The sequence below is a fragment of the Phacochoerus africanus genome, chromosome 6, assembly GCF_016906955.1.
Source record: "Phacochoerus africanus isolate WHEZ1 chromosome 6, ROS_Pafr_v1, whole genome shotgun sequence".
NCBI lineage: Eukaryota > Metazoa > Chordata > Mammalia > Artiodactyla > Suidae > Phacochoerus > Phacochoerus africanus.
In genome coordinates, this window is record NC_062549.1 from 102,922,734 (window position 1) to 103,499,449 (window position 576,716).

The 576,716-nt window shown below is 41.1% G+C and overlaps 3 protein-coding genes and 3 long non-coding RNA genes across 11 annotated transcripts in view; 4 read left to right on the plus strand and 2 right to left on the minus strand.

Moving 5' to 3' along the window:
- Positions 1-79,943: 79,943 nt before the first annotated feature.
- On the plus strand, positions 79,944-329,650 carry SPAG17 (sperm associated antigen 17). Its single transcript, XM_047784894.1, has 49 exons — positions 79,944-80,060; positions 118,027-118,167; positions 118,770-118,853; positions 147,868-147,999; positions 159,660-159,846; positions 161,767-161,961; positions 163,683-163,864; positions 169,105-169,266; positions 170,487-170,580; positions 170,879-170,991; positions 175,892-176,029; positions 176,646-176,759; positions 177,366-177,516; positions 181,296-181,523; positions 181,613-181,831; positions 189,532-189,593; positions 190,159-190,272; positions 197,374-197,528; positions 208,095-208,273; positions 210,530-210,627; positions 218,775-219,014; positions 220,479-220,590; positions 222,536-222,694; positions 223,886-223,999; positions 238,714-238,889; positions 240,652-240,769; positions 244,350-244,528; positions 245,603-245,762; positions 257,538-257,755; positions 262,588-262,732; positions 264,708-264,862; positions 266,772-266,960; positions 268,950-269,095; positions 269,186-269,316; positions 271,916-272,043; positions 274,159-274,341; positions 275,563-275,676; positions 276,466-276,511; positions 278,710-278,809; positions 279,476-279,523; positions 283,329-283,428; positions 284,420-284,522; positions 286,497-286,628; positions 294,059-294,195; positions 302,193-302,377; positions 304,292-304,352; positions 307,102-307,246; positions 310,444-310,588; positions 329,490-329,650. The coding sequence occupies exons 1-48, from the start codon at positions 79,974-79,976 to the stop codon at positions 310,581-310,583; spliced, it is 6,699 nt and encodes a 2,232-aa protein (XP_047640850.1). The 5' UTR covers positions 79,944-79,973; the 3' UTR covers positions 310,584-310,588; positions 329,490-329,650.
- On the minus strand, positions 322,321-359,839 carry WDR3 (WD repeat domain 3). 3 transcript variants are annotated; one of them, XM_047784890.1, is made up of 27 exons: positions 359,673-359,839; positions 353,272-353,473; positions 351,674-351,883; positions 349,463-349,581; positions 347,565-347,643; positions 345,901-345,996; positions 344,872-344,985; positions 344,613-344,714; positions 343,759-343,856; positions 342,452-342,559; positions 341,154-341,384; positions 338,467-338,560; positions 336,501-336,602; positions 334,431-334,516; positions 334,132-334,267; positions 333,364-333,420; positions 332,282-332,382; positions 331,972-332,083; positions 331,694-331,828; positions 331,347-331,397; positions 330,268-330,333; positions 329,440-329,532; positions 328,624-328,671; positions 327,929-327,972; positions 325,340-325,468; positions 323,304-323,397; positions 322,321-323,044 (listed from the first exon to the last, which is right to left on the minus strand). In XM_047784890.1, the coding sequence occupies exons 2-27, from the start codon at positions 353,440-353,442 to the stop codon at positions 322,889-322,891; spliced, it is 2,832 nt and encodes a 943-aa protein (XP_047640846.1). In that variant the 5' UTR covers positions 353,443-353,473; positions 359,673-359,839; the 3' UTR covers positions 322,321-322,888. The 3 variants fall into 3 exon arrangements, with proteins under 3 accessions (XP_047640846.1, XP_047640845.1, XP_047640844.1); XM_047784889.1 differs by lacking the exon at positions 359,673-359,839 and adding an exon at positions 359,062-359,120; XM_047784888.1 differs by lacking the exon at positions 359,673-359,839 and adding an exon at positions 358,729-359,021.
- On the plus strand, positions 359,213-424,068 carry GDAP2 (ganglioside induced differentiation associated protein 2). Of its 2 annotated transcripts, none has more exons than XM_047784891.1 (14): positions 359,213-359,396; positions 369,421-369,663; positions 370,579-370,718; positions 381,368-381,521; positions 381,947-382,035; positions 387,118-387,194; positions 392,166-392,325; positions 394,536-394,692; positions 405,501-405,577; positions 406,089-406,165; positions 408,888-409,027; positions 409,491-409,545; positions 419,023-419,166; positions 423,604-424,068. In XM_047784891.1, exons 2-14 carry the CDS (start codon positions 369,488-369,490, stop codon positions 423,649-423,651), a joined length of 1,494 nt encoding a protein of 497 aa, XP_047640847.1. In that variant the 5' UTR covers positions 359,213-359,396; positions 369,421-369,487; the 3' UTR covers positions 423,652-424,068. The 2 variants fall into 2 exon arrangements, with proteins under 2 accessions (XP_047640847.1, XP_047640849.1); XM_047784893.1 differs by lacking the exon at positions 359,213-359,396 and adding an exon at positions 359,480-359,616.
- Positions 424,069-428,698: 4,630 nt separating this feature from the next.
- Positions 428,699-438,249, plus strand: LOC125129783 (uncharacterized). The gene is made up of 2 exons (XR_007135542.1): positions 428,699-430,301; positions 432,847-438,249. It is a non-coding gene; the product is annotated as an uncharacterized LOC125129783 (long non-coding RNA).
- A 7,317-nt stretch (positions 438,250-445,566) lies between these two features.
- LOC125129784 (uncharacterized) lies at positions 445,567-462,804 on the plus strand. The gene is made up of 4 exons (XR_007135543.1): positions 445,567-453,296; positions 456,734-456,956; positions 462,219-462,275; positions 462,487-462,804. It is a non-coding gene; the product is annotated as an uncharacterized LOC125129784 (long non-coding RNA).
- A 111,892-nt stretch (positions 462,805-574,696) lies between these two features.
- LOC125129786 (uncharacterized) overlaps positions 574,697-576,716 on the minus strand; it is an 11,916-nt gene continuing 9,896 nt past the window's right edge. For 2 of the 3 annotated variants that reach the window (XR_007135545.1, XR_007135546.1), the window contains exon 6: positions 574,697-576,716. This exon is cut by the window's right edge and continues 1,021 nt beyond it. This is a non-coding gene — a long non-coding RNA (uncharacterized LOC125129786). The other variant, XR_007135547.1, reaches the window with a different exon arrangement.

Below are 576,716 nucleotides of genomic sequence, written 5' to 3' on the forward strand. Positions count from 1 at the left end.
CATGACACCATCGTTTGTGTGCATCATTCTTGCCTTTAGATGGGTCATAAGCTAGGAAACACCTTCCATCCCTTTTGTGTCCCCTACATGGATGAGCTCCCGTGGGATTCAGTGCCCTGTTCACCCTAATCAGCCTCTCTGACACTCTTGAGCTAATGGCGCCCAGAATCTTTCACCTCTTGGGACTAGACTGCATTTGCCAGGATGCTTCTCTGATTCAATCTTCCTGAAAAGAATATTGTCATTTAGGAATCATCTGGACATGCGTCTTTTGACTTCTGATTTCTTTGAACAGTACTATCATTTTCCCAGTCTTCCAAACAGAAAAGTTGGGACTTATCGTAGGTTTGTCTGTTCATCTCATTCTTTAAACCTATGGTTGCCCCCAGGTGGTATATTCTACCCCTTGTGTCCAGAATGAAACTCAGAAAAAGATTGAAAAAATGAACAGAGTATGGATGATATAGGATGGTTTCAGATGGCTTCATAAATACATAATTGGAAACTGGGAGTGATGGCCATTTATGATCTTGATTTGCAGTGATGGTTTCATGGGTGCACACATATACCAAGACTTTTTCAAACTGAAGATTTTAAGTATATGCCGTTTATTATGCCAACTATATACCTCGGTAGAGCTTAAAACTGAAGAGTGTTTAGCCAAGGGTACATCCACCACCAGTCCCTCTGTCTTCTCCTTTCCCTCCCCTCTTGTCACTCTCGGGCACCCCAGCTCTAGGATTGACAGCCCAGTCCGAGCTGTGTGCTGGCTCTTTTCCCAGTCTTTTCCATTGCAGAGGATTCCCTTTGACATGTCCCAGCTCCCTCCAGCTACAGTAGCTGGGACTTGGCCAGGAGCAAATTGAACATCCCTCAGCACCCTACTATGAACACAAAGTAAAAATCCATCAAAACATCTTCACCAAAATTTCCAAAAGCTGTTATGAATTACTGTAAATATTATAGTTTCTAAAAGTCAAATAAATCTAGTTAATTAGCAATTCTGTGAATTCACCATTTGGCAAATTGGTTTTTAGGGAATTGTCCTTTGATAAATTGACATTGAGCTGCCTGATATCAACATCTTTCCTTGATTGAGGGAACCAGGTGGACTAAAAAGGGTATTCTTCTTACATAAAGCACAGTAAGAATATGTGTTTCCTCTCTAGAAGACTATGTAATTTCAGAGGAGAAGGGAATATGTAATTATTTGCAATATTCACTTGCTTAGAAATTATGGAAATTATGCTTTCTTGATTTTTAAGGTTTTTGTCTTTAAAGTTTTGACTGGAGAGCCAAAGTACAAAAATTCACAATTCAATAGAATGATATTAGAGTTCTGGCTAGTGCTAAGTGTAAAGTCATTAAAATGTCTTTATATTTATGACCAAATTGGTCAAGAAGACAAAAAATGAAGAATTTAAATACACACCAAATAAATTAATTGAAAGCAGTCTAGGTGGAATTTTGGGGATTCTGTCTACCTAAATCAGGTAATAAACTTTTTTTAAAAAATATTTTTAGGGCAGCACCCGCGGCATATGGAGTTTCCCGGGCTAGGGGTTGAATTGGAGTTGTAGCCGCCAGTCTCTGCCATAGCCATAGCAACACAGATCTGAGCCATGTCTGCGACCTACACTACAGCTCACAGCAACACAGGATCCTTAACCCACTGAGCAAGGCCAGGGATTGAACTCATGTCCTCATGGATACTAGTCGGGTTCCATGACGTGGACTCTAGGTAATAAACTCTGGATATGTTTATAGAACTAGAGAGAAGGCTAATTGAACTTAGGGACTCAAGATATGAAATCGATCCAATCTAAGGATATGGACTTGAAGTCTTATTGAGTTGGGGCCATAAAGGAGGCCAAGCAGCCCATCATTGCCTATGAGTATCATCTCACACATAAGAATGCAGAAGTCCTATGTCCTGGTCTTATTTTTCTGCTTAAAAAATAACTGTAACTTGGTCTCATATATTTTTATCCAATCTCTTCTAATCTCCCAAGATGGAAAAATGATGTCTTATAGTTGGTTCGTGATCATCTGTGGCACCAGTAGACTCATCCTAGATATTTACAACCCCAGGTCCCATGTTATTCTCTTGAGTCTGACCCAATTTTGAAACCTCGCTTGATTAAGGTAGAAAAACTCTTCCTTATCATAGTGAAAGCACCTTTTCAATCCTGGGAATTTTTAGAATTTAAGGTAGAAATGACAAAGGAACTCAACACATACTATTAATATTTTATTATGTTTAGGAATACTGTGATTTATGTTTATTATTTAAAGTTTCTAAAGTTCAAGAAAATCTGACACATTAGTCAAACAAAAATCTAATTACATGACAAAGTAGTAGCACTTTTAATAATAACTGTTCACACTGCATAGACAGTCTGAGAATGCAAACACAAGTCTTGTTTAACTTTTCATGGAATGGTAGATTAAAGATGCATTAAACCACACTATTGCTTTATCCCTCTGCCAGGAGATTTTTGGGTCTCATACAGCTAATAATATCGTAAATCTAATTGAAGAAGTAATTACAGACTGAGAAAATGTCATACAATTGCCATTGACAAAGGAAAAGCCAAGTGAAGCAGTTTAGGAGTCACAAATAAGATGCTTTATTCACACCCTTCAACAGGGTATTCAGACAGAAATTATAGCACAGCCTAGTGTAATGGAATCACAGACTGACCCAGAACGACAATGGGTTGTTCTTATCAGACAATTAATTTGATAAGTACCTTGTAAGATGAAAAAAAAAATGTTGAAATAAAATGAAATCACAGCCAGTACAAGTTAAAAAGTCTGTTCCAACAACACAAGCCTGAACTTTGTAATTTGTAAATGGCAGTACTTACATCGCAGAACTCAGCAAAAATAAAGAATTGCTTCAAGAAAGTAGTTTGCTAGAGCTTGCTGCAAAGACATTGACTGATGTTCCTTGAGTGTTAAGTATTTCTTTCATGAATCATGTGGTAAAGAGCCTGCTATCACTCAGCTGCAGTTATGATGTTAACAGCTGTGCGTAGGCCAAGAAAGCAGGTATAGAGGAAAAGGCAGAGCAATGTAGTTATCTTGAGGTCTATTAGACAGCTCCATCACTAATAGATCAAAAGAAAAAACTCTCAAGCAGTTGGGAAAAGCAGTAAGTGATAGCATACGTGTTAGAAATAAAATTAAAAGTAAGAAGAACAATTTTAAGTCTACTGAAAATATTCAGAAAATATCATCGAGCAGTAGTGCACGAAGCTTCAGTTGGGGATGGCTTCAACAGGACTGTCAGAATCATGGGCCAAATCTTCAAGTTCAAGAGATTAAAAAAAGATAAGTTTTCTTTCTTACTTAATATTCAAAATATAGAAACTCTTTCTAACATGAGTTTGCCAAACAATATTTTGCTTTTCCACTGACCCTAGTTAGTGGTAGGTGCCTATATGATGTCACGAATGAGCAGTATTACCTCAGGAATAATCTAATAGCTAACGTTTCCAAGAATAGATTGTTCTTACATTATAGTTGTCAAACTATTAAATTTAACCTCCAACATTTTTTTCTTATCATTTTGAATTTTTATTTATACTTATCAAAATCAGCAGTTCCTGCCATGGCACAGTGAGTTATGAATCTGACTGCAGCAGCTAGAGTCACTGTGGAGGCATGGGTTTGATCCCAGCTTGGCACAGTAGGTTAAAGGATCTGGCTGTGCTGCAGCTGTGGGGTTGGTGGCAACTGAGGCTTGGATTCAGTCCCTGGCCTTGGAACCCTATATGTTGTAGGTATGGCCATGAAAAGAAAAATATCAATTTTAGAGTAATTTGGACATAATATTATCATAATTACATAATCACTTGTGCTTACATAAAAAAGCAAAAATAGTCACCCATGACTTTCTGAGTCCAACTCCTCTATATTATTTTTTGTCGACATTTTTCCAGACAATATCATCTTTTGCACTGAGTGTATATAAATGCACTATTTCTCAAAAGAGTACTTCATCCTGCTCTTCTGTTTAGTCAGCAGGAAATTTATGACAAATTGATGTTTGATGCCTTAGTGACAGGCCTGCTCCAAGCATGAAATATTTATACCATCCATCATCCTGTTGCTTTGAATTTTCTATGATCTATTCCAAGGATTTGGGAACTTCTCCTTTAGTTCTACTACTCTGAAAGTGAGAGACTTTTTGGCCATCTGTCTGTCTTCTTTGGAGAACTGTCTGTTTAGATCTTCTGACCATTTTTTGATTGGTTACATATATATACGTTTAAAGCTGTATGAGATGTATGTTGAGGAGATGAATTCCTTGGTGGTCGCTTCGTTGGCAAAGATCTCCCATTCTGTGGATTTTTTCTTTTTTTTTCTTTTTTTTTTTTTTAGGTTTCCTTTGCTATGAAAAAGCTTTTAAGTTTAATTAGATCCCATTTGTTTATTTTTGTTTCTTTTTTCATTACTCTGGGAGACAGATCCAAAAAAATATAGCTGTGATTTATGTCAAAGAGTGTTCTGACTATATCCCTATATTTTCCTCTAAGAGTTTTATACTATCCGGTCTTATGTTTGGGTCTTTAATCTATTTTGAGTTTATTTTTGTGCATGGTGTCAGAGGATATTCTCATTTCATTTGTTTATGTTTACATGTAGTTGTCCATTTTTCCCAGCACCACTTATTGAAGAGACTGTCTTTTCTCCATTGTATATTATTCCTTCCTTTGTTGTAGATTAATTGACCATAGGTGAGTGGATTTATTTCTGAACTTTCTGTCCTGTTCCACTGATCTATATTTCAGTTTTTGTGCCAGTGCCATTCTGTTTTTGTTTGTTTGTTTGTTTTTTCAGAGAGAACAAAATATTTATTTTCTTTACATTTAACAAGAGGTAGTTTTGGAGTTTTTGATGGAACATGTAATGTAAGAAAAAAGAATATATACATGTAGGTGTAACTAGGTCACCATGCTGTACAGTAGAAAAAATATATATATATAAATAAAAGATAAAAAAACTATATTAAAAAAATAAATAAAAATTGTTTTGTTTTGTTTTTATGGCCGTATCTGTGGCATATGGAATTTCCTAAGCCAGGGACTGAATCTAAGCCACAGCTGTGACTTATGCTGCAGCTGCAACACCAGATCCTTTAACCAACCCACTATGCCAGGCCAAGGATCAAACCTGTGCCTTTGCAGTGACCTGAGCCACTACAGTCAGATTCTTAACCCACTGTGCCACAGTGGGAACTCTAGTACCATACTGTTTTGATGACTCTAGCTTTGTAGTATAGTCTAAAGTCAGGGAGTTTGATTCCTCCAGCTCTGTTTATCTTTCTCAAGATTGCTTTGGCTATTTGGGGTATTTTGTGTTTCCATGCAAAGCACCTACTATATAGCAAAGGGAAATCTACTCAATACTCTGTGCTGGACTATATAGGAAAATAATCTGAAAAAATGGAGATAGATGGATATAGATCTGAATCATTTTGCTGGACACCTGAAGCTAATATACCATTATAAGTCTATACTCCAATAAATTTTTTTAAAGTGAAAGACAGTCCTTTTACACATAATTTTTTTAACAAATGTAATACACCCTCCATTTTCTTGTGGGTATGATCCAATAATACTGTAATAAATTACAATAATAATTTTTGAAGTTTTTCAATTTATTCTTATACCCAAAGTCAATTTTATGATGGTAACATTTGACTTAAGCCTTGATTTTAACTAGATAGTTATTTTAACTTCTAGTATTTGGCATTCTATCAAAATGTGTATTTCGTCAAGTTCTGCTTTTTAGAGACCCTCTTATTTCTCATCTCAGGATGTATTTTCCCCACTCCCTTTTCTTCATTCCTAATACGTTTTATAATATATGTTGAGGTCTTTCTCAAGCTGCTAATAAGACTTAGGGGAAGCAGTCCTTACTCTTAATTTCAAGGATGGGTCTGATGGGTCTTAGAGAAATCCCATCCCCTTACCAGTGACTGATTCAGAAATGAATATATTACCCAATTCTAGCCAATGAGATATGAGGGGGGATTTGCTGAAGGTTTGAGGAGATTTTTTTCTTCTATCTTGAAAGAAAGCCAATGAGGCTTTTCCTTCTCTGCCACCAGATGTAAAAATGAAAGTAGGCTCAACTGCTACCAACAGCCATTCCATTGCCATGAAAGAAACTAGACTTAAGGTGCATCTGATATAGCCAATAGTTCAATAGACGAGGATGCCTAGACTTCCTGATGACAGCATGGAGCCATCAGATGAGCCAACTGAGACAGCTGCCTTATCATTGCTCTTCTATTTATGTGAGCTAATGCGTTTCCTTAAACAATATACAGACATTGATATACCTCTAGCCGAACATACTATAATTGATCTAAATCTATTTTTTTTGGTTGATCAGAATGAAACTTTGAACTAAGTCCCTTCATTGACACTAAAACACTAAAAAAAAAAAAATGTGAAATTATCAGCAAGACATCTTAATCAAAAATGTATCTGTTGCTTTCTCTAGTTTTAGTAAGATGAGATCCAGCAGACATTTGGATTACCACAATCTGCCATCAGTATTTTACCTTGGCTTTGCCAATTAGATGACCTGATTCAATACAGCAAATCAGTCCCTCAGTAGGGGAGAGAGGCTTGGCCTAGACATGCTTTGAACTTGAGGAGTTTACTTTATCTTCACCTGGGTGAAACCATTGTTTGCACTACGCTGCGAGCTGTTGTGGCTCTGACTCCAGAGATGTCTGTGTGTAGCTTAAATAGTCATAGGAGGTGATGCTGACCTATCAACTTTCAGATCCAAAAACATTATGTCTTTTTTTATAATACATGCAAAATCAGCTTTTACTTTTTGATTAACTTTGAAGCAAACATTTCTGTGACTGAAAGAATTTTCCTTCTTTTGTCTCTTTTCCTCTGCTTTTCTTTTCTCCTCTTTCTCATTGTTTCATAAAGCAAAGAGTTAACTAATTTTCTACTATGTGTCATACATTCACTGGGTGAAGAACTTCAAAGATGAACAAAGCCCATAACCTGCCCTCCAAGCTCTCAGGAGTCGAGGAGTGTCAGAGGTGCCAAGAGAAAAGCACAGTGAGTGCAGAGCCACATGCTGCAGAGGAGAAGGGAGCAAGTCATTCTTGCTGACCCCAAGCAAAGCCTGTCCGTAAATTCCCCGAATTCCTGCTTTAAGATGTTTTTTTCTTTTTGACTAAGGTTTACTTAAATATTGTCCATCTTCCCACATCAATTCCTTTTGCAATTAGACAGTCTCAAAAAGACTCCTGCAAAAATGACATGAACACGTAACGAGGACTGTAATTCTGTCTTGAGAAAGAAGAACTTCCTTCCTCCTTTGGCCTTCTTCCAGAGACTGGTGGTGTGGGGTTTGGTTAGAAAGTTGAAAGTGGCCTGAGAACTCTGAATATATGAATCCCTAGTGTTTCCTGGGCCAGTCTCGTAGAAGTGTCTCTCTCTGCTTTATGGACATGCCCATGTTCTTTTCTCTTTTTCCTTCTTGAAGATGAAAGCTATGCGAGACCAGCCCCTCCTCTCCCTTGATATATGCAAAGCCAGTGTCTGATTGTCTTCTACCCTGTTCTCAAAGTGTCATCCATTGAAATAAAGATAACAGCATCTCACTTTCTGCTCTATTTAAAAGTGCAAGAAAATAAATTACTCTTCCTGGTAAAATCTTAGTATTCTGACAGTCACAATGGAGAGATGGTTCTTATTTTAATAGGGACCATATATCATGTCCCATTGATGGCCTGGCCTCAAAAATCCTCTGAGCTTTAACACCCTTGCTCCTTTAAAATGAGTCCAATGCTTTGGGATGCTGCCTCACTTTCTAGTATATGGGCCTATCCTTAACGGCAGTAACATTTCTCTAATTGCCCTACCCAGGAGTCAGTCGTCTCCCCCACACATGAGCTTTGCTAGCCAGCAGTGTTGGTGCCCACCTCACATGATGGAGTCCACTGCTCACTCTGGCAAGGTGGGAGAGTCTGGTAATGAAGCATAGACAAGCGTAGAATAAGCAGGAAGGAGTGATCCCAGAATGCACACTGCCCTGGTGGGTATAGACGACCAGATTGATAGGGGGCTCTGGATCCTGGAGAGGGTATCATTATAGTCTCTGACCTCCTGGGACTAAGATGGCCTTCTCAACTGATAAGAAAAACATGAGTTTCCCTAATGGCATAAAGGAGGAGAGGGAAAAAAAAAAAAGAACGTAGCTAGAAGGAGCTCAGTGTTAGACCTTTTTAGTATTTATTCATCTCCAGCGGCTCCAAGGGCTCCAAAATGCCTCCTGGCTAGTGACTGGCAGAACTGGGAATCAACCCAGAACTGTCTGACACCAAACTTACCTCTAAATTGGGCTTCCCAAATGCACCTCTGTGTGTTTATCCTTTTCCTGAACCTCAGGCAGCCATGTTTATCCAGACCCTGCAAGTGTAAAATTGATGACATAATCATGCGATGGTGTCTATGGGACTATTACAGGAGGATTAGGCTATTATCAACAAATCGGGGACTAGTATTGTTTTATCAGCATGAGAGTGTTTTCAATTAATTTGTAATTAAATAAAGGAAGCAATTTACTGACTCTTGGAGGAGTCAGGGCTAGGGAAGGCTTATCTCATCAGCTTCAGCTGTGCATTCCTCATGCACCGGCTCATTGTTTAGATCACAGCAGTGATACATGATCTGACCTATAGGAGTAATTCAATAAAACATCAATATTTTCCTTCCTTTAACCCATGGTGCTGTGATGACGGGAGAGATCTGCCAGGAATGGCCGCCACCTTGAGCCTGTCAGGAGGTACACCTTTGGCCGTATTGTTCACACAGCTCTTCCTGCCAAGGAGCCTGCCCTTTTCGGCAATGACCAAGCTAGTCTTGTCCAGGTGGAAGACAAGTGGACTTCATAGATTCAAACATGTTTGAAATGTCTTTGCATCTAGACTTTCTAGGCATTCTGTTGTCTTTTTTACAACTACAGTCTGATATAATCCCTTCCCCACCAGCTTGCAAAGTAGGTGTTGTTATCCCCATGTTATTGGATGAGCTAATTGAAGTTAGTTGCTGGCTGAGCTAGGAATGGTACCTAATTCCATGGTGTTCGCAGGAACTGGAGTTTTTCTACCTGCATTGCTCAGCCTGGGCTTATGCAGACTGTGAAGGGTGAAAGAGCAGCTGGTTCTCCCACCCGGCCTGATGATATTTCTTGATAGGCTTTTCTTTTATTTCTAGTATCTTCGTCATCCAGATGTCTTCAGGACTTGGCACATATATTTCAGTAAATATATGCTTAATCATGATTGTTATGTTTATAATGGCAACAAGATCAATAAATGCAAACTTTATGCTTAGTAGGTTTTAGGGACTCTTCTAAATACTTACTAGTTAGAGCCATATAGAAATGTTATGAGCTTGATGCCTAGTATTACACATATGTTACAGGTGAAGAAACAGAGTGACAAAGGAGTTAATTTACCTAAGGTTATGCTCTTACTTGTGATGGAATTGTGTCTCAAAACCAGGAAGATAGTAATTGCCTGTAATAAATTGGGGTATTACTATAAAGTATTAGAGCATATCATGGCTCAGTGGTTAATGAATCCGACTAGGAATCATGAGGTTGCGGGTTCGATCCCTGGCCTTGCTCAGTGTGTTAAGGATCCGGCATTGCCGTGAGCTGGGGTGTAGGCTGCAGACGCGGCTCGGATCCCACGTTGCTGTGGCTGTGGCGTAGGCCGGTGGCTACAGCTCCGATTCGACCCCTAGCCTGGGAACCTCCATATGTCGTAGGAGCGGCCCAAGAAATGGCAGAAAGCAAAAAAAAAAAAAAAAAGCAAATCATTACATCTATTATTTATCTTTTTTTATGTCTATATCATTCTTTATTTTTTTTATTGTATTTTATTTTCCCACTGTACAGCAAGGGGATCAAGTTATCCTTACATGTATACATTACATTTTTTTTTCCCCACCCTTTGTTCTGTTGCAACATGAGTATCTAGACAAAGTTCTCAATGCTATTCAGCAGGATCTCCTTGTAAATCTATTCTAAGTTGTGTCTGATAAGCCCAAGCTCCCGATCCTTCCCACTCCCTCCCCCTCCCATCAGGTAGCCACAAGTCTATTTTCCAAGTCCATGATTTTTTTTTCTGAGGAGATGTTCATTTGTGCTGGATATTAGATTCCAGTTATAAGTGATATCATATGGTATTTGTCTTTGTCTTTCTGGCTCATTTCACTCAGGATGAGATTCTCTAGTTCCATCCATGTTGCTGCAAATGGCATTATGTCATTCTTTTTTATGGCTGAGTAGTATTCCATTGTGTATATATACCACCTCTTCCGAATCCATTCCTCTGTTGATGGACATTTGGGTTGTTTCCATGTCCTGGCTATTGTGAATAGTGCTGCAATGAACATGCGGGTGCATGTGTCTCTTTTAAGTAGAGTTTTGTCCAGATATATGCCCAAGAGTGGGATTGTGGGGTCATATGGAAGTTCTATGGATAGATTTCTGAGGTATCTCCAAACTGTTCTCCATAGTGGCTGTACCAGTTTACATTCCCACCAACAGTGCAGGAGGGTTCCCTTTTCTCCACAACCCCTCCAAGATTTGTTGTTTGTGGACTTATTAATGATGGCCATTCTGACTGGTGTGAGGTGGTATCTCATGGTAGTTTTGATTTGCATTTCTCTTATAATCAGAAATGTTGAGAATTTTCTCATGTGTTTGCTGGCCATCTGTATATCTTCTTTGGAGAAATGTCTATTCAGGTCTTTTGCCCATTTTTCCATTGATTGATTGGCTTTTTTGCTGTTGGGTTGTGTAAGTTGTTTATATATTCTAGAGATTAAGCCCTTGTCGGTTGCATCATTTGAAACTATTTTCTCCCATTCTGTAAGTTGTCTTTTTGTTTTCTTTTGGGTTTCCTTTGCTGTGCAAAAGCTTTTCAGTCTGATTAGGTCCCATGGGTTTATTTTTGCTCTAATTTCTATTGCTTTGGGAGACTGACCCGAGAAAATATTCATGATGTTGATGTCAGAGAGTGTTTTGCCTCTGTTTTCTTCTAGGAGTTTGATGGTGTCCTGTCGTATATTTAAGTCTTTCAGCCATTTTGAGTTTATTTGTGTGCATGGTGTGAGGGTGTGTTCTAGTTTCATTGCTTTGCATGCAGCTGTCCAGGTTTCCCAGCAATGCTTGCTGAAGAGGCTTTCTTTTCCCCTTTATATGTTCTTGCCTCCCTTGTCAAAGATAAATTGACCATAGGTGTCAGGGTTTATTTCCGGGTTCTCTATTCTGTTCCATTGGTCTGTCTGTCTGTTTTGGTACCAGTACCACACTGTTTTGATGACTGTGGCTTTGTAGTATTTCTTGAAGTCTGGGAGAGTGATGCCTCCTGCTTGGTTTTTGTTTCTCAGGATTGCTTTGGCGATTCTGGGTCTTTTGTGGTTCCATATAAATGTTTGGATTGTTTGTTCTAGTTCTGTGGAAAATGTCATGTGTCATTTGATAGGGATTGCATTGAATCTGTAGATTGCTTTGGGTAGTATGGCCATTTTTACAATATTGATTTTTCCAATCCATGAACATGGAATATCTTTCCATTTCTTTACATCTTCTTTGATTTCTTCAATTAAAGTTTTATAGTTCTCGGCATGTAGGTCCTTTACCTCTTTGGTCAGGTGTGTTCTGAGGTATTTGATTTTGTGAGGTGCAATTTTAAAAGGTATCATATTTTTGTATTCCGTTTCTAATATTTCATTGCTGTATACAGAAATGCAACTGACTTCTGAATGTTAATCTTATATCCTGCTACTTTACTGAATTTATTAATCAGTTCAAGGAGTTTTGGGGTTGAGTCCTTAGGGTTTTCTATGTATAGTATCATGTCGTCTGCATACAGTGACAGTTTGATCTCTTCTCTTCCTATATGGATGCCTTTAATTTCTTTTGTTTGTCTAATTGCTGTGGCTAGGACTTGCAAAACTATGTTGAAGAGCAGTGGTGAGAGTGGGCATCCCTGTCTTGTTCCAGATTTGAGTGAGAAGGCTTTCAGTTTTTCCCCATTGAGTATTGTATTTGCTGTGGGTTTATCATAAATGGCTTTGATTATATTCAGGAATGTTCCCTCTATACCCACTTTGGCGAGGTCTTGATCATGAATGGATGTTGGACTTTGTCAAATGCTTTTTCTTCGTCTATTGAGATGCTCATATGATTTTTGACTTTTCTTTTGTTAATGTGGTGTATGACGTTGATTGATTTGCATATGTTGAACCATCCTTGTGAACCTGAGATGAGCCCTACCTGGTCATGGTGTATAATTTTTTTGATATATTGTTGGATTCGGTTGGCTAAGATTTTGTTGAGAATTTTTGCATCTATATTTATCAATGATATTGGCCGATAGTTTTCTTTTTTGGTGGTATCTCTGTCTGGTTTTGGAATGAGGGTGATGGTGGCATCATAGAATGTCTTTGGGAGTGTTCCTTCTTCTTCAACCTTTTGAAAGAGTTTAAGGAGGATGGGCACCAGTTCTTCTTTATATGTTTGATAGAATTCACCTGTGAAGCCATCTGGTCCTGGACTTTTATTTGTAGGGAGTGATTTTATGACCTCTTCAATTTCATTTCTAGTGATAGGTCTGTTCAGTTGGTCTGTTTCTTCTTGATTCAGTTTTGGCAGGCTGTAAGATTCTAGAAAATTGTCCATTTCTTCCAGATTGTCAAACTTGTTGGCATATAGTTGTTCATAGTATTCTCTTATGATTTTTTGTATTTCTGCAGTATCTGTTATGATTTCTCCTTTTTCATTTATAATTTTGTTTATTTGGGTTCTTTCTCTCCTCTTTTTAGTGAGTCTGGCCAGGGGTTTGTAAATTTTGTTTACCTTTTCAAAGAACCAGCTCTTGGTTTCATTAATTTTCTCTATTGTTTTTTGAATCTCTATTTTATTGATTTCTTCTTTGATCTTTATAATTTCCTTCCTTCTGCTGACTTTAGGTCTTCTTGGTTCTTCTTTTTCTAATTCGTTTAGGTGGAGGGTTAAGTTGTCAATTTGGGATCTTTCTTCTTTTTTGAGAAAGGCCTGTATTGCTATAAATTTCCCTCTGAGCACTGCTTTCGCAGCATCTCATAGATTTTGAGCGGTTGTGTCTTCATTATCATTTGTTTCAAGGTAGTTTTTAATTTCCTTCTTGAGTTCCTCATTGACCCATTGGTTTTTTAGTAGCATGTTGTTTAGTCTCCATGTAGTAGGTTTTTTCTCTTTCCTTTTCCCATGGTTGATTTCTAATTTCATGGCATTGTGGTCAGATAAGATACTTGAGATAATTTCTATGCTCCTAAATTTATTGAGGTTAGCTTTGTGTCCCAATATGTGGTCGATTCTTGAGAATGTTCCATGAGCATTTGAGAAGAATGTGTATTCTGATTTTTTTGGATATAGTGTCCTGAAGATATCAGTTAAGTCTAACTTTTCTATTGTTTCCTTTAGGATCTCTGTTGCTGTATTGGTTTTCTGTCTAGAGGATCTGTCCATTGATGTGAGGGGGGAGTAAAGTCTCCTACTAAAGTCATTGTATTTATTATTTGTCTTTACAGTTTCTCTTATAAAGATATTTTTTGACAGTAGCCCCTACAATTCCAATACATAACGGTTATTCCCCATGCCAAACAATTTTCCAGTGCCAGCTGGGTGTCCTTCAATTTGTCTCAATTTTAACACTATCTACCTGGAGATAGTGTCAGATCCCACAGGTTAAGGGCTCCGCAGTGAAGACCACTGCTTTCCCCCCACTTCAGTTGCCAGTCACAATCTAGGTTATGAATGTGCTTCTGACACACCTGCTGTAGTTTGGACGTTCCAACAGCCCCCTCCTTGGGTTCGAGTAATTTACTAAAGTGGCTCACCGAACTCAGAGAACATTTTATTTACTAGATTATCAGTTTATTATAAAAGAATATAACTCAGGGACATCCAAATGGAAGAGATGCACAGGGAAACATGTGAGGAAAGGGCAGAGAGTTTCCATGCCCTCAGCTAGCCTGCTACCTCCACTGCCAAGTCCCCAAGTGTTCACCAGCTTTGAAGATCTCAGACCCCTGTCCTTGTGGTTTTTATGGAGGCTCTATTCCATGCACAGGATTAATAAAATCATTGGTTATGGATGATTTGATTCCATCTTCAGCTCCTTTCCCCATGGCGGAATCTAAGAATAAAGAGTAAACGTCTACCAAATCCATCTCAGTTTACTTTAATAAAACAACATGTCATTGCAAAAAAGAAAAATCCAGAGTAAATGCTAACCCAGACAGATGCTAGAAAACAGGTATCAACTGGGACTGTCCCAAGAGAACCAGGATGCAGTAGCATTCTCTTTAAGGTCCCTTCCAAGCCCGATGACTCCAATCTGATAATAACTCAGACAACTGTTCACCTCAGTGTAATTCCAAGGCCCAATATCTACAGTTTCTGAGTCTTCCTTATTAGTAGCAAACTTCCATTTAATCTTTCAATATTTATTAAGCACTTGATCGGTAAGAGAGACTAAGCTATTTCCTTGCCTTCAAGAAACTCACAGCATAGCAGGAAAGAAAGCCAACAATTAGAGTTGGGTAGAGTAGGCAAGGGCCTTCTTGGAATGGAGAATGATGTATGTAAATGCATAGACATGGGAAACAGCGGATGCTTGGAGAACTTCAAATTGCTCTGAAGATTGGGAGGTGGGGTAGAGACATGGAAAGAAATGAGGTTGTGGGCAGGGCCAGCTAAAGCTTAGGAATATGGGTCACCCTTAGTCGTGAGAAAGTCAGGGTTGCTTTAGGATACCACTCAGAGATTTAAACTGCTTTTCTGAGGATCTAAAGCTCCAGTTACACCCAAGATTCCCTGGTTCTGTAGAACAGTAACACAATCGAGAGAGGAACCCAGAATCAACTTGGCTATTAACTCTTGGAAAGAAAAGGATCAGTCCCTTCCCAGGTTCAATGGTAGCAAAGCTTTCCTAGGAGCTCAAGGCCACATTCATCTCAGCACTGCATAACATTTGGGTCAGGGATAGTGGAGGGCCTGCTTTGAAGCACTCAGTCTCTGTCTATAATAAAGTGAAGATTGGAGTTCCTTCTGTGGTGCAGCGAATTAAGGATCTGGTATTGTCGCTACAGTGGCTCTGTTAGCTGCTGAAGCACAAGTTCGATCCTGGTGCAGTGGATTAAGGATCTGGTGTTGCCACAGCTGTGGCTTGAATTTGAACCCTGGTCTGGGAATTTCCATATGCCGCAGGTGCCAAAAAAAAAAAAAAAAATGAAGAGTCAAAGTAATAGACTTACTAGCTTAAAAAGTAATATTTACCTGAATTCTTTAGATTTCCCCCCCACACACACACACATATTCTCTGCATAAATGCCTTGATTTTCCAGTTTACTTGGGAAATATATATCCCTTCAAGGAAGAAAGTTTGGCAGCTTGCAAGCAACTAGCTTCATTGGTGTTTACAGGCTATAGAAGTTATTTGCAAGTTTGTGTGAAAGTGTACATGAGGTGGAAGAGATGGGAGGAGGTAGCACAAGGCAGAGACTGAAAACATCTGTGTTTCTGACGGTACCTTTGTCCAGTTTGTTCACATTTCTTTGAAGTTTCACTAGTGTGTTTTCTGAGTGTTACCTCCTGCTTAGACTATTACAGCAGTTCCCGTGTTAGAATTTCCATCTCAAGTGTGTAACCATCATTTAGGGGTTAATTCCCATAAAGCACAATCCTGTTACCCATCCTACATTTTGCCTCATCTCCTGCCATCTCTTATCTTCTCCCAGCTTCCACCTAGCCAGACAGACCTGATTTCTGTTCTATAAGTATACGCTGCCCTCGGACCCTTCCATGGTGTTGCTCTTACAGTTCCCTCTGCCTGCACTGCCCAAATTTTGCCCACTTGAATTTAAAACTCCTTAAAGTTCCTCCGATCTCTTAGCTAAAAGGAGCCCTTCCTTCTTCTCAACTCCTGAAGCAGTTTACTTATGCTGCTTTTTGGCACTTAGCATTTTTCACCGTATATTAGGGCTATTTATGTCCCCGGCTTATTTTGCTTACCTCAGAGTCTGTGCATCATCCGTGTTTGTGTCTCTAGCACTTCCTATCACAATGCCTGACTCACAGTGGGAAGTCGGTTAGTGAATGAATGAGACCAGGGTGTCTGGAGACTTCCCTCTGCCAAAAAGGTGTTTAAAACTGATGACATTTCTGAGTAGAGATAGTCAAGCTACAGTGCCTTTTTCTCCCCAGCTGCTGGCTTATGTGATACTCCAGTCCCAGCTGGGGACAGCTGTGCCAGTTGGGACCAGCTGAACATCTAGCTACATCCATGGACTGAAAACACCCAGGCAGCAGTGGGGCTTGTCTTACTGACTTTGCCTTAAGTAGTTGTAACCCTGGGAAGTCTACCCACATTTCTCAGGCTTCTGGGTGGGCTTCTGGGCATTAGTACCACTCATTAGCTACAGTCTGCAGAAGTGCTTTGGTCTTATTTCTTTGTTCCCTCAGTAAGGGAAGTCCTGGATCTCTAGGCCCTTGGATTTTCTGGATTCTCTACAGATAGTGGATGGTATTATGATGAGCACAGTGGGAACACCTGTTACAGGAAAGGATCATTATTTAAACACTGCCCTCTTCTAAAAGGAGTTTAGGAAGATTACAGAAAGACAGTTTTTAAAGTGAGAAAATTAATGAAAAAGAAAAATGGATGTAGAACAAGTAGATGATTAATGATTAACATAGAACATGATTAATATAGAACATGAAGGCCCTAAGAACCTCTGTATTTGCTGCAAATCTGACTCTGAGCTTCCTAGAGACCAGGAAATAAATAGGGAAAGATAATTACAGGAGTCACTGTGTCTGTAAGGTAAGAATAAACCAATAGCTTAAGAGGAGCATCTCTCTTCCTGTGCCCTAAGAAATTGTACTCTGTGCATTCTTTAGAGAAGTATCCTGTGTGATGCAGACAACAGTGTCTTTAAGAGCAGTATCGCACAATAGCAGCGTGTGGGCTTGATGCAAATCTGGTGATAGGCAGACTGTCCACACAATAAGGAACTGCTGTACAGACCAGTGGTTTTCTCCATTCCTTACAACTTGCCCAACAAAGCTTTCCAGAGCTACTACTCACTGTCAGCCAGCAACCAGACAACAGCACAGTATACTGAAGTCTAGCAAGGCTGTGGTCCTTACCCATCTGATAACAAAAAAGGAAGTAGTCTGAGTCAAAAGCTTGGCTCTTATCAGGAGTGCCTGTTGTGGCACAGCGGGTTAAGGATCCAGTACTTACTCTCTGAAGATACAGGTTCAATTCCTGGCCTCACTCAGTGGGTTAAGGATGTGGTGTTGTCCAAAGCTGCTGCACAGATCACAGATGTGGCTCCGGTCTGGTGTTGCTGTTACTGTGGCATGGGCCAGCAGCTGCAGCTCTGATTCGACAGCTAGCCCGGGCACATCCATATGTCACAGGTGTGGCCATAAAAAGGCAAAAAAGAAAAAAATATTCTTGGCTACTATCATTGGAACCAGATAGTCAATGAAATTCAGCCTTGAACAGGTAAGGGAGGGAAGTCTTACAATCGTTGTTTCTTAAACTCCTGTAGTCACTGCAACCATCATTCTGGTTTTGACGAGTCCTTTAACGTTATCCTGGAGACCCAGAAATACAGCCTCAGCAAGGCACTCTGGCCTTTGCTCCACACAGAGCTACAGTCTCATTACACGGAGGAACAGGTTACCATCTTGGTGTAGTACAAATAAGCTGACAGTGGTTGTTATTCTTTGAATCGCATGTAGAAGTTTCCAAGTGGTTGAATTCAGAATAAAATTAGGAAGGGCTTTTCTTAAAAGGTAAGAAAAGGCAGACTCTTTATACAGCCGGACCATCATTCCTTCCCCAACAAACATTTACAAGCTTGTGTGTTGTGCATAAACTGGGAAGAGGAGGGTAATGGTGGACAAAAGAACTGTACGATGCTTGTTTTCGTGTCAAAAAGCTCGCAGCTTAGCAGGGGCAGTTGACAAACTCCGCCAAAGCCATTACAGCCATGCAGCTGGGTCTGGGGTAAGGCTTTGACTTGACAGAGTCTTCCCATGGCTTTCTCGGCCACTCCCACGATGCTCCACACCTAAGCATCTCATTCTTGTCAGCAACGCCCCCTTCTTTGGTTCAAGGAAGCACCATGACCTTTGTGGCTAGAACAGAGTGAGGGAGGGGCGGTGGTAAGAAACGAGGCCAGGAGGATGGCTGAGCCAGATCACAGAGGCCCTGGGGGGTAGCGGTAAGGACTTTTACTCTGAATGAGACTGGAAACCACTGGAGGATTTTGAGCTAAGGAGAAATAGCCAAACGTGAATACTGAAGGAGGCCTCTATGGCATCTGAGACCACTGTTTTGCCTATTCACTGCGGGAAGGTAAGGGCAGCGTCAGGGCGGGTGGTTGGGAGTGATGTGGGATAATCCTGGTGAGACCTGAGAAGGGTTAGGGTGGCCATGGTGAGGTATAGTGAAAAGGAAGAAATTGGAAGTCCTGAGACAGTATTTCTCCAAGGTCATATAAATAAACTCACGTTTGAATCACCTGCAGAACTTGTTAAAGTAAAGACTCCCGGGTCCCTGACCAGATCTACAGACCAGATCTACAGAATTAAAATCTTACAAGAACCCTTGTGAGGTCTTTGCTAGGTTATTCTTTTGAACACCAAAGTCTGGGGACTATAAAGAACTCAAGCCCTTATAACTGAAAATCAACAGTGTCTTTGATGTATATTTCAACTCCAAAGAGACTGGACACATGCGTATCAGAGCTTTTTTTCCCTCTAAAATGATGTTATCTAATAACAATGCTAGACTCTGCCATTTCAGTACATATACTGTGTGCTAGGCACAGTGCTAAATAATTTAACTGTGTCAGGGAAAAAATGTTTGTGTCTAAGAAGGTGTTTTGCTGGCAACAGCCCCACCCCGATCCTTCCCATTGAAGACGAGTGGGCCCTAAGAACAGTCCTTAGCTTGCAGTGTGAAGCCATGGTTATGGGCTCCCCATTAGAAGCTGAGAAGGGGTGGCAGTGCTCTGTGTAAGAAAAGGATGGAGAGAGGCTCTGGCTTGATCCAGGGTAGCGCTGGAGCCTCGGCTGAGAGTAGGAGCCAGGGAGGAAAGGAAGAGGTAGATGCTGGCCCAGAAGAGGACAGGGGAGAGGGCAAAGATGAAGCCGCAGAGGCCCAGCGAGGACTCTTGGGAACTGGCCGAGCTGTTTAAACAGGATTCTATGAAGCTGCGTCAGATAGTCTGTGATGTAAACTCTCTTTCCCACCACCTCCCCCATCAGAATCTTTACCAGTGTCACCCACTGGATCTGCGTTGGGCCAGTGCAGTGATGTGCTGGGTTCTGCCGTCACCAGGTATATGACACTGAGAACAGAGGCTGCCCAGTCACTTCCAGTGTGCACCCCCGTCAACTCATTCAGGCTAACGACGATGTCACAGAGGTTGTCAGCTTTGCCACCCAAGGCCGCCCTGTTCGCCTCTCCTCTGTCTCCCACGTGAACCTCTTGTGGCTCTCGCAGAATCCGTGTGGTGATTTATTGTTTCAGTGTTTTCCAGGCAGAGAATCTGGAATTAAGGTGACCTTTCGCCCACAGCAGCTGCCGATTTATCACAGGATCTATTAGCGTCTCGTCCAGATGTTGATGTTCCTGACGTGAAGCTGTTTAATTTGAAATTGGCTCAGCTGGAAAATTAGGTTAAGGGTTTTTACAGCCACAGTAGAAGGCAGAAATTTTCCCCTTTTTTTTTATAAACCCAAGGTGCTAGTGCAATTCAAAGAAGTTTCAGTTTGGGACCAGGCAGTGTTAGGCTGTACCTAGAGAAAGGCTAAAAGGTGGAAGGAAAAGTTCAGTATTCTTACCCGAGGACTCACCATGGGGGTCTCAGGAAGGGCTGCTGGAAGCTGTCAAGAAAGTACAGATGCGTGGGAGCCTCAGCAAAGCTCAGGTGAGAAAAGGGGCCGACCCCTGCCTGCTGCAAAGAGGGAGCGTGGACATATGCGTCTCAACTCTGCCCTGGGCGCCAGGATCATTGCTGCTGATTAACTGCCTGCCAGGTCAAACTTTCCATCATTAGGTGGTCCGGGCACCTGTCAGAGCCCCTGACCTATTTAGTGCGGTGTAAAAATTTCAGAGCCCTCACCTTGTGCTGGAGCCCAGCCAAGAGAGGCTGGGTGGTGGTGGCTGCTGCTGGGAGGAGTGGTTAACTGTGTTGGAGGGAGGCATTACTCAAGTTTCTGTTTGTCATCAAAAAGTCCAGTCTCTTGGGATAGACCCTGATGGAAGATAATATGAGAAAAAGAGTGTATAGGTATGACTGAGTAACTAAGCTGTACAGCAGAAATTGACACAACACTGCAAATCAACTATACTCTAATTAAAAAAAAAAAAAAAAAAGTCAGGCCTCTGAGGTGAGAATGAACTGGGAGGTGAAACGGAGACCACGGTGGAAGCTGTCTCAATCTGGCTGGTGAGGCAACCCCCTCACCTTAGTGATAAGCTGCCCGACTCCAGGCAGAGTCAGTGGCTCAGGGGAGGGGGCCTCCAAGAAGCACAGCCCTCGTGGTGTTCAGTGCTTTACGAGAAACACAAACAGTTGGACTGCACTGGGGGAAGAACCTCAAACCACATAATAGGAGGGGCAGAGGTGACTGGAGAAGCCTAAGTTGGAATTTCAGGACAAGTGGGTGGTGAGGGGTGATGGATGTGATAAATTATTTCACATATCAGTGATGTAAATGAATTAACAACAGCCCGACTTGTACTGAGGGGCCAAGGAAGACGTTGGGATTCAGGAAGTGGAAGCTACAGAGGGGTAGATTCTTGAGCAAATTGAAAGTGATATAAGAACATTGTCTGTCTCTAGAACTTCCCGGGGACCCCTTCAGCAGATGTGCCAAATGGGGAGCAGCTTTAGGCATTGGGTGGGGGTTTTCCTTCAGAGAGCTTTCAAGTTCCTCAAATCTATAATCCTAGGCTCAGGTCTAGGCTTCAAATGTTTTCTTCCTTTGATGTGAAACTGTCTAAGCCTCACTCTAGTCGTTTGATCAATTAATATAATTCTTTTCCCCAGAATATTGAGAGAATGTAAAAGGCAGCGTGTGTTCAGTGTTTCAAATCTTTCAGAATGACAATGGCTAAATGCAAAATATTTGTTTTTCATTTAATTATATTAAGGGACAATTTAGGCAAATTATGTAAACTAGAAGCCTTGGATAGCATGGCTATCCTGAAATATTCACCACAATTCTATAGCCAAGGAAGATTCAAGTTCCCAATTCTTCCTCCCTTGAATTTTTTTTTTTTTTTTTTGCATCTGGGTTTATTTATGCTGGGAAAGATGCCCACGTCCCAACCGTCAATTCTTCATGGTAACAAGCCCAATACATCCACATAGGACAAGCAACTTCATCCCAACAACCTCCACAGACTAGTGAGTCAGAGGCTCTTTTCACACAAGGGTTGAGTCTATCCCAAACTACCATTCTTTACAGAATACACCTGGTCAAGCTGTGTCTTTATTAATTAAAGTGTTAAGATGAGAATGTTGACTCGAGGGGGAAATCTCTCATTATCCAGAAGGATCATCCATGCTTGCCAAACATCTGGATTTGGTAGGTAAACATCCGAGTAGTTCAACTGAATTTTTCTTTTTCATTTGGATGTTTTGGTATCATGTAGAACCAGCCTCTTAAGACTTGGAGAAAAAAATTGGCAGGAAAGAAAGGAGAATGACTTAATGTGAGTATAACAGACTAAAACAATAAAGATTGTTTATTTATAATTGTCATGATGTGAGAAGACACTGGGAAAAAAAATTTTTTAAGTAAGGCAGTGACTAATGACCAGGCAACAGAAAATAATGCACGAAGCTCTTAGACCTCTTGCACAATTCAGGCCGATGATCGGTTGATAAGTTAGGAAGCCATGAAGGTGTTTCAAAGTAAGATGAATTGGGAATTACTTTTGTCGATATTTGGAAATTCTGGATGCACAAAGATTAGCAGAAAACAATAAACTGCGATGTGAGGCATGAGAAAGGGCGTAGAAGCACCCACTCGTCATATATTGAAGGCTAATGAAGAAGGAAGAAGAATCCCAGGAATCTGGCCGACAATAAATACTATTAGAGCAAAAGCTGAGAAAGAGGGGGAAGGGGGTTGGAACCTCGCTCTTCCTTACGACATGGTTCCTTAATGCTGAGGATGGATAAGCCCTGCCCCCTTGCAGGCCTCTTAGAGGCTCCTGGAAAGGGAGAGGGCGTAGGCCCTAGGGAGAATGAGAGTCCTAGGGCTCGAGAATTAAATTGGCACCACAGTTACGAGGCTCCCTCGGAGCAAGAGAATTTATACCATTATTCTGCCTTCCTTCCTGTCCCTGGTCTTTCCCACACCACCGTCAGGACAGCCCTGTCCTCTCTGGTACCCTGTCCACTCCACAGCTGGAAGATGGGAACCTTAAGAGCTGGTGTCTGCCACACCATGCCCTGCCGATGACACACTTAAATTCTCTGGGCCTGTTTCTTTATCTGCAAAATGGGGGTATTGCATAATATTATTTTAATAAGAGCATGCAACTTCAAGATGTTAAAATCCACAAGAACCGAGCAATTATTAGATAAAGAAGCAGCATTCGGAATTTTAAACTGCTGTTTCGGAGTGATATTTCTGACTAAAAGGCAAAGGCAACTTTGGATCTGAGTGCCAGACCAGGCACTGGGCTGTAAGGTCATAGGAGAAAAGTATTAGACTAGTGTTCTTTGAAAAAAGAGTAATAGAACATGCAGATGGTACCAAGCCAGAAGAAGCAGACCCCAGTGTGGGCAGGCACTGAACAGATGAATGATATTAAGAGATTATAGAAATATGGGTAGAAAAAAATACAGTAAGATTCAACTTGGAAAAATGCAAAGTGATGCATTTGGGAGCAAGTAACCAGAAACACATGAGTTTGCAATGTTTTGTGGCAACAAAATTAGCTGGAGACAGAATCATCATCCTGGTGAATAGAAGATGGATGATCTCTGTAGCCCTAGGGGAGGCCACACTTGGAATTCTGAGTTCAAGTCTCTCTCTTTGAAAATAACGCATGAGAAAGAAAAATGAAGAAGAGGTCAGGAAAGTGCAGAATTAATAATTCGGTAATTAAAGGTGGTCTTTTTAAGATGCAGATTTCAACCTTTCACCGAATGGGCTGGCTGGTACCAGGCTGTGATGGGGACATAAAGCACGAGGGATCCTAGTTTGTAAACGTCTGTGGAATCAGGGACTATTAGAGAAAGAGAGGATCTTAGAAACCTACTCCGTCCCTCCCCCATTTTACAAACGAAGCCAAGTCTTAAATAGTTCAAAAAAGGGTATAGTTGATTAAAGTGATTTCTCAAGCGACAGAAGTAAATTTGAAACCTCAGGAGCTCTTGGCTCTTAAGCCCTTAACCCGGCAATCTCGGAATGTGGCGTCATCTTTGATGTCTTCTTGTCTCTGAGCATAAATTCATTTGGGGTTTCTTCTGGTGTCTTTTCCCCAGGTCCCTCTCCCGGGTCTGCCTTTCTCTAATGAGCACCCTCCCCCTGGCCCACATCTCCACCTATAAGATGTACCTCGTCTTCCCTCACAGGGAGATCTGGGTAGAAGCAACCCTCATCCCCAGAAACCTCTGTCCTTCAAACGGAATTAGTCTTCCCTCTTGTCTGTCTTCCAGGGACTTTCATTTCTTTTTCTTTTTCTTTTCTTTCTTTTTTTTTTCTTTCTTTCTTTTTCTTTTTTTTTGTCTTTTGTCCTTTTTAGGGCCACACCTGTGGCATATGGAGGTTCCCAGGCTAGGGGTCCAATCAGAGCCGTTGCTGCTGGCCTACACCACAGCTCACGGCAACGCCCGATCCTTAACCCACTGAGCGAGGCCAGGGATGGAACCCTCAACCTCATGGTTCCTGGTCAGATTTGTTTCCACTGCGCCACAATGGGAACTCTCGGCCTTTCATTTCTAAACTTCCACTGAGGCGATGATCATACTCCATGCTCACCTCCAGCCATCATGTCACTACATCGGAGGACAGGACAGTGTCTTGATCATCTTTGTGTCTCTGTTATTTACTGCAAGGCCTCGGATAAACAAATGTCTTTTCCACAATTGAATCCGATGTTTTGTTTTCTCTCTACCTCTCCCCTGCTCAGGTTCGGTCTGTTTCAAGGCAGAGCGACTGGGGGAAGCGATGCGTGTGGCATCTCCACACTGTAGTACTGCTCCCCTCGGGCATGTGATGCTCTATCAGCAGAAGTCCTTTCCAGGAATCAGACCTACCCAGCCCATCAAAATGTAGCCACCTTCCCACAGCACAACTGATTGGCCAATTCCGTCATTTAGCGTTTACTCAAATATGTTTTATGTAACACTGTGTTTCACTATTCTCTCTCCACTGAAGGACATGGTGAAACGAGTGGGGAATATTTGGTTAAGCAAAATCAACTTGCCTTCTCTCACTGGCCAGTGTTTCATGAATCTCGAGGCTGGAGGTCAGTCGAATAGTTTGCTTTCAGAACTCTTTGCTTTCAAAACTCTTTTCCATGCGGCATCTGCAGGGAGTCGTGTTTTGTGGAAAATACTTTGAGATACATTGAGCTTCCTGACCAGGTGATCATGCCACATCTTCTTGTAGTAAAATAAATAGCCAGTGCTTATGGTGTATCAGACTGTTCAATGCTTTACATGTATAAACTCGCTTAATTCTTACCACCCCATAAGGTACAATGATTATCCTCACGTTATGGATGGGAAAATAGAAGTATAGAGAGGTTAAGAAATTTGCCCACCATCAGACAACTAAGAAGTGACCAAAGCAGAATTCAGTCTCAGACCTTCTGACTCCAGTGTCCGGCATATGAAGTCAAAACCCCACTCCCTGTGATCATCCCATGTAGAGTGCTGGGTGCTACAGAATGAGCGCAGGTTCTTACAGCCTGCAAACATTTAACTATTCGAAAACAACTAACATTCTCTCTGAGGCCTCTCTTCTCTGAATCTTCCAATTTTTCGGCCATTCTTCAAATGACAGGGTCTAAAATTATTTTACCTCCTTGATGATTGGCCTCTGAACCACCTCTGTGATTCCGTGTGCTCCTTGTGTTTATGCCACAGAAGTAATCCACCCGGGTCAATACAGTTCCATCAGCACTAACACCAAACTGTCATCTCTCTCTAGAACCACATTCAATTTGGGGAGTTTTATTTGTATGTTTGTTTGGGGTATCCATGCTGTGCCAGTGGCTCATGTTTACCTAAAGAATAATTCAGCCTTTGCAGAGCATGGTTTGGGGACTGTTTCCTGAGATCCTTTCATAAGTGATGGAAACAGTAACAACAATGTCAGACAGCCTTCCGCTTCTAGTGTCCCCACTTAGGCAAACCTGCAGGCATCTCGCAGGCCTTACACAGGTCTCCTACCTCCCACTTTCACAGTTAGGCCCCTTCACTGACCAACTGGCAGCTGCAGCCGGCCTTTCAGGAGGGAATCACGAGGAGGTTCCAGTGACAGCCTAGGAAGTACGCATTCGTAAGAGGAATTTCTTGTAATAATGTTTCCATTGACTTAGTATCAAACGCAGTATGAGAAAGAAGATGAGAGAAGGGAAGAGGGGATTTTTTTAAGTTATGAGTTAAACTGTGTGGATAGAGATATGTGTACAGCCAAGTGGACACCTGGAAACATAGCCCTCTCATTCCCTTTACTTCGCTTAGTTCAGAAGGCAGGCCGGGAGGGCTCTGTCACCTGGATGAAGTGGTCAGGTGTCACTTGAATGGGAATTTCCTTACTTGACAGATGGGGATTGAGTGTCTGTTAGCTAACGTTTTCCCTCTAATTACTAATTATACCAGAGAAAGGGGCTTTATGGCCAGAGTCCTGGAAATGTGAAATTTGATCGGTAGAGATTTGCAGTAAAGATGGAAGATTGATGTGTGACGTCAGACAGCTGGCAAGGAGGCCCATCAGGCCAGGAGGCCAGCAGCTGCTCAGAGCGGATTTGAGAGGGTTGGGGGAGGATTCAGGAAGGGGGGGATCAGAAAAGGATCTGGGAGAGGAGAGATAAGGAAAACCATGTTAGCAATTTTGCTTCTCCCTCCTCCTCTTTCTGTCATTTCAGATAAGAACATATTAATCCTCTGAGTGTGAGGCTCTAGCCAACAGGTGGCAAGGCCCATCCCTGCCCAGAAGGCAGCTGCTGGGAGTGAGAAGGGGTGCCAGGATAAGGGAGCTTCAGGTGGGAATCCGCACAGAGCAATTAACCTTCACCCTGAAACACACCCCACTCCACTTGCACCACTCACAAAGGAGACCACTCCGCCAAGGGTCATACACTCAGAACATTCCCTAGAGCGGTGATGCTAAAAGGGTCCTCCAGGGACCAGCTGCAGTGGAATCCCCTGACCTTGTGGCTAACAGTGCAGATGCCTGGACCCCACCCCGGGCCTCCAGAGTATGAATATCTAAAGGTGGGATGATCCACCTCTCCAGTCACTCTCTCGCCATCATCCCATGTATTTTTTTCTTTGCCTGTAATCAACGATCTGAAATGGTATCATCCGTTTCTTTGCGTCGTGTCTCCCCATGCTAAAAGATGTTGCAAAAGAGCATGGATCACCTGCTCCAAACAGGACCCGGCACATAGCAGGGGCTTAATAAATATTTATTGGGTGAGTGAGTCGGTGAATTGAGGGAGAAGGGGAGAAAGAAAGGAGGTTTAGAATGTCTGCCATGGTGAAGAAGCCAAGCTGAGCATGGCTCCCATGCTCTGAGATCTCCAGCAGTATGAGTCAGGGTGGCAGCCAAGAGAGGTTGCTCCCCACTGGAATTAAAACAACAGTGAAACAATGGCTGAGGATCTTATATAAGCAAGGAGCCCTGCTGCACTCACGCCCAACAGTCAAGCCTATGGACCCCACCAGCACCCAGGCAGACCACCTCTCAGCACCTTTTATCTCAGAAAATCACTTAATACCCACCTGTCGTTATTCTTAAAATGTCCCTATGGCATCAATATGGACAGCATTGCCACCCCTGATTTGAGAGGCACAAAAATAAAGGGCCCCGGAGTTCCTGTCATGGCTCACAGAAACAGATCTGACTACAAGCCATGAGGTTGCGGGTTCGATCCCTGGCCTTGGTCAGTGGGTTAGAGGACCCAGCATTGTTGTGAGCTGTGGTGTAGGTCGCAGGTGTGGCTCAGATCTGGCGTTGCTGTGGCTCTGGCATAGGCTGGAAGCTGTAGCTTCGATTAGCCTCCTAGCCTTGGAATCTCCATATGCCACAGGTGTGGCCCTAAAGAGCCCCCCAAAAAAAAAGGCCTAGAAAAAATGACAACATGCTATAGGTCATAAAAAAGAAAGTAGAGAAAGAGAAAAACTAAAACCTCCTCTTCCTGCCTCACAAACCAACAATACCGCCCAATCTCACTGCTTCCTACATTTTCTTGGATGCTTATTCTCGAAGCCAGTGGTCTTTGCATCAGGGAAGAAGGGAGAACATGAATTGGCACACCATTTTCCGTGATGCACACTGGACGTAATCTACCTGTGACCCTTCCCCCCCACCTTTATACAACAGAGGTTTTAATACTGAAGATGACCAGCATCCTGACCTTTTTTATAACACATTAAATGTCACACCTTTTTTCTATACAGTGCTTTCGTAGAACCACGGTCTATTAAATCAGTCTTTAAAACCCCCACACCCGTGTAATGACTGTCTTCTCCTGGTGTGGGAGTCTTACATACGGTGTGAAGTTAGAGCATCACAGGCTGTTAGACGTAGCTCTGAAGAATCACGTAATCTGAGTCCCTTCTCCTCACTGCATCATAAGTAAGGCAGCAGAAGCCCTCGGAGTTCATGTGGCAGCATCCCCATTTCTTGCTTGCAGGACTTCTCATGGGGAGTTCCCATGCGGCTCAGCAGGTTAAGGATCCAGTATTGTCACTACAGTGGCTCGGGTCACTGCTGTGGCACAGGTTTGATCCCTACCCCAGAAACTTCCATGAGCTGCGTGTATGGCCGGAAAAAAAAAAAAAGAGTTTTCCTGGGAACCGTAATGCTTAGCATAGCTTTGAGTACCACAGCAAGGCTTTGCTGCCATTGCCTGATAGTCATCCTTTGCACTAGTGACTGATTTGACACAAAATCCCTTTAACTTCAAGGCTTTGGATTGCCTTAACAATGTCTTATGTTCTTTGCTCCACTGATGTGCTTTTGATTCTTGGGGCAGCTCTGCTCACACAGAGGCAACGAGTGTGATGGCAGCTATGAGCTCATGAGGCCTTTCCAGGGAATCTTTGACTGGGATGAGTGTTTAGAGCTAACTGAGCAGCTACACGCACTTCTAGAAAGGTGTGTGAGGAGGGCCTCCATGGTAATGGTGGGAGACAGGGTTCCAACCTTGCTCCTGGATGCTACACCCCTTCTGTCCCACAGCAGCTCTGAGCATCGTGGCCACTAGCTGTGTCAGTCCCAGCTGAGCCAGGAGAGGATAAAGAAGCCGGCTGTGAGCAGGTCTTTTCTCACTTGCCAAGGGAAAAAAGATTAACAATCATTTCCTGGCATGGGGTGGAGAAGCCATCAGAAGTTCTGAAGATTAACGTGGCATCGTTTTTCTGGTGGGGCTTGAGTGCTTTGGCATTCGTGGAGGAGCTGGAATCCCAATTCTGTTGAGTTTTCTGTATCTATTCTCAATACACTTCTGAGAGGTAAGCAGAATCAAAAACGATCATTTCTTTGCAAGGATAGGACAAGGAGTGCCTTTCCCCCTTGTCCACGCAGGGAATTTTTCATCCTTCAAAATGCAGCTCACTGGTCATACCTCTTAGACACCTCGTCAAAGTCCTCTGAACAGTCTCCCGGAAGCAGTGGGTCTCCTCCCTATGTGCTCCTCAGTAGCCCGAATACCCCTCAGTGATAGGTCTAGGCTGCGGGGATCTAATTTTTTGACTTTAAAGTCTATTTCCATGGTAGACTGTGCTCCTCTCCAGAGCAGGGGGGCGGGGCAGGTTTTCTTTATCTTTGTAGACCCTTCCGTTCCCCACCTACCAACACTGGACCCCACCCCAAGTCCAATTTTGAAGATTGGCACATCAAAGATACTCAAAGAACAGAAAAGAGAAAACAAAAGAAAGTGGCTTACCCAAAGTCATACAGCAATTCAGCATCAGCATTCTGACATTTAGTGCAGTTCTCAATTCTAAACTAGGCTGTCATCATGCTTATGTGATTGTCCACAAAGAGTGACACATATTTTTAAGAATAATTTCACTGCTAAAGAAATGGAGAACATACAGCCCAGGCCAGTTGATTCTTAAGTATGATTAGACGATGGCTTATAGGCTCCATCTATGTTTTAAATCAGGATCATTTTCAGGTCTAATGGAAATTACATGGTGGCTTTAGCTTCACAGGGAAGGAACTCCGAGCTAATCAGCCTTGGAAATGCCACCATCTGAGATGCCAAGGCAGAAACAAAGGAATGCAGTCGATTAAGAGTCTCCCTTCAAGAACGTTCCAAGGCTACGAGGCTGCTGAGATGAGATGGGCCTGGAATCCTAGCCACAGGCTTAATTGCTTTGCAGGAGGCCACAGCTGTTGCTCTGGGGAAGAGCAGGGTAAAATCCTGTTTTCTTACTTTCAACTTTCTGCTGACCTTGTTAGAGATGGTTTCGGAGCTGCCTGGTGCCTGCACCTATCCCAAATGATTCTTTGGTGTCCTGTGTCTTGTCTTTGCTTTTTGTTATATTCCCGGCACTTTGTTAATATGGTACTTGCTCAAGAAATATCAGTTTGACTAATTAATTAAGGCACCGAAAGTAGGGAATGGTAGTGCTCTGGCACACAAGAGAGATGCCCCCTCACTTTTTCAACCAAGCTTTCCTTTGGCCCTTTCAGCAGAATATAGGAACATTAAGAAAAGAAAAATAGTATGAAAAACATGTTAATTTTGTCCAATCTATGGTTATGTCTACTCAAATTTTCTCATTCCATGACCAAATCAGCTGTTTGGGGCCGGTTTTGTTGTTGATTTTTCTTCTATAATGACCACCAGTTTCTGAGTCGTTCGTGGCTTGCCATGCATTTGCAGCCTCTTCTGGCCTTTGAAATGGCTAAAATGACCTAAAGCCTAGCAGAAGAGTGGCACAAATGGGCTTTGCCAGAAGTTGGGCCCATGGGGTAAGATCTAGAGTGTTACTGGCTTAAGTGGTGTTAAGCGGTGCCTGTGATTGGAAAATGAAAGGAAATAGAATCCCCTCAGAGTATCAAGAGTAACTCAGCCTCATCCTAAAATAAATAGGCTAGAGAAGCATGGGTGGCAATGCTTAATCCGCAAACCTGTTCTCCCCTTTTATTTCGCGTCCATCTCCAAACATTTGTCTCTGCCTCTTCTCTGTAGCCTGGGACCCAACCATGCTGGAAGACTTTAAGCAATGTAGATGTGTCCACTTTTTTACTTTTAGAGAAGAAATGTGCTTTCTATGTATTTCATAAATACCAGCCATGAAAAGGCTCGGGGATTTAACCCCCTGACTAATGACCATCAGTCTTTCTCATTAGCGTCTACAGACTAGATGCTCTCCCAGTGACCGCGTACTTTCCAAAGTCGAAACCTTAGAGTAGCACGTGCTTTCTCGTGGACACTTTACTGACTGCGGCCAAGGGGTTACGTCCTTCCTAGGAATACGTTTAGGTTCCTTCCATGTTCTGCAGATGGTTTTCTCTTGGCCCGTGTACCTTTCTTGGATAATTTGAAACTTTCACATTTCAGATTCATGGACACTCAACTCATAGGTCACTGCATAAGGGCCAGTTGATGTCCACCAAGGCTTTTATTAAGAGTGATTGCCTTTTTACCAGGGGTGTGCAAACCAGAATGCAAGAAGCTTTGAAATACGAAGCGCGTGCAAAACTGAGCAAAATTTCTCTTTTGCTCTGCCTACTCTCTTCCCCTCCTCCACCCTTGCGGCAATAAGTTAGAGTCACGAGGCTATTTATTTTGTGCCATCTATCCCTAAGCTAAAATATGGGTGTGATATTTTAGCCTTGAAACCACCTTTCAGAACCAAGAGCAAAGACGCAGCTACAGGTGTGTATCTACCAGGTGTTCAGAAAGAGGCATCTGCTCCTTGCCTAAGAGCCAGTGGCTTTCATAGTGAGGAAGCAAAGGCTGGCTCCTCAAAACAGCCCAGGGAAGCGAAGTTGAAATTGATTGAAGTAAATTACTCCTAAAACCTTGATTCTCCCCTCCTTTGAAGGCAGGGGTAAATTTAGTTTCCTTCATCCAGGTGGTCCTCAGATGTCCTAAATTAAAACACAGTGAGAATGGGCTTTTCACCCCAACCCCTTCATGGCCAGTCTACCAGGGTTGTGGGCCCTGTTGTGTTTCACCCAGTGGGAACTGCAGGGGCGAGCCGGCAATGCTGAAGCACACTTGCCTTCTCCCTGTTGGAAAGAGGCCAAGACTGTGAATGCTAATCACCCAATTCTTGTAAAAAGTGCCACGGGGCCTTTTAATAAGCACAAATGGCCAGGGTCTCAGTTTTACACTTCATCTGTGAGACTTGGTCAGAGGGAGGAGGTGGAAGTTCTAAATGAATATTTATACAATACCCCAAGCTAGAAGTACAAAGTCAGAGCCCCGGAGTAGTTGATCTCAGAGACCTGAAACCTGGTGAAAGACAGGATTTGAGTAATAGTTTTCCATTGCTTCTGAGGTCAAGGCTAAAAACCAAACATTTCAAGAGAGTGAATACCTGTCTTTAAAAATCTTCGCTGCCCAACACCATCCTCTTGGCTTTCATGCCGCTGCCACCCCAGGATTTGGAGTTCCCATCTGGGCTTCTGTCTCAGGAACAAAGTCTCTCTTTTCCTTCCACTCCCTGCCTACTTTGAACACATTGATGGCAGCATGAGCCTAGGATTTGAAACTTCTTAAATTACTGTATAGTAGGTGGGAAAATTATAGGGGTACAGCCTCTGTACAGAGGCTGTTACAGATGAACAGAATAAGTATGGATTGTAACTTTGTTTTGCTTCATTGTGAGTCTTTGACAAAAAGCTTAAGTTTGCAGAGCTTAAATTTTGTTGCCTACAAAGTGTATCTAAGCCATACATCAGATTGTTGTTCTGAGGGTCAATGGACAAGAAGTCAATGATGAACTTTAAAAATTACAAAGTATTGAATGAATGCAAGGTGTGTATTATTTTATAGCAATATGTTATTATTATTTATTATGCTGAGGGCTTCTAGGAGGGTATATTTTTAAAGAATGTATTCTTTTTCTCCAAGTTCTATTGTTATTATGTCCAAGAAAGGATTGGGAGCCACTACAGTTCCTGCAGCCTTGAGAGGAAACAGGTGACTGTAAAATGTTCTTGGATTATTGGTGGAGTAATGGGGAAGACATTATTTAGGCATTATAATACAGGTTTTAATATTCTTTATTTATAAGTAAAAGAGGACCCTAAATGCCAAATTTTTCAAGTGGCAGGAATCTTTTAACAGCAAAAAATCAGAATCATCAAATGTTCTCTTTATTAACCAGACCTCTATTCTACTCTATAGAGTTTCAAATAGCAATGCAGAGGATTGGTTACTGTTAATGTTTTTTAAAAAGCACATTCAACCCAAGATTTTAACATTTTTAAATATAGCTTTATTGAGGTGTAATTGATGTACCAAAAAACCCCTGTATATATTTAATGTATATAATTTGATGACTTTGGAAATAGGCAGACAACTTTGGAAAAGAAATGGTCACTGTGTGAGTTTTCAGTTTAGTTTTTCAATAAAAAGACACATAACAATGAGTAATGGTCATTAGTCATAAGGTTAACTCCTGGGCTTTTTTATCGCTAATGTTTATGACATATGTACATTTCTCCTCTAAGGACAAAATGGGCAAATACATATTGATTTTATTTCCATTAACAGGAGTTTTTGAGAAATCCCTTAGAAAATGATGTCTACTCTCCTCTATAAGCATTTTGCTCCCTTACTTAGTAATTTCTTCTTTTTTTTTTTTCTTATGGACCCCACCACCCAAAATGTTCCTGCAGGTCACTTTGCAGTGAGTTTTCACCAAGCCTGCAAAAATGACATTCACTCATTTTGTTTTGGCCTTGCCTACATTCCTACATACCTGTGCCACTTCCTACTGCTGCTCCTACCACTGCTATTGGGAATTTCTATTTCTCTACTCCAGTTTTTTTAAAACGCAAATCTAAAAAAAGCAAGCATCTATCTTCAAAACATTCCCTATCATTACAGATTCACAGTAAAACAAATCAAGGAAGAGCTAGAATGTAGTATAGAAGACTTTCAGCATCAAGATGGAGCTTAGGAGATATTACCTGTTATTTTTCTTTTTCACTATTTCCGAGACCAGCTCAGCAGGTGAGGGCTGAAGAACGGGTGCTATGAAACTTAAGAAAAAGTTAACATAAAACAAGACACAGAAGCATTTATGTTAATCAAAGGTGGGAACCAGGGGACTCAAGGTCTCAGGGACCAAGAGCACTGCCTCAAGAAACCACACAAGAGCTTTTATTGTGCTCTTTAGGATCATGTCAAGTGAGGAGGGGGCTATAGGTGCAGGATATAATTTTTCATTATTTTAAAAGTCACAAAGCTGGTAGCTGGTTAAACTTTTATTCTGACCTTTAGGCATTTAACAGTCATTAGCATTTAGGAAGCTTGGCGTCAGCTAATTATGCATAGCATCTAGATAATCACCTTTGTGCATCTGCAGAAGGTGTGTCTAGGTTTGTACATCGGTTCTCCTTGCTGACGCATATCCTGCTAATGATCCCCCATAAACCGCTTGGGGCCATGAGGCTCATCTTCCTCTTATTCTTAAGAGGACATCTCATACTGTGCAAACGTCGGTCCTATCTGCACAGGTCCTGCGTGCCTAGACCAACGTGTTATGTCCTCATTCAGCCGACCACATGAATAACTTATGCCTTTTGGTCTTTGTTTTTAAGCTTTAGTTATTTACCAGCACTGTGACTGTTTTTCAGGGAGGAATATAGGGTAAAGTAAAGCAAGACAAGGTGGAGTTTTTAGCATAGAAAATAGAAACAGAGAGGCTAAGAAAAGATTGTAGAAACATGTCGTCTGACACGCTATAGACTGAATAAAGGTCTAAACATTTTAGTTATTTCCTAGATATCATTAGACTTGATCTGGTTTCTGCACCAATAAGCCTTTACCTTTAGATTCTTTGTCATTCAAGTTAGTGTTAAGTATGTAGTAGTTTGGCCATAAAGAAGGAGCTATGTCCCCTTTATATTTCAAAATAATGTTTTTACCAAACATTGGGGACTGCATCAGGGACTATTTTTCCAAGCAAAAAATTCTCAATTATCATTAAGTAAGGGAAATGAGATTGCAGGGAATTTTTCTTCTTTTTATAAAATGATTTGAAATACATTAAATTATGTTCATAAATATCTCAGTATATTTTATTCAGTCAACAAATACATACATAAGAAGTTTAATGATGATGGGTTCTATGAAGAGCAGAACAGAGTAGAGAGGGAGACACAGTGAGAGGGAGAGAGGGACAGAAGAGAGGACCTATTTTAGACACAGAATATAGGCAAGATCTCTCTTCTAATGAAACAAAGAAAGACGTGAGAGAAAGAGTTATGAAGATAATCAGCAAAGGAGCTTTGGAGGGAGAGGAAATGGCACCTGCAAAGGCCCTGTAGCAGGAGGAACTGTAGCATGTTGTAGGAACAGAGAAAGCCTGTGCCCAGGGAACACAGCAGGCAACGGGAGCCTGGGAGGCAGAAGTAAGACAGGTGTCAAGGGGCTGGATCACATCACACCTTTAGGTCATGGTAAAGATTTTGGATCTTCTCTGAGTGAGATGAGATGCTATTTAAGAACTTGCTTGGAGGGGAGGGGAGCAGAGGACATGGATGAACAAGTTTTAAAAGTACCACTTTGGAACGTAAACTGGTACAACCACTATAGAAAACAGTATGGAGGTACCTCAGAAAACTAAATATAGAACTACCATATGACCTGGCAATCCCACTCCTGGGCATATATCCAGACAAAACTTTCCTTGCAAAAGACACATGCATCCGTATGGTCATTGGAGCACTATTCACAACAGCCAAGACAAGGAAACAATCTAAATGTCCATTGACAGATGAATGGATTAAGAAAATGTGGTATATGTACACAATGGAATACTACTCAGCCATAAAAAAGAACACAATAATGCCATTTGCAGCAGCATGGATGGAACTAGAGACTCTCATACTAAGTAAAGTAAGTCAGAAAGACAAGTACCTTATGGTATCACTTTTATCTGGAGTCTAATTAACGGCACAAATGAACCTTTCCGCAGAAAAGAAACCCATGGACCTGGAGAAGAGACCTGTGGTTGCCAAGGGGAAGGGGAAGAAGTGGGATGGACTGGGATTCTGGGGTTAATAGATGCAAACTAGTGCATTTGGAGTAGATAAGCAATGAGAACCGGCTGTATAGTACAGGGAAACTGAATGTGGTCACTTGTGATGGAGCGTGATGGAGAATAATGTGAGAAAAAGAATATATATATATATATGACTGGGTCACTTTGCTGTACAGTAGAAGTTGACAGAACACTGTAAATCAACTATAGCACTGTAAATCAACAGCAGAAATTGACAGAACACTGGAAATCAGCCATTATTTCATTATAGTGGAAAAAATAAAAATCAGTTTAAAAAATAAATAAATAAAAGTACCACTTTGGTTGATCATTAGGGCCAAGGATGGAAACAAGGCAAACTATCAGAAGACTACTCCACTAGTTCAAGGGCTAGCAGATGAGGGGTGGGACCAGAACGAATGTTGTGGAGGTGCTGAGGTGTGGTTGGATTCCAGGTATATTTGAAGGAATAACCTTTCGGAAATTGCTTTGAATTGGATGTGAGATGTGTTCGAAAGAGAGGAGATTAACATGACTCCAAATGTTTTTCCCTGAGAAACTGGAACAGTATTTTATGAGGTGAGGAGGAGTATAGAAGAAGCAAGATTGGAGGACAGTTCAAAAATCAAGAATTCTGCTTTGAGCAAATCAAATTCAGAATGTTACGACGTCCAAATGGAGAAGTCTATATTCAGGAAAAAGTCTTGAGTTAAAGTTAACAATTTGGGGATCGTTAACACGGAAATGGCCTTTGAGGTCAAGACATTAGGAGGAGATTTTATGTCAGAGTGAGTGTAGTCAGAGAAGAAATCTTAAGGACTGAGCCCTGGAAACCATAAGGTAAAAAGAGGCAGCAAAAATTAGGAGAAACAAGCAAAAATACAGACATGAGGTGTCTGGACAGAGACCAGAGGAGGATGAAGACTGAGAAAAGCCCGCTTATCTTGGCAAGGTGAGGTCACAGTTGAACTTGGAAGAGGCTGTTTTGGTGGAGTGATGGGGCTGAAAACCCAACTAGAGTTGGTTCAGAGGCATTCAAGAGAGAAGAAATGGAGGCAGTGAGTAGGGACAATTCCTTTGAGGAGTTTTCCTGTAAAGGAGCAGAGTTGGAAGGCAATGTGAGCCTGAGGCAGGGTTTTGTTTTGCTTTTGACAGTGGAGTACAGTATTTAGCTTATTTGTATACTGATGTGAATTGTTTACAGAAGGAAAAAGTTGATGATATAGGAAACATATAAAGCCTTTCAGGAGAGCTGCTATATTAGTTTTCCAGGGCTGCCATCACAAAGTAGTCTAGACTCCGTGGCTAAGACAACAGAAGTTTATCGCCTCAGTTCTGGGGGCTAGAAGTCCGAGAGCAAGGTGTTGGTAGGATTGGTCTCTGCTGAGGACCTCTCTTCTTGGCTTGTGGATGGCTGTCTTCTTCTCTTGTCTTCACATCATCTTCCCTCTGTGCCTGTGTCCTAATCTACTCCTCTTATAAGGACACCAGGCACATTGGATGAGTTCTATCCTTACAATATCATTTAAATTTAATTACCTTGTTAAAGACCTCATTTCCAAACACAGTCACATTCTGAGGTACTGGGGGTTAGGACTTCAACATATGACTTTGGATGGACATAATTCAGCACATAACATAATCCCCTCAGGTGGGGAGAGGAAATGGGCTCACATGCATATACAGAAGGTTTCAGCACATCCATAATAAGAGGCTGGAAGGAAGAAAATACAGGAAAAGGAGTTCCTATTGTGGCTCAGTGGTTAGCGAATCTGACTAGGAACCGTGGGGCTGCGGGTTCTATATCTGACCTTGCTCAGTGGGTTAAGGATCCAGTGTTGCCGTGAGCTGTGGTGTAGGTTGCAGACACGGCTCCGATCCAGTGTTGCTGTGGCTGTGGTGTAGGCTGGCGGCTGCAACTCCAATTGGACCCCTAGCCTGGGAACTTCCATGTGCCACGGGTGTGGCCCTAGAAAAGACAAAAAAAGAAAAAAGAAAAACAAAGAAAATATAGGAAAAGATGTATGGAGTTTCCTTGGTTTGGTGTTTTCCTCATCAAATAAGAAGCCCAGTAATGGCCCAGAGGGAAGTTGGAGGAGATGTTGGAGGTTTAAGAAGAACAGGAAAGCAGTAAAGCAGTCATGTGGGAGAGTGGTGGAGTGGCTGGTAAAGGGAAATGGAGTGGACTTGCTGGCAGCACCAGGGCCCCCCAGGCTAAGTGGTCAAAGCTTAAATGTGAGCTCCATCCATAAGGTTGAATGCTTTTTCCCCAGTTACGTTCAGCTTCTTGTAAATGATATAGAGTAGTCTGAGATTTGGGCTTAGTTGAAGTTGTGGTTTTTCTAGATGAGCATGGTGATGGGAGAGAGGAATGAGAAAGCTGAGTATGAATAAAGTTGTTCTTATGGTGGGGAACCATGGACTCAAAGGTAGTAGGAGAAAGAGGAGATAAGGAAGGATGACTGATAGTGAGGCTGGAGTGGGGTCTGTAGATTTTGTAGTTTTCTGTGGAGTTAGGGAACTGTTGGAGACAGGAGACTAGATAGAATGACTTTAAAAGATAGGAAGTGTACTTCCCATCGTGGCTCCGTGGTTAACAAACCTGACTAGTATCCATGAGGATGCAGGTTCAATCCCTGGCTTCACTTAGTGGGTTAAGGATCCAGCGTTGCCATGAGCTGTGATGTAGGTTGCAGACTCAGCTAAGATCCTGCGTTGCCGTGGCTGTGGCATAGGCCAGCAGCTGTAGCTCTGATTTGACTCCTGGCCTGGGAACCTCCATGTGCTGTGGGTGCAGCCCTAAAAAGACAAGGAAGGAAGGAAGGAAGGAAGAAAAAGATGGATAGGCAGAAGTGCTAGTCATGGAAAGGAATGCTTGAAATGAGATTTGGAGTAGCTGCAGTTCTTGGCATTGAGTAAACTGGGGTAGAACTCATTCTAAGAATAAGGAATGAGGGTTTAGTAAAAGGAGGAGGAACCAAAGAACAGATTGTTCAGGGCATTCCTTGCCCCTGAGGATTTGAAAACATCGTGAATTATTACAGGAGTAGTTTTAATAGCGGGGTATCAGCAAAGTACTGAAACCCTCAGGAATAAAGGGGTATAACCTAGAGGTCTCTAGCTGATTGCAGCAAGAAAGAGCAGTAGACAGTAGAGCCTGAGTGTATGAACTTAAAACAAGCTGAGAAGAGAAAGGGGTTGAGATGGGAGGCAAGAGAATGGTCTAGAAGAGCCAATGAAGGCTGATGAAGAGTGAGAAGAACACCTCAAGCATTCAGGGTACAGGAAAGACAACACATGCTGCCTGACAGTGCTGTACAGAAAGCACCCTCAGAGAAGAGCCAGGTTTGGGTTAGGATAAGAATGCGAAGGGGTTGAAGATTGGAGGTTTTTGCTGCAGACAGACCGTGAGTTGCAGGAGAATGTGTTGGGGGTTGAAGAGAGCTGTGCAAGTTGGTCCATGTAGGGAAAGAGAGTCTGGTGACAAGGAGTGACCTGGGAGTCTTGGGATACAAGGGTGTGGGGAGGGAAGAGATAAATCCTGACCATCTCTAATGCCAAGGTGGGGGTGCCATGTTTGGGGTGGAAGGTGGGTCCAGCTATTCAGAACCTCCAGAACCAGAGCAGAGGAAGTGAGTGGGGGCAGGGTCTGTTTATCAGAATCCTCACAGAATCAGGTAAACACAGTAGGAGTGAGCATAGATAATAACTCCAAAGAATGTCAGCTAAGTACATGTGTAAGTGTGATAATATGGTGGTGAGGATAATTTTTAATGTGCCTTCCTTTTTTTTTTTTTTTTTTTGGCCGAATATCATGTAGAACTCCCCAGGCCAGGGGTGGAACCTGCACTGTAGTAACCTGAGCTGCTGCAGTGACAATGCCAGATCCTTAACCCTATGTGCCACAGGGGAACTCCTAATGTGCCGTCTTCGATCATCATTTTATGGCCATTCTTTGTCTGATGTTCATGTACACCTGGTAGGATAGCCTACCAGGAAATTGTATCCGTAACAGACCTAAAGGCATTTAGGATGATACAGGGGAAAGAACACTGGATTTAGTAAAAAGTACCTGAGCTCAAGGTCAGGTTTTTGCCCTTTTATCTGTAAGGCATAGGGCAAGATTTTTTTTAATTGAAGTATAGTTGGTTTACAATGTTGTGTTAGTTTCTGCTGTATAGCAAAGGGGCTCAGTTCTGTATATATGTGTGTATATATATATAATTTTTCATTTTCTTTTCTATTATGGTTTATTACAGGACATAGAATATAAGTGCCTTGTGCTATACAATAGGACAATGTTGTTTATCCATTTTATATGTAATTTGCATCTGCTAATCCCAAACTCCCAATCTAACCCTCCCCTGGCTCCCCTCCAGACTTGGCATCCACAAATCTGTTCTCCATGTCTGTGAATCTGTTTCCGTTTCATAGATAAGTTCATTCCTGTCAAATTTTAGATTCCACATCTATGTGATATAATATAGTATATGTTGTTCTCTTTCTGACTTACTTCACTTAGTATGATAATCTCTAGCTCTATCCATGTTGCTACAAATGGCTTTATTTCATTCTTTTTATGATTGAGTAGTATTCTCTCATATATATTTACCATGTCTTTACCTGTTCATCTGCCGATGGACATTTAGGCTGTTTCCATGTCTTGGCTATGTAGATAGTGCTGCTATGACCATAGAGGTGCATGTATTTTCTTGAATTATGGTTTTGTCCAGATATATACCCAGGAGTGGGATTGCTCGATCATATGGAAACTCTGTTTTTAGTGTTTTGAGGAACCTCCATACTATTCTTCTTAGTAGCTGCACCAATTTACATTCCCACCAACAGTGTAGGAGGGTTTCCTTTTATCTGCACCTTCTCCAGCCTTTGTTATTTGTCGACTTTTTAAGATGGTGGCCATTCTGACCATTGTGAGGTGGTGTTTTTGCAGTTTTGATTTGCATTTGTCCAATAATTAGCGATGCTGAGCATCTTTTCATGTGCCTATTGGCCATCTGTATGTCTTCTTTGGAGAAATGTCTGTTTAGATCTTCTGCCCATTTTATGATTGGATTGTTTTGGGTTTTGTTATTGAGTTGTATGAGCTGTTTGTATATTTTGGAATTTAAGCCCTTGTTATCAGTTGCATCGTTTGCAAATATTTTATCCCAGTTCATAGGTTGTCTTTTCATTTTATTTGTGGTTTCCTTTCCTGTGCAAAAACTTCCAGATATGATTAGGTCCTATTTGTTTATTTTTGCTTTTATTTCTATTGCATAGGGCAAGGTATTTAAACACTGAGCTCCAGCTTACTCTTCTGGAAAATGGAGTTAATAGTATCATCATAGCAGAGTAGTTGTAAGGCTTAAATAACATAGTGGGGTCAAAATACCAAGTGTTAAGTAGTGTTACTGGAGTTCCCCGTCGTGGCGCAGTGGTTAACGAATCCGACTAGGAACCATGAGGTTGCGGGTTCGATCCCTGCCCTTGCTCAGTGGGTTAAGGATCCGGCATTGCCGTGAGCTGTGGTGTAGGTTGCAGACTCGGCTCGGATCCTGCGTTGCTGTGGCTCTGACGTAGGCCAGCGGCTATAGCTCTGATTAGACCCCTAGCCTGGGAACCTCCATATGCCGTGGCAGTGGCCCAAGACATGGCAAAAAGACAAAACAAAAAAAAGTAGTATTACTAAAACAGTGTTATAAAACAACATCATAGACAGATGAACTTCCAGTATAAGAATGGATAATACTAGTCTAGAGGTTAAATCTCACTTTGCCCAGGCTAGCAACCCATTGCTAAGCTGTCACTTAGTTAAGTCCTGCAGCTGGGGAGACTGCCAAGATGAGCTGGATTGGCTTGCATCCAGGAGAACTCAGTCATGAGGTGCACAGATTAGGTACCTCAGGGTTTATGGAGAGGAGAATTTAAGCTGCTTTTCTGCAGCATCTTCCAAGAGAGGTCTCCTCTAAGAACTGGCTTTCCTCTAGACTTCCAGTTGTGTGCAATGATGAATGTTTGAATTTATTGTTTTAAAGACAGCATTAATTACAACTGAATTCCTTGAGTGGGTCCACCTTTGCAAGCCATTGCTCATGTATGTGCACATGTGCGCTTGTGTGTCTCCGTGTCACACACACAACTCCTGCTCAAGCAGCTCAGACAGTCGTTGGAACTCATAAATGAGAGCGTCCCTCTAGGAAGCATTTCTCAGGGGATTGGATGTGAGGATTACTGATAATTTAACCTTTGCCTCACCTTAAATGACCAGCAGACCACAGAGTGTTACTTCAGGATGGAACTGGTTTTGGAATGATTGTCATCTACCTTTTTTGATAGCCTACTTGATGTTTTTCTCCTACAGCTCAGAACTGGGGATCCCAAGCGGCAGGAGGAGGAAGAAAACTTTGATTCTCTGACCACATTGCACCCTAGAATAGGCTCTCTTAGTGTAGCTACATGCTGCAACCTCCCCAGCATCCAACACCTTTCCCCAAAACGGGGGAAAAAATGCTATGACTTAGATGCTTGGATCTCCTGCTAGCATCAACTCACTGAAAGCACAAGAGTCATTAGTGTTTTTGAAACACCTCCCCCACCACCACCCCCCCAGAGGAAGTTTAACAAGTATTTCTATAACATGATCCACTTTAAAATGTCAGTCTACCAATAGGGAATCCTTTCTGGTCTTATCTCCCTAAAGAAAGCGGTGGAAATCTATAGAGCCAAAAATGAACCAAACCAAGTGTTAATTCCTCCCAATCCCCTGGCTGCTATAGATTCTAGAATCTGCTGTCAACCAACTTTGGCTATTAAACATTCCCTGTGGGAGCTTCAAAAACACTAATGAATCTCTTTAGCTTTCATCGAGGTTCAGGAAATCCAGGAGCACAAAATAAGCATCTAAATCACTGAAATTTTTTCCAGTCTTTTTGGGGGGGTCAGGGCATCCAATGTTGGATGCCGGGTAGTTTTGCAGGATGTAGCCTTGAGTAAATAAATTGAGCCATGGGCAGTTATGAGAACTGCAGGTATATATTCAAAGAGATGATTGAATGATGTTTATTGATCTCTCAACTTTAATAACACACTTGCACATACAAATATACAACGAATGTATATGCTTTTTTTTTGTCTTTTGTCTTTTTAGGGCCGCACCCGCGGCATATGGAGGTTCCCAGGCTAGGGGTCTAATCTGTGCCGGTCTACACCAGAGCCACAGCAACACAGGATCCGAGCTGCGTCTGTGACCTACACCACAGCTCATGGCAATGCTGGATCCTTAACCCACCGAGCGAGGCCAGGAACCAAACCCGCAACCTTGTGGTTCCTGGTCAGATTCGCTCCGCTGTGCCATGATGGGAACTCCTTGTTTATGCTTTTTGTGTCCTCAGACCCTGGGAGACAGATTGCTGGGATGTGATTAGTCACCTGCGATTGCTTTGTGGACACAAACTCCTACACTTCTCAGGAAACTCACTGAAAATACCACTCACAGCTAGGAAGGCGCCTTGACTGGATAGCCACCAGTAAAGACAACCCATCTCTGCCCCACACTCACCCAACCCCACTTTAGGTCCCTGGAAGATGCCATGAATTTCATGCAAATGTCCATGTTAGCATCTCTGTGGAGGCTGCTGTCTCTCTGAACAAGGAGCAGAAATTCTACCCTCTTCTTCCCAGCAGTCCAGCCCTGTCCCTCATAACAACTGGTGCGGGGCTGCCCTCTGGAGGTTTAAGAAAGCCTGTTCCCTTAAAGGTAGGCTAGAGGCTCTACCTAGAGTTATTTCAGGTACTGAACCTGGAAGAAATCTTCTGTCCATCTAGTCCAGACCCTTTACGGAGGGCAGAGCCGCTTCAACATTGGGGAACCACTTGTAACAGATACAGGCATTTTCAGAGCTGCCTCCCGGCAATGCAAGGCAGTGGGGTTCACAATCAGTTCCTCATCAGGGAACTTATTTCAGCTTTTGGAACTGGGGAAAAGTGGCTTTAAGTTTCTCTGTAAGTATCCAGATTGTTCAGGAAGATCATTCATATCTTGATGGCACTTACGTGCTGCAGACAGGACAGTAAGTTTAGCATTATCCATTAGTTGTTTGCTTCCTGACAACTGTAACCAATCTGTGAATCCCAGTGTACCTAAATTCAGGAAATAAAATATCCAAAGTAGCTGCTCAACTTTCTGGTACCATGACAACGATTATGTTTAAAAGTAATGATCCTCTGACCTCTCTATTAGCAGGCAAATGCAGTTGTTGCCAAGGAAACAATCTATGCTTTTTGTGTCTCTACATAGTCGATTTCCATTCATTAGCACAGGCTCCCCCAAACTGGGATCAAACGGCTCATGATCCTGGCTGGGCACTTGCTGAGTATGTGGGAATGAGCATGTGAGGCTGAGAGAATACATAGTGATGAGCATGGACCAGTCGAAGTTATCTCACTACATTTGAAAATCTGTGCAGTTTTCCAGGGCAGGCGGTGGGGGGATGTGGAAACTCCCCTCACTAGAGCTTCCTTCTGTTGATAGAGATAGGTAGGAGTCAATTAAATGCCATACAAAGAGATGATCCCACTATGTTATCAATTAGGAGAAAAGAAGCTCCCCAAACCATCTGATAATTTTTGAGAAAATAAAAATATGCTTCTAAGTCTAGAAAAGTTGCTTCGTTGGGGTGTTAGTGATTGTTTCTGGCTAGTAAGATAATGACTGATTCTTGTTTACTCTGTGAAAATCAGTTAAGGAAAAGAAGGTGTGATGCTCTTGGACTCCTAGGAGGTAGGTTCCAGTTCTCGATTGGTGATTTTGAAATCAAAACAAGCATCAAAGCAAGGAGATAAAAAGAGAGGCTGACCTGTAACTGGTGCATGTAAAATTTCTGCTTCCCTACAGAGAAAAATAATTGTAAGAGACTTAGTATCATTTCTTTTCTAAGCAAAAAGCATGCTCTTGAAGCAGTTTTGAAATGCCTAAGATGTTTTTTAAGATGTAAGTCATTGGACTCTATTTCGTATTGACTAAGCTGAAAGTTGTCCAAACTCCTTTGAATAAGAGATTTAAGGATGAGGGCCATTCCACTTTCAGAGGGGGATTTCCCTTCTCAGTGGAACTAAGTGGTGTTTCTGAAATATCTGGCTGGATCTTAAAAGTCATTCATGACAGGTGATAATTGATTACATATTGAGTTTTGCCAAAAACCCTAATGCCATTGGCATATAGAGACGCAGTTTTACCACAGCGTGTATGTGCGAAGAACTGGAACACGAATAGAAGGCTTCATAAATTAAATTTAATGTTTCGTAGCTCTTCTTTAACTAAACAAAGTAGGTGTGGAAATTATTTTAAGTTAAAATTTATTTCTGTGCAAAATAAAAACCAGCCTCTGGTTGTATATGTGGGGCAAGAAAGTAGGATTGAAGATCATGGGTAGCCCTAATTGAACTTTACAAGAAAGAAAAGCTATTTTCATATCATAAGGAAAAACTCAAATATTGAAATTTAGATATTTTCAAATATGGCCTGTTGACAAAATACTAATGAGGATAATGACAGTTAAACACACGCCATTGAATGGGAAAATTGTCAGTGGATAGCTTTTAACTGGATAAATTGATCTGTGCATCTCATTTCAAACTTTATATAGTCATTTCTATTTTATTAAAAGTTCCTTTGATCACTACTAACAGGCCTGAAGAGAGAAGAAATTGAAGGTAGATGAGGAAACTCAAAGAGTGAAATTAAACCCTCCCATTTAAGACATTTGTGATTTGTATAAAATTTCTGAAATTGCATGCTACCCTCTAAAGCAAAAGTGACAAACCAACTAACCATGGGTCAAATTAGGCCCAGACTAGCTTTTTTTTTTGGCTAACACTTTACATTTTGTTTAATGTTGCATTTATTTTTCCTTGGTTATAATTGATCCTGTTTTCAAGACATTTTAAATGCCCTTAACACGGGTCATACATTATATCAATTTTATCCAAAGGCTAGCTCTTGTCATACCCAGGCAAATTCATACATCTATGGTAACTTTGGTTTATATGCACATTTTTATTTATTTGTTTTGTTGCTTTAGTCTCTATTCCAGAGCAGTTTATTTCTTAAGATGTTGGCCTCCAAGCAGTAGATGCTATGAAATCTATTCAGTGGTTCTGGGATCAGCATCGTTTTCCACAAACTAGGTAGAAATTAGCAGTGCATCACAGGTATGAAGGTATGCCTATTGTACAACACTTCTAACTTGTGTGCACACCTGTGTGTGCACACGTATGTGAGTGTGCATGAATGTGTACACAGAGACTCTGTATACAAATTTAAAATGCATTCCTGGAGTTCCCGTCGTGGCTCAGTGGAAATGAATCTGACTAGCATCCATAAGGACGCAGGTTCGATCCTTGGCCCTGTTCATTGGGTTAAGGATCCGGTGTTGCCGTGAGCTGTGGTGTAGGTCGCAGATGCGGTTTGGCTCCCTCGTTGCTGTGGCTGTGGTGTAGGTCGGCAGCTACAGTTCCAATTTGACCCCTAGCCTGGGAACCTCCATATGAGGCAGGTGTGGCCCTAAAAAAAAATAAAATAGGATAAAATAAAATACATTCCCTACTGGGGTGGTTGTCCAAAAGTCTGGAAAACACTGCTCTGGAGAGTATTTCGGAAGGATTAAGATCTTCCTTAAGATTATATTCAAGTTTCACATTCCACAAACATACAACGTATTTCACATACCGTATCTGTTCCATAATTGTAAATTATATTCATTAAACAAATATTTATTTTCTACTACCATATGTGTCAAGAATTTTTCAAATTCCTCTATCTGCAAGGAGCTTACATGCATAATGTTGAGGATGCATTCTTAAAATATCTGATTACCTAAAAAAATCCTTTTCTCTTCCCTGCTCCCAGCTCAACCCACTTCCTATTCACCTTGTCCATCAATTCTTTCTTGATCGCTTTGGCTAAAAGTGAAGAATTCAGTCTCTTCCTACCTGCCTACGCCACCCACGTAACAGTTATCATATAGGAATTTGTGGCATTTTTCTATTGTTTTAATAAAGGACATTTTAATGTTGTGGATGAACACAACAAACCCCTCAGTACTGACAGTATTTTCCTTCCCTTCCTTTCCCAGGAGGCTCTGTAGTTGCCCTGCTCGAGTGTTGAGGCTTTACTGTGCTGAGCACACTCACAATCCTAAAGAGAACTTAAGGAGCAGAGAGATGCTGTAGGTCGTGCTGCATAGGAAAAATCATTGTAACCTGAGAACACAAGGGAAGACCCAGAAAGTGGGAAAAAGTGGGTGAGAGAGAGAGGCTGGTGATGAATTAAATAGGAGAACCAACTGCTCTAGAGTTTGGTAAAGAGAGATAAGTGAAGGAGATTTTTGGAAGTTTTCTGAGTTTTTTTTTTTTTTAAATCCTTCCTTAGCTACCTGTTCAAGTGTTTTAAAAAAATCCCTCCTTAGCTACCTGTTCGAGTATTTTTTTTAAAAATCCCTCCTTAGCTACCTTGTTATAGTTCAGTGTTTTATGGAGTCATTTGTGGCACTTAGGGAGACTGCGCTGTGCCTCTGGGTACCCAGGTTTACTTGTTTACAACTGTATTATTTAATACTGCATAGGACTGTGCATAGCCTACCCAGTCAGAGTCTGACATCTGAAGGAGTTTTAGACTCTTTTGCTAACCCCATGACACTGAACTTGCAGGATTCACACCGAAGGGGTGGCTTTTATTTTTCCTCTGCAGTGAAGACTCCGTGCCTTTGAAAGTAATTTTCTAGCTACGCAAAGTTCAGGGTTTGGACCTCTCGTCACCTTTGAGATCATCAGAAGAAAGACATCACTCCTGTATCCTTGTTGTATAACATGCCAATAAGGATTTCAGAGAGAATCTATGAAAGTCATCAATAGGATATTAGAGCAACTACTCAAAGCAGCCGGTACACTACCCTTCCCTGTCTCGCAGTATATCAAAGAAAACTAATATATTTGGATTTATTATCAATAAATCTAAAGTCCTGTTATTATTCTACCTGATTTTCTGACCTCAGACTTGAAGGTCTATAACTGTACCTTACATGACATCAAACAGAATCATTCTGGGACGAAGGCTATTCCACTGCTTCCTGAATTGAAAAGTGGCATGTCATGTGACCCTTTTCACTTGGTCCCACAGACACATAGCTGTGTGTACACAATAGCATTAAACATGTCGTTAATCCCCACATGTGACCTATCCATTCAGAAACAGTCATCTATCCAGTATGCGCTGGGCTGTGTGAGAACAATCTCAGAGAGATGCTCTTACCCCACATTGAAGGAAAGCATTTGCCCGTACACAGAACCAAACACTCGGTGTTTCTGGCTCTTCAGTGCATCTTCTCTCAAGGCCCTTTATCCATCTGAGCACTCACTTTTTATACTGCAATCATTTATTGTTTAAATAATGTTGCTTGCTTTTCAGATATATTTTTATGTGAGCTGACACCTCTGGACCATTAATTTCCATTTCTATAAGTTGTTTATATTATGCACCACTGGTCAGTCACCAGGATAATAGTGAGCTTTTCTTTGATGTACCTCAATCTGCACATCTGCTTCAGCTTCTCTACCAGATGTTCCTATTTATTTATATTCTTTGCTTAAGTTTCTGAGATATTTCTGCTCTGGAGAAAGACGTATTAGTACAACAAACTATATTACACAGAATGTCAAAATAGCATGCTCATCAGAACTGAGCATAACAAAAAAAAGTGATATGATTCTATAATTTCTTAAATGTCTACTTATAATGAGTTCTTAAATCCTTTCTTATGTTATATTCTAGATTTTAGTAGTCTTGAAATATCTATTGGCACAATGCAAAGTAGCCTTTTCAAAATTGTTTCTTTCTGGAGTTCCCTTTATGGCTCAGCAGTTAATGAACCCGACTAGGATCCGTGAGGACATGGATTCGATCCCTGGCCTCGCTCAGTGGGTTGAGGATCCGACATTGCTGTGAGCTGTGGTGTAGGTCACAGATGCGGCTTGGATCCCCTGTTGCTGTGGCTGTGGTTTAGGTTGGCGGCTGCAGCTCTGATGCGACCCCTAGCCTGGAAATCATCTAATTTAATCAACCCGGTTGTATCTGCCTGGGATGATTTACTGTCTGTAACCACAGTCCTCCCTCGGTATCTGCAGAGATTGGTTCCAAGACCTCCTATGGATACCAAAACCCTCAGATGCCTGAACCCATTTATAAAATGTCACAGTGTTTGCATATAACCTAAACACAGCCTCTCGTATACTTTAAATCCTCCTTTGATTACTTATGATACTTAATGCCATGTCAATGTTAGGTAAATATAAGCTGGTGGGCCTTAAATCCAGGGGTTTTTTTTTTTTGGAGGGTGGGGGGAATTTCTAGATTTTTTCCAAATATTTTTGATTCAAATTTGGTTGACTCTGTGGATTCGATACCTGAAGGTACAAAGAGCAGATGTGTATCTGAATTACCTCTAAGATGATTTCCATAGCATCATTGTTTATGTGCATTGAACTCTTACTATGTGACCCATGCTGTACACCTTACAGACATCCCATTGAGTCCTCATGCTCCCCCCCAGGAGTCAGTCACCACTCTAATGTCCATCTTACAGCTGAGGACACTGAGGCTCCATGAGGTAACATATATGGCAAATGACAGAATCAGGAATCAAGCTTAGAACTGCTTAGCTCTTTCCTAACATCTGTGCTATGCCATGTCAATATCAAATAGAATGACTGCATCAATAATCAGATATACATTACTAGACACAATCAGAAAATAAATGCTTTGCCCCACTTCCATGTAGGAACTTGCTTTAGATTAATTTGTAGAATTTCAAGTAGAAGGAGCCCCAGATAGGAGCTGGGACAGGTTCCCCCAGGGCCCACTTTCTTAAACTGGGACACGTATACTTTTGGGGATGAAATAGTGCATCTTCCTGGAGAATTCATTTTTCCTCAGTGATAAGTAATTTAAAATAATTATTTATCAAAGCAAACACGGGTATGTTATAGAATGAATCAAAAAAGTTCCCTTGAAGTTTAAATGAGCAGGAGATTTCCTCTTTCTGGGTGAATTGGCCCAAGTCTGGGCATCAGGCATGTCGTCCCTTCTGCATCCAGGGTGTGTAGACCCACAGCCAAGCAGGGGAGCCCTGGCAGAGTCTGGAGCAGATTATGGGGGGGGAGGGTGCATTTCATTCTGGTGACAGTTTGGAAGATGGACGTGAAAGAAGCAAGACCAGAGGCAGAGAAAAGGTTAGAAAGCTTGACAATGAGGGCAAAACACAGGTAAAGGATAAGAAGCAACGCTCAGCTGTTTCACACACACGCACGCACGCACGCACATGCACACACACACCCACACAGAGCCTGCAAAATGAAGATGTAAACGACTTAAAGGGCACATGTCCAAATCTCTCCTTCCACATCCCCTCCCCAGCCGCGCTCTCTTCACATTGAACGTTGGCCACATCTGTGTACACTTGGCCTGGTTTGCTCATTCAACCTGCCTTACCCAGCAGAGCCCCTCCAGCCACAACCCTGACTAAACATTTTCACACCCTGGGCAGTTTGCCATGGTCATTTGGTCACAGCCAATTATGTTTCTGGGCAAATGTCCTGAGGAAGGCCAAGCGGTCTGCATAATGGTGCTCGCTATCGTCCGAGAGCGACACGTGTTTGGAGAAAGAGGGTTTCATGGTGGGAAGGAATGTTGAATTTTTTTTTCTCCGTTTCAGCTGACGATTGTTATTTCAGGATGTAGCGACTTCCATTGGTGAGAGAGATTTATTACTCACTTCCTGGAGAGGGCGATTTTCTCTCAAGTGTGAACATTTAGACGGGGGCATCCAAAAAAGTCACTAATTTTGTGCTTTTGCAATTTAGAGGAAAAGAGAAACTTAAATCTGCCCAATGTCCCTCCCCCCCCTCCCCACCTCAGGAATGAGCAGGGCCCTGCTCTCCAAAACCGCAAGGCAGAGAGGCCCCCGCGCTCCTTTTTTGCAAGGAGGGCACAGAGTCCCCAGTGGCAGCACAGTCTCCGTAACCACAAACTAACACAGAGTCTTCAGTGACTTCGGAAATCCACTGCAGCAGAGGCACAACACAACTGCTTATGTATCCTAGTCCCCCTTACATCCCAGGGAGGGCTTGGAGGATGTGCTCTTATTTTTGTGATGGTTTTCCTGAAGGGGGGCAGGGAGGTCTCAGTACCCCCTAGGCCTTCTTTTTCTCACTCTACCTTCTCCTCCCTGGGCAATTTCCTCCATCCTGCTGCTCTCCTGGCCACTCATGGGCAAATGACTGACCCCTCCTCCTTACCCACACCCAGGGCTCTCTGAAGAGCGTCAGCTGGTTACAGCAGCCACCTAACCGCAGAGGCCAAACCCTGAAAGTCAAAGGCCGAGCGCATCACCTTCCCTCTCAGTCTTGTTCCTTCCAGCGTGCTCCATATTTCAGCATCAACAGCCGGCACTGTTTTCTCAGACCAGAAACCTGGAGCATCCTCTGTCTCTCCCTCTCTCAACACACCACTTACTCAGTTAGTCAACAGTTCTAGATGGTTCCTACTCCTAAGCACCTCGAGAAGCTGCTGGGTTTACTTCTCTGCATCCCCACCTCCACCACCTGATTGGTCTGTCTGCCCCCAGTCTTCTCCTCTGTCTAATTCTCTATCACTGTAGCCACACTGCTACCAAAGAGAATATTCTAAAAAGCAAGACTGGAGTTCCCGTTGTGGCTCAATGGAAATGAACCTGACCAGTATCCATGAGGATGTGAGTTTGATCCCTGGCCCCACTCAGTGGGTTAAGGATCTGGTGTTGCCTTAGGCTATGGTGTAGGTCTCAGATGCGGCTCTCAGATCCTGAGTTGCAGGAGCTGTGGCATAGGCTGGGATCTGCAGCTCCAATTTGACCGTTAGCCTGGGAACGTCCATATGCCACGGGTGCAGCCGTGTGTGTGTGTGTGTGTGTGTGTGTGTGTGTGTGTGTATGACTGGAACACTTTGCTGTATAACAGAAATTGACAGAACATTGATTGTAAATCATCTATAATAGAAAAAACAAAAATCTTTAAAAACAAGTCTAATCCCTTTTTAAAAAAAATTCCCTGATGGGTAGCCATTAACCTAAGAAGAAAGTTCACATACCTTACCGTAGTCTACAAGACACTTCATGAGCCAGCCTGGTTACTTCTCATCTTTCACACCTGTAACTTTATTCCCAAATCCAGAGATACTAAGGCATCTGCAGTTTCCTCAATGTTTGTCCCTTGCCCCTAAGCCTTTGCACATGCTGTTCCCTTTGCCTGGAACAGCTTTTATCATCTTCCTACATACTAAGCTCGAGAATACTGTCAGATTACATATTCAGTGCCCAGGACGAGGGTAAGTACACATGCATGACCCCGAGAGGGAGCACCTGCTATAATTTTACACCATTGATGCCCTTCTTGCCTCACCCCAGTTCCAGCCCTCCATATGCTTAATAGCACTTTCTTCCTGATCCTTAGAGTCTTCTTTCCTCAAAATAAATTAGGTGCCTCTCCCACTTCCCCCGTTTGCATCCGCTGTTCCTTTCTTCTGTAGCGTTTATTCTGCTATATTGTAATTGTTCTTTGCTTATTTTTCTTCCCTGTTAAGCTGTAAGTTCTTTGAGGGCAGGAACGTTGGATGACTTTCCTTGTCATAGTGCTTGATATCTAGTAGGCCGTGACGGTGTTTTGCATAAATGAATCTACTTTCAGCCCTGTGTGTCTCTGATATGACACCATACCTACGGAGTCAAAGCAAATTTGACTTGAGAGCGGCACCTCATCATCAGGTCAGGCCCCTCGCTTTACAAGTGAAGAAGTTATGGTCAGGCAAGTCAGGGAAAGACTGTTTCTCAGAATGACATAAGCCGGAAAAGTATTTCAGTATTTATTTTTTAGCAGATAGGAGTTTCCAGTGCAATGAAGCATAGACTATGCACCAATGGTATTTAATATTCAAGCCAAATAGTGTGATATGGTGATCAAAATGATTTTATGACTCCTCATAAAATAAATCGAGTTTTCATATTTTTCTGAAGTCAGTCTGTTAGTCTCCCCACTCCAAACCACCTACATTTCACAGTTGAACGACCGGGAAAATGCCAGAAAGAGTAAGTAGAAATGCAACTAGAAAGAAGAGTGTTTGCTAATTGGTAATACTATGTAGCTTAGTAAGCAAGACCTTTTCCTTAACTTCTGGAGAGGAGGGGACAAATGGCATTGCCAGTCTCTTGAACACTTCTCCTCTATAACGTTCTTAGAATCATGAATATTGAAAAGAGCGGGGATTGTCATGAGTGTGTAGTCAAGGCAAGGAGTTTCTTTAGGTGGTACTTGTTTTTGTACGTGAAATTATAGGTAACACATTAAGGAATTAAAGCCTTCATACCTGAAGCCCTCAAGCGTTTAAATATCATTCACTGAAATGATAATTCATTAGGCTTTGAAATTTAATATCAAACTCCAAGCAAAAACTTAAATCTATTCGTTTCGTACTCTCGAAGGATAGTGGTGATAAAGGAGAAAGAAATACATGGAAAATATATTTGAAAAAATAAAACAAATGCTGGGGGAAAATTAACACTGAATTGAGAACATTCTCCAAGTTGTATGCCAGCAACTAGCAAAGCCAGAATAAAAATTTCCTTATGAGTTGCTTTTCCCACCTTGAATCTCTCTGTAGAGACTTGAAACCAGGGGTGTGTTGGTAAATGTTTAATTGCCAGTTTACTGGGGGTCGGGGCCTGGGGAGAGGGAAGGCTATGATTTGTAGCATTTGCCAATTTCTGTGGTGTAAATATTCCCATCTACAGTCAGTTACAAATCACCAAGGTTGTGTCACTGAAAACAGAGCTGGGAAAATACATGTGCACAGTCAACTTCTCTAAGCCCATGTGAGCCAACTCCAGTGCACCACTGCTTGAAACCCTGGATCTGCCTGATCTCAAGAGAAGTCTTCAGTGTAGCTCCTCCCAAGGTAGATCTCTAGGCTCTCCTTATTTCCAACACAAATTCCTCTGTATTAGCCATGCCTAGCTAGGTTATGCTACATAACCAATTAACCCAGAAAGCTCAGTGGCTTAAAACAGCAAAGGTTTATGTTTCATTCATGATACCCATCCACCTTGGATCCACTGTAGAAGGGTACTTGGCGTATCAAAATTACTCAGGTCCCAGAGTGATGGAGCTTCACCATCTGGACAGTGCTGGTGGCAGTGAAGGGGAGCCTGGAGATTTGCACTTGAGCTTTCGTCATCCCAGCTCACATTTCTCTAGTCAGAACTAGTCTCACAGCCGCAGCTAAAGGCAGGAGATCTGACAAGTGCGAGGAAGCAGATGGAATGTTTGGTGAGTACCACAGTCTCATCACACCCATGATAGTTTTAGCAGGCATCAGTGTTTCTTGAGGGTTCAGGACATACCATATTCAGGGGATCCACCAGGGTTAAGGAGAAACAAAGGACCTGACTGAATGCCTTGGGAAAATCAGAAGCTCAAGAATCTTCAAACTATATATATATATATATATTTTACCATTCATAAATACTAATGTGCCAAACCAATCATTCTCCTGTAACTCGGAAGGAGACTTACAGCTCAGCAAAAACCCCAAGCTGGCTTTGCTCTGGTCCTCCTTGCCACACTTGAGAGATGCGGCAAGTTGTTATGAATTTGCTTGTCTAAACAATAAACTAGCAATTTGGGGTTTTTCTGCCTCAAGCCCGGAGCCGGTATCCAGGAGCACAGAGCATTTCTGGGAGGAGGCAGCTCCTCGGAGTCCAGTTCTCCTGGAGTCAGGGACCGTCTAAGACTGGGGGGACTGTGGGCTCCCCAGGACTCCTGCCTAAAACCACAGTGTCTCATTTTAATTCAGCAGATGTGGAGTTTGTGCCCAGCAAGAACCAGGTGTGGAGACTTGCTCAAGGGCTTCTGCAGAGGGGAGGGCATCCGGATCCCTGAACCTCTGGCTCCTCCCTGGGTCTTCTAGCTGATGAGACACATCACTGTGACCACCTCTCTTCCGAAAGCAAACAGCTATGCGTCTGGGGCTGGGAAAAGGCGCCGAAAGGGGTACCAGAAGAATGCGATTTCAATCCCAACTCAGCCACTAATTAATTACTGGTGCTCGAACAGACCTCCGTCTCTAGCGTCTCCATTTCCTCATCCACACATTGAAGGAGCTGCACGGAAACTGCCCTGTCACCTTTTCTCTGTGAAGCCTTCAGGGACTGATTTGCATAAGGGTCGAGAAGCTAGTGGGAGGCTCCCCAGGACCCCAATCTAACTTCCAACCAGAGCAGGTGTTGGCTTTTTTATGTATTGGATTTTAGAGCACATTTTTCCCCCCAAGGGAATGCCATGGCTTCATAAGACATCTTCAGAAGATGCTTCTAAGACTTTTTTTTTTGTCTTTTGTCTTTTTTGTTGTTGTTGTTGCTATTTCTTGGGCCGCTCCCGCGGCATATGGAGGTTCCCAGGCTAGGGGTTGAATCGGAGCTGTAGCCACCGGCCTACGCCAGAGCCACAGCAACGCGGGATCCGAGCCGCGTCTGCAACCTACACCACAGCTCACGGCAACGCCGGATCGTTAACCCACTGAGCAAGGGCAGGGACTGAACCCGCAACCTCATGGTTCCTAGTCGGATTCGTTAACCACTGTGCCACGGCAGGAACTCCCTCTAAGACTTTTTTTTTTTGTCATTTGAAACCACTGGACTCATCTGACTACCTGAACGAGCTGGAGAAAGTGACAACGGACTGATAACACTTCTTCCCCAGAGGTAAGGCCACCTGCGGGCCTGCCCAGTCCTGGCCAGGACGCTTCCCTTCCTCGTGCAGACTGTTAGCCAGGCTTCTGTAGCCGCCACCTGAGTCAGGCCGCTCCCTCTAACTTGCCAGCCTTTTACAAAAGGCTCAGGCTCCATAATGAGTAGGAGGACTTCCCTGAAATTAAGGCGAAAGACCACAGCCTGCGCGGAGAGCAGGTGGGCATGTGGTTTGGCATATTTCCAGAGAATATTAAATCATACAAGAATTTTCACTCATCTTCGTCTTGGAGGTCACACCATGACTCTCCTCTAATGAGTTCTTTTTATTGGCAGCTTTTCTGTTTTTCTCCCTTCTTCTCCTGGTTCCTCGCTGTCCTCCTTCCCTCCTTGCCGTGAGCAGCCCTCTCTCCGCTAGTCTCCATGTGGGAACATGTGGTAGTACTTTTCCGTGATGCAGACCTTGACTTTGGTCTACACCTGTGCAGGCCTGCAAGCGGGCGGCTCAGCAGGCGGCCCTCGAGGTTGTGCTCTGTGCACACACTCGCTGTGCACACACTCGCTCGCCCTCCCTGGCAGGCAGGCAGGCTGGCTGGCACCTCTCCTCGCCCCCCCACCCCCGCCCCGACTGCAGGGATCTCTGGAGGGTGCTCCCAGGATGCTGGTCTGCTAGTCAAGGTCCCAGCCAGGGGAGACCCCATGGTCTCCTGAGAAAGAGCACCATGTCAGGGTGCTCTTTCTCAGGAACCAGAGGGTTAACTTAGAAAAGCCCGCAGCTTCAAAGGAAAAAGAACAAAGAGAGAGTGAGAGAGAAAAGAATAAAGAAATGATTTGTACTGGGAACTTTTTTATGGCAAGCACTCTCCTGATTTCAGTGAGGGCGATGTTGTTTGCATCTTGCAAGTGAAAAAAACGGAGGTTCAGAGACCTCAAGGGAGGAGCTCGGGGTCACAGAGCCAGGAAGTGGCAGAACCAAGATTGGAAGAATGATTTTTATTTCAAGCCCATTGTTTGCTCTTATTTATCAAGCCCTAATTATTTGCTTTTGAAGCTGTTCACCACCTCAGAGCTATAAACCCAGGCACTGTACTGGGTGCTCTACAGACATGGTCTCATTTTTGCAGTAGCCCAACAAGATAGGTTTTTATAGTCAGCTTGCAGATTTTACAGAAATGAGACTCATAAAGGATACATTGCCCCAAGTCACATAGCCACATGAAGAAACGATTCTGATGCTTTCAGCCCCAAATCTATGTTACTTCCTTGACTTCCAAAGATCAAGAGCTCTTCAGAGCTTTCCCTGCTTTCAGGATAAAAGTGACTCCTTATCGCAACACACCAAGTCATCATGCTCTGGCTCCTGCCCGCCTTTCTTTCTCCTCCCCCACAGATGCCAGTCTCTCTTACCACATGGAGCTCTCTTCCAGTCCTCAGGCCACTGTCTCAACCCTACATACATCATAGGCGCTGTTCACTCTCCCCTTCCTCATCTACCCTTAACTTCCGACACCTCCGTCTGTGGGTCCTTCCCTGGGAAGCACCCACCACCCCACGTGCTCCAACACCAAGCACCTTGTCATAGAATCAGGTTTAGTTCCAGCCCTCTTGCTGATGCGGCACCTGATGAATATCTAAACCCAAACACTGAGCACACCTTTGTCTAATTGTCTATTGAGGTGGCTATCACCACCGCCAGTCCCGACCCTCCTTGAAGGTGCGGGACCTATTTTATAGAACTTTGTATTCCTAAAGCTTACCGTCATACCTAAACTCAGAAAGTTTGCTGAGTAAATGAAAGAAGGAGAAAAGCAAAAGAGAAGGGGAGAGAAGGGGTGAAGAGAATAAAGGAAAAGGGCAATAAGGACTGAGCCCAGGTCTTTCTGATTCCAAAATAGACAAGAATTGGGGCATCTCATCCTCAACCCAAGATGCTCCCCGCTATCAAAGATGTGATTGCGCTCTCATTCTCCCTTTCTAAAAATATTGCAGTGCAGTTGATTTATAGCATTATGTGAGTCCCTTCTCTTTTCACTCAGGCACTAAGAGCCTTCTTCTCTGCTGTGGCCGCCACCTGGCTCTGCTCACAGCACCAAGTAGCTCCCTTCGAGCATTCTGCAGAATTCTCCATAAGACGTCTCTCCTCCATGGATTTGTCTCATTGTACAGCTGAAATCTTCTCCATGAACACTGTGAGCAGGCACTAGTCTAAACACTTCATGTGGATTTCTTTTGACCCTATGAGATTGGCATAATTATTATCTCCACTTAGCATATTATCTCCACTTAGCAGAACTAAGGCAGCAGAGGCTGACTTGCCCAAGGCCACACACACATTAAGTGGTGGAGCTGGGATTTGAACCAAACTCCTGAGAGTGTGCTTTTAGCCTCTAAGATATCCTGCTTCACACACATAAACTTGATATCCGATTGTACAAAATATGTAACTTGTTTTTTCCTAATTAATAAACTACTTTGAAATGTTTTCATGTAATTTAATACTCTTCTAAAATACCATTTTAATAGGTGCATAATATTTTATCATATTGATGAACCATTATTAATTAATTTATTACTTCCTATTGGCAGAAATTTAAATTATTTTCCAATCTACTATAGACACACTGTGATGAATGTCCTAACTGACTTTTTTGTTTGCAATTTTGAATTAAAATCACTTGGCCAAAAGTTAAGAAATTTACAAGTCTCTACCATCCACAGCCTGCAGTGCAGCTCAAACATACATGGATTGTTCAGTAGTCCCCCCCTTATCTAGGGTTTTGTTTTCCTTCAATTCAACAGTCAACTTTGGTCTGAAAATACTAAATGCAAAATTTCAGAAATTAGCAGTTCATAGGTTTTAAATCCTGCACCTTCCTGAGTAGTGTGATGAACTCTTACTCCATCCTGCTCCCTTTCTCCTGGGATGTGAATCATCCCTCTTCTCCTTAGTCACTTGGTAACCATCTGGGTTACCAGATCAGCTGTGGAGGTGTCTCAGTGCTTGAGTGCAGGTCACCTTTATTTTACTTAATAATGGCCCCAGAACACAAGAGTATGTGATGCCAGCAGTTTGGATTTGCCAAAGAGAAGCTGTAAAGTGCTTCCTTTAAAAGAAAAGGTGAATGTTCTTGACTCAAGAAGAGAAAAAAAAACTTATTCTGTGGCTACTTAAAGTTAGTTAAGCTTGAGGCTAGTTAAGATGGAAAAGGCATGAAATTGTACAAAAAAGATATTTTGAGAGAGACTACATTTACATAAATTTTATTACAGCATAATGTCATAATTGTTCCAATATTATTATTGGCTATTCTTGTTAATCTCTTCCTGTGCCTAATTTCTAAATTAAACATCGTAGGTATGTACGTATAGGAAAAGAAACTAGTATATATAGGGTTTGGTACTATTCATGGTTTTAAGCATGCACTGGGGGTCTTGGTACATCTTTCCCAGGGATAAGGGAGAGCTACTGTGTCTCAGTTGTTGATCATTAGAGATGTTAAGATATTAAGCAGAACAGTTTGCCTTCTGGGGCTTTTCTGCCAGGTTCTTCCCTATCCTTAGAATGAATCATATTAAATGGACAAAAAAAGAAAACATCCTAAACCAAGCATGTGCTGCTGTCAAAACTGTCCAGATACTTGTCCTTGGACCAGTGCCACCCCCTCCTGCTCAGGTGCATACCTCCCTCAGCCTTTCTTCTCTGTCAGCACTGCATCAGAATGAGTTATCATTTGCAGTTCAGCAGTTGGTCTCACCAACCTGGGGCTCTTCCCATTTGGAATTCCTACCAAAGGAATGACAGCAGGAAAGGGGAGGTGCAGAAAGTTCCTAGAGGAGAAGTGTGAGGGGGATCCCTAGATGCTAACCTGCCATTAACCCGCGTAGCATCTCCCGGGAGAATTCAGGAAAGGTGATAAGCAAAGCCACTCCTTGGAAGGTGTGCAACATACTTAGGATAGGGAGACCAGATGGAATGATCCAAGTGACAAAAAAAAAAATGGAGATAAGCAGAAAAGTATGTTTTAAGTGTTTGTTAAGATGTTGATGGTGCCTGGGGAACCCTTTATATGCTAATTAAAATGAAGAAGAAAGAAATTTAGAAAATAACATATTAAGAAGGACCTTTAGAAAGAACATAGAAAATACAGATGAAATGGCTGGTATCCTGTGAGTTTTCTGTCAAATCATTCTGTCATAAAGTTCAGAGCCTCCTCATCTGGGCACCACATGAGGAATATGAGTAATTCTCTGACAAATTCATTCAAGCATCTTTTATTGAGCCCCTAAAACCAACGAATATTTACCAAGCACTTTATAGTTTATGAAACTCTGTTCATATACATTTCCACATCTTATCCTCTCCACATCCATGTGGGGCAATTATTACTATTACTTAATTATTATTTGTGAGTTAACTGAGGCTAACAAACATAAGTAGCTTACCTGAACTCATACACTGTGATGGTGAACTTTATGTGTCCACCTGCCTGGGTCATGGAATGCCCACATATTTGGTTAAACATTTTTTCTAGCTGTGTCTGAGATAGTGTTTCTTAAAGTCCTTCTTAATGTGACATATATATGTACCTGTCCTTGTACATATATATATCTGTATCTATATAAACACATACACATATATATCCCATTGATTCTGTTGCTCTGGAGAACCCTGACCCATACACATAGCTGGAGCTGGAATTTGAGTACAGGTCTCTTGAACCCAAATCTTTTGATACCTGCTAAGTGTAAGATCCTGCCAGCAAGGCAGACATGAAAGTCCAGAGCTCTTAGAGAGAGTTCATGAAAAAGGGGAGGAAACTACCTTTTCTGTGCTTGGGACACAGGCCTCTAGCAATCAATAACCAGACAATAAGTCCTGAGTTTTTTGTGTATCTAACACTGACCTAGGCTCAGTGGAAAGTAAAAGAGAAATAGAGCGTGTCTGGGGAATCCTTTGCCTAGGCATGTACTCTATGAAGACGTATGAAATAATCATGGAAAATGAAGTTATTAGTGTTGGCTGGAAAAAATAATGACGCTTTCCTAAAGAAAGCATGGCTTGAGCTAAGAAAAACTTAGAGAGGAGAAGGGGTCATTTCAATGGTAGGTCATAATAAGCAAAGACATGGAAATAATGACTAGCTGTGATGATGTGGGTGGATGAGGAGGAGGGTGGAGAAAGCTAGTCAAAGATAAGTTTAACTAGAATATAATGTATGTGTTAAAAAGAAGAAGACAAAGTGGGTGGGTAGAATGAGATCAGGTTATAGAGGAAGACATAGAAAGCGAATAAAATCTCTCTGAAAAAGATTTGCTGAGTGCCTTCTATGTGCTAAGCCCTAGGGATACATAAAGATGAATAAATCACCAAATCTTCTCTTGCTTTTGAAACTTGCTCCCAGTCTCTGGAACTTGGATCCCACACTGTAAGCCAAAGGGAGTTATTAAAGGTTCTTGAGTGAGGTAGTGACAATATAAAAAATTATCTCCACATAGCTGTAATCTCTTAAGCAGCAGGCAGAGAAGAAATGAGAGGACAAAAGAACTGTCACAGACCTGCCTACAGTGGATAGCCCACAGCGCAGGTTACAGGTAGTATCTTCAAAAAGAAATTGGTATGAAAGAGATCTGGCATGAGTGACAGGAACTAGCTTTCATGGAAAGATTCCAAAGTATAGGGAGACAAAGAGGAGGACCAGAATAAGGGGCAGAGCAGCCAAAGGGGGTGGGGGGAAGACCAACATGAGAGGAAGGCAATGTCACCTCGCATCTGGACAGGACAAGAACCCAGGAAGAGGAAACAAGCGAGAAACCCACACCCCAGCATCAGGGCACGGGATCAGGCTTCAGAACAGGAACAAGTTGAAAGCCTGGTGATGGGAATCAGACCACAAACTCTGGCTTAACCCTGGCTACCAACTTTATATCCTGCCTATCTTTATTTGAATACACTCGTGATTCCAGTCTTATTGGTCTCTTTGCTGTAACCCCCCAACTGCCCAACGGAGCACACATACACAAACACATACACACCAAGGCTTTTCCTTTTATAGGTTTTGCCTGCGCCGACTCTCTATAATGCCTACTGTGTTCTCTCTCGTCATCCAGCTCTTCTCTGAAACTTCCAAGTCGGAGGGTTCTTTGCTCTGAATCACTGGAAGCTTCACCAGCTCCTCCCATGGACCAGCTTCTTTATTGTCCTAGCACGAGAGCAATGTTTTACAGGCCTGAATTTCACTGACTCAGTTGGTTACTTCCACTTGGACTTTGTTTCTAAGGGAAATTTATTCTGAATTTCAATCTGGGAGATTTGGAAAATACCCATTCCTTCTCCTTTCCTGGCCTGAGGAAGCGAGAGGACTCTGTTTCTCAGCATTGAGACCACATCAACAGCAAAACAAATAAGATGAAGATTTCGATGAAGGTGAGAGGTCAGGAAGGGAGTTGGAATGTGTGAGGTTTCTATCTAATATTGCAGGTGAACGAGGGGTATTGGTGGCCAGAATAAAATAACAGGGAAAACAGCCATGGGTGATTTATATGAGGGAGTTTATTTTTATTTATCAGACATCATTGGCACAAAGATGTTACAAGTTACTGATGAAATCTCTTTTATAAGGCCAATAGTAATATTAATAATGAAAATGACAACCAAAATGGCTACCATTTATTGATGTTTATATGTGCTCATCATTGTGCTAACATTGATTTTACAGAGTTTCTTAGGCTCTGTTGTTGGTACCATGAGGACACGATACTTTTCAGAGTATTTGTGGGAATGATTACAGAAGCAAGAATCAGTAATTTTGTTTCCCTTTTGGTGATTGTATCCCTCTACACACACACAAAAATGCCTCCTCATTGTAACCATCAACCATGATCAGGATTATTTAAATCAGAATCATGGTGAAAACATGCAGTGCATGGGGAGGGGATGATTAACTCTGGATTTCAGAGCCACAGCATTCTGGATTGGATATTTTAACTGAACATAAATATTCTGAATTTCTGCAAAGCAAAGTTTCAGCACACATATTTATTTCAGCTCGAATTCCAGCAAGCAAGGATTAAGTTTTATAAAGTACTTGTCATCTCGGAGTTCCTGTCATGGGTCAGTGATTAACGAATCTGACTAGCATGCATGAGGACACAGGTTTGATCCCTGGCCTTGCTCAGTGGGTTAAGGATCCAGCATTGCCATGAGCTGTGGTGTAGATGGCAGATGCGGCTTGGATCCTGCGTTGCTGTGGCTCTGGTATAGGTCAGCAGCTATAGCTCTGATTTGACCCCTAGCCTGGGAACCTCCATATGCTATGGCTGTGGCCCTATAAAGCAAAAAACAAACAAACAAACAAAAAGAAAAGCATCTTTTCAGGCAAATGCCTATCTTAAGGTTCCAATGAGAATGAAAAAGATAAGTTTAAAAAAAACTTCTGTTTCATGTAAAACTGGTGACATTCTGAATTTTAATTTACGAGATTTGAAAAATATCTACCCCTTCTCCTTTCCTGGGCTGCTGAAGAGAATTTAATTCATATGAAACTATTATTATACTTGTAATTTTCAAGTAGATGATTTTCAAAACAGATCAGTGTTTCAGAGGGTGTTGGAGGTATAACTCATAGAGAAAAGTGAGATATTGCTTGTTTAAGAAAGTTTGACAGGAAGTTGAATATAAAGATCTTCCATTATTCCATATTGTCATTGGGTGTAAATATGAAGAGGGGCTTGCAGTTAATGGGGCTCGGAATGGAGCCAAAACTAGTTGTCCTTTTTGAACCAAAGAAAATCCAAACAAGCTCCCCAGACGTCTCTCCATCTGGTTGCCACAACTAGCCTTTTTGTTCTGAAAATCTATTCCCCTTACCTCCTTCCTCTTGTTCTTCGTGCTTTCTTCTGCTGCTCTCTCCTACTTCAAAATGCTCAAGAAATGCAACTCACAGAGCCGTTACACTGCCAGCAGCCCACTCCATCTGTTTCCATCCATAAAGCCCCTCCCTAATATTTCTTAGTGCATCATTCAGTTCCCAAGGGCAGCATAGAGCCCTTGTACACCAGGAAGGAGGAGTAAATGCGGGGTGTGGTTCCATTCAAATCGGCATTTTATATCTGTGCTGTTCCCCCAGTAAGTGATTTTGTACAGTTTGTTGCCTATTAATGTGTGACCTTTGACTAGAGGATTTCCTTTGTTCGGCATATGTGTTCAGCATCCCTCTCATGTGGTAGACAATGCCTTTGATTGCAATGACATTTATTCCATGCTTGGAAGATTTATTTCGTCTCACTCTCAGAAGATCCTTCTGTTGCATTTTTGGCTTACACTCGTTTTCAGTCTTTGGGTGGGGGGGGGGAGTTGGGGTAAAGAGCATTACCTTCGGCTCTTCCTGAGACTATGCCAATGGTCATATTTTTTAGAGATTTTATCGCCTCACATGGTTTCTCTCCTTTATATTCAAGTGTTCCTATCACTGGACAGGTTTAGTTCATTTTTAGTATAGATAAATAATGCATATCAATTGAAGGAGAATAAATACTCAAAGCATCTGCATAAAAATGTTCATTAGATATCATCTTTAGATATAAATATGAATGAGGCTGCCTATGTTGAAGTAGAGGGACCAAACAGCCATCAGCTGGTCAGATAAGAATTCTTCAATGTGGGGATAATTTAAGAAGAAAGAGGTTACCTGCTGCACTTCCATTTTGAAAGCTACTTTGTCTAGAACGGACATTATTTGAAAATAGATGGTAACATTTCTGACAACATGATACACTAAATTCAATGAACAACCTTCTCCTTACAAAAACAATTTTAAAATTCTGATTAAAATTGTATTTGAAAATGTGTTAAGGTCTATTATGAGCTGATAAGAATGCAAGAGAAATCCTCAGAGGCCAAAGACAAAGTAAAAGCAGGAAAGCAGGAAGGTAAGAACACAGCAAAGTGACCACAAGCTTCCATTCTGACAATCGTGTGGACAGTGGGAGGACTGGAGAGGATGCACAGGGCTTACCGGAGCTAGGGCCTTGACAGGAGCCCCTCCCTCAAAGCTGAAACCACAAGGGAGAACACCTGTGGTGTGACAGAGTGCCCGAAGGTGTGCATGTGTGCATACGTAGATTCCACTCACGAGAGGGTGACAGCAAAGCAGCTTGCCTGTCCTAGCCTTGGCAAGGTTGAAAATGAAGTCTTGCTGAGACTTTAAAACTGCAAGCTCACAGGTTTGTAGTTTTGTGATCCACAGAACTTCAGACCCAGAGATGGCCTACCCATGCTTATGAGAGAAAGCTACCTCAATCCAGGCCTTAACTAGTTCATTCATATGTACACAGAGAAAGTGCTAATAGTAAAATGCACAAAGAAAGAAACAATAAGGGAGGCCAGAAACCAAAGAAACGTATTCAGATGCACTACTTCCGATGGTGGAATTATCAAATACAAATATAGAATGAGCATGCTTACCGTGTTAAAAGAAATAGAAGAGGTTTGACTAGATCGAGCAGTAAGCACTTAAAAAAGAAAAAGGACCAGGCACATTTGGGAAAAAAAAAATTCATGTAGCTGTCCTTGGACTAAATGATAAAAAGCAACACTAAATGTTAACCAGCAAGTTAGACATGGATGAAGAGGGAATGAGTGAATTATAAGATAAAACTGAATGAACTGCAGAAAATTCAGTACAGGCATATCTCATTTTACTGTACTTCCTTTTATTGTGCTGCACAGATTTTGTGTATTTTACAAATTTAAGGTTTGTAGCAACCCTGTTTCAAGCAAGTTTATGGGCACCATTTTTCCAATAGCATTTGCTCACTTCATGTTTCCATGTCACATATTTTATGGTGGTCTGGGATCAGCAATCTTTGATGCTACTAATGCAAAAAAGATCACTGAAGATGCAGATGATGGTTGGCATTTTTAGCAATAAAGTATTTTTTATTAGGTTATGTACATTGCTTTTTAGATATAATGCTATTGCACACTTAATAGACGACAGTATAGTGTAGACAACTTTTACATGCACCGGGAAATTTTAAAATTCATTGACTCACTTATTGTAATACTTGCTGCATTGAGGTGGTCTGGAACTGAAACCACAGTATCTCTGAGGTATGCCTGTAAAGAGAAATAAAGACAGGGAAAATAAAAGTAATACATATGAGGACAGAGTATGAAGATCAAACATGCATCTTGGAGTTTCAAATGAAAATGATAGAGAAAATAGATGAGATATGTGACGATATAGCTGCTGAGCATTTTTCAATCATTTATTGAAGATATTAATTGACAGATTGAGGAAGTATGAATCCCAAGCAGGATAAATAAAAAGTAATCATTACTAGTAACATAATATGGACTCTATGGAAAACCTCAGATGAAGGGACCACCCTGATGAAACCGGAGAAGACATAAGAGCTTCACACAAAGAAACAACAAATAAACATTGCTGACTTGTCAGCAACCATGGAAATCAGAAAACTGGAGAATAATTTCTTCAATATTCTAAAAGGAAGTTATCATCAGCTTAGAATTGTATACCAAATGAAATTACCTTTTAAGAACTTAGTAAAGTCTTTTTCATACAAATAAAATCTAAACTATTTTATCTCCGACAGATTATCATTAAAGTAAATTATAATGGCTGAACCACACAAAGAAGGGAAATTATACAAGAGTAAAGGTCCAAAATGAAAGAAGAGGTGATGGGCAAGGAATAACCCAAAGAGTGGGTAAATCTAAGCATCTAAGGGAACAAACATTGATGATCTTTTGGGGAGAGGACAAAATGGAACAAAATACGAGACAACAGCAGTGTACAAGGGACAAGGAGTTGATAGAATTTAAAGTGGTCTGAAGTTCTTATTTTGTTTGAGAAAAGACATTGACAACTCAGGTGTGCATTTTAAAATATCTAAAGGGACCTTTAAAATAATGAAAATGGAATGTATAACTTGCAAACTAGTAGAGGGTAGAAATGAAATAATCAAGAAAAGTCTCAGCAAATAAAGATAATAATAAAATTGTAAGAAAGGAGAAGAAAAACATAGATAGCTAGAAGAGCAGGACAAAAAGTACAAAATAATATGATAGAAACAAATCCAAATAAATTGGTTATAATTATGATCAGTGTGTATGCTCTAAAGTTTAAAGACAAAAGACCAAATTTTTTTAATGATTTTTATTTTTTGCCTCATAGCTGGTTTGCAGTGTTCTGTCAGTTTCCTATGTACAGCAAGGTGACCCAGTCACACATCCATATATACATTCTTTTTCTCACATTATCATGCTCCATCATAAGTGACCGGATATAGTTCCCAGTACTATACAGCAGGATCTCATTGCTTATCCATTCCAAAGGCAATAGTTTGCATCTATTAACCCCAAATTCCCAGTCCATCCCACTTCCTCCCCCTCCCTCTTGGCAACCACAAGTCTGTTATCCAAGTCCATGAGTTTCTTTTCTGTGGAAAGGTTCCTTTGTGCCATATATTAGATTCCAGATATAAGAAATATTCTATGATATTTGTTTTTCTCTTTCTGACTTACTTCACTTGGTATGAGTCTCTAGTTCCATCCATATTGCTGCAAGTGGCATTATTTTGTTCTCATTTATGGCTTAGTAGTATTCCATTGTGTATGAGTACCACATCTTCTTAATACAATCATCTGTCAATGGACATTTAGGTTGTTCCCATGCCTTGGCCACTGTGAATAGTGCTGCAGTGAACATATGGGCACATGTGTCTCTTTCAAGGAAAATTTTGTCTGGACATATGCCCAAGAGTGGGATTGCTGGGTCATATGGTAGTTCTATATTTAGTTTTCTAAGGTACCTCCATACTGTTTTCCATAGTGGTTGTACCAACTTACATTCCCTTCAACAGTGTAGGAGGGTTCCCTTTTCTCCATAGCCTCTCCAGCATTTGTTTTTTGTGGACTTATTGATGATGGCCATTCTGACTGGTGTGAGGTGGTACCCCACAGTAGTTTTGATTTGCGTTTGTCTAATAATCAGTGATGTTGAGCATTTTTTCATGTGCCTGTTGGCCATCTGTACATCTTCTTTGGAGAAATATTTTATTCAGGTCCTTTGCCCATTTTTCTATTGGGTTGTTGGTTTTTTGCTGTTGATGTATAAGTCGTTTGTATATTTTAGATATTAAGCCCTTGTCAGTTGCATCATTTGAAACTATTTTCTCCCCTTCTCTAAATCGTCATTTTTTTTTTTTATGGTTTCCTTTGCTATGCTAAAGCTTGTCAGTTTGCTTAGGTCCCATTGGTTTATTTTTGCTTTTATTTCTGTTGCCTTGGGAGACTGACCTGAGAAAACATTTGTAAGGTTGATGTCAGAGAATGTTTTGCCTGTTATCTTCTAGGATTTTGGTGGTATCTTGTCTCATGTTTAAGTCTTTAAGCCATTTTGAGTTTATTTTTTGTGCATGGTGTGAGGGTGTGTTCCAGTTTCATTGATTTATATGCCACTGTCCAGTTTTCCCAGCACCATGTGCTGAAAAGACTTTTTCCCATTTTATATTTTTGCCTCCTTTGTCAAAGATTAATTGACCATAGGTGTCTGGGTTTATTTCTGGGTTCTCTGTTCTGTTCCATCGGGACAAAGACCAAATTTTTAAATGATTATTTGCTATTAAATAAAAAAATTAAAAAGTTTGAAAATGATGAAAATAGATAAACCAGGCAAGCAGTATCTAAAAGAAAGTTTGAGTAGCTTTATTAATATAAAAAATAATAGACTTCAAGGCAAAACCCATTCTTCAAAAGCAGAAGAATCACTGCATAATAATAAAAAGTTTCACATCACTAATGTGAAAATAATAAGAATAATCTAAACTTATATGAATCAAATGATGCAACTTCAAGAGACATAAAGCAAAATTCAATAAAACTTCAAGGATGAATTTATAAATCTGTCTTTAAGGAGAGAGATTTTTACCACCTTTCTAAATAATTGACAGATTAACCAGGCAAAAATATCAGTAGGAATATTGAAAAAATATGAAAGTAAAACCTCAGTCTTATCTTTACATAGGACATTGTTTCCATCAACTGAGGAGCGCTTCTGCATTTTAAGTACACATAAAACAATTCCAAAAATAGAGCCCAGATTTGGCCATAAAATGTGTGACAATAAATTTCAAAGAATAAGTATCCTTTAAAGCAAATTCATCATTATACTATTAAGAATAAATATTAAAGAGAATAAATCTGCACATTTGGAAACATAAAATCGCATTTTTAATAACTTATGGGTCAAAAAGAAATTATAATGAAAATTAGAAAATATAAAGCATAATAAAATACTACTTATTGAAATGACATAAAGCTAAAATAGCACTTAGACAGAAATATGAGGGCTTAAATGATTAGTAGCAAATAGAAAAGGTTAAATTGATGTACCACACACACATTTTTTTAATGATTCTTTTCCATTATTGTGGGTTTACAGTGTTCTGTCAGTTTTCTACTGTACAACAAATTCACGCAGTCAGAATACAAGATAGAAAAGAGAAGGAAATAACAAAGAGCAAAAAATAATAAAATAGAAAACAAATGTAATATAAAGAGTAAAAAAAATCTCAGAGTCGTTCTTAAAAAAGATGAATAAAATTGGCAAATCTCTATGGATTACTCGAGACAAAAAAAAAGGAGATGTGGGAGTTCCCATCATGGCTCAGCAGTAATGAACTTGACGAGTATCCATTAGGACACGGGTTTGATCTCTGGCCTCACTCAGTGGGTTAAGGATCCAATGTTGCCATGAGCTATGGTGCAGGTTGCAGATGTGGCTTTGAGGCTTTGTGGTGGCTATGGTGTAGACCACCTTCAATTTGACCCCTAGCCTGGGAACTTCCATACGCTGCAAGTGTGGCCCTAAAAAAAAAAAAAAAAAAAAAAAAGCAGGCATGCATACACTACCTTCAGAATGAAGGATGGGATATAATTACATTCCTTCTGTGATAAAAAAAATAAGAATGGGAGAATAGTATAACAACTTAATGTCATTAATTTTAAAACAAAACATTTTTGGAAAAGTATAACTGGCTAAAATGAGCTCAGGAATAATTAGAAAACCTGAATAATATTAAAACCACTAAGGAAATCAGATCGGTAGTTAAATAATTTTTTCCAAAAAAAAAAAAATTAAAATCACCAGGCCCATATAGTTTTGTAGATGATCTCTTCCAAATAATCTAGGAACTGTTCGTTCCAATCTTATACAAAGTCTATCAGCAAATGGCAAAAGAGTAAATACTGCCCAGTCCATTTTATAGGCTAGTATAAATTTACTACCCAAACAAACCCAGGACAGTACAAAAAAGAAAATTAAAAGTGAGTTTCCTTCATGGACAGAGACAGTCCTAGTTTCCCTCAAGTGGTGAGAAGGATTGGGTTGAAATTAACTTAAAGGAATTAAAATATTTAGTAAAGGTAACAGTATATTAAGATGTCCGTGAACTCTTTTTCAGCAAGCAGCAGAGAAAGGCACTAAAATCAGCAGCCCTGCAGTGTGTTGCATTCGTAGAGATTCTCTACCTGCAGAGGAGAATAATACCTTGTGGCCCCCAGTTCCTGACAGCAGTAGGTGACCATGTGGCACCTTCTCCGTGAAGCATCCCAGACCAGTTCAGACAGTCAGTAGCAATCATAAGATGCCACAATAGCAAAATGGCCAGGCACCTGAGCAATACCCTTATCGTCCTCAAGGAATTCTGTAGTCCAAAATGAGATCTGAAAGAGCTTTGGAGTGGAGGTAGTAAGGTGCCTATTATATTAGAGCCACTTTTCTGCTGCAGTGTTTTATGAGAGGTGGAAAACCCAGAGGACAGGGAGTTGAGGGAAGAGAATTGAGGGCAGAGGGGGAAATAGATAGTCTTGGAAGTGGGAGAATGAAGTATGCTGAGAGAAAACAGACAGATGCGAAAAGAGACCGTTGTCAGTGGTGTCAGTCTTTGGGGGCACCAAGGAGCTAAAGTAAAAATCTAAGCTGTTACCTAAATTCTAAGCCGCATGAAAGTAGGGATAGCATGCACCATACTCTCTGCTCCCCAGTCCTCAGCATAAGGCCTAGTATATGGTAGACATTCAACAAAATGTCTTGACTGACTGACTAAATCGTGACTAAAATATTAGCAGGCGAGAGGGAACTGTGTGCTCTTGGATTAAAGTGGTAAAACATCAGTATGAACTCATGTTTATCTTAATAGATACACATATGTATTTATAGATATAATGATGTGTGTGTGTGTATATATATGTGTGTGTGTGTAAGCATATATATATACACACACACACGTTCTATTTCTTAATTCTTTGTACTGAGAGAGCCTATAAGCAAAGACACTCCAGTAGCAAAGTGCCCAGGTCTGAGTTTTTAATACAATTCTCCAAGAAAACGAACCAGGCCTCATTATAGAAATGGCTGATTCCGAGAGTTCCTGTTGTGGCTCAGTGGTAATGAACCTGACTAGTATCCAAGAGGATGCAGGTTCAATCCCTGGCCCTGCTCAGTGGGTTATGGATCTAGCATTGCTGTGAGCTATGGTGTAGGTAGGTTGCAGATGTGGCTTGGATCTGGTGTTGCTGTGGCTGTGGTGAAGGCCAGTAGCTGTATCTCTGATTTGATACAGGTATGTCCCTAAAAAGCAAAAAAAAAAAAAAAAAAAAAAAAGGAAAGAAAGAAATGGCTGATTCTAGGGCTGGGGCCTGGAGCATCTTGTAGTGCCAGAAAGGAAAGAAGTGCTCAAAGGAAAAAGCAGAACAATGAGAGAGTATCTTAAGGGGACCCAGGCACCAACTGAAAGGGTTCCCAGTGGTCAAAGCTACAACAACCGAGTTAAGCAACAAAATAAAGTAGTATTGCATTGAGACCCAGAGGATAAAATAAATATTTATGATCCTTACTGATATAAATGATTGATTAAATAAATAAATGGCGGAGAGCAGAAAATTTCTGATAGAGAAGAATAGCAAACATTAATATAGATGCTACGCTTTTCAAGGACCATAACTCCCCATGTTTTAAGTATGGGCTGCCCATAGTGACATTCTTGCAAAGAATATAGTGGAGGGAGTTCCCTTGTGGTGCAGCAGCTTAAGGATCTGGTGTTGTCTTTGCAGTGGCCTGGGTCATTGCTGTGGCATGAGTTCAGTCCCTGGCCCTGGGGACTAACACATGCTGTGGGTGCAGCCAAAAAAAAAAAAAAAAAAGGCATGTAGTATGGAATGTTGGGAGAGGGGACACTTTATAGTGGAGAAACCTGAGCCAAGAAATCAAGTCTAACATCCTCAATGAGAAGTCATGTTGAGAGCAAGTCCTCTTGAAATGATGTGACATGATTCTCGGGAATGTCACTTTATGTCGTCAGTCTCTCTCCCCAACCCCATGACCCCCATCTAAGCTTAAGAAAAACATCAGACACATGAAAATTCAGGGACATTCTGCAAAATATCTTGTTACCTCAAACTGTCAAAGTCATCAAAAACAAGGAAAGTTTGAGACATTGTCACAGTTGAGAGGAACCTTAAGGAGAACACGACGTCTCAATGGAATGCAGTCTCCTGAATGAGATCCTGCAATAGGAAAAGGACATTAGGTTAAAAACCATTAGTTAATAATAGCACATTAATATTGATTCATTAGTTGTGACATATCTAACGTGCTACATGAAGATGTTAACAGTAGGGAAAACTGGATGTAGGGTATATGGGGACACCATGCACTAACTTTGCAGCTTTTCTGTAAATATAAAACTGCTTTAAAGTAAAAAGTTGCTTAAAAAAATATTAGCTAACCTAAATTGAGGGCACAATGTATGCCATCAGCTGTTCTAAGAAGTTATATCTACTGTTTCAGTCTTGACAACAATCCTATAAGGCAAACGGGATTATCCCCATTTCAAAAAGAAACTGAAGCACAAAAGGGTTAAGTAATTTGGTCACACAGCCAGCAAGGGGTGGGGCAGGGAATTGAACCCAGGAGAAAGAATTTTGTCCTCTCTGTATAAGATGATCTCTGGAAGTGCCTCTAAGCACTGTGATTTGATTCTCTGATTTTTTTTTTAATTGGCTGCGCCCACAGCATATGGAAGTTCCCAGGCTAGGGATCAAACCATCGCCTCCACACTCACCTGAGCTGGAGCATCAGACTCTTAACCCACAGCACTACAGTGGGAACTCCTGATTCTCTGATTTTTAATAAGCCTCTGTTGTACTTAGGAAAGTGGGTATGGCAAGTCAAAAAGCTCATATGGAAGAGTTGGGAAACTTTAATAGCGAATAGATTAATAGGGTTTCAGACTTCTACCAGAGTGATGGGAGAGGGAGACGAGATTATGGATATACACATGAGAAACCTAAGCTTTATAAAAACAATTTCAATAAAATGAGGAATTTACTTAGCAGGATAAATTGGCAATGGTTATTACTCGAAAGCATAATATACAAAAATGGCCACACTCTTAAAGATGAAGACAGCTGGCTCAGGTAGAGCGTGTACCGTTATGCAAAAATCATCATTAAAGTTTTAAAATCTGGATGCTTGACAAAATGTATAACTTGATTGTGGACAGAAATAGAAGCCTAGAGATTTTAGCCAGCCTAAGGAAAAACAAAAACAAAAGAAACCAAGCCAGCTATAGGAGCACAAAGAAGGCACTGCTGTGCACAAAAGAAAAAGTGTAGCAATCAAAGCCTAACAGACAAAGAATGAGGTTTTGTTTTGTTTAATATAGCAAAAGTTGAAATATAAGAAAGAGTTAGTGAAGCCATTGTTTTGGGTAGGTGAAGTTAGAAATGGTTGTCTCCTGTCAGGAAATGATGGAAGAACTGAAGAGATGCATTCAGAAATGGAGCGAGGCAGAGGAAGCAGCTCTCACATGACCTTGAGAAGCAATATTTGTTCTGCTGGTTGACATGTGCATCAGCCGAATTTATTTTTTTGAATGAGTATTTTCTCATAGGCTTCCTTTCCCCTAATATCTGACTTCAAATGTTTTCTTTTTCCTCATATTATTTCCTTATATCCAGTTATGTCAGCCATAAGATGGCGCCTTCATTGGAAGTTTTCTGAGAATATATATTTGGGAGGGGACAGAAACTGAGCGTAGGACCTTTTCCTTAACATTGGCGAATCCTTTCTTTTTCAGACTGATATCTTCACAAGACATAGTTGAAGAAAACTGCAATATGATTTCTTCCCGATTAAACTCTTACTAGAAAAATATCTAGGTGTCCATGAAATTCCCTCTTAAAATTCTTAAAAACGTAAAAAAAAAAGTGCCAGTGTTGTAAATATTTCTTTATACGTACATGGAAGCCAATGTTTATCAATATCAAAAAAGATGTCAAGTAAAATGCACACAATAAAAACTGCATTTTCTTACAGAGAGATGAATATATTATAAAATATAACATTTGAGGGCATTCCCACTGTGGCTCAGTAGTAATGAACCCAAATAGCATCCATGAGGACACAGTTTTGATCCCTGGCCTTGCTCATTGGGGTCAGGACCCAGCGCTGCCGTGAGCTGTGGTGTAGGTTGCAGACGTGGCTTGGATCCTGCATTGCTGTGGCTGTGGCATAGGCTAGCAGCTGCAGCTCTGATTGGACCCCTAGCCTGGGAACCTCCATATGCCACATGTGCAGCCCTAAAAAAAAAGAAAAAAGAAAAATATAACATGTAGAAGTCAGAAGAAACCTAAGCAAACACATGAAAAGTTATTGGATAAAAAAATGATGTGTGAGTTAGAAGTATAAGAGGAAATGAAGCAGCTTAGTCCCCACTGAACAACACGCCTTTTCTCAGTAAGTGAAGTGGTGTGGTATCCTACAGATAGTCTTAATTTGGGTTTGTTTGACACCAGAATGTTACGCTAAAGTTGGAAGCCAGAAAAAGTAAAATTAATCCATGGAAACAAGGATTGGTATGTATAAGAGAGAAAGAGGCAACTCTGCCTAGTTGCATTTAAGATTTACCAAACCGGAAGTTCCTGTCGTGGCTCAGCAGAAATGAATCTGACTAGTATTCATGAGGACACAGGTTCAATCCCTGGCCTTGCTCAGTGGGTTAAGGATCTGGCATTGCCATGAGCTATGATGTAGGTCATAGACGCGGCTTGGATTCCTTGTGGCTGTGTCATAGGCCAGCTGCTACAGCTCTGATTCAACCCCTGGCCTGGGAACCGCCATATGCCATAGGTGCAGCCCTCAAAAGACCAAAAAAAAAAAAAATGTACAAAATCCTAGTCAAACCTTCTTGGAAATCATTCAGACATCCTTAGTGGTACCCTGCAGTTTTTAGGAAGATTGCAGGTCAGAGAGGGTCAGGCGGAAAAAGAGAAAGATGAAAGTTGAGAGAAGAGAGGTAAGAAAGGTAGCAGACACCACTGTTTGTCTAAACCCCCATATATGATGCTCCCAGCTGCTCATGGCCACACGACCAATCATCTTTTCTCTGCCCCACAGTTGCTCCGTGATCTGGCATAATATGCTTTGGTGTATATTTCCCCTTAGCCATAGATTTTGAACCTTGTATACAATTTTTAAAAGTTATTTACCATAGTGCAAATTTATAAGTAACAGACATCTGATAAAACATTAAGAAATCAAACATTTAGCTAAGCATTTAGAGAAATGACTTACCATGAGTTATGGATTTTGAAATAGTCCCCAAAGGATTTACAGTAAATCCCTTCACTGAAGACGTTTAAAATTAGATTCAAAGAAAAAGTTGAGTGAGAGAATACTAGAGTGAAAACTCCCACACTAACAAATATGAAACAGATGAATTTTAGCTTTTTCTATTTTTAATATTATACAACTGTTATTTTTCTGATTCATTAAAAAGTAGATTGATAGTCTAAACTCTTGGCCACAAATTACATAAAATAACATAAAAATTAAGTCAACAGCACTTAATTATGGTTCCAGAGACCTGCAGTTATATGACAAGACATTCAAGGCCAAAACTATAAACTCCGAATATTGCTTTTATCGTTGACAGAAACAAGAGGGTTCCTGGAGAAGTTCCTCTTTAGAAAATGATCTACTCCCAGGCTCCCCACAACTCACTCGGGATTGGGAACTGTAAGAACTGCAGCTGATTTTAATTGCCACGATGATGCATAGGGAGAGATGTGATATCTGGAGTAACTGGCTTCTAAACAATGAGGGGCTTTAAAGATTAAAGTCAACACTTTAAATTGCACTCAGGACTGGATAGGAAGCTAAGGCTGACCATTGAATGCAGGTGTAATTTTCTCCATATGTTTTGGACCTTGTAGCCAAAAGAGATCAAGCCCTCTGCATCACACACAATAAAAACTCCAGGACAACACATTCTAGCATTCTGTGTGGAAGGTTAGAAGCACAAAGACCATGATGGTAAATAACTCAGCCACAGAGGGAAAGGTGTTCTTAGGTGTAGGCTGCCAATCTGAGAAATCAGTGGACATCTGTGAACCTTTGGCGCTGGAAGCAAGCAGGTTGCTGCAGCTCGGTGTACCTTAAATACCCGAAATCTTGGCCTAGACATGAACCGATCCATAGCTCCCGATGTAACCTGGTAATAGTGGAAACACTCATCACGCCAATAGCTGGCTCGACCCTTTCAGGTAGGAGAAATCATGCCTCCGACTTCACACTCGAACAAGGGTCCCCTGAATGCTGTAAGATCCAAGTATAAAACTTGAATAAAAAAAAAAATTCAGTAATTATCCTGAAGCAACAGTGCATCCCTAAAAGTAGATAGTCCTTGGTGAGCTAAATAATATTAAATGCAAAATCTTACTGGAAAAACTAAATCAAACAATCTGGGAATGACCCTGCCAGTATGAAAGAAAATTCTCCAAATAGTATAGTTTTGTTTTAGCCACTGACATATGGGAAAATTTATGTAGTGAAGTATATGCTTATAAAGTTTCAACTTATATTTAGTGGGGGAAACAATTTATTATACCAAAAAACATAAATGTATGACAGATGGTAATGCTTTTTTTTTTTCCTATTCTTGGCAGGGTCCCCTTTTAGCTGAATGGCTTTTGCTTCTTAAAACTATGAACGTTGTCATTCACACCTATTTTCTGAAATTAAACAGACCAATTCTAAGATGAAACCCCTTATAAATTTGGTTACTATATAATGACCTCCCCTTTTGTATCATAAATTATCTCGAGAACCAATACTTTCTCTAAAATAATGAAACAGGCCAAAACTAGGCAAAAAGCATTCTGTAATAAAACCTTTATTTTTAGTCCTCTAAATCAATTTTGGAAAACCTATATTTAAATCTATTCTAGTAGGATGTTACAAAGGGAATTATAAAAGATTATCCTGGAAGTGCTTTCTTCCATCCTGAAATCTTTATTTTTGAATTTTAAAATCTTTGACTCTTTAAAATTACTTTCCAAATTGTGATTTGTGTATATAGATGTCTAGCAATGGATTTTGTTGGTTCATTTTCTGAAAAACAGGCAAATATTTTCATGAGTGTATATGAGCAGACTTGTCTATTGTATTACTGTAATGTGCAAACTATTTCTTTAAGAAAAGTATTTACTTGATAAAGAAGTGAAAAAATTACTGTAAAAGCAGGTGGAAGTCAAGGTAAAGAGTGAGACCTCATTGGTAACACTAGATGCAGTCTCTGGATTGGCAGTCTTCAGACTGTATCCTGCCTACTTGAAGCTAACAAGGAGGTTTGCTCCTGCCATTTGGGGAAGGCTGGCTCCTGTTAGATTTATTAAAAGCTGATTCCTAAGTGAAAATTATTTTTAAATGTTAGAGTAGTTAGGGCAACTTTAGCTGCTACAGCAAACCCCAACATTTCAGCACCTGTAAGAATAGACAAGCCCATTTCTCATCCATTTAATAGTCTCGATTAAATGCCTTTGGTAGAGAAATCAGGGTGACGCTCAGGGGAAAGGAGGACTTTGGAACCTTTGTGCAGTCATTCAGGGATTCAAGGCTTTCGATGTCACCCCAGTATCCGGGACAGGGAAAGAGAATCAACAATGCTTGGACGATAGAACTTACAACTCGTAAGTTGTAAGACATGGTTAGTGACACTTTCTCTGCAATTATAACACCGAACATTACTTTTTTATCCTTATTCCATTTTTTTCTCCTTTGTGTTTCTTTCTTATCTGCAACCTGTTTTATTAATCATCTGCTAGTGATTTGGCTGAACTGATTGTGTACAAAATGTTTTATTTTGAAATATGCACTCCCATTCAGGAAGAAAATTGGTAACATAGTATGACATGTATAAACATCTAGTTAATTTTTTTATAAAGCATATAAAACATAACTGAAAGGGCAACAAACTTTTTACTGCTTTTCTAGTGAAAAACCAGAACTTTTTTTTCCCCTAACAGTATAAACCTATGGGAAAAATTATGATCAAAATTTAGAATGATGTAATCAATGATTACTTAAATTTTTTTTTCTGTGAGAGATTCATCTTTATAGTCAAGCTATTTTCCAAACACAATTGTCATAAGAAAAATTTTAGTGAAGAACTGAGTTTTGGAGAAAAGTCTCTGATAATGAATCAATGTCAGCCTAAATGGTTGCTATGGAAACCCTCAGGAAAATCCCTTTCTGGCATGATCCCTCTGGCATCGCTGTGCGTCAGACATTTTATTCTTATGACAAGAAGAGAGGGCTTCAAGATGTGAGTTGTGACTGCATGAATCTATTCCCCCAGACGATCAACCATTCATATTACAACAAGAAAGGAAAAGTTGAATTATTTGGTAAATTTCCCATGAAAATACTGTTTCTAGAAGTTGTGCTTTCTCTTTGATATCTGTTTCAAAGAATTGGAGGGGGAGGATAAACTTTCCCTTCATTGATCCAAATTATGAATAGTTGAGAAGAAGCATCATCTAAATCTGTTCCCCAAATGAAGTAAGATAGCCGTGAATAATATCACTATCCTACTCAAAATTTCTTCCTCAAAGAAAGCAATGCAAAAGGTCAGAACACCTTCCCCCTGTGGAAGATCACCTGCCAGGTTGGGCTGAATGAAGTTGAGCTGTAGGTCACATGCACCACCTTAGCCACCCTGAGATGCTAATTGAAGCATCTCACCCCCAGGCAAAGTGCAGGGCTGGGAGAAATGGGTAAGCGCTGGCCAGCACTGCGTTATATACAGACTAACGAGATAGCAAGCATATGCATTCTTTTTCATGTTCAAAGAGTATGAATCACTGAATCACTTTGCTATACAGAAGAAATGAACACAACATTGTAAATCAATTGTACTTCAATAAATAATTTTTTTATAAAAGAAGAAAATTCAGATTAAAAAAGAGAGAGGACTTTCCTTGGGGCCTACAGCATAATGGCATGGTCTTGTCACTGCTACGGCTCTGGTTCCATCCCTCCCACATGCTTCAGGGATGGCCAAAAAAAAAAAAAAAGAGAGAGAGAGAGAGATAGCAAAATACCTTGGTTGAGCTCTCCCCCTAGATGTCCTCAAATTTGTCTCATTGCAATAAAATATAAGTCTAGCCCTAGAAGGGGGGCATCTCTCATCTCTCGTTTTAGCAGGCCTGAAACAGTGGCAAATAGTAATATAGAATTTAAGCACACTGGAGTTTGGACTCATAATCTTGGACTCTAGTTCTTGTGTCATCAGTGATACACGTGGGACTTGGAACAAAGTGGTTTTAAGAATTAAATAATGTAACTGTGTGCAGCATATAACCAATGCTCAAGAAACCACATTTGTTGTTATTGCCATTATTTTTATTACTGTAATTATTGTTTGGGGAGCTCTGGTCAGGATATTTTAGATCTTCTTGCTGCAGGGGGGAAGGAGAGGAGGAAAGAAAGGCTTCACTTAGCAGTAGAGGACAGTGAAAAAGAACTGGGGCTAATCAGGCAGAGAAAACGGTGTAGAAAGACACTACTCTGGACTACTGTTAGATAAAGGACCTTGTGGAGGAGTGATTGGACTTGTTTAGTAAGGCCCTGGGGGGCAGACCTGAGACCAAAGCAGAGGATGGAGGCAGGGAGACAAATTTGGCTTCACGGAGAGAAGCATCCCCGGCAGATTAGAGCAAATGAGAAAAAGGCATGCGCTTTTTTCTGAGGGGATCGGGTCTTCACTCTAGGTTACCCAGGATGGAAGAAATCTTAGTGAAGAAGTCTTGAACGGAATTCCAGGGATTTTGAGTTTCTAGACAATGCCTTGGACCAGAGGAGTCTCCAAGAAGAAACAGAGGGTAGAATTAAACTTAAAAAAAAAAAAAAAAAGAAAAAAGAAACAGTAGCCTGAGCAGCTTGAAGCTAGCCTCGTCGGTCCTGTCCTCCTCCACTTGCACAGAGCGCCTGCTGGAAAATTCTAGGATTTCACCCGGGGGCTAGGAGTCCTCCACAAGTAGGCGCGCAGTTGCCTTGGCAACGGAAGCCGTTGACCAAAGGGTTCAGAACAGGTTTGGCAGGGGGAGCCAAAACGCTCAGGAACTGGGCGTGGCTTCGGTTACCATGACAGCGGGGACGCTTTGTCTGGGCCTGAGGCCAGTTTCGAGGCCAATGCTCCTCCCGTTCTTTGCATGGCACCCAAGAAAGAGAAAGGCGGGACGGCGACCACCGGTTCTAAGACATGGGAGCCCTCACTCATTGCTGCACAGTTCAACCAGGTATGCCAAGGCCCCATAAATCCTCTCTGCCCCCTGGCAGTGCTGAAGCCCAGCCAGACCCTCTGGGCAAAGCCACCAGGCTCCCTTCTCTTCCAGAGGCCACCACTACCCCCTCTGAAAATTGTGCCTGTTACTAAATTCCCAGGCCTAATTATCTGACTCTCGAAGCGACCCAGGGTCCCATCTGCAGGGTGTGCTTGACCAGGTGAGAGTTAGGGAAGAAGGAGGGGGGATGAGGATTTCAAAAAGTGGTGAAAGGTGCGTGGTCGGGAAGAGACGAAGTGTCCTTCTGACACTTCAGGATCTTTGCAGTGAAGTCATCCAGGTGGCACTCCACAATTTTGCCTGCGTTGTCTTTATAAACAGCTGGCTTCTTCCTGACACCTGAAGAAAGATATCCTGTTGAATCATCTGTAGCCTGGGCATCATAGTAAGGCTTCAGTAAATGCTCTATGAAAACAGACATGGAGTACTTAAGGAATCAGTGTATTTATTACAAGTGAGCCTTCTGCAGATAGCAAAGGATGGCTTTCTTATGGCCCTGATATTACAATATCAAAAGGTTTTCTATATTTTGAAGTCACTATAGGAGGTCAGAGTAATGAGGGGTTGGCTGCTAGACTCATCCGCAGGATGAAACAACGGCAATCTATAACCCACCCGCCACATGACTTCTTCATACTGCCACTCCAGAGCCGACCAGCTCCCCACCTCACTCACACCCACCCACCTCAAGTGAGTTGGGCCGCCCAGTAGCTCCTGTCATCTGCTGCCAGACATTCACTTCAACCCTAAGATGTTTCCAAGTCCAAGATAACATTTGGAAGGAGAAGGCTAGATTCTGGGAACTCCAGCCTGCCATTCCAATATACTTTAAAAACTGCAGGAAAAAAAAAAAATTCTTTTTCATTTTCTGTGTGTGTTTATGTTGCTCTAGAGAGTTAGCACTTAAAGAAAAAATATCTGAAGGCTTATGATGCCCTCCTGAGAAGTTTCTACCTATTTGTCCTTATTTTTCACCATAATTGTTTTTTCTCTATAAACAGTAACTCTGTCTGATAGAAAATTCTACCAGATGAAGCATTTCATGAAAGTAGTTAAGATACTGCTGATGCTGACATGATGTCATGGAATTTGGGGTTATTTCTATAACTTTAGGAATGAAGGATGTCAAGATTCAGTAATTCCCAGTTACATTCTCAAATTCTCAAAGATGTTTTTAAAAATACTCTATAAAAGCACCCTCTCTTTTGCTTTTATAAGTCAGCACTGGCCAAAATAATTTTTTCTCCATTTTCTTTGAAATTGTGTAGGCCAAGTTTGGGCTTGGAGTGAACATTTCTGCTTGAATTATAAACTGCTGAACAACAGAGTTTGATGGAGCTGCTGACATTGCATTAGCTTTAGTGTTGCAAATATGAAGCTATAATTTTCCTAGTTGAGTGGAAAACCTAAAGGCACTATTTTTCCTTATGCTTTGAAAACCTGAAATAATATTCAGCTTTCTTGTTCCTGCTTAAACAATATAATTTCAATAAATCTTATATATTAATAGAAAGAATTTGAACTCAAAGCAACATGTCGCTTTAACTACAAAGAGTAAATTTCTTCGTTTGTTGAAATACATGGGGTTTTTATTGCAGGGCAAAGACAGCTACCCTCCACATTCTCTCATATTTTTTTTTGCTTGGCTTGGTTTCATGTCTGATCCAAAAGGAAAATTCCCAGATTATGCCCAAAGTCCAGTGCCTAGAGGCATGCCCTAACCACCAATGTGACAGACTGAATTTGGGTTAATGATGACTTTATGTGTGTGGATTCCTTATTCATGGAGCTCAGCAAAGTGCTTTGCACATAGTGGGTGCTCAAAAAAAAAAATGTTGCTGCTTCAGTTTCCATAGAGTTGCTACTCCTGTGCAAATTGTGCTCCAGTATGTGTGGTTGAGTATGTGTGTACTACTGTGTGTGTGTTGTATGTGTACTGGGGTTCGGGATCGGGGGGGCAGGGGAATGGAAGTTTTCTTCCTGGTCTTCTGTAAGCTGGTTTTTAGCATTAACTGATTAACTAATCCTCATCAATAATAGTTTTGAACCCATCTTCGTATTGAGCTACTTTGGAGAATAAACAAGGTCACAATTTGATTTTAGTGAATTTACCTTGCCTTGCTATTTTGGTTGTTGTTATTGTTGTTTGGAGAGAGGGAGTGAAGGAGAAAAAAAATAGCTTTTCTTGCTTTGCCAGGCAAAGGAGGCCACAGCAGGCTAATGCCCTAAAGACTGGGCCCTTCTTTGGGAGAAACGTGGTTTGATAGTTTGGAAGCGGAAAATAGGGCCACAGAAAAGGATCAGGGTTCTTCTTCAAAGCTGGTGTTTAGTGGCCCCAGGACTCATTCTGGTGGTCCTGGAATGAAGAATGCTTCAGCGAGTAGTTAACGTCTTGCATTTGTTGGGGGTTTTAGTTGTGTAGAAGAGCACAAAGCTATTGTTATGTGGACCCATTGAAGAGGAGCCAGGGCTTCACTATTGTTCTTTGACTTCCTCCTGGGTCTCTGCATCCCCTTCCTTCCCTGATTAGCAACTGTTTGAACCTGCCCTTTGGAACGCAGGGAAGGCCGAGGAGGCTGAACGAGGCCCATTTTCTAAAAACAAGAAATGTGGGCACAGAAAGGCTTTTGTGCCCAGGAGACCCACAGGGCCCCGTTCAGTTTCATCCCCTCCCCCCCTTTTCTGTGATACTTCTCAATCTTGAGGAGAACAGGTGCTGGACAAGAAAGAGAGTACTCATTTTCAATAGAGACGTTAATCATAAACTCGGCAGAGGAACTCAGTTTTAGGGGGCCCTGGTTTAAAATCCCCACTTCTGTTTTATCTTTCCCTGGGTCTTTTAGGGAACAGGGTGACAAATGCTCTGGCTACTTCCTGTGGAAATTGTCTCACTCTTTTGGGCCGTCCTTTCATGCTAGAATAATCGTCTGATATGTTAGTACATTTTCTTTGTTTCTAAAACGTAAAAGCATAGCAGAATAACACAGAGCCTTCTGTTACTAGGGATTAATTAATTATACAGAGTCTAGAGATAAGGAAGATGAAGATGAACTGGACTAGCCAGTAAATGCTTTATAACATACTTTAGCCTGAGCTGTAAAGAACAGATAGAATTTGAGCAGGTAGAATGAAGGAGGACAACTATTTTAGGAAAGGAGACCAATACGTGCCTTAAATCAATCTGAGACACTTAAACTGAGACAGAGAAACATGTAGGTTAGACAGCTTCCGGGTGTACACTACTCATAAATTAATTCTCTCAAGCTGTGGTCATTTACTAACTTTGCCATCTGTATACCAAACACTTAGATTATTACTATGTATCTGAATCTATAATATTATTATATGTGAACATATTTTATTATATGTAAATATATTATTAATATATGTAAAATATTACAACTCAGATAAATAGGAAATATTTAGGTACAAGATTATAAAAATGTATCTTTGTATGGGCTTGTATATGACATAGGCATTATATTTATGATGCCTAGCAGCCCTAAGAAGTTAAAGATGCTTTGGTGTCATATAAGTTAAAATCCTTTCATGCAACTATCAAAGCAGCCTCTATGGACCACGGTGAGAGGGAGAGGTGTTAACCCAGGCCTTCCGTGATAGAGGGTGCTCTCTGGAAACATTTCGGTCTCAGATATTGTGGTTTTTATTGTGGTCAAATATGCATGACATGAAATTTACAATTTTAAACACGTTTAAAGGCACTGCTCAGTGGCATTGAGTTTCTTCACACTGCTGTGCCGCCATCACCACCTTCCATCTTCCGTGCTCTTTTATCTTCCCCAGCTGAAACTATATCCATGAAACAATTCCTCCACATCCCTCCCCCCAGTACCTGGCAACCCCCATTCCCCCCATTCTTCCTTCTTTGCTTTTCTTTTTTTGTCTTTTTAGGGCTGTACCTGCATCATATGGAGGTTCCCAGGCTGAAGGTTGAATCAGAGCTCTAGCTGCCAGCCACAGGCACAGCCACAGCAACACGGGAACTGGGCTGCATCTGCGACCTACACCACAGCTCACAGCAACGCTGGAGCCTTAACCCCCTGAGCAAGGCCAGGGTTTGAACCTGTGTCCTCATGGATGCTAGTCAGGTTCCTTAGCCACTGAGCCACCACAGGAACTCCCCATTCTGCTTTCTGTCGCTACCAATTTGACTACTCTAGGTACCACGTAATTGTAATAATACACTTTTTAATATCTTCTTACGACTCATTTATTTCACTTAGCATAATGTCCTCAGGCTTCATTCAGGTTGTAGCATGTATTAGAATTTCCTTGTTTTTAAGAATAAATAATATTTTGTTGTATGTATAGACCTTATTTTATTTATCCGTTCATTCATTGACAGACATTTGGGTTGCTTCTAACTCTTGGCTATTGTGAATAATGCTGCTGTTAACATGAGTGTGCAAATATCTGTTCGAGTCCCTGCTTTCAATTTTTTTAGTACATATCCACAAGTGGAATTGCCAGATCATGTGCTTTTTTTTGGTCTTTTTTTTTTTTTGTCTTTTTATGTCCATACCTGCAGCATATGAATGTTCCTGGGCCAGGGATTGAATCCGAGCTGCAGCTGCAACATATGCCATATAGCTGCAGCAACACCAAATCCTCTAATTCACTGTGCCAGGCCAGGGATTGAACCTGCACGTCTGTAGAGACCTGAGCCACTGCATTTAGATTCTTAACCTACTGTACCACAGCAGGAATTCCTCATATGATAATTTTACACTTAATTTTTTGAGAAACACTCATACCATTTTCCACAGCAGCTATACTATTTTATATTCCCACCAGCAATGCACTGGGGTTCCAGTTTCTCTACATCCTCACAAATGCTTTTAAAAGTCTATGTTTTGTATTTCTATAACTATATATGACAGCCATCCTAATGGATATGAAGTAGTATTTCATTGTGGTTTTCATTTGCATTCCCCTAACTATTTTTGATGCTCACCATCTTTTTATGTACTTTAGGCCATGTGTGTACCTTCTTTTGCCCATTTTTAAATCAAGCTGTTTGGTTTTTTATTGTTAAATTTTGAGTTTTAACATATATATTCTAGATATTGATCCTTTATTAAATACATGATTTGCAAATATTTTCTCCTAATCCATGTGTTGCCTTTTTACTTGACTGTGTACTGTGATGTACAAAGTTTTTAATTTTAATGAAGTTCAATTTATCTAAGTTTTCTTTCATTGCTTATGCATTTAGTGTCATAGCCAAGAAATCATTGCCAAACCCAGTGTCATGAAGATTTTCCTCTGTGTTTTCTTCTAAGAGTTTTCTCATTTTCTGACTTCTACTTAGATTTTCGGTCCATTTTGAGTTAATTTTTGTATGTGATATAAGAGTCCAATTTCATTCTCTTGCATGTAGATATCCAGTTTTACCGAAAAGACTCCCCTTTCTCCAAATGGAGAAAGAGTGGGACAAGGGAAAGTAGAAGTGCCACAAAATTTCCTACCGTATTGAATGTAGCTTTTTCTTGATTGAGCATTCATTTGATTGCTTTAGACCTTAGACTGGTTTTATAAATTGCTCTTCTAAAGTTATTTTAGTCAATCTCTGGTTGTTTTCTAATTGAGATTTAAGAGATCATATAATCAACTCTGACTTTTTCCATTTCTTCCACGATTATTATATGGCTGGTGATGCTGGGAAACCAAAGATTAGTAGAATCTTTGTTCATGAAAATTTAGGAAAATTTCCCCAAATTCTTCAAACCACACAGCCATTCCCTCAGGAGCCTACAAATGGTCACATGCTTCAAAAGGAGTGAGCTTCTTGTTTCAAATGGAATTTTGTTATGATCAAGACTTTTGTGTTAACACAGTGGGGTAGATCCTCACAAATATTATTCATGTTAAGTGACTGTATGATACCAGTATAGAGAGTATTCAAAAGCCAGATGCAAGTCTCTTTCTTTTTCTTTTCTTTTTTCTATCTTTTTTTTTTTTTTTTTGGCTTTTTAGGGTTGCACCCATGGCAAATGGAGGTTCCCAGTCTAGGGGTCTAATTGGAGCTGTAGCTGCTGGCCTACACAAGAGAAACAGCAACTCAGGATCAGAGCCGTGTCTGTGACCTACACCACAGCTCACAGCAATGCCAGATCCCTAACCCACTGAGTGAGGCCAGGGATCAAACCCGCAACCTCATGGTTCCTAGTCAGATTCGCTTCCACTATGCCACAATGGGAACTCCTTTCTTTTTCTTTAAAATATGATGGACTTTTGTCCCAGATACCTTCTTCAGAATTGAGGGTTCTCCAAAAGTTTGGGTTGCTTTAGATATCTCACAGGTCGAGTTTGGTTTGGGATTTCATTAATTCATTAATTTTAATTTTTAAATACTTTCCTATTTTCAAATTATCTGAAGATAGTTATTTTCATTTGTTTCAAGTTTAAGATCTCCTTTTTAGGTGTAGCAAGAAGGCAGCCATAACATAGGAGAATAGCTATTAGCATAGAAATTATTTCATTCTTTTCCTAGGACCCCACCACCGAAAACATTAAAAAACAGAAACAAAATGATGGCAGTCCACACACCCTTTTAACCCAGCCAGCCTCACTAGTCCAGTTCACTGATATCATTTTGTAATGATGATTTTAGGATCCCCATACCCAACCTAAGAGGCTGGGCACTCACTGTTCATTTGCCTTACACTTAAGAAGATTTTGCTTCTTGATTACACCTTCAATTCTTCTTTAATATAAATATCCACATATTTTAAAACATCCACTATGATATCTTGAGATCATTACTGAGACACATGAGGTCTTGCTTTTAATTTCTATATTTTCATTCTCAATATATGTTTACCCCTTTCCAAATAAATAAAACTTGCATCAAAGGCACAAAGCGATGATATGCATGGCAGTGCTGTCCTTTATAACAGGCTCTCAGAGGTGGAGACTCCCAGGGTATCTGGGCTAACCTGCTTCTTTTGTAGAACTAAGGAACCCAGCACCTTAAGGTCCGATACAAAAACATGCAATCATTTGGCACATGAGGGACCAGACCATAGATTTTCTCGCTAGTCCATCCTCCTCCTTAATAGAACAAGTTATGATATGGTAATTACAGCACTTTTTATATACCTCGCAATTTAAAATAAATATTTTTAAGCTACATTTTAAAAACAAATTTAAAATAAATATTTTATTTTAAACTAAGCTCTGTATAAAATACTATTTTTTTAAAGTGCAGAAAAATGGCTCCTTCTGCTACCTGGACATATGCCCTATTTTTTGTGCCCGTCAAAATTTGGCTCATCAAAATCTCAGACCACCTCTGTCTCTCAACTTTCAGTTTCTGTCAAGGACGCTATAATTTTCATAGTCACGCCAGTTCATCTACGAGTCATTGGTCCTGTTTTTCAGCCAGCTTCAAAGTCCTCTTAATTTTTTTAACATTTTCTCACTTCCATCTCTTCCTTTCTGTTCTCATGCCATCCCTCTAGCCCCAACCTGAATCTTTCGATCCCTGAGTTTTTACAAGATTCCTTACCTCTACTCACTATGGCATCAGTTATACCTGTTTGTCAAACCAATGACCAAGTTATCTTTCCTAAACACTGCTCGCACCATGTTCACTTCACCTCAAAAACTGTCACTGACCATCCATAATCTCAAAATCTAATCAACCTCGCTTCCTTCTTCGGCCCTTTCTGACCTGGCCCCCTTTTGAACCATCAAATTCAATTGTTGTAGGCAAGGCAGTTTCCTCACTGAAGCATAGACCCACAAAGGAGGCAGCCCCAGCTCTGGAACTGGGTAGACCTAGGAATCGAATCCTGATTCTCAAAGGCATAATGGGTGTCCTAGAGCAAATGTCTTATTCTTGCTGAGGCTTGTTCTCCTTTTTTCTCATGGAGATAATAATATCCACTTCAAAGACTTGATGTGATTTAAAGTAAATGATATTTATTTCATTTCCTGAATATTTTATAGCCCCTGACATTTATTAACCCTTCAGTAAAATTTCCCTCCCTTCATCTTGCTTTTTCACTCATATTAGTCTCTATCCTTGAAATGAACTTCCACCTTTATTCTCCTTGTCAGACCCATTCTTTGAGGCCCTCATAAAGCCATGTCTTGCAGTGAGCTTTCCTAACTACACTAACCCGCCTTCATCTTCCCTCCCCATGGCTCTCCGCTCTTTTACTACTTAGACCTTAGTTGCAAGAATGCCTCATATTATTTGCTATCATTTCATGCTTTGTAAAGCCCAAGTGAAATGTGAGCTGCTTTACAGAAAAGTCGTATTTTTCACTCCTTAAAGCTACTCCGAGGGACCTACATGTTGCTAGGCACACAGAACCACACTCAAACTTTATACGAAACCAATTCACTAATTTAATTTGAAATATGAAGAAACCTTTATTGTAGAAACCAGGGCAATTAGTAGACTGAAGCGATGTTTTCTAGGAGAAGAGGAGGGGACAGAAAAAGCATCACAGGCTAATTGTGACCATGCTGATTGCGACAGTGCTCCCGAGAGAACTATGCACTGATTCCATTTCACTTCTCGGAGACATTTCATCTGCCAGCCAGGAGACCTTCAAGTGAAAGCTCTTTGGAACATTTAGGTAACAGTTTCTCCTTCTTATTATACTTCAGCTGAGCCATAATATTTTTCTCTTATTAAATATAGCTGAGTGACAATAAGCTGAGTGGTACACACTTGAAAAACAGTAATAGAATTTCCTTGGAGTTTTGAACAAAGCTTGTATCTCATCAAGGTTTGGAAAGTAGATAAGGGTTCCAGCTAGGTGTTGCTGACATGTTAATATTCCAAGCCTCTTTAATAAAGTTATCAAGTATATAGATACTAGGATGATAATCAACAGTCTATATAGGTTTTGGGGAGAAAACGATTGAACCAAAGTTCTTAAAACCATTGTAAATGCAATGTATCAAAAGAGTACAGTGGGAAAAAAATAAATTAATAAAAAGCTTAAAAAAACCCACAAAAAACGCAAAAGATAAATACATTTTATTGGACAGAACCCTTGGATAATTTTTGAGAGGCAGTGAAGGAGTTTTCAGCTTTTTTGATCTTAAACAGTAAGCCATTTCTCATGTTAATGTGTATTTAAGACTTACTGGAAATACTCATAATATGAGCTGAAGACTGATGTCTGGCAGCAAGCGTATTTCTGAAATTGGGTTGGTTTTTATTGCTATATTTTCTGAAATATGCTTTCACTGATATTTACAAAACAAATTGCCAGTTCACACAAAGATTGTTTTAATAAAAGCCAATGAAAACAACTGAGTTGCTAGGAAGAATGTTAAGAGGGAAATGGACTTTTCATAACCTCACATTATAATTTCTCTTTTTGGACAAAAATGTATTATTTGAATGAGTTTGGAACCAAAGGGAGTTCACATGTCAAAATATCTACCTAGATGTTATATGTGATCACTTTTATGGCAAACGAAAAATATTAAATAAAAGTAAAATGTAAGTGTTGCCAGTGTGAGTTTGGCAACATACTAGGAAAATATGAGTTAAGAAATGGTGAATGTGGACCACGTTTCAACTCTAGCCATAGAAACCATCATTGGCTAAATCCAAGATTTAGGATAAAATCCAAGATGTTTAGCCTGGCTCTCACGACCTTGCCTGATTTGGTTTTTCTCTGCCCAGCCATCATTATCTTCCTTTACTCCAGTTGAATGGTCCCTGTAGTGTCCCCAGGCACATGTGACTATACCTATGCAGTTTCTTGGCCTGAAGACCTCCCTGCCCCATCCAGCACCGTCTCGTTAAAACCCTCATATCTTCCCAAAGGGAACTTAAGTCATATTATTCTGCCCCTTACTGACGTTTCGCCTTCTACAAAACTACTTCAGTGATTGTTACCTTTAATGTTTTTCTTCTTTGAGCCATGGTCCAAAAATTTCAGTGTTATCTGCGTTCTCCTACAGCACTGCAAATTGCTGGAGAGGTAGCAAAAGATTAATATTTTTAATTCCTTCCCTCCTGTCCACAGTACCTAATAGTGATTAGTACATAGTGGTCTTCAACAAATACCTACTGAATTAAATTCACTGACTGTGTTTTACTGCCTTTGTTTCCTGGCCTGTTTTATATTTTGAGCTCCTGTTGCAACCCGTTGGTCGTAAGAAAATTGCAAAGCCTTAGTTTTGGTGTCTGTAACACAGAAACAGTGGTCATACATCCCTTGCAGATGATAAAAAGATTGTTGAGATGATTTGAAGACATGTAGCGCATATTATCTCAGACTTCTCCCATCCATACCCAAACTCTGGATTTTCCCCTTCAAACCTGCTCTCCACCAAATCTTCACTTTCTCATTGAATCGTGTCACCGTTCACCCAAAGAGTCACTAGGAACACAAAACCTTGCATTCACTGTTTTTTCCTCCTTTGCTGTACCCTATAATCAAGTTTTCCTGAATCCTGTTGGCTCTGCCTTGAAATAGGCCTAAAATATATTCTTTTGGCACTACCCCTTCCTCTACCATATGATCCAAGCCATCATCATCTCTGGCTTAGCAGCAGACAGCTCAAGAGCTCGAGTCTAGTCTTTCTCCCATTCTTGATGCTCTGGAGTCAGCTGGGGTGGTTCTTTTCATACACAAGACTTTGGGTAAAATCCAAATGCTCTATCACAGCGTGTGTCTCCAGCCTCTGCCAACCACTCCAACTATTCCTATGTCTCAGCCTTCTACTCAGTCCACTGCAACCACGCTGGCCTTTGCTGATCTTCATATCCATTAGCAAGCACGCTGCCACCTTAGAGCCTTTGCTCTTGCTGTGCCTTCTTCCTAGAATGACCTTTCTCAAGATATTAACATGAACCACTCCCAACTGTCCTTCAGGAGGCTTGTTCAAATATTGCCTTCCCTGACCCTACATTATCACACTCGATCCACTTAACTTGATTCGGTTCCTGACTTTCTGCTTTACTTCTATCTCATTATTGTCTGTTTCCACCTATATGAGTGTAAGTTCTATGAGGGCAGGGATTTATCTTACTCACTAGTATATCACCAGCACCTGACACAGAGAGGTGCTCAAATACCACTGAGGGATGAATGAAGTATTAGTAGGTGTCCAATAAGAAGGAGTTCCTGGAGTTCCTGTCGTGGCGCAGTGGTTAACGAATCCGACTAGGAACCATGAGGTTGCGGGTTCGGTCCCTGCCCTTGCTCAGTGGGTTAACGATCCGGCGTTGCCGTGAGCTGTGGTGTAGGTTGCAGACGCGGCTCGGATCCCACGTTGCTGTGGCTCTGGCGTAGGCCGGTGGCTACAGCTCCGATTCGACCCCTAGCCTGGGAACCTCCATATGCCACGGGAGCGGCCCAAGAAATAGCAACAACAGCAACAACAATAACAACAACAAAAGACAAAAAAAAAAAAAAAAAAAGAAGGAGTTCCTAGAAGTAGCAATATTACTATATTGGAATGGTGGGAAAATCAAAGAAGTATATGAAAGTGTGGAATAGTCTGATATAAATAATTATAATAATAGTTATTATTACACCTTTATATATGGGTCCATATGGATGTTACACATGTTCTTAAAACTCATTACATTCAAAACTGCTACCCTCCTGTTCACTGAAGTTAGAAATCATCTTCGAATCTTCTAACGTCAAATTGACCAGCAGTTCCTATTACTCCTACCCCTCTACTTTTGTCCCTTCTTTTGTACCTCCTATAATTTCCAACACTGTCACAATAGCCTTCCAACCTCTCTTCTTGCCTCTTTCAACTAGGGGTGAAATTTTAAAATTTATTAATAACTCTTAAAGTTATATGTAAATCAACATATAAATCAAAAATTGCACATTACTTTTTATTTACCATATAAACTAAATTGCGTGTACTATATAAAACTCCTTGCTAGATGATATAATTTTTAGTATATATCATTCATCAAATTTTTCTTATTGTTTCAAGATCGGTTGTTGGCTTTCAGAAGTTTGGTACAGTCTTTGGTTGACATAGTTTTCACTAAGTGTTGCCCTTGTCTAAGCCATGAGGTGACCTGGAAAATGTACACAGGCTTTTCCCATAACTTTCCTTTTAAATTGATAGTCATTATGTAGTTTGTATTCTCTGTACATGGAGAATTTCTCTTAATATCAACAATATTGTCCATAATACTGGAAGCTCTTTAGGCTTTTGAACTTTATTTAAAAGATTTTAATTTTTCCCTTATAGTTGGTTTACAGTGTTCTGTCAATTTCTACTGTACAGCAAAGTGACCCAGTCACACATGTATATATATACATTCTTTTTCTCACAATTATCCTCTATCATGCTCCACCATAAGCGAGTAGATATAGTTCCTTGTGCTATACAGCAGGATCTCATTGCTTGTCCACTCCAAATGCACCTAGTTTGCATCTATTAACCCCAGACTCCCAGTCTAACCCACTCCCTCCCCCTCCCCTTTGGCAACCACAAGTCTTGAGTTTCTTTTCTGTGGAAAAGTTCATTTGTGCCATATATTAGATTCCAAATATAAGTGATATCATATGGTATGTCTTTTTCTTTCTGACTTACTTCACTTAGTATGAGTCTCTAGTTCCATCCATGGCATTATTTTGTTCTTTTTTATGGCTGAGTAGTATTCCATTGTGTATGTATACCAATATATATCTTCTTAATCCATTCATCTGTCAATGGACATTTCAATTGTTTCCTTGTCTTGGCTTTTATGAATAGTGCTCCGATGAACATATGGGTGCATGTATCTTTTTCAAGGAGAGTTTTGTCTGGATATATGCCCAGAGTGGGACTGCTGGGTCATATGGTAGTTCTATATTTAGTTTTCTGAGGTACCTCTATACTGTTTTCCACAGTGGTTGTACAGTTTACATTCCCACCAACAGTGTAGGAGGGTTCTCTTCTCCACACCCTCTCCAGCATTTGTTTTTGTTGACTTGTTAATGATGGCATTCTGACCAGTGTGATGTGGTACCTCATTGTAGGTTCAATTTGCATTTCTCTAATAATTAGTAACGTTGTGCATTTTTTTCATGTGCCTGTAGGCTTTTGAACTTTTAATAATTGTGGTGAAAATTTTTCTAGCCTTTATAATATTGTCTGAAATTTTTATATACTTAATTTCTTTAGTGTCAGTTAAGCCTCACAATCATTTCTTGAAAGGTCATATTTAATTTGTTGACTTAACACTTAAGTCCACTTTGTTTATAAGCTTTCTATGACTAAACTTTAGGGTTAAGTTGAAAGCGGTAATAATTCCTCTTACTTTTCCTTTTTGTAATAAAATAATAACCCATTTATATATAATTTATTAGATAATCTAATGGTTTTTCTCTTATAATTGGAGCTCAATTTTGGTTTATTTCAGATTGTACCAGTTATCTCTTTGTTTCTATGAATCTTCTGCTTCTCTTTCTTGGTTTGCTGTATTAATTTTATATGGGCAAAATATTTTCCCTTATTTTTTATAAAGCCAAGGAAAGTTGACGTTTCTGTTAGAATAGTTCACTGAAGCCAAATCCCTAAAAGTTAATTTCATTTTCCAAATGCTTAACTACTCCCCCTTCACAATTCACATTAAAAGGAACACCCAAGTCTTGGCATGGTTCCCACTCAGTGGCTGCAGTTCCAGCACTATAGATTGCCCATTGGGATCCTAATATTTTTCTCATGTTCAATCCCAGGCTCCCTTCAGTTGAATTAATTGTCTCTAGTGTTTATTTACTATACAGTAGTAAATAAAAAATTTATCAAGAAAATATTTATATTGATTTATTTGATCTCCATCTTTTACTGCATCAGCTGGATATATTGAATATAGTGAGTAGAACCCAAAACAAAACATTTGGAACTTTCTTCAAAATTGTGAACTGAAACTCCAGAGTTTCTCTATTTTACTGTCCCAGCACTATTTTCCTGAAAATACTTCTCAGTGAAGCCATTTTTCTTGGTAGTGATTGAAATAGTTTGAGATATCACAGGTGCTGTTCCATCCTGCTCCGCCAGATCTGTAAAAAATTGAGTCTATCTTTAGACTCTTGAATTTTGCAAATTTTACATGAAACATTTAACGTTTTATCAATGATTAAATTTTACTACTTTGATTTATGTGTTTTCCAAGAGATTGCTTTCTCATTTCAGAAGATAAATACTTTGCCACAGTCAACTATAAATCTACATTGCAGTGGTACACCCATATATTATTTTTTGAAGTTCAGCTAAGTATTTCATGTCTGAAAATGCTCACTTATATTTAATTACATAATAGATTACTTTAAAAGCTCTGATGATGTTCTTAAATGTTTTGCTTTATTGACACACTTAAAGTTTTATTTCAAATATTTTAATGCATGAAGCTGATTATATTATGTTCTTCAAATATTGCTTCATTAACGATTGTGAAATTTTTTTATTGGGGAGTTCCTGTCGTGGCTCAGTGGAAACGAACCTGACTAGTGTCCATGAGGACACAGGTTCGATCCCTGACATTGCTCAGTGGGTTAAAGATCTGGCATTGCTATTTATTCTCTCTTCCATCATGTTCATTTGTTGTTTTTATTTTTCTTTTTTTTTTGTCTTTTTAGTGCCACACCTGTGCCATATGGAGGTTCCTAGGCTAGGGGCCGGATCAGAGCTGTAGCTGTCAGCCATAGCCACAGCCACAGCAATGCCAGATCCGAGCCAACCTGCACCATAGCTCATAGCAATGCTAGATCCTTAACCACTGAGCTAGGCCAGGACAGGTTGGCATACCTTTGTGCATCTAGTGACTTTCAGAACCACCTCCTCTTCTCTCCTCCACGTATCCTCTGCATGGCCACCTGGTTTGTCTTTCTATAACACAATATGATTGCGTCACTTCCTGCTTCAGTCTCAACCCTTACTATTACTTACTTGGCCCTTCACAATCCCCCTAGCTCCATTCTAGCCTCATGTTCCTCCTGTCCCAACCTCCATCATAACTAACAACTAGACAACCCAAACCTGCTAGACAACTTTGTGCTTTCATGTATATAGGATTTTTTTTTTTAGAATATCCTTCTATGAATATTTTCTCAGGTCAGTCTCCCAAAGCAATAGAAATTAGAGCAAAAATAAACCCATGGGACCTCATCAAACTGAAAAGCTTTTGCATAGCAAAGGAAACCAAAACGAAAACAAAAAGACAACTTACAGAATGGGAGAAAATAGTTTCAAATGATGCAACCGACAAGGGCTTAATCTCTAGAATATATAAACAACTTATACAACCCAACAGCAAAAAAGCCAATCAATCAATGGAAAAATGGGCAAAAGACCTAAATAGACATTTCTCCAAAGAAGATATACAGATGGCCAACAAACACATGAAAAAATGCTCAACATCGCTGGTTATAAGAGAAATGCAAATCAAAACTACCATGAGATATCACCTCACACCAGTCAGAATGGCCATCATTAATAAATCCACAAATAACAAGTGTTGGAGGGGGTGTGGAGAAAAGGGAACCCTCCTACACTGTTGGTGGGAATGTAAAATGGTACAGTCACTATGGAGAACAGTTTGGAGATACCTTAGAAATCTATACGTAGAACTTTCATATGACCCCGCAATCCCACTCTTGGGCATCTATCCGGACAAAACTCTACTTAAAAGAGACACGTGCACCCGCATGTTCATTGCAGCACTATTCACAATAGCCAAGATATGGAAACAACCCAAATGTCCATCGACAGAGGATTGGATTCGGAAGAGGTGGTATATATACACAATGGAATACTACTCAGCCATAAAAAAGAATGACATAATGCCATTTGCAGCAACATGGATGGAGCTAGAGAATCTCATCCTGAGTGAAATGAGCCAGAAAGACAAAGACAAATACCATATGATATCACTTATAACTGGAATCTAATATCCAGCACAAATGAACATCTCCTTGGAAAAGAAAATCATGGACTTGGAGAAGAGACTTGTGGCTGCCTGATGGGAGGGTGAGGGAGTGGGAGGGATAGGGAGCTTGGGCTTATCAGACACAACTTAGAATAGATTTACAAGGAGATCCTGCTGCATAGCATTGAGAACTTTGTACTCATGTTGCAACAGAAGAAAGGCTGGGGGAAAAATGTAAATGTAGTGTATACATGTAAGGATAACCTGACCCCCTTGCTGTACAGTGGGAAAATAAAAAAATTAAAAAAAAATAGAATATCCTTCTAAAAAAAAGTCCTATATGGAAGTTACAAACAAGTGTACTTCCTCCATGGAACTATGCCTGACTTCCTGTTTCCTACATTCAATTCACCATGTTCCCGCAGAACATATACATACCAGCATGATGGTACTTACCATGGTTTTTAGAGTCACTGGTGGATCTGCTTTCTCCCTTGACTGTGAACTTCTCAAGGACAAGCAGTGAGTCATATTATCTTTTGGTCCCTTCTGGGGAACCCAGTGCCTGGAATATACTCAGCCAATCATAAGTGAAGAATGATTTTTAAAAATGCAAATATTCTTCCTGTTATTTATACCAAAACCACCCTCCTTTAAATCATGTTCTTCCTACCTTTTTTCTTTTTTTTTTATTGAAGTAAAACAAGCAATAATATTAAATGTTCATTCTAATACATTTTGAAATATATTCACAATTGTATAATTTGCCACCCAGATAAAGATATAGAACATTTCCAGTCCTACAGAAAACTTCCTCAAATAATACCTACCCCCATCCCTCCCAGGGAGTTAATGCTTGTCTGACTTCTACCATCATCAGTTATTTTTTCTGTTCTTGAACTGTAAATGATACACATATACTATTTTCATTCAACATAATGTCTGAAATTCATACATATTGTTACATTACAAATAGTGCTCTTTTTTATGACTTCGTAGTATTTCATTATATGAATACACCATAATTTTTTTGTATATTATCTTGCTGATTGACATTTGACATTTGTGATCCCCAGTTTGAGATATTACAAATAGCACTACTATAAAATTCTTATGCAGCTTTTTCTTTGGACATATGTACTCTCTTGGGTATATAACTAGGAAAAGAAAGGCTGGTCATAAGGCAGGGGTGTGTTTAGCCTTAGTAGCTACAACCGTAGAGTTTTCCAAAGGGGTTGCACCAATTTATCCCCCCATTAGTAATGCATGAGAATGCAAGTCACTTATCAGTCTTTTTAATTCAGTTTTTTGCTCTATATTTCTACACCCCCAAATCTCTCTGTTGAAACCCATTTTAAGTGATTTTTATTTTTTCCATTATAGTTGGTTTACCCTGTTCTGTCCGTTTTCTACTGTACAACGAAGTGACACAGTCACACACACACGCACATATATATGCATACATTCTTTTTCTCACATGTTTATCATCTTCCTTCTCAAGCGACTAGATATAGTTCCCTGTGCTATACAGCAGGATCTCATTGCTTGTCCACTCCAAATGCACCTAGTTTGCATCTATTAACCCCAAGCTCCCAGGCTATCCCACTCCCTCCCCCTCCCCCTTGGCAACCACAGGTCTGTTCTGTCTGTCCATGAGTTTCTTTTCTGTGGAAAAGTTCACTTGTCCATATATTAGATTCCAGATATCAGTGATATCATATGGTATTTGTCTTTTTCTTTCTGACTTACTTCACTTGGCATGAGAGTCTCTGGTTCCATCCATGTTGCTGCAAATGGCATTATTTTGTTCTTTTTTAATGACTTAGTAGTATTCCATTGTGTATATATACCACATCTTCTTAATCCATTCATTTGTCAATGAACATTTAGGTTGTTTCCATTTCTTTGTAATGTGATAGTACATTTTGTAATGTGATGACCTTTGGGAGATGATTAGGTCATGAGGATGGGGCCTTGCAAATGGAATTATTGCCCTTTCAAAACACCCTGGAGGAGTCCCTGTCATGGCACAGCAGAAACGAATCTGACTAGGAACCATGAAGTTTCAGGTTTGATCCCTGGCCTCGCTCAGTGGGTAAGGATCCAGCATTGCCCTGAGCTGTGGTGTAGATCACAGATGCAGCTCAAATCTGGTGTTGCTGTGGCCGTGGTGTAGGCTGGCAGCTGTAGCTCCAATTCAACCCTAGCCTGGGGACCTCCATATGCCACAGATGCGGCCCTAAAAAGCAAAAAAAAAAAAAAAAAAAAAAAAAAGCAACAAACAAACAAACAAAAAAAAAACCCTGGAGAGATTCCCTCACTCTTTCTGCCATATTAGGTTATAGTGCAAAAAGGGCCATCTATGAACAAAGAAGTGAGTTCTCACTGGACAGCAAATCTGTAGGTGCCTTTATCTTGGACTTTGACCTCCAGAACTATAAGAAATAAATTTTTGTTGTTGGAAAGCCATCGAGTGTGGTATTCTGTTATCGACACAGACTGAGACACACTCTAACATTTCCCCTCTCTATCCTAAATTTGTTTTAGTCAGTCCCTCCTTCCTTATGACCAGTTTATTTGACATTCTGTGACTCTTTCCAGCCATTCAATCCCTTTTTAGGTTTTATGCCTAAATCTCAAGGCAGCTTTCCAAGCACAAAGACACTCTGGTTTTATGTACAATGGTAGGATAATGTTTTCTATTTTGTTCCCACTTTCTTCTAGATCTCTGAGCCAAGGCCTTTCATTACAGTTGCAGCATAATAAGCTGATGGTTATGGGAAAGCATTACATATAGGCCCCTTTCCTATCACTGATCACCAAAGCCTCTAAACTTTTTGTTTTATTGAAGCATAGATGTACAGCAAAATAATTCATAGATATAGATGTAGATCAAACTTATAGGTATACAGCAAAATGCTTCATATATATATAATGTAATTCTTCATATTCTTTTCCACTATGGTTTATTGAGTATGGTTCCCTGTGTTGTACAGAAGGACCTTGTTTTTTATCTATTTTACATATAGTAGATTGTATCTGCTGATCCCAAACTCCTAATTTATCCCTCCCCCAACTCCTTTCCCCTTTAGTACCCATAAATTTGTTTTTTGTCTGTGAGTCTATTTCTGTTTGTAAATAAGTTCACTTGTAGACTATTTTATATTCCACATGTAAGTGTTATCATGTGGTATTTGTCTTTCTCTTCCTGACTTACTTCAGTTAGTATGATACTTTCTAGGTCCATCCAGGTTTTTGCAAATGGCATTATTACATTCTGCTTTATGCCTGAGTAGTATTGCACTGTGTATGTGCATTTGTCTGTCTATGTCTGTGTGTGTCTGTGAATACCACATTTTCTTTATCCATCTTCTCTATCCTCTGTCGATGGACATTTAGGTTTCTTCTATGTCCTGGCTATTGTAAATGCTACTGCAACGTGAACACTGAGGTGTATGTATCATTTTGAATTAGAGTTTTCTCAGATATATCCCCAGGAGTGGGATTGTTGGATCATATAAAGCCTCTAAACTTCTGACTAGAGTGTGAATTATGTTTTCCTCAATGCATTTACTTATATTCTCCGTATTGACGCTCATCTGACATACATGCTTGCTCAACTAAAAGCTTTGGGAAATCTCCCTACAGTGTTTAATTGTCCCCTTGGCACCATGTCCTCCTCCCAGCATCAGCCAATGAAGTCAAGACATGGTGGCAGAGGAAGGCCCATTGTCTGGGAATCAGGGCATGCATCTTTCTGTGTCACCTTGACCAAGTCTCCATAGCATAGACTTTTTTTTTTCCATCTTCAAGATGAAGGAATTCAACTAAATGGCAGTGATAGAAATCACCTAGCCCTGAACTCTACAATTTTAGGTTTCACTGTAATCTATTTACATATCCTGTATAAAGGCAGTTAAATAAGACGCATACAAGGAAGATTCCCAGAGCTCCCCCTGTTAACACTTCTGCATCCAGAGAAGTGTCCACTCAACCTCACCTTTGTTTTGAAGCCAGTTCTCTAATCATGACAAAATGCTTCCTTTACTTCCATGGTAATTCCATATTTTTGGTATGAAAACTTGTGAAATGCTTTCTAAAATTAAATAAATTCTGTTTCCTGGCCTCCCCTTGTCCTCACCCCTGGCAGTCATTATTCTTTGTATTATTCTTATTGTATTTTCTGCTAAATATGACTGTGGTGTGTGGCTTTGGGTGGTATAGACAATATAACAGTTTCTCAGGCAGGATATATTGAATAGAAATGGATAGAACCCACCCAAATTACATAAACACCAATTAAATTCATGTGATCTCTAAAAAGGTATGTGACATATATACATTTAGTAATTGAGTTTTGGTTAAACTAGCTTAAGGTTAGGAATATTGATTTCACTCACCTCTGTCTCCACACCAAGTACTAGAAGGCTGAGCAAGGACAGAGGTTCATTATTCACACTCACTATTGTAATCGTCAATGGTGAAACATTAGAGAATGCTTATTGTTTAACTCATCATGGATATCTTATAAATTTAGCACCACCCTAGGAAAAGGTTTGTGGAAAAATGATTTATTGTGACTCTATTTTCAACTTTTGCAATGGAAATTACTGTGGATGTGTTATTTTACACGTGATTTTATTCTTTATTCAGCAGGGTCTATGCTTTAAATTCTATTTAAAGCAGTGATTATCTGTTTTTCTGAAGAAACTTTTGTGCTTAGTCCCCCTTGTGTGAAGTAAGAGCAATCTTATCTGGAGCCAAAGGTTTTGGCCATGTGGAGCAGAATTTGGGGTCATGTGAAGATCATATGGGAACCTGACTTTCAGCTGTACCTTCATTAGTACCGTCCTTGGAGCAGCTCAGGACCACTCCTGTTATATGGTATAGACCATGCAGAGTCCATTGGCAGCATCACTGCAAATTTGCTCTCAGCCTCTTTGGCAGCATCTTTCTTTTGCTTTATCTCCTTGTTGATCTCATCAGCATCTTGAATTACTCTCATTTTGTAGAAGTGTGCCTCCAAAAGCAAGGAGGCTGAAAGTTTCTACTCTGCTTGGAATTTTAGCTGCTAGAAAAAGTGTCTAAAATTATCCAACTCAAGTTGCTCAAGGAAAGTTTTTAGTAAACAAACAAGCATCTTGAAACAAAGGAATTGTACTTGGCAGTGGTTTAAATGAATTCAGGAGGAAAGAATGTTCATCCTGAATTGTTCAGTTTGGATTGGGAAACGGGTGGGATTAAAATAAAAACAAACTAGAAAAGGTAGATGCCTTCCTGGATCTATAGTAGACATTCCCGCTGGTCAGTGCCAAGCCCTAAGCATGGTCGGCTATGGAGCAGGAGCCTCTTTGTGTAATTGGTCTTTGGCCCAGGAGTAGTTGAGTCATGGGTGAGTTGGCAGGGAGAACAGGCAATTACTAAGTTGCCATCATTTTCCCCAGGTTTTAGAAGAGAATTATCCTTTTATTATCTCCTGAAATTTCTCCCTATTTTCCTTCCTCTGTCCTGTTTTGCTATGGACACCTTCCTTCAAACCCCCCTTACCCGCAATCTATCACAACACTTTAGAGGAGGCAGCGAATGGTAACACAGAAACATACTCTCATAAGGGAATTATTTAAAGAATTATGAATTTCCAGAAATGTACAATGGGCTCATCCCAAAATATAACTTTAAAAATGCATTCCAGGAGCTCCTGTCACGGCGCAGTGGAAACGAATCTGACTAAGAACCATGAAGTTTCGGGTTCAATCCCTGGCCTTGCTCAGTGGGTTAAGGATCCAGCGTTGCTGTGAGCTGTAGTGTAGGTTGCAGATGCGGCTCAGATCTAGCATTGCTGTGGCTCAGGCAGCTGTAGCTCCGATCAGACTCCTAGCTTGGGAACCTCCATATGCTGCGGGTGCAGCCATTAAAAAAAAAAATGCATTCCAGGGGAAAATAGAAATAATTTCCTTTTTTAAATTCCCAGAGTCCTTACGCCTTTCCACTAACATGAAGAATTGAAGCTTGTCTGGCTATATTTATGTCTAATATGTTTTTCTTTCCAAATAAATAATATGTTGTTTACCTGCCATCACTAAGGCATTCTCTTTTAGTAGAATTTTAAGTGTTGGAAGTGGTTTAAGACTTAGTACAAGCAGCTAGTGAATGTGGAGTTTGACTATAACTTCAGTCAGTGATTTAATTCAATTGAAAAACATTTGTTCTGTCTGTATTAAACCACTGCCCTATGTACTACCTGGAATGTACAGAAGGGGAAGGAGGAGTCAGTGAAAAAAGGAACAATACAGCACTCCTGCCGCCTAGAGCTACTCTAAGAAAACAGAGCTACCAGCGATTCTAAAAGCGTGATTCCCTGGATGAGTAGCAGGAGCATGACCTGGGAACTGATAAGAGATGCAGATTCTCAGACCCCACCGTAGGCTTACTGAATCAGAAACTCAGGGCGGAGCCTAGTTTATACTTAGATTCGTACATTAATAAGAATGACTCTGACGCACAACTACAGCTTAAGATGCACACTATTGTGACCACAGCGTAGGTCCCGTGTTACTAGTATAGCACTGATGGTGAGTTGTCATAGGCAAGCAGGGGACGTAGAGGTCACTTTTGGGCTAGGACATTCAGGTAAAGAGTCTCCGGTGAAACAGGAATTTCAGCTAGAAGGAGGGCATTCTGTATGAAAGGACCAGGCTAAGCAAGCAGAGAGCTGAGAAAACACATGACGTGTTTGTGGTACACAGTTAACCATGAACTAGAACTTGTATTAGTGCTTTACACACACTCTCATGGTTCCTCCTCACAACAGGTCTAAAAATGTTATTCCCATTTACATGGCAATATAAGGCTCACAACTTTACACAGAGCCATCTGTCTGAGAGCTATGAGAGTGCAGTAATAGTGGGAGATCCGATGTTTAAAATATGTGGGGAAGAGAATGTAAAGGACCTTGAACTCCAGTCCTTGGAGTTTGGACCCTGTCTTAACTCATTTGAAACTAAGAGTTGGACAGTTAAGTCTTCTGCAAGAGAAGTGTGAAATGATTAAGTTAATATCCCGGAAAAATTAATAGGTGAGAGGTGGGAGAAGCTGGAGACTTAAACAGATTCTCTGGAAGGTATTTCCAAGGGTCCAGAATTGAGGTCATTATAGGTTGAAGCAGGAGAATCACCAAAAGAATAAAAAGAAGGCAAGAGAGTCAAGAAATTCTGGAAAGTAACTGTGATTGTATATCCAAAAAGGAGAATAGGAGAGGACTTGTAGTGATGGTGACTGGGGAAAATGGAAAGTCTCAGGAACTGACAAATTTAGTCTAATGAACTTAGATGAATGAACTTTTTATTGTTTGTGGCAGGGTAGGGGGGAGAATTTGGTTTTCAGGTCATATAGCGAGGTAAAGCACTCACCTTTTAGATATGTTGAGTTTGAAATGATGGTAGAACATCAAAGAAGAAATTCACCAGCAAGTCCAAAATGTGGGCTATAGCTCAGAGTCCGTGACTAGAGACGTCGACCCAGGGAGTGTCAGTAGAGAGGTGTGGTGGATGCCGTGGGAGTAGCTAGACTCTTCAGCATAGAGGATGTGCCAGGAGAGGAAGAGAAGGTTGAACACAGAGGTCTATGGAATATCCGGATGTCTTTGTTTATGAGATAGAAAGAAAAGAAAGAGCCTGATGGTCAGGGAAGGACCAGCTAAAGGAATTAAAGACAGAATTAAAGACTAATCGGGTGGTGTCATGAAGTCAGATCAGGGAGAAAGGCACAAAGTGGCAGTTGGAGTCCCCACCTGTGGAGACGTAGGGAGAACAGGGCAAGGCAACCATATTTGGTGATGAGACACCGTTGGTGGGTGCAGTTTCAGTAGAATGAATGGTGGTGGTGGTGGTGTGGGAGGTGGGAGCAAGACTTGTGGCTTGAAAGGCAGATGGCTTATCAGGATGCAGAGCCTCAAATGTCCTGCTCCATGTTTGGGGGGAGTTTGACTGTGAAGAAAAGAAGATCATATGGAAGACGGAAGACTGGAATTAGGTAAAGATAAGTATGTATTTGTGAATGGATGGAGAGGAAAGGGCAGGAAGGGATCGTTGGAAAGACTGAAGGAACAAAGTTCTAAAAAGAAGCCAAAGGGGAGTTCCCGTCGTGGCGCAGTGGTTAACGAATCCGACTAGGAACCATGAGGTTGCGGGTTCGGTCCCTGCCCCTGCTCAGTGGGTTAACGATCCGGCGTTGCAGTGAGCTGTGGTGTAGGTTGCAGACGCGGCTCGGATTCCGCGTTGCTATGGCTCTGGCGAAGGCCGGTGGCTACAGCTCCCATTCAACCCCTAGCCTGGGAACCTCCATATGCCGCGGGAGCGGCCCAAGAAATAGCAACAACAACAACAACAACAACAACAACAACAACAACAAGACAAAAAGACAAAAAGACAAAAAAAAAAAAGAAGCCAAAGGAAAGTGAATGCTTTGTTCTGGTACAAAAGAGAAAGTCTGTCTCCCTCAGCCCAAGCAAAAGGAACAAGTTCCTGAGCCTGTGAAGGATGTGCTGAGACGAAAATGTGAGGGGGGAGAAACGCAAGCCAAGAGAGCCTTGCTCTCCCGAGGACATGGAAGCGGGGCCACTGCGTACCCAGAAAGTAGATGAGCAAGAGACACAGACAAAGAATTCCTTCCACTGTTCCAGGTGGCATCCGCCCATGAGGCAGGCGATAAGACACAAGGAGAGACATGGTCTGTCATAAACTCACATCCTTTTACGTTATGACTGTTCACAATCTGAATCCCTTACTATAGAAGGTGGATCTTTTGCACGCAGAGACTTACTTCTTTCTTTTTTAACGCAGGAAACCACAAAGGGTAATATAGCAAGCACATTTGTACCGTCATGACAATCGCTAGCATCTTTCTTTCTTTTTTTTTTTTAAATAAATACTGTGGAGGGAAAAGTGGAAACACTTTGACCTTACTTCATCCCCTGTTCTGTTCCTTTCTCTTCCTTCCTAGAAGCAAACACTGCCAGGAATCTGATGCATATCCTCTTAGCTTATCTATGTATCTATTTATCCATATCTATGAATGTTATATACTGTTGTTTACTGTATGGTTTTTTAAATTTACACAAATGGTTCCATGTTGTGCTTACCAATTCTGCAATTTGTCCTTTTTAAAATTTAGCGTTATGTTTTGCTGTCTATGTGATGAAATACAAATTTAGTTCATCTCCTTTAATTTCCTTTATTAATCTTTACATCCTCCATTCCCAGGGTAGTGTAGATATCCACATAGCAAATGTTAATTATTAGTGAATAAATTAGGGTAAGTAATTATAATAAGAGATACAGGTACTTTATACAATGCTTTTCCCAGGCTAGGTGTCAAATTGGAGCTGCAGCTGCCAGCCTACACCACAGCCATGGCAACACCAGGTCCAAGCCACATCTGCAACCTACACTGCAGCTTGTGGCAATTCCAGGTAATGCCAGATCCTTAACCCACTGAGGAAGGCCAGGGATTGAACCCTCATCCTTACGGACACCAAGTTAGGCTCTTAACCTGCTGAGCCACAACAGGAACTCCTGTATAGTGCTTTCTTATGAAACAACTGTAACTATAGTCTCTTTTTTCCTTTATTTGTGGATTTTCTTCTGCAGGCTGATGCTCTTTGAGGATAGTAATTCTGTCTTATGCCTATGCATCCTATTTCTAGCATTCTATTTCTAATGCCTATTTTAATGTTTGGCACATAGTAACTCCTCAGTAAATATTGACCGAATGAATGAATGACTCTCTGCCATAAGTGTTGTTTTGTTAAAGTCCAGGTTCTGCGTACATGAATGTTTTTCCAAGACCATGTGGTTAGAATCAGGACTAATAATCAGATCTTCTGATACTGAATCCAGCAGTCTTTTCATTATACCATTGAAAAAGCTATTGTAAGGACTATGGGAGGGAATCAATAGGAGAGGAATAATTATAATGAATTATTGCCCCCAATGTCACCAATAAATAGACTCTATGGACCTATGTAATTGGGGGAAATTGATAACTGTAACTAGATCTAGGGCTTGAAATTTATCATAATCATTGTCTTGGAATATTTTGTCGCATGGTCCTTAAACCATGTGAGGTTCACACTGTACAGGAGATAGGTGAATTATGAGAGTGTACAGGTTTGCAGGAGCGAAGGAATGAGCAGGAGGCTGCCTCGCTCAAATACAACAGCTCGTGCCATGGTCACTGGCAGCCTTCTCATTGCCTTTGATGATGTGCCCCACTGCTCCCCTGGCTTCTGTGACTCCTCCCCTGCTGGCTCTCGTCCACATCATCTTCTTGTCCACCTCCTAAGAAATCCTTCCCTAAAACAGGGACAGGTGAGTGAAGATCCGAAGGACACTGTAAGAGTTCTAGGGGAAAGATCTCAGGAACTGCCTCAGATACCCACCCACACTCTAATCTGCTCAGCTGCTAGGATTGATCAATATCGATCAATACTTTCAACCATTCACTTGACGATGTGGGGATCTTACCCCAGCTTCCTCACTCAGAAACAAGTCTCCACCATATCTTGGCTTCCTGGGACAACTCTTGGGTCCTGGACAGCCAGAAACATACACCCTTATTCCTCCGACAGGCCCGTCAGCACAACTGTGTGGTTGAGTAGCCTGCCCAAAGAAAAGGCCTTTTGAGGAGTGTATTTTGAAAGACAAGCACTGTTTACTCACTTCCAAACTCCTACCTTAGTTATTTTTGTGTGTCTTCTACAGTTGGTTACATCATAGACGTTTAATCATAGGGATTTACAAAATGCTTGTTGAGTTGAACTACTCTTCTTGTTCATTGAACCCAGGTTCCCTAGCACACGTCTTGCTCAAGGTACATTCTCATGGTTTTTCTGACCCCCTTCCCCCCCAGGGAGTGTTCGGATAGATTCCTCATTCTCTACTAACACAATACAAACTCAGATGTCTAAAAGACCTGACGCTGCCCTAGGCTTATCCTTGCATGCCCCTTCTTTCCATATCATAATTTGAAGACCATAGTTTTAGACCTAAAAATCAGGACAGGTGGTCAGACAAAGAATTTTTGTTCTGCTTCCAAGTATTAAAGACCATGTGGGGAATATAATTTGGTTACCAAAGTATTAGCAGTTCTTGGACATTTTATTGAATTTGGGGGCAAATAGGATAGAGTGTTTGTAACCGGGGCAGTCTTCTTAGCCTTGGAGTCAGAAGTAGTATCCTTGGGTATTCTGCACTAGCTCAAGATGGATGTAGAGGAGTTCTCTTGTGATACAGAGGGTTAAGGATCTGACATTGTCACTGCTGTGGTGCAGGTTCAATCCCTGGCCTGGGAACTTCCATATGCTGTGAGTGTGGCCAAAAAATAAATAAAATACAAGGTAAAATTCTTTTAAAAAAATGGGTGTAGAAATTAAATTGTATCAGTGGCTTTGTAGTAAAGTAATGTTAAGTGAGATGAACCAACCAAGCAGCAGCTATGGGACCTGGGTGGCTTATTCGAAAGAGCATTGGTTGGTTATTTTGTTTCCTTTGTGTAGCCCCAGGGCCAAGGCCATGCAAGTTCATGGACTACATCACAATGCTTAGTGAATAAATGGCATTTTAATTAGAGAAAGGAAGGTGGGGGAAAAAAATCACAAGAAAAGGGCTAAGAAAGTAAACTAGTATTGAGTCTAGAAAAGTATATCTTAATTTTTAATGTGGAAGATGGTAACTTCCACAGTGAAGGGACTCGAGGAAGGCACAAAAGGGCCTCATGTCTGAGGGTTTCATGTTGATGAAAGGTTGTAGCCTTTATATCTGATGATGAAAAGAGATCTCCTTTCTTTGGGGTGAGTCCCTGATTCCAGTTTTACATCTGTGGAGCAATTAGCAGGACTCCTCTAGGCTTTGCTTGGTCTCCTCCGTTAGAAGAATGCCTCTGATATGTAATATTTGTTTGAAAACCCCAAGAAGCTTGTTCCCTTTTGAGGTTTGCCTTACTTTTTATGTTCTGAAGTTCATTTTGGACCTCAGATTTTGCTCCAAGCAATAAAACTGGTTGGATTGTACTAACATAATGGAGCCATAATTTTAGCCAACTCTTGGGGGTGGGGAGATAGTTAAGGTGTGTAGTGGTTTCTGTGGTTTCTCTGTGGAGTAGAATTCCCTGCAAAGCTTTTCCATGTGGTGTTTTAATAGCTGTCTTAAAGCTCTCTGATGCATGCAGCAAAACCGAATTAGGCTCATGTGCTAGATTGCTGCGAAGGGCCAAGGACTCTGAAAAACTAAAGAAAAACAATCAACAGCTTAGGCTCGGAGACTAGACTATCCAAAGAAGATCCTCAGGATATAACCACATTTGAAATTACAGAAATAATCATCTATTTTAACCCATTTTTGCAGAATTTTCTAAGGACAATTGGAACCTTTTCTTTGCATTTAATATTTTGCTATTTTACCTTTGCGCGGGGCTTTACAATTTACAAAACGCATATATATATTTGTTCCTTAGAGACTCGTACCAACCTTTGGAAGTTTGTATTATTAGATCTTTTTTTATAAATGAGAAAATTGAGTTGCAAAGATAGATCCAAGGTCATTTGGCTAAAAAACTACAGAGGCAGAATTTGATACCACTTCAGAGCTCTGCATCTTTACACTAGAATTTCAATAATTTTAATTAGCGATCACATTCAGTATTTATGAAGACAAGGAACACCAGATAGGTACTGTGTGCTATGCAGTAAGGATGTTTCTAGAATGCTGAGTTCTTATCAATGAATATAAGATATTGCAATATTGTCTAAACATCAAAAGAACATGCTCTTCCATTCTTTCAAATGCTCAGTGGTTCAGAGACACGGTCCCTTCCAAAGTGCTGAGTTAGAGCGGATAAAATGCCACATACTTAGTTGGCATTCCCATACTAAGCATGCATAAAAATTCTCTTTAGTGTGTGGTTTTGGCTGTTAAGTTCCAGAAACATTTACTGAATGCTACTATGTGCCAGGCACATGGGCAAAGTAGGAAGTTGTCTAGGTGGTATGATTCTAGGGGAGCCTTTTCCAGTGGCCCAGCCCACTGCCTAAAATACCCTCCTTAGCATGGCATTGCTTTGAGTTAGTCCAAGAGTCACTGGAATCCTTTTCAAAAATGTGGATAGCTTAGGAGTTCCCATTGTGGCTCAGCAGTAACGAACCACACACTGGTATCCATGAGGATGCAGGTTCAAGCCCTGGCCTCGTTCAGTGGGTTAAGGATCTGGTGTTGCTTGAGCTGTGCTATAGGTCAGATCTGGCGTTGCTGTGGCTGTGGTGTAGGCCAGCGGCTACAGCTCTGATTCAACCCCTAGACTAGGAACTTCTGTATGCCTCAGATGCGGCCCTAAAAAGACAAAAAAAAAAAAAAAGAAAGAAAAAAAAAGAAAGAAAAGAAAAAAAGAAAAGAAAGAAAGAAAAGAAAATGAGATGGAAATGCCATAAAATTGGGTTGTGATGATTGTTGTACAACTATAAATGTATTAAAATTCATTGAGCTAAGAGAAAGATTTAAAAAAGAGGAGTTCCGGAGTTCCCATCGTGGCTCAGTGGTTAACGAATCCGACTAGGAACCATGAGGTTGCGGGTTCGATCCCTGGCCTCGCTCAGTGTGTTAAGAATCTGGTATTGCCATGAGGTGTGGTGTGGGTTGCAAACGAGGCTCAGATCCCGCATTGCTGTGGCTCTGGCGTAGGCCAGTAGCTACAGCTCCAGTTAAATCCCTAGCCTGGGAACCTCCATGTGCCATGGGAAGCGGCCCTAGAAAAGACAGAAAGACAGAAAAAAAAAAAGAGGAGTTCCCGTCATGGTGCAGCGGGGAAACGAATCCGACTAGGAACCACGAGGTTTCAGGTTTAATCCCTGGCCTCCCTCAGTGAGTTGAGGATCTGACATTGCCGTGAGCTGTGGTGTAGGTTGCAGACGCGGCTTGGATCCTGCGTTGCTGTGGTTGAGGTGTAGGCCAGCAGCTGTAGCTCTAATTCAACCCCTAGCCTGGGAAACTCTACATGACATGGGTGCAGCCCTAAAATTACAAAAAAAAAAAAAAAAAAAGAAAAGAAAAGAAAAAAGAAAGATTACAAAAATAGAATTAAAAAAAAAGACATAATGTTGATAGCTTGAAAGAAAAAAATCCTGTAAAAAAATGTTTTTTTTTTAACTTTACTAAAGCTTTGGGGTATCCAGTTAGCAAAATCAACTATTAAGGCCCTGAACTGAATTGGAGATGATGTGGGTAAATCTTATCCTGCCCAGTAAAGAGGGATGGTGAATTCTAGAAATTCACTTGTAAGGGCCCAGTAGAGCCAAAAGAGATCTGGAGAGAAGGGTATATACTAAGGCTCCTAATCAAAAATAAACTTCAAAAATAAACTTTGCTTTTTTTTTTTTTTTAAGAAATAACCCTACCTGACACCTGTATTTCAGATCCAGATCTGTAAAACTAACCAGATCAACATTTGCAGTCCAGATACCAGACACCCAAACCAGGTTCTTATTTTTTTAAAACCAAGTAAGCGGATTCCTGTCTCTAATGACAGTTAGTCTGGTACCCAGGCCTCTATGTGACTCCCTGAGAACCCATCATCTCCCTAGTCTGCCTCTGTACCTTCATTTAACTCTAATTGGTATCTTTTCACAGTTGGTGATGGGTTGACATCGCTGACAAACCTGCACCAGGTGCAGAATGACTTAAAGTTCCTTTCTGCCTCACACTCACATTCTCTCCCACAGCTCCAAAAATTCTATACCTAGAGGACTTAAAATATCCTGTGTTCATGATTTTTGGTCTCTCTTCTAAAACCCTAAAATACCTTAAAAGTATCTTAGTTAACAAGCTGATTGTTATCAAAGAGAAAATTTTATAAATTCACTGTCACTCATAAGGCAACTGTTGATATTCTGTTGGATTTTTTTTTCTTGGTTCGCCCATAAGCTTTCCACACTTGAAACAGCGTGTTCTAATGACTAACATGAGAAACAGCCCTCAAAATAATATCTATGATGATGGCTATGATTATTGCTGAGTGCTGTGCTCAGAAAGGCTTTCTATGGGTTTTCTCATTCAATTTTCACAGCAATCCCTAAAAGTAAGTACCTTGGTTACCCTCAATTTATACATGAGGCACAGAGAACTTGAGTAACTTGCCCAAGGACACACAGCTGGTTCATTGAGATTCAAACCCAGGCATTCTGTCTCCTGAGCCTGGGCTCTTCATCACTGTGTCACAATGACTTGTGCTTCTCAAAGGGGCCACCAAAATATCAGGGGTACTTATCCCTGTGGGCAAGGGATGCTGGGGATGTCCCATGGCAACAACCCCAGGGCTCAGATCCTGAGTGGAGAAGTAGACCCCTGAGATAGCCAAGAGGAAAGAACTTTGGAGTGGGTTGGCCCTGCTCTTCCCACAGTGGCCTCTCTGTCCTTTTCTCGTCACCTGCTCCTCATAGAGCCCATTTTGAAGGATAGCGCTTAAGACCGGGTCACCCCTGAAACAATATTAGCAGACACTTAATTATCAACTCACATGGGCCACTGCTGCACAATGTGCATTGGGGGTGTGAGAGAGGCAATGGGAGATGAGAATCTGCTTTGCCCTCTGTATTTTCTCAGAGATGACCCTGGCCTTTGAAATCAAGATCATCTCTAAGTCAGTCTAGACACACAGGCTTTCCTGGGATGGGGGCTGCTGTGTGCTGGTGAATGTTGACCAACCTGCTTTCCAGAGGGAAAGCTCGGATTGGCAGTATTTGTCATTGCTGTAATGGACATGCTGCCACCGTGGCAAATTTGAAGTTATCAACACAATCTCACTGAATAGTCAGGAGGAGCCATGGGCAGTCAGATACAGCACACTCCTGAATGGAGGTCAGAAGACGAGGTGGACAGGGTGGTGGTGTTGCTACAGGAGGCATGTGGCAGGTTCAGATCCTGGACCCAGACTACGCCCTTTATGTGTGGCTTCACTCTGTCTGTCGCCTTCTCTCCCACCATAACCTGACCTTCTCTCACCATAAAATCAAGTTCATAAGAATTTCAAAGACAAAAGAGAATTTCAAATTAAAAGAGAAAGGCATCAGAATTTGAACCTGTAGGTGGCAGGCCATCAAGGTCCTTCTTAATGGGAGAGGGGAGCGAGTAGGAAGGTGGAAAGAGGTGGGAGGAATGGTTTTATTGTCAACACATATGTGTCTCTGAGTCTTGGGTTTTTCCCTCCCATCAGGAAGAGCTGCCTCCTTCCCCTGGTGGCCAGTCTGGTTGCTGCTCTGAGTCACTCCCAAGAAGCATGTCTTAGCAGAGGAATGGTTTAGCAGGACCTAACTCCCCAAACCCTTGTCACTGGCCCCCGATTTGAACCATGTTAGACCAGACACAGTCTCTCCTCCTTCAGAATGACCTCGAGGCTATGGACCATATGTCCTACTGGGCTTCCTGAGATTCTAGTGCTTTATCATTCCCAGAGTCACAATCACCATTCTAAGCATCTCCTCTGTCAATCGACAGTTATTTACATAATGAGTTCTGCTCCAATTTCCATCCACGGATGGGGCACTCCGAGGTGCAGCAGTGCAAAAGAACGTTTTTCTGACCTAAAGAGCTCACAATCTAGTTGAGAAAATCTGACAGTCACAGAAATGAATTCCTAAATAAGGAGCCTTTATAACAGCATGATGACAATATGTCAAACCATAGTCGTTATTATAAATTGTGAGGAAGCTGTAATTAAAGAGCCTAGAATGAGAATTCATTTGGTGAAGACAGTCAGAGGAGTTTGACAACTGCATATCCTGATCATTCGTATTTTTCTTGTTTGTTCTGTAATGATGTGTACCCACCTTTAAACTTATATTTCCAACTTATTTTACAGTTAGAATCCCTTTTTAACAAATACCATTAGAGCAGCCAGTTCAATGTAATAAAAATATTTCTTCTGCTGGCCAACAGCCCGTACTAACACTCCTTTGCTGATGGAGATCCAAGACTCTTTTTGAAGGAAAAACCCAGTATGAGAAAGACATTGACAAATCCCTGTCCATTTGGCAGTAAATCTGCTTAACAAAAAGGTGATGCTGTCAGCGGAGTATCGACATAAAGTGCAGGTTTGCTTATCTGCAGTGTTCAGTAACTCTTGACAAAAACCTGCCTCTTTCAATGTTGCACTGATTTTATTTGGGGCTTTTATAACATCTTCTCCCAGTAAAGGTGCTGACTGCTATTGCTTCCTAGAGCTCCACGGGCTCCGATCAGTTCTGGGGAGAGGACTGTGGGGCTCTTGGCCCTGAGCATCAGGCTAGCAGTGACAGCAGAAGAGAGCCTGCCTGCGTGCCTGCCTGTGCTGATCCCCAGGCACTGATGATTTCTGCTCACGGAAAGAAGCGATCTCATTCTCATCATCCAAAAGCTGCTTTTCGCTTATTTTTGAAAGGGTTTTGCTGATTACATTAGGATACAGGAATGCCTGGGTAAAACTAGGAGAATGTGCCAGATAGGAAAGAAAAATAGTTGCGGGTCTACCCTGAGTCTCCGGGACAGTGGGTTTATGTAAGCCAGCCAGGTTCTGCATTTGCACGAGTGCTTTCTTGCCGGAGGAGTCTTGTGTGTAAAGTGTTTGGGTTAGGACGCCCTCCCGCCGGGCTTCAAATTAGGTGAGGCTGGTAAAGTAAATAAAAGGTAATGGATTGTGTCCATACATGACTTCATTCCATCCTTTGAATGACTTTATCAATAACTGCCAGAGGGCAAGACTCAGCCATAACCATGTCCACTGTATGTCTCCAGGCACTCGAAAGCTGACTTTATTTCCTAAGGTGTTTGAGATGTGCCAGACTCAACCCCTCTTCCTTCACTGTTGGATACATCCAGGGTAGTTTTCCTGAAATGATTAATGTGTTCTTTCTCCAGGCGTATGCTCCTAATTACACCCAAACTTCTTCAACTGTCTTAAGCAAATTCACGCCCAGGTAGGAGCCCTGCAGGACTCACGGGTGTGATGAATCAGTTCTGTGCGTTGTGCTTTCATTTCTCCCCTCTGGCCAACATTCATTTTCTCTGTCCTCGTTTCTCTCCCTGCCCCACGAGCTCAAGTTTAAGGACTGTGTTTAGCTGTGTCTTGGGGATGGGATACAGGTGGAAGGGTGTATCTTAATAGCAGCTTGCCAAATTTAAATTGGGTTGGAGTTTTTTCCAAAATAATTTCTGATTTCAAAAACTGCTGCCAGTTAGGAGAGATGTGGAATCTGCCATTATCCTGAAGTACTACGAAAAAAAGTTCATATTTGCAGAGCGTCACGTATTTAACAATCCTTCCTAATTAGACGCAGAACCGGGAGGTGCCCTTCCTTAGTGGAATAGCATGCGTTTCCTGGCATCTCGCTGCCCCCTAGTGCAGCATGCGGGGAGTGCATCCTTCCCTGCAGACCGGCTGTGTTACTGCAGTCCCATCAGTCCATTTCATGCTTACCTGGGTCCTGGCAATGCAATTAGACACTGATCTATGACTCCCACAAAGTCCTCCATGAGTTCTATTTTGCCAGGTAGACCCAATTTTTGGAGCAGGAGTTTGGCGGGCTAGAGAGTGCAGATGGGAGTGTGGGCCTCAGCTGGCCTCCTGAGACCCCTTCCAAAGGAGAGACAGGGCCTAGCCCCCGATGGGCCTGGTGAGGAGCTCTGAACTTGCTCTAGCACAGTCGAACTGTCTCAGGGACATCACAGGGAGTGCAAAAGTTTCAGTGCAGTGCCTAGAATCAGAGGAACAGGTCTTATTTCTGCCTTTTTTGTTGGGGGGGGGAGCACACCACAGCATATGGAAGTCCTCAGGCTAGGGGTCGAATTGGAGCTACAGCTGCCAGCCTACAGCAAAGGGGGATCCGGGCCATAGCTGCAACCTACAACACAGCTCACAGCAACACTGGATCCTTGACCCACTGAGTGGGGCCAGGGATCAAACCCGCATCCTCATGGACACTAATCAGATTCGCTTCCGCTGCGCCACAGTGGGAACTCCCAGATCTTATCTTATTTTAAGATGCATCATAGAGCAACGTAACAAGAGCAATGGGCTTCAAGAGAGAGCCAACCTTGGGAAATGTCCTTATACTCTTCTAGCCTTTGTAAAACGATCATTGATTTAAAAAAGTAATCTTAGACGTGTTCAGGGTGTACTGCATAATCTGTTTTTGAAGGCTCTGTACATTTTAACATGTGACATAAATCTTCAACCTTGTGTTTACTGTGGCCAACGTAGCCATTAGGTGCAATTTAAGGATTATGGAAAGGCATTCTGACCCCAAAGGCTTGCTCTCAATCTCTTCTGAAATGATCAGAAAATTGTGAGCCACGTATGTGGTCTCCATGAAGTTCTGCCAAAATGACCTTGAACGAGTTGTTTAACTTTGTTGGGGCTCTGTTTTTCCATCTATAAAGTATTAGTGCCCCTATTTAAAGGGATTACTCGGGGATTTAATGAGATAACTTATGCCTGGCACATGGCAGATTTGGGTAATTGTTAGTTCCTACCTCCTCCTCCTCCCCCTCTTTTTTTTCTGGTCTGAAACAGTCAACACCTGCCTTTTGATACCAGATACTAATAGGTGGATAGTGCATTACAAGGCCCTCTCTCTGAATTGTTCCCCAAAGAGCTGAGAGGCAGCCCTTTTCTTGTCACCCTTAGCTTTTGAATACTGGCAAGGAGACTTACAAGAGGGGGTAGGACAAGGGGAAAGAGGCGGTCATTAAAATCTTCAGTGCTGGAAAGTTCATAGGACAGGAACTTCCTACCTGGAAGTTCGAAGGAACCTCGAACCGGCAGGACCATCGAAGTATTGCCTGTTCAGGAACCGTGCTTGCTTTGTTGTGGAATGAAAGATTTTCCTTCTTTAAGCGTGATTATAATTGCAGTCTTGACTGAGGGAGCGGACCGGAGAACAGAGAGACCTCCAATGTGGGAAACGTCACGTTTTGTGATCATGGCATTTTTTTTTTTTCAGAAGAATGCATTATAAATATCACACCTGCTTTTCAGAATCAAGATATTTGAAAAACAGATGCTCAGTCTTCCCATAGTGAATTAGCAAACCAACCAAAAAAAGATCTTAAACCGAGTGTAGCAAGGGGAAACGCAGGACCACATCTCCATGCATGCATGTACATGTGCACGAACACATATACACACCTCGTAGCACATTTTTATGCTTGTATGTGTGATTTTTGTCTGTTTGTTTTAGGAACAGTGTTGAAAATCGGGTGGGTTTTGTTAGTTTCCGTGGAGAGAAGTGAGAGGAGTTTAAGGATGATCACTCTTTGGTGGGAAGGAAGGCTTTGCACCAAGGTCTCTTCTCCCATCTGTACCCGAGTTCAGCTTTCCCCTGACGATGAGCTGGGCAGAAACTGGAGAGAACCACACAAAACTGAGCATTTCGTTAAATCTGTGTAAACTCTTTCCGCATCTTCTTAGATGCCGTTTTGGAATTGATCAAGGGGGATTTTCACTCTATTTGTATCAGATCTCTGGAGCAGAGCTAGAGGAAAGCTTAGATAGTGCCCTGTCCAACCCTTTCATTTTATCAAAGGAGGAACGAAGGCCTGCAGAGGGCACAGACCAGAGTGCCCTCTCGTATTATTTTCTCTCATTCCTGAGACCTTTATCGTGTTTGCTTGGTCCATCTCCCCATTAGGTGGTGAGTGTTCACCAGCACTAGACCTGATTTGCATGAGTTTGGCTTTTTCCTCAGCACCACACAATGGGAAATTCAGTAAATTCCGTTTTTAATTGCCTCCAGAGAATTGCTTCTTCCCCACAGAAATTGTAATAGACAGAAAAGGACTACTGAATAAGAATATTGTTTTTTAGTAACGTACGTCTTTAAATTATTTGATGAAAAACTTCATGTTTAAATTTAATGTTGCAGCCTATTTCTTGAGAATGTAAAGAACTCATGTGAATTAGCAAAGAGAGTCTTGTGTTACATCAGGAGGAAAAGATGTGCTCTAGTTCTGTGCTGTACAAAAGTTTAGGGATTGAATTTTGCCTCATAGGAAAGTCCATTCGGCCACTTATTCAATATTACCCAACATTCAGCAAATATTTATCAAGCTCCTGCCATATTCCTAGCATTTTTTAGAGCCTTAAGATGTATCAGGGAACAAAACAAAGATTCCTGCATTGGCAATTGTATCTTAATGTACATTTGTGATATATGAATGAACTATTGCTTCCCAATATCAAATTATCTCGGGCAGAATTCTTTTTTTTTTTTTTTTTGGTCTTTTTGCCTTTTCTAGGGCCACTCCTGTGGCATATGGAGGTTCCCAGGCTAGGGCTCTAATTGGAGTTGTAGCCACCAGCCTACGCCAGAGCCACAGCAACACGGGATCTGAGCCGCATCTGCGACCTACACCACAGCTCACAGCAACGCCGGATCCTTAACCCACTGAGCAAGGGCAGGGATCGAACCCGCAACCTCATGGTTCCTAGTCGGATTCGTTAACCACTGTGCCACGACAGGAACTCCGGGCAGAATTCTTTAGTGAAAGTGCGACTTAAAAAAAAAAATGCCTTCCTTAAAATAAAAGGCTAAGCAATGAGATCCTGCTGTAGAGCACAGGGAACTTTATCTAATCACTTGTGATGGAACATCATGGAGGATAATTTGAGAAAAAGAATGTAGGTATATATATATATATATATGACTGGGTCACCTTGCTGTACAGAAGAAATTGACAGAAGATTGTAAATCAACTATAATAGAAAAAATAAAAACCTTACAAATAAAATTAAAAGGCCTATTTTCTCCAGAAAATGGCTTTTTGGTCAAATTTGCATGAAATTTGGCACAATATTGCCGCCTTGTGGCTGCTTGAGTCAGGAACCCACACAGTCTATGTGGTCAACTCTGTCTTTAAGGTAAGGTTTATAGGCGTTATCCTGTTTTTCAGTGGAAGGCTTTGATCCAGACTTATCTAGCCAGGAGTACTTAGAATCACATTTCTTCTGGTTTTGTAACAGAACGATTGGAAGGCCTCCATCGCCTTTGTAGTTGGAAACCGGATTGAGGACGAGCTTCTCATTGGAGCCCTCACCCTCGCTGTCCAAGCCCCTCAGCGCAAACTCTTCAGCGTGGTTTCATGGCAAGACATTCTCCAGGAGGTACCTGTCCCTTCCCACCTCTAAGCCCCTTGCAGACTATTTTTTTTTTAATAAATGAAAAGGACGATGATATTCTTAACTGTTAAGTTTTGGTGGATTACTGGGAACACTTAGCTGGAATAAATCTGAATTGTCTAATCTGGAAGGATTATTATTATTATTTTTTTTGTCCGTGAATGTTGCCCATTCAACATTCATTCATTCAACAAAAATGTCTGAGGTCATACCAGGCTCCATGCTAGGTTCCGTGAGGAATTATTTAATAAAAGACTCAATAGCAATAAAAGATAAAACTACTTAATGTTCCAGAGAAACCCATAACTAACTGAAAAATGAAGCCTACAGAGATCCATAGCTGTCAGAGGTTAGAGGGGAATGATAACACAGAAAAGTTCTGTCAGATGGCAAGTACTCATGTAATTACTAACAGTTTACCAAAAAAAAGGAAAAAAGGTGACTATAAATATTTGAGCTAATCGATGACTCTCTCTTCTTTACTAGGTCCCCCTACCCCTCAACTCACCTAGGTATTTGATAGTTACATATACCTAAGTATTCTTTAAGTTAGCCTTTTTATTCACTATGGATGAATTTTCTTACAGATCAATGGAACGAGTGCACTTTTTGGAAGCACCTCTAAAAAGGCAAAGAAACCTCTAGGCAGTAGTGTGCCCTTATATTATGAGGTAGGTGAACATATCGATGAAAGATATTTTTGTAATTTGTAGAAACGAGACTTGTTTAAGTGGTAAACTTGCAGTCACTCTTTGGAAGCAAACCCCTCCTCTTTGTTGGAGCTGTCTGTTCCCAGTGGTGGGCGTGTAAAAACTCTGCCTCCCTTTTAACAAGATCCCCCATTAGGAAGGAAATTGTCCCAGATGATCTGCACTATCACCGTAGCCACTTGAAGACCATAAATCAGAAATGCGTATATACGTAAGTGTCGGTTCATACTTTTTCATGGTGATTACTGAGTGTGTGATGGTATTACAGGGGTCGTGATAGGCGTGTATGACCAAGAGGTAGTTTCACCAAAGAAACAATGTAAAAATGCCCCAGAAGGGCTTCCTGCACAGGGCAGAGGAACAACTGGAATACTTTTCCATCCATTTGTGAACCTCGCGTCCATTTTACAGTCTACTTAATCAGTGTGAAAATAACGACCACCTTCAGATGAACAGTACATTCCGTCTCTAGCAGATGCAGAAGTCTGGCCTGGCTGACCAAAGGGTTTTGTGCAAAGGTCTTAGGACTCAGGCTCAGTACAGAGGCTTTCCTCTTACCCCGCCTTGTTAATATCCACCTTACAGCTTACAAGAAACTGTAAAAATCCAGTGATTAATTAGAATATCACTTAAAATTTGTCAGGCACTATTTTATGATCCTGCAGACCGAAAGCATGAAGATCTGGGGATCTTTCAAGACGAACTTGTTTGCACTTTATTTCAGTGATGACCAATAAAGTTTTTATGTGTCTCGGTTCTTGGATGGTTTCATAACGGGCCCTGTCGTGTCGCCTGAGTTCTATCTGAACAAGTTCCATTGGATGTATTTGCGATTGCCAGGACTGTGGATTTTATAGCATTAACTTGTGCTACGCCACTCTCACTATCATGGCAAACTCACTCGGCGCTGCTGAAGTCAAATACCACACCTCCTAGCTTTTTTTTTTTTTTTTTTTGTGATATCCTGCATGTGTGTGCCCCAGCTGAGCCATTATGTGATACCTGGATTTAAAATATTGGACGTGTTCTTCTGAAGTAGCTATAGCAATCCATGTCCCATTCTCAGGCCTGGGATCAATTAGCCCCCCCTCCCCCCAAGGACTCTTTCTTCTTCAAAGATGCTCGGTGAAAATCAGAGATGATAACAGGCCGGTTTTGACGTCTAATGTGGACAGGCATTTTGACTTGGATGTGGGATAGCACGATGTTGCACACCCAGAGTTCACTGAGCAAGCCATTCCTCTCCAACATGTGCGGGGGCTCCTCTTAGCCTTCACTCAGGGGAGGTCCGTTTCACATCTGGCTCCCCCACATTCTTCCAGTGGAGCATTTGGGCAATAAGCCTCCCTCTCGCATACCCTGTTCTGAATGGTTCCAGAAGAAAAGCGAAGGCAGAATGAGCACCACAGCGATGGGACCCCGGGGTGCACCAGCCATGCATTAATGTCAATCACTGTGGCAGAAATGGATCAAAAACTTAAAACAAATCTGGGCTCCTGGGCAGCATCAGCCAGGGCCAGAATGCACATCTGGAGGAGAGGGGCACATTTCCCGCCTCAGTCTCTCCACACTTAGGACCTGTTCTGGCCCCTCTTTCCAAGAGAATTGAAAAGCTATAGGCAGCTCCTCCTGAGAGCCCCCAAGGCACTTAGGGGTGGTGGTGGTGAAAGAGACCCAGAAGCCAAACTCTTTGCAAACCTCTGGACTTTGAAGGCAGACGGACAGCTTGCTATGGACTCTGTTTCTGCTTAAAATGTTGCATGGTCTTTAGTGACTAGGACAGTGGCCACAGGTGAACTCAGGAGCCTGTTTAGGAAGACTTGTATGTTCCTTCTCAAAGGAAACTGTGCAATAGGGTAAAGAAAAGATAATCTAACAAAACTGGTTCTGTCACATAGGAAACTCGTGGAGTTCTGTTTCCTTTTAGACCTCCATTTTGGAGAAGGAAGAACTCTAAAGAGATACTAAAAATGCCATGCATTTACAACTGCCTTCTGTCTGTAGGACACTCTCATTGGCCTGAAATCAGAGCCTCATCGTTCTTACATTAAACACAGTTCTAACCAATTGGGCTTTCTGGTTTCCCAGCCTGCGGTCGATCAGGAGCAGAGAATTTAAGGAAAACTTTCCTATCGCCCAGTTGATCTGCAAGAAGTAAAAGAGTGTCAGAACCACATTACGTATTTCCAATAACGACTTGAAATGTCTGGGCTAGCAAAGACCGCATTCCTAAATGATTTGCTCAGGCTTTCATTTGGATGGCTTGGTGCTGTGTACACACAGCCTCGTTTTGAAATTGTGTCATTTCCCCCTGAAACTTTAGGTTTTCATCTAGCCATGATATTGTATATATGAGAGAGTCTTTATTTATAAACCACAGTTCTTTGAAAACCTGCTTAGGTTTGTGCTCATGTAAGTCCACAGAGACGTAGCTCACGTGTTCTTTCACCTTCTCTTCTTGGAGACGACTTTTGCTCCAGGAGGAACTACACTGGAGACCCGTGTGGGAATGGGAAGAGAACATTCTCCTTTGTGTAGAGTCTCAGGAATGTACAGCCTCACTCTCTATTCTTACAGCAGTCGAGGTAGTAGCTGGAGCAGTAGTGTTTAATAGTGAGGAGGAAGAAAATTGTGATCCCATAGGCTGGCATCACACATAAGCCAATTTCCACCAGGCGCTCCTGTTTGAGAGTGTGTACACAGGTGAGAATGGATATACATTTTTTTGGCCTGCATTATGAGTGCCCAGTTTTACCAAATACCAAGGAATTAACAAGTACCTTCTTGTGCAAGCACTAAGTGTCAAACACTATCTAGACAATGGGAGGAAGAGAATATGAATACCCTAAAAACTCTAACCTCAAGAAGCTTAAGGACTAGTTAGGAGATATGTGTGTGTGTGTGTGTGTGTGTGTGTGTGTATGCCTGTCACATAGTAGGTATTCAATAAATGTTTGTTCAATTGAGTAACACAATGCAGAAGATAGTGAAGTCCATGAGGGGGAGTTAGAGTGTTCTGGGCCTTCAAAGGAAGATGAGGTCACCATTAGCTAGGGTGAGTTGGAGAGGAGAGAGATCTAGAAAGGCTTTGTGGAGAAGGTGGCATTGCAAAGGAAAGGGAGCTGACAGTTTTTAAGTGCATTATCCCAGTTAACCCATGTCCCATTTCTAAAAGGAAATATAAATACCCCCATTTTACATAGGGGAGATGGAAGCATAGGGAAGGTAGGAAGTTTACGAATTGGGAAATTGAAGACCTTGGATTTAACCATAGTTAAACACATAGCCTCAGATTTTTCCACTCTTCCACCCGCCCAGCACCCTTTCACTGGGCTCAGAGCTTTCCCCCTTGGATGGATAGGGTTAGCCTTTCAAATGAGGGAGAGGGCATTCTAAGAAAGGGAACCGCTCAAGCAAAGCATGGGAGTGAGAGAAAAGACTGAATGCACATGTACTGAATTTAGAGTTCCCTAGTACGACAGGCACGGAATAGGGAAGGAAAACCTCATACATATTTTCATTACGACTTTAAAATCCTACAAGTGGAAATCCATAAGAAACCATGTCAAACACTAGGGAAGGAAAGAAAATTCATGCTTTCAGATTCATGCCTGCACTTAAATTTACTCACTAAATATGCTCAAATATCTCTGTGTGTGTGTGGTGTCCTTCGTGGCCCACATAGGGAATCTGACCTGTTCATTTGCAGGTAGATTCAGGCCTGACCAAAACCCGAAACAAAAATATTCATGCTGATTCAGAACCAACTGAAATGTTAACCTAGGAGAGAGGGGTCTGTTGTCATCCAGGAAAAGAGTCTCCTGCCTGGGATTGAATCTGATACACGACCTGTGAGCATTATAAGATGTAAAATGTTCAGACTTTGACATTGTGACTTCAGTAAATTAGAAAGAAAAAACTACTAATTGAGCAGCTACTTGTTTACCCGACTTGCCTGCCATCAGCGGGAACTCTCTTAAAAGTTTTAGACTCCACTCCATAGTTCTCATTTCATAAGGGCGACCATCGTCCCCCCCTATCTGGAAGGCACATGGGCTTACGTGGTTTACGTGCCTGCCTGTGACTTCCTGAGGAAAGATAGATTGGGTCAGCATACGCACAAAAACCCAATAGGCTGCTGAGATAAAAATCATGTATAAAGAATAAAGTTTTTTATGTCCTAGTTAATGGCTCACTTACACCAAAGAATAGTCAATTCTGTTCAATAAGGAACTTGGACAATCCTAAAGATTATGTGATATGTTGTGACTTTACAAATAATTATTAATTGTCCTCTTTCCTCCTATCAGTAAAAAATCAAACTTTTTATTAAGGTTATGTATTAAAATGAGCGTTTTCCCTTGGGGAAAAATTCTGGGCGATCATTAAATGTGGAAAGATTTTTGTGCTATTCAGTATGAGAGTAATAAACCACATGCAGTTAAAAGAGGTATAGGATGCAAATTTTATATCTTCAGATCTAATTAGTTTCACCCCAGTGTTACGACACGTTGCTCATACGTTGGCTTAGAATCCCCAAATGTCATAGTTCCCTTTGTGGTTCCTATTCCTGGGTGTGCAGACATAGTTCCCAGCTCTTTCCCCAACATGTATTCCTAATAATTCACAAGTAAGAACACAGACTTAATTATGATCTAGTTGCTGCCCTTTTCCAGATCCCTAATATGAAACTCACTTCTTAAACTGTGCCTCGAATTAACAGCCTGTTCAATAGAGTTGTAGGCCCGTATTTGAGGGGGGTGGCCCTTGTCAAAATGAAAAATGGGAAACTCATGCTTCAGAGATAGGAACACATACTACGTGAACACATTTAAGAGGTTTGAAGTTATTAAAATGGCAGATCTGCTGGGAACAGAGAGAGCAGTATGTCACGGAAGGAACGAAGGGGGAAAGCGAGACAGGAAGCGTTCCCTGGCCTTTTCAACCCTGCGTCTTAAACCAAAACAAAAAAATTCAGGAAGGATTGGAAGGTAGCCAACCTAATGCCGTTATTTCATAGAGCTTAGGGACACACCAGGAAATTACAGGCCAGTTAGTTTAACTTCACTTGTAGGGAAAGTATTAAAAACTGCTGCAGGAGATCAAGTGAAAGGATGCTTAGAAAAGCACAGCTTGATTAAGGCAAGCCTGGCCAACGTGGTTTTCGGAAAGGGAAGGTCATGTCTTAGGAACTTGTTGAAATTCTTTGAAGCTATTATGGCCAGTCCAGTCTTCAAAGAGCACAGCACGGCCCGGGGTCTGTGTCTCTTTTCCGCTCCGCATCAGCCCTTTGGGGACGCTTGCAGGACATGGCCCCCATCAGGGCCTTGGCGCTCCAGGTTTAGAAACCACTATCAAAATAGCAGAAAATAACCTCTGATGGAACATTTTTAAAGCTGGAACCAATTAATACAACCTGATATTTATAAATGTAAAATAGCGACTTGGAACAAAATTTAGGAATATGGAGCCGTAACAAAGAAGACTACGTTGGGACTATAAAAACAATCTAGGAGGTATTGTGCCAAAATCTGGGCTTTGGAGGCATTTCTCACCCAAAGAAGGGAAAACGAGGAGAAATCCCAGTGCTAGAAACGTCTATAGAGTAGAGGGTTCTGAAAAGTTGCAACCAAAGGAATTTTGTCAGGATGGGAAAAAAAGAGCAGTTGGATGGGTTATCGGCCCTGAGCCTCCACATTCTGGAGGAGGCCAGAGGAGCCCAGCAGAGAAAGTAAGGCCAGGCTGGTCACTGAGGGGCAGAAGATCAGGGCTCCATCACTTTAGGAATGGGCTCCTGGGGTGCGACTGTTTGCCTCTCATAGTCAGAAACCTGGAATTCTGTTTTCAAAGAACAGCGTAACTCAAGCAAAGGCATTCAAAACATCCAAATCGTGTCCCCAGCTCTTTTCCACCCTGGGGCACAGGCAGCTGACCAAGCCCATGTGGCAAGAAGTCAGCAGTCCAGGAGGAGGCAGGTAGTCCCTGGGGAGGAGTGGTACGCGAAGCGAAGGACCCTGGGGTTCATTAGCATGAAATGCATACACCGTGCAAGGGCTGGGGTGCTGGCTAGGATTTTCGGTCAGCGGGAGAACTGCTGGGCAAGGACACAATCTAATAGAGGATTCCAAGACACAGATATCAGTGGAGGAGCAGCTGCAAGAACAAAACAAGGTTCAGCTAGTGAAAACTGGCTGTCACTGCCATGGCTGGGGTGTCTGGAGCCGCTCCAACATGTTACACGACACACCCACCAGAACTGAAAGGATGTCAGAGAAGGAACCAAGAAGAGGAGCTCATCGTATTCCTCTATCTAAGATTGTGAATAGCCCCCTTTATATGTGGTAATAAAAATAGTTACCATTTGTTGAACGTTTAGTTTATCCCAAGTTTTGAGTGCTGGGTGCTTCATATATATTAGCTCACCTAATCTTCTCAACAACTTGCCAGGATCTTGGCCAATGTTAGAGTGAAGCTGAGGCAGTTTCAGTAACTTGTTGATTTGGAAGCCTTCTGCTTGTCTTAAACAAAAATTAAGAATAGTTTAGGTTCAAGGAGTGTAGTGGTTAGCAGTCAGCACTTTTGCCTCTGTGACCCAGGTTCAATCCCCATTCTGCAAACTGAGATCGCATATCAAGCCACTGCATGCCATGAAGAAGAGTTGAGATTCTACAAGGGTGGTTGTGGTTTAACATTTGAGTAGCAACTACTGTTAGTAATTAGAATTAAACTTTAACCCTCTAGGTAGTTCTGTGATATGGTGTTACTTTTCCTGTTACTCAGGTGAAAACAATGAAGATAATTCAATAGATAATGAAGGTGCCAGACAATTTTAGTTATTTTTTGAGCCATGTTGATGAGTAGCTTCTGCCCGAATGTTTGAATCAACAGGAATATTTAAATCTTTTTAAAAAGCTTTTTTCTTTCTTTCTTTCTTTTTTTTTTTTTTTTTTTTTTTGGCACACACGCAGCATATGCATGTTTCCAGGCCAGGGATCAAACCCAGCAGTAACTGAGCCACAGCAGTGACAACTCCAGATCCTTAACCTACTGTGCCACCAGGGAAATATGGAAATTTTTAATTCTTACAGTTAAGATTTTATATGGTTAAGGTGACTGGGTCTTTTCCTTGGGAGAAAGAAGAGGGAAAAATGAGAAATAAGAGGGAAGTTAATATTTATATATTCATCAGAGTTAAAGGTGTCAAAAAAAAGAGATCTATCTGAAATCCTAGGCTAATGAGAGCCAAGTTCACCTCCAGAATGCCTTTTGCTAGTTTGATGAGACCCACATCCAGGATTTAGAGGCACTGATCAAACCATACTGCTTGGGCTCATATGCAAATTCTACTACTTACTTGCTATATAATCTTGGACAGGTTACACAACTCTGCTGAACTTCAGTTTGCTCTTTGTAAAGTCATCATTAAAATAGTATCTATCTCATAAAGCTGTAGTGATGATTAAATGAGATACAAAATACTTAGCGTAATACTTGACCTAGAGTAAGTGTCCAATAACATTTAGCTATTATAATGAATATTATTATTTTTAAAATGTCCATTCTCAGTCACAGTGATTGTTGCAGTTTTGTACTTTAGAAAGCAAGAAAAATAGAAACATCTACGTGCAGGTTTTCTTAGTTTTTTATTGTTGTAAAGAAATGTAAAATTTACTATCTTTATTTCTAAGTGTATAATAATGTTAAATATATTCACATTGTTGTGCAGCATATCTCTACAGCATTTTTCATCTTACAAAGCTGAAGCTCTATTCAGTAAATGACAGCTCCCCATTTCCTCTCCTCCCAGCCCCTGACAACCATTATTCTACTTTCTGTTTCAAAAGAATTAGACAACTGTAGATATCTCAAATAGGTGGAATTATACAGTATTTATCCTTTAATGACTGGCTTATTTCACTAAGCTTAATGTCTTCAGGGTTCATCTACACTGTGCATATGTCAGAATCTCCTTCTTTTTCAAGGCTAAGTAATATTCCATCGTGTGTACGGAATACACAGCTTTTTAAATGATCAAGGGATAATAACAAGGCTTCAGAAATGCTTCATTTTCTTGCATTGCACAAATATTTGAATGTCTGTCATGTACTAAATCTATGGTTGAGTTTATCTTAGTGAATAAAACAGATATAATTTCCTCATAGAGTTTACATTTGAATGGGGACAACATACTTTAAGCAAAAGTCAGATAAGCAAACAAATATGCCCACAATTATACATTAGAATGATTGCTTTAAATCAGAAGTAATAATAGAGGAAAATACTTTAGACTGAGTGTTTGGAGATGAACTGAAAGATGAAAAAGAGCCAACGAAAAAGAGGGGGGGGAAACATTCAGCCAGAGAGACTAGCACATGCAAAGAATCTGATGCAGAAAAGGAAAGATGTCAGCCTATCAGAGGAATGAAAAAAGCCAGTGTGCCTGGAAATTTAATTAGACCGAGTGTGAAAAAGAGGTGGGCAGAGGTTAGATCTGCAGGAGTTGGTAAGTCCTTGTTAAGCAAGTTTGCATTTTTACTTTTCTAGGAAATAAAGGCTTTTGAAGGAGAAAGTGATACAGTCTGAGTTCTTTTTCAGAATATTTTCCTGTTGCAGAGTGAAGAATAAATTGGGGTGGGGGCAGGAGGCAAACATGGAAGTGAGGAGACCAGTTAGGAGGTGACTGGCATATCCGGGTAGAGACAGAGAGAGCAGGCCCGGTATGTTCAGGAGGAAGAATTAGCAGAATGGCTATAATGTGAGATGTGAGGCGAGGGAGAAGAGGGTTTCAGGAGTGATTCCAAAGTTCTGACTTGAGAAACTGAGTGCAAATATCTTCCCATAGAAAAAAAAGAGAGAGAGAGATTAAACTGGGGGGAAGTTTGGAAGTACAGATTGAGAAAGGTTAAATTTGATATGTCTGAGAGAGCGTCTAAGAGGAGCTGTCAAAACAGAAGTCAGATTGTTTTAGTCTTTTTAATTTTTTTGTATCCTTATGTGCCTAGTTCGGTGCTGGTACATAATAAGTATCGAAGGGATGTTTGCTGTCTGAAAAAAAACCTAACTTATTTAATGAGGGACTAGTGAGAGTTACTGGTAAAGACCACAGGTGGAACATAGTGCACCATTTTAACAATAGTAGTTCAGTAATATTTCCTGGGTTCTGGTAGTTTTGAGTAGGTTTGGTCCCTTCCATTGTCTCCTTCTTGGTCCCACATCCTACACCAGGGTCTTCTAACTGTGGGTGACGACCTGGTGTTTACAGATATGTAGTTGGTGGCAACTATGTGTATGTGTGTGGTTTGTGATGGAAACATTTTCTGCCATAAATATAGGTCCAAAAAAGTTGGAAAAACCCTAGCATCCTCTAAACCCATTTTGCATTATCTTTCTTTTGCATCTCCCTGGATGGAAGGATATTGCAGACACTCAGCCCAATCCTCATTCAGAAGACATTTGCAGAGTTTCTGTTACAAGCTGGATAATGGGCAGAAGATTGAGTTAGACCTGGTCTCTGCCCTCCAGGGCTCATAGCCCATCATGTTGTAAATAATCTGTTTGTTTCCTGCTAATTCATGACATTTTAATATCTTGTACAAGTCTGATGTAAAAGTTAGCTATTCAATCCCTGGTTATAATTGAGCCTGTTCTTCATTGAGCCCTGTGGCTGACCTCACTTATTGTTCACGACTTTCAGCCAAAAGGGTAATGGTCCCCAGACAGGGTGTTTTGGAAAGAGGGGAGAGGGAGGGGCAGGGTACTCACCCAACCAGTCAGAGATGCAACAAAGATACAGAAAGCCCTGCTTCCTTAGAGGGAGAGAATTTGTAGCTGGAATGGAAGTATGGTAACAATTTTCATGCTTCTACATATTTTTAGTGTGACCTCTATTTCTGAAATTCTCTTTCCTCAATCTTTGGTAGCAAGGAAAGGAAGAAGAAAGACCAGACTAAAGGAGAGAGCGTTGACTATTAGATAGCAATTCATTTATATTTCCGGAAAAGCTACTGTGCCTGTTAAACTGGAAGAATATTAATTGAATAAGTGAATTTCAAAGAGATGTGTAGATGTTAGAATCCATCCATTTGTCTATTTCACAAACGTAATTGGCAAAAAAAAAAAAAAAAACCCTTCTCAAACCCAATTAAGTAGCCTGATAGTGTAAGTTAACTGTGATCCCTATATTGCTTCAAACATATATTAAAAACATGTAATTATAAGTTTAGAGGTTGGAAACATAGGAAACCAGCCCTATAAACATTCGTATCCAGAGAAAGTGAAATTGTTCAATAAATCCCTGCCTTTAAAACTGCCTATTATAGCTTCATACCTGTTTGGATGACAGTGCTTATAACCATTTGAAATCTGTAGAACTCTGAAGGTGAGCAAGGCCAGCAGGATGCCCTGGAGAGCACCCTGTACCACATCAAACATTTCAAAATGATCAAGTTTATTATTATCCTCCTTAGCCTGTATCAAGAATTTATATGAAAAAGACAAACTCACTGTAGACTCACTCACTGGGAAAGATTTCATTGAATTACCTCTTCCTCAAAAGGAGCGTGTCATTAGTTTATTCTCAAGTCTTAGAGGATCATCCTTTGATTTATCTCTGGAGCTGCAGAGAAGCAGAGCAGCGTCTAATAACATGTGCCATAGTCACAGGCCACCACTGCTGAGTCCTCTGAATTTATGAGGATCTAGTCTTATTACACTCTCAGAGATTCATTTTAGGAATATCATTGCGAGAGAAAAAAAGGATAGATCCTATCTGGATTTAATGCCAGGGCCTAATATATTACTTTTTGTAACTAATAAAATTTCAAGGACTGACAGCAAATTTCTGATTTGCTTTTTCCCTAGTAAAATGTCTGCTTTGAATTATGCAGAAAGAATTCTTCTTCCTGCCAACTTGTTTCCATTCCCTGTGCAAAACCATCCACAGAACATTGTCGGGGGTTTCCTATAGAGGTTCATTTCAGGATTCCTCAATCACTGGAGGAACACACACACACAGACACACACACTTTTCCTCCCTCTTTCGGAGCAAGCAAAAGAAAATGGATTGCATTGGTAAAGTGTGTATATGACGCTTTCCCCGTTCTGAAAGCAGAGACAAGTATTAGTCATCAGACGGGGAAAAGAGTTTTTCGGTCTCACCCTGGGCTAGCGTCCTGTTTTATGTATGCAGTCCCGCCCTGTGTGTAGGTGGAGCGGGCAGTGGCTGTGTGCTGTGATTTAAGAGGTGCTGGAAGTTCTGCCTGTCCAAAAATAGCCCCACAACTGCCTGTTGAGTTCAGGCACAGTGTCGGTAAAACCCTGGTTCAAATGAAAGAGCATTTTCAGAATGCCAACCCATGATATTGTTATCCTATCAGCATGCATTTATTTGTTTATTTCTCAGAAATAAAAGCTGGACCCTGAGGGAATGTCTTTTTGTATGGGGTGGGAGGGCGGGGGAGGGGGGGTGGTTAGCAAGGTCCAAGGCTTAGGGTGACAATGGGAGTCCCCACAAGCAATTTCTGCATCATCATTGAGTGACTGATGAAACAAAACTTCTTCTTCCACATTCATTCCCTCCGTCGGTCTTTTTTAAATTGATATTTTATGGACCATGATATTTTCTCAAACAGGCAATGCTTTTTGCTGGGACCTTATTAACAAGAATGATAATAACCCACATTTGGAAGATAACCTTTTAGAATAAAAACTACTGTCAGGCACAATGTCAAATTTGATTCCAACAGCTTTGTGAGGCTGACTTACGTCTTATTATTCTCATGTAACAAACAAGCAAAAAAGAACTTCAGAGGTTAGGTGACTTGTCCTGTGCCTGCCCCTAAGAAAGTCAGAGCCCCTCATCGGACCCAAGCATCCTGATTCCAAATTACTGTTACTTCGGGCTCTTTTAAGACACAGTCGCTACAGTCTAGGAACTGACACTTAAGTTTAATGCACATAGTCATTCATCCAAACCAAAGAGCAAGCTCTCTGGGAGTTTTCTCTTGTGCTTTTGCTGAGCACGTTTTTCCCCTCATCTTAAAGTTTGTAAAAGAACTGGCCAAACGCAGGCTCATGTGGGCACACATTTGGCCCAGATACTTGTTAGGCTTGATTCCCCAAGCTAAAAACATTCCCCATCTAGAATGCTGACCTCTATGCAATACAGTAAACCAAATTAGGTAGGGAAAATAAAAATACGAATTGGAAGATATTAACTGAGGATTTTGTCTAGAGCCCTTGGGACCTGGAGTTTTTCGAGTAGATAAAAAGTCAGGTTAGAGATGGATCAGGCATGATGAAGTGACTGTGAATCTAGAATTTCTATATCAAAGCACATCTGCCTTTCACTGTAACTGAACACACACTGCCCCCATCCCTGTAGCTTACGAAGCTATAGTTTTTTTGGTAGCAGGTCCAGCTCATCCCTTTTTAGCCATTTAGCACTCAATTCACTTTATACGCCTTTCTCAGTTAAGTGCAAAGTGCACTGAGTTAAATGAATTATGTAAAATTTAGACTTAGATGTTCCCATTTACCAGCCAAATAGCCCTGGTCAGATGCCATCTCTTTTGTGAAATTCTCTTGGATTCCTGGAGGCAAAGTTCATCTTGCTGCATTAAATTGTGGTTGTTTGTGTCTGCCTCCCTCTACTCCATAGTGAATGGCATGAACTTTAGCGTAGGTGTGTTATTCATCACTAAAAGCCCAGTGCTCTAGGCTAGCAATCCCGAATCATTTTGATTGCATGTCTCATCAGTTTACAAAAATTGAGCATTTGTCCCATGCACCTTGTGTGTGTGTATACCACGAGAGAGAGAAAGAGATTTGTATAAGAATACACAGATATTACAACTATCATAGAGCATTCTCAAAAATAAGAATTAGGAGTTCCCGTTGTGGTGCAGCTGAAACGAATGTGACTATACCCATGAGGATGCAGGTTAAATCTCTGGCCTCGCTCAGTGGATTAAGGATCTGGCGTTGCTGTGAACTCTGGTGTAGGTCGCAGATGAGACTCAGATCCCAAGTTGCTGTGACTGTGGTGTAGGCCGGCAGCTGTAGCTCCAATTCAACCCCTAGCCTGGGAACTTCCATATGGCATGGGTGTGGCCCTAAAAAAATCAAAAAAAGAAAAAAAAGGACAAAATGAACATGATAGAAGAGAGTATAAAAAAAGAATGTATAAATATGTATGACTGGGTCACCTTTCTGTGCAGCAGAAATTGAATGAACTTTGTAAACCAACTATACTTTAATTTAAAAAATATTTTTAATAAAAAGACAAAATAAAGTCAAATGTCATCAGGGCTACTGATATTTCTCCCCTCCTGGTGCATGGGCTGGTACTGGCCCGGTGGGGGGGCGGGGGTTGGAGACCAAAGCCACTGACTTTCACATGCTGGCAGGACACTGTAAATGTTTGTGCAATGGGTCTGTGGAATGAGTCTCTTTAGCACAGCAGGCCCTTCTCATGACACCAGTCGCTTTCTAAATAGTGAACTAGCGCCAGATGCTCCCCCCACCTCTGAGCACACTGGCTTGGCGAGAGGAGGGCTGGCTGGCAGCCCACTTCGGCCCTGTCGCAGGGTGCCCTTTGACAAGGGACAACCCGCACGAAGTTGGTGAAGGGCTGCGCGACTTGTCTGCCGCGTCTTTCATTCAGCGTGTATTTTATTGGTGGTTTCCCTGGTGCCTATCACAAAGTTAATTCTAGCCTTCGGCCTAAAAGACAAATATAGAAATGAGCCATTCTATTATCATATGATATAACAACAAAATTTTAAAAGGTGCATTGAGTGCACAGAGAAAGGCGTAAATCTTTCTAAAGCGTCGAGGGAAAGGTTTTAGGAAACCAGCTTGAAAGCCGAACAGGGGATTGATGGAGCCGTGAAAGATGAAGGGGGATTCTAGGCTAAGGAATCAGCCCGTGTGCACAATCAGGCAGACAGAATCAGCACTCCGAGTAGTGGGCATCCCTGATGGACAGGAGGGAAAATGGAAGGAGCAGCTAGGGACGACACTGGACAGGTGTGTCAAGGCCAGGTCAGCAAGAGCTTGGTCTGCCCTGCTAAGGAGTGAACACTTTGTCCTTTGGGTCTGGGAGTCATTGAGGAATTCTGAGCCGAAAAGTAATGTGAGAGGTGAAGATAGTAGAATCGGCATGCAGGAAAAATTCTGCAGGAGGGTGGAGGGGTGGCAGTTAAAAACAGTCCATTGCTGTATAGCATTCACATTATATATATAATTTGGGGGCCGTTTTATTATAAAAGCAATGCCTGCTACTTACAGAAAATGTGGGAAATGTAGAAAGAGCATAGCCCATAGAGTAGTAGGTCTTTAAGTATCTGTAGAATATTCCACCATTCAGAGATGTATGCTTCTTTTTTACAAAATAGAAGTTATGTTGTATATGCTTTCTATCATATCCTTTTCACATATTATGACGTTAGCCTTTTTCTAAATCCATATCCAGTGTCTCTATAATAGAAAGCATGTCTACCCAATAATTCATTCAACCACTCCCCCTTTTGCTAAATTTAGACTGTTTACCAATAGTTAGGACTCTGATTGTTTCCTTATGAAAAATCTCAAGAAGTGGAATTACTGAGTCAAAGTATATAAATCTTTGTAAAGCTCATGACACACATTGTCGAAATGCATTCAAGATAATTTGTGCCAATTTACATTCCTTCTAACAGTTCCAATTTAGCCACACCCTCTTCGACATTGTATTTTTTGTCTCAGTCAATTCGATAAGCAAAAATGTAAGGTTGGACATTTAATCATATTTTTATTGGCTGTGTTTTGTGGCTGTGGAATTCATTACAGGGAAGTGATTGTGTAATTCATTTTCAGATTTCTTGTGGTAATGGGAGGGGACTTGCTGTTGTCTAAATTCAGAATGGGGCATATTTGCTTCAAGTGTGCTCAAAGCAGATTTTCGATGCTGTGAGGGATACAAAGAGGAGGAAGCCATCATCAGGGCCCTGCACAAGCTCAAGGTGCATTGCAGGAGAAGGACACACATGCAAGAATGCAGGAGAGACCTGGATGGAAATACAAACAAGGGCTGGAGAGTGGGACCAGGGAGAATGGCCTCAGTCAGGGGACCAGGAAAGGGTTGTTACAGGAAGCTCCTTGGTGTGAACCCTTCCTATTTCTAACCTCTTCTGGCCCGTGTTGGTGGTCCTCAAAGTGGCAAGTGGCAAGATCACTGGGAGAGTTCATTAAAAATGCCTGTTCCGGATCCCAGCCACAGTGATGGGGATCAGACAGAGTTTTAAGCAAGTGGGTGACAAGATCAGGTGTCTAGGAAAGTGTCCTCAGGAAAGTCCAGGAACACACCTTCTCAACAGGCATCCAGGCACTTCCAAGCCTGCCCATTGGAGAGATGCAGCCACTATGTCCACATACTGCTCACAGGGCCAGGAAAGGGGCCATCCTCCTCAAGGATGGATTCTCCATCTGTTCTCTGGCTCCCTCTCCACAAGCACCCAGGAAACAATGGCCCGCTATTCTCACTTCTCCTCACATTCTCCACTGCCCAGTGTTCATCCATCCATCCATCCATCTATCCATTCAGTCTTCATTTTTGAGCAGTTGTGCCAGGCACTGTTCTAGGAGCTGGAGGGACAGAGGGGAAGTGCCCTCAAAGGCCCTTGCCTTTAAGGTATTTACAGTCTCTGATCTGTTGAGTTCTGCCAAAGTAACAGTGATCTGAGAAGGCCCAGAGAAGGTGCGTGCTTTGCTCATTCCCCTGATCGTCAAGGCAGGTGGTGCTGCCTGCCCGGCCACTTCTTTCTCTCTAGCCTCTGAGCACATTAGAATACCCCTGGTCAACAGGCATGCCTCTAGCACTAGGAGCAAATGACAGTCAAACAAAGCCGGAAGGGGAGGGTACAGAGCGTAAGCCCTGAAATATACATTCAAGGGTTTTGAGGTTTGCTATGGGTCACCAGGACACTAATAAAGCCTGGGGGCGGGGGGGGGGTGCTGCATAAGGACAGTCACGGAAGATAAGTAAAAAACCAAGACTCAGAAGGAGACCTCTAGACCTGATCTTGTCCCCCACTTGCTTAAAACTCTGTCTCCTTGTTACTTTCAAGATAAAGTCCAAATTTCTTCAATACATTATTCAAGCCTCCGATGGCCTCACCCCTGGTTACTTTTCAATGTCAACGTTCCCCCAGTTCTCTCCCCTCCCCTGTCACTGCCACTCTTGGTCTCCCACACCCATCAAGGGCTGTTGACCACTTTCCAGTTTCCAGTGGCTGCTGAACATGCTACTATTCTATGGGCTAGAAGAACCGGGGCAAGCAGATCAAGGGATGAGGTCTGACACTGTCACCTTAGCTCTGGCAGGCTCAAGGTGGTTCGCCTTGACCTTCTATCCCAGGGTGCCCCACTGTCCCAGGTGCCAGAGACTGAAAATACCAAGCCCTGGGAAACCCCTCAGTTTGTCATCCTGGGGTCCCATGTAAATGACCTTTGCCATAGTTCTTAAACTCAACGGTATACTTAAGAATCCCTAGAGTGCTTGTTAAAACTTTGTGCTCCTAGGCCCTCACCTCCAGAGATTGAGTTGGTGGTTCTGAGGATAGATCTCAGTCATCTGTATCTTTAACTAGGCTCCTGGAGATTCTGGGGTGGCGGGGAGGGGGGGGGGTCCGCAGGGCACACAGAGAAATGCTTATGGGAAACTACACAGCATCTGTCTGCTCACAAAGGTCATTCCGTATAGCCAGCCAGGAGATGTTGATACCTGTTCACCTTCTCAAAGAGATCAGGAGAGGTATGGTGGTGGGGGGTGGGGGGGGAGCTGAAGTTCCCATTATGGTACAGCAGAGATGAATCCGACTAGTATCCATGAGACTGCGGGTTCCATCCCTGGTCTCTCTCAGTGGGTTGGGGATCCAGTGTTGCTGTGAGCTGTGGTGTAGGCCTTTAGCTATAGCTCCAGTTCAACCCCTAGCCTGAGAACTCCCGTATGCTGCAGGTGTGGCCCTAAAAAAAGCAAAAAAAAAAAAAAAAACCGACCAATCAAATAAAAAAGTATGTGTGGGACACGTTTGAGATTGATTGAAAGTTAGGTGGCAACCACAGCCTTGATGAACAGTGTCCATAATCAAACTAGAGAAACGCTATAGGTCTTTGATGATTGTGGAGGAACAGAGTATTGAGGGAAGGGAGGAAAGAGCTGGCACACTGAATACGTTCTTTACCCAGCAGGACACTAACAGAAATCCTCTCCAGGCTGTCCTCTGAAATGAGCAACTTGATGACTCTATATTTTTTAAAAATAGTTACAAAAAAATTAAGGCATTATAGATGCACATAACTCAGCACAAAGGACTCAGGGGTGCTGATAATAAATGAGTTAAATATGTTAGGATGAAAGACCACAAAAGAACCCGGAGTGCTGTGGCGCACAAACCTCCAGCGCATCGGGGTCCCCAGGAGTTTGTTACATCACAGACTGCCGAGCCCATCCCAGGACTCATCATCCCCAGGGCCCATTCCCCAGGGCCACAGATGCGGTGTGGCAGGTCTGGGCTGGAACCCAAGAGTTCACATACCTCACACGTTTCCAGGTAATGCCAGTGCTGCTGATCTGGGAGACGCACCTTATAATCCCTGGCTCGGGGAAAAAAAAAAAAAAAAAATCTCTCTCAATTTGAAGGCATGAATCTCACCTTATCAGTGCTAGCTTAATCCCCTTCTAACTTCACAAGAAAAAAATAAATACATAAAGCAGGCCTAAACAAAAGGAAGTATGCTGGCTCATATAACTAGACGTCTAGGCAGGTGTTTGGGTCAGCTTAGCCCACAAGCTCCAGCCCCACCTCCTGCATCTATGAGGAGTGACACTTCCTCCATCCAAGTGGCGGCTCCAGCCTCCGATGGAGGTGGGATGCCGCAGCCTCTTCCCGAAACTGCGTCATGACCGAGGAACTGGGATCTAGCAGCCCCAGGAAACCACCTCTTACATCCCACTGGCCTGAACTACATCACACGCCGGTCCTGGACCAGGGAGATTAGGAGTATTTTTAGTGCAAAGGGCTCCATCCCTGGGGCTGCAGATCCCCTGGGGCACCTGAGCCAAATGGGAGAGGGATGAATGCCTGGAAAAAGGTCAGGTTGTTCTAGAAAGGAAGGAGGGTGGTGTGGGCACCCGGCCACCGCCAGGTCTGGGAGGTAGAATGTGGAATCCTAATGAAATGGCAGATGACACATCTAGTGATCGGCTGATGGGTACAGGAGGACCGGGGACCAGTTGTATTCAGACATCCGGGCTGGTCAGTGACAAGCAGAGGATCAGTTTCTGGACTCAGACTGGGGCAGGATTTTAGGAGAGTGGTTTGGGGTTTAAGGAGAAGATGGCTAGGAAAGGAAGGTGGCTGCCAGCCTGAGTTTCTAAGTTTTTAAGACATGTGAAGCCAGGAGACAAGAAACAGAGGTACAGGAGAGGTAAAACTTTCTCTCAATTTTATTGAAGTGTAGTTGATTTACACTGCTGTGTTAATTTCTACTGTTCAGCAAAGTGACTCAGTTTTATGTATATGTATTATTCTTCATATTCTTTTCCATTATGGTTTATCCCAGGATGTCGAATATAGTTCCCTGTGCTATACAGTAGAACTTTGTTGTTTATCCTAAATATACTAGTTTGCACCTGCTAATTCCAAAGCCCCAATCCCTTCACCTTTACCGTCTTGGTGTTCTTCTTGCCTGGACCTAATTAAATTGGCCTTGGGCAATTAACAGGAAAAAAGCATACAAATTTGCACACATTTAACCTGACGTGGGAGCCCTCCTAAGGAAATGAAGACTCACTCCCAAAGAAAGAGCCAAAACTCTGGGCCTGTTGGGTTGAACGGAGAGAGGCAGCGTGAAAAAGCAGCTAAACTGGAGTTCCTGTTGTGGCTCCGTGGTAAAGAACTCGACTAGTATCCAAGAGGATGCCAGTTTGATCCCTGGCCTCATTCAGTAGGTTGTAAGGCTCCGGCGTACCTGGGAGCTGTGGTGTAGGTTGCAGACGCAGCTCTGATCCTGTGTGGCTCTGATCCTTGTGGCTGCGGCGTAGGTCGGCAGCTGTAGCTCCAATTAAACCCCTAGCCTGGGAACTTGCACATGCCAAGGGGGTGGCCCTAAAAAAACAGGGGAAAAAAAAAGGCAGCTAAACTATGTGAGGCAGGTAAAAGGTGAGAGTGATTTTAGCAAGGTCAAGGTCTGGGTGCGTCGCAGCTTCTCAGGTTGGCCAGTTCTCCTCCTCAAAGACGATGATGTTAATTTCCTTCTGGCGCAGGGAGGGCACGTTTCATATGGAAGTTTTTATCTTTTGTTTTCGTGAAGAAAGGGGAAGAACAGAATGTCCTTCTTGCATCTGCTGTTTTTCAGAGGCCTTTAGTTCAAAATAATCTTGACGCCAAAGTGGCATATCTGCCACCCTTCAGAGCTCTCGGGACCAAGGGCTCCCTGTCTCAGGTCCCTCTTAGGTCTCAGGGGAAAAAGCAGCTCAGCTATGTAGAGTGGAGACACCATAAAAGGACAAAGCTAAAAGAGAGTCAAGAGTATTTAAACATAAAAACTTGGACCTAAAAGCTCTACCTCCCTGTGGCTAAGATGAGGGTTGGGTATGGAGATGGGGGAGGGGCTGGGATACTTGATAGAAGCCCTGCAGCTCCAGCCCAGGGGTGAAAAGGCCTATTGTGAGGCCACAAAAGATGAGGAGGAGGAGCAAGATCCTGGAACCAGCTAGCCTAGGTTCAGAGGCCATGGCTACTCCTTGCTGGTGATCACCAGGCCTCAGTTTCTTGATCTGTGAAATGGGACGAGGAGTCCCCATCTGGAAGGGAAGGTGAGCCTTAAGTGAGTTCGAATATCTAAAGTGCAATCCTGGAGTTCCCGCTGTGGCGCAACAGGATCGGTGGCATCTTGGGAGCCCTGGGATGCAGGTTCGGGCCATGGCCCAGCACAGTGGGTTAAGCATCCAGCATTGCCACAGCTGCGGCTTAGGTGGCAACTGCGGCTTGGATCTGATCCCTGGCCCATGAACTCCATGTGCCCCGGGGAGGCCAAATGAGAAAAAAAAAAAAAAAAGTGCCATCGTTAGATTATTTTAGTGCCATTGTCAGAACAATGCTTGTGTGTGTTTGTGTGTTACTTAGCCCTCAAAACCACGCTCCTGACTGCAGTCTACCCCTGGAGCTTTGTGATGGTAGCAGTGAACAGCTGAAAACACCCACCTTCAAGGCAAACAGGAAATCACTCCAAAGACACCGTTTTAAATTTATTGAATGGCATAGATACCGGATTCTGTGAGCGAGTGGAAAATGATGAATCAGATCGGGCCCTGTGCTTCCAGGCCTAGGAGATATAAACTGAGCACACAGATAATTTCAGCAAGAGGGCTAAATCCCTTCAGGGAGGTTCAAAACAGTTGTAGGGTTGTAGCTCTCATGGCAAGCCAAAAGAACCAAGAATGACTTCAGAGGGGCGGCAGCATCTTGGGACTGAGGCAAAGAGCTTGATCTTAAAAAAAAAAAAAAAGATTCCTGCGATAATAAAACCATGTGTTACTGATACACACCTAAAGCTAATACATAGTGGAACTTCCCATAATCATCCTTCCACATATTATCACATTCTGCTTCACGTGCCTTTATGTATTTGGTGGGCATCCCAAACCCCCAACACTCCTGAATCAAAAAAGGGAAGCTTTGCTTTTCCTTCTTTGGAAGAGGAATCCCAGCAAACGTTTCTCAGAGAGAGCCCCATGCTTTTGGACATGTGCATATTAGAAGTTCAAAATGCACACCTCCCTTGGGAAATTCATCACATTTCAAATTATACATGTCTGTTAAAGCATAGATCTGTTCTCCCTTCCATGTATTTGTTATTGCTGCTTCTGAAACTTCCTTACAGCCCCAAAGAGGTCTTAATCCCTGTCAAATGTTATTATGTTACCGACTTTTATGTAGTCTTGAAAGGAGTTGTTTATTTAGTTTCAGCGACTCCTTGTTACTGCCAAATATTATTTCATTTCAGCACAGATGTAAGGGGTCCAATGACTGGAATTATTTTACAGCCCTGACATTGTCGAGAGATGGATACCAGTTTAATTATGGACAGCTGAAAATGATCCAGGAGGCACCTGCTACGGATATTTATCATCATGATGAACTTCTCACCAATCTCTGGTCTGAGCACTTTTATAACGTTCCACTTGCTTTAGACAGTATGATCTATATGGAGCCTAGATATGCAGTCACCTTGGAAGCTGACTTTCCTAGTGCTTGATTATTTTCTTTTCCTCTGCTCAGAGTGAGAAAATATGTTCCCGTCATTCCCATTCTTTTTTCTTTCCTCTTTTTCAGTCTCTCTCCATTTCCTTCCCTCCCTGCTCCTTCCAGCTGTTTTTCCAATTATGCCTCATTGGAAATTATTCATTACTTAAAGAATGCGAACTGGATAGGCCAGACATGTAAAGGATCCAGGAAGGCAATGACTGCAGTGTAGCCACCACTCAGTAAAGGCAGGAGGAATGAAGGAGGGAAGACCGTGGAGGGAGCGGCGAGGGAGGCTGAGGACTTTCAGGACCCTCCCCTCCTTTCTCCATCTCATTGAGGAGAAATTAAGAATAGCCGACCTCCTCCTTCTCCCCCCCTCCCAGCATCCACGGCACCATAGCAGAATCTGTTTTTACATTTTTTTCCTTTTTAGCTCTGCTTTCCTTCAGTGGATCTTGATTTGTCCTTATCAGAGCAGAGAAAGGGTCAAAGGAAAGTAGCCACCAGATTACACCCAGCTAATAGTAAGTTATGGTCCCTTCTGCTGCCTAAATGCACATTTTTTTTGCTCCATTCCTTTTCTCTTTCTTCCCACCTGAGCCGAAGGGTCTTGGAGAATTCCAATCCTGTCCCTGATGCCAGCAAAACAGCAAGAGCTCGTGTTTGTGAGGATTGGTCCTGCATATACCATATCATTCACCATGCTAGGCCTTCCTCCGTGTTTTCCATTCGATGCTCGGCACAGTCTCAGGAGGCCGGCACTATTCATATTCTCTTTCTGTACCTCAGGGGTTCTCAACCAGGGACGGTGGTCCCCCAGGGTAGTTTGGCAATGTCTGCAGATACCTTTGGGTCTCACAGCAGGGTAGCCAAGGGTGCACTAAAATACCCTCCAGTGCACAGGGAGACCTCCCGCAACAAAGAATTACCTGGTTTCAAATGTCAATAGTGCCACTGTCCTGTCGAGAAACCCTGCTGTAGATTTAAAAGCTATATATAGCACAGGGAATGCTACCCAATAGTCTGTGATGGTTTACATGGGAAAAGAACCGGAAAGAGAATGGATGTGTCTAATTGAATCATTTTATTGTACAGCAGAAATTATCACAATGCTGTCAATTAACTATACTTCAATAAAACCTTAAAAAAATGAAAGAAAAAAAAAAGCGCTAGGTTTCAGGGAGTTGAGCCACTTATCCAAGGGTACCCAGTGGTATTTGAGAAAACTGGCATACAAACCAGCCTGTGATTTTGCATCACGCTGCCCATGAGTAGTTATGGCTTCAGCAGTTGGTTTGCCGTCCCTTGTACCAAAGGAGCTAAAATTCCCAACAGGGATCTTTTTGGTTGTGCACAGATCACCTGCTCATCCATTTCTTCATCAGATATATAATCGGGCCCATCTAAAGCAGCCCTTCACTCTAAACATTGAAACGTTTGTGAAACACACAGACACACACTCAGACACAGATGCAGGTAAGTCCCAGGTCTTACTCCCCGGAGCAGTTTTCTCTGCCTCTGGTCCTCCATGACAATGCAGAGTGCTCTCACACCCTTTCTGAGGCTCCTCCTCTAACTCTGATCCTCCCTTCAGATCCTTCCTCTGAAAGACCTAGTCCTGGAGTTTGGGAGCCACTCCAGGCAGTGAAACCTGACGGTCAAGTGCATAGGAAGCTGGTCATGGCTGCTGCCACACTGTAGCCTCCCAGCACTACAAAGACCCCAACTGCGTTTGTCTTCAGAGCCAGCCTTAGGCCTTACAGGCTTCTGAGTCACAGAAAAGAGCTCTCTCCCACCCTGGGTTCTAAATTGCCACACCTGCTACTTATTCCTTGAAATCAGATCATCAGCTGCTTAGTCCTTTTCATTCTTTAACTAAAGGATCAAAATCTTAAAATACAGCTTGTTCACTGGTCTGAGTAAAATTCATTCAAAGTGTGTTACCACGTGAAATCTTTTCTGTTTTAGTGGCAGGAGGGATTTAGAAAGCAAAACGTCACTCTGTTTCTTTCCTAATTTTGCCTCAGGCCAATGCCGTTTGTACCCACCTGTACAAGGGCACAGTTCTTGAGTGGCCAGAAAAAATAGTCTCAGCCTGGAAGTCAGAGATTTCCGTCCCCTTCCACCTCGAGTGCTGTGTGTATCTGAGCACACCATTACTACTGAATAATGCATGTAAGCATTTCCTACATTAATAAGCTTTGCCAAGGATGATGCCAAGCTGGATATCTTTCCTTTCAGTTTAGGGATAAAATCAAAGGGACAAAGTGATGGGATAATGAAATAAACATAATTTTATTTTCTATTTTTATGGAGGTAGAGTTGACTTACAATACTGTGTTTGTTTCAAGTGTACAGCAAAGTGATTTGGTTGTGTCTCCGTGTGTGTATATTCTTTTGTTCAATTCTTTTCCATCCTACGTTATTACAAGATACTGAATATATTTCCCTGTGCTCTAAAGTAAATCCTTGTTGTTTTCAACAAACATAATTTCAAATGAAATACTACTCTGTCCACTTTTCACTATCACACAGACATGTTCTAAAGAAACAGTAGCCACTAGTTCCCTGTGACTATTTAAATGTAAATTTTAATTAATTAAAAAATAAAATTAAAAATTCAGTTCCTCAGTCACACTAGCAATATTCAAGTGCTCCATAACCAGAAGGGTCTGGTGGCTACTCTTGTGTACAGTACAGATAAAGGACATTTCCACAATCACAGAAAGATCTGTCTGCATTGACATAAACAAAAGTTGGAGAATATCCAGGGTTAATGAGGGTGGTGGTGAAACATACTCTTCCGCATGGTGGTGGCAGGAACAAAAATGCTGCCAACTTTTCAAATGTCGATTTAGACGTATCAATAAATATTTAAAATACACATGCACTTAATGGAAAAAAACCTGAAATTACCTAAAATGTCCATAGATAGGAAACTGGCTAAGTAAATGATTACCTACCTATGCAACAGAAGACAATGCAAAAAATTAAAAAATATATATGTAGGCAATACATGTCAGCACAGAAAAGCTGTCCTAGATAACTTTGGATGTAAAAACATAAGCCACTTGACAATATGAAAGTGTGATACTGTTTTCCTTAAACTATGAAAGGCTATAAGTCTGTATATGTATAGGAAATTACATATGGATGCACAGGAATTGGTTAATGGATTGGAGGAGATCGGGGAAGCATTTTCTTCTCACTGTACATCTTTCAGGTACTGTTCAGACTTTTTGTGATGAAGAACTATTATACTTAGTCACATATTAAGGAAATGCAATAAGCGAAAGAATGTGATACCAGATGAATGAAGAAACAAGTGAACGAACAAACCTGCAGAATTAGATATGCATGTGAAAAACCTGTCGGCTCAGCCCTGTGCTAGTCTGGACTGAGTCAAGTTTATGGGTTCTGCTGCTATGTGCTGAGGGCTTTACATACCAAACCAGCGCTAAGTCACATTAGACAACACGTTAAATATGAAATCATATCCTGTGCATTTTTACAGCTACTCTAGCAAATACCCTGGACCCTCGAGGAGGGTCCTGAAACCAATAGCTATTTTTAGGAGAACTGGTGACCGTTTGGAGCTCCTGGAGGGAAAGTCTTCCCTCGGCCCATCCCTCTCCCCTCACCCCTCCCTTCTCTGCCCCCCAGAGCCACACCTTTCTCTTTCCTCCTCCACCTCCTTCCCCTGGCTTGTTCTAGGCAAGAGAAATGCAGATGCAAAATCTTTACCCTTCCCCAGAACTCACCTGGATTGAACATGCAGCAAGTTAGGCAATGGTTCAAGCTGTTCCCTGTCCCTCCTTGTAAGGAAGACACCGGGGAAACCAGGCAGCCCCCCTGCAGACCTCACGGAAGTCCTGTCTTTATCTACCTCCCTCCCTGTCTGTTACATGTATACACATACATTTCTACGTATGCATATGTGTGTATATGTATACACCCTTGCACACACGCTTACATTTGGTCTCCATGGGAGCAGTTCTAAGCGGTGTCCAGACAGACGCGGTGCTTACTGCTTATGCGGGAAGGATCCACAGGGAGGAGGGAGGGGAGGCAGGAAGGGAGGGCGTTAGTGTCTGGGGGTGAGCCTGAGCCCCAGGCAAGGAAAGAATTTGGCTCCTTTGCTATGTTTTTGTTGGATCACATCATTTAGATAGTAAATGTGGCATTCGTCTTTGAGCCAGGTCAGTGATAAAGAAGGACAAGCTTTTGTTGCTGAGTGTGCTCAGAGTCACAAACTTCTGAACGAAGGGCGTCCACCCTCCAAGTAAGGTCTTCACATAGGAAGACACAGATGTGTTTCCCTGCCTCAGCTGCACCCTCTGAAGCTAAATTGCCTCCTACACCCGTCATTCCCAGAACCCAGCACCTCTGGTAGCTTGTCCTGGCCTCCTCCCAGCCCTGGCAGGCCCCACGGCCTGGCCCGAGTAGGTCCAAGAGACATGTACTGGCCTCGCCTGGCAACAGTTTTTCTCCATTTAATGAGTCTCACTTGCCCATAAGACTCATTTTTTTTTTTTTTAAATTTCTGACTCATGCCAGCCTCATTTATTTGGTATTTTGGCTAAAGGAGTACCCAGGTTTTAACCCACTTAGGACTTGTTTTTCTGCCTAGTTCTGGAAGCCTGGAGTCTTGTCTAATTACTCCTCAACCCCGACCAGCTCACTGCTCCCTTTTTCTTTTGTATCTCTCATCTTCTCAAGACCTATAGCCCTTCTTCGTTTGTCTCCCCAGCACACACACCCACAGACACGCAGAGGTACACACACACACACACACACACACACACACACACACACGGAGACACACACACATTGACTAGATACTGGAAGGTTGAAGGTTTGATTATGATTTTAATTAATGCAGGTAAGACAAAGGAGGGAACCCTTTCTGGAATGTTACATGAGAAGCCACTACCTCATATTCCGTCTCTTCTGCACTTTTTTTTTTTTTTAACTTCCCTCAAAGACTTACCCTTCAAACAAAGGTCCTCTAAGGATTTGTTTTTCATCTGAGACCAAACTACTGGAACCTAACTTTGGCTGCTGATTGGGTGGAACTGTGAACTCTGGGTGTGAGCAGACTTTTCAGTAGAAATTCATTTTTAAGCATCTTTGTCTGTCTCTCCTGGGGATGACCTACAGACCATAAAAATAGTCAGCCTGGGATTTTTAGCTCAACAGAGACTTCCCTTTCCATTAATGATGCATGATTACTCCATTCCATCCATTTCCATTAATTCTATTTAATTTTCCTTCATTTTCGCAAGGATTCGCACTATCATTCCCTTTGGGGGAAGCACAGAAAGGCAACATTTGGGAGTCCAGTCTCCTCTGAGCAACCCCGGGGAAGGGCAGGCATGTGGATTTCTGCTATTGCTAAGGGTGCCACGTGTGCTGCGTGCCCTTCTCCAGGAGCGTGGGCTGTTCAGGGTCAAGGGAGCATCCTCTGGGTTTGCCCTGCCATGGGCCTGCTCGCTCTGTGCCATGAGGACAGGGAACGTGGGTGGGTTCCTGATCTCCCCATTTCCCACTAGGATGTCATTGTTATTTTGATGCTGTGCCAGATTTTTGTTTTAAACCCGGCTCTCTACAGACAGTTTTCGATGGACCAGAAATAACATTTATGGCCCACAAAAGACCCCTCCCTCAGGACGTTTTGTTGTGCTCTGAGTACATTTTAACACAGTGAGGTAACAGTCATAGACCCACAGGGACACGGGGATAGAAAGCAACTCCAGAGACATCTCATCCATCACCATGACGCCAGGCAGGCTTCATCCACACCGCCCCAGACATAGGTAAATATCCTGTTTTCACAGGTCATCAGGAAAAGAGACCCAGTCCAGTGTTGACTTCCCTTCAATGCTGTCGTTATATTTGTATCACAGGGAAACGCCCCGTACTAGATTGCTAGGAGCTCTGAACAACCCCTAGTTGTATATTTTGAACCAGATGTCACAGAGAAGGCTGATTGTCAGCACACAGTTTCACTGGTATTGAAAAATGCCGTTTCAAACCAAATACGCCTGCCCTCGAGGCTGGACCCAACCAGACAGCCCTTCATTTTCTGTGTGACTGTCTGTCCCCTTAGGATCCCTTCTCTCTCGGATCTGGTCATCATCAAATGGTGAGGTTCTGCAGGTGTACCCTTATGTTTTCCAGCTCCCAGAAATCACAGCCATCATGTCCCTTTCCCTAAATCGTGTTAGCAGGAGCAGAACTGACTGCCATAAAAAGCAAGGAGCTCTGTTTCATGGAGGGTGTTTGCTTAGACACGTGCAAAGCTTTCTGACATTTGGTTCGTTCCTTTGTTTTTTTGGAAACAGCAGCTTTAAAGGAGTCCTTTCCCTGGCTTTCCCCCGTCTGCGATGCGATGCACAAAACCCCGATGTGGTCTCCAGGCGGTCCGGTTACATTCTGGCATAAGATAATCCACAGGGCTTCTGAAGTTAGAAGCAAAATAGCCATCTCCCTCTCTTTCAGCTATTTCCTTTGGCAAAGGGAAAAGTCAGAAGGAACTGCATCGGTCAGGAAAGCCCTGACCAAGGGCTGGTTCATACCTCAGACAAGAGGCAGCGGGATGAGATGCCGTATGCGCCGTCATTGTCTGAGAGGGAGGCTCTGAAATTGACACCATATGCGCCCAGAGGAGTAATTGCTCCGAGGGGGGGAGAAAAGCAACATGTCAGAACATTTTCGTAACACCTAATTCATCCCGAGGTTATAAATAAAGCTGATGCTTGCTTAAAAACAAAAGTCAAAAACACTTTGACTAGATTATTTTTGTGACAGTGCTTCCGGCGGAGGTGAACTTTATTAGGGAGACAACATGAATAAAGAGAAACACGTAACAACTTTTTATGGTATATTTTACATGATTTTATTTTTTTTGCAGTAAATAAAATGGTTATAGGGCTCCAAGGAAAAGGGCCCAGATGTTAGAGAGTTGTGTGAAATTTAGGGGAAACAAGCTGTAAAAAGTGCAGTTATAAAACAGGCTGTCAGTGCCACACATCTGGACAATACAGCTGTATGTTCCTAGTGGCTGTCGTCACCCAAAGAAAACTCAATAACCTTATTTCACCCCAATTAGGCTGCATACCAACAGGATCAGCATTAAATTGCAAGCGGGTAGGGAGAGCCACGTTCGCACGGCGCCTCTATGTCAAACAGCTTTTATCTTTCATCGGAATTTGGTCCCCAAGAAATAAAAGACTGCTAACATAGCCATTTCCTATTATTATAAAACCCTGTTTAATTTATAATGTCCTAGTAAGTTAGCGTTTGACACTTTGGACCATTGGCTCTGCCAGACAATGGACTTTCTGTAGCATGACACTGACCTCTCAGCGGTCCTAGCGAGGAGCCCCTCCTGTCTTCCCTCTGCCCCTCTTTGGGAATGTGAGTCTAGCACCATCGTGGAAAGCACTCCCTGCCCTATTGGAAAAAGTTCCTTTTCAGACAACCCAATCCATTTAGAACAGAGGATAAATGCCTCCCTCTATGGCCTTGGGGCATTTTTCCCTAATTTTTTTGGCCAGCAGTAAGGCACCTTTGCAGTAAGACAAATATTACAAAACTCAAAATGCCATTTCATCTTTTAACCACTGACAGATGTGCCAAAGGTTTTAAAATGCCACTTTCCTAATAATTGTGTTTCTTCATAGGTGGTAACGGCAGCAAAAGCAATTATGGACAGCGGAGAGAAATTAACCTTACCACTGATAGGGAAACTCTTGAAATTTCAGCTTCTCCAGGTCAAATTTAAGGACCAACAGCGACGGGAAACCGAGAAGAAGGTACTGGGTGGGCGATGGTGGGTTTTCTAAAGACGGCAAGGAGACAGTGAACCGCAGCCAGGTTCTCCGGGGCGCTTCCTCTCTTCATAAGCTGCCACGCAGTGTCACCTAGCACATTTAACTGTCGCCTCCACTTTTTAGGGAAAACGATGTCCAAAGATATACTGGAGGAATCACATTTTCTCAAAGACAGAGAAATCCAACAATCCAGGGCATGTGGCTGAGATTGCTTTTATGATTGTCTCTTGCTCGTAACAAAAGAGGGGAACCAAAGGAGAGACAGAGTCAGGAGAAGTAAAGCTAAAAAGGTTAAAAAAAAAAAAAAAACCTGCGAAGTCAGGGTCTATTTTAAATATTTTACATGATATTTGATAGGAGTACCTATTAAAATAATTGGCTACCTCCGCGCCTTCCTAATAATCTAAATACTTCAGCAGCGGTCCGTCACTTCGACTCCCATATTATACGTCTGATTATTTCTCCACGTGTAGGTTTCTTGTTTGATTTGCCTACGGAAATCAGTCTGTGCGTTCTCCCCAAATTTGTATTTTTCATCTGAAAAAATATTTCAAAATTAGCTTTTAGCAAAGTGTTGCCGGTTTCCATTCCATCTGCCATCTAATCTCAGTCACAATAAGAGATGTTTGTCTTATTTTCCAAATTATGCTAAAATACATTTGGAAAGCCAAATGCTTTTATATGTACGTGTGTAATGTGTGTGTGTGTGTGTGTGTGTGTGTGCACATGTATCTATGAAATATATTTATGAGTACATTGTTCCTTTATGCCCCTACGTGAAAGAGGCAAAACCAGGTCACGGAAGAAGAAAAAGTGAACTTCTACCTTCTACCTTCCTTCCCTTTTTAAGACCCCCAAATCTGGCTTTCCTGTTTGAACTGAACTCTTGACAGGATAATTGTAGGAAAAAATAATAATGCCACCTTACATTTGTAATATAGGGGTTTATGTTTTTCTAAGAGATTCCCCACATAGCATATCACTAGGGTGGTATATATTGTCCCCAGAAAAATTCTGCTCATATTAGCATGGTTGGTGGTATGGCTTTCCATCTATTTGAAGCTCTTTCCATCATGTACAGGAGGTTGGTACCTTAAGAAATACTTATAGACGTGAAAAATTGGCAGAAGAAAAATTGGAAAATTCGAAACTAGTCTTGAAACATCTTTCCTTGCCTTTTTAAAATTCCAATGTCACATGGAAATCTGAATTATAAAGACTAGACCGGGAGTCCTGCAAAACTTCTGGCACCTTCTGTTCACTTTGCGCTTTTCCACAGCACCCACGAATAGACATAACATGCTGAGTTGTCAGCTTACTTGTTTGCTACCTGTTTTCACTCAGTCCTCTTTTGTAAGAGGAATAGATTTTAGATCTCAGTTAACAGATTTTAAGTAGCAATAAATGAAATATCCTTGCAGCTCAGGAAAAGTTTCTAAAACTAACAGAATAAAAATATTTCTATGCTATTATTGTGCTCAGCATTTCTTTGAAACGTGAACACTATAATAACAGTTCTGAGATTCTGAAGATAGGGAAATAATCTTTATTTGTTGAAAATTCAAGAGTTACAAGGAATCAAGGGTTGAATTTTAGATTTATAAAAATAAAAAAGTACCAGATACGTAAGAGAACTCTTGGGGCAATTAAGGGCCAACAATTACATAATTTAATTTGATGTCTTCATTAGGTTGGTTTCCCAAAACACCAGCCACAAATCTCTGAGTTGCAAGCGTACGAGTCAGTATTAAATGCATTGCTGAAAACTGATTGGAATGGCGTGCTCTCCAGAAAGCACTCTTGGTAGAAGCAAGACGAAGGGAGTTGTTGGAGGGATGATATAATCTATGTTCATTTCAACGGCATTGCCCAGCAGGTCAGCTGGAGCAATTGAGGTTAATGCTTATGAGCCAGGGAGTTTAGCAGAAAGCAAAATAAGTATAAAGTATGTAAAACTCACACCATGCTGTGGATCAGAAAATGAAGGGAAAAAAAGAAAGAAAGAGGAAGACTTTACTCCATTTCTTCCTCTTTTCTGAACCCCCGGGTGACGTCCTGAGATTCAGGCAAAGGAAGCGATGAACTCTTCAGCTTTTTAACATCGATGTGACGTATATGTAGAGGTGTTCTCTTCAGTACTGGTTTGCTCGCTTATAGCTGTAAAACCCAGAGTGTTTTCTGTCTTCGATGTTGAATTTTTGGAATTGTGTTCTTTAAAATGAGTGCTGAAAAAATATCCATAGCAGTAATTACAGAAAATACTGGGGAGAAGGTGTAGACAAAAACAGCTGATATAATTAGGTCCCTGTCCTTTTTCCCCAGTGAAACAAATGTACTGTATACGATATATTTGATCCTGTTTTAATCTGTCAAAACTTTTCTCCATAATAGATTTCCAATAGCCAGATACAGTAAAAATATCATTATTTTAGGTTCCACCAATTTAGGAATTTTTAACACTTTAGTCTGCGCTCTGCTTAACATTGCATTTGCTTTGTCCATGAGGAAAGTTTGATGGATAATTAATATTATAAAAAAATAACACAAGGAAGATATTTCTGAGAAGAAGAGTTTAGAAGCCTTTTAGCACGTGAATTTCTGGGGAGCAAATTTCTGCCTCTAATTGTAATAAGTTGAATATGTTTCAAAACTTTTATCTATTTGGAAACATCTTATTGATTACTTCCAAATACATGTACATCGTGAAGAAAATACACCATATTTCTGTAACTATGTTTTAGCATTTCAGAACTTCTGAATATGATTCTTTCATACAGTTAATCCCAAATTAGATTTTCTGTCTTAAAATTTGAACAAGAGTGTTTTGTTTAGAAATGCCCTTTCCTTGCTCACATCATCTCAACATTCGTTCTCCATTTTATGTGTATAGTTATCCATTTGTTGTTAATTCACTAACCTAACATTTGTAGAAACAATGTGCTGGGCACCTATATTTTCCTAACGTTCATTATAACTTCAAAATAAATTGCTTGGTTTCTATTCTGATCCATGTTTTAATTTAGTCATTACCTGAATATGACAGTATTACTCACATTTTTTACTTCTTCTTAACTCCAACTTTCACATTATTCCTTCGTTGCAAACATTTAAAAACCAAAACACGTCATTGGGAATCAAAGTATTTAAAATATGCTGAGAATTCAGCTAAAAGAAAATATTTAATCATCGAGAAATTTTAAGGGGCTATAATACGAAAAAATCAACTATCTAAATAATCAGCCAAACTACATCTAGTCTGTGCCTCTGTGTCAGGTTCAGAGCATTTGGATAGGTCTTCGGAAAAGATCCAAATATATTCTTGCTATGCTTTTAATTTGTGAATTCAAATAACCAGTCCATATTTTCTTCGATATTTTTAGCATATCTTTTATACGAAAGCAGAACAGTTCTTTCTTTTTCTGGCTTATGTACTTGGTACAAGTTGCCTTATTTTCCAATGCCCTAGAATTGAAGAGAAAGAAGCAAGAGATGCAGTAAAGAATATGGACGGATGATATTGGTAAACTTTTCTTAAAACAACTCAAAATTAAAAGCACCTAAATTTGGTCAGATCTCATGATGAAACCCCAACAACCCAGAGCCTGCTCCAAATGACCGACGGAGAGATGTTAGGGTAACGTTTACAGACGTTTTCCAGCTTTACTCCAGTTGAAACCCCGAAACACTGGAAACCAGCCAATGTAATGCCATTTTGTGTGTGTGTTTTGTTTTAAAAGAAAGGCCATAGGGACATACCAGGAAATTACAGGCTGGTTAGTTTTGATTCAGTTGTGGTTAAAATCTTCAGAAAGTATTTTAAGAAATCAAACAGAGGAAGAGCAGAAACTCAGTTTAGAGGGGCCCGTGTGGTTTCAGGAAAGGAATAACTTGCCTCACTAACTGGATGGAATTCTTTAAGGCTAGATTATCGAAATGAGGATTCTACCAACAAAGCTGTTGGATTTGAAGAGCTATAAGATTCAATAATCCCAGGTAAATAATAAGTGACTCCCCGGCTGGCTTACCTGTAAACTAGAGCAGTCCTTTCCCGATTGGGATGCTATTAATTAATAAAACTTTGTTATAGATTTCAGAAAAATGTACAGAAACACACATATGTAAAATAGAGTAGTAATCTGAAATATAAGCAGCTGCCGTTCAGCAGCTAATAATAGTAATTAACTACCATTATTGACTGCGTGGCACAATACTAAGCCCTTTATACATGTTATATCATTTACTCCTTTAAATGACTTTATGAGGTAGAGAATTAGTCTCAATTCGCAGTTGGGGAAACTGAGGGTGTGAAAAGTATTTCCCAAGGCTAAGTAGCTCCTCAGAGGTGGAGCTGGGATTTGAATCCGAAAACTCTCAGACACTAAGACTATGTTCTTAATCAGTGTACATACCCCTTCTGAGTGTGTCGCAATAATTATGCAAAATAGCACCGTTGGCTCACAAAGAGTGGAGAACTTTCCAGAGATGTTTCCTTGTAGGGGCAAATGGCTTTACTCAGTGGGATCAACCAACTCGCTAATTACATTGCATACAACATCCTGAGGTTAAGTGGGGGGACTGGTCAAAGAAATGAACAAAAGTCACCAAAGACAAAGGCCACTGAGCTAACCAACCTCCCATTCCCAAAGGAATCCCGATTTCTTATCCAGTCCTACCCTGCCCCTTGCCCAGAAATGAGCTGGTCCCTGGTGGGCAGGGGAATCTCTTAGAACTAGACTTTCCTGGATTATTCCAAACATCCTCGATCCTTCTGTGTGTCCTTGACATTGAGGTAGGATAACACTGGTTGCTTCTGCGCTAAAACCTCTCAATCATATAGGATCCTGCAGGAACAGACATCAGATAGACATAAGACACACCCCCTCATCACCGCCACTGACAAACACGGTCGTGTTCTGATTCTGTAGAGGAGGAAATGCACCATGAAGATGGCAACGTGACACCCCAGGACTTTGTGCAAGCTTTAGATTGCCTCATTTAGTCAAGTGAATCCAGTATATACCTAGACTTTTATGTGCTACACTTGAGCAGCTCTCTAACTCAAAAGCAAGCTCCTAACTCAATCCCATGCATTATCTTTTCTATTTTAGCAGGTGAGCCAAGAAGGGAAAGAGTAAATAGAAAATACAGAAAAGGAACAACAAAATGTTCATAATGCCATAACCCTATTACAACTAATGTTAACATTTTGGTGTATTTCCTTTGTTTGTTTCTTTCTGTGGATTTGTTTCTTTACATAGCTGTCATTGTTGTAAACTTTTTTAATCCAGTTTTTTTTCAGTTAAAATATACTATAATTATACTCATTATCACAGCATCCCCATCTATCATTGTTATTGGCTAGGTAATATTCTATTGAATACAATCATTTTCTGAAAATTCCTTTATTCTTGAACATTTCCATTATTTCTGTATTTTTTTTTCATGGTAACAAAGTTGTGAAGAACAATTTCATCATATAAAATTCTTCATATTTTGGATAATCTCCTTAGCATAGTTTTATAGAAATGGATTACTTAACTATTCCCATGACCTGTGTTTCCAAAGCAGGTTCTAGGACCATTTAGACCCAGTTCTCCATTTAAGCAAAATAATAAATGACCCCTTGTTCAAATGAACTTCGTATTAGCTTTAAAGATAGAATAATGTCATTAAAACAAATCTCTTTAATATTGTTAAATCTACTATCTCTCAAACTTATTTGATACTACACATTTCTTTCCATCTGTTGTCCTCTCATCACCTGTGACCAATAGAATAGGTTGCTCATAAGACAGAGTGATATCTTGAAAGAAAACTGAGGAGCACTCAGGAGACAGACCTTATTTCTCATAAGCCACATAATAATGGAGTTGACTTAGACACTTAACTTCCATGGTGTCTTTTCTTATCTATAGCCTTAATAATGTCATTGTAGGAATCTTATGATAGAATGTACATGCAACACAAAGTTATACACAAATACATAGAGGTGCTATGAGCTATAAGATTAAGTACAGGTCATTACCCTCAGTTCCACTGGCCTTTACCATTTATTGCCCTTTCATTGTGAAGATCAACAGAATGAATACCCATTGAGGTGTTTGAGCTTTAATATTAAGAAGTAATTTAGGAAAAAAATAGAATCTGAGATATTTTGACGCAATAAATAACTAGGTTGCCCTGTTCCAGAGAGGGAGAATGTAAGAGGAATATTTTGTCCCCTTAAAAAATGAGAATAACAAGATTAAGGATTCTAGGGAGGTGTCACTTGATACTCAACTGAGTATGTGAAAAGCTAATATTTTTTGGTTGTTGCTAAGACAAGAGCCCAACATCTGCTCTGTAGCTTAACTGGTAAGAAATCCTGCCTATCCAAAGCTTTCTCACAGTAGGAGGGATCCAGTTGCTTTTTGTATACACTGCATTTTAAAGAAAATATGCTCTGTAATGAACTTGACTCTCCCTTCATATGCCAGAGAACTTGTGCTCCCCAAACACGGGAGAAAGAGGGACCTTTTGGATGTCACCCCCTTACTAAATGTTTGTCGAATTGGCAAGAGTTCCCTCTGAGTTCTTTAAGTTGTGAACAGATGACCCGAGAATGGGAACATATACAAATGCTTTGGGAAATTCCTTATGTTGTAATTCTTCTTGAAATTCCTCCAATTGAAGATGCATCACTGTGAAATGGAAAATGCAGAACCCTAAGTTGTATAGAGACAACAATAAAGATTACATTCAAATGACACATAAACATAATCTGAAAGAGTTCATTAGCAGCTTCCACACTCATCTTCTCTGGAGAGAGGAGATTTGGTGATTTTGGTAGGTTATATATATTTTTTCCATTTTTTGATAATTTGAAAGTTACTTAAGTCAGAATTTAGAAGTGTTTTCTAAATATTTTTGTGAAAGGAGGGTGATCAATATGAGTGATTTCAGAGTTAATGTAAAAGATGCTTGTCTCCAGGGTACCAAGTTTGGCCTTGCTTAAGGGAATGCAAAGGCAAAAAGAAAGAGAGGAAAAGAAGCAAGGGAGCACTGAGCAAAAAGAGGAGCTGAGGGAGGTGAAGCACTGAAGGAGGAGAAACAGAAAAGCAAGCAGCTAGTGATATTGGGCTCCTAGAAAGACTGAGTAGAGAGAAGGCAGACAGGCCTGGAAAAGAACGTGCAAGAACATCAAAGACCGAGGCTCACAGGAGACCCATGGAAGTAAAATGAATTAAAGATTTGGGGTCAAGCCAACTTGAATCTCTATGATAGCTGTGGGTACAAGGGCAAATGGCAGGTCTTCATTTATACAATGGGAATAAAATAACCCATTTTGCAGTTTGCTTTGTGAGAACAAATTATGACATCGGGAAAGCACGCAAAAAGTCATCCTTATTTTGAAAGTTTGGTTGTCATCAGCCCTGCTCTCTCTGGGATCCAAAGAAACCTTACAGGAGAAAGGGCTCAGAGAGTTCCTTACCTTGTAGAACCTCGACCTTTCCTATAGAGGCTGCAAAAGGCTGAGAGCCATGTGGGTGCACTGGCTCAACACCCTACCTCAGAGAGCCCGCAGGGCTAGAGGGCACTTTTACTATCTTATCAGGACATGAATGTCCACTATACTCAGGAAATGTTTCGGGAATGATGGAATTTGAATGAATGGAGATGAATGAAATGAATGATGGTGAACTTTAGAATAATGTAATCTAAAACAGTTTCTTCTTTTCAGTTCTAAAGATCACCCTGGGATGTTATTTAAAAGGATCGTTGTAGAAGTGTCTGGTGGATTTGGATGGCCAGGTTGGGACTTCTGTGTGGTGAGGCTAGCTGTCTGCCTCAGAGCTGTGCAGGGGTTTTTTACTCTAGTGGACCCATTGTGATCCAAGGCATAGCTGGGAGACACCAGCACGAGTCTTACCAACGCCCGCGAGCTGATTGGACTCAGGGGCACTGACTGGGGCTCTGGTTTCAATTTAAATGAACAACCTCAAATTTTCCAATAAGTTCTCAACATTGGCAGAGAGTTCTACCATATTTCTTCAGTAAGCATGCTCCCCTGCTTTCTGAGATGACTCACAGTCTCTTTTCTATTCAAGCCTTCTACCTCGTACCTGCCATTCTGGTTTTCAACTTTCACTTGAAAACAATGAAACATTCTCTCAACACCATCAAGACCTCTTTCTTGCACTCGTATCCAGCCTCCCATCCCCTCTTCACTCTTTGTGTTAAACTGAGAAATTGTCTTTCTTCCAATCGATGTCCAGTTATTGACACATTCTCTTGATCTTATCCCATCTGGCCTCCTCGAGGACTCTGGTCTCCCCCATGTTGTCCGTATCTCCCTCTCTGATGGATCATTCCATAAGCCTGCAAACACATCTCTTGACTTTACACACATACATGCATCTATACATAGCTTGACCTCACACTCCCCCTTCTGTCCACTCATCCACTGAACAATCAGAGAGCCCTGGTTCCCCCTCCACAAGCAAACTTCTTGAAACAGTTGTCCATGCAACTGGTCACCCCACTGTCCACTGCCTCCCTATTCACTGCCTCCACTGTCCACCATAACTGCTCTCATAATGTCACCTATAAGTACCAATGCTTTTCAGTCCCTCAGGTCTCTACCTTTTTAGTAACTTCTCCATCTCTTTTGCAGACACCTCCTCCTATACCCAATGGGTAAGTATTGGAGTTTTCCAGCATGATCCCAGGTTCACTTCTCACATTTCTTGAGATCTTTTATCCCAGGGGGTCTTATCTCTTCCATTTGCAACTACTATCTGTATGTTACCCACACCTGAGTTTGTAATTCCAGCCAGATCACTCTTCTGCAAAGAAAACGTGTGTATTTAGCTGCCTCCTTGTCATCTCAGGAGCACCTCACATTTAACAAGATCATTCTGAATGGTCTGTCCATCTTAGGTAAAAACCATTTCTTGTCCCATCTCCTCTCTTTCTGTGAGTGGCATTGTCAACCATCCTGGTACCTAAATTAAATCTGGGGCATTATCTTTGTTGTTGCCTCCTCATTCACTCCTCAGCTCTAACCTTTCCACCCCTGTAGTTTCAGCATCCACATCAGTTTTAAACCCCTCTGCATTTCTCCATTCTACCACACTTTAAACTTTTAGAGGCACCGTTAGGTTTTATCTGGACTATTGCTAGAGTTTCCTTACTAGTCTGGTTTCCTATCTTGCAAAATTACAATACTCCTCCACTTAAAACCCCTTATGGTCTTGCCAGTGCATTTTTAATAAAATATAAACTCATGAACACCCCCCCTCCAAAGCCCTGGATGCCCTGCCTCTCCCTCCTCATCCTGGACCACTCTCCCTTGGCCACTCTTCTCCTGCTATACTCACCCCCTTTCAATTCCTTGAGCACACCTGTCTCAGGACCTTTGCACACACACTTTACCTTTTCCCTGCTTCTCACATGAATGACTCTTCATCCTTCAGGTCTTCACTCAAATGTCACTTCCTCAGAGTCTTTCCCACCAGCTTACTAGAGAGTGGTGAGTTGTGTGTCTATTACCACATTGGTTTTGTCCTTCATGGAACTCATGAAAATTTCCAGTTATACTGTTATGTCACTGTTCATGTGCTTTTTCTTCTTCTTCTTCTTCCTCTTCTTCCTCTTCTTCTTCCTCTTCTTCTTCCTCTTCTTCCTCCTCTTCCTCCTCTTCTTCGTCCTCTTCTTCCTCTTCTTCCTCCTCCTCTTCCTCTTCTTCTTCTTCCTCTTCCTCCTCTTCCTCTTCCTCCTCCTCCTCTTCTTCTTCTTCTTCTTCTTCCTCTTCTTCTTCCTCTTCTTCTCTAGTAGAGAAGAAGTTCAAGGGGACAGAACCCAGCCCTATTTTACGGACCGATTTCTATCTGGCGTAGAGAGAAGTGCTGGGCTTTTCATACCTCTGTACTCTACTTTGTTCTTTTCTTGCTGCCTCTACCCAAGGCTGTTAGTGACATCTCCAGCCTCGGTTGATGTTTCCGTCTGCTGAGGAGCAGGTGATGGGGAGGCTGAGTTTCCTCACTGCTGGAGCCACAGGGGCCAGGCCTGCATGGAGAATCCATGGGCACCCCTGCCACTTCCTCCAGGTGCTAAAGCTAACCTGGATCTCTGGACCATCAATATCCAGAAGCCTCATGGAGTAGGCAGACCCTCCTCCCTGCTGCCCCAACCCTGTGCTACATTCTGATAGCTGGGTACCCAAGCAATGTATCGTCTACTCTGTCTCAAAGTGTCTTAGGACAGAGTTCTTCAAATTTGGTTTTGCGACCTCAGGAAAAAACAGAGTCCCACATGTTGCTCCAATAATTTGTTATTGTTGTGTGCAGTTTTGAACATGGAAAAGCTAAAGAACATAAGCATATTCTGGATCTTCTATACGGCCACCTGATGATCCAATATGACCACATTATTTCAACAAACACACCCTATTTGTATTTGTAACACATGAATGGAAAGTATCATTATCACATGAAATGGTAGACAGCAGTTTCAGCAATTGTTCGAAATGAAAAAAATGGTAGAAAAATTGGGTCTTTAGAAAAATTGGGTGTATGACAATCTCAGATGCCGTAGACCGATGTGAAAAGCATTAGCACTGCCCGCTGAGATCCTATATGGATCCCTTTTTGGAACCTATCAAATAATAGCCACTGATGACATCTATGCATTTTAAGTGACATTATAATGTTAGTGCTAGAAACCTAAAAAAATCTTTTAACAGTTAAAAATGGTTGATACACTATTTAAACTTGGAAAAACTATCAATGTGACTTTAGGGAAAAGTCTTCTGTTTTTATTTTTAAGTTTTGTTTTCTTCTTTAACAACCCCACCTCTCTGCAAGACCCAGATGGAGAAACCCCAAAGTTAGGCTGCTCGGGAAACCCAAGTTCCCACCATCACAGTGTATCAGAATCTGCCACTTGCCCTGTCCACCGCCAACTAACTTTATTAGGCCAAGCTTAGCTCCTTTAAGATGAATTCCCTTCCAGAACGTTGTTTGTGTGACAATCTCCTCTAGTCTGGGTGCTTAATGCACCTTCTTACAACATAGGCTCAACCTGGGATCTCCATTGTCCTAGCGTAAAGGATGAATAACTGTGCCAATTTACATTGTCCCCAACTGTATAGGAGGGTTGTGTAGCACAGGGAACTATATCCAGTCTCTTGGACTAGAACATGATGGAAGATAATATGAGAAAAAGAATGTATGTATATGTATGACTCGGTCACTTTGCTGTACAGCAGAAAGTGACACAACACTGCAAATCAACTATATATATATTTTTTGAGGCATATGGAAGTTCACAATCTAGGGCTTGAATCAGAGCTGCAGCTGCCAGCCTACACCACAGCCACAGCAACCCAAGATCCAAACCATATCGGCGACCTATGCCGCACCTTGCAGCAATGCCAGCTCTGTAACCCAATGAGTGAGGCCTGGGATGGAACCTACATCCTCACCGATACTAGTCGGGTTCTTAACCCACTGAGCCACAATGGAAACTCCTCAACCATACTTTAAAAAAGAAAGAATAAATGAGTAAAGGAGTGATTGAATGAAGTAGTTAATTTACCTAATGATGGAAAAGCCATTGCTTGCTCAGTGTATGATTAAATGAAAAGTAACCTGTCTTTCCAGGTGATAGAAGACAGACTTAAGATAGAAAAGGATAAAGGGAAAGCAAAAACTCCCAAGGAGAAGAAGGCCCCGAATGCCAAGGTTGCCAAAGGAAAGGGAAAGGACCAGCCTGAGGCCAACACGGCGGTGAAGAAGGCCACCCAGTTAGTGAGGAGGGGGGAAGAAGAGGACACCAGGGAGTGCATTGGTCAGTAAGACGCGCCTTTCACTTCTTGCCTTATGACCTACGGAGTAACTTGAGAAATCATTCCTATAACCATGCTTAATCTTCTCTAGCCTCTTCACTTTTTTAAAGCCGCAAATCACCTACCCCCCCGTGGCACTCTCATAGAAAAATATTTCCACTTGCAGTTCATTTGTATATTCAGCCAATATTTATTTAGCATGTGTTTTGCTATAGGCTACGGTTCAGATAAAAGATGCAATAATGAGCTGACCGTGTCACTGAGGCACTTACTGTCTTGTTGGGAACATTTGGGGAAAGTCAGACACACTTAGATGGCAAAGTAAATGTGATTATTGTTGTGAGTGAAATACAGTGGCAATAAAAATCAAGCCAGTTACGTTGTGACTCACGCAGAGCTCATGGCTTCCTGGCCTCAACTTCTCCTATTGTCTGTCCTAGACAGAGCAACCAGAACTTTCTTTCATTTAGTTTAGCGATGTAAAAATTGTTTGACTTGAGCAGCTATGAGTAATTCGTTGCCACCTTCCCGTGAACCCAAGTGGAGCTGCTGCTATTTCCATCCTGTGTAGATGACATGGCAGGTCCTCACATCCTTTACCAATTTGACACCTCTGATACAGTTCTGCCTTTTTGTTTCAGCTGCACCTGTGGCACATGCGTGTTCCCAGGCCAGGGATCAAACCTGTGCCACAGCAGTGACCTGAGACACAGCAGTGACAATGCCCGATCGGATCCCTAACTCACTGAGCCACCAAGGAAGTCCGATATGTCTCTGCTTTAAATCCACTAGACTTAGAGGCAACTATTGTGGATTCCATGAGGACATATCAACACTGATTTGTTTCAGTAATTGAAGGAAAATCACTACTTGAAAATTAAAAGTCTTCGAGTTCCCGTCGTGGCTCAGTGGTTAACAAATCTGACTAGGAACCATGAGGTTGCAGGTTCGATCCCTGGCCTTGCTCAGTGGATTAAGAGTCCGGTGTTACTATGAGCTGTGGTGTAGGTCGCAGATGCGGCTTGGATCCTGTGTTGCTGTGGCGCTGGCATAGGCCGGTAGCTAAGTTCTGATTAGACCCCTAGCCTGGGAACCTCCATATGCCACGGGTGCAGCCCTACAAAAGGCCAAAAAAAAAAAAAGAAAAGAAAATTAAAAGTCTGTTGTACGATTTTAAAATTAATCTCAGTGGACCATTATAAGAGGTAATATTTTCACGCACTATCTCATACTGATATTAGAGTACATCAGTTATTCTCACCTCCCAGAATCTCACATTCTAGGGTAAACTCATGTTTTAAACTCTATTAAAACTGTGTAGCCAGGACGAAATAGAGGAGAAAAATTTTAGGAAATACACAATATGTTTTTAAATGGAAAGCAATAAATATATAGTTGCTACATAACCCATGTTCAGCATTCACACCTATTGACATACATATACAGAATGATTTGCTAGGGTGTATGGTCATATTCAATATTTCCCGCTCCTGTAAACACCTCTGCTTATAAAATACCACAAAGCTGCAGCTACTCGTAATTCAGGAGTAAAGCCAGATGTTGCTCAGAAGAGATTAGAACCAAGAAAAATTACAGCCTAAACTTTTTTTTTTTTCCTCTTCACAAAAACCCAAGCACACATTTTCCATGACGACAGGCCCAATGTATGTCTGTCCTCCTATTACGCCTCTGTCTCATTTGCAAACGTGATTTAATATTTTGTAAAATGGTCACAGCCTTCTTCCTGGAAGGGCCGTAATGAAAACCAGTCAACCTGACTGCATTCCAGCCAACCGGATGGCTTTTGGCAAGCCGGAGGGATTGTGAACGCATGCATAATGTATAGAAGCCATTGAACTGGCGGAGTGCAACCTGTTCTCTTTTAAAACGACGGCCACTCTTCTCGCTGGTATTTTGAACAGACGATGAGCCGGACGACGGTGCCCAGCATTACATTATAGCTGTGGGCTTCAGCGATCCTCAGCTCTTGGCGATTATGACTGAGCTTGGCATTCCCATAAGCAGCGTGATTAAAATATCGTCAGAGAATTATGAACCTCTGCAGACACACCTGGCCGCCGTTAGCCAGCAGCAGGAAAGTTTTCTTCAGCCAGAAGGTATGCAGCCCGCTCCACAACGTACTGAATGCTTCCATATGACCCCCTGCCCTTAAAGGACAAATACGATTTTCTGTCCAGAACATAGTTGTACAACACATGCATTAGTAAATCCTTGCGCAACTTTGATTTGCTCTTTATGCTGCTTGCTCTAGCCAGGTGGTGTACGTTTTGCAAATTCATCTCGTACCCTGTGTTTATACCCCTGTGTAGCCACAGAGAACATAGACTTGGTTATCCAACTACATTGCTCAGGGATATTTGATCTATAACGTTTACCCTAAGCATGAGCTAGGTGGACGGACTGTAGATGATCTGTTTTGCCAGAAGCCACAGTCACCATGTGGCCTGAGGGAGGTCATAGCCTTGGATTCCTGCTCTGCCTTGCGACTGGCTTATTGTGATAGATCTGAGGCGCTTATCTTCCAGGCCTTAGACCAGGAAGCTGTGGGATGAAGTTCCAACCACCTCCTGCCAGTGAGCCCTTTGGAGCCTCAGGGGCTTCATCTAAGGGAATTACAATAGATCCCCACGTTTAGATGGGAACGAAACCCTACTGTGTACTCTAGGTAGTAGAATTAGGATTCGTTGTATGCCTGTGTGACCTGGCAGTCCAAGCTCTTTTTGCCACATGCTATTGTTTTGTCTTTATTTATTAATGCTATCCTTTGCCCAGTGCTTTGTAACTTGTACAACCACATCCCAATTTCTGTAACACAACATTGTAAAAATTTCTTTTCCAAGTTAGAAATGGCTGTCCCCTGGTAATCATAATAGCTACCATTTATTGGGCACAGGCCTTGAGATTAGGCTCAGCGCTAAGGGCTTTAAGTGTGTTGATTCATGCAGTTTCCATGACAACCCTCGGACATATGTTTTATTATTTCCATTTTACCAAAAAGGACTCCCAATCTAGAGGCAACTATTAAGTAAAAGAAAGAGTTGAGATTCAACCCCAGCTACTCCTGACTATCTCAAGGGATAGTTGTAACACTAAATAACTATTATTGAAGCCAATGAGAAAATGCTGCATAAGTTCCATAGTCTCTCTCTCTTAAAAAATAAAAAATAAATAAAAATAAATTAATATATAAAAATACAACCATAGAAAAATAAACTTTACAGTAGAATAATGAAATCTTAAAAGTAGAACCTATTTGGCCAAAACCAAAATATGTCAGACAAAATTTCAAGTATAACTTTTTGGAAAACTCTTGTTATTTTGCAGTCAGAGCTCAAATGCCCAGAGAAGCCAGTAGCTATTTCAACGTGACCAAAATTTAACTGAAGCGTCAGTTGTCGATCCCGTTAGGTTTTGGCCATGTAGGAAGGAGAACTGGATCAACTGCTTTTCTAACCAGCTGTACAGCAAACACTAAAATAATAAAAAAAAAAATGTTTTTCGGAAAAACTGCTCCTCTTTCGAGGCAGTCTAAGAGTGAGGGAAGCTTCTGAAATGTGGGCCCTTATCAGAATCTTTCTGGGCCTCCAGTATAAAATGAAAGGGTGGGAAAAGCTCATATTAAATATCAGTTTCAGATGTAAAATCCTCTGATTTCATAAATAGTCCAGGTCCAAACATGTCTCAAAATGGCATTTCTTTCTTTGCATTTTCTGGTACTGTGCAAACATCTTGCAATGCCTATGACTCACCTTATCCACCTAAAGCGGGATGAAATTCAACACTGTCATTTTGTAGTATAAACATGTTGTTCTTATAGATATAGAAGCTGACAAATTGAAGAAAGAGGATGGCATAAAAGAACTTGAAATTTTCTGGAAGTACTTGGAACCCATCCTGAATAATGACAAACCTGAAACAAATCTCTTTGATGTTGCTCGGCTTGAATACATGGTCAAGGCTGATGACTTCCCATCTGACTGGTCAGACAGCGAGATGTTGGTTAGTACATGCATTAATGAGAGGGAGTGGTTTGAATATGTGACACTGTGATTCCATTTACCCATCCATTCACTCCCAGATGTTTATTCATCACTGACTATAGAGAAGGCTTTGCGCCCGGCGCCTTCACCTTCATGGTCATTATTGAATGTCCAATAATGGCTATGACCTGGTTCTTCAGCTTTTTCTGTAGGAATTAATAAGATATAGATGAAGATGAAGGATGGTAATTATTTTATTTGGTGCCATGTCACATTGCTTTACACCTTAACAATGTTCTAAGTAGTAGAGTCCCAATATGTATTAATTGTAAAAATAGTAAATTTCACAGTTTGTTGAATTACATTGTCTTTCTCTTTTTTTATATATCTATTCAAAACACTGCTCTTCTAGGCCCTCGATTTTATTGCCAAAGTCATACTTTTAGTATATTTGCCCAACAAGGTCTATCTTAATATATTGACTTGACCCCAGCCCAACAATTAGCAGGCATTTCCCGAGAGAATTAATTGGCCCCTGCTACTGAGGTGCTTGCAGAGAGGCAAGACCAAAACCATGGAACAGAGCAGCAGTGTTCAAAGCGCCATCCATCTATGTGCTCTGTGTGTGAAACACTCCAAGTTGCCTATTCATTCAGAAAAATAAAAAATGAGATGCTTTGAAAAGTAGCAAATGCTAGCTATATGAGGGTGTTTTTTAAAAAGAATATTGGAGTTCCCATTGTGGCTCAGCGGAAACGAATCTGACTAGCATCCATGAGGAGGCAGGTTTGATCCCTGGCCTCACTCAGTGGATTAAGGATCCAGCATTGCCGTGGTATAGGTCACAGGTGTGGCTTAGATCTGGCTGTGGTGTAGGCTGGCAGCTACAGCTCTGATTTGACCCCTAGCCTGGGAACCTCCATATGGCACGGATGTGGCCCTAAAAAGACAAGGAAAAAAAATATATTGAGCAACTACTTATCACAGATGTTGAGGAAGATATCCACGAATTCCTGTTTTTTTAAAAAAGAGATCTCTCAGGGCTTTCTGGTTGGTCTCTGTTTCTAAAAAAAAGAGACCGTGCAGGGGCCCAGGAGTATTGAATCAATTCAGGCATTCCTGATATAGAAAAAGAGACCGCTCAGGTTTCTTTCTGATTCACTCTCAACAAACAGGGGCCCAGAAGTGTTGAATCCCTGCAGGGCAATATGTGTCAGCTTCCAAAGAAACTGAACTGAAGCAGAGTCCTGAAGAGGGACCACATGAAATATGCACTGAAGGGAGCTGGAAAAAGCAGGGTGGAGGAGGAGGACGGGTGTCTGGATAGTGGCTGGGGTAGCTGCCAGCAGACAAACAAACAACAACCCCCAAACCTGGCTGTCTAAGACGAGAAGAGTGAGATCAAAGCCTGCAACAGTTTCTGAGCCAAAAGGTAGGATGCCAAGGACTGGGGCATGGATGCTTCCCCCTGTGAGAGCCCCTGATTCTGTTCCCTTGAGATGCATGTGCGCTTGGTGAAGTAAGTGAAAACACTGGAAGGTCGCCGAGATCTGAACCTTGAAGGATGGACAGGGTTTGCATAAGAAGCAATGGATTGATCAGTTTGAGTTATACAGCTGTCAACATAAGGCAGAGGTGTCACCATATAGCAACAGAACACTTGCGTCTGACACCTCGCCAATGGTGAGCATAAATATTTAGCCTCAGCTTCTACGTGGAAAACAAAGCTGAATGTAGAAAAGCTTGGCCGAAGGCAGAGCTTGATGTAGACGAAACTGAATGCTGAGACTCCCTTTGCTTTGCCTCCTCCTGCACCTTCATCTGATCTCTTCCTCTTTCCTGCTTTGCCTCTCACTCCCCTGCTTCCTAATTCTGAACTCATTAAAGAGTCCATCTGTTCTCTGCTTCTTCATATTAGGTTGGGCCCTGTTTCCTTATCGCAGAGATACAGGCATTCCACGTCGTGTCGAACTTTGAATACTGCACTCTGTTTTATTGGAATCCTAGATTGGGCCCAGCCAATGTGATGTATGTTTGGGAAGGAGGCTGTATCCCTGGGATCTTGAAACCCCATCTCAAAAGCAGCTTTCTACCCTTTCTCTACAAGAGACCAGCTCTTCTCTCAAGAACATAAAAACCTACATCTAACAAAAACCCACGTCCACCAATTAACGTTTTGTGGGGACCGTCCTCCTCTCATTTGGGCCAAGTTCTGGCCACACACCTTGTCAAGAACTTAGTTCAACAGACCATAGGAGATCCCAGCCATGCTGATCCTGAATCATAATTCAGAGGTGGCAATTCTAAGAGTCTTCTAAGGCAGCCTCAAAGCCAGAACCTTCTGCTCCTGCTCTAGCTAGGGCTCCTTCTCTGTGTCTGATTTACTCCCAGGCATTGGCTGAGAGGAGCTGAAATGCCTCGAGGTAGAAGACCTCAGTACACAGGTGTGAACAGCAAGGCACACAGTTGTGACTCCAGAAGACCCAGCGTCATTCCCAGCATTCTGCTTCCTACTCCAGTGTTAACAATTTTCTACTCATTAGAATTTAATCACTTCATTTTTTAAGGAGAGTGAATATGGCTATATTTTCTTTAAAAAAAAATAGAGCGTGAAAGAGTTTTTTATACTTTTTGTTTAAAAAAAAAAATTATGGCCACGTCTGTGGCATATGGAAAGTCCCAGGTCAGGGACTGAATTCAAGCCACAACTGCCACAACCCTGGATGCTTTGACCCACTGTGCCATGATTGGGATCGAACCTGTACCTCCACAGCGACCCCAGCCATGACAGTCAAATTCTTTACCCAGTGCATCATGGCAGCAATTCAAGTGGAAGAGTTTAAATGGCAACAAAAGTTGAGAAATTTCATGTTGAAAAAGTATTATCAGTTTGAAATACTAGTTGTGGTAGAACATTCCTGACTTCGGAACTAGAAGATGAACATCTAGGGTCTCTAGTTGGGCCATGAAGGCAACTGTCAGGAGTGAAAATGTAATCTGTCTAAGGAACCATTGAGGACTGTGCTGCGCAGCTGGACACACTGATTTTCTATGAGTCGCTTTGCAAGTAGTTATTGACCATCTTCTTCAAGCCAGGGCTGCAGTCTGGGTCTGATGACAGGAGCCTTGTAGAGTCTAGGCATGCCTCTGTGAGGTATGGTTTGTGAGTGAGCAACCCTGCACAGAGGATGAGGAGGTGAGAAAGCCTTGAAAGCAGTTTAGTCATAGAGTGAGGTTCCAGAAGAAGAGGCCATTGCATGTAATACTGAAGAACAAATTTATTTTATTTTATTTTATCTTTTTGCTTTTTAGGGCTACATACCCCTCCCCCATGGCATATCGAGGTTTCCAGGCTGGGGGTCAATCGGAGCTGTAGCCGCTGGCCTATGCCACAGCCACAGCAATGTCAGGTCCAAGCCCCATCTGCGACCTACACAACTCATGACAATTATGGATCCTTACCCACTGAGCAAGGCCAGGGATCGAACCTGCATCCTCATGGATGCCAGTCAGATTTGTTTCTGCTGAGCCACAATGGGAACTGCAACAAATTCATTTTAAACTTGGGATCACAGGAGTTCCTGCGATGGCACAGTGGATTATGAATCTGACTGCAGTGGCTCGGGCAGCTGCAGAGGTGTAGGTTGGATCCCTGGCCCTTCATACTGGGTTAAAGGATCAGACATTGCCACAGCTATGGCGTAGGTCACAGCTGCAGCTCAGATTGAACCCCTGGCCCAGGAACTTCCATATGCTGTGAGTGAAGCCATGAAAAAAATTAAATTAAAATAAACTTAGGATCACCTAAGAAATATGAAAGAAATAAGCCTATTTCCAGTACAAGTAGACTACATGGTGTAGATACAAGATAACCTACTCTCATCTCTATCTGTAAGTTGATAATGGCCTCTTATCCAAGCCGGGAGCCAGCCAGCTCATCTTCTTCCTCCCTGGAAGAAGGAAAGCATTAGTACCTTTGGCTGCAAACAAGCAGCCTGCGTTTCCTCTGAGCCCAGGTAACGAAAGCTTCACATCAAATAAATGCCCATCAAGAAGTGCTAACTGCTCGTGGACATCTGCAACATCTCAAGTTAAGACCTTGCTTGCTGAAATAATTTCTGGCTTTTAGCAAGCAATTTGCTGTTTGATTTAAAAATAAATTAACCAGTTAAGCTAAGGGATAATTGGGCAGAAGTTTTTAGTAGATATTTTATAAACGCAAACAAACAAAAACGTGTTTATATGCCAGAAGGTGGGCAAAGAATATTAAGTTGAAGCTTAACTGAAGAATTCTCAGGCTTAGAGCGGATGCGTGAAGCCCAGACTGGCGGCTGTGCTGTGAGGATGGGCAAGGCGGGGTCCTTCCCTGGACTCTCGCCAGACTGTGATCTCCTGGCCACACCAGGAGCTTTCTCACACTGCCTTACAGCTTCAACTCAGACATAGGATGAGCCGACTTAATCCTTCTCTGCTTTCAAGCAGACTCACCTAGGGATAACAGTGCTTTTCCACTTCTGGAAAGGAAACCCCAGGTAATAGAGGTATTGGATCAGCGTGCCAGATCATTAAACTCGTGGGTATTATAGCAGTACAAATCTATCAGAGTTTGTCTATCAGAGTCTGTCTTAGAGTTTCTTCCCTAAAGGAGGCACAGGTGAAAAGAAAGGAGGCAGGGAGGAAAGGAAGAAATCCTAATTACATGCTGCAGCATACCTGAGTGGTGATTGCCATTGTGATTTTTTTTTTTTTTTTTTGGCTGTGGCATGCAGTGGTTTGAGGTGGGATCCAGGGCCACAGCAGTGAAGGCACTGAGTCCTAATCACTAGACCACCAGGGAACTCCCTCCACTTGCACTCCTTGTGTCACCAAGTAAGAGATCCCCCACAGCTTGTCTGGGGCTGAGGATATGGAAACTGCCTATCACGTTGCTTTAGGAATGGAGAAGCCTCAAAAATTGGCTACACTGCTGAAATTAATGAATGGGGCTTTTTTCACTTCACTGAAGCCCTAATTAGGCTCTTACACTATTAGGCAGCCCTCGGGCCCTCCAAAGGGAACAGTCTGCGTCGTGATGAGCAAGAAGGGCTGGGAGGATTCAGCAAATGAAGACTCAATCACCATGGCTGGGATTCAGCGATTTGGGGAGGTGCTTCTCCATAAAAAAAGTGATGGGTTTGGCTATACGGGAGATACAAACCAAACATCTGATCCCAACACCATGAAACGATTAACTAATGTCATTAATTCTCTCACCTGTAGCTGGAATTGGGCACCAAAATTTTTGAAAATATTGCCTGTTTGATGTACGACACCCTGGATTGGAAAAGGCAGCACCAGCACTATTTGGAAAGCATGCGGCTTATTCATGTCCCACAGGTGGTTAGTGAGAAACCTGTCTTAGCAGCTATGTCAATTTCTGAGGTAGGCACATGCTTGAATGTCTTTAGTGGGCTGAACAAGCCACTGAACCTTAATTTTCACATTTGTAAAACCTGAAGAAAAAAAAATCACATAAATACTGGTAGCAAGAGAACACTGCCAACTGGGATTTAATGGATGAGGGTGGGATCAGGGAAAGGCCCTCAGCACAGCATTAAAGATCATCCATGTGGTGGGGGCTTTATGAAGCTCCCCAACCGTCTGCACGCAGAGATGATGCTAGGACCCACATTTCAGTCGTGGTGCAATAAAATAACATCTGGAACGATGAGGGATATTAATAACTGATCACCGTGTTTATTTAGCACCTACCGTGTGCTGGCTCTGTCCCAGGTGCTGGCACTGTCCCAGGTGCTAGCACTGTCCCAGGTGCTAGCAATACAACCAGGAACAAGACCCAGCCCCCGTCTGCCTCATTGAGGTCCGCCTTTAAAGGGGATGGCGCTCAAGGCAGAGGCGGTTTCAACCTCGAGTGGTGAGTGCTGTGAGGCGAGTCAGCTGAGGTCGCAGGAGAAGCGAGAAGCATGGCAGCTAACCTGATCCTGGGAGGAGAAGGGTGGAGAGATGGGCGTCAGAAAGACCTTACCAGGAAGGATAAGTGAGGTGGTGGAGGCTGAGGGTGAACTGCCAGGGCGAAACCTGACCTGGGACAGCGACAGAGTCATATTCTTAAGAAAGGGGCAAAGATACACAAAGATGTGATGGCCAAAGAAAAGAAGTATTATGGCCAGAACCACACCACGGGGAAGGGGCTGTGCTCCCAGGCCATTCCTGCAAAAGGGAGAGCGGCAATAGGGGCTGGAAAGGTGGCAGCCAGAATGTTCTTTGGTGCTAAGCTCAAGAGTTTGGGTTTTATCCTGAAGGCAATGGGGAACCATTGAAGGATTCCAAGAGGGAGAATGGCATGACTCTAAATCACCCCAGGGAGATTTTGGGGTTTTTTTGCCCCATTATTCCTTCTGTTTCCTGGAAGTTGCTGAATGGCCTCTACTAGGAAAAGCTGAAAAATGCCCCTTCCCATTAACTTCTTTCTGTTCTCAGACAAAACCCATTGATTTATCCTAATATTAGCAAATGATTTTGTGGTATGAACATAATCATACAATCTCAGAATCCCGTCAGAGTCCATCATACCAGCATTGGAGGAAAGCCTCTCTCAGCCGGATATTTCAGTTGTTTCTTTTAAACTCTTCTCCTTTCAGCCTCTACAAACTGTTGCTACTATGCCTGGAAAGAAGAAAACACAACAATATGAAGAGCTGCAAGCTCCAGGCCCAGCACCACCACCACCACCAGGCATGTATAAAACCTGTTGCTGGAAGATCCATGCCAGGAGCTGGTCCTTTAAGGAATGATGGCCCTTGATGTTGCTTTCATCTCTCTCTCCACCTACAGAACCTACATTTTTCAGGGCATGATCATAGTTGGAATATGCTGGTGAATTCATTTTTTATTTAAAGATCAGTGGTTTTCTAAAAAATAAACAATAAATTTTAAATTTTTTTTCAAAAAAAAAATCAGCACTTGATGGATATGATTTTGATAAAGGAAACAGAACACGTGGTTGAACGATGATACTTTGTATCTTTTACAGTGGCTTCCATCATCACAAATGAAGTAGACATGAGATATTACAACGATCTGCTGAATCCAATTCCAGAAGAATTCATTTCTGTGCCCTTGATACTGCACTGTATGCTGGAACAGGTGGGTGGACACTTGCTGAAGCTTTCTTCGCAGGTGGGCAAACCTCGAATCAATCACGTCATCTCCCTTTGCTTCCCTTTTTGTTTGTTTGTTTGTTTGCAGGGAACTATATCTAATCACTTGTGATAGACATGACGGAAGATAATATGAGAAAAAGAATGTGTATATATATGTATGACTGGGTTACTTTGCTGTACAGCAGAAATTGACAGATCATTGTAAATCAACTATATTTTAATTTAAAAATTTTAAAAACCTATTTTGAAATTATGCTCATAATACCTGAATGCATCCTCCCATACAAAGATTAGAACATTTTGGATAGGGAGTTCCCACTGTGGCTCAGTGGAAACAAACACAGCTAGTATCCATGAGGATGCAGTTTTGATCCCTCGCCCCCCTCAGTGGGTTTAAGGATCCCTCATTGCCGTGAGCTGTAGTGTAGGTCACAGATGTGGCTTGCCTCTGGCATTGCTGTGTCTGTGGCATAGGCTGGCACTGTAGCTCGAATCTGACCCGTAGCCTGGGAACTTCCATATGTTGCAGGTGTCGCCCCCCAAAAATAAAATAAAATAAAAATATTTTTAAAAAAGAGCATTTTGAATAAAGCTAAAATTTGCCTTATCAGCTTCAATCCTCTTTCTTTTGCTGTTTGGTAGGCATATCCATTAAAACCCTCTGGAGGTGTTTTAATGGAAGAGAAAGAGGAGTTAGGTGAATGGGATGATTAATGGTCTTCAACTGCATTTAAAATTTCTTCTATACATTTTATCAGATTTTCCCACTTCTGAGGCCAGTTTTTTAATCATTCTTTTTTTTTTTTTTTTTTTGTCTTTTTAGGGCCGCACCAGTGGCACATGGAGGTTCCCAGACTAGGGGTCCAATCAGAGCTGTAGTTGCTAGCCTACGCTAGAGCCTCAGCAATGTGGGATCTGAGTCACATCTGTGACCTACACCACAACTCACAGCAATGCTGGATCCTTAACCCATTGAGCGAGGCCAGGGATTGAACCCTCGTCCTCATGGATGCTAGTCAGGTTTGTTAACTGCTGAGCCACAATGGGAACTCTGATCATTCATATTTTTTAAATGTCCATTTTATTTTATGAGATGTCAATATCATAAAAGTTCTTTTTTTTTTTTTGTCTTTTTGTCCTTTCTAGGGCCGCTCCCGTGGCATATAGAGGTTCCCAGGCTAGGGGTCCAATCAGAGCTGTAGCCGCCAGCCTACACTGGAACCACAGCAACGCAGGATCCAAGCCGCGTCTGCAACCTACACCACAGCTCACGGCAACACTGGATCCTTAACCCACTGAGCAGGGGCAGGGATCGAACCCACATCTTCATGGATACTAGAAGGGTTCTTAATCACTGAGCCACAGTGGGAACTCCTGGTACCCTCTTTTCTTGATCACAGTTGTCAATGGTATATCAATTGTTGGCCTTTTCAAAGATCAGAATTTTGTTTCATTGATTCATTTTTACTTTTTATGTTAGTAATTTTTTCATTTATGTTTATTATTTGCTTCCTCCTACTTTCTTTGGGTTTATTTCCTATTTTACTTTAATTGGTTGTTTGTTTTCAGTCTCTTCACTGTACTTAAGGCTGCGCATTTTCTTTTGAGTATTTCTTTGGCCACATCACAATGCTTTCAATGTATTCAGTTCTAAATCTTTCATTTTAATTTCCACTGTTTATTGTCCATTTCTAATGCTATGCATAGTGGTCACCAAACATGATGGTCTGCATGTTAAAAACGTTTTATAACTTAGCGGACTTCCTGTGTGACCTGGTGCACGTTGTCAATGTTTTTGAGTGTTGTATATACATTTGGAAAGAGTTTGCTACTAATCGACTCATTTAATCCTGAGAACAACTCTATGGGGCAGGAATTATTTTTATTCCCCACTTGACAGATAAGGAAATTGGAGCATGAAAATGTTAAGTAACTGGTCCAAGTAGAAACGGTCAGAAACGACTTTTGAACCTCATCAGTCTACGTGGCCAAGGGTATTGATAGCGTTGCTGTGTGTGGGCTTCCTTCTAATGTTGCTTATGAGAAGTCTGATGTCAATCTGACGCTTTTTCCTTTGTACGTAATCTGTTTTTTCTTTTGGGAAGTCTTTAGCGTTTTCTCTTTATAGTTGATAATGCAAGGCTATCTATAGATCTGGCTTTGTTTTATCATTGTCTTTATGATCTAAAGGATTATAATGTGGTTTGGGATCACATTCTGAGGAAAATCAAAATTACCTTGTGCTGGTGCATAATAAAGACCCTAAAAATATGGTTCTGGGCTATTCCTGTCCTCTCATCTCCTGCCCCCGACCACACACTGTCTCTCTCTCTTACTATTGGTCATCTACACAGATCTTCTGGTTTTTTCCTCACATACCCTAATTCCACCTTGTTTGTTCCTCCAACTTCTCTCCTTAGAAAGTTTTGCTCCCACACGTCTGCCTGCTGGATACTCCTTGTCTTTCAGTCCCCAGGGGAGGTGGCGTTCCTGAGATAGGCTTTCTCCGAGCATTTGATCTAAAGAAAGCCCACAACCCAGAGCATTCTCTACTGCTGCACCTCCTTTCATTTTCTTATCAACAACTTCTCTTTTAAAAATATTTACTTGCTTTATGTCTCAGCTTCTTCTCACGAGAATGGAAGTTCCATGCAAGCAGGGACCTAATCTAGTCTTATTTATCACTCTCTGCTCTGCACACAACAAGCACACCTAACCCATAGTAGACACTATGTATTTTCTCACTTAAATTACATCTTCAAATATTATTTCTATTTATTTATCCTAATTATTATGAGATGAATGTTGGAATTTTTGACTTTTTCCTCCATGTGTTTTAAATTTTCTTGCAGTTTTTTTTCCATTGGAGAATTCCGGGTTAAATTTCCAACTAATTCATTCTCCAGTGGAGTCCAGTCTGTTATTGATGTTTTGTTTCAACAATAATGTTTTTAATTTATAAGTTCTCTAAGTCCTTTTTATAACTGCCTATTGTTGTTCTTATTTCATGTGTATAACACACTGCTTTATCTTGATGAATATTAAAACATTAGGCTCTGTCATCTGTGTTACCTCCAGTATACATTTTTATGTTTGTTGGCTGCTTTAGTTTTCTAATCAATTAGGCAAACACTCATAATTGCTTGCTTTTTTTTTTTTTCCTTTTTGTCTTTTTAGGGCCACACCCACAGCATGTGGGGATTCCCAGGCTAGGGGTCAAGTCGAAGCTAGCTGCCAGCCACAGCCACAGCCACAGCCACACCAACTCAGGATCCGAGCTTCGTCTGTGACCTACACCACAGCTCAGAGCAACACCAGATCCCTAACCCACTGAGAAAGGCCAGGGATAAACCCATGACCTCATGGATACTAGTCAGGTTCATTAACCACTGAGCCACAATGGGAACTCCCATATTTGCTTTTAATTACCCCGTGAGGCCTTTGAAAGATTAATAGTTTTATTATATCAATTAACCTGTAAAAATTCAACAGTGCTGTTGGGCTTACAGTATCATCATTTTATTTATCTTAATCTTCCTTGTTTTACTCAACTCCACTCAAAGCAACAAACATTTATTAACCATCTACTATTTTTTAGGTACCAAAGGGGACAGTTGGTAAGCTCAGTGCCTAACACACTGAAGGCTTCAATAATAGATACTGAATGAATAAATTCTGAATAAATGCTTGATGATGAAGGGATGAAAAATTGAAATATAAGGGAAATTGGGTGGGATTTTATAAAAGGAGGTATTCAAGTTTAACATTTCAGAGATGGAGCATTCTGCGTGGTCTCTTGGAGTGGGTCCAAGAGGTGGTAGGAAGATAGAAAGTGGAGACAGGAGTGACTCTTGAAAAAGTAAAATGTTGACAATCAGCAAAGAGTATAAGACTATTTTGTTATTGTTCCCAAGAAGGAGCATGCCTCTCAGGGGACACTTGACAATGTCCAGAGATATTTTTGGTTGCCACAGTTGGAGGGGTACAATTGGCATCAGATGAGCAGAGGCCAGGGATGCTGCTAAGCATTCTCAAGTGCACAAGATAGCCCCCAGGACAAAAATCATCTGGTCTAAAGGTCTTAAGTTTCAAGATTGAGAAATCCCATAGACAGATGTGAAATCAAAGAGTGTGATTTTACTATTAAAGGTGAAGAGGAGAATGATAAATTATGTACCTGTCTTGATTATATTTGAACTTCCTTTGTCAACCACGTAAAATTAAACAAGGCAGTTAATCTTTCTAGACCTCTCTCTCCGTATAAAAGGGAATATTACCCTTTACTGATTTCACAACCTGTAACATTTCTATCTTGAGAACTTGACCTGAACCCTAGTTCCTCCCCACTAAGTAGCCTTGGACTTGAGCCAGTCACCTAATTTCACTCATCCTGGTTCCATTTCTGAAAAATGGGAAGTGCTATCTACTCAGCAATATTGCTGCGAGTCTAAATGAGGTAATGTATGCCAGGATGCCACACACTGTGTGGGGCAGTGGTAGGTACTCAATAAATATTTACTGAATCTGAAGATGTGAGAGTATAGCTTTGGGTGCTTTAGGAGAAAGTAAAATCATTAAGAAATATTATATTCATAGTTATCTGGCTTCTATTTTCATAGTTATCTGGTATTTTCTTGTTTACCATTTGCATTTTGTGTTATTTGTCCTAATACATGTATTAAAAATGATACATACGTTAATGCATGGATTAAAAAGCATTTCCCTTTTATTTTGTTAGTCTCTTATAGTTACACTGCCACTTTGTAAAATCACTATACTTCATTGACAGAAACTCCCTTGTCTTTATGAAAAGCAGTGAAAATACATGAATGTGAGGGAGGAGCTGACCATGACACCAATTCCTCCCAACTATACATCAACAGGTTGTGGCAAGTGAAGAAGACCTCGTCCCACCCAGTCTGGTGGAGCCACCTCCCAGAGCAGATGGGCTGGACCACAGACTCGCAGCTCACATTGTGTCCATCCTACCCTCTCTCTGTCTGACAGAGAGGGAGAAAAAGGTCAGAGGGCGTGAGAAATCCCCAAAGCAAAGCATGCGTGCTTCGGAAAAGTATGGATTCTAGTATGGATTTCTTTCTTCCTTTCTTTCTTTCTTTCTTTTTTCTTCTTTCTTTCTTTCTTCCTTTCTCCTTTCTTCTTTCTTCCTTCTTCCTTCTCCTTTCTCTTTCTTCTTTCTTCTTTCCTTTTTTCCTTTCTTCCTTCTTCCTTTCTTCCTTTCTTCCTTTCTTCCTTTCTTCCTTTCTTCCTTTCTTCCTTTCTTCCTTTCTTCCTTTCTTCCTTTCTTCCTTCCTTCCTTCCTTCCTTCCTTTCTTCCTTCTTCCTTCCTTGTCTGTTTGCCTTTTCTATGGCCACACTGTGGCACTTGGAGGTTCCCAGGCTAGGGGTCCCATTAGAGCTGTAGCTGCCGGCCTACACCAGAGCCACAGCCACATGGGATCCGAGCCACGTCTGCAACCTACACCACAGCTCATGGCAATGCTGGATCCTTAACCCACTGAGCAAGGCCAGGGATGGAACCCGCAACCTCATGGTTCCTAGTCAGATTAGTTAACCACTGTGCCATGATGGGAACGCCTGGATTCTCTCTTTAAATCAATATAATTTTCATTTGAATAGAATCTCCATGAAATATTCTTATCTGAAGAAGAAAATGAAAGCAAACCAGTGCCCAAAGGCCCTCTCCTACTGAACTATCACGATGCCCACGCCCATAAGAAGTACGTGCTAAAGGTAATTAACCAAGGTCAACCTGCAGCTAAATGGATCCAAGAAAGCTCATTGGTAATGATTCCATTGAAGGAATCTTAATTAGATAGCTATACTGGTACTAATTAAAAATAATGTACAAAGTGGGTACCTGCTTGCAAAGGGGGAATCTCAGAAATGGATCAGGGAGAAATTACATCCTCAAAGAAAACTGTCCTAAGTATAGTGGTCCGATTAACCATTAAACTGATTGTGACCACACCAAATTTGCATTAAAATCGAATGGTTCTTTGCTTTATATATCTGCTAATATGGGGGGAGGGGAACAAACTAGTGGAGGCCAGAAAAAGATCTCCGAAGGGAGAGAGGAATATATTTGAGATTTTGGCAGTTTGTCACTGTAAATGAGGAATCCATCATTTCTGTGTACCAGGAACCTCTGGCAAAGTGAGAACTAGCTTTTTTTTGGACTGTCAGCAAAGTACTAACAGTTTGTCTTCCCCAATTACCCTTGATTTCCCCTGTTCGAAAATAATGAGAGCAAAGATATCATGTTTTGCCTTCTCCATATGCATAAGGCACTTGACAGCTTACTTTAACGTCTTCCATCATGTTCCTCTTTTTCATCAGGACCTAAAGAATTTTGATCCAGTTCAAATTGAGCAGGAGATGCAGTCCAAGTTGCCACTGTGGGAATTCCTTGAATTCCCCCTCCCCCCGCCACGGAACAGTACGAAACGTCTAGCTACAATTCATGAGCTCATGCACTTTTGTACAAGTGGTGAGTACAGTGCTGTGTCATAGCTTCAACTCATTCATTTATGGTCACATGTGCCTCTAATGATTACACCCCTACCTGCGAAAAAGTGTTTTGATTATTGAAACACCTTTCAGAGGCTGAGGTGGGTATTTTGATTGACTGCAATTTTCTTATCTTGAATAATGTCATTAGCAGTAGTATGATAGCTATGACATAGAACATCCTTTGATCTGACGCCCTGGATTTTCTTTCCACCGTGTTTCCACAATAAGAATAATCCCCTTCTTTCTTCCTCCTCTCTGACTGCCAACCACACCCCCCCTCACGGACATCTTTGAAGGTGAATGGTAGTCCCTATCCTGGTTGAAAGAGCAGCTTAGAAAATCCTATTTCCACTTGAGGCAACATGCAGATTGATTCCTGCTTATAAGAAGAAGTATGAGATTACCTAGACATGTTTTGTTTTTTCTTTTTAGGGCCACACTTGCAGCATCTGGAAGTTCCCAGGCTAGGGCTCGAATTGGAGCTGTAGCTGCCCGCCTTCGCCATAGCCACAGCAACTTGGGATCTGAGCCACATCTGCAACCTACACCACATCTCACAACAACACCAGATCCTTAACCCACTGAGTAAGACCAGGGATCGAACCTGCATCCTCATGGATACTAGTTGGGTTTGTAACCCACTGAGCCACAGTGGCAACTCCCTTCCTAGACCTCTTGATTTGACCTAGAAAAGAGAAAAGCATGTGCAGATTCTCCCTTCTCCTTTCACCTCTAACGCTAAGCAAATTATGAAATATTTTTATCTTGGTTTCTTTTTTCCTTTTTTTAGTAAGCCATGAATACAAAACATGAAAATTTTGAATGTGACCATGCCATCTTCCCCTGCAAATGTGGGGTATAGCCTCATGGGCCTGGGGATGTCCTATCTGTTGTTTACATAATCACCCCCTTCCTGATGTCAGGAGAGCATCTGGCCTTCACCTCTGACCTGCCACACTCCTCTTCTCCTTCTGCCTCGTGTTGGGAGTTCATTCTCTCTCCACCTCAGTCAGTTCTACACACAGCACAGGATTCTTTCTTGTTTTTTACATGAGCAAGCACATTTATTGAATCATTTTTTTTTTACAGTAGCAAAATACTGGAAACAAATTGAATGTCTATCAAAAGCTGTCATTGAAATATCACACATCTATGCAGTATAATATCTTGTAACTTAACAACACTGAGGTGTATCGATATCATGATATGGAACCGGCTCTGAGATAATTAAACTAAAAACTACAAAAGGAAACAATGGATAAGAAGGGCACGATTATTATGCAAACATTTTCTTTTGTCTTTTATGGGGAAATATGTACGTATATTCTCTTTAATACAATTTCTAAAGGTTATACTCCATTTTCAGTGATTACAAAATTTGGGTTATATTCCCCCATGTTGTACGGTCACAGGATTCTTGGTTTTGTGGCCACCACTGAAACACCCCACATATCCTGTTCTCGTGACCCACCCTGAGCCCTTATTCCTCCACCTCTCCTTCCCTCTTTTATCTTTCTTCATGTTTAATGGGTCCAAACCAAACTCTTGATTCCCTTGAAATTCGTCCCTTCATAGTCCTCCTTTTTTTCACTAAATGGTAACTCTTTTCTACCAAAGCCTTGGATTTATGCTGGTTTCCTCTTTCTTCTGCCCCACAACCAGTCTCACCCCATCCCTCACTTCCATCCCAGCCCGGTCCACCAGCGCCTCTCACTGGCACTATTTCCCTAGCTTTCCAGTTAGTCTTCAGGCTTCCCCTTTTTACTTAGTCTTTCCTTCACGCAGTAATGGGAATGACCCTTCTAAAATGTTAGTCAGATCATGTGTCTTCTAACGCAAAACCCTCCAGTGATTACCTATTTCCCTCAAGGTAAAATCTAACTGTTCTGCCACCCACTTTTCAAGTTGATCATCTGTCAAATTCTCATTGTTCCCCTGGACCCTATCTATTTGGCCTCATGTGATTCCTTGAACGAGTCAATCACACCCCTGCCTCCATCCCTCTTCTCCCAGATATTGATACAGCTCCCCTGCTTCTTTCACATTTTTGCTCTACTTATTCAGAGGGCTTTTCCCTGGCTACCTTATGTAAAATAGAAGCACCTCCTCAACCATTATCCCTTTTTATCCCCTCACTTGGCTTCATTCTTTTTTTTTCTTTTTTTTTTTTTTGTCTTTTTGCCTTTTCTAGGGCCATTCCTGTGGCATATGGAGGCTCCCAGGCTAGGGGTCGAATCAGAGCTGTAGCCACCTGCCTACGCCAGAGCCACTGCAACGTGGGATCCAAGCCGCGTCTGCAACCTACACTACAGCTCACGGCAACGCCAGATCCTTAACCCACTGAGCAAGGCCAGGGACCGAACCTGCAACCTCATGGTTCCTAGTCAGATTCATTAACCACTGCACCACGACGGGAACTCCGGCTTCGTTCTTCTTATCATCTCTGACACAGTATATACTTAGCTGTTTATATTCTCTGTTTCTAACTGCTGTGATGGATACTCCATAAAAAGGGGAGTTCACTGATTTGCTTACTGCTGTGGTCCCACCTTTTATTAAAGTCACTGACAAATAGTAGATGCTCAGAAAAATATTTGTGAAATGAATGAGCAAACTTTCCTTAATTCTGTGTCTTTTACCTCTTTCCTGTCTCTCTTCTGAGTTTCCCTGTGTTTTTTTTCCCCAAAAGGAAGAACCCTCCCACTGCCCAATCTCTGAGGAAGATGGAGAGAAAGTGGAGGTGACCTCTTATTCATTGATCTGTCACAATCATTTCACTTTTCCTCATTGCATTCCACGATTATTTGTTAACGCCCATCTCCCACCTGTCTGTCTTGAACTTCTAAAGTGCAAGAACCAAATCTTTCCTTTGAATCTCAGGCATCTATGACAAAGCCCAATACATAGAAAACAAAAACGAGTGAGTGAGTGAACACATGAATAAATGCTATAAAAGAATAAATACGCAAATTAATAGAGCTCCTTGGAGTTCCTGTCCTGGGCAGCGGAAGCGAATCCAACTAGGAACCACGAGGTTGCAGGTTTGATCCCTGGCCTCACTCAGTGGGTTAAGGATCTGGCACTGCTGGGAGCTGTGGTATTGGTCGCAGATGTGGCTCAGATCCTGTGTGGCTGTGGCGTAGGCCGGCAGCTGCAGCCCCAATTGGACCCCTAGCCTGGGAACCTCCATATGTCACAAGTGCGGCCCTAAGAAAAGCCAAAAAAAAAAAGAAAAAAGAAAAAGGCCAAAAATAGAGCTCCTTGAAGGCTGACCATCTTTGAAGTAAAATTAGGAAAAGTACCACACCCATTCACTGGGTGGAAAGAGGCCTTTTCTGAGCCTGAGTGAACAGAAAAGCCTACTGAATAGAACAGCCTGTGTTAGACACAAGTGAGTAATATGATTTAAATTACAACAGCAGCAAAAGGTGCCTTTGCTTAAAAAAAACGACGTTTTAAACATATTCAACCAATTTGATACCCTGGAAAGTCCTAAATTCATTAAGCTAAGAAGCAGTTTGTGAGCATTATCTTGATACCTTATATCTTGATTGTATAGCTTTCTTCTTATTAGTTACCTCTGATATTTGTTGCAGAATTGAGGAGCCCACACTTAAAGTCAGGTCAACATCCATCATGGTGTGACTCCTTTTGTCATTCTCATAGACTGACCCCCCCACCTTGTCCCTCTGTCAGCCCCTGTACCAAGGGGCAATAAAGAGCATTCCTAGCAGCACTGGTCCTGCTTTCTTACAGATATCTTGAGCTGGCATGAAGTAGAACGAGCCTTCAAAGTATTTACTTTTGAGAGCCTAAAACTCTCTGAGGTTGATGAAGAAGGGAAACTAAAGCCTTCTAGGATGATGTATGGGACAGATTCTGAGATGTTCAACATACCGTGGGACAACCCTGCCAGATTTGCTAAACAGATAAGGCAACAACACATCATGAAAACAAACACCCAAGTGGCCAGACACCAAACAGGTACACTGCCTGCAAGGGCAAAAGGCATTCTGGTATTATATGATTGTCCATTTGTCTAGTATCTTATGGATTCTCTTTACACTGTCTAGATAGTGGAACCAAAGACAGAATTTTATTTCTGGATCAGCATTTGTCAACATCTCTGCAGGCTGATGAGATCAACAAAGAACCTTCAGATCCTAGTCAGTCTGGTTCTAACTGTATGAACGGTTATGACCTGGGTAATAAGCAATCCTTAGACTCTGATAATAGAGAACCTTCAGAACAGGAGAACAGCTCGAAGTTTCAGCTCCAGCCTAAGCCTTTGGGTAAGTAAACGTGTGTGTGTGTCTGCAGATACTGTGATCAAATTTATAAACCAAAAATAATGATTCAAGGTGCATTGTTTAAATTTAAACACCTCCTCATTTCAATTGAAAAACTTTAATATCTAAATTATTTGGTTAATTAAACTTTGCTACTGTTTTTTTCAGTAAGTCCTCATTATTTTTATAATTTTTTTAGTTGAAGTTGAGTTGATTTACAATCAACTGGTGTATAGCAAAGTATATATATATGTCAATATATATAGATATTCTTTTTCAGATTCTTTTACATTATAGGTTATTACAAGGTAGTGAATATAGTTCCCTGTGCTGTGGAGTAGGTACTTGATTATTTTATGTACAGTAATTGTATTTGTTAATCTCAGACTCCTAATTTAACCCCCCTTTGCCCTTTGGTAGCCATAAATTTGTTTTCTATGTCTGCGATTCCATTTTTTTTAGTAAATAAGTTTGTTTGTGTCATGTTTTTAGAATCCACATATAAGTGATACCATATGATATTTGTCTTTGGCTTACTTCACTTAGTATGATAATCTCTAGGTCCATCTATATTGCTGCAAATGGCATTATTTCATTCTTTTTTACGGCTGAGTCATATTCAACATCTCCTTCGTATGTATACACCACATCTTCTTTATCCATTCATCTGTCATTGGGCATTTAGGTTGCTTCCATGTCTTGGAGATTGTAAATAGTGCTGCTGTGAACATTTGGGTGCATGTATCTTTTCGAATTATTGTTTTCTCCAGATAGATACCCAGGAGTGGGATTGCTGGATCATATGATAGCTCTATTTTTAGTTTTTTTGTGGAATTTCTATAGTGTTTTCCATAATGGCTGAACCAATTTACATTCCCACCAGCCATTTAGGAGGGTTCCCTTTGCTCCACACCCTCTCCAGCATTTACTGTTTACAGAGTAAGTCCTCATTATTTCAACCCCTGCTTTTCAAAGCATCATAAAGCCTCTTAGTCTACTCTTAACTTCATAAGTGTGGTACAGTGAACATAAATAAAACTTCTGTCATTAGTATTTCACAAGTTATTGTGATTATATGTGGAAGTTATTTTTCAAAAATCACCTGCAATAACATAATGAACTTCTCAGTACAGAGCTTGGTACAAAATCAATGCTCAGTGAACATCAGTTCCCTTCTCTCCTCCTTAGAACTCAGGTAAATAGTCTCATTCTAGAATAAAGCATTGTAGGTCTTGTTATAGAGGTAGAGAAGCATAGAAGAATATTAGGGTGAATTTTTATTGCGCCATCTTACAAACAACCATCAGACTAATTGCTTAAAATACAGTTCTATTCTTTTCCTGCTTATAACCTTCAATGGGCTCCCTACTACCTACAAAACAGAACCCAACTGCTTGGCCTGCTTTACATGCTTCTTCACAAGTACCAAATCACTCTTCCAAAACCTTTTCCACTTTTTGCCTTTTGCTTACTTATGTCATGCTCTAGCCCAACAGAATTAGGCCCTCTTTCCTCTAGACAACCTGCTCTTTTCAATCTCTGTGAGTTTCCCCCACAGTACCCCCCAAGCCGATGTTCTCTTCTTGATCATGATTAGGTCAGTGGCACCTTCATGAAGCTTTGTTAGATGGGTTTATCTGGAAAGCCCTCCCTTAGAATTTCCATGGTCATATTAATCTATGCTTCCTTTGGGGCATCAGGTATCATTTCCTACTAGTTATAATTATTCATATGCATATATTAAGGCCTTCTTAATACTGTTGCTTCTTAGAGGTCATAAATATATTTATCTTAAATGCATCATAAAACAAGTCAACCAATTTTCACAGATTAAAAATTATGGAGTATATTCCCAAACCACAAAAAAATTATGGAAAATATAGATGGAGTAGGAAGAACAAAAAATGCAAACTTTGGTTCTTTGAAAAGATTTGCAATTGAGAGGTTTTTTAAGAAATAAAAGGCCAATCACACACACACAAAAAAAGAAGCACGAAGTATTAGGAATAAGACAGTATCAGGAGGAGTTCCCGTCGTGGCTCAGTGGTCGACGAATCCAACTAGGAACCATGAGGTTGCAGGTTCGATCCCTGGCCTTGCTCAGTGGGTTAAGGATCTGGTGTTGCTGTGAGCTGTGGTGTAGGTTGCCCATGCAGCTCGGATCCTGTATTGCTGTGGCTCTGGTGTAGGCCAGCAGCTACAGCTTCAATTAGACCCTAGCCTGGGAACCTCCATATGCTGCGGCAGGGCCCCTAGAAAAGGCAAAAAGACAAAAAAAAAAGAAAAAAAGAAAGAAAAGATACCAAAACCAGAAAACAAAACTGTATCAGAAAACAAAAAATCATCAGGAATTTAAAAAAAAAAAAAAAAAAAAAGGACTCCCCAGAAGTTCCTGTTGTAGCTCAGCAGATTACAAACTCAACTAGTATCCATGAGGATGTAGGTTTAAATCCCTGGCCTCACTCAGTGGGTTAAGGATCTGACAATGCCGTGAGCTGCAGTATAGGTCACAGACGCAGCTCAGATCCCTTGTTGCTGTGGCATAGGCCAGCAGCTGCAGGTCCAATTCGACTCCAAGTCTGGGCTCTTCCATATGCTGCAGGTGCAGCCCTAAAAAATTAAAAAAAATTAAAAAGGTGAAAAAGAAAGGACTTCCTTTTAATCCTATAGAAATTTAAAAGATAGGAAGAAGACGTAAACAAATTTTATCTAAGTCTAAAAATGAGCAAATTACTGAAAAAGTGTAACTTTCCAACATTCTGTCAAGAAAAATGGAAAACATGAATAGGATGAGCCAAACACAAATAATCTAACTAGTGATATTAAACACCCAAAAAAGAAATAGTGCTAATCTTAACAGAAATTAATTCCAGGAAATAAAGAAGGGGTACTCTTTCCTACTCACTTTATGAAGCTATCATAAGCCTTATGATAAAACTGTCTAGGATAGTACAACAAAAGACAATTCTAAGTCAAACTTAATGCCAAAGTATATGCCAAAATCCTGAATAAAACATAGGCAAACTGATATAGCAATATACAAGATGATAATAAGCAAGTAGTTTTTGTAAGAAGAATTGAAGGAAAAAAATAAGTTGTAAAAAAAAATATAATTTATCAATGCACTGAGAAAAAAGTGGAATCTTTTTTTTTTTTTTTTTGCTTTTTAGGGCCTCACTCACGGCATATGGAGGTTCCCAGGCTAGGGGTCTAATCGGAGCTGTAGCTGCCGGCCAAACCAGAGCCAAAGCAACTTGGGACTTGAGCTGTGTCTGCGACCTACACCACAGCTCACGGCAACGCCAGATCCTTAATCCACTGAGCGAGGCCCGGGGATCGAACCCAAAACCTCATGGTTCCTAATCAGAGTCATTAACCACTGAGCTATGATGGGAACTCCAAATGTAATCTTAATAGATGCAGAAAAATCTCTTAAAATTCTGTAACAATTTATGAAAAACAATTTAGCAACCTAGCAGTAGAATTTCTCTACCTCATAAAAAATTATTTTTTAAATTACCATAATAAACATTATATATCAAGATGAAAGTTGAAAGATTTCCCTTGACCACGAAGCTATCCACTATAAACACTCATATTCAGGATTACATTGCAGAGGCTAGCCAACTCAGTAAGGCAAGAAAAAGATACCAAAGTGTAAAGGCTGAAAAGGTAGAAATAAAACTTATAATTTGTAAATATTATATGTAGAAAACCCAGAATAATTTACACTAAAAAATCAGAAATAAGATGAATGTTTAATTAAAGAAGTACAAGTGTATAAGAACACACATAAGATGTCTGGAGAGCTGTGACTTTTATTATTCATTATACCAAGCATTTAATTTTTTGCCCTCCTCTGTATTATTATATATTATAATCTTTAAAAGTATTAAGTCAGTTCCACAAAAGAACAGGTATTAAGTCAGTATTGAAATTGTCACCTTCCCATTTTCATTTACTTAAATGAAGGTAGAAAAGGAAGTCATCTATGAAGTAGAATTAGGGAAAATCTGCTTGCCTATTAGTAGAGTAGCTAAGTAAGGGCGAGGGGGACAGAAGAGGGAAGGGGGTGACATTTATTTAATACTGCCTGCTGTATTCCAAACACTATGCTGAGATGTTTTACATATATTAACGAATAATGTTGTATAACAGCAAGTCTGTGAGGAAGATACTATTAGCCAAATACTGAAAATAAAGACAGACTCAGAGTAGTTAAGTAACTCGATCAACCACATACAAGTTGGAAGTCAGGATTCCAGCAGAGGGCTATCCCACTCCAAACCAGTGCTTCCTCCACTGTGTCTTGTGGCTTCCTTGGTTCCAGAAATTCCTTGTGATGCATCTGATGATTTAGCCATATTCATAGTCTCTTCATGCTGATACTTAGCGTGATTTTGTTGCCTGCCTGCCTGCCTGCCTGCCTGCCTGCCTTCCTTCCTTCCTTCCTTCCTTCCTTCCTTCCTTCCTTCCTTCCTTCCTTCCTTCCTTCCTATTAGAGCTGGTTCTCTATTCCTCTGTTCTAAGTACCCTTACCTATTAGCTTAGCTCACAAAAAAATTAAGCCAAGTAAGTTAACCTGATGTTATGGCATTAGCGTGTGCTCTGGCATTACAAATGTATGACAAAGAAGTCACTTTGAGTTAATAAGAACCAGAATAAGCCAGGAGCGGTATAAAGCCTGAAGGTTTTGTTTTTTGTTTGGGGTTTTGGTTTTGTTTTGCTTTGTGTTGTTTTTGTTTTAGAGCAATCGATGTATAGTTTTCCTCAGGCAACTTTTGCCACCTGGTGGTCAAACCACATAAATTGGCATTCTGGATCCTGGTGCAAAGAAATGTTTATAGCACCTTCCTAAAATGTCAAGGCTGAAAATGCTATAATGGACAGTGTATCCTAGAAGCCCAGCAACCTTGAGAGCTGAACCTATGACCTGTAAGGGATTCTAGAGGGTGTAGGCTGGCCCACATCAAGGAACTATTTATCATATTTGGATGGGGAGGACAGCTAAGCCTTAGTACCTCACGGTGGCTCTTATACATAAGAGAATTTTGTTGTTGCTGCTGATCTTTTTTTTTTTTTCCATTTTCCCCCCTTACTCCAAGTCACACTTGTAAAGCAGCCACTTTAAATCTCTTTAAACAAAGCAGAAACCGTTCATGTATTTCCTGCACAACCATCTTACCATCAAATACATATAAAAGTCTGTTCCAGGACATGAAGGGCTGAATATTTGTGCTTTTCTCTCAACCAAACGCTAGATTTCCATCTGAGACTGTTTTTGAACTTGACAGGGCCTATTGGATATTTATGAAAAACCTGAGAGTTGATAACCGTGAGGCTGGAGGTTTAGATGTGCCCTTTATGCTTGTTGGGTGTTTTTTTAATAAAGTAACTGCTTTGCAGAGGGATCTTGTTATCTCTAAAGTAAAACAGATTAGGAAAGCTGTTTTTCAAAGGGATGAGAATGCGTCCATTTCCAGATGTGTCAAAAACTACTGAATCACACTGTCAAAGGATTATGCGGTTGAAGGAAGAGATCAGAAAAAAAAAAAAGAAAAAATGACTTTCACTCTACTATTAAATAAAGAGTTCAGATTAGCCTTAGAATGTTCTTTCCTTTGACAAAATAACCAATGCACAATTTTTTAGAGCCTGTTTCCTAAGCTGGAGACCTATTTCTTATGCTGGATCTGTAGACACAGGAGGGAATATCAAATCTCCAGGAAATCTGGCAGCCCACAGAATAGAATAATTTTTATTCCACAGGTTTCATATCAATTGCTTCAAGGACACAGGGGACATCACGGTCTATTTAGAGTTATCGTTGGCCAGAGTTTTCCCTGGAGTGGCGGTATTTATATAAATACGAAACTGAATTGACTTTGTAGTTTTCTTCTAAATCAAAATAGAACATTCATGCTGTCACCTTCATCACCCCAAGACAAGATGGAACCAGTAGCAAAAATATAAGTAACGGTGCTTCTCTAAGAAAGGAAAACATTGGCTTCTCCTACTTAGATATAATTAACTACTCCCTCTAGAAGCCCTGATACAGTTTCCTTTGCAACAGAATGAAAACTTAAATCTAATGCTTACCCCCTAAATAAGCTTTTATTGTAGGATTTCTTCCACATTTCTGCTCTCTCTATGTGGTTCTATATTTATTTGCAGTTTCAATATATGGGTATATTTCTTTCATTCAATCAAAAAAATATATATTTACTGAGTTCCTACCATGTGTTTGATGCCCAGAGTATGGTTAGGAAAAATAAGATGAAGTTCTCATTCTCCAGGAATTCACAGTTGAGATGGTGAGACAGACACGAACAAATATTATTAGACACCGATAAATGCTAGGACCTAAGGCGGCGTAAGAGGCAGAAGGCTCTTGAGAAGGTGACATTTGAACAGCAATATGAATGAAGTAAGAGTTTGACACAGTTGACTATCTAAAAGCAAAGCATGCCAGACAGAGAGAAAACCAAGTTCAAAAACTTCAAGACACAACCAGCAAACCAATGAGTCTGGAATGGAATGAGCAAGGGAGAGTGGGAAGGAGATGTATTTGGGGAGTTAGGCTGGAGCTATTTCATTTATGACCTTGTAGGGATTAATTTGCTGTTATTCTAAGGGTGATAAAAAGTCAGGCTGGCTGTTACTTAGCAGCATGACAGATGTGTTACAGGAGTATAATACGTACATTCTATTACTTTGGTCAAATGTGCATCTGCTCTATACTTTATCCATTTCTTTATTAGAGATTCACGTCACAAGAGCATATTACAAATTCTGAGACATTCTCAGTAAAGCTGTCTATGTATCCATGTTAAACTTCTATCTCATGGGACGCTTCTTTTCTATGTAACCTTTGTTAACTTTAGGAACTACTAAAGCAGTGATTCAGAAGTCACAACACGAGTCTGTCTCCTCTCTGTCCCTTTGTACGGCTGTTGGCTCAGTAGTCAAGGAAGATGTTGCAATCCCAATTATCATAGAAGCATACACTTTGGTCACAAAGAGAGCTAGTGTGCACGACTCATTCTGGTCCATGGTATGGTCCCATGGGGTCCAGTTACCAATTCATTTCATTCATTTAACCAGCTTTTAAAAACTTCATCTATAAATCTGCAGATGCCCCTTAAATGGGTTTTCTGTTAATAAATGATTAATGAATGGAAGAAAAACTTTACAGAATGGTGAATAGTATTGTTTTTTCTAATGGGAGGCACGTTCACCTGGTAGTTCTCCTTTCCGTGTGTCCCCTGCCCCTGTCCCACTCTGTCACCCACAAGACACGACCCACAGAAGTTTGAAAAGGCTTTGTGACAGTTACCAACAAGACACGACACAACTGTGTGTCATGAGCAGTTGACAAAGTTCAGTCAGCAAATATTGCAGCTTGTAAAGGTACGTCTTTGGAAATATGCCGTACAGCCTGAAGGCAGAGTATCTGATATATGATTAAGGAGTATATCATATAGGAAGCTGGGTTCTTTTCAAAGGATTTAGTATAACGTTTCAGGTAGACACTGATTTAGAATTATTGACACAAACACATTTTTGGAGGCATGAAACATGCCTTCCAAGAATTACCTTTTCAGCACAGAAACATAGATCATATGGCAACAAAAAAGCACAGTATTGACCAGAGCAAGAACAAAGCCCAAACACAACTGGATGTTGGTGTCTTTGATTTACAGAGCAGACCACGAACAATGAGATCAAAGATGAAGCGGTCACAAATGCTGATCCTCTTGAAAAGGTAAGAAATTATTGTCCTAAAAGTATAGATGCAAGTAAGATGATCTGAGAAAACCCTGAACAAAGGAAAGAGAGAGAGAAGCTTAGCAGGAGGATGCCAGTGTTGGAGAAGAGGGATTATTCCGACATCCCCGGACCAGCTCCAACTGGAGAGAATGGAGTTAATTTCACTGGCCGCTCAAGCAAAACTTCCAGGCTCCATGCTCCTCTCTAGACAGTGTGGCTTGGCAACCTCACGAACACCTGCTGACCATACAGCCATGTAGAACTAATGCTGGCTTGAAGTGAGTTCAGAAAACCTGCCTATAATTGCTAACAGGACTCAGAAGAGTATAACCTAACAATAAAAATATTTAGATTATGTTGCCCATAAAAAAAAGTCAAAGGCATACTCTTTCTGGCAGCAGTTCTCTTAAAATGTTGCCATATGGACTTATATATATATGCAGATTCCCCCATTGGATGGAGTGCATGCTGGTTAGTTGATGGAGTCCAAGAGGGCTCCATTTGAACTTAAGCAAATTAAAGCTGAAATTGTATTCCTGTGATTTTTTTTTTTTTTTAAGAAACCCAAGAAGATGACTGTAGAAGCAGAATTAGAGGACATAAAGAAAACACAGCAACGCAATCTAATGGACTGGAGTTTTACTGAACATTTTAAACCGAAAGTTCTGCTTCAGGTATTAATGGATTGTGAGGCTCTGGAAGACAGTCGGATAGGTCTGGGGAGGCACAGAGTGATTTAGAATAGTTCACGTCTAGGTGTCTCTCAGATCTAGTTCAGATCAATACTCCATTTATTTCAGCTATAAAATGAGTTTATTCGCAGACCGAACTATGCGTGCCCAAAATAGTTTCAAATATCCTTTCTGAAAGGATGTTTTTCATAAAATCTTTTAAGGAAAAAAGGATATGTGCATGACTGATGCATATATTTTATTAAAAAGAACAATTATAATAAAAGGGTAAGACATTTTTGGAGTTCCCGCTGTGGTGCAGTGGGTTAAGAATCCAGCTGCAACAGCTTGGGTTGCTGTGGAGAGGCATGTTTGATCCCTAGCCCCTCACAGTGAGTTAAAAGATCCGGTGTGGCTGCAGCTGCAGCATAGTCACAACTGCAGCTTGGATTCAGTCCTTCACCAGGGAACTTCCATATGCCATGGGTGTGGCCATTTAAAAAAAAAAAAAGAGTAAGACATTATTAGAAGCAACTTTATTTTTCCCCATATTGCCTGTCCCTTCTTTTCAGTTTTCATACTTCAGAGTATTTTCTAATGCAATTAACAGGTCAATGGAAATGTTACAATAAATATAACATTTATTGAGCACTTACTGTATGTGAGTCAATGATCAATATGTATTATTAGTTTATTTAATCTTTTCAATAATCCCATGAAATGGAAATTATTTAAATAGTAGGAAACTGAGGCCCCTCATCCAGTACTAACTTTTGTCCAAGGTACATGGCTGGTAAGTGAGAGAAGCAGGATATGACCCCAAGAAATTCGACCCCAGACGTGTGCTCTTAACCACGACAAAAAATAATAAGTAATACTAAAACAAAGGTATTTGGTGGTTGTTACATTTTATGTAGAAACCTGTACTCTTTTTTTTGTTTGTTTGTTTTGCTTTATCTTTTTAATTTCAATTTTGCTTTTATCAAAGTTTTACATCCACATCATTTTGAAGCCAAAAAGTTCTTTAAAGAGTCTTATGAAAAAATAGCAGTTTGCACCTACATGCCTACACCCCCAGAGTAAAAATCTTCAAGAAAACAGCTTGCCCACCTCCATATGACACACAAACACACACGTGCAAACACACGCATTCCTGCATTCACACTAGCACGTCTCCTTGCCCTTCTCTGCCACTGTTAACTATATCATCATTTCTTGTTAGATCAGTATTCAAGATTTACTTTATTTCAGTTTTACAAATGCTATTCCCAATGGAACCACGTAGCATTCTATGATAACATTTCCTTTCCTGACACTACTTTTCCTTTCCCTGGAATTCATTTTCCCATCTTTGTTCTCATGTGTTTAGTTTGCTATGCATCTTTCATTACTCATCCCCAAACGCTCTACCTAAGAGTAAATCTCTTGGTACATTCAAACCTAATGGATGTTCTGTCAGTTTTGTCATCTAAGCCATGCCTTTCCCGTGTGCCCCAGGACCTTCTGCTTGCCCTAGGCCTGCTGCACAGCTTGGGATCTCCTGGGATCTCCCGGCATCATCCTGGCCTCATCCTTTGCCTCTGTGTCCAGTTTGGTACTCTGTCTTCTTTCTTGGGTTACTGCCTTTTTGTAGGGGACCGTCTCTCCCAGTTGCTTCCTGGATTAAGATATATGGCAGGTAAAGTGTCAAGGCGTTGGATGCTTGAAAACATGTTAATTCTACCCTTTCCATTTGGCTGCCAGTTTGACTTTATAGAAAATATTCAGTTAAACAGTATTTCCCCTCCATTTGAAGGCTTCCTCAGCAGTCTTCTAACTTTCCAGATTGTCCTCAAGAAAAAACAATGAGATTCTGATTCCTGATCTTGAGTCTGTCTGTTTTTGTTTTTGCTTTTTTCTTTTCTCTGTAGGGATTTAAGATTGTCTCTTCATTCCAGTGTTCTGGATTTCCTGTCCATGTGCATTGGTGTGTGGCTCTATTCCTGAATGTGGTACTGGGGAGCCCAGTGTAGTCTAGAAACTCCTGTATTTATATTCTGGGAAGTGTTCTACAATCATTATTTTAATAATCATCTCCCTTCTGTTTTCTTTAGTCTTTCTTCCAAGTTCTTGCTATTCTGGTATTAGACCTCCTGGGCTAACTTCCAATTTCCTTATCTTTTCCCTCCTAGTTTCCAGCACTTTTTTTTTTATTCTGGAACATGGCTCTGCTTTCATCTAGTTCTTCCTTGGAGTCTTCTATGTCTGTTGGTATATTGTTAATTTCCTGCAGTTCTATTTATAATTACAAATTACCTTTATAGAACATCCTGTTCACATTTCCTGGTTTCGATATCTTCTCTTATCTCTATGAGGATATTAAAGTCCTTTGAAGTCTTAATGTCTTTGCCCTGCATTGTCTCTTTTCCTCGAGTTTTTTTTTTTTTTAACATTTTTTTTGGAGGGGTCCTCCATTTTTTCATATCAGAGAGTAATATCTGATGATATTTGCCTCTTTGTTCATATTAATAATGGGATACTAAAAATAAGATGGGAAGTGCTGCGTGAGGTCAGGGTTAGGGGGACGTGGTCAATAACTGAACTTTGTTCTTAGGTGATTTGGCTGGGGCTTTCCTTGGGAGTGTTGATGTATTAGTTCTGTACTCTTGAGCCATTAGGCATCTCCAAGAAAAAAAACTAATCTCTTGTCTTCAAGAGATAACTTATCAGTCAGGGTTTTGATTGCTGAGTGATGCGGGAGGGAATTTAAGTTTTCTTACCACTCAGCCTCTAGATCTGCCCTTGTCCAATGTGGTAGCCCTTAGTCACATATAGCTTCTGAGAACTTGAAATGTAGCAAATTAAAATGAGATATGCTGTAAGTATGCCATAATATACTCTGTAAGTGTAGCTATATAAATGTGATTTGTTTCGTTAACAATTTTTATATTGATTGCATATTGAAGTGATAATATATTTTGACATATTGGGTTAAATAACATATATAGTTAAAGTTAATTTTACCTCTTTTAACTTTTAAAGTATGGCTACTATCAAATTTAGAATTACATGCACGGCTAGCATTATTTCCACTAGACAATGCCAGTTTAGACTCTTCTGCAGTTGTCTTTTTTTCTGAGATCTCTCCCTCAGCAGTGCCAAAGGTCCCTCTTCTTAGAATCACAAGCTCGCTTTTCTATAGATAATGATCCTCCCTTCTTGTGCTGAGTTGGGAGATGGACAGTCCCCTGGCTGCTCAGAACTACTGAGGGCTTCTGGGGACCCTAACAGCTCTTAAAAGACTGTCGCCTTCCTGTTTTCAGTACCACTTTTACTCCACTTTCAGAGGAACCTTGCACTGCCGTTTCCTGAGTCTCTCTGTAGTTCTGCTCACAAAGTTCCCTGTGGTCTCTCTTAAAAATCTTAGGATTTGGCTTTCTCTCTTCTGCTAAGTCAGTTACCACTTACCCTTCGGCCTTCTGGCTTCTAAAATGGTGCTTTTGTCTCCCCTTCTGTGGCCTTCCACTTTGTGATATTAAAACTCAAAAAATTTTACTACTCTGTTAGTGAGGGATGAAGGGGTGGGTACATGTGTTTAATCTTTCCTCTTGAACTGGAAGTTCATTCCAGACTTTTAATTTCAATTTAGTTCTGTCCTCACCACTCCATGAAGCTTCACTTTTCAAGGTCATGCATAATTGTCCTGTCAAACCTAATGAATGCTTATCTTTGTTCATCTTCCTTGACCATTTCAGTCCTAAAGCTGATTGCTTTCCTGTGAAACACTCTTCATTCTTATTTCCAAGGCACCTTACTGGATTCCTCCTTGGTCCTCAATTTGGAATTTTGTTGAATATTTGTCCTCCATTTAATATCTAAATATTGAAGTGTCTCAGGTATCAGTCCTGAATTGTCTTTTCTCTTCTGTAAATGTTCTTTTAATGATTTCATCTACTATGTGTATCTAATCTTGATGACTCATAAAGTTTCTCTTTCTAATTATTTCTATCTTGAGCTCCACCTTAATGTATCTATCTCCAAATTCCACTTGATTTTTCTGATAGGCGTCTTAAATTTAGCATCCCACTGAAAGCTCATAATTTTCCCACCTAAGCATATCTCTTTCCTCATCATCTCAGAAAGCATCACCATCAAGCCAAAAGGCTAAGAATCATTTATTTCGGCTTTTCCCTTGGCCCTCATGTCTGATCTATCATCGAGTTTTGAGGGTACACCTCTGAATCTGGCTCCAAGCTCTTCCTAATCCAACTACCATCCTCTTGATCTACCCTAATATCCTCCTGGTCCAGTCATCAGCCTGCTTCTAGTCTTTCCCCACTCCAATCCATTCTCTCCATATCAGACGTTCCATCAATTTCATCTTCTTAGACACATGTCTCTGAGCTCCAAAATCCCCTAAAAAAATCCTAATCAGATTTTAGGTTAAAAAAAAAAAAAAAACTTTTTTTTTTTTTTTAGAGCCACACCCACAGCATATGGAAGTTCCCAAGCTAGGGGTCAAATCCAAGCTGTAGCCACAGCAATGCAGGATCCTAACTGCGTTTGCAACGTATACCACAGTTCAGCTGGATTCTTAACCCACAGAGGGAGGCCAGGGATCGAACCTACATCCTCATGGACACTATTCAGGTTCATTACTGCTGAGTCCCAATGGCAACTCCTAGAAAAAGAAATCTTACCTATCTTGTTCATTGTGCTTTTCTTGAACCTACACAGTGCCTGGCACATAGTAGGTTTTTTTAAATTTAAATGATAAATTAACTAGCTAATGAGACCAACAATATTAATATAGACTAAAGGTAAAAGTTGGGTTTTTAAAAAGGAGAAGAAATGAATTATATGAAAGCTTATTAAAGATTGATTGAAAGCAACTACAGCTCTGAGAAACTTAGTGCTGCATGATCAAGGAGCCACAGTAAATGTGAAATACAAAGATTGCAGAGCTCTCTAATAGAAGGATATGCACACATTCATCAGAAATAAACATATTTGTTTTTTGGATTTAAAGTCTGAAAGGAATTTGCCTTTCAAAAAAGTAAAGTAATGGATAATGCCCTACATAGCAAAAAATTTTAAATGCACAAATATTTACCACATGTGTGTTTCTTGTATAGGCTCTCCGGGAACAGATGTAAAAATTTAAATGCTACTTCATAAAGCCACTCATACAGGGGACAAGATTGGGGAGGTAAATGCATTATTTCAGTTATACTACCAGTGTAAAATTGAAAGCAAAAATAAAACAGCTCTTTCCTGACATAATATGCAATTCGATACCTTCATATCATCTGAACAGTAGAGAACAGAAAGCTGCCAATGCCAGATTGATATGGACAATGAAAACAGCAACAAAAACCCACAGCTGTCTAACTTCTTTCCCTAAGGACATATTTCCTTATGTTGACTGGCATAAGGAAAAGGCAGTAGGACAGCCAGCTACCTGCCATGCCCCTCTGTTTGTGGCTGCCATTGCAGGGCAGAAGATAGAATGTTTTGGAAAAGGCCAGGGATAAAAGTCATGTAGAATCAGTATATATCAAGAATACTCGTGTCACGCCTCTTAATGCAGCACGTGGAGAGGAGAGCCTTGTGTGAAGTGTGACTTGTGACGTGTGGGGCCATCCAAGTACGAGCCCTGGCACTGGAACTTAGGGACACCGTATTCTTGGACAAGTCTCTAATCCTCTCTTGGCCACAGCCAATGCTGAAAAACACAGATTTTTAATATTCGGAAATGGGAAAAATAACCATACGTATTTATCTGGGGGTTTTATGGTGATAGAACGAGATGCTCTATGTGAAGTCATGGAAAATGTTAAATTGGTAAACAAATAATCCCCAGACTTAGTTATTATCTCCAAGCCTTACTGAAAAACACGTGCGCAAAGGCCTCTGTGCCTGGAGCCTAGGGTTTGTTTTTCTGTAAGGATTACTGAAATGCTCCTGGAAATACCTGTGTGCTCTCACCTGGACTAACATCATGGAGATAAGGGGAGAAAAAGAGGAGAAATGCCGGAGGCCAGCTCCGGCGGCCAGGGAGCGTACACTTTTGCCCGATAGGAGAGGGGTGCGGCGTCGGCGAATGTGCAGTCACGGAGACAGCCTCTTTGTCCCTTTTTTCAGGGTGCTGGACTGCTCAAACTTTATTGGCAACAGTGGTTGATTATATAGACAGTTTTTCACTACAGATTACATCACAGTGTTAAAAGCACATTGGTTAACTATTACATGGTATAGCAGCTATGCATCCTGTTTTAAGATCGCTATCTTAACTAAACTTAGTAAGTACTTTGAAGAGGCCATAAAACACAAGAATTTGGCATTCACAAACTCTGTTTGTAGACTGATGCTTATCTTCAAAGCGTTATGGCAGGGAGACAGTGTAAGTAAATATAAACCAACTTAATTAAACTAGCTATCACTAAAAAGCTTTTCAAATCAAAGACAAAACTCACAGCTAGGTTTTTTGGATAAGATATGGCTAACTTCTATGGACCTCATTAAAATCCTAACTCTCAAGTTTACTATATACCTAGTTAATAGATAAACACTATGTTTTAACTAAGTTGGATTTAAATAGGGGAAAGTCCTTCAGGATGAAATTCTCATTATATTATTGTTGTAACTTTGTTAAATCACAAATCACCACAGGAAAATCAGAATGAAAAATAAGAATAAGAAGTAAATAATCAGGAAAGACTGAGGAAATCTGAATAGCAAACAAAACAGCAGGAAAGACTAGGTCACCCAAGAAACAATCCATGTTCTCCAGTGCAAACATGGAAATTGCTTTCCCAGGAAAGCCCCAATTCTTCCCCATCAACATCAAAATGAGAGCTGTGTAACCTGAGGCCTGCCCTCCCGGCTTGTACCGTGCAGACAGGCTTTTATCTTGATGAGAGGCCCACCTTCGGCATGCACCGTTCAGGTGAGCTCCCTTTCTTGGTTAGGAACCTGCCTTCAGGTTTTTCTGCCATCAGGCAAGGTCCTTGTTTTGAGTCCCTGCATCTTCTCAGCTCCCCGCAGAGAAAGGAGACATGTCCAGCAGGAGACCCTTCTCTGGGTGAAAATAAGACACAACAACGGGGTTATTTTGATTTTCAGGTTCTTCAAGAAGCCAGTGAGCAGTACCGGTGTATTGATTCCTATCACCACACCCAAGACAACTCTTTACTCTTAGTCTTTCATAATCCAATGAATTTACACCGTCTGCACTGTGAACGCTGGAACGTCGCTCTTCACTCCAATGTTGGATTCAGGTAAACAACTGAGGTATCTTAGTTTACTTAGCTTGTTAGGTAGTTTTTCGTTCCTTGGCCTAAGCTGGGTGGTTCAACTTGATAAAGACATTTGGGTGATACTACAGATTCAATTCAGGGCACCAACTTGGTGGCATTCTACTTGACATTCAACTTGAATGTCTTCTGTGTGCCAGGCACTGGGATAGGTGTTGAATCTATCCCATTGGAGGGATCATTTGAGATGTCATTTAATGATGCCTTTAAGACAGATATCATTCCTGGTCCCATTGAGTCTAGTAGGAGTATTATCAAATTACATTTGATTCATTCAGAATCCAATAAAACAGCCTCTGAAAGATTTAAAGTCAGAACTACAAAACATGACATTCTGGTCTGGAGTAACTCCACTTGATCTAGGGAAGACTCAAAAATAGGACAGCTGAGGAACATATGTAGTCAGCAAATTGAGGTTTCTAGGCAGTCATTTCTTTTGTCTCCCCAGCTCCTTAGTTATTTTTTTTTTTCCTATCTTCAATTTTTCTCTCTCCTCATTGATAATGAGGACAATTTCATTCCTTTTCAATACTGGTTACTGTATACTCAGTATTTGTTATTTGTATGCCATTGTTTTAGTCCTAAGGGATACGGAAAGATAGGATGGATTTGGACTTACAGAATAATTCAGGAAAGAGGTTGTGTGCATGCATAGACACATACACTGGAATGCACACATTTTAAAGTCATAAAATGAATTTTTTTTAAATGAAGGTGCACGATAAGTGTACCAAGCTAATATCTTAAACTATGGGGGGCAGGGGGTTTGTTTGGTTTTCTTTTCTTTTCTTTATTTTTTTGCTTTTTAGGGCTGCACCCCTGGCATATGGACGTTCCCAGGCAAGGCAGCTGTTGAATTAGATCTACAGCTGCCAGTCACAGCCACAGCCACACCAGATCCGAGCCGCTTCTGTGACCTACACTGCAGCTCACAGCAACACCAGATCCTTAACACACTGTGTGAGGTCAGGGATTGAACCTACATCCTTATAGATATCTGTCAGGTTCGTTTCTATAGCACCACAGCGGGAACTCCTGAACTGTGTTTTTCTTGTTTTGTTTTTCATTGCCAATAATTATACTGTTCATTTCTTTGCTGACTAGAACACAGTCTTGTCTTAGTCTCTGTTTTGAATATTCATCTATCTATGAAGTATGATTTTGTGTTTTGCTGTAGAGTTTATGTAAATATTCCTTGTTAGGTTAGAAATCTTTCTCCTATTACTAGTTTGCTCTGAGTTCTTAACCATAAATGACAATTAAATCACATCAGAAGATCTTTCTGCATCAGTTTAGGTGTTTTTTTTTTTCTTTAATCTATTAAGGTGCTTAATTTTATTAATAGATATTCTAGTGTTCAACCTTACATTCCCATGAAAATCCAATTTGTTCATTATGTTTTCTCTTTTATAAATTGCTGCATTTGGTTTGCTAATACATTGTTTAAAATATATCCATCTGTATTCATGGATGAGATTCAGCTATAATTTTCCCTTCTTTAAATGTTCTTGTCTGGCTTTGGTATTGAGATTTTATTAGCCTCATAAATTAGTGGAAGGATGATCTCCATTTTGACTTCTATATTTTGATTTTCTGAAAGAGTTTGTGCAAGACTAAGGTATATGTTCCTTTGGCATTTGGTGAAACTTGCAGATGAAAACACCTGGACCTGGAAAGATGCTGCTCTCATGGTTATTAGACTCTTTGGGTTTTTATTTATTTTTTAATTGGGTTTGATAATTTCAATTTCTCTAGGAATTTGACCATTTCACCTGTTCTCAAAGTTACTGGCAGACAGTTAATTACAGCATGCTCTTGTCTCATTGTGCACATCTGTCTGCGTTCCTTTTAATTCCTCATGTTCTTAATCTGTAATTTCTCTATATTTTTCTGGACCAGTCTTGCCAAAGATTTACTGATTTTGTTAAGTTCTTTAAAAAATCATCTATTGTTTTTGATCCCTTCTGTTTATTTTTTAAATTATACTCTCATCTTTATTATCATATTTTTATATATTCTCTTTTAATGTCTTTGGATTGCTCTGATGTTCTTTATCTAACTTCTTAAATTAGAAACTTATCTCCAGCTTTTGAGTTGTTGTTTCTTGCTTCATAAGCATTTAAGGCAAAATCTCTTTCTAAATACTACCTAAGCAGCACCACAAAATATCTGATTGATTGAATTTTTATTATCTTTCATTTCTAATTTCCATCATACTTGCTTTTCTTTTCTTTTTTTCTATTTTTACTGCCACACCCACAGCACATGAAAGTTCCTGGACCAAGGATCGAACTGACAACACCACAGAGGCAAGCCAAGCCAGTTCATTAACCCTCCACACTATGGTGGGAACTCCTCCAACATACTTTCTTTTCTTTTTTTTGCTTATGGTTACCACAGGGGAAAATATCATCGGAAGGATAAATTGGAGGAGGTTGGAATTAGCATGTGCACACTACTGTATATAAAACAGATAACTAACAGGGACCTACTGTATAGCACAGGGAACTCTACTCTGTATTCTGTAATAACCTATAAGGGGAAAGAATCTGAAAATAAAAAAATATATATGTATGTATAACTGAATCATTTTGTGATTCCACATTTCTAACAAGCTCCGGAGTTGCTGCTGGTGCAAAGACAGCAGAAGGAGAAGCAAGTTCTAAGAGCCCATTTCTTAAATTTTTATTTACATTGACTGAGATGGAGCAGGATTTATTTTTATTTTTATTTTATTGACAGCCCTTGCAGCATATGGAAATTACTGAGCCAGAGATTAAATCTGAGCTGCAGCTGCAACCCGGAGCCTTAACCCAGTGTGCTGGGCTGGGGACTGAACCCAAGTCCCAGAAGTGACTGGAGCCACTGCTGAGACAAAGCCAGATTCTCAACCCACTATGCCACATGGAGGACTCCAAGAAGCATGCTTTTTTAAAAAAAATTTTAAATTTTATCTTTTAATGAATTTTATTACATTTATAGTTGTACAACAATCATCACAACCAAATTTTATAGCATTTCCATCCCCTCGGTGCATCCCCCCACATCCATGTTGCTACAAATGCCGTTATTTCTTTCCTTTTAATGGCTGAGTAATATTCCCTTGTGTATATGTACCACGTCTTCTATATCCACTCTTCTGTGGACATTTAGGTTGTTTCCATGTCTTGGCTATTGTATACTGTGCTGCAGTGAACATGGGAGTACATGTGTCTTTGCGAGTCATGGTTTTCTCTGGATAGATGCCCAGGAGTGCAATTGCTGGATCCAATGGTAATTCTATGTTTAGTTTTCTGAGGACTCACCATATTGTTTTCCACAGTGGTTGCATCAATTTACATTCCCACCAACCATGTAATAGGGTTCCCTTTTCTCCACACCCTCTCCGGCACTTAATGTTTGTCAACTTTTTGATGATGGCCATTCTGGCCTGTGCAAGGTAGTACCTCATCGTGGTTTTGATTTGCATTTCTCTAATAATTAGTGATGTTCAACATCTTTTCATGCGTTTTTTTGGCCATCTGTATGTCGTCTTTGGAGAATTGTCTGTTTTAGATCTTCCGCCCATTTTTTTGATGGAGTTGTTTGTTTTTTTGCTATTGAGCTGCAGAAGATGTTTATCAAGTTTAGAGGTTAATCCCTTGTCAGTCGCTTCATTTGCAAATATTTTCTCCCATTCTGTGGGTTGTCTTTTTATTTTGTTTAGGGTTTCCTTTGCTGTGCAGAAACTTTGAAGTTTGAGTAGGTCCCATTTGTTTATTTTTGTCTTTATTGTCATTACTCTAAGAGGTGGATCTGAGAAGATGTTGCTGTGGTTTGTGTCAGAGTGTTCGGCCTATGTTATCATACTTTCTTATTTGACCTGTAGATTGTATAGAAATGTGAATTTTAATTTTAAACATTTGGCTGTGAGTTACATTTTTGTTAAAGTTTATAATTTCAGGTTGTCAGATAACATGTTCTATAGAATACCAATGCTATGAAATTTGTTGATCTGTTTTATTTATTTTTTTATTTTTTTGTCTTTTTGCTATTTCTCGGGCCGCTCCCTCGGCATATGGAGGTTCCCAGGCTAGGGGTCCAGTCGGAGCTGTAGCCACCGGCCTACGCCAGAGCCACAGCAACTCGGGATCCGAGCTGCATCTGCGACCTACGTCACAGCTCACGGCAACGCCGGATCATTAACCCACTGAGCAAGGGCAGGGACCGAACCCGCAACCTCATGGTTCCTAGTCGGATTCGTCAACCACTGTGCCACGACGGGAACTCCTGATCTGCTTTGTTATTGCTTAATATGTGATCAGTTTTTACAAGTACTCCAGGTTTGCATGCAAGAAAGTATATTCTCCAGTTTTTCATTTACAGGGTTATATTTTTTAAATCTTCCACATTCTTTCTGATTATTAAAAACTTGGTCAATTAATGAGAAAAATGATTTTTGAAAACACTCACTATGTGATGTTAATTTGTCAATATCCTCCTATAAATTTATCAATTTTTTATTTCATCCATGTTGAGGTTATGTTACAAAGCAAAATAAGAACAGAATTGTTATTACATGATGATAAAGTAATCTCTTTATCATCATGTAATCTCTTTATCTCTAGGATTGCTCTTTCAGTCTTGCTCTTTTCAAGTTTTTTTTTTTTTTTGGTCTGATATTGATGTATCTACACAGATTTTATCATATGTATCTTGTCTGATGGTGATAAACTTTATAAGCCTCTAACATTTTATGTGGTATATCCTTTTCTGTACATTTACTTCTCGTAAACTGTACATAGCTGGATTTTTTTTTTGTCTTTTTTTTGTTGTTGTTATTGTTGTTGTTGTTGTTGTTGTTGTTGCTATTTCTTGGGCCACTCCCGCGGCATATGGAGGTTCCCAGGCTAGGGGTTGAATCGGAGCTGTAGCCACCGGCCTACGCCAGAGCCACAGCAACGTGGGATCCGAGCCGCGTCTGCAACCTACACCACAGCTCACGGCAACGCCGGATCATTAACCCACTGAGAAAGGGCAGGGACCGAACCCGCAACCTCATGGTTCCTAGTCGGATTCGTTAACCACTGAGCCACGACGGGAACTCCCACATAGCTGGATTTTTAAAATTAGCCTGGCAATATTTACCTCTTGGTTGAGAATCTAGTTCATATATTTGAATTAATTTCAACCATTTAATTTTGTGCTTTTATTTTCTTCTTTTTTCAATTTCTTTATTTATCTTTTGTTTGAATTAATTTCATTTTTTTACTACTACCAGAAAGACAGTTATATACTATATCTCTTAATTTATTTTTTAGATATTATGATATACACTTTTAAATTAAAAGTCTAAAGTCAGTGCCTTTACCTTCCTACCAAATAATTAAGCACAAGAATGTTTAAATTACTTATATCTTCATTCTACATATTGTTATTATAATCTAAGACTTTAGTTCTATCCTGGTGTTTTTATCCCACAAGTTAGTATCATTAATATTTGTTTTGATATCTAGCATTTGTGTAAATTAACACTTCCATTCTTCCTAAAGTAAGGGCTTTAAAAGTTGCTGTAATGAAGATCTTGGGTAATAATATCAATTTTGTTTATTGAAAATGTCTGCATTTTAACCTTGTTCATGAAAGATAACTTTGCTCAGGATGTGGTTCTTGAACAGGGAAATTTTTAGCACATTGAAGAATATTATCCCATTGTCTTCTGAATGCCTTTGAAGCTATTAAGATGTAGACATCATTCATAATGAGAAATGTTACAAGAATGCTCTATAAAAGTAGAAACAAAACAGAGATAACTGCTATCACCAATTCTAAGCAAAATTTAATGAAGATCTAAATCAGCAAAATAGATCGATAAAAGTACCTTAAAGGCATAAGACTTGAAAGAGAGGAAAATATTATTGACAGTTGAGATTATTATCCCAAACAGTCTATAGAAAAATGTGAATTAATAGGAAAAAATGCCTGGAGATCATATCTTTTAATCGTACTTTTGTGCACCACAAGAAATTGTTAGAAAAGTGAATGTTTTAAAAGGAAAAGAGAGAGTTCCCTGGTGGTCTAGTGATTAGGATTTTTATGCTTTCACCACTGTGGCCTGGGTTCAATCCCCAGTCTGAGTATGGAGATCCCACATCAAGCTCCTGCACACCATAGCCAAAAAAACAGTCAACAGAGGAAACAAAATCTATAGAGTCCCCCCAAAAATCCAAACCCTAGGAAAATTGTGCCTTTTCCCATTCCTTGGCCAAGTAAAAATATTAGATACACTTTGCCTCAGATATCACAAATTAAGTAATAAAACCCAACATACCAATTTATTAGCTAGCTTTTATAACTTAATAAAATAAGTGGCCTACGATTTTTGTCTTTCAGTAACCTATTTTATTTAATTTTTTTTACTTTTTATTTTTTGCCTTTTCTAGAGCCGCTCCCACGGCATATGGAGATTCCCAGGCTAGGGGCCTAATTGGAGCTGTAGCCACCGGTCTATGCTAGAGCCACAGCAACGCCAGATCCAAGCCACATCTGTAACTTACACCACAGCTCACGGCAACACCAGATCCTTAACCCACTGAGCAAGGCCAGGGATCGAACCCGTCACCTCATGGTTCCTAGTCAGATTCGTTAACCACTTCGCCAGTAACCTATTTTATAAGACGTGTTCTATAATTTACTTCTCAGCAAAGTTTATAATTAATAGTCTCCCAAATGCATAAAATGTAACACGTTGAGCGGTATCAGAGTTATGCTAAGCTTATGGGTAACATTGGCGATTATGTGAGTATTTTGTGACCTGGTCCTCCAGCATGATTGTGGGTTCCAGTTAACCTGAATTGCATGATAAGTAGGCTTTCATCCAGTTCTGTGTTTACTTAGCTTCAGGGAAGTACACAGGCAGGAAATGCAGCCTGACCAGCATCTTCATCTCATCAGGGGACTCAGCAGCTACCCCAAGGCATAACTTCTTTTGCTTCTGTCCCCACACTGGTGGCGTAGGCCTGCTGAAATGAGCACCAAAGTATATGCAGCTCCCCTTCACCCAGAGAAGCCACAGTCTGTTTCCTATCAAGACCTACTTGCCACTTCCGCTGCCTCTCTGCCGTGCAGGCCCCCAGCACTGGGGTTTCACAGCCCATCAGGCAGTCCGAACAGCCATCTTTATCTTAACTCTGTAGTTTCCAAAAAACAAAATAAACAGTGGTGTCAGAAGTTCATTTCCAAGGCCCTGTTGCTAACCCTGTGCTCACACATACAGTAGCTTCCATAATAAAGTACCGGATTTTACAAATAGTAAGACTCCTTCACATGGAAAACCATATAGCGTTAGGGGACTCGGAGCTGGATGGGAGGGCAAAAGGGTGAAGAGACGATTATCTGCAACTTTTGCAGTCCTTCTGAAGTTAATTCTCTATTCAGGTTTTCTCTTTTTCCTTCAGTTGCTTTTGATACTTTATATTTTTCTATGGAATCCCTCAGGACGTCTAGATTTTCCAGTCTAGTATAACAAAATTCAACAGGGTATTCTCATGATAGATGACATATGACGTGTGTATGTGCCTATGCATGCATTTATTTTTGAATCTGTTTTTAGAAGTAGTCTTCTTAAAAGATTGTAATTTTGTCAACACGATAAAATGTCTCTCTGTGTTTCCTTTAACGCTTCCACCTTGAACTTGGTCGTATTTGATGTTACTGTTTTTGGAAATTCTCCTTTATGGAGGAATGTACTAATTTAACTTCCTCCATCGTTTTACGTGTCGGTCAACTAAGAATGGCGTTTCACTACATTCATAGAGAACCGACTGCAATGATGAAACTAATGAGGACATTATTTTTCTCCTGAAACAAAAAGTCTCTAGTTAGATAGCATCTCAGGGATGGCGCAGCTACTCACAATAGTCATCAAGGACCTAGACCTCTGGCTTCCTCGTCCACCAGCTGCCACCTTTATATTTTTCTGCATCAATTTTATTTTTAGAGACATTTCTTCTAGATATCAGCTTGAATTTTTTTAGCCACTCTAAGACCTCCTGTCTTTTAAAAGATTTTAATAATTAACAACAATATTAAAGAATTTTACATTTTAAACTATTTAATCTATTCACTTCTATTTTATTGATAGTATGTGTGGCCTCATTCGTACCATTTATGTATTTTTATTTTTTACTTTTTGTCTTTTTAGGGCCACACCCACGGCCTATGGAGGTTCCCAGGCTAGGGGTTGAATTGGCGCTGAAGCTGCTGGCCTGCACCACAGCCACAGCAATGCCAGATCTGAGCATTGTGTGCGACCTACACCACAGCTCAGGGCAATGCCAGATCCCTAACCCACAGAGCAAGGGCAGGGAAGGAACCTGTGTCCTCATGGATACTAGTCAGATTCATTTCCACTGAGCCATGACAGGAGCTCCCCATTAATTTTATATAAACATATTTTTACTTCTGGACTAATTCCTTCCTTTTGCTAGATTCAGTTTTTTTTTTAGTTCATTCTTAGTTTGTGGGGTTTTTCATTGTTGTTTTGCCTGACCCTTGGCATATAGAGTTGCTGAACCAGGGATTAGATCTGAGCTGCAGTTGTGGCTTAAGCTGCAGCTCCAGCAACACCAAAACCTTAACACACTTGCTGGGCCAGGGATCAAACTTGTGTCCCAGTGCCCCCAAGATGCCACCAATCCCATTGCGCCATAGCAGGAACTCCTTAGTTTGTGATTTTTTTTTTCAGTCATACGTTCTATTTATATTTTCTAGAGGTTACACTTACCCTTTTAAATTATATATTTAAATATTTTTGTATAATACCTAGAGTTAATAAGTATTAATATCATTTCATAGAAGATGTTAAAATCTTGGTCATATTTTAACTTTACGACAAATCTACTTCCCATTTAGAAATTGCCTAGAAATTTTATTTCCAATTATAAAGTAATATCCTTTAATCACAAATAAGTAGCATAAATAGCTGTCTACATTTAATTATAAATTTTACTGTTTTCTCCTCAACTCTTGTACTTACATCCCATGTTGTCTTTCTTGGAATTTTTTTTAATGCAGCTGGAGTACATTTGTGAGTAATTCTTTCAGAATTATCTGTGGGTGGCTGACTTCCTGAATTACGGCATGCTGAAATATTCTTTATTTTGTCATCTCATTTGAAATGTAGATATCTGTGTTCCCTCCTCACAGATCAATAGTAAGGGTTTGGGGTTTTCTTGAAACGCAGATTTACTGAAAAGCCCTGAGCATAAGAGAGACGTGATCTGATTTAAGGATGAAAAGGCTCTCCCTAGCGACTCTGCTGAGCATGGACTGCAGGGGGTCGAGGGCAGGAACAAGGAGACTTGGGAGCCTATGTCCTAGTGAGAGGCAGTAGTGGCTTAGACCAGGGCAATAGCAGTAAAGGAAGTGAGAAGTGATCAGATTTTGAATGTATTTTAAATATGTGTTGTAAAAAATCATTTGGATTTCCAGACTGATTGGAAGAGGAGCATGAGAAATAAGAGTAGTCAAAGTTAACTTTAGGGTATTTGACCTGTTCGATTTGACCTGATGACAAGTGTCAACGTGCCATCAGCTAAGATGCCAAAGGACTTTGATGGGCAGTTTGGAGTGGAAGATTCAGGAGTTCATTTCAAGATCATGTTGAGTCTGAGATGTCTCTGGCCTTACAAATGATGTTGTGTACCTATAATTCATCATCTACCGTTTTCAGTTTATTTCTTTTAAAAGGGATGGAGAATTACAGAAAATTGTGAAGTGACTTGGGTATAGAACTAATCTAGCTTTATTTTTTAAAGCTTACTCCTCACTTTCACACAATTTGACAATAACTAATCTTTACTGTCAACCTTAAATATTTCACCTTCTTTTTCAGCAACAATTTCTTTGGATATTCCTATATTGTAAGTGTACATAACATTTAGTTAAAAATAATGACAATAATCAGTATAAATAGAATAGATGAATTTGGGAGCAAATACTACTGAGTCCTGGTAACCAGTACATTGCTGATTTGTGTACAAATGCACAAGCAGCTTAGGGTCTAGTATTTAGAACGTGGGTATTCACAAGGCCAATACGTTTTATAGCAAGACTGAAGTCTTTCAGCTAATCCAGCGAGTCAGTTAGCTGGTGGTCAATTAAGAGAGTTCCTATTGTGCTATAAAATTAGCCTAAAAAGATATCATACCATATTACTTTCTAATTAACAGTATTGAAGTGACCCTTTCTCTAAACTGTCATCAAGTCTTAATATTATCATTTTAATCCCTGGTTTGGGTAGAAATAGCTAATTTTTAGCTTTACACGCCTGTAATTATGAAGTCGAACATGTTTTGTATGTTCACTGGATATTCGTATATGACTACTTTGTACAAGATATATCTAGGGTATGCTTGAATCTATTATATTTGTTACATATGCAATTTAGGATTAGTTCCTTTTTGAAAAATTCATTCAGACAATCAGTATCTTAAGTACATATTGACTTTAATATTAACATAATTGTTAGCTACTTTGCTTTTTTTTAAGGAATTATTTGGAACTTGTTGCAAAATCCATTCAAGACTGGATCATAAAAGAAGAAGCTATATATCAGGAATCTAAAATGGCTGATGAAATCACTAGGACCAAGAATGAGCTGGAAGTGAAATCTTCTGCTAGTACCAAAATTTCTTCCAGCAAAATTTATTCCATTAAAAAATCTAAAAGTAAGTAACCAGTTGAACTTATACTTGAAATCCAACGACCTTCTCCTACTTATTTAGTTATTCAAGACAGTGAATATTTCAGGGTTAAAAGAGGTGTCCACAGAATTTCTGTGGACTCTTCATTTTCCCTAAAAAATAGGATGGCTGCATTCCAAATATGATTAGAATATTAGTCTTATCTTGATCCTGCCTCCCGCCAGATCTGAAAGATTTGACCTGTTTAGATCAAATGTGATGTTAGGGAATGCCAGACATCTTTATTTCAGAGGATTGATGGGTTTGCCTACCTAAGATTTGTTGGCAATATACGGGGTAAATTCTGTGTCACCATGTCTCCATGATAATTATAGCTTCCAACATGAGAGTAAAACAAGACCTTCCTGAAAAGAGCAAACGGGGATTGGATTCTAAAAATAAAGGAAAAACAGATTCTTGGGGGCCTGTGACAGGGACTTGACAGGATGTTGGATCAGTAGATATTTTTGGTTTTGTCGTTGTTGATTTTCATGGCTTTGATGCTGTCAGGAAGGGAGAGGAGGAAGAATACTTGATAAATAAGTGGAATATTAAGGTAATTCACCTAGAAAATAAGGTATTTCACTGGGTTCGTGCAAAGGGAATGAACTCTGTGTGAATAATATTCATTTTTTTTTTGTCTTTTTGGGGCTGCACCCACAGTACATGGAGGCTCCTAGGCTAGGGGTCTGATTGGAGCTATTGCTGCCAGCCTACGCCACAGCCACAGCAACGCCAGATCCAAGCCACGTCTGTGACCTACACCACAGCTCAAGGTAACACCGGATCCTTCACCCACTGAGTGAGGCCAGGGATCAAACCTGCAACCTCATGTTTCCTAGTCGGATTTGTTTCCACTGTGCCATGACGGGAACCCCAATATTCATTATTTTTGATAGTCAAGTTAAGAGTGATTTCCTATAAAGAGGCAAAGCCAATTTCCAAAGTTTTTCAACCTCTATCAATTACCAAAGGGATCTGTGCTTGACTTGATTCTGAAATAAAACTGAGAAAACCAAGTCAACGAGGAAGAATTCACCTTTTGCAAAATGATTACATAATCTGGAGTACCCATTGTGGCTCAGTGGTAACAAACCCAACTTGTATCCAAGAGGACGCAGGTTTGATCCCTGGCCTCACTCAGTGGGTTGAGGATCCAGCATTGCGGTGCACTGTGGTGTAGATCACAGATGCAGCTTGGATCTGCTACAGCTCCAATTCGACCCCTTGCCTGAGAACTCCCATATGTTGCAGGTGCAGTCCTAAAAAGACCCCCCCACACATAAAATTATATATTCCATCTACCTTCTCAGCCTTCCTCCTGATGAGGGCACAGCAGGATGGCACTAAGTACTCGGAATAGTGGATGGGATTATACAAAAAAAACAGATAAGACTTCATTCTCACACTTGTGTCCAGGGCCATACTTGCCCATTAATGGGAAGAATTGTGGGTTGACTGCCTTTTCTTTATTTTGCTTTTGAGCAGAACCAAAAGCTTAATAATTATCTGGGTCTGAGGACCACATTCAGAAAATGGTTGATTTGCAATTGGAATACATCTGGTAGGTTTTACATTCATTTTGAGGTCTGACTTTGAGTCAGGGCAGATGTGAATCTTCACAGCAGAGTAGCTGTAATGGCAAGAGGAGGGCTTCACTATGGAAGGAAATGTTAAATTTATTCTGTGTGATCTTAAGGGATTAAAGTAGGATTAATTAGGTTAAAGGTCTAATGAGAGAGTCCAGTTCAATAAAAGCTTCAAAGTCCCAACACATTGAGAATGGAGCACACTGCCTCCACTGATGGTGAGTTGTTCATCCCTAAAAGAGCTCACTTCTAGAGTTCCTGTCATGGCTCAGTGGTAATGAACCCGACTAGTATCCATAAGGATGTGGGTTCGATCCCTGGCCTCACTCAGTGAGTTAAGGATGCTGTGGTGTAGGTCGTAGATGTGGCTCAGATTCCACGTTGCTGTGGCTGTGGTGTAGGCCAGCAGCTGTAGCTCCGATTCAACCCCTGGCCTGAGAACTTCCATATGCTGTGGGTGCAGCCCCCCAAAAGGATTAAGTAAATAAATAAATAAATAATCAAGCTCAATTCTATTTCAGATGTCCACTCTAGAGATGGCAAAAAGTAATTCAGAAATGAATGAATGGAGATCCCTTACAACCCAGGCGCTTGGTCCTTCCAAGAAACTTTAAAGAGTTTTACTAAGAAGTTTAATTTTCTTTGTTTATAGGTAACAAAGGAATGAGCAAAACAGAGCTATCAGATCAAGAAAAAGAAAAAGAGAAAGAGAAGGAAAAGATCCCTTTTATTTTAGAAGGCTCTCTCAAGGTAATCCAAGGAAAGAGGAATGAAATTGACTAATCACAAGTTCAAAATTATTTTGTGCTGGAAAGTTTGGGTGGTATAACAGGAAATGATCTTTCTTCTAAACTCTCGGAAATAGTTAAATTTGCAGTAGAGACAGTTTCTCCACTAAGTTGTCTGCTCTTCCCTCCTTTAAGGAACTGTGCCAAAATCAGCTATGAACTGTGCCTTGTTCATGGTTGGTATACTCTCTGCTTTGGCTGCAGGTATTTGTCTTTGCATTTTTATTGGAATTTTTGATTATAAAAGTAATGCATGCTTTTATAAGAAATTAAAACTAACTCTCCTGGAGCCCCTGAAATCGAAATATTAACTAGTTGGTATGTTCTATGCACACACAAGCATGCATGCACAGTTATAAAGAGGGTGTTTGTTTGCTTTTGGTGAAAATTGGTTTTTTGGTTTTTTAACCCTGCAACATGCTTCTTTCTCTTAGTAACTCATCATGAATATCACTTCCAGACAATATCTAGTGATCTAACTTCTTTTCATAGCACTCTATTAGGCTGTGATTTGGATATACCTTAATTTATTAAACAATTTTCGTGTTAGTAAATGCCATTCATTTTTTCTATTAATACAGAAATATTTAACTTTTACGAAGTCAAATCAATCATTTTTGGTCAAAATTTAATAGACACATGCTAGACTTTTGCAAGGATGTGATGTAAGGCAAATTCTTATGCATTGCTTGTTGAAGTATAACTTAGTAATTTCCATATTGGAAAATTGGACGTATCTACTAAAGTTAAGCGTACAATTTCACTTGAATTTAATAATTCCCCTCCTAAGTATATCCCTAATATACTTACGCATGCTTGTGTGCACCAAGACACATGGACAAAATTGCTCTTGCGGCATTGTTTTTGATTCTCCCTAACTGGAAACAGTTCAAATGTTCATCAGTAGAATGCTTGGTATTGTTTCCTCGTATAGTGAAATACTATGCAGTTCTGGAAATGACTGACTGACCTGTAGCCACACACAGAAATATGGAGAAAGCTCATAAGCATCACGGGAAACAAAAGAAGAGAAGAAACTCTCTATGTTATATGGGATTTCATTTACATAGAGTTTTTAAATAGACAAACCTAAACTAATGTATTAAAAAAATTAGGATAATGGTTGCCTTTGGGGCAATACAAGTGGGTAGTGCTTTGGGAAGAAGCATGAGGAGGGCTTCTGGGGAGCTGGAGATTGTCTATTTCTTGACCTTGTGATAGTTTTACCAGAGTGCTTTCTTGCTGGTTAATTCATTCAGCTGTTTGCTTAGGATCTGTGTTCTTTGTACATGTATGTTATAGCTTATCAAAAAAAAAAAAAAGTTTTGGAGTTCCTGCTATTGTGCGATGGGTTAATGACCCAGCTTGTCTCCGTGGAGGTGCAGTATGCTCCCCAGCCTGATGGGCTGGGATAAGGATCCAGTGTTGCCACAGCTGTGGTGTAGGTTGCAGCTGCAGCTTAGATTCAATCCCTGGCCTGGGAACATCTATATGCTGCGGATGTGGCTGAAGAAGAAAAAAAAAGTTAAAAAAAAATCTGTCATTCTTCTTATGGTTTTAGGGATTCTGTGTTATTGGTTCCATTCCATTGATTCCACCATGAGGTTGTATGTTAATTTTCCTGCACTGTATTAGAATATTTTCTTAGGTATACTTTTTATATTCAGAGATCTAATCTATCTGAAATACATTTTTATAGTATAAGGTAGGGGTCTTTTTCTTTGCTTGGATGGACTGTAATTTTTCTAGTACCATTCCATTAAGTATAATATTAATCCCCACCCCTTAAATGGAATTTGGCTATGTCACATATTAGGTACCCTTTTTTTCTTTTTATGGCTGCACCTGTGGCATATGGACATTCCCAGGCTTAGGGTCTAATCAGAGCTGCAGCCGTGGCCTATGTCACAGCCATGGCAACACTGGATCCGAAGCTCATCTGACACCTACACTGCAGCTTGCAGCAATGCCAGATACGTAACCCATTGTGTGAGGCCAGGGTTTGAACCCACATCCTCGTAGAGACAACGTCGGATCCTTAACCCACTGAGCCACAAGGGGAACTCCCCCCAATTTTTTAATCCCATTTTTTAAGATCCCTATAAAAATGCTAAAAGAGATATTTTGTACTGTTTAGGAACACTATTTTGAGTGTGTTCTTCAAAATCCATATGTTGAAAACCTAATCCCAGTGCAACAGTATTTTAATCCATTTTTGAATGCTATATTCTTCTTCAGTCACCCGCTTAATTATTCCTGTACAAATACCATACTATTATAATTACAGTAACTTTGTTGTAAGCATATGTATTAGACAGCCAAGAGCCGACTTCCCTGCCTCCAACAGTATGCAATAACCCTCAAGACAAATGTTGGTTAATATTTGTGAGCCTCCCTGGCTCCTGGTATTAATGGTAAAGATAATTACATGGTAAATTGTTAAGTTTATTATTAATTGCTACTTAATTTTCTTAAATTTTTAAAGTGTCTCTTGGTGTAGAAACTAATCTATCGGTGGTTTTTTTCCTCTATTTAGGAGGTATATTAAATTATGGAGATTGACTTAACAATATTAATAACCCATACATTTCTGAAACACACTTCTCTTCAGCATTTTCTAAAGCTTAGTCTTCATCCCACAAAAACCACATATGCCATAATTGCCTCGGTGTCTCTAGGGAGAGGAGAGACTTAAAATAGTTATGCTTTCACGCCATCCTAACTGATCTTTGGGAGTAGAACCTAGGAATTTTAATTTTTAATAAGCTCCTGAGTCCGTCCTGATGTACATTATTGAGTAAAAATTATAGCACTATTTTTTCATGGTATGATATTATTTTAATAAACAACTGAGTGTGATCTGATGGTATTTTACCTGGAAATTTTGTGTGTCTGATGAATGCAATTGTAGACTTTTGTGTTCCTCTTAACAAGCATTACTATTAAGGTTATGTTAGATTTTTAAAAATTGAAATGTAATTGTACAATATTATATAAGTTACAAGGGTATAAATATAGTGATTCACAGTTTTACAAAGACTCCAATAGCTGCTGCAAAGGCTGTCACAAAGGCAGTACTTAAGCAAAAGATTGTGAAGCCTGTGAAGGTTTCTGCACCCTCAGTTGGTGGAAAGGCTAACTTGGCAGATCAGATTTTTAAATAAAGATCCGACTATATATTTTTAAACTCACTCCATTTATAGTTATTATAAAATATTGGCTATATTCCCAGTGTTTTATAATATACACTTGTGGTTTATTTTACATAATAGTTTGTACCTCTTAATCTGCTCCTTCATGTTGCCCCTTTCTCCTCCCCCCTCTGCACTAGTACTGCCACTTTGTGCTCTATATCTGTCTGCTTCTTTTTTTGTTGCATTCACTAGTTCGTCATATTTTTTAGATTCTATATATTACTTATATCATATAGTATTTGTCTTTTTCTGTCTGACTTATTTTATTTAGTATAATACCCTACAAGTTCATTTATGTTATTGCAAATGGCAAAATTGCATTCTTTTTTATGGCTGAGTAGTATTCCTGTGTGTGTACCACACCTTCTTTATCCGCTCATCTACTGATGGAATCTTAGGTTGCTACCATATCTTGGCCGTTGTAATGGTGCTGTTTGTAAACATTGGGGTACATACTGGCTTCCTTAATGAATTAAGGAAGTGCAGCAAGATTAACATAGAAAAAAAAATCATTGGAGTTCCTTTTTACCAGCAATAACCAATTAAAAAATATAATTGAAAACCAATTTCATTCACAGGAGCAACAAAAACTATAAGGTACCAAGAAAAATAAATTAATAAAAAATGTGCCAAGTCTTTATGGAGAAAATTATAACATGTTATTGAAGGACAATAAACCCCCAAGTGAGTGGGAGAGTATACCATGGTCATGGATGAGAAGACAATTTAAGAAATCTGTTTTATATTTTCCTGCCTTTTCTATGATCCCTTTTTCTTTGTTCTTCTTTTCTTTGGTATTTAATTTTTTTCATTTGCAATCAATTTGATGATAGGGAACACTATAAACTTAATGTAATTCCTATCAAAATTTCAAGTTTTTTATGAACTTTGCAAAACTGATTCTAAAATTAATAAAGAAAAATAAAGGGACAAGAGCTTTCTTTCAGATAGTATTTGACTGGAAAATTCTATCTTTGTTTTCACCTTTTTCTGTCTTTATAATTTAGATTGTCTCTTGTAAATGGGTACTATAAACTAGATTTTAAAAAATAATTATGTCTGATGATTTCTCTTTTAGCAGGAGAAATGAGTCCATTTATAAATATTCTTTTTTTTTTTTTTGTCTTTTTAGGGCCACACCCTGCAACATTATGAAGGTTCCCAGGCTAGGGGTCCAATCGGAGCTGTAGCCACAGGCCTACACCACAGCCACAGCAATGCAGGATCCTTAGCCCACTGACGGAGGCCAGGCTTTGAACCCATGTCCTCATGGATGCTAGTTGGGTTTTTTAGCCACTGAGCCATGACAGGAACTCATTTATGAATATTCTGATTAACTTTGTATTAGGAATTTCTTCAACCAATCTGTTTTATATTTTCCTGCCTTTTCTATGATCCCTTTTTCTTCTTTTCTTTGGTATTTATTTTTTTCATTTGCAATCAATTTGATGATAGGGAACAATAATTGTATCTCTAATTAAGTAAAACATTATCCTCCCCCCCAGAAGAATTCTGTTTTTCTTATTAGTAGACTTTATTAAGGGAAAAAAATTGTAGTCAATAAAATATTTGCAGAAATCACTTTCCTTGTTCATTATATAAATACCTACACAATGCCCTTGATTTGGCCTTTTGACTCAAAAGCCTAAAATATTTACCCTATGGCCCTTGATAGGAAAAGTTCTTCTGTATACATTCTATTTCTCTTCTACTAGTGACTGCTCTAGATTTTCAACTTGTATAATTTAATGAAATTTCAATAAAATACCTTTTACTTTCTTCTAGAACAATACAAGGAGCTATTAAAATTATTTAAAATTACTTCCCCTCTCCCAACTCATGTTAGTTTTATCTTGATTTTTCTTGTGCCCACAAATTAGACATTATTATTACCATTGTTTTATATAATCAATGCTACTGAGATTTAGCCCCAGGCTTACCACTTGTTTTGTTGAGTATTTCTTCTTATATTTTCTACTTGGGGAGCATTTCCTTTAGAACGTCCTTTAGTAGGGAGTTGTTGATATTAAACCTCAGTTTTTACATGTCTGAAAAATGGGTTTATTTTACCTTTATTCATTATGCATAGTTTTAATTTATAAAATTCTTGGCTGGCTTTCTTATATCCTCTTAGTACTCAAGACTGTCTTCCACAATTTTCTTGCTGACATTGTAGTTATTAATAAATTGAGTGTCAATCTAATTTGTTTTTCCTTTATAGACAGTTCATCTTTTCTCCCTAGCTGCTTTGAAAACATAGTGATATGCTGGTAAATATTTAGCAATAGCTCTCTAGGGAAAAAATAAATGTAGATAGATAATGTAGCTATAGATGGATTCTGAATTTTACTGATAACATAGTATGTATAGCACACAATTTACAAATAACAAAACATGTAATACTCTTTATTGTAAATTCTATTTAGCCAGTTGATTCTCTCCAAATGCTTTCATTGATTTTTGCTAAGTTCTTATGTCCTTAGCCAAGCCAGTGGTCGCCATTGACAAACAAGTGTAATTCCAAAATGAATGTTGGTTGGTATTTTCATTGACATGAACAAGCAAAAGTACACAACAAAGAGATATGTCCCACTCATTCATCAGTGAATGAGCGACCTCTTTGCTGAATCAGATAACACTTTTAAACACTGGAAGAATGTTTCCACAGTTCTTTGTGCTAGTTACAGTGTCACAGCTCCAAACATAGCACACTTTTAAGTTTCATCCACGTTATTAACATTTTATCCACCACTTTTTTTTCTTTTTTATTTTTTCTATTATAGTTGGTTTACAGTGTTCTGTCAGTTTCTACTGTACAGCAAAGTGACCCAGTCATACATATGTATACATTCTTTTTCTCACATTATCCTCCATCATGCTCCATCACAAATGACTAGATATAGTTCCCTGTGTTATACAGCAGGCTCTCATTGCTTATCCACTCCAAAGGCAATAGCTTGCATCTATTAACCCCAGACTCCCAGTCCATCCCTTTCCCTCCCCCTCCTCTTTGGCAACCACAAGTCTGTTCTCCAAGTTCATCATTTTTTAAAGTCTAAATAATCAACAAATTGTCATTCCCTGATTTGTAGCATTTCCTGATACCTGTGGTATGAATACTCCCATTATGGCTGACTTCACCCTACCATGTGATGCCACTGAATGTGGTGGAGCTGGAAGCAGTAGTCAATAGCACACTGTTATATTTCTGTTCACTGTGATGATGCACATACAGTTTACTTAGATAATCTGCAGGGCATAGACAGTAGTTAAATGTAACAACGTAATTCGGAAAGTGGTTACGTTTTGAGTGTTAATTGCCTTTGTTTTCAATGTCATTTAATTGTGCATTTAATGGTTTGATTCTAGTAATGTCTGTGGTTAACAACTGGCTGGCAAAATTCCTGAAAATTTAACAATCAACTCTTTCAAGTCCATATGAGCCAGTCTAACACACCACTGTTATTTCCTGGTTTTGATTCACTGACCTTCCTAGATGTTAGGACTGATGTCTTTTGTCAACTTCAGAAATGTCTCAGGCATTACCTATTCAAATACCACCTTTTCAAAAGTCCTGTTCCATTTCTAAGAGGGCTTTCAACCTACCTTGCCATTTTCAAAATTCTCGTTTCCCTCTGATACCTGTGATGCCGCCTTTTCTTATTTAAGCATATTAAAATACTTATTTGGTATGCTTTCTCTGATAATCCTAAAATCTGCAGTCTTTGCAGGTATAATTTCAGCTTGTTTCTTCTTTAGGTTTTTGATTTTGTGATTTTTGTTTGTGAGCTCATATCAGCTCACAACCTTTGCTGAATAGTTTTAAGGTGACGTACATTTTGGCCACGAATCTACGTGAGGACAGGCTTGCGGTTAGAAGTTCTCAGAGCCAACTTCCGCCACCCCCTCCGCTCTTGCTTTAACTTGGGGCCAGTGAACAGGCTAGAATTCATGGTCTTACTCTACAGGGCAAGATTTTTTTCTAGTTCACTCAAGGAAGGTGTCTTTCTCAAAAATATCTGCCCTATTCAGAGGTCTATGATCTCCCAGGGTCTGGCTCTAGTCACTTTAACTCCGTAAACCCCAAATTCTAGATAACCCTGGGAAACTGCTGTTTTCAGTGCTTCCTTCCCTCATTGGATTACTTTGCTGACAGCGCTGTTAAGCATTACAATGGTGATTTGATATTTTATCAATCATTTTAGAAATTTTGTATTTTTTTTTTTTTGTCTTTACAGGGCTGCGCCTGTGGCATATGGAGGTTCCCAGGCCAGGGGTCAAATTGGAGCTGCAGCTGCCGGCCTACACCACAGCCACAGCAACGCAGGATCTGAGCTGCATCTGTGACCTACACCACAGCTCATGGCAACACCGAATCCTTAACCCACTGAGCGTTGCCAGGGATCAAACCTGTGTCCTCATGAATACTAGTCAGGTTTGTTACTGCTGAGCCATGACGGGAACTCCCATTTTTGAAATATTTTATGCCAAGAATGTTTCTTTGGATGTATAATCTAACATACTGTTGATTAATCATGTTTAGGACCTAAACTGGGGATTGGACTCATGCAGAAAAGTAGAGGAAACAGGGAATCCAGCTGAGAGACTGGTGGAATAATCCAGGCTAAAGATGAAAAACCTGAAGTCAAGAAAATTTCAACAGAGGTTAAGAGAAAAAGCATTAGAGAAGAGAGGTCTCTGAAGAGGATTGCAGGGTTTAATTAATACACAGAAGCCGGGTGATCAAAAGAGAATCAAGGATGACACCACAGTTTCTAGCTCAGTATTATGATCTGTCAGAGATACTGCTTTCAAAAATCATATTAAATATTCTCTAGAATGGGTCTGAATGGCAGCAGATCTGTTTCAAAATCCTATTAAAAATTGTTTTAAATGTGCTTCACTTTACTTACAGGCATGGAAAGAAGAACAAGGTCGGTTAGCCGAAGAGGACCGCTTAAAGGAAGAAAAAAAATCAGAAAAGAAGAATAAGGAAACCGGTAAAAAGAAAGGCAAGGAGAAATTGGAGAGCGACGATAGCAAGAATTTTAAGAAAAAATCGTTTTTAAAGGAGAAAGCGAAAGAAGAGCCAGTAAAGATCCCTGACGTGGTGGAGGAGCCCCCTCAGGAGCCAGAACAGGAGCTCGATCACCCGGTAAAATCAATTTTCTAAAGTCCCCTGGGGACAGTGCTAATTGGTTGGGAAAACACAGCTTCTGCGGAAGTATAAGGTCCCCAGTCTTCACTGCTACCATAGAGGCCTTGGGGTTTCTCCCAGTATAGAACGATCTCAGACCTGAAGTCCACCCCCTCACACCTAGGACCTTCTTTGCACCCGACCACCAAGATAGGAACACCCTCAAGCCAGTTTCTTGGGTACCATGATGCTAGGGTACTAGGGGGTTAAGATGGAAGTGGGACTCCAAAGCATTCATGTAGGGGGGTGTGTAAATAAGTGACTGTCATAGGTCCAGGTGGACACAAAGGTTGGCCTTAATCTGGGCCAGAGGACAGGACCTGCTGAGGACATTGGCTGCCTCGGTGCAGGCAAACATGTTTCTTGCTTACATGCATTTTTAAAAGCTTTGCTTTGCCAGTCTCTCCTTCAGGCGGTTTTGTGAGGAAGACCTAATGGAGAAAAAAAAAAAATGTAACAGCCCTTGTCCTTTCTAGTTACTGCTCTGAGCCAGTTCCAGAGCATGCATCACTTGGAGCTTAGTAGAAAAAAAATGCCTTTAACGCATGACCTTTTTTTTATTTATTTATTTATTTTAAATTTTTTTTTTTTTGTCTTTTTAGGGCCACACCCACAGCATATGGAGGTTCCCAGGCTAGGGGTCTAATCGGAGCTGTAGCTGCCGGCCTACACCAGAGCCACAGCAACGCGGGATCTGAGCTGTGTCTGCAACCTACACCACAGCTCATGGCAATGCCGGATTCTTAACCCACTGAGTGAGGCCAGGGATCGAACCTGAAACCTCGTGGTTACTAGTCAGGTTCGCTAACTACTGAGCCACGATGGGAACTCCTTCTTTAATTTTCTCTTGTACTTTTTTGACTGCCCCAAGACCTATGGATTTTGTGGGCCAGGGATCAGATCCAAATGGTAGTTGTAACCAAAGCCATGGCTGCGGCAACACCGGATCCTTAACCCACTGTGTCAGGCCAAGGAACAAACCTGCCTCCCAGCACTCCTGAGACGCTGCCGATCCTGTTGTGCCACAGCAGGAACTCTAAGATGTGACCTTCTAAAGGGTAAAATATTAAGACCAATTCACCATAAACAGAAAAATAAGAGCCAGTGGAAGCCAATGATTTCTTCTCACGCTGCCTTGGCAGTAGTCCAATGATTTGACTTGCGCTGGGTTATGAGGAAGCTCCACTGAACAGAGTTTAAACTCATGGACCTCCTTTCATTCTTCCTGTCATTGTAACACCATGGCAGGTGCTAAAGGCAGTGGATACTGGCCTCTGCGTCTACAGCCTGATGGACAAAGCATTTAGCAGAAATTCAGCGTACGGCAACTTTCATTGGCTCATTGAAACTGTCATCAGTAGACTGATGACAATTTTTGTCAATTGCCATTTCCCACTCAAAGCATGGTGTTTTCTCTTCTAGTTTCATGGATACGATATGGGAGATGTACCCGTCCAAATCTCCGGAACAAATTATTATCTCTACCCTTCGGATGGAGGGCAGATTGAAGTAGAAAAGACAACATTTGAAAAAGGTACATTTTGAAAGTGACTGGTTAATGGCCTGGGAGATATTAACCCCATTTCAGATCATCGTGGGGCCTTGTACTCTTGGGTGTAGTAGGGGACAGTGGTAATGTGCCCACTGTGATCCATTTCTGTACCACATTCACCCTTCACACACTTCACACTCTTTTGTGGTAATTGAGTCTGCAAGACACAAGCCAGCTGAGGGGTTAGCTGGGACACACTAAGACAAACCCTCCAGTTGTTAAAATATTAAAATATTGCTATATGATTAGAGTACAGTATGACAGTAACTGCAATAAACTATACGACTGGAAAAGAGTGTGATAGTAACTATGATAAGCAAAGAATTCATAGTATTCCTTGTAACACATTAGTGTTATCTCAGAAACCAAACACATACTGGGATTTAAGAGCAAATTCTCAGTTAGGTTTCTGGATCACAGAGCTTGGGGGCCTGCTGCCAAAATCCAGTTATTCTATCTATAGAAGAATTGCCTCTGGATTCATAAGTGGGAGATGAGTTTTGCAGATGAGCTGAGGAGGACCTAGTCTGGAAAAAGGAAATGCTTACTCCCCAAGGGAAGAGCAGATCTGAGCTCTAGGGAACCAATCGGGGACATGTTACAGAATTTCTCTTTTCACTGTGCTTTAAAGATTCCTTAGAGTGGGTGTGAGGACCTGGACTTTGTTGGACAGTTTATCGTCTAGCAGGGAGCAGGGGTCTCTGAGCCCTGGGAAGAGTCAGTGGGGAGGGAATGTGGGCAGGACCCTGCTTAAAGTCCACAAGATTTTGTAACCCAACAAGGGATACTTCTCCCACCCACACTCCCCCTGTGACGCCAGCCCACCCCTTCTTACTCCCTACCCCCCCCCACCCTTCCTTCCTTCTCATCAAATGACCATCAGTTTAATGAGGAAATAAATCATTGCAAGAGTAAGATGCCATACCTATGTGGAATCATGGCTCAAGCATCATTAGATAATAACTGCCACAGCAAAAGATCATACCGTAATTTTTAAAACAAAAAGGCCTACGAGCTACTCATATTATTTCAAGAATAGTTTGTGGTACAATTTATATCAAATGCCAGACTGTCTTTTATAAAAAGTTTCATTTATTTAAAACATAAAAGGGATTTTTATAAATATATAGGTACACATATTTATTGATATTGCCATATGCATTAATATTTAATATTTTGAATATCATCCCCGGGTATAGGGTACAATTAGTGGTAATCCAAAATGAAGCTCAGAATCACATAACTGAGAAGAGCACTGGACTCAAATTTTGTAATGTTATGTTCTATTTTCAATAAGCATGCTTCCTTTTATCAAGATTTGTGTGTGCATATGATGTATATGTTTCAGATGGTTCATAATCCTATCTTCATCCTATTTTTTTCATCTTAATCCTATCAACTTTGCAAGATGATCATTCAATGAAAGTTGAAGAAAGTCTGGGTTTAAAAAAAAGAAGAAACTTGAAAGACTAGTCAAAGAATGAGTAGGAAAGAGTGTATGGATTAGGAAATATATAGTATATGTTCCTACTAACAATAATAACTAACCTTTATGCAATTCTCTATAGGTTACAAAACCCTTTCACATTAACTACCACATGTAATTAATCAGAAAGTTGAGTATTGGTATATCTTAGCTCAGCCAATTTATTCTCCCTCTGTAATTTGGTTGTTTTATGCATGTGTGTATTTTTCATGTAGCTTGGTTTTAGGCGTGAGCAGAAAGTCTGCAAACATCTCCTTCATCCACCTGCTATTTATTCCTAGAATTCCACCATCACTTTATTCCTTTGCATATCTTTCTAGAAAAATGTTGATATACCTCGGTATTTCTATTCCCTGGGTTAAATTCTATGCTGCCTCGTCTAGAAGTCTTTTCAAGGGGCATCACAGTCAGCCTATCTTCTGATCTGTAATTCTTCCCCAGGCCCAACTTTTATCAAAGTGAAAGTGAAAAAGGACAAACACAGTTTCATAATCCATTTAAGAGATCCTAAGAAAATTGTGAAAAAGGAAAAAGAAGAAGAGGATTGTTCTTTAGAAGATGAGAAAGAAGAGAGAGAAAGCGAGCACAATTTTGAAACAGGTAAGCAGCTACATCTTTGTGGCACTGGGTATCACTACACCAGCAGTGTGTAGACCTATCCACCTGACACAAACGGGTGCTCAGTGTCAGGGATGCACTTAGCATGAGTAATTTTTTCCAGAAGGTCACTGAAGTGTTTTGCCATTCTGTTTATATACATTTTCCCTAATGTAATGTGTACATACATTGTATATACAGAGCCCATCTGTAGTGGGCTGCTCATTTGGTTTTGCCTCCTCTGGCACCTAGCTCTTGATTCCAGCTGTTATGCAGAGTCTACCTAGTCTGGCTACCTTTATGTAACAACATGGAGTTGGCAGTGTCCACACTGGCCTGAATTTTGTTTTGTGCACTGTACCAAGTGCAAACACTAGGACTTAGATCCTCATTAATTGATTACTACTGAAGCTTTGGCTTCTCTCCTATAACTATGATGGGGTTTCTATCTATGCTCTATCATTTAGTTCTTCCTGTAGTACCAAATTTCCTAGGTTACAAAGACGAGAGAAAAATCCTAAATTTGGCCCTGAGTGTCTCTACCTGCTTGTAGTTGAGAGTTCCAAGTGGATGTCCATTGATTATATACCATGAAGCTTCCTGATAACACTATTTAACATCTCCAGGCAATACCACCTGGGGAAATTGATTGCTTCTCACCCAGTGTGGCTTATACCCGCAAATGGAAATGAATGAATTAATAAAATGGTTTGGACTCAAGTTAGCAATATCAGTCACTAAATCTTGCTAATGTATTAGTTATGGTCACAGTGTTTTCTAAACTCAAGAACACAGTGTTTGACAAGTTTGAATGTACCTAAGAATTTAAAAGCAGAAATTTAAAAGCTACTTTTCCTTGTTTTACCTGACATAAAGTATATGGTTTAATATAAAAATGAGGAAATATTTTTAACAGATGGGAGTTGCCTGTAATTCTACGACCCTGGCAATAAATGCTATTTACAGTGTATTTCTTCCTTCCTTTATCATGATGAGCCATTTCCTATTCATTTACTCTTCTTCAAAAATAAGATGTTTTAATGATTTCACGATAATTCCTTAGCGTATCTGTATCACAGTTTACTTCATCATATCCATGTTTTTACACATTTAGGTATTTCCACTTCATACCGTGTCTTGCTTATGTTTCTCTTTGATAGAATGAAATGTTCTTGATTTGATTTTATATTTTAGAAGGATCAAATGCAGAGAATAAAGCTGTCAGCAAGTTTGGATCTTTTTCTGCCACCTTGGAAAATGGAATCTGCCTCTCTATAAGTTACCATGGATCCAGTGGAATGGCGCCAGGTAAAATCAACACAGCAGAAAGGATAAATGTCCTGTGACTAAGGGTGTCTGCCCATCCTCGGCCTGCTCACGTGTTGACAAACAAGTTCCAATTTAATGCCCCTCATTACCTGAGCAGTGGGGAGGTATGTGTACGTATGTGTCTGTGTATATATGTGTATACACAGTGTGTGTGTATATATGTCTGTGGGTATACAGGTATGAACATATATAATCTTTCTTTTTAAACAACATTTGTCATACATATAATCTTACCTATAACCACATGTACATACATATAAGTTATCTTTGTTAACTAGCCCATGAAAATAAGTCTTAGTTGGTGCCAAAAAAAAAAAAATGTGATTTGCCAAGGGTATCCTCTTGGTTTTCTACAGAATGCTATTTCTATGCATCCCATGTTTGGAACTTCTCAGCATGCTTCAGAACATTCATCTTAAAGGAGCCATTCATTGAACATCTTGAAGGATTTATTTACCCTCCTTTTAATAAACAAATTCTCCAACTGGAAGCTATTTCCTTACAAACCACAAAATAACCAGTCACTTTACCAAGAAGCAATTAGGAAATCTTGTGGGTTCTCATGCATTTTACAGGAATCTAACCACAATAGATTTTCTAAAAACTGTTTTAATTAAAAACTTAACAAAATCAAAAAGTAATCTCTATGCTGTCCCCTTAAACTATATGTGAATCCTGGTGATCCAAATTTCTGCCTCCCTGTGTAGTTCCATTTCTGTAGAGACAACATTCCCATGGAGCATAATTATCTGTGTCTCTTACCTTGTGCCAAATATTCTAGTACTCTGGAGAGTTAGAGAGCCCATTAAACTTGTTAGCATTTTTGCTTTATTTGAGGTTTTGACTTTTAATTTTGTATTTGATTTATTTTAATCTAGCAATTGGAAAAGTCTTCTTGTGCCTAACAAATTTCGTATTAAAATCCATGATCACACACAGTCACTAAAAAACCGTACCCCCTTCTGAACAAAGTTATCATTATTTTAGATGCAGTTGTTTATACTCTACTCTCTATCAACTATGATGCTGCTATTTCCTAAGTGATTTCCTTGTTTTTATTTAATCCTGAAATTAATATGTAATATTTCCATTTAAGACACATGTTTTTCATTTCAGGTTATAAGTACTGCATTTGAAAATGTTCACAGTGTCAGTAATAAGTAATGTTTGACTTCCTGTATATTAAAAAGAGTTAAAGGTGTGAGTCTTTGTAAAACATATATTATGGTACATAAACTATACTCTAATAATTTTTTTAATTTCATAAGGATGCATATAATAGTAATATATTTTTTATTGTTTAAATTTGCATTTTTTATTTAAATTTTTTTTTCTCAATGTACAGCAAGGGGATCAAGTTATCCTTACATGAATACATTACACTTACATTTTTTTTCCCCCACCCTTTGTTCTGTTGCAACATGAGTATCTAGACAAAGTTCTCAATGCTACTCAGCAGGATCTCCTTGTAAATCTATTCTAAGTTGTGTCTGAGAAGCCCAAGCTCCCGATCCCTCCCATTCCCTCCCCCTCCCATCAGGCAGCCACAAGTCTTCTCTCCAAGTCCATGATTTTCTTTTCTGAGGAGATGTTCATTTGTGCTGGATATTAGATTCCAGTTATAAGTGATATCATATGGTATTTGTCTTTGTCTTTCTGGCTCATTTCACTCAGTATGAGATTCTCTAGCTCCATCCATGTTGCTGCAAATGGCATTATGTCATTCTTTTTTATGGCTGAGTAGTATTCCATTGTGTATATGTACCACAACTTCCAAATCCAATCATCTGTCGATGGACATTTGGGTTGTTTCCATGTCCTGGCTATTGTGAATAGTGCTGCAATGAACATGCGGGTGCATGTGTCTCTTTTAAGTAGAGTTTTGTCCGGATAGATGCCCAAGAGTGGGATTGTGGGGTCATATGGAAGGTCTATGTATAGATTTCTAAGGTATCTCCAAACTGTTCTCCATAGTGGCTGTACCAGTTTACATTCCCACCAACAGTGCAGGAGGGTTCCCTTTTCTCCACACCCCCTCCAACACCTGTTGTTTGTGGATTTATTAATGATGGCCATTCTGACTGGTGTGAGGTGATATCTCATGGTAGTTTTGATTTGCATTTCTCTTATAATCAGCGATGCTGAACATTTTCTCATGTGTTTGCTGGCCATCTGTATATCTTCCTTGGAGAATAGGCTACTCAGGTCTTTTGCCCATTTTTCCATTGCTTGATTGGTTTTTTTTGCTGTTGGGTTGTGTAAATTGTTTATATATTCTAGAGATTAAGCCCTTGTCAGTTGCATCATTTGAAACTATTTTCTCCCATTCTGTAAGTTGTCTTTTTGTTTTCTTTTTGGGTTTCCTTTGCTGTGCAAAAGCTTTTCAGTCTGATTAGGTCCCATGGGTTTATTTTTGCTCTAATTTCTATTGTTTTGGGAGACTGACCTGAGAAAGTATTCATGATGTTGATGTCAGAGAGTGTTTTGCCTCTGTTTTCTTCTAGGAGTTTGATGGTGTCCTGTCGTATATTTAAGTCTTTCAGCCATTTTGAGTTTGTTTGTGTGCATGGTGTGAGGGTGTGTTCTAGTTTCATTGCTTTGCATGCAGCTGTCCAGGTTTCCCAGCAATGCTTGCTGAAGAGGCTTTCTTTTCCCCTTTATATGTTCTTGCCTCCCTTGTCAAAGATAAATTGACCATAGGTGTCAGGGTTTATTTCCGGGTTCTCTATTGTGTTCCATTGGTCTGTCTGTCTGTTTTGATACTAGTACCACACTGTTTTGATGACTGTGGCTTTGTAGTAGTTCTTGAAGTCTGGGAGATTGATGCCTCCTGCTTGGTTTTTGTTTCTCAGGATTGCTTTGGCGATTCTGGGTCTTTTGTGGTTCCATATAAATGTTTGGATTGTTTGTTCTAGTTCTGTGAAAAATGTCATGTGTCATTTGATAGGGATTGCATTGAATCTGTAGATTGCTTTGGGTAGTATGGCCATTTTTACAATATTGATTTTTCCAATCCATGAACATGGAATATTTTCCATTTCTTTACATCTTCTTTGATTTCTTCGATTAAAGTTTTATAGTTCTCTGCATGTAGGTCCTTTACCTCTTTGGTCAGGTGTGTTCTGAGGTATTTGATTTTGTGAGGTGCAATTTTAAAAGGTATCATATTTTTGTATTCCTTTTCTAATATTTCATTGCTGGTATACAGAAATGCAACTGACTTCTGAATGTAAATCTTATATCCTGCTACTTTGCTGAATTTATTAATCAGTTCAAGTAGTTTTTGGGTTGAGTCCTTCAGGTTTTCTATGTATAGTATCATGTCGTCTACATACAGTGACAGTTTTATCTCTTCTCTTCCTATATGGATGCCTTTGATTTCTTTTGTTTGTCTAGTTGCTGTGGCTAGGACTTCAACAACTTCTATGTTGAAGAGCAGTGGTGAGAGTGGGCATGCCTGTCTTGTTCCAGATTTGAGTGAGAAGGCTTTCAGTTTTTCCCCATTAAGTATTATATCTGCTGTGGGTTTATCATAAATGGCTTTGATTATGTTCAGGAATGTTCCCTCTGTACCCACTTTGGCGAGGGTCTTGATCATGAATGGATGTTGGACTTTGTCAAATGCTTTTTCTTCGTCTATTGAGATGATCATATGATTTTTGACTTTTCTTTTGTTAATGTTGTGTATGACGTTGATTGATTTGCATATGTTGAACCATCCTTGTGAACCTGGGATGAACCCTACCTGGTCATGGTGTATAATTTTTTTGATATATTGTTGGATTCGGTTGGCTAAGATTTTGTTGAGAATTTTTGCATCTATATTTATCAATGATATTGGGCGATAGTTTTCTTTTTTGGTGGTATCTCTGTCTGGTTTTGGAATGAGGGTGATGGTGGCATCATAGAATGTCTTTGGGAGTGTTCCTTCTTCTTCAACCTTTTGAAAGAGTTTAAGGAGGATGGGCACCAGTTCCTCTTTATATGTTTAATAGAATTCACCTGTGAAGCCATCTGCTCCTGGACTTTTATTTGTAGGGAGTGTTTTTATGACATCTTAAATTTCATTTCTAGTGATAGGTCTGTTCAGTTGGTCTGTTTCTTCTTGATTCAGTTTTGGCAGGCTGTAAGATTGTAGAAAATTGTCCATTTCTTCCAGATTGTCAAACTTGTTGGCATATAGTTGTTCATAGTATTCTCTTATGATTTTTTGTATTTCTGCAGTATCTGTTATGATTTCTCCTTTTTCATTTATAATTTTGTTTATTTGGGTTCTTTCTCTCCTCTTTTTAGTGAGTCTGGCCAGGGGTTTGTCAATTTTGTTTACCTTTTCAAAGCACCAGCTCTTGGTTTCATTAATTTTCTCTATTGTTTTTTGAATCTCTATTTTATGGATTTCTTCTTTGATCTTTATAATTTCCCTCCTTCTTCTGACTTTAGGTCTTTTTGGTTCTTCTTTTTCTAGTTCGTTTAGGTGGAGGGTTAAGTTGTCAATTTGGGATCTTTCTTCTTTTTTGAGAAAGGCCTGTATTGCTATAAATTTCCCTCTGAGCACTGCTTTCGCAGCATCCCATAGATTTTGAGCGGTTGTGTCTTCATTATCATTTGTTTCAAGGTAGTTTTTTATTTCCCTCTTGAGTTCCTCATTGACCCATTGGTTTTTTAGTAGCATGTTGTTTAGTCTCCATGTAGTAGGTCTTTTCTCTTTCCTTTTCCCATGGTTGATTTCTAATTTCATGGCGTTGTGGTCAGATAAGATACTTGAGATAATTTCTATGCTCCTAAATTTATTGAGGTTAGCTTTGTGTCCCAATATGTGGGATTCTTGAGAATGTTCCATGAGCATTTGAGAAGAATGTGTATTCTGATTTTTTTGGATGTAGTATCCTGAAGATATCAATGAAGTCTAACTTTTCTATTGTTTCCTTTAGGATCTCTGTTGCTTTATTGGTTTTCTGTCTAGAGGATCTGTCCATTGATGTGAGGGGGGTATTAAGGTCTCCTACTGTGATTGTATTCTCATCAGTATCTCCCTTTATGTCTGTTAATATTTGTTGTATGTATCTGGGTGCTCCTATATTTGGGACATATATGTTGACGATAGTAACATCCTCTCCTTGGATGGATCCCTTAATCATTAAGTAGTGTCCTTCTTTGTCTTTCTTTATGTCTTTTGTTTTAAAGTCTATTTTGTCTGATATGAGCATTGCGACTCCTGCTTTTCTGTCATGTCTATTGTCATGAAATATTTTTCACCACCCTTTCACTTTCAATCTATATGTATCCTTTGTCCTAAGGTGAATTTCTTGTAGGCAGCATATTGAAGGTTTTTGCCTTTTTATCCACTCAGCCACTCTGTGTCTTTTGATTGGGGCATTCAATCCATTGACATTTAAGGTGATAATTGATAGAAGATTATTTAGTGCCATTTTGAACCTCGTGTTCCAGTTGATTCTATGGTTCTCCATTCTTCCTTTCTTTTTTTTTTTTTTTTTTGGTTGGATGGTCTCCTGTTATTATCTGCTTGAGTGTTTTTTTTTTCATTTTTTGCAAATGCAATATTTGGTTTTGGCTTGTGGTTGCCCTGTTTTTTAAGTATGCTAACCCCTTCCCACAATTGTGTGTTTTAGCCTGATGGGTCCTGTAGGTTCAAACACTTCATTACTATATTAAAATTAAGGAGAGAAACATACAAACAAACAAAGGGGTTATTTATTTCCTAACATCCCTTGCCCACATTTTATGATTTTGATGACTCTTTTTTATTTTTTTCTTTTTAATTTTATTTTGTTTGAAGCATGTTTATGATTAAATCTGGATGCTGGTTTATTTGAGAGACTGTTCTCTGATTGCGGTTTCCTCAGTCCTAGTTCTTCCTCTTCTTTTTTTTTCTTTTCTTTTCTTTTTTCTTCCCTTTCCTTCCTTTCTTTTTGGTTTAGAGAAGCCCTAAAAATTTTTTATTTCCCTTCTATTTTAAATGATATTCTTGCTGGATAGAGTATTCTAGGTTGCATATTTTTTCCTTTTAGCACTTTAAAACTCTCTTGCCATTCCCTCCTGGCCTGTAGTGTTTCTGTAGAGAAGTCAGCTGATAATCTTATGGGGGTTCCCTTGTAGGTAACATTCTGCTTTTCTCTTGCTGTCTTTAGGATTCTCTCTTTATCACTAACTTTTGCCATTTTTATTATGATGTGTTTTGGTATGGGTCTATTTGGGTTCAATTTGTTTGGGGCCCTCTGTGCTTCCTGTATCTTGAACTCAGTATCCTTTATATTTGGGAAGTTTCCAGCGATAATTTCTTCAAATATATTTTCCATTCCCTTATCTTTTTCTACTCCTTCTGGAATTCCTATCATGCATAGATTGGCCCACTTTGTATTATCCCATAGATCTCCTATATTGCTTTCCTGTTTTTTGATTTGGTTTTCTGTCTGCTGACCTGATTGGGTGATTTCCATTATTCTATCTTCCATATCACTGATTCGTTCTTCTGCATTATTCATTCTGGTTTTTACTGCCCTTAGTTCAGTTTGCATCTCTGCAAATGAATGTTCTAGTTTTTCTTGGCTCCTCCTTATATGTTCTAGTTACTTTCTGAGGGTATCTGCATTACTGTTCATATCTTCTCTTAATTCCTTCAGTATTTTCACTATTTCTCTTTTGAACTCCAGGTCTGTCAGACTGCAGAGATCTGTTGACTGTTTTAGGTGAGTTCTCCTGTTGGTTTGCCTGGGGGTGGTTTCTCAGCTTCTTCATCTTGCTTGTTGTTTTCTTTTTCCTGAGGGATTTGTACTCTCCATGACTGGGCAGTGTTTGCCCAGTGACAACACTGCCGTGGAATATTTCCTGAGGGCTGGCATTGTTGGTCAGTCTTTTTTGAGGCAGGGTGGCTTTTCTGGAGTGTTGATGGGGCTAACAGGGTCTCTTTGAAGCAAAGGAGGACTTCCTGAGGGCAAACAGGACTGGGAGGTCCACACCACAATGGTAGCAGATTTCACTTGGTCATGCAGAGCTTGCTCTGGTGTTTTTAGGCTGTGGGGTTCTTTCAGGGGGTTGGCAGTGTTGGGCAGCTGTTCCTCAGGCGTGCAGCACCCCCTGAGGGCTGGAGCAGCTATCTGGGTCACTGAGAACCCAGGAGGTCTTCCCTAGGGCAGCCAAACTCAGAAGGACGGTCTAAGAATGTAGGCGGATCTTTTCACAGTCTGGCCAAGCTTGTTGCAGCTTTTCTGGGCTGCAGGGGGTCCTGCAGAGAGCTGGCAGTCCTTTGCAGCTGTTCCGCAAGAGTCCAGCTCCCCCCGAGGGCTGGATCAGCTAGCTGGGCCACTAAAAACCCAAGAGGCTCTTCCCCAGGGCAGCCCAACTCAGAAAGACCACCCGAGAACTAGGCAGATCTTTTCACGTCCTGGTCAGGCTTGTTGTAGCTTTTCTGGGCTGCAGGGGGTCCTGCCTGGAGCTGGCAGTCCTATGCAGCTGATCCGTGAGAGCTTGGTACCCCCTGAGGGCTTGGGCGGCTAGCTGGGCCACTGCCAACCCAAGAGGCTCTTCCCCAGGGCAGGCCGACTTGAAAAGACTGTCCAAGAATTAGGCAGATCTTTTCACTGCCTGGATAGGCTTGTTCTAGCTTTTCTGGGCTGCAGGCCTTTTCTCAGGGGCTGGTGGTGCTTGGTGCTGCTCTGTGGGGGTGTAGCCCCTCCAAAGGGCAAGCAGACCTGTGCAGGGACAGCTCCTGTGGTGGTAGGCTTCAGGAAATTGTTGAGGCCAGCCCTCCCGGATGGCAGGCAGTGGGTAGGGGGTGGCAGGGGTGGGGGAAGGGGATGCACTGGGAAGCACAGCTTTCTGCTAGCTAGTGGGCCGGTAAGCTTGCTGTGGCGTGGGGAGTATTCTATGGGGACCCACCCCTTCTTCTCTCCCCTCCCTAGCATGGGCGCAGACCAGGCTCTTCTCCCAGGTTCCCTCTGATGTAGCTTTCCACTTCCCCACCCCTAGAGTATTGCTCCCTTCTTCTGCGACAGCTTTGTTTTCTAGTCTCCCAGGCAGTCTCTGCCCCGGCAAACTTGACAGACCAGTTTCTAGACCTCCCAAGCAGTCTCCGCTCCACCCCGCCCCCCCAGCCCTTTCCCAGAGACTAACCTCCGGAGCCAAGGACTCGGTGCCCAGCCCCCACCCAGGCGTCTCAATTTTTGGTGACTGTGCCCGTAGTTCAGATGGTCCGGTTGGTTACTGCTACACTCTTCTCTGCATCTGGAGATTACTCTGGTTCATTTGATCTTTCCCCCAAGTAGGTGACTTTCCAGGGTTCAGGATCCCTTCCTCCTCCGCAGTTCCCTTTCGGGAGCACCCGTCCAGCTCATATTTACCTTCTCTCACTCTCCTCTTTTTTCTTGTTTTACCTAGTAATGTCACGAACTTCTTGCCGTTATTGGAGTTTAGGTTCTTCTGCCAGCAATTGGTTGCTGTTCTGTGCGAGTCATTTATCCTGTAGATGTGGGTTTTTTGTGTTTGTGGGAGAGGGTGAGCAAGTCCCCCTACTCTTCCACCATCTTGTCCTATTTCTTAATAGTAATATTTAAAGACTTTTTTTTTTTTTAAGGACCACGCTTGTTGCATATGGAAGTTCCCAGACTAGGGGTCGAATCAGAGCTGCAGCTGCCAGCCACAGCCACAGCCACAGCCACAAGGGATCTGAGCCACCTATTTGACCTACACCACAGCTCACGGCAATGCTGGATCCTTAACCCACTGAGCAAGGCCAGGGATTGAACATGCTTCCTTATGGATACTAGTAGGGTTTGTTACCACTGAGCCACAATGGGAACTCCTGTTTAAAGATGTTCATCTATTAATGGCTAAACAAATTTCCAATCCAATTTTCCCCTCTTATTTCAATATACTCAGCTCTCTAGGACTTCCTCATCTTCCTTAACTAAAACTTTATACCCACTGATTATGTTATTACTTTATGCTTCCAATGCCCTTCTCTCTGTAGCCTCTGGCAACCACCATTCTACTCTGATTCTGTGAATTCAACTATCTTCTGTGAATTCAACTATCTTAGATACTTGGCGTAAGTTGAATCATGTGGTGTTTGCCTTTTTGTGACTGTCTTGTTTCACTTCACCAAGCTTAACATGCTCAAGGATCATCCACATTGTGGCACATAACAGAATTCCCTTCTTTTTTAAAGACTGAATAGTATTCTGTTGTATGTATATAGCACATTTGATTTATCCACTCATCAGTCAATGGGCCTTAAGGCTTTCTCCACGTTGTGGCTGTGCTAGTCCTTTGGTGCCTTTCAGTTCCTAATGAACTGCTGTTCTCTTGTCTCTGACCATTTGCTTGCACTGTCCCACTTGCTCAGAAGTCTTTCTCCTGCTACGTACACCACTGCTTTGAACAAGGAACTTCCCCCCATCCTTCAGGACTCAGCTTACAGGTTACTTGCTCTGATAAATGCTTCACCCGTATGAAGTGGGTCTTTGGGGGTGAGTGGAAATTGGTTAAGCAAAGAACCAAAGGAAGAGAATTCTATACCAGGTATAGTGTGTGCAAAAGCTCAGTGCTATAAAAACATGACATTTTGGTGGAAAAGCAAACTGTGGTACAGTCGGTCCCCTGTATTTTATTTTTGCAGGTTCTAAGTTCCCAGATTTGACCAGCCTTGGATTTTTTTTTCTTTTTTCTTTTTTCCTTTTTAGGCCACCCCATGGCATATGGAGTTCCTGGGCCAGGGATCAGATCCAAGCCACAGCTGTGATATATACCGCAGCTATAGCAATGCCAGATATTTATCCCACTATGTGGTGCCAGGCCAGGGATCGAACCTGCACCCTGGTGCTGCATAGATGCTACAGATCCCATTGTGCCACACTGGGAACTCCTGAAAATATTCTTTTAAAAAATTTTTTTAAAAAATTCCAGAAAGTTTCTGAAAGCAATTTTTGCCCCCGCACTTAACCGCATGCTGAGCACTGTGCTGAATCCACTTGGGTGAAGTGACAGGTAGGCTCATCCTGCTGTGGCCTCCCACCATGTCACACATCCTCACTGTCTCCATCACTCATTTTCTGGGCATTGCTCATCTCCTCTGTTTGCTCCTTGTGTGCGCATGTTTGGTTTCTGTGAGAAATGGCTCCCCCAAAGCAGTTAAGTGGTCAAAACGGTCCCTCAAAGGCCAAAAGGGAGCAGAAAGTGTTCTCTTTCAACAAGAAAATACAAATCTTAGATCTTTTGAAAAGTGGCATGTGGCTTGCCAGAGTAGGATGTTAGGTCACTAAGAATGAATAGAACGTTTTCACAGTAAAGCAGAAAGAAGCTGAAATTGATGGAGGTGTCAGTGCTGCCCCTGCAATGACAAAATGGTCTTCTGGGTTCATGACAAAGTGTTTGCAGAGACTGAAAAGGCATTTTGCTTGTGGCTAGGGGATATATCATAGAAGCCCATCTCTGTTGATGCAGATTTATGCATGAAAGAGCACTTAGTCTCTGTGAGCACTGCTGGGAGGGGGTCGAGGAGAGCGAGTGAAAGGGAGGAGTTTAGGGCTACTAAGAGGTGGCCCTCAAGAACTTAAAGACCCTGGGACAGTTGACATTGGCTGATGCTGAGGCAGCATCAGTGTTCCCAAAAGACTCAAGAAACTCATAAAAGAGAAAGGCTACCTGCCAGAGCAAGTCTTCAATTGTGATAAAACAGGCTTTTCCTGGAAGAAGATTCTCAGTGGTATCCACATCCACAAGAATGCCAAGCATACCCTGGGGTTCAAAGCCTGGAAAGCTCACTTTACCTCTGGTGCTGGGGTGGCAACATAGCAGGTCACGTGATCAAATCTGGTCTATGAGTAAACTGTCCCTGGGCCCTTAAGAACAAAACCAAAAACTCCCAGCCATGTTTTAGCAGCAAAACAGGAGGGCTTGAGTAACACCATGTTCTTCTTGGAATGGTTCCACCATTACTTCATTCCTGAAGTGAAGAAATACCTCTAAGAGAGGGGGCTGCCATTCAAGGTGCTCATAATCGACAGTGCTCCCAAGCACCCCCAATTCCTCTGCCTCATTCGCAAGAAACTAGAAGCAATGTTCCTGCCTCCTTCCTCCTGCAGCCACTCAATCAAGTCATCAAGGCCATTAATAGGCACCTTATACCCACCTCACCTTCAGGAAGATTTCTGCTGCCCTTGGTGCTAACCCTGACTGCAGCATTGTGGATTTATTGAGGAGCCTCACCATTGCAGTTGGAATTGTGCTTACTGCAGAGGATGTAGTGCCCTAAAGCCTGAGACAGTCAACGCATGTTGGAAGCCATGATGAAGTGAGATAGGTGATGATTTCAGGGCTTCCCAACTACTGATGCAGATGTCAAGAATATCTCAAATGTAGCAAGGGAAGTTGGAGGGGAAGGCTTTTCTGACATCATTGAGGAACACACAGAAGTGTACAGAGGAGTCCTTACCAACAAGAAACTCAAAGATCTACGGAAGTCATCTCCAGATGACTGTGATGATGCAGAAAGTTTAGCAGAAGCAGAGCCATCAGTTTGGACCCTTGAAAAAATGACAGTGGTTTCTCAATAGGTGCAAGTGTTAAATGGCATGATCCTCAAATAAAATCCACTTTGATGGGTTAAAGCCTCTGTGTCACCCAACAGGCTTACAGCCACTGCAAGACCTGTCTGATGATGCAAGGAAAAGGAAGAAACCGCTTCCCATAACAGTGTTTCTAACCAAAGCATCTGCAGTTGTGAAGCCTAGACCATCAACACTTCAAGATCCTCATCCCTCAACCTCCAGAGATCCTACCATTGGTATTACTGAGCCTCCTCCAAAGTATCAGCGTCTGCAATTAGAACCCAGTTCTTCTGACTAGATAATCCTTCCAACATTCTGTCTGAAGGCTTAATTTAGCTTAATGTCTCACCCCACTTGCCACACATCTCATCATTGTCTCACCACATTGGCACCGTAGGTACCATAGAGCAGTCATCATTGTCATCAACATCATCATACAATAGAAGAACCAGGGTTTTGGTGAGTATTAACACTGTGTGTGTGTGTGTCTATGGCTGTGTGTCTGTGAGAGAGGGAGAAGGAGAGAATGAATGAATGACTTTATATTTTCTCTGTGTTTTCTATATGTACTTATATTTTAAATATTCTGTATTTTATTCTATGTATTTTTCTTCTGGGTCATTAAACAAAAGCAATCTGTCAGTGTTGAAAGAAAGAAAATGTTACATCGTTGCAGATGTGTACCACATAGTTACGCCTTTGATGGTCATGTCCTTACAACTGTGCTGAACATGTGCAGACTTTTTTCTTGTCATTATTTTATAAACTATACGGTATACAGCATAACAACTATTCATATCATATTAGGTATTATACATAATCTACAGATAATTTAAAGTATATTGGGGAATGTCCAGAAGTTATATGCAAATAAATACTACACCATTTTGTATAACGGACTTGAGCATCCATGGTTTGGGTATTGATGGAGTGTCCTAGAACCATTTGCCTGTGGATACTGAAGGATAACTATGTAAAGTACAGCTTGTATGGAGGAGTTTGTGTCAAATGCCCTTCTTCTGGGTCCCCACAGTGCTTTGTACATCCCCTGTCACAGACTTAACACATGACATTGTATACCTGAGGTTCTGTTCATTTGACCTGCCCATTAAAAATTCCCGTTCTCTCATTCATCACTGGTTATGCAATTCATGGTCCATAGTAATAGGAACTTAGTAAATATTTACTGAATGAGTACATGGATGGGGACAAGAGGGAGGAGTTTCTAGCTGCCTATAGCTGGATGCCATCCACTTATTTATATTCTGTGCTTTCTGTGGGTCAGGTGTCTTGCTCACACAGAGTCACTAGGATGAATAAAACCATGCTATGTCTACCCGAGCCATTGCCTAATGAATCAAGAAACCATAAATAGTGAAATAACTGCTTAAGTGCTAGAAATTATACGTATACCAAGTACCGAGGACAGCCAGAAAATACTTGAGAGAGAAAACATAGCATCTGAGATGAGACTTTATAGATGAGTAGGAACTATGCAGGCAAAGCACCAAGGAAAGGGAATTCTAGACCCTAAGAAGCATTTGCATAAGGACCCAACTGTGCAAAAGCATGATATCTTCACAGAAAGTTGAAAAGTTGAGTGTGACTGGAGTGGAGGGGGGTGATCATTGTGTGCCCACGAGATTAATGAGTGACAGGAGTTAAGTAAGGAAAGGGAACTGAGATGAAAAGATTTTATTCTAGTAAGATAATTACAGCAGGCATCTGGAACATACACTGAGGTAGTGGTGGTAGGAAACGCCTGCTAAAAATCAAGAGAATGAGAATATGAACTAAGAGGGCAGGAAAAGATAGGAGAGGGATGATCTGAGAGAAATTTCTGAAGGCTCGGTGACTGGTTGGATATATAGAGCGAGTCAAAAAGAAAAAAAACGCAAATGATCTCAACATCGAACTCAAGAAACAAAGCTCACGTTGGGTCATGGCATTGACTGAGGTTGAGAACGTAGGAAGGTTACCTGCTTGGAAGAGAGGGACTTTCTGACTTTGCAGTGTCTCCAGTACCACAAGCAGGGGGGAGATGTCTAAAAGCAGTTGGAAATAGGGAGCTGGAATTGAGAAGAAAGGTTGTGCCTTGAGATGTAAATTTTGGAGATATTAGCATGTAGATGACAGCTGGAGCCCCGATAGTGAATAAGAAACTCACCTTTAATATAAAAAATAAAGGTGCTCAGCCCTGGCTGCACATCACAGTCACATGTGGTGTTTCACAAATTTAAATGCCTGGGCCTCATCCCCAGAGTCTGACTCAGTAGGTCAAGGTGGGGGCCTGAGCATTTTTTTAACTCTATAAATAAATATTATGGGCAGCCAGAGTTGAGAACATCTGCTGTTTAATGAGAAGGAAAGAAACCCTAACGACATTTAAGGGCTTAAAAAAAGAAGCAGCAGTAAAGGAGACAATAAAATGACCAGGCGGTAAGAGGAGATCCAGGTGGGGGTGTTACCTTGGAGCCCAGAGGTGAATATAACTCAAGACTCTGAAGTTTCTGACACAGTTCCTCCAAGGATTGGCTCTTCTTTTAGAATTCTGCATTAAAGCCCAGAATGAAGTCAGCCTTCCACAAGAAAACTTTCATCATCTCAGCTAGAAATAATCTACTTCTTTTCTAAATTTGCATTTGTATCCCTTATTATGTTCCATTTAATATGTCCTTGTGTTGAAGCTATTTGAGTGCAGATCCTATTTAGACTATTTTGACTTCATAAGATCTTTTTCTCCCCCATTATTTTTTACTGCTCCACATAGTTTACAAATAAAAGCCTCTCGATAAACATTTCTCAAAGAAGTGAAGAGATAAGCCTAGTTACTGCGCTATCATTAGGAGTTGACAGTCTAGATGGGGAGGCTAGAACATGTGACATAATGACTCAGTCAAATATATCAACGTATTAAGTGCCTTGCACTTAAAATTTTTTCATATGTGTAAATACATTCCTGATTTATAAATCAACTACATTACCCTTGAAACCTATGCAACTCATAAATCCTACTCAGCAAGGTAAACATTGCCAACTTGTCTAGATGTTTGAGATGTAAATTTTATTTAACAAACACATCATATAGAAATGTCTAATTTACTTGTTTGTTCCTTTTTCTCTTTGTAGAGGATAAAGATCCTGACTTGGAAGAAATGTTGAATATCCCATCAGCACTTACTCCAACAATAATTCCTGCAATAGTGACTATGCCTCAAGGCAAAGGCAAAGGGAAAACAAAAGGCAAAGAAAAACCCAAAGAATCTCTTAAAGAAGAGGACCCCCCAAAGGAAGAAGAGAAAAAGGTGAATGGACCTTGCCATGGATTCCCAAACTCTCTTTGTCAACTTTATTTCAAATCATGAGTTATGTCAACAGTATTATTATAGTGCATATACCTTACTGTGCAGATACATTAACAGTCCTCAAAATTTCAATTTTGAATGGACAAGAACAGCTCTGCACACAGGAGCTGAATTCCCAGGACACACACACACACACACAGATATGTTGCAGACATGGCTTGGATCTTGTGTTGCCATGAGCTGTGGTGTAGGCCAGCAGCTGCAGCTCTGATTCGACCCCTAGCCTGGGAACTTCCATATGCCATGGATACAGCCCTAAAAAAAAAGTGTGTGTGTGTATATATATGTGTATATATACACATATATATACACATATATATGTTTGTATGTATACATATATATATAATATATGTATGTATGTATTTATACATATATATATATATAATATATGTATGTATGTATAAAAATATATGTATGTATAAAATATATTTCCAAATAGTGGAAACACTTCCATTTGGTAGATTTAGACTTAGATATTGATGTGCTAAGGCTTCAGCAAGACTAAAGGACAGCTCATTTCTAGTTAAAGAGTAGTCCACCCTCTACTCCCAACCCTTTACACACACACACACACACACACACACTCACACACATGCACACACACTTTGACTATAAACATTTTCCTAACAGAAGCATACAGATCAAAAGAAGTTCGAGAAGAAGGAAACTACTGATCAAATCTTGACTCTTTTGGTTTTACTAGTACAGTTGTAGCGTTTGTGCAAAGTACAAATTCTCAACTTATTAGAAAGAAAAAAATGTGTTAAAAAGTGATCAGGGACCTGGATTTTCAGAGCCTGGCCCTTTAACAGTTACGGGGTTTGAATGTTACTTTACCTCTGCATTGTATTTACACAGCTTTATTAGATGGGTTTTCTCAAGGATACTTGATCCTTGTTAAGTAAAAATCTTCAAGAATTGAGCAGCATATTCCCGGGTAATTCATTCATTAGCCAAAAGCAATTTGGTGGCAAACCAGTCCACCCAACATTTTGGAAATGTGGGGTGAATAGTTACTGGTTTTCAGTGTAATAATACATTTGTCATGGCTAGTATCCATGAGGATGTGGGATCAATCCCTGGCCTCATTCAGTGGGTTAAGGATCCGTCATTGCCTCAAGATGCGGTGTAGTTCACAGGTGTGGCTTGGATCTCTATTGCTATGGCTGTGGTGTAGGCCATCAGCTGCAGCTCCGATTTGACCCCTAGCCCAGGAACTTCCAAATGCTGCAGGTATGGGCCTTAAAAAAAGAAAAAAATAGAAAAATAAAAATAAAGACACATACCCTAATAGCACAATGTCACTGGCATCCAAACTGTGAGAATTACATAAAGAAAGTAGCGGGGATGTTGGTCAGCCCTTACACCTACATGTGCAAACAGAGACATCTTTCAAGGTCTAGTTCGAGCCTCAGCTCCTCCATGACCCTTCCCTAATTATGCTCATTAACTTTGACATCTCCTTTTCTGAGGTAAGATGTGACAACCATTTGGTACTATTATTTAGCTGTTTCACATGTCTGTGTATTATTCTACAAACAAAATGCCAATTGCACAAAAGTAGAGACTCATACATCCTTACAGGTGCCATCGCAGGGCCCACTGGTCCTGGGCCAGTCACAGTCTAAGCATTCAGCAAGTCCTTGTCTAGTCAAAATCAATCAATAACTCACTGAGAAAATGACATGTTACATTATTACAGGAAGAAGAAGAACCAGAGCCTATTTTACAAGAAATTGTTGATAGTCCCACCTTCCAAAACCTAAACGTGTCTTGCCCCAGTGGCCTCCAAGTGACCTTCATTGGGCAAGAGTCGCCAGGTGAGTGCTGGCCAAGAGGTGGGGAGGGGGACAGGAGGGAAAAAGTCATGTAGAAAACTCTCAAATCACCATGGACATTGTGTATTTTCCTATCAGTTAAATATACTTCCTGTTGGGGTTCTCTTGTGGCATAAAGGGTTAAGGACCCAGCATTGTCACTGCAGTGACTTGGAATGCTCCTGTGGCTCAGGCTCAATCCCTGGCCCGGGAACTTCCACATGCCCCATGGGCACCGCCAAAAAATGTGTGTGTGTGTCTGTGTGTACTTGTTGATAATGAATAATAGGCCAATAATAACAACCATTTTTGAGCACTGTGGGCCAGGCACTAAACAGTTAATATGCATGACAAAGTACAACTACTGTCAGCTAATCCTAATCACTTCATTTCACAATACAGAAATCGAGCCATCAGGAGGTTCAGTAACTTGGCCCATGTCACTCAGTCCCTTAGTGTCAGAAATAAGAATGCCATTCTTGGTCTAGTGACGGCAAAGCCAATGCTCTTAGCAACAACTGCGTGGCCCCGTGTTCTTGTCTCAACAGAGGGCCACTGGTATGGAACTTTACTGGTCTGATCAAAACAGAGGAGAGCGAGCACAGAGTAGGTAGAGATAAGTGCAGGTTAAATGGATGAAGAAAACCAATCTTGTTCCCAGGCATCAGTATATACATTTATTTTTTTATTTTTATTTTTCGTCTTTTTGTCCTTTTTTTTAGGGCTGCACCTGCAGCATGCAGAGGTTCCCAGGCTAGGGATCTAATCAGAGCTGTAGCTGCCAGCCTATGCCACAGCCACAGCAGTGCCAGATCTGTCTGCGACCTACACCACAGCTCACGGCAGCACCAGATCCTTAACCCACTGAGCAAGGCCAGGGATTGAACCTGTCACCTCATGGTTCCTAGTCAGATTCATTTCTGCTGCGCCACAACGGGAACTCCAGTATATACTTTTATAGAGTTTGTTACGTCTGTTGATTCTGTACGTGGCTCCTTATTAAAATGAATGAAAAGTACAGTAGAACTTCTTTAATTACCCTGATGGGGAGGGGGATCCATGTTGGTGGTTGATTTGAATATTATTTAAATGGAGAGCCACTATTGCAGTAGAATTAGGAAAGGCAACAAAATAAGCACTGAGCTGGGACCTGAGCTCTGGTTAACTGCATGGCCCTTTCAATAACTTGCTGTCTCTGGACCATGTTTCTCCATCTAATAAATGTTATATCAGTGAATCCTATTTTTTCACAACCAGATATCCTCTTTATTATAATTCGCCTATGTAGCGCATATTTGAAAAATTTATCTATCAAAGGAAAGGAGTATGCCTATTGAAAGATAATTCAGTGTTGTATTTACTTGCCAGCCAAATGAAAAGAAACTAAATGTTCAAGTTTATTTATTTTGTCTCAGTTGTTCTTTTCATTGGGCTTTCTGGATTATTAAAAATAAACCATGGGAGTTCCCATCATGGCTCAGTGGTTGGCGAACCCGACTAGCACCCATGAGGACGTAGGTTCGATCCCTGGCCTCGCTCAGTGGGTTAAGGATCCGGCGTTGCCATGAGCTGTGGCGTAGGTCGCAGATGCGGCTCGGATCCCGTGTTGCTGTTGCTGTGGCGTAGGCCATCGGCTGCAGCCCCCAATTCGACCCCTAGCCTGGGAACCTCCATATGCCGCTGGTGCAGCCCTAAAAGAAAAAAAGACAAAAAAAAAAAAAACAAAAACCCATGGACCCTAGGTTTTCCACAGTGGGCACTAACTGTGTATGCTATGGCTGATGGCCACTGAGGGTCTTCTAAAGTCGAAGATGCTATGAATGTACTGAGAGGGATATTGTTTTCAAGTTCAAGGACATATTTGCTTACTTTCTTGATTCTGTTATGAAACTACAGCTTAATATCTGTTTCACGTGTCTTTTCTGTTACTTTCATTCTCATACATTTGCATCTTTATGTCAGGGTAGACAATTTGATCATAATAACCCTGCCTGGAACATAATCTTTTTAAAACAGTCCCTATATTAGGACTACCCTAGTACAAGTTTGAACATCATTACCACATAAATACCAAAGTAGTGCTGTCTTCATAGGGTCAGCCTTGAACAAGGGAGAGATGGTCACATGGTATAAGAAGAAAGAGCCTAGACTTGAGTTCTTTCCACAGTGACCCTTCCCACCTGAATTTATTCATGTATAAAATAGTGTCATATACGAAACAGGGTTGTTATAAGCGTTAAATGCGAAAATGCTTTCTAATTTGGAACATCTAATTCCGATGTTAGGTTTTCATTTTGGTTTTGGGTTTTGTTTTTTTTTTCTTTTTTCTTTGGTCATGGTAGCAGTGGTTGTTTTCACAGCATAGAGACCTGGTACAATCTCAGCTCTGCTTTGACTAGCTGTGTGACCTTGGAGAAGTCAGCCTCCACTGATTTAGCGAACAACTCTGGAAAATGAAAATGTCCACCTTAAAGGGTTGTTGAGGTGGGCTGGATAAAATATTCAGACAAAGCATTTAACATATAGAAATATCTCAACAAATGTTAATTACCATATCAATATTACTCCTCCTCTGATTTGAAGGGTACCGTGAATGGTGCTTATTCTAAAATATTTTCCAACCGGCCTGGTACAGTCTCCTTGAAATGGCATCATTTCATGTTAATAAACAAGTGTATAATCTGAGAAGAGGAAATTATTCAGTTAGCAGAAACTGAGTAGCTGCTGTGCCAGAAATTCTCAATGATAGTGCCTTCTTCTGAAGGGTTGTATTAGGTGGTTTTCTCCTTGATTGCCAGCTAAGAATAGAACCCTGAGAGGAGTTCCCATTGTAGCTTAGCAGAAACTAATCTGACTAGCATCCATCAGGATGCAGGTTTGATCCCTGGCCTTGGTCAGTGGGTTAAGGATCTGGTGTTGCCGTGAGCTGTGGTGTAGGTTGCAGATGCAGCTCGGATCTGGCGTTGCTGTGACTATGGTGTAGACTGGCAGCTGCAGCTCTGATTTAACCCCTAGGCTGGGAACCTCCATGTGCCATGGGTGTGGCCCTGAAAAAAGACAAAAAAAAAAAAGTAATAGAACCCTGAGAAAAATCTAGACTTGGTTAGAGATGAGAGGATTATGTTAACTTTGAAAGATGATAAATGATTTCTGAAGGGCAAATCTGAGCAAGTGACTTCTCCAGGGGCTCCAGAGAACTAGGGGACACCAAGGGAGCATTGTGCATTCAGGGATGAGCACTCACTCAAAGGCGAGAGGAAAATACCAACGGGGAGAAAAGGGAGCATGTAAGAGGGCATAACTGCCCGCTTCCTAATTTTGCCCTGAGATGTCCTGAACATCGCTAGGGAGAAAGGCTTTTACCTGGAGAAAGTACCTGCTAAGTTCTTGTAGCTGACCTTATTTACTACATGTGACTGTAAGAAAGGCCGCAAAGAACCACTCCTTGGGGTCATCTGTCAAGACATGAAATAGACAAAACATGTAGTCAAAAGAATGAAGAAAAAAGTAATCAAGAAGATAAAGTTCCAGCCACATGGCATTGCCCAGTTCAGAGTTAAGCCTTTTTTTTTTTTTTTTAAAGATCATTATGTTATAGATGAGGAACCTATCTGGGACATCATGGTCCGACAGAGCTACCCCCAGAAGGTGAAGCACTATGAGTTCTACAAAACGGTGATGCCACCACTGGAGCAGGAGGCCTCGAGAGTTATCACCAGTCAAGGCACTGTCGTCAAATACATGTTGGATGGATCTACACAGGTAAAAGGAGTTTGGAGGTAGCAGGTACCAACTATTACATATGTGATGGATTAACGACAATGTTCTACTGTGCAGCACAAGCTACTATGGTCAATAACCTGAGATAAACCATATGGAAAAGAATGTGAAAATAATGTATATATACATGTAACTGAATTACTTTGCTTACAGCAGAAATTAACACATCATTGTAAATGGACTATACTTCAGTAAAAAAAAAATTTCAAAGAATATGTTAAGATAAATTACTCTTCTGGAGTTCCCGTCGTGGCTCAGTGGTTAACGAATCTGACTAGGAACCATGAGGTTGTGGGTTCGATCCCTGGCCTTGCTCAGTGGGTTAAGGATCTGGTGTTGCCGTGAGCTGTGGTGTAGGTCCCAGATGCGGCTTGGATCCCGTGTTGCTGTGGCTGTGGTGTAGGCCAGCGGCTATAGCTCCGATTTGACCCCTAGCCTGGGAACCTCCATATGCCGGAGTGGCCCTAGAAATGGCAAAAAGACCAAAAAAAAAAAAAATTGCTCTTTTCGGCTACAGAGTAAAATACAAACAAGCTAGGGGTGAGGAAGAGTATTATGATAGGGGAGAGAAACAACTCATTCCAGAACAGGATAATGCTTTCAAATGACAAAACATAATGTAGTTAGAAGAAAAAAGACTGTAAAGTATGCAACATACTAGATAACCATTGATAGAAACTAAACATTCAAAGATGTCATAAAGTTTTAAATGTAGTCACTAGAAAAACTGAAATAGAGTGAATAATTTCCCAGTTACAAGGAGGAAGAGTGGAGGATGGGAAAACATAAAACAAGCCAATCTAATAAAAGACAGGAAATAAAAAGAAGCAAAATAAAAAGTGAATGGAAACAAAGTAATACTACTGTGCTGATTATTACTCTGTTGTCTCTGAGCTCCCAGTCTACTCTCCTATAACATGCCTTCTGCTGCTGAGTCTAGAAGTCCACAAATAGCATTTCTTTGAATTATATTTAACCTATTTCAGTTCGACACACAGTGTTGTTACCCATTATTTCCTCCCTTCCGAGAGTGCTAAGCTTTTCCTTTTTCTTCAGATTCTCTTTGCAGATGGTACTGTGAGCAGTAGCCCCGATTCAGGTCCTATTGGTCCTCCTGCCGACATGCCAGCAACCCCTCACAGTGGGGACCTGATGGACACAGTTTCTCAGCAAAAATCAGAAACAGCACCTTCGGAGACTGTCGTCACAAAGAAAGGTAATAACAAAGCCTCTCAACTTTCAATAGATTTGATAAATCCAAGGGCTCAATCAATACATGTTCAGTATTATTATTGTGCTTATCTTTTCATTGAACATATTCATTCACATTCGCATATGTACAGATATCAATGGGAATCCCAGCATTAGGAGCTGTTCCATGAATTGTTTTTATCTCAGTAGTACATAATGAACATTTTCCTCTGTCATCCTATACTCTGACCCAACATTAGCTTGAACGCCTGGGCTCATGTTGTAGAGTTAGATGAGCAGTCAGAGATATCAAGGTTCTGTGTAGGCTGCTCTGTCCTTATTTCCTCAGAATTAAGGCAAGGCAGCCACATCAGCTCCAAGTGTGAGGTCCTCTCATCGTAACTTCCAAAGCAGAAGAGAAGGAGGGTGGACACAAGAGCTTTCCCCTATCTCTCTTTATCAGGGAGGAGAATATCTCCAGATTCCACGAGCACTGCCCCTCTCCCCACCAACCCCACCCCAGTGGCTCTCCTTGAATATTCATTGACTAGACCCCACAGGGACTTAGGTTAGGAAAATACCGTCTGACATTTGTGGCTTTTCTCTAGGAGATAAGTACTCTTAGTAGGGACAAAAGAAGGTGGATAAGAGTTGGGTAAGCAATCAGCAGTATCTACCCTAATCTGAATTACAAACCTTCTCCCCTCCAAGACAGTTCCAGTTTACACCCCCATCTCCAGCACAGTATGAAAATGTCTACTTCCTATAACTTTGCCAAGGCTACTGTCATTCTTTTCATCCTACTCAGTTTGGTAGACAATTGGATGCATCTTATTATTATATTCATTTGCATTTCTTTGCTTACAGCTGAGATTAAACATCTAAAGCTGTCTGATGCTTTGTGTGTGTGAAGTTTCTTTTCACCTCTTTCCTTGGTTTACTGTTGGAATGGTCATCAGTTTCATTTTAAGAGCTCTTTATGTATAGGAGATGTGTGTTTGTGTACTAGACACAATTCTGGGTACTTTAATATATTAAATCTTCCCAACAACTCTGGGGGTATAAATCTTAATAATTCCAGTTTGCAGAAATTGAGACACAGAGGGAACAAGTAACTTCCTTGAGGTCTCTCAGCTAGTAAGTGGTAGAGCTGGGACTTGAGTCTGAGCACCTAAACCCCAAAATATACTGTCTCTCATGCATTACAAATTTTTCTATTTTTCACATGCCTTTAATAATCTTAGCCTAATGATTTAAGATATTGAGAATATTTTCATATGCTTATTTAACAACTTTATATCTTATTTGGTGAGGTGTCCTGATATAGTTTGCCACGTGCCTTTTTTCTTTTCTGTTCTTTCTTTCTTTTTTTAACAGTCAAACCCACAGCACAGGGAAGTTCCCAGGCTAGGCATTGAATCAGAGCTGCTGCTGCCAGCCAATACCACAGACACAGCAATGCCAGATCCAAGCCACATCTGTGACCTATACTGCAGCTTGTGGTGATGGCAGATCTTTATCCCACTGAGTGAGGCCAGGGCTCAAACCTGCATCCTCACAGACACTGTGTTGGTTTCTTAACCCAGTGAAGCACAATGGGAACTCCAGTGCTCCCCCCATTTTTATGACCCCACCCATGGTATATGGAAGTTCCCAGGCTAGTGACTGAATTTGAGCCACAGCTGCAACCTGAACCACTGCAGTCAGATACTTTTTTTTTTTTCATTTTTAAACTTGTATTGAAATATAGTTGATTTACACAGTTGTGATAATTTCTGAAGTACAAGAGTCATTAAGTTATACATATACACACACCCATTCTTTTTCAGATTCTTTTCCAATACATATTATCGCAGAATATTGGGTAGAGTTCCTTGTGCTATACAACAGTTCCCAGTTGGCCAGTGAGTTATATCTTAATGAAACTGGGCCTTTTTCATTTTATAATTTACTTTTTTTCATTTGTTAAACTTTTATTGAAGTATAGTTGATTTAGAATGTTGTGATAAATTCTGCTGTACAACAGATCTATATTTCTGTTTTTGTGCCAGTACCATGCTGTTTTGATTACTGTAGCTTCGTAGTATAATCTGAAGTCAGGGAGCCTGATTCCTTCAGCTCATTTTTCTTTCTCAGGATTGCTTTGGCTATTTAGGGTCTTTTGTGTTTCCATAGAATTTTAAATCTTTTTGTTCTAGATCTGTGAAAAATGCCACTGGTAATTTGATAGGCATTGTGTTGAATCTGTAGATTGCCTTGGGTTGTATAGTCATTTCAACAACATTGATTCTTCCAGTCCAAGAGCATGGTATATCTTTCCATCTGTTTGTGTCATCTTTGATTTCTTTCATCAGCGTCTCATAGTTTTCAGAGTACAGGTCTTTTGTTTCTTGAAGTAGGTTTATTCCTAGGTATTCTTTCTTTATGATGCACTGGTAAATGGGATTGTTTCCCTAATTTCTCTTTCTGATCTTTCATTGTTAGTATTTAGAAATGCAATAGTTTATGTATATTAATTTTGTATCTTGCAACTTTACCAAATTCACTGATGAGCTCTAACAGTTTTCTGGTAGCATCTTTAGGATTTTCTATGTAGAGTATCATGTCATCTGCAAGCAATAATAGTTTTAATTCTTCCTTTCCAATTTGGATTCTTTTTATTTTTTTTCATCTTGCTTACTTCATGATTGTCATGGCTAGGACTTCCAAAACTATGTTGAATAAAAGTGGCAAGAATAGACATCCTTGTCTTGTTCCTTATCTTAGCAGGAATTCTTTCACCTTTTCACCATTTAGAATGATGTGGGTTTGTCATATATGACCTATTATTATGTTGAGGTGGGTTCCCTCCATGCCCACTTTCTGGAGGGTTTTTATGATAAACGAGTGTTGGATTTTGTCAAAAGCTTTTTTGGCATCTATTGAGATGATCCAATGGTTTTTATTCTTCCAGTTGTTGGTGTGGTATATCACACTGACTGATTTAAGGGTATTGAAAAATCTTTGTATCCCTGGGATAAACCCCACTTGATCATAGTCCATGATTCTTTTAATGTATTGCTGGATTCACTTTACTAGAATTTTGTTGAGGATTTTTGCATCTGTGTTCATCAGTGGTATTGACTCATAATTTTCTTGTTTTGTGGTATCTTTTTCTGGTTTTGATATCAGGGTAATGGAGTCTTCATAGAATGAGCTTGGAATTATCCCTTCCTCTGCAATTTTTGGAATAGTTTCAGAAGGATAGGTTAATTCATTTCTAAATATTTGATAAAAGACACCTGTGAAGACCTCAGGTCGTGAACCTTTGTGTGTTGAAAGTTGGGGGTTTTTTGTGTGTGTGTGTGCTTTGGAGATCTTTAATTTTTTTAATTTTTAAAAATTTTTGGTCTTTTTACGGCCACATCTGCAGCATATGGAGGTTCCCAGGTTAGGTGTCAAATTGGAGCTGTAGCCACTGGCCTACACAACACCCACAGCAACACCAGATCTGAGCCACGTCTGCAACCTACACCACAGTTCATGGCAACACCGGATCCTTAACCCACTGAGCAAGGCCAGGGATTGAACGTGCGTCTTCATGGATGCTAGTCAGATTTGTTTCCTCTGAGCCACGATGAGAATTCCATGTTGGAAGTTTTTAAATCACAGTCTCAATTTTAGTACTTGTGATTGGCCCATTCATCTCTTCTATTTCTTCCTAGTTTAGTCTTAGAAGAGTGTATCTTTCTAAGAATTTGTCCATTTCTTCTAGGTTGTCCATTTTATTGGCATATAGTTATTTGTAGTAGTCTCTTATGATCCTTTGTATTTCTGTGAAGTCTATTGTAAATTCCCTTTGTATGCCTAATTTTATGGATCTGAGCCCTTTCCCTTTTTTTCTTGCTGAGTCTGGCTAAGGGTTTGTCAATTTTTTTGATTTTTTTTCAAAGAACTAGCATTTAGTTTCATCTGTTCTATTTTTTTGTTGTTGTTGTTGTTTCTATTTCATTTATTTATGCTCTGATGTTTATGATTTCTTTCCTTTTACTAATTTTGGAATTTGTTCTTCTTTCTCTAGTTGCTTTAGGTGTAAGGTAGGCTGATATTGCTGTAAGTCGCTCTTAGAACTGCTTCTGCTGCATCCCATAGGTTTTGGATCATTGTGTCTGTGTTGTCATTTGTCTCAGGTATTTTTTGATTTCTTCAATCATCCATTGGCTGTATAGCTACATATTGTTTAGTCTTGATGTGTTTGTGTTTTTTGCATTTTTTTTTTCTTGTTTTTGATTTCTCGTCTTCTAGTATTTTTGTCAGAAAAGACGCTTGGTATGATTTCATTTTTTTTTTTTTTAATTTACCAAGGCTTGATTTGTGGCACTGTATGTGATCTATCCTTGAGAATGTTCTGTGTGCACTTGAGCACACAGAACAGAATGTGTATTCTTCTGCTTTTGGATGGAATGTTCTATAAATATCTATTAAGTGCATCTGGTGTAATGCATCATTTACCACCCATGTTTCCTTGTTGATTCTTCTGTCTGGATAATCTGTCCATTGCTATAAGTAGGATGTTAAAGTCCTCCACTATTATTATGTTCTTGTCATCTTCTCCTTTTATGGCTATTAATTGTTCCCTTATATACTGAGGTACTTCTACATTGGGTGCATATATATTTTGTTGAATTATAAGTGTAACTTATGTATTTTGGATACAAGTTCATTATCAGATATACAATATGTGAATATTTTCTCCCATTCTGTGGTTTGTCTTTCCACTCTCTTGATGTCTTTTTTTTTTTGTCTTTTTTCCATTTCTTGGGCCACTCCTGCAGCATATGGAGGTATAATTGGAGCTGTAGTCACCAGCCTATGCCAGAGCCACAGCAATGTGGGATCTGAGTTGCGTCTGCAACCGACACCACAGCTCATGGCAACGCCAGATCCTTAACCCACTGAGCAAGGCCAGGGATCAAACCCACAACCTCATGGTTCCTAGTTGGTTTCGTTAACCACTAAGCCACGACGAGAACTCCAGTCTCTTGACGTCCTTTGATGAAATCCAATTTATATACTTTTTTCTTTGATTGCTTGTGCTTTTGGTAACATATCTAAGAAACCACTGCATAATCCAAATATTTATTCCTCTGTTTTCTTCTAGGAGTTTTCCATTTTGGTTTAATTTTGTATATGGTGTGATACAGGGGTCTAAATTCATTCTTTTACATTTGTTAAAATGACAGTTATTTCTCCTATTGAATTGGTTGACACCCCAGCCAAAAATCAATTGACCATAAATGGAAGGATTTATTTTTGAAATCTTAATTTTATTCCATTGATCTATATGTCTGATCTTATACCAGTATCTCACTGTCCTGGTTACAGTAGCATCATGGTAAGTTTAAAACTGGAAAGTGCAAGTCATCCAACTTTCTCTTACTTTTTATTTTATTTTATTTTTTGCTTGTCAGGGCTACACCTGTGGCATATGGAAGTTCCCAGATTAGGGGTCGAATCAGAGCTGTAGCCACCAGCTTATGCCACAGCCGTATCAATGCAGGAGCTGAGACAAGGCTGTGACCTACACCACAGTTCACGGCATTGCTGGATGGTTAACCAACTGAGCATGGCCAAAGATCAAACCTGAATCCTCATGAATACTAGTCGGGTTCCTTTCCATTGAGCCACAATGGTAACTTCCTCTTTTACTTTTTCAATAGTATTTTGATTATTCTAGGTCCCTTGCATTCCTGTGTGAATTTTAGAATAAGCTTATCAATTTCTGCCAAAGAGACAGCTGGGATTTTTAGAGAGATTCTATTAAATAGGTTGATAAATTTTGAGAGTGTTGCCATCTTAATAATATTGTCTCCCAGTTCATGAACATAGGATATCTTTCCATTTATTTAGGTCTTCTTTCTCTTTTATCAGTGATATTTTGTAGTTTTCAATGTGCAGTAACTCACTTGTTAAATTTTTCCTAAGTATTTTTTTCTTGATACTATTATGAACAAAATTATTTTCTTTTATTTTTGGATTGTTCACTTATTTCAATACATTTTTTTTTTTTTGTATATTGAAATTGTATCCTGAAACCTCTCTGAACTTTAAAATTCTCATTGTTTTTGATTTGTGGCAACTCTGGAAATAAGATTCCCCACCTGCAGGGTTTGTTGTTGCTGCTGTTTTTGCTGTTTGTTTAGTGACTTTTCTAAATAAAGTCTTATTTCTTTTGTCCTTTGTGGCCACTGAGGTTTTTGCATAGTGAACTTAGTTGTCAGCTAATAAATGAACAGAGATTTCCTTAAATGCCTCAAACCAAAAAGTGTCCCATCCTTTGCCAAAGGGCTTTGTGTGCTTTGGGGTGTACACCTTCATCACTTTGGCAGTTTAGAGCCTAGCCTTAGCCTCAAAGTCAGCCAAAGGTGAGAGATTCAGTATTGCTCAGGGCTTTCTTGGGTATGAATACCGTCCTGCATGTTCAGGTGGCTTTCTAGATTCCCAGGCAAATGTCAAATTTTCTCAAAGCCCTCTATGGACATAACATGCTCTAGTTTTTCCTGTTAAATTTTTTGGTCAGCCTCTTATTTGCCCCAGCTATTATTGCTGCCTCAGATTTCACATTATGAATGATTGCCCCAGATTGTTTCAACAGGGGCCCCAGAAAAAGATTATTCACAATTAATGAATTCTGACTCACTCTCTCTCAGGTCAGAGTGAGGATTTCCAGGGAGTTTTCAGACAAGCGGGACAACAATTCTCTGGAAATAGGAATAGGAATTATAAGTAGAGTTCCAAGCCTATCTGCTACCTCCAGTGGTTGCTAGGCTGTTTTTTCAGTTATTGCAGGTTCAAGGCCATTGTTTTTCAAGGCTCCTATGGGGCTGGAAATAGGGGAGAATGAAGGATGGGACTAGGCTAAACTATAACACGGCAAAGCAATTGATCTTGCTGCAATTCAACTGTTTCCTCTGAATTCCTCAAACTGTTGTAATCTTTTATTTCCAGAGTTCTGAAAAAGTTGATTTTGATCATTTTTTCCAGTGTTCTCACTGATTTTACGGAGTGGATTTTCAAAGGTGCTGATTTGCCATGCTAGAAGTGCTTCTCCCATCTCTCAAGAAATAATATTTAGTATTTTCATTATTTTCTCAGTTCTAAATATTTTCTGATTTCCATTTTAACCTCTTCTGACCCACAAGTTATTTAAATTATTTTCTAAATTTCCAAGCCTGTGAAATTTTTCTAGTTTTTTAATAACTGATTTTTAAGTAATCCTTTGAAATTTTTTGAAGCATGATATAGTCAAGTTTAAAAAAATTTTTTTACTATGTGTTTGAAAAGGTCATCTATCCTGCAGTTATTGAGTCTGGTGTTCCCTTTATATCTATGAGACCAAACTTGTTAGTTGTGTTGTCCTATTTATATCCTAAGTTTATCAAACTTCTCTGTAAAGGGCAAGACAGTAAATATTTTAGACTTTGTGAGCTATATGGTCTTTGTCACAACTACTGACTCTGCCATTGCAGCATAAAAGTAGCTTTAGACAATATATAACTACATGAGCATTAAACTTTATATATGGACACTAAAGTAGAATTTAATAGAATTTCCATACTTAACAAAATATTCTTCCTTTATTTATTTATTTATTTATTTTCTTTTTAGGGCCACACCTGTGACACATGGAAGTTCCCAAGCGAGGGGCCAAATCGGAACTGCAACTACTGGCCAATACTATAGCCACAGCAACACCAGATCTGAGCCACATCTGCTACCCTACACTGCAGCTCATGGAAATGCCAGATTCTTAACCCACTGAGCAGGGCCAGGGATCAAACCCACTTCCTCATGGATACCAGTCAGGTTCATTACCACTGAGCCACAACAGGAACTCCTTTTATTTATTAATTTTTCTTTTTAGTCTTTTGATTTTTAATTATCTAGAAATGTACAAAGAATTATTACTTCACAGACTGTACAAAAGAGACAGTAGGCTATATTTTTCCCACATGTCAAAATTTGATAATTTTATTCTATATCCCTACAGACATTTTAATGTACAACGTCAATTTATTCAGCAGAAGTATGTTTGAATTTCCTAAATGGGTAGAATAGCCTCTTCATTCCTTAGAATTTAATCCTTATTTCTTTAAATATGAAATAATTGCATCTTTTTTATAGTTCTTGGATGTGCCTTTATATATATTTGAGGATATGATTTTAGATACTTACAAATTTAGAATTGTCATATCTTCATGGGGAATTTAAGTTTTTATCAGTACATAATGAAATATTTTTACTAGAATTGTTTTTTGCCCTAATGTTGATTTTGCTTATATTATTATGCTTACATTAGCTATTGTTTAATACTTTCCCAGAATAATTTCTTCCATACTTTATTTTACTTTCTGTAGCTTATGTTTAAAATTATCTCTTGGGACTGCAGAGTCTTTTATGGTCTAGTCTCTGAGTTACACATTGTCACTTCTGCCTGATTTTGTTTGTTAGATACAAAACTAGTCCAGGGAAAGAATTACTCAAAAGGTGCATACTGAGAGTTGGGGATCATTGGAGGCCATCTAGAGTTGAACTAAGTCAATCAGAAAAAGTCAACAAATCAAGGAGACTTAGGTCATTTGGTGCTTATACTGAAAAGAATAGCCCCTTACATTAATCTTTATGACTAGCCCCTGTTGGAGGAAAACTAGAATTCCTTATAAAACAACAGTAATAACAATTAGAGTTTACTGAATCCTTATCTTATTTTCACAACACCTTGTAGGGTGAGGGAGACGGATACTGTGATCCATGATCCTCATGGCATAGATTGGAGAACTGAGGCCCAGATTGTTCACAGAGTACTGGGACGGGGTACATATTTATTTAACCTGAGTTGTTTTTTTTTCTTTTTCGGCTTTTTAGGCCACATCCACAGCATATGGAAGTTCCCATGCTAGTGGCTAAATTGGAGTTACAGCTGCCGGCTGACACCACGGCCACAGCAACGCCAGATCCAAGCTGCGTCTGTCCTATACCACAGCTCACAGCAACACAGGATGCTTAACCCACTGAGTGGGGCCAGGGATCAAATCCACATCCCCATGGATCCTAGTAGGCTTTATTATTGATGAGTCACAATGGGACCTCCCCTGAGTTCTTTTCTTTTTCTTTTCTACTTCTTTCTATTCTTTCCCCTAAAGAATGATTTCAGTTACTTCTGTTTTATATAGCACAATTTAATTTGCCACTTTAAGCATTAAAGAGCTGATTTTTTTAATGCATAAAAGAGAAGTTTAAAACACTATTCTTGTAGTGTCACTTTTCTGTCAGCAAAAAAATTTTTAATTAAAATTAAATTTAAAAAATAAAGTTGTCTCTTGGGAACAGCATATAGGTATATATTTTAAAATTTGAATTTGAAAAGTTAATGTTTTAACTTGAGGTTTTAGTCTATTATTGCATAAGAGAAATTTTCTGAAAATGTCTTTATTCTTGAAAGATCATCTCACAGGGTATAGAATTATAGAGTAATTGGTATTTTGTCTCAGTATGTTGACAATATTCTTCAAGTTCTTCTTGCTTCCAGTATTGCTGTTGAAAAGTTGGTTGTCAGTCTAATTGTTGTTGCTTAGAAGACAATCTAACTGCCTTTAAAATATTTTCTTTTCTTTTTTTTTTCTTTTTTTTTGGAGTTCCCATCGTGGCGCAGTGGTTAACAAATCCGACTAGGAACCATGAGGTTGCGGGTTCGGTCCCTGGCCTTGCTCATTGGGTTAAGGATCCAGCATTGCCTTGAGCTGTGGTGTAGGTTGCAGACTCGGCTTGGATCTGGCATTGCTGTGGCTCTGGTGTAGGCTGGTGGCTACAGCTCCAATTAGACCCCTAGCCTGGGAACCTCCATATGCTGTGGGAGCAGCCCAAGAAATGGCAAAAAGACAAAAAAAAAAAAAATTCTTTTTTTAAATCACAATTTCAGTAAGATTTAACTAGGTGTGGATTTCTTTTTATTTATCCCAGTGGGAATACATTGGGCTTCTTGAATCTGTAGATTAGTATTTTTCATTGGTTTTGGAATTTTCTTGATAATTATCTCTTCAAATACTGTTTCTGATCCATTTTTTTTCTCTTCTAGAATTTCAGTCAAACTTATATTAAAGAACTTTAACTCTCTGTCCTTACTTGTATCCCATTGGCTCTCTGAACTTCATTCTAAATAATTTCTATAGGTCTATCTTTCAGTTTTCTTTTAATGCTCTGGAAATAATAAATGGATTGAAATTAAATCTTAGGGCAATGGAAAGGCTTAGTTAAATGTATCTCTATTTTTGGTAATCCCCTAAATATGGATTCTTAGGCCAAGATCCATACCCTGATCCAATTTCATGGTCTGAATCTAGAGAATCTTCGTGGAGGCAACAGTCTTTTACTTTTTTTTTTTTTTTGCAATTTGTTTCTGGTTTGAGTTTACGTCATCATTGAGACTTGGTAACACTGGTAAATCTTGCCTACAGATTAATCATTATTATCCATACAGATGGGCTAAATCTACCTTGATAGAGGGATTGAGATAATCTTTACAGAGTTCCATGTTCTACCTTGCTGGTCCAGTTAGATGATGGCGGGAAGGGTTTTAGAGGGAGGTACGGATCAGATGATTATCAATATAGTAATTAAGCTGCACAAATTCTCTCCCAAGGATATGCCTGGTTGGTAATGTTCTCCATATCCAGGGCTGAAGAAATATGGTTCCTATGACTGAAAAAAATGACAAAATTAGGGGAATGATGAGTTAGAAACCTAGTAAAATACTAAGTCAAAAGAAAGCATCTGAAAGTTTAATAGATACATAGGAGAAAATACAAGTTTTCAAAAAACCCAGGTAATATCACATCTGTACTTCGATAAAACTTTTTAAAAATGAAAAAATATAAATAATGATCTTTGATGAGATATACATTTATTTTTTAAAAATGAAAACAAACAAACAAACAAACCCAGGGTATAGGATGTTATATCTGGAATCCAAAGAGATATAAGGAAGATTCAAAAGCACATAGAAATTGACCAGAATAGGTATTGTGCTGTAGAGAGTAAGCTGTGTATACATGTCTATGTTCAGGGCGAGGCAGTGAGAATCTAGCCAGGGTTAAAGTATCAAGACTAAGGAGTTCCTGTAATGGCTCAGTGGAAATGAATCCAACTAGTAAACATGAGGTTGCAGGTTTGATCCCTGGCCTTGCTCAGTGGGTTAAGGATCCAGCCCTGCTGTGAGCTGTGGTGTAGGTCACAGACATGGCTCAAATCTGACATTGCTGTGGCTCCGGCATAGGCCAGCAGCTACAGCTCCGATTTGACCCCTAGCCTGGGAACTTTTATATGCTTTTTGCTAAAAAGCAAAACCAAAAACAAACAAACAAACAGAGTAATACATTTATAACCTGACATTTTTCCTTCTTAAGAAATAATATACTTGGAGTTTCCATTGTGGTGCAGCGGAAACAAATCCGACTAGGAACCATGAGGTTGCAGGTTTGATCCCTGGCCTCCCTCGTGGGTTAAGGATCCGGTGTTGCCGTGAGCTGTGGTGTAGGTCACAGATGCAGCTCGGATCCCCTGTGAACCTCCATATGCCTCAGGTGTGGCCCTAAAAAGACAAAAAGAAGAAAAAAAAAAGAAAGAAATAATATACTTGAATATCACTTAGAATTTCTATGCCACAGTGTCTGAGATAGCCTGCACTATATTAAAACAATGAATAATTGTATATAATTGACATATAGTTATATTGTTGTGTTTGGTTTTATTTGAACTTCCACAGGTAAAAGTCACAAAAATCAGTCATCAATGGCACAAAAGAATGAAAGCCATGAACCTCCCCCAGAAGTAGTTCAAACAGTAACTCCTGTGGAGGTTCACTTAGGCACCTGGTTTACAACTACACCTCAAGGAAATCGGATCGGCACCAAAGGATCAGAAAGAATAGCTGACTTGGCCCCATTTTTATCCTTTAAGGCCACAGATCCTGTCAACGGAACGGTAAGGCCATCTAATATATTTTGCAAATTATTCTAAATCATATGAGTCACACAGAATAGTGCTTGTCAAATGATAAATTTTCAATAACTATTTGTTAAGTAGTGGATGCATGGATGGATGGATGGATCCATCTTTCCAAATCTAGAAACATTGTGTGGTTCATTTGACCAGTATAGTGTATCGTGAAATACTAATTTTTGAAGTGAGAGGCAGAGCGTGCCTTTTCTTTACCACTTTCATGGCCTGTGATTAGTGATAGTCTATATTTCCTGATGTTGACGGTGTTTGTTTATATGTCCTATATTCTGGAAGCGAGGGTCTCTGCCTTATTGCCGCTGCTTGCCTGTACCTGACATGACTTACGGAAATTTGTTCATGGTCCTTGACTTCAAAGAACTTATAGTATATTTCATGAGATGTTCACATTAAATCACACAAGAATTCAACACCACCACAAAGCAACTATAAAAAAAAAAAGTTTTATTTGTAGCCTAAGAAAAAAGTGATAAATGAGTGGTATAGAAAATAATAGTTTTGGAGTTCCTGTCGTGGCTCAGTGGTTAACGCGAATCCAATTAGGAACCATAAGGTTGCAGGTTCGATCCCTGCCCTTGCTCAGTGGGTTAAGGATCCGGCGTTGCCGTGAGCCGTGGTGTAGGTTGCAGACTCGGCTTGGATCCCACGTTGCTGTGGCTCTGGCGTAGGCCAGTGGCTACAGCTCCGATTCGACCCCTAGCCTGGGAACCTCCATATGCCCCGGGAGGGGCCCAAGAAATGGCACAAAAACAAAAACAAAAAAAAAAAAGGGTTTTGTTTGTCTGTGAAGCAGACTTGAAATTGAAACTCCTGGGATGAACAAGGGCATCTGCTATGTGACAAGTCTGTTACATACATCCTGTCATGCAGGCTCCACACAGTGTATAGTTTACTGATGAGGAAGCTGGGCTTCTGTAAGGTGTGTGGTCAGGATATTAAGTAATGTGGCCTGGTTTAGAACCCAGTTGTTGGTGACTGAAAACTGGGCTCTTTCCATTTCTTAGCCATTCTGCTGACGTCATATGTGGCGCTTTGCAGCACCCTCTCAATCTAAACAAGACAGAGGATTTCCAGCATGCCTTATCTCTCGTTTGTGGACTTCCAGCCCTTGTTTACAACCATAGGCTGCTAGTTGAAAGCAAAATGTCTGCTTGCTATTGAGATGCATTCCATCCTCCAACCAAATGTGTTTTCTTCTTCAGTCTACTTTTGAAATAATTGCATGCTCTCTTGCCTTCTTTTCTATTTTGTGAGCTCAAAATACACATCATCTTGGGAAGGTTTTTGGGATCACTTCAGATACCTCACTTTACCTCAGCCCCCATACAGATTCTGTGGCTTAAAATGCACATCTGATTTCGCATATTCCAAATTCAAATACTTCTGGGTTAACCACACACGGTTTCCTGTGTGGATGCCTCGCACCATTATGGAAGCACAAACCAACATCTAAGAGCCTGGATGTAAGCACAGACACCCAATAGTCTAATCACAGCAACAGCAATGGTAATATTATTGCACACCCACTGTGGGTCTTTTCTCAGTGCTCTCCACACACTAATTCATTTAATTCTCACAATAACCTATGTCGATTCTGTTTTACGTATGAGACAGCTCAGCTACAGACAAGCTAAATAATTTTCCAGGGTCACACAGCAGGTGGCAGATGCAGAATGCGCACCCAAAGTTTCTAGATCTGAAGTGCTTAACCCTTGGGCAATTACTAGGAGCTGGTGAGCATGTGAAACACAGTTGAAAATGGATGTGTGCTTTCAAGACTTCTGACTTAAAGTATCACATTTTGGAGGAGTGGCCCTGACCTCGTATTGAGGTAGACACGGGTTTGAACCCCAGCCACATTTCTTACTAGATGTATGACTTTGGCTATTTCTAACCTAGGATTCCTTATTCCTAAAGTGGAGATAATAGTCATTACCTAAAACAGTTGGGAGGAGTAATACCAGATTTAGCACGATCAGGTTTTCAGTAAGTATTCTTGCTATTTCGTTCTTACCCCCACTAAGAATAAGGATTATCCCACCCCACATTGATCAGAAAATGTCAGTGTTATGCGGTGTTATAAAATGCTTCAATAATTCTAAAGAATAATATGTAAATATCTATACTAGATTAAGAGCTAGTGTTTGTCATTGCTCACTTGATTGATGAACTAGGTGTTAATTACCTTGCCAGCATTGCCTCATTGAAGCCACATGGCATCTCTGAAGAGTATACTAGCATTGGTTTCATTTTGCAGATGAGGAAACTAGAAGGGTCAAGCACTTCGCCCGAATCACCCAGCTGTCAGTGGAGCCAGAATTTGAACTCAGGCAGTTTAACTTCAGATCTATGCTCTCCATCACTGTATCCTACAGAAGTATTTCTTGTTATACACACTCAATAGATCTGTAGGTAGGGAGATATTGATACAGAGAGATATGCCTATCTATATCTATCATTGGCTGAAAGTACCAAAGATGAGAACCTAAAATAACTGTCAGCCTGTTCTCCTCTCTTAAATATAGCGATTTCAGCCTACTGTAAAAAGACAAAAAGGTAATTATCACCTGCTCCCAAAAGCCCTAGACACTTCAGTCAAAAAATATCTAGCAAACTCACTCTCACATCCATCTGGACTCTTCAGTAAGAATTGTGTCCCTTATGATTAGGACAATACAAGTTAGAATATGTGATGAGAATATGCATTATATAATTTGTAACACACTCTTGCCAATGGGGGTCTCCAGAAGCAAACCCTAAGATAAAGTTTGGGGGGCAAGATGAGGGACACCATTTGTGAGAGAAGAAGAGGAATTGGCAAAGAGCAGAGCTGAGCTGTGGTGCCTCAGTCACCTGCCAGGAGCTCAGGAGCCAGTATCCTCTGTCCCAGTGTCCCACGTCTGGGAGCAGGAACCAGCCTCACTCAGTCATTGGACACACCTCCCCTGAAACAAAGTGATTCAGGCAAAGCATCTTCCTGCAGCTGAGACAGATGCTGCAAAAGATGACATCTGGAGGCTGTTTGTCAAGTGCTCTCCCCATAGTTAGGGAGCAAGTCCTGTCTTGAAGGGAGACCTGGGTCATGCATCTCCTGGGGGTTTAGAGCTTGGCTGGTGAACCACTTAGCTGTAGCGTATAAAGGTCTGCTTGTTCTTTTAGATCGAAGCACTTGCCAGGACTAACTGAACTTCTTCTGTGCTTCCTACTCAAGGCCAAATACTTAAAACCCTTTACGAGTGCCCTGCCACCCTTGGAATAAAGGCTAACATCCTTAATATGGCTTAAAGGTCTCCCCAATTTGGTCTCTCACCTGCTAGCTTTTCTCCTGCTTCTCTATCCACTGCACACTGGAGTCCTTTGCATCTCAGAGGCCTTTCACCCACGTTTCTCCCTTGTACCGACACACAAAATCCAAGCTCTGGCATTGCTTCCAGAGGGAGGCCAGACCACATCAGAACCCTCACTAAGACACGGTGGTCCCCTAACTGGCTCCTTTAGCAACTTCTATAGTGTGGGTCCTTCCTCTGGTCTGTAACTCCTAGAAGTTAGGGATCTAAACTTGAGTCCTGCTCATCATCGTATCCCCAGAACCTCCCACAGTTCATGCCAAGGAGTCAGTGCTCCATAGATCTGCATTCACCTGGACTGCCTTGGGGTAGATCTGGAGGCTGTGGGCTGATGGAGGGACTACCTTTGGCTTCCTGTCTTGTGTGATACAGGTGTTTTCCTTCTCAGACCTTCTCTCCATTTTTCCCACACTCTCCTCTGGAACAGAAGGATCATAGTTTAAAACTGATAAACAAACAAAACACAGTAGGCTTTAACCTGCAGCGACATTTACTCAGCTTTGGGGAAGGATGTAAAACAGAATAAAGCATGATCAGTGCAGCAGTCGCACTCACCTGGGAGGTCCGGCAATGGCCCACAGGCACAGCTGCTTTTATTCCTCAAGTGCACAGTGCAAGGCACGTGTATCAGCAACAGAAAGCAGCATGTGAGTGTGGAGATCAGCATGACACAGAGAAGCCTCTTTTCCCCACCATGTTTATGCTCTCTTCTGATGACTAAGATGCTAAGCCCTGCAGGCCTACTCTCCTGGCACACATATGGCAGCCTCAGCATGCCATGCTTGCCTTAAACCTGTAGTTTCTAAGGAGACAGGGCCTGGTGTCATTTTCCTGTACAGACCTGGGTCGGGTCAGTTCTTACTCACAAATATGTGACAGTGGAAGAAGCATCTCTCTCTCTCTCTTTTTTTTTTTTTTTTTGCCTTTTAGGGCCACACCTGTGGCATATGGAAGTTCCCAAGCTGGGGGTCAAATCAGACCTGCAGCTGCCAGCCTATGCCACAGCCACAGCAACACAGGATCCAAACTGCATCTGTGACCTACACCACAGCTCATGGCAACACTGGATCCTTAACCCACTGAGTGAGGCTGGGGATCGAACCCTCATCCTCGTGGATACTAGTCAGGTTCATTATCGCTGAGCCACAACGGGAACTCTGTGAAGAGTCAATTTTGAAGTTAGACAGCCTTAGTCCAATATCAGCCTTGACACTGGCCAAGCGACTTTGAGACCTTGCACAAGGGTCTTAGCTGCTAAGCCTGTATTTCCTCATCTATAAAATGGAGATACTATTGCCTGCCCGCCAGGATTGTTGTCAAGGTTAAACCAAGTGGATGAAAAAAAAAGTTCCACTTATAAATAAATAACCAGGCTTTTGATGATGATCATAAAATAAGCACACTTGAGGTTAAGCCCTTGACTGAGATACTCTGCCTTTGTATGTTCAGGTTATGACAACTCGAGAAGACAGAGTGGTCATTGTTGAAAAGAAAGACGGTACTCGGATAGTGGATCATGCTGATGGTACCAGAATCACCACCTTTTATCAAGTTTATGAAGATCAAATTATTTCTCTAGAAGATGAAGAGACAGGTAATTTTATTTTTCAAGTAGATGACTATATTTCATGTCTTTAGAATATGCTAAGTAAAAACCCCACTGATTTTTGAAAACACACAGTGGGAAACTAACTTTGTGAAGGACTCGGGCCAACCAAAGAATACTCATGCTTTGGACTCGAAGCAGGGCCAATGAGGCCCTTTCTTATGATCTCTGTCCCCAGCTGACATGGGAGCGATAACAGCTCTAGTTGGCTGATGCAGAGCAGCAGTGCCTTTTCCATTTTGACCACTAAAAGATTGTAGCCTAGATTGGTGGTTATTAAAAGTTAATAATCAGGACTCGACTGTCCCGGACATTGGATCTCAGTCCTGTTTCCTTTGATCCATAAGGACTCTAATCTGCGTGCATAGGTGACCTTAGGCAGATCCACCTTCAGTTCTGGGCCTGCATCTTCTTATCAGAAAGGAGGTATGAGAGAAAAGCAAGCAGCAGCTGGTATTGAACTGGAGTCTCTTCATTTTATCTAAAAGCCTACCACCTTCCTAAGCTAAATGTAAACAAGTTTTTTAAAGACAAATTATTCCCTGACTCACCTTTCTTTTATTCCAGAGTTTGTTTAATGCATTCAGTGCTTCATTGCCAAGTTAAGTGCAACCAAATTGGCAAATGAATGGAAAAAGAGGAACCTTTATACCTTGTTAATCTGAGCAAAAATTAGAAGAGCCACTTGGGAGAGCAATTAAAAAATAGCTAGTTCCCTCAGGGCCTAGCAGTTAAGGATCCAGTATTGTCACTGCTGTGGCACAGGTTCAGTCCCCAGGCTGGAGAACTTTTGCATGCTGCAGACACAGCCAAAAAAAGAAAAAGAAAAAAGAAAAAAAAAACTTAAAAGATATCTAGTAAATTGAAAATTTGCATGTCATGTGTTACACTAACTCTACTTCTGAGTATATAGAAAGATACATTTGCACAAGGAAACAGGTATAGGGCTACTATTTCCAACACTGAATATAATATTAAAATATTGGGAAAGCATAAATGTCTGTCAACAACAGAATAGAAAAATAAAATGTAGAGTTCCCATCATGGCTCAGTGGAAACGAATCTGACTAGTATCCATGAGGACACAGGTTCCATCTCAGCCCTTGCTCAGTGGGTTAAGGATCTGGCATTGCCATGAGTTGTGGTCTATGTTGCAGACATGGCTTGGATCTGGCATTGCTCTGGCTGAAGTGTAGGCCGGCAGCTACAGCTCTGATTCAATCCCTGGCCTGGGGAACCTCCATATATGCCACAGGTGCAGCCCTAAAAAAAAGACAAAAAAAGAATAAAAAAGAAACTGTAGTATATTCTTACAAAATAATACTATATAGCAATTAAAAGGAATAAAGTGCACACACATATAGGTATATACACACAAAGGCATATATATACACACACATACATATCTAGATGGCTAAAGGTCTCAAAACATCGTTAAGTGAAAAAAATCAAGTGTAGAATGATACATAGAGTAATACATAACTTATGCAAATTTAAAGTACACAGAATGCTATACATTGTTTTTGATACATACATTTGTATGCTGTATATAGATGTATGTGTATATGAAACTCCTGTGAGAAATATGAATAAACCCAGAGATAAGGAGAAAAATGAACTTCAGCTTTATCTGTAACTTTTCTTTTTGTACACATTAAAAATAAAACAAATGTGATAAAATATCAACAAGTGTAAATTTAAATGAGTAGGTAAATTATATTTTATGCTTTTCTGGATGTTTGCAATTTCTCAAAATAAAAAGAATAGCCACAACCAAAAAGCAGACTGAATTAAGTAAGAAGACAGATTCTGGAAGGATGACTCTGCGTTGACGTAGAGAGTAGCCCACAGTCCAGCCCCAGGGAGTGAGTTCTCAGCCAGGACTCAGGCACACAGTCAGCAGCAGGCATGTCCCCCCACGCATGTGTCCTACCAGACCTGCTTCTCTTGCATTTGCTCACAGCAGAAGGGCCTCAAACTATCACCAGGCAGGTGAAGTGCATGTGGATCGAAAGCACACACTACGCCACTGTCATCACCAACTGCGAGGACAGTAGCTGCTGCGTCACCTTTGGGGATGGGACATCTATCATTGCAAAGCCACAGGGAACATACCAGGTGGGTCTGAGAGGAAGTGAAGAGAGCCTAAGGTAAGTCCGCCCATCGGGAAAAACCTTCTCCTCCGGGGTTGTGACCCTTCTTGCTGTGTGCTCGGTTGTTGCCCTCTTATCTCAGAATCCCACTGAAAAGGATTTCAAAAGTCCTTGTCTTTATTAGCAGTACCGTACAAACATCATAATGAAGGGTGGCTTATCCTCTGCTTGGTATGTGACGTCAATTGGAGGAGGCATATTTTATAGTAAACTCTGAGCAATAAAGTATGTTAGAGCATGAAAATTTTATTTGCTAGTTGGCTATGAGGTTAATTGAAGACAATCTCCAGCAAAAACATGGGTCCTTTGCTGTATTTGTCATGACGAGCCTCTAGGCTTCAGCGTAGATGTTTCTCCAGGTTGACTTCCCAGAGAGCAAGACATCTCCTTTTCATCAGGTGTTCAATTTGTCTTTCTTACATGGTTGTTTCACCTTGTTGATGATGTGTGTCTTAATTCTGGGAGTTATAGGCTATCTTTTCCTGTCTGGAGCAGCTTTCAGTAAATTACAGAGTCATGCTGATGGTTTGCGTCAATTTTGATGAGGAACTGTGGAGGCTGAGAAAATTGCAGATTTAACCAGCCACCAGCACCTCCTCTAAATGTATGCCACATGAAACCACATGAAAAGATGCTCAGTGTCATCAGTCATTTGGAGATGCAAATCAAACTGCAGTGAGATACCACTTCCCACCCACTAAAATAACTGGAGTGAAAGAGACAGACAATAACAAGTGTCAGTAGGATATGGAGAAATTGGAACCCTCATTCATTGCTGGTGAGAATGTATAATGGTGTAGTCACTTTGGAAAACAGCTGGGCATTCATTCCTCCAAAAATGAAAGAGTTATCATATGACCTAGCAATTCTTCTCCTGGGTAGACATCCAAGGGAAATAAAACCTATTTTCACTCAAAAACTTGTGCACAAATGTTGATTGCAGCATTTTTAGTAATAGCTAGACTGAGAAAATAACTGGAATGGCCATCAACTCATGAATAAACAAAATTCATATCTATACAATGGAATATTATTTATCCATAAAACAGAATGAAGTATTGATACATCTACAACATAGATGAATCTCGAAAATACTATACTATGTGAAGGAAGCCAGACACAAGAGGCCACATATTACATGCTTCCATTTATAGGAAATGTCTGAAATAGTCAAATCCATAGACACAGCAGATCAGTTGTTTCTAGGGCCAGGAATGCTGCAGAGTGACTGCTAATGGCATCAGGGTTTCTTTTGGGGATGATGAAAATATTCTGGAATTAGTGGTAATGTTTGTACAAGTTTTTGACTACACTAAAATTCACTAAATGTGCACTTGAAAAGGGTGTATTTATGGCATGTGAATATATCTCAAAAAAGAGCCTGTCTGCACCAGAAGTCATTATACATCACATATTACTTAAGGACTATGTCAGCCACCAGAGGAATAGGGATAAATAAAAGCTTCTAAAAGCATTTATCCCATAGCTTTTGACCCTCCTAGAGATGCTTCTTGCCCAAGAACATGAAAGGATTCCAAATATTTTGAATAGGGCCAAATGTGTTTACTTAAGTTAAAATGTGTTTTTAATATTTTATATCAAATATATGAAATAAGGAGCCACAAGGCAATTACTTGAAGAGACATTAAAATGAGAAGATAAAATATGAGAGACAGGAGAAATTATATCCTAATCATCGTTTGCTTCCTTATCAAGTAGCCCTTCACAAAACTTGTCTTCTCTTGGGAATGTTTTCTTCCAGCCAACACAGTTTGTGTCTGGGATCTTGGATAAATTTTTTCCTTAAATGATTTTCCAAATCCCTCAAATGGAGCAAAAAATTTTCAAAAATTTCTTTCTGTTTACCCGTCTAGGTGTTACCTCCAAACACAGGCTGTCTTCATATTGATAGGGATTGTTCAGCTATATATTGCCATGAACCAAGCAGTGATATATACCATCCTTTTCAAAAACGTGAGCAGCTGAGAGCTAGCAGGTACATCATGAAGCATACGTCAGAGGTCATCTGTGAGGTCATGGATCCTGAAGGAAACACCTTTCAGGTAAAGTGCAACATCAGTATGGAGAGAGAGGCTGGGGCTCGGCTTTGAGAAGTTTCATACCAGAGGGCTTCCTTGTAATTTTTACCTTAGCTGTCTTGGGTTTTGTTATCCACTTCCTGCCAAGGTTTTTGACATATGTAACATATGTCGATATCTTTAATTCTCAAGTATATTTCACTAGGGGATAGCAAGCCCAACACTTGGGATGGTTGAAATGTTAAGGCCAAAGAAATCATTAGAACAAAAGGGGGAAATGTTACTAAGTATCTAAGAATAATGCCAACAAAGAGGAATGGTTTAAGAATGCAGCGTAACTGGGTTAAAGTGAGAGAAAATACATGGGGCAGCAGGTGAGTTTGTTTGACTAGTCAGAGAATCCACATAGTGAGAAATATCAGTTGGTATGAGGGTTCTAGAAAGGCTAGGGATGGGGAGGTGGGAAGCCTCGAGAGGTGCTTAGCTATTCAGCAGTAGAGTTCTATCTTCTGCTTCTCTGTCCTTTCTCTTATCTCTAAGCCAGGCATTGACAAACCATGGCCACATGTTTATAGAGGCCCGTGAGCTAAAAATGGCTTTTACATTTTAAAATGATTGGGAAAAATCAAAAGGAGAATATTTCATGACACATGAAAATTGCAGGAAAGTCAAGCTTCAGTGCCAGTATGTCAAGTCTTATTGGGACACGGTTATGCTTGTTTGTTTACATATTGCCTACAGTTGCTTTTGCATGTAATGGGCAGAGTGGAGTGACTGCAACAGAAACTGTGTGGCCTACAAACCCTGAAATATTCACTATCAGGCCCTTGACAAAAATAAGTTTGCCATCCCTGCTCTAGGTGCTTTTTTTTTTTTCACTCCTCACCCAACGTGGAATTCAGTCTTGGCTAGTGGGTGGCAAAGTTAATTTTTAGTCTTGGAACTCTACCAAAGGGTGTCCAGCTTTGTTTGGGTGGCAGACAAGCCCAGATCCAGCTTAGTTTTTCTATGCCAACTAACTGAGATTCTTCACAGTGTGAGTTCAGGCTGCTAACAGATTTCAATTTATGATGAATTGAAGATAAACCTAAAGCTCAAAGCTCCTGTGTTGAAACACCTAAGCCAAGTGTTCTTCTAGGCATTGATGTTCTTCTTCTTCTTTTTTTTTTTTTTTTTGTCTTTTGTCATTTTAGGGCCGCACCCACAGCATATGGAGGTTCCCAGGTTAGGGGTCTAATCGGAGCTATAGCTGCCAGCCTACCCCAGAGCCACAGCAATGCCAAATCTGAGCCTCGTCTGCAACCTACACCACAGCTCACAGCAATGTCAGATCCCTAACCCACTGAGCAAGGCCAGGGATCGAACCCACAACCTCCTGGTTCCTAGTCAGATTTCATTTCCACTGCACCACGACGGGAACTCCTGGTGCTCTTCTTGGGCATCCTCTTCAGTGGTCTTTTAGCCTGAACCACACTCTATATCTAGACAGGATACAGTAGTGGCTAGAACAGTGCTTCTCATAGTGATATTCAGTCTGTTTCCCTATGTGTCTATGCATGAGTCCTAGTTCTGTACTTAGAATCACAGAATATAAACCTCTTCCACACTGTCACTCTTTTAATATTTTAAGACAGCTGTCACTTGAGTAGCCTTTCTGCCATGTTTAAGTTCCCAGTTCCTTAGACTGATCCTCAGAAGATAAGATTGTGAATCACCTGCCTTCCCAGTCACCTTCCTCTGAACGTATTCTGGTTTGTCTTCCACTTTGTTTTCACAGTCTAGGTGTGGTTTGTACATGGAGATGTGCTCCTGGGTTTTCTTTTTAAAAAATTTTTTTTATTGTGTTCACTTTTATTAATGCAGTCTATTCTGAGTGAACAGTTTTGTAAATACATACCCCTGATTCTCTGAGTATACCAAAAAAAAATCACCTGCTTTCTCAAACAAGATCAACAGAAATGTAAGCTTTGTGGCATGTTTTTCTTTTAGTCTTTTACATACTGTGTCCCTTAGGTCATGGCTGATGGTAGTGCATCAACTATCCTCCCTGAAAACAATTTGGAAGACGATTTAAATGAAAAAAATGAAGGCTATGATGCCTTGTCAGCTACTTACCTTCGTAAGAATCATCTGCAAATCTATGGTGAACATGTCCCCAGGTAATAGAAAAATATGACTTTTCAATTCCAAGTTCAAGGAGCATTTCAGCTGAATATGTCAAGGGATTTGATTTTTATTTCTTTGAATAGGTTTTTTGTTATCTATGCTGATGGATCAGGATTGGAACTTCTCCGAGACAGCGACATAGAAGAGTACCTGTCCTTGGCATATGGAGAATCAACTACCGTCGTTCTTCAAGAGCCGGTGCAGGAACAGCCAGGTGGGGAAGCCAGACTAGAACTTACTGTGTCCCTTCACTAACTCTGTCCTCCTTGGCCTGGGGTCATCTCTACTTTTTTTCTCTTTGTTTGCTTTTCAAACTCTGCTTTTCACCTGGCCATACCAACCTTGTACAGTGATTTATATTTATACCAAGCTTTATCTCATCCTCAGCCCATGTAAATTGTACATGAACTCCCCCCCACACCTATAAGCAGATTCATATCTGGGTTTAGGTATGTTATGTATGTTTAGTTATGTACCTAGGTTCCTATTTATGTGTGTGTTTCATCTTGGTAGGAAGAAACAAAAGTGAGGTATCTTGTATAAGTTCATTTTTTATCATTTTGAAGATGTCGCCTTGATGAATTTAGTATAATAAGAAAAGAAAGTACATTTGTTATGTGAGTTAGAAAGCCAACCTGAAATATAGGATGGCCTATGTTATATTCATTTGGTATTTACAAATGTATACGTATTTACAAATGTAAATACCAAATGAATAAGTAAGAACCACTATATGTGTAATGTGAGTATTTAAACGCAGAAAATCCTTCATTTACCTGTGTACCAAAACAGAAAAAAGATTCATTTCCTTTTATCTTTTCTCTGGTTGGTGGGATATATTTTGTGCTCACTTATGAATATATCTGCATCTATATGCACTTGTATCTTTTAATACGTCGATGTACATATGCATGATATAATAAACTTGTTCTTTCTCTGTGAATATGGCGAATGGGAAGCTCTGAGTGGTGGTGAAGTACATGTGTGGAGAATGAGAACTCACCTCAAGTTGCTTTTTTTAAATAATTAAAGTATAATTGATTTACAATGTTGTGCCGATTCCTGCTGTACAGCAAAGTGACCAAGACACACACACACACACACACACACACACACACATACACATTCTTTTTCTCATATCATCCCCCATCATGTTCTGTCCCAAGAAACTGGACACAGTTCCCTGTGCTGCACAGTAGGACCTCATTGCCCATCCATTCTAAATGGAATAGTTTACATCTACCAACCCCCAGCTCCCAGTCCATCCCACTCCCTCCCTCCATTCCTTTGGCAACAACAAGTCTGTTCTCCATGTCTGTGAGTCTGTTTCTGTTCTGTAGGTAGGTCCATTGGTGCCACATTTTAGATTCCACATATAAGTGATATCATATGGTATTTGTCTTTCTCTTTCTCTTACTTCCCTTAGTCTAGTTGCATCCATTTTTCTGTAAATGACACTATTTTGTTCTTCTTTATGGCGGAGTAGTAGTTGTGTGTGTGTGTGTGTGTGTGTGTGTGATCTCACATCTTCTTAATCCATTCATCTGTCATGGACATTTAGCTGGTTTCCATGTCTTGGCTACTGTGAACAGTGCTCCTATGAACATATGGGTGCATGTAACTCTTTGGAATTGTAGTTTTGTCAGGATGTATGACCAGGAGTAGGATGGCTGGATCATATGGTAGTTCCATATTTAGTTTTCTGAGGAACTTCCATACTGTTTTCCATAGTGGTTGTACCAATTTACATCCTGACCAGCAGTGTAGGAGGGTTCCCTTTTCTCCACTTCCTCTCCAACATTTGTTATGTGTAGACTTACTAATGGCAGCCCTTCTGACCAGTGTGAGGTAGTACCTCATTATAGTATTGATTTCATTTCTCTAATAATCAGTGATGTTGAGCATTTTTTCATGTGCCTATTGGCTATCCATATGTCTTCTTTGGAGAAATGTCTATTTCGATCTTCTCAAATTGCTTTGTTAGTTCAGAGTTCCTACTGTGGTGTGGTGGGTTAAGAATCCAACTGCAGTGACTCAGCTTACTACAAAAGTACAAGTTCAATTCCTAGCACAGCACAGTGGGTTAAAGGATCTGGCATTGCCACAACTATGGCTCAGGTTCAATCCTTTGCTTTGCTTTTTTTTTCCTTCTTCTTCTTTTTAGGGCTGCACTTCCAGCGTATGTAAGTTCCTGGGCTGGGGTGGAATCAGAGCTGCAGCTGCTGGCCTAAGCCACAGCCACAGCAACGCAGGATCCAAGCTGCATCTGTGACCTATACCACAACTCACAACAGTGCTGGATCTTTAACCCACTCAGCAAGGCCAGGGATTGAACCCATATTCTCATGGATGCTAGTCAGGTTCTTAACCTGCTGAACCACAACAGAAACTCCCATCGAATTCAGTTCACAGCCTGGGAACATCTGCATGCCCCAGGTACAGCCAATAAATAAATATATATTTTTTTCTTTTAGTTCTGCACCTGTGGCATATGGAAGTTCCCAGGCTAGGGGGGTTGAATTGGAGCTACAGCTGCCAGCCTACACCACAGCCATAGCAACACGGGATCAGAGCTGTGTCTGTGACCTCCATGACAGCTCATGGAAACCCTGGATTGTTAACCCACTGAGCAAGGCCAGGGATTGAACCCATGTCCTCATGGATGCTAGTCAGGTTCATAACTGCTGAGCCACAGCAGGAACTCCTAAATAAATTTTTTAAAGAAGTGACTGTTGGAGTTGGTGAAAACCTATGGGATTTCTCAGAATATTTTTGATAGAGAAATAATCCTCTGATAACTCTCCATAAACCAGAGGCCCTGAGCATTACTGTCCTGCGTCCTGTCCATGAAGCATCACCATGGCTAATGAAGAAAGAATTAGACACAGTCGTTCCTCCCAATCTGCAGTCAAGGACATGGGAGACATTTCCCTCAGTTGAGGTACACATTTTTCTGCTGTAAAGTAACTGTATGTGTGTATCCATCTAACCATGAACCAGAGATCAGGTCTCCTCCTGCACGTTCACATATTTTCATTCTTATGTCAATTGTTAATGGGCTCAAGGAGTTTTATATTTGAAGGGTTTAATATCTGTAGGTTTTAGAGAAATATACCTGACTAGCTCATCTCCGTTTTATTTCTTTTAGCCTACATTCATTGCAGGCTTGAACAGCTTCCAGTAACATGAAAATATCCACTTTGACTAACCCATTAGGGATATTATGCAGTACAGACACCTTCCCTTAGAGTTCCCTGGTGGCCTAGCAGTTAAGGATCTGGTGTTGTCACTGCTGTGACTTGGGTCACCTCTGTGGTACAGATTCCATCCCTGGCCTGAGAACTTCCACATGCCATAAGAGCAGCAAAAAAAAAAAGAAAAGAAAAAAAGAAACTGTCCCTTCTCTCATTATTTATTTGTTAGTTTTAACACACAATTTTAGGTCTTTCATTTTCTCTTTATTCTTAATTTATTAATGTACAAATGGAGTATATAAGAATAATATGAAATACTCAATTGTATTTTTTTTTCTTCTTTGACCACCCGGTGGCACATAGAATTCCTGGGCCAGGGATCAGATCCAAGCTGCAGTTGCGACCTACACTGTAGATACTGGATACTTAACCCACTGGGCCAGGCCAAGGATTGAACCTGTGTCCTGGTGCTCCAGAGATGCCACTGATCCTGTTGTGCCACAGTGGGAACTCGATATGAAATATTTAACTCAGGAATTTGCAGCATCAGTGTTAAAAAAGTGAACATTGTAATTGTGTCAGCTTAGAGAAGCCCACTGAAGATTTTTTTTAAGAGTGAAAGCAACATCTTGAGCAAGAATCATAAAGTCCTGCCTCTTGCCAGATGTGCCATTTCATTTTGGAAGCAATTTATATAATATGTCCAGCATTTTGTCAGATGCTAAATTACTAAGTCAGGGAAGGCACTGGTAATATGATCAGAGAGAGATACTGGTGTCAAGTGAGGAGGATAATGTTTTTGAGTTATGATGATCTTTGCTTCCTTACACAACCTCATAAAGCGGAGGCACAGATCATGAACACTTCAGATAATAAAGATCTCCCAGCTCTGTATTTTGATTTTGTGACTATAATCAACATGCTGAATGGAGAGGATCTGAATTCTAGTCCCCACTCCACCAATTATTAATGTGAGGTTTGGGACAATCTTACACTGGATCTGTACCTCCTTATTTGAAAAGATGAAAGGCTACACCAAATGGTTTACTAAGACTATACCCAAGGTGAAAGTCCTACATTAGGAGAAATAATATACTGCATCTGAGATGAATGAAGGAAGTTCATTCTCTTCCTCTGCAACTCCTATACCTCTGACCTTCTGTGCCCAGTGGAGTGGCCCAGCCCAGGAAAGCCCCAGAGTAGCCATCGCTGACCAGGCATTTGACACTGAAGAGCAATTCAAAGTGAAACCCATCAGACACACATCAGAACATGGGGCCTCAGTGCACACTCCTGAAAATCAGTTACAAGGAGAAGACAGAGATGTGACTCTACCCGAGTCAGACATCTCTGCCCAAGAGACCTTGGGAAGGCTCTGGAAGGGTGTTTAATCTAGAGGGAGCTCAGTGAGCACCCAGATCTATGGGATGATTTGCTCTCTCAAAGAATCTCTCCAGGTCAAAATGAACATGGAACCAGAGAGGTAAAGATAACTTAATTTCCAATGTCTAAGGGCACCTCTGGGTAGTAAGGAATAGCCCCATGCATGAGGCATAAAGTAGGCTGCTGCGGCCTTACCTTGGCATAGCCCTGCTTGGCATTCCCCTAAACGCTGTCCAGTGGGACATCATGCGACAGGATTTGAAAATACTCTGATTCTTAAAACTTGCCCAGTTCCCAGTTTCCTTTATATTTGCAAAGCCTTTTGCCAGCAGGGATCATTTTTTTCACTGTTATATTCCCTACCAAGGGGTTCCTAGCATGTTGTCTACATTATAAGCACTTGGTGGAAAAAAAAAAAATTCTAATGGTAAAACATTCTCATTTATTTGGTGGTGGGTTTGGCTTTATTTTGCTAACAGAAAAAAACTCCAGGACCTCCATTTGGCACTCAAATTTGGAAGGGCCTCGATATCGGTTCCAAACAGTTAGTGAGTGCCCCAGCTCCTATACTGAGGAGCCCCGATGTGCTGCAGATACGCCAGTTCATCCAGCACGAGGTCATAAAGAATGAGGTGAAGCTGAAGCTGCAGATTTCTCTGAAGGTAATAGAATTGAGGTAACCTGACGCCAAAGAATCAGGAACAGGGCAGTCGTTCCTCTTGGTTTCCCAAGGAACCTGAGATTATGCAATTCCACCAATACGTATCTACTGCATCCCATGGATATCAATAGTCTGGAGGGTAGAACGTTGAGAGGTGGCATATACTTCATGCTTCCCATCAGGTATAGGAAGTATGGTGGCCCCAAAGACATTGAGAAGATAAGTAACTCTTAGATGTGGTCGCCGCATCATCTTCCTCCTTTCTCACAGTGTGATCTAGTGACCTCCAGAAAAAAGGCAGAACTGCATATTAACCTGACACTTGTCCATGGAAGAAAAGGATTGTTGGGTTTGGGAAATGGTCTTAGGAATTTGTAAGTGTATATTAACTGTATAAGCATGTCTGTAACATCTCACTCTCTAGTGGGTCCACTCTCTCAAAGCAGGTATCATATGTGTTTTGTTTATGGTTATATACCCAGCACCTGTCACACAGCAGGGAACTGTTTTGTATGGAAACAGATCAAATATTTACAGACAAAGCAAAGTGTGTTTCTCTTGGAAGCAAAGGCATGGACCGAGCAACTTATATTCATAGATATCATCATAAAGATCATACCTGGAAAGGCCTCTTGAAATCCTCACACCCAACTCTGTCCATTTTATTGATGAGGAGACTGGAGGCAGCTCCAAGGACCTCAAACATTTCTATTATTCTGTGGCCCCTAAAGCTTGGCTTTTGGACTTTTCGGGTCTTAGTTTATTAACATATTAAGAAAAAGGCTTTCCAGATTTCTTGACCAGTAACTGGTTGTTGAGCATTGTAAACTTACATATTCTCAACCTTGTTATAATATTTTGAGGTGATGGTGACTATTTTGTGTCTCTTTCTACTATATTTCTGGATTTTATTTATTTATTTATTTTTACCTTTTTTTTTTTTTGCTTTTTGGGCCATACCTGCACATATGGAAGTTCCCAGGCTAGGGGTCAAATCAGAGCTACAGCTGCCAGCCTATACTATAGCCACAGCAATGCAGGATCCGAGCCTCATCTGTGACCTGCACCACAGCTCGTAGCAATGCAGGATCCTTAACCCACTGATCAAGGCCGGGGATGGAACCCACATCCTCATGGATAGTAGTTGGGTTTGTTTTCACTGCACCACAGCAGGAACTCATATTGCCGGGTTTTATTGGTTTCTTTTATTGTGCTGATTTAGGATTATATAAACCATATTCTAAAGAAAGAAGATGAACTGCAGGAAATGACAGTTAAAGATTCCAGAACTAAGGAAGAAAGAGGCAATGCTGCAGATCTCCTCAAGCTGGTTATGGTGAGAAAGAACTGTTTAATACACCAGTGTTTGTACTGTTGTTTCAATATTAAGTGCTTTGAGATAAGTATTATAAATACTAGCTATTTCTGTCACTTCTATGAAGCCTTTGCTCCCCTTCTTATAATTTCTTATTTCTTTAGAATGCCAATTCCTTATATACATCAACTTTTCCAGATAGGCTTTTCCTTAGATCGTAAATAATTTTGAAGGCTCTTAAAAGTTTCTGTTGCCTTCTGAGAAACTGACATTCATGGAAATGTTGTAAGAATTAATGAGTGAAACTCGAAAGAAGAAAAAGCAATTTCTGCTCTTTTTTATTTTTATTGTTTTTGCTTTTGAGGGCCACACTTGCAGCATGTGGAGGTTCCCAGGCTAGGGGTCCAGTCGGAGCTACAGGTGCCAGCCTACACCATAGCCACAGCAACGAGGGATCCGAGCCTCATCTGACTTATACCACAGCTCACAGCAATGCCGGATCCTTAACCCACTGAGCAAGGCCAGGGATGGAACCCAAAACCTCATGGTTCCTTGTCAGATTTGTTTCCGCTGCACCACGATGGGAATTCCCAAAGCAATTTCTACTCTTAAAGTGATTTGCATTTTTAGAAATTTGCTAAGTAAAAGATACAGCTAAAAAAATCAAGTAACTTTCTGTACTGGCATTAAAAAAAAATTCATTTTATAGTAATTTCCAGAAAAGATCAATTTGAATGTGTAGAGAATCCTTCTAAACAGATTTTGTATTAATATCATCCTCATCACTAAGGAATTCTGTCTTCATTTCAGTCTTTCCCTAAAATGGAGGAAACTACAAAAAGTCATGTTACAGAAGGTAACTACATTTAATATTTTTCTGCAGAATATTTATGGATTTCAAAGGAACGGTCCTCAGGGCTGTTCTCAGTTACTCTCTCATCTGATAGCAAAGTACCATGTACATATTTCTGTTGTCGTATTGTCCATGTTGTATCGTAATGATTTATTTACATATTTTCCTGCCTAAATTGTGAGATCCTAGAAACCATGATTGCCTCTAATTCCCCTTCAAGTATCATATGTTGAATTTTAAAAAGTTGATGTTTGGCTTTTAAGTTAGCCTTGACTTGTATTTAGAAAATAGCAAACATACGGGAAGGAAACAGTCAACCAACCAACACTCTACCCCCAACACACACGCACACGCACACACACACACACACAGAAAACTTGGGAACAACTACACAGATTTGACAACACTTTTCACTATTTTATACTATATGTAGCCCGAACAGTCTATTTTTGGAAAGTATATTTATTTGGGGATATATACATTCCCAAAAAACTTAGTTATATGGTTTCGCAGTTTACAGAAGATAAGCAGTGGAGAACTTGGTGGTTTGGGGTTTTCTTTTCCATTTTGGCCACATAACCAGAGTCAGAAACTGGCAGCCATAGGTTCCACTCAGGCTACGGATGTGTTTTGTGTATCCCCCATAATGTTGGCTTGCACAGTTGTTTGTTTTGTTTGTTTGTTTGTTTGTTTGTTGTTTTTTAGGGCCACACCTGTGGCATATGGAGGTTCCCAGGGTAGGGGTCTAATTGGAGCTGTAGCTGCTGGCCTATGCCAGAGCCACAGCAACGCGGGATCTGAGCTGCATCTGCAACCTACACCACAACTCACGGCAGTGCTGGATCCTTAACCCACTGAGGGAGGCCAGGGATCGAGCCCACAACCTCATGGTTCCTAGTCAGATTCGTTTCCGCTGCGCCATGACGGGAACTCCTGTTTTTGTTGTTTTGTATATCTGAATTTTCCTTACCACATGGTGACACGTGGCTGAAGATGATTAGCTGATGCCCTGTCAGAACTGCCATGAACAGAAGAATCCATCACAACCCTTGATGTCTTCCTGTCCTTACACCCTGTTGTCACTTCTTTACCAGGACAGCCTCATATGTCAGGGTGGCCAGTTTTAGCAAAGAAAAATACAGAAGGCTCAGTTAAATTTGAATTTCAGACCAACACCAAAATTTTTGTATTATAAGGATGTCCCAAAACAACGCGGGGCATACTTATACTAAACAATGATTTGTTGTTTATCCGAAATTCAAATTTAAGTACATGCCATGTCCTTTATCTGGTAACATTGTAGCATTTGAACTTTTAACCTCTGGTGCAAGGGAACAATCACTGTTGAGGTAAATATACTGGTTGCCCAACAGTGAAGGACAAACCAAAAGTATTTTTATGCAGACAAACAGATGCAGGAGTCAAACAGAGTCTGGCCTGTTTGCATCTGTCTCTGACACAGAAACGGTGGTGATCCTAAGTCAGCCCTCTCCAGAGAACTTCCTAAAACACTGGTCTATAGATGGCTGCAGAAAAAAAATGAGTTTTATGATAAACTACATTTGGCTAATGCTGTGTATTGTCTTATTTTCTTAGACAGCCACAAAGGACATGAATTAATTAAGGGTCCAGAAAAGCCCTCCAGTCATGAAACATATTGTATGAATCAGTGTTTCCCAAACTCATGTAGCCATGGCACGTGGAGGCTCTTTTCTTGTTTTAATCTCCCCTTCACATCCCACTGAGACCATGTTCTGTGGCGTGAACTCTGAGAATCATTGCCCACATCATCAAACAACATGATCATTTACGCGTATAAATTGTATTATATTCAGATCCTTAGAGGCAGATCTTCAGATATGTTTTTTAGAAAAACTATTTCAATAAAATGTTTCATTTTTTGGAAAGTTTTGGTGCTTCAGATGTGAAGAAATCCTGTGGGGTAGAACACTGATGATGATGTGGGACACAGGAAGTGTCATTGCCTTTTATATTTTGTCTGTAAGATGTGAGTTTTCTACTAGGATGGTTCATAGACATGCCTGGTTTCCTGTTGTATTACAGCTGGGTCCTAGGGAGTCTCCTAAACCCTTGCTAGATTAACGGGAGGCTCTTAGAAAACATCTCAAATGAGTAACTGGGTACTGACTGTGTGCTGTGCTGTAAATAAGGATAAAAGCGAAGTGCATCTATTTTTAAAGTTGCAGCCCACCTCACCGATCTATTCCAACAGTCTTTGGCTAGTACTCCAGAACGTCCATCAGAAACGTTTGATGCCGATTTCTCGGAAAAGAAACGGAGGTAAGCTGATCCAATAATGTGTTCCCATTAGTCTTGAGCACACAATGACTGAGGAAATGGAGAGGTGCAAGGTGCAGGTGGCATACTGTGAGTGTTATGTTAGAGCAAGTTCCTGTGCCCAACACACAGTGAGGCCAAACAAACCAAACTGCTGGGATTTGGAGCAGAAAAGGTTTACTGCTGGGCCATGCAAGGAGATGGCTGACTCATGTCCTCCAAACGCCCGAAACAACCCTTTAAAAAAATTGTAAAGCATTTTTAAATGCCAGGCGAGGGAGGCGGGGTTGCAGGCTAAGTGATCAGCTTGGGGCACGATGCACTAATTGACTGATGGTGAGGGCAGCGTGGCAGTTGTTGTCATTATCAGTCCTTGGGCTCCTGAGGGCTATGTACTCAAGGTCCTCAAGCAATTAACATCTTCCTTTTGGTGGGGGCGATTTTCACATTTATACAACAGCTTCAGATACTGTTATCTGGGCACTTGGAGAGGAGCTACAGCAGAGGCTATGGGGGCAGGAAGGTCCCATAGGGTCCCCCTGAGTTACAAGTACCTCAGCCTTTCACCGTCCACAGGGTTAACAATTTATTAGACAGAGAGGATTTTTCTTTTATTGTTTGTGAGCTGAAAACACTGTCCTTTTTCATTGCACTTTTCCTTTCACGCAGGCACACAGAAGTAACAAAGCGCTGGAAGGAAAAGTTAGCTCAAAAGAGGTAATTCCATTGCAGGAAGGGGGACCCCTTCCAGGCCCCGAGCATGGGCTCCTGTCTTAACTCTTGGAAATGAATTGTCTGAGGACACATATGTGCTAACAAAGTCAAAGACTTGACTGGGAAGGGGGCCTGGGCAGAGAGCAGCAGGGTAAAGGAACCCAGGAGAACGGCTCTGCCACATGGCTCGCAGTCTTCGGTTTTATGGGAATGGGGTTAAATTCCAGGTTGTCTCTGGTCAGTTGTCTTGCTTGGCTCGTACTTGAAGTGACTCAGGGTCCTTTTCTGTAGCCAGCGCAGCTCTCAGTCAAGATGGATTCCAGCGCCGAGGATTCTGGGGGGTGGGTTGTCTCCTCCCTCATTCCTTCAGCGGGAGGCGGTTTGTTAGTTCCCTGTTCCTTATTGGGATCTCCTATCATGAGACAACCCGTACAGTTGATCATCGTTCCTGGACAGGGGTGAACAGTTTCGGTCAAAGGTCCCCTAACCATTCTATCCTGAAGTATACGTATACGGGAGCATGTGAAAAGGCCCAGGGTTGTGGAGTCGTAGACTTTTAGAATGGGGTAGGTTGCAAGATCCCTCCATCCAGGCCCCTCTCTGTCTTGTAAATCTCTGTATGTTTCTGCCCAGTGGTCATTCATCTTTCAGGCAATGCCATTATTATCTTTTGAGGAAGCCCATTTGCCCATTAGTAGATCCTCTCTGTCTCTCATGAGCACGACAACGCTCGGGTCGTCCTGTGCTTGGGTGACTCTCACAAGCTCGTAAATGTTCTAGACCTCCGTGCAGAGCATCGCCATCGCCATCCAAGGATGCTTACAAAGCACATGAGGAACGTGCTCTAGCCATTGTGGGCTTTGGTTTCCTTTCAAGCCTGGCTGAGGATCCTAACCCGGGCTCTCTTGCCATAAAGAAAGGAAGTCAGCTTGTATTTATGGAGTGTCTAGTAGTATGTTTAGTACCATTGTACACGTTTGCGTGGCTCCTCTCCAGAATGACTCCCAGGATGAATATGCTTCTTCGTTAAAATGTCTGGGTTACCGTGTGGAATGCGCTGGTGAAGCGGTGAGATAAGACCTTTGGTCTCATGGGCCCCTCTGTAAAAGGTCAAAGTAGAAGGTCTGGATTGTCCTAAAGAATCTCCCTGAAAGAACTGCCAAGAGCCTGGGGATGGGGAGTGCCGGTGAGGAAGGAGATGGAGAGGTTGGGCTTCATTTTCATTCGATACTTTTTCATGCTTTTTGAATTATGTACATGTGCACATGTCATCCATTCACATTTTTTTGAATTTTAGAAACATTAACCATTTCATTTTTATTGAAGGACAGTTCATTACAGTAATATTATATAAGGTGCAGATGTACAATATAGCGATGCACCATTTTTAAAGGTTACGCTCCATTTATAGTTACTATAAAATATTGGCCGTAGTCCCTGTGTTGCACAATCCATCCCTGTGGCTTATTTTATACTGAATAGTTTGTACCTCTCATCCCCTACCCATTTGTTGTCCTTCCCCCACTGTCCTCTCCCCACTGGTAACCACTAGTTTCTTCTCTATATCCTTGAGTCTGCCTCTTTGTTACGTTCAACTGTCTGGTGTATTTTTTAGATTCAAACTTTAACCCATAGGTAGGTAGGTAATGGCAAGCCGACCAAAGTTGTTGAAGAAGAAAGTGAAACATAAGTTGTATGTCCCAGGAAGAGAAGGGCTGGCCATGGACAGTGGATGGGGGAGGAGGCGTTAAGGAGGGAGGAAGTTTCAAGGAAATAGAAGGTGGACCACAAAGGTCAGATGCCTGGAAGAATCAGAGAGGAAAATGAAAAGAGGAAGTTGGGCTTATTAGTTGGAAGGTTTACTGATTTCTTTTCTAAGAACACTTTTAGTATCTTTTTTTTTTTTTGTCTTTTTGCTATTTCTCGAGCGGCTCCCATGGCATATGGAGGTTCCCAGGCTAGGGGTTGAATTGGAGCTACAGCCACCGGCCTACGCCAGAGCCACAGCAATGCAGGATCCAAGCCACGTCTGCGACCTACACCACAGCACACGGCAACGCTGGATCCTTAACCCACTGAGCAAGGGCAGGGACCGAACCCGCAACCTCATGGTTTCTAGTCAGATTCGTTAACCACTGCGCCACGACAGGAACTCCAGAACAGTTTTAAGAGAGTGGTAGGCAGTGGCCAAACTGCCATAGATTTAATCTGAGGCAGTAGAGATATTTTAATGAGAAATTCAAGTTGTTTAAATAAGACAGTGGATTCAGTGAGTATTTCCAGCGAGACCATTTAGTGTAAGAGAAGCAGCCCTGGTCTTAGAGCCAGCAGACCTAGAATCCTCTCTAGTTTGATTACTTGCAGACTGTATGATGCCAGCTGGTTGGTTTATGTCAGAAAAATTGACTTGAGGAATTCACTTTGCTTATCTATGAAATAAGAGTGATTAAAGTACAATCTCTGTCAGTTCACATACCGCTGACATGCATGTGCACTTGTCAAGATCAGGGGATGGAGACAGGCACCCTAGATTTTAATTCAAACTTTACCTCTTACTAGCTATGTGATTAAATAGGTTACTTAAGTTCTCTACCCCTTGATTTTTTTTTTTTAATGGCCACACCTGCAACATATGGAAATTCCCAGGCCAGGGACTGAATCTGAGCCGCAGCTGTGACCTACACTGCAGCTGCAGCAACGCTGGATCCTTTAACCACTGTGCTAGGCTGGGGATCAAACCTAAGTTTCTGTAGTGACCCAAGCTTCCGCAGTTGGATTCTTAACCCACTGTACCACAGCAGGAACTCTTACACCTTGATTTTTTGACCAATAAATTGGGGGTAAGAATAATAACTCATGGAGTTATTGCACGATTCAATGTAAAGTACTTTGGAACGTTCCAGGCGTGCAGTAAGCACTTAAAAATGAAAACTCTTCCAGACAGGGCTAGGTTCAGCTGCATTTAACAGACAACCCCCAAATCAGTGCTTTTACAAGAAAGAAGTTAATTTTCTCAAATGTGAAAGAAGTCAGAAGCGGGCAGCCTGTGCTAGGCAGAGCCACAGCGTCATCAGGAGCTAAGAGTCCTTCCTTTTTTCTGTTCCATCATTCTTAGCACATGACTTCCATCCTCAAGGTTACCTCATAGTTGCAAGTAGGAAAGGAGGTTAGGCAAGGACAAAGGGAAAGCCTTCCAGCTGAGTTAGCAGACCCTCTTTAAAAGCTTCCTCGAGTCTTACCCAGGGGCTTCCGTTTACATCTCATTGGCTATCCCTATATATAAGGAGGGCTGGGAAGTGTGGTCTGTAGCTGGAATGTTGCCTCCCCAACACAGGTTCTGATATTGGAATCATAATACTAGCAGGAGTATTATGATTGTTTTTATTTTATGTTGTGATCATTAATCACATGATTCATAAGCCATTCATTCCCCAGGTTTTAGTTTTTGTTACCATGGCTACTGCAATTGTAGAAATCAGTAGAACCCAGTTGGCAGTTAAACCACAGAGAAATGGAGAGACATCCAAAAAGGTCAACCTTGTGCTTTGTAGCCTTTTGAGACCGACTGTAAAATCAAACTGCCAGGTGGTATCATTATTCCCCATCTTATACAAAAGTCTGATTCCTGAAGTACTGATTCTAGACGAAGCAGAAAATAAACTAAAACAAGTTGACCCAAAAAATGCAAGTTTATTCTTAGCAGTTTACTGTTAATGATCCACATTTTCTGTGGGATTTAGAGCTAAAATACAAATAACATTTTAAAATATTCTGTGTCTGTCTTGCATCATTATGGAATATCAACCAGGAAGGAAATTGAAAAAACACAAAATTATCTAACAGAAATTCGGAACAAAGTAATATCACCCTACTTCAAATCTGAACTGAGCAAGACATATCAATCTCAGGTAATTGAATGTAATTAACAAAAATTGAATAAGAGTCTTCATAAATATTGATACAATGCCTATGCTATTAACATAACTACCTTTCCTAAAGTTGTTTGTTTCTTGCTTCAATCATCAACCCAACTAACTCATACTCTTCAAATCCATGTGTCCTTACAAACATATGAGATGGAAATTTATTTTTATTTATGTATTACTATGTAATTTAATATTTATATAATATATATTTATGTATTATATGTTTATTATATCTGTTTACATGTATAATATTTATGTATTATATGTTTATATATTTACACGCATGTAATATTTATGTATTACTGCATATAATACTTATGTATTACTACAGTTCCACCTTTCTGCCTTGCATTATCACCATTCTTTTTTGGCCATGCCTGCAGCATGTGGAAGTTTCTGGGCCAGGGATTAAACCCACACCACAGCAGCGACCCGAGCTACTGCAGTGACAATGCCAGGTCCTTAACCTTCTGAGCGACACAGAAACTCGGTATTATCGATATTAATTACCTTCTCCCATCTATTTTAAGCCTTTCTCTGGGTTACATTGTCCCTATTGGTGATTATCCTCTGATAAATCCCATTTTGAAGGTTTTATTCTATTAAAATGACCTCGCCCATCAGCTGCAGAGGCAACACTGAGAGACTGTGAGTTCTCGGAAGCCCCTGGGGCAGAGCACTTCTCTCCTCTTCTGTGAAACCTTGAAACTCCCAAGCAGAGGGGGTATTGTCATGTGTTCACAACTCCCTGTGCTTCTCTGAAAATCCCAGATGCTGTTATTAACCAGAGGCTCCCTGACGAAAAAATTACAGACAAAATCTAGAATTGAGTTAATCAGTCTCCTGAAAAACTTAAAGTTTGCAAACTTTCTTTTCAGGGCCTTAAAAAAAAATGCTTTCATCATTGCTCACATGATTGTGGCAGTTGCCTTCCAGCCATGTGTAAAATAAGGCTTTGGTTTTTTCCTTTCAGTGTGGTTATCTGGACGCCCTTTCCAAAAACTTGCCTCCTCTTACAAAGAAAAATGAGGATGCTTGCAAATCAGCTGTTCAGAATACCTCCAGTCTTCCTCCAGGTAATGTGTTCATGTAGCTCTTATTCCTGTTAATATGATTAAATGAAAAATACTTAATTGTGGCGCCTTAGAACATAACTAGTTCCAACCACTTTTTCTCAGTCATAGCTAATGACCCAACCTCCTGTAACTGCTTTATTACAGATTTGACTGAGTTATATACGAGGAAACTAAGATGGAAATAAAAGTTAGTTTTCATCCTGTTTGCTTAAAATTAAGCTAAAAAGCATTAAGAAAACCTGACTAATTTTAAAATCAAGGGAGCAAAGAAAAGTTGGTTGGAGAACAGGGCATTCACATGGTCTCCAGGTATTGCCTCACATGTGACCTGCTAATTATAAGCAGGAGAATGTGCCTTTACAGGGAGATGACATTTTCCACCTTAACCAAGTGATCACACTTGCACCAATCATGAGACAACCTAGGATTAGATGCCTTCTGGTATAATGAAATATGAAATTCCCTGCTGAATAGCATTGAGAACTTTGTCTAGATACTCATGTTGCAACAGAAGAAAGGCTGGGGGAAAAATGTAATTGTAATGTATACATGTAAGGATAACCTGACCCCCTTGCTGTACAGTGGGAAAATTAAAAAAATATATATATATGAAATTCCCAGAGCCTGTGTAGAATTCTCGCCTAAAATCCTTACCCTGGATTTAATCGAAAGGAAACAGTCAGACAAATCTAGCAAATCTAGAATGTAGACATTTTACAAGACAACCGACCTGGACGCTTCAAAAAAGTCAGTGTCATTAAAAAGATTTTAAAAGATGGGGTGATTGTTCTATATTAAAAGAGACGAAAGAGGCATTAGAAACTACTTGTGATTCATACATTTTGGATGCTGGACTAAGAAAAAAACAGCTGTAGACGATATTTCAGAGCAACTGCCTGCGTTTGATTTAGCGACTCTGGATTAGAGGACGTTGTGGAAAGTCTTCTTGGGTGTGATGATGGTGTTGTGGGCATGGAGGAGAATGTCTTCGTTTCCGGCGATGCCTGTTGAAGAATTTAGGGATGAAGTGAAATTTAGTGCTTCTCATTAATAAACTGGGTTGTTAAAACACCCAGATAGAGGGAATTTTTACCGTACAATACAAGTGCCACACGTTTAGCTGCCTGGCATGAGCACAGCCAAAGGAGACATCCAATAACCACAGGGTTTGCAAAGCAAAGGCTGGAACCATGACTTGTAAATGTGATGGGGTGAAATCAGGGATGAAGGTGGGTGGTGCTTGTGCTGCCACCTGCATCCTGCATGGACGGCACAAGCCAATCAGGCCCACTCTCCCTTTGAAAGGGAGTGAGGCCACCGTTTTTTCAGCACAGATCTCCAGGCAGCCACCACCATTTAACACAAGTAGAAATGTGTTTGTATCCCCAGTTTTTGATATGTAGGCACATTCTCCTGCTTATAATTAGCAGGTCACATGTGAGGCAATACCTGGAGACCATGTGAATGCCCTGTTCTCCAACCAACTTTTCTTTGCTCCCTTGATTTTGATATATCTACTTTAAATGTTTGTTTCATATTGCACTGATTTCCTAGAGTGCATTCTAATAAAGAGCAACATTTTCATGGTAGTAAATGGATTTAAGATTGGAAACTTAAAAAAAAAATCACATCTCAATTACTCTTGTCAGGTAAAAGTTTCATAACCCAATAAGATAACAACTACTGAAAAAAAATAGATAACAACTACTCTGTGGTCATAAGGCCAGAAAGAACCAACTAGACAGTGTGAGCCTTAGGAATACTGTCCTGTTTTTCCCTGGCACACATAGAACCTTATAATGAAGAATCCTGGCCTCTTAATGGCTTGTTTCCATTTAGTCTTTCTGTAGAGGGTGGGGGAAAGGTACCTTGTTCATTGTAAAGAATAATACAACCACTAGTAGTCATTGTATCATTGTTCAGAATGTCATTTTAAAACATTTGCTTTGGGTTTTGTTTTTTTTTTTTTTTTAGATTCCCAGAAAAATAAAGCTTCAGAACAGGAATCCTCAGATATGCTTAATCTTCCAAAATCAGATAACCTTATGAATATCAAAGAGTCTACCAGTCAGAAACAAACTGAAAATTTAACAGAATCTACCAAAGGTGCGGCAGTCATTTGCTTTATCTCGTTGCTCAAAATCAAATATCATGTCTTTTTAGAGTATGGGAGATTGCCCTGGGGCTTAGGATATGGATTGTGGTTACAGAAAAAATTCTAGTGGGTCAAGGATCCTGAACCTATGGAACTTTGTAAGGCTTCTTAGCACATCAGAGTATCTCAGAAATATTTTGTGAGTGATTACAAGTCCAAAATTTAATGAAAGAAATGACAGCTTTTTTTTTAGATGTGTTATTTTATGTCTTCTTTTTTTGACTCATTTATTATTTTATTTTACCCCTCATGGTTCTAAGAGCTTATGTGATTTACTGAAAGTCAAGAACCTGGTAGCTTTTTATGAGCAGCCGGTAATTGATAGTTGGGCATAGATTTGCCTTTCATTTCAGTACTTCCTTGGTCTACAGGTGCTAGAAGAGAAACATAAGATGTTGTCTCTGTCTTACGTAGCACATCCATCATCTTACTGGGGCAGCAGAAACTGAGGTATGGACCACTACGGAATAATATCCAGTCCCCATAGAGTCACATCACCCAGGTTTCACGGAAATTAATTCAGCTAATTCAGTTGGTTAAAAGGCAGGAAGAGAGGGAAGGAGGAAGGAAGGGAAAGTAATTTAACTTGCATAGATAAATTCGTACCCTTTGATTCCTGTGGGCAGGTTCCATATTGAAAGTGAGATGGGACTGTGCTCTTGGGTCTTAGTTGCCTCTTACAGAGCATCTTGCAACATTTACAGTGAATTGAGAGATTTAACTTACTCAAGCCTTTTGCCTTCCTGACTTTAATCTTAATCTCTCGTATAAAATTTATTCATTTAGAAGGTGATTTCCTCAGTGCCTGCTGTATGCCAGACATTCTTCTAGGCTTGAAAATACAGCCGTTAAGAAGCCCTGCAAAGCCATATGGAGCAGAACATACTGTAGATAGAACCAGACAATAAATAAGTAAACAAATAAATGAGATAAGTTGAGATTATAATAAGTGGTGTCACATAATGTAACAGTATAATATATGGAGAGTGTCTCGGGAAGAAGGACAGCCTTCCTTAGGGGGTTTAGAAGGTCCCTCTTTGATGGGACATTTGAACTGAGACAAGGAGGACGTCATGCAAAGACTGGGGGAAAGGAATATTCCAGGTGGTGGGAACAGCAAATATGAAGGACCTAAGGGAAGAAAAAAAAATGAATGTAAGGCATGGAGCTGGAAGAAAATGGGCATCGGAGCAGGTAGAAGAAATTGAGGTCAGAGAGGGGCAGAAATGAGATCCAGTGACACTGCATAGGGAGCTTGGAGTTTTATTCTAAGTGGAGTTGTGTTCAAACACCACTGGAAGGTTTAGAGCAGGGTAATGACATGACTAATGTATACTTGTAGCTGTGTGGACAGTAGCTTGTGGCAAGGGAAGGGAGGAGTGGGGAAAGTGGAAACAGGGAGGAAGCAACAGAAGATGCACATGAGCGTGCACAGAGACCTGGACAGAGAGGCTCAAGGTGGAGAGGGTGAGAAGCAAATTAATTGGAAATATATCCTGAAGGTAGAGCCTACAGAGTTTGCTGGTCAATTAGATGTAGGGGTGAGAAATAAATAAGAGAAATCAAGGGTGACTCCTAAGTTAAGTAATGTGAGGCTGAGAATTGGTAGCTGTCACAAGTGTCCAGGTGGTGCTGATGTTGCTGATACAGGATCAAGTTTTGAGAACCACTGCCCTATGGCAAATTGTGGAATGTCAAAATCAGGCAGAGGAGGAGCCCGTAAAGGCAACTAAGAAGAAAAAGCCAACAAGATAGGAGAAACACAAGAGCATGAAAATCACTGAGTGTTTCAAGTGTATCAAATGTTCCTTGAAAGATTGAGTGAGATAAAGAATGCCAAGGGGATTAGGTCAGAGGACAGCCACTAGCGACCTAGACAAGAGCAGTTTCAGGGCACAGAGGAGACCCAAGCCAACTCAAGTGGATTATGTACAGAATGGCTGAAGAGGAATCAACAGCAGCAGCAGGAATACAGAGCTGTATCCAAGAGTTTTGCTAAAAAGAATAAGGAAGTGGCATTGCAGCTGGAAGGAGATGTGTGACCAAGGAGAGGTTTTTTTTTAAAATGAGAAATAGAGCATGTTGGTTTGCAAACAATGATGATTCTGTAGCAAACGAGAACTTAGGGTACAAGAGAAAAGGGCCTAATTGAAGGACAGCAAGGTGTTAAAGAAGGTGAGAGAACATGACATTTGGGGCAAAGCCTGAGTGGCAGAGTTGACCTTGGGTGTGCATATGGTCACATCTTCCACAATGACAGGAGAGAGTAGAAAGAATACTACTTTCTATATGGGCTAGTGGGTTGATACGTTTGATATTGGGAAGATGAGCGAGTCTGATGGCAAAGGAATGACTCTAATGATAGAACATAAAATCCATTCCAGAGAAACAGGAAAGCAAAACAAGAAGGGGTGACTGATTGTTTAAGGTGGCAAGTGTCCGTTGATTTAGAGGTCTTAAGGCGGTCAAATAATTGCTTGACAGATATGATAGAGCAATAAGCTAAAAGAAAAAGAGGCAGTGATCTAGAGAAGGCAGCTCGAAACAGGGACGTGGACAGTGGTAGAATTATTGGTGTTGGCAAGGGCCAAGGTGTGACCATGGTAGTTTCCGAGACAGAGAAGAAGAAAAGATGACGAAACAGGGTGAGGGAGAATCAGAGAGGACAGGGTGTTGGGTGGGTCATCTAGGGGATGTCACCCGCAGAGATGAAGTGGAAGACCATCCCAAGTGTCAGGATCTGCAGTGAATCGAGGGAATGATTGAGGTCAGTAAATAGCAGCTACTGGAGACGTCGTAGGCAAAACAGTCTCATGGCAGGAGCTTCAAAGGAATGGGAGTGTTTGAAGGAGGAAAAAAATTGTTTTGAAATAAAGGGAACACGTACACACTGAGATACCTAAGACAATAGACAGTATTGTAATTCCACTCTAAGTGGAAAATTAAATTTTGATCAAAACAATAAAGTCGAACAAAGCCAAGAGTAGGAAGAGATGAAGACAGCAGTGGGGAAAGCTTTAATGGGAGAGATGGTCTTAAAGAATAAATCGAACTGCATAGATTTTAAGATTTAAGACCGGATCACCCGAGACAACTCTCATTTCACTTGAGGAAACTGACACCTAGAAAAAGTCAAGCAACATCTGAAATCACACAGCAAATTTTGGATTGCACCAGGGCCAGATCATGAGCTTTTCGACTCTGTATTTGCTGTTTTATTACAGTGCCCTCCACAGGTAGGGAAGGAAAACAAAAAAGAAAGTGTTCAAAAGCCTGAGTAGAAATGAACTGGAGGAGTTCCTGTCATGGCGCAGTGGTTAACGAATCCAACTAGGAACCATGAGGTTGTGGGTTCGATCCCTGGCCTCCCTCAGTGGGTTAAGGATCTGGCATTGCCGTGAGCTGTGGTGTAGGTTGCAGAAGTGGCTTGGATCCCGCGTTGCTGTGGCTGTGGTGTAGGCCGGAGGCTACAGCTCCAATTATACCCCTAGCCTTGGAACCTCCATATGCCGCGAGAGCAGCCCAAGAAATTGCAAAAAGACAAAAAAAAAAAAAGAAATGAAATGAACTGGAAACCAATGTATAGATCAGAGTATTCTGATTTGGTAATAGTACCAGATAATGTTTGGAAAACACAGTAGAGTCAGCTAGAGGAGATTTGGATTTTGTGAAATAAAAATGAACTTGGTGTTCGCTGTGATAACACATCATAGATCCTATAGTCGCTTGAATAACCAGTGCTGGGGGCTGTGCACTGGCTGACTATGCAGCCATGGCTCCGTACTGCAGGCAGCATGAACTGGGGATGGCACCAGGGCCCCTGAGATCTGATGGTGCTGCTTCTTCCCAACCCCATGCTCAGTGCCACAGATGTGCAAAGTGTGCCAGCCTTTCTCCAGGGAGGCAGTTGTTAAGCTTTTCCCAGCTGACTACCGGCCGTAGGGAGAGCTCGGGTTATTCTGCTCTCTCCCTGAAGGAGCACTGTCCTCCATGGCTGGCTGTCCTCATGCTGAAGGGCTGAGGGTCCAGTGAGGTGGCTCAGGAGAGATGGATTGCAGGCTGCTGCCCTTAGCCTCTGCTCTGAACTTGGCGGGGGGGGGAGGGGGGCACGTATACATACATTTCTGGGTCAAATCAAGTCCTATGGCCAAGCTCAGAGTCAGCGGTGCAGAGAAGTACACTCTACCCACAGCTGTGCCATGCTCAGAGACAAAGGAAATAAAGCTGTGCTCTGAGAGGAAGTTAAAACAAAAACAAAAAAAAACATGATTGTGCATGAATACTACAGTTGGTTTCAGCATAGAAACAGGGAACCATTACTGGTTCTTCAGTTGGGTCAGGTCCCAGTCCAATTTCAGATGATATCACTAGTTGGACCATCCCAGTTGTTTAAATATTAAAATACCTTTGTATCAGCTGTAGCCAGCTGCCTCCATCCCCTAATCCCTGGGGCAGCCCTGGGTAAATTCAGTGGATGGTAATCTGTCTATTATGGGAGGCATATTTATCAGAGCAGAGATAAGGCTCTACCTGACTCCTTATATAGTGGCTTATGACTTGTAGTAATAACATATAATGACACATAATATATAATTATATAATGACATATATATACATATACACACATATATATATATAATATGACTTATAGAATGATTTATACAGGCTCCACCTGACTCCTTATATAATAGCTGTTACATTGGATATACTGCTTAACCTTTCTTTCTCTTCCTTCTCCTCTTTTGTAAAGAGAATATAATAGGTATATACATCCTAGGGTTGTGAGAATTAAATTAGTATATGTAAAATCTTTGCACCAGTGCCTGGCACATGATAAATGCCATATCAGTATTTATTATTAATAATAGTCTGAGTGATTATTTGGTAAAATGTATTCATATAAAATAGTAATACACATATGGTAAGAATATAAGCAGAAAGATACATCAAGCTATTAGTATGGTTGCCTGCGTAGGCAGTAGTGACTGCAGGGAATAAATGAACTAAAACGTTCTCTCTGAGCTTCATCCTCAGAGATTCAGACTCTGTTCTGGTCTGAAATATGGCTTGTCTGGCACATGGCTAGGGAGTCTCTATTTTTCCAGGGGATTATGATGTACAGATGAATTTAGGACGCACTGAGTAGTTGTCTAGAAAAAACTCACGACTCAAACAGAAAGAACACTTCTGTGACCAGAAGTGCATGGGTTTTTCTCACGCCAAGCTATTCTGCAACACCAGCTGGGTGTCCTACAATTCAGTTCAGTTCTGCTACAAACCAGGGTTAGCACAGACAAGGCTGTCCCTCTCACTTCAGATGCCAGTTGTAGGCCTGGATTGTCCCTTGTGTTTCTGAGCAGTCAGCTATAATTGGGGTTTCCATGACCTTCTCCTATGGTTCAATAATTTGCTAGAACACTTCACAGAACTCATATGTTATTATAGAAGAAGGGACATGATAAATGGCATAGTTGAGCAGGAAGAGGAAGAGGTATATGGGGCAAGGTCTGGAAGTGCTCAGCACAGTAGCTTCTGACCCTGTGGCATTGGGGTACACCAACCTCCCGCATGTGGATGTGCTTACCAACTTGGAAGCGCCCCGAACCCTGTACTGAAGGAGTTTTGAGGAGGCTTCCTCATGCAAGCATGATTAACTTCCTCTCCATGTCCTCTCTCCTTCCCAGAGGATAGGGGGTGAAGCTGAAAGTCCCAAGCTTCTAGTCATGGCTTGGTCTTTCTGGTGACCAGCCTCCATCCTGATGCTATCCAGGAGCCCACCAAGAATTGCCTCATTCAGGTCAAAAGACACTTCTATTACCCAGGAAATCCCAAAGGATTTAGGAGCCCTCTGTCAGGAATCAGGGTCACAGACCAAATAGTAAAACAAAAGATGCTCCTAGCACTCTTATCACTTAGGAAATTATGAGGGATTTAAGAGCTCTGTGCTGGGAACCAGGGGCAGAGACCAATGTGCATTTCCTGTTATCTCACACTATCAGGAGTGTGCCCTTTGTGGAATCTGACACACCTGGGCACACATTCCAGCCCTGCCACTTTTCAATTTCTCGAACAAATTTCGGTTTCCCCCATGTGTAAAAAAGAACTAATATTACATTAGTTAGGACTCCTCAGTTTGAGAACTGAAACTCAAATTCATTGAACAACAACAAAAATGCCAGGGAGTGGGTGGTATTTATTGGTGTTCAAAGCAAACCACGTAAAGATGTGGCTATGGTGCCAGCCCAGGGATGGCTGGATGCAGACACCGAGGCTTTTTAGGAGACCATTTGCATCTGATTGTCTCCCTGGGCATCCTCCCTCCCTCCATGTTGTCACATCCCTGCTTGTCCCTGTTTGTTTGACCCTCTCCTGCAAAGGACAGGCTCTGTCCATGTGGCAGGGATGTGACCAGAGAGGTCCAGGATTCTGTTTCTTTCAGATATGTAACCCAATGGGCGAGATGGGATCAGCCCTGTCAGCTACAGTGGAAATATCCCAGTGAATATCCTTGGCTTTGGATGGCTCATGTGCCATCCTGATGGCTGGGGCCAGGGATGCTGTGGCACGAGAAGTATGCATGGAAGGATTGGGTTGGGGGGTGGGGAGAGTGCTGAGCATGAAAGATTACAGTTACTGTAACCCTCAGCTCAGAGGACTTTATGAGAACGAGCTGAGATACTCTGTGTGAAAACATACGAGTGGTACTTGCCTGCAGACAGTGACAGTCAAATATTGGTTCCCTTTCCTTTCCTCTCTGGATGATCTGATTCAAGAAAAGATGTTTAAATACGCTGACCTAAGGCACAATTCTTAGTTAGACCTCCTGGATATTCAGAGACTACATACAGCAGCAGCTGTGCCGATTATTGACTTTCACTCACTCTGTCACCAAATTTAGTGATCAGAGGATTTAATTCCCTGGTTTAATTTATCTATAATTGCTACACCACTTTTTTGAACTACAAATTTACTCGTTGAAACAAAGAAATGCTGAAGATTCTTTTTTTCCATGTTAGTTTTAAAAAGAAACCTTTGAGAGTCAACAATTTCATGAACTATATATACCTCATTGATCCACGGGCAAGTCACTCGACTTCTTAGAATCTGATTTCCTTCATTTATGTAAAAAAGGTGATGCCAGTAGCATCTGCCCTGGGCATCTCATAGGATTGTTGTGAGGACTCATCTCAGGTAAAATCTCTTTGCAAAATGTAAAGCCAGAACACTAGAGTTAAGAAAAAGCCTTTGTTCCTGTCAACAAGCTCTTTAAGAAGGAAAGAAGAGTCTCCCAAGTTGGTTTTGTGTTCTGTGCTTTAGTTTGACCTTGAGTGCCCTTGGAAACAATGTCTACATGGTATAATTTCAATGTTCTCTCTGATAGAACCAGAATCGTGTGTGCCCGTGAAAATTCCAACCCAGTCATTGCTGCAGGATGTGGCAGGACAAGCAAGGAAAGAGAAAGTGAAGCTGCCTCACTATTTGCAGAGCGCCAAGCCCAAGTCTCAACCTCTCGCAAAGGTAAAACAGATATGGGAAGAAATTTCCCAGACCCAGGTAGTGTTTCATGTATTTCTGGCTGATTAAAGAGATGGATTTCCAGCCACAGTGTACGGCTATTTGCTATATAAACCATCTCAACGTGAAGACTTTCAGATCACACAGGGATAAACTAAGGCAGTGCTTTCCTGGAACCAGCTCATACAGGCTGAAGAGAAGAATTTTATGAGCCAGCTGTTGACCCTTCACTAGCTGGCAGTCAGCCATGCCATAGATATTGGCAAATGCTACTGACGAAGGTTCTTTTCAGTGAGCCAGTTTACCAGCACACTACTGGCTCAGGGGATCTTTGGATGCCCTTCCCAAGACTCAGGATAAAATCCAGATGACTTAGCATGACTACAAGGCATGGCTGCATTTGCTACTTTACCCTCATTTTGTCCCAAACTCACTACACTTCACCCACTGTAGGCTTCTCTTAGTTCTTTAAAAAATACCAGGCTCCTTCCTCAGAGCTGCTAAGATTAACATTCCATCTCAGCTCTGTTGGGAAGCCATTCTTGAGCCTACCAATCAAGTCTCGATAGATATCCTTTAGAAATTTCATGGCACACAGTATTCATTGCCACTGGACAATTTATTGCAGTGTATATAAGTGATGTGATAGTGCTTCTCAAATTTTAACGTGCACATGTGTTGTTTGGGCATCTGGTTAAAATACAGATTCTGACTCACTGGGTCCATTGTGGGGCCTGAGATTCTGCAGTTTTTAACAAGCTCCCAGGTGAGGTCAGTGCTGCCAACCTGGAAAATAACAACCTAAGGCAGTAGTCCTCCATGTGCGATTACCTGACTGGCAGCATTGGCAGTACCTGGGACCTTGTTATAAATGCAGATTCATGGGCCGCATCCCAGATGTCCTGATGGAGAAACACGGGGTGGATTCAGAAACCAGTGTCTTAAAGCGTCCTCTGGAGACTGTGCTCCCCTTCAGAGCAGGTTTTCTTGATCTGTGTAGACCCTTCCCCTCCCCCCTAACTACCGTCTACCCCACCCCATCCCAGATTTGCTGATGGAGAAACTCTGGGAGTGGGGACAGCAATTGATGGCTTAACCAGTCCTCAGGTGATTCTGATGGGGTTCAAGTTTGATAATCATTGGCACAGAAGAAAGAGCATAAACTTCAGAATGAGGCAAACTTGAGTTTGAGACTTTACCCTGCCACTGATGAGTAGGTTATATGTCTTTCCAGTCATTGAACTTTAGCTTCTTTATCCTTAAAACAGAGCCTAAAATACCTCCTTACAGTGCTGTGGTAAGGATTCGATAGACCATGAATGATCATTTCCTTCTCCAGCCAAGCAGTTGTTTCCCTCTGGTGACAGGCTTTTTTCTTTTTTAAATTGAAATATAGTTGACATAACAATATTATATTATTTTCAGGTATACTGCATAGTGATTTGACATTTGCATACATTATGAAATGATCAGTCACCACCATACATCTAGTAACCACCTGTCCTATACAGTTATTATAACATTATTTGCCATATTCCTTATACTACATCTGTATGCCTTATTTATAATTGGATGTTGGTACCTCTTAATCCCCTTACCTATTTTGTACCCCCCATCTCCTCCCTTCTGACAACCACCTGTTTGTTCTCTGTATCTATGAGTCTGTTTTCATTTTGTTTTGATTATTTTGTTTTCTAGACTTCACATATAAGCGACATGATACAATATTTTCTTTTTCTTTGAAATATTTCACTTAGCATAATTCCTTCTAAGTCCATACATGTTATCATGAATGACAAAATTTCCTTTTTTATATATATTATCTATATTTATATATATCACATCTTCATTCATCTATCAAAGGACATATATGTTGCTTCCATATCTTGGTTATTTTAAATAATGCTGCAATGAACATTGGTGTAGATATGTATATTTTTTAATTATTATTTTTGTTTTCTTTCAGTAAATGCCCAGAAGTGAAATTGCTGGATTGTATGGCAGTTTCTATTAATTTTTTGATGAATCTCCATACTGTTTTCAGTAATGGCTGCATCAATTTACAGTCCCATCAATAGTGCACAAGGGTTCCTTTTTCTCCACATCCTCGCCAACACTTGTTATTGTCTTTTTGAGGGATAGCCATTCTGATGATGCGATGTGGTATCTCATAGTCGTTTTGATAGGCATTGACCTGATCATTGGTGATGTTGAGCATCTTTTCATGTGTGTATTGACCATCTGTATGTCTTCTCTGAAAATGGTCTATTCATGTCCTCTGCCCGTTTTTTTAGTCATTTGGTTTTTTGATGTTGAGTTGTTTGATATTTTTGTATATTTTGGATATTAACCCCTTATCAGATATCTTGTTTATAAATATATTTTGCCATTCAGTAGGATGTCTTTTCATTTTATTGATAGATTCCTTCACTGTGCAAAATTTTTTAGTTTGTTGTAGTCTCATTTGTTCATTTTTGCTTTTGTTTCCCTTGTTTGAGGAAACAAAGGTACTAAGATTGATGTCAAGAACGTACTGCTTATGTTTTTTTCCAGGAGTTTTATGGCTTCAGGTCTTACATTTAAATATTTAATATATTTTGAATACTTTTGTATACGGTGTGAGAAAGTAGTCCAGTTTGATTACTTTGCATGGTGCTATCCAGTTTTCTCAGCATCATTTATTGAAGAGGCTATCTTTTTCCCATTGTATATTCGTGACTGCTTTGTCATCAATTGATTAACCGGTAAAGCCTGGGTTAATTTTTGGGCTCTCTATTCTGTCCCATTGATGTAAGTGTCTCTTTTTGTGCCAGTACCATGGTGTTTTGATTACCCCAGCTTTGTAGTATAGTTTGAAATTAGAGCACACGAAACCTCCAGTGTTGTTCTTTCTCAAGATTGTGTTGGCTATTAAGGGTCTGTGGTACCCCATAGAAATTTTAGAATTATTTCATATAGTTCTGTGAAAGATGTTCTTGGTATTTTGGTGGGGATTGCATTGAATCTGTAGGTTACCTTGGACAGTACTGTCATTTTAACAGCATTCTTTCAATCCATAAATCTCGTATATCTTTCCATTTGTTTGTGGTGTTGTCTTCAATTTCTTTCATCAGTGTCCTGTAGTTTTCAGAGTACAAATCTTTTACCTCTTTGTTTAGACTTATTCCTAGGTATTTTGTTCTTTCAATGTAATTGTAAATGGGATTGTTTTCCTAATTTCCTTTTCTGATAGTTCATTATTAGTGTATAAAAATGCGATAGATATATCTGTATATTTTGTATCCTCAACTTTACTGAATTAAGTCATCAGTTCTAATTGTGTTTATGCATGTGTTTTGTAGATTCTGTCCATAATATTATATTTGTTTTACCACATATCTGTTCATTAATTCACCTTGTTTTTGGTGTGCTTAAAAGTAAATTGCAGATATAACTACATTTGCCCATAAATAAACAAACATGCACATCATTACCTAGAGTTCAATATTTGTTTATATTTTCCTTTAATATAAAATTTATATGCAATAAAATTCACTAATCTCAAGTGTGTATTTGCTGAGTTTTGATAAATGCATATACTTGTGTAATCCATATCCTTAAAATATGGCTCATTGCAAAGTTCTACTGGTTTTTTGGTAACATCTTTAGGATTCCTTATGTATAGTATTTCATCTGCAAATAATGAGAGTTTTATTGTGTCCATTCCAATTTGGAGTCCTTTTATTTTGTTTCTTGTCTGATAGCTGTGGCTAAAACTTCTGATATTACATTTTGTTTCTTGTCTGATAGCTGTGGCTAAAACTTCTGATATTACATGAAAGTGGCAGCAGTAGGCATGTTGTTTTGCTACTGATCTTAGAGGGATGCTTTCAGCTTTTTACCATTGAGTATGGTGTTAGCTGTGGGCTTGTTATAGATGGCCTTTGTTATGTTGAGGTATTTTCCCTCTATACCCACTTGGTTGAAAATTTTTATAAGTGGTTGTTGAATTTTGTTAAAAGCTTTTTCTATATCTTTTGAGATGACCATATAGTTTGATACATAACTTGATCATGATATATGATTCTTTTAATGCTTTTTTGAATTTGGTTTCCTAATACTTTGTTAAAGATTTTTATATCTAAAGTGATACTGACATATATAATTTTCTTTTTTGTGGTTATCTTTGTCTGGTTTTGGTATCAGTTTGATGCCAGCCTCATAAATGACTTCAGAAGCTCTCCTTCCTCTTCAGTTTTTTGGAATAGATTCTTTTTTTCTTTTTAGGGCTGCACCTTTGGCACATGGAAATTTCCAGGCTATGGGTCAAACAGCAACACCAGATCCAAGCTTTATTTGTGACCTATACCGCAGCTTGCAGCACTTCTGGATCCTTAACCCACTGAACGAGACCAGGGATTGAATCCACATCCTTATGGATACTAGTCAGGTTCTTAACTCGCTATGCCACAATGGGAACTACAATCTTTTGGAATAGTTTAAGAAGAATAGATCTTAACTATTCTTTAAACATTTGGTAGAATTCACCTTCAAAGCCATCTGGTCCTTGAAATTTGTTTGTTGGGATTTTTTTTTAAATTATTGATTTTGCTACTGGAAATCAGTCTGCTCTTACTTTTATTTCTTCTTGATTCAGTCTTAGGAGATTATATGTTTCTAGAAACTTATCTATTTCTTCTAGGTTATCCATTATATTGGCATATAATAATTTATAGTAATCTCTCATGATCTTTTGTATTTCTGTGATGTTGGTTGTAACTTCTCTTTCATTTCTGATTTTATTTGTGCTCCCTCTCTTTTTCTTGAGGAGTCTGGATAAAAAAGGCTTACTAATTTTGTTTATCTTGCAAAGAAGTAGCTTTTAGTTTCATTGGTCTTTCTCTTGTTCTTTTGTTATCTATTTTATTTCCATGCTCATTTTTATTATTTTTCTTTCCCTCTAATTTTGTGTTTTGTTTGTTCTTTTTCTAGTTTTTTAGGTATAATAGCCTTGTTTATTTGAGATTTTTTTATTTCCTGAGTTAGGCTTGTATTGCTATTAAACTTCTCTCTTAGAATGGTTTTTGCTGTGTGACAAAGGTTTTGGATTTTTGCGTTTTCATTCTTAACCTGTCTGTAGGTATTTTTAATTTCCTTTTTTACTTCTTCAGTAATCCATTGATTGGTTAGGAGTATGTTGTCTAGCCTCTGTGTTTTTTGCAGTTTTTTCTTTGTAGTTGATTTCTTGTCTCAAAGGGTTATGGTTGGAAAAGATGCTTGATATGATTTCAGTCTACTCAAGTTTTTGAGACTTGTTTTGTGGCTTAGCATTTGATCTATCCTGGAGAATGTTCCATGTACACTTGAAAAGAATGTGTATTCTGTTCTTTTGGGATGAAATGTTCTGCATGTATCTATTAAGTCCATTGAGCCTGACATGTCATTCAGGGCCAGTGTTCCTTTATTGATTTTCTCTTTGGATAATTCATTGATGTAAGTGGGGTGTTACAGCTATCTTTATTATTATGTTACTGTGAATTTCACCCTTTATGTCTGTTAATATTTGGTTTGTACAGTTAGGTGCTCCTATGTTGTGTTCATATATATGTAGAATCATTGTATCTTCTCGTCTGACTGATCCTTTTATCATTATAAAATGTCCTTCTTTGTCTCTTCTCTTGTCATTTTCATTGGGCATTGACTATCTTTTTCCTTCCTTTTACTTTCACTCTGTGTCTTTAAATCTGGAATGAATCTGTTGTTGACAGCATATACATAGATCTTGATTTTTATCCAAGACAGTCTTTCTCTCCTTTTGCCTTTTTAGGGCTGCACCCAGGGCATATGGAAGTTCCCAGGCTAGGGTCAAATCAGAGCTATAGCTGCTGGCCTACATCACAGCCACAGCAATACTCAGATCTGAGCCATGTCTGTGACCTACACCACAGCTCATGACAATGCCAGAGCCTTAACCCACTGAATAATGCCAGGGATCAAACCCTCATCCTCATAGATACTAGTCAGATTTGTTACTGCTGAGCCAAGATGGGAACTCTCCATTTTGTTTTTTGATTAGAAGATTGAGTCCAATACTCGTGGTTTGTTGACTACCTTTAGTGTTACGTTTGGATGTCTTTTTATTTTTTTGTGTGCACATTATAGGTTTCTGGTTACTATGAAGTTTATATATAACAACATATAACCATAGATATAAATATAGATTTAGATTTTTTTAGGGCTGCACCTGTGGCATATGGAAGTTCCCAGGCTAAGGGTCAAATTGGAGCTGAAGCTGCCAGCCTACACCACAGGCTCAGCAATCCCAGATCTGAGCCATGTCTGCAACCTACACCACAGCTCATGGCAACACCAGATCCTTAACCCACTGAGCAAGGCTGAGGATTGTACCCACATCCTCGTGGATACCAATTGGGTTCATAACCCACTGGGCCATAATGGGAACTCCCTATATATGAGAATTTGAAGTTGATAATTTCCTAAGTTTGAACACATTGTAACAACTCTTCATTCCCTTATAAACATTCCATGTTTTTTTGTATTTTATATCTTTTTGTTTTGTGTACCTTTTACTTATTGTGGATCTATCTACTTTTGTTTTTTAACCTTCCTATTAGTTTTCCTACTTTTGTCTTTTAACCTTCCTATTAGTTTTATAAGTGTTTGATAACTACTTTTACTATATATTTGCCTTTACCCCTGAGGTTTTTTCATTTAATAATTTTTATAGTTCTAGCTGGCCTTTTCTGCTCTGAGAAATCCCTTTGACATTTCTCTTAAAGCCAGTTTAGTGGCACTGAACTCTCTTAGCTTTTGCTTGTTTGTAAAACTCTTTATCTCTCCTTCAAATCTGAATGATAGACTTTCCAGGTAGAGTGTTCTTGGTTGTAATTTTTCCCCTTTCATCACTTTGAGTGTATCATGCCACTCCCTTCTGGCCTAAACAATTTCTGCTGAAAAGTCAGCTGATGGTCTTACGGGAGTTCTTTGTACATAACTAGTTGCTCTTCTCCTCCTGTTTTAAGATTCTCTTTATTTTTTCCATTTTGATTAATTTAATGTCATGATATGGACTTCTTTAGGTTAATCCTGTTTGGGATTCTGTGTACTTCCTGGACCTGAATGTGTTTCATTTTCCAGGTTAGAGAAGTTTTCAATTAAGGTCTCTGCCCCATTCTCTTTTCTCCATCTAGGAACCTTATAATGTGAATGTTAGTTTGTTTTTGTCCTAGAGATCTCTTAAACTCTCCTTATTTTTTTAAATTCTTTTTTCTTCTTTCTGTTTGCTTAGGTGATTTTTACTACTGACTTCCAGATTGCTGACCCATTCCTCTGCATGATGTAATTTTACTGTTGATTCCTTATAGTGCATTTTTTATTTCAGTTATGTGTTCTTCAGCTCTGGTTTTTCTTTTTCTCTTTGTTAAAATTTTGACCATATTCATTCATGCTCCTCTTGCAAGTTCACTGAGCATCTTTTAAATCATTATCTTGAGCTCTTTATTGGCTGGATTGCTTACTCTTCTTTTTTTAGTCCTTTTTCTGAGGTTATGTGTGGTCCCATTATTTGGAATGTATTCCTCTGTCTCCTCATTTTGCCCAACCTCTGTATTTATTTCTGTATGTTAGACACGTTGGTTACATTGCCTGGTCTTGAAACAGCCTTATGTAGGAGATGTCCCATGGACCCAGCAGCATGCTCCCCTTTGGTCACCAGAGCTATGTACTCAAGGGTGCCTTTAGGTGGGCTACATGAGCCTTTCTGTTGTGGCAGAGCCTCCTACTGTGGATACACTGGTAGGGAAGGCTGGCCTCAGCCCAGTTCGCTGCAAGGCCCTACCTTGCGTAGTGACTGTAGGCTGGCTGGAGGATGAGGTAAGCTTCCTGCATAGTTTGTTTCATGGCCCAGGCTGGGAGTGGGGGTGGGCATAGCCTTTTTCTTATCTTGAGAATGCAAAATAGAACCATTTCTTTATATTTTATTGCTTTTTCTTCAATGCCAGGTGCAAGATTTTGTTGGAGGAAGAGTGAGAACATCCTCTGTTGCATCTGCTGCCATTAATAATATAAGTTCATCCCCTTTTGGATTCCACCTTCTCCCACCCTCAGTGAAGTTTGGAGTGCTCAAAGAAGGACACACCTATGCAACCACTGTAAAACTCAAGAATGTTGGAGTTGACTTCTGCAGGTGAGGCCAAATCTCCAAATGTCTTAGATCACCTTCTCCTCCTGTGACTTTTCTTTGGCTGCCTATACCAGTGAAGGTTTACTGAACTGAACTGTAATTACGCCTGAACTTTTGACTCTTGAAACCATTTGTTCACGCTCTCCCTAATTCAGTTGTTCTTTAACAAATCAGTATTTACCAAGTCTAAACTATATAGTGGGTACTTCCTTGTCTTTTCATTAATTATTATTCACACTTCAGTAAGAGGAACTCAATTTTGCCTGATCTGTACTAGCAAAAAATGAAGAGGAAATTGTACAAGGTTACGATAACTAATACACAAAATTGCAAGTTTATTTTATCAAATCCACCACCAACTATAATACCAGCTAACATCAATTTTACCTTTGTGATTTAAATGTGATTTTAATTCCATTAATTCTGCATAATTGAGGCAAAAATAAAGTAACCCTGAACCATATGACATGGAATTTATAACAAATACCTTAACTCACAGTGTGTACTCCCAATTGCAAATACATGGTATTTGGCATTCAGTGACAAGAAAGACTCAGTCCTTCATTTTCAGATCAAAACCAATAGATTTTATAGTTCCTTAAAGACTATTATAAGGGAACAAACTGAGTTTAAATTTTGACAAACTTGATCAAAGGTCTTGTAGGCCCCTGCAAGACTAGATCTCAGATCTCCCAAGTACCAGTTGATCGGAGCACCTTATGTTATCAACACAGCTGTGGTCACTGCTTTTTGTGGGAGAGCAGCCTTTCCCATTAGGTCAGTATACCATAAACCTATACCAAAACAACTCCCAATTACAAATTCTCCTCTATACTGTTTTGAATTAAACTTAAGGACCATGTGGGTTTTTCCCTCCCTAAAAATGGAATAAATGCTTATTTCAATTGCAGACTTATTCTCAGTGTAAGTAGCAAGTCTTCAAGAATACTTGTGACTCTAGGCTCAGAATTGCAAATCAGATGGAGAAAAGCTACAGGGGCATCCAGTTGCAAAGATCACCATCTCATTTTAGTTGAGGCCTCTCCTCAACTTCAGGAATCATGTTCACTTCCTTAGAAACAACCTGATGAGGGACCCAGGCCACTAGATTAGACATTATTTTTTTTAGGTTATTTAAAACAAAGTGGATGGTGAGAAATAGTCAACTTCAAACTAATGAAATTCATCTCTGTAGACTCAGGTGTCCAGTACAGAATTTTAGTGTTAGAGATTTCACTCCTCAGCTTGTTAAGTTCAGCCACAATAGGGCAAAGGCGATGGTAGAGAGAGTGGGATTGAGGTCGACATGGAGGTAGGTTTTCCTTGGCATTTTAATTTACTCCAGGTCTTTAACCTTCAGGCAGAACCCACAAACCACAGGAAGGGGAAGAGCTCAATAGGCACTATGTGTGAGCAAGGGGCTTTTCAAGTTCTCCAACATTTTCTGAGCCTTTTCTGTCTCTCTTTTCCCCAAACATGCAAACCTCATACCACGACAGAGCAAGATTGGCTCCCACGCTCCACTGCTTTCCAAAAGAGCCTTTATTCTTCAGCTTAATGATCTGGCAGTCAGCATTTGTGTTCACGCTGGCAGCTACACTGCAATGCACACACCGGCCAAATATTCATAACACCCAGCCCAGGCCTGAGCTGCTCATCAGCATCCAATGACAAAGGGTTGAAACTCAGGTTTGGAGTCTGTTTGACGCCAGTGAAGACTGTTGAAAAGGCAGTCATGAAACAGGTCCCAGATCCTTCTCCCAAGTGGATATTAGGTTATTTTTCTAATAGTCTGGACCCCCTGCTCTTGTGTAGCAAATATTAACACCTTCCTGAGTTTATTGCTTCCCAGTTCATTTGCGTTCATGTTTTTCATTGTAGCATAAATTTATTCCCATCTTTTTTTTTTCCTGGTAGGTTTAGGGTGAAACAGCCCCCACCCAACACAGGACTGAAAGTGACTTATACACCTGGGCCTGTAAGTCCTATGTGCTGTCTGTTGTGTCTGTGTGCGTGCATAGAAATAGGTACATGTTTCAGTGAAGTGAGCTTTTAAGTCATTCTACCTGTTTACTTTAAACCATATATAAGTCTACCTGTTCACTTTAAACATATGTACATGTTTCTGGTGAAGTGAGCTTTTAAGTCATAAACCTATTCACTGTAAACCTCTGTTTTTTTATTTATTTTTTTATTTTTTTAGTATCATAAGCAAAAGAGTCCTGGTGTTTGTAGAGTATCTGGCTTGATAACACTTACTTCATGTAACAACCATGAGCAGATCCAGTGTAACTAGAATTAAACTTCCAGCTGTGGAGTTGTATTCCTCCAATACTGCAGTTCTATACAGTTGTCTGAAAATCCCTTTTAAAAAATTAAATATTATTTAACATGCACTTGGAAAACTGATTACCTGAAGATAGCCTATAACAAATCCTTCTGCATGGTGCAAAATCATTTGAAAAATAAATATCCTGTTCTTCATATTTTATGTAAGTAAAGTTTGTTCTCAGTATTTGCTAGAGATTATTTGATGACATTTTAAGAAATAGTAGTATATTTAAATTCACCAGCTGTCTCAAGTCTCCAAAATTCTCTGAAAATACAAATTCTAAAATATCGATCTGCTCTGATTTTATTTGATATAGTCCCCAAATAGGGTGTTTAGTAGAATATGTGTACATTGCCACTTACTTCAAATTACTACTTAAGAAGTGTAGTATGGTATAAAGAAAAGGTTTTCTCAAAATACAATTAAATCACACCTGTAAATCTTAACATTTATTTCTTGATCAGCATATGGTCTTGCTGCTTTATCACTCCTTTCATTTCACTCAGTAAACTCTGAGTTCCTCCCATGTAGCACTGATAGCGCCAGGGTACAAGGGATGTTAAAAATGAGTGAGACACATAAGGAGCTTACAGAGCAGGGCACAGGGTGGGCATTTAAGAGATGTGTGACTGAGTGACAGATGATGTGAGGAGGTCTGGTGGATACATGAACCATTCCTCACGGGCAGGGGCTGTACAGGCTCATGGGAGCGCTGAGCTAAGGTATCCTCCTCCCATAACCAGCTCCCCGAATTCCAAGATCTTAAAGTAGCCACAGTTGTTACATGCTGACACAGAAGGGTTGGCTAGCTACAGTGCATAGGTGGCTTCTTGTCATGACTCTGCTACCCAGCAGCTTGGTGCTGTTGTTGGTTAATTAATCCTCTGCACCTTGCTTTCCTCATCTGTAAAAGGAGCTTAGATGGATGTTTCTGAGCCCTCTTCCAGTTCCCAGTATTTTATGATCTATACAACAGTAGTATTCAGCCTGCAAATCCAAACAGAAATACATCTTGGGGATTAGATCCACAAATTCAGTACCTCTCTGAAACAATTCATCACTGTACTGTGTCAAATTTCGGAATCTTCACAGCATAAAGCAAAGACCCAGTCAAAGCAAGTTCTCCCACTGTTCTGGGAAGTTAGCAAATCTTTTTCGTTTCAAGTAGGGATTATGCCAAAAGCGAAAACAACTGCTGGATCAACTTGAATGCACACTAAAACCCAGCTTGTATTCTTTGAAGCTCACTCTTTACTTTTGTTGTTGTTGTTGTTGTTCCTTTTTGATGGTAGGTTTTGGCTCTGGCAAAATGTAACCTATGGACTTCCCCATATCTAAATCTAACCACTGTTCAGCTTGGTTCATTGCCAGCACTAAATGAATGTCCTTTCCAAGCCTGGGTAAACCTGTGTGATGGCAGCCCTCCAGCTCCCCTCGTGCAGGATGTCGTCATTCCCCAGCCCTGCTGACTGTTGGGCTTGGAGGGCTGAGGGCCCAGTTCTCAGAAACAGAGCTGCTGGAGACCCTCCAGCATGCAGGCATTCACGAGCACATTGTTGAAAAATCTGAACATTTTTCAATTCCATTATTTATAAAACTCTATTGAAGAAGAAAACATCCATTCGTATCTAATTGCTTTCCATGTGGTAGTTTCTGATTTATTTTTTCCAGATAACTATTCTCAAGTCTGTTTTTTAATGCACCTCCTAGAGAGGCAGCTTAGAAACATAAACAGTGCTTTCTTTCCTGGCTAGGGTTCTTTTCGTGGAACAAGGCAAGAAGCCTATTTTTTGCTGTGTTTCTTCTTCATTATATATCAAGTTTCTTTTTTGTTGGTACAAACCTCTTCTATGCAGCTTTCAGACTGAAGCAGTTTAGCATTTAAGCCAATTCTGTCTCCCTCTACTGGCGTTGCTACGTTAGAGTCCTACGTTAGGCATACCATAAACCAAGGGGCAGGACACGGGAGTTGTGGGATTCACCCAGTCTTCTACATGAAATTTAAGACATTCACCTTAAATTAAATGTCTTTATCTGCAGCGCAACAAATAGAAACTTGCTGATAATCAAGAAATAGCACAGTTACAGACATTACAAAAGTTTGCCCTCTGTGCCACCTCCAGCACCCTGGAGTCTAGTTTCCTCATGCTTTTTCCTAAACAGCACCTGGTTTTCTCCTTCAGCAGTTTATTCTGGGTCCCACTTACTCAATGGGATTCGGCCTAACTAATCTATGAAGTAATTCTTCTAAGTGCAGGAACAGCAATCATTCATTAGTGACAAATTTACAGATGAGGAAATAAGATTAGAGTTTAAGTAACTTGCCCAAAGTCATGTTAAAATCAAGATCTGAACTCATCTATGTCTGATGCTAAAGCTACATTGTGTCTTACAGGTGGCAGCTGGTTTGCAGGCAGAACTGAAAGTGGAATTATTTGCCATGGCTGTTGGAGAGGGTGGTGGCAAAGGATCAGCACACTTCTCTCACAATATTGAGATTATGACTGAGCATGATGTCCTGTTCTTGCCTGTGGAAGCAAATATCCTTTAAAGTTCAATTTGAATAGTCATACGGAGTGCAAAAATTTCATTTGAGCAAGGAGAACACAAAAGTCAAAATGCTATTTTTTTTTTTTGTCTTTTTGCTATTTCTTTGGGCCGCTCCCTCGGCATATGGAGGTTCCCAGGCTAGGGGTCGAATCGGAGCTGTAGCCACCAGCCTACGCCAGAGCCACAGCAACACGGGATCCAAGCTGCATCTGCAACCTACACCACAGCTCATGGCAATGCCGGATCGTTAACCCACTGAGCAAGGCCAGGGATGGAACCCGCAACCTCATGGTTCATAGTCAGATTTGTTAACCACTGCACCATGACAGGAACTCCTCAAAATGCTATTTTCAACCCCCCCCCCCCCCCCCCCGCCCATCTACAATCCATAGCTTCATTTATTCTATGTTTAAAGTCAGAGTTAAATTCCTTAGGACAAAGACGTGTGTCTTCGTCCATCTTTGAAAGCGTCTAGCAAAATGCCTGATAGCCTGATACAGAGTACATGTGCAGTAACTGCAAGATGAATAAATCTCAATGTTACTGGCCATCTGTGGGGTAGCAGACAGGCAGAATTTTTTTAAAAAAGCAAGTCTTTGTCATAAAAAAAGAAACCAGAATCTTGTAATCTTTTCAGGGGATAGGAGATACCTTATAGAAACTGAATGGATATCCACTGAATTATACATACTTTCCTTTGTATTAGTCTCTTGTTTATAGAATATAATGGATATCAAGAACCTGTTATGTGCAAGGTACTGTATGAAGTATTTTATCAAATGTAAAAATGAAAATTGCACTCTTAAAAGACTTACATAATCTGGCAGCAGATTTTTACACTTGATTCTTACATTGTACTCCAGCAGCATGAATCTTACTACTTTGTGTTATGTGTCTATTTGATATTTGAGCTGGGTCTTACAGAATGCAAAAACTTGTGATGAGAGGGAGTTCCTGTTGTGGCACAGTGGTTAACGAATCCAACTAGGAACCGAGGTTGCGGGTTCAATCCCTGGCCTTGCTCAGTGGGTTAACGATCCGGCATTGCTGTGAGCTGTGGTGTAGGTTGCAGACGTGGCTTGGATCCCGCGTTGCTGTGGCTCTGGCGTAGGCTGGTGGCTACAGCTCCGATTCGACCCCTACCCTGGGAACCTCCATGTGCCGTGGGTAGCAGCCCTAGAAAAGGCAAAAAGACAGAAAAAAATAAATAAATAAAAAGAAAAAGAAGAAAAAACTTGTGATGAGAGGAGATTTAAAATAGGAAGAATGAGCAATTCTGTAGCAATAAGAAAGCTCCAAATATTCAGGAGGCAAAGCGGGGAGTTCAATTTGTTGACAGCTTAGAGTATTAGTAATATAGAGGGAAAGTTGGTTAGAATCCAGTTGTGGAAAATTTTGAATCCTTGGCTTAAACTTTATTGTATAAGCAACAGTGAATCACTGCAATTCTGATCCAGTGGGTGATGTAATTAGCATATCTTTATAAAAATGAATCCAGTATTATTGTGCAGGATTTACATTGGAGGAGAGCTACTAGATATGCAAAACCCCAGGGAGGCAGCTTCAACAGGCCAAGTGTAAGGACAAGAGCTATGCTGTGGCAACGGTAGACGTGAAAGAGGGACGTGGATGAAAGGCATTTGGCGGGGGAACCGTAAACTCCAAGGTGGAACCCATTGGCAGAAGGAAGTAAGACAACCTAAGAGTTCATCTGCAAGGTTATGGGCTCAGATAATGAATCCTGAGTATTCAGGCCTGGATCTCAGTTGAAGAGTCAGAGCCGGAGACATGATGGAAGGTATGGGAAAGGATCAGAAACCTGGGGTCTATTTAGGAAACAGGAGCCAATGGAGGACAGAACAAGCAATTAGAAAAACATGAAATAAGTATCTCAGAATTTCAAGAAAAATATGGACACAGTTGACAGATGCTACAGAGATGTCAAGGAGAATTAGGGATTAAATAGGACTACTAGACAAAAACTAAATTGTCAAATGTAGAATGGCTGGATGTAAGAAAACAGAAATATGGACTATGGATGCACTTACAAGAAAATCATTAAAGGAAAGAGCAAGAGAATATGGTATATCAGATTCAGGGAGGCACCAGAGCAAAGATTTTCAGTTCACTGTGTTTAGTGTGTTTACTGTGTTTCTAGCCTGAAGAGATTGGATCAGAAGAGAAACATTAAACATGTGAATGGGAGACCCGAAGCAGCAGTTTTCAAGAGGGCAAGAGGATAGTCAAGAACAGACCTGAAGTCACTGGTTAGTCTTGGCAAGGGAGGGGGTGAAGACGGCTAAGGAGCCAGACATTCTGTGTAAGAGTGAAATGCAAGAGAACTTGTGTCAGATGACCTTGATTTTGTTAGAAATGCAGTTGAACTCATATGTTCATTTATTCTTTCAAAGATCCTAAGTTACCTTAAGGTGCTAGGCATGGGGGATACTGCAATGAACAAGAGTCACAAATCCCTGCCTTTCTGTAGCTCACATTCCAGTGGGAAGAGACAGTATCTGAAGTAAGTGAAATATGGACTCGACTGGTGAAATGTAAAGTAGGAAGGAAGCAGAGGGAAGGTTAAGGACTGACTTCAATGGGAATGATTTTTTTTCCCTCTGGGGACTAAACTGAGTCTCTTATATCTTCACACAGGTTATTAGATGCTGATCTAGACTGAATCCCTGCCGCTGGTCATAGCAATTAAATAACATTGCATTTACGCCAATAAAATTTCTATTTCCTCACTTATAGATCAGAGACAACCTCTCAGGGAGAGGTGGGGATAAACATTCTATTAGATCTTCTGTCTACTTCCAGGGTCAATGATAGGTCACAGCCCATTTCCCACAATCTAGGCGCCCCCTACCAAAAAAGCATGAACGCTGGATGTTGATACGGCCTGGGGCCTGGTTACGGTGACTGACGGCACCTAGAGAAAGGCCAGTCACACTTAGCAGAAGAACATACACTAGAAGGAACAGAAGAAATTCCAGGTCAGTATCCATCCTTCATCCCCTACGCCTGGTGTGTAGAATTTGCATTAGACAGGAAATACCTCAAATCGAGCTAATGATGCTAGAGAGGAGGTTCTAATTCTAAAATGTTAGGTTTGCATGTACACATTTGTTCATGAAAACGTTTAAATTTGTTCATGAAAATTATAGCCCTTAATGAGTATTTTTACCAGTTTTAACAAGCAGCAATTATGACAAGAGACCAAAAGATTTTCCTCAGGGAAAAGAAAATCCCATGGTCCAGAGGATTTCTACAGTTTCTTCTTCTGCCCTGGGAGTCTTCACATCCCGTCCAGTTTCTCCGCATTAGGTCAGGTAAGTAAGAAGTGGTCATTTGATTGTCATCCATTCAGTCTGAGGCCTTAGACCTTGCGTTTGTTCCTGTTTTCATATAGTCAGAAACCAGTGAACCACCTAGTCTGGTGGAATGAAACTATTGTTTTAAATAACTAACAGCTTCATCATTTAATCCACATGCCATCTACGAGATAATTTTCTGACTTTATAAGTAAGGAAACAGAATCTTGGAGTAAAAAACTAAGCTACTTTAATGTGATCCTCAAGTTCTTTAAGGGCTATTTTTAGGGCTGCACAAGTGGCATAAGTGCAGCTGCCTGTCTACACCACAGCCACAGCAACCCCAGATCCTTAACCCACTGAGCGAGGCAAGGGATTAAACCCACATCCTCATTGATACCAGTTGGGTTCATTTCCGCTGAGCCACAATGGGAACTCCCTTTAAGTGTTATTTTTAATGTGGATCCGACTCTTTAAAAAGCAAGGGCACAAACAGTAAGATGCCCTTTAGGCCAGTGGCTCTTCAATTTTTCACACTCAAAACTCCTTATATATTCTTAAACATTATTGAGGAGCTCCAAAAGCTTTTGCTTATGAGGATTATATCTAAGAATATTGATCAAAATAAGAATTAAAACGGGAAAATTTTTAAAGTTTATTTTAAAAAACCATAAACTGGGTATCTGTAAGTTGTTATTTTGGTATCTATAAGTTGTTAATTAAAAAATAACTATTTTCCAAAACAAAAACCCAATGAAAAAGGGAACACTTTTATATTTTTGCAAATCTCTAATGCCTGGCATAGAACATAGTTGGATTCTCACATCTGATCTGTATTCAATCTCTCACCATATCATACAGAATATAGTCTCTGGAAAACTCCAGTGTATGCTCATGAGAGAAAAAGGCAAATAACATCTTGTATGAGTTTCCTAGGGCTGCTGTAACAAACAACCATAGACGAGGGGGCTGAAAACAACAGATATTTATTCTCTTGCAGTTTGGGAAGCCAGGCATTCAAAATCAAGATGTCAGCAGGGGTGATTCTTTCTGGAAACTCTGAGGGAGATTTGTTCTATGACTCTTTCTTTACTAACTTCTGGTGGTTGCCCTCAATCCCTGGTGTTCCTTAGCATACAACTGCACCGCTATGACTCTGTCTCCAATGTTATCTTCCCTATTTCTAAGCGTCTCTCTCCTTAGAAGAGCAATGCTCATTAGATCAGGGGGCCACCCTAATCCCGAATGCCCTCATCTTAACTTGAGTGCATCTGTAAAGACCCTATTTATAAATAAGTTCACATTCATAGGTTCTGGTAGACATGAGTTTTGAGGAGACAGACTCTACAGTTTACCCTCTGGTCCCTCCAAATTCACATCCATCTCACAGGGAAAATATACACTTTCCATCCCTCCATTCCCCAGTGTCTTCACCGATCTTGGTGTCCTCTCCATCTGTGAACCTGTGAAACTAGAAAACAAGTTATCAGCCTAGGAAATACAGTGATGAGACAAGTGTATGAAGACATTCCTAGAGAGGAGAGAAGATGGCTTGGACATGAAGCTCACCTACTTCCACAAATACATCGAGAATGCACCCACACGTGGAACGATTTGCACAGAAAATTTGCAGAATGTTGGTAAAAAGACTTCAGGATTCGGATAGAGCAAGACAATCTTCACAAAACCAGGCAGGACAAAATAAGGAGAGAAAATAAGAAAGGAGTCGGGATGGGATGTGCACCCCTAGGAAGGAGCTGTTAAGAAGAAAAGCTCCTGCACCCTGGAAAGTACCCCCACCCGCAAGATCAGCCAGGGCAGAGGAAGAACCTTTAGAAACTTGGAAGAGAACACAGCCATCCATGGGAAGCAGTTAGGGAAACAGTTCTCCACAAATGGTCAGTGCTACTGAGGTCACATTCCCAACTAAATGCTGGTGTGGGCAGGGGTTGGGAACTTAAACTCAGGCCTAGGAGATCAGACTCAGAGCTAGGATTGGCTGCACACAAACAGCCTGGAGGGACTAAAGTCTAGGGGATCACATTTGAGGGTGTAAGCTAAGGAAACCCAAATGGGCTTGAAAGCCAGGTGCCACTGTTTGGGGGAGCTGGAGGGAAGGGACAGGCCTTGTTCCCTGCGTGTGCTCTCAGGCTATAGGACAGCACCTGCTGCCTAGCAACAGCTAAGGAGCAGCCCCCAACCTTGGGGCTACAAAGAGTCATGACAATCTCCTTGGCAAAGGAGGGAGCAGCTGTTGAGGTTGCCAGGAAGCCATCCTGCTTGGGAATGGGAGGGACTGCAGGAGTTCCTGCTGTCCCTCCACCACTGCTACAAACAACAGTCCCATGAACCACTGCCACCTCTCTCATGGATCCCATTCTTAGCAGCCTCCTGGCTCCAGGAGAGGTAGTGTGATACTGCTGTTCCCACTGCGTGCTCTGGGTCCACATAAGTGGCTGTTACCTCCAAAAACTCCAGGACTGGGCACCGGCTACTGCATCTACACAGATTCTGTCAAAGGGACCACAAACACATAAAGTTAAGACAATATGAGACAACAAAGGAACAAGACGAAAACATCTAAAAGAAAAGAAGACAGACAATCTAGCTGAATTCAGAGTGATAACAGTAAAAATATCAGGATATCAGAAAGAGAATGGAGACACAGATCAAGAAGTGACAAGAAATATTTAACAAAGACTTAGAAGATTTAAAGAACAAGCAAACTAAGATGAATAACACAATACCTGAAATAAAAAATACATTAGAAGGTATCAATAGCAGGATAACAGAGAACAACAAATAAGTGAGGTGGAAGACAGAGTGGTAGAAATTACTGCCATAGTAAATAAAGAAAAAAGAAAAGAATAAAGGAGAGTCTAGGAGTTCCCGTCGTGGCGCAGTGGTGAACGAATCCGACTAGGAACCATGAGGTTGCGGGTTCAGTCCCTGCCCTTGCTCAGTGGGTTGGCGATCCAGCGTTGCCGTGAGCTGTGGTGTAGGTTGCAGACGCGGCTCGGATCCCGCGTTGCTGTGGCTCTGGCGTAGGCCAGTGGCTACAGCTCCGATTCAACCCCTAGCCTGGGAACCTCCATATGCCATGGGAGCGGCCCAAGAAATAGCAACAACAACAACAACAACAAAAAAGACAAAAAAGACAAAAAAAAAAGAATAAAGGAGAGTCTAGGAGACCTCTGGGACAATATTACATGTAACAATATTTGCATCACTGGGGTTCCAGAAGGAGAAGAGAGAGAAAGGGCCAGAGAAAATAGTTGAGAGATTATAGCCGAAAACTTCCCTAATACAGGAAGGAAACACAGAAATCCTATACAGGATAAACCCAAGGAGTAACACAGCAAGACGTGCACTAGATAGCAGTTAAATACAAAGAAAAGAAAAAAAAAAAAAAAAAAAAGAAATGCCACAAGGGAAAAGCAACAAATAACATACAAAGGAACTCACATATGGATAACAGTTGATTTTTCAGCAGAAACTCTGCAAGCTGGAAGGGAGTAGCAGGATATATTTAAGATAAGGAAAGGGAAGAATCTAGAACCAAGAATACTCTACCCAGCAAGACTTTCATTCAGACTTGACAGAGATATCAAAAGCTGTTCAGTCAAGCAAAAGCTAAGGAAAACCTGCAAGCCTGTTTTACAACTACTAAAGAAGCTTCTTGAGACAGAAAAGCCCACAATGAGGATCAAGAAAATTACAAATGAGAAAGCTTCACTGGTATAGGCAAAGATAATATAGAAGTAAGAAATCACTACTGACAACTATATCAAAACTAGCAAGCATGAAAAGAGGACAAATGCAGAACACTAAAAATGCATTTGTAATTAAGAGACCAGCAGCAAAAAACAATTCTGTACATATATAGATGCTATATCAAAATCTAATGGGAACCACAAACCAAAAAACTACAATGGACAAATATAAAAAAACAAAGCAAACCAAATACAACACAAGATAGCAAATCACGAAAAGAGAACAAAAGACAAAGGGCTGGGGGTGGGGGGGGAAGACCTAAAATAATAAATCCAAAACTAAAAAGAAAATAGCAGAAAGTATATACTACCCATAATCAGAGTGAATGTAAATGTATTAAATGCTCTAACCAAAAGACACGGAATGGACACAAAAACAAGACCCATATATATGCTGTCTACAAGAAACCCACTTCAGGCCTAAGGACATATACAGACAAAAATGAGGGGATGGAAGAAGGTACTACATGCAAATCAAAGGAAAGCTGGGATAGCAATACTCATATCAGACAAAACAGACCTTACAATAAAGGTCACAAGAGACAAAAGACACTATACAGTGATTAAAAGATCAATCCAAGAAGAAAACAATTATAAATATATATGCACCAAACATAGGAGGAACCCAATATATAAGGCAACTACTAATAGTCATAAAAGAAGAAATGGACAATAACAACAATAATGAGAGACTTTAACACCCCACATACAGCAATGGACAGATCATCCAGACAAAATATCAACAAGGAAAAAGTTCCCATCATGGCTCAGTGGAAATGAATCTGACTAGCATCGATGAGGACGCAGGTTCGATCCCTGCCCTCACTCAGCAGGTTAAGGATCCAGCGTTGCTGTGAGGTGTGGTGTAGGTCACAGACTCAGCATGGATCCTGCATTGCTGTGGCTATGGTGTAGGCCAGTGGCTACAGTTCTGATTTGACCCCTAGCCTGGGAGCTTCCATATGCTGCAAGTGAGACCTTAAAAAAAAAAAAAAAGAAATCAACAAGGAAACAACGGCCTTAAATGATGTATTACACCAGATAGACTTAACAGATATTCATTGCAGATTCTATCTGAAAGTAGGAGAATACACTCTTCTCAACTGCACATGGAACATTCTCTAGAATAGACCACATTCTAGGCCACAGATCAAGCCTTGGTAAATTTTAAAATGCTGAAATCATCTGAAGCATTTTCTCCCACCACAATGCTATGAGGCTAGAACACAACTACTAAAAAAACTAAAAATAAAAAATACAAACTAAACAATATGCTACTACACAAGCAATGGATCACTGAAGAAATCAGAGGAAATCAAGAGATACTTAGAGATAAATGACAACAGAGATATGACAATCCAAAATCTAGGGACAGAGCAAAGGCAGTTGGGAGGGAAGTTTATAGCAATACAAATCTACCTCAGGAAAACAAGAAAGATCTCAAACAACCTAACCTTACACCTGAAGAATCTAGAAAAGGAAGAAGAGATGAAGCTCAAAATTAGTGGAATGAAAGAAATCATAAGAATCAGAGCAGAAATAAGTGAAATAGGGACAAAGAAAAAAAAAAAAAATAGAGAACAATGACACCAAAAGTTGGTTCCTTGAAAAGATCAACAAAATTGATAAACCTTTAGCCAGAGTCATCAAGAAAAAGGGAGGTTTCAAGTCCATAAAATTAGAAATGAAAAAGGAAAAGTTACAGTTGACATCACAGAAATACAAAGGGTCATAAGAGACTACTATAAGCAACTAACTATATGCCAATAAAACGGATAACCTAGAAGAAAGGGACAGATTCTTAGAAAGGTACAACCTTCCAAGACCAAACCAGGAAGAAATCAAAAACATGAATAGACCAATCACAAGTCCTGAAATTAAACTGTGATTAAAAAACTTCTAACACACAAAAGTCCAGGACCTGATGGCTTCACAGGCAAATTCTATCAAGCATTTAGAGATGAATTAACACCTATCCTTCTGAAACTATTCTAAAAAATTGTAGAGGAAGGAACACTCCCACGTTCATTCTGCAAGGCCACCATTATTATCCTGATACCAAAACCAGACAAAGATACACATAAAAGAAGATTTCAGGGAGTTCCTCTTGTGGCTCAGCAGACATGAATCTGACTAGTATCCATGAGGATATGGGTTCAATCCCTGGCCTTGCTCAGTGAGTTAAGGATCTGGCATTGCTGTGATCTGTGTGTAGGCCCGCAGCTACAGCTCCAATTCCACCCCTAGCCTGGGGACTTCCATGTGCTGCGGGTGTAGACCTAAAAAAGAAAAAAAAGAAAAAAAAAATTGCAGACCACTATCACTGATGAACATAGAAAAATCCTAAATGATATATTAAAAAGATCATACATTGTGATCAAGTGGGATTATCCCAAGGATGCAAAAATTCTTCAATATCTACCTATCGGTGTGATAAACCACATTAACAAGCTGAAGAATAAAAACCATATGATCATCTCAATAGATGCAGAAAAAGCTTTTGACAAAACTCAACACCGATTTCTGATAAAAAACATCCAGAATGTGTGTATAGAGACATAAGAAAAAGAATATATTTCAAACCCACAGCTAACATCATTCTCAATGATGAAAAGCTGAAAGAATTCCCAATAAGATCAGGAATAAGACAATATCCACTTTCACCACTGTTATTCAGGATGGTTTTGGAAGTCTCAACAATGCCATCAGAGAAGAAAAAGAAAAGGAACCCAAATGGGAAAGGAAAAAGTAAAACTATCACTGTTTGCAGATGACATGATACTAAACATAGAAGATCCTAAAGACACTACCAGAAAACTTTCAGAGCTCAAGAATGAATTTCGTTAAAGTTCCAGGATACAAAATTAACACACAGAAACTGACTGTATTTCTATATACTAACAATGAAAGATTAGAAAGAGAAATTAGGGAAACAATCCCAATCACCATAGCATCAAAAACCTATGAATAAACCTACTTAAAGAGATAAAAGACCAATACTCTGAAAACTAAAAGATGCTAATGAAAGAAATTAAAGATGATACAAGGCAATAGTTTGTATCTATTAACCTCAAATTCCCAATGCATCCCACTCCCTCTCCCTCCCCCTCAGCAACCACAAGTCTCTTCTCCATGTCCATGATTTTCTTTTCTGTGGAAAGGTTCATTTGTGCTGTATATTAGATTCCAGATATAAGTGATATCATATGCTATTTGTCTTTGTCTTTTTGACTTACTTCACTTAGTATGAGAGTCTCTAGTTCCATCCATGTTGCTGCAAATGGCATTATTTTGTTCTTCTCATGGCTGAGTAGTATTATTCCATTGTGTATATATACCACATCTTCTTAATCCAGTCATATGTCGATGGACATTTAGGATGTTTCCATGTCTTGGCTATTGTGAACAGTGCTGCACTATTGCCTCTGGAATGGATAAGCAATGGGATAGCATTGCTTATGTACAGCACTGGGAACTATGTCTAGTCACTTATGATAGAGCATGATAATGTGAGAAAAAAGAATGTAAACATATATGTGTAACTAGGTCACCCTGCTGTACAGTAGAAGATTGACAGAACACTGCAAACCAGCTATAATGGAAAAAATAAAATTATTTAAAAAAAAAAAAGATACAAACAGATGGGAAGACATACCATGCTCTTGGGTTGGAAGAATCAATATTGTCAAAATGACTATACTTCCCAAGGCAATCTACAGATTCAGTGCAATCCCTATCAAGTTACTAATGACATTTTTCACTGAATTAGAACAAAAATTTTACAATTTACATGGAAACACAAAAGACCCGGAATAGCCAAAGCAATACTGAAAAAGAGAAACAGAATTGGAATTAGGCTTCCAACTTCAGACAATACTACAAACTACAGTCATCCAAACAGTATTGCCACAAAACAGATCTGTGGAGCAGGAAAGAAAGCCCAGAAATAAACCCATGCACATGCAGTCAACTAATCTATGACAAATGAGGCAAGAACACATAGTAGAGGGAAAACGCTCTTCAATAAGCAGTGCTGGGAAAACTGGACAGCTGCATGTTAAAGAATAAAATTAGAACACTCTCTAATACCATACACAAAAATAAACTCAAAATGGATTAAAGACCTAAATGTTAGGCCAGAGGCCAGATACTCCCCCCCCCAACCCCAAAGGGCTACACCTGTGGCATATGAAGTTCCCAGGCTAGGGGGTTGAATCGGAGCTGCATCTGCAGGCCTCTGCCACAGAAATGCTGGATCCTGACTGCATCTGTGACTCACACTGCAGCTTATGGCAACACCAGATCCTTAACCCACTGGAGCGAGGCCAGGGATTGAACCCACGTCCTTACTGACACTATGTTGGACTATGTCAGGTTCTTAACCCACTGAACCACAATGGGAACTCCATAAAGCCAGATACTTTAAAACTCCTAGAGGGAAACATAGGCAGAACATTCTTTGACATAAATCTCAGCAATATCTTATTTGATCCACCTCTTGGAATAATGACAATAAAATAAAAACCAGTGGAACCTAGTTAAATTCAAAAGCTTTTGTATAGCAAAGGAAATGATGAGAAAAAAAAAAAAAGACAACCCACAGAATGGGAGAAAACCTTTGCAGAAGATGTAAGCAACAAGGCCTTCATCTTCAAAATATAGAAACAACTCAAACAAGTAAACAACAAAAAACCCACCCCATCAAAAAATGGGCAGAAGATCTAAATAGATATTTTTCTGAAGAAATATGGGTGGCCAACAGGCACATGAAAAAATGCTCAGCATCACTAATTTTTGGAGAAATGCAAATCAAAACTATAGTGAGGTACCACAATTAGTAGATCATCAATAAGTCTATAAATAACAAATATGCTGGAGAAGCTGTAGAGAAGAGGGAACCCTCCTATATCATTGGTAGGGATATAAACTGGTTTCAACCACTACAGAAAACAGTATGGCAGTTCCACAAAAATTTAAAAATAGAACTACCATATGACCCAGCAACCTCACTCCTGGGCATATATCCAGACAAACTTTCACTGAAAAAGATACATTCACCCCTATGTTCACAGCAGCACTATTCACAAGAGCCAAGACATGTCAACAATCTAAATGTCCATAGACAAATGAATGTATTAAGAAGATGTGGTACATATATACAGTGGAATACTACTCAGCCATAAAGAAAAACAAAATAATGCCATTTGCAGCAACATAGATACAACTAGAGATTCTAGGAAAGAGAAAGACATACCATATGGTATCACTTATATGTAGAATCTAAAATATGGCACAAATGAATCTTGCTACAGAACAGAAAGACTCGCAGACATGGAGAACAGACTTGTGGCTGCCAAAGGTGAGGGGGGAGGAAGTGGGATGGACTGGGAGTGAGGGGTTAGTAGATGCGAACTATTACATTTAGAATGGGTAAGCAATGAGGTACTTACTGTATAGTGCAGAGGACTTTGTCCAAACTCTTGGGATAGAAGATGATGGAAGATAATAAAAGAATACATACATTTTTTGCTGTATGGCAGAAAATGGCACATCAGTACCACCGCCCCCAGACACCACAGTGTGAGACATTCAGGTGGGGGCTGGGCATTGAGACTCAGGCTCCAGAGGTCAGTTCTGGGGAAAGGACCAGGGTTGGTGGTGCAGAGACCATCGCTTTTATTCAACATAGGATTGGAAGTCTTAGCCACAGCAATCCGACAAACAAAAGAAATAAAAGGTATCCCAATTGGAGAGAAGAGGTAAAACTGTCACTCTATGCAGATGACATGATACTATACATAGAAAATCCTAAGGACTCCACACAAAAACTACTCAAACTGATCAATGAATTCAGCAAAGTAGCAGGATACAAGATTAACATTTAGAAATTAGCTGCATTTCTGTGTACTGACAATGAAATATTAGAAAAGGAATATAGAAATACCTTTTAAAATCACACCCCCAAAATTAATTACCTAGGAATAAACCTGACCAAGAAGGTGAAAGACTTATATGCTGCAAACTATAAAACATTAATCCAGGAAATTAAAGAGGACTCAAAGAAATGGAAAAAATATTCCATGCTCTTAGACTGTAAGAATTAATATCATTAAAATGGCCATACTACCCAAAGCAATCTATGTATTTAATGCAATCCCTATCAAACTACCCATGATATTTTTCACAGAACTAGAACAAAACAATCCAAAAATTTATAGGGAACGATAAAAGACCCAAAATTTCCAAAACCATCCTGAAGGGGAAAAAAAAAAAAACAGGAGGCATAACTCTCCCAGACTTCAGACAATATTACAAAGCTACAGAAATCAAGACAGTGTGGTACTGGTACAAGAACAGACATACAGACCAATGGAACAAAATAGAGAACCCAGAAAGAAACCCATACACCTACTCTCAATTAATCTTCGACTAAGGAGGCAAGAATTTAAAATGGGAGAAGGGCAGTCTCTTCAGCAAGTCATGCTGGGAAAACTGGTCAGCTGCACGTAAATCAATGCAACTAGTACACACCACGCACAAAAATAAACTCAAAATGGCTTAAAGATTTAAACATAAGACACCATAAAACTCCTAGAAGATAACATTGGCAAAACATTCTCTGACATCAGCCATACAAATATTTTCTTAGGTCAGTCTCCCAAAGCAATAGAAATAAAAACAAAAATAAACCAATTGGAACTAATCAAACTGACAAGCTTTTGCATAGCAAAGGAAACCATTAAAAATAAAAAGACAACCTACAGAACAGGAAAAAATAGTTTTTAAAAGATGCAACTGGAGTTCCCGTCATGGCACAGTGGAAACAAATCTGACTAGGAACCCTGAGGTTGTGCGTTCTATCCCTGGCCTCGCTCAGTGGGTTAAGGATCTGGTGTTGCCGTGAGCTGTGGTGTAGGCTGCAGACACAGCTTGGATCCTGCATTACTGTGGCATAGACCAGCAGCAATAGCTCCAATTGGACCCTTAGCCTGGGAATCTCTATATGCCTCGAGTGCAGCCTTAAAAAGATGCAACTGACAAGAGCCTAATCTCCAAAATATACAAATAATTCATATAACTCAACATCAAAAAAACCAAACAACCTAACTGAAAAATGGGCAGAAGACCTCAATAGACATTTCTCCAAAGAAGACATACGTATGGACACCATGAAAAACATTCAACATTACTATTAGAGAAATGCAAATCAAAACTACAGTGAGGTACCACCTCACACCAGTCAGAATGGCCATCATTAGTAAGTCTACAAATAACAAATGCTAGAGAGGGTGTGGAGAAAAGGGAACCCTCCAATACTGTTGGTGGCAATATAAACTGGTACAACCATTATGGGAAACAGTATGGAGGTACCTCAGAAAACTAAATATAGAGCTACCATATGATCCAGCAATCCCACTCCTGGGCATATATACAGACAAAGCACTAATTGAAAAAGATATACGTGCACACCTATTTTCATCACAGCACTATTCATGATAGCCAAGACATGGAACCAACCTAAATGTCCATCAACAGATGAATGGACTAAGAAGATGTGGAATACATACACAATAGAATACCACTCAGCCATAAAAAAGAACAAAATAATGCCATTTGCAGCAACATGGATGGAACTAGAGACTCTCATACTAAGTGAAGTAAGTTGAAAGGGAAAAAACAAATACCACATGATAGCACTTGTATCTGGAATCTAATATAGGGCACAAATGAACCTTTCCACAGCAAAGAAACAAACTCATGGACATGGAGAACACTCTTGTGATTGCCTATAGGGAGGGGGAAAGAGTGGGAGGCAAACTATTGCATTTGCAGTGGATTAGCAATGTGATTCTGCTGTAGAGCCCAAGGAACCATATTGGATCACTGGTGATAGAACATGATCTAGGATAATGTGAAAAAAAGAATGTTTATGTCTGTGTGTAACTGGGTCACTTTGCTGTATAGCAGAAATTGACAGACACTGTAAATCAACTTTAATAAAAAAATTTAAGAAAAGAACTATTTAGGGAGTATTAACAGCAATTAGGATATTTTTATATACAGATTAAAAAAAAAAAAAACCCTGCAATGGGTTAACTTAAAGGAAGCTGTTCCAGATAACTTTTCCAGTCCCTTTCAGCTCTCTTAAGTTCAAGACTCCACATCTATGGGCAGAGGGCAATTAGCCTCACCAGGCAGTAAAACCAAATACAAAGAGGTAATAGATGACCCAACAAATCTATATAAAAAGAAATAAGAAAAACTTCTGAAATGTTAGTTTCAACTCTAGTGAAACAAATACCTCATTTAAAGATTTCCTGGCTTCCTGCAGGGCTCACCCCTGAGAGGACAGATTTTCAACAAATCTGTTTCAGCCAAGAAATGGAGCCCGTACTATGTTGGAATTCCCTCAGGCAAAGCTGGGAAGCACATCCTAAGATTTTTGCAACATGATAACTTCTGTTATTTATCTCACAGGTTACATCAACTCTGCTGCTGCTTAGTTTGCAAGTCCCCCTTAAGAAAAAATTACCACATTTCAGTTCTAAGTGAATGTTAAAATCAGCTTCTCCCTCTTTTTCCTCTTCCTCTTCTTTTCTTCCAAGTGGCTGGTAGCATCGGCAAAAAACATAACTTCGCTTCTTGCCTCGCATTCCCTCTTGAGGAAATCAAGACCTGCCATGTTGAAGCCGATGACATCCTGAGGAACAATACGAGAAACATTCTCTCACTTGAGCTCCATATGGCAGCATGCTAGGCCAACTGAAGCTTCACATACCGTTATTCATCCTTCCCTTGGTTTTTTCCTTGTTTTGTCTACCTGCTCCAACAAAAACCTTATCCTAAACACACGTGTGTCTGGTCAGTGTCACCAGAGAGCACAGCACACTATGCTACCTGTGAGTCACATACACACTAGAATGTTCCCTCCCCTTTCTTATCTTTATAAGGATACTTACCCGGGCTTGGCTGACTTTTGAAATAGTTGTTTCCTTTAATTTTTCAATCACTGGCACAAGCATCTGATTGCTTGTGATCTGGCCAAAGTGAATCCTAACAGAAAAAAAATAAAATTAAAAAACAAACAAACAAACAAAAACCCCCAAAAACAGGTATGCATGTCACAAGCCTAATGGTTCTGGCTCTACCTTTTCCTTCTAGAACTAGCAAACAGACAAGATGTCCAAGCAAAACCATTTCACCAATCATGGGAATGTAGGAAAGCATCTAGCAAATAAAGCTAAAGAAGTTTCTTCCCGGAGTTTCCGTCGTGGCACAGTGGTTAACGAGTCCGACTAGGAACCATGAGGTTGCGGGTTCGATCCCTGGCCTCTCTCAGTGGGTTAAGGATCCGGCGTTGCCATGAGCTGTGGTGCAGGTGGAAGACTCGGCTCGGATCTGGCATTGCTGTGGCTCTGGCGTAGGCTGGCTACAGCTCCGATTAGACCTCTAGCCTGGGAACCTCCACATGCCGCGGGAGCGGCCCGAGAAATGGCAAAAAGACAAAAAAAAAAGTTTCTTCCCTATCATTCAGTTTTATATAATAACAATTTGTAAAATACTATCTTAACAGTTGACTCATTTGCAAAGCTGACTTTCCCAACGATCTACCAGGTGTCCACGGATTCTGACAATGGAATTTCTAGAAAGCTCAGAGGGAATGCCAATTCAACAAAGACTTATTAGTATTTCAGGAAAAAAAAAAAATCAAACTCTGACCTAAAGAATCCAGATGCCCTTGATGATTCATGCTCCTTTAACCTCCATGTTCACCCTGCTTACCTGCCACATCTACCTGCAAGCAGGCACCCATCTACTACAACCCTCTGACCTGCTATAAGTATTCACAATGTATCTCTTAGAATGAGAAACCCTGCTTCAGCAGCACATATGCCACAGCAGTAAGAAATAAATTGTAAATACAACAACAGAATAATATAAACCTTATCATTGCCCTTCATTTGCTACTATCCTGAAAGAAAAAAGGAATGAAGGGTTAAGGATTGTGAAAACAGACCAGTTTTCCTCTTTTTAACTATCTGGTATTGGCTGATCAGTTTCTATTCTGTTTTCCTAATAGCATTTTAAGGAATGTTCAATTTCTCTCTATTCCTGTTCTCTGCTTATAACAGCTTGAGACTAGGGAGCAGAGTGGGAGATAAGAGTATTTCTAAGGCTTTGTAAATATATTTTTCTCGGTTATGTATTAATAAGAATTCTTCAGTGTGAGGACATAATCTAATGAACATAGTTTCTTTATGTTCCTTAGTTCCCTTTATATATGCCCCTACTTTTCCATTTGTACCTCTAGAGACCTGGGAAAATAAAATGACTCTTCCTTAAAATGCTGTTATAAAATCAAAGCAAAACTACTTAAATAGTTAAAAAGAAACAACACTGAGGCAGACAGGCCATTCAGGGATGGGCTTTTGGCAAACTGGCTAGAGTCAAGAGTCGCTGGCTTAGACTGCAACCTGGAGAACTACCTATGCCTGAGCAAGGCAGTACCTCATATTACTTAAAGAGGTGGCTTAGAGTTCCCGTTGTGGCTCAGCAGTTAGCAAATCTGACTGGCATCCATAAGGATGTGCGTTCAATCCCTGGCCTTGCTCAGTGGGTTAGGGATCCAGCGTTGCTGAGAGCTGTGGTGTAGGTCACAGATGCAGCTCGGATCCTGTGTTGCTGTGGCTCTGGCGTAGGCTGGCAGCCACAGCTCCGATTTAACCCCTAGCCTGGGAATCTCCATTTACCAAGGGTGCAGCCCTAAAAAGATAAAAAAAAAAAAAAAAAGAGGCGGCTCATCATTAACTGCTTTAAGAGTAAGACTAATTCCAAAAGAAAAGAAATAATTTATAGCAGGCAGCACTGAAATTCGTAATAGTCTCTAAAACTGAAACATTACATTTCTTAGTCTTAAAGCGTGGACAGCTTCAGGTAAGGCACTATTGGAGAGTCATGCTAAGGAGACAAGGTATTCTTTGGGAAAGAATGTTACCTGAGGAGAAAGAAGAGGCACCTACACAGAAGTTCAATATCGGAGCCCAGCTGGATAAATTCATTAAAGAGCTTAAGAATGTCTGGGACGTAAGAGAACGGCAGCACAAGCAGAGACTCCTCCAGCTCGCTGAAGAAGGAAAAAAACATTAGAAATGCCATGTTTCTAATTACAGTTGATTTACAATGCTCTGTCAACTTCTGTACAGCAAAGCAACCACGTTATCCATATATATACACATTCTTCTTCTCATATTCTATCATGTCCTAGCACAAGGGATTGGCTATATAGTTCCCTGTGCTCCATAGCAGGATCTCATTGCTTATCCATTTGAAATGTGATAGTTTGCATCTACTAACCCCAAACTCCCAGTCCATCCCACTCCCACCCTCTCTCCTTTGGCAGCCACAAATCTGTTCTCTATGTCCCTGAGTGTGTTTCTGTTCTGTAGATAGGTTCATCTGTGCCATATTTTAGAATCCACAAATCATATGGTATTTATCTCTTCCTGACTTACTTAGTATGAGAGTATCTAGTTCCATTCATGTTACTGCAAATAGCAATATATTTTTTATGGCTGAGTAGTATTCCATTGTGTATATGTACCATATCTTAATCCAGTCATCTGTCGATGGACATGTAGGTTCTTTCCATGTCTTGGCTATTGTGAATATGGTGCATGTATCTTTTTGAATGAAAGTTTTATCTGGATATATGCCCAGGAGTGGGATTGCTGGAGCATAGGATAGTTTTATATTTAATTTTCTGAGGAACCTCCATACTGTTTTCCATCGCGGTTGTACCAATTTATATTCCCACCAACGGTGAAGGAGGGTTTCCTTTTCTGCATACCCTCTGCAGCACTGAAATACCACATTTCTTAACATGGTCAATTTCAAACTCTTTTCCCCTCCTCTCCTATTCTTTTCTTCTACTTTTATACTTGCCTAGATGTTACCCATTCAGAGTTAAATATTCATCTATATTCTAGAGGGTTCTCTCTTTGATTTTTTTTTTTAAACTTAGTATTTTCACCTACTTGATTCATTTTGTAGGCATGGTAGGAGAATCTAAGTTTGGTTTTGTTTTTTTCTTCAGATAACCAATTTCTTCCAAGTCTTTTGTTGAATATCCCATCTTCATATGCTTTTACCATTTGAGTCCTATATAATAGTCTATTGATGACTGATTCTGACAACAATCCTGTATTATTCTAATTTTGCTATTTTGTATAGCTTTTTAAATCTAGGAGAACAGCTTTTTGTTCTGGCTTTGGTTTGTTTTACTTTTCTTGAGCCAGTTCTGTTGTCATTTCATCAATTCTAATTAGAACTCTCAAGATGATTTCAATTGAGATCACAAACCTATAGATTAGTGTAAGAAAAACCTCTTAAACATAGAATTTTTCCATCTAGGAATGCATTATACCTCCATTAATCTAAATTCTCTTTTATATTTCTCTAACAAAGCATCATTATCTCAAATAGGTCCTATTTATTTCTTATAAGAGGTATAAAACAGTTATCTCTCAGTAGGTCAAACTCAAAATCCAAAGATAAATCACAGGAAACATTATTCTAGGAGTTCCCATTGTGGCACAGTGGAAACGAATCTAACTGGTTTCTACAAGGATGCGGGTTCCATACCTGAACCAGGGGACCCCACCACCACCCCTTGTTCAGTGGGTGGGGGATCTGGCATTGCCATAAGCTGTAGCATAGGTTGCAGACACAGCTCAGATCCTGTGTTGCTGTGGCTGTTGCAGAGGCTGGGAGCTGTAGCTCCAATTCAAGCCCTAGCCTGGGAACTTCCATATGCTGAGGCTTTGGCCCTTAAAAAAAAAAAAAAAAAAAAAGATTCCAAAAGCAAGTGACAAAAAAACGTTACAAGTTCTTAAAAACCAGTAAGAGAAACTATCTAAAGCACAAAAGTGCGAAACTAAAAATTCATAGGAAAAAATACCAATGGCTAACAAATATAATAATCACTGACTAGTTATTAGGCTGCAAATTAGACCCTTAATACCGAAGTAAAATAATCAATATTAGTGATGAAGACTTCTATATAAAGGTGTTCACAGAAGCAGTATAGATAATAGCAAAAAAACTCAACACTATATGTGCAATGAAATATTTTGAATTAATTCAATGATGTGTTTTTGAAGAATATTACTAACATGAGTAAATGCTCAGGAAATATTCTGTGAAAAAGGACAGCTATAAAGACGTATTACGGTACGAGTGTAACTGTGTATAGATACAGAGAATAAGCCAAAGGAAATACACAATAAAAAATAGTAACCATTGGTATGTCTGACTGAATTTATAGATGATTTTATTACCTATGATGTAAAGTAGCATTGCCCTTCATTTGTCCTTAAAAAGTTATCTCCCCTCATATTTTAGGAGGAGACTCCTTGTTCTAATTCAAAAAGAACATTATAATAAATTGTTTTCCATCAAAATTCTGACATAGTTAAACCTCTAAGGAAGATAACCATCAATTATAAGGTCCATTTAACTCATGTTCAGCTAGGAAATTGGTAAATGGCATTACCTGCCAATTTATAACAATCATGCATGGACTCACCTTGACTTGATTCCTTTAAAAATCTCCAACACATAAGCTGAAGGCTATAAAGGAAGCATAACAGCATCAGTGATACCCTTGGTTTCTACTGAAGCTCTCTAATTTCCATCTGAAAAACCAGCGGTCCCTCTCTTTCTCATGAGAAACCATATATAAAAATGGCACTAGGTGAGTGGGCCTAGACTGAGTCAGCTTTGGGTTCACAATCCAGCTCTGCCACTTACCAGCTGTTCTCCCCTCAATTTCTAAGTTGGGACAATGTCCTGTCTATAAAATGAAGACACACTGACTCATGTTATTATTGACATGCAAATGAAGTACTGAGAAACTAAAGATCAGATACTGTCCCATTACTCTCCCTCTCTCCCCCTGATTGATATTTTATCAACTTTTCCTCCAAAAACTTCAGTTTCAGTGAAGAGACTCTTCAGAGGGCTTTGGATACTGAATATAAATAAGCACTAAAAAACAGAGGACTAATCTAGTCCAACCAAAAAGGATGAATTGGAAGATATACTAAAATGGTCCTTTTGAAATACAAAATACCCTAGAGGATTCCAACGTTTAAGAGAGATTTTTAACAAAGTATTTCCCAATACATCCATCTTCAAATCATAATGCCTCTCCAATTTCTCTCTCGTGCCTGAAGGTAGCCTTTGAGTAACCAAAGGGAAACTGTTAGACATTCTACTCACAGAGATATTGCCGTAAGCCATCAGGATGGGGTTGATGGGAAGAGGAACCTATGAAAAAGTTATTAAATCCAGTCATTAAAAATAAGCCTTTGATAGCACTTATCATAGGCAGGGTCATAACAGTATGCTAGTTTTGAAAAGAGAAACCCTAATGACTGACCCTAAAATTAAAAGAACTATCAGGCCTTTTAGTTTCAATACTGCTTATGAATGAGTCTGGGCAATAGATTTCACCTATAAATCTGAAATGGTTACCCTGCCTCCCAAACTAATGCAGGAACTTGAGTTTCGAAGTTAATATGATAATCACCACAATCTAAAATTTCCTACCCTTCACCTTTTATTTAGACAAAGCTTTCTTCCTCTCAGTTTCTCCATCCTTTCTTCTAATGTTTAAATTAGAAAAGATTCTACTGGAGTTCCTAGTGTGGTTCAGTGGGTTACAAACCCGACTAGTATCCAGGAGGAGGTGGGTCTGATCCCTGGCCTCACTCGGTGGGTTAAGGATCCACTGTTGCCATGAGCTGCACTGTAGATTCCAGACACGTCTCGGATTTGGTGTTGCTGTGGCTGTGATATAGGCCGGCAACTGCAGCTCTGATCCAACCAACCCCTCGCCTGGGAACTTCCAAATGCTGCAGGTGCAGCCCTGAAAAAGAAAAGCAGGGGGAAAAAAAAAGAGAGAGAGAAAAGATTCTATTACATTTATCTCATTTCCTGATCTGAGTTAATAAATCCCCCAGTCATTTCTCCCCCCTCAGGGATTGTCTATATTTGTAAATGCTTCTCAGAACATAACTTAATGGACTGTCTTACCTCTTTCCCTGCAGCTTTACAAATGGCTTTGTGTTCTCTCATTTTTGCAGTTTCTTCTCGATAGAGCTCAATGGCCTCCATGATCCTCTCAGCCTATACAGATGACGACAAAGGACAGAAACCACAACTCATAACACTGCAAAGATGAAGTTACCATATGCAATAGCTTGAGTCAGTTTAATAAAGATGGGCCAGTAGGTGCCAAACAGCATCTAAAGATGTCTGTGGTTTTTCTTTTCTTCTTATTTTTCAGGGAGGAGCCTACATGTCATGGATTCAGATGCAAGTCCTAAGAGGACACCCTGAGTAGGGCAGCTCCCAGGAACACCTGAGAGATGCCACTTTCAGGAGTTCAAGCTTCCCTTTCTAGAAAGGATGCACAGATTAAACAGATTCAGCAGTACTCCTGTCCTTGGTGGAGGAAGACAGAAGTTATAATCTTTGACTCAAAATTTCATCACATTGTTGCTACAAAAGGGCTACTTGGTTGGGACCCTATTTATTTATTTTTCTTATTATTATTAGGTTTTTTTTTGTTTTGTTTTGCTTTTTAGGGCCACACTCACGGCATATGGAGGTTCCCTGGCTAGGGTTCAAATCAGAGCTACTGCTGCCGGCCTACACCACAGCCACAGCCATGCCAGATCCGAGCTGCATCTGTGACCTACACCACAGCTCACAGCAACGCTGGATCCTTAACCCACTGAGTGAGGCCAGGGATTGAACCCGCAACCTCATGGTTCCTAGTTGGATTTGTTTCCACTGCGCCACAACGGGAACTCCAGGACCTTATTTAACAGTGAGATATCACATTTTCTATCAACTTACTGCTTTGATGGTTTCAATGGTTTTTTTTCCAGTAAAGTAATTGTCACCTTGAGTCTCTCCCGGAACCTGCCAGAAGCAAAAAGATCTTTGAACAATATTGTTGACAGGTGTTAAAGAGACAATAATTACTCTTATATCCAGAAATAAACATACATTACTATGTTATTTTTTAATTTTTTACCTGTGGCATATGGAAGTTCCCAGGCTAGAGGTCCAGTCAGAGCTGTAGCTGCTGGCCTGTGCCACAGCCACAGCTGCGCCAGATCTGAGCCGCGTCTGAGACCTACACCACAGCTCATGGCAACACTGGATCCTTAACCCACTGAGCGAGGCCAGGCATCAGATCTGCATCCTCACGAATACTAGTTGGGTTCATTTCCACTGAGCCACGACAGGAAAGCCCTACATTACTGCTGTGATGACTGTAACATGGTATTACCACCTACCATCAACTGAGTACTTAGTAAATACTAAGTAAAATAACGGACACTATGTTAAGTATTTTATATGCATTTTCATAAGGATATCCTGTTCTACACATTTAAAGAGAATGCCCAAATTCTCAATTTTTTCGATTTTTGTTTTAAAGTGAACAATTCTCTGAAGCCTCCTTAAAAAAAAAAAAAAAAAAGCCAGAATAACAGTCATTCAATGCCAAACCCAGCCAATCATTTGTCTCATAAAATCAGGATATACAGCTGAATTCAGAAGGACTACACAGATTCCTCCCCATATCAGCTGCTGATGACTTCAGTATTTGGCCCCAATTCTAATTCCATTACAGTCTTAAAATTACAGTAAGTTCCAATAAGATAATTACAAGGCGCAACCTGAGGGTCCCAAAAGATTTTCTTTTTAGGGGTCGAATCTGAGCTGCAGCTGCAGGCCTACGCCACAGCCACAGCAATGCCGGATCCATGCTGCATCTGTGACCTTCGCGGCAGCTTGCAGCAACGCCAGATCCCTAACCCACTCACTGAGCAAGGCCAGAGATCGAACCCACATCCTCACAGAAACTATGTTGGGTCCTTAACCTTCTGAGTGACAACGGGAACTCTGGTTCCAAAAGATGAACTTACTGCGGGTTGGTCTTCTTTGGCCACACTCTCCTCATATTCTGCTTCCCTTTGCTGCCAAGAAACAGATACAATTAATTTCAAAGGAAAAAACATGGTCCCTACACGAAGTGGAATGAGACAGTGAGGACGTGCTTTTTTCAAAATCTAACCCTTCAATGGCATCTCTGTCTCTGCCCAGCTGCCAAGGTGGCGTAAGCAGTCCTGGAAAGATCCATCTCCGGGAGGCCCTGGACTTGTGCGGCCTGAGGTGTCACAGCACTGGACAGGAAACTCCAGCTGGGACCGCGTCTTCGGCCCTCATCCCCACCACCCACCAGCACATCTGTAACCCAGCCCGAGGTCCTCACCATCTCCCTTTCTTCCTCGAGGATAAGAGGCTCCCTTGTTCTCTCCCAGAGTCTCAGAGATTTGTCATGGGATGATGACACAACATAGTCTCCACTGGGGCTTACGGCCAAACACCATATTTCCTGGTGATGCCCCTGGAGAGGGAAAGAACAAAAGCAAAAATCCTGAGTAAGAAAATCTGATTCACAGACTGCTACCTGCTTACGTCAGCGGGAGGTCAACACTCGGTCTTAAGTTCTTCGGTACTGAGTGGAAAACAGAGCAGGCGAGAGGTTACCTCCAAAGTCTGGACGTGTTCAAATTTGTCTGCATCCCACTGCTTAATCTTACGGTCTTTCCCAGCAGTGAAGAAGAGGTGAGACTTGGGTACGAACTTGAGGTACATCACACTGAAAGGGGAGACAGCTCCACGTTACCAAAGGAGTCCTGCACACATAAATAGCTTTCAAACAGCTAGAGTGTCTCATTATTTGTATTTTAGAATCTTTAATTTCTGACTGAGAACAGTAAGTAATAGACACACATGCTCCCAGGAAGTGATACTTACAGGTGACTCAACAGGGGGTCTTTGAAAAGATGGCACCTACCTGTCGTCATGTGCAAAGAGAGACTTGTGGCAGTCCCCAAAGTCCAAGCCCCAGATCTTCACGTTCCTGTCGGCAGAGCCAGTTGCTATCAGTGCTCCATCCTAGAAGAGAAGTCAAACATTACTTGATTATCTGGAACTTCATAAGTAGGTGGAGAAAAGCTAACCAGAACATTTATCCTCTTTCTTTCAAAAATATTAGTGTCAGTGCCAAAAAATTCATTCCACCTACATCATTGCTTTGACCTACAGATCTACTTAAGAAGCTTGTAAAGTGAGCAAGAACTCTGGCTTAGACGTTTTGGCACTGCTACAGGGTAGTGCTATGCCTTGATGTAGGTTATCTGCTTACTTTGTCAAACTGAAAAAGAAAAAAGAATCTCTAATGGGTCATAGGGTTTGTAGGAAGGAAAGAATGAGGCTGGGAAAGAATGTACTAGAATGTTTACGACTTAGCCTTTTAAGCCACGCCGCCTATCACAATTTCCCTTATCTTTCCTATTTCATCACCTAGTTCAAATGGTTATCAACATAACGAGAAAACTGAAAATATTTTTCAACATCAATTCATTCTGTTAACACGCCGATGGCAGACAGCTAGAGCATGGGGCCAACTCCTTTCATACAGACGAGATACTGTTTTTAAATATATACTGCCACTTCTAATCATAACTAAGACACTGCAAAAACTATGACCTTTGATAGCCACACACATTGCAAAACACCATAAATACTGTAACGCTCCATTTTCCTTACAAATGTCATCCTTCAGAACAAAGAGATGCCTTTTGAAAAGTCTTTCATACTTTAGGATGCTCTACCAATTATTTTAGATAAAAAAATACTTTCAGAATCCAAAACAGGGACTTAATTATGAGGATTAATTCAGAATTGCCAAATATTCTGAAAACATTAAAGTCACATATTTAAAGTAAAATTACAATACATATTTTATATACTTTTTAAAGACAGTCGGTAATACAATACACTGAAAAGCACTAAAGTGAAGCAATCAGGCCAAGAACGAAAAGAGTTTTAAAAAAAGACAGCTTGTTCCTGAGACAGTATTTAAATTTTACTTACGTAAGAGATATCCATGCATATAACAGGCAGTTTGTGTCCATACAGTGAGAGAAAAAACTAAACATTAAAAGAAAAGAATATAAATAACTTATGTCTGCCTATAAATAGGCACACTTTATTAGCTGTAGATCTAAAACCTAACTTTAAAATACAATGCTAGACACTGTTCTGGATTGCTTTATGTCTGTATTTTCACAGACAGACCGACCAGTGAAGGCAGCTTGCACCCATGTCTAGCATACAACCTGCCAAGAACCCTGCAATTCAGCAGAGCCAGGGCTGTCCCAGAAGCCTACCGCCCAATCAGAATACAGCACAGAGACGTTCTCTGGATCTCTTTGCTGATAAGTCTCTGGGGCACTTGTTTCACAACAATATTTCCAGGCCCAATCCACTCCTACCAAGACCCTGGGCACAGAGCCCAGTAATCTATATATTTTTAAAAGCAACCCCAATGATCCTGATGTACAGCCAAGCATGGAATCACTGCCTAGGACACCGAGCAATGCTTTTAAAACTATTGGCTACAATAGGATTTTGTCTTCAGATGTTCTAAACATATGAAATGAAATATAACTTGCTTTAAACAAAATTTATGAACCAAAAGGATCATTTTAAAACGCCAGTATTCTTAGTGTACTTGCAATGTTTTGATAACACACGCAAATTTTTAGAAAACATACCACTGCTGGGGTCAGTCAAAGCCACCTCTTCATAGTCTCAAGGTCAGTCAAAGGGAAAAAATATTCCCAAGTGTAACCACTGTACCTTTAAAGTATCAACATAGAAAATTTTCACAGTGCAGTCCAGCAAAGACACAGCCAACAGCTTTTGATTGGGAGAGTAACTGACACACAGAACTTCTTCATCTAGTTGCAGGGTTCGAGTTTGCTTCACAGAAAGCCTAACATCACAGAAAGTATCAAGAAAAATAGTTAAGTACTCTACAAAGGCAAACCAAAATTCAAAGAACCCCCTGGAGCTCAACAGAAATACACATGTCCAAAGCCCTTGTAGTGGTTCCCCATTTTCACTCCAAAAAAAAGACGCAAAAAATATCTACTGACCTCTTCTGGGTACTGTTTTCATCTTTTACCAACTCAAAATCCCAGAATTTGACGGATTTATCTGCACCGCCTGTCACAAAGCCACGCTGAAAATCAAATGACATTTCTGTTTAAAAAAAATACTTTGTACAGAAACCTTGATAAGACACATGAAAATAGCGTAAGACCTTTTTTTTTCTTCTTTTTTGGCCAAGCCATGGCATGTGCAGTTCCCAGGCCAGGGATCAGATCTGCGTCACAGTTCTGACCCACAACTGTGGCAATGCCAGATCCTTTAATCCACCGTGCTGGGCCAGGGATTGAACCTATTCCTTTGAAGGGGGCTGAGTCGGAGCTACAGCTGCTGGCCTATTCCACAGCCACAGCCATTGCAGGATCCGAGATGTGCCTGCGACCCACAGCACAGCTCACAGCAACGCCAGGCCCCGACCCACTGAGTGAGGCCAGGGATCGAACTGGCATCTTGGTGGATAATAGATTCACTTCCGCTGCAAAACGGGAACTCTCTCCAAGACCATTTTTATTTAATGGCCTGGGAGAAGAAGAAATGCAGTTTTTCCTTAACCCTTTTCATTGCTCTTTTGGGACTGCTGTCACAGATCTTATTTGAGAACTCTGAGCAGAGACTAATAACAGATGATAACTGGTATAAATTTCTAGTTATAGTTTAGTTCAGCATCAGCAAGAAAAGACTCAGTGGACACTGTGCGGTATTCTTACGCCACTGAAGACAGCAACAGTCAAGAGAATTTGCTAGGAAGCATTAACATAGTTTGAAAAATAGACTGGATAATCTAAATAAGTTTGTTCAAAGTCATTTTCCTCAGAAGGGTATAAATTTATTCCTGCAATGTCCGTGCTTAAACTATGTTCAAATTTTTTCAATAGCAAGAAAATTGGTCTTATCAGATGTAGTGTCAGTGTAAAGTATAAAGGACGTGGAGTCAGAAAACTAGATCTCAAATGTTTCCTCTGCCATTTCGGAGATTTGAAACACAGGAAAATGACCTTATAATGATCTCTAGTGTTGCTGCCATGATAAAGACTACTAGTTCATAAAACAAAACAATAAAGGACACGCTGAATGTTGAAAACACTTCAGAAAAGAGAACACTCTACAAAATGCAAGATGTTACTATTACTACTATTTAAATTTTAAACGCTGTTTCACTTCTCACCCCAGATGGCATTACCCCGTCTACCTTCCAGATTCTGTGTTTTGTTTTTTTTTTTCCCCAAAAAAATGTACTTTCAGTGAGTGAAAGTCTGCCACCATTGAAAATATTCAAATAAACGAATGGGCCACAATCTCTTAAGGTGAGAAATATTTCAAAATGTTCTAAGCAAAAGCACCACTACTGGAATAAGCATACGGTTCTCCACTGTTATTGACCTGAAAAGGCTCAAGGATTTACTAAACTCGTACAGTCACAGATGTATGGACTAAAAGGAGATCAGAAAAGTCTACTCTATCCTCTGCATGGTGTTGCCCGAGGAAATATTTTCTTGTAAGAAGCATCACAAACCACTGTTAACAAGTCATGAGGGTAATAAGCAATTTGATATCATGGAGCTGATGCTCAATAGCAGCTGAGATCAATCATAATAATGGCAGTTCATATTATCAGGCACAGGCTATGAAACCACATATCAAATACAAAGATTAGACATAAAGTGGGCTTCTTTTAAAGAAACCCTAAGAAAAATCCTTGTTAGGCAGCAATCAACTTGATGTAAGATATAGTGGGAGTTCTTGTTGTGGCTCAATAGTAACAAACTCGACTAGTACCCATGAGAACGCAGGTTCCATCCCTGGCTTCACTTGGTGGGTTAAGGATCCAGTGTCAATGTGGTGGATGTGGTGTGGGTCAAAGTCGTGGCTCAGATCTGGCGTTGCTGTGGCTGTGGTGTAGGCAGGAGGCTACAGCTGTGATCCAACCCCTGGCCTGGGAACTTACATATGCTATGGGTGCAGCCCTAGAGAGACAAAGAAAAAAAAAAAAAAAAAACAAAGACAGAGGAAGAGCAGCCCGAGTACTCAGTCTGAATCTTAGCATCTGGTTTAGTTACCTGATCGGGAGAGAGAGACAAGGACCATAAAGCTCCATCATGTGCATCTACTGTCTCCAACAGATTTCCTGAGGCCAAGTCATAAAGCTGCAGCTTTCCTGTCTATGGAAGACACGAAATGAGCGACCCACATACCCACAACCTCCACAATTCACTTCTACACACTTTCATAGCCGTGCAGCAACAATGCGGCCACCTCTCAGGACATTGCAAGCCCTGTACTTTCCATGTGAATAAATGCTGTGAAACCCCCTACTGACATGTTGGGGTGATCCTAGCAGGATTGCTATGCTGCAGAGTGTGGAACAGGACAACCTTGTTAGTCCTGGACTCTTGTCACTGTCACTAGTTTCCCAAGTTCAAAAGGGAAATACCATGGCCATGGGCATATCAGAATAAACATAATAGGAAAATTAAAAATTTAATCAACCCTTTCAGTGGACTGTCCTCTATGGCAGTTGGCTTAATCAACTCTTCTCCAGCTAGTTTTGATTTCTTCCTTTACAACACACTGATAATGAGAGACAGAAATCTACCTACAATGCTAGGAAGGGCAATGAACTCAGAAAAAAAACTGCAGTAGCTTAGAAAACTATCAGCCATGCTCTGTTTAGGCTGTGTATATCTATGCTGTGGTCATTGTGACCACAGAACACACATAGCAGCAAAGCCTGCTCTAGGAAGAGCCTGTGCACATGGGGTGGGAAGAGCATAAGGTGGAAGACTTGAGTCCCAGAGCTGCCTGATGGTGTGACTGTGGGTAAATATATCTCCATGAGCCTGGTGTTCCATCTGAAAAACAGAGTTTATATCACCAATGTCTCTAAGCTTTTGTAGGGGATAACTGAGAGAATCTACATTAATGACCTAGCACAAAGACTAGGTTACGGATTGTATTTGAGTCATTCGAAGAGTCTCTGAAGCAATTTGCAGTGTTTTCCCAACAGCAAATATTGGGTGGACATCTGTTGGAAAAATGAATGAAAAATGCGGGAAACTTCTAACCGAAATTTAATGCTCTTACCCTGACATTGACCCTAAAATCTCGCCAACTGATTTTTTACCCCTTCTGCTGGGCAAAAAATAACCATTATAATAACCATTATGATAATAGAGGTTTTCAAATAAAATAATCATGCACATATGGCAATGGCAAATGCTAGTCAGGCACTTTTCAAAACATTCCACAGACCTTCTTTCACTTTAATCCTTCTACTTCTGCTACCAGCTCTGATCTCTTACTTCTTTGCTGGGAGCCGGTCGCTGTGCTAAGGGCTTTGCAGAGTGTGCGGGAGATTATTTACATCATTTTACAGGAAAAAACTGAGGCTTAGAGGGTTGAGTAACTTGCCCGAAGGTCTCACAGCTAGTGAGTGGAAGGGCTGGGATTTAAACCTAGGTCCATCTGGTGCAAAAGCTCATCCTGTTATACCGATAAGGCAGCACACGAAGAGAAGTCATGCGACTTGCTCCAAATCGCCCATTTCCTAAGAGGGAGAATCTGAATCCAAATCTAAATCCATGTATGTTTATTCCCTCATGGCTGTCTCCCAGTCTGATTAGCAGCTGAGGACTTGGTCACTCAGTCTGTCTTTACTGAATGCTTCTTTCTACCATGCGTGATGCTGGTACACAACCTATTTTATCCTTTGTCTTCTCAAAAACACAATTACATATATGCTCATAAAAAAGATGCATGAAAGGCTAATTGTCATAATGTTAATGACAAGTTATCTCAGGGTCAGGATTTTAATTTCCTTCCCCATAATTTGACATAAGGTTTCGTTTAAAAAAAAAGAAAAACGTAAAAAAATAAAAACCTCAATAAAGGGCAATGAACTAACCCCTCTCATATTATTTGGCTCTAATACATTTCCCATATGCTCAAAAAGGAAGCTGACTTCTCAAACAACTTCAAGAAAACTGCGTAGAAAAGTCCCCCAAATCCAAGAAAAGATCTGTTTACCTTTGTTCCTATGACCACCTGCCGATCACCAGGTACAAAGAAGGAGCAAAGCGCATACTCGCAGGTCATCGTGCGAATACACTGCAGCGTGGATCTGTGGAGAGAGAAGGAATAAAGAGAGAACGCCTACATCGGAGAACCTGCTTCTCCACCTGAGAGGTCAGCATGTGTGCTGAGCACAAACTTAGCCTCACGGAGTGATCCGCATGCGAGAGGACCTCTTCTGAATCGCTCCTGGCTTCTTAGAGTCAAAGGAGGAAAGAGTAAATGGCACCTAACTTTCTTGGGGGCTCCCAATCCTAAGAGACAGATTCTATAAAACAAGGCTGAGAAGAGCATCTTAAAAGAGCCCCCATCTCTCACTCTGAAGAAGTACGTGAACCCTGAAGATTGGAAGTCTAATTAGCATATTATGTCCCTGCAAGCAAGGTTCATCTTATTAAGCCATAAACATTCATCCATCCAACAAATACGTATCAAATGCCCACTTCCTTCAACACCTACTGAACACCAGGTACTGTTCTAGGTGCTAGAGATAGAACAGTCAATTTAATAGAGGAGGCCCGATCTCATAAAGCTTAGCAGCCTCTGGAAATGAGACAGATATTGCCGTATCAGGTGAGAGCAGGTGCCATGGAGAAACGATGCTAGGGGGAGGGAATGAAGAATGCAAGGGTGGGAAGGGGACAGCAGGCTGACATGAGGTGAGAAGGCAGAGGGAGAGCCTGCAGCCACAAGGGGAAGTCGGTTCCAGGCAGAAAGAAGAGGCAGCACAACCTCAATGACATAGGCACGTCCTCGCTGTGTTCAAGGACTAACAAAAAAAGCCAGTGGGGCTCTGATGGAGCAGAAGGGGAGGGTGGTAAGAGACAAGGTCTGTGAGGACCATGCTTCTGGTCAGCGTGAGATAGTGCTCCTGAAAGTGATAAAATGTTCATTATAAAAAAGCTTACACTGGCTGCTGTGTTGAGAACAGACTACAGAGGAGCAAGTAAGGAAGCATAGAGAACAGTCAGGAATCCAGAGATGACAGAGCTTTGGACTGGGTGGTGGCCATGCAGGTGAGATGTGGTTGAATTCCTGGTAAATTCTGAAGGTGGAACTGACAGGATCTGCTGATGAATTGGACAGTGTGACAGAGAATCAAGAATGGCTACAAGGATTTGGGCTAGAACTCCAGAAAACTAATTACTACTCTGGGAAAGTTTGGAGTTCCCTTCATGGCTCAATGGTTAATTAACCCGACTAGGATCCATGAGGATGCAGGTTCGATCCCTGGCCTTGCTCAGTGGTTTAGGGATCTGGTGTTGCCGTGAGCTGTGGAGTAGGCTGCAGACGAGGCTTGGATTCCACGTGGCTGTGACTGTGGTGTATGTCAGCAGCTGCAGCTCCGATTAGACCCCTAGCATGGGAACCTCCATTGTGCCACAGATGCGGCCCTAAAAAGCAAACAAATAATAAAAAATAAAAAAAAAAAATAAGCTGGGGAAGTCTGTAGGAACAGCGGGTGGGGAGACTGCTGGAGAAATGAAGATCACAAGTATGGGTTTGGGATTTTGAGAGGCCTAATGAGACATCCAAGGGGTGATAAAAGGATGTGGGTCCGTGACGGATGTCCAGGGAGAAGCCCGGGCCAGAGAGAGAAACTCGTGCCTCACCAGCATGGAGAAAGCCACTTTCCACAGGTCACAGAAAGCGAGGACGGGAGGAGAAAAGGTCCAAAGACGCTGCACTGCACTCCACCCGCGAGAGGTCAGCGGGGGAAGAGGGGTGCAGCCAAGACCGAGAACAAACGGCTAGAAGGGGAAGCAGTGAGAGTCAAAGAAAGTGCTTCCAGGAGGAGAAAGGTTATCGACTGAAGGAGGGGGTCGAACAAAGCTCAGAGATCACTGAATTTACTTACTTACTGAAGATCACTGCATTTAGAAACATGGAGACCCCAGGGGAGAGGACACAGCTGTTTTGGTGAAATGGCAGGGATGAGGATAAAGGCCTGATGGAGAAAAGAAATCAGAGGAGGCGGGAGATGAGTGGAGGGAGAGAGATGAGGATGAGACAGGACAGGACTACTTCCTTTAAGACGGGAGATGCGGCTATCCGTAGGCTAACGGCAATGATCCAACAGAGAGGGAACCTTGATGATGCAGGAGAGGGAGGAAAAGTGTTAGGAGAGGAGAAACTCAGGTTGGGATTCACTTTGCCAGGACCTACAACGGTCATAGACGGAAGGACAGGTTATGTGGATATAGATGCAGCTGGTTGGCAGATGTCATGGGAGCCTAAGAATGTTTTCTAGATGATTTCATTTCTTCAGGGAACCTAGCAAGAGGCCAGAGGTGTTTGAGGTGTGGGGAGAAATATAAAGGTATGAAATCGTCACCCAGGAGAGTGAGGAACGAGAAATCACGGTAACATTACTAGACGGCATTAAAAGTCCGTTTGAATTTACAGTAGATAGTCTGTTTGTGCGTCTTTCTCTAGCCACGTACAGCTACAAGCTTGGAATAAAATTGCACTTTCTGTACCAAATCTAAAAAGGTAATTTTCCTTCTCTAAACTCCACAGGCCTACAGTTGAAATGCACTGAAGACACATTTTGAGGAAACTGTATTTGAGGCCCTAAGAATAAGCACTCACCAAGAGTGCTACAAACTAATTCAAAGAGAAGAAAGCATCCTTTCACACACCTATTCCATATCTTAATGGACTCAGCGGCTCCTGAAAGGACAGCGATATTGTCTGAGCTGAATGACAAAGTCCGCACATCACTGCGGTGACCCCCGATGGTAATTCTGCTTGTCCTGACAGGCTGAGATGCTGGCACGGAGGGGTTCAGGGAGTACAATTCCACCAAGTTGTTCTGCAGCAGGAAGACAGCCTTTAACTCTCCTTGAGGCGAATGAATCAAGTCGAAGGATCTGCAAGAGGAAATATTCATGAATGTTCTGGCAGCCATCTTAGCTCACCAGGTTAACTTTTTCCAGGTGAAAGACTTCGCAATGCCCTCCATCTACGAAAAGTTGGAACTGGTGTAAAGCACTTTACAATGGAGAGTGCTCTGGAGTTCCAGTGGTGGCTCAGTGGTAATGAACCCGACTAGTAACCATGAAGACGCAAGTTTGATCCCTGGCCTCGTTCAGTGGGTTAACAATCTGGCGTTGCCGTGAGCTGTGGTGTAGGTCGCAGACACAGCTCGGATCTGGCACTGCAGTGGCTGTGGCGCAGGCTGGCAGCCATGGCTGTCTGGAACCCCAGCCTGGGAAGGAACTTCCATATGCCACAGGTGAGGCCCTAAAAAGATTGAAAAAAAAAAAAGAAAAGTTCTCTGAGTACTGGACAGTAGTCAAGAATAGGCTGTTAAGTCAATGAAATGTGGGCTCAGATACTGAATGTGACTTGTTTCTGTGTAATTTAACTTTTGTTTTTTTTGTCTTTTCTAGGGCCGCTCCTGCGGCATATGGAGGTTCCTAGGCTAGGGGTCGAATCAAAGCTGTAGCCGCTGGCCTATGCCATAGCCACAGCAATGCAGGATCTGAGCTGCGTCTGCAACCTACACCACAGCTCATGGCAATGCTGGATCCTTAACCCACTGAGCAAGGCCAGGGATCGAACCTGCAACCTCACGGTTCCTAGTTGGATAAGTTAACCACCATGCCACAAGGGCAACTCCCAGTGCAATTTTTTATAAGTGACCTCAAACCCTATTGGAACATGGTGTGTACATTTTACTTTTTAATTGGCAGCAGGAAAGACTGTAAATGAAAAGATAAAAGGCTATTAAAATAAAACCAATATGAGGTAATGAATAGGTGAGCCCATGATGAGGCCAGTAGGAGCTGAGTGAGTCCCATAAGCACTGTCTCTACAGAATGAGTAGAGACTGCCTACGAAGAGCACGAAAAGCTGATGCAACTGGGCAGCTTACTCTTTCTACGACACCTCAGATACTCCTCCCAGCTACGTCAGGTACTCCATTTTCACTCACTTGATTTTGGCGGAAGTTTTGATGTTAGTCACCCGTTGGATTTCATCCTGCAGAGTCATTTCAACACTGACCTCAAGGTCTTCCTCCTCCTCTTTGCCAGAATTTAATCTACAGGAAAATTAAAAAGACTATCATGCAATCACTTTTCTAGAAGCTTTCCTATTGAGTCAAGTTCTAGTCTGAGACCAGCAACCTGTGGTCGCTGGGAGAGTCACTTACCCACATGGGATTATCATGAGACAACAGTCTCACAGATTACAGTCTACGCAGAAATGCTCTGTGAACCACAATGCAATCAATATAATGTTATGATTCCATCTAATGGGTACCCTCAATAACTGGATTCTAAATGCAAAAGCCAATATAATTTCCTGGGACAAGTTTTTGAATTTCAAACTATTCTACTAAAATGTTTCTGGTAAATTTCTCTAACTTCAGGACTTTTCAGAAATTCCGTTAACCTGCACGAATCAATCCAACATTATCAAATAAACCAGAGGTCTTCAAAAGTTTGCCTTGGCAAATAAACCAGGCGACTTGTTACCTTTGAGACGCTGACAAATTTCCACTATTGAGAAACCACTTTCTAGGGTTACAATGAACTATTTTAAGGTTCCACTGCCCCAAGCCTCAATTACACAACCTGCCCAATAAGTCTTTCTTTTCACAGTACCCAAGGTCGGTGCTGTGCAACCCAGCTTCCTTCTGTTTAGGCTGTTATCACTGAAGACACACTGATGGCCTCTCAGAATTAAATCATTTAGAAGTTCCTTTTAGGAGTTCCCGTTGTGGCTCAGTAGTTAGTGAACCTGACTAGCATCCATGAGGACGAAGGTTCAATCCCTGGCCTTGCTCAGTGGGTTAAGGATCTGGCATTGCTGTGGGCTTTTTGGTGTGGGTCGCAGACGTGGCTCGGATCCCACATTGCTGTGGCTGTGGCTGTGGTGTAGGCCAGCAGCTACAGCTCTGATTGGACCCCTAGCCTGGCAATCTCCATATGCTGTAGGTGCAGCCCTAAAAACAAACAAACAAAAAAACCAAAAATAAATATATAAATAAAAGGTCTTTTCAAATATCTGTACTGTCTTTCTGGTTCTGTGTGGCTCTGAGTGCAAGACTTAGGAATATGCTAGTTAAGAAGCTGTGCTAAAAAATAGAAATTGAAAACTCGGACTACCTGCCCTCCGTAAAATCTCCTCCAGCATTTAATGTCATTGGAAACAGAGTAAATATTCCCTTAGCTTTTCTATAGTGCTATGTGGCCCACCCAGGATTCTTTACTAGTTGTAAATACTAAGAAAACACACTTTGCTTTCTTTCGAGCTTTCTTCAGCTTCTTGTCCATTTTCTTCTGAATTTCCTCTGTGGAAAGGACACGAAATACTTCTAGCACGGAATCAGTTCCCTAAAAAAGGCAAAAGGTTGATGATGTGAGTCCAAGAAAGGCCATTTGTAATTTAGCCTTTGCTCTGTAGGAACACTTTTCTTTTCTTCCCTAACTAGTTGTATTACCATAGACAGCTCAATCTCTCTGGGACTGTTGTCTTTAAAGTGGAGACACACCACTGGCTACACACAGCATTGCTCTGAAGACTATATAAGAAGCTAATGCTTTTATTTTTTTTAATTTGCATATAATGATTTTTATTTTTTTCATTATAGCTCATTTACACTGTTCTGTCAATTTTCTACTGTACAGCAAGGTGACCCAGTCACACATACATTTATACATTCTTTTTTCTCACATTATCATGCTGCATTATAAGTGACCAGACAATAGTTTCCAGTGCTATACAGCAGGATCTCATTGCTTATCCATTCCAAAGGCAATAATCTGCTCACAACATAACTACTTGGCATTGCTAATGCTTTCTATTTACTTATTTATTTTCTTCTTACGGCTGGCTGCATGATGAGAACTCCAAGAAGCTAATGCTTTTAAACTGCTTAGAAAAGCAGGGATTTAATGCATGTTGACTAATAATAATAGCAACTATGATTGTTGTTACACCAACAGAAGCTAGGCGTATAGTTCCACATGGTGCCATATTATGAATTCTCAACAGGACCAAAGAAAAATTCATCTCTACACGGAATATGAAAGGAGTCTCTGAAAGGAACAACCTAGACCTTGTTCTTTTCCCCTAAGCTGGGTACTCACGTGGCAAGCAAGAATCCTGCCTGTCCTGTCGACTGCAAGGTTCACAACCCTGTCCCTTCCTTCCCGCATTATGGAGCCAGCTTTTCTGCATGTGAGGATGCGCTACAGAAGCAAGAACAAAGGCCACGGTTTAGAGGTGGTTCTGCTGACTTCTGAAAACATACGATTCTAAGAAATGTAGGTTAATAAAGACCTTCCCTAAAACGAATACTTTCCCACCACTCAACTCAATTGAAGGTAAGAAACAAAAATGAATTACATCCTCAGGAGCTTCGTCCATCTCCAGGGTACCATCCTCTGTTTCACCTGTGTCCTGCATTCTGGGAGAAGACCCTTTGATTTTCTTGGGCTCTGGTTCTCCTGGGTCTTCAATCTGTTTTACAAAAATGGGAAAATAAAAGCTGAAATAATGTATTTCAGGCAGAGATCCTTAACCCTACTGACTTGGAAGCCTGTCTTCATGGCCGCTGATAACTTCCACTTACTAATCTCTCTGATCAAACCTCTTCAATGGCAGCATATTTATCAGAATATATCAAAAAGTGACTACACCAAATACAAACAAAACATGACTCATTATACTTGCTCCAATAAGCTTCCATCGTATGAGGAATATCGTTTTGTAACCAGGTGAAAAAATGATGATCTTATTAACTTTAAAGCCTTCTTTGGTGAAAGATCTACCACATTATCTAGAGGGAAAGATTCAAACTGGCATCAAGAATTGCAAAGGCATTGCATGAGAGGTTACATTTTCTCTTTCAATAAAGATAAACCCTAGCCTACTAATGTAGAATTATTAAAATGTCTACAGAACACACCACCACACACCTGACTCCAGCTAAACCTAAGATCCATAACCTTCTTTAACAAAATCTCTGAGGATCTGAGAAAGAGATCTTCTCAGAATATAGATAGTTACATAAATACACGCAAATTTTACATGGATTTTTCTGGCTTGAGGAAGAGGGTCAGTCATAGATATTCTGAAGCCCATCCATGGACAACCAAAGGTCAGGGAATATCAAGCTTAGAGCCCCACAGAACTAAAACGTTAGCAGCATTACTGGAAGCTGTAAGCCTAAAGCTACCCTTCTTCCGAGCTCGAATGAGGGCAATGGAGCAGAGAGTGGAAAAAAAAACAATTGCTTAGAAATCACAGGTTATCAGTAAGAGAAAATTCTAATACCATGTGAAGTACTCCACAATTACACTGATTCTAAATTCAACAAGCCTATGTAACTGCTAAAACCTGACACTGGCCACGATCAGAAAAAGGAGCCATTACCTCTTCCAGATAAGCTATGTCCCAGGCCCTCAGTTCACTGTCAGAGGCCCCAGTGATGAGTCGCTTTTCTTCGGACACCAGAACCAAGCCCCACACCTACAGAGTATAAAAAGATTCAAATAATAGGATTCTTAAGAAATGCCAGGACGTATGACATAACATTCCCAAAGTTTAAGGACAATGCAATGAAATCTCTTTGGCATTTCCAGAGTCTAATATTAAGGCACCCCTTCCGAAATACACTAAGAGAAAGCTCACTTTTAGAAAGAAAACGATCTGTGGTAGAATTGTTATTTATGTGGTAATTTGCAGTTTCTCTGTAATTTCCTATTCCTAAATTTAGATAATGACTGCTAGCATAAAACCAGAAGCCACTCAGATGACGATTTTAAGTGTGATACTCCTTTGCTTTCAGCAGTGCCTTGAAAATAAAAGGTGCTCCATTAATGTCTATCAGAGTATAATTTTCAACCTCAAATATCCAAGAAGTAAACAATGAAAATAACAGTACTGCTGCAAATCAACAAAGATTCTAATTTGCTTTTCCTCCTTCCCCTAAATCTAGGGTATATGTATTTTTTTTACTAAGTTATAATTAACATACAATATTATATTAGTTTCAATATCATGTTCAGTATTTTTTTTCCTTTTACAGCCACACCTGCAGCATACAGAAGTTCCTGGGTTAGGGGTCGAATCAGAGGTACAGCTGCCAGCCCACGCCACAGCCATGCCAACAGGGATTCAAGCTGTACCTGTGACCTATGACACAGCTTAAGGCAACTCTGGATCCTTAACCCACCAAGCAAGGCCAGGGATTGGACCCACAACCTCACAGAGACAACACTGGGTCCTTAATCTGCTGAGCCACAATGGGAATGTCAGTGATTCAATATTTTTATACATTATGAAATGACTACCACAATAAAGACTGGTTACCATCCATCCCCATACAAAGCTGTTAAAATACCGCTGACTATAATTTCTATGAGTACGTTACATCTCATAACTTATTTTATAGCTCCAAGTTTGTACTTCTTAATCCCCTTTGCCTCTCGTTCCTTCCCCAACCCCCAAGTGTTTATTTTGAAAGCCTGGTATGAACAAAGCACGATGAAGGACAAAAAGATATAAAATATTCCCTGATCTCTACTGAACAGGTCTATGTCCAGGTAGCTATTATAATGGCTACAATTTGCTGTTTACATGTCACCTGAATAGCAACTGTACACAGTCATCATTAAACTTCCTTATAATCATAAAGGTGGACACTTACTATTTAAAAATGATGAAATGGGAGCTCCTGCCGTGGCTCAGCAGTTAACGAATCCGACTAGTATCCATGAGGATGCAGATTCGATCCTTGGCCTCCCTGACCCCTAGCCTGGGAACTTCCATATGCTGTGAGTGCGGCCTTAAAAAGACAAAAAATAAAAATGATGAAATGGCAAACTTATCCAAGGCCAGTTTTTACCAAGTTTCAGGGCAGCGCTATCTGCTCCTGTGGTGAGCATTTCTTCCATCACACCAACTTCTCTTTCAAGACAGTACATGACAATGATTGTTGGCAATAAAAACAAAGAGCCACGAAAGGGGCAGAGAAGAAACCATCTTTTCCTTTGTGCCTTCTCATTCTTTCCCTGGGCCCATGACCCCACAGGTACCTCAGTTCGGTGGCCAACCACTGTTTTGAAGCAGTGCTGGGTGTCAAGGTCCCACCATTTCACCATGGTATCTTTCCCACTAGAAGAAAAAATAGGAAAAAAGTCTTATGAGGAAGAAATCATTAAACTAACAGGGTGATCAACTCATCTGCTGCCTTACAAAGATAATACAGAAGTTTCCTAGTGGCCTAGTGGTTAAGGCTCTGGCACTGGCACTATGGGTCCACGGTTTGATCCCTGGCCAGGAACTTCCACATGCTGTGGCACAGCCAAAAAAAAAAAAAAAAAGAAGAAGACAATACACACAATGATATCAAATGCCTAATGCTATTATTCTACCCAACCTTTCTTTCTTTCCTTTTTCCTTTTTTTTTTTTTTTTTTTTGGCCAAGCCTATGGCATGTGGAAGTTCCCAGGCCAGTGATCGAACCCAAGCCACTGCAGTGACAATGCTGGATCCTAACCTGCTGTACCACAAGAGAAATTCTGACCTTTTCTTTTAAAAGGTAAAGATAAAAAGTAAAGAATCCTAACTTTCCACAAGGCTGTTCTCAGATGAAAAATATTTCATCTGTAAGCATAAAAACCACCTTATATTCAGAGTGCTACAGAACACAGAACCTGACCCATCATTCCCATCTTCTACATGCCGTCTAACACAGAAGCACCGCAGACCTCTCCTGCTCCCTTGTCTCCCACATCCAATTAATCTCTAGGTCCTGAATATGCCTCCCTCCTCTGGGAGGTCTCTAAGCCTTGATTCCTTCCAATCCATTTCTGTACACAGCCCTAATGCCTGAATTATTTTAATAACTTATCTGGTCTCTTTTGTTTATTCCTATTTCCTCATCACATCCAACACACTACTGTTAGATAATCTCAATTTTCTAAATTTGCACAAGCTCAAGGCTCTCTATTGAATCAGAATCAGGCTCTTCAGCACCATTCCCCAAACCTCCCATTAACTGGCTCTTAATCTCCTTGCCAATGGGTTCTATTTTTCCTGCCTCAAATGCCTGTGCCCTGCTTCTTCACCAATATAAATCTAATAAAATCTTACATCATGACAAAACTGGAAAAAAACAAAAACTTGATTTACAAAGTCTTTCCTCTATAATCCCACCTCATGGTGTTATTGCCTTTCCCTTACATTCCCTAGGCTATAATGTGCACGTGCATTCTCGTAGACGTAGAGTCATTCCCTCATGGAAAGTGTGTTTTCTGAACAAGACGTACTTACTTCTATGCATCCTATCCCACAGGCACATCCACCAGCAGTACAGCATTGCGTGCTGCTCCTCCACACCCCCTTACCATGGTTTTTCTAATTACTGCCTGGCAAAACTTTTGACCCCAAACTTTCCTGGGTGGCCATTCCTTAGGAATGATAACTCTTATATTGAGCTAATTATCTGACTGATTATTTTTAACCCCCACGAATGTAAATTTCAAATGGTTCACCCAAAAAGATGTTCAGAAGGCCTAAGTATGGAGTGTTTCTCTTGTCAGAAGGCAGACTAAAACGAACATTTGGTATTCACCTCTGCCCACTGCTCTATAATCTGCTTTCCTGACTTCCAAGGGATACAGAAAAGTAGACAGCTCATGCTATGTAACATCTGTCAAAGAGTTAAGGAGCATGGAAAAGCCACTATCGGGAAAATAAGGACAAATCAGAAAAGCGAATTTAAAAATGCTATAAATACCCTGGGTCTCATCTATGATACTGTTTGGGAGAGGAGGGAAGCAGAGAGGAAAGCAGAGAGCAGAAGAAACCAGCACATAAGCCTGAGCGACATGTGGAGAAAGGAGTAAAAGATGAAGCAAGTCTCCTCTTCGAAACCCTCTCTCATGAATTCACCTAGAAAAAGAACTGGAAACAAAACTGATTTCCTTACCTACTAACTAGCAGATTCTTTTCTCGTAGAAACAATGCTTGTGTGATGGCGTCCTTGTGTCCCTTTAGACGGTAGAGGCCGCTTTCATTGATCACATCCCACACGATAATATCTGTGTCCTAAAAGGATCAAAATATAAAAGAATTTTCCTTACCACATTAAGGTCTAACATGACAGACAACAGGATGTAATATTTTGATTACAAAGGTGCATGTAGTGCTTATAGAAAATTTGGAAAGCCTACAGAAAAGTACATAGGAAACAAAAACCAGCTGATTGTAGAGATCCAGATATAATTACCATAGACATTTTGTTGTAAACTGTCCCAGTCTTTATGTATCTGTACATGTTTTTGAGATGATGCTATTCCTACCATTTGTAAACCCTCCCCCCTTTCCTCATTTAATATATTTTCACATCCCTCCAGATTTCTCATTTTTGACAGTCACATAATAATCAACCTTAAGGATAGAGTGTAATTTATTTTAAATTTTTTCTGTTTCAGCCACTTAGGTAGTTCCCAATTTTCTGCTATTACATTTACACGGAAATGAACATTCTTGTACATCAATCTTTGTAAATATCTCTGATCAGAATAAAGGCTAAAAAGGGACATTCTTGGGTTAAAAGGTGTTTTCAGTTTGTGAGTCAGGGTGATCTCCAGAAAGGCTGCCCCAATCTAGAGATCCACCAGGATATGCATGACAAGGCCAGTTTCCCCTTCTCTTCAGCTCTGGATATTACCAGTTGCTCAAAACCACTGCCACTTTGACGGGTTGGAAAGGCTGTCTGAGTCTGTGTACGATTTGCATTTCTCAGTACCAGTGAGAAATTCTGCACATGCTCTATGCTGATTATGCCATTCTGTGCCTCCTTTGAACTACCAAGTCATGCCTTTTTGTCCTCCTTTGGGTTGTATTTTCCCTGATTGTAGGTTAAGTCACGATATTAATCCTTCCCTTTTATACTGGAACTATTAAATAGTTTCTCCCTTTCATTGTTCTTTATTTTTTCTAGTTTTATCAAGAATGTAATGGACATATATCCCTAAGTTTAAGGCAGACGGCATGATGGTTTAATTTACATATACTGTGAAATGATGATCATAATAGGTTTAGCTAACATCCATCTCATACAGACAGAATGAAAAGAAAAAAGGAAAAAAAATTCCCCTTGTAATGAGAACTCAGAATTTACTCTCTTAACAATTTCCTTGTATTGTTTTAATGCACAAATATTTTAAGTATTCAAGTTTATCCATCTTTTCCTTTATAATTTCCCCTCAACCAAGTTAGTCAATTGTCTAAGACCTGCTTCATAATCCATCATCTTCTTCTCAGCAAGAACATCACCTTTAAAATATACTATTTCTTCTGAAAATCTGATTTGGTTGCAAAAATCAGACTATTCTGTATTGATGCCAGGTTAACACATTATAAATTATGACTTCATAATGCATTTTAATATCTGGAACCTCCTAAAAAAATTTAGCCTAAAAAATCTGAAACATGTTTATTATTTTTTCTCAAAATTCTGCAGTTTATATTATTCATTTGTTTTTCCATATATGCTTTTAAATTATTTGGTCATGTTCTTAAAAAAAACAACAAAACCTTTGGGATATTTAAATTGCTTTATCTATGCAAATTAGAAAATACTAGCATCTTTTCAATACTTTGTCTTCCCATTCAAGAACATGGTTTGCGTCTCTCTATTCCTCCAAGTCTTCTGGTACATTTTTCTGTAAAGTTTCACAGTATCTTTGTGTTCATTACATACTACTGTACATACATTACATACTACTGTAAATGGAATCATTTAGATTATTATTATTTTCTAACTAATGATTTTAAGATATAGGAAAGCGACCAATTTTACTCAAACAAATGGCCAAGAATGATCATATTTTGACTCTCCTTTTCCAATCTGTTTTGTTCCCTGCGCTTGTGTACTGTTTTGGATAGCATACCTACAATGTTACATAATAATTATCATGGGAAGCCTTATCTTATTCTAGTACTTAATAGGCTTTCATCAGAGAACATGACAGGAAACAAAATGAACCGCCCAATTCACACCCATCCATCTATACTATTTTGTATATCAAGTGCCCGCTGTTTTACCCAACAATTTTTGTCAACAACTTGCTTTAGCATTAGTCTTACACTTCTTTATCAGAGCAAAGTCTGGGCACCTAATTCAAGGTCTCACCTTGGACCCAGATGCCAGCCTGCCTCCTAGCTGATCATACTTCAAGGAAGTGACGGCTGCTTTGTGTCCATTGAAGGTCACATTTCCTTCTCCACTCAGGAGACTGAAGATTCTGATAGACCCATCCTCATAACCAACAGCCAAGTGCAGCCCATCTGGGGAGGGGCATAAGCAAGTGACTTCATGTTTAAGTCCCTGAAGGATGAGGATCTGAAATAATAAGAATCAGAAACAACGCAGAAGAGTTAAGCATGTCACCAAGGGAAAGGCATAGGAATAATCAGGCACAGTAAAATTAGGAGCATCAATGATTCCAAATCGCTCTAATGAAACTCTGCACACTATCTCAAGTTCTTTGATATAGAAATCATTATTTGTACTGGGTAATGAAACATTCAAGAAAAGGTAAAGCTGTATCATTTCTCTAAGGCTCTGCATTAGCGTAATACATGCAAAAATTTCCCAGGCAATGGAGTAAATTACTAAGTACTTATTCTATGTCAACACCAAATGATTTTCCATAAAGGGTTATAAACACATGCCTGCTTTAATTGAGCTCTATTAGAAACCAAGCCTGCATGTCATTACTGTGCTACAGTGGTTTATCCCCAAGGGCAAGTGGGTGGACAAGATCAAAATGCCCCTATGTGGTTTGGCAGAAGTGCAAGCTTAGAAATTCAGTCACACAAAATACCAAAGGCTAGTTTAACAACCCTTGGGCCGCTATCTGTGTAAGTAAGGAAAAGATTCAGTTAACATAGCAATGTGCATTTTAAACGAACAATCTTTTTTAATTTTTTTTTTTTTTGCTTTTTCAGGGCCGCACCCACGGCACATGGAAGTTCCCAGGCTAGGGGTTGAATTGGAGCTGCAGCTGCCGGCCTACATCACAGCCACAGCAATGCCAGATCCTTAACCCAAAGATCGGGGCCAGGGATTGAACCCATGTTCTCATAGATACTAGTCAGGTTTATTTCTGTGAGCCACAACAGGAACTCCTTTAAAGCCTAGTATTTTATAACTAGTTATGAGGGCAAGTAGAAGAATTTGCAAAATGGAGAACTGGTGGAGAAAGCAAACATGTTGGGAATGATTACAAATAATTACCTCTATCACTACAAATAAATACCTAAGAGGTAAGCTCCTATCTAGTTGTGGTTTTTCTTTTTTTAGAGCCGTACTCATGGCATGTGGAGATTCCCAGGCTGGGGGTCGAATCAGAGCTATAGCCGCTGGCCTACGCCAGAGCCACAGCAACGCCAGATTCAAGCCGTGTCTGCGACCTACACCACAGCTCACAGCAACACAGGATCCTTAACCCACTGAGCGAGGCCAGGGATAGAACCTGCGTCCTCAAGGATACGAGTCAGATTCAATTCCGCTGAGGCATAACGGGAACTCCTGGATGTGGTTTTTTGAATTTAATGTAGAAGAACACAGTAAAATCTGATTCTTGGCTACCCAGACCCAAAGGAAAACATATTCCTAGGAGCACACACACACAAAATTTTGTGTGTGATAAAGCAGAGCTCTCCCCCTACTGCCTCCATCCTCTAACGCCCATAAATTAACACCAACCGAGGTGATATCTGGCTTACCTTCTCTCCTTTCCGTAGGTCCCAGATGAAAACATGTTCACAGGCTGGTACTGCCACATAGCGTCCTTTTTCACCACGAAGTGTCACAAAGACAATATTACCTTTTTGGCTGCCAATAAGGCCAAAGACTGCACTGGCAACATAGCGTAGGTACTGCTTGGTGAGCCCCATGCTCTAACACCCGATATCCCAAGTGAGGCAGCTGCATGTGCAAACAAAGAAAACTTAGTTCTTTGGGTACCTTGGTTCTGCTGGGCTAGCAACACCAAGTGTTTATCATGCGGTTAAAAACATATAACCTGTAATGGACAACTTTCTAGAAACATACAGACCACCAAAACTGAATCAAGAAGAAATAGACCATTTGAACAGAACAGACCAATCACTAGAAACGAAATTGAATATGTAATTTAAAATCTCCTTACAAACAAAAGTCCAAGACCAGATGGTTTTCCAGGTGAATTTTATCAAATATACAAAGAACTCATACTGACGCTTCCTAAACTCTTCCAAAAGATTGAAGAAGGAACACTCCCAACGATATTTTATCAAGCCACCATTACCCTAAGACCAAAACCAGACAAAGACACCACCAAAAAAAAAGAAAAGAGAAGAAAGAAAAGAAAATTATAGGAGTTTCCATCATTGCTCAGTGGTTAAAGACTCCGACTAGGAACCATGAAGTTGTGGGTTCGATCCCTGGCCTCGCTTAGTGGGTTAAGGGTCCGGCGTTGCCACAAGCTGTGGTGTAGGTCCCAGATGAGGCTCCGATCCTGCATTGGTGTGGCTCTGGTGTAGGCCAGCAGCTACAGCTCCAATTGGACCCCTAGCCTGGGAACTCCACATGCCGCGGCTACAGCCCTAGAAAAGGCAAAAAATAAAATAAAATATAAAAAGAGAAAATTATAGGTCAATATCTTTGATGAACATAGACGCAAAATTCTCAACAAAATTGTAGCAAAGAGAATCCAACAACACATTGAAAAGATCATACGCCATGACCAAGGAGGATTCATCCCAAGTTCACAAAGATGGTTCAACATACACAAATCAATGTCATATACAACACTAATGACTCAAAACCTACATGATTAAATCAATAGATGCATAAAAAGCACTTAACAAAATTCAACATTCATTCATGATAAAAATCTTAGCAGGAGTTCTGGGTTGTGGCACAGCAGGAACAAATCTGACTAGGAACCATGAGGTTGCAGGTTCAATTCCTGCCCTCGCTCAGTGGGTTAAGGATCTGGCGTTGCCATGAGTTGTGGTGGTTGCAGATGCGACTCGGGTCCTGCGTTGCTGTGGCGGTGTTGTAGGCCAGCAGCTGTAGCTCTGACTGGACCCCCTAGCCTGGGAACCTCCACATGCCTTGGGCGCGGCCCTAAAAAAGCAAAAAACTCTTACCAAAGTGGGTATAGAGGGAACATACCACAACATAATGAAAACCATTTAGGACAAACTCACAGCCAGTATTTTCTCTACATAGAAGAGCTAAAAGCCTTCCCACTAAAATCTGGAACAAGACAAGGATGCCCACTCTCACCATTTTTTTTTTAACTTTTTTTTAGGGCTGCCCCTGCTGCACATGTAAGTTCCCTGGCTAGGGGTCCAATCAGAGCTACAGCTGCTGGCCTACAACACCACCACAGCAACACCAGACCCAAACCACAGCTCATGGCAACACCAGATCCCCAACCCACTGAGTGATGTCAGGGATTGAACCCACATCCTCAGGAATACTAGTTGGGCTCATTACTGCTGAACCACAGTGGGAACTTCCCAACTCTCACCACTTTTATTTAACACACTATCTGAAGTTCTAGACACAGAAATCAGACCAAAAAGGGGAAAAATATTCAAACTGGAAAAGAAGAGTTAGGTAAAAATTGTCACCATATGCAGATGACATGATACTACATATAGAAAACTCTAAGGACTCCACACAAAAACTACTTGAACTGAACCGTGAACTCAGCAAAGTATCAGGATACAAGATTAACATTCAGAAAATGGTTGCGTTTCTGTATATTAACAATGAAATATTATAAATGGAATATTAAAAAATAATAATTTTTAAAATTGCACCCCCCAAAATAAAATACCTAGGAATAAACCCAACCAAGGTAGTGAAAGACTTAAAACTCAAAACTATAAAACATTAATCAAGGAAATTAAAGAGGATTCAAAGAAATGGAGACACTCCATGCTCTTGGATTGGAAGAATATTGTCAAAATAGCCATACTACCCAATGCAATTTACAGATTAATGTGATCCCTATCAAATTACCCATGACATCTTTCACGGAACTAGAATAATCCAAAAATTTTATTCAACAATGTAAACGGCACAATAAAAGACCCAGAATTGCCAATGCAAAATTGCCAAAGAATTGCCAAAACAAAGCAAGAGGCATAACTCTCCCAGACTTCAGACAATATCACAAAGCTACAGTAATCAAGTGGTACTGGCACAAAAACAGACATACATATCAATGTAACAGAACAGAGTGCTGAGAAATAAACCCAGTCACCTACGGTCAATAAATCTTTGACAGGGAGTTCCCACTGTGGCGCAGCAGAAAGAGTCCAATTAGTATCCATGAATGTGGGTTCAATCCCTGGCCTCACTTGGTGGGTTGGGGATCTGGTACTGTGGTAAGCTGTGGCTGTGGTGTACCGCGCAAACGTGGCTCGGAACACACACAAATACCGCAACTTGGCAAACTATTTTTGAAAAATGCCGTAATTCCTGTGTAACTTAGCAGGACCCTGTGGGGCTTTCCTGAGTCAGAAGCCTACTCCTTACCGCCATGTCCTCCACCTGCCTCCTGTTTGTGGAAAAACTTTAGCCTCCCAGGTTTTTCCCAGGTTTGAAAATGTAGAAAGAGGCGTTCCCGTCATGGCTCAGTGGTTAGCAAACCCAACTAGCATCCATGAGGATGTGGGTTGGATTCCTAGCCTCGCTCAGTCGGTTAGGGATTTGGCATTACCATGGACTGTGGTGTAGGTCGCAGTCACAGCTTGGATGCCTCGTTGCTGTGGCTCTAGCGGAGGACCCCTAGTCTAGGAACCTCCATATGCCACGGGTGCAGCCCTAAAAAGACAAAAAGATTAAAAAAAAAAATAAAAGTGTAGAAAGAAAGGAAAACAGTCAAGCAAGACAAAATAATAAGTTTAGCCATTACACAAAGTCAAGGGCTATAGACAATATTCTGAGCCATACCCTTGCGCTGCTTTGCTGTAAATGAAATGCCCACCAGGTGGAAGAAGTTAACTACCTGCTGACCCCTAGCACAGAGACCCCAGACCAGGTGGAACTAGAAGATTGATGGTGTTGGCTCCAGATTATCCCACCACCAACCAATCAGAAGAAAGTCCATGAGCTGATGACACACCCACCCCTTTTCCCTCACCCTGTTTTTAAAAACCTTTCCCTGAAAGCCATGGGTGGGGGTCTTTTGAGCATTTGCAGCCCATTCTCCTTGCTTAGCCTTGCAATAAAAGCAGCATTTAACTTTACAACCAGGTTATCAGTGGATTCTACTGCTTTCTCCTGGGCTAGCGGCCCGTGTTTGGTTTGATTAAAAACTGCACTAAATCAAATTCACTGAAAACATTTGGTTATGGGTAAAAGAGGCAACACGTGAAGGAAATAAGTTAAATTTGTCTGCTCTTGGACTGGAAATGTGAAAAGTATTCCCCAAAACACCTGTGCAACTTAAAAACCACAAGAATACTAAACAGGAGTTACAGCCTTTTTTTGGAGATTTTTGTGTTCTTGTTGGTTCACTTGTTTAACACCACAGGGTCTCTTTCTGATTACAACCTGGTGTTTTCATCTACTTTAACTGGAAAATACTCAATGCCAACTCTATGCTAACATTTTCTTTTAATCATCACTTACTGGCCTCATTTCTTCTCATAGGAACCAACATAAAGCCAGTTAAACGTGAAGGAAAGATACTATTAACATAGCGATAATACAACGTAGGCCATTTAAAAAAAATTATTGTAGTTGATTCACAATGTTAAGTTTCTGCTGTTAAGTGTTTCAGTTATATCTTTTTTCATTATGATTTATCACAGGATATTCAATATAGTTCCCTGTGCTTGATAGTAGGATCTTATAGTTTATCCATTCTATATATACTAGTTTGCATCTAACCTGGCCGTTGGATCAATTCGTTTCCATTTCCTCTTACTCCTCCAGCCCTATAACTGGTTTCCATGGAGTCTTTGGCTACTTACCACAGTATTTTCCTTGGAGATTAGGCCCAGGGACTCCCACATCTCTATTCAGTCCTCCCACATGTGTGAATACTAATTATCAAGTTTCAAGAATTTATGAAGACATCCTCATCCAAATATCTTGCAATATCACTCTTAAACATGTATAAAACCATGCCCAACCTGCTTCCTGAACCCTACTCATTTTTTTCTGACACTAAGACACACAGCTGTCCAACCTATTCGGGATCACAGCCTTGTCATAATTTTTAGCTAATTAATATTATTTAAGCAGCCAACGCTTAAAGAGTGCTTACTATATGCTATCTAATACATTAAATGTATATAACTGAGTAAACACAGTTCATTACATATAGTAATTAAGTTAATTAAGCGAGTTAATATATGTAAACCACTTAAAAAAAGCATCTAGCATACTGTAAGAGTATAAAAAAAAATTCACAATAACCTTGCAAGATAGGTACCTTTACTACCTGCATTTTACAGATTAGGAAACAAGGCACATAGAATGAAACAGCTAGCCCAAAGTCATTCAGCTGGTTTTAAGTGCCAAAGCCAGATTACAATCCCGTCAAACTCCAAATTTTCTTCTTTAAACCACTAAACTACTTCTCTTACCCTCTGTCCTGTCTTAAGTAGGATTCTTTTCCCTCTTTCCACAACTTTCTGTTCCAGTGGCTTAATCACTGGGTTCCTGCACCAATTTTCTATGCAGCACCACCGCCTCCATGTTTTTCATTTAAAAGTCGTAATACGACCTAATTTTCTCAGATGCACTATCCCAAAGCCCTTGAAAAAGCGAAACTGTTTTCAGTTCCCCCAAACTGAACCCATTTATTCCTCTTTATTTCTCACATAACCTTTTCTCCTGTCAGGCTAGTTGGTTCCCCTCCTTGTGCTGTCGCCTTGCCTTCATGATATTCCTCTCCTATCTACCTATTTTAATTAGTGTTATCCTCTGAGGCCCACTTCCCTCGGGACTAGTCTAATTCCTGAAGCTTTTCCAATGCTTCAATACTTCAATGATCTTCCATACAACTTGGAACTGGTCACTTGTATCTAACGTGCACAGATCTCGACGCTTTTTGGATAGCGCTCACGAGATAACGCTACTCTGAGCCCCTAACATCCATGCTTCTTAACCCACAGCCCCCCAAAACATGCTTCTATGATGCGCTGCAAGGCTGGGCCGCGGTAACAAACCTGTCAGACGCCCCTAAACCACGACTTCAGTCAGGAGAGAGTGAGGTGGGGAACCCTCACACCCACCACGCTGCGGGAGCATCCTCTGGCGAGCATTGCAAGCCCCGGGTCAGCCAGCTCGACACCGCACGCGCCAGCCTCAGGCTCCGCAGACGGCCCCCCGGGACAGCAGTGAAGCGCTCGCAGTAGCTCAGGTTCCCCTCCACCCTAGCTACGGGCCCCCAAATTCCCCTGGCTCGTCTGCTACTGGCACCACGAAGACCCCAGTCAGGACCAAACAAACCAAAGGAGCAGAGCAAAGACGACCTGCCACCGCGAGACCACTGCACGCACCTGGGCCTCCACGAGGTTCTGGGCTGATTGGACCCGCCCACTGGGCCCACCCCTTCCGGGTCCGCTCCAGGTCCCTCTTCCGCCCAACGTTCCTTTTGCCTTCGAGGGGAAATGACGTCAGAGCAAGGCTCTGATTGGCGGATGCCTGCCGGGAGCGGAAGCCCGTGTTTTGCAGCCCCGGGCTCCCGCGACTCCTCCTTCCAGCCTCTTGGGACTTTGGCTCGCGTTTACCCACTGAGCTGCTGGCACAGGTTGTCAGGCGATGCGACTCGGCTGCTTTCCACGAGGAACTTAACCCGTCGCACCTGCCGCCCGGATGGGACCGCCAGAGAGCTGTGAGAGGCGGGACGGAGGCTGGAAGGGAGGGCGGGGCAGAGCGGGCCGGGGGAGCGGCGGGAGGCGCACGGACTCGGCCCAGGTTAGGGGTGCGGACCGAGAGGGTTGGTTCTCCTCATTCTCTGCAAAAATGCACCTGCCGTTTCTTTCCCCGCTGTTGGTCAGGTTCCTCTGGTCCGAGGGGCTGTCGGGAACGAGTTACCCACCAGAGGATATACAGTAGGTAGACCCGGGCATTAGGACAGCGGTGCTGGAGTCACTGGGGAGGCGCGCACCTTGGAGTTCAGGTGAATTAGGGCCGCCGGGAGCCATGGGGTTATATAACCCCAGAGTCGAGTTTTTGGGGTCGCCTGTGTGGACTGGGCGTTCCACCGACCGAGAGCAGCTAGAATCAGAGCTGAGTAGGCGATGAGCCCAGGATGCTGAGTTGTCTGGATCCCTGCAGTCCCTGGAGTGACATTGGTCTGGCTTTCAGTTTCCGCTCCTTGGCCGCTTGAGGGGGAAGTGACCAGAGCTGACTCCTCCTTGCTTGGTAATGGTAATTGAGGCTTTAAGTGCTCTGTCACCAAGTGGGCTTTTTTCTCTTTTGCAGTTTCTGTCCGATCTTATTCTTGAACTGCATAGAAGTGTTCACAAAGGAGTTCTGATGTCTGTAGCTGTGAAAAATTAAAGCTAACATATAACAATATAGAAGAAATAAGCCTCTGCCTTCACTTATTGTATGATAGCTGCAGCCAGCCCTGAAATAAGACTTCTATCTATATTATCCGATTTCCTTTAAGCGTTGAGTTTTTAAGACATGTTCAGCTAGTCTTCTATATTCAAGAAAATTGCAATTGTAAAGAATGGATATGATCAGATGAAAGTAATTGTAACTGTTTAGGTATTTGAAAAAAGATTACTGCGGGTTGGATGAATGGTAAGGGAGGAAATTGTGATAACAGACTATTATTTCAGTAAGTTTGATGGGGAAAGGAGAACTTAGGTGAGCGTGTCTGGTTAATATCTCTTATAGTTAATGTGAATTGTATTATTATATAGATAAAAAATGCGTATATATGAGAAAAATTTTGCTTCCGTAGAAAACTTTATAGTCTAGATTCCATCTTGAAGACACCCCTTGAATTATTGATTCTAAGAAAGCTATTTAAATACTATCAGTACTAAAACAATTTTTTCTATAGACACAAAAATTCTGTCCCCTTAGAGGCTCAGTGGAAGTTATGTTATGAGTGCATTCATTTCAGTATTCTTGGCCGATTAATGTGTCTGATTATGTAATTCCCTTTTTCTACTCTCTGGTTTCTTTGTGAGTTAAATAAAATTTTGAACCATATTCGTTTTTGCATTTTAAGTCATGGTTTTACCTTTCAAAAAATTAATTTAACATTATTAAATAATATGGGCAGTATAGCAGAAATTGACAGAATATTGTAAATAAACTATATTAAAAATCTTTAAAAAATAAATATTATGGAATGGAACAACCACAAAGGGAAAAAATAATTTTATAAAAATTGCTATAAGAGGAACTGTGAGTGCTAAGATAATGCATCTTATAAATTCCCAATACACTGTTTCAAGAGCATAACCCTAGTTTCTTGTTTCAAAATTGCTTAATGTATTAATATTATCAAAACATGGTAAAGTTCTTTTATATGAGGTGGTATTATCAACTCACCGTTAGAGCCTGTGCTTTGGATGTTTTTGAATGACGGTGTTAAATTTTACCTAGTCCATTAACACAGCTTAGAACTCTTTTCATGATATTGTATTTATTGTTGACATGTTTGACTGCTTCAGTTTGTTTTTCCATTTAAGTAACTTGCTTAAAAAAAGGTCATTCTTTCTATTTGCATAGGATGATTCTTAAATATAATACGTCTGGTATTGGGATACAGATATTGTATCCAGAAGTTTTAGATATTGACAAAGACATAGAGTGGTAAACCTATAATTTATGCAAAAACAATGAGATAGAGCTTGTAATTAATGGAGGTTAAAAGTGTGGATCAGCTTTCTTTGTATTTTTAAGCAGGCCTAGGTAATCTAAGTATTTTGAAGAACAAGAAAACAGATTTAAAGTTCTCTTTAAACAGACAAACATCAGGTTTTTTGAGACAGTGAGCTAACATGTTCTGCCTGATTCTGCCTTGTCTTTTTTTGCCTTTTTCTTGAGCCGCTTCCACAGCATATGGAGGTTTCCAGGCTAGGGGTCTAATCGGAGCTGTAGCTGCTGGCCTGCGCCAGAGCCACAGCAGTGCGGGATCCGATCCCATTTGCGACCCACACCACAGCTCACGGCAACGCCAGATCCTTAACCCACTGAGCAAGATCAGGGATCAAACCCACAACCTCATGGTTCTTAGTAGGATTCATTAACCACTGCGCCACAATGGGAACTCCAGATTCTGCCTTGTCTTAAACAATAAAATTCTAATCTCTAGCAAATCCAATTATTCAGATAAAGCACCATTGGAGGACTTCCTAAACTGGAAGATGACAGGATTTTCAAAAAAGAAAAAGAAAGAAAGAAAGAAAAGAAACTGCTGTGTAATGAGAACTGTTTATATTCATTACAAGTTTGAATTATGAAAGATACATACTGGATTCTCTGTGTCTTTAGGTCCTTACTGAAGATAACCCTTAAGATAGTATGGCTAAGGAAATAGATCTGATCAATTCTGGAATCCGCTGTTCCTTGTAAACTTTAAACTTTTGGATCCCAGGGCATAAATGCTTTGCTTCAGGAGTCTTTTTTTTTTTTTTTGCTACTTCTTGGGCTGCTCCCGCGGCATATGGAGATTCCCAGGCTAGGGGTTGAATTGGAGCTGTAGCCACTGGCCTACGCCAGAGCCACAGCAACGTGGGATCCGCCGCGTCTGCAACCTACACCACAGCTCACGGCAACGCCAGATGGTTAACCCACTGAGCAAGGGCAGGGACCGAACCTGCAACCTCATGGTTCCTAGTCGGATTCGCCAACCACTGCGCCACGACGGGAACTCCAGGAGCCATTTTTTTAACCTAAGGTTTTGTGTTTGCTTATGAACATTTTCAAAATACAGAATGGCTCAATTGATTTTCAGTGGAAAGTCCTGATCCTGTTTAATGTTATCCAAGATGCTGGCTATTGCTGTAGACTACTGTAGCCTTTCCCTCCTCTTTCCCTCACCTGAGCACTCCGCATTCTATCTATCACTCAAATTCTTTTTTTGTGTGTTTCTAGGGCCCCACCTGCTGCATATGGAGATTCCCAGTCTAGGGGTTGAATTGGAGCTGTAGCTGCTGGCCTACACCACAGACACAAGCAATGCAGGATCCAAGCCGTGTCTGTGACCTACACCACAGCTCAGGGCAATGCCGAATCCTTAACCCACTGAGCGAGGCAAGGGAGTGAACCTGATCCTCATGGACACTAGTCAGGTTCGTTACCTCAGAGCCATGACAGGAACTCCTTATCACTGGAATTCCTAATTTGAGTCTGGGAAAACTCTCAAGGTGAAAGCGTTTTTATCTTCATGTAATTCTCAAAGGAGAATGTTAAGAATTACTTAACAAGACTCCAAGAATGTTAAGAACTACTTACTCTTCCTTAAGCATCAGGGATCAGATTTTCCAGCCCAGCTTGCTCCATTTGCTTTATTGCCAAGGTGTGTGTGTTGGGGGAGGAAGAGATTGAAATCTGTTTCTCATGAGAAAAATACATTTCTGTTTAGCAATGGAGCTGAAAAAGAATTCACCCTTTGTTTAATGCCATGACACTTTCATACCATGCCATTAAACTTTGCTCTACAATAAGATCTCCAAACATTACTTATTATTCATTAACACCCAGTATCTCATGGGTCACAATGACTTTTAAGATCTGGGAAGAAGATCTTAACAAACTACACTGACAAGCTGTGGTTAGAGATGTAGGAGAACCACCAGAGTATGTTGTCAAAGAAGATAATAGAGTTTCAGAGAAGGAATAATCAACAGTAGATGCAGCTAAAGTTTGATTAGCTCTTGGATTTGACGTTTGGGGAATTATTGTTGACCTTGAAAAAGCAGTGTTAGTATTGTTAATAGACATGGAAGCAAAACTGCAAAGGGGTGAATAAATGCAGGAAAAGGAAGTCCAGCTGTGAAACATTACTTTTAAAAAGTTAAATGGCAAAGAGGAGTTGTGTTGGTATTCTGAAGAAGTGATGGAGGAAAGCTTTGGAGAGTAGGAGACTCTGGGGAAGCAGAGATCAGATATTGTGAAGGGAGATGACGTTATTACCTTCTCTTGGAGGAGAGCTAGTCAAGTACAGTAAAGTACTTAAATGAAGGCAGTTTGACAGGCCCAAAAGTGTGGAATGCACCCTAAAAATCACTTGCAAGTTAGAAAAAGTAAATGAAGATAGGGAAATTCTGAGCCGGAGAGAAGTTAAGGTAATTTGAACTATGACTTCTCTCAGAGCACCAGGCAGTGTGATACGATGTAATGGAAATGGCATGGGTTTTAGTGCCAGCTGGTCTTTGATTTGGATCTCAAGGTACTCCTTATTAGTTCTGTTGCCTTGAGCTGATAATTGAGCCTCTGGGTCTTGGTGCCCTCACGGTAAAATAAGAGATCTAATATGTCCTTTGCTTGCGGGATTATTGTTAAGGCTCAGATAGCACATGCATAACATATCTAATACCCTGTGGTTCACTGTACCTTCCACAGTGGCCTTCTTTTTTTCCTTTAGTGTGTCAGGCGCTTTCCTACCTTAAGGTGCCCAGATATACCCTTTCTGCTCGATGTTTGTAAAGCTCTTCTATTTTTGGTCTCAACTCTCACTTTTTAGAAGAGACATACATTCTCTGCTTCTTCAATCTAAATAGCTCTCCTTTTCTTCATTGTGGCACACTTATCACAGATTTGACTATGTATTTTTTCTGTAACTATGTGATTTTTTTTTTTTTTTTTGTGGGGCTATCTCTTCCATTAGACAGAGACTCAAGCACTTGAATGAATGCCTGAGACATAATAGCCAAATAAGCATTCATTACCTCACAGTTTCTGTGAGTCAGGAATTTAAAAGTTGCTTAGTCATAGGGTTCTGGCTCAGGGTTTCTTAGGAGGTTGTGGTCAAGATGTCAGCTGGGGCTGAAGTCACTTGAAGCCCAACCAGGGCTGGAGGATCTGAGGTGATTCATTCACATGTCTGGTTGTTGATGCTGATTGTTGGCAGGAACTCTGTTTTTCACTACACGGGCCTTTCTACGAGCTCCTTGAGTGCCCCTCTTCATGGGAGCTAGCTTCCCCAGAACAGGCAGTCTACAAGAGCGTGGCAGAAGCCACAAGTCACCTACTTTTGTTTCTGCAGTGTCCAACTGGGCATGTAAGCCAGGCTTTTTCATTCTGGGAGGCATCTACACAGAGGCATTAATATCTAGAGGCAGGTGTCACAGAAGCACATCCTGGAGGATGTCTACCACGGAATGCTCTGTGGGGTAGCCTAGAAAGTCATCCAGGGAGTTCCCGTCATGGCGCAGTTAACGAATCCAACTGGGAACCATGAGGTTGCGGGTTCGGTTCCTGCCCTTGCTCAGTGGGTTAACGATCCGGCGTGGCCGTGAGCTGTGGTCTGCGTCACAGACGCGACTCAGATCCCGCGTTGCTGTGGCTCTGGCGTAGGCCGGTGGCTACAGCTCCGATTCGACCCCTAGCTTGGGAACCTCCATATGCCGCGGGAGCGGCCCAAGAAATGGCAAAAAGATAAAAGTCATCCAAGAATTAATCAAACAATTTCCCCCAATAGTGTTGATGGAGGGTCTAGCTAAAATGTGAAAACATTCATTTGTTTTGACAGCAGATAGAAAAAAATTCAAAAATTATTCTTAGTAACTCAGGAGCAGAATAGAGAAAACAGAGTTGGTTTGATCTAGGTTAGGAATTAACAAGCCGTTAACAAGGGCAGACATTGAGATAAATAAAAGAGTATGTCTTAATTCACCAGTCTGTGTTTGGTTTATCTGGTGCTTAGAGAGTCTTTGACAGTGAGTATCTTCTTTTTTGCCACACATGAAGACATATCTTTATCTCAGTAGTGGTGCAGGTGCTTTTCACATTGGCTCTGAGAAAGTTACAGCTTTTAGTATGCCTTGCTTTTTGCCAGGGGCTCTTCTGTGCGATTTTAATACAGATTATATCATTTGATCCTCACAGTAACCCTAGGAATGTATGACTCCTATTTTAGAAATAAGGAAACATTGGCTTAGAGTCAAGGATAATATATCTATTAGGTGATAGATCCTAGAACCAAACTTAGGCGTTCTGATAACAGAGCCCAAGCTCTTACTTTGTACCATGCTGCTTCTGCTTCACCATGTAATTGCATGTGGAAATATTTACCTTTCAATACTAAAGAAACCCGATTCATAATTGTACATACCTTATGATCATGTAACCCTGAACCTAGCCAGAACACAGATTGGGGCTTGAACCCACATGCCAGGACTTAAACCCACGGTTTTAAATTTGATTTACTCACCCCTTGCCTGGACTCACCATGGTTCAGGTTCTTTATGCCTCCATGCAGAAGGAATTCAGTGAGAGACAAAGTGATAGGCAAGAAACACATTTAGTAGGATGGGACACTTGTAAGAGATGCAAGCGGGCAGGCAAGGAAGCTCTGCCCGTGGATCCGGTGAGCCACAGTTTTATCATCCAAGGGAGTGGGGGTTGGAAAGGCCTGCCTCTTCCTTTCTGGGAGTAGCAGCTCCTTCTTGGTATCTGGTAAGGTATGTATTCAAATCAGCTGAAGTGTGGTCTTCAAACTCTTGCTCTTGGTCTGAATCTGCACGCAGGCCTCATGCCATCCCCCACCCAGTGACCTGAGGCACTTCTCGTACCTCCTCTAGTTAAGCAAGCCTGCCTTTTCTTGAAATTACAGTGAGCTCCCAGCATCCCCCAGGTTTCCCTCTTTATCTATGATCCCCAACTGGGACTTCTGCAACCACCTGTGCCTAATCTATCTCTATCAGTAGGAACTACATCACATTTTGAAAATTTTTCCTCCTTTTTGGTATTTTCCAAATGTTCTGTAAGTGAGTTAGTACTTAGAATTGGAAAGAAAAGTTATTTTAAAGAAGTGATTTTGTCCCGAAACTTAACATTCAAGTTTGCAAACTGAAAACTAAGTTTTTAATGAAATTTTTTATGTTATGGTTAAGAAGCTTCAGCATGAGTCTTTGTCACCAAAACCCTGTGGGAAATTTTCTGATATTATGAATTCTGCAGGGTGTCATGGCATTGAATCTCAAGGCAGTTCAGTCATAGACAGTGTGTGGCCTCCTCTTGTCCTCTATTCGGCTTGTCCAGTTCCAATCCACATACCTGTGAACAGATCAACAGAACTTGTGGTTGCCTCTGGTTTCAAAGACTTGGACTAAACACCAACTTCTAGATAAAATTGGTTTCTTTATCTCAAAGTAATATCAAAGGAGTACTTAGTAACAAATAAAAATAATCCTTTGATACAATTATTTCATGGTACAGTCTATAAGGCCTCTCTGAAATTGTTATATAAATGAACACATTTCCTACCTCAGGATGTTGGTACAGGACTTAGAATCAATTATATTTATACTAATCTTTCCAATTAGTATCCTATATCTTTTAGCAAGAAACACCAAGAAATTAGGCATAGAAGGGCATACTTGTTCTCCTCAACTCTTAACAACAAGGAGTAGGATCCTACAGAAAAACTTCTCAAGAAGTTCACACCCCAGCTATCATTCCCTGATCGTCTCTGCTCACATATGTTCAATGTTACCAGCGATCTCCAGCTTACTAAACCCACTAATCAATTCTTAGTCCTACTGCTCAAGTTTTCAGTAGCATTCCACTATAGATGATCCTTCTTGAGCATTCTGTCTAAAATTACTTTCCTTACTTGGCTTTGAGGCTGCCATACTTTCCTGCTCTTCCTTCCATCCTTATGACTCCTTTTATATCTCATTTTTTTACTTTTCCTCTTTCTAGCCTCTAAATTTTGCCTTGTAACTCTGGATCTCTGGATCTCTTCTCTGCATTATCTGTCTTGGTGATCTTGTCTAGTTTCCATTGCTTAAAATACCATCCATATGCTGAGACTTCTAAATTCCTATCTTTAGCTTGACCCTAGCCTCTCATAACCAATTGCATCTTTGGTATAAATACTTTGGCATATAATGGGCACTCCAAATCTAGCACATGCAAATACATATAAAAAAAAAAAAACCTTGATTATTACTCTGCCTCACAACCTACTCCCAGTCTTCTCTATAAATAGGATTACCATCTATTCAGATGCTCAAGTAGGAAATCTAGTAGATATCTTTGATTCTGTTCTTTTTCCTCTCTTGTATTCATTTAGAAACCCTACCTTCAAAAGTCATTCCAATTCTAACCATTTCTTACCATCACCAACTCACCTAGATTACTACAATTGATTTCTGCTGGCCTCTGCTTTTACTCTTGCCCTGACTCAGCTTCACTGTAGCTAATCTTTTCAAGCATTATTTATATGAAGTCATTATCTCTATCAAGATCCTCAAATAGCTTCTTATTTACATTAAGATAGAAACCTCTTATCATGGCTTAAAAACTGGATCTTCTGGCCTTTCCTGTCTCACCTACCTCATTCCCTACTCCTCAGTACCTAGCTTATTCTACTCCAGCCAAACCAACCTCCAGGCTCTTCTTAGAAAAAAACCAAGTTCCTCTCTGGCCTTTTAGCCTTTGCAATTGCTGTTTCCTCAACTGCTTTTCCAGAGCTTCGTGTGGCTTGCTCTCTCACTTTCTTTAGCACTTTACTCAGATAGCACCTTTTTTTCATGATACTCACTGGCTCCAGTCATTGTTAGATATCTGCTTGCTTGTCCATTGTTTCTCATCTCCTTTCAAGGAAGCGTGAGCTCTCTAAAGGCAGGACCTTGCTCTGTCTTACTCACCATGTATCCCCAGTGACTAAAACAATACCTGACACAAAACAAATGCTTGCAAAGATTTATTGAATGAATTAGTCTACCATCTTACTGAAACAGCTCTCTGACCTATTGGCAAATGAAGTATCCTTTTCTCATGTTAAATTTCCCATGAGCTCACTGTAGTACTTGACACTCTGTGTCTTCCTATCAACCCTCTCCTCTGATTTCTACATTGTTGTACAACCAGCCTCCCACCACATCTGTGTCTCATGCACTATATCCTATAAATTGGCAAATGCTCTTCATTCTTCCTTCGTGTATTGCCTCTCCAATCCACACCTTCTTCTCCATCTCTTTCTCTACGTAGTTCAAACCTTTGTTATTTCTTACTGCCTAATTGCAGTAACCTCCCTGCTGCTGCTAACTTTTTTTTTTCTTTTGGTTTTTAGGGCCGCATCTGCAGCACGTGGAAGTTCCCAGTCTAGAGGTTGAATCAGAGCTACAACTGCTGGCCCATGCCACAGCCACAGAAACTTGGGATCTCATCCCGGTCTTCGACCTATACTACAGCTCAGGGCAACGCCAGATCCCGACCCACTGAGCAAGGCCAGGGATCAAACCCGCATCCTCATGGCTACTAATCAGATTCATTTCCACTGCGCCAAGGTGGGAACTCCATAACCTCCCTGCTTCTCATCCTCCATATTATCATCAGACTGAACTCTTTAAATTGTGCATATTATTTATCTTTGTATTTCTTGCAGCACCTAACACTCCCCCCAACCCACCAATAGCAGACTCTCAATGAATGTTAAATAGTCCTTTGTTTCTGGAAAGTAGAACTGGTGGGCCATGTGATTATTTAAATGGCAGTAATTCTTTGAAAATAATTTGTGCTTAAATAATTCCTCTTTCTTCCTAATTTAAAAAAGCTGTAATAATTCATTGTCGTACATTTGACTTTTCTTCTGGACTATTTAAGTGGCTATAATCATACAATGTACTCTCAGAGCATTTCACAGTAGGGTTTTGTTTTTTTGCTCTCAAGTAGTGTCTGTGCTTCTCTATTAAAATGACTGTTTCTGTTCTCTTAAGTTCAAATCTTGAGTGAAAATTGAATTGCTGAGGAATTTGGGAAGAGAAAACCTGAAGTTCCCAGTCCATGGATCCCTTGGGTGCACCTTCTCAGTTTGTGGATGTGGATACACTGCCAAGCTGGGGCAGCTCATGTGACGATCAGTTAAATGCTTCCAATACAGCAGCTGACACGTATCATGAAGAGACTATTAGATCACCTTTTCTTTATAATAAGGATATCAATGGAAAAGTGGTTCTTTGGTAATTCCTTGTTTAAATCACATCATGATATGATAATGCTTTCTCATAATTTCTTCAAAACTTTTTTTTGGGTAAATCCTTACATTATTTAAATATTACTTTGTATACACATCTATGGCTTTATTGAGGCATAATTGACATACAATAAACTGCACATATTTAAAGTGTACAATTTGGTAAATTTTGACATGCATACACCCATGCACCATCACCACAATCAACATAGTGAATATATTTATCACCCCCAAAGTTTTGTGTGTGTGTCCTTTTGTAATCCTTCTCTCCTGCCCCTTCTTGCCTCCACATTCTGAAGCAACCAACCATTGATCTTTCTGTCACTGTAGATCAGTTTGTATGTTCTAGAGTTTTATATAAATGGAGTCGTGTACTCTTTTTTCAGTCTGGCCTCTTTCATTCAGCATAATTATTTGAAAGTTCATCCGTGTTGTTTCATGTATAAGTAGTAGTACATTTCTTTTTTTAAAAAAGCTTTATTGAGATGTAATTCATATACCATATAATTTACCAATTTAAATTGTACAAGTCAGTGGTTTTTAGTATAATCACAAAGTTGTATAACCATCACCACTGTCAATTTTAGAACATTTTCATGAATCCAAAGCCCTATACCCATGAGCTGTCACTCCCCATCTCACATTCATCTCTTATGAAAGAAGCGACGGGATGACATGATGGTTTTTGTGAGTTTCAGGGTTGTAGTACTTGCATTCAAGATCTGATATACCATATCAGTCTTTATAAATCAGAAACAGCTTTTTACTATTAAGCTTGTGAGCTAATAAAACCAATATTATGAAGGGAATGAAGAGAGAGTGTTTGAACGAATTAGAAACTAGCTTTCTTATCTCCTTCCTCTTCCCCCTGCTTGCTCTTATTTATTTATTATTTCCTCAGGAAAGGAGATGTTGCACTGCTGAACTGTACAGCTATTGTGAATACTAGCAATGAAAGTCTTACAGATAAGAATCCTGTGTCAGAAAGTATCTTCATGCTTGCAGGGCCTGATTTGAAGGAGGACCTCCAGAAACTTAAAGGTGAGTGAATTTTCTTAAACATGTTATTGCTTAGGAAGCACTCATTTTGATATTTGAAGAAGTATATTTTGCATTTAAGTGAAAAACAAGGTAGATGTAGCTCTTTTGTTGTTGTTAAAACTGAATAAAACAGCCTTTGAAAAACCCACAGTGTGTTAGAAGCTGAATGCCAAGACTTTACTCAGGAAAACTCTTCTGTCACGTTCCTAAATTTTAAAGTGACAATCATAGTGGCCAGTTAGGTCTTTCTTCAGTAGCATTTTCTTGGCTGTATATCGTCTTGCACTGATAAGCCTTATAAAATAACGATTCTTTGTCTAGAAACTGAAAATTTTTATTGTATTTTGATATTAATAGAGAATTTTTTTTAATGCACCTCCTGGACATAGAATTTTGCACTTCTGAAATGAAATTGATTTATTGGTAAAATCAAAGTGCGTTGTAAGGTCAAATACATTCTCGGTAATTGTGTACTTGTTGCTTCTTTTTTTTTTTTTCCCCACCAGAACATTCTTCCTCTGGGAGTATTTCTTTGGAATTGGAGACAGGAGGAGTCCTGTTTATTCAGAATCTTTTTTAACTTACTTGCATTTATTTTCTTAAGTTACCAACTTGGCAACTTCTTGTTATTGTTACTTGAGTGCAAAGGGAATATTGTAGAATACAGTCTTCTGGTTTTATAAAAAAGTATTTATGAAATACACCAATTTTTCTAAAAATGTGAATAGCTGCTCTTACCTATATACAATCGTATTGTCTTAGACCTCTACCATTGAACAATGACAGTTTTCTAGCCTAATATGAATATTAGAATTTGAACAGGAATACTAATAATGCTGATCATGAAAGAATAGAGAATTGAGATCAAAAGAGAATCTGATCAAGAAACTGAACTTTGTCTGTGAGGGCAGAAGTGGGAAAAAGCCCCCAATTTAACTAAAAAATGAAAACTGAGAGGCTTTTTGATAGAAGTAACAGAGAAACTGGTCTGAAAAAACTCTAGATGGCCTTTGTGTGTGTGTATTCTCACACCTTAGAGCTAGACTTACGGATTAAAACAAGAAAATAAGGAGTTCCTCTGTGATTTAAAAGGTTCAGGACCTGGTGTTGTCACTTCTGTGGCATGAATTTGATCCCTGACCTCGGAACTTCCACATGCCAAAAAGAAAATTATTAATAAAAGAAAATAAAATTTAGGTATACAAAATAAAAACTCAATTTTTAACAGCATATGTTTGGAGAGTCTCCAAGCTGGGGTTCGTATTATAACTCTGTCCTTTAGCAACTGTGTGACTTCAGACCCATTACTTTACCTTGAGTCTGTGTTTCCTTATCTCTACAATGGGGATGGTCATAATAGTCACCACCTCAGTTCCTGGCACATAGCAAGAGCTCAGTGAGTATTTGAGGATGGAAAAAATTAATACCATGAAGACTAAATTAAGTAACGGACCTTAAGTGCTAGGCACATCCTAAGTGTTCTGTGTGTTACTGCTGGTGCTAGCTGCACATCTCAGTTGTATTGCTTAAGGAATCAGTGCCAACCAAGAGAGATTATTAATGATGCACTGAAGGGCTAAGTACTTTTTACATTTTTAATAACATCTTAGTAAATGATTATAAAATATGACTTAACAGATTTGTGGATGATAAGGTGCTCTCTTTTGGTGCAGCAGGTTAAGGATTGGCCATTGTCACTGCAGCAGCTCGGGTCACTGTGGAGTGGGCTCCATCCCTGGCTCACATGCTGTGAGCAAAGCCAAAATAAAAGGGGGGTGGGGAGATGATAAAAAGCTGGGAGAAGTAGCAGAAGACATTGAATGATAGACTAAAGATTTTTAAGTATCTGAACTGAGGAAGCCCAGTTTAACAACTCTTCTTACATAAGAAAATATTTGCTATCTCAGTAAAATGACATCATCATTCATTACATCTTAGAAGCAAAACACTTTAGGATTAGCACTTCCCTCTTCTTTATTCCCCACGTTCTCAAGCACACATGGAACATTCTTCAGGATAAATCATATATTAATCCACCTAGTAGTCTTATCAAATTTAAGAAGATTGAGATCACATCAAGAATCTTTTATGACCACAGTGGTGTGAAATTAGAAATCAATAACCAAAATAAAATGAAAAAGAAAATCACAAATATGTGGAAATTAAACCACATGCTTCTGAACAACCATTGGGTCAAAGAAGAAATCGAAAGGGAAATCAGAAATTATCTTCAGACAAATGAGAAGGAAAATATGACATGCAAAAACCTATGGAATGTAAAACAAACAAAGAAAAAGAACCACAAACCCTAGTCGTAAGGGAAATTTGTAGCATAAATGCCACTGATGAAAGAAATTGAAGAAGACATAAGACATAAATAAATGGAAAGATATTCTCTGTTCATTGATTGAAATAATTAATATTATTAAAATATCTATACTACTCAAAGTCATCTAGAGATTCACTGTAATCCTTATCAACATTCCAATGGTATTTTTAACAGAAATAGATAAAATAATCCTGAACTTTGCAAGGGACTACAAAAGACCCCAAATAGCCAAAGCAATTTTGAGAAAGAACAAAATGATAGGCAGTGCACGTCCTGATTTTGAACCATGCTACAAAGCTATAGTCAAAACAGTGTGGTACTGGTGTAAAAAGAGATACATAGACAAATGGAACAGACTCAAGGGCCCAGAAATAAATCCCTGCATATAAATGGTCAGCTGATTGACAAGGGAGCCAAGAATGCTCAGTGGGGAAAGGATAATCTCTTCAGCAAACAGTGTTGGGAAAACTGAATAATCATGTGCAAAAAAATGAAATTGGCCCCATCTTCTTTTTTTTTTTTTTTTTTTTGAGGGGGATGGTGGGGGTTTGGAAGCCCCCTGTCTTACACCACTTACAAAAATTAACTTGAAATGGGTTGAATATTTAAACATAAGACCTAAAACTGTAAAACTCCTGAAGGAAAACACAGGGGAAAAGCTCCTTGAAATTGATCTTGGGAGTTAGTTTTTGGATTTGGCATGAAAAGCACAAATAACAAAAGTAAAGATGAACTGGTGGGACTGCATCAAACTAAAAAGCTTCTGTACAGCGAAAGAAACCACAAAGTAGAGGCAACCTACAGAATAAGAGAAAATATTTACCAACTGTATATTTGAAAATATGTCAGACAAGGGATTAATATCTGAAATATATAATGGAACTCATAGAATGACTAATAATCTAATGAAAAAATGGGCAGAGGACCCAAATAAATTTATTTTCCCAGATAAGAGATGCAGATGGACAGCAGGTTCATAAAAAGATGCTCAACACTAATCATCAGGAAAATGCAAATAAAAACCACAGTGAAATATCACCTCACACCTATTAGCATAGCTATTACTAAAAACGAAAAAAATAACATGCTGTTAAGGATGTGGAGAAAAGAGAACCCTTGTGCATTCATACTGAGAGCGTAAATTGGGAAAACAGTATGGAGCAAGTTTTTTAAGTGGAACCACTGTATGAATCCTTATATATCCAAAGGAAATGAATCATTTATTTCAAAGAGGTATCTGCACCCCAGTGTTCATTGCAGCTTTATTCACAATAGGCAAGAAATGGAAACAACCTAAGTGTCCATTGATAGATGAATGACTAAAGAACATGTGGTGGTATTGGTTGTGGTGTATATGTGTATAAAATATGTGTGCATATATTATATATTCACACAATGGAATCTTATTCATCCATTACAAAAGGAAATCCTGCCACTTGCAACAGTGTGCATGGACCTTGATTGTATTATGCTAAGTGAAGTAAGTTGAAGACAAATGTTGCATGATCTCACCTATATGTGGAATCTGAAAAAAGCTGAAGACATAGAAACAGAGTAGAATGATGGTAGACAGGGGATGAGGGAACTGAGATGTTGGTCAAAGGAATAGACTTCAAGCTATACCATGAATACTGAAGATGTAAAGGGTAGCATGGTGACTATAATTAATAATACTGTATCATAAGAGTTCCCATCAATGCCAGCGCTAGTGAACCCAGCTGTATCTATGAGGATAAGGATTCAATCCCTGGCCTTGCTCAGTGGGCTCAGTGGGTTAAGGACCCAGTGTTGCCATGAGCCGTGGTGTAGGCCAGCAGCTGCAGCTCCAATTTTGCCCCTAGCTTGAGAACTTCCATATGCTGCAGGTGCAGCTCTAAAAAATAATAATCAGGAGTTCCCGTTGTGGCGCAGTGGTTAACGAATCCGACTAGGAACCATGAGGTTGCGGGTTCGGTCCCTGCCCTTGCTCAGTGGGTTAACAATCCGGCGTTGCCGTGAGCTGTGGTGTAGGTTGCAGACGCGGCTCGGATCCCGCGTTGGTGTGGCTCTGGCGTAGGCCGGAGGCTGCAGCTCCGATTGGACCCCTAGCCTGGGAACCTCCATATGCCGCGGGTGCTGCCCAAGAAATAGCAACAACAACAACAAAAAAGACAAAAAATAAAAAAAATAAAAAATCATAATCGTAATACTGTATTATATACGTAAAAGTTATTAAGAGAGTAGATCTGAAATGTTCTCACTATAAAGAAAAGTAGTTATTTGAGGTGACAGATACGTTAATATTGTGGTAATCTTAACTATTGTGGTAACCCTATGGTGGTAATCATTTCACAATGCATACGTAATCCAATCACCATGTTGTACACCTTAAACTTATACAATGTTATGTGTTATTTGTGCCTCAGTAAAGCTGAGGAGGAAAAAAAAGTAGCACAGCGTCAAACTCAAGAAAGGCTTTTCTTTATTCTGTCTTCTTAGGACCCCATGCTCCCATGCTGCATAGTGTTCGTCTTTTTTTTTTTTTTTTTGGTTGGCCCTTGGCATATGGAGTTCCTGGGCCAGGGATCAGATCTGAGCCACAGTAGCAACCTATGCCTCAGCTGTGGCAACACCAGATCCTTTAACCCACTGTGCCAGGCTGGGATCGAACCTGCATCCCGGCGCTGCAGAGATGCCACAGATTCCACTGCACCACCATGGGAATTCCTCCTACTGCTTTTTAAGAGTGAAGTGGGATATACCTAAAAGAAAATGACTAGCATGGTAGACATTGTGGAAACCGTATTATTTGAAGGAATAGTTTAAAGAGCTAAGATCAACACAGAGAAGAGAAGATTTGAGGGAAACAATAGTTTTTCTCAAATTGTTGGAAAAAGGTCATTTTGAGGGCAAGAGGTAATTTTGTCGTGTTCCTAGAATTCTTTAAGATACATAAAATTCGTTTCAGTTAGGTTAAAGAAACTTTTTAAGGAGGAGACCTTCCAAAAAATGGAATGTACCTAAATCTTATTGTACCCAAATCTTCCCCCTCCCCCAATATATATGTATATCATTATATGTATCAGTCTTACATTCATTCTTTGAATTTAACAATTTTATGAAACTAAGCTGTGTAGAGTTTGTTTTTAGTTTGGGAAAAGCTATGTGGCTAGATTGACAGATCATGTTCAGCTTTAGAATCAGCATAGCATTGATAATTGACCCGTCTCCTTGATTCTAGGCAGGAATACATATATTTATCTTAAGAAATAAGCTTAGGTATCTCCATGTGCAAAGTGAGAAGGAGAATATTTTCTTCTCCAATCAGGATCACTGTGCAGTTTTGCTGCTTCAGTGTTCTGTGTTACTTGTGCAGGTTTAATAGGACGGAAGTACATAACACTGCAGTTTTTGCTTGCTCTGTTCTTTTGCAAATAGCACTCTTTTTGCTTTAAGTATTAAAACAGTTTTTGTGTTTTCTACTGTGGATGTTAGAATTTAGAGAGAAACAAGGGAAGTGGAAAAGTCCTAACTAATTTATAATACCCAAGTACTCAGATTATCATCCCAGCAGTGCTCCTTAACAAAGGGCTACAAGGCATGGTTGACAGAGCTATGGCTGGGTGAACTTAGTGAATTTGCTTCTGACCTCTGTCCAGAGAGATCTTTAGTACTGATTCAGCACACTGACTGCCAAATGCATGTTTGCTTGCTTGCTGGGTTTTTTTGTTTGTTTTTTTTATTTCATATGGAAGTTCCCAGGCTAGGGGTTGAATCAGAGCTGTAGCTACTGGGCTATGCCACAGCCACGGCAACACCAGATCTGAGCCACATCTGCGACCTACACCACAGCTCACAGCAATGCTAGAGTCTTAACCCACTGAGCAAGGCCAGGGATCCAACCCGAATCCTCATGCATACTAGTCAGATTCTTTTTTGCCGAGCCAGAAGGGGAAGTCCCTTCTAGTTGGTTTTTTTTTTTTTTAAGTCAAAGTAATGTGTCTAAATCATTTCGTTTATTATTTTCTAGCTATAGAAGCAGTATACGTAAATTATAGAACATTGTATATACACAAGCTTAAAATAAGTAAAAACTTAACATTTCCACCACAAACGATCACCACTACTAACACTTTAGTGCTTATGCTTCTGGGTCTTTACGTATGTGGACGTAAGTATGCACACGTTCTTAAATATTTTGTTACCAAAATAAAATAATTATACTCTCTTCAAAATAAGAAAATTGTGTATATACTGTTCTGCAATCTGCTTTTTTTCAGGAAATGAATTCCATCTTTTGGTTTCAAAAATTACCTCATTTAACACCCAAGCCACATTTAAAATTTCCACTAGATCCAAAAATGCCTTTTGCTGCTAGTTTACCCAAACCAATATCCAATCCAGGACCATGCATCACGTCTGATTGTTATATCCCTTAATTTTTCTTTAAACTCAGCAGCCCCCCCCTGTTGATGATACTCACTTGTTGAGGGAATTAATCCAAGATGTTTTGCAACATATCCCACCTTCTGGATTTATCTGATTCACTATCCTTTATCCTTATTTCCAATCAACTGGGAGTTATATCTAATGGAATCAAGACTGGCTAAAAGATTTCATCGGTGTTGTATACTTAATGTTGTATCACCTCAGAAGGTGCATAAAATATGATTGGCTCCTTAGTGGACCATTACGAAGAGGCTCTCCGGATTTGAGTGATGACAGACAGCATGATCCTTCCATTTGTACAGTAGTGTTTTATCCTTTGTGCCTGAGAAGTAATCGATATGGTATTACTTAGGCTCTGTGAATGTCCAGTTCCTCATCGTCCATCCACATAATGGTTTTAGCAACAGTTTATAGTCCCTGTCTGAATCGGTCCTTTCATTAAGATGATGAATTTATGTTTTTCTAAAATCTGTTACCCCATCCATGTTTACTAGCAGGCATTCGCCTGCAAAGTAGAGCCTTTCCTCATTAACTGACGTTATGTGACTGGTCTGGATTATAGTTTCTGTTAGAGGGGCAGGACAAATGCTTGATTCTTTTAATTACCTTTCTTCAAAATAAAGAATTGGTTTAATAGCGGCCTGAAATGGGGCCAGATGAATTGTTTCTTCCTGTCTCTTTTTTGAATATCCTTTTGTGTTTATATCTTTTCATTGATCAAGTTTGTAGTTTTAAAAGTCAAAGAATTTTACGTCAAAATGTATGAAGGAAAGCAATGACCTTCTGCCTTCCCCTTCCTTACTTTGATTTCCCATTCTCCAGAGGCAATACTCAAACCTTTAAGTCCTTTGTCTTATTTATCTTCTGTTTACAAATAGTGTGTTAAAACTACGCATTTTCCCTTTTTTTTTCATTATCTGTTGACTTTTATTGTGAAACTAAAGATTAACCTCTCTTTCATCCACTCCCCTCTTTTTCAAATACATGAAACATATACATTTTCTTCCCCCTTCAGCAGCTTCCCCAATTCGTCAGACTTTTAAATTGATATTCAGCATAAATATTGTGACCATGTAAATGTTACAGCTGATTAGAAAACAGATTAGTATTCTTTTTGAACAGCTGCTTTTTCTTCCAGGTTGTTAATTGATTAGATTATTTAATTGTCTATATACCTATCATTACTTCAGTCTTTTAAATTCAGACTTTTAAATGTACTCATAAGCTTCCTCTCAATCAAGTCAAACACTTCTGTTCATCTCTCAGCTCTGTCCTTTTCTTAATAAGGGCCCTCCAGGAACACCCTCTCCTCCCATCCTGTCCTGTCTAGAGTGCTCTCTGTGTCTGCTGCACAGTTATCTTCCTAACACATTCGTTTTTCTATATAATAGATTGGACTGCCCATCCCACTCCCCTTTCCTAGATTGCATGCCTTTCTCTTCTTCAGTATACTCCTTCATTTCTGTGAGGAAATCTACCATGAGATTTCCGAGAAAAGCAAAAGGGGATAAAACCTTTGAGATCTTACTTCTGTCTTGACATTTAATTGACTGCTTGGGTGGAAATAAAATTCTAGGTTATAAATTATTATCCAGACTTTTGAAGGCATTGCTCCATTGTTTTCTATTTTCATTATTGCTTTTGAAAAACCTGTTCTTGTTCCTGATTCTTTGTATGTTTCTGGTTTCCTTTCTGGAAACTTTATGACCTCATCTTTCTTTCTGGTGTTCTTTTAATTTCATAGTGATGTGGCTTGATCTGGTTTGGTTATTCTGTGGGCTCTTTGAGTCTAGAAACTCATATCCTTCTGTTAAAAAAAAATTTCCTGCTTTATCCTTTAATAATTTCCTTCCTTCTGCAGTCTCTCTTCTCTCTTTGGAGAAACCTTATTGGATGCCATACCTCCTAGTTCATCCTCCAAGTTTTATATATGTTACCCCTTATTTTCCATCTTGTTTATTTTCTGGAAGATTTCCTCCACTTTAGCTTTAACCCGGCTATTGACCTTTTTATTTCTGCTGTCATATTTTTTTATTTCTGCTGTCATTTTTTAAATTTCTGTCATATTTTTCACTTGGCTATAACATTTAGATAAGTTGGCTATAACAATTAGATAAGTGCTTTTTCCTATTCTCTGAATATTCCTGGTTTTGTTTCAGATGTACTGTATCTTATGAGTAGTAATAATTATGGTATTGGGAAGTTTTTTTGTTTTGTTTTTTAAGTTTCCTTCCCTACATTGTCTGTTTTCGAGCATTTGTCTCTGCCCCTCACCCCCATGAGAGGCTTCCCTCCTATCCTGGTGATCCTTGAGGGTCAGCTGTATTCCAGAGGGAGGAACTGAGAAGCCACTGGGAGCAGGGGTCAAGTTCATGGTGAAACTTGAAATAGATGAGCAGAAGCCCTTATGTTTTGTTGGGTAAACATCCCTCTTTTATCACAATCAATAGGTCCTTTGATTTGAGTCTCTTAGTTTCCTGCAAAGGAATCTTCTGGGATATAAGCATGGATGTCTGTGTTTTGGAAGCCAAGTAGGAGCAGAGATCTACAGCTATTATTGTTGAGTGTAACACTTTAGCTAAATCTGCTCTTTTCAACTGTGCCTGGGGTTCTGGAATCCAGAAACTCTCTAGTTCAGCATCTCCTGTCACTAAAGCTGCCTGTTGCTGAGGTGGTAAAGAAATCATCACCTCACCATGCTGGCTGGGGGAAGGGTTGTTTTAGACTTAAAGTGTTTTTATGCAAACTTTAAACTCAGCCTTCTCTCTCTTTTTTTTTAAATGGCCCCACATGCAGCACATGGAAGTTCCCAGGCTCAGAATTGCACCTGAGCTGCAGCTGTGACCTGTGCTGCAGCCATAGCTGTGGCAACACTGGATGCTTTAACCCACTGCACTGGGGTAAGGATTGAACCCATGCCTCCACAGCAACCTGACTCACTGTAGTTGGATTCTTTTTTTTTTTTTTTTTTTTTGGCTTCCTAGGACCACATCCACAGCATGTGGAAGTTCCCAGGCTAGGGGTCAGATTGGAGCTGGAGCTGGAGCTGTTGGCCTACACCACAGCCATAGTAACACAGGATCCAAGCTGAGTCTGCGACCTACACCATAGCTCACAGCAACGCCAGATCCTTAACCCACTGAGTGGGGCCGGAGATTGAACCCTCATTCTCATGGATACTAGTCGGGTTCATCACTGCCAAGCTACAGCAGGAAGTCCTGCAGTCAGATTCTTAACCCAGTGTAGCACAGTGGGAACTCCTCAGCCTCTTCTTTTTAGTCCCACTTCACATCTAGGAACTTTAGAAGTTCTTAGGCCCTCCGATTTCTGAGCCTTTTTAGTGTTCTGCAATAATAATAGCTCTTGTATGTATTCACTTTGAATATATCAATGCATTTACTCCTGTGAAGTAAGTACTACCACTGTCCCCCTCATATAGGAAATTGAGGCATGGAGAGGCCAAGCACTTGCCCAAAGTGTCACAGCAGGAACATGGTGGACTCAGGATTTGAATCAAAGCAGTCTGTCTTCAGGCCAGCACTGCCTCTCAGAGCAGACCAGCTTGTTTTTTCATGGTCCCCTCATTTCTGCAAGCAGTTAGGTTTCCCTGCTTTGCTAAATCAGTTGCTTCTAGTCCACTTACTTTATACTTTCCAAAATTTGAATGAAACTTTTCTACTTCATGTTCTCTCCCATCCTTTTTGTCTGTTTTTATACTTGTTATATTGCTTCGCTGTCATTTTGGGATCCAGCCATGTTGGCGTTCAATCCATATTTTTAACCTGAAATTTCTCCAAATTCTTAATACTTTCTGTGTTTCATGCATTGTTTTGTTGTTTGTTTGTTTTTTTCCTGACACGTCCATGACACATATATTCTCTATTGTTCCCAGGTTGCCGGACAGGTGAAGCAAAATTGACAAAAGGATTTAATCTAGCTGCAAGGTTCATCATTCACACAGTAGGACCTAAATATAAGAGCCGCTATCGCACCGCTGCTGAGAGTTCCCTGTACAGCTGCTACAGAAATGTACTTCAGCTGGCAAAGTATGGCTAACTCATTTCCTAGACACAGCATGCCATACTTTGTCAATGGCCCTGGTTTTTAAATGAAGCCTAACTATGAAAGTCAAACTGTGAGAGATTTAAATAATTTAGGGGACCGTGAAGATAGAATTAATCATCTTTTCAAACTTGGCAGAACAAAAGGAATGGATTTGGGTGACTTGAGAGTTTAACTTACTCCCATTTTACTCAGTTCCCATTTTACTCGGAATATATTTCTCCCACATGGTACAGTTAAATTATATATTAATATATAATTATTAGCTAGTGAAATTGGGTTAACTGTTATGGTAGACTTGGTAGATTTGTTTAGATTTCAGAGAAGGAGAAGTTATGCTGCATTTTTAAATTAGTTACATATTATGAATGTTTGTAGTACAATTTTCGTGTTTTCTATGTGATTGCAGAGAACAGTCAATGTCTTCTGTTGGATTCTGTGTCATCAATTCTGCAAAACGAGGTTATCCTTTAGAGGATGCAACACACATAGCACTTCGTAAGTAGGATTGGGGATGCTGTACATAAATTAAGTTAGGAAAAGGTTTTATATCACTAGTTAAATAAAATAGTTATAGCCAAATATTTGTTGCTTGACTGATCATGGCATCCTGAAGGGACATTTTATTGACAAGTTTCAGAGCCTTCACTTTACTTTCTAGAGTTGACTTTTTTATCCAGTTGAATGAAGGCTTAGAAAATTTGCCTTTTATTTTTATTTTATTTTTATATATATATTTTTTTTTTTTTCCCACTGTACAGCAAGGGGATCAAGTTATCCTTACATGTATACATTACAATTACATTTTTTTCCCCCACCCTTTGTTCGTTGCAACATGAGTATCTAGACAAAGTTCTCAATGCTACTCAGCAAGATCTCCTTGTAATCTATTCTAAGTTGTGTCTGATAAGTTGTGCCTTTTAAATTTGAAAATGATACCAAGCTGAGAAGTATGGCCAACACGTTAGATCATAATTCAGAGTAATCTGAGCAGGCTGCAACAATGAAGTCAAAACAGATTTTATAATATCAGATTGATACAGCACTATGCAATGTGAACAGTAGCTTTCACGTATGCTATTTGAATATAAATCCCTGCATTTAGGTTTTAAAAAGACTGGGCTCAATCATTATGAGCCAGAAATGTCATATATGTAATATAAAAATATGCTCAGCTTAAGAGAGTCCATGATCTCACTGTATTATATGTAGGTTCACATCACATCTAGAGTTTTTATATTGTTCTGAGTATCATATCTCATGAGACTGACAAACTGGAGGGCAAATAGTTTGAAACATTGGTAATATTTCTAAAGAGCATGATTTAGCAGATATGGTGCCTATCTTCAAATATCTGGAGTCTCATGTGGACTTATTCTATGCTGTTTTTTTGGTGGGTTTTGTTTGTTCGTTTGTTTGTTTTGGTGGGTTTTTTTGGCCATGCTTCATGGCATGCGGAAGTTCCGGGTCTGGGGATTGAAGCTATGCCACAGCAGCAGCCTAGTCCACTGCAGTGATAGCACTGGATCCTTAATCCATGGAGCCACAAGGCAGCTCCCCTATGTTGCATTTTAGAGCAATAGTCTTAACTCCTTTGCAAGTCACCATAAACAACATTGAGCATCTGATGAAAGCAAGCTGTGGACCCTTTCCCCAGAGGAATGTACATACATAGGGAATTTACATGCTATTTCAGAAAGTTCACAGATCCTTGTAAAGGTTATAGATAAGATCCCCAACTATAGAAGACAAGTCTAAGACCAAGTGACAAGGAAGAAGATTGGTCCCATTTGATACAGGACTAAATGTAACAGGAATTTTAAGTGAACTTCTTGTCACTAGGAATATTCATGCTGAGGCTAAATAACAATCTCATTTGGGAGGGAAACTATACTAGATGATCTTTAAGACCCCTTTCTGTCTCTAGAACTTAAAGATGAAGAGCTGAAAGTCTTATATTCACCAGAAAACTACATAGGTATTTGATGTATAGAATTATTATTATTATTCTAGACTATATGTCTAGAATTTAGGATGAGGGAATTTTCAGTCCTTAAATAGTCTTATTTAGTAATTAGATATTTTTAAAACTAAGAATCTTGTTGCTCAAGGATTTTACAGTAAATTTATATGTTTTATAGTTATACTTTCAATAAGTTATATTTACACCGAGCTTCTTGTGGAGTAGAGATCTTATCTTTTCATTCCTATATTTCCAGGGCTTCCATATGTCAGAAATGCTTTATACATGACACTTGCTCAAGAAATATGTATTTTAAAAAGGGATAAAGAAATCCCATTTTATTTCTTCAACAGCCTCGCGTTTCAGATAGCATGGTGTCTGTTAAATAAAGAGGCTCAGAAATTTATCGTGTTCTTAGAGTTATGCAGTCTTGGGACATATATCCGGGCCTTATGACTCCCAAGTCTGCTGTCTGTTACACTAGATAATTCATCATGCTTGAGTTGGAACTGCTTCAGTGAGAAACTGCTGTGTTATAGCTGGCCTGCATGTATTCTGAACAGTGGCTTATCAAAGCAGAGTTCCTTTCCTTTATATAATTCTTCCTGACAAGGCGTTGCAGATCTCAGCTTTCTCTGATTTCACCTAGCCTGTGCCCATATCTCGTAACTTGAGGTAGGCCTTTTACTGTCTCCACTTTTTATTAAAGTAATCACATGGATTAGAATTTAAAGAGCCACCATTATTTTCTGGAAAGGGCTCTGAAGAGGGAGTCAGGAAGACTGGTTTTTGGTCCCAATTCTATCACTTATAGCTCTAGCTCTGTGGCCCCAGATGAATCACTTGATACAGTACCATAGAGGCGTCAGCTTTGTCACTGATTGTAGTGCCAGCAGATAAAGATCAGAGGTAGGTATAAGGGACCTTGATGAAGCAATTTCTAGAAATTTTAATTAGCACAAAGGAAATGTAAAGCTTTAAGATAAGCAAGTTAACTTATATTTTATAGGACCTACCTGACTTATTACACCTTAAATCTAAGAGCAAAACTGTAGCATCTCATTAACAAAACATATACACACATATACATACATACATACATGCATATATACGTACATGCATATATATAGACAGTAGTATCCTTTGCTCACTTGCTTTCTGAGCATCTGGGAAATAAATGGCTGGTACGCTTTTGTAGCCCGCATGAGCCAAGAACATATCTAAGGATGTAATTCTAAGTTCTCCATTCCAAAAGACTTCTTACTTATTAAAATGTTACTGAATTTATTTCATTTGAAACCCCAGTAATATCTTCTTGATAGATATACCAAGACTATTTATCTTTTTTTCCTTAGTCATGTGCAGGTCAGTTCTCCAGAAGAAGTCTAAAGGAACCTCCGCATTGAAATTAGCAGGTTATTTATTCATTCAGCAAAACTCTTGAGCGACTGCTCTGTGCTAGGCCCTGGGCTGTGTGGAAGAGGACACGGTGGTGAGACAAAAAGATAGGGGTGCTGTCCTTGTGTTCCCAGGTTGGGAATTTTGGTGTCCCACATGTCGTTCTCACTAGCTAGAGTTTTTCCCCATAGTCAGGCACAGGACATCCAGGTTGGTTGCAGAGAATAGTCCGTAGGTGAAACTTTGAAAGGATTGATTTGCACTGGATTGGGAGTCACTGCTAAAACCTTATAGCCATGATATCACTCTTTTTTTTCCCCCCACCTTTTTGCAGAATTTCTTTTCTGAATGAACTCTGCTGCTGAGGGAATTCCGTTTAGCTACTGCTCTACATCGTATTTTGTCTTCCAAAGGGAACTCCACAGTTACATGCAGGAAAACTGTTACGGTGCAAACATAAAACTTGGCCTTAAAGTAAATAAAAGAAATCTTTTTCTGAAATTTCATTTTTTTAGATTACAAAAGCAGGATAGAGAAAGAAATGAAAGATAAATTTGTCACTGGGCAGAGCGAGAATTAGGAAGATTTGTTCAGTCCTCCAACAAATGGGTCTCCTCTGTTAGGTTCTCAAGATACAGCAGTGAATAAGGCAGGCAGTAGGTCAGTAATCAGAGCCATGACATGTTCGTTCAGTCACTAGTAACTTTTGGATGATTGCTTGCCGTGTTCCTAAGGTGTGCCGGCCCTGGTAATGTCAACATTAAGTTCATGTGGCCTTCAGAAAGTTCACAGTCTATTTGTAAGATGCTGGGAGAAGTTCCTATCCGGAGGGCTAGTCACAAGATTATAGGAGGAACACGAGGAGGATGGAGTTCTGCTCAGAGGAGATGGCTTTTGACGGGGTCTTGAAAAGTGAAGAGTTCACTAAGCGAGGGTCATGGTGGGTGAAAGGTATCCTAGTGAGAGGTCACTGTTAGCAGAAGTAGGGTAGCACCAAAGTGAGTGGTGTATTCTGAATAAGTAAAGAAGTGGCTCGTGAAAGCCCAAGCTATGTGGAGGAATAGTTGGAAATAGGACTGAAGGGTGAGGTGGAGGAGGGGCGAGCTGTCAGAGTGTGGAGAGCCATGCTGAGGTCTTTGAATCTTAACCTGTAAGCAGTACAGAGTCATCAAAAGGTGTTCAGTAAGGAGGGTGGCATGAGGTAATTCAGGCAACAGTGAATATGGAGACTTGGAAAAGAGAAACAAGAAAACAGTTGAGAGCTCATTGCCCAAGTCTTTTTAAGCATTGAGAACCCGAGAGCAGCTGTTAGAAATATTAGCAGTCGAATTTGAAGGACCTGATAACCCACTGAAAATGTAGAATGAAGGAAGAAGTGAAGAAGGTGTCAAAAAAAAAAAATTCAGGATTCTAGCCTAGGTGAGTGGTTGGATGTTGCTGTGTAGCTGAAATAAGGAATACAGGTAAAGGAGCAGGTGGGGAGCGGAGAGAGTCAGGTTTGGTCCTGTTGGGGTCAGGTTTGGATCAAGAAAATAAAAAATGTGGAGGACAGAACCTGGAGAGGACAATATTTTAAAAAAGTGGAGCATGGCCATTTAAAACTAAAACTGGAGCGATTTCTAGTAAGTAAAGGATGAGAACAGGCCACTAGGTCTCATGATTGGGAAGTTGATAGAGAAAGGATTCAGATAAGATAGGAATTAAGAAAAAATAATTCAGCTTTGGTTTGATGGGATATTGACAGGGATAAAGGGCTGAGTAGGAAATCTGATACTGTAACTGATGGATGGAAAGGCACTTGTGCCAGACCATTCTGGTCTGAGAGAGAGGCCTCAGAAAATAAAAAGAATACCCTGGATGTCTGGAGTTAGCACCTTCTACGGCCAGGCACTTTTTACTGGCAATGATGTAATACATAAAAGGAAACTCTTGCTCTTGTGGAACTTTCATTCTACCTGATGGGGTGGGGAGGGTGGGGAGGATACACAGTAAACAGGAAACTCCACAAAATGTCTAGTTACTCGGAAGGAAAGCAAATCAGGGAAGAGTTTTTAAGGAGGGTGACCAGGGTAGGCTTTACCAACAAGGCATCACTGAGCACAGACCTGAGGGAAATGACTGATCCTTTTCAAAAACAAAACTTTGAAGAGGTGGATTTTTTTTCTTCACACTTTCGTCATTTTTTATTTTTTGAATAACTTTTCTATTCTTTTCCTTAGGCACTGTAAGACGCTTCCTTGAAATTCATGGAGAGACTATTGAAAAAGTAGTATTTGCTGTCTCTGAACTTGAAGAGGTATTTTGCTAATGATCTTGTATTGTTTCAAGCTTGTGTTTACTTGTGAGTGTTTGCCTTTGTCTGATGGTTATCTATTAATTGAACTGCCAGCAGTCAAATCCTAATTATGTCTGTGCTTTGGCAGTGGGGCTGACCATCACTTGTGACAAAGACCGCATTAGAGACTAGAAACAAGTCAGAAAGGAGCGTTTTTTCATATTTTTCATGGGTAAATGGTTAACATGTAATGAAATCTTACAACATGGGTTGTTCTGATTTCCTCACTCTGTTAGCTTGCAAGACATCTCAGCATCTCCTTGTGACCTAAGCCCCGGGCGCCTCGACAGCATACCTAGAAAACCACCCCTCTCTGCTGGAAAAGCTCTGGTGTCTGCCTGACCTGGAAACAGCTGACAGCCTAGCCTGGTGGCTTGTAGAAGTAGGCTGTGAGGTTTAGGTTTAGTTGTACGTGGTTAGGTTTAGTATGTTTCAGTTTCATTCAGAGCCATTTTAGAAAATTAGTTCTTTTTTAAATCTTACTAAGTTTTATTTAATTTTAGTGTTGTCTGTCCCATTCCATTTATATTATTTCTCAGTTTTGTGTCTTTGGGCAAGTTACTTAACATCTCTGTGCTTTGATAAAATGTGAAGACTGACAGGCCTTATTACATCATAAGAGTTTTGTGATACATGAGTTAATACATATGAAATATCCATTCCAAGTATATATAGGTGCATATATGAGATATAAATCACTGTGAATTTGCTAAAATAAGACACATTTACCAGGTTTGCTATCTCTTTTTGTTTCACCTGGTTACCTATTCCTTTGTTCTCTCAGTGCCCTTTTATTGAGGGTCTAGCATATATCAGGTTTATTCTCCTGGGTTCTGGGAATGCACCAGTGAGTTCTGGTCATTGTCCTCAAGGAGCCTCTTGTCCGTTTGTGGGGATAGACAGTTTGGAGGAGTTATGCTAATTGTGTGAGATACAGGAAGGATAGGAGCACATGACTCCAGCCTGGCAGAGGGTTAGTGAATACTTCCCATAAGAGGTGATTTGTGAGTTGAAATCATTGTGAAAGATAAATAGGATTTTCCAAAGGAAGGGCAGAAGACAATAGTCATGTAAGCATAAGCATAGGCAGATAAGTAAGAAATAGCATGAAGGGTGTATTGGATAAAATGTGAGGCTAGGACTGGCAAAAATTGGGCAGGGGCAGGATCAGTGCTGGCCTGGTATCTCATACTGTGGACCTTAGATGTTATCAGTTATATGATGGGAGAACATAGAAGAGCATTAAGCACACAAATGATGTGGTCTCGTTTCTTTATTAGCTGTGTAAAAGATGATTTCCAAGGAGAAAGACTGGTGACAAGAAGAGATAATATAATAGATGTTTTCGTACTCCAAGTAAGAAATGATCAGGCCTGAACAAGGACACTGGTGATGTTGAAATTTTTTTGGGGGGGGTGGGGGGGAGACGTGGCATGAGGAAGTTCCCGGGCCGGGGATCAAACCCACGCCAGCAGTGACCTAAGCCACAGCACTGACAATGCCAGATCCTTAACTCACTGAGCCACTAGGGAACTCTGATATTGAAATTAGAAAAATATGTATTTCGTAAACAAATTCAGCTGGAGTTGGAGGTCACAAATATATGAGAGGGAAGTGAAGGATGACTCCTAGGTTTCTGGCTTGGATGACTGGGTGGTGTGCCACCAATGACAGAGCAGATAGAAAGAGGGAAAAGTGTTGCAGGGAGGAGAAGGGAGGAATGAAGGCAAGTGCTGTTTTGAACATGTTGGATCAGAGGGGATCAGTGGATTCAACACGATGATCAGTAAACCATTGTGCTTATTAGTCCAAAGCTGAGGAGTGAGGTCTGGGCTAGAGATGTGGCCATTGTCGTAGACCGGGGTACTGCGTGAGATACCAAGACAGGACATCCTGCTCTCGGGGGACAGGGGGGCGGGGGCTAATAGTTAGAGAGCCGGATAAACAGAGACCACTCTGCAGTGTGGCAGGTGCTGTGCTAGGAGTGTACATCACAGTGTCAGGGCAGACTGTCAGGACACCTGACCCAGACCCCGGGGAACAGAAAAATTCTTCACCTTCGGTATACCTGAAAAAATAGTCATCAGCATCTGTCACCTAGGTCCAATGGACTTTATGAATAATTTACTGAATAATAAAGGGATGATGAAAACAGGTTTAAAAGATATTTCAGTAAGTTTAAGCATGACAAACCTTTTTATATCAGGTAAATTTTGTTGTACAAACATAAAAGATGAAAGAATATTGTCACATCTTGGTAAAATGATATCCCATTTCTTAGCACAAAATCCCGAATGGTCAAGTCCTTCATATAGTGACTGACTGAATGAGAGTGTCACATGTCCCCCTTTGTCCTTAGAAACATGTTGTTAACTCAGAGGTTCTTAAATTTGAGAAGACAAATCTAGGATGTTATCATCTGAAGACTCATTGTCTGAGATTTTACTTCATATAATCAGTCTCAACCTCATCATTATTAAAGTGGTGCTGTCTCTTTACGTTCATCTTTGATTCCTTTAATAATTCTGATATGTCATCTTTGTTCAATTGCCTCTTTGCTCTTTTAGTCTGAAAATGAAAGCATCTGAATTAGCAGATTTTTCCAGTGAAAGTTAAACAGACTACAGACTATACATAAGGATAGAGATACGAACATTTTTAACAAAATAGTAGCAAACTAAATCCAGCAGCATATGAAAGAATTATACAACATCAACAAGTGGGGTTTATCCCAGAAATATAAGGTTGGTTCAGCATCCAAAAGGCAGTCATGTAATGCAACATATTAATAGAATAATGGGTAAAACCTCATTAGATGCAGAAAAAACATTAGACGAAATCCAGCATCCTCTCATGATTAAAACAATCAACAAACCAGGAGTGGAAGGTCACCTCCTCAACCCGATAAAGGGCATGTAGGAAAAACCTATAGCTAACATTGTACTTGATGGTGAAATACTGAAAGCTGTCTGCCTAAGAGCAAGAACAAGACAAGGGTGTCACTGTCACTGATTCTATTCAACATTGTACTGGAGGTTCTAGCAAGAACATATAGGCAAGAAGAAATAAAAATCACAGAGATTGGGGGGTTCCCATTGTGGCTCAGTAGTAATGAACCTGACTAGTTACCATGAGGATGCAGGTTCCCTGGCCTCACTCGGTGGGTTAAGGATCTGGTGTTGCTGTGAGCTGTGGTGTAGGTCACAGACGCGGTTTGGATCCCATATTGCTGTGTCTAGGGTCTAGGCTGGAAGCTACAGCTCCGATTCGACCCCTAGCCTGGGAACTTCCAATGCCACAGGTGTGGCCCTAAAAAAAAAAAAAAAAAAAAAAACCAACAGGGGAGTTCCCGTCGTGGCGCAGTGGTTAACGAATCCGACTAGGAACCATGAGGTTGCGGGTTCGGTCCCTGCCCTTGCTCAGTGGGTTAACGATCCGGCGTTGCCGTGAGCTGTGGTGTAGGTTGCAGACGCGGCTCAGATCCCGCGTTGCTGTGGCTCTGGCGTAGGCCGGTGGCTACAGCTCTGATTTGACCCCTAGCCTGGGAATCTCCATATGCCGCAGGAGCGGCCCAAAGAAATAGCAAAAAGACAAAAAAAAAAAGAACTGGTAGAGTTGAGCAGGGTTATAGGACCTAAGATTAATATAAAAAATAGTGTTTCTACCCCTAGCAAAGAATAATCTGCAAATGAAATTAAGAAAATGCTTACATTTACGATAGCATTAAAAAGAATCAAATATTTAAGACTAGACTTGACAAAGAAGTGTAAAGCTTGTAAATTGAAAACTACAAAATATCTTTGGAAGAAAATTTAAAAGACCTAAATAAATAGAAGGATATCCTGTTTATGGATTGGAAAACCTTGTTGTTAAGATGACAGTATTCCCCAAATTGTCCTACAGATTCAGCCAAATCCCTATCAAAATTCCAACTGACTTTCTTGTAGAAACTGACAAGTTGATCCTAAATTTCACATGGATAATGCAGGGGACCCAGAGACATAGTCCTTCTAGGCAGTTTCATTATTCTTTTGGTTTCATATTCTGTTTTATTCTTTTTTGGGATAGCTGGGGATAATTGAGTAATGATAAATAATTCTAGGATGATGGAAAAGCAAAATGTGTCAAGATAATAAAAACAGGAGCAGTAAGTGTCTGTGTATCATGTACTATATCGTAGATTTAGGAATGAGTCCAGTGGACCAACTCGTGAAAATTATGAAGTAGAATGAATTTTATTCTATTTTTTTTTTTTTTTTTTTTAGGGCTGTACCCATGGCATATGGAAGTTCCCAGGCTAGAGGTCGAATCAGAGCTACAGCTGCTGAGTCTCATCTGTGACCTACACCACAGCTCACAGTGACTGAGGCCAGGAATGGAACCTGCATCTTCATGGATCCTGATCAGGTTCGTTAACCACTGAGCCACGAAGGGAACTCCCTATTCTAATTTTCTGAAAATAAGATATATCTTTGGGAAACCCCTAAGAAAGAATAAAAGTCATGAAGTAGAAATCCTTCACAAAGAGTTAGAACTGCCTAAAAAAAAAAAAAAACCTCAAAATTTAAAGCTGAATCGAATGGGCCCCGATGGTACCCTGAGAATTAAGGAAGTAGCATCTGAGCTGAATCTTGAAAGACAAGTATGTTAGTGAGGTGAGGGAGGGGTCAGGGACAGGAGTCAAGGGACTTAGCATTCCAGGTTCCAGGTTCAGGGACCTGGGACTGCCAGGATGGTGACTAACAGTAGCCTGATCTTTAACACAAGAACTGATTGAGGGTGGCAAGGCAGCATCTCATGTGAGCATAGACGTGGTAGAGTCTCCCTTTGTGATGGAGGCTGTCCTCAGCCTAGGGAACAGCGCTAAGCACTGCTCATGCCCGCCTCATCACTTCGTTGTTTTTCACAGAGTGTTTGGCTCTTCTTACACAGGCTACTTACCGAAAGCTGCTCCCTCTGTACTTCCCAAGGTCGTTAAAGGAGGAGAGTCGCTCATTGCCATTCCTACCTGCAGATATTGGAAATGCAGAAGGGGAGCCTGTGGTCCCTGAACGGCAGATTCGAATAAGTGAAAAACCCGGCGCCCCAGAGGGTGAGTTCTCCTTTTCTTAATTTCCCTCTTAAGGAAGGAAAGGGACTGATAATCAGTGCTGACTACTGAAGAAGTAGGAAGTTCAACTTGACCCTCTGGAAGGCTCGCTCTTAGTGCGACACTAAGATCAAGACCAACTTAAGTGTTTTTGAGTCTTATTCTTGTTAAGATTTACTCTTTAAAAAAAAAATTTGTGTGTGTATGAAGTTTCATGCAGGGCACTGTTGAGTTAGTAGTCAAGTATATTATCATCTAAAATTTTCAATGGTTTGGACAATGTCCTCTGAAAGCCATGCTTAACATTAACTATTAAAACAAGAATCCCATAGCCATTTGTTTCTTCAGGTTACATACCCATGTAGATGGAAAGGATAGTAAAGCAGGATGGGAGCCCCTCTGAATCTGTATGACAGCTTGTGCTGATCTTCACACGTTTGAGGTCGTTATCGGAGGCCTGCCTCACAAGCTGCCTTGCTGGAACTTAATTTCAAAATCCAGCAGTTTAAGAGTTATTCCTACCATGAACACTTAAACAGTCGTCAAGTTAAAATCTGTAGAAGGCTCCCCATCTCATTTTTGTCACCGGTACCCAGATTTAAATCAACTGGAGGGAATTATAAATGGTTTAGCATCAGAAAGTGTCTGTGAACCAGGCCTTGTTGGAGGGGTTCTCATGAACTTTTAGGGACCCTCCAGTAAAGTACAGCCTTGAAATGTGCCTGGGGTCATTTGGAAATCCTCGTAATTGTGACTATCGTGATACAATTTACTTTTTCGTAAGTGCATCGAATGCACTACACGGGGTCATGGAAAGCAAAACCAGTTGAGATTGCTGTGCTGGGCAGTAGGTGAGACTAACTCATTAGCCAGAAGGTACCCTTCTATCCACCATTCTCAAAGACTGCTTGGTTTGCATCTATATCTCAGAAAATACTGTTACGTTATAGACTCTAGGGTTCATAGATATCTTCAGTTAGAATATTGAATCTTAAAATAGATGTAAAGTTAGCTTTACTTGAGGGATTGAAAGAAACTTCATTTATGGGTATTTTTTAATTAAAAAAAAATAAAATTCAGGCTCTTCTAAGCTATTGCCTGTCAGTTTGAGGAGCAATGGTATAAAGGTGAGGAAGTCCCAGCTGAACTGGGCTTCAGGTGATGGCATTGCTTGGGAAGGTCCTCATTGTCCAAGGTTTTTGATTGTGTGCTGTCCTTTCTTTAAAAAAAAAAAAAATATATATATATATATATATATATATATATATATATATATATGTTATTATTGTAAGAGATCTAGTGAGGCAGTGGAGATGGTCCATTCCCAAGAGGCTGAGCCATTCCCAAGAGGCTGGCTGCTTGCCAGCCATAAAATGATCACGTGGATAAATCAGAAAGTTAACATTTATTTGTAGTGAGAACTGTAACTCTGTGTATCAGAATGATTATGTAGGCACAACCAGTGTAGACAGTCACAACACTAGAGTCAGAACATATCTTAGTGAATGTGGATTCTGCCCTGCAATCCTGGTCCATCCATTTTCCATCAGGGATTACCTGACAAAAGGATGTAAGATCACGTGCCAACCAATCAAATGCTCCCTCCTTAACAGTTCCTGATAAATGACCCCAAATGTTTTTTCTTCATATTTCTCTTTTGTTGGACGCTGCACCATAGTTCATCTGTATTTGTTTATTTATTTATTTCCGTTTGGGCCTCCCCGAGGCATATGGAGCACGTCCAGGCCAGAGAGCACATCCACAGTTGCCCACCTAAGCCACAGCTGTGTCAATGCCGGGTCCTTAACCCGCTGTGCCGAGCCAGGGATCGAACCTGCGTTCCAGCGCTCGCAAGACACCGCCAGTCCCATTGCTCCATATCGGGAACTCCTACAGTTCATCCTTAACTCTACATACAGTAGAATTGCTTCTTTCTATTTATTATTACATTCTACTCTTTCCTTCCTAAGGTTACACCTGGATCACCTTGATTTGATTTCATGTATTCCTAAAACTTCCGCCACATGTGGACAGGTGATTTCTTTCATTATTTCAGTTCTTCGGATGCCTGAATCTGATTTCAGTTTCATTCTCAAAACACAATCTTAACCCCAGTTTTTGAGTTTCTGGGCAGTCGTCACTATTGCAGCATTCACAGTGTGTAGCATTTATGTTTGCCATGAGCTCTTCTATTGATAGCATTTTTGTTACAGACAACCAAGAAGAGGAGGATGAAGGCTTGGGAGTTGATCTTTCTTTCATTGGCTCTCATGCTTTTGCTCGGATGGAAGGAGATATTGATAAACAAAGAAGACTGATCCTTCAAGGACAGTTATCAGAGGCAGCCCTGCAGAAGCAACATCAGAGAAAGTAAGGCAAATCCCTGTGGACTGACACACACATAAGAATACGGAAAATGAGAAAAGGCCTACCTCTGCTAAATGATCTACATATATAATGTGTTCTCAGTTATTCTTCATGACAATCCTTTAAGGAGGATGTTTGTCCCAACTTTGTAGATGCAGGAATTCAAAGTTAACTTATCAGCATGTGATGGAGTGAGGCAGGATTCAGATGCATCTCTGGTTTCAGAGCTCCTGCTCTTTTCTACTGCAATTGTAGTACCTCTAGGTGAAGTTATATTCTAAAAGCAAGAAGTAGGGAAAGGGGAAAGCTGAATTACAAGGTTTTTGCTTAATGTTACTGTATTTATAATTAAAGCATAATCTATGGTTTACTAATACTAGAAGAGTGTTATTTCTCACTGATTTATCCCAAGGACCTTATAAAGCCATTCCATTTCTTTTAGGTGTTTTCTTAAGAAATTCTGAATAAATCCTTTTTGAAACATAAAAGCAGCTTTTGTATTTCTGGGAAATCTTGTCCAAGGATTAACAAACAGTCCTTGGAAAGCTAGCTGCTTTTCAAAAAAGAAAAAAAAAATTTAAAGGAAAGGAAAAAAATCATAAACCATAACTAGTTAATAATAGTCATTATCTTATAGGGTTGGTTTGAGAGGGTAACATCTCATGGGGTTGTTGTGAGTGTTAAGTAATAAAATGAGTTTAGCACTGTGCCTGGTACTTAGCAAGCCCTTAAAATTGGTCACTGCTTTTCTCTTTAATACTGAGCAAATTATGGTTTTTGAGCTTTGGGACTTGCCATCTCTTTTGACTAGAATAACTCTCAACCTTCCATTCCTGCTCATTCTCCAGGCGTCAGCTCATAAGTGATTGCCTCTGGAAACTTCTCTCTGCAATCAATGTCCCCTGCCCCATGCTTTTTTTTTTTTTTTTTTAAAGCACCAAAGCATAGCCTGGCACTTACCACACTATACCGTAATTATGTGTGGTTGTTGTCAGTCTCCATCTATAAGGTGGGAGTTGGATTAGATGATCTCTGGAATCCCTTGTAGAATTAGGATTTCCTTGGTCTTCACTTTATTCTCATTTTATTTTTAGAAACAAAAGCAAATTAGCCACTAGGGGGCACCCATGAACAGCTTTTCCAAAGGCAACATAATCAAATGCTAGATTAAGAGGTTTTGAAACTTGGCCCTATATTAAGAATCATCTGGCAAACATTTTTCTTTAAATACATTGACTGGGCTCTTCCTCACATGACAGACTTTGGCATCTATATATATTTTAAAACTTTTTCATATCATGGTTCATGCACTGCTAGATTTGGGTATCTCTTTTTGAACTAGGGCAGTGGTTCTCAAACTGTTTGGTCTCAGGCCCCCTTTGTATGCTTAAAATTTACTGAGGACTCCAAAGAACTTTCGTTTTGACGTGGTTTATACCTACTCATATTTATCACATGATAAAATAGTAATTAATTTAAAAATGAGCCAAAAATATTTTTATGAAAAGTATTTTTTTCATTAGTAAGAAATACATGTTTTACAGTTTTGCAAATGTTTTAATGTTCAACTTGGTAGAAGAGAGCTGGAGTCTCATATCAGCATTCAAACTATAGCAATATGTTGTTTTGGGTGATGTATATGAAAAACCTGACCTCAGATACATGATTGGAAAAAGGTGGGGTATTTTAATAGCCTTTTCAAATAATTGAGGAAATTCTTTGATAGTACACCATAACTCAGTATATGGCAGTTCATAATTTTCTTGTAATATGGAATCTCAAACCTAAGAATTTTTATATTGTTATATTAAAATATGTTGTTTTATCCTGCACTTTGAGTGGATTTTATAATAGGAATGTATAGCATGAATTTATAACATGATACGTTGGTCTTTTGGAAAATATTGACTCACTGAATTATTCAGTAGTTCCAAATATTAACATATTACATTACACAATATCAAAAAATTATACTTATTAATATCACCACTGATCACATCAGAAAAGCCCTTAAGTATTGGAAACTTTTAGCATCTGGTAATGGATACAAATTTTCCAGAATTTTATGTATATATTTTAAGGTTTTATCATTGGTAGCAAATACTATTCATTGTTTTTCTTGAAATGACAGGGCCACTGTATTCATTTTTAAGAAAACTTCTGCCAGATACTCATGTTGAAAAACCATGGTTTGTCTGCTAGTCATTAAGTGAAGAAAAATGGTGTTCCATGGAAAAAAACAAGTAGTTCAGCTTGCAAGTCAAACACACAGTGCTTTTCTTCAAGACAGCCTCATGCTTCAGGCTCAAAAGTGTTTTGTGTACTGCCCGTTTTTTGACCCATTAATATTAAAAAGATGTGTTCCCAAGGCTTGATGTAATAAAATGAATAATTTCTACTTCCTCATCAAAGACAGTATTAAATGAAACTGGCTTTTTTTTTTTCCCCCTGTGAGTGTTTTGGCAAGTAAGAATATAATGACTGCTAGTACAGTCTGTTGCTTCCACCTTGATTCAGCTAAGGCAGCCGTAGTTTTACTCAGTAGTTGCTTTTGCACCATCAGTGCAAACATCAACGTAGTGAAAAAGCAAATGATGTTTCGGAATTATTATGAAAATGGTTTATACCTTGCAAACCCCCTGAAAAAGCCTTGGGACTGTGGACCACACTTTGACAACCACTGGTCTGTAATCTCTCAGCAGTACCTTACAGCTGAAAAGAATTGTGGAAATCATGTGATAGAGTTTTACGAAATGTAGCATACAGTCTATAAGCATTAGAAGGACCAGGGGTACTTAGAAAATTCTTAGGCCCCACACCAAACTTCCTGAATTGGAACCTCTGTGGGAAGGGTTCCGGCATCCTCCTTCGAAGGTTTCTTAGGCGATTCTTTTGAACCTCAGCTGATCTGCTCCCTTTAATTTACAGAAGGGTAAATTAATCCCCAAGAGTGGCTTGCCCAGAGTTACAGCTTATTGAGGAAGCGCCTTAAGGTGGCTACTGCGGCTCATCTTCCCAACTACCATCTCCAGCCAACCACACAGACCAACTTCAGAGAAAGGACCAGACATGTTCTGTGTTCATATACAAAGAACTACATTGTTATCACCTTTCGCAAACCAGTTACCTTTCCTCTTCTCTCTCTCACCACACACACACACACACACACACACACACACACACACACACACATATATCTTTTCCGTTTCTACTTGAGTGATACAGCTAACCTGAAATTTTTAAGTGTGGGTTTGCCCTGGCTACTTGTTTGTCTCTCTGTTTAATGAGGAAATTCGTTTCATTTAACAATGACTAGTTCAAGCCAGTATTAAAATGAATCTGTATTCCCTGATTTCATGCTTTCTGGAAAGGGGTCCTCAGCAAAGGGGTATGTTCTAGGAAGGAATAGGAACACAGCGTGTAAAGCATGTTGTTCTTATCGGTACAAGGCTATGATCTTATGATGCGAATTGGTCACATGGTCGACAGTTTCCGTTTGGTTCAGGAGACTTTGGATATTTCCTCTGTACAAGATGATATTCTAGAACTGAAATACACAGATAAATAAGGTCGCTCTCGCCTGCATTACCCTCCCATGTCAGGGTGTGTTCTCTACCTTGTGCTCAGGTTGTTGTGCACGTCCAGTCGGCACAGAGTTACAAGCTTGGGGATAAGCACAGCCTGTGGGTCCCAAAGCCTGAACCAAGAAGCAAAGGCTTGGTACCTCAACTGTTCAGTTCCTTTGAGTGGAAAGTTCCATCTGAATCAAAAGATCTTTACATTTCCTGCTCATGTGCCCCGTGTCTGTGATAATTAAAGATGAGGTCTTATTATCTATGTTGCAGAAAATCTCAAAGTAATAGCAGCAACTCAAAAGTGTAGCCCAGGGAACCTCAATTCTTTCAGGGAGCCCGTGAGGCCAAAAACCATTTTTATAATCTTACTAGACTTACTTGCCCTGTTCATTTCCATTATCAGTGTTCAGTGGAATTTTCCAGAGACTCCTTAATATGCGATATTGCAGTGGATTAAATGCAGAAGAGGATGTGAGAATCTAGCAGAAATTAAGGAGATTTGCAAAAATGAAGAGTGTAACTCTTCCCCCTAAATAGAGGTTTTTTTAAATAAAAAGTAATTCATGTTCACATAATGGGTTTTTACTGTTTTTAAATTAGTAAATATTTTAAAAATTTGTTTTTATTTCTGATTTGGTAAATATTGGTGAGTATAACTGAAATAAGCATAAAAGGATCCTGAAACTCAAAAGTTTGAGAATTGATGACTAATTGTTTATGAGTTTATATAACTGAATGGTAAGTCATCTGTTTACATACACGTGCTAAATGTTTAAGACTGAAGGTTATAGTTTTTGAATTTTTTTCTCTTATTCTCTGTAGATCAGACTTCTACTTACACATGTTGAGTTTTGTTTCTATTATGACGTTAGTTGATCAAATATAAAAATGATTGTTTTCTCTCTTGGGAAATAAGTAGATCTTTAGTTAGTAATATCTTTTTGAAAGCCTTCAGTTCTTCCTTCAGTAACAAAACTGAGAATCGTGTGGATCAGCTATATCCTTTCATAGCATTGCCATGTCTCTGTGTAATAATTCTTTTTAACATCTGAAATAATTAGACATGTTGTCTGATTCTTGAGTAATATTTCCAAGTCTTCCATCCAGTTGTGACACTAATTTGGGTGTATCATAAGATAGATATTGGCTTACTTAAAAAAAAATAATTGCCAAGCATCTGAATATTCTTTTTCAAGTAGACAGCTTTTAAAACTCTTAAAATTATTTTACAAGAATTTTTCTTTTTCATCAAGTTTCCTTTGTTGCCTTAAGGTCCCATTGCCTGTAACTCTTATGTCATTTCTAATAGTGAAAACTTTATCTCATTCATTATTAAATATTTATTGAGCCCTTACTGCTGTGCCAAGTGTTGAGCGAGAAAGATAATAAAGTGACATGCAAGGCAGATTCAGCCCCAGCCCTCGTGAAGCATAGGTTCTTACAGAGGAGAGAAATGTTAAACTAATTATTATATGAAAAATGTATTTCAATTACATTAACTTAAATATGCATTTACATGTAAAATTAAATATACATTTTATTATATTAAAAAATGTATTTCATTTACAAAGGGTTCAGTAAGAGTGTATAACAAGGGTTTTAACCAAGTCCAGTGTGGGACAGATGTGTGAAGTCAGGAAAAACTTCTGTTAATGCCTAAGCCAAAATTTGCCCCAGGCTATTGGTTGTACACAAATAGGTTAGTTAGTGGACTTTTTCTTTTTTTGGCTTTTTGCCTTTTCTAGGGCCGCTTCCCGCGGCATATGGAGGTTCCCAGGCTAGGGGTCGAATTGGAGCTGTAGCCACCTGCCTATGCCAGAGCCACAGCAACGTGGGATCCGAGCTGCATCTGCGACCTCCACCACAGCTCACGGCAACACCAGGTCATTAACCCACTGAGCAAGGCCAGGGATTGAACCCGCAACCCCATGGTTCCTAGTCAGATTTGTTAACCACTGCGCCACGACGGGAACTCCAGTTAGTGGACTTTGACAGAGTAATTTAGCTTAAATTTTCATGATCATTCAACTCTTTTTTTTTTTTTTGTCTTTTTAGGGTTGCACCTGCGGCATATGGAGATTCCCAGGCTAGGGGTCTAATCAGAGCTATAGCTGCCGGCCTATGCCAGAGCCACAGCAATGTGTATTCAGAGCCACATCTGTGTGTTACACCACAGCTCACGGCAATGCCGGATCCTTAACCCAATGAGCTAGGGCAGGGATTGAACCTGCAACCTCATGGTTCCTAGTCGGATTCGTTAAGCACTGAGTCATGACAGGAACTCCGATCATTCACCTCTTGATTGTGCAGGTCATTTATAAACCAGAAGAAATTGCCTGCTGTTAATTTTGTGAGGACAGCATCCAACCTTAGCCAACTGCAGTCTATTGAGAAACTACGCAATGTTTCTGCCTTGAGAGCACTGTAGTGGCCACTTTTACTGCCATTGTGGCATGTTTTGTATCACCATTTACCCATGATTATGACATTTTACCCATCAAGTAATAAAAAGCTGTTTATTTGGAATAAGCTATAGGAAAATAATAAACTATTTTGAATTTTACTTTTTTTTCTTGCTTTTGCTTTGACTGATTAGGATAAAAGATTGCATGTCTGCATTGAGATAAAACACAGAAACTATAGCAAAAAGTGAGGTGCAGTTTATAAGCAATATAATGGGGAAAAAATATTCTTTGAATAGATGAGGGAAACAGAGAAAGCACTGTTTCTCTGCTGGATAAGGAGATAGGGCTGACACCTTTGCTTTTGCTAACTCCTTCCAAATACAGATTTAAAAGAAAAATGTGACTAGGTATCAAATCAATTTTATATAATCTATAGTAGGAATAGAGCAGACTTAATTAGAATAAAGAAGAAACAATCTGAGTTGTTGCATTGGAATTCATCTCAGGGTCCTTAGACACTGGAACCATGCCAGTGTCTCAGATTCTTAACCTTTTTTGAATCATAAATAAAGCCTTTAAGAATCTGATGTAAGCTGTAAACCTTCTATAAAGGTTCTGTGTGGATTTTGCCTATCCTAGGATCTCAAGTTGTTAATCACTGGCCAAGATTAAAAACATTTTAGAGTTTAAGACTAGTTCAGAGTTCACACCATGGATTAAAGTTAATTTTAGGTGGATTAAGGACTTAAAATTTTTTTAAAAAATTAAAATTCTTGGGAAATGTTATAGGTTAGTATCCATCATATCTTGGAGAAAAGATAGGTTTCTTAAATAGAATTTTAAAAAGCATCGACTATAAAAGAAAAAATAGTTTAAACTATTAAAATTAAGAAATTAAGTAAGTATAGCAATTAAACTCAAAGGGAAAAGCAAGTAGCAGAGTTGGAATATTCACAGTACACGCCAGTGACAAATGATTAGTACTGAGAATATATAAAGAAGTCCTACAAATAGTAGAGAAGGGAACAAACAGTCCAATAGAAAAATGGACAAACCGTATGAGCAGGCATCTCACAGAAGAGGAAAAAATGAACAGGATCTCAACATCATTAGAGACCAGAGAAATGAAATACCAATTAAAATCCAATTGATTGAGAAAAGTTAAAACATCTGCTACAACCAAGTATTGAAGAGGACATTGAGTCATAGGCTCTTCTATTCATTGCTTGTAGAAGTATAAATTGGAATAAAACTGTGGAAAAGAGGCTTGCCCTTGTCTCTTAAACCCCAATATACTATAGCTTGGCATTTCTACTCCTAGGTGTCTACCCAAGAAAAATCATACACACATGACCAGGAGATATGTAGAGTAACTGTTAACACTGTTCACAACAGCAATAATCCAGGAACAGCAAGTGCCTGTCAGTAAGAGAGTGGATAAAACTATTGTTTTCATATAGTATATTATATACAGTGGTCAAAGCGAATGAACACCATTGACACCCAACAATATAGATGAATCTTAGCAATATAATAAGTCCAAAAAGTAAGACCCAAATGATTACACACAGCATGGTAGGCTTTTTTCTTTTTTGAAGTGGTTAAGAACAACCACAAAACCTACTGAGGGAATCATGTAGATGAATTTAAATGATATAAAAAGGAAAGCAAGAAAATGATGAACCTGAGAGTCCAGGTGATTGATAAGGAGAGGTAGAGGCTAGAATGGAAGGAAGTGACCATGATAAGATGTAGGTTATTGTGACGGTGCTAACTTTTGTTTTGGGTAGATTGTGGAGTGCTTATCATTTCATTAAAAATAACTAATTAGATAACCAGTTTTTTTTAAAAAGAACCATGCATGTAACAGTGATGAGAGTGTTTTCAACCAAGGGTGATTAATTCTGTTTTGTGCATCTGAGTTCCAGTTTAAATTTCTTTTCTTTAGAATTCGCTAAGGAGTTCCCGTCGTGGCGCAGTGGTTAACGAATCCGACTAGGAACCATGAGGTTGCGGGTTCAGTCCCTGCCCTTGCTCAGTGGGTTAAGGATCCTGCGTTGCTGTGGCTCTGGCGTAGGCCGGTGGCTACGGCTCTGATTCGACCCCTAGCCTGGGAAATCTCCATATGCCGCGGGAGTGGCCTAAGAAATAGCAAAAAGACAAAATAAATAAATAAAAATAAAATAGAATTCACTGAATACATAGATCCCAAGTGTCAGGAACTACCCTAGAAATTTGCTAAAAATATAAAGACAACTAAGACATAGTCCCTGTCTTAAGGTCTAACAGAGTAGAAGCAAATGTTGCAATAAGAGGGTAAAGCCTCCGCTGATCTCTGTGACACAAAGAAGGAAGCAGTGAATTCTCCAGCAGTTCTGGACCTTGCCTCTCTCCACCCCCAGCCCCTACTCCTGCCAATCACCCTCAGTCTACATACTTGATTGAAGAGTATTTAGATGTCTGCTGGATTGCCTGTCTCATTCTGCCTTATTATGGTATTAGTTGTCTTTGCAATGTGCCTAGCTCATACATTCAGTCTTAGACTCTGAAGCCAGGGCCTTTTTTAATTCTTCTCCAGCCTCCAAAAATACTTTGAGCAATACTCCTGTTTGTTATTTCATTCAACAAAGATTTGAGTCCCTGCTATGATGCAGGCATTGCATTTATGCAATAAATCTTTGCAAAATGAGCTAATGAACACACAAAGGGTAGAAGTTAACAGATATTTACTGAATTCCTGTACATGTTTTGTGCTATGACCTGTGGTTCTCATTAGGCATATTATTGTGTATAGTCTTGATGTGGAGATGACCTAATCATAAAACAATTAGAGAGAGAGACAGTCGGGGAGTTAGTGCAAATAACCTAGGAGATAACCCTGTGTGAAAATACGGAAGAGTCCATATGAATATGGAAAACTACAGTAAATATAGATCCTTTCTTGACTTGCAAATTCTATCTTAAACTAAAATAAAAAGCTGTGGTCTTTGAATTCAGTTTGCATAGGTAGGCACATTTCTAAATTTAAAAAGGCAGACTATATAACCGTGCAATACTAAGTGTGTTTTTTACAGACAATAACAGTTTCTGTGAAACTAGCGGGCATGTCTTTCATTGATTACAATCCATATGTAATAGATTTCCTGTTAAATATCCTTAGTTGTGTGATTGTACTTCATAGCTGAAAGGAGTCCATAGGAAACTGAGGTCAGTAGAGATGAAACGATTTTACTAAAGTTGCGTAGGCAGTGGTAGAATTAGAACTCAGGAGTCCCTTCTCCTGGATTCCCCTCGTGGCTCAGGGGTTAACGAACCCAACTAGGATCCAGGAGGATGTGGGTTCAATCCCTGACCTTGCTCAGTGGATTAAGGATCCAGTGATGCCATGAGCTGTGGTGTAGGTCGCAGATGCGGCTCAGATCCTGAGTTGCTGTAGCTGTGGCATAGGCTGGCAGCTACAACTCCAATTCATCCCCTAGCCTGGGAACCTCCATATGCTGTGGAGGTTCCCAGGCAAATAAAAAAAAAAGCAAAAAAAAAAAAGCAAAAAAAAAGCCCTAAAATAGCAAAAAAAAAAAAAAAAAGAGTTCCTTCTCCTGGTTTAGTTTTTTGTTGTTATTGTTGTTTTAAGTTATGGGATGATGCCATCTGTGACCTAGATGCTTCAGAGTTGCTTTTCATGCATTTAGGTCTCTTGAAAGCTTTTTTTCACAATCAAATAAGTAGCACTTTGAATATTAAGAAAGCTAGAATGAAATAGTAGAAAAAGTACTCACCCTTCCAGCAATCTGGAGACCTGAGTGCAACTTCAGATTCAGCTCTACCATTAACTGGCTAATAACTCTAAGATTCATTCGCCCTTTTGCAGGTCACTTCCACTTTTTGAGATCTTTTACATTTCTTCCCATTTTATTTTATTTACTTATTTATTTATTTTTGTCTTTTTGCCGTTTCTTGAGCCACTTCTGCGGCATATGGAGGTTCCCAGGCTAGGGGTCAAGTCGGACCTGTAGCTGCTGGCCTACACCACAGCCACAGCAACACGGGATCCGAGCCTCATCTGCAACCTACACCACAGCTCACGGCAATGCCAGATCCTTAACCCACTGAGCAAGGCCAAGATCAAACCGGCGACCTCATGGTTTCCTGGTCGGATTCGTTAACTGCTGAGCCATGATGGGAACTCTCATTTCTTCCCATTTTAATATCCTCCTAGCCAAGGCCAAATGGCAGTCTCTATGATCTGGTATGTGGGGCATCAGTACAGCTAGTTTGATTAGCCCATCTTAAGTAAGCCTGACCTGCTTTCTTTGTGGTCTGAGATAACATGTTCAGCCCTTACCCTGTATTCTTCTGAAAGGCAAACTCTTTGAGGAACTGACCATGTCCATTCACTGGAGTAGTCTCAAACACCTCTTGTGTAGTGAGGACTCAGTAAGTCTGTTGAATGAGTGAATGAACACCTGTTGTGGAGAACTGCTCTTGCTTTAGGTTTTCGTTGAAAGTTTTTTTAGTAAAAGAAGATAATCGTACTTAAAAAACAGTGTTAATGTGGATACTTGGTATCTTAGCTGGTTATATGAGTAGTTTTGCTCATAAATGGTTTTTTTTTTTTTAATTATCTAGTTTTAAGACCTTCCTTTCTCAGTGGCTCTTTTTTTGTTGTTTTGTTTTTAATCAGTAACACACAGATTCTGCATAATGTAACAGCCTCTTCAACTCCTTCATTATAATAAAACCTTGTTCTTTAGGAACAGAGAACGATGAAAACAATTCTCATTTTAATTTTTACAAGGGTTTGTTATAATAATTCTATTCTTTATTTCTCTAGTTATAATCGCTGGTTATGTCAAGCAAGATCTGAGGATTTATCTGATATTGCTTCTCTAAAAGCCTTATACCAAACAGGTGAGCTTAAGGATGTGTTAAGTTATTCTTTTACTGATTAAGGACCTTACTTAGCATACTCTTAGAGATTTCATTTTTCTCTGATTTTGTCCATTTTATCTATAAAATAGTTTTGTACTAATGAAGACAGTTTTTGCTCATCACTAAGATCTTAAAAATACATCTCAACCTATAAAATTTTCAGCTAGTAATTCCACCTTGGCCACCTTCATTTCTTCTTGATGGCCTTCTTCTTTTAGAATTTTTTCTCCTTTTAAACATACCATAATTTTGCTATATAAAATTCAAACCTTACATAAATACATAATGGAAAAGTGAAAGTTATCAGATTCCCCTTTACCTTTGCTTAAAAAAAAAGTGAATTTTTCCACACAGTAAAAGAAATCTGAAGATGAAATTTGAAAAACCTATGTTTTACATTTGTGTAGACTATGTTTATAAGTTCAGAGCCCAGGACAGATGATACCTTGGAACAAAGTTTCTGGGCACTGATTACTTTTCCTCTTTGTAGGTGTCGATAACTGTGGTCGCACAGTGATGGTGGTAGTTGGAAGAAACATTCCTGTAACATTAATAGATATGGACAAGGTAGGCCATAAAAAGCTTTGTCTTGTAAGTAACGTTGATTTAAAAAGTAAGTGGGGAGCCCCTGCTGTGGTGCAATGGGCTCAGCAGTGTCCCTAGAGTGCTGGGACGCAGGTTCAATCCCTGCCCTGGCATGGTGGCTGAAGGATTTGGTGTTGCTACAGCTGTGGGGTGGGTAGCAACTGCAGCTTGGATCTGATCCCTACCTCAGGAACTTCCCTTTGCCTCGGGGCGGCCAAAAGAGGAAAAAAAAAAAAAAGAAGTAGAATGTGCATGTGGCATCAGGGCTTAGACTACGAGGGGAGACAGACAGAATTGTGTGTCTCTGACACAGTAGCAGCCCTGGTCCTGTAGGTGTGTTAGGGTTTGATTTTTCTCTGGGAGAAAAGAAACACTGGAATGCATGATGTGATCTGCAACAACGCAGCTGCTTTGTTTTGGGTGTGATGTAACTGGCAAGTGTTTGGTTGGACTCATTCGGTATCATAATTGTACTAATGATCGCATTTTCCTGTCTCGAAAAAAGAAACATTAACTCTTGAGTGTCTATCTGAAGAGGAGAAACCTGGCGTGTAGTTCGCCCAAGATGTCATATTTTCGTAATCCCTTCATTTGGAGGGAAAGGACAAAATAAGTAGTTCATGACAGAAGAAATGATATTCCTGCTAAACAAGAAAATGTTCAACCTGATTAGTAGTTAAAAAAAAAAAAGGAAATTAAAGTGAAGTATCTTTTTTCACCTTCACAATTTGGTATTACTTTTAAATAATAAGTATTGTCAAAGATGAGTTGAAACTATCAGAATGGTCACACTCATTGACCCAGTCGTTCTGAGAATTTGTGCTAAGGAAGTAACCCTAGATATGGAAGTAGTTATGGGCCCAGAAACTGCCCAAACTGGAATACTTGGGCAAGGAACCGTTGAATCCACAGGATGAATACGTAGATCTTCCTGGAACATAGGTTTTAGTAGAAACTGACTGCAAAGGAGATGAATGACTTTAATGAGTAATTCTTGACCATAGTTTAAAAAATACATACTTTAAAGTGTAAAAATTACACATAGCTTTAAGATAAAACACAGTTGTGCAAAAGTAGATAATTGTATCCAGCTATGCCCTAGACTCCTGATCACTGGCGTGTGGGTAAAAAAATTTGTGAAAGCATTAAATCTTGGCAGGTTACTCACAGGCTCATTTGTAGCACAAAATTATACCTTAAATTTCTGACAGGTAATTTTGTGCATCCACAAACGGAATATTCTGTGATCCTTAAAAATTATGGTTATAGAGGCAAGTATTATAAAGAGATGTTAAAGATGAAAACATCAATAGGAGAAAAAGTGATGCATTAAATTGCATTATACTGACTTTTTTTGGCAAGGGTAGTGCGTGTTTAAGCATAAAGGTAAAAACTGGAAGTTGGCTTCTTAAAATGGATTTCATAGTTTTAGGGAGTATTTGTTTTCTATGTTTTTCTGTCATGCAGCTGTACTTCTTTATAATGAAAAAGATTAAAGTTAATGATGGGGGATTTGAAGCTTAAAATGGGTGACTTACTTGCCCTTGGAGGAAATGGTGAGTGGATAAAAGGAGGACTAGAAGCAACCTAGTAAGAGCAGAAATACACACACACACACACACACACACACACACGGGGGGGGGGGGGGAACTCAACTGATAATCAGTATGACATTCATTCTCAGCACTGATAATGTGAGTGATCCAGTGGAAGCATAAATCCCCGCATTTGATCTTGTGTGTGTACTTGCATGGTGTTCTGGATGTTCCTGATGTATCATTTCGTAAATATCATGAGGTCCAAATTAGGCAACAACTGGAAAGATGCTGTTTTCCTAGTGCCCTCCTCTGTCTGCTCTGGTAGCATTTGGATCCTAATCCATGTTAGTCCATTCGTGCCAATGCCAAGGATGCCCCTGAGGAGGAAGAGGGAAACAGTCTGTTTGACAGTAACCCTTCAGTTGTTACCTCTTCGCTTCCTGAGCTTTGTCATTGTTTATAGCTACACCACTGGGTCACGCTGGCCCTGCCCTTCTTGTGTCTCGGCTTGGTATTTAAAGATTCTCTTAAAGCTCATCCTTCTTCTGATGGCATAGTCCTCTAACTGATGGAGGTCACATTACATTTGAGTCAGAGCTGTGGAAGTGCTGCCCAGCCCACGGCCATCCACTCACTAAACCTGTTCTCATTTTCCTCATTCAGTTCAACGTTAAGGATGCTAAGAAAATCAGCCCTCGCTGTGAGCCTTCTGCAGCATCACTTCTGTCCTTTATAGCACTCGCCGGTTACGTGAGAGCCATGAGTCCTTCTCTCAGTAGAGATGTGACGACTTTCACGAATTCAAATAGAGCTTTCAAGACTACGTAAAAGTCTAGAAAGTCTGCTTCTCATGGTTTCGGTATCATTATCCCAGATAGTTGACCAAAGAGCTCTTCTGAGTGTGTGAAGAGCTTTTTGAGAGGATGGAGGCTGTTCTCCATCACACAGAAGCAGCCAAGCAAGGGCCTGTGCGGTAGCACTACGAGAACTGCTGAACACCGGCATGATCCACTCTCCTGAACATCTTTTTAAGGAGATGCTCTTTAGTCTGCGATGTCTGCCTGGGGTGTACATTAGATTAATTTTCTGGGTTTTTCTCTCTTTTGGCCTCTGTGAAATAGACCACTATACAAAATGATGTTTCCCTGTATTCCTTTTTCTTCTAGGCTCTCTTATATTTTATCCATGTAATGGATCACATTGCTGTGAAGGAATATGTGTTAGTATATTTTCACACACTGACCAGCGAATACAATCACCTGGACTCTGACTTCCTGAAGAAACTCTATGATGTTGTCGATGTCAAGTTAGTTATTTTCGCACATTATAAAGGGGGGAGCACAGCTTCTTTCTTTCCTGATATTAAGCAGTAGCAAACATTGCTGTGTAGTTTGTGAAAGGATATTTCATGTAACAAAGATTTTTTTAATATGCGTAGATTGGATAGTTTAATAATAAGAGGCCTGGGAGTTCCCTGGTGGCTCAACGGGTTAAGGATCCAGTGTTGTCACTGCTGTGGGGCAGGTTCAATCCCTGGCCCAGGAATTTCTGCATGCTGTGGGCACAGTTAATAATAATGATGATGATGATAATAATAATAATAATAATAGTAATAATAATAAAGGAGGCCTTCCTTAACTCCAGCTTATTTTGTATCAAAATAGATTTGTATGTAAACTTTATTCTGCTTTTTAACACCTGGAAAAAGAGTTAATGGTCACCGGTTTTAGGCGTGGCTTTACTGACCCTTTTTTTAAATTTTGAATCAGGTACAAGAGGAATTTGAAGGCTGTTTATTTTGTTCATCCAACATTTCGTTCAAAGGTACAGTATTTTTCTTTTTAGCTAAATCTTGAATTTATGTGCATTATATGCCTACATATTAAGATATATTTCATTATCTTAATTCTTGCTGTAACCATTGTGACGGCTAATTTCTTTATTTACCCTTCCTTTTCAAGTGTTTCTGAGTTGTGGTCCTAAAGTTGTGGTCCCACGTGACTCTAGTATCGTAGTAGGCAACCCTTACAAGCCATTAGCCCCTGAGTCCCTGCCTCTTTGTGGTTTTTGTTCGTCTGTGCTTTTTCCTGCCCTTGCTCATAGCTAACTCTTATTTGTCCTTCAGCTCTCAGCTCAACAATTACTTTCTGTAAAAAACCTCTTTGATCAATCCTGCAACTAATAGATACTACTGCGTTGTATTTCCTTATGATTTTATAGTCTTCTTTCATATTTGCTTTTAATTTTATTTTATTTATTTATTTATTTATTTTTGTCTTTTTGCTGTTTCTTGGGCCACTCCCGCGGCATATGGAGGTTCCCAGGCTAGGGGTCAAATCGGAGTTGTAGCCACTGGCCTACGCCAGAGCCATAGCAAGGCGGGATCCGAGCCGCGTCTGCAGTCTACACCACAGCTCACGGCAACGCCGGATCCTTAACCCACTGAGCAAGGGCAGGGACCGAACCCGCAACCTCATGGTTCCTAGTCGGATTCGTTAACCACTGCGCCACGACGGGAACTCCTACTTTTAATTTTAATTACTTTAATTTTCCACCCTTTATGTCAGCCAGCCAGACCTGTGAGAGCTGGGGTATAGCTATCTTGCTCATTCCCTTATATCTAATCGTGTATATTGATTTCTTCAAGACATCTAGTCCTTTGGTCCTTTTACTTTTTCTGAAAAGAGCGTCTTTTTTTGTTTTTATTTTCTTCCCTGTCCAGCCTAAAACCCATGTCCCTATCACTTCGGCCACTCTTGTCAATGCCTAAAATAACCTATGACTTTGTGCCCTTTCATCACACTTGCCCATCCAAACCTGATCTTGAGATATTTCATCACACTGCTTTCTTTACTCCATGCGTATTTGGGCTTCTCAGCAGATTCATGGGGCTTTGACTGCTGGAGGTCCTTTGATACTTTGTCCAGCGTGACTGTCCACTTTCCTCAAGCCCTGTCCCTCTAACACTTCCTCACTCCAATAGATGGCCTTGCCTCTTTCTCACTGAGAACATAGAAAACATGAACAAGGAGCTCCCCATTTCTCCCTGCTACTGCAAACTTACATGCCATCTCTTCCTATCATTGCCTCCTTTATTCTGTCACAAAGGTGTGTTCCTTCTTAATGAAAGGCAGTCTCTCTACCTGTGCTCTGGATCCCATAGTAATAACAATAGCTAATGCTTCCCAAGCAACTGCTGTGTGCCAGTTCTCCCTATGCGTTATCTTGTTTAAGCCTTATAAAGTATCTCTGAAGTAGATAGTAGTGGTCTTCCTATTTTACAGGCGAAGAAATTGATGCTTAAATAACTTTTGCAGGGTATGCAACCGATAAGTAGCAAAGACTGGATTTGAATCTAGGCACTTTAATTCAAGAGCCTACCCTCTCATCTACACAGTGTATTTTCCATTTCCTCGGGAACTTCTTTTCAGCACTCACCTTCTTCCTTGTCTCCCACTTTTCTGGATCTAACTCTTTAACTTTTAAACATGCTAAAGCCTCCACTTAGCTCCCATTTTACAACCAGCATTTTTTAGTGTAATCTGCGTTCTCTGCTCACCACCTCTATCTTCCATACACTTGAAATTACTTCAGTCTGGTTCACATCCCACTGTGGCAGCTAAAGCTGCTCACGCTGAAATCGCCAACAGCCTGAAATCCCGACAGCCTTAAATATAGTTACCACTTCTTCCTTGGAACACTTTGTCTTAGCTTCTTTGAAGTTTACCTTGCCTGGTTTTTCCTCTAGCCACTCCTCAATCTCCTTTGCAGGCCTCTTTCACCGCTCACGCTTTGAGTGTTCATGTCCCCAAATCCTCTGTCCTCTTCTTTCATTCTGTACTTTGTTTCATTACTATGTTTTCAACAACCCTCCAAGATATATGCAATTCCTTAATCTATGTCTGGAGGGGCAGTAAAGTCTAATGTGTGAAAGCGTGGGTTTGAGATTGAGGTATCATAAGTTCCAACCCCAGCTCTACCAGTCACCAACTTATTATCTCACGTAAGTTTTGTAACCTCTTTGTGCTTTAATTTCATCTTCTATGAATTGGGGATAATAGTAGCTATCTTGTAGAGGCTGTCTGAAGGATGAATTGGGTAATGCATGTAAAATCCTTAAAACATAAAACATTACCTGACATGTAATAAATACCCAGTAAAGGTTAGCTGCCCTCGTCATCATCATTACCATTGCTGGGCTTAGACCTGCATGTTTACTGCTAATTAGATACCGTCACTTAGACGTTATACCTAAAGTTCAACATTTTGAAAACTCACGTCCTCCTCTCCCTCTCACTCCCCAAACCGCTGTTTGTATTCCCTGTCTTTGTAAATAGAACCGCTCTCTACCCAGTGCCTAAGCCAACAACCAGGGAGACACCCTTGAGTGCTTGACCTAACTCACCTCTCACCATATTGCATCACTTCTGTGTGCTTACTCTTGTCCAGCTCTGTACCTGTGTCTCATAGTCTCATTGCCTTTGCTTTAGTTCATCCCACTGTCATCTCTTACCTGAAAGGATACAGCAACATCCCAATCAACATTCATGTGGTCCAGCCTCCAGTATAGATAGCACTCTTCCACATGCCTTCAGGCCTACCTACTGCAATGTTCTTAATGGTAATATAAGAAGCCTAAAATATTTACTGTTTACTATAGGGTCCTTTGCAAAAGTCTGCCAACCCCCAGCCTAGGAGAAAAGTAAAAGTGTTAATGAATAAAATTGCAGACTTAGACGAAAGAGGGCAGCTAAAGACAGAGCTCTGGGATCAGGGAAGGAGACCAAGAAGAGGTGATGTAGAAAGCAAGCAGGAGAACTAAGATTAACGGATGCCAGTGGGAGCGTCCGTCAATCTTAGCTAGTGCACGGAGAAGCATCAGAGATGATAGAGTTATTATTTTAAAGCACAGTGGAGAAATTCAGAAGATGAGTAGTGAAAAGTCTGCATTATATTTTATGACCAAGAGGTGAGTGAAGACTTAAGGCTCAGATCTGATGTTGCTATGGCTGTGCTGTAGGCTGGCATCTGTAGCTCTGATTGGACCCCTAGCCTGGGAACGAACCTCCATATGCCACAGGTGTGGCCCTAAAAAGAAAAAGAAAAAGAAAAAAAAAAAAAAGAAATTGGAGTTCCCGTCGTGGCGCAGTGGTTAACGAATCCGACTAGGAACCATGAGGTTGCGGGTTCGGTCCCTGCCCTTGCTCAGTGGGTTAACGATCTGGCGTTGCCGTGAGCTGTGGTGTAGGTTGCAGACGCGGCTCGGATCCCGCGTTGCTGTGGCTCTGGCGTAGGCCAGTGGCTACAGCTCCAATTCAACCCCTAGCCTGGGAACCTCTATATGCCGTGGGAGCGGCCCAAGAAATAGCAACAACAACAACAACAACAACAAAAAGACAAAAGACAAAAAAAAATTGACCAATCAAAATGTAAAGAATCTAAAATATTCAAAACAACTTTGGAAAAGAACAAAGTTGGAGGACAAACACCCTGCTTTCAAAGCTTATTCTAAATCTGTAGTACTTAAGACAGAATTACCATTTCCTAATACAACATTGAAACATTTTATCTGTCATTTGATTTTCTTTTCTCTATTACAAATTCAAATAAAAATTAATCTATAATAAATTAACACAGGACTAATTGTCCTACCAAACCGTATATTATATATATTTATAACATTTTAAAAGAAACTTTTCATTTTTAAAGTTTTTTTTTTCATTTTTTGTTTTGTTTTCATTTTTTAAAGTTTTATTGAAGTATAGTTGATTTACATTGTTGTGATAATTTCTGCTGTACAATAAAGTGATTCATATACATACATTTATACATATACATACATTCATTCTCTTTCAGATTCTTTTCCCATGTAGATTATCAGAGAATATTGGGTAGAGTACCCTGTGCTGCAGCAGGTCCCTGTTGGCCAGTCAGTTATATCTTTTTCATTATTATTATTAAAGTAAATTGATTTCCTAAATGTTGTGTCAATTTCTGCTGTACAGCAAAGTGACCCAATCATACATAGATATACAGTCCTTTTCTCACATTGTCTTCCGTCATGTTCTATTCCAAGACATTGGATGTAATTCCCTGTGATGAACAGCAGGACCTCATTGCTTATCCATTCTAAATGGAAACGTTTGCATCTAACCCCAGACTCCCAGGCCATCCCACTCCATCTCCCATCCCACTTGGCAACCACAAGTCTGTTCTCTATGTTTTAATTAAACTGTTTTTTTTAAAAAAAAAAAAAAAAAAACTACAATGAGATAATCACTACACTGCCACCAAAATGGTTTAAGTCTAAAAGACTAACAGCACCAAATATTAATGATGTGGACTACTGGAATTTTCCTACCTTGTGAGTTGGAATGTAAATTTGTACAACAACTTTGAAAGAAGTTACGACAGTTTCTTATAAACTAAACATATACCTCGTGTGGCTGAGCAATTCCACCACTAGTTATTTACCCAAGTGCAATGAAACATGTGCATAAAACCACTTATCCAAGAATGTTCACTGCAGCTTTAGTCATAGCAGCCAGTGATGGCCAGCCCAGGTGGTCATCAGTGGGATTATGATGAATTAAACTATGGTAAATTCTTGTAATGGAATATTTCATAGTAATAAAAGAGAACATAGATATTACTGGTACATAGCAGCATGAAAGAATCTTAAAAACATTATGCTTAGTGAAAGGAGCCTTACATAAGAGAGTTATACAGTATAATTCCATTTATATGAGATTCTAGAGCAGGCAAAACTAATGCATGGCAGAAAAAAATCAAAACAGTATGCGTGTCTGGGGAGAGGGGCATGAGGAGACTTTCTGGGGTGAGGAATATGTTTTATGTCTTAGGAGTTTTGCTTATACGAGTGTGTACATGTGTCTGAACAGCAGAAGTACTTAAAATCTGTGCCTTTCATTGAATGCAAATTTTATAGCAAAGAAATGGAATAACATTGAACTTCAGTTAAAGATATGAATGCTGTATTTGAGGAGAGTTTACTGATGTCTGCAGTTTACTTTGAAATTCAGCAAACAAGTAAGATAGAGGGATGGACAGATTTGTGATAAAGAAGACTTAAGTATAATGTCAGTGACTGTTGCGTGGTTTCTATCCGGTGGTCCCTGTAAAATTCTTTCAACTTGGGTGAATGTTGGGACATGTTCATAATTTTTTAATGAAAAAACAAGAACTTTTTTCACTTCTGCCACAAATTCAGACTTACCTGAAGAGTGTTCCTTTGTACCAGACTTATGAGGCTATGTAGCCACTGTTTGCTAAGATCTGACTTTAACCCCTCCTCCCCCACACAAGAGAGTCAGTGAATAGCTGCTCTTCCCACACTGTGACATCAGTGGATAGACTTTACCAGAAATTTCAGTGTCAGAGCCACTAGTCTTGGCTGTCACACCATTGGAATGGCTTCAGATAGGAGTCAGTGCCAATGGCAGGTAGGGCAGAGCTGAAGACCAAATGTATGAAGTGAAAGCTATGATGTCACCTTTCCATAATTTGGGAGGCTGGAGAAAATGAGGGAGGACTGAGAGACGAAAATGCATGTGTAATGAAATCCACCATTGTTTTCCACTACGTTGAAAACTGTAAAAGGAGTGGTTATAATTATAAAATAATGAGATGAGATGAAATCAAGGGGTAATGAAAGAATCGAATCACGCTCTTCTGATTTCCCTACTTCTCAGATCTTTTCCAGGCCTCTCCACCCAAAGTGATAATAAATTGATGGCTCATATAAATCACTACTCTTTTTCTTCTTTGAGGTTTACTAATAGAACGAAAATGTATTTAAGTCCACTGTTGATTCTGGCTCTAGTAGATGACTTAAGTGCACACATGTGTGAACAATATTTTCCTCATTTATGTTGTTTTGTGATCCCATGTTCTTGGCTCTGCATTTGTGAATAATTGAGTGAAAGAATTTCTAGCATTCGTAAAATATCATAGCAGCCTTTTTCCAAATTTTTAATTTTCTTCAGTTTTTTTCAAAATCTTTTAATAGTTTATACTGAGTAATGCAAGTTTACCTAAGTAGGTGTATGTTTAGGATATGTCATAAATAATTGAAAATGAAAAGCTGATCTCTAGAAAAATGACATGGAAAAAGGGGAAGACCCTGCTCTTGGGTTACTCAACAGAGAACTTGGAACTGGGCTTCTACTTCTCTACTTTGAGTAATTTTCTCTTGCTAATGCCTGAAGAATGTGAAGGAGGTAATGGGAGCAAATGCAGCAGAGAAATGTGCTTGTCTTTCAAAGACTGTGTGCCCGAGATCGCTGCCTATTCTTCCTCAACCCAGCCTTCTCTGAACTTACCATCACCTTACCACATCTGTACGTGCAGCATAGTCGAGAGTCCTTTCATAGAATTGTACAACTAAGAGGGACTTTAAAATTCATTTAAGTCTAACTTGCTCATTTTATAAATGAAGAGACTGAGGCCCAGGTTGAAGTACAATTTGTTTTCTTGTAGAAGGAGGACTATTAGACCATCTAAATAGTATTAAAGTGATAAGTCCGGACGCTATTTGTTAATTCTTTCTACACATCCTGAATTCTTCACTTTTCATGTTGGACATTAGTTCAACCCTCTGAATACCATATTGAAGGAGACAGTCCCCACACGGGGGAATTTTGTCTCTTTAAAGACTGAGCTACTCCCATACAGAATGTTCCTTGTGCAGGAATATGAGTCAACACGGTGTTGTTGGAACCCTTAGGAGGAAGCTGCTTCTCCAGTTTGGGGGGGCGGGGTGCGGTCAATAAAAGCTCCCTCACAGAAGTGAGTTCTGACTGAGCTCTGAAGGACAGTTCTTAGCCAGGCAAAGAATTGAGGAAAGGGGTTTCAGGAGTAAAACAGCGGCGTGTCGTAAGGTCCTCAGGTAAGAGATAGTGGAACACAAATTCCCTGTATAATCCCTTCCAGCTCTGTAATTTTATACCTTTATCCAAGTAGCACAGCTCCTTGCCTGTCATAGGTATCTGTGTGTTTCTTAGGGCCATTCATTGTCTTTAGCACTTTTTGCCTTAAGGAAGTTGTTGTTAGGCTGGCTCCTTTCCTGGAATCTAAGCCCACATCAGAAAGGCCATGTCACCGTTACCCTGTATCACCCATAGCCATGCACAGTGCTTACTTAGCACATAGTGGACTACCAGTAGATTGTGAGTCCTTGCACACCTGTGTCTCCTAACACATCCTTGGGGTTCTCTGTTCTGCCTCTACAGTATTCTTAAACTCTTTCTAGAATCTCTGAAATCTCCATGTTCCCTCCAAAACTCTTACTAGTTTATCAGCTACCTCTCAGCTGATTGTAGAGCTTCTAATCTGGAATTTTAACTAATTCAGTTCACAGAAGTTTGTATCAATTAGGTATAAAACTGCTGTTCAGAGCTGGCCTCAGGTGTGTAATTAACGGATTGTCTAATTTTGATATACATTAATTTCTTTGGTGCTGGCCTGTCTTCCCTGCTAATAACCCTGGTAATATGAAAAGGACAGAAGGTAACGTTAAATGTGAAGCCTTCCGCCCGTCTTTGGTAGTGTAGCCAAAGCAGAATAGCGTCCCAGGCCATAAAACTCATTATGAAGTAGGAATTATGAAACACATTAATTCATTCTTTATCAGCTACTTAAGAATGCATGGTTCTATCTTGCACCATATAAAAGTTTAGACTATTTTATGAGTGTCTGCCAAGTACTAAGGAGGTTACAGGAGTGAATATAAGGAACTACTTATATTCCTACAAAGTAGGACTAAAGAGCTATAAATGAGATTGAAACGTAAGGTTATATGACTTCAGTAGAGAGGATACTCTATTTGGAACTGGAAAGGAGAAATCATGATGGAGATGCAACTCTACTGAGTCTGGAAGTTTGGATAAGGTTCTGATGGTGATAAGTTGTTTCAGCGTTGTCTCTGTTATACCATGCCTTTCCTCCTAGGTAGGTATGAAAAAAATATGCTGTATTAGGCACCTGGAATATGTGAACCGTCTGGAACAACCACTGAAGAAGATGATAGACTGTCAAAGAGAAATTAACAAAATGATTGGCCTTAGTGACAGGTGCCCATGGTGGCATGTCCTGTGTTTATAATGTACTCAGTTGTATATTTGGAGTGTACAGTGCACCGAGAATTCATAAGCACATGTTACCTTCTTCTGTAAATAAAAGAGGGATAGCAGTAACACCATACCTCGCCCATAGAACTGTTGTATAAGCCATTGGTAAACATGACTAATTATGATTGTCTGTTTGGATAGATGAACAGTTTCTAAGTTCCAGCTATTACCCAGTTCATGCCAGTATTGTTTGCTATCAAAAATTTTCTCTCTTTTTGGAGTTCCCACCATGGCTCAGTGGTTAACAAATCTGACTAGCATCCATGAGGACGCAGGTTTGATCCCTGGCCTTGCTCAGGGGTTAAGGATCCAGCGTTGCTGTGAGCTGTGGTGTAGGTCGCGGACGCAGCTCAAATCCTGCATTGCTATGGCTGTGGTGCAGGCCAGCAGCTACAGCTCTGATTCAACCCCTAGCCTGGGAACCTCCATATGCCTCAGGTGTGGCCCTAAAAAGCAAAAAAAAAAAAAAAAAATACAAAGAAAATAATAAATAAAAGATTTTTCTCTTTTTTTTGCAACCAACAAATTTTTTCAGACTAGCTTTTATAGAGAGATTGCATGTTGTGAAGTCAAATGAGCAAAGGTGCCTCCATGCCCACAGAAGATTCACTTCAACTGAGAAAGAGACTACCTGCCAAGTGTCAACTGAAAAATAAATCTCTCAAAAATTGGCAAAACGTTTTCAATCTCATTTGAAAAAATGAAAAGCGTTTGTGCGATTTGGAGATGTTAACCGTTTCCAGCGTACCAGTGAATCCATTCCATCAATAATGAGGTGGTTTTGACCCCAGCCCACAGTGAGAAGCATACACAATTGCATCACAACACACTATGCTTAGGAGCGTATAGACAGATCTATAACAGAAACTGAAGCTTCATGAAACAGAGCTCATTCTTAACCACATCCCCTGGAAGTTGTTGCTCTGGTGTGTTTCTTTTCGTTGTTTTTAATGCTGTTCACAATCCAGTAAACTGATGCCCAATTCACTGATACGCTTCAGCTGCACGTTGAAAAACACTGCTTATTGCAAGATTTTTTTGATATCAACTTCAGTTTTGAAATGGTTTTTATCCAGCATAAATTTTCAAAATCACATTTACATTTCTAACTCTGGCCACTGGCTTAAATTGTTTTTTTTCTTCTGTTAATCAGGTATCAACATGGTTTTTTACCACCTTTTCTGTCTCAGGCCTGAAGGACAAAATCCACCATGTGGACAGCCTCCACCAGCTATTTTCTGCCATCTCACCAGAACAGATCGACTTTCCTCCTTTTGTCCTTGAATATGATGCCAGGGTAAGAAGTACCAGGAATTCTCTCTCACCTGCTGTAGTGTTGTAACTATTGTATAGAGCAGTGCTTATAAGCACAGCATCTTTTCACCATGAGATGATATTAATGCAGTTAAGGTGTTTTAGTAAATTTGATAGTATCATTTTGACATTCTTTTCCTACAGCGAATTTAGGAAAATGCTTGGTTCTGAGAGGGCTTTTCCAAAACCCAGGAAACTTCAGTGGGGAGGTATTTCTGCTGTAGGTTTAAAGCCAGTCCTTGCTTATATTGTCATTTTTCTACCACCTTTGAGACACACCTCTGCCCAATTTTGTTAGGACCGAATAGCTTTTCATCTTCATAAATAGAGCCTGAAGAATCTGTTAGTGTCCAATGTTTTTCAGCATTAATTATCAGCCAGGTAGCCTATCTTAGTCTCTACTAGACTAAAAGTTTCATTTTGCTAAAAGTTATATAATGTTTGTAAGAGCATCAGCAATGACCTTATTACTTACAGATGCATTTGTGAATATAGTAAACACTAAGGCTACTCTAAATTTCATCAAAGCTCTATTCCATTGTGTTTAGTCACACTATCACTTAAAAATGAAAACAAAAGCAAAAAAGGAACAAGTTTGGCCCAAAAGTTATCAATCTCCTTATTCAGTGTCTTTGTGTATGAATTAGGGAATATATTTGAAGGTTATATTAAGTTCAAAATGAATTATTCTTCCCTAATTAGTGTATACCATGTACAAAGTAAATATCCTACAAGACATTTTCTCTGTACCATTTCTCTGATTTTAGTTATGATTTCTGTCCCACTATATGTGAAGAGCAACGTATTTAGTGTGTTCTAATAGCTAATAAAATTTCATGTTTCACTTCTGCGCAGAGACGGTTTGTAATTGGAGTGACTGGATAATAATAGAAAGATTGGTAAATGTATGGGAAGGGAAAAAGATTATCAGTTTTTATTTCTTGAAGATTGCTAGAGTAGAAAATAAACTCTATTATGTTCTTTGAATTATACATAACTCTTCTTAGTATTTTTTAAAAAATGGATAGCTGAAAATGTGAAAGGCAGTGACGTTTTGATGCCAAAAATTTGGACTAATGACTCAATACTGATGTCCGGATTCATTGTTTATTTTCTGGGGTAGAAATATATAAGTTCAGTTGTATTGGTTAGAAAACCCAAAGGGTCGATTTTTAAGCCAACACATTTTCTGTATACTTAAGGGCCTAGAAAGCAGGTTTTCATCAAATATCAACACTATACTCAAGCTTGGTTTTGGTTTTTAGTGTTTTGTATGCATGGTTTTATCGGGGTGTTTTTGTATTTTATATATCAAATACGGGCCTAATTAATAATGTGGTTAATCAAAATTAAATAACCTATAATCAAACACTTCGGTCACTGGATCATCTTTCCGTAGCAGTATTAGAGCTTTCTAAGAATTAGGCCATCCATATGTGAAGGCCAAAGAGAGGAATAAAAAGAGGGAGGAAACAAAGAAGCTATCAGGAGATATGTGGAAAGGGCAGCCAGAGGGCAGATCAGTAGATGCTGCTTTATGTGTTATGCTGCAGTACCTTAGCTCCTCTGTAGTTGGTGGGGAGCGTCCTGCTAGGGAGAAGCGCCGTTATGTTCCTGTTGAGAAAGATGGCTAAAGAGTGTCAGCGACAGGCAAGGAGACAAGTAAGAGGTTTTCAGAGAAAGCACGGGGAGAAATGAGACTAAAGCTACCACAGTGGTAGTGATGATGGCAAGGGTTTGAAGATCTCAGAGATACTTAGAAGTCGACATTTTAGGAAATGCGATCCATAGCATTACGGTGACTGAGCAGCCGGCTACTGCCAGGGGATGAAGGAGGAAAGATGCCTAAGGTGACCACCAGAGTTGTAGCTTTAGGAGACTCAGAGAATGGTGTTGCCACCGTCCTGATAGGCAATTTGAAGGAAAAGCATTAGGGCAGGGGTGGGGCTTGGAGAGAAGAGAGGACAGATGGTCTGTCCAGTTTGCAGTGCCCCGTGGGACATTGAGGTGGAGGTATGGAAGGTGGTTGGATGTTACCTTGTAAAGAAAACTTTTCCTTTGCTAGGAAGAATTAAGAATATGATTAGAGAAGAGGAAATGAGTGTCGAGTTGGTTAATTTTATCATGATGTCAAAGTGTGCCTTGCCCAAAATAGGTTGTTCATTTGGCGAAGGTATGATGTGGTGTTGCTTGTTGGCAAGTTTCAGGAGCTTCTGTTTCTGAATCTTAGGGGACTTAGAATAGTGACGAAAGTTTTATAGGTTTAAAGGGAGCTTTGAAGGAAGTTAGAAGGTAATTTTTACCTATCTAGATCAAAATGGTACTGAGACCACTTCAGAAAGGGAGTTAGCATTCTTATAAATACAAGCAAAGTAGAGAGTGTACAGATTTACCTGGTAATAGTTCTTCAACGTTCTGTGATCGTTTCCAGAAATAGAGAAAATATTTGATTGCTTGTCAGTCTTTTCCACACTGTGAGATTAATATAAAAGCGCTTTTTCATAGTATTAAGAATTAGATTTGCCCTTCTTACTTTATCACAATTTAATGTAGATATAAGAAACCTAGAAAAATATTGCAGTGGAATGGAATGGAGAAATTTAAAAGATGGATAGTGAAGCATTTCTTTTCAGTTGAACTTCAGAATAGATTTCTCTCTTAAGGCATGTGTCTTAAGTACAGCTTCCATGCACATTGAGAATACTGGAGTGATCAGAATAACAGTTTTTTGTTTTTTGGGTTTTTTTCTTTTTATGGCCACACCCATGGCATATGGAAGTTCCCAGGCCAGGGATTGAATCTGAGCCACAGCTGTGACCTATGCCACAGTCGCAGCAGTGCCAGATCCTTTCACCCACTGAGCCAGGCTGGGGATCCACCCTGCAACTCTATAGTGACCCGAGCTGCTACAGTCGGATTCTAAACCTACCATGCCACAGTGGGAACTCTTGTATAACAGTTTTTGGTAGGAAATTCTAAAATACAAAAACAAATGTTTTGCGTTATTCTTTTCAAAAAGTGTATCCAATCCTTGGATTTGTTTCTACCATTTTTTTTTTTTTTAATCTTTTTGCTGCCTGCTCAAATCTATGATCAGAAAGTAAGTTCTCCTGGATAGTCTCGTTTTCCTGGTTATGGTTCTAGGATCAATTTCTGCTCCAGAGCATTTGCTCTGAAGAATGGCAGAGCTTTTGATTGTCACCTGAATAACATTTAACTGCCTACTATGTTTAAGACTGGGGGAATTAATGCTGCATAATAACAATAATGTAAATAAACCATAAAGCAATGCTGTTTTCATCCTGCCTCTCATTCTCCTTATCTGTTATCCAACATTAATGCTAAGCATTTTTTTTATTTACGGTTTATTGAAAAACAGGTTACTTGTCAAAGAAATACTTTCCTTAATAACAAGAAATGAGGAGTTCCCATCGTGGCTCAGTGGTTAGTGAATCCAACTAGGAATGATGAGGTTGCAGGTTTGATCCCTGGCCTTGCTCAGTGGGTTAAGGATCTGGCGCTGCCGTGAGCTGTGGTATAGGTCGCAGACGCAGCTCGGATCCCGAGTTGCTGTGGCTCAGGTGTAGGCTGGTGGCTATAGCTCCGATTAGACCCCTAGCCTGGGAATCCATGTGCCGCAGGAGTGGCCCTAGAAAAAGCAAAAAAAAAAAAGAGTCGTAAGTCTCATAAATCTGATTTCAGGTCCATCTTACCATAAAGCTAGCTGTCTTGATTTTTATTAAGATAAAGTTAGCCAGAATACAGTCAGAAAATGTCCCCTTACAACTGATTCGTCACTTGCTACCCTTGACATTGAAGTTTGGCATTTATTCTCCATCCTGATCTTGGATGCCCTAAAAATTGTAATCGTTGAAAGCCTTCCCACTCAGGCATGTCATGGAAAAGACTCATTTCCGCCGACACAGTTACCGTTATTAAATCCCTCAGTGATCATTTTTGTTTCATAACTCAGAGATTCAGCCCACGGTGAGACATCACAGTCCAATGCAAAAGAACCTGGGCGTTTTAGATTTGGGTAGACGTGGATTTACATTCAGGCTCTTCTGGTTGCCAGTTAGGTGACCTACGTGCAGCTATGCCATCTTTGTGATGCTCAGTTTCCTGTTCTGTAAAATGAGGATGTTAACCTGCTTACGGCATCACGTGAGGATATAAAGGAATGATGAAAGAAGAGGGCTGATTAAGTGTCTGGCACATAAGAGTGGTAATAGTATTTTTAAATATTATCATCCTGACTCCCACTGCGTACGTGACGCCAACTCTGATGACAGGCCTGCTCAGGGCCAGGCCAGGCCTGGGCTAGACATTTTCCACCTGCTTTATCGTTGACTTTTATAGTCCCAGTTACAGTGATCATAGTATTTATTGTTCTTGTCTTTTTTTTTTTTTCTTTCTACAGGAAAATGGGCCTTATTATACGTCTTATCCCCCATCACCAGATTTGTGACCTGCTGTCTTTCCGTGCTCCTGGTTTCTAAGGACGCCACTTTCTCCACAGATCACTACCTATTGAAGGGATATTCATTTTTGCTGTACAGATCCAGAGAGCCTTTTGTCCCCACCTCTCTGGTATTTTTTTATTGACTGTATATTTTCTGGCACATAAGCACTCTGAAAATGGTAGGCCATTCCGAACTGTACACTTATTTTAAATTTGTATATTTGTATCAAATGAAAATGTTCACTTTTCGAGGGTCCTTAATAGAAATGGGGGAGCAATTTTTGAGTATCTTCAGTTTCCTGAAAGGACACTGGATTCTCCATTAGACAAGCCACAGTGTTGTCCACATCATCTCTTTAACCTTGCACGCTTTCTTTGTGTACTCAAGTGTTTCTGAAAATATATAGAACCACCGTACGCTGACCTGATGCATTGTTTGCTTCAGATCCTGGCATCACATCTTATACAGACCATTTGGTTATGTTAAAAGAGAATTGTCTGGGATCAAGGATATAGAGATGTCACACACATCAAATTAGCGAAATACGGGTCTCAGACTTTTACTGCACCAGTTAAGACTTAAGATTTCAGGACTGACCTTCCTTGTATTAAATGGTTCATTCAGATTGTCACTGGTCTAGTCTCCACAGCAGGGGAAACAAGAAGACTGTATCTTGAGCCTTTTTGCTATAATTCTAGGTGATTTGGTCTCCTCATTCGACAGGACTGCACACATTAGTAGCCTTCAGTGGAGGGCAACTGCTAAAGACTCTCTCAGTGAGCCTTAGAGAGAGAGCTGCTTTCCCAGAGGCATGAATGATGGGAGGGCATCCTTGCAGTGTGTCTCAAGGCAACACAGAGTTGCCTACCCCAAGATGAAAGAAGTGTGTTTCAGTGAACAAAATTCCAGACTCCTTTTTGCCACTCAGGCTTTGTTTGTGCCTTAACTTGCTAATGAATAAAATTAGCATTATGTGACCTATCTCACAGAGCTGTCCTGAGGGTAGCCCTTAGGAAGGGTTTTGATGACCTTGGATGAAAAGTGCTAGGACTAGAGTTTGTGTGATGGGGTGGCTTCACTGAGCTTTTAACTGATAAGAAATACACTTGAAGGAGTGTTGCAGGGCACTCCTCTTGTCCTTGGCACCTCTTGAGTGATTTCCCTTTTCTAGGGACAAGAGCTGTTAGTGCAAAATCCCAACCGTTAGGACCTCCTTCCTACACTTGGTCCAGAATTTCTTCTGGCCTACTCCTCCTCCAGTGCTACACTTTAATGAGAGGCAGCTGTTAGCCCTTTTAAACATCACTTCTTGCATGAAGGTCAAACCATTATCATTTCCATCTGGGTGTCTTCATATTCCTTTTGATTCCTCCGTTAACCCCCCATCCCCCTCACCCTGTCATGTATACTGGCAGTTCAGAGAAGAAAAGGTAGAACTCTCCTGTCCCAGTGTGCTCAGGATTGACGCTTCCAAGGATCCCATTCTTGTATTCAAATAAATTCCTCAGCAGGGCGATAAACATTTTTCGGTAGGGAGATCCACCTGTAGTTGTGTTAACCACATCCTCTATTTTCCCACATAAACAAAAAGGGGCTTTAAGTTTCTTAGATAAGCAGTCTTATCTTTTGCATGTAATGGACACATTTGCTTTGTGCCCAGAAGCTATACCACTTGTTCCTTACATATGCTTATTTGTTAAGGACTTCCTATTATGTTCCCTAGGTCATCAGGTCTAGACAACCAGTCAAATGTTTGATATTAAGCTTCCTCTCAAAACATTCCTCCTTAACCCCTTGAGCCTTAACCTTTGAAAAAATTAACCTCATCCTTTCCAGTCAATTGTGAGTTCATATTTGAGGTATCCTTTCACTGGGAACAGTTGTAAAAACATGCCAGCTTTTCTTTGTTAAAGGTGGACCTGGCTACCTTCAATTGGCATCTGGCCTGAATCATTTCCTCTATAAATAATAGAGCATTCAGGCTACTTTGCTATTTGAAAAGAAGCAAATTTGTATGTACAATTTCTTATATATAGGCCATAACGTTGAAAGGATGGCTTTTTGCTATCTTGACACTAGTGTATTGACAATGAGTAACGTAAGCAAGAATGTTTCATTGATGTCCTAGGGTAAAGGTTACATGGGACTGTATACATATCAACTGCATTTGATAGTTTGATGGTCACAAAAGATGATGTTGCTCTTCTCAATGAAACTGAATTTGATACAGGACCAAGTTCAGGCTTTTAGAGCTGTCTGAAGTATTATGTAATGGAGTTGTTTCAACATGCTAAATCCTAGGGGGGGAACATAATGACCTTGATATTGAAATGAAAAAGTAACGTTCAGTATACATCTGCCTTTTTCCAAAGGTTGGATAGCCTAGGTAACACACCACTTTTAAGGACACATTAGAGGATAAAGGGATAAAGAGGACCATGAGCATCTGATGTTAATTCAAGGCACCAGCAAGCCCTTAATTTTATTGAACTTTGGTCATGCCAAATGCTAGTTGGATTGAGGCAGAAACAACTTATAAAATATTAAGTTAATTCATGAATCAGTTCATAAAAGGCATCCTATGATTTTTAAAACAAGTTTGTTGCTTGCTTCAGCATATATTTGGATTCTTACCTATGTTCATTCTTAACTCATCTATGTCTTTATTTCTTGACAGCAAAAATGACTTCTTAGAAAAAGAACTCAGTCTTGGAGTTCCCATCATGTCTCAGCAGTAACGAACCTGACTAGTACCCACGAGGATGTGGGTCCCACCCCTGGCCTCACTCAGTGGTTAAGGATCCGGTGTTGCCATGAGCTGTGGTGTAGGTCTCAGACGCAGCCAGGATCCCACGTTGCTGTGCCTGAGGCATAGGCCAGCAGCTACAGTTGCAGTTTGACCTAGCCTGGGAGCTTCCATATGCCTCAGGTGCGGCCCTAAAAACAAAACAAAACAAAACCTCAGTATTTATTAGACTCTTGAGGCTTAGAGACCAAGCGGTTCATGTTTTAAAGATTTTCTTTTCTTTAATATGTATCTTATGTCATTGGCTGGTGCTTTTTTATATTTATTTTTTTCCAAAGGTAATCCATCTACAATAGTTTGAAACTGATTAACAGAGAATTTTTAGAGGATTTTTAGTAGGATAAATGGGTGTAGATTTTTAATCAAATATCTGAAGTTTAAAATGATTAAAATATCTTCCATTTCTAGAGAGGGATGAGTATACTCATCCATCTCTAGAGGGATGTAATAGAACATGGCTTACCTCTTTCTTCCTGTCCTCAGTTTGCTTAGATATTTTTTAGTCAATTCAAACTGTAGGTAATGGTTTCATCTTTTCTTTGCTGCAGTTAATAGGAAAGCAAGAAAACGTCGTTTCAGTATAAGCAAAAAATCACTCTGTTTCCCTTAATACATTGCCTGTGTATCTATGTATATAGAGTTTAAATTGCTTAATATATGGACATAAATTATTGAAATTTGAAGTGCAGAAAGAGAAGACTTGTATGGTTCTAGGAACAGGGATTGATTGTATTAAGAACCAAAAGGACTACCAGGTAGCATGTAAACCCCCTTTGAAACTGGAGTTAGCCAGTGAGTTTCAGATTGTGGTTCTCTTAAGTTATGGTCATTGTAATCCACATGCACTGGAATATTTCACCTGTACGGGTGCTAATATACCTCGTGGTATAGGATGGACTCTTGGTTTGTGATCGCCTGAGACCCTGAAGGGTCAAGGTGGGTTCTACCTGTAATCTAGGTCATATCCTAAACCCAGAGATTCTAAGGGTTGCCTTATAGGGATTATAATGTGGCTTATATGACCCAGATGTAGAGAACATAGAGCAATAAAAAGCCTAGCTTAAGCTTTGATTCTACCAAAATAGTCTTTGAACCAGTGGTATCAAGGTCATTTTAGATGTGAGTGGCTTTCTTCAGTATTAGTTGTTATCTTTGTTTTCTGTGCTTCCAAGAACAGTTATCTTTCAGTCTTTTTAAGTACAGCATGACTTAAATGTATAGGGTCTCTGGAAGTTCCCTTTGTGACGCAGCAGCAACGAATCCGACTAGGAACTATGAGGTTGCGAGTTCGATCCCTGCGCTCGCTCAGTGGGTTAAGGATCCGGCATTGCTGTGAGCTGTGGTGTAGGTTGCAGATGTGGCTCAGATCTAGGTGTTGCTGTGGCCCTGGCATAGGCCAGCAGCTTTAGCTCTGACTAGACCCCTATCCTGGGAACTTCCATATGCCATGGGTGCAGCCCTAGAAAGACAAAAGACCAAAAAAAAAAAATGTATAGGGTCTCTGAGTTCAAGAAAAGCATAGATATTCTCTAGGTGAATTATACTAACAAAATCATATCTGCTGAATGTGATCTAATATTTTTGTTGAACAGTTAAAACTAATACATTTTGTATATACAGTCTTACTTTTTTTTTTTGGTAATGTTGTTTTGTCAGTGTAAGCACATAGTCATCATAAACTGAGCCAAGACTTTGTCAAACCAGATGTTGTGGACCAAAATATTTAAATAAGAGCTTAACATATGTAAATGATTTTAATTGCTGTTGGGCAAAGGAGACCTAACAATGTTTTGATTGATTTGATCTTAAAATTTGTTCAAAATTCAGAAAGCTTTTATGAATGTTTTGTACTTAAAAATATATTTTGTTCTTTATGAATTAGAAATTACACCCTTTTTAAAGAGAGTCCACCTCTATGCAAATACAGCCATTAAGAATTGGGTGATAAAATGGTAATTTTTAAGTTGAATCCCAGCCAAGTACAGTCTTTTTTGGCCAATTACACCTGACATTTCTCTAATCATCAAAATTAGCCTACAGAGGAGTTCCCGTCGTGGTGCAGCAGAAAGGAATCTGACTAGGAACCATGAGGTTGCGGGTTCGATTACTGGCCTCACTCAGTGGGTTTAGGATCTGGCGTTGCCATGAGCTGTAGTGTAAGTTGCAGATGTGGCTCGGATCTGGGGTTGCTGTGGCTGTGGGGTAGGCTGGTGGCTATAGCTCCAATTTGACCCCTAGCCTAGGAACCTCCATCTGCCACCGGTGCAGCCTAGAAAAGACAAAAAGACAAAAAAAAATTAGCCTACAGAGCAGTACAAAATGTGATGAGTTTTATTGTCAGCCTTCTCTGTGGAGACCTAGACTAGTACTTCTCAGACTTTAATGTGCATATATTAAACAGCTGGGAATATGTTGAAATGCAGATTCTGATACAGTAGGTCGGGGAGAGCCTGAGATTCTTAGTGTCTAACAAGTTCTTAGGTGATATCAGTGCTCCAGGTCCCAAGACCACACTCCAAGTAAAAGCGCCTAGACTATATCTAGCTTCCATATTTCCCCTGTTTTGGGTAAAGGAGACAGCACTATCATTGTAATTCCTTCTGTGGGCCAGGCACTCACACATTCCTTATCTCATTTAATCTTCTTACAAAGCCTGTGAGGTAGGTGGTGGTAAAGTTTAAGTGATCTGCTAAAACCCAAACACACAAGCAATGTGGAATAGCGCAGTGTTTCTCAAACTTGAATAATGTACATCCGCTTTTAATAAGGAAAAATTCTTTTAGCTCCTTAGTTTTTACTTTATTTTGTTATAATGGTATCTAGGTTTATATATTACATATGAATGCCTTATGCTTTTAGCTCTTGCACAAATATAAAACCAAAAGTGTACAGATTAGACACAAGCAACACTAAAACGAATACAACTTAAAATAACGTTAACGAAATATGGTGGATGATGATGTTTTGCCAAAGTGAAACTGTCCCTCGTAATGTGATTATGGTGTGAGTACCAGAGTGCAGGTTCTTTCGTGTTCCGCATGCACCTATGACCATGGGCTAGGAGGTGACTCAGTTCTTCCACTCTTTTTCTCCGTTCACACTATTACTTTCCTTTGTTTAACACATAATGATGTTATTTGGTTGTCCTCTAGCTTGAATGCATCGTTTTCCTATTAAGTCAGCCTCTGTTCTCCATAAGCCTTACACAACTAAAGCAGAAGCTGGCTTAACATGCAAGTAAAGACATGTACAAACCTAGGCATTGAAACATTCTGGCTACATTTGGTGTTAAGGCAGTTATCCAGATCATCCAGAACATGAATATTAATTATTTTTAAAATGTTCATCAACATGAAAAAATGTCTAATTCTCATGGTAAACTCATGGATCTCTCACCCCACAAAGACGCATAATTCCTCTCTCTCTCCCTCTCCAGCGCACTCTCTCTCTCTCTCCAGCCCCCCCAACAATATTTTTCACTGTGATTAACAAAATTGGTTCTTGGGCTTCTGATGTACCTGGGTTCAGACCCTGGGCACGTTTCTCAACATTTTCTGAACCTTAGTGTTTTCATGTATTAAACAGGGATAGTAATACTCATTGAATGATTAAGAGACATAAATGCACTCATGATCATAAAGCATGCGTAGTGTTTAGAAATAGTAGTTATCATTGCTTTGATTAGAAGTAATAATAACCGACATTTGAGAACATACCCTGTGCCTTCAACTTTGCTAAACTCATTATATGTGTTATCTTATGTATTGACTTGTAGGATTGGGGTTCAAATCCAAGTCTGACTCCAAAGCTCATGCTCTTATAAAAAAGAATCTAATATAGACCGTCAATGTAAGTTGCTTATTTTCAAAGTTATTTAATGTTAAATTTGTATTATAAAATTAATAATGTCTCCCTGGAGGGGAAATAACTAAGTTTCCTTTTAATGATTGGGGGGGTGTGCTAATAATCAAATTGACGTAGATTACAGGTAAATTTTTTTTAAAATCTGTCATGCTAGGCTGTGGTCCAGTGAAAGGATATTAGGACCATTAGTCTCAACTTGTGCATTTAAGATCCATAACTAATGGTAACATGAGATTCTCCCTGAGTCTTTTTTTTTTTTTTTGCAGAAAAATAATTTTCCCCCACCAGTATTATCATAATATTTCTTGATGGTCTGAAGAATAATACACAGACATCTTAGTTTTCACCTGTAAAATACATTTTTTAAAATTGTTCTGGGAGTTCCCGTCGTGGCTCAGTGGAAACAAATCTGACTAGTATCCATGAGGATGCAGATTCGATCCCTGGCCTTGCTTCGTGGGTTAAGGATCCGGTGTTGCCATGAGCTGTAATGTAGGTGGCAGACGTGGCTTGGATCCCACGTTGCTGTGGCTGTGGCGTAGCCTGGCAGCTCTGACTAGACCGCTAGAGTGGGAATTGCCATATGCTGCGCATTTGGCCCTAAAAAAGAAAGAAAAAAAAACCAAACTGTTGTTCAAAAAAACGAAAAACAAAAATTGTTCTAACTCTCCTTTTAAATAGTTTCTATATTCTCGCTTTTCCTAGTTTTCTATTTTAAAAAATCTGAAGTTTTGAAAAATGAACACGCATACCTGGAGGCTGGCCTTTTTATTGTTTTGCTTTTTTATCTAATTGGGTGAAGGGAGAAAATACCAGAAGACAGTTGTAAGAACTCATTTATTAACAAAGATAGTATGTATCAAATTAAACTTCTTTCCCTACTTAGCAAAATATTTGCAGAAATTACCAGGGACACATTAAATGTGAGGCTGTCATTGAATTTTATTAAAATTTGTTGTAAAAATACTTCCCTTTATGCCATATGTATATAATATATATGCCAGATAATAATCTATGTTGTGGAAATTTTTGATTGTTTCCAATCCAGCCTCTTTTCCCCCATCAGCACAATCTTTAAGTTCAGTGAAGCCATGCCTTTCCGTACATGTGCGTTATCAAGACAGAAGCTGCGTTTTCTGTGTTACTTCCCTGCCGCATCCTGTATCGCAGCATAAGGAAATTGTTCTGGCTTCACATTATAGGTACAGCCCAGGTCTACTTGATTTTCTCCATTTTAGCAATCTGCTGTTTGATTTGGGTTGTGAGCTCTACTTCAGTTCAAGTTAATTTCCTCTTTCTCTTATTAATGTTAAGACTGGTTGACTTTAACTTTTCTCTTTTTTGCTTCTTTAAAAATCCAAATGTACTCTTTGTAAGTATGTATGTAAAGCCTCTGACGGTTATGTCTTCCAGTTCAGACGTGTCTGGCATTTTCATCTTGAAATGCTAATTATAAATGATAATGTCCTTGCTATTTTAAACATTTTAGGTGAGTTATATTTTCTAAGAATCTTTTTTCCTATAGTAAAGTAGGTGTTAAAATTTATTATGAAAGAGGCATTTGTTCTTAAACAGTGGAGAACCACAGAACCCTCTTATTTTACTGATGAAGAAATGGAGGCCCAGGCAGGTTAAGGCAGGTTGGACTCAGAGCCAGATCATGAGGATTGTAGGTAGTTTGAGGAGCACCTTGCCAGCTAGAGCTAGAGCTCTTTGATTTAACTATGCGCAGCTACTTGAATGTGACATTCTCTCTTATGTCCTCCAAAGTAGGGTTTTCTAATCATTTATTTTTTATTGACGTTGCCCTTGGCTCAGCCAAGTTCTAGGGGAAGACCAAGTTCAGGAGTTCAGCAGAGGTTATCAGTCATCATTCAGGGACTGTGAAAATACCTGGGGGTGGGAGGTGGATTTAATTTGAAGTTATAGGTTTGAGGTTTTTAGCTTTTTACCCAATAATCCATTCACTCCCATTTACTATCCACCTCTTAAACAAAAATTCCTCCTTTTAGCAAAGTTGATCAAGAAAGCAGCCTACCTCTTTGGAAATCAAATAACACTGAGGAAATGCTGAGCTGAATGTGCTGAATGTATGCCACGCAGGAAACTACACAGACTTTGGCAGTGCTACCCAATCAAGTGCCACAATAAGCTCTATATTAAAATTATGGAGGCTCTTGCAGGAGAAACTAAAGTTTTACCTATGAGCCCATTTTTCTGACAGTTAGTTTTATGGCACAGAAATTCTCTCGGTTACGTGTTCCTGAATCAGTGAGCAAGAGCACAATACAGAGAAATGTTCCACTTTTTCCACTCATTCAGTGAATAGTTACTAAGGATCCATACGTTAAAGGAATGCTGGCCGCTGTAACAAATACACTGAAAGCACATAATGGCTTAAACACAATAGAAATTTATTTCTTGGGTAAAGTCTGAGCAGATTGCTGGTGAGCAAGCAGCTCTTCTCCAAGTCTTGATGCAGAGACCTAAACTCCTTCAATTCTGTGGTTCCATCTTCTTCAACATGTAGCTCTCAAAGGATCCACGCTTTTCTAGAATCCAGCAGATGGGAAAGAACCCGGAGGACTTGCCCACAAGGTTTTTTTATGCCAGACCTGAAGGTGGCACGTGTCACTTCCAGTCATGTTCCACTGTTTAGAAGTCAGTCATGGGCTCCACCTAACTGCAAAGTCAGGAGGTAAGGAATGGGGTCTAACTGTGGGTCCAGGATAGGAATTTGGTGCTGCTCAGCTTTCTCCAGTAATCCAGGCAGTCTATTCTGTGCTGGAAAAAAATAAGCCATGAAAAATATATTCCAGCCAAGTAGAAATAAATTACTCTGTAATGAAAGAAATGCTCCCCTAGAGAGATGTCAAGTGTCAGAGAAGGGCATTGGCACATGATCACAACTTTGCCTGGAACAAAACCCCATGGCATAGCTCGGGACCTCTCTCAGCCGAAGCCCTGTCACCAGATGTGCACATGCTCTGGAGCAGACAGACTAGGCGGGCATCCAGATGCTGTTTATTGAACTTATCTTACTACTTAAAAGTCTGTGAATCTAGAGCATTGTCCTGTTAGCAATGCCGGTTTGCAGGCCTCACCCCAGAGCCACGGCATCTCACTCAGCATTTTATCAAGCTTCCCCCACGTGATCTACGTCCACATGAAGGTTTGAGTCACTGTTGTAATCCTGGCTCCAATGGTTGTGATTATTTGTATGATTTTAGCCAGATCACTCACTCTGTCCCTTCACCTCTTCATCTGTACGATGGGAGTGAGGGTATCTCCAGAGATAACGTCCACAGAGTTAAGTAACACCTGACACTTAGCAAGTAATGGATATTTTCTCACCCTAAGGGTTTATTTTAAAAATAACTATAAGGAGATACAGCTCTTTGAGCTGTAACCATTGGACTCATCCTCTTTCAATCCTTCTTTAGTCACACTGAGGACTTTAGCCCTTTGAAATGGTGAGAGGGTTTTTAATTCATATAGTCTAGTGTTCCTTAGAAATGAGTAAGCCCAGAAAAATAAACATTTCCAGAGTCAACAAGTATAGACAGCAGCCATGATTTTAATCTATGAACTATCAGGCTACAAACTTTATACACAGAAATGATCCACTAATCTGCTGACCTTGAGAGACACTAACTTCTTAAAGACTTTAGTCATAACATCTATAGTTAGCTTAGATTAATTGAAATAGGAGAAACCAGGTATTTGTAGTCAAATAATTTTGTTCAACCAGAAAATAACTTGGATTTCAACCTTTCAGGAATGTGTTTTAGTAGTATAATCTTCATGCCTCATTTAGTAAGTATAATATATGCACATTGAAGTTAGTTTTTTGCTTTATGTAATAACTTAGAAAGGTATCTAGATCTTTCAGTGCCTTGAGTTTATCTGTTTCATACTGTTTCTCTTAATCCTACGTGGCTAGTATAGAAAGTTATCAGAGATAAGGCTAATTATGTACTGCCCTAAGAACACCATCTTGGACTTAAAAGCATCTTTTAAGTCAGTTCCTAATATCAGCTTATGTGACTTTCTTTCTCTTAAATTATAATCTTAGAATTCCAGTTTAATTAAGGTATGTTTATTGTTGTTATAGGTGGTTTACCTTATGCTCTCCAAATTTTTTTAAGTTGAAAAATAAATTGGACAACCTTAATGATTATGGCCTTCATTCAAGGAAAGGAGCAAGCCAAGAACCACTCACATTTTAGTTCAAATAGGAACATTTAAGCCTAAATTTGTATACAGTCCTATGCATTTAGAGCTGGCTTCCCAATTCATAGAAAAAAAATCACCCTAACATTTGCCAGGCAAAGTCCAGCATGTTGCATGTTGTTTGCTTTTTACAGCACTTAGTACAAGGCCAGAACTAAGAAGTGCTAATACTTTCTTCTTGAATCCTTCTTGTTGATCTGTTGTCCTAGCAAATCCAACTTTGAACCTCATATAATCCACATAGGAGTTACACAAGAAACGGGAAAAAGGCAGGAATCTCATTTTTTAGTCTCAGTAGTAAAATGGCACAGTGTTAGAACACTCTGGGGGAGGGGCGGTTGTTTGTTCTGCTTTTATGTTTATAATTTATTGTAACATGTACCCAAATCAAATTATAATAGAGTCCTCCATTATATCCTTTTTGAGTATAAAGACTTCTATTTCTATTCTAATCTAATGGAGTTTATCCTTTTTTGGTATGTTCATTTTTATTTTCTCTTTCCTTTTTTTTTTTAGCAGCTTTAATGAGATACAATTCACATATCCTAAGATTCAGCCATTTAAAGTGTACAGTTCCCTGGTTTTTAGTACATTCAGAGGTGCAGACCATCACCGTTAGCTACTTTCAGACCATTTTCAACCTCTTAAAAGCAAACCCACACCCTTCCCCGTCTTCGCCATCCTCCCTCCTGTGCTGTGTGTCCTCCAGGACATTTCGTGTTGCACTCATCAGTAGAACAGAGTCTCCATAAACATTTGTTGAATAAAACCTACTGAAGCCACCAGCCAGGGGTGGTACCTAAGGAGTAATGGAAAGGGCAGTGGAATTGGTGTCAAAAGGCTGGATTCAGATCCTCACTGATACTCACTTGCTGTGTTGTTCTGGGTGTAGAGCCACTTAGCCTTCGCAGCCTTAGTTTTCACGTCTGTAAAATGTAGACAGCAGTATCTACCTCACCAGATGCTTGTGGGAGTCACTTGAGAAAACAGTTATATACAGTGCCTGAGCCACACTAGGAAGCAAGTCATATTTGTCCATTGATGAAAGGGAAACCCCTAGGGCGGTGACCAGGGGAAGTAACTGCTGCCAGATTAGACTTCAAAGCAATCTGGTAGCAGATATTTCCCCCGGTCACCGTCCTAGGGGTTCACAGTAGTGGTGCGGCATTTTCCTGTGCCTCGGTCTCCCCACTTTCCTTTCTCAGAGAAGAGAATTCTAGAGTACAACTTCCAACTACTTCCTTTCCCTTACCTCAAACTGCTGCCTCTCCTGTTTCTGCACTGACAGCTGCCCCCCCACGTGTGGAACGTTGAGTCTCCTGGAAAAGCCATACTTAGCATAGCAGCAAGCACTCTGTCAGCTGCAAAGAGCTAGCCTTCCAGGGCAGATTACCAAACCCTCATCCCAATTTAAGCAACAGTCATTGTCGCTTTCCTTCTCCAGGGGCACAGAAACCCTCTCCAGGAGGATAAGCTGTCTGATTGAGGCACCTGGTAACCTAGGGTTGATGGATAGGCCTTTCAGGGACTAGGGGACATATTTTACTGTTTTTTCTGCTCTTATAGCTACCACCTCCCTCTGCCCCTGGAGTTGCCTCAGCAGATTTGCTATGTATGCATCTTATGAAAATGTATTCAATGAAATCCTAGCATCTGTCATTTACAGGGTACTAGGCATTGTAAATATGTTATTCGAATCCTAACAATGACTATGCAAGCTAGGTATTTCCTTCATTTTACAGAAGGGGAAAAGATTTTTGAAATAAAGAAACTAGCCGTAGGTAACATCAGGGATTTGGTTTTGGTAGGGCAGGGAAGATTGGGTAACTCTGCCAATACAATGGGCTATCCGTTAGTGACATTGGTCTGGCATCTAGATGCATAGGCATCACATCTCATTTGTGACCTTGAACTCATTTCCTAGCCTCCTTGAATTTCAGTTCTTTCATATGTAAAGAATACTTAGAGTTGCTGTAAGGATCACATAACTTAATCGTTCTAAAATTCTCATAAATATTCGCTATTGTCTTATTTAAATATACTAACTGCTATGATCAAAGTGTCACATTGCAGACTTACCAGATGCATTTGGCTCTTTAATTTTAAATTAGGTCCCAGTACCAATTCAGAAGATGTATGATATATTTTGTATGTCTCTCCTTCCAGGGAAAATGACATTTTAAATCAAGGGTTAGCAAACTTTTTTGGTGAAGGGCCAGATAGTAAATATTTTAGGCTCTTCAGGCCATATGGTCCCTTATCACAGCTATTCATCTATGTTGCTATAATGTGAAAGCAGCCATGGATAATGCTTAAGCAAATGGGTGTGCCTGTGTTCCAATAGGACTTTGTTTATGGAGGCCAGAATTTAAATTTTAATAATTTTCAAGTACATTAAAATACTATTTCTCTTTACTTTCCACCATTTAAAAATGTAGAAGTCACACTTAGCTCAAAGGTCATTTAAAAACAGGCAGTGGGCTGTAGTTTGTCAACCCCTTTTAAAATAACTCAGCAGTTCTTTAAAGCTGGTGCATCTAGCAGAGTTCTTATTAGGGAAAAGCAATGTGGAGGAAAAAGAATTAAGAGCTGTTGACCAATTAACTAGCCAGCCCAGATCATAGCTACGTTAATCACTCCCTTGTCTGGCACAATCACGCAGCACCTCTGAGCTTAACGTCTCCATCTGTAAAAATGAAGTAGTCATAGCCCTTTGACTAATGGGGAAGGGAGCTTAATAATAGTTGTCACTTATTGAATGTATACCTTTGTGTTAGATATTTGGATCGTTTTAGCTCCAATCTGAAGCTGCACCTCGGATGGGACTTGAACCCACAGTCTTCCTTCCAACTGAAATCGCACAACTTGTCTCAAGATATACTGAAGCTCAGGTTCTCTATGTCTCAGCACAGAGGAATTCAGCAAGAGGCAAAGTGATAAGAAGTAAATTTATTGAGAGAGAGAGTGTGGGCCATCAGAGAAGGCAAGAGTAGCCTGAAATATACACATTCCATAGGTAGAGTGCAGTCTGTCTCAAAAGGTGAGAGAGTGGGCCTGGGGGAAACACTCAGAAGGTGAGAGAGCAGCCTGAGATATGGGGTGTTTAACTTTTATGGGCTGGGTAATTTCATAGGCTAATGTGTGGTAGGGTATTCCAACATTTTTGGAGAAGGGGCAGAGATGTCCAGGCATTGAGCCCCTGCCCACTTTTTGGCCTTTTATGGTCGTCCTTGGAACTGTCACGGCACCTGCGGGCATGTCATTTAACTGATGTATTACAGGGAGCGCATAATGAGGCTCAGGGTCCACCAGAAGTCAGTTCTGACACCATCTTGGGCTAATCTGTTCCAACCAGATTTTGTTGTATCCTCAATGACTAGCTCATTTCTTTTAAAGGTTGTGCCATGTCTCCTTCCCTCTGGTCTCAATTCTTATTATCTACACTTTACAGATGAAGAAATGGAGGCCCAGAGGCAAATAACCTGCTCAAGGTTACAACACCAGTATCTAAACCCAGGTGTCTGGCTCCCCTCAGCCCTCCAACTCTCTCAATAGAATACAGACCCCATGAGAGTGAAGACCTTATTGGACTTGCTCTGTGCTATATCCCAGTGCCTAGACTAATACCTGGTATATAATAGGCATTGCATAAGTGTTTGTTGAATAAATGACTGAATGAACTTTTCCATTATGCCACTCACTGGTTCTTAAATTTTTTTTTCTTTTTTTTTTTTTTTGAGATCAAAGATACCTTTGGGAAATAATTTAGAGTTCTGGACCATCTCTCCAGGTGAATTAAATTTCATACTGAGAAACCATGCCTTAAATATTTGGCAGACTACTAAAAAAAGATGCTGTTCATATACTCTGAATAATACTGATTATAATTCTTTCCATAAGTATGGAAACAGGATTTGGAGATGTCGTATGTCTTTCCTCTTCTTGAAATCATGATATTAAAGGCATTAAACCAGGCCTAAAATGTTTTCTTCTCTACAGTTGATCATAGCTACCGGGCATCCTTTTTAAAACTTATATTCCCTTAAAAATCACTTTCTCAAAAAGTGTTAACTTAAAAATGGCTTTTACTGGGCCCAAGTTGCTTCAACATGAAGTTGAGAAGCCAAAGCCTATTAAGACTAACATGCAATCTTTTGCCTTTAGAAATACGGCTATGAAGGCAATGCCTATTCCTCACTGCCCAAAGGTCAACCAAATCTGAATCCAATGTGTGACTCAGATCAGGCCTTCTGCTGCTTCTGCTTCTTGTCATTTGCTTTCTACCCCATGGTCTCCTGTGAAGTACATGAGACAGAGTTATTAATATTCTGACATCATTAAATTCAGATGTTGCTAATCTTTATTTTTCCCTATAAAGCATCTGTTCTTTATATACCTTTCATATACATCAGGACCTTGAGATCATGACTCACTGCACTGGGTAAATAGTAAGATTAAGGGTTTGTTTGTTTGTTTTTTTTCATAGAATGTTATAAAAAAAATCTGTTGCTTATGGAGACTTAAAACCATTAAGGTACTGCATTCACCTGCTACTCCCTTCCCACTTTTCTTTCACTGTGACCCCCTAAAGGAGTCCCATTCAAAAATTTGAGTATTTTCTTCTTTCACTTGCTGGGACAAGTCACTCTTCACACTTTGGTCATGTCAAGTGCCCTTTAGTTTTCCTCCAGGACATTTATTACCAGGGCTCCTATTCAGCCACGTCAATTGTTAAAAATGCCAGCATGCTCCATATGAGTTGGTAAATAGCTGCTACCCTGATGTCTTTTTCCAGCCTTCTAAATGTCCTTTGCTGTCCTCCCCTTCCCCCAGTTTCCCTTGATCTCCCCACAATCTAACAGCTAAAGGGTTAACACTTCTTGCCCTTCCAGAACCCTACTCCAAGACTGGCTAATAACTCTTCTGACTGGTAAGTGCCAGTGCCACACCAGTTTATGTATCACACTTATTTATTACTATATTATATATTCATATGTATAAATGGACAAATACATGAATGACTAGGGGTGTAGACATTTCTATTTTGTTCATTGCAGTGTTCCCAGTGTCTCTTTGAACAGTCCCTGATGTATAGTATGCTTTTAAATAATTGCTAAAAAAAAAAAAAAAAAGTGTGCTTAAGGTATCAAAGAAGTAAGGTCTAAAGCAGGAGAACCACTTGATCCATCAGGAATTGGGAGTGATTTGGTGAGTCATTGGATCGGATACATGAGTCAAGTGGATTCCTATATGGTGCTTTTTTGTGAATATCAAATGATCTTTCCTTCAGTTGAGCAGCCTTGCTTCACAACATTAACTCTTAATAATTATCTTTTTTTTTTCCAGGAAAGGCGAATGTAAGTGAGGATTGGGTTTTAGGTCCCAAATAGCCTCATTAATGACCAAATACTAGACCTGAAGTTAGCAGCTTATCATCTTATGCTAAGCCAACAAGGCATGGAAGCCAGAGGAAAGGCTTCCACCTTGATGAGGTGATGAGGCAGGCCTGCTGAGGAGTTTTGTGCCGTCTCCTGTGCTGGTGGAGACCGAGTCACCAAGATAACTAAAGTGAGCCAAGGAGCCTGTGTGGTCAGAGCTGTTCCCGCCCCTCCTGACAGCTGGGCCTCCACACACACACAAAGAGAGCAAGCACCGATGATGCTTACTCTCCTCGGGGAGCTGCTCTCAGGTAAAGCCTGCACGTGCAAACCTGGGTACCACATCAGCATGTGTGTCGTCAGGCCAGGAATCAGAGGAGACACAAACCCATTTCACATCCCTTTCACAGAATCCAAAACATTCAGTGGGGTGCATCATTCAGAATTCTCTTAACACTTCCTGCCTGTCCTTAAGAGCCAGTTCTGAATGTCCCTGAACTTCTTCTGAAGCTGTTTCCAGCCTATGCTGTCTCTTATTTTTCATCTATTCTCTGTGATATGTATAATCTTCTGTTTGCTCTAAATACACTTTTTTAAGGCTCAAGGAGTACCTGCCAAATATAACATTTTACATTTATAATTTAAACCAAATGATTCTACACTCAGCTTCCTAATGTCTCATCTTATGTAACCATCCCCAGATGAAAATAGCTCTTGATCAGGCCCCATGTTCTTGGGGAACTACTGGGCATCCATTGGTAACCACAGACTACTTTATAGGTCCATTCTTCTTCTCCTTCTCCTGCCCCCTGCCTTTTTCCTTTTCTTTTTTGGCTGCACTCTCAGCCTATGGAAGTTCCCATGCCAGGGATCAATTCCAAGCAGCAGCTGCAACCTACTCCACAGCTGCTGCAATATTGGATCTTTTAACCCACTGCACCACAGTGGAAACTCCCCATTACTCTTCTTTTTTTTTTTTACTCTAGGGCCGCACCCACAGCATATGGAAGTTCCCAGGCTAGGGATTGAATTGGAGCTGTAGTTGCCGGCCTATACCACAGCCACAGCAACACAGGATATGAGCCGCGTCTGTAGCCTACACCACAGCTCACCGCAACGCCAGACCCTTAACCCACTGAGTGAGGCCAAGGATCGAACCCACGTCCTCATGGATGCTAGTCAGTTTCGTTAACCACTGAGCCATGATGGGAACTCCCCCGTTGCTTTTCTTAATCACACCAAAGAGGGTGTTTTCTTCCTTGGTACAGCAAGATAATTGAGGTGGAACAAGGGGCTGCACTGCCTTCTCATTTCAGTGCTCATACTGTCAACAAGTTCCTTTCTGTGTTCTATTTGATGCCATGTATTTTGCATTTTTGCTCTCTGTTGATTTCTCTTTTGCAGACGGCTCCCAGTACAGTGTTGAAGTGCTGTCTCCTGTTCCTAAATGCAGGAAGGCCGTGATGTGCCTTATGGAGAAAAATACATGTGTCAGATAAGCTTTATTCAGGCATGGGTTATGGTGCCATTGGCCGTGAGTTCAGTGTGAATAGATCAACGGTATATATTATACAAAGGGTCTTTAAACAGAAACTCACATAAAACAAAGCTACGGATTGATTGGTTGATGAAAATGTTGTGACCAGAGGTGCAGAGGAAGCTCATATTTCTCCTAGGACCAGTGTTTCAGGATCCACTAATCTAGCATTTTCAGCAACTTTATAGAACATAACTACCACAAATAATAAGGGATCAGTTGTAGTTGTGAGCACCTGAACCCACACTCCTGTGTTTGTCCTACTGAGGAGTTAATAGACACAAGTTTACCACGAACTCAAAAAGATAACTCGTCAAGCAGCTGCTATGCCCTGGGCTCCAGGACGGTCATGGGCCTTCTCTTCATGCCTCTTATAGCCTGGTAGGGATATTAAATTTTTTAAATTTCTTGCAAACATTCTGGGGAAGTGTTAATCTAATATTAATGACCAGTTCTGTCACAACAAAGGATGGACAAAAATCCTTCTCCAGGAGGGACGAGGGACGTGTCTGTTCTGTTAGCCCTTCCCCTTTCTGCACTAAAGGGTGATCAGCTACCTGAAAACTCCCTTTCACAGTCCTGCATCCAATGGGAATCTCTTTTTTTTTAGTTTTTATTTTTAAGTTAAATTATAGTTGATTATATCCAATGAGACTCTTTATAGGCAATGAGTTAGTAGGTCCTTCCACACTCGAAACCGAGGTCCGGAAAAAGCCGAGTCCAAATGTTGCCAAAAGGTTATGTTTTGGGTACTAACTGATCACAGCTGCTGGCATCACTGTGTTGAGAATGACCATGATGTCCTCTTGGGCTGAGCAGGAGAAAGTGCTGAAGGCTAGTGGTGTGCCGTGTACTTGCCTGATCTTCCATGACCGCCCTATATCTGATATTTGAATACCATGTAGAATCATTGATCCACTTACTGCATGGCGATCTGTATAGACTTTCTGCTTAATCAGGGCTAGACCATGATTCTAGACTCTCCCACTATGGCCTTCACTGCTTTCCTTATGATTCTGAGAGGCTTCCTTGTCTAGAACCCCTCGTGATACACTCTGTGTTCTTTCTTTAAATACTACCATCTACCCTTTGAATGGGCTTGGAGACCACATGCCCATCCTCAGAAGGGGAACCACCAGCGCCCCACTTGTATTTACGATGATTCAGTTCCTGATGACCCTTCCTCTCCCAGCAAAGGGTTATTCTCAGGAGGCTAATACCTGATCCACGGGAGCCTTGTTTTTATCTAGATCCTTTCTTACCAGGCTGCTCTGCATCATGCATCTGCTTGTGGGATCCAGGTGGTCTGTTAGAGACCGGGTACCTTCTCACATCACAACACATTTCAGAGTTACCTGCCACTGTGAGCAGTTGCTAGACATTCAAGTGGCTTATATCTTTAGCAGCTGTATTTCTGTTGCTCCAGCCACCTGTCTACCTATAGGCTACTGGGGAAATCCTTGCGGTAATCACATGTGCAAATCTTTGCCAATTCAGATACGCCTTTGGGTGCTGCCTGCCTCAAAATACTTTCTTCACATTGCTACAGTAACAAGAGGAGTTTGATTAACCTTCCACATGGGTTTCGGTGAAAAACAACAACCTCCCACCTAGACTGTACCCTCTAGCAGGGCAAACTATGCAGTATCTGTTTTGAATACCCCAGTATGCAGTGCTGAGTGCAATATCTGCACAAAGTGTGTACTTTTTTCACTGACATGGGGCTAAGTGCCACCTTGGATTCTCACATTAATCATAAGCCCTGCCCTTTATAGTTACTTCCAGACATGACAGTATAAACATGTACTTCTTGCCTAGGTTACTACTTGTTGCTAGGGATATGGGTGTCTTTAACTGTTTCACACCCATTTTTATGTTTTTCTTGGCTTTATACAGCAATATAATTTCAAAAATCAATTAGGCATATATCTGCAAAGCCACACATTACAACTAGGGAGTGGAGAAGATAGGAAGAGAGGCGGCAGGAAAATCAACGCCTTGTCCTATTTAAATATCTAAAGACCTAAAGGGCTTTGGGTATTGTGTGAGTTATTTGTAAAGACATAAAGAATGAGTATATTTTCACCAACAGCGTATTCTTTGGCAAGTGAGAGAGGGCCTGTCCCAGTTTAGAAAGGCTTAATAGTGTACCATGTTTTAAGAGTTGAAGATTTGTTTTCTTCTTCCTATCTTCCTTGTTTATAGCACTCAACTTGGGAGAATGTTGCAGAAAGAACACAGTCTCCGAAATTAGAAGACCTGAGAAACCCCAGCCTCTCAGTTTTCTTATCTATCTGAGCTTTATCTCGAAGCCTTATTCTCTTCTTATAGAATAAGATTCTCTACTTTATTACCTCAACATGGATCTGAAAATAAATTTTAAACTATAAAGCCCAAAATCCACCTTACAAAGTATCATCATTGGATCTTTTATAAATTCAAAACCAACCCTTTGACTCTGGATATTATAAAGATTTATTAGAATTATATCTTTTAGAAGTGGCCTCTGCCTGCCCAAGTCTAATATAATAAATGCAAGGACTTTGCCAGAGCAAATTCCTGTAAAGAACAGAGTGCAACAGAAGCAGTTCACAAAGTTCTGTGAGTTTTGGTCAATGATTACATCCTGTTGCAGTGTTAGCAAGGGCTGGCAACCAACCTGGAGATAGAGAAAAGAAGTGACGAAAATGTCAAGATTCCTCAAGCAGATATGTCATGGAATGAGTTGGAGGAGACAAGGACATTGTGTTCAGCGGTAAAGGCCAGGAGATCTGGCTATCTGTTCACCAAATCATTTTTGTCTCATTTGAAGAATCCCACTTTGCTGTGAAGGATCAAACGCAAACACATTCCAATGTAAAATGGTCAGTCCTGACTTTTGTTCTGGGTGACCTGTGGACAGGAATAGTCTACTGTACTTTCTTGTCCTAGAGTTTTAATCATTTTTTTTCAAATAAACATCAAATGATATGACAGTTAGAAGTGAACATTTGAGGAGACTAGAATGTTATTTGAATTCAGTGCTGTTCCATAGAGATGACACGGTAATCCCTCTGCACAGGATGTCCTTGTTTGGTCACAGCGTGACCTTGTAGAGATTCTCCAGAGAGCCAGGTCTGGGAGGATGTTGAACTTGACCAATGTTCTTTTTTTTTTTTTTTTCTTTTCTTTTTATGGGTGCACCTGGGGCATATGGATGTTGCTGGGTTAAGAGTTGAATCGGAACTGCAGCTACTAGCCCACACCAGAGCCATAGCCACGCTGGATCCGAGCCACATCTGCCACCTACACCACAGCTTATGGCAACGCTTGATCCTTAACCCACTAAGCAAGGCCAGGCATCGAACCCGTATCCTCATGGTTATTAGGTTCTTAACCCTCTGAGCCACAATAGGAACTCCTCAACTGAATTTTAAACATGTCTTAAGAGCATTCCTGTGGAAACTCATGAGCTGAATTTTTAATTTTCTTGGCTCCATCTGTGAGGAAAGCACACAGGAGTAGAAAATGCATGTTCTCCAAATTCTCCAGAGGCAATTTTGTTGATGAAAGTCTTCTGCGTGGAATTCCCTGGTGGCTCAGCAGGTTAAGGATCTAGCATTGTCACCACTGTGGCTCTGTTTACTGCTGTGTGGCATGGGTTCAATCCCTAGCCTGAGAACCACCCCCACCCCCCCAAAAAAAATCCTACACTGTTCCCAGAGCACTTTCTTATTTCTTTTTCTTTTTTTTAACCTAACATTGTTTTTTTCTTTTTTATTATTTTTTTATTTTTATTTTTTTATTACTCAATGAATTTATCACATCTGTAGTTGTATAATGATCATCACAATCCAGTTTCACAGGATTTCTATCACCCAACCCAAGCACATCCCCCCAAACTGTCTCCTCCGGAGACCTTAAGTTTTTCAAAGTCTGTGAGTCAGCATCTGTTCTGCAGAGAAGTTCATTCTGTCCTTTTTTCAGATTCCACATGTCAGTGAAAGCATTTGATGTGGGTGTCTCATCGTATGGCTGACTTCACTTAGAAGGATAATTTCTAGGTCCATCCATGTTGCTAAAAATGCTGATGTTTCATTCATTTTAATGGCTGAGTAATATTCCATTGTGTATATGTACCCCATCTTCTTGATCCACTCCTCTGTCCCAGAGCACTTTCTTTCAGTGTGTAAACCAAGAGGCTGTGTACTCCTTTCAACCCCTCAGGAGAGAAACTGATATCCTGACCCAAGGTATCAGACTTTGACCTCCAGCGCCTTTGCTCTGTTGTTCTTATCTGTGCAGCAGTCAGCACACTTAAAAAAACGGGCTACGTAGGAATGAAAAGAAAAACTGGTATCAGTGAATCCACCAAAGGAAAAGGGGGAAAGGAACTAACAAGACATTGAAGAAGGCAGAAGAAATGGATTACGTGGCGGGGGGGCGGGGGGCAGAGTTTTCCTGAAGCACATGCTGTGTCAGAGGATGACCAGGACCACTTCACAGAAAGAATTCTGACTGAACTTCTCTCTTTCTTCCCAGGGGTCTCTGATCATAGGATACACACCAGTGAGTCAGAGAGGAAGTGGAGGTATAAGGTCACATTTTGAGCATCCTGAATTCTGTTTCACAGTCATGTGTGTTTACTGAAACTATGTTCCTGCCCTTTGTATTTAAAGTCATCCGTAAGCAGAGATACCTTTTGAGAGAGGTTGAGGTACATGGTGAAGTGAATAATAATGACCAGTATGTATAATCCCTTACCACATGCATGGCGTTATTCTATGTATAGAGACATTTGATTCTCCTAAGAATCCTGTGGAGCTAGAAATGTTATCATACCCTCTCTCTGCAGATGAGGAAATTGAGGCACAGTGAGAATTAAGGCTCTAAGTCCCATCAGTAGAAGGGCCAAGATTTGACCCTGGTATTGACATCTCCAGTTTCCAGGTTTCCAGTGAGCAGTGAGAGGCATTGCCTTCCCTAAGAAGACCCTGTGCATTGGTGGTGGGATCAATGGGAATTCAGGCTCTTAGGTTCCCCTCACAGCTTTATGGACCGTGAAACTGACACCGTGTCAAAGGCTGTAGGCTTTGAAGTGTTTAATGCTAAGTTTTATACAAAGCAAACCAAGACTACGCCAGCAATTGAATGGGAAAGAATGAGCATTTTGATCTTAGAATTGAGCATTTTGTCTGTCATTAAGAATTTACCCTTCCTATGGCAAGACTTGTCTTGGCCACCACCCAAATAACTGCATGTCCCAATATGAAACAAGAAATAGGTATGCTCCTGGGGTAACTTGGAAAAGAATAATTTCTATATGGAGAGACTAGGCTCCAGAGTTCAATATGTAGTTATAATCAGAAAAAAAAATTTTCATAGACTAATACTTTGGGGTTATTTATTCTCTTTTGATAATTTCCAAGTGTGTTTTGACCAGATTCATCAGAAAGATGCTTTTCTCTATATTCCAGCCCCATTCGCTCCATTAGAGACTAGAACCTCAGTTACACAATTTTACATTGAACGTAGGACTCAAGCTGAATTGCAACACATGTTTGTTTCCATTGTCTTTAGTTTTCCCAGCGTTAGTTTCGGTGCTACCTGTAAAGAATACAAGTTTCTCATCCAGACCTCGAGATCCCAAGAGCATGGTTCCAGCCTATTTTTATAGCCTCATCTTCTTCCCACTACTTTCCTTTCCCTTACTTTCAAAACTTTGGGCTGAATCTCAGCCAGAGCTTCCCCATCTGTTTTGTGATGGAGTCAAGGGCATTTGTGTTGTCTCAGGCCCCTACATATTCACAGGTGGGACAGTGCCTCACCCCTCCCTGCGCTCCCTGGGGTGCTTACTTAGCCTGACACCTTTCCAAAACAGCCTGGCTTTGCTCTGCCAGATATGCACATTATGAGGTGACATGTCCTGTGTGTCAAATGTTAACCAGGGAAGGGACTTTGGAGTGTAACTAGTGTCACCTTTTCCGTTTACAGAGAAACCTGAGATGTGCAGAAGTCAACCACCCAAGGTCATTGGTGAGATGGTGGCAGAGCTGACTCCCTGCAAATTACCACCTTCTAAAATATAGAGGGGAACATGATATCAGGAGAAGATATTTTGGGGTCATGAAATTACATGGATTATTTATGTACTGATGGGAATAATAGAGCAGAGAGGGAAAATTGATGACACAATGATTGCAGGAGGGAAGATGTTGAGTATGTGAGAGGAGGCGGAATCCTGTATGCAAAGAGAGGACTCAGAAAATGCCCCTGGGCCATTCACCCATAGTGGCAGTAAGGGACACTGGAGTATGTGGGGATAGATGTGGATATATTGGCAGGTATCAAGAATGTGTGGAAGTTTTTTCCTGAACTCCTTTTTTCTGTTCAATAAGAAAGATGGTTTTCAGCTGAGAATGAGAATGAAAAACGTATTGAGTGGTGGGGCTCCTTTGGACAGAGTGTATCTGGGTGAAACACAGGCAGGGAAATGCCAAGGTTCTGAGGAATGAGCTCAGTGTGCGAGCAGAGAGGGAAGGTCGGTGTGCCTGGGAAGAGAGGAGGCGTGATATAGAGGTAAGGTTGTAAGGCCCATCAGGGAGGCCTAGGATTCTGCTGGTAAAGAATTTGAATTTTATGCCAGGTGCAGCAGGAAACCATTGACGGGTTTTTCCACCCGCAGGTGACATACTCCGATTTATACACACGCACCCTTTTCTAAAAATTGAGACGAACGTCCCATAACATAGAAATCACCATTCTAAAGTGACTATTTCAGTAGCGCTTACAATGTTGTGCAGTCACCACCAGTTTATATTGTCAAGATCATTCTGGGATCTGTGGGAACTGGGTGGTGGGGGAGCAGGAGTGCAAAAGGAGAAACATGTTTGGGGCTGATGCTGAAGAGAGAATAGTGGCTAAGGTGGTAGCAGAAAGGAGGGAAGAGCAGACAGAGCAATGGGATGTATTTTTGAGGAGCGTTAGGAGGATTTCTAACAGAGTCAGCGCAGCATGGGAGGAAGGACGTAATATATACGGAAGCACCTAGTAAACTTTGCCAACTGGAAAATGTTATCATCATTATTATGAAGAGCATTTATGATTATTAAAGCCAGACCCACGGTCTCTGAAGGTCCCTCAGAGTCCTGAGGTCCTCTGAGGCTTTAAAGATGCATTAACTGCCTTCGAGGGGAAAGGGGAGATTTATTTGAAGGTTTTCCTGATCCCATGCAGTGCCCAAGTGCTCCCAGAGGAGAGTGCCAGGGCATTGTCCATCCAAACACTCGGTGAGAACAGTCAAAGCCTGCCTTCAGCCAGCAGGGCTGCCTCATGGCCTGGGAGTGTGCATGGGAACTGGCAGGCCCGGGTGCAGCATCCCAGACACTATACTCTCAAGGAGGAAGTGCCCTGACGCCTGGCTTCTCCAACCTCCAGGATGTCCAGTAAAAACAGACTGGGTGGCGAGGCCCCAGGCCAGAGAGGGGAGAGCCCTTCCAGCAGTACAGCCCTATGTGGATGACTCTTGCTGGCACTGAGCACACCCTAGAAGATTATAGCACTTTCCCCAGAATCCCAGGGGCTGGAGCCTGAGAGCCTGCTCATAAATGAGGCTCAGCATCTGACGCTGTCAGCATCCCAGATGGTGTTCAGGTGGCAAGGGGCTTTAGGCGAGACTCTCTCCAAAAGGCAATTTCTTCCCTCCCTCCCTTCTTAGAGGAACTTCCCAGAAACCCAAGTCTATTTGGTTTATGATCTTTGTAGTCTCCTCTGGAAAAAGTGGTCTGTCTTTCATGTAAGATTTAGCTTTAAATAGGCCTCTACTGGGCTAGGAACATTTTTCTTTGACAGAGAGCTTCTCACCCAGCAAATAAACGAAATCAAATCTTTCAGGCATGTGCGTAACAGTGCAACTTTAATTTATGAAATGGTCCTTCTCCCATCTGAGAGAACAGACAGCCCTTCCCATGCCATTAGAGCTGCTGTCCTCAAAGTGTGGCCCCCAGACCAACAGTGTAAGCATTTGCACCCCCTCCCCCCGCTGCCCCCCACAGGGGCTTGTGAGACATGTAGATTCTCGGGCCTCACCCTGGCCTCCTGACTGGGAAATTCTGGAGGTGGGGCCCAGACATCTTTGCTTTAACAAGTCTTTGAAGAGGTTTTGATGCACACTCAAGTGAGCACCACTGCTGTAGAGAAAAAGAGAAATGCAGAACCAAAGAAAGTATGAGCAGAGAAACCGGGTGGTCACCTAAGCATCCGATGCATGACGGAAGTGAGGCCCAGGGGGAAGGTGACTTGTCCTAGAAGATTAGAGAACAGATAACCTTTTGGTCCCTCTGGGATCTCCCTCCTTTCCTCAGGGGAACTCAGATTGTTCCTTCGAACTATTGTCCTTTCCCAGAGGTTCTAGCTGCTCACCCATCCTGACATTACCAAGTGACTTTGAACAATTTACTCTGTGCATTTATATAAATCTGATCATTTCATATGGTAAAAGGTATATGACACTATGCGCATAAAATACTAAAGAAACCCCAGAGAGAGTGTGGCTTAGATCAGGTTCCTTGGAAGCAGACTTGGTGGTGGAGAATTATATATAGCAGGTGTATTGTGTGTGTGTTACACTGTAAGGATTGGTGAAAGGGAGAAACTGACCCCGCGTATGGTTGTAACGGGGCCTCAGACAGGCCTACAGGGAGCGCTGGAGCTGGGATGAGCTTTCAGAATGATTTCCACCTGAAGTAATGGGGACCGACATTTATATCCTTACATTAGTCAGTCACTGGCTGTGAGCTGCCCCTGGGAGGGGCCTTCATTTTGTGCCAGGCACTTGTCTGCCAAAGGCCTTGTCTCAGGGGCACAGCTGGAAGTCAACAGCAGCTGCAAGCTGGGTGGCTCAACCCTGAAGAAGGAATCTGGAGAGAATATAAAAGTATTCACCTGTCCCCAGAGCTGCTACAGGTGGATTTCACACTGGTGTTGCCTACCCACTGGGCTGTAGGAAATATGACCCTCTTGACTTCCTTCCCAAGGAGAGAGGGAGGACTCTGTGGCTGAAAAACCCAGCACCTGCACCGTGGCAGTCCTGCTCATCAGCAGGGGACACCCCACGGCCCCCCAGTACACAGACAGCAGGTTCATCCTCTAACAGTAGAGAAAGGCGTCTTGATGTCCTTTCAGGTGACACACCCTGGAGGTTTCTCTGACAAGACAGTCTGACTGATGTTTCACCTGCACAGTTGGCTTAGGGGCCAATGAGCTGAGAGCTAGAGAAGCAGGAAGGGGAGAGAGCCAGGCCTGACCACTGAATTCGGCCTGCGTGCCTGGCTCCAAGGAAGGCTTTCTGCTCTTCTCTGGGACTATTGCACCAAACTTTGGGAAGGGGGAGTGTCGTCTCTGTTTGAAGTCCACCAGAACCCCCTCCCTAGTGCCTCGGAGCGCCAGCTGAACTCTGGCGCCTCCTAAGTGTTGTGCTTTAATGCCATGCCAGTGGGCTCCGGCCTAGTCCCGCTGTGAGATGGAGCAGCCACTGCCAAAGGCTTCATCTTTCCTGACCACAGGCCCTAGAGCATCCAAAGGCCTCCAGCGTTCTGTGCCCCATAAATCACCAGGCCCCCCTGGCACGCTACCAGAGGGTTGCTGCCACTGCTTTGACACAGACTTAATTACAAGCTGTTGCTCCCATCGATGGGAGCATCGTACTGTTTGCAAAGTAAGCTCTCAGGAAATGTCTGGCAGATGCACGAGTAGATGCATAAGTGAGTAAATGCGTTTGTGAAGCTTTATGAAAGCCCTGGGACCACCGATCAATGGAGTTGGGATCTGAGCTAGAGCAGCTCAACCTAGAGTAGAAGTGGAGGTGAGCTACTGACATCCTCAGCTCTCAGCCAAGCCGTGTTCTTTTCCACTAACAGTAAGATGAAATGAAAACACCGAGGGATGGAAAGGCAGCCTTGGAGGATGAACAGGACATTGTTAAAGGGATCCCCAAGGGGGCCGGGTAGGCAAGGAAGAGGAGGCTGAGTGAGCCCCATGCCCACCCTGCTGCTGTGGCCACTGGGAGTGTGCACTTGGGGGAGATTTTCATGGATGGCCTCTGAGGCGCTGGGCTTTCCAAGCCTCACCTGCAGAGCCCCGTTTCTTTCCCTTGTGTCCACCGTCTCCCTGAGTCACTCCCTGAGTCACCATCCAACCCTCAGAACGAGGCCTTCCCCAGCCTGAGGCAGACCGTGGTTTGCATGCCTGAGGCTGACTTGCATGCCACTCTCCCAGTAATCAGCCGCTGCAGCTACTCCCTGAGTCAGTGTGAAGGCCTCCCTGCCTGTCTCCTGTCATCTCTGCATGAGGTCTTGGGTCTCTGGGGAAGGTACTTGCAGGCCAAGGGCTTCTGACTCCACGACTCATGGCCCAACTGCCCCAGAAGCACTCCCCCTGGGGGAGCAACTCAGTATCTCTTTGTCCACAAAGACATGTTAACATTCTTCCTGGGAGTCCCCGTCTTAGGTGGAATGGGTGTGTAACACGAGTCACAGAACCGCGACAGAAAAATCTACATAAAGCATAATGTTTACAACCATCCTCTCCCTGAGGCCTTCTGAGGTTAAAAGCGCTTTGGTTTCCCTTGGTCTGACCAGTGTACTAGTGAAGGCAAACCTGGCTTCTGTAACAGGCAAACCCTCCAACTGTCAATAGCAAAACTAGAATGGTTTTACTCATTGCTCCCGTCAGTCCCAAGCAGGTATTTGACACAGAGCCTCCCATGTGGTGATTCATGGACACGTTCTTTCCTTGAGGTGTAGCTGTCCCCTTGGGCCTTAGAGTCCTCTGCCTTTATCTGGCAGACAAGGAAAGGGAGGGTAAAGTACCCACCTGTTGATCTCGACGGCCTGGGAGAGACACACGTCCTTTCTGCTCACCTCCCAGTGACGAGGACTCGTCTGCCTGGTCCACAGGACTCTACCCACATGCAAGGGGCTTGAGAAATGTAGCTCCAGCTGGAGAGCCTTCTGAAAGACCTCCTCATGATGACAGAGGAGCACAGATCTCCGAAAAACAGCTAGCTGTCCTTCCCCAGCACTGGGATGTCACAATTGGCGGTGGCAAGCTCAAGACGCTGAAGGCATGGGAGACATCACTCATCAAGGAGAAGCACATGGAACTTATCAAGGAAGGATTATAAAAGTTGTGAGGGAAGGGAGACGGGTGAGGAGGAGAGCCGGCCAAGATGGAGCTCTGGAGGACAGAGACTAGACCGGAGCAGCTGCTGTCAAGTGTGAGGCTTTGGAAAGAAACTATTAGGAAAGGGGTCTGAGTGTTGGGACTGAGTGTTGTGTGGTGTGATTTGTCCCTTGTCAAGCTTCATTTAGTAAAGCCATCAGCAGAGTGTGGGAGGGCAGAGGCAGACTTCAGGGTTTGTTGAGTCAAATGAGTTAAAAATATCGTAGCTATCCTGAAATCCAGGAGTGATGATGGTTGCCCAGCATTGTGACTGTACTAAAAATTACCGAATTGTACTCTTTGAAAGGGTGAATTTTAGGCTATGTGATGATAGCTCAGTAAAAAATTACCCAAGAAACATAATAATTCCCACTTTTGAGCACTTTTTTTTGTGCCAGCACTTACACTTTTATAATCCCTATATCCTTGGTATAACCTAAAAGGTGGTGTTAATGTCTCTGTTTTACAGGTAAAGAAACTCAGCTTCACAGGGGTTCGAATGGCCCAATGTCACCCCAGAGGTAGAGTCAGAATTTGAGCTCCAGTCTGCCCAGCTGCAGCCATGGTGCTCTCTCCACAGGCCTGCTGGTCCCAGTGACAATCACTGTCATCTATTGAGTGCCAGGTGCTGAGGTAGGGACTTTGTGGATGTGATCCGAATTCCCTCAACAATCCTGGGAAGTTGGCGATATCCTTGCTTTCATAGACAAAGTCACTGTGAGAAGGCACTGATTGCCCCAGCTCAGCTAATGAGTGACGCCATGTTTCAAATCCTGTCCAGTTCCAAAGCCGCTCAATGTGCTTTCGCTTAGGGGTCCTTCAGCCCTACTCTGTGTACAGTGTCAAAATCACCTCTCTCCATCTGCCGAACAAATGAATCTTGCCTTTCCCTGCATGAGTCAAACCCAGCTCGCTTTACTAAGTACTTTTTTAAGTGGCAAGTATTATGCTAGATGCTTTGTCTTTCCTTCTTTACCTCTCAAGGTCTGTCACCTTTTTCAAAGTTGGACTCACAACTTTTTCTGCAAAGTTGACACCAATTTTTATCCGATTCTACTCCTTTATCCCTTAAATAGAAAAATTATTGTGATTTTACCAATGCATCTCAAAGTACCGTCTTTGGATGGATCTAGTCTTGAGATGTTTGTTGCCAGTTCATGCAAGATAAGTAAAGCAATTGATTTTAAGTGCTCAGAAACTTTAATAGCAATTTGACATTGCTATGACAACCAGTTGCATAATCAATGGACTTACATGTTGTCTTTTTAATTTCATTTTTTTAATAATTCACCTTCATTGTGTTTTACAAAAGAATTGATCTACCACAGACTGGTAATTTAAAAAAAAAAATCATCCTGTACTACAGATAGTTCAAGAAGTATTGATCCAGACCACATGTCCACAAACTATGGCCCATGAGCAGGTCCAGCCTACCACCTAATTTTGTAAATAAAAAGAAGTTTATTGCGGAGTTCTCTCGTGGCTCAGCTGGTTACGGATCAGCATTGTCACTGCTGTGGTGGGGGTCGCAGCTGTGATGCAGTTTCAATCCCTGGTTTGGGAACTTCTGCCATGCCATGGTCATAGCCAAAGAAATTTTATTGAAACACAAACACACCTATTCATTTATATGTTGTCTACAGTGGCTTTCATGCTACAGTGGCAGCACTTTATACTTGTGACAGAGACCACATGGCCCACAGAGCAAAACATATTTACTGCATGGACCATGTAGAGAAAGGTTACTGACCCTGCTCTAGACCCCCGGTTCTCAGCCATGACAGCACGTTAGGAACACCTGGGAAAGATGTTCCAATGACCATGGCCCAGCTCTATCCCCAGAGATACTGACGTCATTCGTCTGGGGTGCAGCTTGTGCAGGTCACTTTAATGCGCAGCCAAGTTTTAGGTCCTCTGATTTAGATGAGAAACTCTCCACTCTAGTTGGAGGATCAAATCACCATGGGTGCCAGAGATCCACCCCGAACCGACTGAATCAGAGCTCTGGAGTACGGGCCCAGGAATTGCAGGGGCCCAGGAATGCTTGAGTGTGTTTTCTTAAGTAACTCCCCACGGGTAATCTAGATGTTTAGCCAGGGTTGAGAACCACTGGTGTAAACTCTGGAGCAATGATGTTCCAAGGTGTTAACACATATCAGAATGACATAACAGTGGTATGGGAACGGAGATTCCCAAGCCCCACCTCTCGTGAGTCTAATTAAGTCAGTCTCAAGTGGATGTGCACCAGGAATGTGCATTTTTAGCTAAGCCTTCAAAGTACTCTGGACCAGAGAGCATCCTTGGACCGCACTCTGAGAAAGACTCTTCTAGTGCAACAAGCACTTGGTTTATGGCCAGGCCCCTGCGGAATGACTTAGATGGTGTGACTCATTGTTCCCTCGGTAAAACGAGAACAATCCCTCCCTAGCCTTACTTTTCCAAGACTGTGTGAGCACTGAACATGGTATGTGACAGTGCTTCATCAAAGTAAAGGAAAAATGCAAAGAGGAGCATATCAACTCTCCCTGGGGTATCAATGGCTGGTAATCATGTACCTTGTTCTATCTCCAGAGAGATTTTATTCCAAAGCAATCTCCATGGAAAATTAATGTAGCTGAAATAGGCCCAGAGCAGGAGTCTGGGGTTTTTGTGGGAATGGCTCTATATCCTTTGATTCATGTCCTTGCAAAAATAACAGGGAGGAGAGGAGAAAGAAACATTTGTTACCCTAAGCAGTTCACACAGATTATTTCAGTTAATTCTCACATCATCCCTTTAAGTTAGATAGTATTAGTGTGCTTATTTTATTTTATTTTTATTTTTTTGCCTTTTAGGGCCATACCCACAGCATGTGGAGGTTCCCAGGCCAGGGGTCTAATTGGAGCCACATCTGCCAGCCACCTACACCACAGCTCATGGCAGCGCCAGATCTTTAACCCACCGAGCGAGACCAGGGATGGAACGTGTATCCTCATGGTTACTAGTCGGATTCGTTTCCCCTGCGCCACAACGGGAACGCCAGTGTGCTCATTTTAAAGATAAGATAGCTCAGAGGGGTTAAGTGATTTGCCCAAAATCATTGACAGCTTGAATGTGTCAAGGTAGGGATTTAGGATCCAGGCCATCAGACTCTAGCCCACCTCCTTGAGCACTCTGCCTTTCTCCCCTATATCTGTGTGAAAACAGCCTTGGCCAGGAGAAGGAAGAAAAGGCTTCCCAAAGGCCACTCAGCCTCGTGTGTGCTGCTTTCCAGTGCAATATTCATTCAGAATTTCTGTGGAGCCACATGGCCCCATGCATCCCTCCACCAAGTCCTCACACAGGTGTAATGTAGAACTCCCCATGATGTGAGTATCCTTGGAAGGACCTCTTTTTTGTCACTGAGCTGACTGCCATTTCCAAAGTCATCCCATGACCTGACCAGCCATTATGTGGGAACTGTCAACAATAAACACAGCAGAACTCTCAGCCTTCTAAGAAGTCAAAGCACAGGAAAGAAAATAATTACTGAGTATTTCCTCCTACCCAGCAGGAGTCCATGACCATCGTGGAGGCCCACTTCTTTTAAAGATTAGCTCTGCAATGGTAGAGAGCAGAGGCAGGCCTGAGGAAAGAGGATCTTCCCTGGACACCTCTCAGTACACTGTCTATTTGATTGTGTTCAGTTGAAAGTAAATATGTGTTAGTGAGTTAGAGGGTAGGGGATGCAAGAACTGAGATGGCAGAAAGAATAGACCAGGTCTTTTCCCCTCAACCATGGACCAGTGAGGGTTCACCCAGCTCCAGCAGCTGAAGGTTTGTCCAGGAACTGCTGGGAGAAGTCAGCTGTGTTCCAGAGCAATGGTGTTTTCCATTCCCAGCCCCAGAGAAAGGGGATTGGCTAAAGCAGAGGTCCCCATCCACCCACTTGTCTTACTACTGCTCCCCCAACAACCAGCTTATCCCCAGTCCCTTCTCTGTCCCACTCTTTCAGCTCCACCGGACAGAGCTCCCTTTCTCATCATGCGTTCTAATTTTCCCCATCCCCTCCCCTCATGCCTGACGAGTCCTTTTCCTCTTGCCCCTTTCAGCAGGGTGACCTTGAGAACAATAGCCAGCCTGGGACTCTAAACCTGCTCTTTGACCTCCTGCCCTCTGGGCCTGCCATCCTCAGCCCTGTTCTCCAGAGGAACCCAGAACGTTCCAGTAACCTGCTGTAATGTGGAAGTACATTTCAGTAATGACAGCCTTCTGTTGCTCTAACTCAGGAAGCAGCAAACCATGGCCCATGGGTCAAATCCAGCCCACCGTTTTGTAAGTAAAACCTCACTGCAACATAGCCACACCATTCATTTACAGAGTGTCTATGGCTACTTTCATGCTCCAAGGACAGAGTGGAGTAGCTGTAACAGAGACAGCATGGTCTGCAAAAAGCCTAAAATGTTTACTCTCTGGCCATTTACAGAAAAAAAAAAAAAAATTGCCAGCCTCTGACCTAGAATATCCACTGCTTAGTCTGAGGCTTGTTTGAATAAGGTCCCAGGATTGTTCTGAGTTGAAGTGGTTAGTGGGTGTTTTCTTTGGAAGTTGCTTGAGCCTTGAAAGACATGAGTGAGTGCCATACAACAGAAAGTCAAAAGGATACGCAGTTGCCTTCTTGGTCTCACAAAGCAGCACGCACCCCGTAATTATGGGGACATTCCTGCTCCAGCCGAGAGAGCTAGTGCGGAGTCCTTCTCTGTGGTTGAAGTAGGACAGTTCCTTGGGACAAAGCTCTTCAATTTTCTCACCACTCCTCTCAGGGAGAGCTTCTTGGTGCCACAGGGACTAAAACAAAAGAAGTATAATGGAAGCTAAGCCGTCATCCATTGTCATAAATCTCTGTGATATTTGCCTAAAGTGACACATAGCAACTGGTAAAATGCAAGATTCCCCAGCCCTTTGATGACCCAGCCTAACAGAGGGTTCTCGACTCCCACTTACTTCCGATTCCTTTCATCTCACAGTGAAACCCCTTGACCCGTGAATAGTCAATCCCTCCACCCACAGATAATTGGCCATTTAGTGTTAGAGTCATTTTAATTTTTGACTTGATAATAATAATGATATAATAACCACTGTGATTCTCCCATATATGGGGCTTACTCTGCCAGGAATTATAGGCTTTATGTCATACATGGCAACGTGACTGAGTCAAACTAGTGCCAGATCCCACGTGTTGCTTTTTCACATCAAGGCCCCGTGCCATAGTGACTATCCCTGTGGTTGTCTGGACGCTTCCCTGTATCTGGTAACAAAACACAGGTCAACTGGGGCTCCTAATGGTCCTGCTATGAAAGCATCTCTGAGGCAATGTCAAATTTGGATGTCTCAGGGGGCTCCTCCCAGTGCTGTTTCAAGGCACTTCATAACTTAAAACAGGCCTTCATCATCATTGCTCTGGAAGTGGCCTCTGAACTGCTATCCTCCACCACTCTACCTATTCAGTTCTAACGATGGTCACCAAGCCATCCCTGGGGCTCCATCTCTTTCCCATCCTTGATGTTGATGGGAACTCTTGGCCTTGGAGTCCCTGGGAGAAACCTCACTACTGCCTTCGGATGACATAGCATATTTAGGCTATCTTTGCTACTATTGCTGCTGCTCCTCAGAATCCCAGGATGCCATTCCTCTATGTGTTTATTGAAATAACAGCGCTGAGTGTCTCTATATGGACAGAGTGGACAAAACTCAGTCCTGACTTCAGTCGAGACTGCAGGTTAGGTGGGAGAGAGACAAAAATATATAAAACAATGATGGAGCACCGGGTGACTGGGAACTTGGAAGTGATGGTTCAGGAAGACTTCCCAGAGGGAGAACGTAGAGAAGTGTTTTAACACATGAGTAGAAGCCAGACAAAGGGATCTAGGCAGGAAAAGCAACATCCATGTTGACCCAGAGGCATAGGAGACAGTTATAGAGACTTGAAAAAAGTACATCTTTGTCTTGACTTATGGGGCCTGAAGATGAACCTATATTGCCCAAGGCTCTTGACCCTACCAGAAGGTGACAGCTTTCCCCATGGGGATGCAGACCAGACCCTACTGGTGTTGTACCACTGTGGCACTCTCCCTGAGATGGGCTGAGGGTGTACACAGCCCTGGCATGGGTTGACCCTTGCATTAGCTGAGGGATATTTTTCTGTACCACTCTAATGAGTTTCATTACCTTTAGGTAAGGCAACAAGTCTCAAAATTTCTTTTTGTGACTTTTCTAGAAACTCCATGGCTTCTGGGCAAATTAGACCACTGCCCCACTGTGCCCAACAGCCCACTGTACCCAACAAGAATGGGCCGGATCCCTCAACATCATATCTAGAACCCTTGGTAACATTCTCTAGACTCTCGTGGACCCTACCTCTTCTTAGGCAATCATGATTAACCACAGGTTGAAAATTGTAACTTTCACTTGTCCCCACATAGCTTTCACTTGAGAGGGGCACGAAGAAGACTGAGACCCCTGTCCTAGTTCTCAGAAAGAAAAAACATCTAAAACAGTTAATCAGGGGTTTGTGCTTGGCTTTATGGTTTTCATGAGGCTTGTTCAACTGATGCCAGCAACATCTGGAACTGGGAGTGTATCTGGTCACACTGCAATAAAAGGAGGCTCCCTTGGCTGGGTTTCCCTGCAGGAAGAAACCCAAGAGAGAGCAGCAGAGAGGGTACAAGGGTATTGGAGGCAGAGCTAGTGGGAAGGGCATGTGGTTTTTGCCTAAGGAGGAAGTAGCCATCCCTCTTGGTTGGGGCAGCCCTTTACTACCACTATGTTCCCTCACCCTCCACCCCCCAAAAAAAAGAAAGAAAAAGAAAAGATGAAAGAAAGAGAGACCCCATTGTGCAGAGGGACAAATTCAGGAGAGGTCAAAGTGAAATCAGTTTTAAGACAATAGGGCAAGGGCCACTTCTTTGCCTGCCATAAAAATTCCTTTACAGTTATTATGGTCATATTTTGTTAATAAAAGAGATTTTTAAAACATTTCTTTCTCTTTCCTTCCAGATACTTGAGTCCACTGTATTGCCAATCTCTGACAAATTAGGTTTGGGTTATGTGTTAACTGCTTAAAGTTGGCTACTCCCAGAAGCAATTGTACTTTTAGGATGGATTCCTGAAGTCAACTGATAGTCAAATAGTGTTTTTCTAATATCATCTCAGTAGCTTGGTTGAAGGTTTTTGGTAAAGGGTAGCTATAGAGTCCATGAACCTTAACAGCTGGTAAAGATCTTGATGGTCAACTAGTAAAACCTTCCACCCAGTGATGGAATTCTCCCTGAAACACCCAGAACTGCTTGATCACTTCCAGTTATGGAAACTCGCTTCTGTGAGAGCAAATATTCAGCCTTTGGATGGTTTTGTTAGAAAGTTTGATCTCTCTCTGAAAGAAAATCTGCCTTCCTAAAGCTTCATTTCACCAAACCAAGCTAGATTTTTTTGGAGCTTAAATAAGTCTAATCCCTTCCCCACATGATACTTGGCTAAATATTTAAAAGTAGCCATCATACCACAAGACTTTTCCTCTCTAAGAGAAAAAATCCTAAAATCCCTTCAGTGCTTTCTGGTTTCTTGTACACAGTCAACCTCCCCTCCATGGGGTTCTTTCTAGTTGGTCAATGTCCCTCTTAAAATGCAGTACCCATAATTGGTTCCCAACTCCAAGTGCATCCTAACCATTAGCAAAATGGAGTATCAATCTTAGAGCTCTTTTGGCAGCCCTAGCAGACCATGGCCTCATGTTGAACTTGGAATAAATATGCAATTCTACTTCCTGTCTCTGCTTCTCCCAGTCACCCTTTCAGATGATGGCTGCTCATTCAGCCCTTCCTCAAAACTGTGTTTTTCCATGTACATTTTCAACCTAAAATTGAGGGTTTTGTTTTGTATCTATGTTCCTTTTGTCATGTCCAGGTGCTTTTCAGTCCTGATTCCGGTCTCAGTGTATTACTCTCCCATCACATTTCAGGTTTGCTTATAAAGACAAGTGGGCCAAACACAGAGCTCACTTTACCTTCATTCAGGTTGATACTGACCAATATCCTTCAGATTGTTCCACGACATTCCACATATCCACATACATTTTAACCCATTACTCTATCTTGTCTGTAAGAGTAGATGAGTTATTTTATCAAAGGCCTTGCTCAGATCATGTTACAACTATGTTCATGCCTACCCTAATCATGCTGCAAGTTCAGTTGCCCAATAATGAAAGGAAATTACATTTGTCTATAACCCATGAAGCTCATGGTAAGCATGTGATTCTTTTCTAAATGCCAAAGTATCATCTGTTAGAAACTCATGACAGAAATCAATAGTAAGTTGATTGCCATTATTACCTTTCTAGCTTCTAGGAGGTCAGGACATCTATTTAACTTATTTAACTTACTATCATGTCTCCCATACATCATATTCCTAAAGAATTTTTTTTTTTTTTTAGAGCTGTACCTACAGCATATAGAGGTCCCAGGCTAGGGGTCCAATCAGAGCTGTAGCCACCAGCCTATAACACAGCAATGCTGGATCCGAGCCGCGTCTGCAACCTGCACCACAGCTTATAGCAATGCCGAATCCCCAACCCACTGAGCAAGGCCAGGGATTGAACCCGCATCCTCACAGATGCTAGTCAGATTTGCCAACCACTGAGCTACAACGGGAACTCCAATTTTCCTAAAGATTTTTAGCAGCCACATCTCAAAAATTTTTTTAGTATCCTGGAACAGAAATTTAGCTCACTTAAATTGACTAGATACTTTCTCTTTAGTTCCTAACCCATCTCAGCCTTTCATTTCTTTCTTCATTTTTAAAGTTCCCCATTATTGTGTTTAATATATTTGGTACATTCAAAAGAATATCAAAATATGTAACTATAGACAGATATATACATACATAATGATGTATAATAATATAATGAGCAGCTGAAAACCAGAAACCAGTATAAAATCCAGAACTCTCCAATAACATATAGCTTCATATTTGCTCATCTCATTTCAACCTTCTGCCTCCTCCTTCTCTACACTTAAAGAAAGGACTACTCTGAATTTTATATTATTCTCTTCTAAAAAATAATAGTTTTGCCGTTAATATAAATCTATGCTTAAACCATATATTATTTATTTTTGTTTGGGCTTTGGACTGAACGTAATATTACACTCTTTTTTTTTCCACTCAAATTATATTTTAAGAATTCAACAATATTGTGGGGTTACTGTAGTGGTGCAGCGGAAACGAATCTGACTAGGAACCATGAGGTTGCGGGTTTGATCTCTGGTCTTGCTCAGTGGGTTAAGGATCCGGTGTTGCCGTCAGCTGTTGTGTAGGTCGCAGATGCAGCTCCGATCCCACATTGCTGTGGCTGTGGTGTAGGCTGGCAAGCCGTAGCTCTGAGTAGACCCCTAGCCTGGGAACCTTCATATGCCATGGGTGTGGCCCTAAAAAGCCAAAAAAAAAAAAAAAGGAATTTAACAGTATTGTGACAGTTACAGTTCATTTATATTCACTGTTACATATACTATGTGTTCAAGTAATGTATCTATTTTTCTGTTACAGGACAAGTGGTGGTTTTAAAAAACATATCTGCAAATTCTTTGATATCCCTATCAAAAGGTAATTCTCTCTTGCATAGGGGCTTTTTTGATAAATGAAGCAAACATGACACTGTATGATTTCTGAAGCTGGGTCAAAAGTTACTGATTATGTAATTTTCTCTCTTCCCTTCCTTCCTCTATGCTTCCACCTCTCTCTCCCTATCTCCTCTTTCTTCCTTTCTCCCTCTATGTTATCTTTTTTTCTCCTCCACTTCCTCCCCACTACTTAGATTGCAGCCACTCTAGAAAAGTCTCTTATAGGTGAAATGGAGCAGCACTAAATGAGGTCTTAACAAATAGCCAGCATCAACCACCGGACATGTGAGTAAGTGTGCTTTCAAATGATTCCAACTCCTAGTCTTCCAGCTGCCCTATCTGACTCTGGGTGGAGAGAGACCAGCTGTTCTCTCTAAGCCCTCCTAAAATTGCAGGCTCTCATGTTATTGTCATTTTAAGTGACTAACCTTTAAGGCTGTTTGTCACACAGCAAAGGATAACTAAAATAGGACCCTTGGATGGTTGTCAGGTTTTTGTTCCTACAAATAGTTCCCTGGTGAATGTTCTTATATTTGTCTTGATAAGTCTTGCACATTTTTGCTAAATTTATTTTTAAATACTTCCTTTTTATTGCTATTCCAAATGATTTCCTTTTTAAAATTGTTTGTATTCTTGCTGGCATAAAAATACAAGTTTATTTTTTTCTTGCTCATTTGGCCATTCACCTTGCCAAATCCTATTATTATTTCTAATTCTATTGTTTGAGACTTTCAGTGTAGGCAGACATATTATCTGGAAATATCAATTTTGTTTTCCTCCTATTTTTGTGTCTCTAGTTGCTTTTGTTGTCATATTATGCTGGCTAGAATTTCCCGTACAGTGTTGAGTAGAAGTCTTAAGGCTGGACATCTTTGTCTTTTGAATTTTAAATATAATGTGTCTAACATTCCTTATTAAGAATGACGTTTGTAAACTTTTGGTAGTCTTTATCAGAGGAGGAATATTGTCTTTTATTCATGTAATTTACTAAAAATTTTTATCATGAAATATGTAGAATTCTATAAAATTTCATTTTTAAAAAGTTTATTGAGGTATGATTTACATAAAACAAAATTCACCTCTTAGAGTGTATAGTTCAATGAGGTTTAACAAATATATGCAGTCATTAGCCATTGCTACCAATGTGAACATAGATCTTTTTTTTCACCATAAGATTCCCTCATGTCATTTGCAATCAATCTCCTTGTATTCTCTTTTTAAAAAACAGGTGAATTTAGTATTATTTAAGAATTCTATGTGTAAATTCATGAGTGGTTTTTGTCCTGTTGTTTTACTTCTTTTGCTGTGTTTGTTTGGCTTTGGTGTAATTACTCTTGCCTCATAGGATTTATTGGGAGAGTATTCATCTTTCTTCTACTTTGTAGAAAAACTCTTATGAAATTGGAATGATATGTGCCTTGAAAAGTTGGTAAAATTCACTTGAACCATTAGTCTGTGCTGTTTTCTCTGTCGAAAGTGTTTTAAACATTGCTTCAATGTATTTTATAAGGAGAGGACTATTAAGGATTTCTGGTTTTTTTAGAGTCAGTTTTAAGTTCTAGAAATGTGTCCATTTTCACATTTATTGGCATAGAAGTCATACTATATTTTCCTCTTAATCACTGCCATATATGATATTGTTTAATTGTGCATTTCATTTTTCTTGCTTATCAACATTGACAGAGGTTTAGTAATTTTATTCTTTTCAAATATTTAACTTTTGGCTTTCTTGATGCTCTCTTTTGTATCTATGTTTCTTATTTCATTGATTTGTACTCTTCATTATCTCTTTCTTTGTGTTTGTTCTTTTCTATTTTCTTAAGATCATTTATTCCAGACTTCTTCTTTTCCAAAATAAACATTAAAATCTGTAAATTATTCTCCAAGTTCTGCTTTAACTTCATGTCACAAGTTTTGATATGTATTATTTTTATTATTATTCAAATACAGTTAATTTAATATCCAATATAATTTGGTCTTTGACACATGACTTATTTACAGGGTGTTTTTAAATTTTCAAATATATGATTTTAAAACTTTTTTTACTGACTCTTACTAAAATGCATTCTTGTCAGAGAATTTTTGTCCTTATGTACCAAGTTTTAAATTTATTGCAGCTTGCTTTACATGTTTATGATCAGTTTTTGTAAATGTTAAGAAAAAATGATTATCTAGTCTTAAAAAGCAGAGTTAATATATGATCTATATATTAGATTAAGCTCATTACTTGTGTTCAAATAATCTACATTACTATGTTCTTTTGGCATGTGTCATATGTAATATTTGAGATGGATGTGATAAAATCCACTTTGGTGACAGATTTTGTCATCATTGATGACTTTTATCAATTTCATATTTAATTTTTGTCAATGTAAGTAATTTACTCACTATAGGATTTTAAATTATAGTCATAAAATACTCACCAAAGTCAGGAGAACAGTGTATACACAAAGTAAATATTTCAACAAAGAGATGGATAATATTTTAAAAGTACCAAACAAAAATAGCTGAATGTAAAAATTCAATAGAGAGTTTCAACAACAAACTATATTAAACAGAAGAAAGGATTGGTGAACTCCAGGGAAAGTCAGCAGAAATCATACAAAGAAGCAAAAAGAAAAAGAATGAAAAACAGTGAAGATATAGCTTAAGGGATTTATTCAACACCATACATGTGGCCCAATATATGCCTTATGGGAGTATAAGAAAGAGAAAATAGAATGGGGCCAGACACTTATTCAAAGAAATAGTGGTTGAAAACTTCCCAAACCTGAGGGAGAAATGGGATAATATAGTCAAAGTACTGGGCTGGGAAAAAAAAAAAAAAAAAAAACTGTCAACTAAGAATACTTTACCTCGCAAAGTTGTTCTGCAGAAGTGAAGGAGAAAGAAAGATATTCCCAGGCAAATAAAAGCTAAACTTCATCATCAGTAGTCTTTACTTATAAGAAATGATAAAGGGAGTTCTTCAGGAGGTCCCTAGTGGCTCAGTGGGTTAAGGATCTGGCATTGTCACTGTTGTGGCTCTGGTGACAGGTGTGGCTTGGGTTCACTCCCTGGCTCAGGCACTTCTGCATGCTGCAGGCCAAAAAAAAAAAAAAAAAAAAAAGGAGGCGGGGAGAAGGGAGTTCTTTCAAGTTAAAATAAAAGGACACTAATAAGTAACATGAAAACGTATTAAAGAGTAAAACTTACTGGTAAAGGTAAATACAGAGTCACATTTGGAATACCGTTATACTGTGATGGTGCTGTGTAAATTACTTATAATTCTAGTATAAAGATAAAAGCCTCTAAGTATTAAAAATGACTATAGCTACAATAACTTTTAAATGAATACACAATGTAAAAAGATTTAAATTGTGACATAAAGAACAAAATATAAGTAGGGGAGTAAAAAGTTGAGCTGTTGAGCTTCTGTATGTGATCAAAGTTAAGTTATTAGCTCAAAATAGACTATTTTACTTTAAGATGCTTTTGATAATACTTACAGTAACTAAGAGCAAAAACCTAGAGTAGATACACAAAAGATAATTAGTAAGGAGTCATAACATACCGCTACAGAATATCAAATTACAAAGAAACTTGTAACTAGAGAGGAAGAACGGAATGCATGATCTACAAAACACCCAGAAAATAATTAAATGGCAATAGTTAGTGCTTATGCATCAATAATTACTTTAATTATATTCTCCAATAGCAAGACTTACAGTGACTAAATGGATTAAAACAAGACCCTAAGCATTATGTCGCCTACTAAAGATTCACTTTACTTTTAAAAACACATGTACTGAATGTGAAAATATAGAAAAAGATATTTTATGCAAATAGAAACCAAAGGCAAGCGAGGGTAGCTATACTTCTATCAGACAAAATGGATTTTTAACTCAAAGTCTATAATAAGAAACGAAGTCATTATGTGATGATAAAGGGATCAATCAATACATCAAGAGAATTAACAACTGTAAGTATATATGTGTCCAATATTGGAGCACCTAAATATATTCAGCAAATATTAACAGATCTGAAGGGAAAAAATAGACAGCAATACGATAATAACCCTGTAGATCTGTACCCTCCTTCCAACACTGAATAGATCATCCAGACAGAGTCAGTTAGGAAACCTTGGATTTAGACTACATTTTAAGTCAAGTGGACCTAACAGACATCCCATACAATAGCACTAGAATACTATTCTCTAGTGCACACAGAACATTCTTCAGGATAGATCATTCTTCAGGCCGTATTATCCAGCAGAGCCAATGCAAGCCTTAAGAAATTTATTTATTTATTTATTTATTTATTTATTTATTTATTTATTGGCTTTCTAGGTTTTTTTTTTCATTTTTTTTATTACTCAAATGAATTTATCACATCTGTAGTTGTATAATGATCATAACAATCTGATTTCACAGGATTTCCATCCCACAGCCCAAGCACATCCCCCCACCCCCCAAACTGTCTCCTCCAGAGACCATAAGTTTTTCAATGTCTGTAAGTCAGCATCTGTTCTGCAAAGAAGTTCCATCTGTCCTTGTTTCAGATTCCACATGTCAGTGAAAGCATTTGATGGTGTCTCATTGTATGGCTGACTTCACTTAGCATGAAAATTTCTAGGTCCATCATGTTGCTAAAAATGCTGGTATTTCGTTCTTTTTGATGGCTGAGTAATATTCCATTGTGTATATGTACCACATCTTCTGGATCCACTCCTCTGTCGATGGACATTTAGGTTGTTTCTACGTCTTGGCTATTGTAAATAGTGCTGCAATGAACATTGGAGTACATGTGTCTTTGCGAGTCATGGTTTTCTCTGGATAGATGCCCAGGAGTGGGATTGCTGGGTCAAATGGTAGCTCTATGTTTAGTTTTCTGAGGAATCACCATACTGCTTTCCACAGTGGTTTCACCAATTTAAAATCCCACCAACAGTGTACCAGGGTTCCTTTTTCTGCACACTCTCTCCAGCACTTATTGTTTGTAGACTTTTGGATGATGGCCATTCTGGCTGGTGTAAGGTGGTACCTCATCATGGTTTTGATTTGCATTTCTGTAATAATGAGTGACGCTGAACATCTTTTCATGTGTTTCTCAGCCATCTGTATGTCTTCTTTGGAGAATTGTCTGTTTAGATCTTCTGCCCATTTTTGAATGGGGTTGTTTGTTTTTTTGGTATGGAGCTGCAGAAGTTGTTTATAAATTTCAGAGTTTAATCCCTTGTCAGTCAATTCATTTGCAAAGATTTTCTCCCATTCTGTAAACCTTAAGAAATTTAAGATTGAAATCATATGAAGCATCTTTTCTGACTACAATGGTATGAAACTAGAAATCAGTAACAAGTGGAAAACTGGAATAGTCACAAATATGTGGAGCTAAACAACATGCTCCAGCACAACCAGAGTTAAAGAAGAAGTCAAAAGGGAAATCAAAATATCGTGAGAAAAATGAAAACGGAGGGAATTCCCTTCATGGCTCAGAGGTTAACAAACCCAAACTAGGATCCATGAGTTTGTGGGTTTGATCCCTGGCCTTGCTCAGTGGGTTAAGGATCCAGCATTGCTGTGAGCTATGGTGTAGGCCGGTGGCTACAGCTCTGATTTGACCCCTAGCCTGGGAGCCTCCATATGCCACAGGTGCAGCCCTAAAGTAGCAAAAAAAAAAAAAAAAAAGGGAAAGAAAATGGAAGCATAATATACCAAAACTTAAGGGACACAGCAAAAACAACAATAAATTTTTTCATTGCTAGAGCAAATTAGCACATCCCCTGGCTGTATACCTGATACACACCCACAAGTCTAGCAAATGCCTTTATCTCTATACCTGTCCCTAAGGCCCATGAGAAGCAGTTTACTTTCAGCTGGCAAGACTAGCAATATACCTTCACTGTGCTACCTCAGGGGTATATCAACCTCCAGCCCTAGGTGATAGTTAAGTTCTCAGGGATCTTGATTAACTTTCTCTTTCATAAGATATCACACTGATCCATTATATTGATGACGTTATGCTGATTAGAACTAATAAGCGAGAAATAGCAACTTCTCTAGATTTATTGGTAAGACATTTGTGTGTCAGAGTGTAGAAATAAATCTAAAATTTAGGGGTTTTCTACTTCAGTCCTATTTCTAGGTATTTGGTGATGTGGGGCATATTGAGATATACCTTTTGAAGTAAAGGGTAAGTTATAACAGTTGGCCTCATCTACCACCCAGAAAGAGGCACTATGCCTAGTGGGCCTCTTTTGGAGGCAACATATTTCTCACTTGGGTGTGTTACCTTGGTCCATCTACCACATGATTTGAAAATCTGCTATTTCTTAATGGGACCCGAACCAGAGGAGGCACTGCAACTGGTCCAGGCTGCTGCACAAGCTACTGTGCCAGTTAGGCCATATTATCCAGCAGAGCCAATGGTACTTAAAGTGTCAGTGTCAGAGAGAGATGCTGCTTGTAGTCTTTGGCTCGTCTCTATAGGTGAACTGCAGCTCAGGTCTTTGGGCTTTTGGAGCAGGACCCTGAGATACTCCTTGGATAACTGCTCCTCTTTTGACAAACAACTTTTGGCCTGCCACAGCTTAGTAGACATTCAACACTTAACTGTGTGCCACCAGGTTACTATGTGACCTGACCTGCCCACCATGAACTGGGTGTTATTTAACCCACCAAACCATAAAGTTAGACATGCACAATAGCACTCCATCATCAAAGTGTTACATCCGTGATCAGTCCCAAGCAGGTCCTGAAGGCACAAAGAAGTTACAGGAAGAAATGGCTCAAATGCCCATGGTCCCTACTCCTGTTGTACTGCCTTCTCTCTCTCAGCCTACACCTTACCTGTGGCCTCATGGGAGGTTACCCACAATCAGTTAAGACAGGAAGAAAAGACTCGGGCCTGGCTTTCAGGTGGTTCTACACTATGTGCAGGCACCACCCAGAAGTGGACAGCTGCAACACTGGGACCTCCCTAAAGGATAGTGGTGAAGGGAAGTCCTCCCATAGGCAGAGCTTCAAGCAACGTGTCTGCTTATTCATTTTGTTTGGAAGGAATAATGGTCAGGTGTACAAATACATACTGATTCATGGGTGTTAGCAAATGATTTGGCTGGATGGCCAGGGACTTGGAAAGGATCTGATGGAGAATTGGTGACAAAGAAATTTGGTGGGGCGGTATATGGATAGACCTCTCTGACTGGGCAAAAAAATTAAGGGGTTTGTGTCCCATGTGAATGCTTACCAAAGCAGAGGACAATTTTAATAATCAAGTGACTAGGATGATGTTTTGTGGACATCAGTCAACCTCTTTCCCCATTCACCCCGTCAAACCCAGTGGGATCATTAGCAACGTGACCATGGTGATAGAGTAGTTTGCATGGACCAGCAACCTGGACTTCTCATCAAGGCTGATTTGCCCAGTCTGCCAGCAGCAGAGACCAATACCAAGCCCCCACTAAAGCATCATCCTCAGGGTAATCAGCCAGCTACCCAATGGTAGGTTCATTACACTGGACTGCTTCTGTCATAGAAGGAGCAGTGTTTTGTGCAAAATCGGATTTTTAAAATTTTATACCTTTTTAGATTTAGAGCATTTAAAAATGTTATTGAAGTATAGTTAATTTACAATGTTGTGTTAATTTCTGCTGTACAACAAGTGACACATATATATGTTCTTTTTCATATTCCTTTCCATTATGGTTTGACCACAGGATATGAATATGGTTCCCCTGGGCTATGCAGTAGGACCTTGTTGTTTATCTATCCTATATACACTAGTTTGCATCTGCTAATCCCAAACTCCCAATCCTTTCTCCCCTCCCGCCTCCTCAAGAGCCGTGTTTTGTCCTTGCTGGAATACATTTTTTTTTCTGAATATAAATTTTCCTTCTCTTTATACAATGAACTTACAGAATGTCTTATACACCATTGTGGTATTCCACGTGGCATTGCTTCTGACCAAGAAACTCACTTCCCAGCAAAAGAAAGGTGGCAATGGACCTATACTCATGGAATTTACTGGTCTTACCCTGTTTCCCAACATCCTGCAACAGCTGGCTTGATAGAACAGTGAAATGGCCTTTTGAAGACTTAGTTAACAGTGCCAGCTACGTGGCAATACCTTGCAGGAGTGGGCAAAGTTCCCCAGTAGGCTGTATATGCTTGAATCCATGTCCAATACATGGTGCTGTTTCTCAGCTAGGGTTCACGGGTCCAGGAATCGAGAGGAGAAATGAGAGAGTGCAACCCTTGCTATTACCCTAGTAAATTAGTAGTTAAAATTTTGCTTCCTCTTCCTGCAACTTTATTCTCTGCTGGCCTAAAGGTCTTGGTTACAGGGGAAGGACTGCTTCCACCAGGAGTCATGATAGTGATTCCATTGAACTGTAAGTTAAGACTATCACCTGCTTTGAGGTCCTCATGCCACTAAGTCAAAAAAGAAGGGAAATAGGGTACTGACTGAGATGATTGATGCTGAATACAAAGGGGAAATTGAACTACTGTTCCACAAGGGAGGTAAGGAACAGTATGTCTAGAATATAGAAGATTCCTTAGGACATCGCTTAATATTACCATGACCTGTGATTCAAGTCAATGGAAAACTATAGCCCAATCCAGGCAGGACTGTTAATGGCCCAGACCCTTCAGGAATAAAGGTTTAGGTCACTTCATCAGATAGAGAATCAGCTGAAGTGCTTGATAAAGGCAAAAGGGTATTCAGAATGGGTAGTGGAAGAAAGTCGTAATAAATACCAGCAACAACAATATGACCAGTGACAGAAATGAAAATATGAGAATTATGAGAATTATACTTGTGATAAGTATTTCCTTATTTTGTTATGGATATATTTGTATGTGTGCATAATATATATGTATGATCAACCTGCCACCAGGTAATTGGCTGGTCACCCTAGGGATGATGTCTTATCATGACCTCAGTGTTGGTTTCTGCTACTGTCATATTGGGCGTCAGTGGCCATAGCCATATTGGTGCTATATGTATATGTAAGTGCCTGACATTAAACTTTTGATTGCCAGAATATCAATTTCAAAGACATTCATCTTGAATAAACCTTTTTCCATCTGTATCACACCCTACTAGCAAAACAACTAGGTAAGGAAACAGGCTGCCCCTACCCATGAAGTCCCCCTTTTAGAAAGCCCCGAGTAACCTGACTGCTTGAATGATCTTGCTTCTCTCTCCCCATGCCCTAATTCCCACTCTTATGCTTTAAATTCACTAATACAGAGTGAACTTACAAAACCTTAGGAACTTCACCCTCAGACCCTAATAAAAGGCAGAGTTCTAAGTCCACCCTTCCTCTGTCCCTCTCTATCTTTGAACTCACTCTGCAGCCAACAGGTATGCCATATACCCATTAGGGCTGCGAGTTTATTACTTCTTGTTCTTCTAGGTTCCTAGACGGTTTTTTGCTAAGGTGTATCTGGTGACCATAAGAACCACAAGGGCTGGGATGGAGTGAATGTTTGTGTCTATGAGTAAATGCTGCCTGGGGAGTGCCTCACGCATTCCTAGCTGAGAACATCACTATCAACAGGCAGGGACCAAAACAACTGGATGGATGGATGGATGGATGGTTAGATAGATAGACAGACAGACAGACAGATAGATAGATAATCTTTATTTTTTCCTCTCTTATTCCCTTATCATGTAACATGAGATGTATTGATTTTATATCACACTATTTAAGTATTGTTAATTTTCATCATTGTGTTTAAATTATGGAATATCAAGAAGAGTAAATATCACTCAAGGACTTTATCTCCCCTTCTGGAGAAGGAGTTGGTGCATTTTTGGTTGTATGCAGGATAGTTGTATCATGTTAGGTGAAATTATGACCTGTTGTCATCCTTATTTGCAGATTTATTTTATTTAAGGAGATAAGTGTAGGTGCCAAATTAACAAGGGGAGGACTTGTGATGGTTATTTGAGAGGGCCATTGAGTGCCCAGATTAAACATTGTTTCTGCTTACATCGTGATAGTGTTTCTGGATGAGATTGATTAGCATTTTAATTGGTGAACTCAGCAGATTACCCTCCCCAATATGGGTGGGCATCGTCCAATCCCTGAGGGCCTGAATAGAACAAAAGGCAGAGGGAGGAAGAATTTGTCCCCCCACCTTTTCTTCCTCATTGCTGAGCTGAGACATCTCATTTTATCTTCTGTTGCCTTGGACTAGCATTTACACCATCAGCTTCCCTGGTTCTCAGGCCCTCAGACCCAGACTGAATTGTACCATGATTTTCCTGGGTCTCTGCTTGCTGATGGCAGATCATGGAATGGAGGATTTGGCGTTGCTGTGGCTGTGGTGTAGGCTGGCAGCAACAGCTCCGTTTAGACCCCTAGCCTTGGAGCCTCCATATGCTGTGGGTGCGGCCCTAAAAAGACAAAAGATGAAAAAAAAAAAACCCAAAACCCAATGCTTTATATACAAAATCTCTACACACACACACACTGATTAATACAGAGTGCTAGTAGCCATAATTCTAGAAGTAAATGTCTCTTAGATGTCTCTTAGATGGTTTGGTAACCACTTCAATTCCATTTTCTTAAGGACAGGATAAAAGTTGATATGTTATATTTGCTCTGTGACAATGCTGCAGAGCATGTTGCAGATCTGGGTTATGCAGGCATTTGTGTGGCCCACAGCACCATGTTGTAATTATTTTTCCATCCCTAGTTGAGTTTCTGTCAAATTCCCACAACAGCTGTTATGTAGGCTCTTCTCTGGTTCCTACAGAATCCCAGGCTCCTTCCTCCCAGATGATACCTGCAGCTACTTTACATTCAAACAACAATGCTCCCTTCACTCCTCTCTCCGTCTTTTCCCGGCTCTGCCAGGAGGATAGGTTCTCTCTTGTCTCCAGTGCTACCTCCCCTTGTGCTCTTGATCTCACCCATTGCTGCTTCCTCCTGCTCTCTTAGCTCTCCCTTTTCCAACTTCTCCCTTTCTAATACTTTCTTCCCTTCAGTTCGCAAACATTGTCGTGTGGTCTGAATCCTATAACCATCCAATCTTCACCCAGTCTGTTACCTCCATTGGCCCCTTCACATATAGAAATAGAAATGGTTTTTCATTTTTTAGACTTTGGATGACTTGACACTTCTTCTTGGTTTCCTTAACCCAGCCCACAATCCCTGAAAATGGCCCATTCATTATAATATCTTTCATTTGAGCATCTGAGTGAAATTCTGCCTTCTGCTAGGACCCTGTCTGGCACAAGACTAGGGACTGTGGATGAATTGCTAACTACTCTCAACATCTGACTCTTAATCTGTGAAGTGTGTATAATTTTATAGGATTCTTATTAGGGTTATATAAAAAGAGACAACTAAGAATATAGCGTAATAAATTTTAGTGATGATTATTATGACTTATAATCTATATCCTATCTTTTCTACTGAAATTGCACTTTCAAAGGTCACCATTCACCACATCCAGTGATGTGCCTATGTAGCTGGGAAAGCAATTTAGGGAGTTATTGAAAAAATATAAATAAGAGAAAATGAGGACCTGAATTCATGAAATCATTAGAAGTGGATTCAAGAACAGAAAGACATTATATGTAACAGAATGCTAGTGTTGAATACCTCACGGTACATACTTCATGTGTCCAGCCACAGCCATCTGGTCCAGGTGCTCCGTGGAGCTCTGCAGCCATCTCTGACCATGCAGGCACAATGGCCTCATCCCCGCCAATCCACCTGGTGGTGTTGCTTTTTCTTTATTTTTTAAAGACCATTTTATTGAGGTATAACTGAAAGACAGTAAATTGCACCAATATAAAATATGCAATTTTGGAGTTCCCCGGTAGCTCGTCAGGTTAAGGATCCAGCGTTGTCATTGCTGTGCCTCAGGTTACTGCTATGGTGTGGGTTCAATCCCTGGCCCAGGAAATTTTGCATGCTGTGAGTGCAGCCAAAGAAAAATGCAGTCTCATCTGTTAATTTTTTTTAAATTGTGTCAAAATACACATAACATAAAACTTACCATTTTAACCATTTTAACATATACAGTTAAGTAGTGTTATGTATATTCACATTGTTGGGGAACCAATCTCCAGAACTCTTTCCATCTTACAAAATTGAAACTCTAACCCATCAAACAACAACTTCCATGTCAGTCCATTCAGGCTGCTATTACAAAAATACCATAAACTGGGTGGGGTGGCTTACATAAAAAACGTTTATTTAGGGAAAAAAAAAAGGAGTTCCCACTGTGGCACAGTAGGTTAAGGATCCAGTGTTGTCTCTGCAGCCACTCGGGTCATTGATGAGGGATGGGTTCAATCCCCAATCTGACACAGTGGGTTAAGGATATGATGTTGCCACAGCTGTGGTGTAAGTCAGAGCTGCAGCTCAGATTCGATTCCTGGCCTGGGGACTTCCATATGCCGAGGGTGTGGCCAAAAAGCAAAAAATAAAAAACAAACACATTCATTTCTCACAGTTGTGGAAGCTTAAAAGTCCAAGATCGAGGTACCACCAGATTCCATGTCTGGTGAGAGCCCATTTCCTGGTTTATAGATAGCTGTCTTCTTGCTGCATGCTCGCCTGTGGAAGAGGAGAGCATGTGTTATAGCATGTGTCAGAAGTTCCTTCCTTTTGGGGGCTGAATAATACTCCATTGTATCCACATACCACATTTTGTTTATCCATTCATCCATCAATGAATGTTTGAATTGCTTTCACCTTCTGGAGAGGGTTTGAGTTTGCATGTATTTGCCTTGGCCCTTAATCTGGACTGACCTTTGTCAACAAAACATGGCATGTATCATTCAACAGAATTTTGCTAAGAATTGACCAAAATATTGTGTTCATTTCCTACTGCCTACTTAAATGGTGCCCATTTGCTAAGTCTTATGGGTGGGTCAGACCTCGGTCATCTTGAATTCTTTTGCCAGCACGAGTCTCCCTGTCTTCAGCTGGCCTCAGAGAGCATTCCTGCCTTAACTCTTGTTGTTCCATTCTAATTTATTTGAAGTCTGACAACTGCTCAGAACTGGTAGGTAGGCTTTTCTGGGTCAAATTAATTCCGGTTTCCATTGAGAGCTGGCTCACTCAGTTTTATTTCAGAATTGGAATGCCATTTCTTTCTAGCCAAAGAGGTATATGTCATAGTACATTTCCTTGTAATTAATAGTGACTTGGGATATTTTTCTCTCTCTGGAGGAATCCTTCCCATCAAGAGTTGTTACAATTCACCTGGGAGAGAAAACCAAAAATTTATGTTGCTCATAAATGTTTGAAAAGAAGCCACCTCATACTCTTGGATAGGAAGTCACAGGCTTGCCATGTGGAGGATCTATTTGAAGGCTCTTGGTTTTGATATAAATATGTATCCATCTTAGCATCAATGTGAGCAGCATTTGTATCCATGCCCTTAGGTGAGACCATGTGTGAGATCATCTCTGCAGAGCCCTGCTGGCCATGCCTTGCTGGACTAAGGGAGTGTCACGTGGTCACCTCAGATAGGCTAAGTTGGTTTTGATTTTTAGTTCCACTTCTTTGTGGCTTATGCCATACCACAAGAATCTGAATTCTAAATTCTATGATAATAGAAGCTTATGTAATGCCAAACATGAGAGCACATTTTGTATTTCCCTGGTCTAAGTTTAGTTTGGGTATTCAGCAATTTTGAGTTGCATGACTAAACCAGTTGCCCTGCTGTGAACCTGTCCCTCACAACCTTGAGTGGGGGTGGAGGGCAAGAGTTTCCTCCTATAGTAGGGAGAAGACACCGATGTCCTGGAGGAACCAAGGACTTTTTACAAATAGAGACAAAAGGAAGAATTGTACAAATCTCTTCTAGAAGACTGAGCTACCATCACTGAGAGGCAAGAGCAAAAATTTACTGCAAGTTTCTGAAGGACTTGATTTAGAAACCTTTGAAAAGCCCAGAACTGATTTAATTAGGGCCAAGACTTCAGCTGGAGAGGGTTCTGACTTACTAAGGATGTAGTGAGGCTGTTTACCTGCTGCTGCTACTGGCCTTGATGTCACTGGAAGAACAGTCTCCTTCCTACAGTCTTAAAAGTGTCCTTCACATACCATCTTTGTAAATAACTCAATATTTGTAGAGTATACCGTGGTTCACCCACTGCTTAATTATTTGATGCCTACTCTCTCTCCTTAGATAAGTCATTCCCTTTTTCCTTTTACAAAGAATCTGTTGATAAACTGGGTCTACCATTGTCTGCTTCATTCTTGAGCAAATGTGTCTTAATCTCTCAGTTCCTGATTTGACAAGAATGTTAGGAAGCCAAAGGAAAAACAAACCATAAACTCTACGTGGGTGTGTTGAGTGGTAAAAGAGAACAAAGTGAGGCACTTCCTTTCTATGACCCATGAACTGATCAAATTTAAATCTCATTATAAACTTATTATTGCCTCAAGAAAATCTGGGTGTAATAAATACTTGCAAGAGGTCACACTTCTGGTTTTGAAAACATACATAATATATTTAGGGAGTTCCCGTTGTGGCGCAGTGGTTAACGAATCCGACTGGGAACCATGAGGTTGCAGGTTCGATCCCTGGCCTTGCTCAGTGGGTTGGGGATCCGGCGTTGCTGTGAGCTATGGTGTGGGTTGCAGACACAGCTTGGGTCCCGCGTTGCTGTGGCTCTGGCGTAGGCCGGCGGCTATGGCTCTGATTGGACCCCTAGCCTGGGAACCTCCATATGCCGCGGGAGCGGCCCTGGGCAAAGGCCAAAAGACAAAAAAAAAAAAAAAGAATACATTTAGGGTCGTGGCCCACAACATGGTTCTGGTTGAAAGAGGCCCTAGAATTACAGTTACGATCTATGCTCCAGAGGCTTGTTTCTCTCAGCTCTGAAGTTCTAGGGGTGTTGCCTTGACTCACTAACATTTCCTAATATAGGTTACTTGCTTAAAATGTTAAATAATCAAAACAAAATTTTCCTCTATCACTATTCAAAGTGTGTATTAACTGCGCTCTGATTCTTTCCAATAAGCTAACTCCACAGGTTTGAACCCAATGTTATGAAACAAAAGCATCACCTATTATACATTTAAAAAATGGACAATCTTCTGTAGGTTGTTAGCTTGTCTGATATTTCAGACAAGTTTCATGCAAGCTTACTCTTTAACAAATTGTAGTTCTTGATGTATTAGTCTGATATTTTATAAGGGAGCAGAATAATTCTCATCTCCACACAGCAACCAGAGTCGATTTTTATTTTATTATTAGTTTTTAATTTTTTTTCTTTTTAAGTCTAAATCTGTGACATATGGAAGTTCCTAGGCAAGGGGTCAAACTGGAACTGCCTATGTCACATCCACAGCAACACTGGATCCGAGCCTCATCTGTGACCTACGCCACAGCTTGCAGCAATGCCAGATCCTTAACCCACTGAGTGAGGCCAGGGATTGAACCAGAATCCTCAGACACTGTATCAGGTTCTTAACTCACTGAGCCCACAATGGAAACTCCCTTATTATCTTTTTAAAGGCTGCACTTGCAGCATCTGGAAGTTCCCAGGCCAGGGACTGAATCCTAGCTGTAGCTGTGACCTACACCACCGCTGTGGCAATGCCAGATCCTTTAGCCCACTGCTCCAGGCCAGGGATCCAACCTGCACTCTGTACCACTGCAGTTGGATTCTTAACCCACTGCACCACAGCAAGAACTCCAAGAGTCATTTTTTCTAAAATTCACATCCGATTATGTCATTTTTCTTCTGAAAATCATTTATTATTTCCTACTGCCCTTGGGATAAAGTCCAAACTCCTTAACATGGAATTGCAAAAGAGCAATTGGACCAGCTTGGCTAAATATTCCATGGCCTACTCATAAGTTTTAAAGAAATGAAATGTTCTTTAGGCCACACACTCTAAAAAAGGAGGAGAGGATTCACTTATTTATCAGATGGTTTTAATATTAGAGAAGCAAGTGTCACACTCACCTCATTCTGTTTTCCACAATTCCAGGCCAGGATGCTTTCAAGGTTTGAGCATTCTTTCCCTCCAGATGAAGTTGGCTGACTTCAGATGTCATGCTAATGGCTCTTCCTAGACAGTGGATCAGCTGCAAGGTCCCCAATGTCCATCCTAGGAGAATTAGGGAAATAGGGTTGAATCCGGGTGTAATCCAAATAGAATATGTGTTACACCAAAGAGCAAGAGCCTGGTCTGTTTCCAGGCCTCAGACTTACATTATGTTTCCTCTTCCTTTTTTCTACTGTCCTCCAGCAGGTCTAGGTTTCTGTGGCCATTCTCCTGTAAGGCTCTATCCTCACAGGTGGGCTTTATCTCTCATTGGATTATTTCTTACTATAAGAAGTCAGGTCACCAGGGACCTAATTAGGATTGGCTCAATTCTTAGGAAGTCAGAATCAGTAACTAGATTCTTCTGAGTAGGTATTATTGACCCACATAAAATTAACTGGTTTATTGTATATTTTATACCAAAAGCATATTCATCTTCTGCACCTAAATGTGGTCAGAATGACTGTTATGATGTTTTGTTTTGCTTAAGCTAGTTTAGGTTGAGTTTCTGTCAGTTACAACCAGAGTTGTGACAGATTGTAATTTTATAAAGCAACGTTTAGATGACCTCATTGCATACTCACTACCACAGAGTTATGTGGATGCGTGTTTTCCTTTATACTGGCCTCTGCAGACGATTGGACCTTATATCTAACTATTGCCAGAAAATAACAGCTATTTTAAATTTAAGATGATAGTTTTGAGCAGAGGGCCTCCAAAGGTTAATCGTTCCATCCTGGAGGAAGCATGTCATTTATATGACAAAAATTAAAAGTATAGTTTAATTCATTGCCTACACAATTTCCTACTATTTCACCCTGATGGCTTCACTGGAAAACTGTGTTGTTCCCAACTGGTCCTTCTACTGAAGTGTTTTTGAGATTTTTCTACATCCTTCTCTTGGCCAACTCTGTAGGAGCTGACATGGCTATCCATCACCATTGAACGTGGAACCTCTTTATTTTGCATGAAAGAACATGACCCTCTAGTTGTGATTCTCAGATTTTCACCTGCATCAGAATCACTGGAATGGCTTTGTAAATCACGGATTTCTGAACTCTGTATACCTGAGATTCTGATTCAGTGGCATATTGGGGGGGGGGGGCAAGAATTTGTGTTTCTAACAAGTTTCAGATGATCTGAGGCCCTCATCAGGAGACTGCACTTCACTACCATAGACCACCCATGCAAGAGTAGACTCTTGACAGATACTGTTTGTCTTCGGCTTGGCTCTTCGTAAAGATTTCGCTAGGAGAGTTGCTCTACATGGAGGCCTGTCCATCAGCTCTGCAGCACATCTACTCTGCAGGAGAAGGACACCTGGAAGAGAACCTGAAGGAGTGCAGGGTGGGGGTGGGGAGATAGAAGAAGAGGACCATATACAGTGTGTAAATAGCCAGTATTGTGCCAACAAAAGTATGTGCTGCACCTAAAAGAACATTGCTTGATAGCATGGCGGTTGAGATCCTACATCCCAGAGCAATTTCTGCCACTTACTAATTATATGACAAAGTTAGGCAAGTTACCTAACTTCCCCGTGCCTCAGTTTCCTCATTCCTAAAATCTGGGTTATTATGAGGATTCAACAATGAGCAGATGTAAATCATTTAGAAGAAAAAGTGATGCATACTTATAAGTATTATAATAACAGCAAATATTTATAATATACTATTTACCTGGCACTAGTGGAAGCACAGTATACTTATTAATTTGTTTAGTCTTCACAACAACCCATGAGACAGGCACAATTACTAGCCTCAACTAATGAACAGGTGAACTGAGTCACATCAAGTTAAGAAATGGGCCCAAGTTCACACAACTAGTAAGTGGTAGCATTGGACTGCAAACCTAAACAGCTGGCTCGAGTCCTCTTTTCATTACCACACACTATAGCACAAAGCATTGCTTTTGCTCTAAAGGAGCAGCAGCTGCTGAACTCTGGCCAGTTGGTACCATATAGAATATGAGGTCAGCCTTACCCAGTCATTCTTTTTTTTTGTTATTATTATTTCCTGAAAAAGAAACTAGAAATTGAAATTTGGGTGTCTGTTGTTTTAGCACGCTCAATTTTTTTAAAAAAATCGCTAAGTAGGTCAAAGAGAACACATGTCTGGGCCACTTTTGCCCTGCAGGCCACACATTTCAAAGCTCTGCATCCATCCTGGAGGTGAGAGGGTAGTGTGGTGACTAGTTATCCTGGACATGCTGTTGGGTGTTGTGCCTGACTCATGGCAGGGTGACTTACTTCAGGGCATTTTATTTTATTTTTTTGTCTTTTTGCCATTTCTAGGGCTGCTCCCACGGCATATGGAGGTTCCCAGGCTAGGGGTCTAATCGGAGCTGTAGCCACCGGCCTATGCCAGAGCCACAGCAACGCGGGATCCAAGCCGCGTCTGCGACCTACACCACAGCTCATGGCAATACTGGATCCTTAACCCGCTGAGCAAGGCCAGGGATCGAACCTGCAACCTCATGGCTTCTAGTCAGATTCATTAACCATTGCGCCACGACGGGAACTCCTTTCAGGTCATTTTAGATAATCAGACTGCTCCTTCAGCTGCTCCTCGTTGTGCCAGAGGCCTCCCAGCTCTTTTTTTTCCTCTCATGTTTTCTCAGACCAAGACCAAAGATGTGCCTTCGTTGCCTTGGTTACCCAGTTCTTCTCTACTAAAGGTGCGAAGGATGTTGCTGCCATTAAACCTATCATTTGTCACTTAAACTTACTTCTGATTCTGATCTCTTTATGGAAAATAAGCAGCCTCTCTAAATTTCCACTACTTGAAATTTGAAGTTCTTGATAATGCAATTGCTTAATGCAAGGCACACATAAAGAGTAAGATCATCAAAACAGATAAATCCATCTTCCAGGAGAAGATTTGTGTCTGAGTTATTGCTCACATATCTGGCCTGTTCCATTGGAAACACAAGAGTTAGATATGTATCATGATGACATAACATTATTTTCCCAAAATAAACAGAGGCTATTTGTTCCAGCTGGATCTTATTAGTGATTTTTCTCTTTCTCTCTTGGTCAGCCCCCAGGCCATCCTCCCAGGCTGAGCCTCTTGTAAGGCCAAGAGAGGCTTTTCCATGCACTGAGCCTGTTGGGACCATTGATCATTCTGACGGAGCGCCCGTCACCACGTGGTGGAGGGCTAAGGGGTTCTGTCACAGAAGTGAGAACAAGCAACTCTGACCTGGCTTCAGATTCTGAAGCAAAGTTCTCAGCATATGCTGAATTAAACAACTCCTTTTTTTTTTTTTTAGGTTTCTAGGGTTAAATGTGTGCAGTTTTGTTTATAAATTTCAGTGTTACTCCTACATGCAGAATTATTGCCACATTCAAGAATTGCGTTTCAGTCTATGAAATATCTGCATTGCCTTTCTGAGTGTTTAGGACACCAGCTAAAGTCCTCTTTGTGGAAGAACATTTCCACATGTTCATGACAGGAAATGTATGACTTTCACTTCAGTTTAACTCCTCAGAGCCAAATCTCATCATTTGTGCACAGAGTTTAAAGGCATTTATTGTTGTGGAAGGGTTCACTGTATTTGAGAAAGAAATTCTAAAAGGGAGATAAGAAGATTAGGGAAAGGGAGAGGCAGGCTGCTTTTGGGGTGTCAGAAAAGTCTAGAAATATAGAAGTATCAGCTTTAAAAATTTCAGCTGCTATTGGCTTTTTTAAAATTTTTTTTATTTTCCCACTGTATGCTATTGGCTTTTATTTCATTTGTATATATAATAATTAATTGGTTCTAGGTACCTTACCATAGAAAATATAATTGTGGGTTATTAATTTTCACAAGTCACTATAATGTAGTCCGAGTTAACACAAAAGCACAGGTACAGATATGTCAATTATTTCATCTCTTCCTGGGCTAGGGTCCACATGGATATTCAAGTTAGAGTGAAGACCCAAAGTGTAGTTGAGGAGACTTCCTCATGTCTTGCTGCGATAACCAGGAACCAAGTCTGTTTTTCAGCTTTTCAAGCTTTTTAGTTCTCACGAAGATGATTGTACTTAGGAAGACTGTTATCAAACAACCCACACTAAAGCAGACGCCAGTGTCTATATTTCCAGTTTGAAATAAAATCCAAATATCCATTTTAGCATAACCTCTCCTCTGTTGGAAAGTCTATTCAGAAAGGGAAATTATTATCGGAATGTGATTTGATGGGGGTGGCATTCAAGCCAGGGAATGAGCCTGAGAACCTCATGCCTGCTGCACCCATCTCCCCAAGAGGCTAAGTGCTAGAAATGCAATGGTAGAGGTGGCTTTTGTCCCCTCTTTCTCTAGACTTTGTGGTTTTCCTAAACTCTATTGAAAAACAAAATTCAACTGAGTAAATTTAAAAGAGCTGATTTTCTGACAAAAAAATATATAAATAAAAAATTTTAAAAAAAGGAGTTCCCGTCGTGGCGCAGTGGTTAACGAATCTGACTAGGAACCATGAGGTTGCGGGTTTGATCCCTGCCCTTGCTCAGTGGGTTAAGGAACCGACATTGCCGTGAGCTGTGGTGTAGGTCACAGACACGGCTTGGATCCCATGTTGCTGTGGCTCTGGCGTAGGCCGTTGGCTACGGCTCCGATTCAACCCCTAGCCTGGGAACCTCCATATACTGCGGGAGCAGCCCAAGAAATAGCAAAAAGACAAAAAAAAAAAATTGAAAGAGCTGATGTTCTTGATAGAGCAATTCATGAATCAGACAGCATTCCATCTAGTGAGTAGAGAGGAGCTCTGTCAGATGCAGAAGAGAAAAAAAAAAAAAAAAGGTTTTTAAAGGAAGAGAAGGAGCTGAAAAAAAAGGAAATTGTTAGCAATGAATGCATTGTTTTAGGCAAGGTTGCCCTCCTAAGGAGAATGAAAGCAGTCTATCAGTGGATTTCCTAGTGCTGACCAGGAAATTTCAGGTTGGCTGATTAAAGACCATATTCCTGGGGAAGGTTGAAATATAATTAGGTTATGTATTAACTCTTGGTTTGCTCATGTGGGGCCTATAAACCGTAGCTCCATTTTGGACTGGTTGTATCTTTTTAAATAACTCCCCCCTTTTGGTCAGACTCTCAGCTTAATTGAGATACCCTATCAAAATTTAAGGAATTAGCACCACTTTCACCTACTTCTCCGTAGTTCTTGCAGCTTTTGTCCATCTTTTGTGTGATATCCATGGGTAATGGCATCGTTTGCTTAATCTCCAGGATATTCACAGTCATAACTTCAGGCTCGAAGTTTTTTTTTGTTTGTTTGTTTGTTTTGTCTTTTTGCCATTTCTTGGGCTGCTCCCATGGTATATGGAAGTTCCCAGGCTAGGGGTTGAATAGGAGCTGTGGCTGCTGGCCTATGCCAGAGCCACAGCAACGCGGGATCCGGGCCATGTCTGCAACCTACACCACAGCTCACGGCAATGTCGGTTCCTTAACCCACTGAGCAAGGCCAGGGATCGAACCCGCAACCTCATGGTTCCTAGTCAGATTCGTTAACCACTGAGCCACAACGGGAACTCCAGGCTCACAGTTTTTAAGTTCCTCTTCTGACATTCCAGTCTTAGGGAGATGATTTCCTTGACAGTTAGTGGCTATGAACATGCATTTAGAGCTTTCCCGTCCTGCTCAGTGGAAATGAATCTGAGTAGCATCCATGAGGGATCTGGTTTGATTCCTGGCCTTGCTCAGTGGGTTAAGGATCCAATGTTGCCATGAGCTGTGGTGTAGGTTGCAGACACAGCTTGGATGCCACGTTTCTGTGGCTGTGGTGTAGGCTGGCAGCTACAGCTCCATTTTGACCCTGAGCCTGGGAACCTCCATATGCTGTGGGTGCAGCCCTAAAAAGACAAAAAAAGAAAAGAAAAATTGAGAGAATACTATGCATGAGGGAAATTATTGTGATTATAGTAAGCGGGACAATTCCCAAAGTTTGGAGAGTACTTTGAAGCCATGGTTACCAAGACCCAAAATCAAATATGTCAAAGAAACTGTTGAAGAAGTCACCTTTTAAAGCCACGTGGCTTGATCAGTGATCTTATGTAATTGAGTTTCAACTTCCCCAGAAGTGTTAATCCAAGTGCACCAGGTGGTGGTGGCCACAGCACAGACACATCTGTGTTCAGCTAAAAGATAACCAAGGGCTATCCTATTGTCAGGAACAGCTTTGGCCAGAGAGGCTAAGGATTTTTGTCGGACATCTATTGCTTTTGGAACATTTTGCAATACTTTCAAAAGTTAAGGAGAGGTTCATGATCAGTCCTTTATATTTACTCCTAAGCAGGGAACTAGGATCCTGACAAAGGAAGTAATCCTATATCATGAACGCCTCCTGGTAATTTTTTTTTAACTTGACATTGCAAATGCAGGGAAGACAACCTGTGAGGTGTCTCTGTCTGTTTGTGGGTGATTAGGGGCACAGTTAGAGACCCTGAGAGGCATTGCCTAGCTGTGTGCCAACTATCTGGATAGTCATTGGCCCAAGAAGAATGATAACCAGCACAAACACAAACTCTGTCTGGGCACAAGCCATTTGTATTAAAGGGGTACTGTTAATGGACAGACCAGAGTTGATGACAAATCTAGCAGTCTGAAAAGTCTTGGCATTGGCCTGGGAGGTACAAGTGAAAGAGTTATCATTGCAGGCCAATGCCAAAATAAAAGAAAGAAAGAAAAGAAGAAAGGGTTTCATGTTTAGTTAAAGTCTCCACCCAGCTTCTTGGGAAGAAGCAGTCTACCATGATGTGAGCTACTTCTCTTCCTAGTCAATTTGATTTGGAGGCCTCCAGTGTTTGTACAGGACCAGGTGTCAGGTAGGTCTTCTTAAGCTATGAATGTGTTCCCAAGGCTTGAGTCCTTGTAGTTTTGCTGCCAGGGATAGTGAGGAGGAGCTGGTATAATCCCTTCCAAGGAGATTTAAGGGCAGTCATTGTTTTTACTGATGTGGAGAGTCGTAACCAGATATTTGAAAAAACTTGGAAGAATTCAGGATCCAGTCCAGTTTACAGGTATATAACAAAACCTCAAAGACCATTAAGAGAACTAGAAACTAATATCTGAAACATACAAACATACTTTTTCTCTCTATAATTACTCCATTTTTTTTTTCTTTTTTCTAAGTACAATCACAATAGAAGTAATTTGTTTGCATTAGGCTTGGACTGATTATTTACATAAATGCAGCAAGGGTAGTGATTGACCGTATAACTTCCTTTTAAGACTGCTTTGTTGGAACTTTTTATAAGGAACCTCTGACTGAACTTCCTAAGAAATTCTCAAGGCCAGGAAGCCAAGCCAAAGTTTAAGCATTCCTTAAAACTCTCTGGATCTGTCTGAGGATATGCATATCTCTCTTAAGTATGACATTCTAATCAAAGCCTTGGTAATATGGGCAGTATTTCCAGTTGTGTCTTTTTACAAGGAGAACAGATTCTCATTGAACTTATACAAATGACTAACTGTATTACCATGAAAAGAATACTTAAACCTCCAGATTCTGGAGGGATCAAGTAGAGAGAAAAAGTAAATGTTTTATTCTTGTTTGCACAGGTATATTGTACCAAGATTGTTGTTTGTCATAGTTAACTTGAGAGTTTTCCTTAAAACAAAGAATCAGCAATGTTTCAAAAATAATAATCCTTCTCAATTTCCTTAGTCCCATGTAATAAATTCTTGCTGGTCTTGATCTTCTGTTGGCAGTTTTATGAAGCCATTGATTTTTCCATTAGAGTTCTATAATTTCTTACCCAGTTCAGTTTTACAATCTAAAGTAATCAGAAACCTGTATATGCCTTTCCATGAGGAGTTCCCATCGTGGCTCAGAGGAAACGAATCTGTCTAGCATCCATGAGGATGCAGGTTCCATCCCAGGTCTAGCTCAGTGGGTTAAATATCCGGTGTTGCCGTGAGCTGTGGTGTAGGTCGCAGATGCAGCTCTGATCCCACGTTGCTGTGGCTGTGGTGTAGGCCAACAGCTATAGCTCCAATTAGACCCCTAGCCTGGGAACCTCCATATGCCACAGATGCGGCCCTAAAAAGATGAAAAAAAAAATCCTTTTCATGAATCTCCTTGAAGATGAAGAACTTTTGCAAAAAAATTTTTATGAAAGTATCTGAGTAAAACAGTAACTGTCTATAGATGGCAAAAGATTTAAAAGATGCCCATTATTAAAGATCTGATGAGAGTTCATTATAGTGGAATTGACAAGGAAATGTGATTATTTCTGTGATACATAATATTTTAAAATAATAATTGGAATTTTGACTGATAATATTATAACATAACATATCAGATTTTCAAGAATTTCTCATAATTGCAACAACACTGATAACATATACCTATATAAACACAACATAAAGAAGGCATTCTTATTTATCAATGCTTCCCTTGTATTTTAACATATCAAATAAGCCTAATTATTTTAATATCTCTGTTTTTATAAGGAGAGAGAAAAAAACCTTTTGAAATGTTGAAATAGGACTTCCTGGAACATTTAAAAGTTAGTTTGAGGTTAAAAAAAGACTTCATTTAGAATTTGATTTTGAGGAAGTTTGTTTAAAAAATATCAGGAAGGTTTTAAAGCACTGGGTCAAATGAAATCTTAGGTAACTGTGAAATAAAACTTAGTTATCTATTGAATCAAAGTGACAAAAGAAGTTTTGTTTTTTGTTTTTTGGGTTTTTTTTTTTTGGTCTTTTTAGGGCCACTCCCTCGGCATATGGAGGTCTAATTGGAGCTATAGCTGCCGGCCTACACCAGAGCCACAGCAACGCGGAATCCAAGCCACGTCTGCAACCTACACCACAGCTCATGGCAACACCGGATCCTTAACCCACTGAGCGAGGCCAGGAATCAGACTTGCAACCTCATGGTTCCTAGTCAGATTCGTTAACCACTGCGCCACGACGGGAACTCCATTTTTTTTTTTTTTTTGACAAAAGAAGATGTTAAAGATAAGTACAGAAAGTTAAACAGTTGTTTTAAGAAGGCTATTTTTTTTAAAAGGAAAGATTTAGCTTTCTGAACACAGGAAATTATTTTGCCAAAACACAGAATGCTTGCTTTCTAGGCAGATTATTTTAAAAGGTTAAAAAAAAAATCCTTTTACAATTTCTTATCAAGAGCACACCAATAGTCCAATAAAACTTTGTCCCTTTTATAGGGACATTAACCAAAATGAACCAAATTTTAATTTTGCACCAGCTTACTATTGATGCTAGAATTTATTGACTCAAATTCATTGATTTTATCTTGTCCGGACAATGCATAAAATTTGCTTTCCAAAGATTCTTATAAACCTTAAATAATTGCCTTTTATTTACATTCAGATTTTATCCTGTGTTTTCCTCTTTTTTTCAGCCGCCCTTTAGGACAAAATTACTTTCTTTCCCCTCAACAAAGAATGCATCTTCACTACTCGTATCTTCTTTTACCAAATACATACATTCTACATTCCTTGCAGACAGAGATATTTGCCTTATTTATTTTCAGTAGCTTTAATTACATGTATCAATTTTTTTAAATGAAGGGCCTTAGAAACCCTTCATTTCTAGTAAAAGTAAGCATTTGTGTCTATAAACAATAAAATGCTGGAGAGGGTGTGGAGGAAAGGGTACGCTCTTACACTGTTGGTGAGAATGTAAATTGGTGTAATCAGTATGGAAAACAGTATGGAGCTTCCTCAAAAAAACCTAAAAGTAGAACTACCATACAATCCAGCAACCCCACTCCTGGGTATTTATCTGGAGGAAACTATAATTCAAAAAGATACATGCACCCCAATGTTCATTGCAGCACTGTTTACAATAGGCAAGACATGGAAACAACCTAAATGTCCAAAAACAGAGGAATGGATAAAGAAGACATGGTACATATATACAATGGAATACTACTCAGTCATAAAAAAGAATGAAATAATGCCGTTTACAGCAACATGGATGGACCTAGAAACTATCTCATAAAGTGAAGTTAGACAGTGAAAGACATATGATATCACTTATATGTGGAATCTAAAAAAAAAAAGTAAAAAAAGAAACTTGTTTACAGAAGAGATATAGACTCAAAGACTGTGAAAAACATATGGTTACCAGAGGGGATAGGTAGTGGGGGGAGGGATGGACTGGGGGTTTGGGATTGGCATATGCACATCGAGATATACGGACTGATTGGCCAGTAGGGACCTGCTATTTAGCACAGAGGACTCTACCCAATATTCTGTGATAATCTATGTGGGAAAAGAATCTGAAAGAGAATGGGTGTGTGTATATGTATGATTGAATCCTTTGTTGTACAGCAGAAATTCTCATAACCTTTTAAGTCAACTATATGTCAATAAAACCTTAAAAAAAAGAAGTAAACATTTGTGAACTATCCTTTATATTAGCATTCTGTGGCTTGGCAAGTTAATTTCTAGAAACATATGTTTTTTTATAGAAAATTGCATACAACATGTTTATTAATATACCCAAGTATCTTTAATTCCTCTGTGAAAAAAAGTCAAAACTAGATAAACCTATGATCAGTAATATGTTTCAGTATTTTATGTTATTTAGAAATGACCCAGATATTTAATGAATTTCTATCATTTAATTTAACTTAGCAAAACTCTTTTTTTTTTTTTTTTAATGGCCACACCTGTGGCATATGGAAGTTCCTGGTCCAGGGCTCAAAATGGAGCTACAGCTGCAGTCTACACCACAGCCACAGCAACACCGGAGCTGAACCACATCTGCAACCTATGCCGCAGCTTGTGGCAGCGCCAGGTCCTTAACCCACCAAGTGAGGCCTGGGATCAAATCTGCACTCTCATGAACACTATGTTGGGTTCTTAACCCTCTGAGCCGCAACACGACACAAACTCCTAACTTAGCAAAACTCTTAACAGTGGAATTCACCAAAGAGTTTGGTGTGACTGTTTTTAAGTAGTCATACCATTAAACAATTATTGTTAATAAAAATTCACCTAAAAACCTTTATTCACTTACCTCTATTTATTTCTTTTCAACAATTAGGTTTAAAATGCTTATGAAAATTGTATCATACCAAGATACTTTTTGTCCTGACAAATTTTGTAACATGAACTTATTTGATTAATAAACCCAAATAGTAGACAAGTTGTATGTTTGCATTATATTCAATGTTGACAACTCTTTAAAAAATGCCTGTTTGATTAAACCAATAACTTCAAACAGCCTTAATTTACTAAAGATTAATCCTAGATTATGAGAATTTAGAAAGTATTTGGTTTAGTTTCTATTGTATTTTAACTCCTATAAGCACGTCTTCATTTTTAATCCGAGTAAATAGAGCTTTGAACAATCATATCTCAAAAGCACAGGGAAGGAATGCACGTTCCCTAAAGAAGGATTTTGGTTTCCCAAGGCTAACAGTTATAAGTCTTTTGACATAAAAAGGAGAGGTTTGGTAGCTGGTAAAAGTAATAGGTAAATTTTGAACTGTGTTTGGACCTGCATTTCTGGTTTTGCAGATTTGTAAGCAAGGACAGCTACTTTTAATGCTTCAAAGAACTGAGTTGCAACTTAAATGACCTCATAGATTGATTCAACTATAAAGCCTCTTACGAGAGCTCCAGAAAGTTTTTCTTTTCCTCTGAGTACGTTTAGTTTAGGAGAGGAGGCCTAAAATTTTTTTCTATCAGCCTCTGAATATTAGCTTCCAATTTGGCCAAAGTTCTTTCTTTTCTTTTCTTCCTTCCTTCTTATTTTTGGGGGTGAGGGGCTGTTTCCACAGCACGCAGAAGTTTCAGGGCCAGGAACTGAACCCATGCCACAGGAGCAACCCAAGCCACAGCAATGACAATACTGGATCCTTAACCCACTAGGCCACCCAGGAATTCCAGGCCAAATTTCTGGTCATAGAATTATTAAATCCTTTTCAATATCTTCTTAGGGTTCAGCTGGGACAAATAGCAAATATTTTAGGCAATGTTGAAAAACGTCTTGGATTCAAGAGGTGTCCCAAGGAGGATTCAAATGTTTCTACCTTCCCAAGATCCAGTCCTTCCCAAAGATAGCCAAAAGAAAGAACTGACAGCCTGTATGTCCCAGGCAGGCAGAAGGCCAAACCCAGCTCACAGAACACAACATGAGAGAAGCAAGAAGGAACTAGTTAGCCCTGGGGAAGAACGTGTTAAAGCAGGCAGGTAGCTAGAGAAGAGAAAGAGGGACCCAGGCACAGGTGGCAGGAAACCACACCAGGCATCTTGTAAACAGCAGGGGTCCATGACTGACAAAGAAAAGTAGGAACCTCCAGACTGACAGGAAGCCACACATTTTTGGTATTAAGTGTCCTGGAGGAAGACAAAAATTGTGGGAAAAGGTGAGACTCTCTGGCTTTCCAATGTAACCTTTTGCTCATTATGCCCTCATTATAGTAAAATTAGCCTTGCAGATCAAAAGTACCTATCCTGCATCAATACCATGACACTTCCCATCAAGTCTAAATAAGGACAAAAATCTCTCCTCCCCTTGTGAAAGTAGACCTGGGATGAAAGTCAGGGAGTGCAACCCCCAAAGCCCTCTTTCCCCAAAAAATATTCCACCCCTTCATTTGTAGGCCCCTTATAACCAGTTTGCCAAAGAAACCCAGGGCAGCTACCCACCTGGGTGCCCTTTCTCCCTCTGAGAGCACAGTCTTGCTGAAATAAATCCTCATTCTACTTTCTCCAACTCCCTATCTCATTTCTGAATTCTTTTTGCTATGAGACAAGAATTTTACATTCACTTGGAACAAAAGGATCAGTGCAATGGATCTGAATTTGGAAAGGAAGGGACCATGTGAAATTCTATTTTTCTCTCTTGATAGAGTGTTAGAGACAGAGTTTGGGGAGAATTAGCTCTACTAACAATTTTCACCCTTTGCTGGCTTCTGCTAGCTCTCTCAGGATCCCACCTGCAGGCTCTGAGCTAAAGTGGAGAGCAAAGCTTTGAAATTTACCAGAATTTGGCAAGATTACTTTAGAAATTGATTTTAATTTTAGTTTCCCATTGGCTATGTAAGGGAATAACATAGCTGTTAGTTTCCAAAAAAAATTTCCTCAGAGTCCTATCAACTCTGAGAGGGGTCCGCATGGGCTCCTTCCCTTGAAGGTGGACAAGGGAGTGTCTGTAAGGCCACTAATTTGTTGGGCTTTTGTTTATAATCTGTGTCTTATATTTTTCATTAGCCTTTTGCAACAAAATTTTTAATGGAGCTATTTTGGAAGTTTGAAGCCTTTTGGAAGCTTCTGTATACCAATAAAACAGGTATCCCATTCTGCGTGTTTAAGTTGGGAATTCTCACTTTTAGATGCACTTCTTAAATGATCTTACCTAATCGGAATGCTCCATCTAATGAACATTCTAATTCTAGATTGTTTTTGAGAATTTTGCCAGTTTATAGATATTTATAGCTTCTAGGACCCACAGTTCTTAGACATAAAATAAGCAGATGTGCTGGAAGAGAGTGCACTTAGCCTTTTGGAATTTAATGATTTTGTTAGCTAAACTTTTGGGTTTCTTGGAGCTGAAGTAATACCTAAAAGGGACTGTGTGATGTTTAACAATGCACCTCATTACACAGAAATTTTCTTGAGGTTGGCAGGGATCTAGTGTCAATGTAACCCATTCTGTGACCAACTTATCCCAGCATGAGAGTCTTTGGTTTGGTGGCAAGCAGTCTATCAGCCCTTAGATGTTTGACTTATACCCATCAATTTTTGTGACTTTTTTTTTAACTTTTGATATCCGATTAGCAATTAGCCTTTATCTATACGAAAAAAAAAGACAAAACAAATATGTGCACCTTAATATATTGTTAATAAGAAAGAGATATTATTGCACTTGGCCAAGAAAGGTCCCTGTGTGCACCACCAGTTCTCTCAGGACCTTGGACTGGGGAAGGGCTTGAACCAACAGATCTCCACAAATGGGGACTGTGGAAGAGGGGCTCACGTGGATGGTGGAATGAACACTGTCTCTAAAAGTTCTTATGTGGATCTTTGAACAGAATCAGGGGCTTAGGATTTCCACTCAAAAAACCTAGGAATTACAGTCTAAAATGCTAGGGGCTTAGCTCCAGGTAGAACCATCTTCCAACTTAAGCTGACCTTTCCTATACTGGAAAGCCAAATGGATAGGGATCTTGTTGCAAAGAGAGTAGAGCTCAGAACCAAGAGGAACTAACCCTTAGCCCTCAGAAACAGTGAGAAATCAAAAAGGAGGTTTGCAGGTACCACATCAATATTTCTCATTGTCCCTGAATGTTGTCAGAGTTTTGCTTCAGATCCCACTGCTTCCTCTTCTGAGGCCCCTCTCTAGATCTGCAGGCAAGCAAAAAACATTCTAATGCTCTCTTCTCCATGCAGCAAGGGTTTTGTCTCTGAGAGACAAGGTCCATTGTGTCAGTGACCAGGTGCATAAATCTGTTAAAGTCAGAGGAGGAAAGGGAAGTACCTGAAGAAGGATGGGCTACTGTATATAGCCCCCTATACTGGCTACAAGAAACGTGCAGCAAGCACACACTGCCAGATGGATAGATGTTTGAGGGCTTCAATTGCTTTCTCAATTCCTGAAGACCAGAGTCATGTGCTAGGCTTCAAGTTGCATTGAGATCTCTCTTGGTGTTTCCATATCACTTAATGTTTGTTCAGCAATGGCAAAACATTTTGACCTGAACAGGGATCAATTTATGTTTGATAAATAAATACATAGTGTCATTATTATTTGACTTTTCCCTGTACCCATCTTGTCTCCTTTATGACATCAAGAACCTAAGGAACGCCTTCCTTTAAGAATCCTACTGATGGTTATTCTATCTTGACACTTTTAGTCCCCTTCTCTAACTCTCTTTTTTCTTCATTCTGATACCAAACCTAAGTTCACTCTGCTTGTGGCACAATGGGCCAATAAGTTCAGAGACAAGTTGTTGGGGCAAGGAATAATGACTTCAATCAGAAAGCTAGCAGACCAAGAAGGTGGCAGACGAGTGTCTCCAAAAACCATCCTCTCTCAGTCTGAATTCTGGCTCCTTTTATACAGAGGAAGAGGAGAGGGAGGGACCAGTGGTCACTCACTAACTGTCACTTGCTTGGGGCAAGGGCTCGCTACAGTGCTGACCAGTGGCTTAGCAGGATCACTAAAGGTTGCTCACTAACAGTTGCTCACTTACAATTCCAGTTGCTACCTAAGTGCATCTCCCTGAGGTCAGCTATTTACATCATATTCAGCGCAGCTCTTCTTTCTCCTCTTTCCTCCTGGGCCCCCTCCCTCCAAGGACCTCCCTTCTAGTCCTCTCCATTCCGCTCTTTTAATACTTTCTTTCACTATAAGCCTCTTCTTGATACTCCTCTAACACCCCTCTGCCCTACCCTGTTTCCCCAGCCACCTTTAGGGAGAGGCTCCAGGGCTCTCAGAGCCAGGAGTCAGAACAACCCCACCCCCCATCTCCTGGTTGCTCCCTATAAATTAGTACTCTTCCAAACTACTCAAAATCCACTTGAAGCTCATGCCATCTTGTCTTTTTGTTTGTACTCTGAACTATAAAGCCAAGCAGACCATTTATTGTTGTCATTTTTTATTATTTATTTATTCTTTTTTTCTTTTTAGGGACACACCTGTGGCATATGGAAGTTTCCAGGCTAGGGGTTGAATTGGATCTGCAGCTGCCAGCCTCCACCACACTCACAGGGACACCAGATCAAAGCCACAGCTTGCAGCAACACTGGATATTTAACCCACTGAGCAAGGCCAGGAATTGAACCTGCATCCTCATGGATGCTGTGTCAGGTTCTTAAACTGCTGAGGCACAATGGGAACTCCCCATTTATTGTTTTTGCTTTGGGTATTTATTCATGGTTGTATTTCAACAAGAAGTTGGCAAAAGATAACTTGCCATCTCAGGCCCCAAACTCTATCACTATGTTCACCTCATATCATAGTTAACATCCTAATAGCATTCTTCTTTTCTCCACATCCCACCTAGTCTTCACCCCACTCTTGGAGTACAACATGACAGTAAGTAAAGAAAGAAGGGAGGGATCGGGAGCTTGGGCTTATCAGACACAACTTAGAATAGATTTACAAGGAGATCCTGCTGAATAGCATTGAGAACTTTGTCTAGATACTCATGTTGCAACAGAAGAAAGGCTGGGGGGAAAATGTAATTGTAATGTATACATGTAAGGATAACCTGACCCCCTTGCTGTACAGTGGGAAAATAAAAAAAAATAAATAAATAAAAAAAGAAAGATGAAAAAAGTCTGAGTTGTCACCTGGCATACTTAGTAACTAAGAAAGTATAGTGTAAAGTGTAAACTGAAGGGTGCATTCTATAAAGTCTTTCCAACTGCAAACTGCATTTGAGACTCTGGTTAGCTCGAAACTAAAGAGTGATAGCTAGAGAAGGTCTTCTCCCAGTCCAACAGACTTCATCAGATGAATTACAGTCAGGCAGTGCAAACTGAATTGGGCATGATGAACATCAACTTTACATTTAAATTTAAATTGGAAAGAGGGACGCTGCCAGCTTCCAAGTAGACAATGAGAACAACAAAATATGTATAATTCAGAAAATGTTACCGCATTATAAGGAAAAATAGAGAATAATCCTAAAGGCTCAGAGAAAGACATTTTTCTCAGAAAAAAAAAATCATCCTTAGGAGTCTTTGAAAAGGCAGAAAATGATGTAGCTTCTATTAAATGAGGCAAGAAAACAAAAGGAAAATAGGATAAAATGAAGAAGATTGGAAGAGAGTTGGTTAAAATAAAGAATAGTTGTAAGAAAAAGAAAATACAAGGGCAGAGTTCCACTTATTGTTGGGATGAAGAGGATTGTACCACTTACACTGTAACTCAAGAAAATACCGGGTAAATGGAAAAAAGAAATCTACATTTTTATTTATAATCATCAAAGAGATGTGAGTGTAAAGAAGAGCAAGAGAATTAAATTCGAGAGGAATGAAACTTTCCTAGGTGAGCAATGGCTGGTACTAATTTCATCTTTGAGGGAATTCACTGGGGGGGTATAGGTGGGCTAAACAGTGAGTGGCTGTGGGCAAAGGAACTTGCCTGAGTCAAGCTCTTACCAGTGTACATGGGCTATCATGATAGAGTGAAACCTGGAGGAGTCTGAACACAGGCTAGGTCTAGTACCCACCAGTTTTTCCCCATCAGATGTCTGTTGAGTGAACAGTGATAAGGCCAGGCTAGAAGTGAAAAGACAAGAAAGATATGATAGTTTTGTTGTACTTAGATCCCAAAGTCTTGACATTTAAAACAGCAGGTGAATTGAAATTATCATAAATCAAGACATCAGCAAAATGAAAGAAAAGGAGCTTTTTATCATCATACCTCTCTAGAAGCATCATCAATTTGGCAACTGCCCAGGGATGACAGTACCTTTATGGGAGTCCAGGAGTCTAGTAGAGAAGTTCCAGCACACTGTTAGAGCAAAAATAAATAAATAAGAAATAAAAATCTGGGAATAGATGCATCAAAGAAGGTAAGAAGAACAGTTTCACTTTACCTGCATAACTCCTCTCCCAAGGTGGTACAACTCAGTGCCAAGGGAAACTCCCTCAGGCCATAATGTCTCCCACAGGGAAAATGAAAGTATGGTGAGTGAGCACCTGACTCCCCCAATTACGTGAGATGTTGCCCGAGGAGCCTGCTTTTTTCTCACCTCAACCAGATTACTAAGGTGATCAGCACAGCTGAGTAGCTGGTAGAAGCTTTCTTAACAATTTAAGAAAACTGAAATTATCTCAAACATTTTCTCTGAACAGAGTGATATGAAATTAGCAACCAGTGAGGAGGAAATCTGAAAACTCACAAATATGTGGAAATTAAACACACTCTTGAACAACCAATGAGTCAAAGAAAAAAATCAAAAGATAAATTTAAAAAAACCATGAAAGAAAACAAAAATAAAAACACAGTATACCAAAACTTATGGGACATAGCAAAAACTGTTCAAAGAGGCAAGTTTGCAGTGATAAATGCCTACATAAAGAAAAACGATATCAAAGAAACAGCATAACTTCACACTTCATCTAACTAGAAAAAAAGAACAAAGTCAAAGGCAAATAATAAAGATCAGAATAGAAATAAATGAAATAGAAACTAGAAAAAAAAATAGATCAATGAAACTAAGAGTTTGTTTTTGTTTTTAAGATAAAAAATTGATTAACCTTTAGCCAGGCTAAGATAGGAAGAAAAAAGATTCAAATAAAATCAAAAATGAAAGTGGAGACCTTGCAATTGATATGACAAAAATGCAAAGGATCATAAAAGACTACTATGAACAATTATACATGAACAAATTGAATAACCTAGAAAAAAATTAGATAACTTGTAGGAACATACAACCTAAGACTGAATCATGAAGAAACAGGGAATCTGAGCAGACCAAGAGGAGTAAGGATATTAAATCAATCATTTAAAATCTCCCAACAAAGATAAGCCCAGGACCTGATGACTTCATTGGTGAATTCTACCATTTAAAGAAGAATTAATACCAATTCTTCTCAAAGTGTTTTCAAAAATTGAGGTGAAATAAACACTTCCAAACACTTCCTCATTTTACAAGATCTCAGTATTATCTTGCCGCTAAAGCCAGGCAAGGCACTATAAGAAAAGAAAATTATAAATCAATATGCCTGGTGAACATAGATGCAAAAATCCTCAACAACATAGTAGCAAATTGAATTCAACACCAAATTAAGAAGTTCATACACCATGATCAAGTGGGATTTACCTCTAGGATGCAAGGATAGTTTAACATAAACAAATCAATACATTTTATATACCACATTAATAGAATGAAGGATAAAAATCATATTTTAATCTCAATAAATGTGGGAAAATATTTGACAAAATTAAACATCTTTTCATGATAAAAACTCTCAACAAGTTAGGCATAGAAGGAAGGTAATGCAACATCATAAAGGCCATATATGGCAAGCTCACAGCTAACATCATACTCAATGATGAAAAGGTAAAAGCTTTTCCTATAAGATGAGGAACAAGACAAAAATGATCCCTCTTGCCACTTCTATTCAACATAGTACTGAAAGATCTTGCCAGAGAAATTAGGCAAAAAAAAACACCCCCCAAAAAACAAAAACATGTTTTATATACAGAAAATTCTAAACACTCCACTCCAAAAACTATAATTAATTCAGTAAAGTTGCAGGATACAAAATTAATGTACAGAAATCATTTGCATTGCTATACACTAACAACTTTACAGAAAAAGAAATTTAAAAAACCTATTTATAATAGCATCAAAAGGAATAAAATAATTTGGAATAAATTTAACCAAGGAGGTAAAAGATATTAAAACTGAAATCTATAAAAACATTAATGAAAGAAATTGAAGACAACACAAATAAATAAAAAGATATCACGTTCATGGATTTGAAGAATAAATATTGTCAAAATGTCCATGCTACCCAAAGCAGTCTATAGATTCAGTGCAACCTCTATGAAAATTCCAATGGCATTTACAGAAAGGGGAAAAAAAACTAAAATTCATATGAAACCACAGAAGACTTCAAATAGCTAAAGCAAGTTCAAATAAGAAGAACAAAGCTGGAAGTATCACATGTCCTGATTTCAAGTTATGTTACAAAACTATAGTAATCAGAAAAGTATGATACTGGCTTAAAAACAATCACATATACCAACAGAATAGAAAAAAAAGATCCCAGAAATAAACTGATGCATATATGATCATCCAGTCATTACCACAGCTGCCAAAAATACACAACAGGGAAAGGATAGTCTCTTCAATAAACGGTGCTGGGAAAATTGGATATTCACATGTTAAAAAAGGAAATATGATATTTATTTTACACCATATACAAAAATCAACTCAAAATGTACTAAAGACTTAACATAAGACTTGAAATTATAATATTCCTAGAAAAAAAAAACATAAGGGAAAAGTCTCATAATGTTGGTCATGTCAATAATTTTTTGGATTTGATACCAAAAGCACGGACAACAAAAGCAAAATAAATAAGGGGGGCAGAATGAAAATAAAATGTTTCTGCACAGCAAAGGAAATAGTTAACAAAATATGGAATGGGAGAAAAACTCATTTATTTGATAAGGGATTAATATACAAATTATATAAGAAACTCAAGTCAATAACAACAACAAAAAACCCCAAAAATAACCCAATTTAAAATGGGCAGAGGACCTAAAAAGACATTTTCTAAAGAAGATCTACAAATGACTATGTGGTATATGAAAATATGCTCAAAATCACTAATCACAGAAATGCAAATCAAAACCACAGTGAAATATCACCTCCTACCTGAAGGATGGCTATTACCAAAAAGTAAAAAAATAGCAATTACTGGTAAGAATGTGGAAAAAAGGAAGTTTTTATCCACTGTTGATGGGAATGTAAATTCATACAGACTTTATAAAAAAAGTAAAATGACAGTTCCTCCAAAAATTAAAGATAAAAGTACTATGTGATCCAACATTCCAAATAAATAGAAATAAAATAAATAGAAATACCCACACTCCCAAATTCATTGCAGCATTATTCACACAAGCCAAGATATGGAACCACCTCAATGGCCATTAATATGTGACTAGATAAAGAAAATATGGTTTATATATACAATGAAATTTTATCAGTCTTAGAATAAAAATTGTAGCCATTTGCAACAACATGAGGGCAATTTAGAGCATGTTCAGTTACGTGAAATAAGCCAGACACAGAAAGACAATATTCCATAATCTCACTTCTATGTGGAATGTAGAAAAATCAAATTCGTAGTAACAGGATGGTACTAGGGAATAGAGGGTAGGGGAAATAAGGAGATATTGGTCAAAAAGTACAGGCTTTCAGTTATTAGATGAGTAAGTTCTAGAGACCTAGTATACACTGTAGTGACTATAGTAAATAATAATGTATTGTATACCTGAAATTTGATGAGAGAATAAATCCTAAGTATTCTCATTACATGCACACACACAAAGATAACTATGTTAGGTAATGGATATATTAATTAGATTGATTGTGGGAATTATTTCACAATGTATATGTATATTAAAGCATCACATTGGACATCTTATATATAGTTTTTATTTGTCAATTATATCTCATTTAAGCTGGGAGGAAAATAAATATATAGATAAATAAATAAAAAGATGAGTTGAAATGAACTAAATTGGCAAGCAAACCCCCACCCACAATGATTCCTAATTAGATAGAAGAGATAAGCCCTCAGACATACATATCTAAGAGGAAAGGGCAAGCCATTTCTGAGGATAAATATTATCCTCTCCAGTCTGTATTGTTATATATATATACAAAACTTCTGGTATCCAGTGAAGCAGCAAATTGGCAGGAAAATGTGATATGTGATCAAGATGAATGAAGTTAAATAAATCCGATTCACAAATGACCTATATGTTGGAATTATCAGAAAAGGACATTAAAGTAACTTTTATAAGTACATTTAAAATGTAGAATAAGAGGTATTCAAAGTTAATGAAAAAATGGTGAATTGCAACAGATAAATAGAAACTGAAAAGAGAATTGAGAATTCAAGTGGGAATTGTAGAATTAAAAAATATAGTATCTGAAATGAAGAATAGATTTGCTATACTTGACAGTGAACTGGGCAAAGTGGAAAAAGTTTAGTGAAATCAATGATAGGTCAATGTATGTTATCTAAACTAAAGAATACACAGAGAAAAGTAGATATGAAGAACAGAGCCTTACAAATCAGTGGAATAGTATCGACTTATATAAAGATATATAGTTGGAGTCATAGAAAGGGATGGGGGGAGAGAGACAGAGCCAGACATTAAAAAAAAGTGCGAGTTAAGGAGACTGAAGAAGCATTTGAAGAGGAAATAGCTGAGAATTTTCCAAAATTAATAAAACCCATCAACACTCAGTTATAAAAAAGTTCACTAAAACTTGAAGCAGGATAAATATGACCATGCTAAACAAAGCAAACATTAAAATATTAAAAGCAGTCAGAAAACACACCCACACCCACACACCTACACACACCACAGGCCCAGATGGCATTACCAGTAAATTCCATCAAACAAGGCAGAAATAATACCAATTACATACAAACTCTTCCAGAAATTAAGGGAAGAGAGAGAGTGTTTCTCAATTCATAAGGCCGCTATTACTCTGAAACAAATCCAGTAAAAAACATGATAAGAAAAAACTACCTACCAATGTCCTTCAGGAATAAATGGAAAATGCTCAACAAAATTTTAGCAACAGTGTATAAAAATGTTAATATAACATGACTATGATTTATCCCAGGAGTGAAGGGATAAAACATTTGAAAAAAAAAAAAGCAATGTAATTCATCATATTAATATACTAAAACAAATCCATGTTTCTGTCTCAATAGAGTAGAGGCTATATTTGAAAAAAAAAAAAAAGCATACATTTATGATTAAAACTCCCAGCAAAGTAGAAATAAAAGAGAATGTCCTCATCCTGATAAGAAACATCTACCAAAACCTACAGCAAAACATCATACTTAAAGGTGAAAGATTGAATACTTTCCTGAAATTGGGAAAAAGGTAAGAATATCCACTCTTTCCTCTTCTCTTCAACATTGTAGTGTTGATTCTAGCCAGTGCAATAAGAGGAGAAAATGGAATTAAAACACATGGCACTGGAAAGACAAATATAAAACTCTTTATTTACTAATTACATGATCATCCATGTATAGCATCCTAAGGAATCTACAAAAAAAGCCACAGGAACATATAATTGAATTTATCAAGCTTGCAGGGTACAAAATTAATCTACAAAAAGCATTTGTTTTTCTGTATATGACAAACAAAAGTCAAATTGAAATTAAAATGCTATTTATAATAGCATCAAAATATGAAACTCTTAGAAATAAATCTGATGAAAGATGTGCATCTCTGAATACTGAAAACTTCAAAACATTGCTGAGCAAAATTAAAGGCCTAAATAAACAAAGAGATATACCATGCTCATGGATTGTTTAAGACTCAATATTATGAAGATGTCAATTCTTCCCATATTGATCTGTAAGATTCAACACCATATGAAACAAAATCCCAGCAGGTTTGATTGTAGAAATTGACCAGCTGATTCAAAAATTGATATCAATGTATCAAATGCATTGTACACCTTTACCTTACATAGAGTTACATGTCAGCTCTATCTTAATTTTTAAAAAAATTAAAAATGGATGTGAAACATTTTTCTTCTCTATACTCTTACCATAACCTGGATCACAAGTTCCGTTGTTTTTAATTTTTTCTTTCCTTTTCCTTTTCCCTTCTGTCTAATAGGGAGTTATACTGCTTATTACTCTCCTTCCCAAGGTAGCATTTAGCCCCCTCCTAGCCCTCAAACCATAATGGTAGTTGCAAAGAAACATGATTAAGTATGATTGAAATGAAAAACACAGCAATTTATCATTTCACAATATTTTCCCCCGAAAAAGAATGATAAAAATATGGGATGGGCTGCTTTGGAAGAGACTAGAATCATGCAAGAGAGACCAAACTATCTTCATTCAACCCCCATTCACAGAGCATCCACCATGAACCAGACACTGGGAATAACAGTAGTTAAATAAGGCTCATATGGTCTCTGTCCTCGTGGGTCTTAAAATCTGGCAGCATGTCCAGGATACTGGGGATTTCTGCATAGAGAACAAAGTGACCCCAGAGTTCTCTTCTGGAGGTCTGTAAGTCTGTATCTCCAGGATTAAACAACAACTATAAAACACACCTTTGTCTTCTAGTAAGGCAATTGCTTCTCTCATGCTTCTCTCGGTTTGGGGCTTGAGCAAGGTAGACTGAGTACAGAGAAATAAAGAACCCAACACCTATGACGGCACTCCGTCAGCCTAAAACAAAAGAATTTGCCTGGCTGTCTCTTTAATCAAATCCATCGTATACATAAGCACTCTTGCGGGCCTCCACCAGAGGGAAATATCAAACACGTGGTCTCAGGCCATTTCTACTCCTGGGAAAGTGTGGAAGAGACTATTTCAGGAAAAGTGAACCCATTTCCAGGAAAGTTCACCTTCTGGCATTGTCCCCTTCCCTGGCTCTGGGGGCTGCTTCAGGAAAGTGAGGCAGCCAGTGAGCCAATCCAAGCCAGAGTGAGCAGATGGCGTAGCGTTCTGGGAACATTCTGGGCTTACTCCTCCAAGTACCACCACAGAACCAAGGGACGGTTCCAGGAAAACAGGGAGTCGTAACGAGACTCAAGGCTTAGGCACACTAGGCCAGCAAAGATGCCAAGGGTAGACTTGCTGGAGTCAGGGTGGAGGCGACCATTGGCTTCTCAGGCAAACAAATCAGTTTGATTCTCCCTGCCTTTGGACACGATCACTGCTCCCTCCCAAAGACACCTCTTGGGTCTGCAGGCCGAAGTCCAATGGCTCCAATATCTGGGAGCGGGCTTGAAGTATTTCAGGAAAGAAAGTGAATAGATACCAAATAATAATTCCATTAGTGGTTTTACTCAAAGTGCTGTTTTGCAGCCTCCAAACTTTATGTTTTTTCTTCTTCCTGAGATGTTCTCTGCCTTCTGCCCTGTTGCAATCCTATTTTTCTTTCCAAGATTATCTCAAGTGCTACTTCCTTCATGAAGCTTCACTTGCAGCTCCAAGTAAGCTCTCTTTTCATAGCATTCTAAAATTTCTTATAGCAAATATACTTTATATTAGGGCATTTTATGCATACCTTAACTTTTAAAAAATTAAAAAAAATTTCTTTTTGGCCGCACCTGTGGCATAGGGAAGTTCCCTGGCCAAGGATTGAACCCAAGCCACAGCATACCTGAGTCACAGCAGTGATAATGTTGAGTCCTTAAGCACTAGGCCACCAGGGAACTCCCCCCAGATTAAATTCTAAGTACCTTATGGACAGAGATCATATCTCATTCTTTTTTGCATCTCATTCTACCCCTAAATCAACATGCATTTCCCCTCAACCACCCTACATTTGCACATGGTAGGATTGAGAAAAACTTGAGGAAACAGAGTTGAGAAAACAGTCTTTATAAAAAGCAGTGGTAATTGTCAGACACTTCCCAGGCCTGCAAAGGGCAAGATCAGGTCTCTCCTACAGTATCTTTGAGATTGACAATAGTCCCTTCTGTCCCAAGAATCTAAAAAGTTAAAAACTAAATTCACTCTCAGTGATGCTTAATTCATCTGCACCTGTGGCATAGGGAAGTTCCCTGGCCAAGGACTGAACCCAAGCCACAGAAGACCTGAGTCACAGCAGTGATAATGTTGAGTCCTTAACCACTAGGCCAGCAGGGAACTCCCCCCAGATTAAATTCATTGGGAAATTAGCAGTTCCACCTTTGTGAATTTTCCAGATCATTGGAGATTACTTATTAAAATCCAAAATTTTTTAAAAAATGATTTATAAAACATGCTTTTCTAAGGCATTCAGAATATCTCTGGAAAATTCCATAAAAGAATGGTTATAAGGGTTATAGGGGTTGTGTCCATGGAGGATGACTTGGAGATTAGGGAGTAGAGGTGGGGGGAAACTTACTTTTCACTATGTACTCTTTTGTACACTAGGTACTCTTCTGTACCTTTTGAATTTTGAATGATGTATATCTATTACCTATTTTTTAGCTCTTATTTTTAAATTTTTTTTTTAATTTCATTGAAGTATAGTTGATTTACAAGGTTGTGATAATTTCTGCTGTACAACAAAGTGATTTGGTTATACATATACACACATCCGTTCTTTTTCAGATTCTTTCCCCACATAGATTATCACAGAATATTGGGTAGAGTTCTCTGTGCTATAGAACAGGTCCCTGTTGGCCAATCATTCCACATACCTCAGGGTGCATATACCAGTCCCAAACACCCAGTTCATCTTTCCCTCCTTCCCTCCCCCATCCTCTTCAGTAACCATAAGTTTTTCACCATCTGTGTGATTCTGTTTCTATTCTGCAAATAAGTTCATTTATTATCCATTAATTTAAAACTAATGACACATTTCCTACTTCTTTAAATGTAGGTGCTGAGCCTAATGTAACCTTTATTTCTGAATCAAGTTCATCATGATAAATATTATTTATTGCCTTGTTCCTAAAAAGCATTACTCCCCAAAAAAGGATATTAAAGCTATAAAGAGTTATTTGCCCCTATACTGAATGGCTCCAAAACTTCTAAGCCTCCAGAGGCTTGGGGTTTGGTATACATTTTATATTTTCTATCTCTTCCCTGACAGCTATCACTTTATTTTTATCATAGTGACGGCCTATAGCAACCACTGCCCCTCCTCTCTTCTGATTTGCTCATTTGCTCTGATGTGACTTGGAAGTCAAGTGATCTCAGGTGGTAAATAGAATTCATCAAGTGGAGATGGGAAGAAGAAAATTCCAGTGGCTAAAAAAAAAATGCTACCAGCTATGTGGGGTCTGGATTTACAAAGTTGTTTGGGTTGAATGGCATTCTAATCCAACATCAGATTTACTTCTTACTCACTCAAAATCATACCATGCTGAGCCTTCATAGGGCAGGTCCTCGTGGTAGGCAGGCCTGGTGGACACCAAATAGTTATTTGGTACAAGTGTGCTGCTAGAGGCAATGCCCAAGAAAGCAAGAGATTGTTTATATCTTCCTGTTCATGGAGGACACAGGAAAACTACTAATACCTAGGAACTCAAAAAAAGTGATGAAAATTGGCATCATTCAGTATGTGGACTTAATGACTTTTATTTTGGACTTGTAGTGGTTTTTCTGACTCAAATGTTTTCTGTTTTAAATTTTTGTATGTTTTTTGCTTTATTTATTTTTTTATTGTTGCTATAGGTCTAGGTACCTGAATGACTAGCTAAGGGCCTTCTAAATAAGTACAGTTACCAGTAACATTATTCTTAAAATTATTCTTTTTCTCTTTTAACCTGAGCACTGTTTTTAAGAAAGTCCTGGACAGTTTACTGGCAACATAGATTTAAGCAACACTAGCTCCAAATTCAGGTTGAGCCTCACCTCTGTCGATGCTCAAATCTGTCACCAAGAATGGCATCCTGAGCATCACTGTCTTGGATCAAAGTGTCCAAGGTTTGAAAAATTATTGGAGAAGTAAAAAGAGAGTTGAAACTCAAGGGTAGGGAATGAGATGAGGCCATAATATGCTGTTAACATTCAAAAAAGAAAGCTAATTGTGGAAATTACTGGCCAGTAAATTGAATAGTCATAGTAATAAAACAGATGTTAACAGTGAAAATCCATCAACATCTGGAAAGGATAAAATCACAAAGGATTTATGAAAAGGAGTGAGTTCAAGAGACTCGGCAGAAGAAAAAATCCAAAAGCCAGGTCTTTAGTAAAGAATTTGGAACTTGGGTGAAGGCTTTCGCTCAGCCTGCCACGCCATTTCTACTCTAAGGCCAGTTCAGATTGCTTTGGATGAGAACACAGTCACATGGACTCCACAACTGGCTGGGAGATCCTTAGTGAAGGATAATGATATAAACACCCAGAAACAGCTCCAGAGAGGAGAGTGGGGGCCTGAGGGCACTTCCCTAGAGAGCAGGATTGGGTCTGGTTTTATTTAACATTTTCACTAATGATTTAAAAGCAGGAATAAACAAATGTCAAGAAAATGTGCAAAGCACATCAACTATAGACAAAGGACACACACCAACCAGCAAGGAGTTTACCCAATAGGACTGAGAGCAATTACCAAAGGGAGCTGGAAATAACCTAGGTCAGAGAAGCTTAGGAAAATGATCTGAAATGAACAACAACAAAAAAATCACTCTTCAGGTTTGAGGGGGGAATTAGGGTGGGAGAGTAGAAGGATAGAGTAGGAAATGTGTAGCCAAAAGCATCCCCAGAGGACAAGTAATGTTTAACAACATAACATGGGAATGAGGAAGCCCAACAGGACAGAGGTCCAGCTTTGAGGTTTGTAAATATATTTTGCAGTTCAACAGATGTAAAATGATAACCCACCCATTTATTCAGGGTCAGAGGGCAGGAAGGAGGGGTAAGAAGCTGCATATTGGACTTAAACATATACCCAGAATATTCCAGTCCTAAGGGTGCATATCTCTGCACTCTGGGCCAGACTTCTAGAATATTTGAAGTCCTATCACCTAGCACAGTACCTGACACAATCAGCGGCAATAGTCAGAAACTTCCCATTCCTTTAATGGGCAGACCAGGTCTCTCCCAGAGTCTCTTTGAGGTGGACTGTTGGTCTTTCTGACATAGAGTAGATGCTCAGTGATCGTGGGACAAATGCAAGAATCCTGCAGATTTCTTAGTGTGTCTGTGATCTTTGGGTGATAATGAGGTAAGAGGTGCCACTAAAGACCCTTCCAGCTTTGAGATCTGGGAACTCTGTAATTGGAAGAAGAGCAGCCAGCCAGGTGTTTAGGAAAACAGGGAAGATAGTACCAGCTTATGTTCTGGGGCCCTGGCAAGCCCCATCCTCTCTATGAAAATGGAATTGTGGTGCACCCACGATTCCATCTGGTTCTGCCACCCCTGCACCTGACCTTGGCTAAGTGACTGGTCACCTATGGACAAACCTTACTTTCTTGTGTTCTGTACCTACTCCCACCATGTTCTAGCTCTGTCCAGCACCCAACTTGGATTCATGAGAGCTCTCTTTACTTTTCCTAAGTGTTCAACTTCATATTGGCAGCTCAGAGGAAAGACCATGTCCCTTGTCCTGATATACAACATGAAATCCCCCTGTACCTCAAACTTGTTCTGTACCTGTTTCTAGACTATCTTGACAAGGACTTCTCGAACTTTCATGTGGATAAAATCCCCTGGGAGGGGAGACTAGGCATTTCTAACAAACTTCCAGATAATTCGGTGTTGATTCCTAGACCATGCACTTGAAAGACAAGGCTCCAGAGCAGGAATGTCCAATAGAACTCTCTCCACTGTCCAATACAGGAGCCACTAGTCACATGTGGCCGTAAATACTAGTATGACTTATGAACTAATTTAAAATTTTAATGTAATTATAATTAATTTTAACCTAAATAGGCACATGTGGCTAGTGGCTCCTGTGCTGGACAGCAGAACTCTAAAGCGATTCAAGACACTGGTCTGGAGAGTGCCAGGTCATGCATTTCTTTCTTCCAATAAACCATTAATCATGCAGGCATCTGGGCTACACTATGAACATTCAGCTGAACTGACAACCTATTTGGCTAGAAATAAGGATTTTGTTTATATGGTGTTTACTTTCATTTAAAATTGTGCTTTGAAGAAGACAAAACTACCATATGACCCAGCAGTTCCACTCTTGAGTATATATCCAAAGAAAACAAAAACACTAATTGGAAAAGATACATGCACCCCAATGTTCATAGCAGCATTATTTATAGTCGCTGAAATATGGAAGCAACCTAAGTGTCCATTAACAGCTGAATGGTTAAAAAAGATGTGATATACATACACAATGGAATATTACTCAGCCATAAAAAATAATGAAAATTTGCCATTTGCAACAGCATGGATGGACCTGGAGGGTATTATGCTTAGTGAAATAAGCCAGGCAGAGAAAGACAAAGCAAATACTGTATGTTTTCACTTATATGTGGAATCTGAAAACTAAGACAAATGAATGAATAGGACAAAACAGAAACAGAATCACAGAAGCAGAATACAAACTACAAGGTTGTAAGGTAGGGCATAGGTAGTATAGCCAATATTTTATAATAACTTTAAATGGAGTATAATATATAGAAATATTGAACTACTATTGCACACCTGAAATTAATAAAGTATTGTAAATCAACTACAATAAAAAAATTGTGCACTACTTACAGACAATAAAAAGAAAGGCAATAAGTCATTTAAACAAAGAAATTAAAAGATTTGCTCTATTTGAGTTTTGTTAAATAGTTTTATGGAATTTCAACTGACATAAAACATGCCACATATATTTAAAGTGTGAAATCTGACAATTTTTGACATATCGCATTACTACAATCAAGAAAATGAGCATATCTATTATCCCCCAAAGTCTTCTTACACCCTTTGTAATCCCTGCATCCTGAACTACCCTCCTCTCTTCCATCAACAGGCAGCCACTGACCAGCTCTCTGTTGCTATATATTAGTTTGCATTTCCTAGAATTTTATGTAAATGAAATCATACAGTATGTAATATTTTATTACCTGGCTTCTTTTACTCAGCATAATTATATTAAGATTGATCTATTGTGCATATCAGTATATAGTTCATGTCTTTTTATCGATGGGTTGTATACCACAATGTCTTTATCCATTCACCTATTAATAAGTATTTTCATTGTGTCCAGTCTGGGGCTATAACGCATAGGGATGCAATGAACATTGGTATACAAGTCTTTGTATGAACACATGCTTTATCTTGGGTTAAGACCTACAAGCACAACGGCTGGATCACGTGTGGGCGTGTATTTAAATCTTTAAGAAACTGCTAAATTGTTTACCAAAGTTGTACCATTTTAGTCCAGCTAGCAGTAAAGAGGCATTCCAGTTCCTCCACATTCTCACCAACGCATTGTATAGTCAGACTTTCAAATTTTAAGCATTCTAATAGGAGAGCAACGATATCCTATGTGGATTTCATTTATATTTCCCTAATGATTAGTACTATTCAATGTATTTTCATGTGCCCTTTGTGCATCTTTGGTAAAGTGTCTTTTCAAATTTTTTTGGCCTATTTTTCCCTATTTGTTTTTGTTGTTTATTTTCTTATTATTGGGTATGGAGAGTGTTTCCTATATTCTAAATGAAGCACTTTTGGCAGATACTTCCCTCTCAATCTGTGGCTTGTCTTTTCATTCTCTTGAAAGTATCTTTCCAGGGTTCCTTGGTGGTTCAGTGGGTTAAGGATCCAGCATTGTCACTGCTGTGGCACATGTTGCTGCTGTGGTGTGTGTTCAATCCCTGCCCTGGGAACTTCTGCATGCTGTGGGTATGGCAAAAAAAAAAAAACAAAAAAACAAAAAAAAAAAACCACTATGAAAGAAAGTATCTTTCAAAGAGCAAATTTTTATAATTGATGAAGATCAATTAATCAATTATTTCCCTTATTTTGGTATTGTACCTAAGAAATCTTTGCCTACCTGAGATCACAAAGATTTTCTAATGTCGTCTTCTATAAAACTTCTAAAAGTTATTAGATTTATATCCATTTGAGTTAACTTTTGTATGTGGTGTTCTTTTGTATGTTCATTATTTTGTGTATAGATACCAATTATTCCAGTATCATCTATTAAAAAGACTCTCCTTTCTCTACTAAATTCTTTTCCATCTTTGTTGAAACTCAATTCGCCATATACATATGGGTCTATTTCTGGACTTCCTATTCTTTCCGTTGATCTATTTGTCTATCTTGACATCAATATCATACTTGATTATTATAAATTTTATAATAAATCTGGAAGTCAGGTAGTGCTAGTCCTCCAACTTTGTTCTTCTTTTTCAAAATTATTTTAGCTATTCCATACTCTTGGCATTTCCAAGTGAATTTAAACATCATGTTAATTTCTACAAAAAAGATCCTACTGGAATTTTGACTGGACTTGCTTTGAATCTACAGATTAACTTGGAGAAAATTGGTTATCTTTGCAGTATTGAATCTCTGATCCATAAATACAGCATCTGTCTCCATTTATTTAGATCTTCTTTAATTTCTCTCAGCAATGATTTTTAGTTTTCAGTGTGCAGAATTGACCAGATTTATTCCTAAATATTTCGTATTCCTTTTCTTCTATTGTAACTGGTATTTTTTCCAATTTCAGTTTTGGTTGTTCATTGCTGGTGTACAGAAATACAATTGATTTTTTTTTAATGTCGATCTTATATCTTACATCCTTGATAAACTTATTACTTTTAGTAGCTTTTTTGTGGATTCCATCAGACACTCTACATAGACACTCATGCTATCTGCAGATAAAGACAGTTGTACTTCTTCCTTTCCAGGGGAGTTCTTGTCGTGGCTCAGTGGTTAACCAATCTGACTAGGAACCATGAGGTGGCAGGTTCAATCCCTGGCCTCGCTCAGTGGGTTAAGGATCCAGCGATGCTGTGGGCTGTGGTGTAGGTCACAGACACAGCTCAGATCCTGTGTCGCTGTGGCTCTGGCATGGGCTGGCAGCTACAGCTCCGATTAGACCCCTAGCCTGGGAACCTCTATGTGCCGTGGGTGCCTCCCTAGAAAAGGAAAAAAAAAAAAGACAGTTGTACTTCTTCCTTTCCAATACATGATGCCTCTGATTTGTGCGTAAATACACACAATGTAAGACACAGATGTGGGCACCAAAGTCCTGTGTGTACTTGGCCGGGAAGAGCCATCATGGTGACCCAGAATATGCCTATGTTAATTTGTTAAATTATCAACAAAACCCCCACGACATCTGAAAATCCCTAGAGCGAACTGGTGTACTCTCAAGAGGGCCCCAAGGGTCTGTGACCCATACTAATGTGGAGAGAAACACCCATGATTCAGAGTCAGAGACCTGGGTGTGAACCCTGGCTCACTGCTTCCCGCTCTGCAATCTTGGGCAAAGGTTTAATTTCTCTGGAGCCTATTTCATCATCTCTAACAGGGAGATTAATTCACTTGGAAAACATTGATGAGTTATTTGCTAGGGGCCAAGACTATAATATCCTCTTTCCCAACTTAAAAGAGTTATTTTTGAGGATCAAACGAGATTATTTAGGAGAAAGCATTGTACAAAACAAAAGCATACTAGAGTTGTTAGTTATTTGCTTTTTTTTTTTTTGTCTTTTTTAGGGTAGGACCTGCAGCATATGAAGGCTCCCAGGCCAGGGATCAAATTGGAGCCGTAGCTGCTGGCCTACACCACAGCTCACAACAACACCAGATCCAAGCCAAGTCTGAAACCTACACCATAGCTTACAGCAGTGCTGGATCCTTAATCTATTGAGCAAGGCCAGGGATCGAACCTGTGTCCTCATGGATGCTAGTCAGATTCATTTCTGCTGAGCCACGACAGGAACTCCTTATTTGCTTTTGTATACTTATCGTATACTTATCTCTCTCCTCCTGAGCTTCACAAGCTCTCCTGAGAACTTCAAGATCTGTCTCAGAGGTCCTTCTCATAGCCCCTTCTCTGTAATCCTAACAGGTCACCTCACTGTCTGCTGTCTCTCCTCCCCAGCCAAGAGATGGGCCAGTTCAGGATTGGTGCCTAGCACAGTGCCTGGTGTAAACAGGAGGTATAAACAAAAGGAGTATTTGCTAATGCATGGCCCTGGGGCTGTAGGTGAGGAAGATGAGGCCTGAGAAGACTGGACAAGGTGGTTAGATGTTCCCCACTTGACGATATTGTCGAAACTTGGTTTTATTGGCACCTCCCATTGCCAGCTGCTACCAAAACCCACATGTCAATCCACTCAAAAACAAAATAACAGTAACAGCAATCGCAAGGCATGATATTATTCTGTAAACTGTGACTGAGTCAGGGCTTTCTTCTCCAAGAACTTCATCCCTGGGAGTGATTGGGGAAGTTGGTGCCACTTTCTTCTTGAGGACCACCAGTCCTTGTCCCAAGGTCCAGCCCAATGACAAGGGTGGCTCCCTGGCTCTTTTCAGGACTGCTGAGGGCGTCTGCTCCTAGGCCGGCTTTATCCACTGAGAGGAGGAGGGCTAGATGACTGGGTTAGCAACAGCCAGGCCAGGAAGGGTGGGAAGTGGGGGAAAGGCTAGATGTTCTCAATCTCTCTGGCCTGGTCCCTGAGCCAGGGTGGGGTAGGCTAGAGAGAGAGTGCCATCCCACACTTTGTTGAACCCAGATGGTGGGTTCGTGAGAATCATCTAATTGTCCACAGAGAGGACATCTCACTTTGGCAGAAGACATAGGCTAATCAGAAGCAGCCCCCAGCATCTCTTTCCTTCTTCCCTCCCTCTTTCTGTGAATTCAGTTTGATGGGTACAAGGAGAAGTTCCAGGGCTTTGATCCCTGGTCTTGCTGCCCAGCCTCAAGTATGGGATGTTCAGAAACAACTGAAGGAGTTTTTTGATTGAAAGTTGGGAGGAGATTTTCTCATGAGCCCACCTTGGCCAGGGCTCTCCCAGGAAATATTAGCAAGCCCAGATCTTCCTACTCCAGGCCAGAAAGTTCTCTCTCTTTGTGCCAGAAGTCTTCATTCTGGGGATGCTTGGAAAAAAGCAAGAGGGAGTAGAGACAGCTCAGGGTTTTGGAGGTAAACAGATTAGGGTGCCAATGAAATAATTTAGGGCTCTAGCATTTCCCATTTCATAGAGTGACTCTATCATGTAATAGCTGTGTGACCTCAGAAAAGTCAAATAACCCCATGAGCCTTCGTTTCCTCCTCTACAAAATGAAGATCAAGATACTTACCTGATAGTATGTTATGCGATAATGTATGAATTGCCTGGTGCTCATTAGGGCTCAACAGTGACAGTTCTTTTCTCTCCCAAGCTGATGAGATGCTCAGACCAAAGCTTAGGCTCAACCTTGTAGTCCTCTGCCGAAAGCTGCTGTTGTTGAATACATCAATTTTCTTTTTCCACCTCCTTAACTATCTATTTCCTGTTTTCTTTTGACTATGTCAATCAGACTAGCCTTACTGTTTCCATAATTTTTATTGTGAAGTCTTTAAAATCCATTCTGCATTATCTGCTAGGTATAAAACAATCATATGTATAGCTAATGAATAACATAATAAAATGCGAAACATATGCAGGTACCATGCAGTATGACCACACATACACATGGTGGATGTATGGTGTTTGATCAGGATAGTGGATTGCATGGCTTTGTCACAGTACAGGTTGAACCCATAGTGGATTTTGCAACCCCAGATGGACTTCTGAAACATGTTGGATGTAAATGGTTGGCTTAAATAGAAATCATATTTGAATGCACTTTTTTGGACATTCAGCAGGTGACAGGTGCTTTCAGAAGCTCTAGCCCCATCTTGATGTCTTCCCCTCTGCCCGTGGCCTTGGGGCTCCTCCACTCCCATCCATTCCTCAAGAAGGACTTGGCTGGAGAGCCCTCTCCCCTTCTTCTTTGACATGCTGGTCCCGATGCCTGAACGATATTGTCTCTGTCCATCCAGAACATCACTAGCCACCTTTTTCTCACTGCTATTAGAAGTTCGAAGGCTGGACCGGTGGGGAAGGGGTGGGGAGAATATATCCTCTTTGATCTCCAGCTCAGCTACTTACTGCCACATTCTCTCTTAAAATGTCCCCTCATCCCACCAAATCCAGAGATGAGGATTTTAAGCATACTCCAGAGGCAGCCATCAAGTTGAGTCTCTCTTGACTTTCAATCATAAACCTGCCAGAACCAGAGGGTGGCTGGGAGCAAACTAGGTCACATGTGACCTGGTCCCAGCCCCAGCCCCAGCTCTCCCACACTCTATGCTCCCAGAGGAGTCACTTGTCACTCTCCTATGTCCACTCTTTTCTCAAGTCTAAAATCATTGGGAAAATAGACATGACTCCTTGTCTGAGTCAAGAGTCAAGACTCTCCAGGGAAACAAGAGCCTCCAGCATGGCCACTAGGTGGCAGTACTGGGAAGGACAAGGAGCTGAAGTCCTTGACTGACAGCCCCGAGGGCTCTGGAGGACTTAGGGCCTCTGAGAGGCCCAGGTGCAGCCTGAGGAGAAAGCAGCAAGGATCACCCGCTCAGCTCGTCCCCACACATTTACAGGGCGCCAGTACTGAGTCATCTCCTGCCTGTCCCCTCCCTGCACTCAGAGCTGCACTGCAGGAATAGGTGCACACTGTCCTCCTCTCTCTCCCAGCAAAGCCCTGCACCTCCTTGAGGACTCGGCTCAAACTGCTCTCTTGTGAGGCTTCCCCTCTACAAGTCCTCTCCCTTCTTCTCAGACAGAGGTCATTCTTGTCACCTTTGTCTCCCCACCATCCTTCATCCATACCTTGGGCATGACACTTACTGCCCCAGGCAGTGACCATGCCCGTCCGTCTGTCTCCATTACTGGAGGATGAAGTCTCTGAGAGCAGGACCAAGTCGTCTTCACGTCTCTTTCCCCAGCAACCAACGTGGGACGGCTGCAGTGACTGCCGCTCTCTGTTTTTCTGATGAATTAATTCATGAACAGAATTTTGGAAGACTGAATGAACCCCTTTATTCAAAGTGTTGGGTCTGCTTCTCTGTTAATTCTTAGCATTAAGAGTTCTGCCTTTCTTGATTTTGAGAAGCAAGCATTATTTTGGTGGCGTTTTAAGCTTCTCCTAGCAATGGAACTTTTGGGTCAAACAAACACCTATGACAACCTGAATATTTAAAACACATGAAAGTAGAGCTACTTGAGTTGAAGCTGAAATGGGGGGGGATGGGGGCCTGGAGTCTGCTTCTCCTCCTTCTGTCCACTTCCTTGGTCAGGGAGCACTTCCTTAGAATCCAAGGGCTTCGTAAACAAACTTTGAAAAACCCTCCCCCTATTGTCATATTAATTTCTCTTCTGTTTATCTTCAATTCACAGAAAAGATGAATGATCAAGGGCAGGACCACATTTCTGGGGACAGGACGCCTATTCCTGTCATCACACAACCTTGGCAAACAGTACACCCTCGATGCATGTTTGGTTAATTGAATTGAGTTGAATTTAAATGACGGACTGTGAAGCCAACCACTGCTTTAGAAGTTGGAGAGAAATGGCCTTGCCTGGCTTTTCCCCAAGGTGGATATGGGAAGATGGTTAGGAAGATGACTGGCCTGACAGTCACCTCTATCCTGCCTTAATTCATTGTGATCTCTGAGTCATAGGGGGCCGGGCACTGCCAAGAGGGCCACATGGCCCTGCTGCAGAACTGCATAATTCAGTCCATGATGTGGCTTCAACCTATCTGAATGTTCCACCTGGGTCAATGTGCAGCAATAAACATATGAACAGGTCAATACATCACTGTCACACTGAAGAATCTACAAGTTATGAGGGATCATTGGGTTCAGCTAGGTTTGATCAAAGGAAAAGCCCTTCCTCTAACATCTATGACAGCAGGTCAGCTCTACTAGTGCCCCCTTTGGGGGGCTGGGGGGGTGAGGGGTGGCATGGCCTTTGCCAGAGAGGGCTTCCTTCATCCAGCCTCTGTCTTCCACTGCTCCCTGTCTGATGGCTCCTCTCCTCTCCATATAATGCGCTCAGGTTTCTCAATAGTTTTCAAATTGAACAAAAATTTTTAAATTATCTTATAAAATTTCTCCCTCGACCTGGTGTCTCTTTAAATCTGTTCTTCACAGCCAAGCCTCTTGAGAGAGCAACCTATGTTCTATCTCTACTTCCTCACCTCCCACTCACCCCGCAGGCCACTGCAATCTGGCTTATGTCCCTACCGCTCCATTGACACTACTCCTGACCAGAGCAAAAATGGACTTTTTATGGTCAAGTCCAATGCTTAGAATCTGTTATCTTCCCACTCGAAACCCTTGCCTTTCTTGATTTTTGGGGAACTCGCTCTCTTCTGGTTTGCTTCCTGCTTCTCTAGCTACTTTTTTTTTTTTTTTTTTTTTTGCCATACACATGCCATACAGAAGCTCCCTGGCCAGGGATTGAATCTGAGCCTCAGCTGTGACCTATGCTACAGCTGCATTGGATCCTTAACCCACTGTACCACAGCAGGAACTCCCAAAACATTGTCTTTATTTATTTTTATTATTATTTTTTTTTTGGTCTGCTTTTGGCATATGGAAGTTCCCTGGCCAGAGACTGAACCTGCACCATCACAGCAACCTGAACCACTGCAGTGACATTGCCAGATCCTTAACCTACTGCACCACAAGAGAAATCCTTCTGGCAACTTCTTTTCCATTCCCATCTTGGTTTGCTTCTCAGCCAGTCCTCCATCATCTTTTCATTTTACCCCACCTGCTGTGCCTGGGCTGTGTCATCGACTCTTCCATCTTCAACTACCACCATTATCCTTTATGTTCTCATTAGCATTGGCCCTTTTGCTTATCTCCTATATCCAATCCACAGCACAATCATTCTACCTCCTACCATAGCTTAACCCACTCCCTCTCTCCATCCTCTTGCCACTCTCTGTTGTGTTTCACATCTCTTTTAGATTTCTGCCACTGACCTCTCTCTTTTCAGCTTTGAGCCTTTAAAATCAACCCTACGCAATGCCACAGACTTAGATTATGAATGTAAAGTTAAAGGTTTATATTTAAAATATAATTTATGATTCACACTTTTCTGTGATGCCCTGTTAGCCTGCAGGATAACATCCAAGCTCATTAACAAGGCCCATATGCAAGGCTCTCCTTATCCAAGGCCCACCAGGACCTGGACCTCTCTCTGCCTCTCCAGTCCCCATCTCCCTTTATTCTGTGATTCAAACTCAGTTTTAGAGAAATGCTACGTTGTTCTAAGATTCCACTATGATCTCTTACAGACATTCTGTTTCTTTAGACTAGAACCTCCTCCTTACCTGTACTTCTTACTACACTTCTACACATCCTTCAGAACTTAGCTCAGCTATCACCTTGACTGGGGAGCTTTACCTGACCCCTACCAATCCAGCTAGGGGCCCCTCCCAGGTTTTCCATAGCAGCTTGTGCACAATAGCAGTACTGAAGCTATGTTGGAATTATAGACTCGATGCCATCTCTGTCAACTGTACTCCATGAGCTGTGGGCTCCTTTAAGACAATGGCTCTTTAAAAAAGATTTGTATCTCCCTAGTATATCACATGGAACCTGGAAAGTAGACGGTGCTCAGTAATACCTGGAGAAAATGAATCCCCTGGTAACACTCTACAAGTTTCTTCTTCATGGGTGTAATTTGCAATTGCAGATTCCATTTTCGAAGTCACCGCTGTTTGGAGTACCGTCTGGTATGCCCAGCATTCCTTCCCTTAGGGTTATAGCTTGGGAGACATGTGATCTTTTCTCTCAAAGTTCCTCCCATAGTTATAGCACCAACCTATTCCTCTTTGAAGGTGAAGATGAAGTCTAGGCTTTATTCCATTTGCTGATACATTCCCACTCAACACAATAAAACTACCAGTGAAGTAGGTTAAAAATTTGAGAAATCCTTTTAGAAGAATGAGCTATCCAACAGAGTTTAAAACATACACCTCCCAGTAATGTCCGATACCTCAGCCTCTGAGTGGGCTTTCCAATGAACTAGGACAATACCATCAATACCTATTGTCTGGCTACATGGTACAAAGTCTATCCCCACAGTACCTTTCCTGTTTCTCTCTCTCTACCAAATGGATGCTCTATCCCTGTGGATATAGCCTCCTAACACATTGCTACTTTTCAGATGACAAATGATGTTTTTGTACCCAGATAGCCCTGCCCTCACTTCTTTTTGATTTTTCTACATAAGGTGAGGAAAGGGTAACTAACAGGAAGATTTTAGAAGTCAGCTCTCTCATTTCACAAATGCAAAAACCTAATTAACATGACTTGCCCATTGGGAGGAGTATTATGGCTGGTACTTGTGCATGTACTGTGCTAAGTGCTGCATTTATATTACCTTATTTTATCTTCACAACAATTCTATAGGGAAGCAATTTTTCAGTATTACCAGTTCACAGATAAGGAAACTGAGGCTTGGGGAGATAAATTAACATGCCCCAGGCCACAAAGCTAGTGAGAAGCAAGGCAAGATTTCCAACTGAGGCAATTTGACTCAAGAGCCATTTCTTTTCGTCACCAAAGCTCTGCTGCCTCATACTGCAAGGCTACTTATTTCCCTGTTGGTTTAAAATAGATTTTATTTTCATTTCTGGTTGCTCTTCATTTGGCAATAAAAAATGCTAGCCAAGCAATTAATGGGCTTCATAGTTCATAAACAAACTCTGCAGTATACAAAGCACTGCCTATTTTAAACATTAAGCATTTTTATGTAATTCAGATTATCTCTCCTGTAAGCATGGGTTTTCATAATTGACCTTCTTAGAACAAGACCCTCCTGTTTTGGAAAGGAGCACTCCAGAAGATAGGAAGCCCTATTTGTAATTAAGTGGAAAATTCCCCCATGGCTCTGAAGTTCAATTAGAAATAAGGGACTGATTAAGGAAAGTAAAGGGAGCACTATTAGTCCTCTTAGGGCAAACTCTTTGTTTGTCCAAGCCAAACAATTGCCATTTCTAAGAGAAGTAAAACACCTGTTGCTCCAGAAAGGAAAATTTCAGACCTGGCTTTTCAGAGCTGTCGCTGATAAGGGCTGACCATGAAAAGCTTCCAAAAATTGACATCTGGGCCCAAAAGTTTATCTTCCCCTCTACTTATTTTCTGTTTCTCTGTGAGAGCCTTAGCCAGACACAGAGATTGTGAAGCCAGTCCAGGACTCACTCCCCTCTTCATTTCTGGAAGGAGCATTGATTTGAGTGTGGCTGCTCTAGACAAGTAGCAAAGCCCTCCTTGGCCTGGTGAGCCTCAGTCTCTGGGGGGAGGAGGGGCAGGGATGGCTCCTCTGGTTGCTTCTCTGCTTTGGTCTGGCCCTGTCACTTGGATTCTGTGGACCCTCCCCTATCTTTAGTGGGCAGTGATTACTTAGAGAATTACATAGAGAAAAGGCATTTGCATAAACCAATTAATGCCCAGCCTCAGGGATGAATCTGTCCTTTCAAAGGGCCACGGTGACCATGTTCTCATGCCAGGTAGGGTAGAATATTTGGGTAACTATTTCTGCCTTGAAAGCAAACCATCTGAAATACAAATCTGATCACTCTTTTGCCTAGAGATGGTATCCCATCCCCTGTAACTCCCTCAACCCTAACAGATTTTGATTCAAGTCAGGAGTAGCATCAGGATTCTGTGCTTTTTTTAACCAATCTTCCCAGGTAGGATAACTGATGTTCTATTTACGTACATAGGCTTGGAGAGACTGAGGAATTTCCCAGGATGGGGGACCTTCAGTGCTAAAATGGGGGAATTCCTGAGAAAATCAGGATGAGCTGATCATCCTATTTCTGGGGTTTTATGATTTACAGCAAGGTTCAGCAAACATCGGCCGCAGACTAATTCAGGCTACTGCCTGTTTTTGTAAATAAAGTTTTATTGAAACTTAGCCATACTTGTTCACTTACATATTGTCTATGACTGCTTTTATGCTACAGTAGGAGAGTTGAATAGTTGTGACAGAGACTCTATGACTCACAAAATGTAAAATACCTATTATTTTTCCCTTTACAGAAAAAGACAAATGCTGACCCCTGATTTATGGAATGAAATACAGCAGCCCAATCCCTTCATCATGAGCTGCCTCCCTTCCTGTCCAGCCTCATCTTGACTATTTCCTCCCTCTCTCTGATCTCTCAAGTCACTCTATCTACTCATAGCTCCAGAAAAGTGCCACATGCTCTCCCTCGTCCTTTTATTTGTCTCTGTTTTTCCCTGGCTGCTCCCTCTGCCTTGAATGCCTTTCTTTCACTCTGCTTGGCCAATTCCTTTTGGTCCAACAGACACAGCTCAGGACTTATCCAGGAAGTCCTCCCTGACTCTCCACCGTGCCTCTCCTCATCCCCCTCCCCACCCCAGTCCCACAGATTCAGTGCAGGGGGAGCCTCCTGTGTAATCCTCAACTGTTGCTGCTTTGCCTCTTGGTTTCTCTCATTGGGCCGTGAGACTTCTCAGGGAGAACACCATGGCTCATCCACCTTCAGACCTCCCTCCTTTCATTTGACTCCTGGCCTGGAAAAAACCTAGTAAATGATTATTGAATTATGATTCTATAAAATAGACATAAGAATTTCCTGGGAAATTTATCTGTACTGTGTGTCTTAGCTAGAAACGTAGATTATGACTCCTGTTCAGAACTCAACTCTCTTCATTTCTATAAGATGCATTAGTTTGGGTGTGGTTGTCCTGGGTAAACAACGAGCAAGCCCCCTGCCCCTGGCCCCTAACCTTGACTTTGAAACCTTTGGAAGTGGAGGAAGGATAAATAATATTCCCTCCAGTGTGGACATATATGGTAAATACTGACCAGGAGAGATGACTTTGGTAAATATATTTTTCTGGATTTTCATAAGAATTGGGTCACAATAAAATCTGAAGGAATTTTTTTTTCCTGAGAATAATTTTGTTTTCTTGGAAAACTCAAAGAGAAATATGGGAATCCCCTTTTCTTTCCCGTATTTTTTCCATTTTTCCCTGGGCCTGGGCCAGATGTGATAATTTTTGGAGTAAAGCGAGTTATGTTTTATGGCCCTAAATTAATGAAATGGCTTTAGATCAGCAATGACATCCAAAAGGTACTTGAAGGCAAGGTCATTTTTCCAAAAATTTGTTTTTTGTTTTAAGAGGGTTTTTTTTTTTCCTCTGTTGCTTTTATATTTCCACAAACTTTACTTCTCCAGATAAACAATTCTACTCTCCGAATTAGGAAAAGAATCCTGAGTACAGTTCAGCTCAGAGTGCTGGGTCTCCATTTGCCAGGACCTTCCAGGGAAAACCTAGGAGGCTCCTTGAAGGGCTGCCCTGCCGGGGGCTGGAGAGAAGCCTGGTAAGCTTCTGAGAAGGCAGGCCAAGTCAGGGGACCAGTTCTGAAGCAAGGGCCCCTGGGAGTCATCACACAGGCTGACTGGTAGCACCAGAGGAAGAGATTCCTGCATGAGATGGGTTTGGAGACCTTGCCCACTTTCCTCTGAGCAGTGGGTTTGGCAGGAATTGGCAATTGGTTCATATTAAAGCTTTGCCCTCAAGACCTTTTGTTCCTATAGTTCCTGTGGACAGATCTGCTCCCCCTTTCTGTATGACACAAACCTCTGATGAAGAGGAAGCCAGGATAATGGGAAGATCATGATGCTGGAGTTTGGGTCTGAGCATGTCCCAGATGTCAGATCCAAGGCAAGTTTTTGTTTGTTTGTTTGTTTTAACCTTCTCAACCCATGACCCTTGTTCTGTAAAATGGGTATAATAATTTATGTCTTAGGAGGTTAAATTTTCAGCAAGATCACATATGGAGAAGTTTTCAAAGTTCTTGGCACATGTCAGATACCTTAAGACAGTCTTGGGTGGGATCTGAGTTCTCAGCAGATGGACATAGGCTGTATGTAGATGGGAAGCTCTGCCTTGCTCTAGAGGGCACTGATTTGCCAAAGAGGTCGAGGAGGAACTCAGTCTCACACCTCCTTTTTCCCAGAGACTTCCCAAAGCCTACAACTAAGCTTCTTGGCCAGAAGCTCTTGGATCCCAGCTAGAAGCCGGGAGTTAGACCCTGAGGCCCTGGACAGTTCTGGATTTAGGCCATCCCGAAGGGATGTTCCTTAGGGGCCTCTCTTCAGTCATTGTGTCTCTCCTACATTTCATGCTTCCAGGAAGATTTCATCTGCCCCCAGAACTTCCAGTGCTCCCTGTGATCTAAGGTCACCCAAATCAGATCTCCAACCTGACCTCTCTTCTAAGCTGGAGACAGATAGACCCCCTATTTGCTGGAAAGCTCCCCTGTGCCATGGTTACTGGGGCACCTCAAGCTCATGTCCAAAACTTCACTCATGGTCTTCCTTCTCTACAGTGTCTCCTCTTATGTTCCCAATATGAGTAAATGACATTGTCCTTCGCCCTCTTGATGAAGCCAGACAATGTAGAGTTATCCTAGGCCTCCTCCCTTTCTGGTCGCCCTTCATATCTAGTCAATCACAGAGTCATTTATTCAGTCATTAATTCGACAAACATTTATTGAGTGCTTGCTATGGGTAAAGTGCTACACTGTGTCCTGGATTAAAAGTGATGAACAAAATAAATATGCTTTTTACCATCTCTGGGGAGTCAGACTTCAAACAGATAAACATTCAAATGAATACATACTTATAAATTCTGATAAATGTTCTGAAGGAAAAGTATGGGATGTTTTAAGGAGTATAACAGGAAGACTAAATTTAGACTGGGAAGTCAAGGAATGTGTCGTAGTTAGGAATCTTTTGATTACAAGTAATAGAAACACAATTTGAACCAGTTTAAGCAAAGAGAAAGAACTGATTGAGAAGATAGTGGGGTTGCTGGGTTGCTCCTAGAAGCAGAAAGAGCTGCCAGTCCAGGCTCGGAGAAGACCTCAAGGGGGCTGATGAGATCCAGAGGCTGGCACACCCTCTGGACTCTCTTTATTCCTCTTCATCACATCTCTCTGAGTTGGCCTCTTACTCTCCTACCGCAGAGAAGCTTTCTCCACACATGAGAGAAGTAGTTCAGGGACATAAGACCAAAAAAGCCTACCTTAGGACCCCAAAGAGGAAAATATGAGGGGAAGACTTCTATTGAGAGAAATGGGAACCTATGATGTTAGTTCATCCAGGGCCAGTGCCTACAGCCAGGCACTGAGGGCCATCGTCTCAAGAAAGGACAGGTAAGTTCATCAGGATATGTCTTTGAGGGAGTGATATATAAAGTGATAGGATATCTAAAAGGTAAATAAGGTTTAACCAGGTAATACATGAGGAAAGAACAGTCTAAATAAACATTTACTTATTTATGTAGCAAATATTTATTGACTGTTTACACATGGCTTGGGTACACAACTGAGGGAACAAGAAAGACATAATGCCTGCCCTTTTGGAGTTTATAAGTACAAAGATGTTAAGCAGGAAAAACTAGGTCTCAGAGGACTATAAGAAGGTCCAAGTGGCTAGAGAACATTGAGTGAAGGATTAACAGCACAAGAAAAAGGTGGAGAAGAAAGAAGTCATAGCCTTCACATCCTTCAAGGCTATCCTGAGGTTTTGGATTTTTCTCATAGTGCAGTGAGAGGTCACTGAAGAGATACTATGAAGTAACATAACTTGGTTTATATTTCTAAAATAACTTTTAGGAACTTTAAGGAAAAGTATAGGATGTTTTAACGAGTATAATAGGAAGACTAAATTTAGACTGGGAAGTCAAGGAATGTGTCATAGTTAGGAATCTTTTGATTACAAGTAACAGAAACCTTTGTCAAAGGGATTGTAAAGGAATGAAAGTTTAAGGACACCAGTTAGAATCCTATCACTATAGGTCAGGCAAGAAAGGGTGATAGACTAAAAAGACATAAAGAAGAGAGGGAATATGAGATATATCTAGAAGTTAGATTAAATAATACCTGGTAGTAGACTGGTTTTGAGGGCTGCAAGTGAGGGAGGCAATGACTCCCAGATTTCTCTTTTGGGTAACTTACTGGTTGAAGGTGTCACTTACCAAGATGAGGGGACTGCAGGAGGATTACATTAGATTAGGGAAAGGGAAGAGTTGAGTCTTGAACATGAGATGCCTAAGTGACATCTAAACATGATGTCAAGTTGCCAGGGGTGTGTGTGTGTATGTGTGCGCGCGTGCTGTACAGAATAGCATATAGAGACATGGAATGGATGAACTCAGTTGAGAAGAGTGTAAAGTGAAGAACAGATATGGGATGGAGCAGCCCAGGAGAACTTAAACATTTAAAGAACAGATAGATGTTAAAAAAAAAAAAAAAAGAGTATCTGAAAAGAAGCAGCCAGAGATACAGAAGGAGAATGTGGTATTGGAGAGCCAAAAGAAGAGAATGTTCAAGAACAGACGTGATCAGCAATGTCAGTGTAACCGAGGTCAAACTATCATTTTAAAATGTTTTTTTTTCTTTCTAATTTAGCAATCAACATCAGTTTCGGCAAAGTGAGGTATAGAGGTAGGAGAGAATGAATGGGACCCTTTAAAATCAAGAATAAGACAAAAGTGCCTGCTCATACTATATCCATACACTAGAGTATCAGAGGTCATAATCAGTAAAACGATACAAGAAAAACACACTGTAAACCAGCTATGGTGGAAAAAATAAAAATCATTTAAAAATACAAGAAAAGTAAATATAAGGTATAAGACTTTTAAAGAAAAAGCAAATTGGTCATTACTTGCAGACAACTTGGAAGGTCATTACTTGTCTATATGGAAAGTTGAAAATAATTATTACTGAAATGAAAATTTAGCAAGGTAGCTGGATATAAAATCAACATACAAAAGTCTATTGTATTTTTCTACCCAGCCCAAATAGGAAGAATAATTTTCTAAAGTTAGTATCTATAATAGCAACAACAATAACCCAAAACAGTATCCAAACATGTGTAAGATCTTTGTGGGAAGAAATGACATTAAATTTTACTAAAAGACAATAAAGTAGATCCAAACATATATCATGTTAATGATGAAAATCTCAATATCAGAAAGATATCGATTTCCCTAAGGGATACTTATTCCACCTTAAAAAGAGTTTAGAAAAATAAAATAAAATGGATAAATAAGTGCATATGTAGATCTGGTGATAGACAATAGATACTTCTTAAAACCCCTTGTGATCGCAACCATCTTCATTTTTATAGGCTGTTCTCACTGTTTAGAATTTTCTTCCACTTTCTGTATTTGACAAACTTCTTTCAAAAAGTCTGGACAGATACAATCACCCCTACTTTTCCTGGCTTTCAAAAACAGAAGGACTTATTCTCTCATGAGCTGCTTCTGAATCGTGTGCTTACTTCGATGATTTCTCAAGACACAGTGCATTCTATTATGTGTTTATACATCTACCTGAAGCTAGACTTTCAATAGCAGGGTTCATGTCTTATGAAAAGAGCAGAGGAAAGGTCAGCTCTGGAATTCCCTAAAGGCCTAAATCCTCCATAAATGTCTTTTGAATAATAGAGTACTCCAAGTTAACTCAAGCCCATGGGGAGGATCCAGAGCAGCACATTTACTGTTCCTTCCCCATCATCCTTATGTGACCTCTGGGAGATTCTGAAAGTAGCCCGAGCGTTTGAGGGTCTAGATGTCGAGCCCAGGCATAGGAGCACTCCCAGGGGTAAAAGTCACAGAATAATTCTTTTCCAAAGCCAGATGCTTCTGTGCCTCTTTTAAACCAAACAGACTGCACAGAGAATGACCGTCTTCTTCCCCATGGCCCACTGGCCTTCACAGAGGATTCCTTTCTGAAAGGAGTGACCAGAGCATATTTCTCAGATTGTTGACTATGTAAAAGAGTCTGGGTCTGGCAGAGAACTTAGAGCTAGAGGCCCAGGAACTGCTTTTAAGTTAGGATAAATCAGAAATTCAGGAAAGAAATCCCTGAGCTAGCAGCATTAAGCAATGAAGGATTATGATTTATCTGACAACAAATTTAATTTCTGGCTTAGTTTTCAGCACACGCATGAAGTTTCTCAAGGCAGAGGTCTAGGTATGCCCTCTAAAGTTTTTTTCTTCCTCCAGCTTTATTGAGATATGATTGATACACAGCACTGTATAAGTTTAAGGTGGACGGCATCATGATTTGACTTTCATGCATGATGAAATGATTACCACAGTAAGTTTAATGAACATCCATCACCTCATATAGATATGAAATTAAAGAAATAGAAAAATTGTTTTTCTCATGATGAGAATTTACTCTCTTAACAATTTTCATATATAATGTATAGCTCGTTACTTATATTTAGCACGCTGTACATGACATCCCTAATACTCCTTTATCTTATAACTGGAAGTTTGTAACATTTTACCAACTGCATCCAATTCTCCCTACCCCCACCCTCACCTTTAGTAACCACCAATCTGATCTCTTTTTCTATGAGTTTGGTTTTTTTTGTTTGTTTGCTTTTGAACCATAATGGACCCACAAAACTATGTTAGTTCCTGGTACACATCATAGTACTTTGATATTTCTATACATTTCACAATGATCACCATGAACATTCTAGTTATGATAGGTCACTATACAAAGATATTACATAGTTATTGACTATATTCCCCACACTGTGCATTTTACATCCTGACTCGTTTATTTCATAACGGGGAATACATATACATATGCAGAATGGAATATTGGTCAGCTCTCTAGAGCTTTTGTAGTATAAATTCTGTATGTATGTAACAATCCTAACTTCCACATTTGAGGGCAATTTATAATTTCCTTGAGGACAGGGTCATTATTTGAAAAATAATGCATTTATACAGGTCTTGGCACCTAAGAGAACCCGCTAAGGACACATTTATGAATGAATGCATGAGGCAGAAGATGCATATAAGGTTAAAAACTTAATGTTTTAGTAAAGGGGGAGAGGGTTCTCCTAGGCAATTCAATAGGATTTTCAAGCATCACTTTCTTAAATATACAAAGGAACAATAAATGTAAAATGGGCATTTTGCCTTAAAATGATCCTGATGAGAATCCCTCTGCCCTGGTTCCAAGGCTTGAGAGACAATTGATGATGAGATTCTGAGCAGAGCTGCTTTCCAAAGGGATAAAAAGATGTGTGTTTATAAAGCAAATATTCCCTGAACATTGACATGTGCCAGGTTATTGTTCAAGGCATTGGAGGTGAGCCATAGATAAGTCTTCAAAGCAACCTACTTTCTGATTGTCAAAATAAACATGCGCAAAGATAAAACCAGAAAGGCACAAAAGAGGAAATTAGAAATGCTGAATGAGAGCTGAGCCTGTAACTCCCAGGCCTGAGTTTCCAAAACAGCCTTTTTATATTTGGAAGTACTGAAAAAGGACCTAACTGGAAGGGGGAAAAAAAAAACAAAACAGAACAGATGGAGAAGCCACAGATTTGTTTTATTTTGTTTTTTTTTTAATTTTTTTTTATCAAATACATAGATAAATACATAGATAAAACCTAAAATAGTAAGGAGAGGTTAATAATGAAATGAAAAGCAATGTGCTTCCTACCTCTATTGACATGGCAATCAACAGGATAACCGCTTCCAAGGGATAAGACTTCTAACTCTCCAGCTGTTTATTCTGGCTATATCATCTGCTTCTACCACTATTTCTTAACTTCTAAGTTCAGGATAATATCTATCAAATTTCTGCTTTCCTAGATGAGGAACTAGTCTCCAGTTCTACCTTTGCCTATCTAGATGTTCTAATAGTTGTCAGTATCTTAAGTTCCTTAAATAAATATGCATACCTTTGTGTCTTTTCCTTTGACCATAGACAGTCTTTTTCAATTCCCCATTGTTATGGACTGAATCATATTCCCCTAAAATTCATATGTTGAAGCCCTAACCCTACAGCTGACTGTATTTGGAGATAGGGCCTTTAGAGAGGTAATTAAGGTTAGATGAGGTCATAAGGGTGGGGCCCTAATCCAATATGATTAGTGTCCTTGTAAGAAGAGGAAGAGGTGCCAGGAGTACATGTTCCCAGAGAAAAAGGACATGTGAGAACACAGCAAGGAGATGGCCATCTGCAAGGCCAGGAGAGAGTATTCACTAGAAACTAGATCTTTGAATACATGCTAAATATAATTAACATGCTATACATTATATATGAAAGTTGTTAAGAGAGTAAATCCTAGGAGTTCTCATTGGGGTTCCCATCATAGCTTAGTGGTTAACGAATCCGACTAGGAACCATGAGGTTGCAGGTTCAATCCCTGGCCTTGCTTAGTGGGTTAAGGATCTGGCATTGCCGTGAGCTGTGGTGTAGGTTGCAGACTTGGCTTGGATCCCACGTTGCTGTGGCTGTGGTGTAGGCCAGTGGCTACAGCTTCGATTCGACCCCTAGCCTGGGAACCTCCATATGCCATGGGAGTGGCCCTAGAAAAGGCAAAAAAACAGCAAAAAAAAAGAGTTCTCATCATGAGAAAAACAATTTTTCTATTTCTTTAATTTCATATCTATATGAGGTGATGGATGTTCATTAAACTTACTGTGGTAATCATTTCATCATGCATGAAAGTCAAATCATGATGCCGTCCACCTTAAACTTATACAGTGCTGTGTATCAATCATATCTCAATAAAGCTGGAGGAAGAAAAAAACTTTAGAGGGCATACCTAGACCTCTGCCTTGAGAAACTTCATGTGTGTGCCGAAAACTAAGCCAGAAATTAAATTTGTTGTCAGATAAATCATAATCCCTTTATCTTTAAAGAATCACGCCAAGTGAAAGAAGCCAGACAAAAAAGAGTACATATAGTGTGACTATAGTCCTAGAAAATTCTAGAAATGCAGAATAATCACAGTGACAGAAAGCAGATCAGTGCTTTGGGGGGATGAGTGAGGCAGGGATAAGAAGGGGTCTCAAGGACACTTGGGGAATAGGTATGTTCATTATCTTGGTTATAATGATATTTTAATGGCTGTGTAGATATGTTAGAACTCATCAAATATATGCATCTTATTGTTCATTATGCCTTAAATTATTCAAATGATATATATATATAAAATATATACTACCTACATCATAGTCTATGTTCTAAATAGTACAATGTATAAATTACATAGATTTAGAATCTTTTTAAAGACAGGAAACATAGAAGAGAATGAACATATCATTGACAAACTCCCAGCCTCTGTTGACAGAGACATTTATAAAGAAGAGTAATATAACTGTACAGTTAGAGCATTAGAGCAGCTCATGATGAGCAGTGAGAGAGGACCTCTGCTCCCCACACTGTCTCCCCTTTGCAGTCTCTGTCCCCAGAGGCCCTCACTATGAACTAACTCTGATGTTGGACTATGGTATGATTTTTTTCAGAAATTTATTTTATTGAAGTATGTTTGATTCACAGTGTTGTGTTAATTTCTGCTATACAGCAAAGTGATTCAATTATATATATATAATATTTAATCATATAATATTTAATTATATATTAATTATATATAATAATAAATATATAATACTCAATTATATATATTCTTTTTCATATTCTTTTCCATAATGGTTTCATACAGGATATTGAAAATAGTTCCCTGTGCTCTACAGTAGGACCTTGTTGTTTATCCATTTTATGTATAATAGTTTGCATCGATTAGTCCCAAACTCCCACCCCATCCCTCCCCCATTCCCACTTCCTCATGGCAACCACAAGTCTGTTCTCTATGTCTGTGAGTCTATTTCAGTTTCATCGATAAGTTCGTTTTTGTCACATTTTAGGTTCTCCATATAAGCGATAACTTATGGTGCTGGTCTTTCTCTAACTTACTTCACTTAGTAGGATAGTCTCTAGGCCCATCTGTGTTGCCGCAAATGGCATTATTTTGTTCTTTTTTATAGTGTATATGTGTATATATGTATATGTATGTATATATACATATGTGTATGTATATATGTATGTATGTATGTATATGTATATATGTATGTAAGTATATACATATATGTATATATATGTATATATATATGTATGTATTTCATTGTGTATATGTATGACATCTTCTTTATTCATCTGTCGATGGACATTTAGTTTGTTTCTATGTCTTGGCTATTGTGAATAGTGCTGCTATCAACATAGGGGTGCATGTGTCTTTTCAAGTTATAGTTTTGTCTGAATATTGGGCTATGGTATGATTTTTAATGCCTCCATTTACTGCTGGGAAATGTTATCAAATGAAAACCCAGATGTCCTTGGATAGATATTAAAGAGACCTGAGCTATCCAAATCTTGTCCAAACACAAATGTCCTAAATGGTCCAATAAAATTAGTTTATCGGATGATGAAGTAAAGATTATTATAGTTCAGAGTTATCACTGTGGCTCAGCAGGTTAAGGACCTGAAGTTGCCTCTGTGAGGATACAGTTTCAATCCCTGGCCTCACTCAGTGGGGTTAAGGACCTGTCATTGCCACATAGGTCAGAGATGTGGCTCAGATCTGGCGTTGCTATGGCTGTGGCATAGCCCACAGCTGCAGCTCTGAATTCCACCCCAGCCAGGGAACTTCCCTATGCCCTTGGTGTGGCCATAAAAAGAAAAAAAATATTTTAACTCATAATTAATTTTAAGTCAAATGTCTGCAGAATAATACTGCCTCTTTAAATGTCATATATGAATGCTGTAAAGGATATCAAGCATTCTACCCTCTGCCACCAGTGAACACAGAATATTTCACCCATGTTATAGATTTCGAAGTGGAGTTTCATTACCTTATGTGAGAAAAGACATAGAGACTCTTGGAGCTCAAAGATATTATTACTCAGACAGGTTTGGGCTGAAAGCAGGATGGGAAAAGGAAGAAGGAAACTTGAGTCAGTGAGGTAGGAGCCTACCCTAGGTAGAGGGGTCACTCTCTAAGAGGGAAACAGAAGTCCAGTGAGAGCCCAAGCCCTGTGCTCACTACAGTGGTTCATTTAGGGGAAATCCTAGGGCTCGGGCATCAGACAGTAGAACCTCAAGGTGAGGAAAGGAGGCACTTCCCTTCCTTGACTGTCTTCTGTGTGCGAGGTGTCTTGCAAGGGACTTCAGAGCAAGCCTTGGGGCAGCTGTTACCATCTTTGCTTTTATTCAGGAAGACACTGAGGCTCGGAGACAAGGAGTTAAATTTGAACAACTCAGGTCCACTCAATTCCAGTACAAGCTCTTGCTCCAGAGGTGCCAGTAGGAGTCTGGCTGGCTGCAGAGCAGGAGAGGCAGAGAGATGAAGGGGTCCAGGGCTCACGTCAGAGCCCCGGGTGCTGGGTCTGCTGGCCCCACTGGATGTAGGTAGAGGAGACATAACAGTGATGTTGAACAGAGATCATGACCATAAGCCCGAGGGCTGTCAGGTCTGGCCCACTGGGTTTATTTGGGGGAAGCTGGAAGAAGAACCAAGGCAAGCAGGGTGAGGCTGACCAAGTGGGCCTCAAGCTCCTCACTTTATAAAGGAAGGAATGAAGGGCAGAGATGAAGAGGATTTGCCCATTACACGAGAGAGCTAGGATCCTAAAGCTGGCCTCCTCTCCCGGATCTGGCACACACCCCTGAAAAGGGCACGCTGAATAAACGGGAGAGAGCAGCATATAGAGAAGCTTATCATTGGAGACCTACTTAGGTAATGAATGGCTGGGCTCAGCCATGACTTTTTTCTTGCCCTTTTCAAAGATTTGTTTGTTGCCCTATTTTTGGCAAGGCTATTTTGTGTGCGTGTGTGGGAAACCTGAGCACCTTTGTCATACGTCAGTGGCTTCCAAGAACACTTCAAGCCCAAGGGCAGAGCCTGCCTTTACCTGTCCCTTGGGTCCTCTGTTGGGTAGGACCACAGAGGCTTGGTTTCTGCAACCTCTTTACGCTTTAGTATCAACTTGAGCTCTTTCTGTCCTTTGAGAACAGGACATTCTCCCCAGTTCGAGGAGAGGAGGCACCAAGGCCGCGGGGAAACAGCAGAATCGTCCTTCTCTGGTCAGGCCGGGGCAGGTTTCACCCGATGGCCCTTACACTTCCGCTTGTTTCCTCTTGTGCACCCACCCTGCCTCCACTTATCTCACCTTTGTTCAGCACCTGGATGACCTTTCTGTCCTTGGCCTTTGTGTTCAAGGCCTGGCAGGAATGAATGGTATCCTCCAAAGAGACTGATAAGAGTTTCAGGAAAGGACTATTCATGAGGACTGGGCAGGGTCACAGGAAATACCCCAGGACCAAAAGCAGTGCTGCGACCACCCTTAGACCTGGAGGGGCTGGAAGGGAAGGGTGTTATCTGAGCCCTTGAGAGCCGGAGCCAGGGGCAGGGGGCTGCCTCATAGGAGCTATGACATAGAGGCAGTGCTGGGTTCACAGCAAGGCCAGGAGGGAACGGTGGCGTTAAATGCTCTGTCCCCTCCTTCTACTGAGCCTCCTACTGGCCAAGCCCAAGGGAAGTCAGAGGGCAAAGGACTCTTGGGAATTGCAGTCCATTGAGGTGAGCCTCCCAGAGCAAGAACAGGGCAGGAAAGGGTGAGAAAGGATCTGGCAGGGGGTGGCCAGTGGAAGATAACACACCCAATCTTCTCTTCCATGTCTCTGCACCCCCTCCCCCTGATAGCCATACTTCTTTGCCTATTGGTTGGTTTGACCCCGGGATCAGAGGATCTTCATTTTAGGTCACCCTATAAATAGGGGTTTGAAAAAGGCACTTCCTTGTTCCTAGACCACACAGCTACCTTGCTATTTTTTTTTAATTTTTATTTATTTTTTATGTGCCACACTTGCAGCATATGAAAGTTTACCAGTCTAGGGGTCGAACTGGTGCTGCAGCTGCCAGCCTACGCCACAGTCACAGCAACGCCAGGTCTGAACCGCGTCTGTGACCCACACCACAGCTCATGGCAACACCAGATCCTTAACCCACTGAGCGAGGCCAGGGATCAAACCCATATTCTCATGGACACTATGTCAGTTTCTTAACCTGCTGAACCACAATGGGAACTCCTGTTATTTCTTTATTTATTCCAATGATGACCAAAAGTGCTACTGATTTTTATAAGGTGATCTTGTATCTGACAGCCTTGATGAACTTTCTTATTAGTTTTAATGCTCATTGATTCTGTTGCTTCCTCTCTGTAGAAAATCTAATTATTTGCAAAGAACAATTCCTTTCCTTCCAATCTATATCTGTTATTTCCTTTTCTTTCATTAAAGTATGGTGAGGGCCTCTAGTGCTATGTTAAACAGTGGTGATAGTGGGCTTCTTGTCTTATTCCTGATCTTAAAGGAAATACCTCGATTAGGTATAATATAAACATTTTATACTGATATACTCTATAGGATATATTTGGTATGAATAATATCAAGGTTTGGGTACATAAACTTCACCAGGTTAAGGGAATTATTCCATTTTTCTACTTTCTAAGAGTTTTTTAAAACATAAACAAGTATGACTTTTACCAAATGTTTTTCTGTGTCATTGAGTTAAATTATTTTCTCCTTCCATAATACGGAAAAATACGCTAATATAGTTTTCTAACATTGAACCATTCTTGCATCCTATGATAAATAATGTTTGATGATGGTTATGATTTTGATGTGCTTTTCTTCTAATACATCATTGGATTTGTTTAACTAATATTTTGTTTAAAATTTACACATCTATAGTCAAGGTAAAATAGGCCTATATTTTTATTTTCTTGAACTATTCTTTTCCAGTTTGGGAAATGAGTTTACACAGACTTCATGGTAGAACAGTTTTCATTCTTTTTCTATGGTCTAGAACTTGTTTAAGATGGGAATTAGTGGAGTTCCCGCTTTGACACGGCAGGTTAAGATTCCAGCATTGCCTCTGCTGATCCCTAGCCTGGCGCAGTGGTTTAAGGATCTAGCTTTGCTGCAACTGTGGCGTAAGTAGCATCTGAGGCTTGGATTCGATCCCTGGCCTGAGAACTTCGATATGCCATGGGTGCAGCCAAAAAAAAAAAAAGTGGGAATGATCTGTTCTTGGGAATTTGGTAAAATTCCTATGAAAAACCACTTGGGCCTGGGGATTTTTAGGAAAGAGCTTTGATACCAATTTGTTTTATTTAGTGCTTACTGGTCTATTCAAATTTCAATTTCTCTCTTCATCAATTTTTGCTTGATATTTTTCTAGAAATGTTCTTATTTCATATAGATTTTCAAATTTTCACTGTGGATTTTCATAATGCACTTGTTTTAGTGAGCTTGGATTGTGGTAGCAAAGTAGCATAGACTGGGTAACTTAAACAACAGATCTTGTCTCATGTCTGGAAACTGAGAAGTCCAAGATCAAGGTGGCCGCAGATTCGGTTCTTGTGGGGCTCTCTTCCTAGCTTGTAGAGAGCCGCCTTCTCACTGTGACCTCACCTGGCCTTTCCTCAGTGTGCGCATAGGTGCGGGAGTTGGGGGGAGGTGATGAGAGTGAGCTGGTGTCTCCAACTCTTCTTCCAAGGGTCCTGATACCATCATGGGGACCTATCCCCATGCTCTCACCTAAACCCAATTACCTCCCAATACCATCATGTTGGGGATTAGGGCTTCAACATATGAATCTGGGGGTCGGGGGGTACTCAAACATCCAGTCCCTAACTGCACCTTAAAATTTCTGTTATAGCTCTATTTATTTTTCCGTCTGGTGTTTATTTGTATTTTGTCTTTTTCCTTCATCTATCTTGACAAAGACTTATCTTACTAGCCTTTTGAAAGAAAAGTTTTAGTTTGACTCATCTTTCCTGTTATTGTAGTTATCCCTCTCTTTCATTGATTTCTGCTCTGGTTTTTATGATTTCCTACTATTTTCTTTCTTTGAGGCTTGCTCTGTTGCTTCTTTTTCATGTTGATGGCTTAGCGCACTTGTTTTCAACCTCTCTTACATCCTGATAAATGTGTTTTAAACCACTCACTTACATTTTAAGTTCCACAGTATTTTCATTGTCATACAGTTCTAATTTTTTTTGTTATTTTTCTTATTAGTTAATCTTTCACCCAAGTGATGCCATTTAGTTTCAGACATACAGGTGTTTTAAAAAGGGAATTCTTTTTGTTATTTATTTCTAATTTCCTTTCGTGTGTTAGAGAACACAGTCTGAATGAGGTTGATCCTTTTGGTTTGTTGAGGCTTCTTTATGGACTTAGTACATGGGCAGTTTTGGAAAGGTTCCATGTGTACTCAAAAGCAATGCATATGCTAAAAAGAGAATACATGTGTGGTATATTTGTTTATTGTATTTTTAGATCTTCTATGTCTCTGTGTACTTCACACTTTTTATCTGTTTCCCAGTGGGATGTGTTAAAATCTCCAACTGTCGGTTGGATCTCTTTCTCCCCTCTGTGCCGATAGTTGATTTCTTTATTTTGAGGTTATTTTTTAAGTAGTTCACACATGCACACATATGTGAAGCCACACACTGCGTATCGGATGCCCCCACCACCGGCCCACTCTTCCCAGGTGTGTCCACACGGTGGGCTTCAGATGGATGAAACCCCGTATCGTGGCCTCCAAGGCCTGTGCGATTTGGCTTCTGCTCTCGTCTCCTACCCTTTCGACTGGCCCCCCTCACCCTCACATCCTCCGTCCCATCACACAGCTCTTTTGACAGCTCCGAGAAAGTCTAAGGTCCCTCCCACCCAAGTCCCAGTGCTGAGGTTCCTATGGCTGGCAAGCTCTTGTTCGGGCTCATGGCTTAGCTGGCTCCCCTCTTCCTCCGGAATTCAGCTCACATGTCATCCCTTCAGCGAGACCTTCCCAGGTCAACCATTCTCTTTCATTCAGTTTTTCTTCATTTTATTGATTACATCCTGCAATGATTTATTTTATCTGTATTATCTATTTCTACCCTAGAATGTAGGCTCCTTAGGGGCACAGATTTTTGTCTATTTTGTCCCCTGCTGAATCCTTAGTGCTGAGAACAATGCTTGGCATATATATAGCAGGCGCTCAACAAAAATTGCCAAATAAATGGATGAATGACTCAGTAAATGAATGAACGTTTAGGGATCACTAACACTCTCAGGCCAGGAAGATTGCTGGGTGCTATAAACATTTCCCTCTTTTTCAACCTTCACAGTAACCCCAGGACAGTTAGGGATACTTCCACGCACAGTTAGTGATAGGCAGAGCCTACTGGAGCATGAGTGTGTCTCTGTGCATTAGCCTCTGCTCTTGAGCCTCCAAAACCTGCAGGATGGGGGTGAGCCTCCTGATGCATCGACACAGTCAGAGAGAGCTCATCCACAGCAGCAGGAGGAGGAGAAAGCTGAAAAGCATGGCCTGGGTCGCCTCTGCAGAGGGTGCTCTGGTGGCGCTCCACACAGTAGACTAGAGGTTTGGCACCAAGAGTTCACCTTTCCTTATCCTCACCCTCGGGAAAAGTGGGTTTATTGAACGATGTGGAGCTGGACTCTGTTGGCACCTGGCTTCCCTTTGCATAGTTCTCCAACCTTCCAGTGGGTGGGGGTCCACATCTTCAGCGGAGGTTAGAGAGCAGAGTGCAAGAGTGCGGAGACCCAGGTTTAAGTTCTGGGCTCCTTGCTGTTCTCAAGAGGGCCCCTACTCACTTACAGCTTCCACAGACTTCCTTTCCAGCTCTAAGCCTGCATTCTTAGCTGTAAAACAGGGATAATTACATCTGCCCAGCCTAAATCCCAGGGTTGTTGTTGGTTCCAAAAGAGGGAATGTGTGTGAGAGAACCAAATTAGTGCCAGACTGGAGCAGAGACCCAATATGGATTCGTTTCAGGCATGCAGTTTAAGAGGCGCTACACAGATATTAGACACTGTTTGGTGAAAATATATGCCTGATGATGGAGCTTTGGGGAATTTTTTGGATATGAAGCTATCTGCCTCCTTCTCACTGGCCGTGGAGTTGGTCCTGCTCAACTATGCTGAGTAAAGCCCTCTTTGAATGATTATCAGGTTTGAAGGATTTTATATTTAATAGAGTGTAAGCTGAACTGGGACTTAGCTGTTAATGTTTCCATTTTTTTTTCCAGTTGCTGTAAGACTTTTATAAGCAATTTTATACTTGTAATAATATGCCCTCCCTGCATCGATCAGAGCAGCCCAATATCTGATTTCAAGCCTTGTGTCCATCCAAGTCCTCTGAGGGAGGGGGGGCAGATGAGCGAGACAGAGAGAGAGAATGTGACTGAGTCTTTGCGAAACTCCTACAAGTGGAATTCCATTCATATCAGGTTGGTTCCAAGTAAATTCTTAGGTTCTGCAAAAGACAAGGGAGACACAATAGCCATTTGTGCTGCTTCTCTGAGTGAAAGCCTTAGTTAGAAGTTAGTTTGCTTTGGTGTTTGGGAGGGTGTTAAGATTATTATTAATCTGGGCAGTCTCTGAACACTTAATTATAAACAACTCTAATGTAAGAATGGACACAGTCATATCAAGCCACCCTCCTGTTGCTCCACACACTCCTGAACTACTGTTTTGATTTCACTGGTTGGTCACTTATCCATTCAAGAAACATTTATCAGGAGCGCCAGGTCCAGCTCCAGAGGCGGAGGGGGGCTGTGCCTGAGAATGTGGACTCTGAAACCATGTGGTTTAAATTCTGGCTGAGCAGCTGGGAGACCTTGGATAAGTGGCTCTTCAAAGACCAACTGGAGACAATTTCCTTTTATCTTAGTTCCACAAATAGTTGTGCTTCTCCCCCGATACTTGAACTTTATACCTTATGGATACTGGGAATCTTAAAATGATGTTGAGTTTTCCCTCCCTGTTGATTATTTTAGAAAAAGCTCAGCACTAACTATGCATGTGGCTTCTCTCTAGTAAATAGGATTTCATGCCAAGCATTTTCTCGGCAGGTTTACTTGGGGCTCTGCTTTCTCTCTTGTTTTCTCCTTGCCTTGCCTGAAGTTGCTTACAGATCTTTCCATGTCTACCAGGACAGCAGATGGTTAAGAGAGCAATCTCAGCTCCGCCGTGGCTGTTACCTTGGCAGGTTGTTCTCTTTCCTCACCTGAAGTTGCTGCCATGAGGCTCAAAAGGTTCCAAGCAGGTATTGAAAGTGCCTAGAGTGGTACCTGGTGTACAGTAAATGTTCATTAATTCTATTACTACAACCATGTCGTGATAGGGAAGTGGTGCTTATGTTCTAGGACATTCTTTGTTAGAATGTAAGGTTGTGCTGAGGCAAACATCTGAGGAGGCAACAGGGGCCTGAAATCCAGTCTGCACTCCACTCTCCAAAACCCAGAAAAAAGTTTTTTCCCACTTTCTTACAAATTGAATATTGGTGAAAGATAAGACGTGACAAACTTAAACAAGCTTTTCCCTGTGAAAGCTTAATCTGATGTCAAAGAAGTATAATCAAAAGAAGTTCATTAGCCCATTGTGGCTCAGTGGGCTAAGAACCCTACATAGTGTCTGTGAGGATGAAGGTTTGATCCCTGGCCTCACTCAGTGGGTTAAGGATTCTGTGTCACCGCAAGCTGCAGTGTAGGTCTCCAACGCGGCTCGGGTCCAGTGTTGCCGTGGCTGAGGCATAGGCTGGCTGCTGCAGCTCTGATTTGACCCCTAGTCTGGGAACTTCCTATGCTTTAGGTGTGGCCCTAAAGAGAAAAAAAAAAAAAAAAAAGTTCAATCTGGTGTCAGCTTGTATCCAAATGGACAGTTTCTTCCAAATATGCATTTCCTGAAAGTTCTGATCTCAGTTAACCCTTGACTACACAGTGAGGGTCCATTTTCTTTAAAAAGAAAGTTAAAATAACTGGGAACTCCCATATGCCAAATTGGAGAAGTTTGGTTACTCACCCAGATTTTTCTCCTCAAAACTGCACGTGCATGCACACACACACACACGTACACACATGCATGCATGCTCATGCACATACTCCCACCTGTGCCCCTCAACCCATCCAGGTCCTTCTCCTTACTCACCTGCTGCCACCTCCTGGAAGGGAAGAAACAGACATCACCAAATAGTGACCTCGGGACCGCTGGGCTCAGCACCACCATCTCCATCTCAGCTCCTCCAACGTGCAGGTGTGCGGGAGAGTGTGCCAAGGTGCTGGCCAGTCTCCAGAGATACGGGCTTGATTGAGCACCACTCCTGCTGCCTTCGGAGCCCAGCTTGCTGACTCTACAACTGCCCGCATAGATTGTGCCAGTTTGTCCTGCTGTTGGTCAAGGACTGAGAGAAGATCCCCACCGTGAGGACGCCCAGCACACATGGCCTTTTCCTCCTAAGTTGGGCCAGGATCAAAACAGGGTCCTGTATCAGCTACACAGTGTCTAGCACAATTGCTCCTTCATCAGCTCTGTTTCTTCCCACCTCCTTCCTTCATAAGTGTTTCTCCTGAAGGTCCCCCAGACCCCAGACCCCCAGCCTCATTCCCTTTCCTATTCTTTGTCTTCAGCCAAGCCTACTTCCTCCATCACACAAGCCTTGCTATATATATATATATATATATATATATATATATATATGTATTTTTTTTTGTCTTTTTGCCTTTTCTAGGGCCGCACCTGCGGCATATGGAGGTTCCCAGCCTAGGGGTCTGATCAGAGCTGTAGCCACCAACCTACACCAGAGACACAGCAATGCAGGATCTGAGCTGTGTCTGCGACCTACACCACAGCTCACAGCAACGCCAGATCCTTAACCCACTGAGCGAGGCCAGGGATCAAATCCCAAACCTTATGGTTCCTAGTCAGATTGGTTAACCACTGAGCCACGACGGGAACTCCAAGCCTTACTATTTTGAAAGTCTGGGAAGATAGATTGCAACCCCAAAGCCTTTTTTCCCAGAGCCCTTGCAAATTCCTAGATACAAATAGATGCATGAGGCTCCATTCTTCCCAGTAGGCCAAATCCCAAAGCCAAAAGATGTGTTGTAGAAAGGGTTATATCTAACCTTCCCAATCCCAGCATCTCAGCAACAGGCAGCTACCCAGCCAAAGGTCTTTCCACACACATTTTCCTGGAAGAGTCATTCATTCAGCCAACCACAGCCACGGTTTCTGTGTCTACAAGTGCTCTCTTCGAGGTTTTGCAAGTTGCCCCAGCTGGGTTGCTTTCCAATCTCCCATCGGCTCTCTCATCCACTTGTTAGGTATAGACTTCGGAACAGGTTACTCCAAAGCCCACCTGATTGTGCCTGGGATCTGTTGACCCAGCAGCAGGGGACAGGAGTGAGACCGGATACAGAAATCTCAGCAAGCAATGAAGGGTATGGGCCTGTCCCACCAGGAAGTGAAAAATAGACTCAGAAATAGGATTCCAAGGTGGGGTTACCAGATTTAGCAAATAAGAGCGCAGGATCCCCAGTTAAATTTGAGTTTTGGATAAACAACAAATGCTTTTTAGTGTAAGTATGATTTGTGCGGCATTTGAGCATCCCATGTTTTTTCTGGCAACACTATCCAAAGGCCCTAAGAGCTACTGTAAAGCCCACTTAGCACTCACGGAAGCCCCAGAACCACAGAGCTGGCGGGCCTACTTGGGATTTATTTCATAGCCTGGGAGTCTAGGAGGCAGTCCTGGTCACGGGTCATGCGCAGCCTCTGTGTTAGTTTAGCTGTGTGGGTGTGAACCACCCAGTCGGGAGGTAAACCAGAGTAAACAGCCCGGGGCTGCAGGAGAAAAGGACAGTTTCCAGGAAGAGATTAGAGGAGAGGATGCGGCCTCCTGCTTTTACGATGAGGGCCCGCCCAGTGCTCCTGCCTGGTGGCTTCAAGGCCTCCCATGTGTTCCCCTTGGAGGAAGGCTTGGGAGGCTCTGCCCTGTGGCATGCACACTGTCTAAGGGGTTGGGAAGCTTTTCTCCCTCAGACAAGCACTTCATAGAGCGGTTTCATTCCTCTAAACTCTAAATGTGTTTGTTCCCCCAGAGAAAGGAAAAGGAGGTGCAAGCTGGAGAGGAGACGGCCAGACCAGGAGTCCAAGGGGCGGCCGTCCAAACGGGGCTTGGCTGGGGCTACCGGGCAGGCAGATCTCTCACAGCAGAATGAGCAGAGCAGCCTCCCTGAGTCCTCGGAAGGGCCCTGCAGGGATTTCCAGCACTTTCAGACCTGAAAGATCCAGAAAGGAATGGTAATAAAAATTCCTTACACTTCAAAGCATACAAAGCAGGTTCATAGACGTTCTCTCATTAGGCCCTTGCGGCAGACGCATGAGACAGGAAGGCTTGGGAGGAGAGGGAGATGAGACTCCCCAGAATGTCAGGGCTGGCGAGGAGTGGAGCCAGACTCAAACCCAGAGGTCATTCCCAGATGGTCAGAGGCCCTGTTGCTCCTTCCAGGTGGCTCGGATAGCCAGAGACAAACCCCATGCAGGGTGACCAGTTGTCTGGTTTGTTCAGGGACCAGGGGTCTCCTAGGGGTCTCCTAGGAGACCAGGGGTCTCCCAGGGATTTTCAGTGCTAAACCCAAGACAGTCCTGGGAAAACTGGGGTGGTTGGTCCCCCTACTCAAGAACCAGAAGGGGGTCTCCCTGCTCCCACTCCCACCTCCTGTTGAAGGGGGTCACCCAAGCAAGGCCTTAACAGGAGTCAGGAGTTGGCAGAAGAGTTAGAAAAGACATAGGGCTGTGAGAGATACGCAGCCTCACTTCTGAGTCTTTGCTCAAGCTGATCCTTCCACCTAGAGCCCCTTTGTTCCCCACGTTTTCTTTTCCTTTTTTTAAAGTGATGTATTTTTTTAAATTAAATTATAGTTGGGGTGTTGTGGCTCATTGGAAACGAACCAGACTAGTATCCATGAGGGTGTGGGTTCGATCCCTAGCCACACTCGGTGGGTTAAGGAGCTGGCATTGCCTCAAGCTGTGGTGTAGGTCACAGATGCGACTTGATCTGGCATTGCTGTGGTTGTGGCATAGGCCGGCAGCTGCAGCTCCGATTGGACCCCTAGCCTGGGAACCTCCATATGCTGCACCTATGGCCCTGAAAAGAAAAAAAAAAAAAGTATAGTTGATTTACAATGTTGTGGCAATTTCTGCTGTACAGCAAAGTGACCCAGTCGTACATATATACATCCCCTTTCTTATATTACCTTCCATCCTGGTCTGTCCCAAGAGATGGGCTATAGGTCCCTGTGATACACAGCAGGACCTCATTGCTTATCCATTCTACCCTCACGTTTTCTCTTCTGTCCCTCATTCACTTCACTCCTAAATACCCTTCAGCTCTCCTGACAGAGTCTGGGATCCCACCTCCTCTGGGAGCTCCCGTGACTTCCCTGAGGCTGAGCTCGGTACTCCATGTGCTCCCAATGTAGGAATCCTTCATCACAGAATTTCAGGTTGAATTTGATTGTTTTCTTGCCTACCTCCTCCCTAGAAAAGCAGCTTCATGAGGGTAGGGGCTATATCTTCATGCATTTGTTGATTCAACAAATATTGACAGATGCTGACTTATGAGTCAGCTACTAGGGGGTCCAGTGGCTCCTGGGGTTACTGTGTGATGGACGCAAGTTCAGTCCTACCCTCATGGAGCTTACGGTCTGTTGGCTGAGGCAGATGTCAATCAAATAAGGATGCCAATAACAGCAAAATTACCACCAGGTAGGTAACCATTTATTTTGATTACCCCGTAATATGTTCCACACAGGTGTAAACCCAACATTAGATGAGTTTATGATGGGGCATCAGGGAGGCAGAAGTGTTGGAGAAGCTTCTCCTGAGGAAGGGATGATAGAATGGAGATTCTGAGGCCAAGAAGGGGTTAACGTAGGAGCAAGGGCAAGACCCAGAGAGAGCTGTAGGCAGAAGGAGCAGCCTGTTCCCTCGATTCGGGAGAGAAGACAGCACCTTACATCAAAGATTCTCAACCAGAGTGATTTTGTCCCCGCAGGGGATGTTTGGCCATGTCTGGAAATGTTTTTTTGGTCACAACTTAGGAGGAGGGCTGTTACGGGCATTTAGTAGGCAGAAGTCAGCGATGTTGCTAAGCATCCTACGGTACACAAGACAGTCCCCCACAATATAGAATCATCTCGCTCCAAATGTCAGCGACACCCCTATTGGTAGAGCAGAGAGCAAAGGGGAAGGTGGGGTGAGCAGAAGCTGGAAATCGCGGGGAGCTTGCAGGCGTGGTGACACAGTCAGATCGACGTTTGGAAGATCAGTCTAGCTGTAGCGTGAAGCACAGATCAGACAAGAATGGGAGTGCAAAGACCGGTTGTGGACAATCGTAGGAGTCCAGCTGACAGGTGATAGTGGCTCAGACCAGGACCTTGTTGGCCAAGAGAGCGCTGAATGGATTCCTCAACCACTGAGAAGGGATGTAACAGGACTGGGGGCTGCAGGTTGGAAGAGAAGGAGGTGTCGAACCTGACTCCTGGTTTTCTGGCTTGAGAACCTGAACAGGTGACCATAACAGCTTCTACAAGCATCAGCTCATTCAAGCCTCACAGCTCTCTGGGGAAACTGAGCTACAGAGAGTAGAGTAATGCACCCAGCCGAGGGCCTGGCCAGTACCCACATGTGGGCATTATGGGTCCCGTGCATCCTTTTGCCGTTCTGAGTAATGGAGCTGTCCAGTCAATAGGAATCACTGGACTAGGCCAAGGCACGTGAGCTCACCTTTGGGCATGTTGAGTTTGAGGTCAGCTAAGAGCTGGATGCACAGTCTGTGGCCCAGAGGAGATATGCCCCTTATAGCTGAACCCCTAGTCTTGAGCTGCCATATAGCAGGGCCTCAGGCAGCAGTGTGGAATGGGCCAGGGGCTTATTCATTGGTGAAAAGGTCACATTGACTGAGCCATGCCATGTTCAAGGCACCACACTTGGTGCTAGGAAGACCCAGACAATTGCAACACAGACCTAGTCTGTGGGGGGCTTCATAGTCCCTGGAAAAACGGCAGAACTTGGAGGCACTGGGGTTTCACACAGCTGCAGCCTTAAGCTGAGGCTTCCTCTCGCTAGCTCATCTGAGGGTCTTCAGGGGCAAAATCAAATGCCTGTGAGGAAACTCTCCAGGATTCCCAGAGTCTGAGAAGCCAGAAATAGTTGTCAGGGTGTCTCTAGCCAATTAGCAACAAGTCAGCAAAAGAAACCAGAACACCCGAGGTGCGCAGGGGCGCACACACCCACGGATCATTCATTCCCCGTGTACTCTGCACACTTGGAGCTCTGGGCATCTCTCTTTATGCCAGAGAATCCTAAGTCCTGCTGCTGTCTTTTCTCTCAGCAGCTCTTTAAAACTTCTATCTAATTTTGGGTGGCCATCCAAGTTCATTAAGCTGGGTAATGGGCCCCACTTTGCAACGCAGGCCCAGGGCTCAGCTGTTTCCTGCCGAAAGTCTTAGACTGTTTGTGGCTGGGGTTGAACTTGGGAAGGCTGTTTTCTTGTCTAGGTCCAGCTACATAAGTTGCAGGGCCCAGTGAAAAATGAAAATGCAGGTCCCTTGCTCAAAAATTATTAAAATTTCTAGATGGCAATAGCAGAGCCTTAAACTAAGCGTAGAGCCCTTCTGAGGCCCTGACTGTCCCTGTAACGCCTTCAGAGCCTTGGGGGATGATGGGAGCCATCCAAGCAGAGCAGGCCAAGAAGGGCTGCCTGCCCCCCCCATTTTTCCTCTATGGCCACCCATGTGGAGGGAAGAGTGCATTCTGGAGCAGAACCAGATCCCGTCCCCACCAGCAAAGGCAGCAGCAGGCACAGTTGCTTCCAGTGGATGACATGAGAACAGAGCCCGTTTACCCGCAGCAGATGAGAAGTGACCACCAGAGGAAGAGACTGGCCCCTCTCCACTTGCCCAGCTTCCCACATCAAATCCAATGGCCAGGAGCCCCTCACCACCTTCCGCCTTCATGTCTCGAGCTGTCTATACTTCCTCACCCCAAAGCGTTGCTCTTGCTGACCATGTTTCCTCATTGGCTTAATTAATTAAACAAACATTTCTTGAGTGCCTCCTCGCTGCCTGGCATAGGTCTGGGCCCTAGTGATACAGTGGTATGGCCTGCTGCAGCCCTACTGGTTAGACTCTTGAAAGGAACCTCCACCAGCGGGCAAATAGCTGCTACTCTAAGTGGTTCTCCCTTGCTCCTCTCCCCCAGGCTGGCCCCCAGGACCTCCCAAAGGTCCAGCAACAAAAAGACCTGCTCCAGGAGTTCCCGTCGTGGCGCAGTGGTTAACGAATCCGACTAGGAACCATGAGGTTGCGGGTTCAGTCCCTGCCCTTGCTCAGTGGGTTAACGATCCGGCGTTGCCGTGAGCTGTGGTGTAGGTTGCAGACGCGGCTCGGATCCCGCGTTGCTGTGGCTCTGGCGTAGGCCGTTGGCTACGGCTCCGATTCAACCCCTAGCCTGGGAACCTCCATATGCCGCGGGAGCGGCCCAAGAAATAGCAACAACAACAACAACAAAAATAAATAAATAAGTAAATAAATAAAGACCTGCTCCAGAGCCCTGGGCAGCACTGGCTCTGAATGGTTGGAAAGAAAGGCAGGTAAGGGCAAGAGGGGTCTTTCGGTGTTCAGGGAAGACCTCTTGCCGCATGTGACATTAGAGCAGAGACCCGAGTGAAACAGAGGAATGACGTACAAAGAGGCAGGGCAACCCAATCCTGGGCTGAAGGAATAGTAGATGCAAAGGTCCTAAGGTGGGATGAGGTGCCCATTTCAAGGGCACAAAGAGGCCATAGAATGAGATCAAGGGGGAGATGCAGTGGACAGGAAGCCAGGAGCGCATCCTCAGGGCCCAGCACATCAGAGTGGAGAATTTAGGTTTCGTTCGGGTGTGATGGGAAAACCAGTGGAGGGCTTTGAGCAGGAGAGTGACAGGAACTGATTTACATTTTTAAAAAAGATTTAATTTATTTAGAATAGTTTTAGATTGACAACCAAATTGAGAGGGAGATACAGAGAGTTCCCCTATGCACTCTGCCCCTACACATGCATCACCACACCATTACCAACCTCACTCACCCAAGCGGTGCACATGTTATCAAGATGAACCTACACTGGAGTTCCTGTCGTGGCTCAGGGGTTAACAAACCCGACTAGTATTGATCAATGAGGACTCGGGTTCCATCCCTGGCCTCACTCAGTGGGTTAAGGATCCAATATTGCTGCAAGCTGTGGTGTAGCCTGCAGACACGGCTTTGATCCAGCGTTGCTGTGGCTGTGGCATAGGCCAGCAGCTACAGCTTCAATTTGTCCCCTGGCCTGGGAAACTCCACATGCTGGTGGGTACAGCCCTAAAAATACACACACACACACACACACGAACCTGCACTGACGCGTTGTCATCAACTGAAGTCCGTAGTCTACCTTAGGGTTCACTCTTGGTGGTGTACATTCTATGGATTTGGACAAATGTATAATGACACACGTCCATCATTATATTATCAGAGTATTCTCACTGCTCTAAAAATCCCCTGTGCTCGCTGCCTATTCTTACCTTCCCCTCCCTCACCTGGCAACTACTGATCTTTTTATAGTCTCCATAGTTTCATCTTTTCTGACATGTCATAGAACTGGAATTGTACACTATGTAGCCTTTTCCGGTTGGCTTCTCTCACTTAGTAATATGAACTTAAGGTCCCTCCATGTCTTTTCAGGGCTGGAGAGCTCTTTTTTTTTTTTTTTTAAATTAAATTTTTTTTCTTTCTTTTTAGGGCCACACCTGCAGCATATAGAAGTTCCCAGGCTAGGGCTCAAGTTGGAGCTGCAGCTACTAGCCCACGAATTGCCAGATCCTTACACAGCACGAGGCCAGGGATAGAACCCGCATCCTTGTGCACTCTAGTTGGGTTCTTAACCCCTTGAGTCACAATGGGAACCCTGATGGCTTTTTTTTTTTTTAAATGCTGAATAATATTCCGTTGTTGGGATGTATCACACTTTCATCTATTGAAGAAAGTCTTAGTTGCTTGGTTCATGATTTTAGCAATCATGAATAAAGTGGCTATAAACATTCATGTGGAGCTTTTTGTGTGGACATAAGTGTTTGACTCCTTTGGGTAAATAACAACAAATGGAATTGCTGGATCGTATGGTATGTTTAGTTTTGTAAGAAACCGACAAGCCTTCTTCCAAAGTGGCTGTGGCACTTTGCGTTTCCACTAGCAATTCCTGCTTCTACACATCCTCACCAGCATTTGGCATTGACAGCATTCAGAATTCTGTCCATTCCAATAGATGTGTAATGGTGGTATCTCACTGTTGTTTTCATCTGCATTTCCCTGATGACATGTAACATGGAGTATCTTTTCATATGTTCACTCACTGTCTGTACGTCTTCTCTGGAGAGGTGTCTGTTCAGATCTTTGGCCTTTTATTTTATTTTATATTTTATTTTTTTGTCTTTTTGCCTTTTCTAGGGCTGCTCGCTCCTGCGGCATATGGAGGTTCCCAGGCTAGGGGTCTAATCGGAGCTATAGCCACCAGCCTATCCCACAGCCACAGCAACGTGGGATCCAAGCCACATCTGTGACCTACACCACAGCTCATGGCAACACCGGATCCTTAACCCCCTGAGCAAGGCCAGGGATCGAACCCACAACCTCATGGTTCCTAGTCCGATTCGTTAACCACTGAGCCATGACAGGAACTCCTGGCCTATTATTTTAATCAGATTGTTTTCCTGTTGAGTTTTAAGAGTTCTTTGTGTATCTTGGATAACAGTCCTTTATCAATCATATGTGTCTTTTGCAAATATTTTCTCCCAGTCTGTGGCTTGTCTTCTCTTTCTCATTTTTTAAAAATATTTTCTTTCACAGAGTAGAAGTTTTTAATTTCAATCAAGTCCAACTTAAATATTTCTTTCATGGATCATGTGTTGGGTGTTGTGTCTAGAAAGGTATTACCATACCCAAGGTCATCGAGGCTTTCTCTTATGTTGGCATCTAGGACTTTTATAGTTTTACCCTTTACGTTTAGGTCTATGGTCCATTTTGAGTTAATTTTTGTGAAAGTTGTAAGGTCTGTGTCTAGTTCATCTTTTTGCACATGGACGTCCAGTTTTGTCAGCACCACTTGTTAAGGAGACTGTACTGGCTCCATTGTATTGCTTTTGCGTCTTTGTCCTGCACCTATGGCATATGGAGATTCCCAGGCTAGGGGTCGAATCAGAGCTACAGCTGCTGGCCTACACCACAGCCACAGCAATGCCAGATCCAAGTTGAGTCTTCCACCTGCACCATAGCTCATGGCAACGCCAGATCCTTAACCCACTGAGCGAGGCTAGGGATCAAACCTGTGTCCTCATGGATGCCAGTCAGATTCGTTTCCGCTGAGCCTCGATGGGAATTCCTGTCCTGATCTGCATTTTAGCAGATGACTCCGGCTCCCAACTGGAAGGAGGGAAGACGGTTGGGAGGACTGTGCCTTAGCCAAGTGACGAGTTTCTGATTGCACTTAGGATACTTGCTAGAGCTTCACAAAGAGGGACCAAGCACAGTGATTTCACTCGTGGCCCCAGAACTCCCAGGCAAGACAATTATTGCACGGACACTAAGGTCCATGTAAGGAGGAAGTGGCATGGGGAAAAAGCATGGGTTTGGAAGCTTGCAGCATCAGGTGTGTCTAACTTCTAAGCCATACCTCAGCATGGTTGCATGCAATTTAGATGAGTGAATTTGGAAATGTCACTTAGCTTCTTTGAAGTCTATTTCACCTTTTGTGAAAAATTAAAACTGCTTGATTATATTCATTATGTACCAGGCCCTGTCCTAAGAGTTCCACCTAACTGACTCAATCTTTCCCATGGCCCTCCAAAGAGGTACAATCATCACTGCTGTTTTATACAGAAAGAAACAGAGGCACCAAGATGTTCAGTGATTTTTCTCAAAACCCTGCTCTTGGTGTGCAGAGGAGCTGACCTTTGAACCCAGGTATTTGACACCAGAGTCCCTGTTCTTAATCATTCCACTCTGCTGGCTGCTTTGCAGAGTAACTGTAAGGAGTGGATGAGGCAATGCATCTAAGTGATCTGGCACAGTCCTCAACACATTGAGACCAAAGACACTTGTGTGCTGCTTTGCAGAGCAAGACAGATAGAGACTAATTTGAAAAGCATGGAAGCCCCAGAATCAGAGCATATCAAAAGGGTTTCATACAAAGGTGCCTGATGGGAGATGATTTGTTATAACAGAAACTGGCACCAACCTAACTTGTCCATCCCTTGAGAATGGACTAATGAACTCTGGCTTATGCATCCAGTGGTGTACAATAGAGCAGTGAAAAATGAATGAACTAGAACATAGATAAGTCTCAGAAATGAAGATGGGTGGAGGGAGCATGGAGATGGCAGAGAAAGAGGAGAAAAGCCAAGATACAGATGAATGGACATATATATTCATATAGTATGATACCACTTATATAGCATCTAGAACATAAAAACAGATGTGTACATTGCCTTTGGATATATATGTGGAGTGACTAAGGGATTGATTTATAATGTAAAAGCCGTACCATGGGGCAGGACACACGGTGGTCAAATGAGTGGATAGGCTTGGAGATGGGCAGAAGGGGGCGAGGAGGGAAGATGGGGGCTTCTACTTTAGTTGAAACATTTCATTTAATTGAAAAAATAAGAAGGTCTGAGGTAAATATGGCCAATATGAGCACCTATTAAGACTAAGTGAAGGGAGTTCCCATTGTGGCTCAGGGGGTTAAGAACCCAACTAGTATCCATGATATTGTGGGTTTGATCCCTGGCCTCACTCAGTGGGTTAAAGGATCCAGCGCTGCCCTGAGCTGCGGTGTATGTCACAGACTTGGCTTGGGTCCTGTGTTACTGTGGCTGTGGTGTAGGCTGACAGCTGTAGCTCCGATTCAACCCTGAGCTTAGAAACTTCCATATGCCTCGGGTGCAGCCCTAAAAAGCAAAAAAAAAAAAAAAAAAAAAAAAGCAGACTGAGTGAGGGTAATCAGTAGATAATATTTCTTGGGAGTTACTACGTGTCAGAACTGTTGTAGGAGCTTTCCAGGGATTGAGTCACTTAATTCCTTAAAACAACCCTACGAGGTTGTTCTTATACAATCTATACTCTTGCAGATATGGAAGCACAGGAGGTGAAATAACTTACTCAAGATCAGACTGTTACCAGATGGCAGAGCTGGATGGGATTCAGCTGCCAGCGGCTTGACTGCAAAACTATACTATTACGCTTGCTAGAAACCATGCAAGCTAACGCGTAGGTGCAGGCACTGTGCTAGGGTGTCACGAGTGTGAATTTGTTTAACCTCACAGCAGCTTGATGACCAGGTGGCGATGGCTGTCCCCATGTCAGGGGAGGACACAGGGGTGCTGCCCACATCACACGTTAGTGGGAGGCAGTGCTGGGATTGAACTCGAGCTACAGCCTGTGCTCTTAACTGTCACACAAAGCCACCCCTGAGCTTCTATGACAGTATTCTCAATATTTTGATGTATGCTTGAAATAGTTCATAATTTGAACGTTTTCATGAAAATAAAAATTTGATCGAGGAGTTCCCTGGTGGCTCAGTGGTTTAAGGATCCAGTGTGGTCACTGCTGTGGCTTGGATCACTGCTGTGGTATGGATTCAGTTCCTGGCCCTGAAACTTCCATATGCTGTGGGTATGGCCAAACCCTCCCCTCCCCAAACTGAATTGAAAATAACAGGGATTCACAGCAGTCTTGAGTATTGTGGGGAGCAGGAAGACTTGAAAACACCCCTGGGTGTGAGCTGGAGGAAGACATGCTGGCTCCTTCCATTTGCCATCGGGGGTCAGCTGCCCCTGGTCACCGCCCATGTCATTCCTGGGCAAACCTGTCAAAAATTCCAAGAGAACATTCCCTCCACATCAGAAACTAACACCTAGCTTCTTTTTCAAGGATGGATTTTTATTTTATTTTTTTGCTATTTTGGGGGAGGGTCGCTGTGGAGAGGGGTACTGCGCCTGCAGGATATGGAAGTTCCCAGGCTAGGGGTTGAATCAGAGCTATAGCTGCCAGCCTACACCACAGCCACAGCAACACCAGATCCGAGCCGCATCTGTGACCTATACCACAGCTCACGGCAATGCCAGGTCCTTAGTCCATTAAGTGGTGCAGGGGATCAAACCCACATCCTTATGGGTACTAGCCGGGTTTGTTTTGGCATTTCCGCTGAGCCACAATGGGAACTCCTTTTTTCTTTTAAATTTTTAGGGCTGCAGTGGAAATTCCCAGGCTCGGGGCCAAATCGGGACCTTAGCTGCCCGCCACTGCTACAGCAACGTGGGATCCTTAACCCACTGAGCAGGGCCAGGGATCGAACCTGCATCCTCATGGATACTAGTCGGGTTTGTAACCCACTGAGCCACAATGGGAACTCCCACGGGGATGGATTTAAACAACAACAACAAAAAAAACGTAGCAACCAAGTGTTTTCTTTCAGTTTCCTAATTCACATTTCTTAGTGATAAATCACTTCTCAAAAAGGTACACCCACTCGGTTTGTGGCAGCAAAGGGCAACATGAAAATATTCACCAGAATGAGAAACTGATTAGGTTTCTCAAGAATGTGGAATGTTTGACTTCTTTGAGCCTAAAACTCATCACTCGTTTGTGTCTGATGGCGATGAAACCGTGGCCTTAAACTCTGCTTCTGATTTAGTCAGAGCGGAGCACTTTCCAATTCCTCTTGTGTGTCCTGTGACACGATGTGAGGGAAAATATGGGAGGGAAAGGTAAAGAAAGAGGAAGCCAGGTTTTAGGAGCGTGCTTACCGTCTCCCAGCTCCCGCCGAGCAGCATGGGTGTGTATGAAGCCCGCAGTTGTCGTGTTTACATTGAGAGCCTGCTCGCTCAGTGATTCCTGAGATTCCTAAGATTCCTCAAGGTATTTTCAAACTTTCAAATAAATGTCCGGATTAAAAAGTTATCTGACGATGAAAGAACAAAAAATAAATCAGTGTCATACCCCAGAGCGCTGGTAACACAGCCCACGGTCATTTCTGCCATGACAGCTCCCAGGCACACATGGGTCCTGGTCTTCAAAAGCGCAGCCTTTCAGGCTCACTGAGCCCAATTCTACCCCCCGCACTTTTATCTTCAGAGAAAGGCCACGTGCCAGGACCATGCCTCTCGTGCTTCTCTGCTTGGAACTTACTCCGCAGAAAAGGAAGGTCTTCTTTCATTCATTGCAGAGCTACTGGAAACTCCTGTGGCATTCACTGTGTTAATTAAGAAGAAAGCTTGTCAGGATTTAAGTCCTTTTCTTCCCTGAGAGCTTCTAGAAGAAAACAAACCTCCAGGTTACCTTGGGTTCCCTTCTCTCCCTTACTTCCCGCTGCCAGTCGCTGCCAGGGGTGTCAGTCCTGCCTCTGGGGCAACTCTCACATCCCTCCCTTCTCTCCACCGCTGCTGCTTCCCTCCTTGCCCTCCTTGCCCACCTCCCAGTTTCCCATATGTCAGTCCAGCATCCTCCACACAGTGCAGACAGGGCTGTCTTCATCCGGTGCCTGGGGCCCAGGCATGGCTTAGGGAACATTTGCTAACCCCAAATCTTTGATTTTTTTCCATCATCTTATTCAAAACTCTACAGGTACCCCACGACCCACCCCCCACATGAACTCTTCGGCCTGCCCCTGGAGGGCCTCCCCAGTCTGGCCCTGCCCACGTCGCTGCCACCATCTCGAGCTTCCTCATGCCCCGCAGGGGGGCCACTTCTGGTGCATCTCCTGCTTCGTGTCCTTGTGCTCCACTTGCAGTGCTCGTCCCCCCCCCACTCCTGTTTGAACCTTCTGGAAGGTGTTCCTCATCCCACGCAGGCAGATGTACCCTCTCCTAAGTGAGGAGAAAGCCCTCTTTGATTCTCTTTCCCTTTCAGAAATTATTGTCATTTTGGTACATATTTTAAGACCCTCTTAGGTTGTGCATATTTTAAGACAAATATCTGGGTCTTCGCTGCAACATCCTATGTAAAGTGCACATCAGCCTGACAGCCATAGAGCAGGTATTCAGCAAATGCTAGTCTCTCCTTTTCTGTTGAGCCTCTTCTAAGATCAGCTGCTTAAATCTCTGCAGTACCTCTTTTCCCGAGGAGCCCAGGGATTTCGCAATTGTGTCTCTCTGCTTATTTTTGGGATGAGAGTATGGGGTAGCAGAACACAATCAGACCTGAGTCTGATTCTGGTCCTGCCATATGGTATCTTGGTGATTTTAGAAAATGTGCCTATCTTCATTTTTTTTTTTTCACCATTAGGATAGATTTCTTACCCACTAGAGTAGAACAGTAAATACTGAGCTTATGTAGGAGAGAGCCCTCTGAGTAGAAAGACTCAAATAAGATGAAATGTTATTGTCCTTTCATGTAATGATCCATAGGTGGGCAGGTGGTTGAGAACAGGTAGGACATAGGTCCCTGAGCCCAGACAGGGACCCAGGTCCTTTTTGTTGCATGGCATTAAGGTTGCCAGATGAGCTAAATCAACAAAAAGGACACGGGTCCCTAGCTGGCAAATGGCTCCCTTAGTAAGGACTTCACCCCGAAGTTGCACATATCACTTTTGTTCAAAATCTGATTTTTTTTTTCCTTTTTATGGTTGTACCTGTGGCATGTTCCCAGGATAGGGGTCGAATCAGAGCTACAGCTGCCAGCCTACGCCACACGGCACAGCAACATGGGATCCAGCCATGGAATCTGAGACCCATGCCGCAGCTCATGACAATGCCGGATCCTTAACCCACTGAGCGAGGCGAGGGATCAAATCCACATTGTCGCAGACACTCTGTCGGGTTCTTAACGTGCTGAGCCGCAAAGGGAATTCTTCAAAACCTACTGAATAGAACTTATATGACCATACCTAGCTTCGAGGGTCACTTGGAATAGTTTACCAACCCCAAGTATCTGATTGTCCCATCATCCTATTCAGGAACAGCTAAGATGTCACATATACTGCTCAGATTCAGAGTGGGGAAGGTTCTGCTACTCAGAGAAGGCAGCTAAGAATGGATGAGGAGAGACAAGTCCCAGTCTTTGCCACACCTGCTTCACAAAGTTGTTGCAAAGGCTAAATGCAAAGATGGGGACAGCACCCGACACTATGTGCAGCAAAATCAGTGTCCACGCCTCCTAATTATCCCCCCATTCCCCACTTGCCTAGCAGCCTGCAGCTTAGCAAGTTCTTCCTACATCATTGATGAATGAAGAAGGCTGAAGTGAATGAGCTCGTTTTGAAGGCCCACCATTTCTAACTAGATAAAAGAGTTTGTAATTTGCTCACTCATTATTGCTGTATGGAAGCTTGCTGCTCACGAAGTTCACTGTATAACTGGATAAAGGGCTCTCTTTCTGCATCATCAATGTGCCAAACGAATGGAATTATGCTGAGTCCCCCTAAGCCTCAAAAACTCCCAGAGGAGGAGGACTAACCTCATTAAGGACCTACGGTTTAGTGTGTGATTGCTACATCACATTTTCTGACTGTCTCTGCAGTTTCTCCAGAGAGCAGATGGCCCAGGAAATCATCCACAGCAGCCCCTCACATTCTTTGGTCTGGACACTCACGTTTGGACTGTTTGCAGGGATGCTGGAATGGAGCAGTGAACGGGCCAGAGAAGTTCCAGGAGAAGCCCAGCAGGACCGTGGGGGCCTCTAGCTGAAGCCATGGCAGCCTGTGACTCCCAGGGAAAGGGCACGTGGAGAAAGGTCTGCTCCAGATCATCTCCCCTGTCAGGAAAACCCGGGATTCTCTACCCATGCGAAGCAGCTACAGCCCCCAAACCAGCTGCTGTCAGTTCAAGCCAGCTGCTAGAGCTGTGATGCAGCAGCCTGTGGCCTTAGTCGGTGGAGTCTCAGCATTCTTCGCTGGAAAGTTCTTAAGCAGTGACTCAGCGAAGGTCTTAAAATGTCCAGGAATTGTCCGTTAAAGCAATCCCCAGAGCTCTGGGAAACTGAGCAAACCTAAATAGAAAAGCTTTAGGACAGCTGGAGGGAGGCAGCCCTGGAGAGGGTGCAAACCCACCCTGCAGAAACCCGGTGAGATGCGGGGGGCGGGGGGCAGGGGGAGTGTCAGGGGCCAGTCAGTCAGCACCGCTGCACAGTCCACATTCCTGTTACCACCTCGCTCGGACCACTTCCCACTCCCTCCTCTTGGATTCAGATTTCCTGGTTAACCTCTTCTCTCAAAACCTCAGAATTTGCATCCTAAACTATTTCCTGACATTGGACTGTGCTCACCAAATCTCTCACAACCTTCTCTTTGCTGCCTTATCAGCCTTTAGACTAATACCAAGATACCTGGGAAAAAAGCACTTCGTATTCCTAGTTGTGGGTGTAGGGGTGTGTATGTGTATAATTGCATGAGTGTGTATATGGGTATGCATGTGTGTGTGCAAGTGTGTGTATATATTTAGGGATATCTATATTTAGGGCTATCCCTAAGCATTCACTTACTCAAATGAATATCGGGGTACCTGCTATGCCCAAACATTGCTCCAGGTGCAAAGAGCCAGCAGTAAATCAAATAGTCTGAGCACCTCCTTTGATGAAAATTGCAGTCGACTCACAATAAACAAATATTTGTAAGCAATACATAGTGCGTGAAGGTCTGCACTTAGTCACATGACCACATCTAGCTGCAAGGGAGGCTTGGAAATGTTTACCAGCCCCGAGTGTCTGATTCTCCCTTCATTCTATTCAGAAATAGCTAGGAAGTCATACACTGCTAAAATTCCAGGTGGAGAAGGTTCTGTTACTAAAACAAGGCAGCCAAGAACGGATAAGATATAGCGAGTGTACACACACACACACACAGTGGCTGGCATACAGTGGGTACAGTGAGTACCCAATAATTAGGGGCCCATAAAAAGAATGAGAGCTAGTATTTATTAGGTATTTATTATATGCTGAGTGTTCTCTTAATTCTTTTTTTTTTATAAATTTATTTATTTATTTATTTTTGTTGTTGTTGTTGTTGCTATTTCTTGGGCCGCTCCCGCGGCATATAGAGGTTCCTAGGCTAGGGGTTGAATCGGAGCTGTAGCCAACGGCCTACGCCAGAGCCACAGCAACGCGGGATCCGAGCCGCGTCTGCAACCTACACCACAGCTCACGGCAACGCCAGATCGTTAACCCACTGAGCAAGGGCAGGGACCGAACCCGCAACCTCATGGTTCCTAGTCGGATTCGTTAACCACTGCGCCACGACGGGAACTCCTCTTAATTCTTTATAACCGCAAAACTAGGAACTATTATTATCTCCATGCACAGACAGAAAGCTGAGGCCCAGAGAGAGAACGCGGTTAGGAAGTAGGATGTACAATTCAAGCCCAGACACTGTCTGTGAGCCTGAGCTTCCTTCTTCTCCCACTTGCAAGTGGGCTGCCTTATAAACAGGCAGGCTGTCAGCCACCCTCAACTGCCCATGCTATTCTAAGAAGAACGATTTCAAAGAAAAAGTCTGGGGAGAGAGACATTTAGAGCTGGGTTAGCGACATGACTGAGACTGTTTTGACTGTGCCTGCAGTGCGATTTCTCTCCCCCAGTTTTTGCTTTTATCTGACAGTAAGGAAGAGACCAAAAAAGCCTCTTCTCATAAGAGAAGAGAAGTCAGAAATGTGTACTTTTAAGTGTTTCTTGTTTAGAAAAAGGCAGGAAGAAAAGATGAGGCTAAGTAATCTCAACCCACATTCCCACGTGGGGATAACAATTCTTGTTGATTCTCCCAGGGGTGCAGGGAGGAGGGAGGTGAGAGATGAGAACACCTCCCTCTTAGGGAGATTCTGGTTACTGAGTCCCCTCACTGCAACCCTTTGAGACCCACTAGGATAAATACAAGTTTCCTATAATGTTTTTTTTTCTTTTTTTTCCTTTTAGTGCTGCACTCGAGGCACATGGAGATTCCCAGGCTAGGTGTGGAATCGGAGCTGCAGGTGCTGGCCAATGCCACAGCCACAGCCACAGCCACAGCAATGCGGGATCCATGCCACATCTGCAAACTACACCACAGCTCACAGCAATGCTGGATCCTTAACCCACTGAGCGAGGCCAGGGATCAAACCCTCGTCCTCATGGATACTAGTCAGATTCATTTCTGCTGAGCCACAACGGGAACTCCCCTGTAATGGTTCTGAAAATCAAGATGACCCAAAATTCCAAAGGGCTTCAGATGGAAGTTTGGGCCACAAATGATTCAAAGGGAGTTAGTTTTATAACTACTACAGTTTAGTTACTATTTACTGAGTGCCTACTATGTGGAAAGCAGATTGCTAGATTTCTTAGAGCCCTTGTCTCCTGTAGCATTACAAGTGTGCAATCTGCTTGAGCTTGAAAGGAAACCAGCAACTGATTCAGCATTTATGACAACTATTAATGGTAAATAAAAAATGAACCAAATTCTACTTATGGAATTATGTAAATCTTGTTCTAAATGGAATATCAATTTTATATATAGTCATTGCCAGGCTCTTAATTGAATGCTTTTTTTTTTTTAAATCCAAAGACATAATTAAAAAGGAAAACTTGCTAAATTCTTTCCCCCATTCGCACCTATGGCGAGGCCTCTCTGGACAGCTTATCATAATTGTCATCATCAGAACAGAGTCCTTTCGTAGTTCGTCTGTGAGGGAGCAACGGTTTGATACCAGAGATGCAAAACAAATGTAAGACCAACCCTCTGCCCTTGGGGATCTGGACAGGTGGTTTGAGAGAAGGGACTTTCGTGCAGAAATGGACAAAGTATGGCAGGCTACCAAGCTCAGAGTCGAATGGACAGTGCACACAAGAGGAACTCAAGTTGAGGGACGAGAGGGCTCTTGGGGAGCTAAGGATGCCAGGAAAAGCCTTGGAGTCACACAAATCCATGCTTTTCTTCTGAATTCTCCCTTCTGGATCTCGGGCTCCACTCCCTGCTTTCTTTTCTCCCTTACTGAATCACCATCCTCTTCCTACCCAGAGACCAGCTTGAACCTGAACCTTTTCTTCTCTCTCTATTTTTATTTATTTATTTTTTTAGGGCCACACCCACGGCATACAGAGTTTCCCAGGCTAGGGATGGGGTCAGAGCTTCGGCCGCCGGCCTACACCACAGCTCACGGCAATGCCAGATCCTTAACCCACTGAGTGGGCCAGGGATCGAATCTACATCCTCATGGATACTAGTCAGGTTCTTAACCCACTGAGCCACAATGGGAACTCCTTGAACCTTTTCTATAATCTCTCTTGTTTTCAGCTAATGATATATTTTCATCGGGATTTAATGGGCCTCCTTTGTGTGTACAGACAGAAATGAAGGAAGCAGAAGATACAACTTTTATCCCTAAAGCTGAAGTGGACACTTACTGGGGAGGCTGCGCCTTCTCTAGGCAGGGTGTGTCCTCCAGTCTCCATCCCCAGTGGGCCTTGTCTATACTGCATAACCTGGCCCCTGGCCAGAGTCAGACACCAGTTTAGAGTGATGCCGGTGCCAATTTCGCCCCTGAGAAACACTCAGCCTGGTTTTCCCTGAGGCTGATTCACACTAGTCACAGGCTTCTAGACGGAAGGGCCATAAACTCCTGCTGCCGAGACCTCGCGCGTGGCCTGTTTCTCCCCTCCCCACAGCTGAGCTGTTTCCTCCACGTTCACCCTCTTATAGATGCTCCAGTATTCTTCCAATAAATGTCTTCCTCCCTTTATTTTTTTTTTTTGCTGAAATCAACTAGCTTTACTGTTAAGTTTTCAAATAAAAAAATGAAACAATTCATAAATTGAGCCTAGAGAGTGTTGCAAGTTCCAGACTAAATACAAGGAAAATAGGTCATTGCACTGAGGTAGAAGTGAAGGCAGTAGGACTCTATCCTGTATTCAGAAGTAGGAAATTAGCAACCTCTGTTTTAAAAGGGGGGGGGGCAAATATCAATAAATGTTATGTCTTGTGATCACCTGGGACCACATGAATGGTAAGGTGGGGGCACCCAATAGCTGCCACCAGAAAGCAGTTTAAAAGAGATGAGAGGGAGTTCCCTGGTAGCTCAGTGGGTTAAGAATCCAACTGTGTCACTGTTGTGGCACAAGTTCTCTGGCCTGTGAACTTCTGCACACCACAAGTATGACCAAAAAAAGAAAAAAAAAAAAAAGGCCAAGAGCAGAGGGTCAGATAGTTGCTTCTGAGTGCACTGGGATAACCTATGGTAAGAGGACAGCAAACTCAGTCCCATAAGTCTTCCCTACAGGCATAAGTTCAAAGTCAAGGTCTTAATAGGATCCCACAACTACTGATCTGAGATTGCTCAGAAACAAGTTCAGAAATGGATATTTCAGGTTATTGAATTATACTTTCCCTTGAATTTACAAACTCAGGACATCTCATATGCATATAACACGATCAGCAAAAAGTGGAATTCCAGCCATAGGAATTGTGACATATGGGAGGCACCAGAGGAAGAGGGGAACCAAGCCTTCAAGCCCCTCTGAAACATTTCTCACTGCACCCCTACTGGAGAAAACAAACCGTCCACACTGCTGGCCTCCACCATTCAGTAATGCCCACTCCGTGGCCAGTATTTGAATTCAGCGTAAACCTCTAGAGGGAGTTATGCAGAGTCAATGTAGAGAAGAAAGAAGTTATGCACAGGGACTGGCTAAGGAATGCTATGGAGATGGAAGAAATTGAGTTGGCATAGATTTTGAGGAGGGGTTGTTATTAGTGGCTTCGTTTGCTAAGTTATCCATAGTCTGATGACTAATACCGCTAGGGAAGGAATGAAGATCACCCAGCTGCCTAGACTCAGAGAACAATGGCTCCATGACTTGGATGCAGTAGCTGATGTAACTTTGTTTTTTTGTTTGTTCGTTCTGCTTTTTAGGGCCACACCCATGGCTTATGGAGGTTCCCAGGCTAGGGGTCAAATCAGAGCTACAGCTGCCAGCCAGAGCCACAGCCAGAGCCACAGCAATGCGGGATCCAAGCTGCATCTGCAACCTACACCACAGCTCACGGCAACGCCAGATCCTTAACCTGCTGAGTGAGCCAGGGATCAAACCCGCAACCTCATGGTTCCTAGTCAGATTCTTTTCCACTGTGCCACGACGGGAACTCCAGCTGATGTAACTTTGAATGCTAGCCCATTGCATTTGTGGTTGAACATGGACATGTCCAATCATGTTGGGCAGGAGCATCTTGCACATATGGGATGAAGCATACTGTGTGTGTGTGTGTGTTATGTTGAACAAATAGGAAGGAGAATGCAATAGTCACCGGTGGGGCAGCTGCCTGAGTCACCTCAGTGTACCCTTCTCCAAGTACAGCCCTAAAACTCAGGGGAAGCCTTTGTCTATATTACGTGAATGCCCCCCAACATTCCCCCCCACCACCACCACAGTAGCTGGGTACAGTGCTGCGCCAAGGGCTGGGCAAGGCGGGAAGTCTGCCCCAGGTGCAGGCAATCAGGAAGCCTGTAGCGAATTTAAAAACAATAATAAAAGCAACTAGAAGCCAATCTGCTTTTTATTATCACCATGTGCTGGCAATTTCAAAAAAATGTCGGTGATAAAGTACTCCTTCCTAAAAGAATCTTTGGTTGGTCTAAATTCTAAACAATTGCTGCCTGGCGTTCCCATCATGGCTCAGCAGTAACAAACCTGACGAGCATCCACGAGGACTCAGGTTCAATCCCTGGCCTTGCTCAGCAGGTTAAGGATCTGGCGTTATCGTGAACTGTGATGTAGGTCGCAGATGAGGCTCGGATCCTGTGTTGCTGTGGCTGTGGCCTAGGCTGGCAGCTACAGCTCTGATTGAATCCCTAGCCTGGGAACCTCCATAGGCCAAGGGTGAAGCCCAATTAAAAAAAAAAAAAACAATTTCTGCCTTACTGGTGAGTTTTAATAACACATGTAAGCTTCAAATTAGCACAGTTTTATTGCTTATCCTTTATAACTCGCATTCTCCATGGTAGTTCAGAGTCTCCCAGCTATACCATCACACTGCAGGACACAGATACAGCCACACAAGTTTACTTCAAAAATCCCTAACAGCTTGAAATCACTCACACTCATTTCATGTGTTTGACCTCTGTAGTACCACAAACACCTACCTCCAAACTGCAGATTCAAAATAAGCAATAATAGCACGGGAAGTACAAAAAATGAAGACTTTGCCTTACTTTAATTCTGCCATGTGTGAATGTTGGGAGAAGTGACAGAGGTCGCTGGTCTTACACTGACGGAAATTCAGAGGGTCACAGTTAAGTGCCTTGATCATTATCCCCCAAAACCAGACCCTTGATATAAGGCAAGGGGTCAAAAAATGTTCCTGTTTGCAATCGCCCATTCAGACATTAACTCTGACTTGGGGAGGACAAAAATTTCAGAAATTTTAAGTGAACATAATTTAAATGTTTGATGAATTTTTTATTTTACTAGAAATTGTTCAACCATGTCCACCTTTGACGTCTACTAGAATAGCTACCACACAGAGACATGGACGGTATCTCAAGTTCTAGACTTTATTGTGAAATGGGATTTCGGTGAATCCCTTAAATTTATTTTGAGGTTGAAAACTTTACCTATTTATTGTTATGTTCCTTCATATGAGAAAGATATTTTAAAAGTAAAATCAACAAAAAGTATTGTTGATCAACCGTGAGCAAAGAGAGCTGGACATCTTATCATAATGCCTGTTGAACACGAATATGCAAAGATTTATTTGACAAATTTATCCGATTGCAAATGTGGTAACTTGAAAACAAAAAGTGAAATGTTATCAGTCCATTACTGCGATAGACCAATATGTAAGTATTTATTTCCCTTTTGGCCAAAAAATACATAATATAACAAAGCATATTATTTCATTGCATTTTTCCTTCATTATTGTGCTCTAGTTATTTTATTTTGTATCTTACTTGTTTATTTACGTTTTATTGGTACGACTATATCTCCAATATAGTCCCTGTGTTTCTTTTCTAGCATTATTTATTATTAGCCATATTTCATGATTATTATTAAAAATGTTTGTTGGGGGGAATGTTAAAAAGAAATGACCTGCTCCAAGCGCCTAATACGCCACGTCCATCCCTGGCTGGTTGACCCAAGGGACGTGACCAATCAGCCCTCCTGGGACTGAGAAGCGTGGGCCTAAGGGACAAGGGGCCTTAAAGCCAAGCTGGTGATGGTGGGTGGGGTTATGGGTAGAGCCACAGTCGAGGTGCATAGTACTCCTGCTGCGGAAGCCTGCAAGCTGCCCTGCTTCTGCCCTTCCCACAGCCTCCTTGGAGCGTGTGGGAGACCCCAAAATCATCCCAGTAACCTCTCCTGCACCCTTAGAGCCACAATCTGTCTATTGCCCGGAGAACTGTTTTAACAAGGGAGAGCCTTAGGGTAGAGAGGAAAGCTAAGATTGGAAACTGTCAGCCAACACCTCTTAAATGTAACTCACCCCTGCTCCCTGCGCCCCCTGCGGGCTTAACCTGTGAACCACGACACAGGGCAGCGGATGCCTAGAATAGGGGGCAAGGCCAGGAGTCGGGGGACTAGTACCTGAGGTGGGGGTGCCTGCGTCCTGGGAGAGGCCACGCCTCCCTTCTCACTCCAGAAGCACAGGAATAGCACCTTACTACAAAGGTCACGGTGACATCAGCCCTGGAGTGGCCACCGACAGTTGTAAACAACTGAAGTCCAGGATTACACATTAGATATGAGGTGTAGGCATCCACAGAGCTGTCTGCCCAGCATGCTTGCAGCCCCCAAGCAAGGCTAAAATGTTCTGATTTTTTTTTTTTTTTTAATGGGTCGCCCCTGTGGCATGCAGCAATTCCCAGGCCGGGGACTGAAAACCCACGCCACAGCCGTGACCCAAGCCATTCAGTAACAATGCCAGATCCTTAACCTCTAAGCCACCAGGGAACGCCAAGGGCATCCAGATTCTCGCATGGGCCCACCCCTCTGGCCACAGCCAGCCACCTTGGGGCTGGGCTTGACTCCAGCTGAAACAAGGAACTCCTTCCCTGGGAATTTTTAACTGGGGATTGAGAACGTTAGGTCGACTCCCTCCTATGGGGGAAGCTATTGCTGGTCATGTTTCTGGAAAGCCAGACTGCAGCCGCAGTGAGAAAGGCAGCGCTAAATAGGCCAAGGAATAATAGAGGCAGGTGGGTGGCATTTGAGGAGCTTGTCCAGCACATCTGCGGCCCCCCGCCCCCCACCATGGTTTGCTGGTTCTACACTTCTGAGGACTCTGGAAAGAATGGATTCCTCTTCTTGCTCACTGAGGTGAGGCTCTGATATTTGCAATCAGGATTACAGAAGATGTGTGACCCTTGTACGGGTTGGGTTCTTTTTCAAAAACAAGAGCAGAACGGAGAGGTTAGAAAGCACGAGCAGCCTTCACCTCAACCCACCAGCCAGCCGGGACTTGTGATTTACACACCTGGCAGCTGCATCCTTGACCTTTTGAGACGGAGCTGTAGCTCATTTCAAGGTACTGCCCAGAAGTTCCCATTGTGGCTCAGTGGGAACAAATCTGACTAGTATCTACGAGGATGCGGGTTCGATCCCTGGCTTCGCTCAGGGGGTTAGGGATCTGGCGTTGCCGTGAGCTGTGGTGTAGGTCACAGATGAGGCTTGGATCTGGCGTTGCTGTAACTATGGCGTAGGCTGGCAGCTGCAGCTCTAGTTCCACCCCTATCATCAGAACTTCCATATGCCTCACGTGCAATCCCAAAAAGAAAGACAGAAAAAAAGACGAGGCTGCCCCCACTTGGGGAAGGGGAGGCAGGCAGCAGTATGAGGTGGGGGGATGGCTGTAGCCAGCTGCAGCTCCAGCACTGGGGATTCAGCTGGCGGGTCCTGCCTGTCTGCTTCCTGCTGGATTTCTTCTCGCTTTCCTCTCCCAGAGAGGAACCCCTCTTCTGTGTCCTGATCTAATGGAGGGAGACGATCCCTCTCCAGGGAGCTATCTCCTGGGGTCTAGAGAAGGAAGGGAGCTGCCGTTTAATACCTGCATTGTCTTACTCATCGTCCTATAATACCCTTCCTGTAAGATGTCTCATGGATCCTGACAACCCCCCAGAGGCAGGTACCATTATCCTCATTTTGTACGAGAGCCAACCAGAGCCTTGTTCCTCCTACTCTGTGTCTGCAAATAGCACATGTCATTCTCTCCCCATCTCACCCCTCTTTTTTAGGCCTTGTTTTCCACATAAGAGGCAGCACCGTAGAAAGCCAGTTACTGCTGGTTCCTGAGGACAAGATGCCAGGGGAAGACACTATTTTCATACCAAACCTGGTTTCCTGGTGGGCACACAAATTGTGGCCTGCGAAAATAGCAACTCTGGCAAAAATGTCTCCAATCTGCTTAGATGTGCATCAAATTAGGAGCTAGCCTTGCAGTTACGCCAACAGACTGTTTCTAATGAGCCGGAAACAAAACTCCTTTTAAAGCTACCAGCCATTGGCCCAGAGTCATCAGCACAAGTAGAAACCTGGGGCCCTCCAGCAAAACTTGCTCCTAGCTTTCGCTCCCTCTGACCCTGCCAGCTCCATTATCATCCCTTAGTCTGTTCCCGCTCCTGCAGCCCAGGACCCAGGCCTTTGCACATGCAACGGAAGGCAGCGATCAAACCCAGACCTGGGGCCATGGTCTCTGCCCTCACAAAGAGGAGAGGGACACGACTCTGCTCGTCCTCTGCACTGTCCACACCTCTCTCCACCCCCCACCCCCGTGCCTTTTCCCAGTCAATACCAGAGTCCCTAGGTCAGTTTCTACAGCCTCTATCAACAAAAGCTGATAGCAGTGTCACAGACTCGAAGGGAGCAGGGGGGCAGGCAGGCAGTAAGAACGATAGCTGACATTTTAGCAAATGTGGATGGCTGGTCTCCAAGCCTCTGTGCCTGCTCTTCCATCTGCTTGCACACTCTTCCCTGCAGAGCGCCACGTGGCTGTGTCTTCACTTTCCTTGTGCCTTCCCTGGAGGCTGTCTTTTCAGTGAGGCTTCCCTGCCGATCTTTTCTAAGTCCCCAGCATTCGCCGCCCACTTGTCCTGCCCTATCTTTTTCTACAGCGTTCGTGGGAGGAGATGATCCCTCTCCAGGGAGCTACCTCCTGGGGTCCAGAGAAGGAAGGGAGCTGCCGTTTAATACCTGCATTGTCTTACTCATCGTCCTATAATACCCTTCCTGTGAGATGTCTCATGGATCCTGACAACGCCCAGAGAGGCAGGTACTATTATCCTCATTTTATACGAGAGCCGACCAGAGCCTTGTTCCTCCTACTCTGTGTCTGCAAATAGAATGCCCCCAACGTTATACTTACTATATGATCGACCATGTTGTTTCTTGTCTGTCCTGCCATGCCCCTACTATAGGTGCCAGAAGGGCAGAGGTTAGTCTGTTTTGTCCCCTAAAGTATCCCCAAACCCTAAAAAAAAAAAAAAAAAAAAAGACACACAAAAAACTGGCCCTTGCAGTTCCTATTGTGGCGCAGCAGAAATGAATCTGACCAGGAACCATGAGGTTGCAGGTTCGATCCCTGGCCTTGATCAGTGGGTTAAAGATCTGCATTACCGTGAGCTGTAGTGTAGGTCGCAGATGCGGCTTGGATCCTGCGTTGCTGTGGCTGTGGTGTAGGCCAGCAGCTGTAGCTCCGATTGGACCCCTAGCCTGGGAATCTCCCTATGCCACAGGTGTGGCCCTAAAAAACAAACAAACAAAACAAACAAACAACCTGGCCTGTGGTAGGTGTCCAATAAATAGTCATTGTGTCCCCAAGGCCAGGCGCTCTGCTAAACACCAGGATGTATTCACGCAGGGAATCCCTCCACAAACTTCTGAGATGGGCACCACTTGGTGGTGGTGGAGGTGGTGGTGGTTATTATTATTACGCTGCCCATGTTGCCGAGGAAGAGGCTGGAATACAGAGCGGTTAAGGCACACAGCTAGTTAGGGGTGGATCAGAACTCAGACCCAGCCGTGTAACCGTGTTCCCAATCACTTTCCTGCTTCGAACACACTTCATACAACATGACCGGGCCTGGTGGGAACCGTGACAACTGGAAAATGCTTCTTGTGCCCGAAAGCAGTCCATTTTATTTTAATCCTCTTCTGGACCCAAGCAAGAGCGTCTGTTGCCTTATTTAGCCTCTAGGCCACCAGTTGGAAGAGGCTCAACCTAAAGTAGAAATTGCAGACAAAAATAGGCTTTTATGGGAGGAATAGAGATTGAGAGAAAGATTGCCCAGCCAGACTGCGGGGGTTGAGGAATCCACAGGTGTCTTTTTCTTGGCTGTTTGCCCTTTGGCAAGAGGGTCCATGCCAGGGGGGCTCAGAGATGGCTGCCTGAACAGAAATCCCGTGGCCAGGGGGGACTCTTCCAGGAGTGCTGAGCTCAGGCAGCACCCAAATGACAGGCAGGCTGTCGGTTGTCACAGGCTGGTCGCCTGGGACAGCTGCCGCCACACAGAGGAAGGCCCAAACCACAGAGCCATGGACATGTGTATAGTCTTGGCATTGCTGCGGTGTTAAGGCACCTCCCTCGTGCCCTCCTAGACCCCCCCAGAGGGTCAGTTTCTTGGTGGTCGGCTGTCTTGGATTTTGATACCAGCTTGCTGCTGACCCCAATCATCTCACTGTATGGTGTCCAGTCCAGGTGGCCCCAGGGATGAGAACACCAGCCAAAGCCTTCAGAAATGCCTTCACGTGCTAATACTCGGAAGCCACAATGTTTATTGAACGCCATCGGCCACGTTAATGTCATGACCTAGACCGTAGGAAAGATCGGAAGGACTTTTTCGCTTCCATGAGGCGGCTGTGATCAAAGAAGAACCCATCCAGTCTCTCCATGCAGCACGCAGCAGCTCAGAGTTCTCGGTTCCCTTAACACTCCCTCAGTAACCACGGCTTGAGCAGCTGGTGGTGCCCGCAGTGTGCTCTGGAGGGGCACTGGCAGGCAGGAGACAGCTATAATCCCCAATGGTGAGAGAAGATGCATCAGGCGTGTGGGCCAAGAGCGGTAAGAATGCAGGGCGGGGGTGAGGGCGGGGCTCCTGTTGTGGCTCAGTGGTTCACAAACCCGACTAGCATCCATGAGGATGCGGGTTCAATCCCTGGCCTCGCTCAGTGAGTTAAGGATCTGGCCTTGCCGTGAGCTGTGGTGTAGGTCGCAGATGTGGCTCAGATCCTGTGTGGCTGTGGCTGTGGTGTGGGCCGGTGGCTACAGCTCTGATTTGATCCCTAGCCTGGGAACTTCCGTATGCCAGGGGTACAGCCCTTAAAAAAAAAAAAAAAGGAGTGCAGAGGGGGCCACCACACACCCCGGCTGGGATATGTTGTTTATTGGAGGGAAAATAAATAGCAGAGGGTCCCTCACAGCCAGGAAGGACTATGGAACCATCCCAGGGTCCAGCCCTGCAGTGGGCTGCCCTGCAGCACAGAGGGCGTCCTAGAACCCAGAGGTGCTCAGCAGAATCCATTTCTCCCTCTACTTGAGCTGAGATGAAAGGAGTCCTGTGCTGGGCCAACTCAGCATCCCTCCGCCCTTGATGTCCCATCATTCCATGGAGCAGAACTTGCCCCTGGCATTCTGCGTCTCACTGAGCCTCTCCTGTAAGGCGAGGCCACCACCAGCCTCTCTGTGCATCCTGGCTATGATCTTGGCAAGCCCTAAAGACAGGCACACCCAGGTTCAGATTCCTGCTCTGCTGCTCACTGCTCCTGCAGACCTCACATAATCTGCTGACTCTTCCTGCGTCTCTGTTTCCTCATCAGTAAAACGGAGATGTGTCTGACTCAGAGGAACGCTAGGATTGAGAACAGGCAAGTTAGAACTACACATATTGTGTTAGCACAGAGCATGCAATAGCATTTTCCTTTTTTTTTTTTTTTTTTTTTTCTGCTGTACCCACAGCATGTGAAAGTTCCCCGTCCAGGGATCAACTGACCCGAGCCATGGTGGCAGCAGCATCAGGTCCTTAACTGCTAGGCCACCAGGGAACTCCTCAATAGAATTTTCTATGAAGGTATAGAAAAGTGCTTTGCAAACCATAAAGGCCAACGCAAATGAGTTGTTATAGTTCCTGTTACACGGGAGCTCCACAAAAGCAAAGATCTTGTCTGTTTCATCCATGACTGCACCTCAGGAGTCTGGCCTGGCCTATAGCAGATACGCAGTAATATTGATGACACAGATGGACCAATGCTCACCCAGGAGGAGGCGGACAAACTGAGAAGTCAGAGGAACAGGACTGGATGCCGCTGCCCCTCACAGCGGGCTCCCTCCCCTCCAGAAGCCTGCAGTTCTTGGGCAGGAATGTCACCCTGGCTGCCTCTCCACTCAGTCTCAACCCCCAGATCTAACCCTTTTCCAGAACCCTCTCCCTCTGGCTGCAGGCTGGGTGGCACATGCACACACATCCTTGCTCCATCCAAGCCAGTTCCAGTCACCACCTCCAGGTCTGAGGGTGTCGGGAACACAAAAGGACCAGTCTTGGAATTTGTGGCCAAGACACGGGCAGAGAGTGCTGGGTTCTCTCCCCATATCCAAGCTGAAGCCTGAAATAGCTGTTGAGACTACAGAAAATCTCAGAATAGCTTTTGGCTTCACCACAACTCCAGGCCAGAGCACAACACATACCCAGGAGGGGCCAAAAAGGATGCTTGCACAAGAAACTCACGGCGTGGGAAAGTCCTTTGGGGAGAACAATGAAAATCATGGTACAAAACCCAGGCTTGTCCTTGTTTGGGGATGAGTGACAGCATCTTCAGTGACCCCAATGGTACAGCCAGTGGATGACCACAGTGGTCAGGTCACGGAGCCACCAGTGTGGCCAAGGCTACAAGGGCTTAGCGCTGGAGTCAGAGCTTCTAAACATCCATGAGGGCTTCAAAAGTATTCATCTCACAGCTGGGAGGGTATAGGGGCCTTAAGTCACCAAGCATCACATGCGCCAGGCACGGAGCTGTGAGTCCAAGAGACATTATCCTGTTAAGTTCTCATACAGGACTGAGCAAATGGCACCATCATTCCCATTTGACAGGTGAGAGAACTGAGGCTCATGGGCCTTAAGAAGTTTGGCTCGATCGGTAAATGACAGAACTGGGATCTGAGTGTTGGTCTGTGTGATTCCAGTGCATTTTCACCGGGGCTGCACAAATGGGGAGCACCCTGACCTCTCGAGAGGAGACAGGATAGTGAAGCGGACAGGTGCCAACGCTTTAACATGGACAGACACAGGGCTGGAGAGTCCGGAGCGCTCCAGATGGCCTCGTGGTCCAAACCCTGCTCCCGAGAGCTGGGAGGTGCAGGCTGGTGGGGCCCAGGAGGAGCCAGAGCAAGTCAGGAGGCCACCCTCCCCCCTGCTAGGCTGGCACCGCTTGCTGTTTCTGCCTCTGGAGTCACTTCCCTTCCATCCCATCTCCTTCTCCAGGGGGTATAACATCCCCCTCCCAGGGTCTCAGACTCTTCCTCAAGAACAGACATGGTGCCACTTTTCAACCAGCACCATGCTACCCTTAGCAGTGGCTGTGGGAAGCAAGGAAGGAGGGGTCCTGGGTGAGAAAGAGCTCAGACTTAACCATGACCTAGGTTATCCCAGTCCTCATGCCTATTCTGTGGCCTAGGACTCTCAATTCAGCCAACATGCTAGCATCCACTGTCATTGTCCTTTCTCTCCTTTTCCGTTTCAGGTAGGGACCCTCCTCTCTAGAAATAGACTGGGCAGGTGAAGATGCTAGGCAAGGCGTAAAGGAGCCCACCACGAGGGGGCAGTGTGGAGCAAAGTCCCCATCTGCCCCTCTCACCGGGGGCTTGTCTTTCCTTCCTCAAAGCCCCAGACCAAAGGGCCACCAGTGGACTATTCTAGGGGATCCACAAGCTTTGCATGGAGAGCTTTTCCCCAGATTATTTTTGTTTAAAGTATAAGCTTATTCCGAATCTCCTGATGACACGTATAACTGGGGCCTGCCCTTCGAGGCTTCCCTTGACACTTAGGAATGCCCGGCTGCACTTGAATTGGCATAAACGAACTAGCAAAGAAGGGAGGCAGAGGCAGTATGGAAACAAGGTATTCGTTCTGGGTGAAGGCCATGTGATACCATCACACCAAGGGTTTGCAGTTATTCCAACAGAGCAGCTGGTGTGCAGTTTAAGGCAACAGGTGCCAAAAAACCTGAACCATGGCTGTCATCCCACCAGAGCAATCGACTTTCTGCAAAACCTCCTCTTCCATTCCACCAGACACGCGGAACTTTAGTTACCGTATTCTTCTGATGATATGCAACCTGTTCGTTTACTTTAGTTTTAGGGTTTGTGTTCTTGCGCCTTACATTGTGATGTGATCATGCTTCAGCCTGGGTGAGACATCCACAGCACTCAGAGTCGGGGAAGAGGGAAGGCTGCCACGTGAAGCTCTAAGATGTGTCCTCTCGGGAAGAAGTAGAGGCCCCTGATGCTGTGGGAAGACTTGGGGACTTGGAACCAGAAGGACTGGGTACCACTCTGGGTTTGGCCGCTTCGCAGCTGCCACTTCCTTCTCAGGGCTGTGGCTGCCTTGGCCCGTTGGCTTCTACTTCTTCTTTTTTTTTTGTCTTTTGTCTTTTTTGTTGTTGTTGTTATTGTTGTTGTTGTTGCTATTTCTTGGGCCGCTCCCGCGGCATATGGAGGTTCCCAGGCTAGGGGTCGAATCGGAGCTGTAGCCACCGGCCTACGCCAGAGCCACAGCAACGCGGGATCCAAGCCGCGTCTGCAACCTACACCACAGCTCACGGCAACGCCGGATCGTTAACCCACTGAGCAAGGGCAGGGACCGAACCCGCAACCTCATGGTTCCTAGTCGGATTTGTTAACCACTGCGCCATGACGGGAACTCCTTTTTTTTTTTGGCTTCTACTTCTAAATTCAGGCTGCTAAGTGAGCTTCCTGCTGCCCAGCATCCCCCTTCACTGCTCCTGCAAGCTGGAGAGTCAGGGGCTGCCGGGGGATGAGAGGGTGTTCCAGTGGGAAATGGCCTGGGACTGCACAGTCCTGCCAACGGGCAGACCTGACCTGCCTGCCTGCCTGCTGCCGGCCCCTTGCTCCCTCCTCCAATGAAGCCGTTGGTCACTCTCCAGGGAGTCCATTAGCAGGTGCAATTAAGCACCAGAGCATGACAAGCCCTTCATGGAAAGAGGCCAAGCTGGCCCACACTCGCTTAGACTGTCCTGTCTCATCAGCACACCGGCAATTCTGCAGACCTGGGATAGAGATAGAAGAAGCTCCCTCTTTTCAAGCGTGGAGATAGAGCCAACACTATCTAGCCAAGGAAGTTTCTGGAGCCCCCGGGGCCTCATCTCTCCGGGACAAGGTTCCCTCTGCTACTGGTAAGACAGGGATGGTCTCCCTTTCTTCAAGCTTCCGATTGGTCATCAACATCAGTAAGAGTCAGCATTTTCGAGGAGGGCTTTAGAGCTTGGAAAGGATGTTCACCTATTATTATTTAATAATCAGAATAAAGAGCTCTGGGAGAAAGAATGCAAGACACAGAGGTTAATCATGTACCTGAAAACACAGTCATAAAGTGGACACCAGGGACCAGCATCCAGACGTTTGGACCCAGAGCTCTTGTTTTTTCCGAAAGTGCTGTTTTCACTTTCACAGGGACTCTTGCAGCTGGCCCTGCCTTTGGTGTACTCACAATCCCAGATGTTCAGGCATTAACGTCCCAACGTCTTATCTCACGGTCAGAAAGATACCAGGACGCATCTTGGAGTCACCTGGAGCCTTCACACACAAACGTTTGCCGATTTGGTTTTGATGTAAGAGAATAAAGTGGGGGAATTTTGGTCATACGGATTTCCCGTTCCTTAGAAACGCCCTTCTCTTGCTTGTCACGGATGAAGTTCCTTGAACAGAGGACAAATATTTTCACTCGATTGCAGGTATTTGATCCTTTCCTGAGAGGGAAGGGCCGGGGCAGAGAGGATTAAGCACAAGTCGGGGACTAGGGAAAGAGGGGGAAGAAGGCTGGTGCTCAGAGATTAAAATTTAGCTCCTTTACGTTGCCTTGACTATGTGAAAAATATATAACTTGAGGAACCAGACGTGATTGGAGATTCGGAAATCTTTTGTTTTAAAGCTGAGAAAACTCTTTTTATTTAAAATTTTTTTAATTTAATTTTTTTTTTTTTGTATTTTTGCCTTTTCTAGGGCCACTCCCGTAGCATATGGAGGTTCCCAGGCTAGGGGTCTAATTGGAGCTGTAGCCTCCAGCCTACACCAGAGCCTCCACAATGCAGGATCCAACCATGTGTGCAACCCACGCCACAGCTCATGGCAACGCTGGATCCTTAACCCACTGAGCAAGGCCAGGGATCGAACCCACAACCTCATGGTTCCTAGTCAGATTCGTTAACAACTGAGCCACAATGGGAACTCCTAATTTTTCTTTATGGCCTCACCCGCAGCATATGGAAGTTCCTGGGCCAGGGATTGAATCCGAGCCACAGGGGCATCAATGCTGGATCCTTTCATTCCCAGTCTGGGAATCGAAACCGAACCTCCACAGCAACTTGAGGTGCTGCAATGGGATTTTTAACCCACTGCACCACAGCAAGAACTCTGAGAGACCTCGTATTAAAGTGAAATCTCACTTGGAAATCCAATACTTGAGCAAGAACAAGCAATGGCGCTCTTCTTAAAGCGGAAGGGTGGGGGGCCCTGGAGTCGCACCCACAGTCCCAGGACACCTCCTCCTTCCTGGCTCCTCGCAGGAGTCTGGCACAGTGTGGCCATCACCTGATCAGATCATTTATCAGTTGGGCTCCAGGGAGACAGAGATGAGTTGCACCCAGGCCCGGCCAGCAATGAGCTTTCAGATCATTTCAACACAGGGTGATCTGCAGCCCGGCATGGTGGGTTAAAGGATCAGGTGTTGCTACGGCTACTGAGGCTCAGGTCTGATCCCTGGCCTGGGAACTCCATACTGAGGGGTGGCCGAAAAGGAAAAAAAAAAAAAAAAAAAAAAGAAGAAGAAGAAGACCAATGCTTCTTGGTTTCCCAGGAAGGAACCAAAACCAATGGTAAAATTTCAGGACAGCCAATTTCAGCTCACCATAAGGACCAACTCGTGAGTGACGGAAAGTCAAACAGACAGCTGTCCACAGCGGGGGGTTCTCCATCACTGAACTAGTCGATCAGGGGCTGTCCGTGGTGCTGGGGTACAAGATGGACTGATGGCCTCGTGGGTCTGGGCCAGCTCTCAACTGGGCTGATGGAAGGGAGGCTCTGGCTTTTGAGGCCCTGCTTGGAAGAAAACGTGGGGAAGGAGAAAAAGTTGAGCTGCGCCTTTGAAATTGTAGGGAGAAGCCCTAGGTGTGGAAAGCTGTCCAAACAGGGTGCTTATGGGCCTTTTTTATGCCTCTCGCGAGAAGAGGGCATCTTCAAGGGGATCCTAGAAGCTCAGAGCTCAAGTCTGCAGGAGCTGGCTGGGGGCTGGATGTTCCTGATTTTCTTCAGCCCACCTGCACTGGGCCGGGTCTATGCCTTGGTACCTGGGAACCACAGAATCTGTCTTTGTATTCTCTTAGGCAGCTTTCCTCTGTATTCCGTGTGATACTCTGTGAGAGGCTTATGGATTTCCTTCCAAAATCATTTTTGAAGTATATGCAAGAAAAACATGAATTATGTTTATGCAATTTTCATAGGGTAAATATTTTTAAGAAAGGCATGCCATATGGAAAACGCCCTTCTCCTGAAAGACTTGATGTTGGAATTTCCAGAAACGATTACTATTGATCCAGCATTTACCACCTCAGGTCATGTTGACAGGTGACTTAGAGTCAATGGCTACTAACACAGCTAAGATATCTTGCTTTCTAACTTGAACACATGTTTTCTATTTAGTCAATATCCACTGTATATATACTTTTTAGTCCCAGAGACATTTGTTTCCTATGGACCTGTGGCTTAAAGAAGGAAAATTTCACATGAAAAGCAGAGTTATATGGTTCTCAATCTGTCTGAATCAAATGAGCAAACAGACGCACTACTTCAAAGCAAAGGTGAACAGTCGTGGCCTTTGATTTCTAGAAAAAAATGGAGGAGCGCTGTTATGGATGAAACAATGGTTTGGGAGCAGCCTAATCAGGATTATCACAAAACTATCACAAACTTGTTTCACAGGGGCAAACATTGCCTCTTATCCTGGTTTTCCTTATTTGTGAAGGTGCCACACCCTCGCCAGCCACCTGGACATAGCCGGCAAATTTCCAGTAGGCGAATGGGTCCTCGTGGGCTGGGGAGCCCCACGGGCACAACAGACGACCCCTGGGCAACTCAGCTCAAAGGGCAGCCCCAGATGGCCTTCCCACCACGGGACTTCCGAGTGGGTCAGTCACCAGGCAGTGTCCTGGGGATTCCTGCTGGGCTGAGCCTTCATGATAGAAGAGACCAAGGGAACCAGGGAACCAGACCTGGCCGGGAGAGCTTCGTGACATGGAAAAGAGGGGTCCTGGTGTGGATGCCAGCGCCAGGCCACAGCCCTTGCATTTCCTAGAGAGGGTGATGCTGGAGGACCACCCCTCAGACTAGACAGAGCAGTGCACGCTACTCCAGCAGGAAGGGGTCCAGCCCGTGCGGAAGGTGTTCAAGAGGTAGAAGCCTAGCCAGGGGGCAGGGTCCATGAAGAGCTTGCCAGCTGCCTTCCCTTCCTTGTCTGGATAGGATCTTAAGGCCAGATGCTCACAAGACCTCTGTCCCCTGGAAGAACTGCAGCTGCTGAAGGAGAAACCAGCGTTGGTCATGGTGCCCACCCACGTCCATTGGTCCCAGACCACCTGCTTAGACAGTGTCCTGGCCTCTCTGTCCCCCCCCACCACCACAACAACCTTGCGGGGAGGTGAGCCAGGCAAGCCGCATGGCTGTCCTGCTTGTGCCGCTGAGTCTCCAGGTTCAAGGCTGCTAGACTCATAAGAGGCCCATTCAGCGCCATTTGAAATGGGACCGTCTAACTCCAAAGTCCAAGCTCCTTCCGATATTCGCGCCACCTTGCCCACATGCCTCAGACAGGCCCGATGGGCACCCTCCTTCCATCAAGGAAGGAGTTTACAGACTGCTTCGTGACTCCGGAGTCCTTTTGTGAGATGTGCCGCTGATGTATTTGTAAGACAGACAAACTCATGGAGCTCAGGGAAATTGAATGACTGGGCCAGAGTCAAGCAGCAAAGCCAGGGTACCATGTGAGTGTGCTCAGCCTCTCTCAAGAATCCTGAAGGAGGAGTTCCCGTCGTGGCACAGTAGTTAACGAATCCGACTAGGAACCATGAGGTTGCGGGTTCAATCCCTGCCCTTGCTCAGTGGGTTAAGGATCCGGCATTGCTGTGAGCTGTGGTGCAGGTTGAGGACGCAGCTCGGATCCCGAGTTGCTGTGGCTCTAGGGTAGGCCAATGGCTACAGCTCTGATTAGACCCCTAAACTGGGAATCTCCATAAGCCGAGGGAGTGGCCCTAGAGAAGACAAAAAAAAAAGAATCTTGGAAGAGTAAAGGGTCTGGCAAGCAATGGAAATGATGGTCCCTCCCAATGAAGGGCCGAGGGTGAAAATCTTCAAATATTCTCATTTTCTTTTTTAAAAATGTTCTATTGACGTGCAGTTGATTTACAGTGTTTCAGATGTACAGCAAAATGATTCAGACATAGATCTGTTCTTTTTCAGGTTCGTTTCCATTATCGGCTATTGCAAGAATACAGTATTATACGGTAGGACCTTGCAGTTTATCCATAAACATTTTCATTTTCTTAAAGCCCCTTAGACCACTCAGCTTTATACCAAAAGTACGCAAGCCAGGGCTTTTATGATTATTATTTTAAGTGGGAACAAAAGCGGCTTAGCAAAGCAAAAGTGATTCATTGAAGGAAGCCTATACGGCTTTGACTCATGATGTTCTATCTATGGCTGTGGGGTAACGGAGGCAGTCCTGCATTTGGGGTCAGAAGATAGGGGTTGCGTGATCTTGCGCAGGTCACTTCCCCTGGCTGAGCCTGTATCCTCCTGTGCAGTCCTGCACAGTCTCCAGGGAGAGATGGTGACATGCATACGACAGCGTGTGTATCAGAGGGACAGGTAGTGCGTCCCGTGGCAACCGGCCAGACCCTTTCCTCATGCCGTCATTGCACCCCTTTCACTTGTGATGATTTCCCGCTTCCTTCACTGTCTCCTGATCAGCTCCCCGACCTGGCCACTGTAGTCAGTTCTCCATGAGTGTTTTTCTAACGAAGGAGCAAACAAATGGAAGGATGCCTCCAAATAGCGCGATGCCGACTTTGGCTTTCGTTTTATAAAATACAGATAACACGTGAATTGCAATGCAAAGATCCCATTTTCCAAGCCTCTGGTCATAGCCAGACACCCAAAGATGGTCAGAAGTGGCCCAAAGTACTGAACCTTCTTTCATTCCTGCTCCTTCGGCACACGGAGCTCTGCCCCTAATGAGCTTTGCATGTTCCCCAAGCATTTCCCCAGGGCTCACTTCACCACGTCCCTCCAGGCGCACCAGGTATAATTGAGTCAGGCAGCTGAGCTCCCAGAGCTGGCTGGGACCTCACGTCCCCCACCCCCCACCTCTGCACCGTCTCGCACAGGGAACTGGGAACTGAAGCCAGGGACGGAGAAGGGACTTGCTGCAGGCCCTTTGGAACCTGGTCAACAAGCCAAGGCAATAGCTTACACTGATAGTTTGCCCAGAGGCTTTCAGCCGGGCCGAGTTCCTGCCCAGGCACGAGCTGAGAGCAAGGCTGCCAGAGGTCCTGGATCGCCAGAGAGCATAAGTTTGGCTCCCAAATGGGGGATTGTGCAAAAGATGCAAGTCGCATGCAGAATTCTGATGCCTTCAGTAAACATGTACGGAGCATCTGTCACGTGCTGGGCACTGGCTTTTTAAGGTAAAATATGGGAGGGTCACAACAATTCCTTATTTAGGGCAGTCACTCTAGGTGCCCACACTCGGGTTTGTGTCCACTCTCCTAGGGGGCAGGGATCCAGGCAGTGTGCCTGTCCTTTCTGTCCTGGGGGCGTCCTGCTCTGGTCTCCAGACTTGTCGTCCAAGAGCCACCCTTCCCCTTCCTGAGACTGGCCCTGCTGTGCCACCTCCCCTTCTGCTCCATGGCATCCAGGGCTTCCTTCTGCCCCCAGGGATGGTGGAGGAGGAGGACAGCTGTGAAGGAGAGCATCACGACACTGTGACCCTGGGGACAGGGACGGGCCAGCCGCTGCCCTTCCTTCAGCCTGGCAGTTGCCCAGGACTTTGACAGAGAGGTTCCCCTTCACCCCACTGTTCTGTGCCCTCCAGAGACGGTGGCCCAGAATCGAGCAGCAGCCGGGCACCCTGTGCATCAGTGGGCTCCTGAGGAAGGCAGGGAAGCAGAGCCACACAAGCCGGGTGTCCTGACGGAGAAGAAAACAGAAAATTCCAGGAGAGGAAGTGGTTGCAGGTGCAGGGCCGAGGAAGAGGAAGTGTCTGGAGTGCTCTTCTCAGCCTGGCTGCTTCGAATCTCGATATG

Bases quoted from the DNA above. Each gene is read 5' to 3' on its own strand.
- SPAG17 (XM_047784894.1), top strand. From the start codon at position 79,974: ATGGCACCCAAGAAAGAGAAAGGCGGGACGGCGACCACCGGTTCTAAG. The intron at 159,847-161,766 runs GTCAGTAAGACG...TATTTTGAACAG, and splicing joins GGACACCAGGGAGTGCATTG to ACGATGAGCCGGACGACGGT. The intron at 275,677-276,465 runs GTGAGAAAGAAC...TCTTCATTTCAG, and splicing joins ATCTCCTCAAGCTGGTTATG to TCTTTCCCTAAAATGGAGGA.
- GDAP2 (XM_047784891.1), top strand. From the start codon at position 369,488: ATGGATCCCTTGGGTGCACCTTCTCAGTTTGTGGATGTGGATACACTG. The intron at 405,578-406,088 runs GTGAGCTTAAGG...TCCTCTTTGTAG, and splicing joins AAAAGCCTTATACCAAACAG to GTGTCGATAACTGTGGTCGC. The intron at 419,167-423,603 runs GTAAGAAGTACC...TTCTTTCTACAG, and splicing joins TCCTTGAATATGATGCCAGG to GAAAATGGGCCTTATTATAC.
- WDR3 (XM_047784890.1), bottom strand. From the start codon at position 353,442: ATGGGGCTCACCAAGCAGTACCTACGCTATGTTGCCAGTGCAGTCTTT. The intron at 336,603-338,466 runs GTAAACAGATCT...TGTCTTCCATAG, and splicing joins AGGTGGTCATAGGAACAAAG to ACAGGAAAGCTGCAGCTTTA. The intron at 333,421-334,131 runs GTACAGTGGTTA...TTTAATGTTTAG, and splicing joins TCTATGTTGATACTTTAAAG to TTTTTTCTCTCACTGTATGG.